The sequence below is a fragment of the Paramisgurnus dabryanus genome, chromosome 17 (genome assembly GCF_030506205.2).
Source record: "Paramisgurnus dabryanus chromosome 17, PD_genome_1.1, whole genome shotgun sequence".
NCBI lineage: Eukaryota > Metazoa > Chordata > Actinopteri > Cypriniformes > Cobitidae > Paramisgurnus > Paramisgurnus dabryanus.
The window spans coordinates 33830118-34293576 of NC_133353.1; the positions used below are offsets into that span (position 1 = coordinate 33830118).

A 463459-nucleotide genomic window follows, 5' to 3' on the forward strand; every position below is an offset into this window, starting at 1 on the left:
TGCGTGCCCTACGTCAAATTCTTTGATACGTAATATATGACAATGGATTGGCCAATCAACACGACTACCATAACATTTTGCCCTGAGTGCCTTTAGATGCTACATACCAATTTTCGTGCTTATCAGACAAAATTTTTTAAGGGAAGTTCGAAAAAGTACCCTCAGGTCATGACTATGATTACACATACCAAGTGTTGTGTCAATACACGTGAGTTCGGCAAAGATACTGCCTTAAATCAGTTTTGCGTGCCCTACGTCAAATTCTTTGATACGTAATATATGACAATGGATTGGCCAATCAACACGACTACCATAACGTTTTGCCCTGAGTGCCTTTAGATGCTACATACCAATTTTCGTGCTTATCAGACAAAAATTGTAAGGGAAGTTCGAAAAAGTACCCTCAGGTCATGACTATGATTACACATACCAAGTGTTGTGTCAATACACGTGAATTCGGCGAAGATACTGCCTTAAATCAGTTTTAAGTGCTCTACGTCAAATTCGATGATACGGAATATATGACAATGGATTGGCCAATCAACACGACTTCCATAACTTTTTGCCCTGAGTGCCTTTAGATGCTACGTACCAATTTTCGTGCTAATCAGACAAAAATTGTAAGGGAAGTTCGAAAAAGTACCCTCAGGTCATGACTATGATTACACATACCAAGTGTTGTGTCAATACACGTGAGTTCGGCAAAGATACTGCCTTAAAATCAGTTTTGCGTGCCCTACGTCAAATTCTTTGATACGTAATATATGACAATGGATTGGCCAATCAACACGACTACCATAACATTTTGCCCTGAGTGCCTTCAGATGCTACGTACCAATTTTCGTGCTTATCAGACAAAAATTGTCAGAGAAGTTCGAAAAAGTACCCTCAGGTCTTGACTTTAATTACACATACCAAGTGTTGTGTCAATACACGTGAGTTCGGCAAAAATACTGCCTTAAATCAGTTTTGCGTGCTCTACGTCAAATTCGATGATACGGAATATATGACAATGGATTGGCCAATCAACACGACTTCCATAACTTTTTGCCCTGAGTGCCTTAAGATGCTACGTACCAATTTTCGTGCCAATCAGACAAAAATTGTAGAAGTTGTTAAAAAAAGTACCCTCAGGTCATGACTATGATTACACATACCAAGTGTTGTGTCAATACACGTGAGTTCGGCGAAGATACACACTTAAGTCAGTTTTTGCGTGCTCTACGTCAAATTCGTTGATACGGTATATGACAATGGATTGGCCAATCAACACGACTTCCATAACTTTTTGTCCTGAGTGCCTTTAGATGCTACGTACCAATTTTCGTGTTAATCAGACAAAAATTGTAAGAGAAGTTCGAAAAAGTACCCTCAGGTCATGACTATGATTACACATACCAAGTGTTGTGTCAATACACGTGAGTTCAGCAAAGATACTGCCTTAAATCAGTTTTGCGTGCCCTACGTCAAATTCTTTGATACGTAATATATGACAATGGATTGGCCAATCAACACGACTACCATAACATTTTGCCCTGAGTGCCTTCAGATGCTACGTACCAATTTTCGTGCTTATCAGACAAAAATTGTCAGAGAAGTTCGAAAAAGTACCCTCAGGTCTTGACTTTAATTACACATACCAAGTGTCGTGTCAATACACATGAGTTCGGCGAAGATACTGCTTTAAATCAGTTTTTGCGTGCCCTACGTCAAATTTATTGATACGGTATATGACAATGGATTGGCCAATCAATCCGACTTCCATAACTTTTTGCCCTGAGTGTCTTTAGATGCTACATACCAATTTTCATGCTAATCAGACAAAAATTGTAAGAGAAGTTTGAAAAAGTACCCTCAGGTCATGACTATGATTACACATACCAAGTGTTGTGTCAATGCGCATAAGTTCGGCGAAGATAAAGCCTTTAAAACGTTTTCACGAGCACTACGTCAAATTTGTTGAGTGTTGTATACGACAACAGATTGGCCAATTGACACGATTACATCAGACAAAAGCTCTCTAAAGAGTTAAAAAAATTGAAATGTTTGTGAAAAAAATGATGTCATAGGGAATCGTCAATCAAATCGTCATGAGCCAAGGATTCAGAGGAAAAAAACTAATTTAATTTCTATGACTTGCGTGTCAAAAGTTATAAGCAAAAACGTAAGTGAGAATTTGGAATGGTGGTGGCGCTAGAGGGTTTGACATAGAGATTCCAAATTTGATCCGGTAACATTTCAGACAGTCCTCTATCTGTGTGCCAAATTTGATAATTGTCCTACGTACGCTTCTATGGGCTGCCATAGACGCAATGGCGGAAAAAGAAAAAGCAGCAGAATTGACCCCTAATAAAAGACCATTGTTTAGTTACAGCCAGATAAAGTACACTTAATAATGAATGTACACATTGTTTTCAAAGGCATCTGAAATTCACAACATATATGTTTATCTTAGTATCCTAGAAAGCCTATGCGCTCATCAAAACTTAACAAATAATAAAAAAGTTGTCTCCTCTAAAGTAGCATTTTGTCCAATTTGGCCCCATGACCTAAAATGAGTTTGACACCCATGACCTGAAGGACACATCACATTAGACTGATTCATTCAAGCGTCTGTCTTTTGGCAGTCGTTTCCATTTGCCTTCATGGAATTCAGTCTTCAATAAAACACTAGAGAGAGAATCTGTCAGCTCATATGAATAAAGGCGATTATGGCGCTTTCATAACCTGCGTTGTGTTTGATAAGAGAGGCGGCCTTAATGTTCGCGCTGAACCGCAGATTAGTTTCTCGACAGCCCTCAAAAGTAAGTGCGAAACACAAACCGAACACTAAACGGTCCCCGCACTTCATACTCCTTTGATGATCCACAACCACCCTGTAGCAGATTGCATATGCACCATGGGAAATTTAAGTGGGTGTTAAACTCTTTCGAGCGAGTGAGAGAGCTAACAACACACCTAAACTCCCCACTCTTCTCCTGATTCAAAGCTACGCCTTCGTGTAATTGTGCTGCTCTTTTGGTGAAAATAAAGCATGTCATTTCCGAACATAAGAGCGTCCCATCCTGCTGTTCGGGTTGGAGCTGGACCCTAGATAATTATTTCTCCTTTGTGCCGCATCCGAGGTGTTTTTCACCTTGAAATAAATGGCCTCCATCCCCGCCAACTCCTGTTTTTCAAAACACTTCTCTATCCTCTCAATTTCTGGTCCTTCTTCCGATTCTGTTTCTCGCCCCGATGCTCATATTCGTGCCCACCCTGAAGTTTTTCCCTCATTCTCTACATGGTTCGTCTTCCACCACAATCCTTTATTTGCGCCGGACAGTGTGGCCGGCCCTCCCGGCTTTGTGTTGTTCCCCAGGCCAAGAGGAGCCGTTCTGATCAATGGCGGCCTGTTATTTCACAGCGGAAACCGCAGCCCTTCCTCTCAGCTCTCATTAGTCATTATGAGAACACAGACAGGCCCGCAAGATCATGATGAAGAGATGCTCCAATACACAACAAAAGAGATCTGGAAACTGCAGATATAAGCCACGGCAGAATCAAAAAGAAACCTAGCAAGCAATGGCCGTCATTTCAGCGTCTAGGTTAACTATAGACTCAGTGTAGTCCAGCTATGATTAACCCACTGTTAGCCAAAATAAACTTGTCTTTTTATGTATTTATTTTGGGCTATGATTAGACATTACATTTTTTAATGACAGATCAGATTGAGCTTTTTTAGCCTTGACATCTGCGATGTGTTTGGACGTCTATTAGATGCATCTTTTAAATGCAAAATTGCTTGCTGGGAAGCCATAACTTAACGTAATTCACTTTCCAGGCGTCTCGCAAAGGATAACCGCACAATGCGATCCGGCACACTTACTGTGGATCTCTACGGGGAGAAATTGATGTTTGGATGGAGAACAATCAAAATGTTGTTTATTGGCTTTGGCCTGATTTTAATTACTGCCTCTTATCTCCCTGACACATGGGTACAAGTGGTGCTATAGACATTATTTATTACCCCTAATCTACCATGTGCATGTAATGAACTTTCAAATAATAATGAATGCGTTTAAACAGGTTTTATTTCTTCGATCAAACACGAGAGGACTTGTTAACATGCCATTAGGATGCTAGGAAGCAGGTGCTGGTTATCAGCTGGTGATCAATAGCGCACCAGAAAATCAGATTGATTAGTAACCCTTCAGTGAAGCCACGAAACGAGAATCATTGAACATCAGATTTAATCTGTCCATCATACATACTGGATTTTCATGCAGCCTGACAGGAAAATGACCTCGGTGTTAAACGCCATCAGAAAATAATCTTGGGAAATCAAGATTTGAGGGAGGAAGGAGACTAAAGTCATTCAGAAAGAGTTTGTTAAGAGAGATTGTGGCCAATGCCTCAAGTGGTCGGTGCAAAGGTCGCCTGTTATGCGTTGCATATAAGAATGATCTTAAGGTAGCTATAAGTATCAAACATTTATACAATGTATCCCAGCAAGCAATTTGCGTAAAAAAAACGTCTAACAGACATACAATCGGTGGCGGTCAGTGACTTCTCTTCCAAGGGGTGCAAATTGAAAATATGTGTTCGGAGTGTCGTGTGTTCCTCGTCGTGTCAAAATATGTGTTCTTTTCTGTGAACCATCATGCGTTATTTCAAAATAAGTGCCTGCTGTACATGTGTCAAAAGGGTTTATGACAAAGAGAGACTCACGTTCACAAAATACTCAAAAATACAAAATTACAAATGCGATTAACAAGCATCTGGGCGGTGAAATAAAAAAAAATTAAATAAAATTAAATAAAAAATATGCTTCTATGGGCTGCAAAAAAAAAAAAATAATAATAATGGCAAAACACCTTGTAATCACTGTTGACTTTGCTTACATGATGAAATATCATCTCACAAATTATTTTGCCAAAACTGACAAGTAACCAAATTTAAGTTTATTTTGGCTAGAAGTGGGTTACTCATAGCTGGACTATATTGGGCCTAGGTTAATTATATATGGGATATAGTTAACCTAGACGATGAAATAACAGCTATTGCTTGATGGATTTGCTCATCTCTAAAACCTGCACTGTCAAAATAAAGATATAAAAAACATATTTTTGTCATTTTTATGGTCATCTCTCTAAATCTCATAATTAGTTTCACAAGCAAGGTAACATATTATTATTTCATATTGATATTTAACTTTATTGATAAAATAGTGTGTTGTTTGTAATTAGCGTGATTTTGTGTTTTGCTTTGTACTGTAAAAAATGACTTTCTTACTTAGTATTTTTGTCTTGTTTTCAGTAAAAATATAAAAAAAATCTTAAATTAAGATCTATTTTCTTGATGAGCAAAATGACCTAGTCTAGTTTTTAGACAAAAAATATACAATTAAAGCGAATTTGTGCTTAAAACAAGCATAAAAAATCTGCCAATGGAATAAGAAAAAATTCTTGAATTAAGTGTTTATGAAAAAAGTAAACTTATTTCAAGATAATTTTTCTTATTCTATTGGCAGATTTTTTGCTTGTTTTAAGCACTAAGTTTATATGTTTTGTCTAAAAACTAGACTTATTTTCCTATGTTATTTTGCTCATCAATAAGATACATATTCATTTAAGATTTTTAGATATTTTTACTAAAAACAAAAATAATAAGACAGTAATTTTTTGCAAAAAATGAATTTCAAGAAAAAAATTCTTAGTATTTTTGTCTTGTTTTCAGTAAAAGTATCGAAAAATTATTAAATTAAGATGCTTTTTCTTGATGAGCAAAATGACCCAAGAAAATAAGTCTAGTTTTTAGACAAAAAATGTACAATTTAAGCAAATTTGTGCTTAAAACAAGCATAAAAAAAATCTGCAAATGGAATAAGAAAAAATTCTTGAATTAAGTGTTTATGAAAAAAGTTAACTTATTTCAAGATAATTTTTCTTATTCCATTGGCAGATTTTTTGCTTGTTTTAAGCACTAAGTTTATATGTTTTGTCTAATAACTAGACTTATTTTTCTATGTTATTTTGCTCATCAATAATATACATATTAATTTAAGATTTTTAGATATTTTTACTAAAAACAAAAATAATAAGACAGTAATTTTTTGCAAAAAATGAATTTCAAGAAAAAAATTCTTAGTATTTTTGTCTTGTTTTCAGTAAAAGTATCGAAAAATTATTAAATTAAGATGCTTTTTCTTGATGAGCAAAATGACCCAAGAAAATAAGTCTAGTTTTTAGACAAAAAATATACAATTTAAGCAAATTTGTGCTTAAAACAAGCAAAAAAAAATCTACCAATGGGGTAAGCAAAAAAATCTTGAACATTTTTCTTAAACACTATATTCATGAAAAATTTGCTTACCTCATTGGCAGTTTTTTTTTTTTTTTTTTTTTGCTTGTTGTATGCACAAAATCACTTAAATTTGATATTTTTGGTCTAAAAACTAGACTTATTTTCGTTTTGCTCATTAAGAAAAAGCATCTTAAACAAAAGGTGTCTTTCTTTAAACATTCAAAAATGTGTATTGTAAACTTCTCCTACCCTGGCCAAGATGATTTTAAGGTGATCTTTCAATGCTATCTCATGGCAACTTGAAAGTATTTTACGAGGTGGCCCTGTGCTGTAGGTTTAGGGGTGGGGTTTCATTATAGTTATTTTTTTATGATAACCGTAGGTTTAGCCAATTCGTAAAACATACAAATTCTCGTGAGATTAAGCTTGGTCTTTCTAAGCCCTTCGAAAACCAGCCGAAAACCAGCCGAAAACCACTGTAGCTTAGTGGCTACATGCTAAGAAATAAATATCATAATTAACTCCAGTTCAAGTCTCTTTGGCGCTTTGAGTAAAGACCGCTATTTGTTTGGCGAGCGGACCGCTGCTTACAAATACCATTTCGCATTAGTCACTTATAAGGTTGCATTACAGTTAGGTCGCTGCCTTACAAGGAGACATTAGACAGCAAGGCAGCTCACTCGCTTCTGGAACAAAGCAACTGTGTCGGATGTAGCGGAAAATTCTGAAGTGACATTCAAATGCCGAGCCACTAAAAGTGAGAGAGAAATAGATAAGAGAGAAAGAGCGAGAAGTCATTTCTGGATTATAAACGACTACATGCTGCTCAGAGAGAGGCGGTCGACGTGATGCGCCCCAAAATACCACAATAACAATGACAGAGTAAATGCATTAGATGGGTTTGGGGGAAACATGAAATGAATGCTGATTTAAAAAGCCATGGCAGGATGGAGACCAACATCAAAGACACTCACAAACAACTTCTCTCAAAGCCTCTCTCTCTCGCTCTTTCTCACACACACAATTACACTGTTTGTGAACAAGAATCAGCGAAGCAAAAGATAACAAAATCTGTAACCAGTAAAACAGAAAAGGACCAGAGGTCAAATATTCCAGCAAGGACAGTCATAAATCCATTATTATTAGGCGGAGGCCAGGGACATGCAGGGACAGGGCAATTCCCTCTGTGCAAATTCAAAGAAAACCTTTTAAAAATGCAACACCCGCAGATGTTTGACCATGGATGTACAGAAGGCACGTTTGCAAACACACAGGTGAGATAGGAGACATCCTTCAAAGCCCCTGTGTCACATCAATTAGCTTTGTTGGGAGCGCATATGTTTAAAGATGCATTGAGCGAGCGAAGGACTGTACTCTTTTAACTTCCCTCAAAATGAAAACCAAATAACGTGAAAGAGATAAAACAATGGAGGAGGAAAGCGAGAGAGAAAAAGCAAATGAAAGAGAAAATGAGAGGCAGCCTATTAGAGAAATTAATTATTTTGACAGGTTTTATTTCCCTGAGCAAATATTTTATTCATTATAAAGGCTACAGTATGTCTATACAGGACATCAAAGGGTACAGGTGCATGTATGCATACTTGGTTATACTATTGGGACAAATTCGTCCTCAGTAGTGAGCTAAATCATGAAAAAATGTCCTTATGGGGGATTTTTACAATTATTTAAATAAATGTTTTTAAGTAAATGAGTTATCCATAGATGAGATAATGTTTTGTGTGTGTTGCTTGCTCTTGATTCACTTACTCCCGCTGGATGCCTCTGGAATTTCGTGCTTTTCCGGGAACAGTCGCTAGAGCTGATCCGTCATTTATAAATCTGACAAAACTAAAGACTTTTCAGAGGTATGAAGAATGTAATACTACTCTATAGATGGTTTCAGTAGTAACAACATAAACAAGCAGTTGTCGCGGTCCGCACGTATCTTCCGGTAAACTCCGCTAAGAATAAATAACAACAAAGTACTTTACATGTAGTTTATTTATATAACAAGCAAAAAACAACACATAAGCTACCTAGGAAACCAAAAATCGGAAGTAAAGTTTGGATCCCCACGCGTATTACGTGCGTCCGATGAAACCGTCTATAGGTAGGGGTGCGCTGGGAAAAACTAACGGGGGGTTAGTTGTAACGCGGGCTGTTTACATTGTTGCACAAGGTTGAGCGTTTTGGTTTTTCTGTATTTTTTTTCACGCTGCCAAAAAACGATCTCCAACAAATTATTGGAAATATATAATGTTTTTCCAGGGAGTTATTGATGAACGAGTGTTTTGGTGGCAAAGTACATTTTTTCATCTTTTGTTATTTTTATTTTTTTCTAAGTTGGGTGCGTAAGATACCAAATCCAATGCTATATCATATTAATCAGTGTCTTGTTGATTAAACCATAGCATTGTTTTGAAATATGTCTGCAGCTCTTTTTTGGTGGGCTTGAAAATATCTTGATCCAGCGGGGTTAATTGTAACACTGTGTTAACCCCTCAGCACTTACGATATGAAAACCGCTAACGTTAGCGTAATTCTTGCCGTTGTTTTAAATAGGCTACACACGAATGATTGCTGGCTACCAACGAAATAAATACAAAATCATGTGTCAAATTTATTTTTGTTCATATTTTTAATAATGATTGAATAAGGTCACGTCAAAGATTGAAATCATAATGAAATGAATGGCAAAAATCAGACTTTGATTTTCATTATCTCAGAATTTGATTTACATATAAAAAATGTTTTGTCATAATTGTGCTGCTTTTTCTCACTTATTTAGACATTTGTCTCCATTTATAATTGAACTATTGTTAGAAAAGTGCTGAATGGATGAATACAGTGTGGATACGTGTCTATTATAGACAGATATATAAACAATATCCACTTCAAGTATATAGACAAAATAGTATTGAAATATTTGCCTGCAAACTTAATTTTTAGCAAGTGTTACAACTAACCCCCTGCCTGTTACAATGAACCCCACCTATGGGGTAAGTTGTAACGTTTGCACTTCTGTCACGTTTGGTGTAATTGTCCAAGAATGGCAAGTACTAGAAACAAACTTTAAAAGTTCATTTGTAGCAGAGATGTGTGTGTTGCTAGTGTAAAAATATAATTAATCAAACTCAAATATTTTTTGAATGATTGAGCCAAAACCAAAAGGTGTTAGGCTGTGCCCCGCTCTCCCCCTACTTCAGATTAACATGAGAAGAGCAGAAACACTGTGTTATGTAAGCTTTGCCATGACAATTAAAAACCAACATAGGGTTTTTTTTCTAATGTGCGAGACACAGGTTCAAAATGCTGTGCGGTACAACGCAAAGCAGGACAGGTTGCAATGCGACATTAGTAATTTTCCTCACACAGCACTAAAGCTGAGAAAAGCACAGAGAAGAAACTCTCCAACATGGACTTACAGCAATTGGATTTAGCGTCCTTGAACACCACAGAGCAATAAGAAAAGTAGTGATGCATAAACAATGCAACCGAGAGGAAATGCAGAGACCTTTTGACATATTCAGGCTGCAGCTCTTCCTGAAGCTTGCATCCCATCACGCCTGCAGTCGACTCCGTCCATGTTAAAGGCGCTCTAAGCGAATAATGTGCGACGTCACTTCCTGTTGATGTTTGAACTGTTTTCAAACAGACAGAGCGTAGCTAACTCCTCCCCCTCCCCCTCCCTTCCGTGCTTTCATGAACGCGCCCAACCCCCACCCCCAAATCCTTCTTGTCGTTTATTGGCTGGAATACTTTGTTTCGTTTTGTGCTGCTAGGTTTGGCCATTTGTTGATATTGCCGTTTGTGAAGCCTGGGCTGTCTACAGAGATCGCGTTTTTTTACAGTTTGATCAGCGGACAGGCAGCAAGCAGATAGTGAGGAGATGTTTCCGGTATGTAACAAAAAATGTTTTATGGTCTAAAACGCTTCAATTCGCTTAGAGCACCTTTAAGTCTACGTATTATATTTGATAAGGAGTCAAGGTCCACAATTACTACACATGTGAGCGGATGGGGGCAATGTGTTTGTATGATCTATTGTCATCAGCAACATTGTGCTCTAAAACATCACACCCACAGATATCAAGTTGCTGGAGCTGCTTGCCACGGCCATATGACAGTTCCCTGTGATGCCAGCCTTTATGCCAAATCTCCAAATATGCACGCACACGCGCAGTGAGGTGCCCGGGCGCTGCGGGCAGCAGAAAATCATTTGTGAGACCTCAGCGGGGGCAGCTCAGGTCCCTGAGATTATGTAGACAAAAACTACTTGAATCAAGGGGGTGCGAGCTCAGGATGGGTGTTAATGAAATTCAAGTTTGCATATATTTTGCAATCCGGATTAACTCAACATCTTTAGCTTTGTTAAACGAGAGCTCTTATGATGGATCAACAGTTGTTATGGTAATATTGGTTTGCATGCAAAGATAATAAAGATAACAGCAATGGCCTCTATCCGCTTATGTGTGTGGCATTAAACTCCCAGCTCTCTGCATTACCTCGATCAATTTTCTGGTTTTCCAGCAACGGATTAAAAATCAAATGGAGATGAAACGTCCTTATCGAAGACAAATCTAATGTGGAAAATCCTTTCGAATGCAGAACTGGGCTTAAAAGCAAAATTCATCTAGGAGTAATTGCTCTTTTTGCCTTTTCAATCTCTTCGAAATATTTCCTTTGTTCCTTTTTAAATTATATAATTTCTCCAAGGAATTTTCAGGTGAGATGCTTGTGAAACACGGTTGCGTCTGTCTTTCAACTATCACGTGGTACGAATCCTGTTCGGGGATCAATTTCTATCCCTGCTTTACTACTAATCTCAATTAACATGAACATAAAACAGAATCCTAAATGGGTTATTCTCCTCCCTCTTTGAGATATAGCTGTGACAATTCCTGGTGCAAAGCACCGTATGCCGAGCATATAAATCTTATAGACACTGCGAGTAGTAAAGGTAATGACTGTAACGTGGGACTCCTCTCTAATGAATCGTCCACAGGAGGGTAGTTAGTGTGTTTAAAAGCCTCATGTCCACGAAACAGTGCTGACAAGAAAATACAGGCAGACCCAGAAGGTCAAACGTCCAGTCCTTCGTCATTATTCTTTATAGAGTAGGTGCAGTCTCACCATACGTGTCACATATTGCAAAATATAAAAGGAGAGCACATTGCTCTATTGTTACAAAGAAATACGGCTTTTTTGTAAATTAGCAGGGTTTGCTAAGGCTGTTAATCTTATAGACATTAAAGGGATACCCCAGGGTATTATGAAAATTAAAATTATGAAAATGAAATTGTCATCGTATGTGCATGTGCACAGTGAGAAACATAATCTAAAAAAATCCTAAAATCACAATGTATGATTTTTTAACTATTTATTTGTATGATACAGCGACAAATAAGTATTTTAACACATGTCTATCAGCTAGAATTCTGACCCTCAAAGACCTGTTACTCTGGATTTAAAATGTCCACCTCCACTCCATTTATTATCCTAAATTAGATGTACCTGTTTGAAGTCAATAGCTGCATAAAGACACCTGTCCACCCCATACAATCAGTTAGAATCCAACTACTAACATGGCCAAGACCAAAGAGCTGTCCAAAGACACTAAAGACAAAATTGTACACCTCCACAAGGCTGGAAAGGGCTACGGGGAAATTGCCAAGCAGCTTGGTGAAAAAAGGTCTACTGTTGGAGCAAGCTTTAGAAAATGGAAGAAGCTAAACATGACTGTCAATCTCTCTCGGACTGGGGCTCCATGCAAGATCTCACCTTGTGAGGTCTCAATGATAAGAAAGGTGAGAAATCAACCCAGAACTACACGGGAGGAGCTGGTAAATGACCTGAAAAGAGCTGGGACCACCGTTTCCAAGTTTACTTTTGGTAATGCCCTAAGATGTCATGGTTTGAAATCATGCATGGCACGGAAGGTTCCCCTGCTTAAACCAGCACATGTCCAGGCCCGTCTTAAGTTTGCCAATGACCATTTGGATGATCCAGAGGAGTCATGGGAGAAAGTCATGTGGTCAGATGAGACCAAAATAGAACTTTTTGCTCGTTATTCCACTAAACGTGTTTGGAGGAAGAAGAATGATGAGTATCATTCCAAGAACACCACCCCTTCTGTGAACCATGGGGGTGGTAGCATCATGCTTTGGGGGGGTTCTGCACATGGGACAGGGTGACTGCACTAGAGTATTAAGGAGAGGATGATCAGGGCCATGTATTGCAAGATTTTTGGGAACAACCTCCTTTTTGTCTTGTTTTCAGTAGAAATATCAAAAAATTCTTAAATTAAATGACCTAAGAAAATAAGTCTAGTTTATAGACAAAAAATATACAATTTAAGTGAATTTGTGCTTAAAACAAGCAAAAATATCTGGCAATGGGGTGAGAAAAAAAATCTAAAATTAAGTTTTCTTTTTTCTTAAACACTTAATTTAAGCAAATTTTTCTAACCCCATTGGCATGATGGTAGGTTTACTAATATCACATCCACCGTACTAGGCATTCGTTTTTAACCGATGGAGACATAACAGTGTTTTCCAAACATTAACGCCAAAAAAAGCCTCTTTTACTTGGGAGCAGACACTTATTATTGAGGTGTTTCTATGAAGTTTCAGTACATACACTGCAAAAATTAAGATGCTTTTTATTGATGAGCCAAACGACCCAAGAAAATAAGTCTAGTTTTTAGACCAAAAATATTAAATTAAAGTGATTTTGTGCATAAAACAAGCAAAAAAACATCAACATTTTTCTTAAACACTAAATTCAAGAAAAATTCAAGAAAATTGGCAGATTTTTTTGCTTGTTTTATGCACAAAGTCACTTAAATGTGATACATTTTGTCTAAAAACTAAACTTATTTTCTTGGGTCGTTTTGCTCATCAAGAAAAAGCATCTTCATTTAAGAATTTTTTGATATTTTTACTGAAAACAAGACAAAAAACTAAGAAAATGTTTTCTTGAAAATATTTTTTTGCAGTGTACCGCTTTATCTTCTAATAATAATTATGTGACTGACTTGTGACCTGAAAATGCGAATAACACCATTTTCCAAATAGCCTGAAAAACCACCTCATGCGAGCATAATTTTTTTTTTGCGATATAAGAGATTTATTCAAATTTTACATGTTTTCATTGGCCCTATTTTCAATTCGCAATAGTTATTGTCAAAATGTCCATTTGCGCAATTTAAAGGGTAATGAAAACACAGCTAATGACTATATTCATCTTTGGTTTCTGTATATAAATGATATATATATTTTTTTTAAATAGTGTCACTCCGCATGTACAGCGTAACCGTGCCACTCTATTTGATTGCACTTGCCGCAAGTGTACCTTAAAAATTACAAATTTGCACGCAAAAAAGCAGAATGTAACCTACGCAGTTCTTTAGTTAAGAATCAATGCAGACAGAACAGATCTGAAAGAAAATTCAAAAAAGGAAAAACAAAAACCAAGCAAAAGGAAGAAAAGAAAATTACAAATTACAAGCGTTTTAGTTAAGCAATTAATCAAAATTAATTAATCTCAACATATTTAAATTACTGTGCCACTTCTCCCTGTGAACGATCAAAATTAGATATCAATCATAAAATACCAAGCCTGTCGAAAGTACTGAATTTAGCATAGGTTAATGAGGAGTATTTGAGACAAAACAGATGTACGAAAGACCAGCAGCGTACAACATGAGATAATTAGACAGAAAAGAACGTCAAAAAGACGCCTCTGTTTTTACATTTCTCCTTTTGCCCTTTGCGTGCAATTAAGCTCTGGATCTGATGTGAAAGGTCATAAATGAGAGCTAACTAGCGGATTTCCGCACCTGTCACGCACCTGACACCACCAGAATCCGGACGCGTTTACATCTCAAACCCACCCTTTCACCAATTGATGCCCTTTATGTGGCTTAGTGTATGATTTATTCTCAATATCTGACTGCACTCATGATTCTACAGCTTTATGGAATATGATTGTCCTCATCTAAATGCAGGAGAACGTCTCCCCGGCAGGAAGGCAGGACACCAGGAGAGCCTGAGAAAATTAAAGATGCATGAAGCTCCACGCATTCCCCGGAAGACGATCAGCACGCTTCCATATTCTCCACCAAATAACGCTTTGCCGTATGAACTGAACAGCAAGCATATGCAGACCTTCTTCATACACCCTACAGATGAACAGCAAAAAGGAGCTGCTTAACCAGATCCAGACAGCGAATACCCATCAGGCAATGGGGCTTTTGTTTTCCAAAGCAGCTTTGAGGATAGCACACCTGTTTTTTGAAAGCTAAACGCTAATTGCCTGTTTGGTACGGCTTGAACGTTCTCTCCCTTAGGTCTGCGCACAACCGAATATTACAAATATGAAAACAATGTACTGAAAGATGAAGAAAATCTTCTTGGAGATAATGAAGTCAGACCCTTGAATTATTCAGTTCTCTGTAATGTGAATCACTGAACGCATAAGGATAGACATACTAATTTAGTCGATGTCTCTTAGTAGTTTGGATTTGCACAGCACACAAATTAGACAGAAAAGGACTAATTAAAAAGCTACCTGGAGCCGAACATGTTTTTTGCTGGCCTAATGCTACGTACACACCAAACGCGGGGCATCATGTTACTCGCTCTAGATTACTCGTGGGATTTAACTTCGTGTCATGCAAATGTTTCGCTTAAGTTGAATTTTTCCAACTTGGGCGAAGACGCATTTGAGGCAAATAGGGCTTGTTTTCGCTGCAAACGCGCTGGCCATAACGCGTTATTCGCATCGCCCCACGTGCAGACACATCTGATTGCGTCTTTGCATTGACTTTGTATGTAATCTACTCGTGCAAATTGTTGAACTCGCTTCTGGTGTACACACCAAACACGGGGCATCGCATTACTCCCTATAGATTACTTGCGGGATTTAACTTCGTGTCATGCGAATTTTTTTCGCTCTAGATGAATATTTTCAACTTGGACAAAGACACGTTTGAGTTGAATAGCGCTTGTTTTCGCGGCAAACGTGCTGCCCATATTGCGTTATTCACATCGCCCCACACGCGGACACATCTGATTGCGTCTTTGCATTGACCTTGTATGTAATCTACTCGTGCAAATTGTTGAACTTGCTTCTGGTGTACACACTTAACACGGGGCATCGCGTTACTCCCTATAAATAACTCGCAGGATTTAACTTCGTATCATGCGAATTTTTAGCTCGAGTTTAATATTTTCAACTTGGGCGAAAAAGCATTTGAGGCGAATAGGTCTTGTTTTCGCGGTAAATGTGCTGCCCATATTGCGTTATTTGCATCGCCCCACACGCGGACACGTCTGATCACATCTTTGCATTGACTTTGTATGTAATCTACTCGTGCAAATTGTTGAACTCTCTTCTGGTGTACACAACAAACACGGGGCATCGCATTACTCCCTATAGATTACTCGCGGGATTTAACTTCGTGTCATGCGAATTTTTCGCTCAAGTTTAATATTTTCAACTAGGGCAAAGACGCGTTTGAGGCGAATAGCGCTTGTTTTCGCGGCAAACATGCTGCCCATATCACGGTATTCGCATCACCCCACGTGCAGACACATCTGATTGCGTCTTTGCATTGACTTTGTATGTAATCTGCACGCACAAATTGTTGAACTCGCTTCTGGTGTACACACCAAACACGGGGCATCGTGTTACTCCCTATAGATTACTCACGGGATTTAACTTTGTGTCATGCAAATTTTTCACTCGAGTTTAATATTTTCAACTTGGGCGAAGAAGCATTTGAGGCGAATAGCGCTTGTTTTTCGCGGCAAACGTGCTGCCCATATTGCATTATTTGCATCGCCCCACACGCGGACACGTCTGATCACATATTTGCATTGACTTTGTATGTAATCTACTCGCGCAAATTGTTGAACTTGCTTCTGGTGTACACACCAAACACAGGGCATCGCGTTACTCCCTATAGATTACTCGCAGGATTTAACTTTGTGTCATGCAAATTTTCCGCTTGAGTTTAATATTTTCAACTTGGGCGAAGAAGCATCTGAGGCTAATAGCGCTTGTTTTCGCGGCAAACATGCTGCCCATATTACGGTATTCGCATCACCCCACGTGCAGACACATCTGATTGCGTCTTTGCATTGACTTTGTATGTAATCTACTCGTGCAAATTGTTGAACTCGCTTCTGGTGTACACACCAAACACGGGGCATCGCATTACTCCCTATAGATTACTTGCGGGATTTAACTTCCTGTCATGCGAATTTTCCGCTTGAGTTTAATATTTTCAACTTGGGCGAAAGAGCATTTGAGGGGAATAACGCTTGTTTTCGTGGCAAACGTGCTGCCCATATTGCGTTATTCGCATCGGCCCACACACGGAAACGTCTGATCGCATCTTTGCATTGACTTTGTATGTAATCTACTCACGCAAATTGTTGAACTCTTATAGGGTGAACACACCAAACACGGGGCATCGCGTTACTCCCTATAGATTACTCGCGGGATATAACTTCCTGTCATGCAAATTTTCCGCTTGAGTTTAATATTTTCTACTTGGGCGAAGAAGCATTTGAGGCTAATAGCGCTTGTTTTCACGGCAAACGTGCTGCCCATATTGCGTTATTCGCATCGCCCCACACGCGGACACATCTGATTGCGTCTTTGCATTGACTTTGTATGTAATCTACTCGCGCAAATCGTTGAACTCGCTTCTGGTGTACACACCAAACACGGGGCTTCGCGTTACTCCCTATAGATTACTCGCGGGATTTAACTTCGTGTCATGCGAATTTTTCGCTCGAGTTTATTATTTTCAACTTGTGCGAATACGCGTTTGAGGTGAATAGTGCGTGTTCTTGCGGCAACCGCGCCACCCATATCGCGTTATTCGCATCGCTCAACGCGCGGACACGTCTGACTGCATCTTTGCATTTACTTTGTTGAATCGTTGAACTCGCTTCTAGTGAGGACCCACAGTTAGATGGTCTACCAGACTCCCCAAAACAGCTAAGCCAGCAGAATCCAACTTTTTAATGCTGAGAAACCAGCAAGAACAGTTAAACCTAGATCAGATTAAGACTCTTTCTCTCTCTCTCTCTCTCTCTCTCTCTCTCTCTCTCTCTCTCTCTCTCTCTCTCTCTCTCGCCTTATGTCCTTAGTGTCCATAGTAACTATGTTTTTTTGGTGTATCGATTACTATTAGCAAAACCATGGTCTTTTTAACAGTAGAAAATCACTTCTGTAGCTCTAAAAAATTATAATTAGATTTAATTCATACAATAAAGATTATGATTTATTTGATTCGATTTCTGTACCTAATGCTAACTTTAGAACTAACTTTTCTTTATTTCTTATTAGATTTTTCACACCCTTTTTTTTCAGATCACTATTAGCAAAACCATGGTCTTTTTAACAGTAGAAAATCCATAATTTTCGTAAGGGCATGGCTTAAAAACAAAGCACTCATATGTAAAGATGATAGAGGGATGGATGTCTTTGTAATGGCTGAGACTGAAAGTTTGAGGTTATGAGAAAAGACAGGAAGCGTCTATGATGTGATGTCTCAAAAGGAATCCAATCTGGAGGTAAACTACAGGCAAAGCGGCAGATTGGAATGGAAATCCATAATCGCAATTGACAGGAGACAAATTCAATGCCCAGAACAAAAAAGCCATGATTACTGCGGCTGGAGAAGAGAAATGACTAAGAAGTGAAGTATCAGGAGAGATACACCAACCCGCATGCTCGCAAACAATGAATTTATCACTACTGCACCGTGCTCAATGATGCAAACACGCTGCGTGTTATCGCCGTTCACCAGAAAAACATGAGAATACAATAAAACCCCCCTCAGACAGAACACAACAAACAAAACCTTTAATGCACAAAGTCATAACTTAAACAGTTTTGCAAGTCTAATTAAAAGGTACATATAGTACTGTGCAAACATCTTAGCCATGCTGTTTTTGCAATAGTGACAATGTTTAATTATTTCTCCATATCTTTATTAGAATACAACCAGAAATACAGGATATTTTGTGTGCAGTATTAAAAAATGAATACAATTATCAGCTAAAGTGTGAAATATTTAGTGTGTGCTCTTACACTTGAGCAGTAGTAGGAACCTGCAGGATCTCTTAAACCTCATTTCTAATTTTAATCAAATGACTTTAGGACTTAAGTCTCCTCAAAAAAAAAGCTCAAGATGTGTTTAGAGCCAAGAGAGGTTAACACTAAATACTGACATTAACCAGACGATGCAATTTTGATCTGAAAATTTCGGATTTTTACACATGGTGCATGTATATCCTGTATTTAGTTTGTATCTTAAAGCGATACTCCAGCCAAATATCAAAATTACACCATGATTTACTCACCCAAGCAATCAGAGATACATATGCCCATCGTCTTTTAGACAAACACATTTGGAGTTATTTTGGTAAATGTTAGTGGTGTGACGGATCGCAGTTGATCCGACCGTGATCCGTACAGATCACGACCCCCGGTTCGGTTCGCATGCGATTTACAGATTAATAAGCAAATTTAAATAGGAAAAAGTGTATTATTTACATGTTTCAAAGGCTTGCAAATGTTAACATTCAATTGATTTTAAACAATTTAACAGCAAAAAGGTGCTAAAGTGAGCAGTCCGGTCCAACTTTAATCAGACGTGATCATCCCTACTGTATGCCCTTCAAAGATCAGAACTCTTGATGTGTAAACTTAAGGGAAAGTTGCGCTACTGTGTCTCATACTGTAGTCGATTTGAATATATTTGGGGAATAGAGCACTGAAAAACAGCATAACGTTTTAATGTGTTTATGCTGCACCGTTTGGAAATCGCCCTCTGTCTGTGTGCGCTCGCGTTTAAGTGCACTAAAAAGTGCATACACGGAGAGACGCGTTTCAAAAAGCAAGCGAGCATAAAATCTTTCTGTTCCTGACAGGGTGCATACAAAATAAAATAATATCCACAATATTCTTTTTCTAATAAAAACATTTGTTTATGTCTTAAGTTTATGTATAGATTAGAGTTAGAAACCAGTCTGTGCTTTTCTTAAAGAGACAGTAACCTCAATTAACCTCAATTAATACAATAAAGACTGTGTTATGATTTATTTGATTCGATTTCTGTACCTAATGCTAACTTTAGAACTAACTTCTTTATTTCTTATTAGAGTTTTCCCACCCATTTTTTGCTGATCGAAAGTGATCAGATCCGTGCCTCAAAAACCATAATGTGATCCGAATCGAGAGTTTTGTGATTCGTCATACCCCAAGTAAATGTCCTTGCTTTTCAAAAGCTTTCTTACACAATGCAGAGGATTATCTGAAGAAGACCTCTATTAACCCGTTGGAGCCGTGTGGATTACCTTTGTGAAGGATGAATGCACTTTTTCAGAAGTTGTTCCCTGATCCATGTTTCCTACCATTATAAAGCTTGGAAAAGCAGGGACATTTACTAAAGGGAACACATACTAATAAAATGTATGCACTGTAAGGCCGTTTTAATAAAGTATACACCAAATGTGTAAGTGCCTAAATGAAATTGCCACCTCGTAAAATAGTTAGTTTTCCCCTGAGATCAAGCTGGCTGAAGAGAATGGAAATTGGATAGAGTATTGTATAAAATTACAAGAAACGTTTACAGTAAACCAAGGACAAACAAGCACTCATAAGTACAGCGTGCCGAACAACTGTTAGCTTCCTTGCAAAGGACTTCTGATATCCATAATTAAATTGGTTTCAGCCAAATTTTTAATCTATTCAGATCATGCTTCCAGGCCCAGATATCAAGGACTGTATCCTATCAAATCACTTCTGTGAGAAGTGTAAGACATACTTCACACTCCACTGAGAGTGTTCATGACAAATCTTGTTAACCTCTTCCCCTCTCATCTTCTGTCTCTCTCTCTCTGTGCGTGGAGTGTAAGGGCCGTTGGGCTTGTGGAGCCCTGATTCGGTTTAATTAATGATGGAGGAGCTTTGTGCATCTGGACAAATTGGACAACATCTGGATGTGCGCTGTGTTTTTGTGTGTTTCGTTGCAGATGTATTCTAATCCCCTAACGTGAGGACATCTGGTCACTTCCGTTTATAGAGAGTCCTGGTTTCGTTGCCAGGCACTACTCATATCGGTTTCATATGTTAGCAAATTTAAAGTATTGGTTTTCTTGGTAGGGGTCCATCTGCTAAATTAGTTTCTGTTTGTAGATCTTTCAATGGAAATAATGCAGTGCTGACTAACTGGTTTGTTGGATGGCTGTTAGTAGCTGAGCTTTTGACTCATTTTCTGTGTTTGTTTTAGGAGCAGGTCTGTGAAATAGATTTAAATAGTGTTACAATGAGGCGGTATTATCCATACATTGAAAACGTATAAAAATTAGCCAAAAAGATAAAGGTCCTCTGTGTAAATTTTTAGCGACATCTAGTGGTGAGATTTTGAATTGCAATAACCCCTCCCTTTCGAAACACATAGAGAAGCTAAGGTCTTGCGCCACACGACAAACGTGTTATCGTCTGAGACAACATAGTTACAAACGCTACTATAGAAACATGGTGGTGCAAAATGGCGACTTCCATATAAGGGGACCCGCGGTGTATGTAAATTAAAACGGCTAATTCTAAGGTAATAAAAAAAATACAATTAGGGCTGCAGCTATCGATTCTTTTTGTAATCGATTAATCTAGCACTGAATCGATCGATTAATCGAGTAATCGGATAATTTTTTTGTGTGTTTTTAAACAACCAAAACAAATAATGCATAACGAAAATGACTTGGCTGTAAAATGTTCAAGCATTTGGCTTTTATTTCTAAAAAAACAGAGGTATTTGGCTCCAAGAAATAAGCCTATTTATTTCAATTTTTACCCATTTAGTGTTTAAGTGCCAGTGCCAACAATTAAACACTTTAATTTATTAATATGCACAACTGGTTTCATGCTGTAATCTAGCCCTGACATCAAAGTAAATATCTGGTTTATGTACATTTCTACACCTGCAGCATTTACCATTAGGCTTTTAACATATAATATATCATTTCTGGGATGAGCCTATTTGCTATGGTAACAACCTGTGTGTGCGCGCGCACGTGCACTTGTGTTTGTGTGTGTGCACGCGTTCTGTGCGTGAGGAAGAGTGACACCCCAGTCAGACGTTCAGTTGCTTCATTGCATTTTGGTACTGCAGAAATACATACATTACTTTTCAATAGAACGCTGCATTTGGTTTGCATCACTTGCATTGCGGTGCATTTTAGGTTAAGAATCCGTTCAAAAAATCACAACATCACGTCCCGCTGTATACAGTGCATGCATGCTGAAATTATTGTTGCGTGGCTACATAAAAGTTTAAGCATATGTGATGCATTGCGCGATCGGTCTGACTCGCGTGAGAGAGAATAACTTCCTTATGCTAAACTCCAATAAGACAGAGATTATTATTATTGAACAGAATATGTCAGATTACAAGTTGCCCATATATGATTGCACTGTGGTGCCGTTTTTTGGTACACACACCTGTATTGCATGCGTGTGTGTGAAGGGGTTCTTTTTTAATCTATACTGTCCTGCAATTGAACGTGAATACGTTTACTACTTAAAAACATCAAAGCTAAACATCATATCTAGTCAAACCGCATAACGACATCGCTACAAATACAGTATGGGATTAAAATCAACGGAAGCTACGTTACCTTGTTTCATCGACGCTTGGTGAAACAGCAGTGGATGTTTTCGGTTCAGATGCTGAATGTAATGATAATGTAATGATCCCAAACTTTAGATATTCTCTCTCTGCCGTTTATGGACATATTCGCTCCGCCATCGCGCCAACTAAATTCAAAATGTACCACGCGCTATGATGTGCTTCCTGAACATTGAACAACGGTCCGTGTGAATCAGATCTCGGCGCGTGTAGTGCGCGTCATAGGAATTTAACGAGGCTTCGAGGCAGAATTTTTGCCTCGAGGAATTTTTTGAATCGAGTAAATCGAGTAACTCGATGAATCGTTTCAGCCCTAAATACAATTTGGTATATTACATTGTATTTCTGTCAAGAGATAAATAATTATAAATATTGTTTCTGCACATAATCCAGCAGAGCACCAGCTTCCAGCGCGGGAAAAAACCGCTAGCTGCTGGCTTATTTGAAAAACGCGTTGCCTCCATTGGAAAAACTTGAAAACATGCACCGGCCGTGGGCGTAAAAGCTTTGATGTGCATGCCCCCTAAGCATCAAGAGTTGAAGGAGATTCAGCTTTAGGTGAAAAGCTCAGCTCGTCAATGTCAGTTTCTTACACAGCTGTCCAATCACAGTGAAGGAGGGGCGGGACAAGTATCAAAACAACCAATCGGCTCACAGCTCAAGTATCACAGCTACCAAAGAGCTCAGCTAAAAGAAAGCTGGCATTCGGCGTCGTCCAGGTGTTTTCTGGTGGATCACTGAAGCCAAGGGTGTTTTTCTTTGGGTGTCGATTTAAAATTTACCCTCATATCATTCAAAACCTGTATATGACTTGTTTTTCTTTAGAACAATATTTTATTTTTAAGAAACGTCCTTGTAGTGCAAGTCAACAATGGTTTGGTGTCCATACAATAGAAGTCAATACTGTTTGGTTGCCAGCGTTATTTAAAGCACTTCTTTTGTGGTCTGCAGAAGAAAAAAAGTCATGCAGGTTTATAATTTTTATTTTTTTCATCTCTATGTCGTGATGTAAAGATTCTGTGTGGGCCTGCCAATAAGTAATGTGCTCATATAGAGCAACACCGAGCAGATAATAACTGCATTTCTCAACTGTTTATTTATTCACATCGTTGATTCCCTGTCAAGGGCAGGTCAACAGAATTTACGTTGGCATAAATATGCCTCTCCTTATGACAAATTATCACTTTGCATGTAGATATTCATGACTTCAGACTTCTCAATTCCAGGCAGAATATTGTGCAATTTTTTTCCATGAGAGGGCCAATCATTTTGAAGAGAGACAGAATGGTCACTGCGCTTGATATATTCAGTTATGACAGCCCACAGCCTGGCTTCACAATCTGATGATATATGTATATATTCAGTGCTGACGATCACAATAAAGCATGGCTCGATTTTTGACATCTATATAAACACGATGTGAGATTCTTCACAGTCCCCGGAGTGAAAGAGAGAGAGACCTTGAGACAGCTGATGCTCAGCTACAGTAAAAGCGATTTGACATCAAACACGTCTTACCCACGGGCACCGCAATGCACATTTTAATTTAACCGCCGATGTTTGCCATTTCCACAATTCCTCAGCCATTTCGAAGATAAGCCTTGGATGACATCACGGGTGTGAGATGAAGGTTTAATTTCCCATTAGAGTGGCATTTACACATACGTCCGCTGGGAGACTGGGGTCATCTAATAACCTGGCCACACCGCACAATGGGGCTTGGACTGCTTCGACAAAACCCACTGTAGCCATCATAACTAAAGCAAAAAATGCTGAATGCTTGGTTATTAATATTTATGTATTCCTTGCACAGGAAATATTCCCATGCAAAATTCAAATCTGTTATTCATGATTGGTTCTGTTGACCAGAAGGCGGGACTTCTGTTGCCAGAGCGGTCATATTGAGCATTCAATTGTCCCCTATTCATAGTAACACCAGTGCCCAATTTTGTTACTAAATGGGAGTTCGCAAATGAAAGCTAATTTTGCATCACAAAAAAAGCGAGCACCAATTGAGGAATAGTAGATTTGTTACTAGACACTGCTCGCTCATAACACAACCTTGATGAAAGAAAGGCATCAGTGAAAGCAAACGTGCATCATGTCTAATAAATCAGAGTCCATCATCATCACTTTTCACCTCTCCATCTCCATCTGTAGAGGTCTGATTTACAAAACTCCCATTGACAGTACTTACAGCACACAATCCATTGTATCTAGTTCTCAGGCTTTCTTTTACAGATTACAAACATTTTCTTTCTCTCGCTCGTGCCGTGCTCCTGTGTTAATGTTGCAGTCTGCCAATGGGGATGTGGGACTCACAGTCAAGTGCCTGCGGTACGGCTCTGAGCTGATGCTAAGCACTGAAATCTTGAGGATTTGGCCCACGATTTATACCTTTCATGCCAATCCTGTTCTCGACGTTACAGACCTTTGAGCTCCTTCAGGTGATGGAACCCAGACGAGGGTAATTAAGCCACAAATCCTGTTCTGATGAGATCCACTGGACTTTGAGACATATCTGATCATGACTGAGACTAATAGAGCTCGTTCATTTTATTTCAAAGGCGTGGAAAGGAAAATATAGACATGCTAGTCTATACTGTTCAATGATATGACACATGTTGACATTATTTGCACTATTAAATATTTTTTTAACTGCAAAAAATGTACGTCTTACTTATGGCGCTTTTCCATTGCATAGTACCCCTCGGGTCGGGTCAACTCACTTTTGGGGGCTTTCCACCGAGTACAGTGCGTAGTACCCAATACGTAGCACATCCGCATGTATGCAAGGCATTTTTGCGACTTAAATGAGGCTCAGCGGAGTGCAACGACTGACAAGGGTAAGATAAAGGTAGTTATAAATGCAATTTTGTGGTGGACTGACAAATAAATGAATGTATGTGAAACACTGCATTTCAATGATGCTCCTTCTGCTCGCTGCCAATTTTTGTATGATGTCCCAGCAGTAGGCAGCAAAAATAAAATGACACGCCTATACCCCTCTCACTCTGAAGTGATAATAAACTCAATGGAAAAGCTAACCGAGACAAAGTAAAGTGAGCTGACATGACCCAACCAGTGTTGTAGTATGCAGTGGATAAGCGCCTATATATATATATATATATATATATATATATATATATATATATTTTTTTTTTTTTTTTTTTTTTTTCCAGAAAACAAGACTCAATTAATTTGAAATGAAAAACTGTAATTTGTTTTTGGAATATTGTGGTATTTTTTTTTACAAATGACTTATCTGTGAGCTTCATTATTTTTTTATTATGTAGCCTCATAATCTTAAATTTTAGTTTTAATCTCCTTCCCTCCTCAAAACAATCTTTCTTTACTTCCGGTCATATTGTATGGCAGGTGGGTGGGGTCTGGGAAAATATTGCAGCGATTAGCAGTTAGCAACAGGACCCAATATCGAACTATCCAATCACTTATCGATGGACAAATTCCAGAAGTCCAAAAGTCCAAAGTCCAGCCCTACCTTACCACAGGGAAAATAAGACAATCACTACACTGCAACAAATTATTTTCAAGAAAATAATTCTTAGTATTTTTTTCTCTCGTTTTCAGTAAAAAATATAAAAAAATTCTTAAATTAGGATCTTTTTTCTTGATGAGCAAAACGACCCAAGAAAATAAGTCTAGTCTTTAGACCAAAAATATCAAATTTAAGTGATTTCGTGCATAAAACAAGAAAAAAAAATCTGCCAATGGGGTAAGCACATTTTTCTTGAATTAAGTGTTTAAGAAAAAGGTAAAAGATTTTTTTGCTTACCCCATTGGCAATTTTTTTGCTTGTTTTATGCACAAAATCACTTAAATTTGATATTTTTGGTCTAAAAACTAGACAAATTTTCTTGGTTCATTTTGCTCACCAAGAAAAAGCATCTTCATTTAAGAATTTTTAGATCTTTTTACTGAAAACAAGACAAAAATACAAATTTTTTCTTTGGTGTACTTCCATTTCATGGTGACTTTAAGTAAATATGTCTTTATTTAAGACTTTTTAATATTTATAATGAAAACATTGCAAAAAATGAATGTACCCTGTAGTTTTTGTAGTGTATATAAACCTGTGGCTTAAGCCCTTAAAGGGCATAAATCTTTTGATGGTAATTTCGATTTTCATTTTTGCATTTGGCAGTTGCTTTAATCTAAAGCAACTTACAGTGCATTCAAGCTATACATTTATATCAGTACCTTTGGCACTGATATCCCAATGCTTTATCAGTTAAGCTACGGGAACATGGATGGGATAAAAATGCAATTCCAGATAAAGGAAATCTGATATTTCAAACAGATCAAATAAATAAAGGAAGGACTTTTTTCTATAGATTTAAAGCTATGGAGAGCCCATCAATTTGCCTTATTTCTGCTGCAGGAGTCATGCACAGCAGAAAAGCAAGGGGAAATAATCTTCATCATACTGGTGGAAAACTAAGCGATTTTCATTTTTTAATGGCATCGATTACAAAAACAGACCTAGGGTAGATAATGATATCCATACTGGAAAACACCAGCATCTGGGGAAGAACCCACATTACAATATATCCAAACTAATGCTGGAGACGATAACTGGTGATAGTGTTGAGGTTCAATACAGCCTTACGGTACATTCACACGAAGCCAAAGCGTTCTCATTTACTTTCAATGGGTGACATCATGCATTGCCAGACTGAATTGTGGATCCGTCAACATCACGTCACTGCTGTTGCTCGCAGCAGAAGTTGAACATTTCTTAAATTTTCAAGCGCCAACGCGTGCGTCAGCCAATCAGATTGCCTTATGCAAATAAACTAGTGCGAGTCAGCAAATTATGTATATGCAAGACCGGAGCATATGGTGCGGCCACTGTGATTGGCTGTTGGCCACGATACAGACAACCCTTCCGTCAAGCGTTAACGGTTTCGCCACGTGTGAATGTGAATGATTTTTTTACATTTTCTGCCTCTCTGTACTCAATAAGGTACCATTTTAAATCTCCACTGAACAAATTTAGATTATAAAGGATGATGCTCAGTGTGGTTTACGCAAACCCTTACGCACCTCTACACTGTCATTGAATTGTGTAATGAAGTAAAGTATTGAGCAAAAGTGTTGACCTCTCTTATTAAATATCTTGAACTCTTTTGAGGAGACTGAAGTCCTGAAGTCATATGATTAGATTAAGAAATTAGGATTTTATTTCATTCAGGTTTAAGAGATCCTGCAGGTTCCTGCTATTGATCAAGAGCAGTTCACACTAAACACTTGGCACTTTAGCTTATAATTTTATTCAGTTTTATATTGCATACACATTTCCTGTATTATCCTATCCGGTGCAAAAAACAATAAATCTAATGGCGGCATGGTGGCCTACGACTTTTGCACAGTATTGTATTTTGGCTGTAAAATGACTGCATCACTAGAGATGGTCTTTATTTTATCGACTACATCTAGGACCTTTGGCATCATGATGGCCGGATCAGTGGCCTGTAAAAGAGATGTGTCAATGAGAGCGTACATTGCGTGGGTTAGCCATGCACGCTCAATCATGTTCGTCCCCCACACACTCAAAACCCATCATTACTGTATGCTGGCTATTCAGCAATCCTCCAATCAGGGAGGGAGGATTCTGGATCCCACGGACAATTTATCACACAGAAAGTGGGACAAATGTAAAACAGAATTAAACTCCATCCTGGTTTCTGCATAACCAGATACCATCCACACACATTCATTCTTGCTTAAAGCAGCTTTGAATGATATGGGATTAGCATTCAGTTAATGTGAAGCTCTAGTGGATTTTCTGTTTTTTGGGGGAGCTATGTTTTGCATACACTATTATGTAATATCTCGCGGCTGCTAAAGCTAAAACAGAAGCAAAAATCTTCTTGATTTATTGATTCGGGTGAGGATGGATCAGACATTAAAATAGCAGGAGACGGCGGGGTCGAGGACTGCGGCTGTCATATATATTTGCATCCAAACAAGGAGTACTGCGTGGCATCTAGGGCTGGAACTAATGATTATTTTCATAAGAGATTAATATGATGATATTTTCAAATATATTTTCAATTTTCATATATTATAGCTAAATAAAACCCTAAATTGGGGGAGATGTGTACTTGAAAAGTGCAAAAAAAACAGCTTGTGCTGTATGAAACAGACGGGTTATTCTCACGAAATCCAGATTTAGAAGGTGTCCAGCATCAGAATTTTTAAAAAGCCCTTGAAGCCAATTTTTTTTTGCACATATAAGATTAAGGTCTGAACTTACTATAACAATTATTTTTAAAGGATTCATTTACATTTTTTAGATTATCATTATCAAAAATTATCATTACCGCAACATGATATTATATTAAATATATGCACTTACAAACTCATGTTTCGGTAATGAGAACTAACAAGTTGTCTAGGTACTATGACAAACAAAATTTCAACTTTTATCTGGAGAGAAAAAATAAGAACTGCTTACCTGGTAGCCATCTTGAGTGTCACAGTCAATTATTTCCCTTCCAACTTTTTTTTGTTGAGGAGGATGAGAAAATTGGTCTTGGATACATTTCTATTCCTTATTATTTACCAATGATCACCAAATACCACATGTTCCTTTACTGTAAATGTTTATAGTATTACATGCACTGAAGCTTTTTATTTTTTAGATTTTTTAATTATAAATATTTCCATGTCAAAGAACCCAAATCCAGTTATGGACACGTTGCGGTAATGAAAATGTTCCCCTTAAATGTGGAAAAAAACAACAAAATTGGTTTGTAAGATGTCATTTGAAATCATGTGCAAAATAGTACATGAAGAGATGTTTGTGACTGTATGCTTCTTTTTTTATCAAAATGTTTCATGACACCTCAAAAGTCTAATTTCCCGTGAATCACCCAGACCCGTGTCCGCTGTCCAAAATGACAGTGATGCGGGAGCATGTGATGTCACAGACTAACTCATCGATAATTACATTTGTGACAACTATTTTCATATTAGATTATTATTGATTATTTGTTGCAGCCCTATAGGCAGCTTCCCAAAAACGAATTCGTCCGGAGTAAAGGTCAAAAGGTCACGTCTAAATATCATGCCCATGTTGAAAGCAAACGGCTGGAAACGCCATTATTGTTTGTTTGCTCCCGTGTTTCCTCTCGGTCATCGCTGTAATAAAACGAAAAATCCATGAGGTGTTTGGTTGAGTTCTAAATTCACTGCCTGGAAGGTAAAATTACATTCACACCACTAGAGCGAAAGGTCATGATCAATACTTGAAAAATGCACAGTAAACCTGCTGACAATCAGAGCATGTTGCTGTCTCAGCATGCATTTCTCAACGCACAAATCAGATGGAGAGAAAGTCCAAGGTCGTTTCGGATAGCTCTATTAGCGCTTCGTTCTGATATTTCAACGTACCACCATGACAGAGCATAAATAGATCCGCACGCATTCATTTTGCACAGCCTTTGAACTTCAGACAGGGGGTGAAAATGAGATACAGTGAGAGAGCGAGACGGCGGTAGATCTTCATCACATTCTGTCATCTCGTGAGGTCCTAATGTACCCAGAAAGAAAGAAGACTGGCGTGAAAAAAAATGAAGCAGGAAATAAATGACTTTACTGGCTCTTTATTTGAAGATTTTTCTGTGCTTAATAATAAAAGTAGCAGCATGTGCTTCTAGAACATTATGAAGGTGAGTAAATCATGACTAAATTCATCTTTGGGTGAATTTTTCCTTTAAAGGATATTCAGTTTATTTTTCAGCTTTATAATGACATTGGATAGTGCCCCATTTCGGATGCGTCAAAAAGCACATCCATGCATCAAAAACTAATCCATAAAGTCATTTAATGTCTCCTGAGATGAAGTGATGGGTTTTTATAACGTTGGGTCAGAGGTCCGCCTTTCACCTGACCTCAAATCTTACTTAAACATGCCTACGGCCATAATAAATATAGTATGAAATATAAACGTTTCCTCACAAAAAACACTTCACCTAAAAAGACATTTATTACAGTAGTTTTAGATAGATGGATGAGCTTTTTGGAGATTTAAACACTGTTAGGTTATAAGAAGAAAGTCATTTACACCTGGGTGATTTTCGGGAAATTAGACTTATGAGGTGTCATGAAACATTTTGATAAAAAAAGTAAATGTTATCAAAATAAGAAGCATAGAGTTACAAACATCTCTTCATGTACTATTTTGCACATGATTTCAAATGACATCATACAAACCAATTTTGTTGCTTTTTCACATTTAAGGGGAACATTTGAATTACCGCACCGTGTCCATGACTGGATTTGGGTTCTTTGACATGGAAATATTTATAATTAAAAAATCTAAAAAATAAAAAGCTTCAGTGCATGTTATACTATAAACATTTACAGTAAAGAAACATGTGGTATTTGATAATCATTGGTAAATGTAGAGACAATAATAAGGAATATAAATGTGTCCAAGACCAATTTTCTCATCCTCCGCAACAATTTTCAATCATTGTTTAAGCCCTCAAGGAATTAACATTTCCAAAAAATATTTGTTGGAAGGGACATAATTAACTGTGACACTCAAGATGGCTACCAGGTAAGCAGTTCTTATTTTTCTATCCAGATAAAAGTTGAAATTTTGTTTGTCATAGTACCTAGACAACTTTTTAGTTTTCATTACCGAAACATGAGTTTATAAAAGCATATATTTCACCCTGGAGAACCCAAGAACCCTTCTCTTAGCAGCAATTAACACTGGCCAAATTTGACCTGTGGGTTCTCCAGGGTTAATGTTTTATCATGTTGCGGTAATGATAATATTTGATAATGATCTAAAAAAGTTTAAATAATTCAATAGGAAATATTTTTTAAATCTTCTAAAAATAATGGTTATAGTAACTTCAGACCTTAATCTTATATGTGCAAAAAAATTTGGCTTCAAGGGCTTAAAAAAAAAATGTGATGCTGGACACCTTTTAAGTCTGGATTCGTGAGAATCACCGACCTGGGATGGCTTGAAGGTGAGTAAAATATGGGCTAATTTCATTTTTGGATGAATAATTCCTTTAATAACCTCTGTTTGCTTCTTTAGCTCGAAGCTGCACTTTTTTCTTAACCTTTATTATCTCAGTGATGTCTTTTTCTTTGCAGAATAAACCTGTATCTATCACATTTGTGTCTCTACGAAAGCTGATATTATCTGACTGGATGCCTCACAATTAGTTATGTATTATCATTGCCATCACAGTAATGACCATATTCATTTCAAACTATTTCAATTTACTGACCCGTCAGGTCTCTCTCTCTCTCTCTCTCTCTCTCTCTCTCTCTCCCTCTCTCTCATTAACAAAGTGTCAGTTTCTCTGAGATCCAATGATAATTAGGGTTGCTCTCTGAGAGCAGCGATCATAATAATCTTTCTACACAATGGGTTAAGGTATTTTTGCCCGGATGGCTTTCTTAACATGATGCATTTACATCCATGCATGTATGTGTATTTCAATTAAAACTGTAAGAATTTACCTGTGCGTGTGTATGATGGAGGGCTGGGCCTTTAGGAGCTCATTGTTTTGTGATGCACTGCAGTATATCATTCTGTACCTTATTAAGTTAAGACGCAGTCGCGTCCCACAGGGAGCGGGAAGGCCTCCAACTATGTCTAATCGATGTCACACCATTCCCAAGACTTTAAGCATGCAGTCAATATTCTTTCATAATGACCAACCTGTAGTGTTAATACAACCCACTGTGATTCTGATATAGATTTACCCCCAAATCCAATGAATACAGGATCTCAAAACAGGGTGAAGGGTGCAAAACCTGGAGACATGCAATCAGTTATTTGAGTATTAAAACAAGATTCCTAAGAAGTATTAACACTACAAGGTCTGACTCAATATTGTCTGTTTTGCATGATTTATCATCTTTGATTTTTTTATAAATGGCTGCATTACACAGACTGGCAGGGAACTGAAACGAGAGCAATCTACACATCACAGATTACATACAGTACATTAAACACTGCTTGTCTAACGTCTGCCAACCTGCTGTACCAAATCAGGTGCGTGATTGTAAGACTCCCTTTTGACAGAGGCTACAGTCAACCTTTAAAAGCAACCGTGGCAGAAAGAAACATCTGTTCTCGAGCAGCTTCAATGTGATCTGAATTTGGTGTCGACTTTACCCACAGAACAGAAAAATCACAAATGAGCTCTTTAACATAATTGTTTCTCTTGGATACCACTGGCATTAAATGTAGAGCAAATTGAGACTTTTGCTTAAGTCTCTGGATTCTCCTGAGACCCCGGTTATCTTACACGTTTCCCAGTTTGAGCTTTCAATCTTAACAACATTTCAAACTGTGCTCAAATATGCCAAGATCTGCAAATAAAATTTCTGAGATTTCAGTATGACCTTGTTTGGGCAAATCAAATCCTACTGTTATTTATGTCAACTGTTGCATTGATTTATGATCTATTTTATAGACTTATTTTTATTAAAACATGTTTTATTATAAAAACATGAGAGAATTTTAATTTATGGGTAAACTATTACTTAAAGTTTATCGTGATGCTATGCTTATACTGAAAAAAAAAATAAAGGCTGGATTTATTTAAAAATATAGTGCATCATTTTTGCATCCATTTTTTTAAGTATTACATGAAATTTTAAACAATTTATGCAATTGTGGATGCAAAAATGATGCATTATATATTTTTTTTAAATCCAGTGTATTATTTTTTACAGTGTATGCAAGTCAATTCAACCTACAATTTTATGTTTTGACTAGTGATGAATTTACATAACACATTAAACTAAACAATACAAGGGAATACAGGGACATAAAACATAAATTGTTGTGCTGGGCAAAGATTAATCGTGATTAATCGCATACAAAATAAAAGTGATTTTCGGCATAATATATAAGTGTGTGCTGTGTGTAATTATTATGTATAAATAGAAACATTTACATGTTTATATATATTTATATTTTTATATATTCGATATTAAATTTTAAAAAATTATATATAAATAAAAAAATTCTGAAATTAATATATGAATGTGTGTGTGGTTAAATATACAAAATAAGTACACGCACATATATTATGCCAAAAATCACTTTTATTTTGTATGCAATTAATCGCGATTAATCTTTGCCCAGCACTAATAAATTGATATGACTTATTGATCTCATATGATAATCATATTTTTTTCGGTGTTTGATAAAGAAAAATGCATGTTTTGAAACATTTTGTAATTTTTCAGTAAAAACATCCAAACACATTCTTAAAAAAAAAAAATGGTTTGCAACTTTTTATCAACTTGATTTAGAAGTCATTTCAACTTAAATTTATTATCTTGACTAGTGATGAGTTGCTTTACATAAAAACATATAAAATAAAGCTAAAATAACTTAAGCTTATTCAACTTTATTATATAATTTACAGCAACTCATCACTAGTCAAGATAAAAAAAAAATCAAAGTTAAATGACTTGTAAATCCAAGTTATTATACTTAAAAAATTAAGTGCAAAAAAGTGCAAGACAAATTTAAATTTTTAAAAGATAATTTACACATTTTTAGTGAAAATATCTATATATTTTAATATCCTTGTCACAGTATTGCTTAATAAAAAAACATAAAAAAGTAAAATAACCACATCAAATATATACTGTGATATCATTCTGTAAAATCACTGTATCTTTATATAAAGTTTTATTGCTTATTTACTGATAAGCTAATTGATCTATAAAGTATATAATTTAACATCAGACGGTTTTCGCTATAGTACTAGAGTGACTGAAAGATGCAAAGAAGCAGGTTTTTAACCAACAGCACAGGTGCGAGTGAATAATTACTCTTTAAAGTATCTCAAGCATAATTATGAGTTTGTTCAAGATCCCGAACGGGCGCTCGATTACCCCTCTAAACAAACCAACCCAGAGGATGAGATCGATACGAAGGCAACATCAGATCCAGACCTCATCATGCTGATTTTCAGCCTTTAGGCCACTTAAAGATTGGGGGATGTGTTATAAAAATCAATAGGGGGTCTCTCCTTTACCTACAGGGTCAGGAATAGCTGCTCTCGGGCTGGGCAAAGCCTGCTGGGTAATTACAATGAAAAGGTCAAACTATGAGCTAATGGGCGTCACAGGGTGCTAATGGGTCAACGGACATAAACGCACACACATACTGTACTTATGAACACATATTTGTGTAATACTGCAAGAGCAGTTCTTTTAAGCAGCTTATACCTGCAGGCTATGTGCAAAAATACTGTCAATAAATCTGCCTAGAAACGCAAGCACAGCCCAGTGTCAATATCCTTGCATAGTTTACAGCTCTCTGCTTGTGCATGTCAATTTTTAAGAGCTGATCAGCCGTGCTGTATGAGGAGAGAGAGAGACAGAGAGATGTCAGGGATGATTTAAAGTCATATAAACAGAATTAGTGGTGCTCACAATGCCAACAAATATCAATTTCTATATGAAACCATTTCTTAATTATGGGAAATTATAAGAGCTATTGTAGGGTGACCTGGGGCTTTGAAAGCAACTGCTATATACATATACATCTACACTATCACACACACACATATATACAGAGGCATGATCTTTTGGGTAAAGGATCATCATGCATTATATGAATAACAAGAGATTAATTAGGAGAAAACCTTTTAAGACTTCCCTCTGTGTTTAGTGCAAAAGCAGTTAGTATGCTAATCATTCTCAGACAAATTTGTCTTTTCTACAAGCTTCCTTGACACCATTTACAGGAAAGCACTACTAGAATACACATCCAATATTAGTCATTTTATACAGACTACACTTGTCAAAAGTAAAAAAGGTTTCAGAGTTTTAACTCAAAATAGCATATAGATAATTTATTATAGCATGTTAAAATTACCACTTTGTTCGTGTGAGCAAAAATGTGCCATTTTTGGGTGTGTCCCTTTAAATGCAAATGAGCTGATCTCTACACTAAATGGCAGTGTTGTGGTTGGATAGTGCAGATTAAAGGGCGGCATTATCCCCTTCTGACATCACAAGGGGAGCCAAATTTCAATGATGTATTTTTTTACATGCTTGCAGAGAATGGTTTACCAAAACTAAGTTACTGAGTTGATCTTTTTCACATTTTCAAATTTTTCACATTGATAGAAGCACTAGGGACCCAATTATAGCACTTAAACATGGAAAAAGTCAGATCTTCATGATATGTCCCCTTTAAAACCAATACCCAATACCGGTTTATGCCTTAATTAACTTGATTAACTTATTTGATCCACTTCAAATGTTGACTTCTATATTTTGGGTTAACCTCTGGCACAGCTTCAAATCCACCACAGGTCCATTATGTCACTGATTTGCTGTCATCAGTATTAAGCATTTCACCCCCCCCCCTTACAAAAGAGTACATAATTGGGAAATGTTGCAAGCTGGATTCAAACCTGCATCACCTGAAGGAGCACCACAGCACTTTATCTCTGAGCATTTGCACCACTATGACTCTGTTCTAAAGATTTTTTTTAAGGAATGGATAAAACATAATGCTAGACAAACAGAGCAAGAGAGAAAGGCATTGTACAGTATGCTGTGAAAGACTGTATAACACGGAAACAAACTTCTCTGATAAACAAGAATGAAATGCATTAGTGGCTAAAAAGAATGAAAAAAACAAGAATCTATTTACTGAGAAAAGCATCATCTCAAAGCATAAAAACACTTCACAGCACACGTGCCTGGGAAAGAATTTAAAGTCCTACCGCAGAGACACACAGACCGCAGAGATAAAGCAAAACCACAACAGCACCACAGCGTGGGAGACCGGAGAGAAATCCAGAAATAAAAAGATAAGAGCGCAAGAGAGAAAGTAGGAAAGAAATCACAAAGAGCCTCTCTCATTAAAGAGACAGTTCACCCAAAAATTTAAGTCATGATTTGCTCAACCTTAAAGGAATATTCAATTTTCTTAAAAGAAAAATCCAGATAATTTATATGTCATCCAAAATGTTGATGTCTTTCTTTGTTCAGTCGAGAAGAAATTATGTTTTTTGAGGAAAACATTGCAGGATTTTTCTCATTTTAATGGACTTTAATAGAGCCCAACATTTAATACTTAACTCAACACTTAACAGTTTTTTTCAACGGAGTTTCAAAGGACTATAAACGATCCCAAACGAGGCATAAGGGTCTTATCTAGCAAAACGATTGTCATTTTTGACAAGAAAACTAAAAAAATATGCACTTTTAAACCACAACTTCTCATCTTCCCCCGGTACTGTGACGCGCCAGCGCGACCTCACGTAATACATCATCATGTCAAGAGGTCACGGATGAAGTATCGAAACTACGCCTCAGTATTTACAAGTGTGGAGAAGGACCGTTCCCACGTTGTTGTTTGTCGAATGATACTAATTCATGTCTTTGTGTCAGTTTATTGTGTAAAATGGTCCGCAAATGTGCATTTCATATATGTAACACGTGACCTTTTGATATCATTACGCAATTACATGAGATCGCGCTGCCTCGTCACACAGCTGGAGGAAGACGAGAAGTTGTGGTTTAAAAGTGCATATTTCTTGCAAAACATGAAAATGGTTTCGCTAGATAAGACCCTTATGCTTCTTTTGGGATCGTTTAGAGTCCTTTGAAACTGCAATTTTAAATTGCACTAAAACTGTTAAGTGTTGGGGTCCATTAAAGTCCATTAAAATTAGAAAAATCCTTGTTTTCCTCAAAAAACATAATTTCTTCTCGACTGAACAAAGAAAGACATCAAAATTTTGGCTGACATGGTGGTGAGTAGATTATCTGAATTTTTTTAAGAAAATGGACTAATCCTTTAATTTGAAATATTTAATCTGTAACAAACACAGACCTTGCATGAAAAGGGACAGCGGAGTGATACATCAAACACATAAGTGGTAAATAAAATAACTCAAAGTATCCGGATGACAGTTTTAGCGGTGGATGTTGAGAAATAGCAGACCTGGGACCTCGCAAACTTGACCAATCAGAATCAAGTATTTCAGAGAGCAATACAATAAGGATAAATACATAGGTAATGTTAACAGCATTGGGTGAACTATCCCTTTAAGAATGTGAAAGCAAAATCATCATCAGAAAGTTTTGTGGACTTAGCATATTTCAAAACAAGGAATAATTAAGCAAATAGGGAATAAAGTCCGAGTTCAGACCTTCAAGTGTCTTTGTGCTCCCAGCATAATCTGCAGAAATGCACAAAAGCAGAGAACGTTCGTGCCTGGCATTGTGAAAGTTTAGAGAAAAGTCAATCAGACTGCGTCTTTCACAATGAAAACACAGTGCTGCCTTATGTGGTCACAGCCTGTGATGTAACCCATTTTAATTAAACCAGCACGACCACTTTGAGTGTAATGAGTGCCAGTGCTGGTCAGTGGACGATCACTTTAAACTGTAGGGCATTGACATCTGTCCATCCATCAGCCAGCTATTTCCGTGTGCATCTAATGCAGTTTGTATCGACTCGCTCCGTGTGGCCCACTTCAGAACTTGTGGTTTTGTCTGTATGGTACTGCTCACATAGACACACGGGTTGTTGTCCTCAATCAGACAAGTGCAATAGATTTTTATCTCGCACAGAATTTATGTTTTCATTGGTGCAGGGCATTGCAGTGCATTCTGGGATGTCAAGTTATGAGATCTTCGGAGGTATACAAAGGGCTTCCAAGGGAGCATATCATTTTGTTTAATGATCTAAAAATATTCAATGCATTATGCATTCTTTTCACGAACTACCAAACCACACGCACGGGATTGTAGGATATCATAAATGTGGAACACATCTAGGCTGCTATCAAAATATGACCAGATAAGGTGACAAGATGTGATCCAAACATTGAATTCGGGCATGCTTTTTATTCTTTCTGGCCACGAAGGCAGCATTTTCGGCTTTCGCCCACAGCAGTAATTGTGCATCCAATCACATCACCCCAACACATCTCGTTCAATCACCTTTTAGAGCTATCTCATCCAATCACATCACCCCAAACATCTCATCCAATCACTTTCACTAGTGAATTCCAATCCTATTCTCCAATCAATGAAATCAACCAGACAGAAATATAGAGAAAGCTGTAGAATAGAGAGAGAGAGAGATTTTCCTCAAAGGACCAAGGAAAGTCCAGGCAGGAAGATGAATTGTTGATTGACATGTTCTCATATGTCTGTGTCAGTGCATGGGAAATGAGAACAGCGACATCGGGCAGCATTGACAAAGCTCTGATCAATAATGCTCAGCCCCAAGAAGATGACATTAATGATAATGAAGTGAGAGATGAGAAAGAGAGAGAGAGCTAAAGAGAAATGTATGTAATCATTTCTGAGTTGTAGATATTGTAGGTCTACATACTTAACTTTCAACTCAGCAAAGTTTTATTTGTATGAAACTTAGCACAATTATCAGGGTTCCCAGACCTTAGTTAAATTCAAAAATTCAAATTCAAGGACCTTTTAAGGACTTTTCAGGTCCAATACCCTCAAATTCAAGGACTAAATGTGGGGACACGTTTCAAGTGAGAGCAAGGTTACATCGTGTTACCTTTTAAGATACATTGTTACAGTTCCCTTTCGAGGAAACTTGCGCTGCGTCACTGCGGTGACACTTTGGGGACGCCTCCAGGGGTAAGTGTGTCTGAATGTGTATATCAAATACAACCAATGGTGAGGCTTAACGACAAAGACAGGGTGAGGCGGGAGCCAGGAAGTATATCGCTATCTGAAATATTCCCAAAGACGGCGTTACAGGGACGCAGGAAGTATGGCAAGAGAGATGCAGCGTCTCGTTCCCTTCTCAGGGAACAACAGTTACATACGTAACCCGAAACGTTTTTATGTGTCAAACACAACAAAAAAAAGCATTTTGGTATGAATCAACATTCACATACAGAAGATATAAGCATTTAAAGCTAACAGTTTAGCACGTGTGCTTAAAAAGTCTAGAATTATTATGATATTATCCTACACTACACAGGGAATAATATGGATTTTTTTTTTCAGAAAACTTCTTGCATAAAATAGATTTAAGCACTTTCAATAACCTGTAGCCATGTATGAATATTTTCAAAAACTTCCTAGGGCCTTAGATTTTTCCCCCAGATTCACAAACTTTCAAGGATTTCAAGGACCCGTGGAAACCCTAAATTATAAACAAAAGAGTCGTCAAAAGAGCTTAACAATAAAGAAAATGTAACACTTTAGTTCGGTAGTTCACTTTAGACATTTTAATAACAATAAGTAACTGCGACTTCTTTATAACTACCAGTTGTAAGTAGCCTGCCTGCGTAATATCTACTAACTATTTTGATGATTACCGAACAAAACTAAACGACTATGGGGCCAGTTACCATGACAACATGTTCAACCGAGCCAGCAAAGTTTTTGTGCGGTTTGGCTGTTCGTTTACACGACAAAGGCGTTTTGAGACGTTTTTAGCATGACAAAGCGCAGCCTCTGGTTCGTAAATCCTGCTGAGATTTATATTCCAAAATATATTTATATTCCCGAAAAACCTTTCAAAGGTGAGAATGTGTTGTTTTTATATATGCATTAACTTAATATTACAGATTTTGAAACTACAGTCATTTTTAATGTCGTGTTGGCAAACACTTTCGTCTTGGTGTTTTGTGTTAGTTTAACAATTATAATGTTTGGGTCTACAACATTTAATCAAACATGGGTATGGATGTGGATGCGAAAACACAGTCAGCCTGCTCTTGAGCCGTCGTAGCAGGGTTGCCAGATTTGCAAAAAAAAAACCAACCTAATAGCTAATTAAATGTAGCCCAATAACCATAGCTCAAAAGCAAACAATTTATTTACGATGTAAAGAAATCGTCCCTTGAAAGGGACATATCATGAAAATATAACTTTTCCATGTTTAAGTGTTATAATTGGGTTCTCAGTGCTTGTATCAACCTAGAAAATGTGAAAAAGATCAACCCAGTAACTTAGTTTTGGTAACCCATTCTCTGCAAGCATGTGAAAAAATAGGTAATTGAAATTTGTCTCCCCTTGTGATGTCATAAGGGGATAATACCGCCTCTTAATTTGCACTTTCCAACCACAACACTGCCATTATGTGCAGAGATCAGCTAATTTGCATTTTAAAGGACAAACCCAAAAATGGCAGATTTTTGCTCACACCTACAAAGTGCCAATTTTAACGTTATAATAAATGATCTATGTGCTATTTTGAGTTAGACCTTGACATGCATGCTCTGGAGACACCGAAGATTTATTTGACATCTTAAAAAAAAAAACTCTTGTGAGATCTCCCCTTTAATATTGACAGCTGATAAACAAAACCATGGCTTTAACACATTAAACCGGCAGGAAAAGCAATTTGTGTCACCAGTTTTAAAGTGATCACCGCAGACTTGCTGGCAACACTGGTTAATGTACCGTACTGGCGATTATGCTGATCCAAAATGGCGGACGTCCTGCTTATAGTGGCCCATAGAAACAGCTGCTAATGACGTATGTATGTTAAATTAATGAGGGTTAGTTGACAAGTAGATGCAAAGTTTGTAGAATTCCAGAAGAGTACTTTAAAAAAAAAAGTGTAACAAAAAAACTTTGGTAGTGTACATACACATAGAAATTCTACATAGACATTTTTTTTAACTCTGCATGCAATTTACTGCATTCATTTTGTAACCATTAGCAGTGTTAAACTGCACCAATCCAGTCATTAAATGGATGTGAACTGCTTTGACTCAATGGAGAGCGTTATCAATGCAAAAATTTAAACAAACCATGGAACAAACATACTGAAAAAATAAATGTAGCTTGAATGAACTTGCAAGTTGTTATGGATAAAAGCATCTGCCATAAATGTATTGTATAAATGTAATTATAATGTGGCAGAAGAAAACAAGTCTATAGTTTATAACTCAGCAAATCCAAAAGCTGCAACTGTGGATCCTTTAGCACCACACAGCTGTCGTGTAAATGAAGAGCTTTACGAAAGACGTCACAACCTACAGAGCTCCATCAAGAAGATCCATTGGGTTCTCAGTGCTGCTTTTTAAATGAGCCGTGGGACTTTATTACAAATGACACCACAGGATTCGATCCTGCCTTGTCAAAAACATGACTTGACATTTTAAGCTAATTAAAAGGCTGTGATAGGAGGCAATTTCGTCACATGGCAGATGTTTGGTATCCTTGGGAGACAGAAGGAGAACCAGAACATTTTCACACTTACGAACAAGCCAGGGTCATGGAGACCGAGCAGCCGTGAAATACTCTCAGAGAGAGCGAAGAAAACCGAGCGTTTTATGATTTTCCTTGGCCAGTTAAACATGGCCAACAAACAGTGACATGCATGAAGAATAAATACTTCACGGCCTGCGAACTATTAATGAGGCATGTCATATGCTTATGAAAACTTTACTGCCCGTCATTGGATGAAATGTGTGGCCATATGTGTAGTGTGTGCATCCTGGGCAGACGCAGAATGTTCACTAGGATTCACGAATCGATACAAGATCAAACGCAGCCAAAACAACCAGGATACACAATCTGCCGAGTCACAAGCAACAACACAGATCAAATATATGGTAATGTGGCCACGTGCACATTTAGTCATTAAAGCAATAGATAAAAGCTAGAAAAACAGATAGATAATAGAGTACAAACAAACCATTTTTCTCTGGGTAACTCTTTATTATCACTTGGGAAAAAAATTATTTCTATATACATTTATGTTAATAAACAGCTGATGTCTTAATTATGATCACAGATTCATAGAAATAAGCAGAATTTGGGTTCAAGTCACAGGTTCAGGACATGCTCCAACCCTTTGTGTGTGTGTGTGTGTGTGTGTGTGTGTGTGTGTGTGTGTGTGTGTTTTTTTTTGTGATGTCCAACATATACATCTCTGTGCATTATTCCAATATTTTATTAAAGATACATAAAAAAATGTGTATGCATGTTGCATTGGTGTGTTAGGAGTATAAACTGAAGCTCACCTTTGAGAAGAATTGGCACAACAAAGGGGCTTGGCAAAAATGCGCAAGTTTATTAAGACGTATAGTGCTGGACATTGAAATAAAATATTACCACTAAAGAGGATTAACACGTATTAATAATACTGTAATAAATGTATGCTTTATTACCAGTGAGCTTTTTTCTATGCATTTTTTATATATTCACATAAAACCTATACTTCCTAATATGCTGTAGTTATTTTGTAAAAATAATACCTTAAAAGTTTAGTGTTTTATCCATTTTGTACTATACACCTCACATTTTAATGGTGGAATCTAAACTGATGGGGCTTAACTCCTCCAAGACCATACCTGTCAACATTGGGATTTGAATTGCATTCCTTATAACTTATTTAAACGGGATTATGGAGGGATAAAAATTACGGAGAATCCCCGTGAAAATGGGAGGGTTGACAGTTATGTCCAAGACATCACTTTTGACCAGTACTGTCTTTTGTACAATTTAAAATGATTGTATTACATAACCAATAGGAGTGTAGTATTTGCTGACATTATTTTACTATGTTTAAATCCATTACATGCTAGGGCTGTGCATTTAATCGAGTTTCAATTTTTTATTCAAACAATTACAAAAACAAGATAAATGAGATAAAATAATGATTGTGCGATTAAAATATAAATTGCATGCTGCCGGACCGATGTGTTTGTAAGTTGAAGGCACCACTGCTTTGACACGTAGCCTATTGCAACAGTAACTTAATAAAAAGGTCAAATAAATACATGGTTTCAAAATTAGGGAGTGATCGGGTTAAATAATCGTGCATAGGATTTTTTTCCAAAATAATCATGATTTTGCCCATAACCAAGCAGCCCTATAAATACATGCACACTTCTGTACTCAAAAAATCTATGCAGAGAAAGATTTAAGATTGATTATAATTAATAAAAAAAATTATATGTAACCCTGGACCACAAAACCAGTAATAAGTCGTTGTTTTTAAATGCCAAAAATCAAGTAAAGAAAAAAAACATGTTCAATTAAGATATTTTGTAAATTTCCATCAGTAAATATATATATATGTATTTATCATTAGTAATATGTGTTGCTAAAGACTTCATTTGGACAAATTTAAAGGCAACTTTTTCAATGTTTAGGGCCGGTTTCCCAGGCAGGGATTAGACTAGTCCTAGACTAAAATAAATGTAAGAGCTTTCCAAGATGAAAACAACTTGCACTGACACATCTTAAAATACATCAGTGCTCTTTGTTTTGCTTCAAAATGCATACATGTAATGTTTTTAGTAAGGCATGTTTGTTAAAACTAGTTATATTTTCTAATTAAACAAAGGTGTAGTACTGGTTTAAGATAATCCCTGTCCGGGAAACCACCCCTTAGATTTTTTACACCCTAAGATTTCACATTTTTTAAATAATTCCATCTCGGCCAACGCTCTTAAAAAAAGATGTGTTGATTTTTTTTACACATTGTTTAGTGTTTAGCTACTTAACATTATGTGTTATTTTAACACATTATGGGGCATTTTTCCAGAGAGGGATTAGACTAGTCCTAGACCAAAATAACTTGCACTGGCATATCTTAAAATACATCAGTGCCCAACATGATCTGCCCATACATGTTATTTTATGTATTGTTTTCAGATTTTTTTCCTATTTTTAAATCATTGTCGCCTGGGGTTGGGGTTAGATTTGGGGCTTGGATAAGGGTGTCACGATTTTAAATCGAAATCGATCGAAATTAAGTCACAACCTCAAACTCTCTCTACAAGCTCTTTCGCGTAAAGTGAAGCCCACAAACCCCCATGCGAGGAAAAGTATGCAATGTGAATGTAAATGTGAAATTATAATAGTAATAAATAATAATGGCGTAGCATTTTTTGACTTTCAAAAATCGAACCGTGACCTTAGAATCGAAAATGTAATCGAATCGAGGATTTGGAGAATCGTGACACCCCTACTGTAGGTTTGGATGTCTAAAAATGTAACAGAACATGATTTTAACTTCAACCCCAAGCGACAATGGTAAGAAAATAGGGAAAAAACAATACATAAAATGCAACGGACACAAAAAACTATTTATAGAGTGACACGAAAAAGACATTTGTCCTCAAGACACAAAAAAGCTGAATTTTGTGCCATGGACACAAATAAATTAAATCACATTTTTTGTGACTATAATACGACTTTCCATGAGATCAGTCTGCAGTGCCCTGTGTTTTGCCTCAAAATGCACACAAGTAATGTTTTAGTAAGTCATATTTAAGCTAATCCGTGTCTGGGAAACTGACCCTATGTGTGGATTTTGTGTTCAAATAAGTAAAAGAGACAACACAAGATGTGTAAAAACAACACAAAATGTTTGTTCCAATGTGTTCTAGCACAACCATTTCAAGAGTGAAATATTGATCATACATCAATTGAAAGCTTATTTATTCAGCTTTTAGATAATCTCAATTAAAAAAATTACCCTTATGACTGGTTTATGGTCCAGGGTCACATAATGATCACGCCCAGATTAATGAAAGCTTACTGTAAGGTGTATTGTATTGCATCTAGGGGTGGGCAAAAAAATCGATTCTTAGATGAATCGCGATTCGGACGTGGGCCGATTCTGAATCGATTCACAAATGTCAAGAATCGATTCTTAAATGTTAGTTTACAAAATAACGTCACGTTATCAGAACCAAAAGGTGGAACTCAACTGGGGGAGCGGTGATGCACACGGACAACTTAAGAGAGCGCGCCCTGCAAGAGTGCATAGCGGAGCTTACAAGAGCAGAAGAGAAAGAACGCTTTAAATGCTTGTAGGACTATACTGCATATATCTCTACATTTAATTTGGTGCTGTCACCATTACTCTTTTCTTTTTGAGGAGTTTTTAAAAAATCCTTGAGTACATGTCGAGTACTCCTTAAAATAGCGGAGATGCGGTTTAGTGAAACAAACTAGAAAATTACAACTGTATCAGAAGCATACAAATCAGCGCTATGCTGCCTCACGCTGCCTCTCTCTCCCTCTCGTTTGCTCGCTCACACACACCGTGCGTGTGAATCAGGAACTGCGTGAGACAAGAATGCGCATCCATGTGAATTTTGGAAGTTAAAGACGACTGAGCTGCAGTGGCCTGGCAAAACACATTTGAGAAGAAAGGCGCAGCAACTCAAAAAGACCTGCATGTTTCACAATTACTCCAAAAGACCATAATGACAATTTTGCGCGTGGAGCTGCAGTTGTGCGATCTACCGGCATTGCCTTTGCGATCGACGTATTGGACACCCATGCCCTAAACCATCCGCTGACTGTTTAGATATAACATGAATATACTTCTGTAAAAATATGCACATAGTTTGTTATTCAGTCGCTGGGTGCGCTGCATTATATAAATACAGTAATACCATGGGCGGAAATCCCGGGGGGGTCGGGGGGGACAGGACCCCCCCTATCTGAGGGTTGTCCCCCCTAAATTATCATTAGAATATGTGTATTGAAAATAATTTAATGATTTATAATACTTAAACTAGTTGTGTAAGAAGTGAAACAATACAAATGCAAACGGAGCAACAACAAAAAAACGTTTTAAATATTTGGATTCCCCCTCCCTTGCCTCACAGTGGTTTGGTCCACTGCCCACGCCCCTTTTACCTCACCACCACACATTCCGGTGGTAGAGAAGTGTACGGAGCCGACGCGTTAATAAGCTATATACAATACAACGTTTCCCATCACTTATCAGTTTATCCTCATATGTTTTAAAACTGGACTATTTTGACATATAAACATGAACATATTTCGTTTTCTGAGAACAGAAGCAGATAAACGATCAAGAAAACATTTTTATGCATTCATGCAGAGGTGAGGCAGAGCTGAAAGTAACAAATTACATTTACTCACCTTGCTGTAACTGAGTTTTTTGTGTACTTTTACTTTGAGTAGTTTTTAAAATCTGTACTTTACTTTTACTTAAGTATGTTTAAAGTATTGTTGGTTACTTCGCTACATGTTAAATCATATCCGTTACTGAGTAAAAATAAATAAAAAAGTAAGGTGATAAAGACGCGCCACGGTCGGATGATTGATTGATGGGCGGGGGAACGCGCAAAAAGAACCATGGAGAGGGACGAGACAGGCGCAGGCTAATGCAGACCCTCAATTCAATTCTTACGAAAGAAACCCCTGGCCATTGACGCAAAGCGATTGTTTCATTCAGGTAGGGTTCATGCTCTTGAGTACGGAGTTTGAGAATTGCCGACCGTGTTTAACCGCTAATTTGCACGATGCATTTTTAATACATGCGCATTATCTTCCGAGGTCTAGCAGCTTCGCGTCAAGTCAAACAACTTGAGAACGTCCTCGAGAATGCGCAGATCATTAGACATTGCAGAGAGAGAGAGAGCGCGAGAGAGATAGATTGAAAGACATCAGGTACACAGGTCTGGGAGCTAATAAACGTGTAAAGGATGTATAGTGTATAGCCATGGCACTCATCTCATTATATGTTCATTTATGTATATAGTTTAATAACAATGTATGTTACCAGCAATACATCAATTACAACCTTCATATAATGATTGTATTTACTAGCTGCTGACCTCATATTATTTTTGCTTCAAAAGTGCATAACTCACCTGTAAAAATCATTAAATAATTCCATAAATGTTTCTTAGTTATAAAAAGCTTTTTATTTTATTAACATTTGTTATTGCACTTTAATTGTAGAGATGTTTACAATTAAAAACATAGTTTGAGATGTATATATCCTTCCTTTGTGAACTATACTAGAAACCTCTCCCCGCTGTAAAAAAGTAACTCTTAAAATTAAAATGACTTTTTACTTGAGTAGATTTTTAGACCAGTAACTTTACTTTTACTTAAGTAAAATATTATTAAAGTAACTTTACTATTACTTAAGTAGAAAATTGTATTACTCTTTTCACCTCTGCATTCATATGTATTAAAATTAAATTTGCGTCCGTTCATAGAGAAAGAGAAACGTTTTCTATCTGTACCCATTTCCTTGCAAGTACAATTTTGCCTGTATTATTGGTGTCCCCTTCAAAAATTGTTCTTGAAAAATTTTATGTTTATTGTCCCCCCCAACATTTAGATGAGATTTTCGCCCCTGAGTAATACTGCCAATCACTGTGTATAATGATGATGATTAGACGCTTAACATTCGTGGAAGTTAATGCCGGTTAACATATAGAATTAATATGTCACGTTAAATTAATATTTTTACTGGTTTTAATGTCTTACAACAGAAACAGGACATGTATGTATATAAGAATGACATTATTTATCCCTAGTTGCATTAAAGTACATTATATGACAGTTCAGAGACTAGCAAAAGCGCAAACATTAACCTGGCTTTGAAAGCAAATGCGACGTTATGACGTCACAGATATGCAAATTAGCACGTCAAGAATCGATTTTGAATCGAATCGGGACCCTAAGAATCGATTCTGAATCGATTCATGAGGGTCCAAGCGATTCCCACCCCTAATTGCATCCCTCTATTCATCGGTCATAACGTGTTTTTCTAGTACATTTTAGATTTCACCATAATCCGGAAAATCTAAACCATGAGAATTATTCCCTACTGGAAGTGTGCAGACTGTCCAACCAATGCAATCCAGCCAGTTCATGAAAAACACACACACACATTGTAGGATTACGTTCAACTAATAGTCACTTAACTGATCAGAGGAAAGAAAAAGACGATGCTGATTATCAGCTTTGGGTCAGTAAAAAAAAATAAATCGCTCTGTGAAACAGACTTGGGATTTTCATTAATCTGATAAGGGATGACCTTACCGACCTCATCCTCCACTAAACAACAAGCTTTAGATTCACATGGCCAGTCTGTTCACAAATCAGCCCCCTGCACAAACACATTCGCTATTATCTCCTTTAGTATAAATCCTGTGTTTCGTCTGTCACACAAAAGCCAGCGGTTTCATTTATCCGTTTATTTCGAGAGCTTCTCTATTCTCAAAGCAATCAGCATGTAATCCGAAAAACTAGACAGAGGCATTTACTGCCCACTGGTTTTCTAACACACCAACCGTAACATAAATCCTAGAACCAACCCGACCCCGTAGCGCCCTCCATCCCACTTTTACGGAGAACTTCCTTAGATGTGCTTCTGCACTAATGAGATTACAAAGTCTGTTTTAGAAACTCTTTATTGCCGGAGAAAAAGAAGAGGGCAGGACAGGGCATTAAGAAAGCGTGCTATAACTGGGGTTTGTGGGTAGAGCCATTACAGATACAGGGCAGACACCGGGCCACAAAATTACATTGAGATGGAGACAGAGGGGAATCATTTACTTGCAAGAGGAGGTTGAGAGGACTAACAACATGGATATAATACGACAATATGAACAGATAAATGATGTTGAAGAACTGATGAGGGCACCCTGGGGAATCAGCGAGCCAGTGGGTCTATAAAGATCTGCAGACCTCATCTATGGGTCTATAAAAGGAGAACACACACACCGCACTGGCTCCTGATATTTCACCGATCGAGATCAAAATAAATCCAATCCCACCTCTTAGTTATTGCCGCATTCAAATCGCCTATGCAATTATGAAGGAAATCGACCACGTATTTAACACGAACCCAGCCAGACTATCGCAAAGGTGAGCTGGGTTCACGTGAAACTTGACATCGGCACTCTGATTCGGTTTGGACAAATCAAGCGTGAAATCCCATTACACTAAATGTCAAAACAAACACACGATGAGTTCTGTGAAATCATTACAAAGCACTTAAGACGAGGGAGAGATTCAGAGAACATGGAAAGTAAGAGATGTTTTCCTCTGGGACATGACATTTAATTTGCGATTGACCGGCGTTTTACGTGCTATCGGTGTCTGTAGTGTTAAAAAGGACTTGGATGATGTAATATTCACTCTGTGGAGGTGTAATGGCCTCTATAGTCCGTGGGCATAAAGCCTTTTTGCCTTGGAAATTAAAATACTTAATGTTTATCAATTCAAATTCTAGCTACTATGTAGACGATCTAAACCTGTAACATGCTAGTCAGAAAACAACAACATATGAACTTTGAACATAACCAACTGGTTGCATGGTCATTTTAAAGGATAAGTCAATTTTCTTTAAAAAAAAAATCAGATAATTTACTCACCACCATGTCATCCAAAATGTTGATGTCTTTCTTTGTTCAGTCGAAAATAAATGATGTTTTTGAGGAAAACATTTCAGGATTTTTCTCATTTTAATGGACTTTAATGGACCCCAACACTTAACAGTTTTAATGCAGTTTAAAATTGCAGTTTCAAAGGACTCTAAATGATTTTCTTATCTATCTCCGGTCCTATGACGTGCCAGCGCGACCTCACGCAATACGTCATCACGTCAAGAGATCACGGATGACGAATCGAGAAAGAGGACCGTTCCAACATAGTTGTATGTCAAATGATACTAATTAATGTCTTTGTGTCAGTTTATTGGTCCGCAAATGTGTGTTTTTATATATGTAACACGTGACCTTTCCACGGCATTACGCAAATTACCTGAGGTCGCGCTGGCGTGTCACAGGACAGGAGATAGATGAGAAGTTGTGGTTTAAAAGTGCATATTTTTTATTTTTCTTGTCAAAAATGACAATCGTTTCACTAGATAAGACCCTTATGCCTCGTTTGGGATCGTTAAGAGTCCTTTGAAACTGCAATTTTAAACTGCATTAAAACTGTTAAGTGTTGGGGTCCATTAAAGTCCATTGAAATGAAAAAATCCTGGAATGTTTTTCTCAAAAAAACATAGTTTCTTCTTGACTGAACAAAGAAAGACATCAACATTTTGGATGACATGGTGGTGAGTAAATTATCTGGATTTTTTTAAGAAAATTGACTTATCCTTTAAATGTTGAGGAAAAATATCTGATATGTAACATTGCATTAAATTCTTGCATTACAGTATATCTTAAAGCTGTCTGTCTTAATGTCAATCAAACAAAGAAATAAAAAATTTTAACATATATTTTTCCTATAGATATTGTTATTTACTTTGTGTATGCCAAATCTATTAATTTTACCAGTGATTTAAAGGTATGGATGCTGTGATTCTGTTTTTGAACATTTAAAAAACTTTAACTCGATTTTTCTCAAAATTAACTCTCAATTTTTGAAGTTTTGTTAATAATGTAAAAATATAAATAACACATTTTTGAAAATGTACTCATTCTGACTCAATTTGCCAGTTACATATGCATGTCATCTCATTAATATAAACTTAAATGATACTTTGTTAAATATTTAGTTTAATTTATTCCGAAATGCAAAGATCTAAATTTTGTAAATTAAGTTTCTAAATACGTTTATGGGTTGCGATCAATGAACAGGGCAATGAAAACCGATTTTAAATTAATATTGAATTTTCAGTTTTGATTAGTCTCTTTATTAAAGAAGTATAATACAGTTCTCACTTTGGTTAAAGGTGACTATAGTTCTTTCTGATTTTAGAGAAGCAAATATTGACAAATAAATATTCTTTCAAGATATACTCGCCCTCATAGCAAAGTGAAATTGATCCATTACAAAATCTAAGAAAAACGAAAATGGAAATTGCCAAGCACTAATTTCTCCACTTCTTTTGCGCACACACACACACACACACACACACACACACACACACACACACACACACACACACACACACACACACACACACACACACACACACACACACACACACACACACACACACACACACACAGCAATCTGTGCAATCTGAACCCTTCTTCTATCCAAGAACACCCCTCAATCGATTTACTTGTCAGATGCTGAAGAAAGCATTTATGATGCTATCAGGACACTGCCACTTATCATTGATTTAAAAAATTCAAAAATGACAAGCCCCTTGTAAATAAATGTTAAGATTACATTTACTAATAATACATAATGTGCTCCTGTATTGTTTAGTGGTACAACATTGCATTAATAGCGCAAAAGGTCAAGTGTTTAACCTTAGGGAACACGCATAAAGATAAAATGGGTCACTTGGGTTAAAACCATCTGCGAAGTGCATTAATATAAATGTAAGTTCATTCCAAATATTGTCTATGTTTATTTATTTACTCTGAATGAAAATAACATAATAAAAATTGTGTTTAAAAGGTCAGCAGTCTGATTTTGTTTGTGATGACTCAAATTCAGTGTTTGTCTTTTATGTCAGAATGAGGGATGGGTGGACGTTCATTCTGATGTATTGATTGAGTAAACGTCACCATAACAACCACCTATAGATCAGTGCCAGCAGAACCCAGCATTACACAAAGCCATGAGACTAATGGGCAAAAGACGCTGTGTAACCCAAAGAGGAAAATAAAGAGGAACAAGATTAGGCGAGAGCTCATTCTGTGTTCCTCTGCTCAATGAAAGGTTTAAGCAAAGTAAAGGTTCAGGCGGTTTAATTCTTCCTTTTACTAGGGTAACACACAGGGACACAAAGGGCCAGGTATTATATTATTTTAATAAAACCAAGCTTATAAAGACACGAAAAACACAGCAGAGCTGAAATCTCTTCAGCTATAAAATTCTCCCTCTTTCTCTACTACAGCTATAAAGTACTTTATTGGCAAGACTGTTTTACATATTACATTGCCAATGCAAACCCACACTTTTCAGTAATTATTTTTTATGTTTTCAGATTTTAGTCTCTGTGGACATCCTCTCCCAACAGATCGCTTTAGCAGTGAACTAAACAAACACAGAAGCAGTAAATAAAAATCTATTACAGTAACCATCCACACTTAGTTGCCTTTAAGCAATGAATACAAGACGAACAATAGAGCGTTTAAACAATATTTAAATTCTAATAAATGCTGGGCTATTTTCAGCCCAGCATTAGGTTGTCATTTACCCTATCTGGGTTGTTTTACCCCAAATGCTGGGTTGTTTTAACTCCAAATGCTGGGTTGTTTTAACTACAGATGCTGGGTTGTTTTAACCCCAAATGCTGAGTTGTTTTAACTACAAATGCTGGGTTGTTTTAACCCCAAATGCTGGGTTGTTTTCACTCCAAATGCTGGGTTGTTTTAACTCCAGATGCTGGGTTGTTTTAACCCCAAATTATGTTTTGTTTTAACCCCAAATGCTGAGTTGTTTTAAACCCAAATGCTGGGTTGTTTTAACCCCAAATGCTGAGTTGTTTTAAACCCAAATGCTGGGTTGTTTTAACCTCAAATGCTAGGTTGTTTTATCCCCAAATGCTGGGTTGTTTTATCCCCAAATGCTGGGTTGTTTTAACCCCAAATGCTGGGTTGTTTTAACCCCAAATGCTGAGTGGTTTTAACCCCAAATGCTGGGTTGTTTTAACCCCAAATGCTGGGTTGTTTTAACCCCAAATCCTGTGTTGTTTTAACCCCAAATCCTGTGTTGTTTTAACCCCAAATGCTGGGTTGTTTTAACTCCAAATGCTGGGTTGTTTTAACTACAGATGCTTGGTTGTTTTAACCCCAAATGCTGGGTTGTATTAACCCCAAATGCTGGGTTGTTTTAACTACAAATTCTGGGTTGTTTTAACCCCAAATCCTGTGTTGTTTTAACCCCAAATGCTGGGTTGTTTAACCCCAAATGCTGGGTTGTTTTAACTTCAAATGCTGAGTTGTTTTAACCCCAAATGCTGGGTTGTTTTAACCCTAAATGCTGAGTTGTTTTAACCCCAAATGCTGGGTTGTTTTAACCCTAAATGCTGGGTTGTTTTAATTCATTGTAGGGTCAAATATAAAATTTTCTGAGTTATTTTAACCCAAATAAAGTTAATTTATTTTTGACCCAACACTGGGTTGAAAATACCCCAGTAAAACTAGTATAAGGTTATTGTTAATCCCAGAAAGGATTAACCCAATCCATTGTGTTGTAATTTAACCAATTGTTCAGGGCCGGGTTTCCCAAAAGCATCGTAAGGCTAAGTAGATCGTTAAAACGATCGTACGAATCATCTTAGAAGTACGGGCTGTTTCCTAAAAGCTTCGTAACTTAAGTTGCACTTGAAAATCATCGTAGATCTACGAGTGGTCTGGAGTAATCGTTCATTCATAAGTGCATCGTAAGACAACAGAGTTACAAGGTCACCTAAAGGACAACCAGCAAATTGCACTCCTGCAATGACGATAATGTAATGTTTTAAATGTAGGCTATATTTATTTACTGGGTTCTTCTTTGTTTATTTTATATTAAATATATAATATAATATATTTAAAATTCAAATGAGCAATCAAATTTAAATGGCTAAACATACATTTATAAAGAAGGAAAACGTATTTTGTACAAGTTGGTAAAAGTTTTTTGTATTTTGGTAAAAGTTGGTTTAGCAAATTGATAAATGGTTCATACCGATTGCTGCTATAATTCATCTAAACATTGTTTTGAAGGGAAATGGCATCTAATTAAAGAAACAAAATAAATATTTACGGTAAAATGCAATAATCCATAATAATAAATAAACATAGATAATAAACAACAAATAATAATAATAATCTAAACTATAATAGAAACGCGGGACGAGTCCTAACTAAATACGGAAAAGAATATTAAATAAATTATTAAAACATTTAAAAAGTCATTGAACAATAATGAAAATATATTATTAAAAATATTACTGCACATCGGCTGAAGATCATTAGCCTAAACAAGCTTCAGCTACAAATTCAAGTCATTCTATTGGTGACATTTCAGCACTTGACAAATGGATTGCGACTCGTAAGTAGCACTTAAAACCCAGCTGCGAGCGATCGTTTCACGTGCATCTTTGGGAAACGCACGTAAATGAACAACGAATGTTCGTTAAGTAGCTCGTAGAAAGCGCTCTTAAGTGCTAAGTTCAATCGTTATCGGGAAACCCGGCCAAGGTTGTTTCAACCTATAATGCTGAGTTGTTTTAATCCATTGTTGGGTCAAATATAAACATTTTCTGAGTTATTTTAGCCCAAATAAAGTTCATCCCTTTTTGACATAACACTGGATTAAAAATAACCCAATATAACCAGTATAAGCCAAGCTGATGAGGTTTATAATTTCCCCACCCCATCATTTTAATAATTTCTACACTACTACACTCAAAAAAATGCTGGGTTATTTTTAACCCCAAAAGGAATGAACTCAACCCATTGGGTTGTAATTTAACCTATTGTTTAGGTTGTTTCAATTTAAAATGCTGGGTTGTTTAAACCCATTGTTGGGTTAAATATAAACATTTTCTGGGTTCATTTAACCCAATGGCTGGGTTTGTCCTTTTTTGAGCCAACATTGGGTTCAAAATAACCCAGTAAACCAGTATACGGTTATTTTTAACCCCATAAGGGATTAACCCAACCCATTGTTTTGTAATTTAACCAATTGTTAGGGTTGTTTCAACTTGAAATGCTGGGTTGTTTTAATCCATTGTTGGGTCAAATATGAAAATTTTCATTTGAGTTATTTTAGCCCAAATAAAGTTCATCCGTTTTTGATCTAACACTGGGTTGAAAATAACCCAGTATAACCAGTATAAGCCAAGCTGATGAGGTTTATAATTTCCCCATAACCAAGCACTTTTTTAAGAGTAAAAGACCCTCTTGGGGCCAAAGTATAGTAATTTTTTTTTACAGTACAGTACCCGTTACGCAATTTTTGTCATCAGAATGATGAAACCTTGAGTACATTAAATGCATAGGTCGCACATGGGCATACAGGAGTACTGTATGTAGTATGTATTGCAATTTGTTAATAAAAAACAGACTATATCCCAGGGTTTTACATGTAGTACAAGCATCTCTTGCTTGTTTTTCTATAGTTACTGTTTAGAGATTATATTCCTGTTACTATTTATAAGTTTGTGCACATAAACTTTCTTAAACATCAAACAGATGGGAAAGGTTGTATTTATTTGGTTTGGATTCTCAGATATAAGATCTATTTTAATACTGACACAGCACATATTTTTTGAAGTGTCTATTTCTGAAAGGTTTCCAAGAAAACTTTAATTATTCATTCAAAAGGCATGTTGGTTAAAGACAATGTGTATTTTAATGTCAGTGAGGGGGACGCCTTAATTGCTCTGATGTATTTAGCACTAAATTGTTATTTACGTGTGTCAGACACATCCTACAGATATAAGGTACAAGGCTGCATGGCCCTCATCATGGATGGCTATGGACGTTTTTGCTAAAAGACTCTTTTATTTGTATAGCCTCTTTTAAATTACAATTTTAAAATTATTGAGTTTTTTTTCTATAAATCATATTAAAAACACATTAATGGCCAAAGATCTTTCATCTGAAGTAATATTGAGAGACTTGTTGAAGATTTTCACATATATTAATATATTATAGCATTCCAGTTTTTTATATTGATGGTACCTGTTAAAAATGCCCTAATATGTACTATTTAAGTACAAATGTGTACTTTTTGAAAGGGTGTCCCGCCACAGTGACATGTTCACTGACCTAAGAACAGCCTTACAGGTTGTTTTATTCATGTGTTTATGCATAATGCAGTAATGGACATGTGCATTAGACACACACTCGCTCCGTTATTTGGATGCAGTTATGTTCATTAAATTCTTCAACTAATGCAACATTGGGGAAATGGTGAGGGCAATGCTAAGCAGGGTCAGGGATTAAGGGCAAAACTAAGTGACAAAATGATAGATAATTAAAATGTTTTTGCATGTAATCTTAACATTAATTATAATTCACTTAATTTTGTAAATTGAGTTTTGTGCATATATACAGTAAAATGTTCCTTATTATTAGCTCAAGGTTATTTCTGTGGTATTACAGTAAGAAAAAACATTTACATTTCGGATTTTTGAAACCGTGTGTAAAATGTACGCATTGGTACGTACAGGAGCATGTAGTATGTCGGCCATAAGAGACATTGCAAATTGTCGCAATGCGCATGCATCGAACGTCATGCACATGTCAAATAAACTATGCTTTGCAAGGCTGTGCATTCGAATGCGTTTATGCTTAAAAAACAGACTATACCCAGGGATTTAGTGTACTTTTCGAAAGGGTACCACTCCAATGACAGCTTTTGTACATCTTTCTGAGGTAGTACTAGGATTGTGGTGAAAATCAGATATCATTTGATTTCATTTGTAGTAGTAAGAAGGAAACTCTAGCATTCTGCATTGAATAAAACATAGCTGGAGCCCCGTTCAAACAAATATATTGTGCCTATCTTGTCCTTGTATTCATTCACTTATGTGAGTCACGCTATGATTGAAGTGTTAAACATGCAATTCAGGGATTCAAAACAATTTCAAAATCTTAAGACCTCAAACAGGCCACTTCATGCATGCAGGGAATTATTTGTCAAACTCCAGACTCTCAAACTACTGCATTTACATCAGCAGGCCTGCGACGGAAAAGAGCAAAAATGCTGTTATGATTATGACATTTTTTATCATTTACACGGACTCATAAAAAGACATGGAGCTCTTTAGATTTAGATCTACATCTCTCAAACACACACACTTAGATGCTCCTTAGCCGTTAACGCTCCTATAAATCTTTCTCTTTGTTAAGGAAAATCTTTGTCACCATCATGCATCCTCTTTTGTTTTCTAAGGACCATGGGAATGTTAGTACAAAAACATGCTTAACAAAATTGCCAGGCATGAATCTTTTATCTGAACTTGCTCTCAAACAGTGCAAACACTAACAGCTTGTGACAGCCAAGAGGTGCACGCAGACGGCACATTGTTTTAATGAGCACATCTGGCGTGACCATCATCCCGTATGCGAGCGTGCACATTAAGTATGGAGCTGGATCTGACGGGATCAAAGCTCCTGGTAAGGTTATGTTACCAAATCAGATTTTTTAATCAAATTGTGTACTTTTCACCAGGCTAATGACTAATTATAGAGCTGAACGAAACTCTGATGTGACTGTACGTGCATTTATTACAAAGACAATCCCCCGAAGCGACCCCACTTTAAAGAGCCGTTGTATTTCTGTTTCGAATTGATGCCGCAGGCTCTACGCGGTGGTCTTCATGGCTGTTTGTATTTATAACTCTACACTGAGTGCCTGTGACATTCTGCAATATACAACTAAATAACTAGACGACTGTGTCCAATGGACATTTGGGTATCTCCGGTTACCTCATTATATGATACACGTGTAAATTCGATATATAGAACTAAATTGTGATTATAAACAAACCAAATGCATGAGACCACCATTTTAGGGGTCATATGACGTTGATAAAAAGAACATTATTTGGTGTATTTGATGTAGTGCAAGACCTGTGGCCAGTTGCATAAACATATGACGTTAAGAGTGCGTCTTAAGAATGAGTCTAACTAACTAGCAATTAGTTACGGCTAATCGGTATTATTATTTGGATTTAAATTAGACCAATCTACATATGTAACATACTTAGGGTCTTGAAGAAAAAAATTCATGACTAACTTTTAAGACTAGTCTTAGAGGTTTATGCAACCGGCCACTGGTGTGTTCACATACGTGGACATCACATTTTTTTGTTGTTTGCACCATAATATTTAATTCTGTGAACCTGTTGTACACAAACGTGGACAAATACACTGCTTCATGTTCTATTTGGTTATTATATTTATTGGTTCTTCCTAACCCTAAATAGCTGGAAATCTAAAATGCAAGCAAATCCAAAGCTTGGGTCTTAGGAGGTTAAAGTTAAAAAAACACATTATGAACCACATGTTGTACATTATTGTTAAGTCAAATTTTATTTCTATAGCACATTTAAAAGCAACAGAGTTGCACCAAAGCGCTGTACAATAAGACAATGTGTATATTAAAAGAAAGCATAAAAAAATCAAGGAAGATACAAAATATAAACAAAATAAACCCAATACAATCGAATAATAAATAAATTATTGCTGCTCCTCTACACTGCAAAAAATTATTTTAAAGAAAAAATTTTTTTTTAGTATTTTTGTCTTGTTTTCAGTAAAAATATCAAAAAAATTCTTAAATTAAGATGCTTTTTCTTGATGAACAAAACGAACCAAGAAAATAAGTAGTTTTTAGACCAAAAATATCAATTTAAGTGATTTTGTGCATAAAACAAGCAAAAAAATCTGCCAATGGGGTAAGCAAATTTTTCTTTAATTTTTCTTGAATTCAGTATTTAAGAAAAATGTTCAAGATTTTTTTGCTTACCCCATTGGCATATTTTTTTGCTTGTTTTATGCACAAAATGACTTAAACTTGATATTTTTGGTCTAAAAACTAGACATATTTTCTTGGGTCATTTTGCTCATCAAGAACAAGCATCTTAATTTAAGAATTTTTAGACAAAAATACTAAGAAATATTTTTCTTGAAGATCATTTTTTTGCAGTGTACTACTACACAGTGTGTAGTAGTACACTGAAAAAAAAAAATGATTTTCCAAGAACATTATTTCTTGGAAAAACGTGAAATGTAAAATCGTGAATTGGACAATAGGTGCTCTTTAACTTCAAACATATTTATTTTTGAGTTATTTATCAATAGTATTTTACATTGTAAAAATGACCTTCATCTGGTAACTTTTTTACTACATAATTTACATTGGTGCAGATCCAGCCCAGGGTCATCTGCTGTCTGCGTTTCAACGTGGACCACCAGGGGTTTGTGAACCCCAGTTTGGAAAATCCTTCTCAAGATGGTAACACACATTTCTTGCTATCATAAACCTGAATAATCGTGAGTTTTTGCAAGCATGAGATTTACTATAAAAAATTACCATCCTGTGCATTTACATAAAAGGTATTTTGACAGATCTGCACTAAATGTCACGCCCAAACACATTCAAAGCCTTCACAGCCCAAACACATTCAAAGCCTTCACAGCCATCATTCAAATTAACTACCACGAGATGAAGGATGTCAATAAAAGGGGCTGGAGGAGTTTTAATGCTACATGACAGAAAAGCTGATATACGGTACAGAGGTCGAGATGAAGAGGATTTTCATAATGAACATGCAGATGAAGCTAACACAAGATCGAGAGCAGATGGCAACCGCGAGAGGTGTTATGAACAAAAGTGACATCGCCAAAAACTGTCTAGTGTCATGTTGACTGATTGGCAGGTTTTGGCTCTTACTGACTCTCATTCATCCGTTTCAATTATCCATCAATCAGTGCAATATGTTAACTATCAATACAGCCGTTTGCAGTTATGACCATCATGAGCTAGTCATCTTATTCGCCCTTGACATGCTATGCATGTTCAGTAAAAGCCAATAAAGTAGAGTACAGTCCAAAAGTTCAGATCTGTGATGATGCTTAATATGTTCCTGAGGTGGATCGATCGAAAGGATTTTCTCTTGAACCTCGATCACCTCCAAAGTTTTGAACTTCATCTGGGACGGTTTCCCATGAAACCATCACCCTCGATCTTAGTAAAGCTGCTTTGTAGCGAGTGCCATTACATAAAGTGCTGCACAAATGAATGGGAATTGAATTGAGTGGAGATTTAGCTGAGGACTGTGACTGTAGAGGTTGATTTTATTCATTCACGCAAACAAAGTGCAGACAGAGAAACCTCTCTCTCGCAGGCGGTAAATGAAAATGATGTAACCCTACTGTAAGGAGTGTTTGACTGCCAGGAGAGATTCGGGATTATCTGAGAATGTTTAAGCTCATCCCCGTCACTTTCTCAGTGGCTGAACGTTTTCCATCTTGACCGTTTCCTCTCCCCATCCCTAACTACCTCGCTCGCTCGCTCTCGGGGTCAAGTAAACAAACCAATAATGCTGGTAAGACGATCAATAGGTTAAGATGCTGCGTATTTCCTAATGAGTTTGACCTGATGGCAAAGATTACATTTACTCAGCATTCTAGTACTCAACATCCACGCATTTTCACGGCCAGTGTTGGGGGTAACGCATTACAAGTAACATGCATTACGTCATAAAATTACTTTTCTGAAGTAATGAGTAAAGTAACGCATTACTTTTTAATCTACATATTTAAAAAAAGTACCTAAAATATTAAAGTAATGCAAGTTACTTTTTAGTTTAATTCGTTTAATTAAAAGACATTATGTACTGAATTAAACTGAACGTATTCACATTACACACTAACAACAGCTTCAGAAGTCAGAAACCAGAGCTCTGGCAGGCCAAAGCTTGACATTTTTGTGATAAAACATGCAATTTCTGTACACAGAACTTTTCAGTCTTAAAAAACACTTGCGGGGCCTGAAAGAGATCAAGCCTCAGCCAAGAAAAAGTAAAGCAAAAGTTACTTAAAATTTACGTAAACATTTATTTCCATTGAAAGTAACTAAAGGGGGTCACACACCGGACGCGCAGCTCAGCGCCGCATCAAGTCGCGTCTAGGACAACTCGGAGGTATCGTAGACTGGAAGTGCACATTAAATAGCGCAAGCTTAGTCAGATAGCGTCTACTTCAAAATGCAAAATATACGTTAGCAGCCAATGTTAATCGTTAATGATTTGGGACAAATATGATGTTATTTAATGTTAAACTATGTGAGTGGCGCTCTGTGGCACGACAAGGATTTGAGCAACTTCCTGAGCCGTAGCTGGGCGCTGCGGACAGGCGCCACCTGTCGGTGCCGGTGTGCGTATACTCATAGCAAACAATGTGTTCGATTGTTTTTTAAAGCGGCGCGGCGCTGCGGGGGTGTGCGACCCCCTTTATTAAATTAGCAATTAGTTACTTTTATTGGAAGTAACTTAATATTGTAATGCATTACTTTTAAAAGAAACTTTCCCCACGCAAGTCCAAGACATCAAGCCACCAACCAGCTCATATCAATACAGGAACAATCTTTAGAAATATTCTGAACTTTTGAAATTTTGTAAACCCAAATAAATCACGTATAATTCATCTGATGGCAGACATTTAAACATCAATGCTTAATGGTTAAATAGAAAATGTAAAATACTAAAAACTTGCATACTCCAAAACATGCAATACAGGGAAAATGGGTTAATGCAGAAAACACCAATTAGAGGGCTGGTTGATTTCCGTGCTACTGGTGACATTTGGAGAGGAACTCTAATGACGTTTGGACAGAAATATCTTTAGTCCTTCTGTGCAACATCTGCAAAACAAGTGCACAAAGCAGCTGCGTTTGATAGAGGAAATTCTCTATTGAGAAGATTTGAGCCCGGCGCCAACGTATCCGAAAATAAAGCACAAATGCCAAACAAAGTACTTAATATTTCATACATTTTTCATTATTTGTTTTGATGTGGACAGTATACGGTTATTGGGAATACCCATTAGTCACGGAGATTTTGAACCTGTGTTTGTTTGCCGAGTTGGGTTTTTCAAGTTGAAGAGTTTCCCAATCTGATTCAAACCTCAGAGCTGTCAGGGTTTATCTGGCAACCGGTGGATTGTCCAGCACACCAGAGTATTAGCATATGTTATCTCTGCTTGTCTCTTTTTCTCTGTTTTCCTTTCAAATCCCAGTGCTGTCTAAAAACAAATCTCCGAATCCGAGCAGATTTGCCAAGTTAGACTCTTTCAAACTGTTTCAAATGCAACAAAGCACACGTACGCAAGGCAAACTGTCCTGTAGTGTATTATCTTGTTACCGTAGTGTGAAGCAAATGATGAAATATGATATATTCATTTTGAAAATCACCCAGACAGCCCATCATTCAATGCACGCTGACAAAAATACAAGAGAGCCTCGAACAGCAATGCTTTAACAAAAAGCAAAGCTCAATAAGTTTCGAATTCAGAAAAGTTTTCACAGTGCATTGTAGGAGTTTTTGGATATCTAAACTTTTCCCATGTTAGAAATGAGCCACTTTGTATATTTGACAATGACATGCAGTGGCGCCCCCAGAAAATTTTAATAGGGGTGGCCAGAGCAGGCCACAGCAAATCATGGGGTGGCACCAAAAAATAACTCCGTGTTATACCAATTTACTTTTGGTTCTGGTTAATTTAACATTATGCTTTAAATTAGCAATTAATTGCTCTTGAAATAGCGTAGTCCCTTGCAAACTGACATTTTTATTTAGATTTCTATAATAACCCTACATGTGTAAATAATATATTGTCAGTGTTTAAGCTTCATGCTGTATACATACAGTATGCACTGCAAAAAATGACTGAAACACTAAATAAAAAATTTGCTTACCCCATTGGCAGATTTTTTTGCTTGTTTTATGCACAAAATCACTTAAATTTAATATCTTCGGTTTATAAACTAGATTTATTTTCTTTAAGAATTAATTTAAGAATTTTTAGATATTTTTATTGAAAACAAGACAAAAATACTAAGATTTTTTTTTCTTGAAAATCATTTTTTGCAGTGTGTGACTTTAAGAGCCAATAAAGTCCATAAACCTGCTTTCTAGTTGGGGGGGGCAGTAGGGTGGCCAGTGTCTTTTAAGGGGAGTGCGTGCCCCCCCTGGACCCTTGGAGGTGCCACTGATGACATGTGCCTATACTTCGTCATTTCACATGTTTTCACAGCCATCCATTAAAAACCAAGCGTTAATGCCTCACAAGACAAGAGCAATCTGATCAATAAAACACAAGGAGATGGTTTGAGATAAAACAACACAATCTCGTGCAATTCGTATGCATTTTGCAAGGTGGCTTATTTGTATGACCACACACTGCAAAAAATGATTTTTAAGAAAAAATTTCTTAGTATTATTGTCTTGTTTTCAGTAAAAATATGATGAGCAAAACGACCCAAGAAAATAAGTCTTTTTTAGACCAAAAATATAACATTTAAGTGATTTTGTGCATAAAACAAAAAAGAATGGGGTACGGAAATTGTTCTTGAATTTTTCTTGAATTTAGTTTTTAAGAAAAATGTTCAACATTTTTTGCTTACCCAATTGGCAGATTTTTTTTGCACAAAATCACTTAAATTTGAATTTTAGACTTATTGTCTAGGGTCTATTTGCTCATCAAGAAAAAGCATCTTAATTTAAGAATTTTTAGATATTTTTACTGAAAACAAGACAAAAATACTAAGAAAAGTTTTTCTTGAAAATCAATTTTTGCACTGCATGTTGGAAAAAATGACTTTCTTACTTAGTATTAAAAATAGTAAAAAATAAAAATTAATTCAAGTGAATTTGTGCTTAAAACAAGCAAAAAAATCTACTAATGTGTTTAAGAATAAAGGAAACTTATTTAATTTTTTTTCTTACATTTTCTTATATATATATTTATATATATTTATATTTATTTATTTATACCACGGGTCTGTTGAATGCTGTATTCTGATTTGCTCAGAAATGTTCCGTGGATAAGCATTAATTTCTGATAACCGCACACCTAACTTGTCAAATGTCTTAAAAATAGGCACCAGAACAATGTTTGTAGTAACCGTGGTATAAAAGGAATAATTGACTCCGGTCCTTTGAATTATTTGAAAATAATTCACACCCGCGGTGTAACGGCACTCCCCTTCGCGTCGTGTCGCATTGCACCTTGGGTGTGCATTATTTTCTTATAATTCAATGGCCCGTCGTCAATTATTCCTTACACACACATATATATATATATATATATATATATATATATTTGACATTCGGGTTAGGGGTGGGGTTTCATACATTTTTTGTTCCTAATATAAATCATACACTTTTGTACAATTCACTTTGTACGAATTAGCCAACTCGTAAAATACGCACCCGTGAGATCAGACTGGATGAAACCCAGCTAAGCCTAAACATTTCATATGTAAACACTGCTCCTCCCACAGAAGCACATCAGCATACAATACTTTAAAAACCGAAACACAAGAGAGCAACTGTAGAATAAATATCCACTATACACCCACATCATGTTTCGTGTTACAAGGCCATTTCAAGGACGATTTCCCTCGTTCTCCAGAACGATGTGCACGCTCCACCAGGACTACAACAGAAATCTGACCTTTAACTCTGGGTCGTTCACAAAACACGTCACGTGTGTCTCTAACCACGAGCTCCTTCCCTTCCTTTAACCAGACCACACCAAAATAGACAATTATAATCCTTTTAGCTTAATAACCATGCAATGCAAATCCGCTTAATGAAGGCATATCAGAACGCTGCACTTGTTAAAGACCGAGACCGAACGAGAGAAAGAGAAAAAAGGAAATGGGGCTGGAGATCATTCTTTTTCTCCAGGCAGCTAATTATCTGATAGTTGTTTTTTTTCACTGTAAGTAAAAGAGCAGTCCACGGCCAGTAACCTGGTCACTCCACATTGAGAAGAAAGACTCTGGGGCCACTGTTGGAGTTCACCCACCGCTCTGTCTTCAGAGATCGTACTAATTAAACCAGGATCCATCTATATTCGTCCTTTAATCAAGCGAGCTGTTTACATAGGGCTCACGGTCCTTAAAGCCGCGAGAGGCATGAGCTTTGTCCTCACGTCCAATGAGGCTGTGTGATGAGCAGGTGTTTATTACACCTACATGCATGTGTCCCCTTGAGGACCACCTTTAAACTATCCTCACGGCATTTACAAAGGTCAATCGGGTGAATTAATAATAATTAAATAAAACAAACAAACACAAATATTGTTAGCAAATTGGTAATGAAACTAAATCTTCTGCTGCACCCCAATTTGCTTACTTATAGCAAGATTGAGCACTGCTATTAATATGAATAGGGGATAATGCAACTCCCACTATGGCTGCTCTGGTGATGGAATTCTGCCTCCCATCTAAAATAACCAAACATTAATTGATGAAGATGGGATGGGCTTTATAAAGAGACGTGTGAACTGACGACCTCGAAAAATGTGTTTTAGTGCAATTTGAGCTTAAAGGGGCCATGGCACGAAAATCTGACTTTTCCATGTTTAAGTGCTATAATTGGGTCCCCAGTGCTTCTATCAACCTAGAAAATTTGAAAAAAATCAACCCAGTAACTTAGTTTTGGTAAACAATTCTCTACAATCATGTGAAAAAATAGGTCATTGAAATGTTGTCTCTCCTTATGATGTCATAAGGGGGTCTTTTTATAATAATACCACCCCTTAATCTGAACTATCCAACCACGGCACTGCCATTTAGTGCAGAGAGAAAGAGAGAGAGAAAAAATAATTGACAGCACAATTGAGTTTGAATTGCAACAAACCACCATCATTGTGATCAGTGTTTGCACTTCATCCGCTCATTTGCATTTTAAATGACACACCCAAAACGGCACATTTTTGCTCACACCTAGAAAGTAGCAATTTTAACATGCTTTAATTAATTATCTAAATGGTATTTTGAGTTGAAACTTTATATATGTGCTCTGGGGACACCAAATATTTATTTGACTTCTTTAAAATTATTGTGACATGTCCGCTTAAAGAAACAAACGTTGTTTAATTGTGATTTTCCCATATGATTTTAGAGATATCTGTCTTTCCCCATTCAAGTATGACTAAAAACAACTGACCAGAGGCTGTCACGATTCCCCTGTCATCTGCACTCACTTTCCAGACTACAATTCCCATAATCCTTTGCACCCGTCATCCACAATCATTGTATCATTGCCATCACCTGTTTATTATTATCCTGACTGTATATAAACTCTCTGTTGTCTTAATCTTTGGTCGGTTCTCGTCAATCTCTATGCAAACGTCTTTGTATCAACAGTTTATGTTATTAAAAGCATTTATTTGTCATCCTCGTTTCCCGTGTTTGGAATAAATGTGACACAAACATGCCCACCTAATGGCGTGACTTTCTTTAAGGGACATGCTTATTCTAATTTTGAATACTTTGACAGATATTATGTGAATACTCAAAATTAAACAAAGAGTTTCGATATTTTTCCTATTTAAAACTTGACTCTTCTGTAGTTACATTGTGTACTAAGACTGACGGAAAATAAAAAATTTGAAAAAAGCTACTGAAAATAACCAATGGGACTATTTTCGGGCAGTGCATAATAGCGCTACGCCTGCTGCAGCCATGTTACGGCAGCAAAGTCCTTGATTATTACGCCAGTTTGAGAGTATAGTTCCTAGCCATATCTGCCCAGAAAATCACAACTTAAAATTTTCTGTCGGTCTTAGTACACGATGTAACTACAGAAGATTTAAATAGGAAAAATATCAAAACTCTTTGGTTATTTTTTTGCGCGATGCTAATGGTCTAATCAGATTCAATGTATTATGCTAAGCTATGCTAAAAGTGCTAGCACCAGCCACGGAGATCAGCTGAATGGATTCCAAAACGGTAAAAATCAAATGTTTAACTGTAGGGGAGCTGGAAAATGAGTATATTTTCAAAAAAAGTGGAATGTCTCTTTAACAAAAAACTGGTTCATAAATATATACAATATATGCAAATGGATTTTCATGCCATAGATAACCAAAAATATTAATTCTGATTAACTTTATTAGCCCTTGTGGATATGCAATCACAGGAAACATGACAGTATTACACAATACTGCGCTTTGTGGGATATTATTAAACGGGCAAACTTTCAGCTCTGTTTCTTAAAAAAGCATAACAAGCCCTGTCATTGTTGTCACTAAGGATATACGGTTTCACCTTTGTCACTGCAGACATTTGAGATCTGACGTGAAAGAGATGTCCAGTGATTTGAAGTCCATACATTAGAAATGAAAGTGAGATCCTGGCAGTAGCCATTTTGGATCTCATTAATATGAGACACTGGCCGTAGCTGCACTAGGGACCCAGAGTAGACAAGCTGCCATTTTGAAAGGGCACATCAGAATGTGAATTGCCAACTAAGACCTCCTCCTGACTCAGCTATAGATAAGAGAGAGAAAACTGAAGAACATGAGAGAGAATTAGGGCCTGTGGGAAAGTTATCTCTAACGGTTCAGGAACCCGAAAATCTTGTTGATGTCAGTTGAATTTATCGGTGCGAACGTAAATGAAATAACGCGTGAAGGTTTGAAAATGTCACATAAAATACTGTATTTAAATAACCTCTCTTATCTAAAACGTTGGATGTGTCTAAAAGAGACTATAAATATAACTTAGACTCTTAGACACAGTCATGTATAAAACCTCACGGTTCTCCAAAGAAGTGTATCCGAAGATTTCCAGCTAAAAGCTTAGAATTACAGACTGGTATAAAACGACTCAAAACATCACGAAAAGTTCGAGCAATTTTGTGGCGAGCACTCTGAAAGCCTGCCGCGATCAGCAGACCAGTAGAATAGGACAAATTGACAAAATTTAAACTACTACTCTTACCTTACCTTACACCAAAACCTTTACCATAATTATATACACAAACACAAAATGAAATGCGGTCCTGTGTTGAAAAGCTTGTTCTGACTTTTATATGTTTAATAACATGGTTAGGGTAGCACTCTACAGTATCTCTTTCATAAACCGATGCTTGGGTTCATAATCATCCAAAATCCACCTCAAGGAAAGTGAAAGGCAGAAAAGACTATTGACTTCAAGAAGTCACAGCAGATAAGAGGAAAAGGAGGAGACATGGAAAGATTAAAGAGGAGGAAGCAGATGGGAGTGTCGGACCTTTCAAGAAAAGCAAAGATCTGACAGCATCCGGGATGACCGTTCAATTTCCTCTGATCTAAAAGCCAAAGAGATCAATTTAAGGCGTGATATTTAGAAAGGTTAAATGGAAGAAAAAGCACAAGTGAATAAAGGAATAGACAGATGCGAGAAAACAAAAAAATGTTGCTAAACGGACCATCAATGTGACACTAAAAGTTCTTTACGCACATCGTCAAGCGGTTTCCCCTTCAGGCGACTCTTTTTCTGAACATGTCAGCACTTTTTTTGCAAAAAGCACAGCGGGGCACAGCGAAGACACATTTGCCTCTCAAACATTAGCTTGATTCGTCACAACAGGAATCTGCCGTCTCCGATTATCGTTTTTCACCGCAAACCTGCTCAAGTTCATTGTTATGGGCTGTCGCAGACTTTGGAAAAACACATGCGGACGTCCACATCGTGCATCCTCACGAAAATAAGTTTGGGTGTGTGTGAAAAGTCGTCATGTCCATAGATGTGTCCTCGCACACACATCTGTAAACACTCTCTCACTTGGGCCCCGGCCGCATACTGCTTGTCATCTTTCCACATACAGGATCTTAAGTCGTTTTTATTGACCGGTGGTTAAAAGGTTGAAGCTATGCTATGCCGTTCAGAAGAGCAGCCAAAAGTATGTGTGTATCTGATGGCGAAGGGGATTAAGTGCTTTTGAGTGTGCGCGTGCACTGTGTGTGTATATCTGACAGGTGAGAGTTTCTTCTCAGTGGGGTGAATGCGAGCTAAAGAGCAAAGTGAAAGGTCATTCCCACTCAGCTGTCACTCAAAACAAGGGAGGTTAATCGATCCCAGAGCTCCTTGAAACAAGACAGAAGCCCAGCGCTCACATAATAAGACTTCAGGATGAGCAATCATCGCTAACCACTATGGACCTCTGAGAGAGATGCTGCCAAGAAAGTGAAACTGTAAACTGCAGGTGTGATATCTAAATCATTTGACAGATGATGACACTCGGCCTTGTTTAATAAAATGAACTCCATATCACCACATTTTAGCTCACAGAAACGGAAATCCCACAGGTGTCCTATCAGTTGTTGTCAACCTCGTATCGAATAAGTGCTTGACCAAACAGATCGTACGTCCAGATACAGCTGTGCTTAATCGATTGCAGAGAGATTCTAGTCGCTCACTCACCTTCTTGTACCGCCTGGAAGGGGTTATTGGGCTCGATTAGTTTGATGGAATGGGTAATCCTCTCGCTCTGGAGGATGTCGTCGTTCAAACTCAGATCTGAAATCGCCAGCTGAAAAACCTCATCGTCCCGTATAGCGTTCTGTTCAAATATTGCACCTGTTGGATAAAACGCAGAAAAGATACACTTTAAACATACTGGAAATTGTTCTTATTGAATCCTTCTTCACAGTTTTAACTAAATTTAATTTTGTATATGAAATGCTTTGTTGTTATTGATGTAGTATCAGTGTTCCCACACCTTAGTTAACTTTAAATTCAAGGACCTTTCAAGGACTTTCCAGATCCAATACCCTCAAATTCAAGGACTAAATGTGGGGACACAATTCAAGTGAGAGCAAAGTTACATCGTGTTACTTTTAAAGATACATTGTTACAGTTCCCTTTTGAGGGAACTCGCGCTGCATCACTGCGGTGACACTTTGGAGACGCCTCCATTGGTAAGTGCGTCTGAATGTGTATATCAAATTCAACCAAGGTGAGGCTTAACGACAAAGACAGGGTGACGCGGGAGCCAGGAAGTATATCGCTATCTGAAATATTGCCAAAGACGGCGTAACAGGGATGCAGGAAGTATGGCAAGGGAGACGCAGCGTCTCATTCCCTTTTTATGGAACAACAGTTACATACGTAACCAGAGACGTTTTCATGTGTCAAACACAACTATCCAAAAAAGCATATTGGTATGAATCAACATTCGTATACAGAATATATAAGCATTTAAAGTGAACAGTTTAGCACGTGTGCTTAAAACGTCTAGAATTTTTATGATATTATCCTATACTACACAGGGAATAATATGGATTTTTTCCCAGAAACTTTCTTGCTTAAAAAAGATTCAAGCACTTTTAATAACCTGGATCTATGTATGTAGATTTTGAAAAACTTCCCAGGGCCTCAAATTTTTCCCCCAGATTCACAAACTTTTAAGGATTTCAAGGACCGGTGGGAACCCTGTAGTACAGGTATGAGGCTACAGGCCTACTTTAGTACAGTAATTTTGTTAATGGGGGTGACTCTCAAAAGCTGCACCTTAAATCATCCACTTCCATAAAATGTTTTGTTTTTTAACCATTATCGCTTGGGATTGGATTTCGGCTTGCTTTAGGATGTAATTTAATATATAGGTTTTTCCATGTTTTGTTTATTTGTCTACCATGGTCGCTTGGAGTTGGGGTTAGAATTGGGGTTTGGGTTAGGACAGCGGTAGGCAACGTCGTTCTTGGAGTGCCGATGTCCTGCAAAGTTTACCTCCAGTTCTAATCAAGCACACCTGAACAACTAATCAAGATCTAAAGAGTCACCTGAACACTACAGGTAGGCAAGGTTTTATAAAGGTTGGGCCTAAAATCTGCAGGATATCGGCACTGCAGGACCGACGTTGCCCAACCCTGTTCTAACCCAAACCCAAATTCTAACCCCAACTCCAAGCGACATGAAAAGAGAAGAATAAAACAACACGAAAAGATGAGCCATATAAGTGAACGGGAAAGATTGGCACATCATATGCACGCATAATTGGAATTATATCGATATTCATACTGTGTGGTATTTATACACACATTTCATGAGAATGGGCTGGTTATCAACACATAAGCAAATTATCTTCACCATTGTTGTGATTACATCATAGGTCAAAGGACATACGGGTCACATGACAATAAAAACATGGTGGATGCAGTATGTCCAAAATCATACTTTTCCCACACATACTATATCAACATACTTTTTTTATGATAAAGCAGTAGGTACTTCATATAAGTACGTACTGTGATTTCTTGATGTGGGTACCAAGAAATTTTCTTCTTGTGTTTTATTCTTTTATTAATAGTAGACCTAGTACCAGAAGAAGTATGTACTTCGTTTAACATAGTACATACAGTCACACTACAGTTTTGAAAATGACGACATCGCACAGACGTCTTTATTTCCGTGCCGTCTACCGCAGAACGATTCTGGTGGCGCGCGGGCACGCACGCAAGAAAGCAGAGTCACGTGGTTCTGAAATGATTTCTTCCAAACTGCTGAAAGTGCAGAATCCGTCACAAAAGCACGTTTTTACCATCAAGTTACCAGAAATGCTACATCTCATGCATTTCACAGCAACTTCCTTGCTTGTCTGTCAATAGCCAGCGGCAATTTACTAGTAGGCAAACTTTAGCACCATGGAGAGCGCAAGTGTGAGACGCGATCTCATATTCCATACACATCCCTATTTGCCAAGGACATTTATACAGCCTGTGGGAACAAAAATAAGTCTAATGGAAGAGCTTTCGTGTTAGGAGAAGAGGATCCTGTACGTGACAAGGTGCATTCGTTGCCAATTTTAGCTATGCGTTCACAGTGTCTTTGAAAAGTACATGGAATGGACATACATATGCCAGAAAACAATGATTCAAGGTGAATTATTTTAAAATACCGTTTGCATTCAGTTTACAGAATAATCCTAAATATGAATAGGTTACTACAAAGCTTTTGTTATCTCGCCTGACTGAATAAACCTCCTAATGCGCTGTCTCACTAAACGAGTCCGTCACAGTTGGAAATACAGCCCAGTAAATCACAATGCGTCTGAACGCAATCAATGAGGCTGATTTGTACAGGACTATAAACGGTGACCCAGCTATGATATTGGGATCAGGGCGACAGTAATAAAATATGCGGAGGTGACGACGTGAGGTGTCAAAAAATGAGAGAGAAGTAAAAGGGCTTTATTCATTTACATGCGCAGTCAGCCGTCAACAAACTCTCCACCAACACATTCACGACTGGAAGGATCGTTAAGTAGCACAAACAACAGTTGAAAGACCAGAACTGAGACAACTGAGACCAAATCAGTTTGGCAATGTGTGAAGAAATCTTCAGAACTGTAATGCGATAACGTCTTGACGTTTTTTCAACAGTAAATTCTTTGTTTTTGGCTGAATTTATCACAATAGTTTTAATATGCCGACTTGCATGTGACACAAAATCATATCTGTTCAAAACTGAGCTTAAATTGACATTTTAATGTTCAATATGTGAGCGCGTCTGTGTTCAGGTTTGAGGAGAACTGTCAGACGCACCGGATGACTGATAACGTCCACTGCATACAAAAGAGAGATTCCCCTCAAACAGGGAAGCACAGGAGGCACCTGCGTGTTAGACGTTGTTAAACACATTTCTTTGGTCTAAAATACCACATTGTTTAAAATATCATGATGCATTTACGGGTTTTTGTAAGCCTGTTCTGTTCCAATCGTAAGTTGCCAGAAAGGACGGAATGCAGCATAGAGCCACGAGGCTGCCAAGCTCACCAAGACAAACTATTCTGAATAGTGCGGTTGCGCATTGCTTTTATAACCCAACACGAAAACTACACTAGCAGAACATCAAAATGTGCACAAGTTCAATTATAAGACAGACAACGCGGTCACGATAAGACTTGTCGCGCGCTCAGTAGCTCATTGAATAGAATTAACATTTCCGTCACGTTCAACAGAAAGTTCAGGCTTACAGCTGGGGGTGGGTAGGGTAAACCCTGAAAGACAGCTACCTGTATAAATGCGTATCAAATGCTGCGTATCCGAAAATATCTAGGACCGTTTTCGCACCTGAAATCCACCACACGAACTTACCGGACCTGTTTGATGTTTTCTTGTAAGTTATCAAATGCCAAACAAACTACAGAGTTCGCATGACCAAACCTCCCTTCTATATATATATTTAAAAAAAAATGCGCAACTCTCCGATTTTTACTGTATGGGTGCTATTTGTGATTCAGCGCGTCTGTCCGAGACTTTGCTCCGGGCGCCTTACCGATGTGGATAATGGAGTCCGCGCGAGCTAAGCGGCACTGCAGGATCCATAAGGAGAGGCTGATCACGAGCAACTCCATCTCCGGTTCTCGCCCCGGTGTATCATCCACGCGTCCACGGCGGTCCAAAAATACAGTTCCAGAGAGAGTGAGAGAAAATGCGCGTGAATGACCACAGTGATGTAGATCAAGAGGAGATCACGGGTGCGTCGCTTCTATCTTTCTCCGAGATCTATTAAAATTGAAAGTGAGAAAGGATATTCGCGGGGAAAAGAAGCTCTCAAGGGAAGGAAAGCAGAAAAGGAGGGGTAGGGCGGAAAGAGAGAGCGAGGGAGACGACGGGGGTACCACGGTCAGAGGCAAAGCAACGGGTCCGTGCGTTCCAGTTCTCAGTATGGTTTGGATACCGCTAACTGCAGCGCAGAGAGACCCCCCCCCCTTCTCTCTCTCTCTCCACATACACGCGCACTCTCTCAAAGCGCGCAGTCTTTCTCGCTTCGCTCCATCACGTGACTGAAAAATCCAAAGATCCGAACGGTACGGCAAAAGCCACGGAGAAATGAAATTTGCTCGCGCCGGAGAGAGTCGCCGGAACTACAGCGAAGTGACGGCAGCAGGTGTATCACAACCCTGAGCGCGTGAACTTCAGACGACCACCAACAAGCAGAATTCCTTCACTGATACCAACTGAACTATTTTTCCCAATGTGAAAACTGGATATTGTTGGGAAAGAAAAGTTATGCCAGGGACTGTGCAAAATTTCTGAAGTTCCCCAGCCACACAAGCAGCGACTCCACGTGAATCAGAAGAGAAAGCAATCGCGCGCGCTTCGTCTATCGGATATTTTGCACACGTTGGAAATGAATGGAGCATGGAAGCGCAAGGAAAGCAAGTGGGTGATTGCCAGACTGCAACAGTGACTGAATGGTGCTATCAACATCAAAATCATTGATCTGTGTTGTTTTTTACGCGTTTTATCATTGAAACTCCGCACTATCAATATGGACAATAGGTGTGGAGAACGACTTGAATACGAATTCTGAATCTTCATGACAGAAAAACATAGCCTACTGAAGTCACGTTTCTTCTTAATCTTGCATACTTGCCTCTCTGAATGGAGCCTGCGTATACGATGAGAAGTGATAACCTTCACCTTACAATTAAAGGATATTTCTTGAGTTGACACTAACGGAAATATCTCTTAATTGTTTGGTTAAGGCTATCAGGTCGTCAGCTCGAGACGTGGACAGCACCACAGCGCCCCTCTAGTGGTCGTGACAAATCATTACAGCTGCCTGCATGAGAACTTCACTGATGCTTATTACAAAGAGCTTTATTATGCATTTTGTAAATTTGATGTTTTCTTTTTTGACTTTTGTACGAAGTGAACGGATTATACAGTCATTGTCGTGTTTATTTAGGATACAATGTACATTTAATTTTTTTATTTACAATACATTTTAATTAAACAACATGGCTTACTTGGTTAAGATAAGGGTTGTTGAATTGTTAGTAATTAAATGACAGCAAATTGATTTAGATGTGAATAAAAAGGGTAACAAACTTTGATTAAATCACTTTATGTTTGGAAAAATATGTAAATTATCATCATACTGTTGGGGACAGCGGGGCACAACCTAATGCTTTTTGACAAAAATTAGATTAGATTAGATTAATAATTTTTTACATAATCACCACACACATCTCTGCTACAAATGAACACTAAAAGTTTGTTTGTGGGTCCTAATGTTATCGTACAATTACACCGAAAGTGACAGGAGTGCAAACATTACAACTTACCCCATAAGTGGGGTTCATTGTAACAAAAAGAGGGTTTGTTGTAACACCTGCTAGAAAATTTGGTTAAAAGACAAATAATTCAATCAAATTCTGTCTATACACTAAAGGTGGATATTGTTTATATATCTGCCTATAATAGATAGATATCAACACATTCATTCATCAATGATCCTTCATCTAACCATATTTGTATTATGCATCAATTCATATAAATAGATTTTTTTGAAAGGGCTTCACAATTAAGACAAAAATCACAATGAGTTATTTCCTCTGATTTTGTATTAACAGTTATTTTGATGAATAGTATTTACATGCTTTTCGTTTTATTTTTATTGTATACTGGAGGCTTAGTTGTAACACTGTGTGACAACTAACCCCGCTGTGTTAAAATTGTTGGTATGTTTTAGGTAACAAGACGGTGATTAAAATAATATAAGGTTGGATTTGGTGTCGTACACACCCAACTCCCAATCGTAAAAAACATTAGATGAAGAAATGTACTTTGATGCCTCCAAAACACTCTTTGTTCAATATCTTAACCCAAACACATCAAAACTTTTCACAAATTCACAGGAGATCTTTTGACAGTAAGAGAAAAAGACCAAAAGCAATCATTGCTCAGCCTTGTATAAATATGTAAAGTAGCTGCGTTACAATTAACCCTGCGTTAGTTTGTGCCCCGCTCACCCCTACATACGGTACCATAAGCCAGTTACAATACATTTGACAATTAAAATGTATGCATCTGGCAGACACTTTTTCCAAAGCGTTGCTCAAACAATGCTCTACGGACTGATCTACAGGACCCCAGATGAATAACTAAGCATTGAATATTAATCAAATTTCAAATTTTCCTTATCATTTCATGATTAGATGGTGGAATATTTTTGCACCATGCATGCATTTCGCCTCATCTGTCCTGAATCCTGCAAATATGTTAATCCAATTAGTGTCTCTCTTCCTTTTTGTGAAAAACCCCCATGAGCGATTCCTTCTCATTTTGATTCAATCAAATTCCTAATGCTTTTGCAGGTGGGATATCTGCTTGTAATCTGATGTAATGCTAATGAAGAGCTTCCCCAGAGCTCGATGAACTCCATGTCGATGAGTACTGATTCAGAAAGGCCAATACTAATGGTTAATCCAACACTCCATCCTCCTCAAGGCTGTGCATAAAGAACGCCACCCTTATTTTGGGGGGATTAGTGTACTAATCTGTGCTTTAGTTTCTATTAGATACTCTTCGGTTAGATTTGTGGTGTTAACAACACAGAACAGCATGTCAACTTATTAGGACTCATGCCAATAAGGGAGATAAACAATATAGAGAAGAGCAAAGACTAGTCAGCAATGCACAAAATCAGGATTTTCCACGATTTGCACCACCACCTCAAACCAGCGTTCTCCCTCCCGGCTGTATCCGTTTCTTCAGCCTCTCTGATGTTAGTGTGAAACTTCATAGAGGGAGGTTTCCTCTCCATCACGCTGCTCAGAAGTACAGAAGAAACTGATCATGGTTAAAATGATCAAACCTTGACGATCAGAGAGCATCAAAGAGATAAGAGGAGAAGAGGGCATGAACAGCGGATGAAAACAATGCATTTTAAAACAAATAAGGAGTGCGAGTAAGCAAACAAGTTGTGAGGATAAGAAGAAACAGAACTGCTGTTTGACCGCTTGTCAGAGATCTCACGAGCCATGACATATACATAATTAAACACGATCAAAGAAAGCAGACATGTTTAGTGCCCTCCAGCTCCCCTCCAGCTGTAGCCTCATTAGTTAGACTGATATCGTCTGAAAAAGTGGATGAAAATATTACAGTGCATATTATCATTACACACATACACGGAGTTCTCTAATTCACTGTAAATAATGAAACACCATTTCATTTTTAATAAAACTGTCTATCTTCAATACAAACTCTGTGAAGTCCTTTTACTTCTGATAATTATTATGCATAATATGCATAACTCATACTTCATCGCTGTAATACCTGAACTACACCCAGCTCACGTACTAATTTAGAGATAGCCTTTAATAGATGGCCATTATTTGATTTCGCTTAAAGATAAAATGAGAACAAATAGTAAGTGTAGGTCTACTATAATACGCTCTGCATAAAATCAACAGCTCAATGACAAATTCATTAGTGAAAGGGGTAACCAATAGACAAACAACATTAAGACGCTCAGGCTTGCTTGAGATCAGCGAGTCTGTTTAAAGGGAAGCCTGTCAACTCTTGTTAGGATACTAACTCGCACCAGCTCAGTGGTTCATCCATTAACAAGTGAAGCCAGTGGTGTGCGAGAGCAGAGCGGAGATCGTTGTCACTTCAACACCACAGCAGCTGTTTGAGGGATAGAGCACAGTTCCGCCTCTCCATCTCTACTACGGACGATGATGCGAAGTCTTGATTTAGATGAAGAGGGACTGTCACTTTGAGCTCTTGAGGTTTCCAGGAGACACGAAATAAAACCTGGCATCTGAATAGATCAAACATGCACGAACGCCCGTCGCCAGGTACCGAAGCCATTTTTCCAAATTACTTGTCAAGAATTTATTTCAGTAAATAAGCACTGCCCCGGGTATCTCACAGTGAGAAAGCTTCAAACAATCATTAATTATCATCAAGGTAAACTTTTTGGAAAGAACATCAGTTTTTTGCTTCAAAATTAATGTCTCGGCCTAAAACCATTATCTTCAGTATGTCTTCAGTATAGTACACATGACCTGGGGTCTCATTTATAAAACTGCACGTAGGATCCTTACTAAAAGTCTATGTACGCACAAAAGCCAAAAATGGCTTACGCCAAAAAATATTTAGACTTATAAAACAAAGCAACGTTCCCTTTATAAATCACAGATCACCTGCAAGTGTGCGTACATGAATCTTCCTCAGATCACACCCTGCAAGCCCATTCTCCCGTCAAGTTTGTTTTATTATAGATCACAACCTTTGCGTGGGAACTGGCGTACGCATGTTTCCAGCCCCACGAAACACACTGATCCAGATCAGCACCACGGACAGTGCATACGGGACCCAGATCAGCACCACGGACAGTGCAAACTAGACCCAGATCAGCACCATGGACAGTGCAAATGGGAGCCAAATCAGCACCATGGACAGTGCAAACGGGACCAAAAAATCATGTACAGTGCAAATAAAAACCAGATTGGCACCACAGACAGTGCAAACAGGACCCATATCAGCACCACGGACAGTGCAAATGGGACCCAAATCAGCACCATGGACAGTGAAAAAGGGACCAAAAAACCATGTACAGTGCAAATAGGATCCAGATTGGCACCACGGACAGCGCAAACGGGACACAGATCAGCACCACGGACAGTGCAAACGGGACCAAAAAAATCATGTACAGTGCAAATAAGAACCAGATTGGCACCACAGACAGTGCAAACAGGACCCATATCAGCACCACGGACAGTGAAAAAGGGACCAAAAAACCATGTACAGTGCAAATAGGATCCAGATTGGCACCACAGACAGTGCAAACAGGACCCATATCAGCACCACGGACAGTGAAAAAGGGACCAAAAAACCATGTACAGTGCAAATAGGATCCAGATTGGCACCACGGACAGCGCAAGCGGGACACAGATCAGCACCACGGACAGTGCAAACGGGACCAAAAAAATAATGTACAGTGCAAATAAGAACCAGATTGGCACCACAGACAGTGCAAACAGGACCCATATCAGCCCCACGGACAGTGCAAATGGGACCCAAATCAGCACCATGGACAGTGAAAAAGGGACCAAAAAACCATGTACAGTGCAAATAGGATCCAGATTGGCACCACGGACAGCGCAAACGGGACCCATATCAGCACCACAGACAGTGCAAATGGGACCCAAATCAGCACCATGGACAGTGAAAAAGGGACCAAAAACCATGTACAGTGCAAATAGGATCCAGATTAGCACCACGGACAGCGCAAATGGGACACAGATCAGCACCACGGACAGTGCAAACGGGACCAAAAAATCATGTACAGTGCAAATAAGAACCAGATTGGCACCACAGACAGTGCAAACAGGACCCATATCAACACCACAGACAGTGCAAATGGGACCCAAATCAGCACCATGGACAGTGAAAAAGGGACCAAAAAACCATGTACAGTGCAAATAGGATCCAGATTGGCACCACTGACAGCGCAAACGGGACACAGAACAGCACCACGGACAGTGCAAATGGGACCAAAAAAATCATGTATAGTGCAAATAGGACCCAGATCAGAATTATGGACAATGCAAACTGTCCAAGATCAGCACCACGGACAGTGCATACAGGACCCAGATCAGGACCAGGGACAGCGCACCTGCACTTTTATTTATATGACCCAAGTCTTTCTTTTGCGATTTACATTTTTTACTGTACATAAAAATGGCATACATAATGTAAAGAACATTCTGTGAAAATATAACCTTGATAACTTTAATATTGACTGAGTAAGATCATATCAAAGATTTAAATCTTTTAAATTAAAATTAAGGTTAGGAAATGATAAAGATTTTTGAATGTCAGTTACTGTATGTACAAAACAAACAATATCAGCAAAAGTCAAACAGTTTGAGTAAGGTGTCTACTCTTGTTTTCACAATCAGTTTGATTTCATTGGGGAAAAGTGTGGATTTGAGACCATGTTACATACCAAACGCGCCGTCATCCATCCACATCATTTGGAAGAAGCATCGGCCAACTTTGAAATCCTCCTTGTACGAAATGAAATGTGTCCACGGAGTACAGAGACAGCTCACCTGTACTGTCAGAGCCCGTAAGAAAACTTGACAGAGATCAGATTCACGCACAGCCCAGCAGGGGGATGATTGACGCACATCTGTCCTCATTAAATTGAAAACACACCCATTTTCTTTCTTTAACCATATACTCTAGTCTCCACAGACAGGACTGTAGTCATCTGGGTTATTATCATTTATATTCCACCAAACCGACAGTATCCTCCAATCTAGTGAATTAAAATGAACTCCTAAAAGCTCACTAAGGCTTTGGGGGTTTCTTTTAACTAATATCTTGTAAGGAAGCTCTAATGTAAGAGAATAAATATTCATCTCAGTCTGAGAGAAGTTCAGTGCAAAATGGACCGGGGATCTTACAGCAAGAGTTTACGGACAGACTCTACAAGTGATTTTTTTGCGCCATTTTTGCCTTTTTTATATAGACGGTATGACAGGAGAGGACAGGACAGTAAAGGGGTAGACCAAACATGGTCTCTGAAAGTGTGTCTGCACCATATGTCAGAGCACTGCCCACTACACCATTCACTCCAAAATACTCTAGATTTCTGTGATAACATGCATTGTAGTTTTTGAAATAGTACAACTATTTTTCTGTTAAAGCTCTTAATAAGGACATGCCTAGTATTGCCTGTTAATGCAGAGACTAAAATGAGTTGTTGCATGTTAAAGTTCATAACTGTCAGATGTTTTTTTAAACTAGTCCCTAACTAGGCTGTACACTTTCAAAAAGTACACTATTGCCTGAAGAATTCCCATTAGTATCTCAATGGTACATATAATGACCTTTTTAAAGGGTACCACCCCAGTGACAGCTAGAGACCATTTTTTGACAGCGTAGGATCCTCCTGTAATAGAAGTTTCATCTTACCTCACTCGTTCCAAAAATTCACCTAGCATCTGCTATTCATCCCATCTCCCTTCTTTATTCGTAATAGTTTGCATCCACATGGGCCCTATGAGTAATGAGTCGTGTCCCCCACTGCGGCCAAAACACACCTGTCTAATTGTTTCCCCATTTTTCTTCCACATTAACACGGACATGAGATTCGAAACGAGATAAACCCTTCCCTCCGGTTACACTCAAGGAATGATTTACAATGCAGGATGCGGAGACGCATCTGTCGAGAGATCTCGCAGGGAAATATGACCTTGATGTGTGGATGTCAGCGATCGCGTGTTTGATGTGTGTTCTCCTGCTGGATTTCCATTTAATGGTACTAAAGCTCATCACCTGCTGCTCCTGTTCATATTTTCTATGCAAATTTTATTTCCTGTTTGTCTTTTTAACCTGCCCCCCACTCCTCATTATAGGGGGTGATTTTTGCAACGATACACCGTTAGAAAAAATGATGAAAATCTGTATCCCAGCTGTCACTGGCAGGACCCTTTGAAAAGATCCTAATATGTACCATTAGGTAGATATGTATACATTTGATACCAATACTTATAAGCTCTGTTTGGGACCAATATGCACCTCTGAGGTTCCAATATGAACTCTTTAGGTGCATATGTACTATTTGAAAAAGTACTGCCTCTGTGGTACATATTTTGACAATTTTTTTCCTTTCTTACAGGAAATGCGTCCAAATGGAAACAGCAATTTCGCATAAACCCATATATCGCAAAAAGTTATGCCTGGGTATGGTGTTTTTTTTTTCAGGCAATTCAAAAAAGAAATATATAGCAAAACTGGAATTTTTTGCATTTACAGGTCACCTCATGTGCATAAAAGTCACATGATCATTCTTTAAATATAGATGTGTTCGATTTCATGCGGCGCTGTTCAGACCGACTTGAAGCAGTGCATGCCGGTTAGAAATTTTGTTCGTCTTGAGCTGGCGCTGAAGGGATGTGACCATGACGTATGGTTTTTAAGTACCGCAAGAACGTTTCGGGAGTAGCTGATTGGCTCTCCCAAACAGCTGCAAGGAGTTCGGTAAATGGAAATGCATCATTTTGAAAAAAAAAAATTGTCGACATTTAGAAAATAACACTAACGTTTTGAGCATATTTTAATGGAAATGCAACAAGTGTATGACCCAATGGCCAGAATGGAAGTATTTAATTTGTATTTTTGCTTAAACTCCCAGCACGCTCCCAAAATAAATAGAAGTAGTAAAATGCACATATGGAAACAGGTAGCCAAAAGGATGGTTGTTTTGGTAGCAGCGGTTGATAAGCCTCCCTTGGCATTAATAGCACCTTGTCAAAGCTTCTCCCGCTTTGTATTCAGGTAAAAGCATGCGAAGCAATTTAAATTTTTTGAATACATTTGACTGCATGTCTGAGTGTGTCTGCCTGTGACGGTACAGCCCAGTAAACAAAGCATGCCGTTTTCATGACATGCTTCAGGTTGTAACCCTCAACGAGCCAATTTAGACTCTATAACGTGCATATTCCAAGTTAAATGCGGCCTAAAGCAGGCCACACTCCATTTTAGCAGTCTGAATGATAAACCCCGATCGCTTAGCGGTTCATTAATTCACCATGGAAATTCTGGCAGGAAAGAAGAAAGGGAAGAATAAAGAAAACAGCATCTTTGTTTACAATGGCAAACTGCTGTTTTATCTCTGTTAAAACCACTCACAGACGCGGAGCTGTTGTAAATTATTGATGAGGCTTTTGCAATTTCCCATTAAAGCCCTCACGGTTTCAGTGATCCCAAACTTCCTTTCAAGTTTTTCAGAATAAAACGCCGTCACCGTTTCTCAACAGAACTTACTTCCGATGAATTTCTCTGATGTGTGTGATTTAGACGATCACAAGCGGAGTGCCAGAGTCTTCAGAGAGCAGAGAAAGAGTTTCTGCTACCTTTACAAGCAGGTCATTTTCCCTGTTGTCTCTCTTTGAGATGTTTAATGGGCTGTGTTTTCTTCAGCGGGCTTTCATTTGCTCTCTTATGCAAGACCCTCAGTGTTAGTTTGAAGCAGCTGTTTGGACGTTTCTTTCCTCTCTAGCGCCGCTCTAATGAGTGTAAAATGATAATTATACTTAATGCTCACAAACATGCATACACATGAAAGCCCTTCAACGCACTGCACTCCCTCTCGAAAAAAAACACAATGCATCACACATTAAAGTAAAAGCATATGATGGGAATCTTATTAAGCAGCGACACAGAGTAAAATGAAAACACACAGACATCCGGAGAAAGAGAGAGAGAGACGGAGTAGGTGGATTGAAGTTTTTTCTTCATCAAAAGATTAATCGCGATTAATTGCATACAAAAGTATTATTAGGAACACCATACTAATACTGTGTTTGACCCCATTTGGCCTTCAGAACTGCCTTAATTCTACGTGCCATTGATTCAACAAGGTGCTGAAATAAATCTTTAGAAATGTTGGCCCATGTTGATAGGATAGCGTCTTGCAGTTGATGGAGATTTGTGGGATGCACATCCAGGGCATGAAGCTCCCGTTCCACCACATCCCAAAGATGCTCTATTGGGTTGATATCTGATGACTGTGGGGGCCATTTTAGTACAGTGAACTCATTGTCATGTTTAAGAAACCAATTTGAAATGATTCGAGCTTTGTGACCATGGTGCATTATCCTGCTGGAAGTAGCCATCAGAAGATGGGTACACAGTGGTCATAAAGGGATGGACATGGTCAGAAACAATGCTCAGGTAGGCCGTGGCATTTAAACGATGCCCAACTGGCCCTAAGAGGACTAAAGTGTGCCAAGAAAACATCCCCCACACCATTACACCACCACCACCAGCCTGCACAGTGGTAACAAGGCATGATGGATCCATGTTCTCATTCTGTTTACGCCAAATTCTGACTCTACCATCTGAATGTCTCAACAGAAATCGAGACTCATCAGACCAGGCAACATTTTTCCAGTCTTCAACTGTCCAATTTTGGTGAGCTCATGCAAATTGTAGCCTCTTTTTCGTATTTGTAGTGGAGATGAGTGGTACCCGGAGGGGTCTTCTGCTGTTGTAGCCCATCCGCCTCAAGGTTGTGCGTGTTGTGGGTTCACAAATGCTTTGCTGCATACCTCGGTTGTAACGAGTGGTTATTTCAGTCAAAGTTGCTCTTCTATCAGCTTGAATCAGTCGGCCCATTCTCCTCTGACCTCTAGCATCAACAAGGCATTTTCGCCCACAGGACTGCCGCATACTGGATGTTATTCCCTTTTCACTCCATTCTTTGTAAACCCTAGAAATGGTTGTGCGTGAAAATCCCAGTAACTGAGCAGATTGTGAAATACTCAGACCGGCCCGTCTGGCAGCAACAACCATGCCACGCTCAAAATTGCTTAAATCACCTTTCTTTCCCATTCTGACATTCAGTTTGGAGTTCAGGAGATTGTCTTGACCAGGACCACACCACTTAATGCATTGAAGCAACTGCCATGTGATTGGTCGATTAGATAATTGCATTAATGTGAAACTGAACAGGTGTTCCTAATAATCCTTTAGGTGAGTGTATGTGTGTATTTATACACATAATTATTACAAAAAAATACACACAGAAATATTATGTGAACACAAACACTTATTTTGTATATGATTAATCGTGGTTAATCCTTTGGCAGCCCTACTTTATTTTTAATTTAACTTTTATTTTTAAATGTTTTAACATTTATTTATTTATATTAATACCTTGTCACATTTTCTTTCAACATTCCTTCAACCCCTCTTTTTTTTTTTAAGTATGGTTTATTTTAGCATGGTAATAGTAAACACCTAAGCTTTAACAATGTTAACATCAGGAATTGTTGACTTTCCCTTATTTGCTTTGTCCTGAATGCATTGTGCTAGAAGCCAAGAAGAGAGAATGATGATGCATGATGAAATGCAATTGCATTTACAATGTACCTTATTTCCGCTGAAGCTATACATTACACACGTCCAGATAACAGGTGCATATACATTACAGCAGATAATGACTCATACAAGCAAGCACATATATAAATATGGGGGTATTAGTCGTACAAAACAAGACTTACACAAGCACACATAAGAATAATGTGTTCCTATAATAATAGCCAAGAATATATACATACAGACCTGACAATTTCCTTTACATATTGTAAAGAGCTTGGCAACGTAAACAAAGTCTTAAACAAACTGCACACGCTGTTAAACACAAACCATCATATCCTTGCACCATATGGCGAAGGGAACGCATTGCCTCCTATATTTAAAAAATCCATGACAATGCAAATTATGTGTCCCGCTGTTACAAACAAAACACACACACCGGAAGAAATCGATGTTCATTGTGCATGCATTTGAGATTATTGAAGATTAAAAATAATACATTGTGTGATGAACTATGTATTTAAGTAATTTCCAATGACCAAATCAGAGAAGATTTTTTTATCATTTCAATCACACAGCAAAATCACCAGTGTTAAATCTACACTGCTGGTGTATATATGGGTACCACCAGGAAAATACTTTTCAAATGTTTTGGCATCCCCCCCCCCCAAAAAAAATCTCAAACTTAAAATTTAAATCAAACATGACATATTAAATGATAAAATGTATTGCTGATGGTTGGTAGCCTTATTTTGTTTGAGGTATAACATGTCATAAAACTGGGCCCCCTGGCACCACCTCGAACCGGATAGCGTCTTTGTCAAAGCTTCTGCTAAGTAGAGCGTAAACTTGTTCTGACCCCATGAGTATTTTTGACAGGTCTTCATAAAATCTTTTTAGTTATTTTTTATTTGACGGTCAAACTTTTACTGCTGTGTTTATCTTCTCAGAAATCAAGAGATCCTCAATTTAAATCCGAGTTCGCACATTTTTTTTTAAGAACAAATATATTTCAAATGGCTCCAACAAATACTGTTTTTCTACACTAATAGGTTATTAAATCTCATTGAATAATTGGAAATTAATAAATATCTCTTAAAATATTTTTTATTACAATTTATTTATTTATTCATCAAATAGTAAAAAAATATTTTTGTATCTATTTTCATGATGACAAATTATTAAACCTCCAAACAACTGATGCTAGACATTTTTTTTTACAGCTGACTTAAATGTTCCTCACCATTTTTTATTAATACATTTTACCAACGGGTCCCAAAGTAATTTCAGGGGATATATTTAGTAATTTACAAAAAATGCATATGCAATAACTTGATGCAATAAATATTACGTATTACAAAATGTTTTTTTTTACATTTGTAAAATCAATTTGAACTCCTTAAATGTGTTTAAATACTGAAAATCACACAAAAAACACACTTTAATGTTTTACATTCTTTTCACACACAAGCAGTTATTCGTGTGCCAGACTGCGTGCTTAAACTTTGCCTAAACTGATTATTTCTATATATTGCATCTGAACTCTTTGTGTATAACCTCCAAAAAGTCTTTAAGGGAAATGCTTTGCTAAAAAAGTAAACTTGTGTTGTCTTTTAAATAAATTGGTAATCCATAGGCATTCATGCATTTCGTGTGATAGGCTTAATATATTTTTAGGGCTACTATAGTCGGCCACGGTCATCACCATTTTTCAAATGTTGATCTTACATCGGTTGTATCCATCTTCCTTTCAGAGATAAATGGTTTCCAGCTGAGATAAATGGTTTGGCTTTTCCCAGTATGCGGCAAAATTCAGAGCCATTATTTTGTTTCATAAATGCATTGATAATGGGGTCTCATTTCTGATGGAGGAAGCTTTCCGTCCATCTTTTAAACATTTCAGAGTTATATTACTGAAACTGGAAGGCTCAAACCTATTTTCAACAACCCTGGATTGTAACGCTACCATGCAAATCGCACACAAACACTTCACTTTGAACAGATCTGTGCAATTTTCCTCTTAACACTGTGATGATCCCTGAAGTGCAGATCCGCGAGAGCTGTTATCCATGGAAAAACAAATGTTCCTTTATTGTAATATGCATCTGAAAGCATTTTAGTCGCTTCTGCAAGTTCCTGTCTCTCTACTGTTGTACCTATAAGGGTTTACTTTATCTTCATCACATCTTTCTTTATCCACCTTTCCTTTGTGTTTTATTTTCTTTGTGTTAATCTGACCTTGTTGAAAGTTTTTTGCAGAGGTTTTTGGCCTAGAGTCACAATTTGAGTCTGGTAATTGTGATTAGATCTCTCCCTCTCTTTCCCTCTTTGTCTGTCTCGCCCTCTGTCTCTCTCTTTTCCATCTTTCACTCTCTTTTTCTACGTCTCGCTTTCTCTCGCCGTCTCTCGTCTTTTCTCTCTGGTTATTTACATAATAGCAATTTGTTTGTTTATGCATAATCAGAAATTGCTTTATTTGCTGTCAAACACTTTTAGGCTTAATAGTTTGCTGATATTTTGGTGGGAAAACACATGGCTTATATTGAATATAAATGTGCTTACCTGTATAGTTGACAGGTAATGCATGCATACATTCAGATTAAATATTACTGCAGTATAAAAACTTTAAAGGACGGCATAAAGAATTTGTGCTGGTTCTTAAATACAATACAAAAAGTTTTTGGTCATGTTTATTACTGTATATTAGGGCTGAGTATCAGCAAGAATCTCGCGATACGATACGTATAGCAAAATATCACGATAGTTACACGTATCTGTATTTTCTTGCACCCCTAGTCCCCTACTGTAAAATAATTTTATTATGTTTTTACAGATACCAAAAACACAGACACTGACTGACAAACAGACCCTTCATATAACAACAATCTGTGCAATATGTAAAATAAAGCACAAAATTAAGCCAAAAATGCAGAATGACAATGTCCTACAGAGAGCAATTACAAAAGCTATAAATAAATATAGTTACAGTACAAAAAGTTACTTCTCATATTCTTTTGTTGTCCAGAGACAATATAAACACCAAAGTCCTTAAAGTTTCCAGTGGTGAAGCAAATCAAACTGTATAATTTAATAATTTAGTATTTTTATATTTAATTTATTCTTTTTAGTGAGGTTTTTATTACAAACAGAAGCCCTAGAGCAGTGGTTCTCAAACTGGGGTCCGGAGCCCCAAGGGGGGCCGCGAGATGGTGCCAGGGGGGCCCCAGTTTTATGACATTTTATAAAATACATTCATTTAGAATGAATTCTGTGTAATTAAACATACGGCTACAAGCCAACAGCACTACTTTGTATAACTTAATATGTTTTGTTTAATTAAAATGTAAGATTTTAGAACAGTTTTTTGTCCCAAATCTTCTTTGGGGCAGCCACGAAGAAGTGCAACATACACAAGGGGGGCCACACGCGGAAAAAGTTTGAAAATCACTGCCCTAGTATGACATCATATTTGCTATTCACTCTGCTGTCTAAAGTAGTTTTGCACGCTCAAAGCACAATTTGACTTCTGTTCTGAGGTTCTCATGAGGAAAATTTCAAGCAAAATTTAAATTGGCATCTGTTCATGCAAAACAAATGGTTTAGGTTTTCACCTTGAACTGTCAGTTTCTGATGCTTTATACGTTTTTCCAATGACAAAAAAATCCCGAAAGTGCAACTGATGCCTCAAAAACGGATTATCCTGGATGTCTGGGTGCTCGGTAAGCTGACACAAGCTTCTGTAAGCGCGTCCCCTGAGAAATGTGACAATCTTCCTACTAGAGCTTAGATCTGACACAACAAATCAAGCTCCATGTTGCACTTAAGCTAATAGTAATAGTACAGCACGTAACATGTGACATGCTTTATCAAGGGCCCGGCCCGAGGACGGGTGTCGGTTCAAGTCGAGTCTGGGCTTGGGCAGAGGATCTAAGCTCCACTTCCTACCTGATGTTAAAAATGTCATGAATTTGTTTTCCACAGCAGGCAAATATGCCTTAAAGGTCCACTGTGTAGATTCTGGTGGTGAGATTGTAAATTGCAACTAACAGCTCAGTTCACCTCACTTTCGAAACGCATAGACAAGCTACGGTAGCCGCCACAAGACAACACGTCATCGTCTGAGACAACGTAGGGACAAAACTCACTCTATAGAGAAGTTTGTCCATTTAGGGCTACTGTAGAAACATGGGGGCACAAAATGGAGACTTTCATGTAAAAAAGCAATACAGTTTATTTAGTAAGCTCTTTATACACCATTAATAATAATAATATAATTATGTATATTGCATTTCTGTCAAGAGATCCTTAAACAAATTTACACAATGCACCTTTAAACAAACAAATCCCACTTTTTTTCTCACAGCCTCCAAGTATCTGTCTAATTGTCATATTTTAATTATATTCTTGAATGCGCCTCTAGATGAAATGTGCCGTAACTGCAAAACTGTCATTTACCTCAATAAATCACATACGCTAACCGGAGAGGTGGGTGCTGGACTGTCAGACTCGGGGCAGTACTTGTTTGTCGTAAACCTTGTCACTGAGGTACCTTTAGAGAGGAACTGGTGCTGTACAGTCTCCTGTCCGACTCTCGCATGCGGTCAATATGCAGATCGATACAGGAAGGCTCGAGAGGGCTGTTTAATGTTCGCATGTCGATTATGTTTGGCTGCACTCCAGAGGCTCAGACTTGTTTGTCACGATAATAAAATACATAATGCATGATGCCCGGGAAGGGAGGAATAAGAGGCCTGGTCTCTTATGAGAGAGAGAGAGAGAGAAAGGATGATGGAGGACACTGTAATCCTAATCAGATGTTAATGATGTCTAGTGTGGCATGAGAAATGCTGACAGTGATTGATTGCTGATTGGTTGTTTTTAGCCATTGAGGTTCACCAAATAATGTTCACTGCAGGTGTTTTTATTAAAGAATGCACCACTGACAGTTATGGTTCACTTGGTGCCCTTGGCAAATTAAGACGTGACCAAATAATAAAGAAAATGTAACTTAAAGTGATAGTTCACCCAAAAAAGCCTAAAAATATCAGATTCAATGGATTATGCTAAGCTATGCTAAAAGTGCTAGCGCCAAACACCGGAGATCAGCTGAATGGATTCCAAAACGGTAAAAATCAAATGTTTAACTCTAGGGAAGCTGGAAAATCAGCCTGTTTATCAAAAAAGTGTCTTTAAAGACATCAAGGTTATATTTTCACAGAATGTTTTTTTAAATTATGTAGGATGAGAAAACAGTAAATCACAAAAAGACTCATATAGTCACATATGCTTAGGTCTATGGGTATAAACATTTACGAATTACAATCTAATTTATTTTAATAAATCAAGTTCAATTGCATCTAGGGCTGCCTAATAATTAGTCACGACTAATCGTTTGCAGAATAAAAGTTTTTGTTTACATAATAATTATACACAGTACATCAACAAATATTATGTATATGTATATATATATACAAACACATACAAAATATATTGATATAATAAATATTTATATGTATGTATGATATAAATTATATGTAAATACACAAATGTTTATACACATGCTAATATTTCTTAAATATACACATGCATGTGTGTGCATTTATATAATTACACACACATATACTATATAAACAAAAACTTTTATTCTGCAAACGATTAGTCGCGATTAATAGGCCTGTCACGATTTTGAAATTTGGCTGACGGTTAATTGTTTAATAAATTGTGACGATTAATTGCCTGTTTATTGCTTTGACATTTAATTATCATACATTTTTTGTTTATGAAATAATTTTCACAGATCGTTGTGATTATTTAAATGAAATCTTTTCCAAGGTTTATATGGCAGTAAATATTTATACACATAACACATTTTTAAAAGAAATCTGATACTGTCTCATTTATACAGGCGCTGCAGCTCCCCCTTGTGTTTTTTAGAGAAATGTGCAATCATCGCGGTGATCTGAAATCATTGCGATGAGGTCAAACAATTGCGATGAGACGGTTATTTAATCATTGTGACAGCCCTAGCGATTAATCGTCAGGCAGCTCTAATTGTAACTTGAACTTTTCTGCAAAAATACATCGAACACGTCACCTACGTTTGTTCACATCTAATGTATAAACGATTACTTTCGGATCATGCAACCAAACAAATGTTTCTGAAAGAAAAGTGCTGCGTGCCCGAGAACATAAAACGATTTCCTTGTGCCTTTATAAATAAATAAATATCTGCAAACAAATTTCTCCTCGGGACACATCCACTATCTACTTTCACGGAGCCGGGCTGCACTTTAAATCTCACACAACCCTCATTTAAGCCCCGGGACTCTGAATTCTATACGGTGTAAAGCCAAAGGTTATAACTCGCAGTACAAATTGTTCACAAAATAAGAGATTTGTTGTGTTAGATTGTAGTCATGGGTCACACGTTAATATGTATGAAGCCAAATACGACCTACAATTTTTTTTGCATCAATGTATATGTAGGTGCATGCATATATGCCCAAGAAAGGTATTGCAGATTCAGCCTGCCTACCCTTTACTTTCACCTTCCTTTGTTATTTCATGCTTCTTCAGGCAGTGATGTGTATTCATTTTGTTTGTTTATTTATTTCTTCAGGGTTGGGTTTTTTCTGTGTGGGGAACAATAGGGGAATGAACTGATGTGCTTTCTTATCTGTCCAAGATAGACACTACAGGGAAAAGCTCACCGCATTGAGCAGAACTATATAGAGATTCAGTATACTTACAAACTAACAAGAGATAGAGATAGATAGTGAGACTAATAATGTTACTGCTTTATTCGGTTATTTTATATAACTTCTATTTGCACTATTTGCACGCAGCCCGCTGCAAATGCTTTGACTATACAAATAGTTTTGTCATGCCAATAAAGATGAAAAAGATGAGAGAGATATACAATATGATATTGTAATTTTACCAGCGTTCTCCCCAAGGGTTTCGTATCCGCATTGTAATATTGCATCAAAGTTACCCTACGTGATTGGTGAACAGCTTTTATTGCCATTTATTGTCAGGAAAGTTCAGCATTTTTATTGCCATACTCGATACGTTTTGATCCGGTACATAAAATAAGCTTAGGGTACAAATGTAATTTTCTGTTCATTTAATTTTAATGCACAACCTTTAAAGTTACTCCCTCTGCCAGATGAAAAGATATTCAAGTTCCCATTTTATGTTTCTCTAATGAAACACTGTGTTTGGATGACATATTTTTATATTTGGTATAATGTCGCTCACTTACATCACATTTTCGTGTAGCATTAAGGGTAAAGTTGTCCAATTAGATGCAGATGTTTTATAGGATTAATGATTCAATTTAATGTTTAATTAAATTGGGCATATTATATATATTTTTTGCCTTTTAACTCTCTTAAGTGGTTGTATAATCGATAAAGCGATACCGGATGTTGGTTTAAAGCGTGTGCAAGATTGTGTTTGTGTTTTCACAACAGAAAGTCAATGGGTGTGTAGAAAGACTAAAATCACATGACATTACGACTAAAACACAATCCATTAAATACACCGGCCCCCGTGTCGACCCCACGCACTTACTTTCATTAAGCTTTTAGTGCATCACCATAAAAAATATTTCAATGCCGAGACGTGTTTGACAGTTTGCCTACTTCTCATTTGCCTGCTTTATATACGAGTCAAAGCCGTGAGCACGTGCCTGCGTTTACAAACTGCTCCGTGTGGATAGAAAAACTCTCCTGACGTGGTGATCAATCCAACCGACCCATAAAACATTAATCACGTGTGCAAGAGGCCTTACCTGAACAAATGTTTGCCGTATTTAAATATATATTTGTACACTACCGGCTGTTTTACCTGTGTACATATGCAGGGTGCCAATCAATTATAACGCCCCCTTCTGACTGTGCATCTGTCTGTTGTCATCACAAAATATTTTTCGCACCTCAAGCAAGATTTACACACACCTCATATGTACTCGTTTATCTCGTGCAATAAAGAGAAACAGGAATGCATCATACACAATGTATTTCTTATAGCAGCAAACGCAAAGCCTAATCTTATAAGTAGCTGGTTTGTTGCTGGAACAAGACTGGAGTGAGGGTTGTTGGAAAAGACAGGTACGACAACGTTTTCGATTGAAAGCAGCAGTAAAGTTTTATGTAATTTTTCTGTTACTTTACCCAATAACGCAGTTTTGGGTAACAAAAATGCAAACTTTTACAGTTTTAAGGTTTCACGAAGTGCATGCTGGTTTTTAAAAACGATGCCTTGTCGTCTCAGTGTAAACTATGAAAGTGACAGGGTTCCCTACGGTGGCCCTGAAGTGCAAACCACAACAACAAATTACTAAACAACAACAACGAAATAAAAAACAACAACAAATTAAAAAAACACTACAACAAATTAAAAAACACCGCAACAAATTTAAAAAACACTGCAACAAATTAAAAAACAACAACAAGTTAAAAAAACACTACAGCAAATAAAAAACCACTACAGCAAATTAAAAAACACTACAACAAAATAAAAAACAACTACAAAATAAAAAACACTACAACAAATTAAAAAACACAACTACAAATTAAAAAACACAACAACAAATTAAAAAAACACAACTACATTAACCTACCGAAAAGAGGTAGGTACCAGTGGGCAACATGAGACATCGCTGATTGGACGACACTGCAGTTCGGCTTTTAAACCGGAAGTTTTGTGTTATGGTTTTTTATTTTGTTGTAGTGTTTTTTAATTTGTTGTAGTGTTTTTAATTTGTAGTTGTGTTTTTAATTTGTTGTAGTGTTTTTTAATTTGTAGTTGTGTTTTTTATTTTATTATGGTTTTTTATTTTGTTGTAGTGTTTTTTAATTTGTAGTTGTGTTTTTAATTTGTTGTAGTGTTTTTTAATTTGTAGTTGTGTTTTTTTATTTGCCGTAGTGTTTTTTTTAACTTGCTGTTGTGTTTTTTATTTTTATTTTGTATTTGTTTTTTATTTTGTTGTAGTGTTTTTTCATTTGCTGTAGTGTTCTTTTAATTTGTTGTTGTTTTTTAATTTGTTGCAGTGTTTTTTAATTTGTTGTGGTGTTTTTTCATTTGTTGTTGTTATTTAGTAATTTGTTGTTGTGGTTTGCACTTCAGGGCCACCGTAGTTCCCACACCTTAGGTAGCTTCAAATTAAAGGACGTTTCAAGGACTTTCCAGGTCCAATACCCTCAAATTCAACAACTAAATGTGGGGACACATTTCAAGTAAGAGCAAGGATACATCGTGTTACGTTTTAAGATACATTGTTACAGTTCCCTTTCATTGGAACTCACGCTGCGTCACTGTGGTGACACTTTGGGGACGCCTCCAGGGGTAAGTGCGTCTGAATGTGTATATCAAATTCAACCAATGGTGATGCTTAACGACAAGGACAGGGTGACGCGGGAGCCAGGAAGTATATCGCTATCTGAAATATTGCCAAAGATGGCGTTACATAAAGTAAGGCAAGGGAGACGCAGCGCCTCGTTCCCTTCTCAGGGATCAACAGTTACATACGTAACCCAAGACGTTTTCATGTGTCAAACAAAACTATGCAAATTTTTAAGCATTTTGGTATAAATCAACATTTGCATACAGAAGAAATAAGCATTTAAAGCGAACAAATACCGGATGATATTTCAGCATCTGCAATATATTGTCCAATCACTAATTAGCATCATGCTAACATCAAAATCTATTGATTCTCCTGTGCAAAGCACCATATGGCATCATCACTACCTATAAAAACAAACAATCCAAATGACACTTAAAGGAGCTGACCAGGTTTTGTGTTGCATATGTGTTACATCATGTCTTTTCATCCTCCTGATAAATGTATTTCAAAAGTTATTTTTTACATTTTTAAAACCATGAAACATAAACACATACACAACCTAACACAACCTAACACTCTCTCTGAAAGGTGTTGTTATCACCGAGAGCTCCGCCCTCTTTTCCTCCAGAATGAGAAGCATCTGCTCTTGCTTGGAATAAACAGACCGGACAGATGAAAGTGATGTTTTAATCATCACACCTGCAGCTGTCACATCTGTGTGATTTACAAAGCTGATATGAAACAGATGTGTCTGCGGACACTGGACCGGTTCAGATGGCTACACAATAAACAGATGCACAGTCTCAAAAGACATTCAATCATCAGGTCAGGGGTTAAAGATGCCCTTTGATGTGTGCATGCATAATAATGTTACAGCTTAAAGGTGGGGTGTATAAATACTGCGACACTTGTGGCACTAAATGCAAATGCAAACATAATGTCTTCATAATAGAAAAAGCCCACTGCACACAGGAAGCTGTAAACTTAAATGTACAACATTAACTGCGAGAGCAGACGTTTGCATTTAGTGTCTGGTAAATCATCTGGTTTGGCCTATTATTTGGTAAATACGCAGGTATGTATAAGTTCATTGTGTTTGTAAGATGTAATTTAATGCACAACTCTGGGTGCATTTGAAATGTTTGTAAGTGCTCTGCTTTATAATTTCGTGATAAGGTGAAATTTGTTTAGCTCCGGCCTCAAACTGCAAAATAATGCAACGTTCGATAAAACACAGAAGAGGAGAGCGCTTCTCTCTCTAATGAACGTTTCTACTGCTCGCTCGCCTTTCATCTTTGTTTCCCTCGTACCTTCTCCATTTCTCTCTCTTTGTCTTAATCACTTCAAAACACGATTTAACCAAAGCAATATGAATTCTAGAGCTGAGAATAAATTGAACTGAATACGAGGAAGAGATTTACTTCAAATTATTCTCATAAAAAGTGGAGGGAGAACACATTATGGCGTCTTAGATGAAGTCTTGCCGTCTGCATGGCAGGAACATAATTGTACATTTCTGCTTGCATGACTTTTGTATAATCCTCATCACAACAGGGCTCTTTCATACTTCAAAAATGAAGTTCAAATTAAAAGAAAATGCATTTGGTTTTTTGGTTCTTAAAGTGCTGGCAAGTTACCCAGCAAGCAATAGCCATAATTTCACTGTGTAGGTTAACTGTAGTGCAGCTAAAAGTAATACACTTCTAGCCAAAATAAACTCATGTTGTTTTTGCCAAAATATCTTGCGAGATGTCTGATATTCCATCATGTAATTAAAGTCAACATTGATTACGAGGTGTTTGGTTTCATTTATTTACTTTATTTCATTTATTTTCGGGTAAGATGTCTATCAAATTTTCTTTGAAAGCCCAAATGGGCCTTATTTTAGCCTAGAGGTGTGGGTTGGGTTTGGATGGCTAGATTTCTTTTAAACACAAGATTGCATGCTGGGTAATATTTTTCGTGTATTTAAATGGCTTGATAACTTGACCAGTTTAATTCATTCTCCGCCAGCCTTTTTCTGAAAAGTTGCTCGCCAGCATTTTTTATGATTTTGAAGGAAAATTTTCTTCTAAAAATATATAAACATACAAATATCAAATAAAAAACAGACCCTCTGCTTTCAAACAAACAAACCGAAAAAAACCTTTTCATCCTATTTATATTTTTTTCTCTGCTTATGAACTCTTAAATATGGGTATTTTTCTTCAAAAATATTTTTTAGCAAAAAGCTGAAATTATTGCATTTTTGTGAAGGAATTTTGTTAGAGATCAGATTCAGAATGATTATCAAAACATACACGGAGTGTAAAATTAATTAAAATTAGGGGTGCACCGATATATCGGCCGATGATGCTTGCTATGCTTCTCAATGAATTACGGTGAAATGCCGCTTCATCTAATATCCAGGGGGCGCTCACGTGCAGAAACTCAATGTGCGGTGCAGATGAGTAACCATATACACGCAGCTATGACACGCAGCTCCAGGAAATGTCTTAAGGATATATTTATATTGCTGTTCTTCTTTTCACGTATTTTTATGACAATAAATAATATGTGTAATGATTATGTTTGACGAGTGTTGCTTTTTCAAATGCATGTTATAAACGACTCAGACTAACAGTGATTTCAGATCGATAAGGACTTACTGATCAAAAGCCGTAGTACATGAAATAGCTGTAAATAAGATCAGCTGTGCGATTCAGAATAAATATCGGCCACGCATTATTAGTGTATATTGGCATTTATCGGTGCACCCCTAATTAAAATTATCTAGTGGATAATCGCGGTATTATATAAAAAAAAAACTCATCAAAAACACGTTTTTATCATGCAAATGTTTTCTCTTAATTGACGAAGCTAATGTATATGTTTCAAAATTTCTTCATGATTATATATTTAAATTGTATTAATTTGTTTAATTACAGTGTTGAGGTTGCATGTGAGGTCAGACTGATGGATTACATCACCGATTAAACACCAGCGAGACGCAGGAGACGTGATTGTTTTTTCGATTTCCATACTGAGATCCGGTTCTGTTCTGCAGGCGTTGCTTTAGGAGTTCCTTATTAAATATTTCAGAATGCTTTTATGACACAACTAAATCAAAGTCCACATTTAATGGTGCTTTTATGGCATATCACTAGTATATATTACACAAATGGAAGTCCATGTGTGTTTGCTTGAGGCCATATGTATGCTCAAGGGTGTAGATTTGGTTTGATCATTGAGGGGTTGAAGTGTACATGCTTTCTTTAATCATTATAGTATTGGAGGGGGTGTAAATACCAGTTATGATTATTGGGGGATTGGAGGGGGAACGACACCCATGTGTTGCTTTACCCCTAAATGCAGACCCTGAGCAGTCTGTGACACCATAATGTAATGAAAATATAACCTTGATATGTTTAATATTGACTGAGTAAGGTCATGTCAAAGATTGAAATCAAGGATTGAAATCAAACTTTGATGCTCCTATCTCATCATTACATTATGAGACTTTAGTCTGGATTTCACAGACAGGGTCACATATTCACTTTTAAGGGATAGTTCACTCAAAAATAAAAATTCGGTAATCTTTAACTCACCCTCATAGGGCCCTATTTTAACGATCTGAAACGCAAGTGCGAAGCGCAAAGCGAGAGTGTCTTTGTGGGCGGATCTTGGGCGCTGTTGCTATTTTCCCGGCGGGAGAAATAACTCTTGCGCCAGGCGCAAATCAATAAGGGCTTGGTCTGAAGTAGGTTCATTATTCATAGGTGTGGTTTGGGCGTAACGTCAAATAAACCAATCAGAACGCTATCCAACATTCCCTTTAAACGCAAGTACGCAAGTTCCATGGCGGGTTGCTATTATTATGATGGATTTACCAGGCGCACGCCAGGAGCGGTTTACAGCCGAGGAGACCCACGTTCTTGTAAGAGCAGTCAAAGGCAGAGAAGTTGTTTTGTATGGGGATGGGAGAAACCGGCCCAAATCAGGGTAGGTTAAACAGGCGTGGGAGGAAATAGCCGCAATTGTCTCATCAGCTGGCATCCCCAGGACGTTGCGCCGCAAGCGCTACAATGATGTCAGGAGACGGGGGAATCCCAAGCTTGCCAGCATAAATCGGGCATGCCGTGTAAAGGGAGGTGGATCTGCCCCTATACAGGACCAGACGCCAGCAGAGGACATCGCTGCGTCCACCCTCACCGCTGAAAGCCAAGAAACGCAAGCAGTCCAACCCCAAAGTACACTTATAAATCAAGTTCACATACATTAAGGTTTCTTATGAAAACATTTTAATTATTATTTACATAAAATAAACGTAATACAGCCACACAACAAACTTATAAAAATATTTTAATCGTTATTTGCATGATAATATTTTTAACGCAGCCACACAAAATAAATAAAAACTATCACCACGATGCTCAACACAATGATTTCCCTTATCTCATGTGTTAAATTTTTATTTTATTTGAACAATTTATGATTAGCAAAAAATAACTGTTGCATCTGTGTAGATTAGATAAGCAAAGTGTGTGCGCATTGTGCACGCTATACATTATGGTCAAGCATGCGCCCTTAAAATAGCATAATGAACCACGCGCAACGCGCCACTGACTTTAGACTAGTTTTTTCTGGTCAGTGGCGCAATTGTTTTATGAAACTGCAAAATAGCATCAGGGATGGTTTGCGCCGGAACACGCCTCCTTTTTTGCGCTGAACCGCCCAGGGAGCGCAAGTTCATTCCCTAGTTTGCAGACGTGCGTCTGTGGAGGGAAAAACCCGCTGTGCGCCGGTGCAAAATACGAATGATACATGCGTCACTGACAAAGTCAATTGCACTGGGTGCAAGATAGGGCCCATAATGTTCTTAACCTGTGTGAGTTTATTCTGTTATTTGGATATAATATTTAGATAAATGATGGTAAGCACACCGTTGATGATGCTTGCTAGCCTCCCTTTGTTTATAAGCCAAACCTCATTGTCTTTCTCCAAACATCCCACTCCTCACTCCAGCAGTTTGCTGCGTGTGACTGCGCTCTACTAAACAGCAGGCCGACACTACGGCTCTGTGCGGATGATATGTGAGACCCTGCTGGGCAGGACGGCACTGGAGAGCGCTGCTGCTTCAGCCTATGGGAAGTCAGAGGTTGCAGTCCAGCCTCATGCCATCAGACGCTATTACAGCACTAAACCCTGCAGGGACAGAGTCAATGAGCCCAAAACTCCTCTGTCAGCCTCTGCTCATCAGAGCGATAGAAAGAGAAAGACTGAAGAGATTAACACACACATAAACACGCACCTGCACCAGACCATTTAACACAAACACACTTACACCCGACTGCTTCACATGCATACATATTTACAGCAGACAGTTTAACGCAAAAACAAATACCTGTAGCAGCATGTTTAACACACACACAAAGAAATATCAGCTCTATTGCTTTCATAAGATGCTAAATATAATCAGAATAGACTATTAACTTGAAACCTAACCCTAAGGATCATAAATCAAGTCGTGACTGGAAAGGGTGTATTTGTAGCAATAGCCAACAATATATTTTGGGAGGGTTTATGTAAAAATCATTAGAATATTAAGTAATTAAGATCATCTTCCATGAATATATTTTGTAAATTTCCTACCATAATAAAAAAAAAAAATGCATTTATCGTTAGTAATATGTTTTACTAAGGACCTCATTTGGACAACTTTAAAGGCGATTTTCTCAATATTTAGATTTTTTTTTTTGCACCCTCACATTCCAGATTTTCAAATAGTTGTATCTTGATCTAATATTGTAATATCATGCAAACCATACAACAAAGCTTATTTATTCAGCTGTATAGCTCTCAATTTAAAAAAATGGACCCTTATGACTCGTTTTGTGGACCACCCTAAGGGGGTGTGCACACCAAAGCTTTTAAACGCGGCTGAAAACACTCGGTGGACGCCGAACTGGCAGCTTTTTTTCTGCCGACTGCCAACTTTCTTCAGCTGAGTGCTTTGCTTGTGATGTTTCTGCTTTGTTTATCAGTCGTTGTACGATGCATCAGTTGTTTATCCCTCCCCTCCTCCACTGTGATTGGACGGCCGTGTGAGAACTGACATTGACGAGCTAAGCTTTTCACCCAAAAGTTGAATATTTTTCAAGTCTCTGCACTCAGAGCTAAGCGTTGAAAAAGAACTGAAAAAAATGCCACGCTTTCATTGGAAGTAATTGAAAACATACACCGGCCACCTGCCTTGAAATGCTGCCTCCAAAAATTTTGGACGCAGCCAACTATTTTGCATATTTATAAAAGACGAACTATTGTTTGGTCATCTGAGATTTCTGCATGAAGGTATAGGTTAGGATCATGATTTTTTTCCCATATGTTTTAAAGCACATTGTGAGTGATTATTAGTATTTTATACCACGGGTCTGTTGAATGCTGCATTCTGATTGGCTGAGAAATGTTCCGTGCGTATGCATTAATTTCTGATAACCGCAAACCTAACTTGTCAAATGTCTTAAAAATAGGCACCAAAGCAATGTTTGTGGTAACCGTGGTGTAAGAGGAATAATTGACTCCGGTCCTTTGAATTATTTGAAAATAATGCACACCCGCAGTGTAACGCATTGCAACTTGGGTGTGCATTATTTTCTTATAATTCAATGGCCCGTCGTCAATTATTCCTTACTTGATTGTTTGCTTAAGGGCGGTTCACATTTCTTGTCTTGCGTGTGCAAATTCGTTTTTTTTTTATGTAGACGTGAGGCAGCATGCTCAAATAGAGAGTGACGCAGTCGCAACACAGTATTTTTACAGGTGCGTAGGCAGTGCAGCAAAGTTAAAAATACTTAAAACTTTCAGAATCCTGCATTGGAAAGAATGAGGAAAGCAGCACGGTTGGGTTTTCCTCATGGCTTACGACCAAAATTAAGCATAAGCTTGAACCCGGAAGCTCTGTGTATTGGCAGACTTAACAAGCAAACCGGCCATTTTTACGTTAGTATAGTTGTACCATGTATATGCTTACTATCATTTGAGGCTTTAAAATTGAAAGAACCACTCACATGTCTTTCACATTCACAGATCTCAGTCTATTTGTAGGAAGACACACTTAAAATTTTACTTTTAACAAAAATCAAATGCACCAGAAAAGACGACGTTAGCACTTTAACTTACTGTAGGATTACTTTACTGTACTTGACAAAGACGCCCACTAACATCATCAGATTTAAATGACTCAATCTCTCTCTCTCTTTTTCCTCCGACTGTCATTTAAACTCACTCTCCCTTTTGACTGCTTTATTTTCCTATGAGAACCAGCTGCGGGCCGTACACTGGACCCTAATGAGTTTTGAGCATGGAAAATTGATAAGGTTTGTGAAAATCTGACTTTCAAATGATGAGGTTCACTATGCATGGCTCAGGACTGTGGTCCAAGAATTGCCCATGAGCCTTTGCACATATTGAGGAAACTTAAATGACCTCTGAACCGCTCATTTAGGACACTAAGCAAGGGGTCAGGGGTTGGCTGGTCAACATGAGCTAGCTAGTTATCCCTGTTGGTAGATGCCTCTCCATTCTGACCATATAAACTTTTTGGCAAGCAACATACATAAACTTACTACGTTATTATAATAGATGTTCAATGCCCAGCACTGAGTGCTCGTGAGCAATGATGCCACAATTCAAAGTGCATGCTTTAAAAAAAGTTATGATAAGTGTGATACAGATAGCTTTCACCAGCTATTACAGATCTTCCCCATGAACCACAGCAAGTGAATGAAAAGCACAGGAACCCACATCAGGCTTCTTGGTACATACATATAACATATTCCAACAGCACATTTAGATAAATCCTTTAACTCTCCCTATCGTTCAATGCACACATGTGTTTAAGAGGCAGATCTCATGAGTAATCCCTGTTAAACATCAGCAGGACACAGAGACATGAAGATGAAAGCAACAGAAATATCCCTGAGCCCCGGAGGAGCATTTAAAATACAGCCTGAAAAAGAGGCCTTGAAAAAGAGAGAGAGAGAGGGAGAGAGAGAGAGATGATGATGATGATGAGAGAGAGATGTAAAGCTCTGGAGGAATATAGGGTAGAGAGGAACAGATGCACATGACGATGCTCTGTTTAGTCGGTGAGAAACTTGAAAGTGAGTCACGAAATGCTTTACAGTGGCGTAAATCTACAGAGAATTACAACCTGTTGAATCCACCGAGAACCTAATGGAGGAGGTTTGATGTACAGTCAAACTGCGCCATGGTATTGCCGTTGGGATTTTCATCCAAAGCAAGGACAGTCGGCAGGAGTTAAGCATCCTGATCACAGAATAATAGTGCTTATATAAGCAACACCATGATCTAACCAGGCGCAACACGATAAGGTGAGCTACAATAAAAGCGCTTTCATCTGTAAATCTGAGTTTTTCATCCGGTTGCTTTAAAATAGCTTCAGTGACTGCCTGATACATCAAGCATGCACACTTGTGTTAGCTGTAGTCTAAACTTCACATTTAAGGTATGATGTACTTAAAGGTGGGGTGTACGACTTCTTAAAGCCAATGTTGACATTTGAAAACACCTAAACAAACACGCCCCTACCCTAATAGAGTCTGGACCTTCTTTTGATAGACCCGCAACATATATTCGGAACCCATGCAACGATGTCGGTTAGTAAACACGCCCCTTACTGATTGGCTACAAGTGTGTTTTGGTACTCAGCCCACCTCCCTTTTCCAAAGCTTTTCTCAAAAATCGTGCACACCGCATTTAACAAATTACACGCTGAAAAAATTATTTTCAACAAAAAGATGTTTGCTTACCCCGTTGGCAAATTTTTTGCTTGTTTTATGCACAAAATCTGTTAAATTTGATATTTTTGGTCTATAAACTAGACTTATTTTCTTGGGTCGTTTTGCTCGTCAAGAAAAAACATCTTAATTTAAAAAAATTAGATATTTTTACTGAAAACAAGACAAAAGTACTTATACATTTTTTCTTGAAAATAATTTTTTGCAGTGCACTGCTCTGTGTTTAACAAAAGTTTATGACGTTTTGACCAAGTTTATCTTCAAAGATGAATACAAATTTAATGAAAGTGTAAATAAATGCACCAAAAAAAATCAACTTTTGACTTCAGAAGTCATAAAAGTTGAGTTCATCTGTGAAGATTAACATGTTGGACAAAACATGTAAGTGTTATTAACATTTGTTAAAAATTAAACTTATTTATTGCGATAATCTTAACACTGCAAAAAAAAAATATTTTTTACATTAAGTGTTTTTGTTTTGTTTTCGGTAAAAATATGTACCAATTTTTAAATTAAGATGCATTTCTTGATAAGCAAAATGACCCAGAAAAAATAAATCTAGTTTTTAGACACAAATTATAAAATTTTTGTAATTTAGTGCTCAAAACAAGCAAACAAATCTAGGGCTGGGCAAAAAATTTTATTTTTCGATTAATCGTTTTTTTTACGTGTTCGATTAAAAATCGATTCTCAAAGCCCACGAATCGATTTTTTTTTTATAACCCAGTGTACCTAAAATAAAAAAGGGTAATATACAGGTTGATGGCTCTTAATTTGTTTTTATTAATTACCCACTTGTAAACTTATGTTCACTGTTTTTTTTTGTGTATTTTTATTAAATCTATATTCATTGAGTTGAATCGAGAATCAAGTATAAAAATCAGTCCGAGAATCGGAATCGAAACGAGAATCGGAATCGAATCCATCCGATAGCTTATGATTCGAAATTTTATCGATCTGGAACATTGATACCCAGCCCTAAACAAATCTGCCAATGGAATTAGAAAAATTATCTTGAAATAAGTTTACCTTTTTCATAAACAATTAATCCAAGAACATTTTTCTTTTTTCATTGGCAGATTTTTAATTCTAATTTTTTGCTTATTTTAAGCCCAAATTTGCTTTAATTTTATTTATTTTCTGTCTAAAAACTAGACTTATTTGCCCAAGTCATTTTACTCATCAAGAAAATACAGCTTAATTTTAGAATTTTTAGATATTTTTACTTATAACAAGACAAAAATACTAGTGTTTGGGAAAAATGAATGGGCTTTTTTGCGAGGGAAACAGTATCCCGCTAACTTGGATTAGCCTACAAAAATACATATTCTGTATTGTGACAGAAGCCCCGCCCTCTCTGTAAAAATAAAGTCATTTTTCTCATGTGCAGTAGCTAAAATGACTTTGAAAGGTTGTTTTTAGCACAATTTGAGCTTAAGAAACAAAAGAGAGATAGATAGGACTTTAATGTCTTTAGCATGACTGAAGATACTTCCCAAAGGCATTACACAGCTGCCTAAAGTCACACAACTTCCCTAAAGGGACTTACAAATTCCACAAGGGGTATCACAATGTCACACAACACAATGTAATCGACAGGACTCAACCAGCAACCTTTGTGTTAGCAGCCCAGATCCTTAAACAACAGGCACCCACCATCCCCAACATCATATTCAGCTGCAGATGATGATAGACGTCATAATGTGATCACCTCATACATCACAAACACCTACCTCAGTTTGACGTACATGTTTGTGTCAGATCACTAAACACGAGTAAACCGAGCTTTTACGTCAGAAACCTGAAAATGAGATAAGGATGAGAACTCTGCGTTAACTTTCCAGCTCAACCTTAATAAGCTCATTCATTTCAGATGATATTTTATTCAAAACAATAATGAAGTGCCGCCATCTGTCAGACCCTGAATGAGGGATTTACAGCAGACTCATAAAAAAAAGAAAACAATGAACTTACACTTGAACTCGAACTGCAGTTTATGAAATTTGCACGGCTTTATATGCACCCGTGTGTTTTTTCCTGGGACAATTTTGCTGAAAGAGACAGAGAAAGTCGGTGGGATGCCAGTAAAAGAGAGCACTTTCTGGGAATTCAGATTTATATGAATCACACAGCGCAGTGTAAATATAAGTCCTTATGCTACCCATCCACTTCCCCGTGGAAACCACTCGATTAACATAACTGTTTTTCTCTTACATTTTTCTTCTCCCTCTTTCAGTCTTTATTAGGGGGAGAAAGAAAACAATTGCACCACATTTCTAAGCATTTGCTTAAAGTTCCAGTTTCATCTTAAAAAACAAGGCTGATTTTGGCAGAGATTTGTGGATGTCCAACATTTCCTTCCGATTTTTTCTCGATTCGTCTTGTGATTGTATACCTTTTTTACTTAAGTCCATGTAAAGTCATTTTAAATAATTGTTTCTAAACACATTAGAAATATTAGAAATGTATTCCTGAAACACATTACAAAGACTGTGAACTTTGTTGTACTGAATTGTGTTTTTTTTTTTTCAAATTCAATCCTGTCAAAAAGGATTATTTGGGCGGGGCTAAAATGGTGGCTCGATGACACACTGGAGCCACCAGACATGGCCCCACCCCTAAAACAATCATGAGTATCCTTTCAAGTTGCAGCGGTATTTAAAAGTTAAAAGAGAAGGCAGTTTTACCAAGGGTGGGTGTGGTTTCAGCGACAACAGCGGACACGCCCCAGCATTTGAGAGCAAAAAAAATCCAAGATTTTGATAAGTTATTTTATGTACTTGCCTTTTTTTAATCATTAAAAGATTGCTGTTCCACAGTGTCTATTGCCTAGTCTTGTCACTAAAGTCTTGCATATTTTCGTATACAAATAACTATTTGACAAATACACAATTTCCTAGTAGTAAAGGAATTTAGCTGTGCTTTCACTTTATTTATTTTATTTCTAAAGGCTTAAATGAATTAGTTCCATATCAAGGAAAAAGTATTCAGTAATATTATATTAAATATTTAAGCAAGCAAAGTATTCCTTTGAGGCGTGCACTTATTTCCCTCTCAGATACACTGGATTAATACGATTTGTCTCTTTAATGGGAGCAAATGTAAGACTGGGACGTTTAACATTAAGTTCAAGATTATGATCTGCTCTTAATGTAAATATATTATTAGTGTTAGGCTATTACATCTTCATTTATATCTTCAAGCCTGCTGCTAGCCAATTGAGTGTCCCAAGTGGAGTTATGCATTATTGTATTTTTGTGCCAAAAGCCCCACCAAATATTTCAGATGAATTAAAGTAAAACTGTAGAATAGAGCAGCTTTAATAAAGCAGTACATTTAAAACTGCTCAATTAAAAGAAGTGTTAAATCACTTACCGCGATATAGACGTATTAAAAATTAAAATTATTTTTCTTGATTAGCAAACTGACTCAAGAAAATAAGTCTATATATATAGATATATATTAGTTTTTAGACCAAAAATATCAAATTTAAGTGATTTTGTACATAAAAGAAGCAATCTGCCAATGGGGTAAGCAAATGTTTCTTGATTTTTTTCTTGAATTTATTGTTTAAGAAAAATGTTCAAGATTTTTTTGCTTACTCCATTAGCAGATTTTTTTGCTTGTTTTATGCACAAAATCACTTAAATTTGATATTTTTGGTCTAAAAACTAATATATATCTATTTGTATAGATATATATAGGTTTTCTGGTTGTATTCTAATAAAGGGAATGAGAAATAATTAATATACAGTAATTACTTTACAATGGCACAAACAACAAATCTAATGGTAGCATGGTGGCCTAAGACTTTTGCACAGTACTGTACACACACACACACACACACACACACACACACACACACACACCTGCACAACCTTGTTGCAAAGTCTTTAACAAGGACATCATTAAAATGTTTATTTTAATAACTTACCTGCGACTAGAAGGTTATGAGGGTTATGAAGGTAATGAAGGTTACCATGGCCATCACATTTCTTTTTTTTTTTTACAATTTATGAATGCACTACTTTTAAATGTCAGAACTGGTTGAGATTTATATGTAAAAAAAATTTTTATTGATTTGAGTTTTTTATTTAAGCGACTGAAATGCTAGGGAGTTGGTGCGCAATGCAGACCTGTGTTTATTTGATCAAACAATGAAATGTTGATTGAAATAATTTGTGAATTATGAAAGAAAACATCAATAAAGTCCACTTAAAATTGCACATTGAGGATCGTTTGACTATTCATCCAGGAAATCTTTTCTCTATACAGCTTTAATCCTACGAGTAGTCTAAAAGAGGCTTCAAACATCCATCTACTTCAAAGACCCTCTAACACTGCCCCTTTCCCTCTCTCTCTCTCTCTCTCTCTCTCTCTCTCTTTCTCTCTCTCTCTGTCTCTCTCTCTCTCACACACACACACACACTCCTGACCACTCTCTGAAGAGGAGATTCATCTGTTCTTATATCTCTGTTTCTCTCTTCATTACGGCCTCTCTCTATCTCCAGGGTCCTTGTTCTACAGCACTCATTTTTTCAACCCTTGTGCAACCCTGCGCTCCTCTCCTCCTCTGATCGCCCTCTTTAGGCTTTCCACACAATGACCTCGTTGTTCTCCTTCATATATTTCACTTTCCTCCCCATGTTGTTGACTTCCTGTTTTTTCTGTTTATCTCTCTCTTTATTTCTCTCACTCTCTCACTGTGCCCCAGGGTTGCCAGTAGTCTCCAGTGGGAACGGGTGATTCGCAGATGAAAGAGGGGCTCATGGGTAAAGGAAGTGGCGAGGGAGAGCGCAAGAACAGCTGAACAAATGAATTAAAGACAAGAGTAAGACAATGGAAAAACTGAAAGACGAGTTAAACTATTATGAGTGCGATGGAACGACTGCAGGTGCACAAATTGTTTATGTACATCTGTTCAATGTTCAGGGAACAACAATAACACTCGCTGAGTGCTACATGCAGGTAAACATTGACTGATACTTTTATTAGAAACTACATCATGCAAGTGCTTCTGTAGCTCACCCTAGTTTCAGAAAACTGCTGTAGCTCAACTGGTAAAGATTTGCGTGGGTTCGATCAAGGAACTTTAAAACTGCAAGTCGAACAAATGCATAAATGTAAATGCAACATAATATATAGTATGAATTATACCAAAATGTAAGAACAATACTTTGCCCCCTTAAAGTAAAGTGTGATCACATCATCTTCAATAGTCAAGCACATCATCCACTCAAGAGAGTATCTTCAGTGGAAAATTTCCAAAATTCAGCGTAGAGAGACCCACTCGTGCACAGACGCAACTCGTGCACAGACGCAACTCGTGCACAGACGCAACTCGTGCAGAGAGCAACTCGTGCAGAGAGCAACTCGTGCAGAGAGCAACTCGTGCAGAGAGCAACTCGTGCATTTATCCACCTCGTGCATTTATCCACCTCGTGCATTTATCCACCTCGTGCCTTTATCCACCTCGTGCCTTTATCCACCTCGTGCATTTATCCACCTCGTGCATTTATCCACCTCGTGCATTTATCCACCTCGTGCATTTATCCACCTCGTGCATTTATCCACCTCGTGCATTTATCCACCTCGTGCATTTATCCACCTCGTGCATTTATCCACCTCGTGCATTTATCCACCTCGTGCATTTATCCACTCGTGCACAGACGCAACTCGTGCACAGACGCAACTCGTGCACAGACGCAAATCGTGCACAGACGCAAATCGTGCACAGACGCAAATCGTGCACAGACGCAAATCGTGCACAGACGCAAATCGTGCACAGACGCAAATCGTGCACAGACGCAAATCGTGGATAGAGCAACTCGTGCATAGAGCAACTCGTGCATAGAGCAACTCGTGCATAGAGCAACTCGTGCATAGAGCAACTCGTGCATAGAGCAACTCATGCATTTATCCACCTCGTGCATTTATCCACCTCGTGCATAGAGCAACTCGTGCATAGAGCAACTCGTGCATAGAGCAACTCGTGCATAGAGCAACTCGTGCATAGAGCAACTCGTGCATAGATCCAATCGTTCTTCCCATGAATAGTCAGAGGATGGAATTGCAACAAGAAATAAATAAAAAAAACTCTAAGTGGCATCAAATGTGTGCCACATACCTTTATCAAATCATAAATCCAAGTCACAAAATAATAACGGGTGCTTAAATTTATGTGGGAGGTGCAGAAAGAGATTGATGTAGCTCATATATGCTGTTACAGGCACTAATAGTGACTAATATACAAAACAGGTCATTAATTCCTATAATATATAAAACATATAATTATTAAATAAAAAAATGCAAATCCCAGTTTCATGGCTTCTGCATGTTAAATGTTCTCTATTTACCAGGACCTGCACGAATCTTGCTAAAATGTGAATCATGATTTTTCTCCATGGGAGATCACAATTCTTAGTTTTTTCAACAAAAACATTTATTGCACTCAAGTAAAAAAATGTGCAACACAGGAGTTTCAGTTATAATAAAGTGCTGGACTTAAAAGTAACAGTCTCAAAACAGTCTTAAAAGTCTCCTTTTCATATTTTAGACCCCTTAAGATGAGCTACTTAAAATCTATAAGCTGGTAAACATAAACAATAGAATGTTAGCATTATTAAATAAAAATAAATAGCACCTGTGCTTTTTGTACACTCCAACTGGTCAACTTTAAAACTTAAATCTTACAAGTTCTTAACCAAGAACACTAAATGATCAACATTGAGGCTTCAGGGAGGAACGCAGCCATGTTATGATGTTAAAAGCCCTGTTTGATGGGAGCTTGTGGCAGTGATACAGAGGTTTTTCCTTGCCTTTTTTCCGAACCAATATTGTTGCATCATCACTCTCATCGCCACTCGCCACCAGGATTTTCTGCAATTGCACTCATTTTTCTTTCTTTTGTGTGAACATTGACACTCCAAATCTACCAGGTAAACCCACTAACCTTGTGAAATCTCGCCGGATGAGCACTGTATTCATCCTAATTCGATTTAGCCAGAAACGCTGTTTTTCATCCTAATCCAACCTCAAACCTAACCCTAAACCCAATATCTCGTGAGATTTGGCCATTGCTGTATCCCCTCTAGCCAGAACTGACTCTGCCAAGTCAGCTCCAGGAAAAAAATCCACCAACCCATCCAAACTTTCCGAATACCAGGTATCAGATTTACACAATCCATACGCACAATGCTTCGGCACATTTCCCTTGCTCGAAAGCTTGACAGACCTCCCGTGCCTAGTTACAGTTGCTAAACCACAATTGACCCGTGGTGGTTCTCGGGCGTGGCTTAGCGAGGGTCAATTGTTGTTTAATATCTTGGAAATTGTTTTTTTGTGAGTATACAGGACTCTTTCTTTCTTTCTTTCATTCTTTCTTTCTTTCTCTCTCGCTTATACTCATAATTCTCTTCCTGCTGAAGAATTCATTTTTCCCCATGTAATTTTTATCCGATTATGAAGAGAATCTCGCTCTCGTATGGTTGGCTTCAATAGATCCCAATGGAAATTTTGCTCCCAAGGAACAAAAACCAAGCAGAAGGTCATATTAAGGGTGGGCTTTCAGTCTCAGCTAATGCTATTTAACAGTTGCATGGACTGACGCACGCATGAACTCTAGACATCCATACAAACTCAGACAATACTCTCACAGACATCCATATAAACTCAATTATTCTCTCAGACACATAACACAATGGCTTAGTGTGTGGACGTAGTTCATCCACTATCCATGCAGTGTCTCTTGAACACAGACAGTAAGATGGACGTCTGATAAAGGTTTGCAGAGCGAGTCATGCCTGATCTCTCTTTATGATTGTAACCTGACATTGATATGAATCTCTTTAAATCTGCTCCATAGGTTTGAATAAACCAAAAATCTGGTACTTTAGTGTGGTTTTACATTTCCCCGAGTTCCTCATTCACATTTTCCACATTTTTGACTTCAGCTTCATGCTACTCATGCCTGCATTAATATTTTACGACACATGAGTTATGGATTGAATCCTTCGTAACTGTGATTTCAATTCTGGTATCTTATGTGTCTGGAATGTGGTACTATAGTAGACAGCAGTCAGACAACCTGTTGTCCAGGGAGCCCTGTGGCACGACCGCAGCTCTGCTTCAAAGCCTATTGAGCCGACTACCTCGCATTCATCACAGGTGCAGTCCAGACACAAGAAAGTTCCAGAAGGTAGAAAGTAAAATTATATTTAGTCTTATATTTCATTTCGACTAAATTCTAAGGGGATGTTGTCCCAGGCTCTTTCAAAAAGGGCTGCGTTTCCGTTACAGGTTAGCGTAAAACAAATATATTTTCTTAATATTTACTAGGGCTGCAACGATAATTGTGTAATTGCCTGTTTTCTCAATGAATGAATTTTAATGAATTAAAGTGAAATCCCAGTACATCCAAAAGCTAGAGGGTGCACTCGTGCAGAAACTCCAATGGTGCCACAAAAGAAGTACCATTACAAATGCTATTCCAGGAAATGTCTTTAAGAATATTTATATTGCTGTTATTCAAATTGTTTCATGTTAACAAAGAATATTTTGAATGATGTTGTTTAACAAGTGCAGCTTTTTTCACTGTGCACTTTATTTTCTATTAATGGGACACGCAATTTATCGTCACAGCCCTAATATTTACTTTTGTGAAATGACAGCGTTTCCACTAACCGATGATATGCAACTAAAACCCTTTTTTTTCTCGCGCAATAAGTCAAGTCAAACATCACGCCGATGGATGTTGGTTGGTTAACAAATATCATGTCCATCTCACAAGCCATTATTTTAAACCAAAGAAATGTAGGACTGTTTTCCAAACATTATGGCAAAGAAAGCCTGTTATACTTGGGAGCAGACGCATATGAGGTGTTAAGGGGCGTAGGTCCTACGGCGTTGTCGCGACGGCGTAGGTTCCCCGTCGGTTTTCATTGATACTTGTGCGTCGTTGTCCGTGTCAACTTGTCTCATCTTTGTTTTCACCGTCGCAAACGGAAATACCTATGACACAGTTTTTTTACCTGACGGGAGGGGTTTTGGTGGACCAATCACAGCGCTTGCGGTCCGCGTAGAACTGACACGCTGTTAAATTTTTGCGAGGTGCACGTAAGGCTACGCAGAGCTACGCACAGGCTACGGATGGAACTTACGCACTACTATAAATCAGGCTTTACTGGGAGATTTAAGAACATACCGTGTCATCATTATTATGTGACTTCAAGAAGCCTGAAAATGTGAATAAACTGTTCCATGGAAGTTTTGCTAAATATACCTTTTCCGAATTGCCGAGTTTTTGCAAAATTGATGTGTTTCTATTTACCATTTTTTTCATTTGCAATGTCCATTATGCGCAATTTGAAGGGTAATGGAAACGCAGCTATTGTGATCACCTGTAAAAAAATGCACTTTAGTAATGCTTCTGACCAAACTAAGACAAACTTAAATGATCCCATCATTTACTCACTTCAATGTATTTTATTTGAAGCCCATCCATTACTCATACAACTCCAATAAGTTAATGTGTCCTTTCAAACGAAGAAAAGGATTCATATTTTGAGAATATTAGTGATCGATACGTCGCGCTTGAATGTAAGCATAATATTTGTCATTCGAATACGATGAAAAGCCATGATACTCATGGGACCCAATGATCATCTTACGTACCAACATGGAGCCGGAACCCAGAATATAATTTAAAATAACTAATAGAACATTATCTAATAAAGCTATAAATGAAGAACAAAAATCATACACCAAAAATGGAAAGTCGCTGTGAACAGGAAGTCACGATCAACTTTACTTCCGTATTGTAAAACGGAATATGAATAGTGGGCGTGGCTTGTGTGGATATAGAAAAGTTGGTGTTCATTAAATCATTTGGATGATTTACGTTTTTCTAAGAACTATTCCTTTATTTCGCTAAAATGAGACTCTACAACTAATACATTTTCAGCCGTCATATGCAAAAGTAAACAAACATATCAAATCTTGTACTTATGTCAATGGCAGCTTGATTGAAGAGGTAAAGAAAGAAAGAGACCAAGAGCAAGAAGCCGGTCAAAGAAGTGATTAAATGAGGTTGAAAGAAAGATGGGTATGATAAAGCCAGACTGAGTGAGTCCGTCTCTGTTTCTTCATTAAAATTTCATCGCCAGACCGCTCTGATTTATTCCCTGCTGCAGGACTCTCTCTCGTTCTCTCTCTCTCTCTCTCTCTCTCTCTCTCTCTCTCTCTCTCTCTCTCAGGGATCACCTGTTTAGCTGCTGCGAACATATTTTATTTCCCCAGCCGTCCTCAGGGAGGTTCAGTAGCCTTCATTAGACATGCACAGAAAGTACGGACATTAAAATGATTCTTGCTCGTATCGCAAGATCTGCCTCCTTCATCTCAACTATTATTATAATGCAAGTAATATCAGACCTTCCCACAAATCTGTTACAACCGCACTAAGAGGTTTAATATGCTGTTTAAATTCATTTTATTCAAATTCATTTAATATGTGTCACAGATTAAATGTATCCAGTGGCTTTGAGTTTTGAGAGCACATAAAAAAATCTCTGATTCAAAATCTAATTTAAAAGTTTCAAGCACTTAAAACAAGAAGAAATAGTCTGAATTTTTAGCTAACTAGATCATTAGGTGTTAGCCAAACCAGCTCAAGTCTGTGCTACCATTAAAACAAATGGACGAAATATCAAATGCTAAGAAATATGTGATAAGAAAAAAATGGTCAAAAAATGGTCCCTAGCTGTCCTAGTGGGGCTTTAAAACCCTTTAAAAAGGCGCTGAGAAGTCCCATCATAGGGAGCATTTTCTTTGATTGACAGCTGTTAACAGCTTCTGAACAGTTGTGTCTGTCTGCACTGTCTCATTGATCAGTACGATCTTCATGTACCCACATATAACACTTTAATATAAATACACCATTAACTCCAATTTGGATCAAAGTCTATATTTCTTTTAAGGACAACATGAATGCAAATATCAGACCATCTGTGGTGGATTGGAATTAGAGGTCTTCACGTGTCCACTTAGAACCGAAAACCCTAGGTCGGATGCGAGACGCAAGCGAGGTTCAGGTATAAATGTTTTACATGTGCCTCAGACACAAGTCAGGTATAATAATAGCAACATCAGGTCTCCGGTAATTTAAAATGAATGTGCCGAACGGACCCAAGACGACCCGAACCATTGATATGTATAAAGGCTATATGAGCGTGCTGCCTGTGGTAAGATGGCCGCCAGGTAATGACGTTAGAGACTCCCCCGTAACACATCTAGGCTGCGTCCGAAACCGCATACTGTATAGTAGGTACTGAATAAGATGAAGTACCTACTTACTTGCAGTTAAAACAGTAGGTACTGTATAGTATGAATTCGGGTAGTATGAATGAGATTCGGACGTACTACATCCGCCATGTTGCTACATCACATGACATACGTCGTCATTACGTCATGTCATTCCAGCGCGAAAACAGCCGCATGCCTCTTTTTCTTCGTTGGATAACTCCTCTGCGTGGGCATCATGGGATAGTGAAGTGTCCATCGTATGCACCATAGATATGTATAAAGGCTAGATGGCTCAAGGCGGAGTCAGCTGTGTCGTCACTTGGCGGCCATCTTAGGTCAGTGCTGCCATAGTGCTGCTCCCTGCTGCTGTGGACGGAAGGTGAGTGACATACGCCAACTAAAATGCTCGTAACTTGCTGAATTCTTGACGGTATACCTAGTACTTTACCTGTCTAGTCTGCTTAATATACTATTTTCTTAATAAACTCCGTGGCTATAATTTTTCACAAGTATGCAGTTAAATAGCCGCATCCCTGACGTTTATGACACACCAAGCCGTTTGAAAATCGGTTGAAAATTGAGCAAAATATAGTTATTTCAGCACTACATGCACAATAGACTTTAATGTTATAACTGGACGAGCGGTCCTGTCCTAAGATGGCCACCGTGTGACGTCGTCGGGTCCCATTGGCTCTCAGCGCCGGTAAGCCATCTAGCCTTTATACATATCTATGGTATGCACACTGCAAAATCTAACCGGAAGTAGTAGGTCATCCGAGTACTTTTCGCATACTGTTTTTCGAATACTATGTATTCGGACATACTACTCTCCTCGCCTACTGCATTTTGCGTACTATATAGTATGAAGTAGGCGGTTTCGGACGCAGCACTAGCCTTTATACATATCTATGACCTGAACTATCTGTGTGTGTGCATCGAGTCCTTTTCCAACCCCCTCCTCTGCTTGCGACATTGTGTGGCTGGCGGTAGTTCATTTTCATTGAGACAGACCTATCAATCAACCTGTCAATCAAACTCTGACTGGTGCGTGTGGGAATGCAGACTGTACACACGCCAGTGCCGTTTACATTCGGGTGCAGTGGGTTAAAAAATTTGCCGCAGGTTTGGGTCGGACTCGGGTCTAATTTTCTCAGGTTTGTCTCGGGTCTTTTAAAAAAAATAATGATTTATGCAAGTTTGGTTTAGGCAAAAAGTGATTCGGGTCATTTCGGGTCAAGTACATAGACCTGGGAAGACATCTTTTTGAACACCTTTTTTCTAACAATCATGAAATAAAAAAGCATTCACAAAACTGCAATTTCGTAACAATTTGCATGAATTTATTGATCAGAATTGATTTTTCCAGAAAGTTCATTTTTGACCAATGCCAATTTTAAGTATAGGGCAGCATGGTATTGAAGATAAATGCCATACAATAATGTTTTCAATCTGAATATTTATAAAATATATTTAAAAACTGATAATTTGTCTCACCAGTCTCTCTGCAATCTGCATCTACCTAAAACTTTGACTATGCATAACTTTTTGAAGCATTAAAATCACCAAATTACTGCAAACCATTGCAATGTGTATATTGTGATATGCAAATTTGCCCTATTCTGATACAGTATATTGCAGCCCTAATTAAAAAAACTTGCTCACTTATTTAAAACCAGATTTCATTTTGTTCTGGTAAGTATTTAATTAATTTACCGCGGGAAACATCATTGGCTTATGCAGCCTAACACTCAGTGCCTTAATGCAGTTAATCAATATATACAGCACTTTTTGGTTAGTTTTAAGCCTTTTCATGCTATATCCGATAGTTTTAAAATGTATTAAAAATCGGCTGATAAAAATCAGCGGCCAATACTTTGGTCCATCTCTAAGCTTCACACTTGTGAAAACTGACAGGACTTCTGTACAGAAAACAGCAAATGAAAGTCACTCACCTCGCGCTCTTCTTGAAAGTCCTCATCTCAAGTCCTCCTGCTCGGGTTACATCACCTTTAGTCAGTTTAGTCTTATTTCTTCACTGGCATCCTAAAAACTTTTTAATTTGGTTGAACTCCTAAAAACAAACACTATCTCGTGGTATCAGAGGCTGAGAAGAGAACAAGCGATTGTTTCTTCACGCTAACGTTAGACCAGAGCAAAATATGTATGGAATATAAACGTCAAGTTTGTTAATTTATTGTCTAGCTATAATTACCACAGACGCTAAAATTAAACAATTTGTATGGAAATGTTCACGAAGAGTGAAAACGCTGTCAGCTTTTTAAGTTTCCGTTGTTTATTTGGGTGACGTCATCTAATGGCGTGAGCTCGTGGCGGGAGCACCTGTCACAGGTTTAAAGGCGCTCTAAGCGAATAATGTGCGACGTCACTTCCTGTTGATGTTTGAACTGTTTTCAAACAGACAGAGCGTAGCTAACTCCTCCCCCTCCCCCTCCCTTCCGTGCTTTCATGAACGCGCCCAACCCCCACCCCCAAATCCTTCTTGTCGTTTATTGGCTGGAATACTTTGTTTCGTTTTGTGCTGCTAGGTTTGGCCATTTGTTGATATTGCCGTTTGTGAAGCCTGGGCTGTCTACAGAGATCGCGTTTTTTTACAGTTTGATCAGCGGACAGGCAGCAAGCAGATAGTGAGGAGATGTTTCCGGTATGTAACAAAAAATGTTTTATGGTCTAAAACGCTTCAATTCGCTTAGAGCACCTTTAACGGCATCATTACAGTGCTTGTTTATTGTTAAATGCGGTAGTTATAGCACTTTTTATGATTGTGATGCAAATTTTATATGTTAATCAAAAACGAAATAAAAAATGACTTTAAATAATTGTATTTGTTTGTAACTACCCGCTCCTCTAGTTCGGGAAGAAAATAAGCTGTTCTTCCATCTACATTTTTTTTAAACCATGCCTTTCAAAAATGAAGAGCATTGTGTTTATTGATTGTCTACAGGTTTGGCGCAGTCATTGACTCTACAGCACTGCCAACTGAAGAAAGCTTTGATCTGCTGCCTCAACACTGGGCAACAACGCTGATTTGTAACCCCGGGAAATGTCTTCAATAGGATGAAGGGATCTTTTAACACTTTACCTTTTTTATTTGTTCAGCAATTTATTAATTGTTAAACATATTTGTAAAGATGCTTGTTATTACATAATCACTGTTGCGTCAGCAGTTTAGCAAAGACCCTTAAATGGAGTTCACCCAAAAATTTAAATTCTGTCACCATTTACTCATAAGTTGTTACAAACCTAGACGAATGCACAAAGGAAGATATTTTGAGGAATGTTTGTAACCAAACCAATCATGAGCCCCATTGACTTCCATAGTAGGAAAAAAAGAATACTATGGAAGTAAATGGGGCTCATGATCGGTTTGGTTACAAAAGTTCCTCAAAATATCTTCCTTTGTGTACATCAGACATTTTTCCAGGTTTGTTACAACATGAGAGTGAATCAATGATGACAGAAATTTTATTTTTGGGTGAACTATCCCTTTAAGATGGTGCTGGGACTGGTGCCCAACATAGAGGGCTTTAAGATGACTTAAAATTATTTATGTTAAGACAAAACAACCATTACATCAAGCTAAAACAATTAAATAAAGCTATTACTTAATGTTTGGTTATTTATAACAAATACACACACTTCTAGTTATGGCAAGCTATAAAATAATTTATTGGTGTATATTTTCATGGACTGAAAGTCAAAACGTTTGAGATTCACTGTTATAGGACCAAAGAAGTGAACTTGAACCACAGCGCCCTCTTTTGGAAACCAGCTGTAAGACTCAGATTGATATTGCAAAATGTAAATAACTATGAATATAGTAAGATGAAACAGACTACCATTAAAAAGAGAAATGAGTTTCAGATAGATATGCACAGAAGTTAAAATAAAAAAAACAGACTGTCAATATAATTCTGGCCCTCAAGCGTTCACAATTCATATACACATTACACAGACATTATGCAAAAACATCGAGCACATCAAAGACCATTTTCATTTATAGCTCCCCAGCTTGAAATTTAAAAGAAATGCCCTTCTCTGTCAAGAGATTATAGTTTTCAGTTGTACATTACATTGCTTTTTGGTTGTTTTAATACTGTTGTTATTGTGCATTCAGTCTCAGCATGACATTTGACCAAATAATAATAGCTTTTCAGATTATCTTCAAAACATGATGGTGTGTTTTACACAAATACAAACCGGGACATAAAAAACACAGTCAACATGTATTCAAAGTAGCAATTATTTATTCAAGGTCAAATTATTTACAATGTAACCAAAGACAACATCTTGGAAAATGGTACAAATCCTTTAATATATATATTTGATATATTTATATTTTTATTTCATTGTAACTTTATCTAAAATAATGCAACCAAGGGGGAAGTATAAAAAACAAGGTTGAAGGGTGAAAGTAGTCTAGCGGTCAAACATCAAATAGCAACTATTTACAGAAATATGTACATTTTGAAAGAAAGGAAGGAAGAAAGCATCAAAATTCAGATCTGTAAATTAACTTATCGTAAAACTCGCTTCAGTTTTACAAAATAGAAGAAGTTTACTCCATATGGCTCTGCAAAGATCTGAAAGGAATATAGGACACTTTTGCTTGGAAAAAAGATGCATGTTTTTTTCTTTCAGCAGCTTCAAGCCATACCGCATGACCACATTCAGCTGAATACATACACAAAAAATGAAAATTACAAATAAATTTTCCACACATCACATCAAAGAAAGAAAAAAATCATAAAATTAAACAAATTTCATTCTATTATATTAAAATCAGAGTGTTTAAATTAAAGAATACATATTATGATGCATTTATTTACCTATTAAAATGCTTTAAAACAACAATTCAAGAGTCGTCTTTTTTAAACGATACATAAAATGGGCGCCACAGCACAAACTATAAAACAAAAATATTTTATCAAAAGAAACTAAAACTCATTTATTGGTAACTCAAGGTGTTTCACATTGGATATTTGAGAGATGACTTTTCACATATAAAAAAGATCAAACTATAGGAGATTGTGAATGATCAAAAAGCCACAAAGGACACGAAGTTCCATCTTTTCAAAACTTTTATCATCAGGTATTTTTGTTGTTGTTATTAAAATCTAATAGTTAAATTTTTAGTAAAGATGCACCGATGTATCGGGCGATTTTTTTATGAGTTTGAAACCATCGGCATATGGGCAATAGCACGAGATACCGACTGTTTATTAATTAACTACGTAAAGGCAATAAATTGCATGTTTGTTGCATAATCCAGCATTTAAAAAAAATTATCATCAAAATAATTTAATACAAAATAAAATCTGTACAAATTATAGTTTGTCAGACATGCGATGGGGGAAAAAAAAATAGTAAATCACATAGTTAGTCACGTGAGAGATTACTCATTCATGTGAACCCTGCAGTCAGAGTTATGGGGCATACACACCAAACGCGAGTTCAACGATTTGCATGGATAAATTACATAAACTATTAGGCACACAATTGCCAGAAAACGCGCTATTCGCCTCAAACGCACCTTCGTGCAATAATTGTCATGACACAAAGTTAAATCCCGCGAGTAATCTAGACCGAACAACGCGATGCTACGCGTTCGATGTGTACGTAGCATAATGCAGGGTTCACACCAGACCCGGTAAAGGCGGCAAGCGCAAGTGATTTACATGTTAAGTCAATGCAAAGACGTGATTAGCTATCCTGCGACGCGGAACGCGCGAATTGAGCGTTGCCGCGGGAAAAGCGCGAGTTGAAAAATCTGAACTTTGGAGGATTTCCGCACCACGTTAACCAATCAGGACCTTGACCTTTTGGCGCCTCTACTGCGGCTGGTGTGAATGCACCATAAGAGTCCAATCCATGTTCAGTAAAAATAATAATAAAAAAATGCACAAATAAACTAGCTATTGGCCAACTGTATAGTATTGTATACAAGTTTAAAATCAGTATCGGCCAATTGTTGTCTGTTTAAATCGGTATCGACAAAAAAGTGCATCCCTAACTTTTTGTATCGGAAAAAAATAAACAAATGACAAATTTAGTGTTTCATAGGAGTCGTCCATTGAAAAGCTTTTTTTTTAAAACAGAACTAAACAAATCGCTGTGCTTTGTGAAACAGCTCAGTTACGCTTTCTCATAAAAAAATCAGCTGTTATGTTGATAAAATCTTTAAATATACATCTATTTCATTCCACAATACTCAATTGTGAGTTTGCAAAGTCCTCGGGCTACTGCCCATGATCACCTCCGAAAGTTTTTTCAATGACCGGATCCATTTACACTGTATGGCTTTAAATGTGGGCAAGTAAAATCCAATTATGGGGGCGGTTTCCTGGACAGGGCTTATCCTAGTCTCAGACTAAAATGCATGTTTGAGCTGCCTTAATTTTAAAACCTCTTTCCCTGACATATCTTAACATATATCAGTGTCATTATTTTATCTCAAGATGCACACCTGGATTAATCTAAACCCTGTCCGGGAAACCGACCCCAGAGGTTCATGTTAATGCCAGGTGTAATGGAGACCCGAACCATGGTTTCAAATGAATGTTTAAAAAAAAAATCAATAAGTTACAGATAAGTTTAGTGTAAATCCTTATTATACCATAAGCAAACACAATTCATTCTTTTTGTCCAACATTCTTTTGTTCTACTACAAAGCCCGGTTTGCATTCAAAACAAGGATCAGTTCTTTAAAACCAAAATATCATAAAAACACACACCAGAGTGTGTGAGCAAGAAAAAGAGACGGCTTTCGAAAACCACACGATGCAAAATGAGTGAAAATGCGAGACTCGGGTGGCTTGACTGAAGCGAAACTGACCCATCTTTACCACCAGAGCTGCTGTCTCCTGTCCTGAAGGGCCTAAGGCACGTTGCCAGGTCCAGATTTATCCCACGGAAGAGGGACACCTCTGCTAACAGTGCTCCAAATAATCAATCACCCGTGAGATAGACTTCTGTCCTGTGGTTCCAACAGAACACTGAAAGAAAGAAAAGAAGAAATGCACTTATATTGAGTCATATCTGGCTTACACATCCTCTCTCTTATTTGCTATCTATTGTTGCACTTACTGTCAGATTCATGAAATTAAGAAATTTCTTTAGCATTTCAGTCATGATAGAGAAATCTCCCTTAGGAAGGCTTTCCCGCACCGTTTTCACATTCATCTAATGAGAGAAGAGATCACAAAAACAAGCTTTGTTAAAGATTTGTAGGTTTATTATAAAAAAATCTTACGCAATTCACACCACCAACGACTAGCAGTGTGACATGATCTCATTAATTTCCAGTGATGCGACATAGTTTAACTTTATGCAAATGATGAGCGACTTTCAAAAGTGACAACCAATGAGAGCGAAACAGTGTAGTTTATCCGTCTATCCGTCTCTTATCAGTTATTGCAGTGGACGGGACTCATTTGTAGAGCTGCCGAACGATTAATCGCGATTAGTCGCGACTAATCGTTTGCAGAATAAATGTTTTTGTTTACATATTAAATGTGTAATGTGTATAATAATTATATATATATATATATATATATATATATATATATATATATATATATATATATATATATATATATATATATATATATATATATATATATATATATATATGCACACACATGCATGCATGTATATATTAAAAAAATATTTGCATGTGTATAAACACTTAAATATTTAAATATAATTTATATCATATATAAATATAAATATTATATATAATATCATTTTTTACTTTAAATTATTATATATACATAATATTTGTTGATGTACAGTGTAAAATAATTATGCAAACAAAACTTTTAATCTGCAAACGAATAGTCGTGACTAATCATTAGGCAGGCCTACTCATTTGTTTATGACAACCAGGTTTAGAAATGCCTCCTTACCACCTCATTAAAAAGTATGGCTGCAACTAACGATTATTTTAATAATCGATTAATCTGTCGATTATTTTTCGATTAATCGGTGAATCGGATAAAAATAATCGATTAATCTGTCGATTATTTTTCCGATTAATCGGTGAATCGGTTAAAAAAAAAGAAAATCATTCATTTCCAATCCCTTATTCAAAACAGAACTAAAATCTTTAGAAATTGCACAAACATGTTTCTCCTTGAACATACCTGAGCTGTTACAACAATAATAAAATAAAATAAAAATGGACTTAACACAAAAAAATACACATGTATGCTTTACATCTGCCAAATATATAGACTTTTTTATGATGCATTTCCCATGAATTTCTCCGCCCTGTCTATGATGCGCCGAACTCTGCAAGCAACAGTGCACGAGAGAGACCGAGTGCGTTCACTCCGCTACGCGCTTAACTGAAGTTTTTCTTTTTTTTTTATAATCACGCGACACAACATATCGATAAATGAAATTTGTTGCCAACTCTTTAGTAATTGATTTTCATCGATTTAATCGATTAGTTGTTGCAGCCCTAATTGAAAGAGACGGGCGACACACAGTGAGAAAGTCAGTGGTGGCCTGAACCAAAGGTTTGATACTACATTTGCCAAATACATAAATGTAAATGCTCACCGGACTGCCCTGACACAGACACCCAAGCAGAAGAGCTGTATATGATGCCACAATGCTGTCCTCCATGTGTTTCCCAGCATGCTGCAGTGCTGAGAGAGAAAGAAAGAAATGTTTATACAGTATAAGCATAAATGATAATGCAGGGCAGAGAAATATCACCAATCCCTGATGCTATTGACGATGCCGTGAAAAAAATCGGCTTGTTGCCCATTTATGTTTTTATGGCCCGTCATAGCTTCACATATACATTACCACATTTCTTGCACTTGAGACACTGCCACGCATTGAATGCTTTTCTCTCACGTGGGAGAGCTTGGTTGCACTCCAGGGTTGTTCTCGCTTCTTTGCACACAATTTACAGCATGTGCGGGCATCAATGATGCATTTGGATTAATAACATTGATTTGCAGCATTTGTTTACTTTCTCTGGTTTAAGAAGGTCTTGGTAAAAAAAACGGAAATCAGTCTATTAACATGTATGGAATCGAGTCGAAATGGTCTTAGTTTTTTTGACCCACAGTCCACCTATACCTACTGATTCCCACCCTGACCCGCATTAAACTATTGCCTCTCAAACCTGGATGTTATATGTATCAGTGATCTCACACGATTGGACGATCCGACTATCAGCCAACACTAACGTGAACTGTTTTTGTTACCTTTGTTGAGATCGAGTTCTTCTTCCTCTTCCTCCTTCTTGTCATTCTTGTCATTTGTGTCATTGGTTTCTGATTCAACCCACTGGATCTCTCCAGAGGTTTCTTGCCATTCTCCGCTCTGGTCTGCCTGAGATTTGGGCGCCTCACTGATGAGATCATCAGTCTGCGCCTCAGCTAACACGGCAGCTTGCTCCCGTTCCAAAAAGAGCTGCAGACGCAGAAATACTTGCATTAAGACATTTCAAAAACACATTGATAGTCCAGTCAACACATTACAGACATTGATGTTGTGCAGAAATCTGATTGGCTGAAAGCCGAAACACACCTGCACCAGAGCCACCAGGGCATTGAACATTGACTTCTGTGTTGTGCTTCCCTTCTCGCCTTCTCCCTCTTTTTGCTCTTCAGTCTTCGTCTTCTCCTCTCCTTTTATCTGCACATCATTCTCAGTCTTCACGGATACCTCCGTATCATGCAGGTAGCTCATATCCACCTCCATCTCCACCAGATAATGTCGGTTTCTGGCGCTGTACTCCACCAGATTTATTAGAAGACCAAGACCCTGTGCATGGGAAGATTCGTCATCAACAATCGTAGAAAACGTCACATCACAAATCCCGATGATTATTTTCATGAGCTCTCACCAGCACGCGAATATCAAATCTCTGCTCTTGAGGCAAATAGCGAGGAACCTTGAGAACGGAGTCCAGAGCTGTCAGAATCAGACCATCTTGTTCACCTGTTTTTGTACTGCCCCATTCTAACAAGCCAAAGACAAATGAAAAATTACGTTTCTGTCAAGTTATGTTGAAAATATAGTTTGTATAGGGGGATAAAATGTTCGAAAACGTTTCAATTTGCGTCTCACCGTTATCATGTGTGAGGTTGAGCAGAACCCCAATAACAGCCCTCATACAATCCTCCACAGCTTTACCCACGTTGCTATGACTGCTATGCGAGAGGGCGGAGTCAGATGATGAAGAGACCTCTCGACTGTAACGCTGGATCATCTGTTCACAATGGTGCAGAGCCCTAAATACAGCACAACAGCACAATCCCAAAAGTTAACACCAAAACAAATAAGGTCACCTACCTGGAACACTGCAAAAAATGACTCTCTTACACTGCAAATAAAGATTTTCAAGAAAAAAATTCTTAGTATTTTTGTCTTGTTTTCAGTAAAAAATATATTAAAATTCTTAAATTAAGATGCTTTTTCTTTATGAGCAAAATGACCCAAGAAAATAAGTCTAGTTTTTAGACAAAAAAATTCAAATTTAAGTGATTTTTTGCATAAAACAAGCAAAAAAATCTGCCAATGGGGTAAGCAAAAAATCTTGAACATTTTTCACTAAATTCAAGAGAAATTCAAGAAAAATTTGCTTACCCGATTGGCAGATTTTTTTCTTGTTTAATGCACAAAATCACTTAAATTTGATATTTTTGACTTATTTGACTTATTTTCTTGGGTCGTTTTGCTTATCAAGAAAAAACATCTTAATTTAAGAATTTTTAGAAATTTTTACTGAAAACAAGACAAAAATACTAAGAATTTGTTTTCTTGAAAATCATTTTTTGCAGTGTAGTATTTTTGTCTGAGTAAAATAAGTCTAGTTTTTAGACAAAATTTTTTTACATTTAAGCAAATTTGTGCTTAAAACAAGCAAAAAAAATCTGCCAATGGAATAAGAAAATTTTTCTTGAATTAAGTGTTTATGAAAAAAGTTAACTTATTTCAAGAATTTTTGTCTTATTCCATTGGCAGATTTTTTTTGTGCTTGTTTTAAGCACTAATTTACTGAAAGTTTATATTTTTTGTCTAAAAACTAGACTTATTTTCCAAGGTCATATTGCTCATCAAGAAAAAGCATCTTAATTTAAGAATTTTTAGATATTTTTACTGAAAACAATACAAAATACTAAGTAAGAAAGTCATTTTTGCAGTGAAATAGACATAAAGCTGCTTATTTTGAAAGTCAACTACACTGAAAAAAATTATTTTCAAGAAAAAAAATTCTTAGTATTTTTGTCTTGTTTTTAGTAAAAATATCTAAAAACTCTTAAATTAAAATGTTTTTTCTTGATGAGCAAACCAACCCAAGAAAATAAATCTAGTTTTTAGACCAAAAATATCACATTTAAGTGATTTTGTGCATAAAACAAGCAAAAAAAATCTGCCAGTTGGGTAAGCTAATTTTTCTTGAATTTATTGTTTAAGAAAAATGTTTAAAATATTTTTTGCTTACCCCATTGGCAGATTTTTGGTTGTTTTATGCAAAAAATCACTCAAATTGATATCTTTGGTCTAAAAACTAGACTTATTTTATTGGGTCGTTTTGCTCATCAAGAAAAAGCATCGTTATTTAAGAATTTTTCAATATTTCTACTGAAAACAAGACAAAAATACTAAGATTTTTTTCTTGAAAATAATTTTTTGCAGTGTTTGAACTCAATACAACAGATTAGGGACACTTGCCTCAAATCGCTATTGACTACAAAGCTATGAACTTCATTAAAGAAACAAAACGCAGCCCAGCAGTAATCATCTTGACATTTGCGGTCTAACATGATGAACTTGTTATAGTCTTGACATTTGCGGTTGAACGTGATGAACTTGTTACACGAGCGGTCCTTAACGGCTACAGTGACAACGTTTTAACAGGGATGAATTTAGAAATTTTACGAAAAAGCAAGCATAACCCTTACTAAGGGGTCATCTCTCAATTTCTCCCCTTTAATGCAATATCACTAAAAATAAAATTAAAGGTGCCAAAGATTGCATTGAACTAATCTGTTAAATTGTTTTCTGATATCTCCATAAAAGATATTTGGGTTTATTAAGGGCAAAAAATTATCTAGAGATGGTTTTACATGTCCATTTACAACCCTAGGATTTGCCTTTAGAATGAAATGGTCTATTATTACCTTATTTGAAAGGGTCATGAATAATAATGTTGAGCTCTGCTCTGATTGGCTGTTTCTCAGAGAAGCTCCTTCAGTAGCTCTGTGTGTGTGCAAACAGACCTTATGTTTAAGCCTGTATCAGATGAAGATACTAAATTTGAGGAATAATCAATTGTTTGGAGTTGTTAATCGGCGTTGCTGATTAAACCATCAAGAGTGTCATCAAAGTTGGCGGCTTCTCAACTTTATGCAAATATTAAGTGAAAAACAGCAATCGCTGTAAAAAGTAGGCACCTGGTGGATTACTGAGCTGATATCACATCTCATTTACTTTAAATGTATGTTATATTTAGGGCTGTCTTGAACATTTGCAGATATGTTTAGACATTTTGAACTTTAGGTGGTTGATAGCTCCAAAGAAGTGTTTAGTAAAACATATCTGACAAACCACACATCACCTTGCTGAGGACACTATGAGCTGGGAGTCTTTGTAAGCGATCAGATAAGCCTGGTTCTCTGGGTTGTGCACAGATACCTGGATTTCAAAGAGAAACGCACATTAAATATCACATGGAGGAAAAAATGCACGCACGAATACATAGCACACACACTGGCTGAGGTTCACTCACACTCTCCAAAACCCGCAAACAGCGTTCGGCTCCCCAGAGAGACGCCACCAGACTCTCTTTATCGTCTTCTTTACTCAAGTTCTCCACACACTCTTTTACTGAGGACGAGAGACGGATAAAGAATTCACAACGTTGTATGTCATAGCAATTATCCAAATACGCAAACGTTCCCTTGAAGTACCTTTATCAACGATGTGATCCAGTCCGCCCAGTAAACGCAGCTCTTCTTTAAACCAGTCTCCGGCTCGTTTCGACGTAAGAGACAGAAGCGTCTCCATAGCTAAATGACCCGTCTAGAAGACAAAACAATAAATCAAACAATGTTCTTTGTATTATGCAGAATAATTTCATTGTAAAAATTACATTCTAAGTATTTATGTCTTGTTTTCAGAAAAATATCTAGAAATTCTTAAATCAAGATGCATTTTTTGATGAGCAAAATTTTGAGCAAAAAAATTAGCAAATTGGCATTTTTTTAGCTTGTTTTATGAAAAAAAAAATCACTTCAATTTGATATTTTTGGTCTAAAAACTAGACTTATTTTCTTGGGTCGTTTTGCTCATCCAGAAAAAGCATCTTAATTTAAGAATTTTGGGATATTTTTACTGAAAACAAGACAAAAATACTAAGATTTTTTTTAAATACTTTTTTGCAGTGTAAGAAAATAAGTTTATAGACAAAATTATATACAATTAAAGTGAATTTGTGCCTAAAACAAGCAAAAATATCTGCCAATGGGGTGAGACATTTTTTAAGAAAGTTTTTAAGAAAAAGTAAACTTATTTTAAGATTTTTTTCTATCTCCATTGGCAGATTTATTTCCTTGTTTTAGTCACAAATTCACTTAAATGTTATATTTTTTGTCTAAAAACTAGATTTTTTAGGTAATTTTGCTCGTCAAGAAAATGCATCTAATTTAAGAATTTTTAGATATTTGTACTGAAAACAAGACAAAACTACTAAGTAAGAAAGTCATTTCTTTGCAGTGAACATGCCACACTGCAAAAAAAAAAGAAAAAAAATCTGCTGGGGTAAGCAAAAAAATCTTGAACATTTTTTTTAAATACTAAATTCAAGAAAAATTCAATAAAAAATTGCTTACCCCATTGGCAGATTTTTTTGCTTGTTTTATGCACAGAATCACTTCAATTTGATATTTTTGGTCTAAAAACTAGACTTATTTTCTTGGGTAGTTTTGCTCATCAAGAAAAAGCATCTTAATTTAAGAATTTTTAGATATTTTTACTAAAAAAAAACAAGAAAAAAAATACTAATAATTTTTTCTTGAAAATCATTTTTTGCAGTGTGGGTACGTATAAGTACATATTTTAAATTTTTTTTTGCCGAAAATGACGATTGTTTCAGTAGATAAGACCCGTATGCCTTGCATTTCATTGATTTAAAAAAAAAAAAATTGTGGTTTGGGTTCTAAAACGTGCGAGCCACTCACAGTGATGTTCTCCAGGTCCAGATGTTTGTTGTGCACCGTTTCACAGAGTTTACGGATCTTCTCTTTAACTTTGCTAATCTCTTTAGCTGTCAGCTGGTCTCCAACGGAGTCATCCTGTTCAAGTTCCAACAGCCTGATCATCAGCTCCAGACAAGACCGGTCTAGATCCATGTTCAGCCGGTCTCGACTCAATATGTACATCAGAGACGCTGTGCACAGAGCCAGGTTCTACAGGAGCAAGAGAAACACAGTTTTAACATATAGGGCCATAATAAAACAGCTATGACCATTGCACCCAACGATTTTGTGTGTGAAATATTGTGTTACAGTTTACAGTCAGTTAGGGACTATTTTTCCAGCGAAGGTTTTGATATTGGAAATTGTGATAATTCTTAATTCCTTTATAACATAATTTATTATGTTTTATAAAAAGCACACTCAAACTAACTACAGCAAAGTCACCATAACAAGTATCCTCTGGTGGCTTAGGGTCTAATTCAAAACATCTGCCTCGACTTATTAACTGGATTTAGTTGATTTTTCACAGTGCATCCTTTAATACGCAAATAAATACAAGTCAAGCAAAATGAGTCAAGGCAAACATTTTCATGCGCCATCTGTGTAAACCGAACGAGGCGTCTGTTTGCCTTTCCACCCCGTCTGCAATTACATCCAATTAATCTTCAAAAATAAAGTAATAAAGTATTATCATTACCAACACAGTTACAACATTGTGCTCACTTTGAATTCTGCCTAGCTGTTTGATTTGTTAGTAGATTAAGGTTAGTTGGTCTTGTAGTAATTGAATTGTCAGCCGTTCATCTCAGAAGACACTCACCGGGTGCTGTTGGGAATCACTGAGCATTTTAAAGACCTGGGCCACCTTCCCTCTGGCCCTCAAGTGCATGCGAAAACTCGGCACAGCACAGCGGGCGGCCAAACTGATTATACTGAAAAATAAAGACATGCACAAATACACCTGTCAGTCGCTGATCTGCGTGTTGACGAGTTAAAGAAGATGTCCAACTAGCAAAACCACTTGAAAATGGTTGATGCCACACCTTATATGGAGCTGGTTTGGGCGTTTTTTAAGCAAATTACCAACCTTGTGCATATAGCCACTGATGACAAACGTTCAAAATTCGTTGACGTAAGAACAACTATAAGAACAAATTCATGTACGTACGCACATGTTGTGAATTAGGCAAACAGCTTTCGTGAGAAGTTCAAATGCACGTATGAATCAGAAAAAAGTTCGCAATTATTAGTGAATGAGACCCAATAACTTATATTCAGGAAAATACGTTATTTCAAAGTGTTGATGAATTTGAACAATTATACAAAATGTATGATTATTCGAAAAGGAATAATGAAGCCACAGACCTGAATCGAAATCTACAAACAAGATGTATTAAAACAAATAGTTACAGACTGCCATATAATTGTGTTGGCATTTCTGTTATTTTTATGTATTTACATGGGATGGGAAGCATGGGATTGTGTGTATATTACCTAAGGCAGCGTGTGTTGAGTGGTTGTGTGCTCTTCAATCCCGTCTCCAGATACTCAAAGTCATCGGTGAACTCCTGGTTCTCCCCAAACTCCACCACATCATTAAAGTGCTTCACATGCTGGACCACCGTGTATAGCTGCATTTAAACAGAGGAGCAATAAAACATTTGAGAACGCCTATCGCTCAACTAAGAACCTAACGTTACAATTTTAGTGATTTCAGACAGCAGTATGGCATTTCTTTTTTGTATAAATAGTACTTTTGGTTATTAAAAGGCACAATGTGTAAGATTTTGTGACCATGTAAATGCTATGGTGAACAGAGCATTCATTACTTTTTAAAACAAAATGGGTAGTACATTTCCCAGCATGCACTGCTTACCTCTTTGTGCTCCTTTCTGCATTTGAGTGCAGTGACAATGTCATGGTATGGCTCAGTGGGCATAGTCACCGACTTGATGACTTTAGGAGGAGGAGGCGGGGCTTTAAACACTCCGTCGTCCTTATGAGAATTCGTATCCTTGTTGCTGCTTGACACACTGGGCTTCTGTGGGACAGAAAAACCACTACTAGGTTAGCAGGCAGAAGAAATTACATGGCATAAAGATTACTAACAGTTTCAGTTTGGTTTACGTACAGGTGCTGACACAGTGTGAGAGGAAACAGGAGCCGGCACTTCCTCCGGTTCGGGTTGATTCCAGTGACGGGCGTTATATACGGCTTTAGCAGGAGACTGCGTTGAACGCAAACACAAGCTCTATAAAAAAAAAAAAGTTTACAATAGGGCATTAAAAACAAACACTAGAAAAGGCAAATAACAACTGTTGTCTGTATAACTTTATGTAAAACCATATGATTGCTTGTTGTGTGATGAACAGACAAAAGCTACGTTTCATTAAAGATTTGTGCAAAACTTTAGCGTTATTTTCTAAATGTTGACCAAAAAATAAAGGCGTTTCCTTTAACTGATGTTACGTGACTAAAATTTTATTTTGTTGTCTCACGATAAGTCGCTACGGTTGTGTTTGACCTCATACTGTGCCATGCAGACCGACATGCGGATGATATCAAAATACAGCAAGTACGACTTAGGGATGCATACCGATTAATCTGGATTAATCTATGGCAGAATAAAAGTTTTTGTTTACATCATATATGTGTGTGAACTGTGTATAACAACTTTGTATAGATAAATGCACACACATGCATGTATATATTTAGGAAATGTGTATATACATTTGTATATTTATGTATAATTTATATTATATATAAATACCTAATATATAAATATATATTTTTCTTAAAATTATACATGCATGTGTGCATATTTATATATACATAATTATTATTATTATACACAGTGAAAACACATATATGATGTAAACAAAAACTTTTATTCTGCTATAGATTAATTGCGATTAATCGGTATGCATCCCTACTTAAAAGCATAAAGAGCAGTCGTCTCCCAAATCGCTCTCGCTGTATTATGATGTCATGCGCTTGATGGTTCTTGTGACGCCACATCATGTCGAACACACATCTTCTGTCTTGTCCTCCAACCAAACATACAACAAGCTTGTTTGACTTCATGCAACGCCTCAAGAATCGACAGCTGGATGACGTCATAGCACCACGAGAGCGATTTGCGAAATCATACGGAGAAGTTTGCTTTTAAATCGCTCTCACGGAACTTTGACGTCATCCGGCTGTTGATTCTTGCGGCGCCGCATGAAGCCGAACAAGCTTAATGTCATTTTAAAGAATGATCATGTGACTTTTACGCATGTTAGGTGACCTGTTTATGTGAACATATATAGCAGTTTTGCAATTTAGCCCTTTTTCAAATGGCCTGAAAAACCAACACACCCAAGCGTAAAAACTTTTTCTGATATATGAGAGTTTATGCGAATTGGCGTGTTTCCATTGGCAGCATTTTAAATTTTCTCTTTTAATTTTCCCAATTTAAAGGGTAATCATGATATCATGTGCATGTCGTTCTGCGTGGCGTTGTACTAAGTCGAATGAGTTAAAATGACTTTTCACGAGACCACAAAGAGGCTGTTTACACTTGGCATTAACATGCGTTTTCGTCGATCGGATCACAAGTGGACGACGTTAATGCCAGGTGTAAACTGTGTTCAAAACGTTTTGAACGCGTCCACTTTCGACCACTTTCAACCACATCCAGAGGTAGTCGAAACCACTTTCGATCAGATCGCTTTGGAGCTGCGGAACGCAATGTGGTTGAATGTGTTCGAACATCCACACGCGACCGCATTCTCTCCGCCCATTTATCTACTCTGAGATATTAAACACAAATTTTACGTCTTTTTTTACTTCTGGCGTGAACATACGGTGAACAGCGCTATTTTTAGCCTTTCATTGATAAAACTACTGCGGGTGTTCTCCGTAGTTTCGTTTTGAAAGCGTGAAAGTTGCGCAATCCTATTTCATCAATTGCGCTGAAAATTCAGAGAAAGCTCTAACATACACACGTACAAAACTCTGTGCAGCATGCATACTTGCTAAAGAAGCAGTGGACTCCGACATAAGTCGGAGACTTATGTCGGAGCAAACATTAGTTTGCGTCCATATAAACTCATAATTACTCTCGCTCGCGTTTGAATGACAGCAGAGAGACTCGCCCACCGTCTCACGAACCCTCCCCTTACAGTATTCAGGACAGAAGCAGTCGAAAGTGGACAAAAGAGACAGATTTAAATACCAGGTGTAAACGTAATGTGTCTCTCTCGTCCACTTGTGATCCGATCGATGAAAACACATCTTAATACCAAGTGTAAACAGCCCCAAAATTATGTTTTAGCCGCATAACATTGGTTAATCGAAAGGGCGTCTTTTGCACATTCTTTTTTTAAATAACGGTAAAAGTTTGCCCTTTTAACCCCTGAGCATTCCTGTAAAATGTAAAAAAAAAATGCGTAGAAAGGACACTAATTGTACCTGCTGTGTTGATTGTATCTTAAAACGAATTACATAATTTGAATCACTTTTCGAATCACGAACTTTGAGTGGATGGAAATGCACACAGTGTCAAAGACCACACTAGAAACAAAGAGTCCAATTAATGTTTAATGATAACTTAATTCAAAAGCCTTGTGAAGCTTTTTTTGGCCTTACTTTTTTTGGCCCGCTGAAGATCTTGCGTCCGATCTCTTTTGATTTGTCGCTTTGCTTTCCCTGCGGTTCCTTCTGTGAGCCCGAGGTGCCCGTCTCATCCAACGACTCTTGAGAGTCTGACAACAGAAAAAATTATTTTTGTGTCACACAGGATGAAAATAAAAGGTTTAATGAAAAACCATCGTGAATCAGTTCAGGTGTGTATAAAAAGAACCTGTGTTTGCGCTGCTTTGGCTCAGTTGACTCTCCTGCGAGTGGTTGCTCTGCGGGCTGTCAGCGCTGGTCGACAGGGCCATAGCTTTCTTTTCCTTCTTCTCTTTAGCTTCTGAATCATCCTCTTCCTCACTGTCGCTTTCGCTCAGATCGTCAAAACCAAAGTATTTGATCTTGTAGCTGGTGCTGCCAGACACAGTGGCCTCTCCGTCTGCGTCCTGAACATCATTCTCCTCAAAGCCGAAAAACTCCAGTTTCGTCTCTTTTTTGCTTTTATTCTGTGTGGGCCTGAACCTGAGGAGAAAGACAGAAGATTTTTGGAAAAGCATAAACAAACTGATATAAAAATATGGATGACAATTATTTTGCAGTGTGCTCCGAAATCAACAGGTATGGCGTATTTGCAATACATCATCCTGTCTAAGTTTGAACTGCTTACCAATTGCACAAAAAACATTGATTTAAAAAAAACAGACCACTGTATAGGATAAAGTGAGTGTTTCGTCACAATAAAATCTTTCATTTCGATTCTCCTAGCCAGCGGGAAAAAAAAATGCAACACATAAGTGAGCAAATGGTTAGAGATGCACCGATACCGATACTGGTATCGGCCTCGATACCACATTTTCTAAAGTACTCGTTAAAAGTCCCCCGATACCAGGGATCGATACCACGGTCTGAGAAATGTCTGTTTGAGCGGCGTGTAAGGGGTTAATGCCTCTTGTGTTGTCCAAAGAGGCAGAGTTTACAACAAACTGGAAAACTAGTCCCTTGTTTTTTTGTTAAATTATATGACTAAAGCTGTTACCTGTAAATTTAAATCATGTTTTTTATTAAGTACTCGGTATCGGTAAGTACTGAAATGCAAGTACTCGTACTCGAAAAAAGTGGTATCGGTGCATCCCTACAAATGGTTTGTTTTTTTTGGATGATAGTAATGCTTTGTTTTTACATCGTGATGCTTAGACACAGATTGTGTGAAGATAAACAAAGAAGCATTTTAAAAATATGGATATAGATTTTATGCATTGCATCAATAAATCATATTGTTAGTCATCTGATTAATGTATTGTGTATAACACATCTGTGCTCACCTGTAGTAAATATATTTAAAAATATTAGACCACAGAATACTGCAAAAACAAAGACTGGAAACTATAAACACTGTACAGTATAAAAGATGAAAAAATTTTTAAACTTTTGAAACCAGGCACAAAAAAGCACAAACTTTGCAGACCGGAATAAATAAGTACTATTATAAAATGCTTCCATATCAACAAAAATTAACAGTATATAAGTCAACACCAATATCACAGATATTCTGTGTATATTTATATATAACAAAGCACTAAAATACCACAAAATGATGGTTGGCATGCAAATTTGTCTAGAAGAAATAAGAATATATCAGCCATTCCACCAAATCTGTGACATTTCTGTCCCATATGTATAAAAATGCAAGAAAACTCTCTTAAAAAAAATTTTTTTTTTTGCATTTTTGTGTGGGTCCATATCCCATCTTTGCTTTAAATATTTTTTACTTTTTGAAAAAGTCATTATTTTAGATAAAATGCAAATTTTAGTCATGTTCCCAGGATTTCACTGTTATCCAACACATTCCCTCCTCTGAAAATCTGGGAATATCCCACAAGTCACATTTTCAAGAGGAGGTTACATCATCTGGATCTATTGAAGGCCACGTGAAGATCAAAAGTTACTTTTCTTATTTGCTTTTCTGTTTATTTTATGATATTGATGCAATGACTGGGAATGTCATTATATTATTTCTTTGATGTTAAAAATTGTAAACCACTATAATTTGCTTAGTGTCTTCTTCATGCTATTAGCACATATTTAATGCAACTACATTTCATGTATTTCCTAAATCTATGCTAAAAAGATAGTCTTGTTACTAAAATGCCTCGATCCTCCATTAAGAAAGCATGTTTTTGTTTATATGCGTGTTACTAGATTTAGTTAAAAAAGATAAAAAGTTAACTTTAATTTCAACACGTTACAACATGCAAACTGCAACGATTCGGTGGAATGGCCCACATTCACCATTATGTACCTGTTAGGCTTGGCAGGCTGTGTGTCCGTTTTCTTCCTAAAAGTTCCTGCCTCTCCAATATCAGCTTGCACCGGGGTGACCAATTCATCCACACTTCGTTCGATCGAGTCCTGGATGGTGACGTTACACACCGACACACATGACGGATGAAGAATCGTGTAGTCTCTCACTCGGCCTCGACCGGCAGGTTTGACCTCCGTAGTCCCACCAGAAACCCCCGCAACGATGCTGTTCGCGGGGGCAGGCGTCGGCGCAAAAATCACAGCAGAACTCACCGCATCGCCGCTATCAGACCCTTTATTCCGGTTGGGTCGTTTGTACACTCTATCGCTGGATGGTTTAAGAAGCGGAAGCTGTTCAAAGTCGACGGGTTCTGCCGGAGGTTCCGGCTCAGCGGGACATGGCTCCGAGCTCTTGAGTCCATCTTGAGAACTTCCCTCTCCGGCAGACGGTGATGAGTCCTCCTCAGGAGAGTCCCAGTCATCCGAGAAGTTTCTATTGTGGGTTTTTAAGCTAGAAGTCTGGGAGAGTGGTTTGCTTACAGGAATGCTGGATTTAGTCCAAGCCCCTCCGGATACGGCAGCGTGCGATGATGCCGCAATCGTTTTAGCTGCATGGAGTGGAAAAACAAAATGTATAATGTGTTAGAAAACAAAAAATACATTTTGATAAATGATAAGCACACAGTTGATGGTACCCATCGACTACTATGGAAGTCATTGAATGCCGCTTACGATCATTTATCAAAATACAGGGTGAGGAAATTATGACACATTTTTATTTCTGGGTGAACTCAGATCTCATTAAACCCCACAATGAATGTTTCATTAATACAATTAGAACTTGAATGATCCTTCGAGGGTTATCACAGCCTAAATTCGTGTTTCTCTGATTGTCATAATTAGCCTTGCTAAAGAGTCGAGGGAAAGTGAGGGTCTGCGGAGGGCTGAAAATATCCTGCCGAGTCCCAGAGCCCATGCCAGTGTGCTTACATGAGCACCTCATCTACAGACAGACGACTTCAGCAAAGCTTCTGCTATTCTCAGCACTGTGTGAAACAACCATCAGAGGCTCTCGATCCTGCGGCGGGACAACATGCGGACAAATGTGACTTAATGCGAGGTCATAATGACTCGATGGCCCTTTCACACAGTATTTTCGGTAAATTACTATGAATGACATTACCAGTAAATGTGCCATTCACACACGCAGACGCAATGGCATTCTGTCTATTTTTACCAATAAGATATAATTCACACATCAGTACTAAAAAAGAGAATTTGAAGCTGACGTCATGCATATTGCATGCTGGGACGGTGCGGCCATGTGTGAATGATCGTGCTAGCTGCTTTTGGTTGCCACCTGTTCAATACCAGAAAACTCTTTCAGAGAGCGGAAGTTTCCACTAAACCACCGCGTGGGGAGGTCGGTGTTGTGCTGTAAACAATGGTGTGTTATGAATTTATATCCACGGTCCGAATTTTTGCTGTTTATACTTCTGTGGCATACGCTGAGAGTATGCAATGTTGCTCTTGACCAAACAACGTTGTATTAGATGACTACAAACTGAACTGTAGGGGAAAAATTGCTAACCTGCGTCTAAAACATTAGACACTAAGGGGGCCTGCACACCAAGGCATTTACGCCGGCGTATGTTTTCAATAGTTTCCAATGGAAGCGCCGCGTTTTTGAAAAACGCCAGAAGGTGGCGGGTTTGTCTGCGCTGAGCGGCGACACTTCGTTTTATCCACGCTTGGCGCCAAGAGTTAAAGTGTTCAACTTCGGATCTCACTTTTCACTCGGCCATCGAATCGGGCGGAGAAAATATCACAACAACCAATCATTCAACGACTAATAAACAAAGCAGAAGTATCATAGCAACCAAAGCGCTCAGCTGAAAAAAGCTGGCAAGCGCTTACACCCGACGCTTGCCTGGCATTTTAGCCGCCTTTAAACAGTTGTAATTCACAGTAATTGTATAGTTATTTAAAAATATATAAATATTATAAGCAATAAGTGTTTTAACCTATTTTATTTTTGTCACTTATTTAATGCAATGACATTTGTGTTATAACGGCCTCATATCGCTTTCACACTGCTGCTGGTATCGGCAAACCGGCTAAAAAAATCCCCTGCATATCAGTCGACCACTACCTGACAAATGGCGCTTTTCCATTCCATAGTATCCCACGGTTTGGTTTGGGTCAGGTGAGCTTACTTTTGGGAACTTTTTCATTGGGTGCAGTACGTGGTACGACATAGGACCACTGATGAAGAGCCACGATCACAGATTGTTTCACGATGGCAATCTTTCGTCTGGGACAGCCAATAATTGGCTTTAGCGATGAAAAACATCCACAGGTTTAGAACCAGTTAAGATACCAGTTTTTTCCCAGACTTGCAGTTTGTAGCGGCACACGTGCGCATTATATGTGTATATGCAACTTAAATGAGGTTCAGCTGAGCGCGTCGACTGACGATGCCACCGGTGTTTGTAAAGAAACTGTCATGTGATACAGAGGTAGTGATAAACACGATGTGCAAACATCTTTGTGGTGGTCAATTTTTATTTTGTGGCAGACTGAGAAATAAATTAATGTATGGGGATGTTAAGCATTCCAACAGCGCAAATATAATGGCCTCCCACTGCAAAGTGTTACTAAACTCGATGGAAAAGCTAACCAAGCCAAAGTGAGGTAAGCTGACCTGACACAAACCAAACAGTGGGGTACTATGCAATGGAAAAGCGCCATAAATGCCTGAAGTGACACAGTCCCTGCAGTGCCAAATGACCAAATCAGCAACCTAAAGCACTATAACATTATAATTAAGCACATATTATAACAGCTTATCAGGACTCTACAACTACAAATCCATAACATATATATACTACAACCGTTCTTACAGCATTACAGATACATTAAATATATAGACGTGCTGCTGGTCTGATGGTCTTTGCTTTGCTTTCCTACCTGGGCTGTTTGGAGCAACCACACCTCTGTTGACGTTCGAAGTGCTTTCTCTGGCCACTGTTGTCTGAGGTTTGGACTGCTCGTTCTCGGACCCTGCCGCATCTGAGCTCGTCTCAGACTGGGGTGTACCTCTGGACTTGAAGGTTTTGGACTCGTCATCGCTGTCGAAGCCGAACGGGTCCTCTGAGCTGTCGTCATCGTCAAATCGGGACCGTTTGGTCAGCTCTGGGACCTCCGGCTTGAACGAGGGCCGTTTGACCCCCAGCTGGGCTTTATAGGTGGTCTCTCCCCATTTGGTGCTAAGCGTCGCCTTCTTATTGGAGAACACCTCGTCAAACTTCGAGCTGGCCTCTCCTCCCTTCCGAGTGTAGGTTTTACTGAATCTGGAAGTCATGGTGACGCTTCTTTCATATTCTCTAGGAAAACAGAAGAGATTGTGAAAAAACCACATTCTACCCCCACAGCACATATTTGTGGTTATAACATTGTGTTTATAAACGCAACAATGGAACTGAAATAGATCAATGATAAAGATGTTTATTATTTCATATTGTAAGTCTAAAAATGATCAAAGTAAGTGAAGGACACATTTCTGTAATACAACTTCCGGTTTTAAACACGTGACCCGATTGGACCCCCATCCATCAATAACTAACATTACAAGTCAAGTAGAAACATTTGTTCACTCAACAGGCATCTGTGCATCTAATAAAGCCCTCCATCTGTTGTCATAAACGTGACTTTAAGGCAACAAACCCTAAAGAAAATTAGACACTAAACAATACTGTCTCTTTAATAAAGCTGCTTTAAGTACAGCGCTGGGTCATAATAACAGAAGAGGCTCAGCGAGCCCTGCAGCTTCTCCACTGTTTCTATCAATACTATCGAAAGTTTAATGAATGTAAAGGTTCAACGAAAGCTTAACCACCAGTTTAAAGTATTAAATGGCGATCCGGTGTTTAAAGAGTGCGACTGGATCGTGTGTGAAAGGGGCTGGCACACTCACCGATTCGCCGTCTTTCCTCTGGGCCTCTGCGCTCCGAACAGCCGGTAAAAACAAACCCAGCCGATCTGCTCAATGAGCAAACGCGCGAAGCAAGGCTACGACACGGCGCGACCGACAAGCGCACAAGTTAAGCACGATCGTGAACGACTGCAGTTGTTTATTTGTGGGGATCTGGATCAGTCGGGCTGCGATGCGCCATTAGAGTCGCCCCTCCTTCACCGGACTAAAAGTCTAGCGTCACAGCAGAACGCAAGTCAACCAATCAGAGATGCACGCACTAACGGAACGTGCAGGAAACGTATTTCGGATAGGAGGAAATGAAAAAAGAAGGCGCGTTCTAATTGGACGACGATATAGACGAGTGGGCGGGGCTCGTTCGTTTGTGACTTCGGATAGGTTGACTGTTGCGAATTCAACTATTTTGTCCATCTCAGCGGCATACTTAATGTATGTATGAATGCAATAAAAACACGCATAGTATAATTTTGTTATCGTATTTTATAAACTGTTAATAATTTCTGCTTGTTTTACAGACGTTATAGAATACAAATGAGCAATATTACAAACTGTCACACTTGTTTTCCCGTCCACATATGAAAACGGTGAAAAACTATTTAACACTTGACTGAAGTAATTTCTGCACTTGATATATTATATAAGCTAATATATAAACATACCTCCAGAGGTGTCAATGTACATTTACAAATTCATACGTATTTTAAATGCATGCATGTTTCACATTCTGCCAGATCTGTTTATTGTGATATCTGCTGCTGGTTTAATATTTTATAATTTTCTCTCATTTTACTGTGACACCTGCTATTGAGGTGTCAAATATGACAACCAAGCAACCACATACATACACTTTTGATAACACGGTTTTATTACAAGGAGACTTATTTCTGGTAACTTAATTTGAGCGAGATTTTTTTTTTTTTTTATTAAACGAAAAAATGACAAGGTAAGAAAAAAAGAAAGATTTACAGAAAATTGAGTACTTAATATTTCAATAGTCAATAGTCCAAAGGGGTACTGTATAATTTAAAATCATTCATAAAATATGACAAATTTTGTGTACAAAGTGCCCGTTTTGTTTTGTGTATATGGTACTTTCCTATTACAATAAATAACCGTGTAATATATTGTTAACTACTTTTCAAAATACCTCAAAATAAAATAAAAATAAAAAATACATAAAATATGTCTACACCAATTTTGACCACACGACCCAATTTTCAACTAATATAAATTTCCACATCTTAATAAAAGTTTGAGTAGATACAATGATCAAACAGTTACCTTTTCATTTTTTTTATTATTATTATTGGAATGTCAGATGTACATACAAAAACAGGCCTGCAATAAGAAAAAAAAAAACTACAATTCTCAAAGACAGACACATTGCACCATAATCAGTTACAGTTCAAATATGAAAAGTTTCCTTTTCATTTGGGCGAGATCACAAGTATGGGTGACGTCATCTTCCGCCGTTTCTCAATCCGATGGCTGCAGCCTCCGGAGGTCGCATTTGCAGGCTGCATACGTCATCAAGCCTGTTAACTGAGCATTACATGCGCAAGTCATAATCATATTACAACAATTTAAGATTAACTAAGAATACTAGTCAACTTTATATTTGTAAAAATTCTGAAATAAGACAGTCTTGATGACGTATGCAGCCAACAAATGCGATCTCCGGAGGCTGCAGCCTTCGGATTGAGAAACGGCTATTGTAGCAACGAGGTAAATTCACGTCAGCATGTTTCAACTAAACTTGATCAAATACCCACGTTTTACTCCAAATAATTATATGGGGATATTTAAGTGCGGTATATCATATGCACTTTTTGTACCCAACAACGTCTCCCCTACCGGGAGATGGCGATATTTACAAAATATTTTCATTCATTTGCGAAAAGATTCAACATTGCTATGTTAATGCTAGTTAAACATATGTTTTTGTCAGACATTATTGTTTACTGAAGTAATAACACACAGCGAGATATTTTTTAAAAAACATTTTAATGATCAAAATAAAGGTTTTGTTTTTCATAATAAGGGAAAATACTGAACTTAAAAGAAATTAATTATAATTCCATTTCATAAAAACATGTGATATATGTGACATTTTAGTGATGATGTGATGAAAGCGGTCTATTATGACCGTCGTTGTTATGAACATTAAGACATAATGGCTTGAAACTCCTAAGAGGTTTCAAAGAAGAAAGACTGGGTAGTTGAGACTTACCAGATCACATCTGTTTTAAGCAGTGTGGAATAAAATCATCTCTCTTTCAAACGCTGACATTCCACACTGTGTGACACACAGCAAATCCCATCCCGTTTCTAGATATAGGAAAACACTGTGCAAAATGCTTAAATGATTTAGATGTGTGTGACATCTAAAGGCACGTTTACGTGTCAGTATTACAGAAGGACAGACACGACCCAAGTTTCACAGTGGTATGCTACTTAATTACTTTTAAATTCCCTGTGATCACAGTTTTGTATTCATAGTCCATCAAACCAAATATCTCCAGAATTTTCCATTCTCTGTAGATGACCGGAGGTTTCAATGGACCAAATATCCCAACAGTTCTTTTTACATCCTTGCTGCATGACTTCTGTAATGCTTGTGGGCCTGAACAATCTCCGAAACAACGCAAGGGTCGTCTAACGTGGAGATGTCCCCCATGTTGCTTGTGTCATTCATGGCTATCTTCCGTAAAATTCTCCTCATGATTTTTCCCGACCGTGTTTTAGGAAGACGCTTCACAACCTTAAACAAGAACAGAGATGATTTTCACAGCTGACAAAACCAAAAAATGCCACCCAGATCCACACAGACAGTGATGGAGAAAATTTTGGTATATCTGGCCTGTCTGTGAAATCCAAGTTAAAGTCTCATAATGTAAAAATGAGATTTGGAGCATCAAAGTTTGATTTCACATGACCTTCCTCAAGTCAATATTAAATATATCAAGGTTATTGTTCAGAGAGCGTTCTCTACATTGATTTTATGATTTCATGGAGAAAACTGTTAATCATCACTTTAGCTGGGATTTCACAGTCAGGGTCTCAAATCTCATACCATCAATAGAAGGAGGTGTTTTAATTATAAATATTTGCTTTATTTACCAGAAAGTGTTCAGGAACAGCATATTTGGCAATTTTGGTAGCCACTAGACCTCTCAGCTCATCCACAACAGCCTGTTGGTTCTCATATGCAGTTTCTTTTAAAACCACAAATGCGAATGGAACTTGTGAGCGATTGGGAAAGACAAAAAGAGGTAAATGTCAATATTAGGTAAAGCAAAATGTATGTTGATTAAGACAAAGTTTCTATCATTTTTATACTGTTTTGCATTGACCTAGAGGGAAGTAAAGCACAGTGAATCAGGTCAAAAGGTCTCTGGGTGCTAGGGGCGTTTCAGATGGCTCATAAATTAAAAAAGGCGAGAACAAGTTTTCGACATGTCATGGTTCTCACCTTCTCCTTTTATCTCATGAGAAATTCCAATCACTGCAGTCTCAGGAACATCTGGATGTTCATCCTAATACCAGAGATACACAAAAAATACCAAAATGTTTGATTTTATATTTGTATATTAACTCTCTGCAACACAAAATGTTTTTTTTTTCTGATGTTCTGTATTACGCCTAAATATTTTATTTTATTTGTGCAAACCAATTGACTAATTGAAAGAATTAACAATTCTTAAATTAAGATGTATTTTCTTGATGAGCAAAATGACCTAAAAAATTATTATAGTATTTAGACAAAAAATATTATATAATATAATTTGTGCAAAAAATTTGCCAATGGGGTAAGAAAATAAATCTTGAACTTTTTTCTTAAACACCTAATTCAAGAAAAATTTAATGTTTTCTTGTTTTAAGCACAACTTCACGTACATTGATATTTTTAGACTTTGTAAGGTTATTTCATTCATCAAGAAAATGGATCTTGATTTAAGAATGTTCAGATATTTGTACTTAAAACAAGACCAAAATACTAAACTGCAAAAAAAATATTTTCAAGAAAAAAAAATTATTTGTATTTTTGTCTTGTTTTCAGTAAAAATATCTAAAAATTCTTCAATTAAGATGCTTTTTCTTGATGAGCAAAACGATCCAAGAAAATAAGTCCAAAAATATCAAATTTAAGTGATTTTGTGCATAAAAAATAAAATCTGCCAATGGGGTAAGCAAAAAAATCTTGAACATTTTTCTTAAACACTAAATTCAAGAAAAATTGAAGAAAAAATTGCTTACCCCATTGGCAGATTTTTTTTGCTTGTTTTATGCACAAAATCACTTAAATTTGATATTTTTGGTCTAAAGACAAAATACCACTGCAAATATGACTTAGTTAGTATTTTTGTCTTGTTTTCTGTAAAAAAATATCTAAACATTCTTAAATTAAGATGTATTTTCTTGATGAGCAAAATGACCTAGGAAAATAAGTCTACTTTTTAGACAAAAAATATAAAATTTAAGTTAATTTGTGATTAAAACAAGCAAAAAAAATCATCTGCCAATGGAATATGAAAAAATTTCTTGAATTAAGTGTTTATGAAAAAAGTAAACTTATTTCAACAAAAGTTTTCCTATTTCATTGGCCAATTGTTTGCTTGTTTTAAGCACTAATTTACTTAAAGCTTATATTTTTTGTCTAAAAACTAGATCTAGGTCAGTGGTTCTCAAACAGGGGGCAGCGAGATGGTGCCAGTGGGTCCCCAGTTTTATGACATTTTATAAAATACATTAATTTATCATGAATTCTGTGTAATTAAACCTAAAAAAATAAGGCTACTAACCAAAAGTACTACGTTGTATAATTTCATGTTTTATTTAATTAAAATGTTAAGTTTTAGAACTGTTTTTGTCATAAATTTTCTTTAGGGGGGCCGTGAAGGAATGGACCGTACACAAGGGGGCCCCCCACGCTGAAAAACTTTGAGAACCACTGTCCTAGGTCATTTTGCTCATCAAAAATTTCATCTCATCATTACATTTTAAGACTTCAGCCTGGATTTCACACACATGGTCACATATAAATTGTCAAATAAGGTACTGATTTCCAAGTGACAAATACTGAAGATTGATTCAAAAGCTGTCAAGTTTACCAGAGCATCCTCTATCTCAGCGGTGCCCAGCCGATGCCCACTGATATTAATGACATCATCCATTCGTCCTGTGATCTGATAGTAACCATCTTCTGTGCGATACGCCCCATCACCAGTAAAATAATAACCTAAAAAGTGACATCAATTTAAAAGGTACATCTCTGTAAATACAACATTGATTTTAAAAAACAAAAAAAGGAAGTGAAACTAACTTGAAAAAACTATAAAAGCTCACTTGGAAATCTAAACTCAAACTTTATAAAATCCCTCTTCTACCCTTAGCTTTGAAGACAAGGTCAGAGCGCTTCAATAATTCAACCAAGAGCCTACAAACGTTTCCCTTCATGCCAGGGGCAGCTTCAAGGGGTTTCACTCACCTGGATATGGTTTCAAATATGCATTCACGAATCTCTGGTGGTCTCCGAATATGGTCCTGGCCATTCCCGGCCATGGTTGGCTGATGCACAGAGCTCCACTGACATCATTTCCAGTTATCATCTGTCCCTGTTGGCAACAAAGATGGTACAGTAACAATTATCAGGCCATGCATACCAGCAGTCTTAACCTACAATTAATCCACAAACAACAAGTTACAGAGCAACGAGTCAGTACACAAGTAAACAAGTATAGATTACCTTCTCCCCCATCAGTGCCGGCTGGATGCCAAAAAAGGGTCTCATTGCCATGCCAGGCCGGATTTCTGCTCCAGGTTCAGCTGGCAGTGGGGCAATACACACACCGCCAGTCTCTGTATAAGAAGCATTCATTAAGACTCGCAAACAACTTTACAGTAAAATAAAAACAAAAGTAGATGAGTACTTTCCAGTCATCCGATAATGAGTGGATCTATTTTTACCTGTCTGCCACCATGTGTCCACCAGAGGGCATCGTCCATCTCCGACCACATTATGGAACCATTCCCACGCCTCACGATTGATGGGCTCTCCGACTGTGAACAGACCAAACATAACTAAACACTCAAATATATTATACTTGCTAAAAACAACATCTCAGGACTCAACTGGTACTCGCTGGTATCTAAGGTGCAAGCACGGCCCAGATGGGATAAACACACTGTGTTTTGTCCTTAATGCTTTGGCACAAATCTCTGTTGCATTCAAAGGCTCTGTGTGTGTCTGGACTTAAAATGAAAAAAATTCATTAAGAGTCACTTAGTAAGCTGAACTTTAACTGTCGCACACACAGGCCAGACTCTACAAGGTCTATAGCGATTGGGTTAAAGGTTGTACCAATTCTAGATGACAATTTCTAAAAGGCCAGAGCAATATTTTAATGGAAACCAGATCTGGTTAAAATATGGTTAAAGGTCATAGGATCAAAACCCTTAAAGGGTGACCCATGAACTGGTGAGTTGATGAGTTTCCCATCACTAGCTTTACATAACAATGCATGGACTTTACTTTGTGGTAAGTTGCTAAAAACTGACAGTGTTAAATGATAACGCACCCTTATCATTTATATGCATTTATTAACTTGTAAAACTGTATTGTTAAATTAAATTATTTAATTCTGATAGACAATTTAGACTATAAAATGTAAACATTTTACTAGTAACTGAATTAAATGGGTTGATAATATTTATGCATTTGGCAGACACTTTTATCCAAAGCAACTTACTGTGCATTACAAGCTATACTTTTTATATGGCATCTACTTACTATTTTACATCTGCAATAATTTTATTTTGTGATAATCTGTCCTTCAGTGGCAAGGCCATATATTTTAAACTGAGTGAACCTTGGAATATGGTGAACATGAAGGCCTACATTCAATTTATAATTAATTAATTTTACAACATTGTACTGGTTAAATTAATTACATTATGGTTTGTGAGTCATGGGTTGAATAAGTTTCAGATCAGCAAAAAAGTGATGTGGGAAAGTAAAATAAGAACAAATCAAGAAATTACAAGCATATAAAATAGAAAAGAACAAAGTTACAAATAAAGTAAGGTCTAACAGTAGTATTTAGGTACAGAAATAGAATCATATACACATGAATAATAACAAGGTTTTCATTTTATAAATATAATTAATCTTTTTAAAGCTATAAAAAGTGACTTTTCCTTTTCTCCTTTGTAGTTTGATTAACATAGTGACACAAACATAATCATTTCTTATAAGAGGAACTGTCCCTTTAAGAACAGATAAGCGCGGATCCATACACCGACACATCTGATTTCTTTCTAAACTTCTTCACTTATAATAAACGACTATTTTTATGAGAGTACTTGCAAAGATTGTGGTATTACAAGATACACGGCAAAAAATGACTTTTTACTTAGTATTTTCAGTAAAAATATCTAAAAATTATGTATTTACTTGATGAGCAAAATGACGTAAGAAAATAAGTCTAGATTTTAGGCAAAAAAAAATTCAATTTCAGTGCTTAAAAAAATCTGCCAATGGGGTGTTTAAGAAAAAACTAATCTTATTTCACAATTTGGCAGATATTTTTGCTTGTTTTAAGCAACATTTCACTTAAATTGTATATTTTTTGTTTAAAAACTAGACTTATTTTCTCCGGTCATTTTGCTTATCAAGAAAATACATCTTAATTTAAGAACTTTTAGATATTTTTACTGAAAACAAGACGAAAATGCTAAGTAAGAATTTGTGTGTTCACTGCAAAAAATGATTTAAGAAAAAAAATTCTTAGTATTTTTGTCTTGTTTTCAGTAAAAATATTCAAAAATTCTTAAATTAAGATGCTTTTTCTTGATGAGCAAAACGATCCAAAGAAAATAAGTCTAGTTTTTTGACCAAAAATATCAAATTTAAGTGATTTTGTGCATAAAACAAGCAAAAAAAATCTGCCAATGGGGTAAGCAAAAAGTCTTGAAAATTTTTCTTAAACACTAAATTCAAGAAGAATTTGATATTTTTGGTCTAAAAACTAGACTTATTTTCTTGGGTCGTTTTGTTCATCAAGAAAAAGCATCTTAAATTAAGAATTTGTAGATATTTTTACTGAAAACAAGACAAAAATACTAAGAATTTATTTTCTTATAAATCAGTTTTTGCAGTGTATCTTCTGTCAAGCGCAAATAATTTATGTGTTTGCCTGCTTTTTGAAACGTGCGTCTTTTGAGTTTGTTTCCATGAGTGTGTGTGCAACAATCTTTGTTGCTCAAATAGTTTAAAATCGCTTAAATATTAACATTTGCAAGGCTTATAAACACATGCAAATGATAAACTGTCAACATAAATAGTTATTTCTGATTTATGATAACTTGACTGATTATTACAGATGCGATTAGTTTCACATATGCGAGGTTTTTCTGCTTTCCCACAATAAAAGTGTATTTCCTGACTGTGTGGACCAGTCGTCAATCTGTCAAGCATTAACCATTAATTGTATTAATTAACAGTATTTCATGCAATATTTTGTAATTTTAACATGTTTACATTATTTACAGTAGGCTAGTAGACCATGTCCATCATTTGTTCCAATCCAATAAAATCCTTTCAGGTCACTTTGCAATGTCAGTCTATATATATATATATATATATATATATATATATATATATATATATATATATATATATATATATATATATATGATGTTTTAATTGATATCATTGATGCCTCAGAATTCTACATTGATAAAGTTTTACAGCGTTTTGTGTCTTAAACTCGACTGAACAATGACGGAGAACACAGAAAAGGCGGATGACATCACAGTAGCGCAAGAGCGATTCAAGAGCAGACTTCCTTATGACTTCTCAAATTACTCTCATGGTACTTTGATGTCACCTGCCTTTTGCCCCACTGCATGAACTCAAACAAACCTAATGTCTGGGATACATGTTAGATGAAGGCAAAGCGTGCGTGTACAAACAATGCGCACATACCCCCACCGACCATCGCAAAAATAAAACTCATCGGATTTACATGATTTAGACAAGTCATCCCACCAAAATCAGAAAATACGGAAATCCGTATTTATACGGAAAAACACGTCCCTGAATCAAATAAAGGCAAAATGTCCCCCAAATTTTTTAAAGTCAGAAACAAAGCCTCACCAGATCCAAGCGTCCTCAGTGATGATCTGTCATACTTCTTAACCCAGCTTTCATCGTATTTTAGGAGTAATCTGATGGCAGTAGGAGCTCCATAAAACTGGTTTATTCCTAACCTCTGAACTGTCTCCCAGTAACGCCCTAAAACAACAATTTTTAGTTAGTTCAACTTCCAGTCCTCAAATCTGAAGGAAAGAAAAAGTAGCAGTCAACCCTATTTCAACCTTATTTTAACCTAATTTAAACCTTAAACAATACTGACACAAGCATATAAACTGAGTTTTATAGGAATGTTTATGGTCTGTATTGATCACTTTCACAGAGTACATTGCTTTACGACCACTCATGAGAGCTAATTTCCATTTAAATGCATCTATCAGAGGTCATGTGTCGCAAGCCAATTTAACACAATAAAGGCAGATAAGAATCACTATGCAGGTTAATGTGTCACAAGATGCAATCTGAGAAGAGTTTCCTTTGCTTTGAGGGATAGGAGGGGCAGAAACACCATCTAAACTGATCTACAGAAAGTCACCATCACCTCCCCCAGAAGATGTAATTTCATTATGTCTTCACACTTCATCAACGGTGTAGTATCTCACCTGGATCAGGGTACACAGGTGTGCTCTCAAATAAAACCGAGGTTGCTCCATTACACAACGGCCCGTACACTACATAACTGTGGCCCGTAATCCAACCGATGTCAGCGACACAGCCGAACACATCTCCTGGTGTGTAGTCGAACACATACTAGAACGACAGATGTGTGCAACTCAAGTTACATATCTGGATAAATGTGTCTATTGTGATACTCTGATATGAAGAAAATGACACGCCTTATCTGTCTACAGCCATTAAAACATTCAATATAATAATATTTAACCCTGGAGAACCCAAGAAGATTTCGGGTAGCAGCAATTAACAGCGGCCAAATTTAACCCGTGGGTTCTCCAAGGTTAAGATTGCTTATAGGCCCTTAAATGGTTAAACCACTGAATGTTAACACAATAGATTTGTGGATGCCTCAAGTAAAACATTTATGAGCGGACACACACAACACTTTCAGTTCAAGAAGTTCAAATATTATAAAGGTAAAGCTTCTGTGCGCTTTTTCTGTAATTCAATAACCAGCGCAAACAAAAAGTACAATAAAGTACTCTGGTGTTGCCATGGTTGTTTAGGACATGGCTGCACAGGAGCTAAATAATAGTACCATATGAATAAATATGGTGACCATTCAGTTCAATTGAGGAGCTCAGATGCAAAAGGGTGATTCTCACGAAATCCAGACTTTTTTAAAAAGCCATTGAAGCCAATGTTTTTTGCACATATAAGATTTAGGTCTGAACATACTATAAGCATTATTTTTAGAGGATTTAAAAAATGTTTCCTATAGAATTAATAAATTTTTTTAGATTATCATTATCAAAAATGATCATTACCGCAACACGATAATACATTAAATATATGCATTTACAAACTCATGTTTCGGTAATGAGAACTAAAACGTTGTCTAGGTACTATGACAAATTTTTTTTTAACTTTTATCTGGAGAGAAAAAATAAGAACTGCTTACCTGGTAGCCATCTTGAGTGTCACTGTCAATTATGTCCCTTCCAATTATTATTATTTTTTTAAATGTTAGTTCCTTGAAGGCTTAAACAATGATTGAAAATTGTTGGGGAGGATGAGAAAATTGGTCTTGGACACATTTATATTCCTTATTATTGTCTCTACATTTACGAATGATCACCAAATACCACATGTTTCTTTACTGTAAATGTTTATAGTATAACATACACTGAAGCTTTTTATTTTTTAGATTTTTTATTTATAAATATTTCCATGTCAAAAAAACCCAAATCCAGTCATGGACACGTTGCGGTAATGAAAATTTTCCCCTTAAATGTGAAAAAAAAAATTTGGTTTGTATGATGTCATTTGAAATCATGTGCAAAATACTACATGAAGAGATGTTTGTAACTGTATGCTTCTTATTTTGATACTCTTACTTTGAATTTACTTTTTTATCAAAATGTTTCATGACACCTCATAAATCTAATTTCACCCCAAAAGCCTCTAAGTGCCACCTCCGTCAAAAATGAGATGATGATATTGACCAAATGCTTTCTGCACATATTATACATTCATCAAATACTATTCAAATCTGCTTAACCCCAGCCTCGGCTCATTCAGAAATACCAAAAAATGATTAAAAAAAATGCACGAAAACATGTTAGACGCACTTAGAGGGTTTTGCATCTGAGCTCCCGTTTAAAACATTATTCAGATTTGTAAATCTGAAATGCTATGACAGAAGCAGCAGTAAAACACAGTTGTTAAAGACGCACCTGATGTGTGAGGGATGTGTAGAGCAGATAACCGGCCTGTGTGTGCACAATGCCCTTCGGTTTACCCGTGCTGCCCGAAGTATAGAGCATAAACAACATATCCTCACTGTCCATGGGCTCTGGAGGACATAGTGATGATTCCCTTGCCATGACCTGAGATTAACAATGAAAAATAACGTTAGTCAGCAATGATTTGCACTTATTTGCATTTCTCTGTGACTTGTCTCTGTTTTATGCAAGTCTGTTTTCTGGTTACTTGTTTTAACCGATTAATACTTTTTATTGCTGCGTAAATTTCTTCCTATCAATTTCAAACATCTGTTTAGATGGGTTAAAGAGTGCATATGAGATAGGATCGATGTGGCAGTAAGGTTTTTCGACACGCTTCATATACACAGCAGGAAGAAAAACATTCAGCGCCTTCATGCTCTTTGTGCGCAACTCCCGAAGCACCTTTACGCTCTTCGCCCACACACCTGGAGTGCATTCACGATCTTTGCGCACGCACCTGGAGCACAAACGTTTTTAACGCAAACACCTGGACCCCCTTACGTTCTTTGCGCGCACAACTGAAGCACTTTTAGGCTCTTTGCACGCACACCTGGAGCACAAACGTTTTTAACGCAAACACCTGGACCCCCTTACGTTCTTTGCGCGCACAACAGGAGCACCCTAACACTCTTTGCACGCACACCTGGAGCACAAATGTTTTTTGTGCGCACACCTTGGAACGCATTCACGTTTTTATCCTTGTCACTGAACTACAATGTTTTACCTATATCAAACATGAAATGCATCTTTAACCTGTCCTACTTTGTGTAGTATTAAAGGCAAAACTTTGAAATATTAGTTTAGCTCTTTCCATCCTTCTTACCTTTTTAATTTCATCCACTCTGTCATTTAACAAGTCTATACTGCGCCATTGTAAAAAATTAAGGCTGTTTTCGTTGCAAAGATTAATGTGAATATTTATTTTAAACAAGCTACGTACACGTTTAGTCCATTCAACCAAAACTATAACAGCCTGTGTAAGTTTTTAACTGCAATTAAAGTTTACCAATGCATAGGGCTGGGTATCGATTCAGATGTTCCAGATTGATTCGATTTCAATTCACAAGCTATCAAATCGATTCTCGATTCGATTTTCGATTCCGGTTCTCGGGTCACTTTTTATACTCGATTCTCGATTCAACTCAATGAATATAGATTTAATACAAATGCTATATTAATAAAAAAGAACAGTGAACAGCAGTTTACAAGTAGGTAATTAATAAAAAAATTAAAAGCCACAACACTATCGTCGTCGTCTTGCTTGCAAACTCTAAAATGCTTCCATAGGTGGCCTGAAACCGCGATTTTAAGCACTGAATAAATGAATGACAGGCTCACCCTTCGCTCCTTGGTAACATTGCGCAAGGCAAAAAAGAGGGTGACATCGAGTAAAGAAGACTAGATTAACGTTAATCTTACGTTCAATGTTTGCGAAAATAAACATGAAAGAAAAAAACGATTCGGCTCTTTTTTACCACGTTTTAAAAAACGATTAATTTAAAAAAAATAAAAAAAATTTGCCCAGCCCTACCGATGCATAGCCAGCTTGTTATTTCTTTCAAACTCTTATGGGGCATACACACCAAACGCGAGTTCAACGATTTGCGCGAGTAGATTACATACAAAGTCATGCCAATACACAATTATACACGTCCTCGCGTGGGGCGATCTGGATGACGCGATATGGGCGGCATTTGCCGCGAAAACATGCACTATTCGCATCAAACGCATCTTTGCCAAAGTTAAAAATATTCAACTTGAGTGAAAAATTCGCATGACACAAAGTTATACCCCGCGAGTAATCTAGAGCGAGTAACGCAATGCCCCACGTTTGGTGTGTACGTAGCATTACTTAAATGTATTTTTCAACCATCCAGTGCTTTCTCAACACGTCCCTGAATAAAAAATACTGCAGAACAGGCAGAATATCTGACCCTGATAAGCAACCCCCTGACTAGTAAAGTCCTGTCTTTGTACTAACTGGATGATTAACCTTACACTTTTGTCACATGATGGTTTGGCTTCTACACAAAAATTCAGCATAACTAATCAACAATGAAGCTAAAGCAGAAATAGCCTTTCATGACCCTTTGCCAATGGAAATTGCAGAAGTAGTCATGGCCGGACAATTCTCTTTTAACACTTCTGGGACTGTGGTAAAAGTAAAATAGCCTTAGTTTAATCTAAATCATGTTCCTAATTTGTCTTTATAACTAATCTACATGTAGTTATATAAGGTTGCAAGTTACCTCATCTAAAGGAATGTCTAGTTTGCCCATTGGCACACTATTGTTGGTCCTCTGGGCCACAAACACATGCTTGATAGATGGACAGCTCTTCACTGCAGCATCCACCGTGGACTTCAGATCGAAGATTCGGCCGCCCCTCACGCCTTGGTTGCACGTGATCACAAACTTGCACTGGGCTGCGTGTGTGGAAAATACAGAACAATGAAACAGCAATGTATCATTGTTGATATATAGCCAGTGAGTTGTCTGGCATATGTGGCTCCTCCAACCGAGCACTAAATCTACGTAAATGCATTATTCAAACAACAAATGACATAACACCTGAGTCTGTTTCATAAACATGCTACAGGAAATAAATCTACTTTCACGGACCAAACTTTAAATACAGTAGCATTTTGTTTAATTTTAAGGATCTTCATCTAAACCTCTTTTAATGGTTGCCCTCATTGGATTTTTTTCTCTAATTTTGCATTAAATAAGATCAGACTCACATCTGCTGTCTGTTTCAATAAGATAAGGACATGCAGTCCTGCCAGAGAACAAACGCCCTTTCAAAGCCTATCTCTGACCAGACACACTCACATTTATCCCAGGGTAGGCTGCATACAGGTTTTGTTTGGCTTTAACTGACTTTTACTAATCTAGTGTGTACAAAACACACAATGGAAACACACCTGACTTTCCAGATAGAGCTCAGCAATCCTTGGAAAGCATGTGGAGGTGATAATAGGCAGAGGACTTTAAACCCGGTTATATATAAATCCATTTGGATTTACTTTTAAAATCATGCTTTTCATCCTACCGTGCATTATCTGTATACATTATTCCTTTGAAATGTGTCTTTCCTTAAAATGTAATAACTTTTTTTGCCAAATTCAATGTTCTTGCAACTGAGCTCAAGTCAATAAAACCGTTGTTTAAAAACCTTCATGCGTGTCAGCTGATGTGAACACACAGTACACTGCTTTGTGAGGACGACAAACAATATCTTACCGTCCTGAATTCTGCCAGCCAGAGCCTCTGAGCTGAACCCTGCGAATACCACGGTATGAACAGCACCGATGCGAGCACAGGCCAACATGGCCGCCACCGCCATAGGAGAGACAGGCATGTAGATGGCCACGCGATCGCCCCTCTGAACGCCATATCTTTTTAATGTGTTGGCAAGGCGACATGTCATTTCCAGAAGCTCCCTGAGATCAGAATGTCACATTTAAGCATAAATATTTATAGCAATAAAATGACACAGCTGGCTAACAGGAAATACTCAAGTGGGAAAGTTTATATTCAGTAGATTTGTGATGATTTAAGGCTAGCTCAAGTGGTTAAAGTTTCAATGAACTTGCATAGAATTAGTATAACATTTTATTTATTTATTCAAGGTTACAATTACGCAAACCGTACTGAACATTATTGGAGTATATTCTTCAGTTCAGCTTGTGTGACTGTGGCGTATTATTTTTTCGATTAATCGACTAATCGGATAAAAACCTGACTTTATGAGCGTGCAGCTCACACTGTATGAAGAAAAAGCATCTGACTTTGCAGGTTCGCCGTCCAAAACAATGGTTGGGCGGTAGCAAGTGATGTCACAGACCAACAAATCGATATTTACATTTGTTGACAAATATTTTCATAAACGATTATTATCAATTAGTTGTTACAGCCCTAAACAGTAATGAATGATCAAAACAACACATCTGTATGTTTAAGTCGGCTGTATTTTATTAAAATTAAACTGTGAGTTGCTTAGGCATGCCGCACGTTTGCACCCATATGACTATAAAAAATAAAGACCAAACGGCACAAATCTACTTAACAAAATACAAGAAGTTTATCTGTCTGATTCATAACTTTTAAACATCCCATGTCAAAACAGAGAAAATCCAAATGCCTCTAGTGGACGTTCCCTCGAAAGTTGCTGCGATATGTACCTGGAGCAACGTATTTTAGGATATGCAGAAATGTATGCAGAGGTACCTATAGTATGAAATTAGGAGTGATGCTTCTGACTGATAAAAAGTCATAACAATAGAAAAATAAAATAATTTTAAATTAAATGACTTATTAAATGACTATATAAAGTATAATAGGGCTGCACGGTATTGAAAGAAAAATGCAACATGCGATAACTTGCTAAATGATGTGATATGCGATCGTAAAATCTATAATTTAAACTTACTAAAATTTACTTTCATTAAAATGGCTTCATCAATTTTTTAAGTCTAAAATAAAAACCTATCTGTTCAATAAGGCTTTTAATTCTGGTTGAAGCTCTCTTTTATCCTTTTTCTACATTGTTGCATGCTTTTCTTTTTCTCTTCTTGTTCTTGATTTCACGGTTTTTATTTTTTATTGTGTTATTGATGTTTTTAGCTATTCTGTTGTAAAGCACAGTAGTGCTATATAACTAAAATCACCATTGCCATAAAATATGTTTAAAAACCAAACATTGTATAACAAATAGGGCTGTAAAAAGATTAATCGCGATTAATCGCATACAAAATAAAGTTTATGTTTGCATAATATATTTGCATGTGTATTGTGTGTAAATATTATGTATATATAAAAACACACATATATTTAAGAAAAAATGTTTTTTATTTATATATTTTTAAATTCATATATATAAAATAAAATAAAATATATCAAAATATAAATAAATATATAAAATGTAAATGTTTCTTAAATACATACATGCATGTGTGTGCATTTATATATACAAAATAATTACACACAGTGCACACACATATTGTGCAAAAACAAACTTTTATTTTGTATGCGATTAATCGTGATTAATCTTTGGACAGCCCTAAAACAAACACACGTTTCACATTCTTTCTGATTACTGATCATCTACCACCACACTTTTAACAAAACAGAAGTATGAAATACTTCCACTTTTAACCAACACAGCAACAAACAAAGATTTAAACAGTAACTTTACTGTAGAAGAGTAAAGTGGTTATAATATTGCACATCGATCTTCCACATTTACTATAAAACTGCAAGTATAGACAGGACAGGAGTACAATGAACAGTAGTTGAGTGATGTGATCATTGCATGTGTGCTAGCTGAGATTAAACCCCATGACCTTTTGAACTGCTAATGCAAGTGTGTCAACTGACTGAGCCACAGGGCTCCTTCTAACTGAGCATATGCAAATAATGAACGGATAAATGAGAAACAGACACATGTTTAAGCAGACAGCCACAGTACAGTCTGTACTTTTCAAGTATGCAAGTCCCAAATGTTTATATTGGATTTCCTCCACATGTAATGAGATCAGGAACCAAACACTTTCACTTTCATATCTAATGTGAATATCAATGTCCCCTAACTTCCTGTTTACCCTTAACAGGAAACAAAGCACATGCAGTACTCCGCTGATGCGTCATTTACAGTTAACAACACAGCAATGATTTTGTAATCTGACTGCTTTGTCGAATCCTTGAAATGACTCGCACGAGTGACTACAATCACTCATTTCTCCAAAATAAACCTGACTAGATAAAACCATCCTGCTGATAGTTGTGTTGTTGTGGTAAAACATGAGAATATGTGTGTGTGTGCAGACTCAGAACGGTAGATCATGTAAATATTAAGCCAAATGTGAACAGCATTGATCTGAATCTCAGCCAAAAAAGTAAAGCTCAGAGCAAGAAAGTATGGGACACATTCCTGCACGAGTACACTCAAAACCTGCCTTTGTCCCCCATTAGATAGGGGGTTGTCTTGTAGCTTTTGAATGGGAGGGAACCCCCACACCCATCACTTCAAAAGTGCATACTCTCATACAGTACCATATGTTAACTTTAGCCTGTCCCAGACAGTGCCAAGACTGGGGGTGGAGGTAATGATAAGGGACACATGTCAAATTCTCATCAAACCTACCTGTAGGTGATCCGTACTTCTGTGCCAGCTTCATCCTTTTCCCATATTAACGCCACTCTGTTTGGATCTTCTGCCACGTGTACATCCAAACAGTTCACTGTCAATCAATTGAAAATATGGGGGGTTTGTTATTAATTTAATTTTTATTAAAAAATGGCTCTTTGTGCAACTTCATAGCATGTGACAATTTAGGGGAAAATGTATGCTAAAACTTGGCGTTTGAAGTTTTATGTCTGACAGACGAATCAAGTGTAAAACTTACCAGACACGTTTAACTGACCCCCAGTAAACCAGCTGATTTTCCCGCTCGAAAGATCGCAGTCATTTACACGGTCGAAAAGTTTGGTCCATGTCAGCCTCTCCCTTGCGATAGATCCCCAGAAATTTTCTGGGTCTTTGACTGACAGCTCGTATAAATCCGCGTACGTCTTTCCCGCGAGATGCGAGCTGAGGTCCAGCTGAGGCGCGGTCACGCTGGACAGAGATCTTGCGTGGCACTGTGAGATGAATGTAACACTTTGACGCAGACATTTCTTGCTCCTGAAGGTAAAGTTTTCCCTGGAGAAGTAGTTCAGCAAACTTCTACTCACTCGCCCAGCCATTGTTTTGTCTAAGACTTGCAGAGCTGAAGTGAAGTTTGCTCAGGCTCCTCGGAGCGTGACTGTTTCTCTGAAGAGAGGGAGGAGGAAAGTTGTTGACCAAAGAGCTGGTCTGAAAGAAAACTCGCTCCAGGACACTTCAAACCGCCCCCAAATTTAACTTCTGCATGTATGAAGCAAGCCATGAATCATAGATGTTCTGGCTTTCACAATGTTACGATGCATTATGCTTAATGAGCGGGAATTTTGGATGTTACGCAATATTGTCCTGTACTGTCGTCTGCTGAACAGTCATATTTGAGAAGACAAACGTCACGGACGTCGCGTCTTTCAATGAATTAAAATGAAGAAACCTAAACTAATGTTTAATTATCTTTAAAACCCCGCTTATACTGTGTCCTACGCACTTTGTCACATAGTAAAGTTTACGTTTCAGCATTTTCCCCATCAAACAAGGTTAATGGGGATTTTAAACGATTTTGCTAATGCGTCACGTCGTTGGGTACCTAGGTTGTGGTTGTACCCCAAACGTCCTCTGCCCCCTAGTGGACGACATTGTGAGAGGCAATTTAAACACCACCCAAATTAATAAATGCAGGCTGTGTATACTGTATAATGGATACAGTAACTTTAAATGCGATAAATAAAGAAATCTTACACACATTAATATTACAAGTTAAATGGCTTTCCACACATTCTTGAAGCATTAATTTCTCACTTTTTTTCTCCGATCACCCCATTTGCTAATTAAAACTACTAAAACAGGACCTAGTCGTTGAATTAACCTAAAATAGCAGGTTTTTGTTTTTATAAGGGGCTCGATTGGAGCTCTATATCAGTCAAACAACAAACTTCAGATCGTCTTTAGTGTTTTATAGACATCTCATCTGAAATAAATAAATAGGGAAACTACATCACTCCTAATTTTTAGATTACACGTCTGTATATACATTTATCTTCCTATAATTTAAATAATTTGCAGTTGATGTTTAACGAGCAATGAAATTGGAGGGTTAAAGTACTCGAGATTACGCATTCGTTGGTTTATCCAATAAGGAACAAGAGGCGTGGCCAATATAGGAAACACTGGGCGGGGTTTCGTGGGAATGTTTAGCGGTCGCGCGAGTTTTCAGACTTATTTGTGAGTAACGCAATTTATTTAGCAAAAGTTATACAGCATGAACGATTGACATATGGACATTTACTTAGCTGGCTTGAAGTTTAAAGATGTGGCTGATTGTTTCGCCATATAAATACGTCTTGATTTACTTGACGCTCTGATTTTTTCAAATAAGAACAGACCACAAGGTGCTTATATTTTCATTTCTTCATACAGATGTGTACTTTTGTACATTATGTGGTGTTATAGACGTTTGGGATGTTGATATAGTCATGCATGAGGTTTTTAATGGTTATACGGAGAAGGAAATCATTTGGATATTAATGAAATCCCTTATTAGGTTTTGCATTGCAGACTTCGCGTTATTGCCATGGGCTTTTGATAAGATGTGTATCGGTCACGTGTCACTAGATAGGTGGCCTAAAGACAGTTAAGAACTTATCTTGGGTTCAAATCAAGTCCAGCTTTATTTATAAAAGCTTTGTTTTACAACAGGAACCCCCAGTGTAGTGATAACTGAGCTAAGCATAATGGTTTGCATAATAGTGACCTATGTTTGGTTTTACTCTTCTCACCTGCAGCATCAGCTGTCATCATGACCCCTAAGATGCAGCAGGCATCTCTTCCTCAATGGGAGATGAGGATCTACTGGATTCTTTCATTTATCTCCCACCTCTACTCCTTCTACCAGCTGCACAAGTTTTCCGAAGGTGAGTTGCTTTCTGTCCTAAAAAAAAAAACAAACAAAAAAAACGTAAAAGATGCATGCATGTGCTTTAGATCCATGTGTATGGATCTCGGTATCCCATAGTCCTAACCTACTACTCACCTAATCAGATCTAGGTAATCAACACTGCGGAATTGCACCTGATGGACATAGAAACATCCTGTACTGACCATTACCAAATCTTTATCATAAACTTGTTTTATTATTTTTTGGGATAGCCTACATTTATTCAGGAAATTTCAAAAGCAATTTCTGTGCCCAGATTGGCTTCTTTATAACATGACAGTTTGGAAAGGTCTTCTCATGGGTGTGACGAGAGCTCATGGTTATTATGGTAGCTGCCGACTCTTGGGGCCATGAAAAGGTTGGCTGTCATTTTGAGGGGGTGACGGGATCTCAGGTCAGCAAAAGCTCAAGCAGCCATTCGATCTCTTTTTACCAAAACATGCCACTCAGAGTAAGTGCAAAAAATGAACCTGCCAAAGCTATCCACAAAATCATCAATGTATATGGCATCCAGTTGATAAGCTATAAACCTATAATTCGGTATTCATAATTCCAAAAACATATTTGTGCTTAAGATATCAAGCAGTTCAGTCTATTGTAATATGTTCCTGTAGCTCAGGGGTAAAGCATTGCGTTAGCACAGTGTTTCTCAAAGTGTGGGGCGTGCCCCACTGGTGGAGAATAGGATTGTTACAAGTGGGGCGAGACAAAGGGGAGAAAATTTGGTCATTTTTGATCCTATATCTATAAATTCCTTTATTTATTGACCATACACTCAAAACGACACATTTAAATATAAGCCTAACTTAAAATAACATCAGACTGTGAAAAAAATGTCACACAGAACCATAGCCTACAAGAATGAATTAAGGTCGGAATGTTAATTGAAGTGAAACAAAAACTTTCATTTGGAGAGGTAGCAGGTATAAAAGTTAACAATGAATACGTTTGTGACACAGAATGAAAAGAAAACTGGAGATTCGGCACCAGCAGAGAAAACCAAAACAGACAGTGGACCTAAGCATCCAAAAAGCCAGCCGAAAAGAAAGTATGCACTGCAAAAAATTATTTTCAAGAAAATAAATTATTTGTATTTTTGTCTTGTTTTCGGTAAAAATGTCCAAAAATTCTTAAATTAAGATGCTTTTTCTTGATGAGCAAAACGACCCAAGAAAATAAGTCAAAAATATCAAATTTTAATGATAAAACAAGCAAAAATTCTGCCAATGGGGTAGGCAAATTTTTCTTGAATTTAGTGTTAAATTTTCAAGATTTTTTTGCGTACCTCATTGGCAGATTTTTTGCATGTTTTATGCACAAAATCACTTAAATTTGATATTTTTCATCTAAAAACTACACTTATTTTCTTGGGTCGTTTTGCTCATCAAAAAAATGCATCTAGGTTTAAATTGTTTTAGATATTTTTACTGAATTTTTCTTTTTCTTGAAAATAATTTTTGCAGTGTGATGACTTTTGTCAGAGAAAAAATTCAAACACAGTTGCATTATTAATATGAAGTATTATTTCATGCAAAGTGATAGTACATTTACACGTTTATTTTCTCTGTTGAAAGTGTTTAATGCTGTTATGTTTTTAAAATATTGGGATTAAATAGATTTCAACAGTTAAACTTAAAGCCAAGTTGATTATCATTTTATAGGGGCGATTGGGGACAGGTGGGCTCGGAAACCCTCCCCTACCTCCAAAGTGTTTGAGGAAACACTGCGTTAATATCAAAAACATGTGGATTTGATTCTAGGAAACACGCATAATGATATAATGTGTACCTTGTCATGCATTTTGAAAAAAAAACATCTGGCAAAAGCATAAATGTTATACATCTACTCCATATATGTGTTAAATAGTGACCTGATTGTAGTCATGCAGAAAGACATTTATAAGGGAAAAATCCATGATGCCATTTCTTGTTTTTGGAAGAGACATTTGTGTTGTGTTTGTGAACATCGTTTGGATCCCAAGCAAGAGTATTAAATAAACAGCATATTTTATTTATTTAATCTACAATTATTGATCCCCTGCATTGCAGTAATACACAGTTTAATACACAGTTTAAGGCTTTCTTTCTTAAATGTCATCATTTCTTATTGTCTTTTCATTCATGATTCATTACAAGTGGGCAGTTTTACAGCTTTTTGTCCTCAGTGCAATGAAACCAATCCTACTTGTTAATATCCAGTTCTGGTTATCTCTTGAAATAAATGTTTGTGTCATAACATTGTGTGACCGCATGATGGCACTGTGATCTCACTTCTGTCTCCACATACGCTTTCATTTTCTCTGTGTGTGTGTGAGATTATAACAGTATGGATGAATTCTTGCCTGTCGGTGCTCCCTGCAGGAAAACCTTCTGTCGAGGTGACGAGAGGTCTGTCCTGAGAAACTGGAGGATGAAAAGAGATGTGGTTGAAGAGAGAGAGATGGGCGGGGCAGAGAAAACAATACTAAACTGACACTGCATTGCAGGGGAGGATGACGAGTTTTGGACGGGTGTGCAGAGAATATACAAGTGCTATTATATTTCATCAGAAAAGCCCATTTCCAAATACTAGACACATCATTCTAGGACCTTCAGGGTTTCAACGGGTCCTTGAAATTCTTGAAAGTTTGTGAATCTGGGGAAAAATTCAAGGCCCTGGGAAGTTTTGAAAGTGTTTGAGTGTATTTTATGCAAGAGATTTTCTGAAAAAAAAAATTCATATTATTCAATGTGTAGTGTAGGATAATATCATAAAATTTCTAGCCTTTTAAGCACACGTGCTAAACTGTTTGCTTTAAATGCTTATATCTTCTGTATGTGAATGTTAATTCATACAAAATGCTTTTTTGCATAGTTGTGTTTGACACATGAAAACGTCTCGGGTTACGTATGTAACTGTTGTTCCCTGAGAAGGGAACGAGACGCTGCGTCTCCCTTGCCATACTTCCTGCGTCCCTGTAATGCCGTCTTTGGCAATATTTCAGATAGCGATATACTTCCTGACTCTCGTGTCACCGTCTTTGTCATTGGTTGAATTTGATATACACATTCAGACGCACTTACCCTTTGAGGCGACCCCAAAGTGTCACCGCAGTGACGCAGCGCAAGTTCCCTCAAAAGGGAACTGTAACAATGTATCTTAAAAGGTAACACGATGTAACCTTGATCTCACGTGAAATGTGTCCTCACATTTAGTCCTTGAATTTGAGGATATTGGACCTGGAAAGTCCTTGAATTTGAAGTTAACTAAGGTGTGGGAACCCTGGACCTTCGTTTTAAAAGGAAAGTTCACCCAAAATGTTGTCATTATTTACTCACCTTCATGTTATTTGAAACCCCCAAATGTTTTTCTTTGTTATTTTGAATATTTTTTGCAGTTTAAAAAAAACTGTTGTTTGGGAAGTCTTTGGATGTTTACCTGTAAATAATGGGAAAGACTTGACACAACAGTAATATCCACAACAAAAAAGTGGAATATTAAATGTCTTCAGGACACAATTCGAGTGGCTATTTATTTAACACGTTCGAGTCATTTTGAAGCTTAAAGTGTTTTCTGTTCCCTAAAGGAGTGGATGGTGGCTAAGGTGGTCACCATTCACTCCCATATAGTAGTAACCAGAACAGGGCTCAACATAAAAGACTGCCCGGGGCCAAGACGCTCGGACCAATCCTTTGTGATTACTCGGGCCTTTGTCCTTATTTGTGTTGAATATCTTTGTTTGTGTTTGTGTGTTGGACCAAATCTCTACCTCCAAAAGTCTCAAAAGTTTTTTGTGTGTGATTGGCAGAGCATGAAGTCAGTCTGGACAGAGATGTTCAGTTGGATAAAGGATTTCTTATATGGGGCTTTAAGAAGGTGAGAACACATGAGGACGTTTGACTGATGTAACGCCAAGAAACTACATTTATATTTCATGTCCAAGTGCTTTTTCTGAAGCATACTCTGTAGGATGCATTGTATGTGTATTTTGTGTGACTGTGTGTGTTTTTTAGGACCCCACAGATTTTGAATGGAGTTTTTGGAACGAATGGGCATGGAGGTCTCTTCTTTGGTCTCTGATTGGCCATGCTATAGTGTCCAGACTGACAGCTCATTACCTGCCTCAGGTAAGACTAATTCAAAAATGATAAACACATATGTGACCCAGTAAAATCATCCTAGAGATGATTTTAAAATATAACATTGATATCTTTAAGATTGACTAAGATCATTCAAAGATTGAAATCAAAGATGGATGCTCCTAATCTCATCATTAGATTATAAGACGTTATCCTGGATTTCATTGACAGGGTCACGTATATTTATACCCAATGCATTTGTGTTATAGTACAGAATGGCGGTCTATACAATTTATGGCATTGTCTCAGCCGGATGGCTTCTTGGAGTTTGGGGCGTGGCTCTATTGATGCTTCATCTGAGCATCTCATTGGCTGTTGCTCAGCTACGTAGCCCCACCCAGTCATGGTGTTGCAGCCTCCTGTTGCTCTGCACGCTCAATATCAATCCTGTTCAGGACTTACAGGTATGTAAATACTGTATGTGAGTAGGTTCATTAATGGCTGAAACTTCTGCTTGTGAGATACCAAAGTCTGGCAATGTGTGTCCTGTTTCCAGCGCTCTCACAGCAGACCTGCAGAGCTTTGCAGATAGAATGTAGATGAGCCTGAAACTAGTTTGCATTAAACATCACTGTCGACGCATTTCTAACAAAATTTGTGGTACAGGGCTTGTGCATTTCATGATTTGTATATCATCTTACTATCACACACAAAACATTTATCCCACACATCAAAAAAGTGCATGTGTACTATATGCACACCACTGGATTTTTTAAAACACTGCATACATTGTACATGTAGGTCGCTGAGAATGTAGTATGTATAGCCCAGGGGATGCATTTCATTTTGTTGCAATGTGCATGTGTCGAACGTCTGTGTATATGTACGAGTCAAATACACTATACTTTGCAAGGCTGTGTGTTCCACCATGCGCGTATACATTCGCATACACATAAAAAACTGACTGTACTCCAGGATTAAGTTTATACAACAACGATGTAGTAAAAAGAAATTTCCCTTGGGTTTTTGAAAAAAGAGGGACTGCGAAAACAATAAAAAAAAATGCTGTCATAGCGCACCAGGCAAGTAGATGGCGATGTTACTTTGTAAAGTAACACTACATGCTTGCTCACACAAACATTCGTCTACAGAGTAATAAATACAAAAAAACAAGACGGCGAAAGCCTCGAGCAACTTTGATGGACGGACAGTAAAGTTTTATTACTACAAGCGATTCTGGATTATAAAATGCCTACATTTTGTTGGAGAAGCATTAATAAACTCAGTGTCTTGAGCAGCACAAACACACTAATTATAATGTATGTTATTATTATTATTATTATGTAATTAGTTTGTATATGAATGTTATTTATGTATATATTTTTTATTTATATATAGTATAAAATATTTAAAATCTTAGTAAATACACTGCAAAAGATGATTTTCAATAAAAAATGTCTTGTGTAAAATGTTTTCAGTAAAATGTAAAAAAAAATTCTTAAATTAAGATGTTTTTTCTTGATGAGCAAAACTACCCAAGAAATTAAGTCTAGTTTTTATACCAAAAATATAAAATTTAAGTGATTTTGTGCATAAAACAAGCAAAAAATTTGCCAGTGGGGTAAGCACATTTGTCTTGAATTTTATGTTTAAGAAAAATTTTCAAATTTTTTTTTGCTTACCACATTGGCAAATTTTTTTGCTTGTTTTATGCACAAAATCACTTAAATTTGACATTTTGGTCTATAAACTAGTCTTATTTTCTTTGGTCATTTTGCGCATCAAGAAAAAGCATCTTAATGTAAGAATTTTTAGATATTTTTACTGAAAACAAGACAAAAATACTAATAGTTATTTTCTTGAAAATCATTTTTTACAGTGTATATTTAATATTTATTATTTAAAAATGTTTTAAATACATGCATGTGTGTATATATACAAAATAATTAGACCCAGTGCTTACACATACTGTATATTATGCAAAAACAAACTTTTATTTTGAATTCGAATAATCGTGATTATTTTTTGACAGCACATATATTTATTATGTTAACACTGTGGCAGATGTGTTTCTTATCTGATCATTGATTTGATTAGAAACTGATTGATTGATGGCTGTCATTAGATATTTGCTTGGTGAAAATAGTAAACCCAAGGCTTTCGTTCAAGCTTGTGTGCAATTTAGAAGAAGAAAAGAAAATATTGATCCCAGTGACACATTGAGTTTCCCTCCTTTTCCCAGGATTCTCACTTGATTAATTGTAAAGCTTCCCCCCATAATTAAACTTTCATCTAATGAGTATTTATTGCTCAGTTGTACTCATTAGCAGCTCAAGTACTGTAATTTAATCTATTGAGATTTTTACTGACTTTTAATGGCCTCTTTACAGTACATCTTTGTTTACCTCAGACACTGAGGAGCTTTGGAAGAAACCCTCAGGATTACAGGAAGACCCATGGGGCTACCGCAAAGACTTTGATAATGACAAGTAAAGAGAAAATAGCATCAGCCAGTGACTAATTTCACAACAATGCCCTGTCATTTAGTATAATTTAGGTGGTTATAGCTAGATTTTCAAAGGGTGATAATGAGTTTTTGAAAGTGGCTGCTGCTGTGTCTCCTGGCTGGGTGCCCACTGTCCTCTTTAAAGCTCAGTAGTTCATATTAGTTTAAAGGGCACCTATTGTCGAATTCACGTTTTTATATTTCCTTTGTTGTATAAGTGCAAAAAAACCTTAAACATTTTTCTTAAACACTAAATAAAAAAAATTTCAAGAAAAATTTGCTTACCCCATTGGCAGATTTTTTTGCTTGTTTTTTGCACAAAATCACTTAAATTTGATATTTTTTATTTAAAAACTAAACTTATTTTCTTGGGTCGTTTTGCTCATCGAGAAAAAGCATGTTAATTTAAGTATTTTTAGATATTTTACTAACAAAATCAGTACACTGCAAAAAATGATTTTCAAGAAAAAAAAATCTTAGTATTTTTGTCTTGTTTTCAGTAAAAATAAGAATTTCTTTCTTACTTGGTATTTTTTTCTTGTTTTAAGTAGAAATATCTAAAAATTCTATTTATTTTATATTTTATTAAGAAAATAAGTCAATATACAATTAAAGTAAAATTGTGCTTAAAACTAGCAAAAATGTTTGCCAATGAGGTGAGAAAAATAAGTTTCCGTTTTCTTAAACACATAAATCAAGAAAAATTCAAGAACAATTTGCTTACCCCATTGGCAGATTTTTTTTGCTTGTTTTATGCAAAAAATCACTAAAACTAGACTTATTTTCTTGGGTCGTTTTGCTTATCAAGAAAAAGCATTTTAATTTAAGAATGTTTTGATATTTTTACTGAAAACAAGACAACAAAAACAAATGAAATTTTTTCTTGAAAATAATTTTTTGCAGTGAAGAGAGATTGTTTTGAGCACTGCAAAAAATGACTTTCTTACTTAGTTTTTTTTTTTGTCTTGTTTTCAGTAAAAATGTCTAAAAATTCTTAATTTTAAGATGTAATTTCTCGATGAGCAAAATGACCTAGAAAAATAACTCTACACTGCAAAAAAATTATTTTCAAGAAAAAAAATTCTTAGTATTTTTGTTTTGTTTTCAGTAAAAATATCTAAAAATTCTTAAATTAAGATGCTTTTTCTTGATGAGCAAAACGACCCAAGAAAATAAGTCAAAAATATCAAATTTAAGTGAATTTGTGCATAAAACAAGCAAAAAATCTGCCAATGGGGTAAGCACATTTTCTGGAATTTTTCTTGAATTTACTGTTTAAGAAAAATTTTCAAGATTTTTTTATACTAAGTAAGGAAAAATACTAAATAAGAAAGCAATTTTTTGCAGTGTATGAGGGCACATGAATCTTTTGAAAATAACGAAGCTCATAGAGAAGTAATTTACCACAAAATACCACAGTATTCCACTTTTTTTTAAGTTTTTAATTTAATTGTCACTTTAACAATGCAGTTTTATTTCATTGTCGTGACGGCACGGCTTCATGCGTTCATTTGGTTAATTTTTTCTTTCTTTTTCTAGCGTGGTTGGTACACTTCTGAGGATCAGTACTACCTCTTGCTCTTCAGTTCTGCCGTTTGCGGTTTGCGCTGCATTAGCTTTAGTTTAGAGCTTTGCTGGCGCCCCCTAGAGGCTGGAGGACCAAACAACCACTGCTCATCTGTACAGAATGAAGGACTGAAGCCAATATTTTCTCAATTTTACGAGCTTACTGCTTACTGCTTTTATCATCCTCTGTTCTACAACGGACCCATCATAACCTACAAGGACTTCAGCGAACAGGTTAAGACCGAAACATTTCTTATAAAGAGGTGGAGGGTTTTTGCTCAGTCACTTTTTCGGTAGTGAACTCGAGTCAGACATTTCTAAGGCTGTTTTGCTGTCAAAATGTTTACTGATAATCATTACATTTCATTTCATAAGATAAGCCCTAAAATAAATGTATAAAGACAGTTATTTAACAATATGTAGCCCTTGTTATTGCTCATGTTCATCTCTCTTCATCTCTGCAGATAAATCGGCCAGTATCTAAAGTTTCTGCAGCGTATGTCCTCGGTGGGATCGTTCGTTTGTGCGTCTGGTGGTGTTTAGCTGAAATTATGATCCAGCTAATGTACATGCACGCCATCCAGGGCAATGAAACCTACCTGGAGGTCCTTCCACCCTGGGCTCTGGGTAAGTCTGTGCATAACAGAGTTTATATGCAAATTCATCTCCATTATAATCCGAATGAATTTGCCTTTCAGGATGGATGCAAGCTGTTACAGTTTAACTGGTGCTATTTTGGGGTTTGCAGCGTCAAAGTGTTTATCGCTTTATGATCTTGAACAGATGTTTGCAACGAAACACACACACACACGATTTCATCTCGGCGTTCGTCCATGTGCATCGGCCATCAAACTTCTGCGCTTGCCGTTTATTGATCTGTGAAAGTTGCTGATTTGCGTCGCCTGAACTTTGATTCACAGACTCCGCAAGATGTAGCAGAGGTCCGTACACCATCAGACAGGAACATTGAGTCATTATTGCTGCTTTGTGCTCCTGTTTCAAACAGAAAGGGCTCTCAGCAGAAATATGTGCATTTGAAAGCTTTTAGCGCTGTACCAATGGGGTTATGAAACAAGACGGATACAGTTCTCAGTTTCTAACCACAGAAATAGACAACGTGAGAAGTTGAAGAAAAAGATGATGAGATAACAAGTATGCATAAATCTAAGCATACTTGCATAGCTTAGCAGCTAAGCAACTGGCATGGAGGTACATAGAAATGCTAATAGACAGATATTTTAGACAACAAGGGGACATAACATCCCATTCATTTCAACAGTTTTAAGTCTCTGTTAGGGTTCAGACCCAGCTGTTTGTAAGTGATTTCCTCTCTGTCTTTCAATTGCAGGTGGATTGGCTCTCGCTTTAGTGCAGTTTTTCTACGTGAAATATCTGGTGTTTTTCGGCTCCGTATCTCTGCTTGTCAAGTTGGATGGACTGGACCCGCCTACATTACCTCGCTGTGTCAGCATCATGTACAGCTTCACCGGGATGTGGAGGTACAACACACTTCTGTTTCAACCACAACCACCCGCAATGTGTCTTTGCACCAGCAGGGGGCAGAGGTGTGCTGTGTTCACTCTTATTGGTTCAAGCCATAAACCAATCAGCATGGGTGTAAGGCTCACTTATGTACAACACTTCTACCCATATGTAATCACATTAACGCAAAGTAACACAGTAAATGCCTCTTTTTCTATTAAACATCACTGCTTAAGCATACCATATGGTCGGCTTCAGAACAGCCTAATGTCCCAGGAGATGAAAAACGGGTTTAAACATGCAGGCTTTCGCGCAGCTGATTGGATTTGACTGTAAAAGCTTTGTGAAGTTAGGCATATTGCAGGTTGAATGCTGTGGAATTATCTCTAAAGGCATCTAGAAAAGATTCAGATTTTGTGCATGCATTTGATTTGTGCATGAAATTCGCATGTAATGTATATTAAAGATATTTTAAAAATGAAGGTATTTGCATAATATTAAAAATACATTATCATGGTATTCTTTAAAGCAGGGTTTTTTAATTTTGGATGGCAGGGACCCCCACATATGAGGAGCCTTTAGCAAGGGAACCCCTTTTTTTTAAAATATCCATATTTTTTTAAAGAAACATCAACACTGTGTTATATAAATAGCAATTGTGATATCATAAAGACAGCAAATTGTTTACAAAACTTAAATAACTGTCTACACTTTTTTTTTTTACAATTTTTGCTTTGTCTTATAGTTTCCCAGTTTGAAAATCCCTGCTTTAAAGTAGGCTACCTTGCAGATGGTTAAATTAAATTATAATTGTATATAACCATGGTATATATCAAAGTCCCAGGATAATACTTATCTGGTAGTATTATTACCCGATACCACAGTACACTGCAAAAAATAAGAATTTTTAACTTGAAAATAATTTTTTTGCAGCGTACATAGTATTATTACCTGATACCACACAGTGCAAAAAATCATTGTCAAGAAAAAAATTCTTCGTATTTTTGTCTAGTTTTCATTAAAAATATTAAAAAAAACTCTTAAATTAAGATATTTTTCTTGATGAGCAAAACGACCCAAGAAAATAAATCTAGTTTTTAGACCAAAAAAATGTAAGTGATTTTGTGCATAAAACAAGCAAAAAAATCTGCCAATGGGGTAAACAAATTTAGTGTTTAAGAAAAATGTTCAAGATTTTTTGCTTACCCCATTGGCAGATTTTTTGCTGGTTTTATGCACAAAATCACTTACATTTAATATTTTTGGTCTAAAAACTAGACTTATTTTCTTAGGTCGTCTTGCTCATCAAGATAAAACTTCTTAATTTAAGGATTTTTAGATATTTAAGACAAAATATTTAAAAAAAAATTAAAAATATTTTTTTTCATTATAGGCATGTATTTTGACATGATGCGTGATGCACATGGTTCACACGACGCATCAAACGCATATTTTGACATGACGAACCACACACGCCGGGGCTAAAAACATGTTTACACTAATAGCAATAGGATCAAAGTGGACTTATTTTCTGTTGAATAGACTATCACTGTCCTTTCTTTCCCATGTAACCCTGCATGCTCAATGTGTATCTGCAGAACAGCTGTTGAGAGACTATAAGAGCCGGAAAGGTTAAGCACCAGTATGTGTGTGCTGTTAATGTTTGCAGTGTGATAAATGAGAAGTGTAAGGAAATAGACGTGTGCTGTAGACTTTAGCGGGACCCGATGTAAGACCTCGTTTGGCCTTTATCCCACACGGAGCAACAAAGCTTAGCTCCTGTGAAACCAACGGAGCTCAAAAAAACTCTCACTTCATTTCTAACAGCTCAGCGAAGCCTCAGCACACTCGCACACCTCAGGATAGACCCACATACACACACACACACACAGTTCTGTGTTTAATGGTTCAGATCCGCCCGGATGCACCATACCAAGTGAAGTTAGCACCTCTTGCTGCAGGACAGCAGGCCAACACGAGTCTCTGATTACAGTTTGAATGTCCTACAGAGAGCAAGAAGGCATTGAGAAAAAACAGACAGAGAGAGAGAGAAGGGTCGCTGGGTCCAGTGTGGAGTTCCCAGGTAAAAAGGTATACTTCAATGTACCAAAATATACTTTAATATTACCAGCAAGTACATTTGTAGTACATTGTTATTTTTGTGTGAAATAAAAGTTTAGAAGTTAATCACTACAATGTAGGCTACTTCAGTGCACTTACTAAAAACTATTCATGCTTATATTGAATTTAAGTATATTGAAATCATTGGTGTCTCAAGAGTACACTTAGGGCTTGTTTATATCTGGTATTAACTCTTTCGCCGACAGTATTTTAAAAAAAAGTTGCCAGTCATGATTTTCACAAAAGTTTAATGCCTTCCAGAAAATGTTCTTCTTTGAATATATAAACATACAAATATATCAAATGAAAGAACAGACCCTCTGCTTTTAAACAAACAAAAACACTTCATCATACCTTCATTAGTTCTGTTGTAATCACCTCTCAAATATGGGTAGGTTTCTTCAAAAACACCAAATTTTGAGCAAAAAGCTGAGATAATTCCATTTTTGTGAAGTACTTTTGATAGAAATCAGATTCAGCGCGATCCTCAAAACATACACTAAGTTCTTACTCTTACACGTGAGGCATAACTTCCGGGTTGCATAAGTTGTGAAAGAGTACCACCCAGTGGATAAAAGCGGTATTGCAGAAAGCCGGAAATACTTGTCATTGGCAGGGAAGTGTTTTCTCATAATTGACGATTTAACTCGTCAATTGCGGCGAAAGAGTTAACGGAATATTCCACTAAAAATCCTGATATTTACTCACCCCGTGTCATCCAGAATGTTGATGTCTTTGTCCAGTCGAGAATAAATAAAAACATTGCAGGATTATCTAGCAAAACGAAAAATAAAAAAGATGTACTTTTAAACCACAATGCACCAGCACGACCTTACGTAATGTGTAAGCACGTCGAAAAGTCACGCATGACGTATGCAAAACTACTGTGTTTACAAGTGTGGAGACAGAGGACCGTCGGATGTTTTTGTATGTAGAATGATTATTAATTAATGTTGTGTCAGTTTATTGTTCAAAATGGTGCACAAATGTGCGTTTCACATTTGTGACACATGACCTTTCCATGTGCATATGCGTTACATAAGGTTGCGTTGGCTCATCACACGGCTGGTGTAAGACAAGTCGTGGTTTAAGAGTGCTTATTTTTTATTTTTCTTGACGACAAATCGTTTTGCTAGATAATACCTGCTGCGTTGAAACTGCAATTTTACACTGAATTAAAACCGTAACCTGTTGGGGTCCAATAGTCTATTAAATTGATAAAAATTCTCAAAAAACTTAATTTCTTCCGGACTGAACAAAGAAAGACATCAACATTTTGGATGACATGGGGGTGAGTAAATTATCTGGATTTTATTTTATTTTTACACTGCAAAAAATGATTTTCAAGAAAAAAATGTCTTAGTATTTTTGTCTTGTTTTCAGTAAAAATATATATAAAATTCTTAAATTAAGATGCTTTGTCTTGATGAGCAAAACGACCCAAGAAAATAAGTCTAGTTTTTAGACCAAAAATATAAAATTTAAGTGATTAATAAAACAAGCAAAAAAATCTGCCAATGGGGTAAGCAAAAAATCTTGAACATTTTTCTTAAACACTAAATTCAAGAAAAATTTGCTAAGTCTGTCACAAAGTTTGGGAGTTGCCCGCCAAAGCATATTTTATTAATAGCCTCAATTTTTATATTTATTTATTACATATTTTTATATTAGCTTGGCTTCCTTTATGTATGTTAACATTTTAAACAATGATAAAACACATCAAATAAAAGAAAATCAACAAGTAAAACAAAAAGTTTTGAGAAGACTATATCAAAAAAAGGAGCCCTCCATATTGTTTTATCCATTGTGGTAACCCTTGCTCATATAAAGGTTGGAGACCCCTAATCTAAAGACTATCGAACTAGAAGTCCGGACCGATGTAAAAACATTGTACTTTGTACATCAGATTAGATCAATTGGCGGATAGTAGTCGGCTGTTCGATGACATTGTGCTACACCAGCCATTCCCAAACTGTGGTCCGCGGACAACTAGTGGTCCGTGAGGGTACTGCAGGTGGTCCGTGTAAAGGCAAAATTTAATTTTTTAAGAAAAAATATTTCTTTAAGAATCTGTTGTACTGATGTGATGACCAGTTATAGTTTTAGTGCTAGTAAGCCTATTTAGAGGTGCAGATAAATTCAGGACTTTGTGTAGACATATTTTATTATGAGTGTTATGAGGTGGTCCGCGAAATTCTTGATTACAAATAGTGGTCCACACAAACAAAAAGTTTGAAAACCCCTGTGCTACACCACTCGAATGCAATTTTGACTACCGTTGAAAGCCTAAAAATCGTTTTAAACCCCGTATACAACTGTATTTAGTGTTGTGCACTTGTGATCTGATCAAAATGCATCCTAAATTTTTTTTTAAACATGGCCTTAGATGTTCTTATGTTTATCTTATCCAAAATTAGTATCAGAAGATAACACATGTACTAAGTGTGCTTACATTGTATATTAATGCACTTTTCACCTGGAAATACTGGAGATATGAATGTGTATGCTTGTGTGTGTCTGAATGTGTTTTTATTGCTGCGTGTGTGATTTACAGGCATGGCCTGAGCGTTTACAGCAGTTTAAAGGTTTATAGGTTGTGATAAAGCGCTGTTCATTTGGAGTTAACCAACATCAACAAAACAAACAGTTTGTGTAGCTCTTTAGCATGTTGCTGACTCTTATCTATAGTTTTGTACTGTAATCACTCTTGGTGTACACACACACACACACACACACACACACACACACACACTTACACACACATGCATACAAGCACATAAACATTCCTTCTCCATTGCAGTGGAGACTTCCGACTTTTGTCGTTAATACTAAGCTAATGATATTTTATTATCTCTTAACCGTCCCCCTAAACCTAAGCCTTAAAGAAACCTTTCTGTATATAAAGATTTTAATTAAAACATAATTTAGATAATTTAATAACCTGTTTCTATTCATAAAGGCCCAAACACATGTAAACACATGCACACCTATGTGTACAGTTTGTGTGATAGTCTCTCACGGCCAACGTTTAATTTGATCTCCCCTGCATAAATGTGCAGCTTAACTCCGTTATAGTGGGATGATGTGAAACACAGTATCTTTGAGCTGTGGGACAGCTGTGTTTACAAACCGTTTCTGTCATGCCTGTTTTAATGATGATGTCTGAAGCGACGCTTTCTGAAGTAAAACAGCAGGATATTGAGTGAACCTGTTACAGCGAGTATCTCAGTTTCAGATTCATGAATCATTCTGTGACTCACGACTCATGAAATCATAAAAGACACCAGACATGAGCTTATATTATCCTCAATGTCTATTTCATATGTCGTTTGGCTATATAAAGGCTATATAGAGAGTATAAAACATCATGTGGGAAAGTAAATGAAGGGAATTTTATTTTTAGGTGAATTACCTCAAATGCAAGCATGTAATGGACTCGCGCAAATAAATTGCACTTGAATTGAATTCTCGCTAAGCAAATTGGACCTACATTTATATTTACATAGCGTGTGCCCCTTATTAGTGCTCAGTGGTAGAGCATTGCATTAGCAGTGTAAAAGGTCATAGGTTTGAACCCAGGGAAAACTACGGAGCCCCTAAGGGGACATGGAGTCAAAATTAAATAAAAAGTATCGCGTTTAGTTTCATGTGCGCACACAAAACGTGAAACTTTCATGTGCAGAATTTTTTTTTAAGTTTAGTTTTGCATGCTCACGTGAAACTTTCACTTTCATGTGTGCACACAATAGTTTCACGTGAGCACGCAAAACTAAACTTTAAAAAAATTCTGCACATGAAGGTTTCGCCTGAGCACATGAAGGTTTTGCGTGAGCACATGAAGGTTTCGCGTGAGCACATGAAGGTTTCGCGTGAGCACATGAAGGTTTCGCGTGAGCACATGAAGGTTTCGCGTGAGCACATGAAGGTTTCGCGTGAGCACATGAAGGTTTCGCGTGAGCACATGAAGGTTTCGCGTGAGCACATGAAGGTTTCGCGTGAGCACATGAAGGTTTCGCGTGAGCACATGAAGGTTTCGCGTGAGCACATGAAGGTTTCGCGTATGCACGTGAAACTATTGTGTGCGCACGTGAAAGTATCGCGTTTAGTTTCATGTGCGCACACAAAACGTGAAACTTTCATGTGCAGAATTTTTTTGAAAGTTTAGTTTTGCATGCTCACGTGAAACTTTCACTTTCATGTGTGCACACAATAGTTTCACGTGAGCATGCAAAACTAAACTTAATAAAAAAAATATAAAAAAATATATGCACATGAAGGTTTCGCGTGAGCACATGAAGGTTTTGCGTGAGCACATGGAAGTTTCGCGTGAGCACATGAAGGTTTCGCGTGAGCACATAAACGTTTTTTTGGCGTGAGCACATGAACGTTTTTTTGGCGTGAGCACATGAACATTTTTTTGGTGTGAGCACATGAAAGTTTTTTTGGCGTGAGCACATGAACGTTTTTTTGGCGTGAGCACATGAACGTTTTTTTTGGCGTGAGCACATGAACGTTTTTTCCGCGTGAGCACATGAACGTTTTTTCCGCGTGAGCACATGAACGTTTTTTCCGCGTGAGCACATGAACGTTTTTTTTGCGTGAGCACATGAAGGTTTCGCGTGAGCACATGAAGGTTTCGCGTGAGCACATGAAAGTTTTTTTCATGTGAGCACAAGAAAGTTTTTTTGGCGTGAGCACATGAAAGTTTTTTCGCGTGAGCAAATGAAAGTTTTTTTTCTTTCAAAAAAAGAAAAAAATATGTACTTTTTAACCACAACTTCTCCTTCTCGCATGATCTTTAGACGCGATTACGTAATCCGTAAGGTCGCGCTGTTGCATCACACAGCAAGTGCAAGACAGAGAGTTGTGATTTAAAAGCACATACATTTATTTATTTTGCAAAAATGTCAATTGTTTTGCTAGATATGCCTCAGTTGGGATTGTTTAGAGACCTTTGAAGCTGTGTTGAAACTGCGATGCAATTTTAAACTGCATTTAAACTGTAAAATATTAGTCCAGTGAAGTCCACTATATGGAGAAAAATCCTGGAATGTTTTCCTCAAAAAACTTAATTTCTGTTCTGCTGAACAAATAAAGACATAAACATCTTTGATGACATGGGGGTGAGTAAATTATCCGGATTTTTTACAAAAAGTTGAATATTCCTTCGTTTCTGGCCTTAAACGGTCTAGTCACGTTGTTTTATCGATGTAGAGTTGAGTGAAATGACTTAAGCATAGTCTGTTCTTTTGGTCTTCCCGGATGACTTTTATTTCCCTGGAGTCCAGGAAGATTTCATCAGTAGTCGCTAATGAATGCCGAGAAGTGCTGATATGAATCAAATGGTTCTGTACAATCGGATTTAGAACTCATTACATATCATAGACCGCAGACCGAACCCATCTTCCTCAGTTATGCACACATACTCCGCCTTCTGTTTTTCTTTCGCTTGCACACGCACTTTTTCCGGACGGGTGTATTTGTGATGCGTCATCTTTTGTTTCGTTTGTGTTTACCGTCTGGATGTTAATTAATTACACAACATTTTGATTGTTGCCGGTCTGTGAGCTCATGAAAACTTTATGTCAGTCCTCTCCAGCATGTTAACAACCATCTGCTGGCACACGTCCATTTGTCTCCACACGGGTCTGTATTAAGAAGCAAGCAACGGCATCTTTTACTGTCGTCTTTGGGGTCCGTATGTGTTTGGACTAAATAAGTGACAGAATCAACTGCAGATGAGAAAGCCTTATGGCCAGAAAATTGTCAGTTGTTGTGTTTTTTTTGCTTTATTGGATGAGATGATGGAGTGTCATCTCATCCGAGGAATCCTATGATCACCATCCAGCACTTCTTTATCCATTTAAACTTTTGGGAGTTTTGATTTGTTAAATAAAGGCGAAAGCTTATTAAAAAACTTTTAATCAGTTAATGCATTCCTTGAGAATATAAAATTCATGACTTTGGTGTTGCCGGCACAATGCTCTACCAGTTGAGCTACAAGAACTAATGTAGTGTGCACACCAAAGCGTTTACGCCGGCAGCCTGCCTATGTTTTCAATTGTTTCCAATAAATGTTCTTGTTTTTTTTTAAAAAAAAAGCCAGCAGCTGGTGTTTTTTCTAGGGATGCACCAATAGGATTTTTTCGGGCCGATACCGATTTAAACAGACAACTTCTGGCCGATACCGATGCCGATATTAAACACTTGTATACAATACTATACAGTTGGTCTATTAGCTAGTTTATTTCTGCATCAAATTATTTTTACTGAACATGGATTTGATCTAATTAACATTAACATAACCTTCAAAGGTGGTTTTTGCTTATTCAGCATTTATTTTATTAACAACATTAACTCATTTTTTACATATAATGGATTTCTTTATGCATTTAATTAATAAACAATCGGTATCGGCCTTTCTCGTGCTATTGCCGATATGCCGATGGTTTCAAATTCATCAAAAATCGGCCGATAAATATCGGCGGCTGATACATCGGTGCATCACTAGTTTTTTCTGCACTGAGCACCAGCGCTCTGTTTTTTTTTTGTCAGTGCACCGTATTTGTCTTGTTTTCAGTAAAAATATTTAACCTTTTTTAAATTAAGATGCTTTTTCTTGAAGAGTTTAGTTTTTATTCCAAAAATATCAAATTTATGTAATTTTGTGCATAAAACAAGCAAAAAAAATCTGCCAATGGGGTAAGCAAAAATCTTTTTAAACACTAAATTCAAGAAAAATTTGCTTGCCCCATTGGCAGATTTTTTTGCTTGTTTTATGTACAAAATCACTTAAATGTGATATTTTTGGACTAAAACTACACTTATTTTCTTGGGTCGTTTTGCTCATCAAGAAAAGCGTCTTAATTTAAGAAATTTTTGACATTTTTACTGAAAACAAGACAAAAATATTAAGACACTTTTTTTAAATTATTTTTTGCAGTGTAAATCGTTAGGATATAATTGGAAATATAGGAAATATCTTCATGTTTAATGAAGATATTTTGTAAATTTCCTATTGTAAATATATAAAAAATATATTTATCATTAATAATATGTGTTCATTTGACCAACTTTAAAGTTGATTTTGCAAAATATTGTCCTATCCTAACAAACTCTACACCAATGAAAAGCTTATTTATTTGGCTTTCAGGTGATGTATAAATCTCAATTTAAAAATATTGACCCTTATGACTGGTTTTGTGGTCCAGGGTCACAAACGTGAATAGAGAAACAATTAATGGAAACATATGTGGCTGTAGCGTAGAACCGTGTTCAATCAGAGAAGACAAATCTGCTCATTGAGATTGATGGAGAAGAAGTGAAACTGTGACTGAGAAACTGCGAGTTACAAACGGCCAGATCAATATTTTTGCTGTTTTGATGTGAGCTACTTGCTCAAGTGTGATCAAAGAAACAGGAATGAGGTCAGTCTGACTTCCTCTTGTTTCTTCTTACTTACCAGATCACATCTAGATCGATATCTATCAGGTACTGTTGTGTTAAATTATTTGCTCATTTTCTGAAGACCAAGATATTAAATTCATAAGTGTAACTCATTAATCATTGCAAACATGACTGAAACCTCCAATTTTGCGTTATTAATTTTTTTTTAAAGTTGCTGGATCGAAGTTGGGTGACAAAATTATAAAGAATAAACGCTTGCCTACCCCCTCAGCCTTTTTAAAAAGTACACCTTTGTACATAAGGGGTGCAAAAATGAGTACATCAAACATACCTATTTATACCAAAATAGTACCGCCTAGTCACAGCTTTTGTACCTTTATTTCTGATAGTGTCAGATATCTCTGCATAGACGAGCACTACTCTTATTTTTATCACACATCAGATGATGTAAAAGTCTGAATATCACTGCCTTCTCACGGATCAATATGTGACTGATTATGTGCTTCTCAGACACACAACTCAGCATCAAACTACAGCTCAACCACATAAAGGGCAAAACTGTTCTGCGATCAGCTCATTTTGATGTTTCCCAGTACTGTAGCTATCACAGAAAATGCCACCGTTTGTCCCCAAAGATTCATTAAATCGGTTATCTCAAGCATTTAATTTATGCAGATTGTCTTTTCTTTTTGTCTAACTGTAGATGTTGACAGATTAAACACTTAAAATGTTTGTGTTGTGTGGTTTTGTAGAGAAGTGTGCGTTACTGCACCATCTGTGTTTAACCCTTGAGTTTTCTCATTACTGTCCTTTTGCTTTTCAGACACTTTGACGTGGGACTCTACAAATGGCTCATTAGGTAAGATTTGTCTTGGTTTTGTCTGTCTGAGAGATGTTCTGCATTGCTTTGGACACACATTTCTTTTTATGCACGCAAATGAATAATATTCATAATCAAAAACCATAGTCAGAGAACGATTACAAGCCTCAGATATGTAATAAAACACTGAATACATGGCCTTCATTTTCTTTTGTTATGGAATAGAATAGAACGTCTGTACAATGAAATCTCTTTAGAAATATCACTCAGTAAAATTATTATTTAAATATTAAATATAATATTATTTAAAGTATACACACATAGGCAGGAGTGTAGAGTATATGGACAAATGCACCTGTAAACCAAAATACAGGCTAGTGTGTAAATATAAATAAATATATACATGTGTATACTGTAAACAATTCCTTTTTGCAGTTTAATTCGGGTGTGCCTCATACATCTTGAAAAGTAAAGCCGCTGGCTCTTTGATCGCCCCCTGGTGGGTACAAGTCATACACCCCACCCTCTCCATGCAAACAAACGGGACACGGCTCTAAAAAAATATATTAAAAAATATGGTTTTGGTCCTTTAAGGTAGTTGTTAACACGCTGATATAAGTTCAAATTTTTGTGATAAGTTTCATTTTAGCTAGTAAGTTGATGCTATAGAAAGAGGGCATGTCGTTATGATCGCCGTGGTTGAACTGGGCACGCGAGCATTTGGGCATAAGTTTGATGCAGCTGCTACGCCTCAGGCTCCACGGACGGCTTCTGCGCATGCCCTGGCCCCAAACTGACGTTTTTACGTAACATGGCACCGCCCATGGTCGGATATTTTTGGCTATTTTTTAATCCACTTGAATTGAGAGTTCATTTAAATTTACTTGACTGGTGAGGAGCTGCTAGAAATTATTAAAATGATTTCAACTTTATTTTCTCCAACACCAGCCATCTTGCAAACAGACAACCCCATAGCACTTGCCCCTCCCACAAGAAGCGGATTTTGCCTCTGATGCGCGTCAAATGCTTGCTTTTTTGCTCCAGACCCGTGAATAGAAATATTGGGTTACTAATGGCATTTTGACTTTTAAAGTGGAAATATCATGAAAATCTGACTTTTTTCATGTTTAAGTGCTATAAATGGGTCCCCAGTGCTATTAAAGCAACACTAAAGACTTATTGCTCTTTGCTCCCCCTACAGGTTAGAAGCGTAATTGTTCATTACCACTGTCGTAAATACTGCAGCATAGCTGGCTCTGATTGGATTGTAGGTCTGCCGTAAAGCAAGTTTTTGTAGTTTTCACTCGAACTACAGGACCGCGACCCGACGGTTGGAAACTTCTTTAGTGCGGTTTTGGTCGATAGAGGGCTGCAAAGCGAATGTGAAAGTGCCGTTCACTCTGTTTTGAGTGGATGAACCACTGAAACTTTTTTGGAAACGTTATTTTAAGGTAAAAAAAACTCTTTGGTGTTGCTTTAACCTAGAAATTTTGAAAATGATCAACCCAGTAACTTAGTTTTTGTAAACTATTCTCTGCAAGCATGTGAAAAAAAGGTCATTGAAATTTTGCTCCTCTTGTGCTCCCCTTTGCTCCCCTTGTGATGTCAGATTTGCATCAAAGGTTTGTTCCCAAACCATTTCCCAAATGCTTTCCAAAATGACAATGTTTTGAAAGCTCAAGAGATGCAAAAAACATTAACTGTGGAAGTTAACCTATGGATGGCTTACTAAGTCTCTTCAAATTAATCTGTGATTTTAACATGATAAACATGATACTCATTAGCTTTCTGATGGAGGATCCAGACGCATCAGCAACCGATGAAATAATTGTTGCTTTAGTCGTGTTGACAGATGGATTTTAAACCATTAAGGAACATTTTCTTAATGTATTTGTGATAAGTAAAATTGTGCTTTGCAGATTTGGCACAGTGGGAGCGACGCTACACATGTAATAGCCCTATAAGAAACTAAACTCACCAAATGGTTCATTTACATCTAAATATAAATGCAAATCAGTTAATTATATATATTTGAGCTTGAAATTATCCAATTTTATGCAAATGAGCTTCATAATGGGGTGTGTTCCACGTATCCAGACCATCACTGTTACTGGGAACTGGCTGCATATAATGAATCGACTTTTATTTCAGGAAGACACAAAAGATAAATTTGGCACTGGTCATGATTGGTCACCCAAGCTAAGTCCACAGCTCGGCTTCATCTCTTCTGTGCCGAGAACGATTGGCAAGTTTTTTAACAAGTTGTTTTGTTGTCTGGTTTTTATGCGTGTTATTTTATGTTCAGACAATTGGCAGAATATTATCATTTTGATAATGCCCTTTTCATGCCCCGTCAAAACCAATTTTAACTTTGCTCATACAAAATTATAATAATGTCGCTCATGCCGAATCTCTCTCAGTTCCTGGTAATGCCCGAATGCATAGCATCTCTAAGCAGCTGTTTATCTGTCAAATCAACTTCTGTTGAATAGAGAACAGCAAGTCCTTCTTTGATACCCTTTATGGGTTTTTATTATGCCAATAATATTTTTGCGAATTATTATGCAGTAGATTTTACACTCCACGGTTACGCACCAAATTGTTTTGTTTGTGAAGACGAGGCATATTTTATGTGTTTATGTGCTTGAGAAAGTCTCTGATGCATGCTTGTACATGTCATGCAAGTTCATGCGTCAATATATATGCACGCATTTACTCGACTATGTTTTATCAAAGGGATAATTCACCCAAAAATGAAAATGTAATCACTCTCATGTTGTTACAAACCTGTATAAATATTTTTGCTCTGATAAAAATATTGATGCACTGTAAAAAGTGAAAGTTGCTGTACTTTAAATACGTTTTATTAACTTCTCACTGTACAGTCCCTCCAGACAAATGCGATTATGCGATCGCATAATTTATTGCATAATCAGCCATAGTCCGCATATTTTAGTGGGGGCCGCATTTTTTAAATACACCGCACTTTCGACGCATAAATTGCAGATTTCCGTGCGCAAAATGATTTCATAATCCACACATTTTCGTAGCGAAAGTCACATATGTCTTAGCAGAAAATTGAAAAATGTTGCATTTACTTCACACATGCATAGCCATCTCCCCTGTTGCCGTGGGAACATTATGAAGTGACGTGATTATGTGACGTGAACATTATTGAAAAGCTGCAAAAGCTAAAAACAGTTTTTTGCAAGTTCCCGCAGTTATTGCAAGTTCCAACAATTTTTGCATGTTCCCGCAATTTCATTGCATAAAATTGCATAAATATCCCGCATATTCCATCGCATTTTTTAAGAAAATGTGCTGCAAGATCAAGGATTTTTGCCCGCAACAATCACAAAAACACTTTTTTCTGGACTGACTAAGTAAAATATTTAGGGTGAAAAACTAACAAAAAAAATACTTAAATTGGTAACACCTAAAATATTTAAACATTTTCAACTTAAATTTTACTTAAAGTGAGAACATTAAGTTGAAATGTTTTTTTACATTTTTAAGTGTTACCAACTGTATCAAAGTACAGGATTTTTTACCAAAGTATTTTTTTAAGTTGATCCAACTTTTTACAATCTAACCAAATGGATTAGAGGCCCATTGACTTCCATGGTAGAAAAAAGAGTACTATGGAAGTCAATGGGGCCTCTGATCGGTTTGGTTACAAACATTCCTCTAAATATCTTCCTTTGTGTTCATCAGAACAAAGAAATTTATACAGGTTTGTAACAGGACGAGAGGGAGTAAATGATGACCGAATTTTCATTTTTGGGTAAACTATCCCTTAAGTATGTCGTTTTGTGACCCCTCCTGTGAAAACTACCGAGCCCCTAAGGTGACATTGGAGTAAAAAAATCTAAAGCTTAGTTTCATGTGCTCACATGCGCACGCGATAGTTTCACTTGAGCACTTGAAAGTTTCACGTGAGCACGTGAAACTAAGCTTTAAAAAAAATTCTGCACATGAAGGTTTCACGTGAGCACATGAAACTAAACTTTATTTAATTTTTGCTCCATGTCCCCTTAGAAAACCCTGTTGATTTACAGTTTTTATATAAAATAATTCTACATAATGTAAAGAATATTCTGTAAAAATATAACCTTGATATCTTTAATATTGACTGAATCAAAGATTGAAATCAAACTTTGATGCTCATAATCTCATAATTTGATTATACGATTTTAGCCTGCATTAATATAATTTCTCCAAAGTGTAGTTTGTGTGAGGGGTCACTTTTCTGGCAGAAGGTCAGAGCTGGACAGATGTCTTCAATGTCTGATATTTTAATTAATTCGATTTTTTCCTTTTCGTATGAATTAATTCAGTAGTAAGGCTCTTAAAAACCAAAATAAGCCTCTTCAGGTCCTGGCGTAACCTCGTCTGCTCAGCTGTAGCATTTTGTGACACACTTTATTCATATTCTAATGCGCTTCTGCTGTATGGAGAGGTCATTGTTGTGGTTTTGGAGAGAGAGCCCAGGTTGTGTTTTGTGCCGGGTTTGATATTGTCAGTCTCTGGCAGGGCCGCGATCTCCAAAGACAAAAGATGTTTGATCGAGGTTGCATTAGCATGTGTTTAGCACGAAGAGCATTGCATTCTAGCCGGACACGCTGGAAATTTGCCAGTCTGTGTTAATATGTACATGGAAAATGAACGGGTAACGAGTGATGCTGCTTGGGCCCGAGAGGCAGAGAAAAGTTGATTTAATATTTTACTAAGGAACATCTAGGACAACAGACAAGAGATTTGTATACAGTTCGGTTTTAAGCTGCTTACAAAGAAATGTGATCTGTGTCAACACAGGAATAAACAATAGGATTTTATTCTAAATCACCTAACGTCACTTAAAGACTTAAACCAAATCCCTTAAATAAGCAATACTTGTCCAAATCTTAAAAATAAAGGTGCTATAAAGGGCCATAGAAGAGCCCAAAATCCAGTCAAAGTCCCCCCAAAAAACCTTCTTACAGTTTAAAGAACCATTTTTCCACTTCAAAGAACCTTCAGATGTTTTTCAAAGTTATATTGAACCATACAGCCAAAAAAGTTCTTCTATGCCGTGGTGAACTGTATCAAATATATTTTAAGAGTGCAATACTACATGAGAGAGGATTCATTTTGTTGTAAACGCGTGTTTGATATTAACTCTTTCCCCGCCATTGAAGAGTTATCTCTCCAACTAAGAGAAAACATTTGCATAAATAAAGTGTCTATGAAGAATTTTTATGTTACGGCGCATTCACACGGGGCGTAAGCGTTGACGCTTCCCATTCACTTTTAATGGGTGACGTCAAACATTGGCAAACTGAAATGTGGATCCGTCGGCGCAGCATCACTCAACTGTATCACCTTCTCAACTTTTCAAGCGCCAATGCATGCATCAGCCAATCAGATTGCCTTATGCAAATAACCTAGGCAGAGCCAGCCAATTACGTTTATGGAAGACCGGAGCATGTGCTGCGGCCACTGTGATTGGCTGTTGGCCACGTTTCAGACAAGCCTTCCATCAAGCGTTAACGCTTTCGCCCCATATGAATGCGCCGTTAATCTGCAATACTGCGTTTATCCACTAGATGGCACTTAGCCAATTTGTGAAAAAAGCTGAAGCCAAAACGTTATTTACTAATTTTAAACTCTGTGTATGTTTTGATAATCAGTCTGAATCTGATCTCTAACAAAGTTCCTTCATAAAAATGCAATTATTTTAGCTTTTTGCTTAAAATGTTTAAGAGTTTATAAGAAGAGAAAAAATATAAATAGGATAAAACTTTTTTCCTGTTTTGTTTGTTTATTGTTTGTTTGAAAGCAGAGGGTCTGTTCTTTCATTTTATATATTTGTATGTTTATATATTTTTAGATTTTTTTCCTGGAAGGCATTTTGTGAAACTTTTGTAAAAATCACAAAAAAATGCTGGTGGGCAACTTTTCAAAAAATGTCTGGCGGGGAATGACTTAAAGACAAAGAGTTTAAACACAGAGATGTCGGTTTTTGTTGTGGTATTTGTACAACTTGTTGGAAAGTAGTTGCTACTGCAAAACCCACATTATTTAAAAAATGTGAAGTTTGCATTGTCAGTACACTACGCTCTAAAATATGCTGGGTTATTTTCAACCCAGCATTGGGTCAAAAAGGGACCCCCTCAGCTGTTGGGTTAAATTAACCCAGAAAAATGTTTATATTTGATCCAACAATAGGTTAAAACCATAGAGTGTAAAAATATGAACCTGGTGTCCATGACGTTTAAGAAGAGCATTTTTTAAGCCCAAAGTAGGCAGAGCCTGTCATCGCCATCTTGGCAGCGCGTCACTCCTGGATGACAAAAAATCGCCAAGGAAGCGAGACGTCATGTGGGTGTGCCTAAGGTGATTGGTTGCTGAAACCACACCCACATAGCTTGACAGGAGTAACAGCAGCGGCAGTTCACCTATCACATAAGGCTTAACTCTTTCCCCGCCATTGACGAGAAAACACTTCTCTGCCAATGACGAGTAATTCCGTAATACCGCTATTATCCACCAGTTGGATGATATTATCTTCCACAACTTATAAAACCTGAAAGTATCGCCCTAGATCAAACATCTGTATGTCCATGTATGTTTTGAGGATCACTCTGAATCAGATCTTTATTAAAAGTCCTTCACAAAAACGCAATTATCTCAGCTTTTTGCTCAAAATTTGGTGTTTTTGAAGAAACCTACCCATATTAGAGAGGTGATAAAAAGAGAACAAATGAAGGTAGGATGAAGCGTTTCATGTGATAAATTGTATGTTTATATATTTAAAGAAGAACATTTTCTGGAAGGCATTAAACTTTTGTGAAAATGATGAAAAATGCTGGCGCTGGCTGGCAACTTAAAAAAAAAATGCTAGCAGGGGAAAAGAGTTAATATAATTTAAACGGATGAGTTATAAAAAAAATTCATCCTCTCACAGTTGTCATGAAGGGCAAAATTAGCTCTATAGACCAAAAAAATACTTTTTCTAGCAGGGTCTAAACATATTTATTTTTTTGTAAAGTTGTGCATTTTACCATAGTAGTCTATGGGAATTGACTCCCCTTTGGAGCCAGTCTCTTTGCAGCTTAAGTCACTTCCGTGTTGGCTTGACGACGGAAAACATGAAACGGAAAGATGCCCCTTGGTTAAAACAACCCAGCATATGTTAAATTACAACCCAAGGGGCTCGGCTCATCCCTTTTTGACCAATAACCTTTTTTTTTAGAATGTATTTATACATTTTAAGGAATAGCATCTCATCAGAAAACGGAAAAGTTGTAAACAGCCACACCCCTTCCCAGGATCTTTAAATGCATCCCCAATCTGTTTAGTCTTAGGTTGGAGCCTCTACGTTGTGGAAAGATAAACAAACCTTTGTCTGACCGTCTCTCTCTCTCTCTCTCTCTCTCTCTCTCTCTCTCTCTCTCTCTCTCTCTCTCTCTCTCTCCAAATGTGTAGTGATTGCATTGTGGTAGAGAGAGCCAATCTGCATAATTGGAGTGTGAATGTGGGCTGTATGTGTGCCGTAAAGGGCACTTGGACAGATCTTAATGTGCTTTTAAATGTGCAGTAATTGTGAAGAGCTGAGTTTTGGAGGATGGAGATGAGGATCTTCATTTTTTCGTGTGACTCACCGCTGATCTTAAAGCGTCCACAGGCACACACAGCACACCTCTCCTGTTCGGCTATTGTCTGCTCTAACGCCTCGCTTTCAGACTTTAAGTGTCATCTCCTATCTATTGAAATGTTCTCACAACAATCGAATCACAGATGCGGTTCATATGAGCTTATGTAAGGAAGAAAGAGAGAGAGAGAGAGAGAGAGATGGATGAGATTATAATGTACTGGCCAGGGGATCTTCATTGTGCCTGTGCATATATATTGTTTTCATTCGTGATCAATATAAAGGCACAACGTTCTAAGCAGGAGAACGTCGTCTTAGCAAAAAAGAGACAAGAGGTGCAAGTGAGATCCATTTGCTGACCATTAGGATTGTGCGGTATAGACGGTTTCAGGGGCAACAACATACATAAACGGCAAACTTCTGGTATAAAAGAATCAATACCTCTAAAGTAGATTATTTCTGATAACAAGCTAAATAAATTACCAAAGAGTTTCAATATTTTTCCTATTTAAAACTTGACTCTTCTGTAGTTACATCGTATACTAAGACTGACGGAAATTAAAAGTTGTGATTTTCTAGGCAGATATGGCTAGGAACTATACTCTCAAACTGGCGTAATAATCAAAGACTTTGCTGATGTAACATGGCTACAGCAGGCGTAGTGATATTACTCACTGCCCGAAAATAGTCCCCTGCTATTAAGAGTAACCAAGGGGACTACTACCCATTATGGCCAATATGGCTAGGAACTATACTCTCAAAATAATTGAGGACTTTGCTGTCGTACCATGGCTGCAACAGGCGTAGTGATATTACGCACTGGCCGAAAATAGTCCCCTTAGTTACGGCGCATTCACATGGGGCGTAAGCGTTGACGCTTCCCATTCACTTTTAATGGGTGACGTCAAGCGTTGGCGAACTGAATTGTGTATCCGTCGGCGCCGCGTCAGTGCCGTTGCTGGCGGCAGAAGTTGAACATTTCTCAACTTTTCAAGCGGCAACGCGTGCGTCAGCCAATCATATCGCCTTATGCAAATAACCTAGGCAGAGCCAGCCAATTACGTTTATGGAAGACCGGAGCATGTGTAGCGGCCACTGTGATTGGCTGTTAGCCACGCTTCAGACAAGCCTTCCGTTAAGCGTTAACGCTTACGCCCCGTGTGAATGCGCCGTTACTCTTCATAGCAGGGGACTATTTTCGGGCGGTGAGTAATATCACTACGCCTGCTGTAGCCATGTTACATCAGCAAAGTCTTTGATTATTACGCCAGTTTGAGAGTATAGTTCCTAGCCATATCGGCTTAGAAAACCGCAACTTTTAATTTTCTGTCATTCTAAGTAAACGATGTAACTACAGCAGAGTCAAGTTTTAAATAGGAACTCTTTGGTTATTTTTAGCTCAATGCTAATGGTCTAATCAGATTCAATTGATTGTGCTAAGCTATGCTAAAAGTGCTAGCGCCAGACCCGGATATCAGCTGAATGGATTCCAAAACGGCAAAAATCAAATGTTAAACTCTAGGGGAGATGAAAAATTAGCATATTTAAAATAAGTGGACTACAACTCCCATTATTCTGTGCTCTTTCACAGCTGCAGCTGTTGCTTAGCGACATCTAGCGGGGAAAATTACTTATTGTGCCTTTAAAATGTACAAGTAAATCCACATCTAAATCCAGGGGATTGTTAAATGTTGGAGGGTTAAATAAGACTGGAATATTTAAAGCAAGATGAAACAAGGCAGATGTACAGACGGTGTCAGCTGTAGATGTGGTCAGGGGCTAATCTTATCCTCTTCGCTATCTCTCGCTCGCACACGAGTCAAGTCCTTCACTATCCCAACAGCCTCATTACAACAGATTGGTGCTCTCTCAGCCCTGAAATGAAAACTCTACTACACTATAGTAAAGAGAGAGAGAGATGGACAGACAGACAGAGAGAGAAAGAGAGAGACTCTCACGGTCACAGTTTTACACGCAGCATCATTTTTTCTGTTCATACATTTACAGTATAACAAATTCAGTCCTCAGTCTATATTAAAGATATCAACTTTATATCACAATTGGTTGAGCATTGCGTTAACTGTGCAAAGGTTTTAGATTCGAGTCTCTGCCAAATGAATAAATGTAAATGTATATGTGTGATTTTGTGGTTTTAGGTACATATACTTTCCGCTGGGCGGCTCGCGTCACGGTGCGGTCCGAAAGCTGGTCTCAGCGGCGCTGGCGTTCGGGTTTGTGTGTTTCTGGCACGGTTGCCATGACTACCTGCAGTGCTGGGCCCTGCTGAACTGGGTCGGAGTGTCGGTGGAGAACGCTCTCACCCTCCTGTTCTCCTCTCCTCCTCTTCGTCATGTTATCGTGAGCTTACACACACTCCTCCTGTTAAATCTCAACTTTAAGTCCAGCATTTTGCTGCCAATAAACTGTGATAAATGTTTTAATACCACACAATAACATTTGCTGCATCCCAGTTCGCCTACTTACACTGTGTCTTAAAAGTATGTGCTGTCATTGTTAAAAAAAAAACAATGTTCACTCAAAAATGAAAATTCAGTCATCATTTTCTCATGCTTATGTTGTTGTAAACTTGTATAAATGTTATTTTATTTTTTTTTTTTTGATGAAAAACATAAAACAAGATATTTAAGCACACAGCTGATTTTAACCATTGATTTCCATAGTAGGAAAACAAATAGTATGTAAGTATTGTGATAAATGATGAAGAAGATATTTTGATGTCTGATAGTAAGCACACAGCAATAAATGCACTAAACAATTCTTAAAGTGCAATCCTAATGAACGATTCAATGTTTAATACTGTTCTGTGTCTTCTCACAGGTGCGCTATCTGTCTCCCCGAATGCAGAGGCGTGGCTTTGCACTTATCTCCGCCTTTTCCACCGCTATGCTAATTCTGTCCAATCTGGTATTTCTGGGTGGAATCCACGTGGGTAAAATCTTCTGGAAGAGGGTGTTTGTTCAAGGTTGGTCATTTAAATACCTACACCTCTCACGTTTACACGTCATTGTCATCTCCAAGATTTCTTCTCTCTGTCCTTTCAAAAAGTAACTGAAGATAATTCAGCCACAGCTGCTGAGAAGATTTTAAACTCTCTGGGAATGCAGAAGTTTTCAGTCATTTAATATATCGGGGCTCAAGTGTAAGCTGTAATGATTTGATGTGACTTCTGCTTGTCATTTCGCTCTGGATCAAACATGCACGACTGGATATGAATTTTGTCTGAGGTGCTCAGTGCGTGATGAATTTGCCATGAACTAAATCACCGTTTTTGTGACGTATATGAGATGTGCTGTAGATCATGGGTCTTCAACAGGGGGTCTGTGGTGGTATTACTGGGGGTCCCCCAAATATTATTTGAATTCAATAAAAAAAAATGAAATTAGACATTAATGAAAATGCATTAATAAACTAATAACAAACTGATAAAAAAACTTGATTGAAATTAATGTTCCCATATATAATATAATACTTTACTAAAATTTTAAATGCAAATTTAAAACTATGTTAACAGTATGTGTCTATGTATACAAAAAAATTATTTTATATATTTGTAATGTAACCATCATAAAAAATATATAAATCCAGTTTTTATTTGAAACATCTATTAGGGGTCCTTGGTCCTCCTTGGACTGAAAAAGGTTGAAGACCTCTGCTGTAGATCATAAACATTGAGATTACGAAGGATTTTGCTAAATAATTTTTACGTATTATTATGGACATCAAAAATTATATCATTTTAAAATTGTGAAAGAATTAATAAATATCTCTATTAGACATCTTATCAGAATATCTCTATAAGGGACACACTGTATCAGCCTATACTCTGTATCGGCAGATAAAACCGATTTTTTTTCAATCGGACATTGGTCGATTGTTTAAAAACACCCAATGATCATGGCAGATTATATCCAAAATTTAAATGGGCGGATATCTGTCAATATCGGTGGATGTCATTTTATGTAATCAATTATCAGTATCAGCAGAGACATTTTGTATCGGTGGATCCCTGATCTCCATAAAATTGGTTTTAAAATCCTTATACAATAATTATAAAATTATCCCATTTAAAAAGTAAAAAAAACCTCTTTTGATGAAAATGTTTTATTCTTATTTTGCTCAGAAACTTGATTTGGCTACACAAACTGAATCAGGATCTTGCTGTAAACGAATTGCATTTAATAGGAGTTAAAGCAACAGGAGGCAACTTGACAAAAGTTTAAAAAGAATTGGTGTGAAAAAGGTCCTCAGGGTGAGATAAAGCCTGGTGAATGTCTCTCCTAAACCTTAACCAAGGTTGCCATGGTATTTCTTAATGGTGGCCATGCTGACTCCTGTCCACCCCACCAACATCAGCTGTCAATCAAATGCTAGTGGCTAGTGGTCCTACAATCCGTGTGTTTGTTGTAGTCCAAAAAAAGAGATTTATGTTGGAGACGATAACGCGCCTCATTGTTTACTTTTTTTTTTGCATATCGTTAACATGTACTAATACACACTTACACACCAAAGGCAATGTAAAATTGTGAATCCGACAACAGTTGCTCTTTAAAGGTCCACTGTGTCGATATTTAGCGGCATCTAGTTGTGAGACTGCAAATTGCAACCAACGACTCATTCCACAGCTCACCCCTCTCTTTCGAAACGCACAGAGAAGCTACGGTAGCCACCACAGGACAAACACGTCATCATCTGAGAAAATTTGTATGCACTTTTTGCTTTGTTTCAATCTTTACAACCTTCTCCTTATAGGAACACATAGATATGTACACTAGATGTCGCCTTGGCTACGGCAGTTCATTGGACCGAATACGTCAAATAGAGCCGCCATCTTGAAACAGGGGAACCCCGCATCAGCATCATTGTAAGCAATGGTGTAACGGAAATAAATTCACCATAAATCGTCATGAATGCTCTTTTCTTGGTTTTCTTTTGGTTCGTTTCAACAGTCAGACATGTATTTAGCATCGAGTCCAGAATTTTTTTTTAGTTTTGATATTATGAAAATACTATCATAACTAATCATTACTTTTTCTAACTATAATGCATAGTGCTAGTAGGCCTTACATCAATACGCAGCACAAAAGTCCGGCATCGTCCATGAATTCGAAGTACAGGCGGAGATAGCAGCGTTACCTAGCTACTTCCTATGACAAGACCCCTGTTCCAAGATGGCGGCGGTTTTGACGCATGCTTAGAACCCCAAGGCGACATCTAGTGTATATATCTATGATAGGAACACTGTGCCTACAAATTGTGCTTTTATAACAGCAGACTCTTACTGATAGTGCAGCTTTAAATATCTATTCATATGTTTTAAAAGTCTATGTTGCGACTGGCTAGCCTCCATTCAGATTTAGCCGTACACCATCATTCACAGAACCGGACGGGTTGCTGAATAATGAATAGGTGTTGATATATAAACACACTTAGTCATGTGCTAATGTTCTCATTGTTATCTTCACGTCTGTTTAATTTATGTATTTTGCATGAGTTACTTTTAATAGCAACACGCTTTTTGTGTCTGCTTTTTATTTAAAGGGGACGTATCATGAAAATCGGACTTTTTTAAGTGCTGTAATTGGGTCCCCAGTGCTTCTCTTAACCTATAAAACATGAAAAAGATCAACCCACTTAGTAAACCATTCTCTGCAAGCAGTAAAAAAATAGGTCTTGCAATTTGGCTCCCCTTGTGACGTCAGAAGGGGATAATTCCGCCCCTTATTCTGCACTGTCCATCCACAGCACTGCCATTGAGTGCAGAGATCAACTCATTTGCATTTTAAAGGACACACCCACAAACGGCACATTTTTGCTCACACCCACAAAGTGGCAATTTTAACATGTTATAATAAATTATCTAGAGGGTATTCTGAGCTAAAACCAAATATTTATTTGACGTCTTAAAAAAGTCTTGTGAAATGTCCTCTTTAATGTACTGTAGGCGTGATGCGGGTTGAGTCGTATCGAAGGGATTGGCAGACACGATATGAGTGCGTTACGCTACAAACACGCACACAGATCCATAGACCCCAACCAGACATTAATGAAACAAGAGATCTGAGATGCAGACGTTTCTTCCAGCATTTGATTCCTGTGGGTAGTTGGCATGACAAAATTCATTAAGTAGCTAAACCTGTGACTCCAGCACCTAAAGGACAATGAGGTGTAACCACAAGTAATAGCCTCCTCTCCTTTTAGTTTCTCTCTTTCATTCCCTTCTGCTTCATCCTTGTTTTCTTGATCTTCTGATGCAACAAGGCAGGTATTTTTAATGAAGCCACCAGAGAGAAACGCGTGCGCACACACACGCGCGCGCATCTGTCCTGTGTGTTTTAATGGCTTGGGGCTTTCGGTGAACCCATTGAGGGGAATCAGTGAGCATCACCTTAGATGGATGATTTATACGGAATTTTCACGTACACTTCGAAATAAAGCATTTAACATGTACATACAAGTGTGTACAGATTGAATATCTTAATACCCTGTTCCTCCAAAAAATACAATCATAAGTATTTCATGTAAGTGTCTCTGTACCCTTGAATCATTATAACATCTTGTTTCTTCAACAGGTTGGTCCTCTATAGCCGTTCCCATGCTTGCTTTTCTCTATTGCTTCGCTCAGGTTGGCATTGAGTGGGACATGAGATGACATCACTGCGGCTCGGTGTGGCATCACAGAAGGACTACGTATTTTACAGAGACAATGGTATTAAAAGTTTTACTGCTCCCAATTTGGACACTTGCAAGATCCTTGCAAGAAACAACAGGTGCATTTCTATTATCTACTGAAACGTGTTTGTTATATAGTATAATGTGTGTATGTGGCATTGAAAAGGATGTGCTGCTCCAGGTGTGCGTTTGATGCTTAATCCTGTCGCTGCTTTATGAGTTTGTCTGAACACTGATGGTGACACATCGGTCTGATCAACGGCCAGGAAACAGGAGACGACCCGATCATTACCCACCCTCCACGTTTCTCCATCTGTGTATATTTTCATCCTCTGCTTCGTTTTGGCCGTCTGATCTTTCTTGTGCTGATCTCTCTCTGTCTTGTCTCATTTTCCTATCCATCACTCGCTCTGTCTGTCATCATCTGTGGCTTTCTCACAATGTATCTTCTTACTAAGAGCTCAAGCTGCTATGCGTTTAATGAGATTACTCATCTGAGGTCTGAGCCTGTTGTTTGCACTTTCTTAGAGTTTATGTGTGTGCTATAAAGGAGGATTACACTTTTAAGAGCTTTATCTGTGCAGCACCTTTATTAGCATCAGATTAATGACTCCTAATCTCTCTCGCTCTCTCTCTCTCGCTCTCTCTCTCTCTCTCTCTCCCTCTCTCTGTCTGTATATGATGTTATTTCAGTATGGTAAAGGTCATGTGTGACCTGCTCTTTCCATGAGTCACATTAAAACGGCTCACACAGGTCCTTGATGTGTGTTTGTATGTGCGGGTGTGTTTTCAACGCAGGTCACTCCGATATTAATGATCGTTGATTAAATATGCAACATTGGAGTGCAAATAATTACACAAACTTAACATTTCAATGTGCTTAAAGCTGATGTATTGACATTTTTCCCTTCAGTGTACTTAATTATTTGTGTTTAAAGGGGACATGGTATGCCAATTTTGTAAAGATGTAATATAAGTCTCAGGTGTGTGCAGAATGTGTCAGTGAAGTTTCAGGTCAACATACCTCACAGATCATTTATTATTGCACGTCCACAAAGTGCTGTTTTAATGTGTGTACCTTTAAATGCAAATGAGCTTTCAGCTCTAATTAGATCTGATTTCTGTGAATACAGTCTGGCACAATAGTATCTTTAGCCGCATTAGTGCTATAAAGTGCTAACAAACACATTTAGAAAAGCTTTTGGGTAAAGTTCATACTTGTCAACATTGGGATTTGAAAATAAGGAAAATTTCCCAACCCTAACAACCCCCCCCCACTCCCCCGTTTTCATTACTGTGCAAGGAAATGGATGGGTACACTGCAAAAAATGACTTATTTTTTGTATTTTTGTCTTGTTTTCAGTAAAAATATCAAAAAATTCTTAAATTAAGATGCTTTTTCTTGATGAGCAAAATGACCCAAGAAAATAAGTCTAGTTTTTAGACCAAAAATATAAAATTTCAGTGATTTTGTGCTTAAAACAAGCAAATAAAAAACGGGATTAAGAAAAAAATTCTTGAAATAAGTTTACTTTTTCTTAAACCCTTAATTCAAGACAAGTTTATGTAAAATTAATGTAAAAAATTACAAAATCACTTAGATTTAATTTTTTTTTTGTCTAAAAACTAGACTTATTTTCTTGGGTCATTTTGGTTGCATCAAATGCACATTTTCTTAGTATTTATTTTTTTTTCAGTAAAAATATCTAAAAATTCCTAAATGAAGATGCTTTTTCTTGATGAGCAAATCGACCCAAGAAAATAAGTCTAGTTTTTAGACCAAAAGTATCAAATTTAAATGATTTTGTGCATAAAACATGCAAAAAAATCTGCCAATGGGGTAAGCAAATTTTTCTTGAATTTAGTGTTAAGGAAACATTTTCAAGATTTTTTTGCTTACCCCATTGGCAGATTTATTGCTTGTTTTATGCACAAAATCACTTAAATTTGATATTCACTTAAATTTGATAGTCGCATGCTCAAGTGAAACTTTCAGGTGCCCACGTGAAAGCGAAAGTTTCACGTGCGCATGCGAAACTAAACTTTATTTAATTTTTGCTCCATGTCCCCTTAAGGGCTCCATACAAAATCACTTAAATTTTATATTTTTGGTCTAAATAACTAGACTTATTTCTTGGGTCGTTTTGCTCATCAAGACATAGCATCTTATTTTAAGAATTTTTAGATATTTTTACTGAAAACAAGACAAAAATACTAAGATTTTTTTTCTTGAAAATCATTTTTTGCAATGTGCATCTTTATTTAATAATTTTTAAATATTTGTAATGAAAACAAGACAAAATAAGTTAGAAAGTCATTTTTTTTGTAGTGTATACCTTGTATCATTGTTTGTATTGCTGGCGGGCGGACATGCACACTGCAAAAAATGACTTTCTTACTTAGTATTTTTTATTGTTTTAAGTAAAAATATCTAAAAATTCTTAAATTAAGATGCTTTGTCTTGATGAGCAAAATTACTTAAGAAAATAAGTCTAGTTTTTAGACAAAAATATCAAATTTAAATGAATTTGTGCTTAAAACAAGCAAAATAATCTGCCAATGGGATAAGAAAAAAATCTTGAAATAAGGTTACTCTTTTCTTAATCACTAAATTCAAGAAAATTTTTCTTACCTCATTGGCAGATTTTTTCCCTCTTGTTTTAAGCCCAAATTCACTTAAATTTGACATTTTTTGTCTAAAAACTAGACTTATTTTCTAAAGTAAATTTGCTCATCAAGAAAATACATCTTGTTTTAAAAAGATTTGTATATTTGTAATGAAAACAAGACAAAAATGCTACGTAAGAAAGTCATTTATTGCAGTGCACACTAATGGGCGAAAGCAAAAATACGGGAGAAATACGGAAAATTATTTAAATGGAATGATGGTGGGAAAGAATGCCAAAATACGGAAGAATCGCGGGAAAAACGGGAAGGGTTGACCGGTATGATAACGTTAACAAGTCTTTGAGTGGCTCTGGGCGGGGCTTTATCAGTGTGACATCACATTAACAAGAGAATCAAAACAGCATGTCTAATGAGACCGCTCTGGTTTAATAAGGATTAAAAAACGAGAGGGTGGATTTTTTTTCACTGTGTTCACAGACTGCCAACACGCACTTATATCTACACATCTTGTAAAAGTGTATTTTGCATAATATGGGACCTTTCAAGAAAAAACATCCATCCGACACCAAACATGCAAATGTAAGCGAGTAAATGCAAAAGTTGTATATAAAATATTTTATTATCATAAATAATATTTTACAGCAACTTTACAAACTTTGTGCTTTACAGTAGTTGAAATATCCATGTTTCAGTCAGTGAATAATGACCATGCTCTCTTCAAAACACTGCAGTCTTAAAGTTTTTAATTAGGGTTGTTCGACCCATAGTGGGACCTGTGGTTCATACAGACCCTGCAGTGTGATGTATAACAGCACGCCTCACTTTAAGTTCAGTATCAGTGTTAAGAATTTCAAAAATAAACTCATTCCTTCTTTCCCAAAATACTGTACTGTACTGTACATCTTGATATACATACATAAACATACACGCCTAAACACACAAACCGATATGACGTGTGCGTGACTGTGTGTTTAGGCTTTAAATAAAACCAATGACAAGTTTTTTATTTTATTGTAACTAGTCTGTAATCATGTTGGTAAATAAATAATTCACCCAAAGTTTCGCATCATGCCGCTTCAAACCTGTCAGACTTTCTTTCTGCAAGGATGTTTATAAAGAGTTTATAGCTAACATATTAGTTTATGCATTTTGTGTGCTGTATTTTAAATGTTGAAGCCATGTGGAACAGGCGAAAGTTTAAGATTTAAAGTAGGGATGTACCGATACAAAAAATCTGTGCCGATATTTGATTACTTGGAGTAAAAATCAATAACTATCGGTATTAATCGGTATCGGCAGATGTCACTCTGAATTGTCCCTCAATTCAAAATAATCCCACAGTATCCATCCACGTTTTTCTGTTTCATAGTGAGAAAAATAGCAGATTGCTCAACCGATACCTACCGATATTTACAGATTATCGGCCGATACATTGGTGCATCCCTAATTTAAATGTCTCTATGTGCTTTTATTGTCTTAATTTGTGTTTAGAAAAATTCATTTAGATTTAGATCAACATGGAGGCGACTAATAATGACAAAATTTTAGTACATTTTTGAAATAAACTTGAAAAAAATGTACATAAGATGACATCATACTTTGGTTCTCAACTCTTTAGAAAGTTTCGACACCGTATCTGTGTCTAATATTATTGAAGCTTAATTTCCCCATACTAAATGCAAATTCAGACTCGCCCACCAGAAATCAGACAGGTCTGCTACAAAGAGCGAATCCATTAGCTCTGTACGGGGTCAGAGGCAAGAGATTATATACTCGTGCAATAGAGGAGTACTTTCTTTTAAATGGTAATTTAGTTTTTCTTTTATTGACCATGCATGTCTTAACCTTATTTTAAGTGCAAATCAAGCCATGCCGTTCAAATCGTCGGATGGTAACAAATACCTGCAGAGAGTTCAGAAGTCCTGAAGTAAAACATGCGGGCGCTTCTTTAACTATTCTAGCTACTGTACAATCCTTTTTAGCTGTCTTACTCTATGGGAAAAGTGCGTTGTCTTTAGTTGTATTTAGACTATAACTGTTATTGCTGTGCTGCAGAGGCACGCAGTGACATACGGGCTGCGAGTGGCCGCTTGTTTTTCCGTAATGTTGTTATTACATCATGTTTTTCAGATTAAATGTCATATTGGGCTCGGAGAAGCGTGACAGGAATAATCGGTGGCAATACAGCAGCAATGTTTATTGCTTGAGAATCAGCCATTACATTCCAGTTGACATGAGTTTGCGCGGCAGTATTGTTATTAATATTATTGTAACATTCATACGTCTTATTTAAAATCAATTCTGGGTTGCTCGGTTAAAGATTAATAAAAAATAAAGTTTGGCCTCCGGGTACGAACGGGGGAACAGTTTCCAATATTTGCTCAGTATTTGAAGTATTCGAGTAAGCAAATGATCCATAATATTAAACATAATTAGGATGGCACTGTGTAGAAAACATGCTGTGATGCAAAAACAACATTTAATGGGAATTTGATCATTTCATCAGCAGTGTTCTGCTGACAGAATGGAGATAATCATCTCTCAGGGGTATCAGGGTTTTTATTCCTGGTGAAACTGAGGAAGTTCTTTAGACTGTGACAAGATTGTGTGTTTTACAACAGAAATAAATCATTTAGGGAGAATAATGAGAAGCTTGATGCTTCACTAATAGCTTCATGTCTGTCTGTCTTTCTTTTATATCTTTCTTTCTGTCATTCTTTCGTATGTCTATCTTTCTTTCTTTCTCTCACTCTTTTCACCTTGTCTTTGATTCTTTCTATCTATCCTTCTTTCTGTCTATATTTTTTTCCATTATTTCTTATATCTTTTTCTTTTTATTCTTTTTTCTTTCTTTTTCTCACTTTCTTTTTTCTTTTCTCCTTAAGTCTATTTTTCTTTCTTAAAAATATAGATATAAGAAGAAATGAAAAAGAGTTTTCTCTGAGAAAGAAAAAGAAACAAAGAGTAAAAAAAAGAGTCAGAAAAAAGACAAAGTTATAAGAATAAAGGGAAGAAAAAAGATAGACAAAAGAAAAAAAAGAAATATAGACAGAAGGAATGAAAGAAAGATAGAAATAAGAAAAAAATATAGACATAAGAAAGATAGATATATAGACATAAGAAAGAAAAAAAATAGACATAAGAAAGAAAGATAGACATAAGAAAGAAAGATATATAGACATAAGAAAGAAAGAAAATAGACATAAGAAAGAAAGATAGACATAAGAAAGAAAGATATATAGACATAAGAAAGAAAGAAAATAGACATAAGAAAGAAAGATAGACATAAGAAAGAAAGATATATAGACATAAGAAAGAAAGAAAATAGACATAAGATAGAAAGATAGACATAAGAAAGAAAGATATATATAGACATAAGGAAGAAAGAAAATATTTCTTATGTCTATCTTTCATTATTTCTTATGTCTATGTTCTTTCTTTCTTTCTTTCTTATGTCTATCTTTCTTTCTTTCTTTCTTATTTCTATCTTTCATTCTTTCTTATGTCTATCGTTCATTCTTTCTTATGTCTATATTTCTTTCTTTCTTTCTTATGTCTATATTTCTTTGTCTATTTTCTTTGTTTCTTATGTCTATATTTATTTCTTTCTTTCTTATGTCTATTTCTATCGTTCTTTCTTTCTTATGTCTATATTTATTTATTTATTTCTTTCTTATATTTATATTTCTTTGTCTATTTTCTTTCTTATGTCTATATTTCTTTCTTTCTTTCTTATGTCTATGTCTATCGTTCTTTCTTTCTTATGTCTATATTTCTTTCTTTCTTTCTTATGTCTATATTTCTTTGTCTCTTTTCTTTCTTTCCTTTTTATGTCCATCTTTCTTTCTTATGTCTATCTTTCTTTTTTCTTTCTTATGTCTAACTTTCATTCTTTCTTATGTCTGTTTTTTTTCTTATGTCTATATTTCTTTCTTATGTTTATAAAATGTATAAAAAGACATAAGAAAGAAAGAAAGATGAAGGAAGGAAAGGGAGACAAAAAGAAAGAATGAAAAATAGAAAGATAGACATAAGAAAGAATGAAATAAAAATATAGACATAAGAAAGAAAGAAAGAAAGAAAGAAATAGACATAAGAAAGAAAGAAAGAAATAGACATAAGAAAGAATAAAAGATAGACATAAGAAAGAAAAAAGTAGACATAAGAAAGAAAGAAAGAAATATAGACATAAGAAAGAAATATAGACATTTCTCACTCTTTAATTCTTATGTCTATATTTCTTTCTTTCTCTCACTCTTTAATTCTTATGTCTATTTTTCTTTCATTCTTATGTCTATATTTATTTTTTATTCTTTAATTTTTTCTTATGTCTAACTTTCTTTTGTCTTACTTTTTTTCTTATGTCTATCGTTCCTTCTTTCTTTATGTCTCACTTTCATTCCTTCTTTCTTTCTTTCTTTCTCTCTGTCTTAATTTCTTTCTCTAATTCTTTCTTTCTTTCTTTCTTTCTTTCTTGTCTCTTTTTAATTCTCTCTGTCTTTCTTATCTCTTTCTCTCTTTTTCTGTCTCTCTCTTTCTTTCTTTCTTTCTTTCTTTCTTTCTTTCTTTCTTTATTTTGTCATACATATATATTAAATTTGATATGACTTTGAAAGCTATAGTTTTGACATTCATGCGAGTGTTTTTTTCAGTAATCTCCCTGTGCTCGTGTTGGTGTTGTGTTCTCAGGTGATGGTGAAGCAGATGACAGTGTGATGATACTAACCTCAGCACATCTCCTGTGGACCTGATAATGACCTTTCTAACCTGAGAACATCACACAACAGAGCTTAACCACTCATCTAACACATTTCCATTTCACACAATATGTTAATGCTCACGACTCTCCATCTGTTTCTGTTTGTCTTTCTGCAGCCCATCGTTTACAATCAGCACAAAATTAAGTTTTGAGCTCACATTCATACAATCTATAAGATAACATGTATATATGTATTAATTTTGGTGGAGACTGGGGTTAGTGACCATCACTTCCTCCAACCAACCAGACTTGAGCATTCCTGAGATTTTGTATGTATTTCCATGTGTGCAGTAATGAGAAGAATTGCACGTAGCTGTGCGTTATACGTACTGTGATCATTTTAACCATTGATGATGTGTTCATGATTTCATTTAAGAAATCAAAGCTACAGTAATAGCAATAGTGCGCCCATGACATTACGTTTGTGCGTTTTCTGGAAGACCCAATCATCGATAAAGCAACAACACCACCATTAATATATTCTTTCCTCTCTGTTATAAAACTTGGCCACTGCGACCCCAAAAGTCTCTAGTAAACTCGTAAGTGATGCTTACTGTTTGAAGATATTCATTATAGACGCGTCAGCCCGCAGGTCAAGAGCGTTCCTCAATGCAGTGCACCTAAAAGAGCCAAGCATCAAGCTACAGTTGTATTTCACCTTTGACCCTATTGGTTGCTGACCTCTGATGATAGCTGTGCGTTGTGAGGTACGTCGAAGCCCTGACGTACCTCACGTACAGGGTCCATAACAGTGATTTGATAATACGCCTCAAAACCCCTGTAGATCTCATTAGTGTCTGCGAAAACCTTCAAGTGTACAACTCTGGGGATGGTATTTGATTTGTCATTGTACAAACACATTTATTTAAACTGATTCCCTGGAAGCTACCTGGGAATTCAGATCTCTGGAATCTTCGTTTCCCGGGACACTCTGCATCTTCAGACTGATCCTCCATTCTTTCGGCTAGCAGCTCAGATCCATACCTGCCCGCATCGCCACACATTCGGGCAAGATGCAAAGCTCTGTGAGGATGGTGCAGAATGGATCTCAATACCAGAAAGACTGGTCTGCTCAGTCTAAAATATGCAGAGCGGAGACAGGAGCGTGACGTGTGTGTATGAGAGAGACAGACGGAGAGAAAAAGAGGAAGACTTGCTACATAAGTGGGATGTTGAAGGGCCCGCAGTTGCATTTGGGGACGGTGCGTCGCCATGACAACCTTCAGTCAGAGTCGGCCCCGAGGCAAGAAGTCTCTGTCTGTCAGCCCCTCAGGACTAAAACAGGGAGCAGATCAACACAAAGTGTGGCTGCGTGACGGCTTACACAGCACCACTTTGGTATCGCAGATGCCTTGGGATAAGACATCTTCCTCTCCTATACACGACGTTATCTCACACACATGTCATGCTGGCACGGATGTGTCTCTTACAGAAACACATTCCTTCTGCTTTTTGAGAAGAGTATATCTTCAAGGAAAGATGTCCTCCTTGTCCGTATCTGGTGATGTCGGTCGCGATATCTGAAAGAGCGAGACGGGAGAGCTTGAAGTCTTTCTGCTCCTCAGCAACCTCAACACCTCTGCGACCTGCGTCTCCAAGGCAACCATACGGTTCCCGAGGGCCGTCAGCTCCTCTTTGAGTTCACTGCGTAGTTCGAGGAGCGAGGCGTGAAGCGTATGTTCGGGAATAGTCGGGATTGGGGGAGCTTTCCCATCCGGCTGGATCGGGCTGTGGTCGCCAGGCGTCCGAGCTCCGCCCTCATCCAGCCGTAGGTCACTTTTGGTGATGCCGCTATCGCACGAGTCCGTCTTTTTCAGTCCGCTAGGCTCCGACTTGCTGGAGCCGCTCCGCTCGGGAAGCGTCTCCATAGATTCCGCTTTAGGAACGTTTCCCCAGCCTTCCGGCTTAGCCACGCTCTCCCTGAACCTGGCCCAACCCCGTGCGCGCGGCTCGGACGACCGAGGGGCCGTTGGGGCGGGGGCGCTTAGCTTCGCCTGGTCGAACAGACACAAGGTGTGGTTTTTGCTCGGGTGTGAGGGGATGGGCGTGGCTGGGCTTTCCGTTACCGTGACGATGCTCGTGGTGGCGACGACATCTTGACTGATGACCTCGTTGTGAATGTGACCCTTCTCGAGATCAGGGTCGTTGGGATTGGATTGCCCCGCGGCGAGTCGGGCTTCTTTCTGCTGGCGGAAACGCTGGAACAGACGGCGGACGGGATGATCGGGCGGGAGATTCAGCGGGGCTTCGTTCTTCCTCCTCAGTCTCTCCTCTTCCTCACGCTTCACATCACTGATCTTTCTGAACACAAGCTGAAAAGACACACAGGGTTAGTTTAGAGAAACATGCGCACAACTACATATTTTATGAATGTGTAGTATTTTTGGAAATTTTGTTACTTTGTACCTTGATACAAGTTTATTTGGTCTCTATTGTCTCTAAATGTTTATATTTCAAATTAAACACAAAAAAGTTGATCAGATTAGTATTTGCGGTTCTCAATTAAGGACTAAATAATAATAACGTGATCACAAAGCTGCAGTGCTTCTCACATCAAAGCACCTGGCAGGCTTTCAAACTATAAACCGCATCCATATGTTATAGTCTTTGACAGGCATTGTGAAGATGCAAAGCTTCTTATTATGCACACAGTTATCATCGATCCATCCCACAAATCCTTGAGTCAACGTGGAGTCATCAACTTTACGATCAACCGGCTGAAACTAAGTACAGAGACTTTACACTGCAGTCTCAGCTGGTGTATTAACCCCTTAAATCAATACCAGCATCTCTATTCATCATATTTTTAATGAAAAAGCTGTCAATGGGGTGCTAGCCTTCAAAAAGGTCCTAACATGTAACATTTAGGTAGAGATTTGTATACATTCGCTACCTTTGAGGTACTAATATGACCTTTTTGAAAGGGTGCCACCCCAGTGACGGCTGGGGACTATTTTTGGACCATTCTTTTTGAAGACATACAAATGTCAAATCTTTTCTTTTCCTACAGACAGGGTAAATCAGGGGTCTCCAACCTTTTGGTGAGCAGGGCTACCACAATCTGGAGAGCTACTTTTTGTTTTAATTGTTGATTTTATTTTACTTGTTGTTTTATCTTTGTTTAATTAGAGCAGGGCACAACCTAACGCTTTTTGGTTTTGTCTCAATCATCCAAAAAAGATTTGAGTTTAATTAATTATATTTTTACACAAGCAACACACACATCTCTTCTACAAATGAACATTTGAAGTTTGTTTCTATTACTTACCATTCTTGGACACTTATACCAAATGTGACAGAAGTGCAAACGTTACAACTTACCCCATATGTGGGGTTAAATGTAACAGGCAGGGGGTAAGTTGTAACACTTGCTAAAATTTAAGTTTGTAGGCAAATATTTCAATACTATTTTGTCTATATACTTGAAGTGGATATTGTTTATATATCTGTCTATAATAGACACCTATCCACACTGTATTCATTCATCCAGCCCTTTTCTAACCATAGTTCAATTATAAATGGATACAAATGTCTAAGTATGTGAGAAAAATCAGCACAATTATGACAAAAAACATACTAAAGTCTCAAAATCAAATTTTGAGATAATGAGCATAAAAGTCTGATTTTAAGCATTCATTTCATTATGATTTTAATCTTTGACGTGACCTTATTCAATCAATATTTACGATATTAACAAAAAAACTTTGACAATTTTTAATAAGACAGGCACATTTATTTTGTTGGCAGCCAGCTATCATTCATGTGTAGCCTATTTAAAACAACGGCAAGAATTACGCTAACGTTAGCGGTTTTCAATTCGTAAGTGCTGAGGGTTAGTTGTAACACAGCGTTACAATTAACCCCGCAGGGTCAAAATATTTTCAAGCCTTTTAAAACAGTTGCTAATTGTGCTATGTTTTAGTCAACAAGACACTGATTAAGATGACATAGCATTGGTTTTGGTATCTTACACACCCAACTCAGAAACCGAAAAAACATAGGATGAAAAAATGTACTAACATGCCACCAAAACACTTTTTCATCAAAAACTATAGAAAAAGATTATACCTTTCCATAAATTTTCGGGAGACTTTCGGCAACGTGAAAAAACAAATCCCTCAACCCTGTGCAACATTGTAAACGGTCCATGTTACAACTAACCCCACATTAGTTTTTGCCCCGCACACCCCTGCATAAAAGAAGCCAAGCTAATATAAAAAATATGCAATAAATCAATATTAAAATTTAGGCTATTAATAGAATGTGCTTTGGCGGGCAACCTGATGCCCGCGGGCACCATGTTGGACACCACTGGTCTAAATCATACAGTACACTTTCAATTAAAGATGCTTTCCTCTATAGCTAGCTTAAATATCAAATAAAAACACTTTACATTAAGCAAACAAAGGTCCAGCCTTTAGTGTCAGTCGAAATTTTGTCAAACCATCACCGGCATTTAGATACACAGTTCTGGACAATCCTGGACCTCTGCGTTCAGTTTCCTGATTTTTGTGAGATGTTCTAAGTGCCTGATTTATTTATTAAAGCTCATACATATTTCAGAGTTGAAGGCTTTTATTGAACAGATTCCCAGAGTCAACTCTCTTATGTATAAGTGTTTGCAAGCCTGAATGAAGGAGGGAGAAATATTCATCTGCACTTAGGCCAGAGATTTTGAAGGCACGTGCTTCTCCGTTACACAAATCTTCTATGGGAAAACGATACACAGAGCTGCCCTACTCTCTCCATTTCCTTTTCCTGTTTGACTCTCCCTGACTGCATCCCAAATGGTGCACTTGATGCGGACGTCTCTTGTCTTCATGTGCACGTGTTCGTAAAGTCCACGAGACTGTAGGGAGTCCAATTTGTCATTTTATTATTCTGAAGACTCTCAAGCCACCCAACAGCACATGTGACACAACCTCTCGACCAATCAAGAGCCGACAAAATGGTTGATCTGCTATCCACTTAATTTGAGACGTATCTGGGTCCAAGCTTCCACTCATATCCATGGCCTCGATGCGAAGTTCGTCACAACATGTATGTAGCCCGTCATGTGTGTGGTTCGTAATTTCAAAATATGTTTTCTGCGCATTAGAGATCATGTGTGCCTCGCGTGCCTGCTGCAGACGCGTCTAAAGGGTTTATGATAAAAGAGACGCTCACGTTTGCCAGATACTCACATAATCTCATGCCTATTCAGAGTTTATTGTTAAGGGAGTGTCTTGCGTGTATTTTGTGAACGTGAGCGTCTCTTTTATCATAAATGGTTTTGACGTGTGTGCAGCAGACACTTATTTTGACAAAACACGTGATGCACATGGTTCACACGTGAAACATAAACACGTTATATTGCGTGCTGTAAACACAATAAAAGCACCGAAAGAATGGGACCTTTAAGACGGTTTGTTTCTGTCACCAGTCAAAGCTGGACAGTGTATTTGAATATGACCCCATCTTTAATATGTTAATATTCATATTGATGTACTAAATATTCATTAAAGAGGACAGAGTGCACAGACACCTGTACTGACAATCTGTCTGGAAAGCGAACAGGAACACACGCGCGCACACATTTAGCAGATGAGAATAATCAGAAATGGAGATAACCTGTAATTATCTCTGTCTCATAAGAACTTTCAAATTCCAATTTTATTGTCATTATAATCTGCTCCTTTTAAGCTTAAGTACCTACATAAAGTTTATGTGTTCAGGGGTTTGAAAGTAATCTCCTAATTCAAGAGACACATGCACACAGTCTATGCTAAATAGTCGCTGTCTTCAGACTTCTTGTGTTTAGGGGAGAGGGAAGATGTTTTAGGCTGGGGGTTCGGTGTGTATGGCTGTAACCATGCAGTTATGACATCACAGAGGTCCTGACTGTAAATCTTTAAAATCCCATTAATAATAATTAGTTTCAAACTTTTTCTTTGAATGTCTGTTTGTCTACACAGTTCGTTAAATAAGTTATGATAAGGGTACGTATTGGGGCGGCCTTCGCAGTTATCTATACTTTATATTGGCAGATGCTACTTGCACCTCAGTATTTTTGTACATCATTGGGATGCAATAATAACAAAGAGCGTGAATGATTATTATTACAATTATTAAATGAATGCTGCATTATTACGAGAATAAAAGCCCTCCCTACCAAATAAATATTAAAATTTTTAATAAACACGTTTGGCCACTTTATTTCCACTTTTTAAACGTTTTCAAAAATTGCTATTTGATGCAACATATGTTAGGAAACGAGAACTAACATCGCGTCAAACGCCAAATCTACGAGCTTTACTCATTTTTTTATATTTAGTTTTAAACATTAGTGGGTGAAACTCGAGTGTTTGCCATTCGTTCTTATATTTTTAACTTCAAAAATATACTGTATAAAATTAACTTATTTAGGATATATAAAAAATATATTTTGGCAAAGAATACATTTTTGCCAAATGGGATGTAAAATTAGAAATGTATTTGCTTGCCCTTGAAATAAATTTTTATACAAGGTTAAAACTAAATATTTTTCCAAATTAAAAATATATTTAATTGAGCATTACTTTCTACAAAATGTATTTAGCATATATTTAAAATATATTTTCCATATGAAACTGATGACATGAAATTGACGTATTATTTGCGTAAACTTAAACTTTTCTTTCTGTCATGCGACTGGACACGCCATATTTAGTCACCAATGGCCACTGTCGCTTGTCTCGCCGGAAGTTACCAAGCGCCCATTGAAATCAATGAGATCTTGTCACTCTGCTAGTCACTGCTAGTCTAGTAAATATACACTCTGAACGACACTTTATAAACTATAATACAACTATAGTATAAACTATAATTTGCAATTACAATTTTTTTGCAATTAATCTGCAACACCGCTACTTTCCGCACCCCTGTTTATGTTGTAATTCAGCAGTAAGATTATACAAAACTGTGTGTGTGTGATGCTTCTCAATCTCATCCCATTTCATTCTCGAGTTTATCCATTGCAAAATGATTTTTAAGCAATGTGTACAAGAGAGAGACGGAGCACATTGGGCATTTACCCATCATGTCTAACATAAAATCATTTCATTTGGAGTTTAATACGCTCTCGGATTTGTCATATTGCCACTTTCCATCTGAATCTGATGTTTCTCTGTAATTGAACCCTGGAAAACTCATCGTATTTGGCAGCAGGCGGAGAAATATCCCGCTCGCTCGGAGAACCTTAGGGGAACGAGAGAATATCAGGTCGACAGATTCGGCAGATTGCTGTTCTGAATGATGTCAAGGGTCTTGTGTCCTTAAAGTACAGTTTGTGTGTTAAGGTATGATGGACAGTAATGACCAAAATGCTGCTATTCCCATCCTGGACACACAAACAGAGTAACAATCCAATCCGGAAATAAATCCACACTTTCAGTATTGTGCAAAAGTTTTAGCCACCACCACCTTTGTTGTTTTAGCAGTTTTATTGACCATCCATATTGAAATTATGTACACAAAATGTGAAAACCGAACAAAATATCTGGCAAAAGGCAGTATTTAGTCTTGACCTTTCTTGGCACTAAACACATCTGCAGTCCTGAAATCATTTGATTATTAAAAATAAGGATTATATTTCATTTAGATTTAAGAGATCCTGCAGGTTCCTGCTATTGTTCAAGTGTAAGAGGAGCTCATAGTAAACACTTCACACTTTAGCTTATAATTTTATTCAGTTTTTGCATGCAAATTTCCTGTTTTATCTGGTTGAATTCTAATAAACAGACTGAGAAATAATTATATATGCTCATTATAGCATTGCAAAAACAACAGATCTAATGGTAGCGCAAGAGATTTGCACAATACTGTATGTCTCCAATTAAAGGAGCATTCAGGCTTAAGCTCTGCTGACTGTCAGTTTACACAAACAATTTCGACTCATCTCTCAGGTTGTAAAATGTAATAAAAGCACAGTAAAAAAACTACAGTACAACTTTGTATATCTGCTATATATCAGCTGTATATTTTTATCTTCAACTTTAATGTAGTACAAAGCCCCAGGTGAAAAAGAAGTACACTTCCATAGTTTTCGAACACTAATTTTGTACTTGATATACTAAAAATTCTACTTCTTAAAAAAATCTAAGTGTATTTATCTGTGCTATAGACACCATGAACTAAAATGTGCTATAATTTATTTAGGTACCATTTGTAATAATCTTGAACCCGTCTTGCAAGTGTTAACTAAATCAATTTTTAATACAGAGATAGTACGTTAAAAGTGCATTTTAGCTCATATTCATGGTGTCTCAAAATAGTACAAATAAGTTTTTTAGATAATGTTAAGTACTTAAAGGAGAATTTTTATTATAGGGGAGAACCGGGGCAATAGTAAAATGGGCCCTGATAACATTTGCATCCCAAACTATGAAAGCATATTTAGCACACAAACCCTTGACAGACATGACAAATATTCATGTGTTATTTACTCACCGTTTTCCACGTGTAGATCCAGAAAGGTGTTTTCAACCATGATAAGTAAATTCTTAAAGCGGCCATTTTTTTCTTATAACGCGTTGTGTTTTTTATTTCATGTGTTACAATACTGATAAATCTATAGGTTATTTAGTGACATAACACATCCTAAAGTTTCACTTCTCTTTTTCCAAAAAAAAATAAATAAAAGTAAACCGTGTTTAAATGTGAGGAGATCCTGTCGGGACACGAAAGTAACACTTGTTACTTTTGTCTCGCTGCTAATATTTTTGTATATGTTGAAAATATTCTAATTTGATTTAATTTCATTTTCATATTGTTCAAACTTGTTGAAAACTTGTTTTATTCTCAACAATTAAAGTTTGTACTGTTGGTTGCTTTTAAAACTTTTTAATATTTTTTACAAAGATAAATTACAAATATTGCAGTTATATATTAACGAGGTCAAAGTCATGTGTATAAATATAATAAAAACAAGTGTAACAAAATCAATCTTGTTTTGTTGTGTTACTATTACGTAGGGGACAGCTGTGGCGAAAGTACCATTTTTCAGAAAAGCGTAATTTAAAAAAATAATGTTATAGACCGCTATATATGTGTAGTCTGTCAATACCAGGTGGAATTTTGAACAAATGTAAAACGGCTTCAGTATAATTTCACTTTGAACATAGTGACCGCATTGTTACTCTGTCTTGGCCCTGTCAGCTGGGACGAAAGTAACACACATGTTGTTTAAAAGTAACGCAACAAAACTAGATTTTTCTGTTACAATAGTTTTTAGTAAATACATGAATATGACTTTGTTAATATGTAACTGCAAACATATTTTGTTGTTTATCTTTGCAAATAATTATTTAAAAATAACAATTTCAGTATCATCAAATGTTTCAAAAGCAACCTGACAGTACAAACTTAAATTGTTGAGAATAACATTTCAACAGTACTATGAACAATTAAATTAAATTAAAATAATATCAATTTTCAACAATGTAACAGTATTAGCAGCAGGACAAAAGTAACAAGCGATTTACTTTTATTTTGAAAAACTCAGAGAAGTGAAACTTTAGTATGTGTTACAGCACTAAATAACCTGTAGATTGATCAGTACTGTAACACATGAAACGAGAAAAAAAGACCACTTACTTATCACGGTCAAAAACAGCTTTCTGGACCTTGATGTGCAAAACGATGACGAAATAACACAATAAAAATGCTGTTATAGCTTGAAATGCAAATGTAGTCAGGGCTCTGAGAAAACCTTTTTGTTACTTTCATCCCGCGTTACTTTTTCCCGGTTCTCCCCTGCAAAATAAGTGCACAAAAATAGAGCACTTTAAGTTCACTACGGAAGTGAACATCGTTTCACCTGGTGCATAAAGCTGAACTTCACACAATCATTGTCAGATGCTTTTATCCAAAAAGACTTAACAATGCATTCAAACTATACATTTTTATTTTAGCATATGCTTTCCCTGCGATTGAACCCATGACCTCTGCACTGCTAACTCATTGCTTTACCAGCTGAGCTACAGAAACACTTATTTTAAAGTACACTGTAAAAAAAAATGCTACATGCAACATCAGATTTGTTATGCAAGTCAATCTAACCTACCATTTTAATTTTTTGTCTAGTATATAGTTGACATAAGAAATTATATTATTTAACTTAATTTGTTAAGTAAAAGTAAAACAAAAACTTGAATTTTCTTACAGTGTATTCTTACCTCAAATGAAAATGACAATTTATTTGTATAGCACAATTTAAAAACAATGGCTGTTGACCAATGTGCTTTCCACAACGTAATTAAATTCCTACTAAAAATAATAAACAAACAAGACAAATAACAAAAATTAACACAAAAATCAAACGGGAAAATGTGGTCCAACTAAAGGGCGATTTATAGTCGTGCGTAGGTGCTACGCCGTAGCTACGGCGTAGGCTATCCGTAGCCTGTGCGTAGCTCTGCGTAGCCTGACGCGCACCTCACAAAATTCCTAACAGCGCGTCGGACCTACGCGGACCGCAAGCTCTGTGATTGGTCCACCAGAACCCCTCCCGTCAGGTAAAAAAAACTGCGTCATAGGTATTTCCGGTTGAGACGGTGAAAACAAAGATGAGCCAAGTTGAGGAGTGATTTAACTAAAACTGCAACATAAGTCGCTGTTTATTTACTTCCATCATTGCTGGTCTTCTCAAATTATACACAACAAGTTGCTATTTTTTCTTCGTTTGTGGGTTAACTTGCTTAGCTTCTTCTTTTGTGACGACTTCTGCTGCTACTGTGGTTACACACGTGATTACTGCCAACCAGCGGTTTCGCGTGTCTTTGCACGTCGACGCGGACGGCGACGCACAAGTATAAATGAAAACCGACGCGGAACCTACGCCGTCGCTGCTACGCCGTAGGACCTACGCACGACTATAAATCGCCCTTAATCCCCAGAGTTGCAATAATCCAGCTGGAATGAAATAAAACGTGGATTACTTTCTCAAAATCCTTGAAGGAAAGAAACTGCTTAGCTTTTGCAAGCAAACGCATCTAGAAACGAGCAAATACATGCTCAGTTATTGTCACTGAATAATTCATATTTTATATACAATCGCAGTTTGTTATTTATGCTTTCACATCCTTCAAATAAACTTTTGATTTCCATTATAAGTGCATCATTGGAACGACGTTAACAAACAAGAAACAAATCCTATTCATTTCTATGGTAATTGACAGCTAAATCTTACTTTATACAGAAATGTTATGCATGGATCTAATATTTTACAGGCAGGCAGGTGCTGTTTAGAGGACTGTCACAGTTTTTGCTGTTTTGTAAACTGTTGTCCTTGAAGGATATACGAGACAGAAAAACAACAGACATGCAGAGAGAGGGATTACATAACAAAAGCTGAAGCATTACACAAAGGTGTACGATGTATGTGTGTGTTTGTTTGTGTGTGCAAGAAGTGTGATATTAGCCGCACACACACAATTTCCTAATAGTGTGTTGTTAAAATTCTCGTGTGCATTCAAAGCTTTTTCATTCTCTTTGTTTCATTCGTTTCTCCCTAAATATCTCATCATCAAACAGGGAAACTTGCCGTGGCACTCGGATGGTTAGAAACGTGTGCGTGTGGTTTTGGAGGTGTTCGTGGGAACTGAGACGCCCGCTCCCATCACCGTTTCATAATTCAAACTAAAAGCCGACCGCGTGCGCATCCAAGTGGAAAAAAATCCCCATAACCCTTCAACACGCTCTGAAATAAAATCCTAGACACGCAGGACTGTACGGTATCCTGTCTTATATTTCTCTCTCTCTTTTTTGCTCTGCTCCAGTATATACTAAACAATAAACTCTCAGTTTTGACTCTGTATATACTCAAATACTCACTGACACTTTATTCACATACTGTACTGTAGAAATGATGTGCGCGTATGTTTGGACCGGTTTGGTAAATTTTTAACATACTTTCTTCTAACACATCACATCATGCATCAATGCATAAATGAACTAGAAGCCAAACTCTTAGATTAATTCATGCATCATGCTCCTGTATAGCTCATTGGTTGAGCATTGTGTTCATGGGTCATGAACACACGTTGCCAAAATGTATACCTTGTAATGCGCTTTAGTTAAAGGCGTCTGCCAAATGCATTAATGTAAAAGTTTAACTAAATGCTAGTCACTTAAATTGATGTTTCTGTAGGCAGAAGCCAGTTAGCATAAAAAAATGATGCATGATGTTTAAGATGATCTGAACATTATGTTGTACGTGTGCCGTGTAGTGGGTGTGTGCACCACGTGCCAGATGCTGACTGACTGATTTTATTTCACTGATCTCAGATCAGATTTACCACACTCATCAGTTCACAGAATCTGATACCTCAGTGATGACTGATTGACTCGTACCATCGCAGACACACACAGTACGCAGGGTCACGCAGGGGCATATCGAGTAAACCGATGTCACGCCACCTGAACTTAAACCAAGTTTAGTGGAGAACCTCTGATGCAGGCATTCCTCTGCGTACGCATGTTTATGCGCGAGGTCCTTTCGTACAGTCGCATGTGGGTGAATGTGAGGGTTATTTAACCACTACAGCTGCATAAACTGTATCCTTAATCAAAGCCGAAATAACTGGCGACTGTTGACACAGCAGCGGTGCGTTGAAGAGGATTTTTCAGCGTTACCTTGGCAACCACAAACACGCATAATCAAAACAAATTGGACGAGCTATTAAAGCACTAAAGCAGCTGCAGAGGACTGATGTACAGTAGAAACACAGTTCATAATCAAAAAAACAGAAAAAGACTCCAAAATTGAGCAACTTTTTGAGTTCTTGTTGCGTGCATGGTTTGCGTAAATGTGCCCCTGTCTGTGAAAACACAGTTTAAAAATCACCCTACATAATGTAAAGAATATTCAGTGAAAATATAACCTTGATATCTATAAAATTGACTTGAGTAAGGTCATGTCAAAGATTGAATGATGCTCCAAATCTCATCATTAGATTATGAGACTTTAACCTGGATTTCACAGATATGGATAAACCCAACCGATGGGATTGAATTTAACCATGCTGGTTGTTTCTACGCATGGTTAGACAAAGATCCAGTAGCGGCTTGTGACTTCTTTTTTCGAGGGCACTCGATGAGAAGTTCGTCACAACTTGTATGTAGCCCATCATGTGTGTGGTTCGTAACTTCAAAATATGTGTTCTGCGAGTCGAGTGATCCTATGTGCATCATGTGTCTTGTCAAAATAAGTGCCTGCTGCAGAAGCATCTAAAGGATTTTGATAAAAGAGACGCTCGCGTTTGCCAGATACTCGCATAATCTCATGAGTAATCAGAGTTTAGTGTTAAGGGAGTGTCTTGCGTGTATTTTGTGAACGTGAGCGTCTCTTTTATCATAAACGGTTTTGACACGTGTGCAGCAGGCACTTATTTTGACAAAACACGTGATGCACATGGTTCACATGACGCAACAAACTCATATTTTGAAAACACGAGCAACACACATGACACTCTGAACACTTATTTTGAATTGCGCCCCTCGAAAGAGCAGTCATGAGCGGCCACTGCAAATATGGTTTTTTATGTTATATTTGTGAACCTGGACACAAAGACTGTTTTTATAAATTGAGATTTCTGAAAGGTGAATAAATAAACTTTCCATTGATGTATGGTTTGTCAGGATAGGACAAAATATGGTTGGGATACAATATTTGAAAAACTGGAAATCTGAGGATGCTGAAATAAATCGAAATATTGAGAAAATCATCTTTAGGGTTGTCAAATTGAAGTCCTTAGTAACACATATTACTAATGATAAATACATTTTTAATATATTTATGGCAGAAAATTTACAAAATATCTTTACTTAATATCCTGATGATTTTTGGTATAAAAGCAAAATCGATAATTTTGATCCATATGTATTGTTGGCTATTACTACAAATATACCTGTGTGTGACTTATGACTGGTTTTGTGGTCCAGGGTCACATTTTACTCACAAATTGAAACATCCCAGCATTTTTACAGCGCACGTCATGAATATTGTTTAACTCATTCGCCGTCAGCCTTTTATTTTTTTGGAAAAGTTGCCCGCCAGTATTTTTTGAAATTTTCACAAAAGTTTCACAAAATGCATTCCAGAAAAATTTTCTTCTAAAAATATTAAAACATACAAATATATCAAATGAAAGAAATCTGCTTTAAAACAAACAAACAAACGCGAAAAAAACTTTCATCCAATGTATATATTTTTCTCTGCTTATAAACTCTTAAATATGGGTATTTTTTCTTTAAAAATATTTTTTTTTTTGCAAAAAGCTGAAATAATTGCATTTTTGTGAAGGATTTTTTTAGAGATCAGATTCAGAACGATTATTAAATACACAGGGTTTAAAATGATAAAAAATTGCTTCAGTTTTTTTATAAATTGGGTAAGTGCGCTATCTAGTAGATAATCGCGGTATTACAAATTACATTAAAACCTCATCAGGAACACTCTTTTTTAATCAAATGTTTTCTTTTAATTGACTAAATAACTCTTCAACGGCGGGGAAAGAGTTAACCACAAAAAATCATTACTGTAATTTTTTTATTTAACCTTCGATAACAACATCTTTCTGACTTTATCTTACTTTATACAAGCCCTGAATGATAACGTATGCCCTATATTTCAAGTCCTCCGAAACCATGTGACAAAAAAATGATGCAGCTCCCAAATAAAATGTGGCATTATAATTATAATAATAAGATACAATTTTATTTATATAGCGCTTTTCACAATTGTTCCAAAGCAGCTTTACATTTATAAAAACAAGAAAAATCATAAGACAACAAACTAGAAAAGTTCAGCGGCTAAAATTAACCTGTACTTGTGAGCGGCATAATAACGCAACATAAATATAATGCAATGTAATTCTAAGTTAAGCTAATGTCAGCTGACTCCCAAGGGGTTGAAAAAAACTCCTAGGAGAAAAACCCTGTGGGAAAAGTCCTTACAATGCAAAAATGACTTTCAAGAAAAATGTTACTTAGTATTTTTGTCTTGTTTTCAGTAAAAATATCTAAAAATTCTTAAATTAAGATGCTTTTTCTTGAGAAGCAAAACGACCCAAGAAAATAAGTCTAGTTTTTAGATCAAAAATATCAAATTTAAGTGATTTTGTGCTAAAAAACAAGCAAAAAAAATCTTGAACATTTTTCTTAAACACTAAATTCAAGAAAAATTTGCTTACCCCATTGGCAGATTTTTTTTTGCTTGTTTTATACAAAAATACTAAGAATTTTATTGCAATGTAGGAGAAAAAAAACCTTGAAAGAGAGCCAGAAAGCTGATACTATAGAAGATATATTATATATTGAATACTATATTATAAATATGTATGTGAATCAAAAGTTTTATTAATTTAAAATAAAAGTTTACAACATTAAACATCATTGGCTCTCTGGCATCACGTAACCGAACATTCGTGATGTTTCGATGAATGATGACTTTATATTTCTGTCTGTTCATCATTGTCCATCATCAAGACTTCAAATCCAGCACCCAAGTATTGTCATTTTTGGCGCTTGACAGCCAATGCAATACAAAATAAATGAGAGAATCCTCATTCGCTTCCAAAAAAAAGTTTCCAGTGTATTTGGGTGAGTATTAAGAAGTATGCTTAGGAATGAGGACACCAGCATACATTAAAAACCAGTAAATAGGCCTATTATTATAAATATAGCACACGGTGTTGTGTCTATATACCGGTCTGTAACACCATACTGTATTTATTACCCTTGAAACATTACAACATATTTGACATATTTTCCATGTTGAACATGTTATTCTATCTGGGTCACAATCAGACGATAAACATCATGATTAATTCATGATGATATTAGCTAATTAAAAGCAATGACATCAACCCGAGAGGCAGATTAATACAACCAACTGTTTTCTTCACGTTTCATTGTAGGGTTTATAAAATAACGGTATCCAGACATTTTACGGTAAACTGACGTCAAACGCGGTCAAAAAGCGCAAAAGGTCAACACGTACTATACTGATAAAAATAAATTGTAAATTGTTTTGGATAAAATCATCTGCCAAATGCATAAATGGAAAAGTAATGGAAACAATAGGTGTGCTGTCTGTACCCAGAAAGCTTTGTAATCGTTTTCCACAATGTACTGTTTAAAGTATGTTCAACATCATATATTTATACAGATGACAGGTTATGTAAATATGTGTCATTAGGTCATCAGTAAAGCAGGCTTCAATAAGAAAGTGAAGCATAACTATAGTTAAATTTAACCTTTATGGATAAATTTAACGGTACGGTCTCAGGCTTGCCAATAAAGAGCAGACGCTCGCTAAGCTATTATTATCCTCCTCCTCAGACCCAGATCCATCAGCAAGAAACAGAACTCAAACAGGGCCCTGATCCAATATGCAGACACGCTGAGGGCCAGTTTATCACGCTGACAGCTGTTTTATTGTGAAATGGAAATGCTTGCATAGACAAATGGTACGCTTTAAGTGCGAACAGCACAATATTGTATAATCTACCAAACAGCAAAATAAGGGACCTAGATACATCCTCCTTAACCCACTTTGGACCAATTTAAGACTGCGGTCACCAGAATGGCTGTAAAAGCAGTGGTGTAACCAGTTTTTTTTTTTCATGAAAACATAATTATATACTGGAAAATGAAATATGAAGAGTTTGGTTCCAAAACACGATAAATGCCATTTAAAAAAAAATGAGTTACCACGAAAATCAGTATTGTATCAGGTCAGTATTAAAAAGTCAATTCTTCATTTTACACAAAATCCAATATCCACCGTGTTATTCTGTCATCTTTTCTCCCTTTTTTCCCAAAACGCGATAAACGGAGAGCTCGTTTTCTGCAGAATGCAATAAATCCGCTCAACCAATCACAGCGCACCATTCCATGCACTGTAAACAACAATGGCGGTGCGTTGAATACACACAGAATCCTAGTTTTCCTCATCTAATTTGTACATCGTGATCAACAAACAAACAAAAACAAAATAATACTTTTGATGGCATTGATAAACCTGTGGTGGTTTTCTGTGGTGGAGAAGAAACGTTAGCCACCCGGGCGATGGAGAAATGCCGGCTGACTGTTGCTTGTTCTCCCGACAGCATGAAGCTTCTGTCATGCTAACACATTGACCCCATGGGATCTCATGAAAAACTTTCCATTATTTTACTCAAAGTCAATGAAAATCGAGCAGGACCAAAACATTTTACGGATGATTGCTGTCAAAAAAGTTCAGCGACGACGTCCCAAGTATAACAGAAGCAATGACAGTGTTCTTAATATGACAAAGTAAGTGTTTTCATTAATACCATTAATGTTTTTTTTAATCAGTGTATACCACTAGTCAGCTAAATAAATATAACATGGCAAAGATGAATGCACATTTATATATTGATTCAATAGATTTATAGCATTTTGAAAAAACATTGTCATGGATTTATTGCATATTGCGGAAAAAATATAATGAGTCTTTGAAAATCAAATTATGGATTTGAATTTTTTATGTCATTATAACCTAAAGATGCTATGTAAAAAGTTTGTAACAAAAATAGTGGTTTTAATCTTGTCACTTACTTGCAGTCTTGGGGGTAACGCATTACGTAATAATATTACTTTTTTTGAAGTAACGAGTAAAGTAACGCATTACTTTATAAATGTACACATTATTATTTGAGTTACTTTAAAAAAAAAAGTAATGCGAGTTACTTTTCAGTTTAATTAATTTGTTTAATAAAAACATTTACTGAATTAAACTAAACATAAACACGTAGAATAACGCAATCTATGCGTGTGCACCTGAGCGAGAACAGTTTGAGTCCGAAATGGAGATGGCAGGTTAGAAGTTGACATTTTTGCGATGGAACTATGCAAATGAAAGAGATCACGTCTTAGCCAAGTAAGAAAAAGAAGCGGAAAAGTAACTTAAAAGTAACGCAAGTATTACTTTCCATGAAAAGAAACTAACACAATTAGTTACTTTTTTGGGGGAGTAACTTAATATTGTAATGAATTACTTTCCCCAACACTGCTTACTTGGTAGAGCTGGGTATCGATTCAGATGTTCCAGATCGATTCGATTTTGATTCCCAAGCTATCGAATCGATTCTCCTTTCGATTCCGATTCTCGGATCGATTTTTTTTTTTTTGCTCACTTCTCGATTCGACTCAATGAATATAGATTTAAATACTATATTTATAAAAAGAACAGTGAACATAAGTTTACAAGGGTAATTAATCAAAAGAAATTAATAGCCACAAACCTGTATATTTAACTGTAATATTTTAGTTACACTTGGGTACATTAAAACAAAACCCATCTCTCATTTTCAAATGCATACAATTATGTTAAATACAATACAATTTTGATGCAAGATGAAAAATGTATGCTGAAAAAAGTCATTCCTTGATCAAACAGGATCAGGTTATTTCATTTAAAAAAAAATAGATTCGTGGCCTCGTGATTTTGAATCGGCCAGGTTTAAAAAAACGATTAATTGAAAAATCTTTTTTTTTTTTTTGCCCAGCCCTATTACTTGGTATAGAAAACAAAAAATGGATTTATTGCGTTTTGGAAACAAACTCTTCAAATAAACATCATATTTATAAGGTAATTATAAACTATTATATAATTAAACATGTGTTTTTATGTTATGTCGCACCAAATATTGCAAGAACCATCAAAATGTACATAACTCTAATAAAATCTATTTTCGTGTGATATTTTAAATTGAATTATTTATTTTTAAGAGTACTGTCTTACATGTCATCTACGTGGATAAAATATTTAACATTTCTCAATCATTGGTGGTTACACATTTGCCATTTTCAAGTAGCCTACATTCAGTCTTAACTTGCATAAAAATGCTTTTTAATTACATTAAATTAACATACATATACTATGTACATTCTAAAATGCCTGATGCATGCTTTAAAACATTTTCTTTTTTAAATATTATTGAATTTCTCATCTTGCCAAGCTGTTTTTGTCACTGACCCATATACTGTAACTAACCGAGCCAGTTTTGGTTATTGTGCAAAGAAATAAACCAAAACAAATTGTTTACTTATTGTTCTCCTCTCTCTCTCTCTATCTCTCTTTGGTGTATCGACCTCTTTCTCGTTCAATCAGATGAAGGATACATGTGTCTCTAATTCAGCCGTATGTACTATAACAAGCGCACTCGGCTACAGACTATAGCTAACAGATATATGATAATTACCACAACATTTTCACTTCCATTAAAACACAAAATAAGAGCTCTCATCTCTAACTAACAGACCGCACAAGGCACAGATGCAGTATTTCGAGAGAGAGAGAGCAGTAGACGATGTTCACTCACCCGTTTGCGCAGGTTGTACGTAAGCAACAGGTTTCTGGAGAAGTGATTGGAGAAGGGGGTGTAAAACTCCAGAACTTTCTGAAGCGCGTCCCGCTTGATCACGTGCAGGTCGCAGTACGTTAGAGCTCTGACGTTAGCGCATGCTTGTGCTAGCGTCACCTCCTTCCAGAACACATCCCCGAACACATCGCCTTTACCTGCAGTCATAAACAAACACACATTTATGGGTATTTTCTGGATAATCGTGAACCATGCTAGATGCTGTTTGACCAAAATTGGAATTTCTCTGGATTTACAAATCCTTGGGAACTTTTGGGATAAGCTAAGTACACAAATGCATGAAATATATCACACCGTGCAAGTGGGTTTACAAAAATCTATGTGTAGTTGATACAGAGGTTTGAAAGTTATGTCTCGTGTTGTTCATAGCTTTAACTTTTCTTACATCAAATAAAAATCTTACACTTTTACTTTATTGAGCACACTGTCTTTGTACTTTTATGTAAAGGTGAAGTTCAGAGTGCTGAGAGTGAATGAAAGTATAGATAGAGAAACACTATCATTATAGATGTACAGGACACACGACAGACACATGCTGACCTCTGAACTACACATCCTCACAATCACTGTGCAGACAGAGAAAGATACAGGTGTTCAGATCAATAATCCTTTTATTCGGTGTGAGCTCGTTGTGTCTGTGAGCAAATTTTAGTAGCAAACGGGAACAATTGTGGCCACTCCGACTGGCCCTAAATCAGAGCCATGGCAGAGAGCCAAATTTAGCCAAGCATCGTTAGTTTGTCAACAGAGAAAAATACGCCATTAGATGACCAGCTCTGTGCCTTCACCATGCGTAACATCCTAATCTGATCCTGTGAGACAGAGATGTTAAAAATGACAGATGCTATATGTCTGATATCTGACACATGTCTGATCGAAAATCAGTGTTTATCTTTTATATACAGTACTTTTCGATTCATTTGTTGAAATAAGTGGGATGATATGCAGCCAGCAGAAGTTATATCATTTTGAGATTTATTATCTGGTTAAGTTAAGAGGTGTTTAAAGCTTTCTTCTGTGAGTTTGAGATGTAAAACGGGTTTAAAACAGAAGACAAAAACAACTACCACCAACAAGCTGACGTGCTGCCAACTGAAAAATTGCCAAAGAAAGAAAGAACAGATCTTAGTGCTATTAAAAACCGTTTACCCGAAAACAGTGGCGGAGCTAGACTTTTAAAACTGGGGTGGCAAAGGGGTGGCATGGTATTATTTTGGGGGGTCAATTTACAAAGTGTTCATTTACACTAAAAATAAAAACAAACGGCGCCTCTAGAATTGACAGCCGGATTACGTCAAAGTACCGCGAGAGCGATTCGCGAAATCATACGGAGGAGTTTGCTTTTAAGTCGCTCTCGTGGAACTTTGACGTCTCTGGCTGTCGGTTCTTGCGGCGCCGCATGAAGTCGAACAAGCCTAATGAAAAGTGTAGCAGCGCATTCACGTCCGCTGGGAGATTTGAGAAATGTTCGTAAAAATCAAACAGTGTAACGTTTTCAGCAGGGTGGCAAAAGGGGTGGCAAGGACTTCGTCTGGGGTGGCAATTGCCACCCCAATTAGCCCTCTGGCTCCGCCACTGCCCAAAAACAAATATGTTATTTACAAAAACAAAAATGATTTATGCATCTGACAAAACAAAAAAAAATTAGTAAGAATTGTACCTTTTTAATGCTATTACAATTACAAAGATGCAATTGTAAATATCGAAAAAATAAAGGTTCAAAAGTCAAAAGCCCAAATACACTGCATGATATTTGGCTGTCCCACACAAAAGATTACCATTGTGAAATAATCGTGGCAATTTGTATGAAGACGAGCGTTTTCCTGGTCTTGCAACTAAACATAGCCTATGATAGCTTTCTGAAATTCAGCATGACCAACATACAGTGTGTTAGCTGCTACGACCTGCGTTCCAGTTTTTGTTTGCTATGAGCGCATACTGATGACACTGAGCTATCATGTGTCTAATGCTGCGTTCACACCAGCCGCGGTAGAGGCGTCAAGCGCAAGTGATTTCAATGTTACGTCAATGTAAAGATGCGTTTACGCGCATTTGGAGGTCTCGTAGTGGGAATGAGGTGTTTAGCCCGAATCTGCCTCATTCACACGCTGACACGCGAATGACACGATTTGAGCGTTGCCGCGGGAAACGCGCGAGTTGAAAATTCTGAACTTTGGCGGAAAATCGTGCCGCGTTAACCAATCAGGAGCTTGCTCTAGTAGTGACGTGATTACAGGAAGCGAGCAGAATCGCAGAAGTCCCTCCCATGATGAGAATTTCTGCGTGAATGAAGCGAATAAACTCAAAATGTTCAAGCGTCCAACTATGTGCAAATAGCACGTTTTTGCCGCCTCCACCGCGTTTGGTGTGAATCCAGCATCTTACGACTTTTTCTCATCATAATGCTACTACTGAATCAAGTGTCTCAGTAGCTGCTTTTTCAGTACCCTTCAAATTGCGCAAATTAAATAGCGCAATAAAAATGCGGCCAATGGAAACACAGCAACTTTGCATAAACTCCCATATAAGGAATATATCGCAAAACTGCAATGAAAACCAGTTTTTTTTTCCGCATTTATAGGTCACCTGACGTGTGTAAAAGTCACATCATTCTTTAAATATGGTGGTGTATGTTTGGTTGGAGGACAAGACTGAAGAGGTGTGTTTGACTTCATGTTGCGTCACAAGAACCGTCAAGTGAATAAAATTAAAATACAGTGAGTCGACTGCTCTGTATGCTTACGAGTCGCTTTCTTGGAATTTTGATTTCATGCGCAACAAATGAGTTCAAACACACCCATCACAATGGTTTTTGGAATGACTTATAGCAAGACAACAAAATTGAGTTTTAGTCGCATAACATCAGTTAATGGAAACGCTGTCATTTCGCAATATGAAATTTTGAAAATAGCTCTAAAGTTTTGCGCAAATCTTCCATGGTAACGCAGCTACTGTAGTTTTCATTATGTATTTTATTCTCACACTGTAGTTTTCTGACTTTTCTGATTTGTAATTTTGTTTCATAAATGTTTTGAGAGTTTTACCACCACACACACTATAATGGTATAACAATACATTGCTATGGATCTAAGCATCGATGCCACACATAAAAATTAGGGCTGGGCCGATACCACTTTTTCATGTCTGATACCGATCTCGATACCACAACTTTGAGTATCTGTCGATACCGATACCGATCCAATACCATCTCTATCGCCATTTTAATCAATTAAGCAAATAACACATTTGTTAGCCGTACAAAAAGCTTGAACAGTGCTACAAAACTCAAACATTTTACTGTGCAACAAATTAATTCAAGACTCAATGAAACATTGTGCAATACTGCTGCTTCATTTTTATTTAAATGTTTCAAACAGACTAAAGGCAACATTTTTAGTTAGTCAGCAAAACAATTCAAAATGTTAAGGTGTAACTTTGTACAATTTAAAGTGCAACTTTGTGCAAATTCATGTTGCTCAGCAAGTCGCGCTTTACCCCAAGTTGCCATGACAAGGTTTGTGTTGGTATTGGATCGGATTGTACTCCCCGCTCTCTTCGATATTCGATCCGGCCATTTTCGCAAATATCGGACTAATATCGATACCAAATATCGTATCGGCCCACCCCTAATAAAAATGTTCACGTGTAGCGTCCGTCGACACATTTCCGCCAAAGAGCACGTTTTCGTTTTCGGCTAGTGTAAGGTTGTAGTGTTTTTATTGGGGATAAATTTAAAGACATAACTTTTCATATTCACATGGTAAACTGCGTATACTGTATGCTGATCGTAGATACGCAGAGGTCAAATGTGTCCACTTACCCAAAATGGCGACCACCTCGTCGTCTTGTATGACCTCCAGTGACCCTGACACCACAAAACAGAGGCTGTCCACACTCTCGCCCGCATGATAGATAAGATCGCCCGGAGCGCAGTGGATCGTCTGAAACTCCATGGCCAAAGCTCGCAAACAGCCGTCACTGGCCAATCGGAAAGCAGGATGCTCCTTGAAAACCTTCCTGTTCAGGTGAACGCAGATATCGGCGCGCATGTCTTTCGGACAAATCTGCAAAACCTAAGAGGAAAAGAAAGAAGCAACGTAGATTTTTACAATTTTATAAAAAATAGAAACATGGATAAAAAAAGAAAATAAATTGGTTTACGTTCCTGACAACTTTTTTAATTTTATCATTATTTTTAAAATCTGGCAATATGCAAAACAGCTAAAAATTATTTGGTATTATCTGAATAAATCGTTTAGTAATATTCATTTATTTATTATAAAATAATTGGCCTACACAATTTAAAAAGTCAAATTAAAATTATAAAAATAATATGTTAATTAATTGACTTAATTATTGGAAATAATCTCTTTTTGCTGAGAAAAGCTATCAATTTAGAATAATTTGAAGACAAAATTTAAACATTTTTGCTACAGATATCTATACTTTATTGTTTACATCATTTTCAAACTGTCCTACAGTCCTCAGCAAGACATTTTTTATGTAAAATGTGTGTACATTTTAATGTATTATTTTTATTACATTATTATACATACCTAGATACAAGCATACATCTATTGACTTTTGGATGTTATAACCACAGTCTCAGAATACAAATGTTTATTGTCATGTATAACTAGCACACAAAGTGAATCACACCAAAGCAGAAAAAGCAGAAAAGACCGAAACCAAGAGAAAGACAGACAGAGAGAGATGCAGGACATGAGTGTCAGTTTGTACAGTATGTGTGCATCAGAGTGCATTAGTGTGTGAAGCGTCCCTGAGCTGCCTTTCCCAGCAGCCCCTCACTTTAACAGAGAGCATCTCCCTTTTCTGGATGCGGTTGTCACGGAGACATGGAGGCTGGCTCTGGGGAGGACAGTGTGAGTCTGTGTGATGAGACGACTAAATCATGAGAGAGAGAGTGAGAGAGAGTATCGAAGACAGCTGGAGCATTGTGACAAAAACACCCAACGGGACGCCATCCACAGAGTCATGCCAGTACCCCCTCCCCACCCCCATGTTTTGAGTCTTCAGGACAGGACGAGTCTAAACAAACAGCATTAGAAAACATCTCGCTACTAAAAATACTGCAAAAAAGAGGAATTAATAACAAACATAGAGTCGCAAGACTACAAGAGATATCCAGGTGCATTATGGGTAATCATGGGTTGTTTACCTTTTCAGTATCGATCCCGTGGGACATAGACCAGGTGGAGGCGATGTAATCCATAACCCTCTCGCTCAGTCCTTTGGGCACCTGGTAGAGCTTCAGGAAATCCCGCACGCTGTTGAGCATCTCATGGTAACGGTTAGTGTTGGCGTACATCTGCTGGAAAATAGTCGTCACATTACCGAAGATGGTGGCGTAAAGGAGAGCTAAGAGAAAGATATGAAACGAGAAATGAAAAACAAATAAAGAACAAATGTAATAAACGTTAAAGCTGCAATATGTATTTTTTTCTTTTTGGTTAAAAATAAGCAAACTTCATAAAAATCTGTGTTGAAAACTGTCACCAATTTTGGATCAAATATAATTTTTTGGGGGGTTAATTTAAACCCACAGGGTGGGTTTGTCCCTTTTTTGCATTTATAAAGAATGTAAATGAACCTGCAATTTTATGTTTCAAACAAAGATTGCTTGCAGCTTTAAAGTCTGTGTAAAGTCATTTCAGAGAATTGTTTCTTAACACAATATAAATGTTAGAAATGTATTACTGAAACACATTGCAAAAACTTTGAAATACGTAGTACTGAATTGTAGAGTTAGAGCGTTAAACAGTTTTTCCACATTTCTGTGTTCAGGATTGTTTGGGCGGGGCTAAAACAGTGGCTCGATGATGCACTGGAGCCACCAGGCATGACTCCGCCCCTAAAACATTTCCAAGCATTTACTCAGGTTGTAGTGGTATTTAAAAGTTCAGAGAGACGCAGCTTTCCCACAAGTGGGTGTGGTTTCAACACATACAGCAGCCACACCCCCAGCAATTGAGAGCAGAAAATTCTCAGATTTTGATAACTTATTATATCTACTTGATGTTTTTTGAGCATTAAAATTGTCTCAGTGGATAATAATAAATTTTTCTGTGGTGTGACACACTCAGAACACATATTTAATATCACTTTACATGGACTTTAATTATACATTGAAAGCATGTATCGTTTAAGTCATTCCCCTCCAGCCTTTTTTTAAATAGATGCCCGCCCACATTCTTTGTGATTTTCACAAAATGCCTTCCAGGAAAATTTTCTTTTATAAATATATAAACATACAAATATATCACATGAAAGAAAAAACGTTTAATCCAGTTTTGTTCTCTTTTCATCACCTCTCAAATATGGGTATGTTTCTTTAAAAATACCAAATTTTGACCAAAAAGATGAAAATTGCATTTTTTAAAGGAATTTTGTTAGAGATTAGATTCAGATAGATGATCAAAACATACACAGAGTTTAAAATATTGTTTTTAATATTGTATTAATAAATATTGTATAAATTAGTTTTTGCTTCAGTTTTTCTATAAAGTGGGTAAGAGCACTATCTAGTGGATAATAGCGGAATAACAGATTACCCTAAAAACTCATCAGGAAAGCGCCTCGTAATGTTTTCTCTTAATTGACGAGATAACTCGTCAATGGCGGGGAAAGAGTTAAAAATAAAGACTGTTTTACGAATATGAATATAAGAAATTCAGAGATGTCAAAATTCATACATGCAAAAAATATTTTGCCAAAAAACTAATTGAAAGCTACATTTATTTATAATATATTATTCGCAAAATGCACAAAAATGCTCAAAAAGCTGTCACTGGGGCAGTACCCTTTTAAAAAGGTCTTAAAGGATTAGTCCATTTTCTTTTTTAAAAAAAATCCAGATAATTTACTCACCACCATGTCATCCAAAATGTTGATGTCATTTCTTTTTTCAGTCGAGAAGAAATTATGTTTTTTGAGGAAAACATTCCAGGATTTTTCTCATTTTAATTGACTTTAATGGACCCCAACACTTTACAGTTTTAATGCAGTTTAAAATTGCAGTTTCAAATGACTTAACGATTCTAAACGATCTCAAACGAGGCATAAGGGTCGTACCTAGCGAAACAATTGTCATTTTTGACAAGAAAAATAAAAAATATGCACTTTTAAACCACAACTTCTCATCTTCCTCCTCCGGTCCTGTGACGCGCCAGCTTGACGTATGCGAAACTACGCCCCAGTGTTTACAAGTGTGGAGAAAGACCGTTCCGACGTTGTTGTATGTCGAATGATACTAATTAATGTCTTTGTGTCAATTAATTGTTTAAAATGGTCTGCAAATGTGCGTTTTTTATATATGTAACAAATGAACTTTCGTCGTCATTATGCAATTACGTGAGGTCGCGCTGGCTCATCACACAGCCGGAGAAAGAAAAGAAGTCATGGTTTAAAAGTGCATATTTTTTATTTTCTTTGCCAAAAATGACAATCTGACAATTTGAAATTGCAGTTTTAAACTGCATTAAAACTGTTAAGTGTTGGGGTCCATTTAAGTCCATTAAAATTAGAAAAACCTGGGATGTTTTTCTCAAAAAAACATAATTTCTTCGCGACTAAACAAAGAAAGACATCAACATTTTGGATGACATGGTGGTGAGTAAATTATCTGGATTTTTTAAAGAAAATTGACTAATCCTTTAATATGTACCATTTAGGTATACATTTGGTACCAATATCTAACTCTGAGGTCTTAACATGAACTTTTTAGGTTCAAAGTTGTCCTTTTTGAAAGAGTACCGACCCAGTGACTACTAGAGACCATTTATTTCTGACAGTGTAAGTTACGAATGTTTTAATAAAAATGTGCCATTATTTTAACTGGATGATGTCACTGATCATGTCTGAGCTTAATTATATTCTGAGTAACTTTACAGATTAGAAATATATTGAGTATTGATTAAGAACTGACGTGCGTTGGAATGATATTCATCTTCTGACAAGCATCTTCTTGTCAGCTGCTCGATCGAAAAGTTACACAAGAACAATATTATTCCATCAGTCACCCGCTCCAGACAAGAGAGAGAGAGAGAAAGAGAGATGATGATGAATAACACAGTAAATTGTAAATGAGTGAGAGCACAGCACAAAGGGAAGATAATTCAATGAAGACGAGTGATTTTCTCTGTTAAACTGATTTTGTCGGCCTGTAATGGCTCCGCACACAGAAGGAAATCTAATAATGCATGTAAGAACCCCGCGCGTGCACGCCTGTGTGTGTGTGAATTCCCTCTTAAATACCTACAGATCAGACATGTGAGGAAAAACAACACCAGCTCAGTGACATCCTACTGCACTCGACACTGGAAAATACTAAAAACGCTATCTAAACAATAACACCACCCAACATGCAGTTTTTAACCAGAAACACTTTGCAATCAAATTTATTGGGGGCAATGTGCACGGATATGCAACTTGACAATCTTTGCTGATCTGGGGACAGATTTGGCTCCAGGGTGACAAGAATGTGAAACGGAGCTGACAGCGACTGTCCTACCGAACACGCACATACACACACACACCAAACAGACTGACATATCACACAAGACACAAACATGCCCAGATGTACCGATGTGTAAGGTCACCAGCTGCATAGTGGTTCACCCTGCCATCCCAAAGCTCAACATAAACTGTCCCGTCAGATCAAACACGGTCATTAATGTCTTCAATATTTAATAGGAGAAAGTGATGAATCTATTAGAACAAGTGAACAGATAAATAAAGCAAGAAGCTTGGCACAGGACTTGAGATTAGGCTTCTGAATTAGATTAAACACTTATAAACACTCGAGAGAGAGAGAGAGAGAGAGAGAGAGAGAGGGTCAGTATATTGATCTAGGAAAGCACAGCAGATTGTCTACAGTACTGAAAGACATCAGACCCGAACGTTTAACAGGGTATGATGGGATTTTATATCACCTCTACATAATGGTTTCTAAAGTGCTGTTATGATGGAAGGAACTTTCTACTTACAGTGCACAGATTCAAACTAAGACCCAAATCTGTATCAACCATATATGTGACCCAGTCTTTGAAACCTTTGACATGAAAATATTTATAATTAAAAAAATCTACAAAATAAAAAGCTTCAGTGCATGTTATACTATAAACATTTACAGTAAAGAAACATGTGGTATTTGGTGATCATTGGTAAATGTAGAGACAATAATAAGGAATATAAATGTGTCCAAGAAAAATGTTCTCATCCTCCGCAACAACTTTCAATCATTGTTTAAGCCTTCAAGGAACTAACATTTAAAAAAAATTGTTGGAAGGGACATAATTGACTGTGACACTCAAGATGGCTACCAGGTAAGCAGTTTTTATTTTTTTCTCTCCAGATAAAAGTTGAAATTTTGTTTGTCATAGTACCTAGACAACTTTTTAGTTCTCATTACCGAAACATGAGTTTGTAAATGCATATATTTAATGTAATATCATGTTGCGGTAATGATCATTTTTGATCATGATAATCTAAAAAAATGTTAATAATTCTATATGAAATATTTTTTAAATCCTCTAAAAATAATGGTTATAGTAAGTTCAGACCTTAATCTTATGTGCAAAAAAATTGGCTTCAAGGACTTTTTAAAAATCTGATGATAGACACCTTTTAAGTCTGGATTTCAAGAGAAGGACCCGATTATGCGATAGCATGATTCAACGCATAATCAGCCAAAGTCCGCATATTTATGCGGGGGCTGTATTTTTTCAAATATACCGCACTTTTGCAGCATAAATAGCAGATTTCCGTGGGCAAATTTTTTTTGCATTTACTTCACACACGCGCAGCCATGTCCCCTGTTGGCATGGGAACGTTATGAAGTGACATGATTACGTGACGTGCATATCATTGAAAAGCTGCAAACAGTTTTTGCAAGTTACCGCAGTTTTTTTGCAAGTTACCGCAATTTTTGCAAGTTCCCGCAATTTCATTGCATAAAATTGCATAAATATACTGCATATTCCATCGCATTTTTAAGAAAACTGCAGCAAGATCAAAGATTTTGTTGCCCGCAACAATCATAAAAAAACTCTGGTAATAGATCACTAAAATGCATGATAATTTTATTAATAATATGATCTGATACCCCCTGTAGTATTGTTGGGCGGCCACCATATAGTATAGCTTTGGGAGCGGTTATTCAAAATATGATAAGAGCTTAACATTTCTGTCACATGCTTGAAGTATTCGGCCAAACAAAATGCACCGAATAGCTGGCCAATCAGAGCACACCTCGCTTTTCATCGTACAACGACGCGTTTCAGTAGGGCGGAGCATAGAGGAGCAACAATAATGTACGTTATTTGAAAATCCATAAACCGCATACATTGCATCACACCAAATGCACAAAATAATGTTCTTTTTAGCAACATCATATGACACCTTTAAAAACTGACTGGTACATTAAAATTCTTCTTTCCGAAAAGTGAAGACAAACTGTCTCCATCCGCTCTCTTTCACACTTTCAATTGCCATTCCCCTTAGCACAGCTAAAGCTGAGGTTTCATGAATTTTAACATCTTTTCTAAAAATAGTTACTTTTGGGTTATTCTGTTCTTCCTGAAGAACACAACGATACAGATGAGAGAACGGCATGATTTATAGTGGAATCATATCCATCTCAATTTGTTTCTTCTGCAAGCCGTTAATCTGTGTGCTTCATACTCTTTTGAAATAAACTGTACTGTACAAGTCAAATCATCAGAAGATGAGCTAGGACTGGACAATAGTTCAATATAAATGTATTTGGCGCTATATATATATATATATATATATATATTTTTTTTTTCAATAACAGTGATATGGTTTCTAGGGCTGTCAAAAGATTAATCATGATTAATAACTTACAAAATAAAAGTTGTTTTGCATAATATATGTATGTTATCAAATTGTAAAATATGTCAAATATTTTGTATATATCATGAATGTATTTAAAAAGCATTTATATTTATTTATTTATCTAGATTTTGATATTGTTTATATTATTTATAAATGTAAAAAAAGAAAAATGTTCGTAAATCAGTCCTCTTTAGAAAAAGGCAGAGTTTTTTTGTGATTGTTGCGGGCAAAAATCCTTGATCTTGCGGCACGTTGTCTTAAAAAATGCGATGGAATATGCAGGATATTTATGCAATTTTATGCGATGAAATTGCAGAACTTGCAAAAATTGCAACATTTTTCAACTTTCTTCTAAGATATATGTGATTCTTGCTAAGAAAATGCGGGGATTATGAAATCATGCAAGCACCGCATATTTTGCGCACAGAAATCCTCCGAAATCGATTTATGCTTTGAAAGTGTGGCGTATTTGAAAAAATGCATCCCCCGTATAAATGTGCGGACTTTGGTTGATTATGCACTAAATCATGGGATCGCATAATTGCGTTTTTCTAGAGGAACTGGTAAATGTATACATGTATGTGTGTATTAATATGTACATAATAATTACACACAATACACATGCAAATATATTATCCAAACACAAACTTTTATTTTGTATGCGATTAATCGCGATTAATCGTTTGACAGCCCTGGTTTCTCCACACATTTCCGTTATTTCGATATACATTGCAGCATTCTTTGTCTGTTCACGCTAAAAACACATGTTAAACGCGGGTCCAAAGCGTTTCCGTGGCGTCTTTCGTAGCTAAGCAACCATGAGCCGCCGGGACATCAAGGAATACGGAATGTGTGTTCGGAATTAAATCGTTCATCTGTACCTTGAGTCAAATCATATCATTGTAACCACGCAATCAATCATTTTGGATTTTGGAGTGTTTGCCCAGAGATGAGCTGAATTACCGATGAGAAAAATGAGCTTATGCCATCAGGTGCCCATGTTAGAAAGGGGAAACGTGCATAAGATAAAATTATGTATGCAGCTATGACACCCGACTTGTTATGTATATGATGTAGTTTGCTAATATCTAATATATCATTATGTAGCTTGCTATGCAATTACAAATGGAGCTTTAATATAAATCTTATGTAACATTAAATAGCCTAGTGCTATCCAAAAGTATGAGGGACACTTTCACTTAGGCTATTTAATAATATTTTTCCACATATTACTATAATAGCTATAATTGATAAAAACTATGGAACTATGAAAGTCAATACTGTGACTGAAGAAATCCATTAGTTTGAGATTCCTGCATTACAGCATTTATCACTGACTGACGTTCAGGTGCACCTTATTCATATTAAAGATAAGCTATAAAGTTTTGACAGTGAGTTTGGTGATGAAGTCTAATGGTTTTAGATCGAGCTGCTAACACAAAGCTTGCCGGTTTAATTCTAAATAAGGATGATCCATGAAGTGAATAAGGGTTTTGCTCTATCAGCACTAAACCCCAGACTCATTCAGAGCAACTGTACTGTAATGCCAGATTTATTAGCAGAAGTGTATAAAATTTTCATCAAGTTTTTCCCTTGATGTTTTTACACCAGCGTTCGTCTCTGGCTTATCCATGATACGGTTTCTGAAAAAAGATGTGCATATCACACAGCCGACATCAGCTGGACCAGAGCCAGAGACTGGAGAGAAGACAAACATGAGGTTGGGAAGATAAGTCTGTCTTAGTGTAATTTGATTACAGCAGATGATTAATTGTACTGCCAGCATTATACACCAAAGTCCTGACTCAATCCCCCTCTCTCCAATTGATTTGAAACATATTGCTCCCTGGTTTCTTCATAAATTCATACGGTGTATATTTATTACTGACAGTAGCAAACTGTAACAGTTTTATTCACCACACTTACAGTATAATATAAATCTTGCCAAAATGATATCTATAAGTCATGTATAATCAAATAACACTAAATTCGGAAAAGATTGTTCAGTAAAATACACTTTATTTAAGTACATTTAATGTACTATTTTCACACACTATTTCTGTACTTAAAATAGGAAAAATAAACTTAAGAGCATCAACGTGTACCCAACAGGGTTATTTTCAGACACTGTTTATTTAAAAACACAAAAATCAAGTAGTATTTGGTATACTTTATTCAAGTGCACTAAGGTACCACTGAAGTTGAACTATACTTTTAAATAGTATACTTGTAATGTATAAATTTTACACTTTTATTTGTTTTTAAAACTAAAAATGTATTTAAAATATATTATAATAATTGCTTGTATGCATTATTTTTACCTACACTGAATAAATAAAGGCTGGATATAAAATATAGTGCATCATTTTTGCATCCTTTTTTTATTAATTTAAAATAAAACTTACTTAAAAAAGTGGATGCAAAAATTATGCAAAATATTTTTAAGTAAATCCAGCATATTATTTTTTACAGTGTAGAAGATTTGACAAGTCTGCACCCAAAAATCAATAATAAAGAACTCAAACATCAAATTTACTCAATCCAGATTATTTGACCTATACAAGCTACCATTGTAGTAGTCAAGTCCAAGTCAAGACCAAGACCAGAGATCAAGTAGAGATATAATGATTACAGGTTTAAGGGTTAACTGTGGGAAAATGCCCAACGGTTAGTATAACCGCATCATTTTTTTTTTTTATTGTCTAACCATGCCAGTTTCACGGCTCGAAAACCCCTGTCCAGCATCAACCAATTCAAGCAATAACGTTTCAATTTGTGATGACGGTGCTTTACTGATTGAATTTAAATCCAAAACATTTTCACATTTAGGAAAATCTAGTTGTACAGACACATGTTTACTTAATATTGCTTTAGACAGATCCATCTTTTCTATTTATTTTCCATTAAATTACTTGATCTGATGAGTTTAAAGCTCCTTTCTACTTTGTTTGTTTCTTCAGTGATTGCTGTAAGCGCAGGTGTCGTGCAGTTTACACCTGGGTCCTAAAGTTCACCCGATTTCTCACAACATGCGCAGACAGACTTGCTGATTTCTCCTGTGTTTATATAAAAATCTGATATATGAAATAGATGAACATTTATCTCACAACTGCAAATGTGCCATGATTAATGTTATTTATTGTTTATGTGCAGTATCGGGGGTAACGCATTACAAGTAACGTGCATTATGTAATAATATTACTTTATAAATGTACATATTAATATTTGAGTTACTTTTTTAAAAAAGTAATGCGATACTTTTCAATTTAATTCATTCAATTTAAAAATAAAATAGTGAACATATTAACGTAGAATTACGGACTCCGTGCGACTGAGCGGGAGCAGTTTGAGTCAGAAATGATGATGGCAGGGCTAAGTTTAACATTTTTGCGATCATAAAAAACACCTGCAAGGCCTGAAAGAGATCAAGCCTCAGCCAAGTAAAAAAAAGTAACGCAAACATTACTTTCCATGAAAAGTAACGAAGTCAGCAATTAGTTACTTTTTTTGGGAAGTGACTTAATATTGTAATGCTAACTTTCCCCAACAATGTTTATGTGAACAAAAGTGCACTTAGGTAGGAAAAAAATTTGAATTTGGTTTGCATCAGTACTTTTTTTACATTTCTAGAAATTGATAACCATGATAATATCGATAACCGTGGTGATTTTGGTCACTAACCGTGGTGTAAATTTTTTACCGTTTCATCTCTAAGATCAAGTGTATTTGGTCTTGACTCGGACTTGAGTTGGACTCGACTACAACACTGCAATCTACATTGATTTTAAAGATATACTCTTAATGCATTTTTATTCTTTCAAAGCAAACATCTGAGACTAAGTTGCTTCTTAAATGAAACACAACTGAGACATCAAATACAATCTTGTGAGCTATGAAAGAGCAACATGATCAATAAAACTTTCCACTGAATAATCTTTAAAAGTGTAACGATCACACAAAGCAAAATGATAAGGCTAAAAATACCAACAAAACCCTTAACCAAAATGTTTGAGCAATGTAAATGCAGTGTTGCTGTAACTTACTATAACCATGCAGCTACATCAGGTCACAAAAGATAAATGAAAATCATATATCACTTATTGAATACATGTCCCCTAATTCAGCTAAATTCATCTCTACAATATACCCTTAATATTGATCCGTCTTTATAATCCCCACATCCATTGTCATGATTAATAGCATAATTCAGTCTTGTTGGTTTAGAGACACTACAGTAATTCACCATGTTAGGTCTCAGCCCGATCAATAAGAGCCACAGCCATGTGTTTAGTAGCCACAGTTCAAAGTGATGCTCATATAAACCGATGCTGTGTTTATGCCTGTATATACTTTTGTATATTCATACAGTACAGAATAATAAGAAACCTAAGCCTGAAATTACTCTGAAATCTACTGTATAAAGCTCACTGTATCACAAACAAACCAAGCAGCCCGGCAGGTAGAAAACTGCAGGAGATGAGCTTCAGTGTTCTTCTAAACATCATAGAGAAAGTGTATCTGATCAGATGAAATGGCTCTCTGTTAAAAGTTGCCCTGTGCCTGTGACTTCATTATGTGAACATGTGACAGAATATTTAATATCTTGACATCTCCGCTTCCAATTGAACTCGCATCGCTGCCTACGAAGAGCCACGTGACAGCGGCATTCAGGGAGAACGAAGGCTCGGTCCCCTTCGTGTTTGCAAACACGTAAATCCGTATCAGTGTCAAATGAAAGGTTAGGATGCCTGGGAATTTAGCCATTGTGAATTGATTAAGCACCAAATCTACTGGAAAACAGGTTAATGCAATAAAGGACAGATCTCAATTCAGATTGAAATGTTTCATTAGTTGAAAGTCTGACTGATACACATCTGACTGGAAGCTCTTGGTTTGAGTATAGAATATTCATATAAAATGTCTTTGTGAATTATGTTCTCTCAATGCTCCAATGAGATGTTATAATATATATGTGCAGTGGGGAAAAAAATCACACAGTTTGCCGTATAAGAGATAGGGATGCTTAACGATTAATCGTGATTAATCTATAGCAGAGTAAAAGTTTTTGTTTACATCATATGTGTGTGTGTGAACTGTGTATAATAACTTTGTATAAATAAATGCACACACATGCATGTATATATTTAAGATATGTTTACATACATTTGTATATTTATGTATAATTTATTATATATATATATATATATATATATATATATATATATATATATATATATATATATATATATATATATATATATATATATATATATATATATATACTTTATAAATATATATATATTTTTTTAATTATACATGCATGTGTGCATATTTATACATATTAATTATATACAGTTTACACACATATATGATGTAAACAAAAACGGTTATTCTGCTATAGATTAATCGCGGTTAAGCATTTTGGAATTTCTCTGATGTACACCAGATATCCACTTCACTTTCTGAACGAACACATCTGATTTCATCACTTGCAAAATGACAATGTTTGGACAGCGTAGAGAGTGTATAGTAGGGGTGTCAAACATATGGCCCGCAGGGCAAATAAAGCCCACAAAGGTGTCCAATCCGGGCCGCATGATGATTTATTATTAAAAATGAAATAAAAACCCTTTTATGCTTTTCAACTTAAGACCAGTGGGATCTATAGATCAGTGGATTTTACAGATGTAAAAGAGGATTTTAGAAATGTAGTTTTCACACAAAGTTATCTAGCCCTCACATGGTGACGTTATTTACCATCCGGCCCTCAACCTAAAATTAGTTTAACACCTCAGTTTTAAAGGAACACAAAGACTTTTTGGTACTTTAGCTTATTCACCGTATCCCCCAGAGTAAGATGAGTCCATACATACCCTTTTCATCGCAATGTGTGCCTTAACTCTGTCTAACGCACCCACCGCTAGCCTAGCTTAGCACAAAGACTTCAAGTGAATGGCTCCAGCTAGCATCCTGCTCCCAATAAGTGACAAAATAACACCATCATTTTCCTATTTATATGTTGTGATTTGTATAGTCACACCGTGTACAAATAAAGTACACAGTGTGTACTTTATTTGTACACGAAGCACTGCCCAAGTAGCAGTGCTTCGCCTTCTGAAAATATAGTTCCCAGTATGTATACGGTTAAAAGATGTCTGTGTCTCATATGACCTTGTTATTTGTACATGCTGTGACTATAGTGGATTTCTATCAAAATTCTGCTTATTATAGAAACCTGTTTTGATGCAATTACATGCAAATCAATAAAAAAACATAAAACACTCTGCATGAAGTTGCATCATATTCCATTTTGACAGAAAATCTTGAGATCGTTACAAAAATCTGACACAAATATGGTTTAGATCAAGTTTACAAACATAACATTTCATGTGCTGTTCAGACTAAAAATAAATTAAACAGATTTGAGTCAGATGTGCCACAAAATATTATATTTGCTGCCTGTCAGATTAAATCCTAGCAGTACTCTTGACCAAATTAACTAATTTGAACCCGCCGGCAACTATATTGCCCAAGGCCTACCAATATTCAAAATATGTATGTTTTGCATTACCATACATGTTTATATAACAACTTACATACAAGACAACCTCAGGCGGAGACTTTGACAACCTGCTGGACGATGTGTCATGCGCCGATGTTTAATTCATGATGCGACTACTCAATGTTTACTCGGAAAATATCTGGCAACCTCAAATTTTACAATGCACACTTAAAATGCATTGTGATCATATGTTAGACAAATATTCAAGCAAAAACACCTTGTTTTGTCCAAAATTGTTCCAGTAGCTCAGTGGTCCAGGGGGCTTGGCTACGCTTGGGCGGGTGCAAGATGGTGCCCGGCAGGCCCCGGTTTTATAACATTTTTAAAATACATTAATTGATAAATCATAAATCTGTGCAATTAAACATCAGAAAAGGCTGCTAACTAACAGCACTAAATTGTATAAATTATTATGTTTTTTTTTATTCAAATTGAATTTACAAATTCAAGTTTGTAATTGTTTTATGTAATGAAATTTTTTGGGGAGATGCAAAGGGGGCGCACGCCGAAAAGTTTGAGAACCACTGTGTAGCTCAACCAGTAGGGCAACGTGTTAACAGGGCAAATGCCATGTGTACTGATAAATGTATACATTGTAATGCACTATAAGTAACTTTGGATAAAAGCATCTGCCTCTGTATCTCTAGGAAAAAACAGGCATTAATGGCTTACACAGAAAACAAATGTAAAAGCAAGCAATCGATCAAATGCGAACGAAACACGTAGATGAAAAGTATTTCAGCGTTGATGTATATGTGTGACTCACATACACATATCTACTATAATATGTATGAAGTCATTAGCTGTCAAAAACTTCAACAGAAGAAAAGATGAAAGCTGTTTCATGTTTGTTCCTGACTCAAAGGATGTCTCGCACATAAACCTGCACGTGTACATCAGTGCTTATAATATAAACACTACCGTATGTACCGCAAATGTGATAAAAGATACAAACCTTGGTGTGTACGTCTGTGATCGTGTGTCTCTCTACCTGTCGGGATCGGATTAGCATTTTTCTATCAGCTGTTAAACTTGTGCCCCAAGCTATCGGTTGCCACGGCAACAGTACAGGCATTCCAGCACCTGCTGCCAGCCCTGTTCCCTGAGCAACCCATGAAATCAGTCCCTGCACTTATTTCTTTTATTTTTTTTGTTTCAGCGACTCATTTCGTCCTCAACTCGGCTCGACTGTACAACAAAGCCCTTGAGTATGATGCAACCAGTGCTTCAATCAAGTGTTTATATTCGTTGCTCATTTGAACCGTCTCCATAAACATGACGAAACATTGCCGGCTTTTAGAAATATGAAATGCTCTTAGCAGATAAAAGCCTACAAATTCATATCAGTTTGAAGCGTTAGGGAAAAGAACGCCCTGTATCGCTGACAGTTTTGTAAAACGAGCATAAAACATGAGGCATTACTGTAAATGTGGCATGTGAGCTGCGAGACACAGTTTCGTCACTTGTGTGGCTAAATTAAGATGCTTTTCAAAACCTATACAGGTAGTGCACATATACAGCGGGAAAAATAAGTATCTGACACATCTGCATTTTATTAGTAAGGGGATTTCTGAGTGGGCACAAAATTTCCACCAGATGTAGCCATCAAGCCAAATATTGAAATCAGAACATTTAAGTATACAAGTTGAGTCATAATAAATAAAATCTCAAAATATACCATATATACCATACACTAAAAAAAATTATTCATTCAATTTAAGGTGAGCGGTTGCAATCAATTTATTTAAGCTACATTTAAATAAAAGTTTTTTGTTTTGTTTGTATTTTAAATTCTATATTTTTTGTTTAATGTAGCCTAAATAAATTGATTGCGACCACTTACCTTAAAGGGACAAAAAGTAGGATTTTCCCCCATCTAGTGGTGAAATTGTATTTTGCATTCAAACGAATAGTGCACTCTAGCGCCTCGCTTTTCCAAATGCGTGTTTTGCAACTACGATAGCCGTTATGTAATCACTTATGGAGATCACCTTGTCAGTTTCAGCTAGTTCACGTGTTCTGAATGAAAACGCGTTGTGGAAATACGTTGGTAGGCTATTGCTTTTTGTCCCTCTCTGCTATTATAGTTTATCAATACGGCAGAACGACATGGAAGCCTCCTTGGACCCGTTCAATGTAAGTAAAGAGAAGAAATTCAAAGCTTACAAAGAAAAGTCAGATCACTGGTCATTTGACACCAACGAGGACATATTTATGAATAAAGACATTGATTTTGATTAATAAAACCCTACTTACTGTCCTTAAAAATTTTTTTTTTAATTTAATGAATCTTTTTTTTCAGTGTATATATACCATCTTTCCTGTTAAGCTGCTTTGAAGCAATAAACAGCTTTAAAAAAGTGCTATGTAATTAAATGTGACTTGACTCGACTTAATCATCATCCTGTGGAACTGAAAGTACAGAATGTGAAGTTTTCAAGTGACGGTTTGCTCGAGAAAAACATTTGTAAAGCTAAACACTGCAGCTCTGTATGTTTGCTCTGTTAATAAGCATCTCGTGAGGGACTCTTCATCATATAAATAACGCAGTGCCGGCAGCTGGTCATGTCTAATAGCACATATAATGGAAACACTGCTTCTCTCTCTCATCACAGACTCATTTTCCTCATTTGAGTAGTGAGTCACAGCTCAATGACAGAGTCATGTGTAGATGACCCTGTAGGCATCATCTTTAAAGTCAACACTTCACCACTTCTCCCAAGTGTCTTTTTCCTCAAAATCACGGTTTGCTACCAAGTAAAAGAAGGATAGACTATTTTTTTCTTGGCCTGGCCCGTCTCTGGGTCTGTATTCTCTCTGTTTGTAACTTCAAATTAAAAACCTGCATCTCTCAAGGTTACACGTCAACCCTGTAACCATAAAATATTCCCCTTTTAAAGTAATGAACGAGTCCATAAATCAAACACAAAAAGGTTTAATGATGACAGTGTCATCCATTCAAGAAATAACCTTTCCAAGGACAAATCCACTTATTGGTCTGATTTTTCCATATGTATTTTAATGGGATAAATCCAGGCTAAATTTGCGATAAAAAAGATTTTCAACTTACACCCAATCATCATCATGGCCACTGCGAAGATCTTCTCTCCATCTGTGGTGGGAGCAATGTTTCCAAAGCCGATACTGGTCAGACTGGTCATGGTGAAGTATAGAGACGTGATGTAGACCGAATTCTTGGTGGGTCCACCTTCCCATCTTCCTGTCCCGGTGGTGTTAAACCGGTAGGGCGACCCGACGCTCTCGCCCAGCATATAAAGCCAACTGTCCTTTCGTACCTTGTTATTATCCTCATCGATGACCTCATAGTCTCCAATGCTGTACCATATGCAGGCCAGCCAATGGGCGGCCAGTCCGAACACACAAACCAGGAGAACCAAGACAGCCGCTCCATATTCAATGTAGTGATCTAGTTTACGAGCCACCCGGCCCAGACGCAACAGTCGGACCACCTTCAATGAACTAAATAAACTGCTGATACCCTAAGGAACAGAGAGAGAGAGAGAACGAGAGAGTTAAACATACGATATGATACCGCTTTTATGTGCTGATATGGTTTGCAAAGTGGTCTGTATGTCTATTTATATAACTACAGACAAGCACTTTTTCTCAGTGACAAAGTGTTTTCTTGATTCTAAATAAAGTGCATTGTTTCCCCTAGCACAGATTCTCTGCATTTATAAATATGCATAGGCGTCTGCCAAGCCGGTCCTCTGAAATCAACAATATAGAGCGCTGAAACAACTCCTGAGCAGCCAGAACAAAGAGCTCCTCAGATCTGAACAAATACGCTGGGAAATATTCAAACAACGACCAAACTGAATGGGTTTTTTTTGTAATGCCAAGTATGTTTTTGGTGTAGTGTATTATAGATATTTGTATATGGAGACCTCTTTGTCTTTCTGCTCTTAAAGCAAAATGTTCCCTCAATTTTTAAAAGCGTCTGCTAAATGAATAAATGTATTCGTTAATATGCAACCATAAAAATATCAGAATAAACCAGTATTAATAATTACTAGTTATAATGATATCATGTTATACTACTATAAGAACACACACACACACACACACACAGACTTAACAAATAAAGCAGCTTTTCTGAACTATACAAACTATGTACAGAAAATGACATCAATGTACACTTTACAGGTAAATAATAGGGACTTGCAATGGGGAAAGTAAACACAACTATCACATCAACAATGCATTTTTATCATTTCAGTGTTTAATATTTAACATTGGACATTTTTTGTTTGTTTTAAAGTGCTCCAATAAAATAAAATAATAAAATAATTACACTGTCACCAAAAAAAAAGGTCTCTACAACGGTGACTGGGGTGGGACCCTTTTTAAAAGCAGAACTTTGCACCTAAATAGTTTTTATTAGGACCTCAAAGGTACATATTGGTACCAAATGTGTACATATTGGAATCTAAATAGAATATATTAGGACCTTTTTAAAGGGTTAATTTTTTTCTGACATGTACACTGTTAAAAAATATTGCTACCCTAAATGATTAAGTACAATTTAATTGGCTTTAAAGGTAATTTTAACTTACTATTTTAACAATTTTGATCAGTGGTGAGTTGTTGTAACTTAATAAGTTAAAATCTTTTTTTGGTAGGTTAAAGTAAAAATATTTTTAAAAATTAAAGGCGGGGTGCACGCTTTTTTGAGAAACAGGAAGTCGGGCCGAGCACCAAAACACACTTGTAGCTAACAGACATCGTTGCCTGGGTTGCATATGTGTCTATCAAAAGAAGGTCTAGATTCTATTTGTGTAGGGGCGTGTTTGTTTAGGTGATTTCAAATGTCAACATTGGCTTTTAGAGATCGTGCACCCCACCTTTAAATTACATTTCGAAATTTTTGGTTATAGCCAAATATTTTTTACAGTGTATGGGTGACATTGTTCAACTGGAAAATGAAAGACTTTTTACAGTAGCTGTGCTGTATTAACAATAACAAGAAGTTTTGGATACTCTACTATACTATATTTGACCTGCCGCCTATACCAAAGTAAATCAGGAGTGTTTTTGAATTTTTATACGAAAACGCTTGCATACCGACCAATGAACACACACTAACACACACCATACACTAACACACAACAAATTAATGTCTAAATGTCAAAGAAAAACTAATTCTGCAGTACATCTCATTAAAAACATGATACATAATGGTGTATGAGATATACATCAAAGTCTGATCGAGCCCTCGAGGGAGCGTATCAATCAAAGGGAGGGTTTTGAGATGAAAGGCCTACTTGAGTGACAGCTCGATGGTTCCAGTTCTTCATTCCCCCCAACAAACACAGGCAGTGGAAGAGACATGCAAAAAGATAGGAATGAAGAAGAGAAAATAAAATCCAGGGAGATTTGTAGCAAAGCGAAAAAGCAGAGCCGGAAGTGACATAACAGTGGTCGCAGACATTAATAATCAGACATGTTAAGATGACGCAATATTATGACAGAGGTTTCTGAGAAATCATAGGAGCGTAACAAAAAAGATCATTATGTAAACTAAAGTTTTAAAATGAACCACCTGATGAGGATGTAGATAATTTTTTTTAAAACCCGCATGGATCCCGTAGGCCAAAATTTACCTGTACCAGATAACGTTAGAGATGTGTGTGTGTTAAAAGAGATCTGGTCCGGTTGTTTGAGAAAAAGAAATCTTGGCTGTATCTTAATAATTCACTTTGGCTGTATTTACACTGCAGATCTTGGGCCTGTATCTGCTTTTTTGACGACCTTTTAAAAAGAGTAATGTTGACGACATTTTTCAGCATCACATTTTCAATGACGCATTACGCGCTTTGATATGGGAATATCCAATCTGTCCACTTACATTGCGGACGCGAATGCATGTATCCGATTCATATCCGATTTATTTCCACATATGAAACCTATACGCTTTTTTCCTGATTACACGTTCATGGGTCATATATGATCTGTGACACATGAAGGAAAATATCGGAATGTAATCACTTCAAACATGCTATGATAATGCGGCATTTACTGGAGCCAATACTGAAATACACCAAGGGGTCACTTAAAGCTTAAATTAAATTGCATGCATGAGTAACAGTTGTGATAACACATGTTCCTGTAGCTCAACTGGTAAAGCATTATGTTTGCACCACAAAGGTCATTAGATCGATCACAAGAGAAAATGCATAGTGATATAACCTTTGTAAAGCCAAATGCATAAATGTAACGGTGAGTATGGTGTATATTTTGTATCCCTACCGAAAAAAAAACGTCTGTTTTTTGCTATGAGGTACTGATATGAACTCTAATGTTGTCAAATTCGCGTCTACCGGGCTTAGTTGGATGCTAGAACATTTTGAGTGTACTCGCTTTATTCTCGCATGAAAGCCGTGCGTGAAATTCTAGTCATTGAGACATTCACGCGGAAATTTGCGTCATGGGAGGGGCTTCTGCGACTTTGCTCGCTTCCTGTAATCAAGTCACTACTAGAGCAAGTTCCTGATTGGTTATCACAGTGCGTTTTTTTTGCCAAAGTTCAAATTTTTTAACTCGCACGTTTGCCACGGCAACACTCAATTTGCCCCATCCGCGTTAACTAGACGTGCGAATGAGGCAGAATCGTGTCTACCGCGCCACAATAAATGCCTCATTTGCGCCGCAAAACCTCTTAATATTGAAATAACTCGCGCTTGACACCTCTGATGTGAACGCAGCAAGGCGCAAAGTTGACTTTTTGAAAAGTGCCCCAGTGACAGCTACATGGTCCCCATGTTTCATGGCAGTGCACATGTAGAGTTTGTATGGAAAATGAGTGTACTTTTGTTAAATGTCCCATCTGGATTTTACTTCGCTGTCAGAACTTCTTTTTCTGTGATTGATCTGCTAAATTGACAAAACTTGTAAAACATAAACTGCTAAAAACGTGTTTAATAAAAAAAGGAAGCTATTTGGAGAGTGTCTTTTCTGTGGCACTGAAACACAAACATAAATCATCAAATAGCCTACACACCTAATGCTTAAGCACTAAAATGCCTTTCACTAAAATGAATTTGCCCAATGCATCCATTGTATTATAACTACATTTACTTGAAAACAACATGATGTATTGTAATTTCAATCTCGCAAGCATGCAAATTTAAATCCATCCACTTTTGTGTCTTTCCCCATGTGGATAGCTTTATTCCCAAAAAATACATTGCCCAGATAAACAATCCTGGCCTGATATTCAACAGATCCCTGTGATTTGTTTCAAATTCTGACTCCATTTCCTAATGTAAAGAATCTAACGTGTCTGTTTGTTAGGGTTCACCTCGCCGTGAACTTTAATTCGGCCGTTTCCTCCAGTGTTTCGACACAAATCAAAGGGTAAGCAGACACCAGACAGTGCGCATTACTCTCCATCAGAACGGCATCACCTCGGGATCTTATTCACGTCGAGTTGCGTAATTCTCCGAGGATGCTGTTATTTATGGTGGTGCTCTGCGGTTTGGGCTGCTCAAAGCCTGCGCGCCGTGCGCAGACGGATCTGATGAGCTTGATGTAGCTGATGATGCTAAACTGGTGCTGACAGGACCACTGTAACCATATGCCCAGGGGTGAAGATAAAAGTTGCAATCCTGAACGTGTGTGTTAGTGAGAGTGAGTGTGCTGGGATCATATTCATTTGTAACTCGAGTTGCATTCACGTGAATCCGTGTGTGTGTGTGTTAATGTTGTTGCAGTGCATTCCAGCCTAAAAAAACCTATTTCACCTTTTCAGGCGCAAATAAATGTTGAATGCTGAGGAATGCAGGTGCGCCGGGAAGCAAAGAGATCCTGTGTGCGGTGACGGAAATTGATTGTGAGTTCAATTAAATGCAGACGGTTCAGTTTAAATCGTTATACGCTCAGAGATTGATCCGGAAAAAAGCTTTAGCACGGCAGCCCACACCGGCACAAAGAGAGGCACGCACCATTGATTCAGTGCCCGACGACACTGCACTTCCCCGTTTCAAGAGAGACACGGACAAAATCAAAGAGAACGAGGCAATGATCTTTCACTTAAATGAAAATAAAAAGTGAGAATATGATAGCATGGAAACAAACCCTTAGCCTCAGATCAATGAAGGGGTGCGCGTGCGATACGCTCTCACGCTACCCAATCGATATTAATTAGCACCCGAGATTTGCTCCATTACAAGCTTGAATACTATCAGGCACACAGAGCACTCAGACAAACAATGAGTTTAATGCTGCATGCGTGTTATACCAGCACTTGTCAAGCTACGCTCACATTTAATACATATATTAAAGATCTCTTTAATATATCAATTGTTTCTCTTAGACATCAATGTGATGAAATGGGGCACTTATGAAAACTTTGGCTTCGGTCTCCTGGTAATTTTTTTCTAAAAAAAACTCACAAATGTCTCCATTTTAAGAAGAGATCTCAGCAATGCCAAACACTGAGCTCAATCAATAGTCAATATTATTGAAGATTTCAATATTAAACATTTCTCATCGAAATTATAAAAATATAGATTATTTGAGTATAAAATTTACATATATTTTACAGCTCCACATGCTTAAAGGGATAGTTTAACGGGATCCATGATTTACTCATCCTCACGCCATGTATATGATTGATTATATGATTGACAAACACAATTGGAGTTATTATATTATATTAGAATTAGAAATTATATGATCTTATATTAGAAAATTCCCTGGCTGTTTCAAGCTTTATACTCGTAGTAAATGGTGCTTTTGATTTGAAACACAATAAAGTCCATCCATCCTTCGTGCTTGAATGTTACTCTACACGCTTGCCTCATTTAGTATGTGCGATCTATGAATATGCAAATTAGTCCCCGCCTCCACTCTTTCGCACCATGGAACATAGATACATATATACATAGATGCTACATTCCAGTCCATTCTTATGAAATGCATATAAATAGAACGCAGTGTAAATAGTCGTGCAAAATACATACGGCAAATTCCAATTTTGCATGCATATAATATGCCAGTCCTTCCCATTCATGTAATATATCTTTTTGTGTCGTTTAATGTTTTGGTTTAATGTTTTGTTTTTTATTGTCGCTTGGGTTTTGGGGTAAGAAAAACTTCTTGTTAAATAAAATGGCATCTTAACCCAAACCCCAATTGAACCCCAACTTTAAGCAACCATAGTTTAAAGCGTCCATAACACACACTGTTTCTGCGCATCAGATGTTAACCTATAGAGTAGTATTACATCCTTCATATCTCCAAAGAGTCTTTAGTTTTATCAAATTTATAAAAGACAAATTAGCTTTATCGAGTCTTTCCGATAACGTACAGAAAAATTTGGTAGGAGGAGTTACGAGCTGCGGGAGGAGCGAGTCACGAGTCAACACTTTATACAACACTGACTGGATAACTAATGATTCACTACATGTTCGTGTCGTTTATATAATACGCACTTACGCGCCTATTTCCAACATAACAAAGAAGTCTTACTTACCGCATGCAACTCATGACCCGGTTGGGACTTTTCAATAAAATCCAGCATTAAACAAACGCAAAACTCCACTGCTACCCCGGATAAACAAACTTTCTTCTCCTTACATCCAAAAGACACTTCTTCTTTCGTGCCATTGTTGAGTTTGAAGTTTGATATAAATTAGGGCTGTCAAAAGATTAATCGCGATTAATCGCATCCAACATAAAAGTTTGTGTTTACATAGCATATGTGTGTGTACTGTGTATAAATATTATGTATATATAAATACACACACACACATTCATGTATATATTTAAGAAATATTTGCATTTAAATACTGTATATACATTTCTATAATTTATATTATATATAAATATAAATATTTTATATATAAATATAAAAAAAAATTCTTAAATATATACATGATTGGGTGTGTTTTTATATATAAATAATAATTATACACAGTACACACACATATGTTATGTAAGCACAAACTTTTATTTTGGATGCGATTAATCGCGATTAATCTTTTGACAGCCCTAATATAAATCAAAGCTGTCGCGTGAAGTGATGCCTGTAACTTAGCGTCTCGGTTCTCGCTCTCCCGCTGATTGACATGTGGGCGTGCTTTTCCGAGGGACGTGCCCATAAAAACAAGTGATACGTATGGCTTACCCCTGAAACGTCAGCTGGACCCATAATCGAAAAAAAACCTTCTGAAACTTGTACGAACCCTGGCAAAGTGCATTTGGCACAGAAATACTCTGTAACACGTCCAACTGCTTTTTTTTAGAGAACTGAAAGTTTTCTTTTTATCAGTCAAAACTGAGTCATTTTGGGTTATTAATCTTGAGTCTAAATTAGTCTAAATGAGTCTAAACGTTAATGTAAATGACACTGACCTCATCCACGTTCTCAAAGGCGTTGATGACATCATAAGGCAAACAGGACAACAGGTCGATCACAAACCAGGTTTTCAAGTAGTTCATGCGAATGAGTTTGGGGTCTGATATCACTTCGCCGGCCGGTCCCACGAAGGTCGTGTGAAAATTCAGCACAATGTCAACAAGAAAGATCACATCCACAATGCTATCCACAACCAGCCAGGTGACGTTGTTCTGCTTCGTCTTGAATGAGACGTTGTAAGGAACCATTATGGCCGTGTAAAAAGTGAGAATAAGAATGACCCAATCCCAGGTCGTCTTAAAGGCACAATAGTGCAGAATGATATGAGGGGGAGTCTTGGGCGTCTCTTGTTTGTACTGAGGAAGGATATCCGAACCCAGCTGAAGAACCTGCGGGAGAGAGAGGAAAGTCATTTAACTGATCTGATTGATGGTGAGAAGAGAGGAATGATCTGTCTTTGCTGTAATGCTACTCAGTGAGAGATTACCGCAAATAAAAATCACACAGTATTTCATCAGGTCTGTATAACAGATACCGATTCTTCAATCAGATACAGATTCCTGATTCATATACAGATTCTTGATTTATATACAGATTCTTGATTCATACAGTATACTGATTCCTGATTCAGATACAGATTTCTGATCATATAAATAGATTATTGATTTAGATACAGATTCCTTATTCAAATAAGGATTCTTGATTCAAATACAGATTCCTGATTCATATACAGATTCTTGGTTCATACAGTATACTGATTCCTGATCCAGATACAGATTTCTGATCATATAAATAGATTCTTGATTTAGATACAGATTCCTTATTCAAATAAGGATTCTTGATTCAAATAAAGATTCCTGATTCATATACAGATTCTTGATTCATATACAGATTCTTGGTTCATACAGTATACTGATTCCTGATTCAGATACAGATTTCTGATCATATAAATAGATTTTGATTTAGATACAGATTCCTTATTCAAATAAGGATTCTTGATTCAAATAAAGATTCCTGATTCATATACAGATTCTTGATTCATATACAGATTCTTGGTTCATACAGTATACTGATTCCTGATTCAGATACAGATTTCTGATCATATAAATATATTCTTGATTAAGATACAGATTCCTTATTCAAATAAGGATTCTTGATTCAAATACAGATTCCTTATTCATATACAGATTCCTGATTCAGATACAGATTCTTGGTTCATACAGTATACTGATTCCTGATTCAGATACAGATTTCTGATCATATAAATAGATTCTTGATTTAGATACAGATTCCTTATTCAAATAAGGATTCTTGATTCAAATACAGATTCCTGATTCATATACAGATTCCTGATTCAGATATAGATTCCTGATTCAGATACAGATTTCCGATTATATACAGTAGATTCTTGATTCAGATTCCTTATTCAGATTCTTAATTCAAATACAGATTATAGATACAGATTCTTGATTGAAATAAAGTTTCTTGATTCAAATACAGATTCTTAAATCAGATACAGATTCCTGATTCAGATTAAGATTTCTGATTTTATAAACTGATTCTTCATTCATATACAGATTCCTTTTTTAGATACAGATTCCTGATTCTTATAGATTCCTAATACAGATACAGATTTCCGATTATATAAATACAGTAGAGTCTTGATTCATATTCAGATTCTTAATTCAAATAAAGTTTTTGATTCAAATACAGATTCTTAAATCAGATACTGACTCCTTATTCAGTTGCAGCTTTCTTATTCAGATACAGATTCCTGATTTAGAAAAAGATTTCTGATTTTATAAACGATTTTTCATTCATATACAGATTCCTTTATTAGATGCAGATTCCTGATTCATATACCGATCCCTGATTCAGATATAAATTCCTGATAAAGATTCAGATTCCTAATACAGATACAGATTTCCGATTATACAGTATAAATACAGTAGACTCTTGATTCATATTCAGATTCTTAAATCAGATACAGACTCCTTATTCAGATGCAGCTTCCTGAATCAGATAAAGATTTCTGATTTTAAAACTGATTCTTCATTCATATACAGATTCATTTTTTAGATACAGATTCCTGATTCAGATATAGATTCCTGATAAAGATACAGATTCCTAATACAGATAGAGATTTCAGATTATATAAAAACAACTGATTCTTCATTCATATACAGATTCCTTTTTTATACAGATTCCTAATTCCAATAAGGATTCTTGATTCAAATACAGATTCCTGATTCAGATATAGATTCCTGATACAGATACAGATTCTTGATTTAAATAAAGTTTCTTGATTCAAATACAGATTCCTGATTCAGATTTTTGATTTAAATAAAGTTTCTTGATTCAAATACAGATTCTTAAATCAGATACAGATTCTTGATTCAAATGCAGATTCTTGATTCATTTAAAGATTCCTTATTGAGACTGAGATACAGATCCTTTAATTAAATACAGACTCCTCATTCAGATGCAGCTTCCTTATTTTCTGATTCAGATAAAGATTCAATTCTAAAAATTTGGCCTACGCCCAAATTGATTTGTAGACCCTGTATTAAAACTATTTAGAAACATCCCCCTTCACACACACACTGTATCTTATTAATCTCACTGCAGGTAATGGTGTGTAGTGGGAATACTCAGTATGAGATGATTGCTGTCCTAGTGTTAGTTTGATCTTGACATGACTGGGATGCTGACACACACCAGAGTCACTCACAGGTGTAACACACACACCCACACACAGATGTACCTCTGCAAGGCGTGAGTGTTTATGCACATTTTCTCCCTTGTGTACGGTGGGCTGGAGTTGCTGTATGACCCCTCTACTGCTTGTAAGAGCCCTGGTCAAACGTGCAAACTTTCCCCAACCTGCACACAGATCACACACATTTAGGAATTCGGCAGATGTTTTTATCCAAAACAATTTTAAATGCAATAGACAGTTTATTTATCAGTATGTTTGTTCCTGGGGACTGAACCCATGACCCTTGCTCTGCTAAAGCAGTGCTTTACCAATAATAAAAAAATAAACATTCATATTTCAATGCTTGTAAACTACAGAGGTTGTGAGATGAAATCATATATATATAATACATCTGGACAAGTCGTACCTTTTGAAGAGTCGTCCTCGATTGGCTGTTTGAATGCTGTGATGTCACTAAACGTACACAGGAAAAGGACAACTTTCTCTTGTTCGTTCCGTATAGGTGCAATTTTTACAAAAAACCATACCGGTGTTCCTGAAATAAAGACACACATTTAAATATCCTCTACCTGTATGCACCTCCATGTGTCAATGTGTGTAAATCTGACATCCCAGAAAAACCTATTTCTCTGTTTGTCTTGTTTCTGTTTTACACGCTCATGCATATTCAGGAGGAAGATATTAACATAACAAATTTATGCACCAGGACTGTCATGTTCCTGCTCCCAAAACTCACAGCTCAGTGTTGTGTGCATCTGTTTGTGTTTGTTTGTGCAGATGTTGTGCTTACGGTTTTTCTTGTACATCAAGATCTCGAACGAGTTCATCTCATAGTTCTCGAAAGTCAGCCGTACTTTCTCACACGTGTCTTTGTCTGTGAGCTCTCCGTACATAAAGCTGAGAGAGGAAACAGATCGATACGTTCCAAATTAAATTCAGAAGCATTCTGGGCATTCGGAAAACGTGTGGATGAGTAAAAGATGCACTACTTTCTCGTTCAGTTTAAAATATTACTTCAATAATATAATAGGAAGGATAACAGTTCTTGTTTAATGTCAATAAAAACATAGTTGTGCATTATTGATGGGGCCATGGATAAGGTATACATCACATAATAAAGCATGAGAGTCATTGTACTTAAGTGTCTAATCAAAAGGAAATGATTTACAGGTTCTGCTGGATCATGATGGCCAAATAAAAGTTTACTGAAAACACGTTAAGCGTAATGGAGAGCAGATAAAATGCTAATGTTCAACAGAGGTTCAACAAATGTGTTTCTCTCCGAGGTGTCTGTTATGTGACTCTAATGAGCTTGTCTTGTGTTTGGCAAATCAGGAGAAAGCCAAAGTTTGAAGCTTGCTGGCTCAAAGCTTTCATCAACTACATAGTAAAGAAGAAAGGCACTTTTCCCATTACTACTGACATCAGTAATTCAACATCTACACAGACTGCCCTGTATGACATTTAGCAACACAATGAAATTAGGCAAAAATCACACAGTATTTCATCAGGTCTGTATAACAGATACTGATTCTTCAATCATATACAGATTCCTGATTCATATACAAATTCTTGATTTATATACAGATTCTTGATTCATACAGTATACTGATTCCTGATTCAGATACAGATTTCTGATCATATAAATAGATTCTTGATTTAGATAAAAATTCCTAATTCAAATAAAGATGCTTGATTCAAATACAGATTCCTGATTCATATACAGATTCTTGATTCATACAGTATACTGATTCCTGATTCAGATACATATTCCTGACACAGATTTCTGATCTTATAAATAGATTCTTGATTTAGATACAGATTCCTTATTCAAATAAGGATTCTTGATTCAAATACAGATTCCTGATTCATATACAGATTCCTGATTCAAATATAGATTCCTGATTCAGATGCAGATTTCCGATTATATAAATACAGTAGATTCTTGATTCAGATTCCTTATTCAGATTCTTATTTCAAATACAGATTAGAGATACAGATTCTTGATTGAAATAAACTAAAGTTTCTTGATTCAAATCACTGATCTATATAAATGACTGGATTGCGCATGACGTCACACTTGTGAAGCTACCGCGCCGCCATGTTGGTATACCCAAACGTTCTGTTAAATCAATGGACGTTATCAGATTTTAATGATAAAACATCACTTTCTCGTCTTCGTTTTTATAAGTGAAGTTTCCCTATACAACTATACCTATTATTACAACACAAACGTCCTAAGCATGTAAATAGTTATTTACTGAAAGTTGTACATTTTGCGTTTTAATCAGTTATTATATATTCATCTTTATTACAGTATCAGATCAGCAGACATACGCAGCATATTTAGTATTTATGACAATAAACGTGCTCATTCTGAAATCTAAATAAATAATCATGCTTTGCACCGTATGTGCATGTAATAATTTGCTAGTTTTGTAATTATGTTATCTAAACTTTCAAGTTACCTAAACTTATTTAGAGAAACAACGCTGACCGTCACCGTGTAGCTGAATGTCAAAAAAACTTTATTTATACCCGTGTCATTAACAAATGCGGCAGACACACTCACCCTAACGGTTTTTTATAAATCCATTATCCTGCCCGATTAAAACATAAACATTGCAAATAACACCAGAACTAACAAATAATTTACGTACACATATCCTAAAATTAATATTGTGTAACTAATACGCTGTAAAGGGGGTACATTTTGATCATGATTTTGAATGGAAGTCAATGACGCCCTCTGCCGGTTGGGTATACCAAGATGGCCGCTCGAACTCTGCGCTGGCTTCACCTCACGCAGTTACGTCAAGCGTTCTATGCGCAATCCAGTCATTTATATAGATCAGTGATTCAAATACAGATTCTTAAATCAGATACAGACTCCTCATTCAGATGCAGCTTCCTTATTCAGATACAGATTCCTGATTCAGATAAAGATTTCTGATTTTATAAACTGATTCTTTACTCATATACAGATTCCTTTATTAGATGCAGATTCCTGATTCATATACCGATCCCTGATTCAGATATAAATTCCTGATAAAGATACAGATTCCTAATACAGATACAGATTTCGTACGACCACATTTGTAAGTTTTTGTATGATTTGCTTTCATCATATATAATTGTTGGATCTACCAGTTCAACATGATTGAATCAAGTTTTCTTAAAAAAAAATTATGTCAATTTATGTTAATTTTAAGAAAAGCTAATTTAATCATGTGCAGCCGATGTCCAGAAGTTTTTTCAGCATATATTTGGGTTACATTATAATTTTGTCTAATAATTGTATGTTTTTGTACTATTTGCTTTCACTCCGTGACGTTGGGGTTAGAGGCGGGGTTTAATTAAAGTTTTTTTCGAATAATTGTACGCTTTTGTATAATTTGCTTTCGCCCCCTGACGATGGTGTTAGGGGCGGGGTTTCATTATAGTTTTTTCTAGTAATTGTATGTTTTTGTACGATTTGCTTTTTCCCTGTGACGTTGGGATTAGGGGCAGGGTTTAGTTATTGTTTTTTTAATAATTGTACGTTTTTGTACAATTTACTTTTGCCCTGTGATCCTGGGGTTAGGGGCGGGGTTTAATTAAAGTTTTTTTCTAATAATTGTACGCTTTTGTATAATTTGCTTTCGCCCCCTGACGATGGTGTTAGATGCGGGGTTTTTCATAGTGTTTTCTAGTAATTGTACGTTTTTGTATGATTTGCTTTTTCCCTGTGACGTTGGGATAAGGGGCAGGGTTTAGTTATTGTTTTTTTTAATAATTGTAAGTTTTTGTACAATTTACTTTTGCCCTGTGATTCTGGGGTTAGCGGCGGGGTTTAATAATAGTTTTTTCTAATAATTGTTTTACAAATTGCTTTTTAGAAGTTTTTTCAGTGTATATTTGGGTTACATTATAACTTTATTAATAATTAATAATAATTGTAATAATTAATTAATAATTGTAAATGCTGGGGTTAGCGACAGGGTTTAATTATAGTTTTTTCTAATACTTTTTGTACAATTTGCTTTCATCCCATGACGTTGGGGTTAGGGGCAGGGTTGAATTATTTTTTATATAATTGTACGTTTTTGTATACCTTACTTTTGCCTTGTGACGTTGGGGTTAGGGGCAGGGTTTAATTATTGGTTTCTATTTCTAATAATTGTACACTTTTGTACAATTCACTTTGTATGTATTCATGCGAATTAGCCAACTCCTATAATACGTACGAATTCCTGTTAGGCTGGATTTAGTAAGCAATAAAATATATGCATTCACTGGGTTTTGAAAAAAAGTTTCTATTTTGCATTTTTATAAAACAAATTGTGGATTCATGAAAATTGAAAGTTATTAGAAAAATAACATGAATTTAAAAAGATTTCCAGTATTGCTTTCATGACAGCATGCACTTGAGCTGGCATGGGCTTCACAGGTTTGTGCAACATCTGCTGATCCATGTAATCCCAGCATGATTTGACAATGTTCCAAAAAGCATCTTGTGCGCTTCAAAGAAAGCAAAGGACCTTTTGCACAAAATAACTAACACAGTCAATGTCAAGCATTTGCTTATTTGACCTTTTTATTACTCTATTTATATTCTGCTGTATAAACTGGACTAAAGAAATCTGCTGAAGTACACTGAACACGTGACTTTATCCTGTAGAGATATAATATTTATGAGTATTTCTTTGCACTTTCAACTCCAGACAATGTATTTTGTATGTAGTGTATTAATCTGTATGAAGTGTATAGGTACACTACACTACAGTACTGTACCATACACTGTCAGGAAAAAAGGCACAAAAGCTGTCACCATTTTAAAAAAAGTACACCTTTTTGAAATCACAGCTTGCACGACTTTTAAAAGTTGGCATAAAAATAATGGGTGTGAAACAATATACATCACTTGAATCTATTTATGAGTTTTTGGTTTTAAAGAGTGTAAACACATTTGTGAGTGACTCATTGTGATGTTTATGTAATGCATGTGCTTCATATCATGAGTCTAGTTTGTAAACTCAATCATTATCAAATGAGAACCTTGCAATATTCTCTGTCTTACTTCCTTTCACAGACCTGTAAAAAATGCCATCAACATGCTTACTATAGGAAACCACCCCATTAACACAAAGTATATACAAAGTCTGATACCTGCAAGTGCTGCTTTTCTGCATGACCTCTGCGCGATGGTACCCGGACAGCTTACAAAAGCCATCGTTGCTGTAGACGATGGGCCAGTCTACGATCTGAGCGTTCCCCAGCACAAAGTTTGTATCTGTAAAGAGAGCAGAGGAAGGTGTGGGGGAAGCAGGTGAGAGGAACCAGGCACAAAACAAACGCTACAAAAAAAGCAAGAGGTCGGTTGCTATAGTAATGAGGCAGGATGGGTGGACACTGTCACGGCAGTCCAAAGCCACAGATGTGACAAGTTTACAACGACGGTGAATGTTTCAAGCTTTTTTATTGGTCTATAACTGACATGGTTACACACAGCAGTGTTGCTATAGCAGATAAACCACTCCCACATTACGCTACAGTCCCAATAAAACTGAAATAACAAGCTTCTCTTTAAATCTCAGCTTTAACATTCGGTCCTCTTGTATATATGCCTTATAGGGTTGGACACATGATGCTTAAAGAAAGGTTTTAAGGTCCCAACATGACATTGATCCACACTGTAAAAAAAGATTTGTTGGTTCAACTTAAAAAAGCAAGTTACCTGGTTCCCTTTAAATTTTGAGTTAATTTAACTTAAAAATATTAGTTAACTTGTAAAAATAATTGTGTGAACCAGTGACAAAGGGGTTTATGATAAAAGAGACCCCTGCGTTTGCCAGATACTCACTTAATCTCATGTGTAATCACCCATACGGCAAAAAAATAACATTTCTCTGGCCAAAAATATATTTTAAATATATGCTAAATACATTTTGTAGAAAGTAATGCTCAATTAAATATATTTTTGAATTTGGAAATATATTTAGTTTTAACCTTCATATATCAAGATATGTATAAAAATTTATTTCAGGGGCAAGCAAATACATTTGTAATTTTACATCCCATATGGCAAAACAATTTTCTCTGCCAAGATATATTTGAAATATATCCTAAATAAGTTAAATTTATAAAGTGTATTTTTGAAGTTAAAAATATATTTAATTTGAACCTTTTTTGTTTACATGTTCAGAACATAAATAAAGTTTTTCTTCCAGTGCAAGGTTTAAAATGTATTTATTTAAAAAAACAAATGCCCAGAAAATATATCTATGAAAATTATATTTTGTAAATATATTTAAGCAAATATATTTTTTGGCCTTTTATTGTATATTTTGAAATCTATTTTTTTTTAATTAGTGTCTATTTTTGAGCGTCTCTTTTATCATAAACATAAATATAAAGTCGGGTTTGCCCAAAATGTGTCTGTGAAGTTTCAGCTCAAAATACCCCACAGATCATTTATTACAGCATGTCCAAAATGACCCTATTAGGATGGGAGCAGAAATGCGCTGTTTTAATGTCTGTACCTTTAAATGCAAATGAGCTACAGCTCCTCACTCCCTTACAAACAGACAGTGAGCGCTTATTGAGTTAAAATAGATCTGATTAATACAGTCTGAGACAATAGTATCTAGTAGACATAGTACAAGTCACAGAGGGTGGAAAATATGGTAATGCAGGACTGTAAGTGGGCGGGGCTTTATCGATGAGAATCAAAACAGCATGTCTAATGAGACTGCTTTGGTTTAATGAGGATTAAAAAAGGAGCGGGTGGATTTTTTTAATCTTAGGGTGGTTGTGTTCACACACTGCACACACACATTATGTCCAAACACCTTGTAAAAGTGGATTTTGCATAATAGGTGCCCTTTAAGGCAACCAGGTAACTTACTTTTTTTAAGTTGAACCAACTTATTTTAAACAAACCAAATTGTAAACTGCTGTATTTACTAAATTCATGCAGGGCTGTAGCACAAAATAATTTTTGAGATGTTTTCTTAAAAGCAATTACACAAGATGACTTATATAACAACTACATAATCTGCCTTTCACCTGTCTGAAAAAGTATCTCTCAAAAGTAAAAAGCACTTTTTTTGGTCATACATAAACAGGACCCTGTCTGTAAAATCCAGGTTAAAGTCTCATTATCAAATTACTGAGATTTGTAGCATCAAAGTTTGATTTCAGTAATTGATTTCACATTCATTTTAATCTTTGACATGATCTTACTCAGTCAATATTAAACATATCAAGGTTATATTTTTACACAGTGTCCTTTAAATGATGTAGCAAACAGTAAATGACCAAAACGGGCATGGTCCCAAATTTTCCTTTGTTGTCTAATTAGGTAGTTCTTGGCCACCTTAAGGTGCAATGTGGACCAGGCTTAATGTCAATAAGGCTAAACCAAACAACACATCTGACAATAATAATCCTGTGAGAAATCAACTAACTATACCCTCCCTAACACCCTTACACATAATTAAAAGTCATCTTGTGTCATTCTGGAGTGTCACACAGTCAATTTCAATAATACTGCCAATACACATGAGAGTATGTTGAGAAAACCGTGCCAGGGTCACCCCACGTCTCCCTGACACATAGATTTCCTAGGTAGTGGGCTTCATCCAAGTACCCTTGCTGTAACCTTTCCTATGACATCTGTCAATGTTGTTGTGTTAGCATCTAGCGTGTTAAGCATCTATCAGGCCGATAAGCTGACTCTTCTGATTTAGCGACTGCTGAGTAAGCCAGTGGCACTTTTAACAAAGTGTATCTCAAAGCTTGAGCGAGCTCACGGTAACATTATACCACCTGTAATCCGATATAAGTGAATTAAAAACATTTAGTCTGTCACAAGTGAGAGCCCCTTTCAATCCTTCGTAATGTGAAGACTGTAATCACAATGACTAAAAAGCTTTCATGAAGTCATTTATGCATATGAACACTATTAAAAAAGAGAACAATATAGCGTGCAACTAATCAAAAATAATCAATGCAATAGAGGCGTGATATTTTTGACATCATAAAATGTGTCCTTCACCTCATTCAGACATCATGAAATGAATAGCAACGTTTTTCATGTTGACTATAGACATGACAGGTACACACATAGACACACAAAGGGCCCAAAATTAACATCTGCCAATGGCATTTAAATTCAGAAAATTGACTGTAAATATTTTTTTGCTTCCAATAAACTGTATTTTGCATCATTTTTAATAACATTTATATTTTTAGATGCTCTAAACTGTAAAAAATAGTTTTGCACTTAAATTATTAAGTTAAATCAACTTGGATTTACAGGTCATTTAAACTGTACTGACTAGTAAGTTGATGTAACTTAAACAAAAACAAAGGTGACATAAGTAGCAAATTCATCTTAATTTAATAAGTTACAGTGACTAAGTACTTGTCAAGATAGTTGAAATGACTTGTTGATTAAACTTAAAAATGTAAGTGCAAAAAGATTTTTACAGTGTAGTCAATCTCAGTTTAACTTAAAGCATAAGACCTTGATTTTCACTGTAAAAAAGCAGCATTTTTGTCAAATCAACTTATGTCAACATGTTACTTTAACTTAACAAATTAAGTTTAATAATTCCATCTTGTTTTTATAAGTCACAAGCCAAAACTTAAAATAGTAGGTAAAATTAACTTATTAAAATAACTTAACATATTTTACTAATTAATTTCATGCTGCATTTTTTTACAGCTGTTTCTTTTACTAGACAGACTTTTTAACTAAGAAAAATGTTGTTAGAAGTCGTAACAAATAATATGTGTTTGCTTTTACATCACACTTTGCTGCCTTAAACTTTTTTGTTAAATCAACTCAGATTTACTAGTCATGTCAACTTACTATTATTTAACTTGAGATGAGTTGTTATAACTACAGGTGAGTTGTTATAACTTATAAAATATAGTTGAAAAAGTCAACTTAATTTTATAAGTTGTAACAACTCATCTCTTGTCAATATAAATAATAGTAAGTTGACATGACTTGTAAATCTGAGTTGATTTAACAAAAAATTTTAAGGCAGCAAAGTATTTTTACAGTGCAATTTTGACCGACTTTTAAACCATTTAATTTCTTTACATTGCTAATTCACTTTTTTTGGCTTTTGACAAGTGTTCATTTTGGTCCCCGCATTCACACATTTCTATACTATATTGCTAATGCCTCTTAAAAGGAAATATGAGATGAATTCCTGTTCTAACAGTCCAAACTAAAATGCCAGTATTAAAATGTATAACGTGTATAATAAACAGTTCATTTGAGCACAGTTCTTCTCTATTGAGCATAAACACAGCACGTACACTCCACGCTAAACACGCTTAAAAGTGTATTAAACAAACACACACGTGGACGCACACGCAGCACTATGTAGGGAAAACGTTCCATGCCAACATTTGTTATTTTACAGCACATTCTGTCAACGCTGAATGAGGACCTGGGATCAAAATCTACATGGCTGTTGTCACCATTTTGACTATGTCTTCAACTATCAGCAGCATTTTAAGACCTTTTACAAAGCAAAAGAGTTTAATAAAGCTTTATATTCAAACTATCAGTTTGTAAATTAACAGAAATTGGTATAGAACAATCTTCAATGTTGGGAAGATAGATAGAGAGGGAGGAAAGGATAAGATAAAGCAAAAGAGAGAGAGAGAGAGAGAGAATGGGAAGATATGTGTTCAGCTCAATGAGGTTTATACCTGTGTGTCTATGTGATAATGTCCAAACTGGAAGTTAAAGAAAACAGAAAAAGAGTTAAAATAACAAACACGCACAGAGGAAAAGCCAGTTTCCGTCCTCATCTGAGGTTTATCATTTATCCTCTTGGTCTTTTCCAGAAAACCCATGTGACCGTGGGGGTCATACACACATGCTTAAGGGGTTTTATAGAAGTTATAATAAAAAGAGAAAAAAGTTTTATGTTTTCAAAAGATGGCAGAGAGCTGGCGATAGATCTATAAGGCGTAAGAGCTGCTTGCTACCCACCGAAGGTCTCTTATTCCTGATAAACTGGGAGTTTTTAAGACCTCTGGTCAGTTTAAGGGACTATATGTCTCTAATATAAAAAGCACTGTTGGATAAATATCAAAAACAGAGATCTGTTTCTATTTTCAGGATCTTGTAAGGACACAGCGTGATGTCACAGATAGTGATGCTGAAGATGTTCAATCAATGTTCAACCTTTCAGCAGTCTTAAATATTAATCATTATTAAATATTAATTTAAAGTAAAGTTTTTCCTATTCCCAAAAAACATACAGATGACGAACAGCAGGGTCAATATAATCTCAAAATCAGCATAAGCACGTGCTTAATACGTACTTTAAATATATTCTTTTTTTATCATTTACAAACATTTGGTTTATAAATATAAAGCTTGTAAATGAATCACAAACACTGATAATTATGCACATTTATTTAAATTGTAACTTAATTATTTTTTTAATTTCTACATTTGTATGACAACTAGCCTTAAAACCGACTATAGCCTATTAATTCCTATTTATAAATCTATCCTGATTTCTTTTAATTTGTCACGTGAATAAATCGATTTTAACTTTCTGTGTCATAGTTGTAGACACAAAAGTATGTATTAATGTATGTAAATGGTTGCTATAAGTATCCGAACTTTTTTCTTTCTTTAATGTCTGCGACACTACAGCGCTTGTTATCATCTCATTATATGTGCGCAGCGTTGAATGCGCGTCTGTTGGATGTAGTGGTGAGTCTTACCGTTAGACCGGCGGACAATATTCTCCAAAAAAGTGTTTTGTGGAGCCACGAGTCCTCTTCGTCCCCCGGCCATCGCGGCGGGTCATGCGCTCCAGTCAGAACCCGGACCGGTCAGCATGAAGCACCCGCAAACGTCTCAGGTGTGTCTGTTGTCCACATACCGCAGCCGCATCCAGTGATGTGTGGACCCGGGGCTCTTCTCTCTTCTCCTCATCGATCCTCTGCGGTCGGGTTAGACTGAAGAAACAGCGCCATCTTCTGACTCACACGTGAAGCAGCAGCCTGAATCCAGAGGTGGCGCTGTTTCCATTCAAGATGCACGTGCTTGCCATCTGCTGGGGTTTAAAAAACAATTTTTTTTCCTACAAATGACTTATAAACATTATGTCAATCAAACTGATGGCGTCGGTTGCTTAAATTCCTCATAAAAATTTTTTATTAATGGCCTACACTTTTTACTTATTTGACACAACAAACAAAAAAGCTAAACTTTTCAATTGTAGACTTGAAATGCATTTGTTTCACAAAAAGACCTCTAATTCAAAAGGATTTAGTGTAGTATCACATAAAAAACACAGACCTGCAACATTATCAAATCAATTTACCCACCATTATTAACAAATAGACGTCAAAATTAAAAATTTATTGGGCAGTGACCCAATACAGCAAAAAAATATATTTTTAAATATATTTCAAAATATACAAAAATGGCCAAAAATATATTTGTGAAATAGATTTTGGAATGTTTACAAAAATATATTATTCAGTGATATATTTTATGGCCATTATTTTTTGTATATTTGAAAATATATTTTAAAAGTAAATACATTTTAAAGCACTTAAAATATTTAGCCCTCCATATATTTTAATCGAAGGAAATATATTCATGTCCCATTGGAAGAAAAACTTTGTTTATGTTACGGGCCTGTAAACATAACAGGTTTAAAAAGGTTAAAATTAAATATATTTTCATCGAAAATATACTTTATAAAATTATCTTGTATTTAGCATATAAATATATTTTTTCATATGGGATATCAATTTAGAAGTGTATTTGCTTGCCCTTAAAATACATTTTGAAAAATTGATATATGAAGGTTAAAACTAAATATTTTTCCAAATTCAAAAATATATATTTAATTGAGCATAACATTCTACTGGATTCACTGCACTTACTGTACTTGACTCGCTTTATAACTGTACTAGACTCACACCACTTACTGCACTAGACTCAATGCACTTACTGTACTAGACTCACTGCACTTACTGTACTTGACTTGCTTTATTACTGTACTAGACTCACTGCACTTGTTGTACTTCACTCGCTTTATTACTGTACTAGTCTCAATGCACTTACTGTACTAGACTCACTGCACTTACTGTACTTGACTCGCTTTATTACTGTACTAGTCTCACTGCATTTACTGTACTTAACTAACTTTATTACTGTATTAGACTTACTGCACTTGCGTACTTCACTCGCTTTATTACTGTACTAGACTCACTTCACTTACTATACTTGACACGCTTTATTACTGTTTTAGACTCACTGCACTTACTCTACTTGACACACTTTATTACTGTACTAGACTCACTGCACTTACTGTACTAGACCCACTGCACTTAGTATACTTGACTCGCTTTATTACTGTACTAGATTCACTGCACTTACTGTACTAGATTCACTGCACTCACTGTACTTGACTTGCTTTATTACTGTACTAGACTCACTACACTTACTGTACTTGACTCGCTTTATTACTGTACTAGACTCACTGCACTTACTGTACTTGACTCGCTTTATTACTTTACTAGACTCACTGCACTTACTGTACTTGACTCACTTTATTACTGCACTAGAATCAGTGCACTTATACTTGACTCGCTTTATTACTGCACTAGATTCACTGCACTTACTGTATTTGACTGACTTTATTACTGTACTAGAATCAGTGCACTTCCTGTATTTGACTCGCTTTATTACTGTACTAGACTCACTGCACTTACTGTACTAGACCCACTGCACTTACTATACTTGACTCGCTTTATTACTGTACTAGATTCACTGCACTTACTGTACTAGATTCACTGCACTCACTGTACTTGACTTGCTTTATTACTGTACTAGACTCACTACACTTACTGTACTTGACTCGCTTTATTACTGTACTAGACTCAGTGCACTTAGTGTTCTTGACTCGCTTTATTACTGTACTACTCAGTGCACTTAGTGTTCTTGACTTGCTTTATTACTGTTCTAGACTCACTGCATTTACTGTACTTGACTTGCTTTATTACTGTACTAGACTCACTGCACTTACTGTACTTGACTCTCTTTATTACTTTACTAGACTCACTGCACTTACTGTACTTGACTCACTTTATTACTGCACTAGAATCAGTGCACTTATACTTGACTCGCATTATTACTGCACTAGATTCACTGCACTTACTGTATTTGACTGACTTTATTACTGTACTAGAATCAGTGCACTTCCTGTATTTGACTCGCTTTATTACTGTACTAGACCCACTGCACTTACTATACTTGACTCGCTTTATTACTGTACTAGATTCACTGCACTTACTGTACTAGATTCACTGCACTCACTGTACTTGACTTGCTTTATTACTGTACTAGACTCACTACACTTACTGTACTTGACTCGCTTTATTACTGTACTAGACTCCGTGCACTTAGTGTTTTTGACTCGCTTTATTACTGTACTAGACTCAGTGCACTTAGTTTTCTTGACTCGCTTTATTACTGTACTACTCAGTGCACTTAGTGTTCTTGACTTGCTTTATTACTGTTCTAGACTCACTGCATTTACTGTACTTGACTTGCTTTATTACTGTACTAGACTCACTGCACTTACTGTACTTGACTCGCTTTATTACTTTACTAGACTCACTGCACTTACTGTACTTGACTCGCTTTATTACTGTACTAGACTCACTGCATTTACTGTACTTGACTCGCTTTATTACTTTACTAGACTCACTGCACTTACTGTACTTGACTCGCTTTATTACTGTACTAGACTCACTGCACTTACTGTACTTGACTCACTTTATTACTGCACTAGAATCAGTGCACTTATACTTGACTCACTTTATTGCTGCACTAGACTCAGTGCACTTACTGTACTTGACTCGCTTTATTACTGCACTAGATTCACTGCACTTACTGTATTTGACTGACTTTATTACTGTACTAGAATCAGTGCACTTCCTGTATTTGACTCGCTTTATTACTGCACTAGACTCACTGCACTTACTGGATCAGACTTACTGTATTACTGTATCACTGTATTTACTGTACTAGATTCAGATGTTCCGATGGCTGTAAACACATAATTCAAAATTAAACCAAATAATTCCATAATCTAATCCATAATTGTCATTTATTATATATGTTACCTTGTACATTTGTGCAGATTTATGAAGTGTTTTGTATTTAATACTTTGTTTTATCATTACCTCTCCTAGGGCCAACAACACCACAAATGTAGCTTAAATATAGATTCAATCAAGTCTACTAGAACATACACAGAACTACACATATCTTATATGTTATAAAGATCAGCAGCACCACAGGAACCATCAACAATTGCTGTGGACCTGAATCTTCCACTTCATCATTTAGCTGCAGATTCAGTTTATGTTCAACATGTTATGTACTGTAAATTATCAAAATAATGATCTTTTATCTGATTGTGCTTATCATTTAGCTATGTTATGATGAGATGTTTATCTTATCAAAGTGTGAAGTTGTAAAATCAGCAGAAATTCTTAATTATCATCTGTAATGATGATGTGTATGTACTTATCAATTACGTAAAAAAGACCAGCTTGAATATTTGAATGTGTTACCGAAGCAACATGTGTTTTTAGTGCTTGGTTAATTAAACTTGGTTAATTTTTAAATTAGTTAATTAATTTTTTGCTTTTTAAACAGGAAACAATCTCTGTTCATAAATCACGACTTTTGATCTCTTGGTCCGAAGTGTGTTATGTCATAAGCCTGCAGGCGACCAGGACAATAAACTTATCAATGTCAAAGCATTTTACCAGTAAATACTTTGATAAGTCAGAGGACAGATCTATAAAAATTTAACTAAAAAAAACATGCAAACTAACAGGGGGTGTGTCTGAATGATTAAGGGAGATTAAGGTCATATAATAGAGCCAGTGTTACAAAAGAGAATAGCTGCAAAACAGCTCTGGACTCCTGACGCCTGACGGCTCATAACAGGTGATCCAAACAGAGAAGTGAATGATTCTCTCCATCATGGGAATAAAAGAGAAAAAGTTTTGTTTCTGTGCACAGATTGTGATCTTAACCCTGATAGCATGCACTTCTTCAGGTATTGCAATTTAAATATTCTTCAGTATACTTCTTTAGTAAAATGTAATGCATGGCATGTCTTTATCCATAAACTTTAATAACATGTTTAATTGTAATTTAGAAACTCCTGCTATTAAAGGGGTAAATATGAGGGCAGATGTGAGATTGGGTACTTTTCACTTTCTGCATCTGTTTTAAAAACCTTTTATAAGTTAAAGACCTATTTAAAGAAAATAATTATCAGTGCTAAAATATGCAAAATTGAGCTTGACTTAAAATGCAACACAATTGAAGTTAGTTTGATGTTGTTTGGTTGTCTGCAGTTCAGTCCGGATCCCTGTTTTGCTCTCAATCTTCCCCCTCACCCCAAACACCGACTTCTGGTAAAGAAAACAAGAATTTTGTATAAAACCAATATTTCAAAGATACATTTTTGTGCATAAGGTAAATTGTCATTTTACTCCTATAGTTCATTCTCTGAGGCCTGCTGATGTTTCTGTGATATCTGCTCTGGTTTTGTCGGATGTGGAGAGGTAATGTATGTCCAGATATGCAAACAGATATATGCAATGTTTTTATTGTATCATTTGCACCGTGCTCTGAAAAGCAAATGCATTTCTCTTTAAAATGAAATTGATGTCTATTTAATAATTTTAGCCTTTTATCTCTATTGCAAATGTTATTGTATCTACCAAATCACAAATCAAATGATTGATTTAGATTTTTTGTGTTTGTACATTAGATCCGATGAAATTAAAGCCCTGAACACACTGTCAGGTAAGACTTCTGCATATCAAATGCAGGAAAAACAGCATGAACAAAATGAAACTTTTATCGGCATTAAACATCTCGCTAGTTGTATAAGACTGTCATTATTGAACTTTCACTCGCCTCATTTACCTCTTTTGTTACTGAGTAACAAAGCGTATTGATTGAGCTCACAAAGGCCCTTTACACTTTTCAGTGAGATTGCCAGGCATGATTTAGAAAAGATCTCTGTATAAGGATTTAATCTGAACACTTGGAAGTGAAACGAAAGGTTAAAGTCAAAGCCACTGTAGATTTAGTTATTCTAAACCTGAAATCTGAATTCTATAGATTTTTTTATTAAAGATAGAAATGGCACGACACAATGTAATGGCAGAATATCTTGTCGTACTTATTTTATGTACAGTATCTTTTTAACCTTGAAAGCATTAACGGAAACCTTCATGAAAGTCCTTGAGACATGTTGTAAAGAATGTCCGTGTGATAATACGGCCTTATCTTAGAATTTACAGTACACTTCTGTTCATACTTTGGGACGAATCATTAAGATTGATCAAGTTTAGTTGACCTGATATTATTGCTATGTTCACTACTGTTTGTGATACGGTTATCACAGCTGTGTTGATGATACCACGATACTCCGGAGAGCAGCAGATGTAACTTCATCTGTAAAGATCCACTTTTTTCACATTGGAAAAATGTGTCTATTGTCTATTATATATTGTCTTGATAAATGAAGTAGTTCTGCACAGTTTGTCTATTAGACAGTAAAACCTATGCCTTGTAATATTAAAGGTCTGGCTGAACGGTATAATAAAGATTCATAGCAGAGGACAAGGATTGCATGTCAATAAATGCAGGTGCACAGAGGTTGCACTATGATTTTATTACAGTAAGCAAAGCTTACTTCCGAACTAATAACATTTTTTAATTTTTTGTCTTAGAAATATTCTTCACCTTTAACCCTGATGTGTCTTCTTTTGTACCTGAGCAGAGGTAACAAAAACAAAACAAAAAATGTTTTCAGTTATTGTATATATACACTGTGTGTGTATTGTGTATGTAGTATGCATAAATCTTATTTCGTATTAATTTACAGCGTTGGGTCAAAAAGGGACGAGCCCAGCAGCTGGGTTGAAATGAACCCAGAAAATGTTTATATTTGACCCAACAATTGGCTAAAACAACCAAGCATGGGTTAATTTACAACCCAGCGGGCTGGGCTCATCGAAAAATAACCCAGCATTTTTTTGTGTGTGTATACATATTGTTTATTAATTTATTTTATACCACTGGCCTGTTGAATACTTAATTTTGATTGGTTGAGAAATGTTCCAAGGGTGTTGATTTGTATGTCTCTAAAGTATTTTTTATTTACTGTTTTCTACATTTAATCATCCTAATGTAAAGAATATTCTGTGAAAATAGAACCTTGATTTATTTAATATTGAGTAAGATCATGTGAAAGATTAAAATCAAACATTGACGCTCCCAAACTCATGATTAGATTTCACAGACAGGATCTCATATTTAACTCTTTGTGTGACAGGAACATCATGGATCAAACAGAGAGCATCACACAGTCCCTCAGCTCCACTCAGGTAAACACAAGCACACAAAGCACTCAAGGATCTTTCCAAAAACATGGTTCAGGGCCTGAAACTCTTACAAAATGCAAAAATATAGGTACAAAAAGGTAAGATAGTTGGCAATGTGGCAGAAGGTTTTCAAGTACCTATTTGTACTATAAAAGGTGCATATTGGTACCTCAAATGTACATATCTGTACACTGTAAAAAATAAAAAGTTGGTGCTAGTTCCCTTCAATTTTGAGTTAATTCATCTTTGAAAAATTAGTTGAATGAACATAAAAAATGTTAAGGTAACTTTTTTAACCAGCAGATATTTTTTTACAGTGTACCAAAATGGTACATATAGGAACTTATTTTCTGATTGTATACACTCATAAAATAATACAGCCCAGTATCACAAAATTGCGTACCTATAGTTATGTACATTTTGATGTTTTTCCGCATTTTTACGTGACTGCATCACGTATTTCTGTTTTGTCCTATTTACTTACCATTGTCGCTTCGGTTAGGGTTAGATTTACATAAAAAAAAAGATTTACATCCTAGCCCAACTCTAACCCTATTTTCAATGTTTTGAAAATAGGAAAAAGCAGTTGAGTAACCAATACGTGACAATGACACATAAACAGAAATGCGTGATGTCACGTAAAAGCGCGGAAAAACGTGACAGTGTCACTGAAAAGAATAAAAAATTTACGTGACTAGGTACATAATTTTGTGAAACAGGGCTGAATAATACGCTGGATTTACTTAAAAATATAGTGCATCATTTTTGCATCCACTTTTTTAAGTAAGCTTTACTTGAAATTTTAAGCAATTGCATAAATTCCGTGTGAAACTTACTTAAAAACATGAATGCAAAAATGATGCACTATATTTTTAAGTAAATCCAGCCTTTATTTTGTTCAGTGTAGCAACCTTTGGGTGTGAGATTTTGTACTGTATTCATGTAACATACCACAAAATATAAACACAATATATACATTACAACCATTAACTGCTCTTATCTTGTCATTGACGTCTCTCTCTGACTTCTCGCTATCTCTCTCTGACAGTGGAAGCTGCTCTTGTTTTTTGTACCGGTTGATGAGCCGTGTGCATGTGAAGGCCAGGTCAGACCACTTCTATAGCAAACCACCTGTACTGTAGTAAATAATCAAAGTCCAGTTCTGACACTCCATAAATATTTCCTCTTCCTTTAGGACATCAGAGCAAGTCTTAATGAAACTATGAACCGAGTGGAGAATGAACTAAGCAGCCTTCACAAGCAGGTGCAATTGCTCAGTGTCAGTCAAACAAAAGCAATTGATAAGTACAGTTGGTATCACTTTACAATATGGTTCATTCACAATTTATTAATGAAAGTATTAACATTAAATTTGTGACTACACTCAAAAAAAAAATGCTTTATCAGTTGAATGTATTTAATGGCACATTTTCACGTAATACCATTACATTAATATAGATGTATCTAATCATGTTTGTTGGATGCAACTAAACTATTTTACGTTCACCTACGTACAATTTCTATTTGGAAATTTAACACTTAATTAAAATTCATTCAACTGATGAGGCATTTTTTTGAGTATAACTTTGACTTTTTAAAATTAATGACCCTATCTGTAATATCCAGGTTGAAGTCTTACAATGAAATGATGAAATTTGGGGCATCAAAGTTTAATTTCACATTGATTTCATTCTTTGACATAACCTTGCTTATCAACATTACATTTTCAAAGAATGTTCTTTACATTATAAAGGATGATTTTGTGTACAAAAAAACAGCAAATCACCAAAAAAATTATTTTAGCTTGGGTTTTACATATTCTGTAGCCTATATTAATAATATATCTTAATTAATAAAATATAATAAAATATTACAGCAGTATAACATCTCTCTCTCTAGTTGAAACACACACTTGTTCATGTTGTTGTTTGGGGTCGACTGCCAACTTCTAAATCTCCTAGCCGGTAAGATGTTTATGAACATTCCTCAAACCCAAACATAATAATATTTTATGATGTTAAAGATGATTTTATGAGTTGTGTTTTTTATTGTAGAGTTTGTCAGTGCCAGTGTGAGGAGGAATACAGTAAAAACAGACGCAGACTGGACACAGTAACCCTCATGGCTTCAGTGCAGGTAAATACAGAAAGCAAATGTCAATTGTGTGTGATAAAACACATGCACATTCACGTGTGATATCTGCATATCTTAAAGTTGCTGACACTTTACAGAGAATAAAATTAATACAAAAAATGACTTATCTTGAACCTTTTATATTATATATATATATATATATATATATATATATATATATAATTTATTATTATTATTTATTTATTATGTAAGGTGCAAGGATTATAGTACTATTTGTAATGGTTACAGTAAAGATTAGATGAGGATGAGGTCATTAGATAAACACTTATCTTAAAAATATTATTATGTAAAACCAACCTCAACACGTGACTGCATTTCTAAGAATCCCTTAAACAGGCATTTTAAGGTTAATTTTTAAAGGATTTCTCCATCTTCTCCATCATTATTTGTCATTGACTCGTATAATAAAAAGTATTGCTTTGTTATTAAACTTTGTGCATGCATTGAACAGGAATCTCTCAGTGCTGTTTTAAAGAGCAGAGGTTGGTTTGGCGAACGGGAAGATTTCAGTGTGATGCTTCAGTCCAGCCCAGTGCACACTGATCTGTCAGCATCAGTAAGTATTCACATCAAATATAAACCTAATATTTCTAGTGGATCTCTGAGCCAGACATCTATGGAGACTTTAGGGTTATTTATATTTTAATATAAATGCTTAAAGTTAGTGTAACTATCACACTGTGAAGTTTATGTATTAACAAAGCATATATATGAAATTCACAGACAGAAGCCTCCACACGTGACATCAGCAAACTGACTTTACAACTCTGGACAAATTTGGTGAGTTAATATTAATGCACACAACACTCTGACCCTTTGTGTGAACATTGATCCTATAGATGAAGTGGTAAAAAGTTAAGGAATAAAAGTTCAAAGCGGTAAAGTTTCTCTCAGATCGATTTGATGGATAACAGGTGTACAGTGCATTAACTCTCATGATAAAAGCTGATGTGAGACTGATTTAGTCTGGAAACCCATCTTGACTTGCCTATCTAATCTTAACCATAAATTATGAACTGAGACCTTCTGATTAATTGTAATTATTCTTCCCTCAGTTGCATCCAATGACTGACAAGTCTGAGATGGAGGGGAGGGGCTTAATTCCGTGCCCTAATGAGGTAAGAGAGATTTTTCAGTACCCTTTTCAGCCCAAAATTTTTTTCCTTGTGTTTTCAGCACTTTTGAATGTGATTGAATGATGTTTGTGTGTGCAGATGTTAATGTTTTCTATGCACTAGACTTAAACTAAACCTGTTGCTTTCACACAGAAAAGGCCATACTTGCGAACAAAACAAAACTCACTTTCTGAACCTGAAGCTGATCTCTCTCCTTTTCTAGACCCGGTTAGTCCATCACTGCATATAAAGACCATCCTCTACCATTTACAATGTGATGCATCTGACTTATTTTTTGTAATGCTATGTAACTCATGCACTTGTGTGTCTTAATGCATTTAATCTGTCAGGTGATGGGGACTGAGCTCACCTGTGAGGACCGATCTCCATCTCCCAATGTCCCCACCTCAGGTGAATAGAAATGTGACCCTATACACATACCTAACATGTGGTGTGTAACATAACAGGGAATTATGGGAAATGTGCTTTTTAAGTGTAATCTGGCCTGTCTTCTGTAGTTCACAACCTGAGGCCAGCGGATATCAAAGTGGTGGCAGCGATGGGAGATTCATTGACGGTGAGAAACTTTCAGTTTATTTTTGTTTGCAAATATAATGGTGAATGAAACTAATATAACGTTGTTCTTGGATGAACAGCATGTTTTAAACTTTATGTTCCTGTATAGGCAGGTAATGGGGTAGGTGCAGCACAAAACAATCTGCTGGGTGTGATCACAGAGTACCGCGGCCTATCTTGGAGGTAAGTACTGCTATCTACAGTGTTTAAAATCTTACCGGTTCAGTTCTAGCCACATGATTTTATTAAATTTACAAGCACAGTATTAACTCTCAGGACTTTTCCCTCCAAAAAGATTGAATGCAAAATACTTCTGTTTTTTACTTTAAGCATCGGTGGAGACAAGAATTTATCAGCTGTGACAACTTTACCAAGTATGTACACTTTTCAATAATCTTGATCAATAATCATTTTGAACTATACCTAATGACATGCACCATTTATTTATATCATCAATGTATATTTAAAAAACAAAGAGTTTTCTAACATTTCTTAGCCATTATGTCAGTATTCAAGTAAACGATCTTAAGATCTCAAGAAAGTTTTTATTTTTAATAATGCTGTCAAACGAATAATTGCAATAAATTGCATTCCAAATAAAAGTTTGTGTTTGCATAATATATGTGTGTGTTCTGTGTAATAATTACGTAAATAAATACACACACATATATATGTAATTAAAAAGTAATAATTACACACATTAAACACAATATTATGCAAACACAAACTTTTATTTTGTATGTGATTAATCGTTTGACAGCCCTAATTTTTAAGCTTTGTAATGTGCAGCATTTTGACCTAACATCCGATTTGGAGGAAAATATGTACACAAAATGTAAAAAAAATAGGATTTTATCTTATTAGGTTTAAGTACAAATATCTTATATTTATAAGTTGTATTCTTAAAAGAGAAATAATTATATATGGTGATTATACCATTGCAATACTTTGCACAGTACTGCATAAATGAAGATATACTGTTGATATCCACAGTTTAGACACAGAATAAGGTGTTAAAATAATCTGAATAATATTTAATAAAAGTATTCAAATGATTTTTTAGGTGTTACCCATTACAGTATTTTTTTAAGGAGATCCAACTTTCACTTTACTTCATATGTACTATCTGCATCTCTTTGTTTCTAATAATGCTGTCAAACAATTAATCGCAATAAATCGCATTTAAAGAAAATATTTATTTATATATCAAATGTTTATTTTTATATAATTAAAAAATAATAATTACACACAGTACACACAATATTATGCAAACACAAACTTTTATTTTGTATGCGATTAATCACGATTAATCGTTTGACAGCCCTAATTTTTAAACTTTGTAATGTGCAGCATTTTGACCTAACATCCGATTTGGAGGAAAATATGTACACAAAATGTAAAAAAAATAGGATTTTATCTCATTAGGTTTAAGTACAAATATCCTATATTTATAAGTTGTATTCTTAAAATAGAAATAATTATATATGGTGATTATACCATTGCAATACTTTGCACAGTACTGCATAAATGAAGATATACTGTTGATATCCACAGTTTAGACACAGAATAAGGTGTTAAAATAATCTGAATAATATTTAATAAAAGTATTCAAATGATTTTTTAGGTGTTACCCATTACAGTATTTTTTTAAGGAGATCCAACTTTCACTTAACTTCATATGTACTATCTGCATCTCTTTGTTTCTAATAATGCTGTCAAACAATTAATCGCAATAAATCGCATTCAAAGAAAATATTTATTTATATATCAAATGTTTATTTTTATATAATTAAAAAATAATAATTACACACAGTACACACAATATTATGCAAACACAAACTTTTATTTTGTATGCGATTAATCACGATTAATCGTTTGATAGCCCTAATTTTACAGCTTTGTAATGTGCCGCATTTTGACCTAACATCCGATTTGCAATACAAACTTTTATATTGAGACTGCAATAAAGTTAAGCATCTATAGTTTATCATTAACTGACTCCCTCTTGGCAGTAAATCATATTTTTTATTGTCTGTAAGACCTTTAGTGATAAGTTATAAGCTACTTTCTCCTGTAGATATTTTGAAAGAGTTTAACCCTTCGCTCGTGGGATATTCATTGCAAGAAGGAGGGGAGAATTCTGCACAGAGTTTTCTCAACCAAGCGGTACCAGGAGCCAAATCTGAGTGAGTATTTCTCCTCAACCAATAAAGGAGGGACTACATAAGCACATGAAAGCATTCAATTCTTCTTTATTATACAGTAAAACATTATTCTGGCTTATTTGTTGCAGTGATATGGTCACGCAAGCTCGTGCTGTCATTTCAAGAATGAAATCAGACTCAGTGAGTTATTCACACACACCATAATCCTTATCCCATACAAGAAATATACAAAAGTGCCTGAATGTTTTTGTGTCGTTTCTTTAGCGTATTGATTTCGAGAACGATTGGAAAGTTATCACTATCTTTATTGGAGGAAATGACATGTGTGACTACTGCTCTGATACTGTATGTCAACCTTAATAGTCCTCATAATTTACGATCAGAGTAATTGATTTTTGCTTATAATCTCTCTCACTCTCTCACTTAATCTGTATTTCTCTCCAGGTATATTTTTCTCCTGATAACATTGTGAAGCGTATACGTGAAGCTCTGGACATATTACACAGTGAGGTGAGAATTTCGTTTTAGATTTACGTGGCTTTACTAATGTGTTTTGCTAGGCTTGTAGAGCAAGAACAATAGAGGTGCAAGTATGCACAGCCTCCCTGTTTTTGCTTAAACAGATCCCAGAGGAACACTAAACAATTGCTCTTTCATAACTCTGGAGACAGCTCCAAAATGTGCATCCATCCATCAAAAAATTATCCATACAGTTATTAAATGTCTTCTGTGGTAGATTTATTGGTTTTTTTTGAGTGATGGGATTCTCTTCTTTATTTAGGTATTTTTTTGTATTTATGTTTCCAGTTTAAACCAGTTCAGTTTTCTTCTCCAGGTACCTCGTGCACTGGTGAATCTGGTGGAGCTTCTGTACATGGTTCCACTGCGTCGCCTGCATCAGGACACGAGCATCGGCTGTCCCACCTGGCTGGTCAAGTGAGTTTAGTCTGGAAAAGTTGTGTCTCCTAATATCTGTTTGACCCCCAAATCATTAATTTCTAAAGATTATTTTGTGTTGGTTTTAAATGTGCTATAGGAAACAAATGTTGAGTGATTAATTTTTTTAGGATTTTGTGCCCATGTGTTATTAAACCTAAAGACGCATCTTATGAAGCTCAGAAGTTGGAGGATTTCAATAAAGCCTATCAGGTAAAATACAAAGAGAAATACAGTATTTCATCCAGAAAGTTTATTTTTTGGAGGAAAATTAACCAGTGACCATGATGTTAACTACAAACCTTATTATAGCTTTAGCACAAAAGTCATTTTTTGTGATTTACTTTTTCTACATAAAATCATCCTTAATAATGTAAAGAACATTCTCTGAAAAAAATAACCTTGATATCTTTAATATTGACTGAGTGAGGTCATGTCAAAGATTGAAATCAAACTATGATGCTCCTAATCTCATATTTAGATTATAATCCTTTAAGTTTGTCTTTCAGAGACATAAATATGTCTTCTCTGTGTGTGTCTAAAGCGTGCTATGGTGCAGCTGGTTGAGTCGGGACGATATGATACGCATGAGAACTTCACCGTGGTTTTGCAGCCATTCTTCAGAAATGTGATTCTTCCTTTGCTTGAGGTACAGACCAAACCATCATATCCCATATAACACAATCTGTCCTTTCTTGACCTCTCACCTTTGTCATTATTATCTCTTTTAAGGACGGAAGGCCTGACCGTTCCTATTTCTCTCCCGACTGTTTTCATCTCGGTCAAAAAGCTCACACTTTAATGGCACAAGCTCTCTGGAACAACATGGTGAGCATATACATTATATACAATATTGTGCCGAAGTCTTAGGCGACCACCATTTTTTTAGCAAAGTTTTAATGAGATCCATATTTTATTATTTTCTCTCTTTTTATTAAGATACAAACAGAAAATACAGGAAATATGTACACAAAATGTAAAAAAACAACCCACAATTTTCATGTAAAAAGTCATTTAGTGTTGATGACCTCTCTTTGGCACTAAACACATCTTGATCTCTTTTGAGTCACAAGATAAGTAATACTGCATACAAATTTCCTGCATTTATTCGAAAAAGAGAAATTATTATATATGGTGATTATACCATTACAATACTTTGCATAGTACTGTATAAATGAAGATATACTTTTGATATCAACAGTTTAGACACAGAGTAAGGTGTTAAAATTATCCTAATAATATTTATATTAAGTATTCAAAAGATTTTTTTAGGTGTTACACATTACAGTATTTTTTAAGTAGATCCAAATTTCATTTTACTTGATATGTACTCTCTGCATCTCTTTGTTTCTCTCACAGCTTGAACCCTTAGGTAACAAGACAGACAGTCAAGATTTTACTTCTGGTATCTCTATGAAATGCCCCGATGAGGTAAGTTTACTCTTAGCACAGTATGTATGTTCATTTAAATTGATACCATACTATCGCGTTATAACATTGTTTCATATTCTTCCACAGTCCACCCCTTTTTTAAGGACCTATCACAACAGCAATTACACATACGAACCCCCGCCTCCCACTCCTTCACCGCCCACTGTAAGTCACACAGATGTACTTCATACAAAATACAATTCATTTGCAAGGTGAGTAAAATTTGTTTACCACTTATATTACAGAACTGGGGAAGTGATTTTTCATGTGAGGACACAGCACCCTCTGAAAGTGTGCCAACATCAGGTAAAAGACACTTATGTCATTTATGCATGCATTCATTCATTCATTCATTCATTCATTCTTTTAAAATTCAGGAACAGATATTGTTGCATTACAATACTGTTGTATTTAAGTTTTCCAATAAATCATGATGATGTTTCTCAGTTCACAGACTGCGCCCAGGTGACATTAACGTAGTCGCAGCTTTGGGAGATTCACTCACTGTAAGTGTGTTTTTGGGTACAGTATATATAAGTGTCTGTCTGTCATACTGTTATTAACACGCTCTCTTTCCTTATCTGTCAGGCCGGCTTAGGTGCAAAGGCTAAAAACATTCTGCAGTTATTAAATGAAGAGCGAGGGGTTTCCTGGAGGTGAGAATTTAATCCCAAAATGACAACTGAGCAATTCCAGTGTTATGGACATTTTAAATCAAAATCAATAAAACCTTTTGTTTAAAACTTTGATGGTAAGGTTGACATTTGCATGGAATTACTCCACTGCTCCCTGCTTTTTTGTGTAATCTTCTGCTCATGTAATGTTTTCTAAGTCTCTGTTTAATTTGATTGTCAGCATTGGTGGAGATAAAACATTGGAAACGGTTACCACAGTGCCAAGTGAGTATTACTGTAGTTGCAGTGGTTGTTATTAATAGTATGGCCCTTATCTTTAATGTGTTTTGATTTCTTTTAGTAATTGCTTAATTGGTACTTACACTGTAAGCCTGGATAAGTTGAATATACTTAAAAAAATGAAGCAAACTTGTTGCCCTAAAAACTTTAAGTAATGATTACTTAAACATATAAACTGTTCTAACAAAAATTTTAAGTTGAATAGACTTCTTCCAATATTCCTGCACTCTTAACCCAGATTAGTTGACATTACTAGAAATTTGTGAGGAAACCCCTTGCATATAACTTTAGTTTTTATCACTTTATATTACTTTTGATGTTATAAATGGTATTATACCACAGAATTGATGACTGATTTTAAGTCAGTCATTGAATAAACGTAATTCTCCACAGAAACACACAAAAATGTGTTTTTTTGACATGCATTGTCAGTACTGTGGAGAGAAATACAATAAAGTGTTCTGAACAGGGTTCATGTACGGAAACACTGATCACCTGAACGGTGACTTTACAAAATTATAATTATAATAAAACTTCAATAATATAAGAGCTTAAACCTATATGACATTTTATTAACAAATATTTAAGTAGTGAAAGTTCTTATCAGTTTTTATTCTGTGAAAAAGCAGAAAATAATCAAAGTATTCAGGCGCAAAGGATTATGGGTATTCCTCACAACATGAACTAATAATTTTAAGTTCATTCTACTTGAATGTTTTAGTTTAATGGATTTTGTAAGCTTAAAAGTTAAATCAACTAAACTTTTTTAAGCTTTGGCTTCAAAACAGAAAATATTAAGTGATGTTTATTTGATTGTATAAGTAAAGACAATATCAGGGTTAACAGTGTATATCATTGTGTCTTAACAGACATCCTTAAAAAGTTCAATCCAAATGTTTTCGGCTTCTCAAAGGGAAAAAGTAAGCTAACCAAAGGCTTCAATGTGGCAGTGTCAGGAGCCAAAGCGAGGTATAATAGACACACACCCTGATGAATATACACAAACTTCATAATATTTTCTAACACTTTCTCTCTTTCTCTTATTAGCAAAATACCAGAGCAAGTTAGGGATCTCATCACAGCTTTAAACAGTAGTAATGTATGTTCTTCCCTTCTACTGAAATACAAACTTATTTCATCTGTCTACTGAAAAAAAACCTAAGCTGGTTAGCTGGTCTCCTCATCCTGGTTTTGAGATGGTGTAGCAGGATGGTTTTAGAGGGCTTTTTTAGGCAAGAAAACCAGCTTGACTGGCCTAACCATTTTGCCAGCCAGGCTGGGAATACCAGTTTAAACCAGCTTGCATTTACAACCAGCTAAAACAATCCAAACAGCTTAGCCAGCTGGTCTAAGATGGAGGGTCAGCTGGTCTTTCAGCCTGACCAGCTTAATGTGGCCAAAACCCCTCTAAAACCAGGCTGGAAGACCAGCTAAAACCAGTCAACCAATTCTGGTCTTTTCAAAAGGGATTAGTTTGTGCTGACTCATTTTATATATCCTTTTCATTTACAAATGACCCATGTTTATTGTCATGCATACATTTCTGGTTAGTATAATCTGTTTGTATTTAAAACCACCACACTAAAAGCAATTTCCAATTTTTATTGATGGTTAAAATAAACAAACAAATTTGTAATGTAATTTATCTCATTTTCTCTCAGAAAGTGAACTTTGAAAAGGATTGGAAGCTGGTGACACTGTTTATTGGGGGAAACGACCTTTGCCAGTACTGTCATGACCGGGTAAGTGGATGTGCTTAATAGCGGCTCTCATCCTGCAATTGCAAATTACGTTTCAATCTGCGTCAGAGGACACAGTGGACATCAGCAATGACCTTTTTAAGCAGTTAAAATGCATTCAGATGCAAGCAAAATTTCAAATATTTTCATCTATAAAAACCCACATAAAAGTTATGCACAGAAACATCACCATCTGCTTGTGTGTGTTTACCTTTTCTTTGGTCAGGATTCTCTGTCTCCTCAGAAGTACATTGGTCACATCGCTGAAAGTCTAGACATTTTATACAATGAGGTGAGTGAAAGGCACACCTGCGCTGGTCACATTATCACACCTGATGTTTACTACACAAAATAATGTAGTATTTTACCAGGTTGTATACAGTACAGGTGAAATCCTTCCTCATAATTCACATACTTTGTTTGTGTTTGTGTCCAGGTTCCTAGGGTGCTGGTCAATTTTGTGCTAATCTTAGAGATCAAGGATCTTCGTTTAGTAAACAGAGACACGTTGGGATGCAGCCTCGTGCAAGAGTAAATCAATCGTTTAAATATTAGTGTGAATTTCCATCTTTACATTGACAGCATTATCATGACTGCATGCATGTGTGACAGGAACTTGTGTCCATGTTTTCTGAAGCCGGGTGAAAACTCTCCAGAACTGAGTGAAATGAGGAAGATCAACAGGGATCTCCAGGTCTGTAGATGGTCAAGTTGTTCTTACTTCGATAGTAGCAGCTTAGCTGTGTGCCATGTGAATTTAAAAATGCATAGTATGTAATTTTAGTGCCAAATGTAATTGTAAAATAATAAAAGTTTTCAAGCAAATTTCCCCAAATAATTCTCATGCAATTAGTTGGACAGAGAGACAGCACCTCTCCAAACATGAAACTGGTTGAGACAACGCTGGTTTGATCAACTATTTACTTTAGAAATAATGAGCCTAGAAATTGCTTACATATTCTTGAATAATGTTATTAAGTTGGGATAGTATTTTATTTTCTAAAATGGCACATGCATATTATTTTTCATTTTAAGAGAACAATTATTTTATTTATTTTATTATTATTATTATTATTATTATTTTATTAGTTGTTTTCAACCCAGCATACAAAAAGGCACGAGCAAAAATGCTTGGTTGCTTTAATCCATGTGTTGGGTCAAATATAAACATTTTCTGGGTAAATTTCAGCCCATCTGCTGGGCTTGTCCCTTTTTGACCTAAAGCTGGGTTGAAAATAATTTTTAAGAGCATAAAGCTTTACAATAATAATAAAAGCTTTTACATTTAAAGACATGCAGACAGTTTAAAACACATTTATAATGATCTTCACTTATCATTATTGTCAGACGGAGACTGAAAGGCTGGTGTATGGGGGTTGGTATGATGGACGAGATGACTTTGCAGTGGTGTTGCAGCCCTTCTTCGAAAACTCTGTTATTCCAATGACTGCGGTTAGTGTTTGGGCCTTGGGCTCGTATAACATAACCAAGACAGAGCTCATGACTTATTAGCACACAAACAGACACAGTCTACAGTAAATATGGATATACAGTAAATATACAGAAAGTAATAAAACACTACTGCAATTAACAACTGTAATGGCTTTGTAGACTAAACCTATTGCAAGGTCATTGACAAAATGTTAACTAGTATCTCATTTGGAAAAGAGTCTGCTAAATGGATAAATGTAAAATCTTTCTCTCAGGATGGCACACCTGACCTAAACTTCTTCTCTGTGGACTGTTTTCATTTCGCTGAACGTGGACATGCTGAAATGGCCATTGGCCTCTGGAACAACATGGTGAATATATCCTGCACACGTTCACACACGTTCACAACAGCATTTCTTTTGTACTCAACAGTATTTGTCTTGTATTTTTTATTTCAAGCTGGAGCCTGTGGGGAGTAAACAAACCTACAATAATTTCACACATGATCGCAGTAAGATCCATTGTCCCACAAAGGTGAGTTAATGATCGATTTAAACCAGATAATGCATCCAGAGATTTTATAAGGGTAGTTAAAACTCACTTAATCTTGCCCTAGTGGAGAATTACACTGTGAATTAAGATGAACAGATAAATAAGCAAAATATGCTTTCAAATAATGCCTTCCCTTTCTTCTGCAGGAGCATCCTTTCATCTTTACACGTGTAAACAGTGTGAGTGGCGACTCTGGAGTATCGACCACTGCAGTACCCACTACGGTGGCACCGGGCACCACTGTCCCTCTAGAATGTTCCAGTGATTCTATACCGGCCTGGGCTGCTGCCATTCTGGCTGTGGCAGGCTTGCTGATTGGTTGGGCCATAACATGGATCTTCTTCTACTACAGAGACCGAAGGAACCGAAAAGGAAGCCTGGACATCCATGAAACAGAAATGAAAGGAACTACGCTCTGATAGGATTTTAAGGAAAATGTATATCAGACAACACAAATGTTCATTTGTAAATTAATTTATTGTTGTAAATTATTTATATAAGAATACTAATAATGACTATAATAATGCACTGACTAAGGCCCTGGTTATCTCATCATAAGCAATAAAGCTTAACTGATTGTATAGTGAGCCAAACCTCAAACGGACATTATTAATATCAACACATATTTGTGTAATTTAATAGTATTCAGTCATCAGAATACACTTTCATATTATTTTCTTAATATAATTTATAATTTTTTTTCTTGATGTTTTTCATATGTTTAAAGGTTATGTTTATTTTTAGATTTCTTCTCTATTCATGCTCCATACTAAGGAGTCATCATGTACCTGCTGTTAAATTTGCACTAATATTGTGACACGTGCCTTTCAGTTTCCCACCAGTAGATGGCGTGTGTGCCAGTAGTGTGTGCCTCACCCCACCCAACACGATAACAAAAAAGTGTTAAATAAATACTTTATAGACATCATAATGCGCACCTACAGAGACTTTGAACACACATTATATCATTATAATAGTAATTAATGAAATATAGCAAAAAATGTATTAGAGAAGCCTATTTTATCCATCAGAAAACATACTAGAGTTAAACGGTTTTCATATTTTCAGAAATACATTTCTAGTCAATCTACTAAATTAGGCTAAAATTTGAATAAAACCATCAAATATGGAAAAAAAATCACTGCTCAGAGTCATAAATCGAGAGTAAAACCACTCGGAAATGAAACCAAACGCACAATTAGCCACACATTAAACAACACAGAACATTATTTACAACAATAAATCTGCTTTTAACAGGTCGTAAGTTCACATTAAAAATTATTAAATATTTATAAAAAATGTCATTAATATTGACGTAATTGCCTGTAACTAAGCGAATGACGTCATTGTAAACGCCACCTTGCGGCGGTTTCCGCTAGCGCCACATGCAGAACACGGCACTGAAGATGGCGGAGGGGGAATTAAACGTTGACAGTCTCATTTCTCGGCTTCTTGAAGGTAAGCACTGTGGATAAAGAAACATTTTATATAGCCACAGAGAGTATCGATGCATCCGGTAATACTTAATTTTGTCGTAGTTCGTGTATTTTGTCGGTTAATGGAGAATGTGCGCGCTAAAAGCTGAGCTGCGGTTGCCCTGTTTACAAACACGGCAGGGGCCGCGGGCTTTGGGCAGCAGCCTTCATTTCAGCGCTGGGAGTTTCCCTCAGATCACATCAAACCTTGCTTTTATCTAGTGGGAATGAAACGTGATAGTTTATATAGCAGTTATAAAAAGAAAGATAGAAAGAAAGAAAGCAGATGAAAGTGAAACAGGGCTTGACGGACGCTGCGGTGTCCGTTCGACGTCGTTGACTTTCGTCAAACGTAACCAGTATGTTACTCTGCTTCAAAATTGTACACTATTGTCAAATTTTACACTTTTACACCTCAAAACGTTACGTATTATCTTTATAACGAAAAGTATTGCCTTCATCATAATGTTACATTATACACCACATACAATTATTTTATTTTCCTCTTAAAGTTTACAGTGAATACATCTTCATAACATCATACTTTATTTTCTTATTAAAAAAATTACTTGTATTGTCGTGTATATGACGTGTATTCTCTCGTCATAAAAATAAAAACAAAATTGTCCTTATTTTCTTCTTAAATGTGTTTGTTAGCTGTGCATTTATTCTGTATTCTCAACATCAAGTTTTCTCATAACGTAGTTTTAAACTTATTGTCATCATTATAAATAATATAATCTCATAACTATAAATAATTACACTATATTAAGTAAATGCCACATTCTTTTAATAATGTTATAGTCTGTGCACCTCAGTTTGGACTCATTTTTATTACGCTTTTCACAATTTGCATTGTTGCACTGTACAGCAACTTTACCAAAAATACATTTTAGGACAAATAGTCAAAAGAGGCATAAGAAAAAACTGGATAAAAAAGCCATAGAAAACACGACAATTAAAAAAAAAGTTTAGTATATGTATATCTAGGAATATGCTAATTAGTCCCCGCCTCTACTCTATCATACCAGCACAGAGACCATAGATATACTGTACACACTATGGGGTGGTTTCACGGACAGGGCTTATTTTAGTCCCAGACTAAAATGCAGATTTGAGGTGCCTTATTTTAAAAACACCTTGCACTGACATATCTTAACATATCAGTGCCATTGTTTTGTCATTGTCTGCCATTGCAAGATGCATATATCAGTATAATATAACTAAGACCTTGATAATACAGATGTTTGGGGCAGCACAATGGCCGAGTCTATGTGGCATACTTTCCATGACACGGACTACCTGATACATTCGTTCAACTGTGTTGACTTGATTGTTTACATGTTTGTGACGCAGAAATGGAGGCGATTTTAAACTGTGGTTTTGTAAATCAATACTCGGCAATGGTGTTGAATGGTGGATTTGAACATGGTTTGTGCTTAAGCATATTTAAATCACCACATAGACATGTAAAAACAATTTTCACCACAGGGGGATACATTGCATATGTTCTGCGTGTTCATTGCGCTGTTGATGCTAAAACATTCTTGTAGAGGTAGATTAATCGGCACCGATAGTTCATTGGTGGAGGCAAAAATCCATGCCGATAGATTTTTTGAGTTGACTCCAATGCTTCATATCATTATAAACAAATATTTTTAGATGCTGAATTAGCAGAGAAACCACAGCAGGAACCTAAGTTTGTCGTCATAGCTGACAGGATGCTGACAGGACGCTAATCTTAGTAGTACCTCAAACTGTTAAACGCAGATGGGTGATTCTCATGAAATCCAGATTTAGAAGGTGTCCAGCATCAGATTTTCTAAAAATCCTTCAAGCCAATTTTTTATTGCACATATAAGATTAAGGTCCAATTATTTTTAGAGGATTTCAAAAATATTTCCTATAGAATTATTTACATTTTTTTAGATTATCATTATCAAAAATTATAATTACCCCAACATGATACAATATTAAATATGCATTTACAAACTCATGTTTCGGTAATGAGAACTAAAAAGTTGTCTAGGTGCTATGACAAACAAAATTTCAACTTTTATCTGGAGAGAAAAAATAAGAACAACTTACCTGGCAGCCATCTTGTGTGTCACAGTCAATTATGTCCCTTCCAACAATATTTTTTTTATTGTTGCGGAGGATGAGAAAATTTGTCTGGGACACATTTATTTTCCTTATTATCGTCTCTACATTTACCAATGATCACCAAATACCACATGTTTCTTTACTGTAAATGTTTATAGTATAACATGCACTGAAGCGTTTGATTTTTTAGATTTTTTAATTATAAATATTTCCATGTCAAAGAATCCAAATCCAGTCATGGTTACGTTTCGGTAATGAAAATTTTCCACTTAAATGTGGAAAAAACAATAAAATTGGTTTGTATGATGTCATTTGGATAAATTCCACCCAAAAGTGGAATTATTGTCATGATTATTACCATCCATTTGCATTAGTTTATATACAGCTGGTTACTTTTATCCATGATTTTGCCGGCTAAGCTGCATATTTTAAGTTAAGAAAGCGAACAATATGCGGCCGTCAGCTACATTAAAATATAAAACAAATAAAAATTTATCGGTTTTCGGCAAGTATGGACCAACCTAGTTATCGGTATCGGTAAAATCAAAAAAACTTTTGTTTATTGTTTAGCTAAAGTTATAAGGGTATACTGAAATCTTTCTAACCTTAATTTTGTAACATTACATTGCACTTATAATTCATAATATTCATTTCATATTGAATTATACATAACTTGACTTGTGTTATGAACCACTTGGTCTTGCAATGGTACAGAAAAAAATGGTACAAAAGCTGTAAGTGGGATGTCAGTACCCTTTTAAAAGGCCATAATGTACAATTTAAGTACAAATATTTATACATTTGGTACAAGTATCTACCTTTGAGGTACTAATGTGTACTCTTTAGGTACAAAGGTGTGCTTTGTGAAAGGGTACCGCCCCAGTAACAGCTCTTGAACCTTTTTCTAAAAATATACTGTAAACTGGAGTGTTGCATTTAGTATGAGCCGTGGCATTTACATTTCACCCTTTATAAATGCTAGAGTTGTTTACTTGTTTTTATGTCGATTAGCCAAGATTTGTGATGAGTGGAAGGACAATTTTTTCTATTTTAGGGTATTCTGTATCTACTTTTGGTTATTTCTGTGTATGTCAGTGTTTCTGCCTCATTCTTTGCTGTTTAGTTACCTTTGATAAAACCAACAGCATGGCTCATTTCACCACCCTGATCAGGATGGCATCGTGCCCACCCATCTGGCTCGACACAACTCTCGCTGACCCCTAACTAAGCAGTGCCATCTGTGATTCTGTGTGACCCTAAAGCAAAGCTTCTTGGTTCTTCTCACACCTTTAATTTCCTGTCAAACACGTTTCTGCCTGTTTTCTCAAGCTCTATTTGTGTCGGCGTTGTTTATCTCTGATCTGTGAAGATCAGACAGCATGCTGTTTTACTGACAGTGGTCAGAGGGGAATGTTAAATGGCTTCCCGTCAGGATAATCTTGGATTGCTCAATGTGACCCTGTCTGTGTACACACGGATAAATATATTTTCAGATTTACTGCTCTGCGAAATATAACCTTGATATTTTTATATTGACTAAGGTCAAAGATTGAAATCAATTAATAAAATGAAAAGACTTTGAGACTTTAACCTGGATTTCAAAGACAAGGTCACACATTTTTCTTTGAGAAATTAGTCTCGTTCCATTTGTTTCAGTCATTTTTTTTTAAGTATTGTTATGTGACGAGACCTTAACTTGGTAGACAACGCGTCAGAGCATAGTTTTGTAGTTTATTGCCACATTAAACAAGTTGCTTTGCTCCAGCTTGTAATCCACCTCAGGCTTGTCAAACAGGCATATACACACATGATAAGATTTTTCTTACGTTTAGTAATGCTGAAATAACGCAGACATTTCATCAGCTCATGGACACACTCATGCACTTACACTTTAATCTGTACCCATGGCAGCAATGTTTTACCATGCCTCATAAATTGCTTTGCACTTTACACAAACAGTTGTTAGGGTTACAACATTGCTGCCGAGTATCTACAACATTTATAAAGTGTGTGGGATATTGTGAGGGTGGGTGGCCTGAAGGCTAAAATACTTAGGGCTATTATATAACTGTAAATCATGGCTGTACGAACTGCATTTTTCGAACTTTCATTTTTCTTTTACACCCTGTCTCAGAAACTCCTTTCATAAAGAGCATCTGATCCCAGAAAATTACCATAGATTTCAGGGTTTCCCGCAGAAAATTTGTTAGTTAAGGTGGTAGGGTTGTGCAGGTGGGCATGCCGGGTGGGCGTGGCAATCAAAGGGGCGGGGCGTACGCGTCATGATGAAAATATTTTATTTAAAACACTCAAATAAAACTCAATTTTGAAGAAACTATGACAGAAAATGAACACATACTAGATTAGTAATGAAATAAATGTTTTATCAACAGGCTAGTTATCCTCCAGACAGTGACGGACCATGTCTTTCTCTCATTTCGGCCATGTGGCGTTTGGTGGAATTTTTTTTTGGACAACCTAGTTAAGGTGGTAGGGTATCCCAGCTTAGGTGGGCCGCCCGAACTGAAAAGCGCTGCGGGAAACCCTGGATTTGTGTAAATGCAGACACGTCCCGGGATTGAAATGGGGAACTTGTAACATTGCCGGGTCTTGGAATGTGCCCTGTGTGAGCAAAAGGCAGGAACAATGTCGTAAGGCAGTGGTCTTCACTATTTTTTTTCACGAGAACCACATTGATACAGTACAAAATCACACTTTTACCACATAGTAAAAGTTATGTTAAGTACAGTCATGTATAACATTTCGGCTTATCAGCCTGTCATTCCTAAACAGACATATGCAATGCAGTTTATACCAAAGGTACAAAAGAAAGTTTTATCATTTACCAGTCAAATTTGTAACTGAGACTAGATGATTTCCCTTAATAATAAATAGGGCTGGGCTAAAAAAAAAATTCTGTAACAGGTCGATATCGATAATTATCATGATAAATGACACTTCTTTTATTCCTGTCAAATTTTAAGGGATAGTTCGGCCAAAAATTATATTAAACCCATGATTTACTCACCCCCAAGCTGTCCGAGTTGCATATGTCCATCGTTTTTCAGACAAACACATTTTCGGATATTTTAGAAAATGTTTTAGATCTTTCATTTGATTAAATGTAATGTTACGGGGTCCACGACCTTCAAGTCCAAAAAAAGTGTGTCCATCCTTCACTAATTAAATCCAAACGGCTCCAGGATGATAAACAAAGGTCTTCTGAGGGTAATCCGAGCGGTGTTGTAGAAATATCCATATTTAAAACTTTATTAACGAAAATAAATACCTTCCGGTAGCGCTGCCATCTTAGTCGCATCCGCATTCAGGATGAGAGCTTACGCAGCCTACGGAGGTTTCTCTGCTGCTGCTCTGTGCCCCCGCCCTCCGAATTTGTCATACGTCACTAAGAAAAGTGCGTACACTACGCTAATACTCTCTCATGAATACAGAGGAGTCTAAGATGGCGGCGCTACCGGAAGGTATTTATTTACGTTAATAAAGTTTTAAATATGGATATTTCTACAACAACACCGCACGGATTACCCTCAGAAGACCTTTGTTTATCATCCTGGATTTAATTTGTGAAGGATGGACGCACTTTTTTTGGACTTGAAGGTCGTGGACTATAGGTGGACCCCGTAACATTACATTTAATCAACTGAAAGATCTAAAACATTTTCTAAAATATCCAAAAATGTGTTTGTCTGAAAAACGATGGACGTATGCAACTCGGACAGCTTGGGGGTGAGTAAATCATGGGTTTAATATCATTTTTATTTTATTTTTTGCAAATTTTAAAAGGATTCGCTTACCCATTTGGATGAAAACCCAGCCATTGTCGGTCATTTTTTTTACTCCACTCATCTTACTGAGTGAGTGACACTGTGATTGTAAACTAAGACTGCATGCGGCATCCGGAAGTACAGTTTGCAAAATGCCTGCGCAGCATTACGCAAACATTGTCGATCACTTACCGTTTTATATGGAAAATCATACTGCTGCCAAAAAAATATTGTTATCAAATTACTGCACAGCACTAATGAAAAAAAAACGGGATTACCTTAATTTTAAGCATTATTATAAAGTTTGTATCCCGAACCACCCTTGCTCCTAATTCTGCATATGATCTGCATATGTAATGCACCACGTCCATGCAGAAGTATGAATGATGCGTAGCCTATGGCGTACAGGCTACGATGTAGGTCCTACGGAAAAGTATAAATCCGGCTTTACATTACACGTCACATCATGATGTTGTGTGTCATTACGAGATGTGTGTGAATACACGCACAGATTTCAAAAGTCACCAGCAGCTTGAATTAACCAAAACCATTCATCTGTGTATTTTCTGGAATCTCTGTGTAAAGCTAGAGTGAATTATGGCTACAGGTTCTCACCTAGATGAAGTTCTCAGACAAACATGAGCTGTGAATCTGTCGTCAACCACACTGCTCTGCTAAATCTCTGCTTAACAGTTAAACTCTATCGACTGTGCTTGCCAAGCCTGGAACATTCCTGCAGAATTCCAGACAATCTCAAAATTCCCACTCACAAGCATCGGTGCTCTACGTGCTGACATTGCTGTGCAACCAGATTATGAGATTATAAGTCCTAACTTATGACATAATGTTTATTATTTATGGTGTGTCAATCATTGAAAGGTTTTGAAAGTATCACTCGAAGAATATGCACAATCGGAGATTAGCGTTTTATTGTTATTTGTGAGTCATTGTTAAATATTGACTGAATTATAGTTTAAATATCATTGTGAGTTATGGGGCATACACACCAAATGCGAATTCAACGATTTGCGTGACTAGATTACACAACATGTAAAAACGTGAATAGACTCGCGATGCAATGCGAATTTTGCAAATTGGGCTTAGCAATTGCCGCGAAAAAACATGCTATTTGCTTCAAACACGTCTTGACGCAAGTTGAAAATGTTCACTTCGGTTGAAGAATTCGCATGACACGAAGTTAAATCCCGCGAGTTATCTAAAACAAGGAACGTGATGCTTCACGTTTGGTGTAGGGGTTCGCACACCGGCCGAGAAGCACAGCTTTGCGTTTAGGACAACTCGGAGGTATCTTACACCGGAAGTACACATTAAATAGCGTGAGCTTAGTCAGCATCTACTTCAAAATGCAAAATATACGTTAGCAGCCAATGTTAATCGCTAACGATTTGAGACAAAAATTATGTTATTTAATGTTAAACTATGTAAGTGGCACTCTGTGGCACAACAGGGATTTGAGCGCCGTCCAGAGTCACGGCGGACAGATGCTGCCAGGCGACGCCGGTATGTGTACATTCATAGAAAATAATGTGTTCTGTTTTTAGATTCATAGCGCAACACGACGCAGCACTTCTCGTCCGGTGTGCAACCCCCTTTACACAACCATACTTTTGCTAAACAACAAAGTCTGTTTGCAGCTCATTTTTACCAAGAATTGCACGCTTGGATAGATGGGATGAAATGTGCCATTTTCTTTTTTTATGTGCTTCTCTGTATTTACCGTAAAGTTGCTTTTGATACAACAATGCAAAATTCTGTGCATTACATTTTGTCCTAGTGCGCATGCGTCAAACATCTGTGTACACATACGAGTCAAATAAACTATGCTTTGCAAGGCTGTTCAATCAACCATGCTCGTATGTTCACAGGTACACGTAAAAACAGACTATACTTTTGACTATACTTAAGCTGGGCAAAAGGTTAAGGGTTTTGAACCCAGGGAACACCCAAACTGATCAATTTATAGGTTGAAATGCACTATAAGTCGCTTTGGATAAAAGTGTCCACTAAATGCATAAATGGAAATGCAAAAATATAACATTTACAATTGTTAACTTTGGTCAATCCACTGGCTAGTTATTCATAAAAGCATGCCTTTATTAACCTGTAAAAAGTTTTCTTTCATTCAGACTTTCAGATTAGAGTTCGTTATAAATAAATTTATTTATTTGAAATCCAATTTTTATGTTTGCGGATTTGTTTCCTATCGTTCATTGATGTTGTTAAACTTGGCGATTAGGAGCATTTGGCAAATGATAACGTTACTGTAATTTCTGTTTTTGTAGTGCGAGGATGTCGTCCAGGGAAGATCGTTCAGATGACTGAGGCAGAAGTTCGAGGACTCTGCATTAAATCTCGGGAGATCTTCCTCAGTCAACCCATCCTGCTGGAGTTGGAGGCACCGCTTAAAATCTGTGGTAGGTTGGTTTACCCTCCTCTCCTGAGTGGAAAGGATATCTAGCGTTTTAATTACATTCCTTCTCCTCAACTCCCAAAAATGTCAAGGTTTTGGCAAGTCTCTGTGTGTGTGTAAGTAGAACAGGTTATTAATATCAATGTAATGAGGATAGGTTTGAGGTCATTTTCCTTCTTTCTGTCACACACACCTGAGACCCTTACGAGTGTGTGTGGGTGTTTGCATCATTAACCTAAATTTTGGTTGACGTGAACTTTCGAGTCAAGGTCCACGAGTCAAGGAGCCGAGAACAGTTTCTTTTTATAAAGTCACTTAAGTTCTGTCTCTCTCTGTCTTTAGGTGATATCCATGGGCAGTACACAGATCTGTTGAGGTTGTTTGAGTACGGCGGTTTTCCTCCGGAGGCAAACTATCTCTTTCTGGGTGATTATGTTGACCGAGGCAAGCAGTCTTTGGAGACCATCTGCCTCCTGCTGGCCTACAAGATCAAATACCCCGAGAATTTTTTCTTGCTGAGGGGGAACCACGAATGCGCCTCCATCAACCGTATCTACGGCTTCTACGATGAGTGTATGCATCAGAGTTTTCCTGACACACATTTCAATAAAAAGTTTCATATTATTGATTTTCTCACCCACTTACATTTCAAGTCCCTAAACAAACTTTCAGGTCATGCACCATGCTTCATAATCATGCATGTATATGTCTGTTTTCGTTGCAGGCAAACGCAGGTTCAACATTAAACTCTGGAAGACGTTCACAGACTGCTTCAACTGCCTCCCAATTGCTGCCATCATAGATGAGAAGATCTTCTGTTGCCATGGAGGTGAGAACAAGAATAAATGATGGATAGTTTTACTAAACAATTTTTTGGGAAGCAGTCTAAAGACATTAACACATATCTCTGTGTCCATTTTTCAAGGTCTTTCTCCTGATCTTCAGTCAATGGAACAGATACGCCGAATTATGCGACCAACCGATGTCCCGGACACAGGTGTGTGTGGCAGTGCACACATGTGACATTGTCTGTATAATCCAGGATAGTCTCATAATCTAATTAATTATGAGATTAGGAGCATGAAAGTTTGAATTAAATCTTTAACATGACCTTACTTAAGTTATTAAGGTTATATTTTCACAGGATACGCTTTACATTATGTAGGATGATTTTATGTAGAAAACAGTAAATCACAAAAACTGATAAACTCAAGGAGGCGTTTTTTTAAAGGGTTGCTTCCGGGTTTGATAAATTGGGTAAGAGCACCACCTGGTGGATTATAGCGGAAACATGGATTGCCAGAAAAACTCGTCATTGGCGGGAAAGTTAAGATGCATTTTGGTCGATCGGAAGTGGACAAGGCTAAAGACAGGTGTAAATGGGATGTAAAAAGTTTTGAGCTTGCCCACTTTCAACATTCAGAGGTAGTCGAAAACACATTATACCGGATTGCTTTCGTGGTGTTGACGCACACAGCCACAAAACACCGCCTACACTGCAAAAAATTACTTCTTACTTAGTTTTTTTGTCTTGTTTTCCGTACTTAAAATCTAAAAATTCTTAAATCAAGATGTATTTTCTTGATAAGCAAGAAAAAAAGTCAATTTTTTGACAAAAATATACAATGTAAGTGAATTTGTGCTTAAAAGAAGCAAACAATCTGCCCATTGGGTAAGAAAAAAACTTTTTTCTATACACTTAATTCAAGAAAAAATCAAGAAATTTGGCAGATTCTTTTGCTTGTTTTAAACACAAATTCACTTACATTTTGTATTTTATTTGTCAAAAATGTTTTACTTTTTTTCTTACGTCATTTTTCTCATCAAGAAAATACATCTTTATTTAAGAATTTTTAGATATTTTGTACTGAAAACTATAGTAAATACGAAGTAAGAGAGAAGTTTTTTGAAGTGTATTGATCTAACGTGTTATGTATCGAGCAAAATGTTTTAACATATGACATGACTTCTAGCATAAACACACAGTGTACAGTGCTATCATTGATAAAACTGAAGCACCGTGCGGGCGTGAAATGCTGCGTTCAGACCAGCCGTGGCAGAGGCGTCAAGCGTGAGTGATTTCAATGTGAAGACGCATTGACGCGCGTCTGGAGGTCTCGCGGCGTGAATGAGGCGTTTAGTGCGGCTCGGTATTCGCGATTCCGCATCATTCACGCATCTAGTTCACGCGAATGGCCCGAATTGAGCGTTGCTGCAGCAAAAGCGTGAGTTGAAAAAATCAACTTTGGCGGAAAACTCGCCGCGTTAATCAGGAGCTTGCTCTAGTAGTGACGTGATTACAGAAAGCGAGCGGAGTTGCAGAAGCCCCTCCCATGATGCGTGAATGTCTCTATGGCTAGAATTTCACGTGCGGCTTTCACACGCGAATGAAGCGAGTAAACTCAAAATGTTCAGGCGGCAAACTAGACGTGGTAGACGCGATTTTGACGCCTCAAACGCAGCTGGTGTGAACCCACGGTAAAAGTTGCGTGAGCTTATTACGTACAAAACTCTGTGCAGCATGCTTGCTAACAAAACAAGTAGCGGACTCTGACATAATATTAGTTTGCTTCAAATTAAACCCGTCACACTTGCATTTAAACGAAAGCAGATGGACTCGCACACAGACCGCCCCCTCAGTAATCAGGACCGAAGCGGTTGAAAGTGGACAAAAGAGATGGATTAAAATACCAGGTGTTAACGTGAATGTGTCTCTCTCGTCCACTTGTGATCCAATCGACCAACGTATAAAAAGCATCAAGGAGAAAAGATGAAAGAAATAACAGATGTATATTCTGTCTTTTGCTCTGCAGGTCTCCTCTGTGATTTGCTGTGGTCTGATCCAGATAAAGACGTTCAGGGGTGGGGGGAGAACGATCGTGGAGTGTCTTTCACTTTCGGTGCCGACGTAGTCAGCAAATTTCTCAACCGGCACGATCTTGACCTCATCTGCAGGGCGCACCAGGTACTTCAATCAGTCAGAATCCATTACCTAGTACCTTTAAGTAGTTATAAGTGACCTCCAGCATGATGTGGATGGTTTTCTATGCCTAGTTGTATTGACTGCCGTGTGTTTTGTAGGTGGTTGAAGATGGATACGAGTTCTTTGCGAAGCGTCAGTTGGTCACTCTGTTCTCAGCACCAAACTACTGCGGGGAGTTTGACAATGCTGGCGGGATGATGAGCGTGGACGAGTCACTCATGTGCTCTTTTCAGGTGTGTCATCGAACACAAACACACACACACGCGCACAAATACACATGATGTAATCTACACCATCTCTTCTCCTACAGATCCTGAAACCATCAGAAAAGAAGGCAAAGTATCAGTATGGTGGGGTTAACTCAGGGCGACCTGTAACCCCGCCACGTACCGCCCAAGCTCCCAAGAAGAGGTGAACAGCTTGCCACACCCTCCAAGCACCCCCTCTCTCACCCCAGCAAAAAACAAAACATGCAGGCTGGGGCAGCTTTACCCTTAACTCCCCTCTGGTATCTCTCTACCTGCCCTGCCAACCTTTTCTCTCTTAAAATTTCATAACGTTTGTGTACAAAGATTTTGCCGTGACATGTTGATGATTTCTCGTTTAATTCGCTTTGCTTGTTTGTTTATTGGTATTTTAATAATAATAATAATAATAATGCTTTGGGAAGCATCTCTTATTGAGCTGTTCAAATCACACAAAAATATCTTAGTAGTGTCGCATTTTATTAAACTTTACTTCAAAACTGTTTTATTATTTAAGTAAGGAGTGAAAATGTTAAGTATTGTTAGTTGCATATTTCGCTACAGTTTTAACACGGAGGATTTCACACACTGACACACTTTAGGCCTACATTTTAGGCTTGTCTCTTAATTCTGGGTGTTGTATCACACAGTTCAACAGATACTTTACATGATGACTAGGTCAAAGCAGAAACAGGGACTTTAACACATTTATTTGAACAGCTGCATTTACAAACAGCATTGCATGTTCTGTTTTTTCAATAACATTAGGATTTACATCAAAACTACAAAAAAATAATAAATAGTCGAACCTTAACTATCTGTTTAACGTGATGTTTTTATGTCTTATGATAGTAACAATTCAAGAGAAATGTGTCATGGCATACCACTTCTTTGCATGACCCACACGTTCACATCAGTAATAACCTGTCTGAATTTCACAATCCACCAGTTTTCCCATTGGACAACGAGAAACTGACACGAGTGTAGCAGGTAGCGCCTCCCGGTGGAAGGATTCCACTTGTTTTAGTGTCTTCATCTACATTTAGGTGGTGATAAATCTATTGGACGTTCAATTAGCACATTCGGCAAAAAAGGGTTAAAATGCCTTTTTTGGCAAGGGAAGCGTTTCCTCACATTAATATACATTTTTTAATAAATTCATTCTTTAATGTTTTTATTTCTGCGTGTTGTTGGTTACTTCTTGACTTTTTAATTTATTTTCAAATTTTGGGAAAGCTATCAAAGTGTTATATAGCAGTTCATGAGTTTTGCATAAGTGGGCTTCAAACTTAATAAATGGAAGAAACAGTCTGTGCCTGCTGTGTGTTTGTGTTCTGTAGTAAACATACTAAGTTAAGTGTTGGAGATTGAACAGGGATTTGTTCAAACACGTTGTTTAGCTAGCAGACATGTAACACTGAAGTGCTGGAAAATGAGCATGAATGCAATCTGAGGTCTGTTGTCATGGCTACTCCAGCTTTGCATTTCAATGTGGCTGAAACCAAATACGGAGGTGAAGTATAAATCACTAATCATTACATTTTGAGGTTTACTCTGAAATTTCATAACAAGCATTCATTTTTTTATCTGAATATCTGACACCACTATGAAATTTTGTCATAACAAAGATTTTTAGCTTATCACATGTCTGGAAAGATTGCACAGTGACCACTCCAGGCTTGTGTTTCTCTCAAGGACACACTTACCAGGATTTTCTGGATGTTACTGAATCAAAATTTCTGTTGACCAATCAGACTTTAGAGATTTAGGATTGTATTTTTATCAAGCTTTAAAGGGATAGTTCACTCAAAAATGAATATTCTGTAATTAACTCAACCTCATGTTTTAACCTGTATGAATTTCTTTTTTCTGATGAACACAAAAGAGGATATTCGGATAAATGATGATTGGTACATAGTTGGTGGTAACCATTGACTTCCATAGTACGATAAAAAATATTATGGAAGTCTTGTGATCAATGATGGTAAGCACAACATTAACGGCATCCATCGAATTCCATCGAATTATTTTTCCTACTATGGAAGTCAGTGATTACCACCAGCTGTGTACTTGTCATTATTAATCAAAATGTCTTATTTTGTGTTTATCATAAAGAAATTCATACATGTTTAGAACAACAGTAAATTTAGTAAATAAATAAAAATGTTTTATATATTTCAAACTATACAAAAAAATGACCAAAATATATATGTGCTGAAATATATTTTGAAATATGTTTACAAAAATGGTTTTTTTAATAATATATTTTTTTAATTTTTTTGTATATTTTGAAATATATTTTATAAATAAATATATTTTAAAACATTTATATTCACTTGCACTGAAAAAAGTTAAAATTAAATATATTTACAACTACAAAAATATACCTATAATTTTATACATGCTTGTGTATAAAGTATACTTATTACATTTTATACAAACTTATATTTTGGCCACAAAAAATATATTTTTTGCCATATGTGTAAAATTAGAAATGTGTTTGTTGCCACTGAAATACCCCATAAAATATATATTTTTAAATAGATTTCAAAATATACAAAATGGCAAAAAAATAAATTTGCTAAAATATATTATGGAATATTTTAACAAAAAATATTTTTCATTGATATACTTTTTTGTATATTTTGAAAAATATTTTAAATAATATTTAAATTTAAAGCTTTTTGCCATATGAGATGTAAAATTAGAATTGTATTTGCTTGCCCTTGAAATACATTTTAAAATGTTGATATATGAAGGTTAAAACTAAATATATTTCCAAATTCAAAAATATAATTAATTGAGCATTACTTTCTACAAAATGTATTTAGCATATTTTATATATCTTTTTGGTTTGAGAAATGTATGCTTTGCTGTATTGGACATTCTGAAATATATGCTGATAAGGTTAAAACTAAATATATTTTTTATTAAAAAAATTTAGGCTATTTAATTAAGCTAAACTTTATACAAAATGTATTTAGTATATATTTAAAAATATTTTTGGCCAGAGAAATTAATTTTTTGTCGTATGGGAAGTGCCTGGCAAATTTAAATCAAATAATGCTGACCAAATGATTTTTCAAACTTAAGGCTGCAATGAAGTAACTGTTTTAATTCTATCAGCAATGTTATTTCACTTTCCCTTCACACTCCAATCTCTGGTTTTGGGTGTCCCCAAAACAGTTTTGTTTTCTCCAAAACTCTGCCAACCACATGAGTAACTTTGATCCATGCAGCGCTCGCTGCTCTCCTAATTGGACTATCAAAGAGGAAGCCACAGAGAAGAATACAGGGAAGGACCATGTGCAGTTCAGCCAAAATCCACAAAAACAGCATGAAGAAACCAACTTTCAGAAGGAGGAGTGCAATATCAGACCAATGCTCTCCAAAGATCTCTCTCAGCCAACAGCCCAACTGGCCTGCTCCCGGAGACTGAACCAGCTTTCCCATGATCCCGTTCTGAGACAGAGAACAATGATCAGTGATTGATGCACATTACATACATAACATATATTTATTGTTACCTGTTGGTCTTGAGTTGATGGAGAATTCATTCCTGTATTTAAATTGACTTTTGGTCTCTTCTTAACATAATCTCTTTTTATGCAAACTTTCTCCAACATGGTGAGGTTTCTTGTGAAGAACATTTTATTTAATTAGTAAGTATTACAAATGTGTCCTTAAAGTGTTAAACACTAACAAAAAAGGCTTCTTGGAAAAGATATTTAGTTGGTTTTGGACTTTCTACATCATTTCTTACCTACTTGCTAAAAATGTCAGGAGGCTTTTCTTTAAAAGTCAGGTGATGCTGAAAGAGATGCTCAAATAAGCTACATTCCTTACTAAAAATCTAATTATATACAACTCTGAAGACACTTGTCTCATTCAGTTAAAAGAGAAACGTTAGAAGTAATAATAATTTAAAAGAAAACACTGCTTTAAGTCAATTCAAAGACTATAAATATTCAGAAGACGCCTTCTGTTACTGTGAAGGGGGAAAAGTGCAGCTCTATCAACAGAAGTCCCGCCTTCCAATAAAAAGAGCCAATCATCAATCGTTAAAAAACTGACGATACACTGGAGGAGGGGTTTTATATGTCGTAGTATATGCGCAGTACCTTGAGCAACCTACAAAAATGTGTTTTTAAGCCCAATTTGAGCTCAAAATGTATGTTTAATAAATGTCAGGTGTAACACGTTTTTTGGGACCCTAGCAAGCGATTTCAAAGACATCGTTCTCCCATTCAAGCAAGAAGGTCTCGTATAAATGAAATAGCTGCACAAGGGTGTTAAAAAATGGCCACCGAGTGCGGAGACTTTCCCTAAAGGGGCTTTAGTTAATAGTAAATAATCAAAACAGCATCTTTAAAACCAGAATTTACAAGTTGCTTTAACTTTTAAATATATATATACTTACACGAACGTTTACATACGTAAAAAAAATTAAAACACAACCGAATATCAATTGCGTGTCCTCCCGGTCAGCAGAGGGCGTTAGCAGCACCATCATCGTGTCTACATCCGATGAGTATGTGTCATCCAAACTCACAGCAAAACAACATACTGACACCTCAGCTGGATCTACTGACCCGTTTGGGTCCAATAACCCCTTAACACTATCACAGACTTCGCTGACAGACTCATAAGCACATCAAGTGACGGATCCGGTGCCTGTGAACAAGTATATGTCGTAAGATCCCTAGGGGTAAGGCTCTGGTTCCGCCCGAATCATGTCCTGCAGTCTGCTGGAGTTCGGCCGGGTCCAGGAGCTCAGGCAGGTGCGAGAGTTTCTGTTCGCCGCACAAAACACCGCAGGTCCGGATGAAGAGAAAACAAAAGCAGGTATGGATGAAGTCAGTCCATATGTCTGTTTTGCTTTTGCTTTGGTCCAGTTGTTGATGTTTTACTGCACTGCGGGTGTTCACAGTCGATGTCATTTCGGGTTTGTGGGTTTGGGTTTATAGTTACCTTGCTGGAAAACAATAGAAGATGAAATTGTTTCTATTACATACACCATTATGAACCATCAAATGTTTACCATTAAAATCATTACAACATGTCTATGCACTGCGTTTTGGTCTTATTACCATAAGATTTAATGGTGCTCTCTTGAATCAATCCATCAGATAACATCCCACCCACTAGAACCCAAAACATTACCAGTAGAGACCCACAAGACCATTGAAGTTCCCAATAAAAAATACAGTTATCTTTATAACCATTAAATACATTATAATTTCTGTAATGCTTCAACAGGATGGGTTTCAGGGGACAATGCAGAATAATAGTCTTGATCAAAACTGTGACAGGTTCTGATCCAGGTTTTGTGAAAGTTGGCCCTAACCTAACTCGTGTAAATATAATTTCCTAATTTCCTTTTTAGTCAAGAGCGGTGTGTTTGTAAAAAAAAATATCTGAAGGTAATGCAGAATAAATCTGCTGAGAAAGTGATATATATAAAAAAGGAGATCAAGAGGGAGGAAAGGAGGTGTGTATGCCCTTGGTGAATGACTCATCCTGCAGAAGTGTCCTGAAACACATGACTGTGACAGAATGAAAGATAAATGGAGAGAGCGAAAATAAAGAGGTATAAAGATGCCTTGCAAATCATCTATTAAATGAATAGCAAGCTGCATTCAAGATTCAGTCACAGGATTGACCGGCGGTGTGTGAGTCAGCGCTCTTGACCGTAAAAATGTGTGACCATCGAGAGAAATGAGCGTGCAGAGGATCATAGAAATAGAAGGATAATATGACAGTGTGTGCATGCTCAGAAACTGATAAGACACCAGGTCAAGTTAACTGGATTTATCCCATAGTGGACCCATTATTCATTAATTCTCTGACCTTCTCTGTAAATCTCCCTCATTCGTTTTCTAGAGAACGAGTTAACATGGGATGACTCAGACTGGGGATCCTGGGAGAATCCTGACACTAAGGAGAATGAAAACCAGGTTTGTATTCCCCAAAAACGACCACCATTATTTACTCGTCTCAAACCCTGTATGCTGTTGGTTCCTGTGTGTCATAATCGAACGTGGCTTTTTAGTAGATATATTTGAGAGCTGCATCACATTAGAAGAGTTTCAGTAAATAATGACTTAAAGGTGCATTGTGTAAGGATCTCTTAACTCTTTTCCCGCCATTGACGAGTTTTCTTATCAATTAAGAGAAAACACTTCCCTGCCAATTCCGAGTTTTTATGGCAATTTATATTTCCGCTATTATCCACTAGGTGGCGCTTTTACCCAACTTTTAAAATACTAAAGCATCCACTGATCCAAAAGCAGTAAAAACTCTGTGAATGTTTTGATCATCGTTCTGAATCTCATCCCTAACAATTGTCCTTTATAAAAATGTGTTTATTTTAGCTTTTTGTTCAAAATTTTGTATTTTTTTTTAAAAACTTACCCATATTTGAGAGTTGATATAAGAGAACAAATTAGGATAGGATGAATCGTGCTTTTTGTTTGTTTGTTTCTTTCTTTCATTTAATATATTGTATGTTTATCTATTTAAAGAAGAAATGTTTCTGGAAGGCATTAAACTTTTGTAAAAATCATATAAAATGCTGGCAGAGTACAGGAAGCACGACCGATTTAATTGTTAGTGATTTAATAGTCTACACGCCTAGCTGACATGATCCTGACGTGCATGATCAACTCGTCTTTATATCGGCAAATCACATGGCCATCATTTTCCGTATATGGCTAAGGACGATAATATTGTGCATCCTTACTTAATTTTCTGTTTGTTGGAATATAGCTCTCAGTATTATTGGGAGTATCCTTTTATCCCTGTAATTCCAATTTCCCGTTTTCTGTCTAGGCTGAAGAAGAAGAACAGCAGCAGCAACAGAGCGCCCCCTGGCTGCAGGACTGTGTGCTGTCCCTCTCCCCATGCTCTGATCTTCTGGTCATAGCTAGAGAGCAAAAAGCTGCTTTTCTCTCTGGTACGCACACACACAAAAGTGTTTTTTGTTCATATCTTATCTGTTTAATTATCAGTATGAATAATATGTCAATTGATGGATTGATTGACAGCTAAGTGGCGGACCGATGAAGGCGGACAGGAAGAGATGACCCTCGGTGTGAGCTGGAGCGGAGCGCTGAGTGTTGAAGAAGGGTGAGAGGTGGAAGAGGAGAGAGACAGGGTTAGGGTTGGATGGGTTTATAGGAAATACACCAGAGATAGAAACCCTCAAGAGTATGGTGTTTTATGACAGAAAAGAAGAAGCAATATAGAGACCGAGATGAAATGCTGAAGAAAAGTCACTGAAGTCAAAAAGTTGTTGACAGCTGACTGTTTACATTTGTTTCTCAATGTTCTGTGTTTGTTCTTATAGGGAGTGCATCAGTAGTGTTATCTGTATTCCATTGGCCAGCCAAAAGAGGTGAGGACGTCTCACATACACATATATATTACATATTGACTGAATAAAGATTGAAATCAATGATATTGATCCTCAAAATTAGATTTTGAGACTTAAGCCTGAATTTCACAGACATGGTACATGAGTCTTGTTTGTGTTTTATGAGTTTTCTGTATGTTTATGTAATTAGGAGTTCCACAGGCCGGCCTGATTGGACGTGTATTGTGATTGGGTTCAGCTCAGGTTATGTCCGTTTCTACACAGAGGTACTGTCATATTATCTGACCTATAACCTCACCAGTTATATATTAATTAGTGCTGGGCAAAGATTAATCGCGATTAATTGCATACAAAATGAAAGTGATTTTTTTTTTGCATAATATATGTGTGTGAACGGTGTGTAATTATTATGTATATTTAACCACACACACATACATATATTCATTTCAGATATTTTTTATATATAATATAGAATATATAAAAATATAAATTAGGGGTGCACCGATAAATGCCGATATACACTTATAATACGTGGCCGATAATTATTCTGAATCGCACAGCCGATATTATTCACAGCTATTTCATGTAAGTTACTACGGCTTTTGATCAGTAACTCCTTATCGATCTAAAATCACTGTTAATTTGACTCGTTTATAACATGCATTTGAAAAAGCAACACTCGCCAGACATAATCATTATACATATGTTTTATTATCGTGAAAATACCTGAAAAGGTTTGAAGAACAGCAATATAAATATTTCCTTAAGCCATTTCCTGGAGCTGCGTGCGTGTGGTTCTTCGTCTACAGCGCATATTGAGTTTCTGCACGACAGCGCCCCCTGGCTTTTGGATGTAGCAGCATTTCACCGTAAATCACTGCAAACATCAACGGCCAATATATCGGTGCACCCCTAATATAAATAAATATATGTACATGTTTCTTAAATACATACATGAATGTGTGTGTATTTATATATACATAATAATTACACACGCTCATATTTAATGCAAAAAATCACTTTTATTTTGCATGCGATTAATCGCGAAAAATTTTTGCCCAGCACTAAAATGTATAAAGAGTTCAGCTGCAAAACCTTCTACTGTCTTATAAATTAGCATTTTTTTATCAGGCTCTTATGTTTAGGCTCAGTAATTTCACTTTAATGGCAATGAAAAGGTTATAAGACCTTGTACAAGTACAATCTGAAAAGGATTTCAAACCGCCTCTGGATGTAGCCTGAAATGGATTCTAAAAAAAATGTCATGTGCTTTTAGGTCGTTCACATGTTCTAAATATGATTGGATTCCAATCGGTTATGCATCAAAATCGAATTTGGACTGACAGTGTGAGAAAGGTTTTAGTCAGTTATTGAAATGCCTTATTTTTACAAATGTCACTTTAGTCTTTTAAAGCAACACTATGTAGTTTCCATGTAAAAATGACTTACAGCTCCCCCTGTGGTTGAAAAGCGCAACAGTTCCTGGTATCAGACACTCTTCTGCAGGCAGGGAGGGGCGGGGCTGTGTGCTCTACCCTCCACCGCCACTTTCAGAGTGTGCTTGTAGCAGCTAGGAGGCTGCTCAGGTTGCAGCAACAGTACAATTTGTCCATTTAAAAGTTGTTCTATCACTGAAATAATTTTAGAGACATTATTTAAAGGTAAAAAAAACTACATAGTGTTGCTTTAAACAGTATTTATGAAATTTGTCTTTCGCTGCAAAACCCTGCAAGCTTTTTTGGCAAAAACCTTGGCAAAAACAATGAACCTTGAACCTGTCTTGGACAAGACAGTAAAATTTTGCAAAATCACTGAAGATGCAACCAGAAACATTGCAAATGATGAAAGTCAGAATTTACCATTAGAGGGCACTGTGATGCACATGGTTGCCACATTCGGGTTGTATTCATGTACAAGTGCTAACAAGGGACATATGAAGCTGTTTACACTTAGCATTAACATACGTTTTGGTTGATCGGATCACAAGTGGACAACGTTAATGCCAGGTGTAAACGGTGTTCAAAACGTATTGAACGCGTCCACTTACGACCACTTTCAACCACATCCAGAGGTAGTCGAAACCACTTTCGATCAGATCGCTTTGGAGTTGCGGAACGCAAATGTGGTTGAATGTGTTCGAACAGCCACACGCGACCGCCTTCTCTCCGCCCATTTATCTAATCTGAGGTATACAACACAAGTTTTACGTCTTTTTTTACTTCTGGCGTGAACATACGTTGAACAGCGCTATTTTTAGCCTTTCATTGATAAAACTACTGCGGGGTTTTCCTTAGTTTAGTTTTGAAAGCGTGAAAGTTGCGCGATCCTATTTCATCAATTGCGCTGAAAATTCAGAGAAAGCTCCAACATAAAAATTTACAAAACACTGTGCAGCATGTATACTTGCTAAACAAGCAGCGGACTCTGACATAATATTAGTTTGCGTCCATATAAACTCATAAATACTCCCGCTCACGTTTGAATGACAGCAGAGAGACTCGCCCACCGTCTCACAGACCAACCCCTCACAGTATTCAGGACAGATGTGGTCGAAAGTGGACAAAAGAGACGGATTTAAATACCAGGTGTAAACGTAATGTGTCTCTCTCGTCCACTTGTGATCCGATCGATGAAAACACATCTTAATACCAAGTGGAAACAGCCCCTAAGTTTGAATGTGATCCTCATTGTTTTCACGTTCATCTTTTGTGCACTTAGAGGACTTTGCTGAAAATCGACGTGGCGTTTAACAATTTCTGTTAAGAAAGCAGTATTTCTGAATGCCTTGAGGCTGAAATTATGCGAATTTGAAGTATTTTGGTGAACATACAGTACATGGCGATAGCATTCGGTTAATATCATAATCAAATTTTTTGTGGCTTTTGTATCTGAACTCTTCATAGGTACCTTATATATATATATATAATAAGTACTTTGTCTTATTGAATCAAATTTAAGACGTACAGCACTGCAGATAGTTCATTAGTTTGTTTGTGTATGTCTAGAGTGGCGTTCTTCTATTGGCTCAGCTTTTGCATGAAGATCCTGTGCTCCGTCTCAAATGTCGTACCTATGAGATTCCACGACACCCTGGAGTAACAGAACAGGTACAAGACGACACACATGATGGAGACAAATTCTGATTCATTGTGTTAAATTCTCATGTTTTATTTATAGTAAGCTTTCTGTGTTATGTTTGCTATATTTGAGTACCGGTATTTCAGTGTTTTGATTGGTTGTTGATCTGACTTTCCATCAGCATGAGGAGCTGAGTATTTTATACCGAGCATCCCTGGTTACTATCGATGGGTTTAGTCTTTTCCAGTCTTTACGTGCCTGCCGAAACCAGGTCGCCAGAGGTAAGTCTGTATGTTTTAAAGCACTATGAATGTAATTGTAAATCTTATTTGGTCTATTTTCACTGTCTCTCTGTCCCATTGATCTTTAGCTGCAGCAGTAGGAAGTGATGTCATCCAGCCTCCACCACTGGCTTATAAAAAGTGGGGCCTAAGTGACATGGACAAAGTTGCAGACCATTCCAGCATAGGTGAGAAGAGAGACACTTTTACTCTTTTAATGCATTTTTAATTGTTTAAAGGTTACTTTTAGAAGTATCTCTTGACAGAAATGCAATTTTTATTACCTTAAAAATCTGTTAATATATGATCATGTCTATCTGTCTTATCCAGGCATTACAAACTTAAGTGTGTTTGATCAAATGAAAAACGCCTCTGTTCTGGGAGGATTTCATGCTTCGATTAAAGGAAGCCCTCCTGCTATGTGTCAGTATATTACAGCGGGAGCCGGGCCCTACACGGGTTTCTATTACGCTGTAGAGGTAGACACATAGTATCTCTCTCTCTATTTATCAGTTTTTAATGTTATTATTTGCTATAATCTATCTTTCTCTTTCAGGGCAGTTCTCAGCCTCTTCTCTCTCACGTGGCTCTGGCTGTGGCCAGTAAACTCACATCAGCTCTGTTTAGTGCTGCCAGGTTCATCTCGCTTTACCTTTATCAGTATAAAGATGTTAAGGCAGTCAATATGCTCTCTGTATTCATTCGGTTTCTCTGTTTTTTATTCTCTTTAGTGGTTGGTTGGGTTGGAAGAGTAAAAACGATGAGGAGTCAGCGCAGAAACAGAAACCAAAGGTGGAGCCAGCCACGCCTCTTCCTGTTAGGTAAGTCTGTATACAGGCATGTTCCTCTTATTTCTTTATTTATTTGTGCTTGAATAGATAAATAGACCTAAATTTAGAGCAAAGTGTTTTTTTGCTTTCATCAGGTTTGGTCTTCCTGATTCTCGTCGGCACGGCGAGACTATCTGTCTCTCTCCATGTAACACTATGGCTGCAGTCACAGATGATTTTGGAAGAGTCACGCTCCTGGATGTGGCACGAGGCATCGCTATCAGGATGTGGAAGGGTGAGAAAGCGAGAGAGATTCGCGAGGTTCAGGGTTCCCACTGGTCCTTTTGGGAAAAAATCCATATTATTCCCTGTGTAGTGTAGGATAATATCATAACAAGTCTAGAGTTTTTAAGTACAGGTGCTAAACTGTTTGCTTAAAATGCTTATATCTTCTGTATGCGAATGTTGATTCATACCAAAATTTTTTGCATAATTGTGTTAATAATTGTCACCCTGTCTTTGTCGTAAAGCCTCACCATTGGTTGAATTTGATATACACATTCAGACGCACTTACCCCTGGAGGCGCCCCAAAGTGTCACCGCAGTGATGCAGCGCGAGTTCCCTTGAAAGGAAGTTTATAAAGTTTGAAATATTGATATTTGTCTTATAATATTGCATCGATTAACTGCAGAAGACCTTTAATTAACCCCTTTGATCCGTGTGGATTACCTCTGAAAAGGATTGATGCACTTTTTTGGGGTTTAAAGTCAGAATTGTTCCCTGATCCTTGTTTTCCACCATTATAAAGCTTGAAAGAGCATGGACATTTACTAAAATAACTCCAAATGTGTTCATCTGAAAGATGATGGACATATGTTTCTCAGATTGCTTGAAGGGGAGTAAATCATGCGGTAATTTTGATATTTTTCTGGAGTATCCCTTTAAGTGTCCAAAATAGAATTTTTTAAAGGGAACATTTCACAAAACATGTTTAAGATGTCGGATAAATCTTTGGTGTCCCGTATGTGAAGTTTGAGCTCAAAATCTCATCTAGATAATTTATTATAACATGTTAAAATTGCCATTTTGTAGGTGTGAGCAAAAATGTGCCATTTTGGGTGTGTCCTTTAAAATGCAAATGAGCTGCACTGAATTGCAGTGCCGTGGCTGGGTAGTGCAGAATAAGGGGCGGTATTATCCCCTTCTGACATCACAAGGGAGCCAAATTTTAATTACCTATTTTCTATTTTTTTTTTACATGTTTGCTGAGAATGGTTTACAAAAACTAAGTTACTGGGTTGATTTTTTTTCACATTTTCTAGGTTGATAGAAGCACTGGGGACCCAATTATAGCCATAAAACATAAAACATTTTTTATGATATGTCCCCTTTAATGTCTCAATGACTGTGTGTGTGCGTAGGTTACCGTGATGCTCAGCTCGGGTGGCTGCAGGTATCCGAAGCACGTGGGGAAAGAGAAATAGCAACATCTCCCTCTATGCCCCGACGCCATGCCCAATTTCTGGTGATTTATGCCCCGCGCAGGGGCATTTTAGAGGTGTGGGGAACCCAGCATGGACCACGAGTGGGGGCTTTTACTGTAGGCAAACAGTGCAGGTACAAATATAACCACACTTAAAAGATACAAACTATAAAGTCATTTTATTTGTAATAATGCAAAGAACATTCAGTGAAAATATAACCTTGATATCTTTATTATTGACTGAGTAAGGTCATGTGACTTCAAACTTTGATTATTAGATTATGAGACTTTAGCCTGGATTTTACAGGAAGGGTCACATCTGTATTTTGTCTTTTACAGGCTGCTGTACGCAGGTCACAGGTTAATGGGTGTGAACAGTGTAACCAGTCAGGGCTGGCAGATACACACACAGCAAGTGTGTCTGTTTGACCCTGTTAGTGGACTTCTGAGATGCATCACTATACCATTTCACCTTGCACTTAGGTATTCACACACATAAATATTTATTATTATTACACACACACACACAAAACATACAAATGCAGATAAGCACAGATGTCTCTTCTATGTGTTTGTCAGTGATAAGAAGAGCGAGCGTGCCAAAGACATGCACCTGCTCAAGAGACTAACATCTCTACTGAAGAGCAGGGAGGTGGAGCCAGGTCAGAACCATCTCATTAATATTCATGGGAGGTCATGCATAAAAATTAGAAGTGTTCTCGGGTCCAAAGAAATGTACACGACCCAAAATTACCAAAAACACCGAACCTGACATGCATAAATCACTTTTTTTTTAAGAAAGACATGACCCTAAACAAACCCGAGTCCGACCCAACCCAGTGGCAATTATTTTTTAACCCGACTGGACCCGAATGTAAACGGAACTGACGTTAGTGCATTTAATTTAATTTATTTTCGACGACACCAAGGTAACCGCTAAAATGTGCATGCAAAATTGATTGACAGGTCTGGCTAAACGAAAATTACGTACCGTCAGCCATACAATGCCGCAAGCGCTCTTGTTAAACAGAGGAGGTGTTGGAAAAGGACTCGATGCACACCCGCAAGGTAGTTTGTGTCTTCTCGGGTCCGTTCGGCAAAAACACATTCATTTTAATTTATCCGAGACCCGATGCCGCTAATATTATAACTGGCACGTGTCCAAGGCACACGTGAAAGTTTTAGACCTGAACACGCTCGGGTCGGACCTCAGGTTTTCGAATTTTGGTGAACCCGTGAAGACCTCTAATATGAATTAAAAGCTCTTAAAAATGAAGGTGCTTAAAAGCTTTTTCACAGAAATCACATAGAAAAAAAAAACATTTCTTTCATACCTTTTTGCACCACAGAAAACCTTTTTCTTCAGATGTTAAAGGTAAAGCTCAGACCTGCCAACCTGTACGCATTTTGCGTAGCAGGTACTCATTTTGACCTCAAAGTACGGTGGTACGATTTGTCACTCTAAAACTACGCAAAAACCTGATGACGCCCTTTGCCGCGCGAAGTACTCAAAAGAAGCAACAGAAAAAAGAAAAATATGTCCAATCATAGCACTGGGCTCATCCACCACATAGAAAGTGCGGATGATTAACAAGTCGTATGGCCAATCAGTAACAAGAGTCTGCTATCGATGGAATCACAAACTCCAGCGTGATCTCCTTCCTCCACCCGCAGTTTCTGACCATCTTTTTCAACGGAGAGTCAAGACGTCTGACCCGCTAAGGTAAACTGGTAGGGTGGATGTGCAAATAATGAAATAATGCATTAGCTTAATCCTTTGAAGTCGACGGTCGCGCGGGCTCCGTTTCATAACGTGCACTTGACCGCAAGATGCGCTAACATTACTTCTGATTTGTAAATGAGCATCATTTATAATTGAGCGCTTACGAAAAAGTACAATGATTTTACCATGGGGAGAGCATCCAGTTTTAGTCAAATAAAAACGGAAAGTTCACTCTCAGTGAAGGGAATCCACCTGACATCCGAGTGAAGCGGATTAAATGCGTTCTGAAATAATGAGCTCTTGATAATTGTCAATAAAATAAAACGTCATATACAAACCACATCAAATAAAGTTTTATAAATGGAGAATATCTCGTGTCTCGAGCGCCCACGTGATAGGTGCCTATGCCGTACTGTACTGCACTGTACACAAAGCTACAATAAATTACAGACAGACACACAGTTAACAGCACTTCTGTCACAGTTATGGTTGAATTTAAAGCAGTGTTAACTCTAAAATACTGTCTTAAAGGTATAGTTAACTTAAAACATGTAATTCAGTCATAGTTTACATAACAGAACAGACCATCCAAACATTTATGAGTTTCTTTATTGTGTAATACACAAGTTATTTTAAAGAGTGTTGATAACCACAGTGTCTGGTCTCCACTCCATTGTATTTTTTGCTAGTCAGGGAAAAACAACAATTTTTTTCTAAATTGTTTTTGTGTGTGTTTCACTCAAGAAAGAAATCATGAAGGTTAGACACAATATGAGGTTGAGTAAATGATAACAGAATGTCATTTGTGGGTTATCCATCTCCCACTATTTAACAGTAATATCACTTTTAACAGTGTTTGTGCAGACATGCTAAACTTTGGAGAATACAGTATTTAACATTAATAATGTTATTAATCACCATGTAAGGCAAATTTAGTTAAACATGATTTTATTCACATTTATAATTATTTTTAAAGCAGATTATGGCAGGATGGGGAAAAAAGTGAGTGCAATGTGCAGCATGTTACCTTGAAAGTTACCAAGAGGTGTGTGTGCGTGCATGCATGTGCGTGTCCATGTGTTAAATGATATGTTAAAAACCCGTGTTCTGTCCTTTCGGCCGATGCTGCTGTACTCAAAAAAAATTTCCAAGGTTGGCAGGTCTGAAAGCTTAAAATGGCTCTTTTATGGCATCCCAAAGTACCTTTATTTTTAAGAGTGTATGTAGCTTTTATAATAAAAGTAATGTGGTTTGACTGTTTTGATTGACAGCTCTGCTTGAGAGTGAAGCACAAAATGTGTTACTGGACATTAAACATCCAGCTCTAAAAAAACAGGTTGGTAAAACGCAATAACACATCCGCATGCTCCACAATGGTGCTGTTGACATACAAATGAAGGAAAACGTGTTTGATTGACAGGCCTTGGAGTCATTGCTGTCTAATAGGAATGCACCGGTGTCCTGTTTGATCAACGTTACTCGTGCACTATTGGCCAGCCTAAAAGAACAAGGTATTGTTTTCACTGGGTTTGCATTAGGTGTGGTTTGTTTGCAATATGAAAGTTTGATCTGTTACAGTGTGTTCGTTTGTATTAGATCCCGAGGCAGTGGATGAATCTTTGGTGCAGTTTTGTTCATCGCAACTTAAACTGCTCCAGCTTTATACAGATGTCCAGCTACTGCACACACCAGATACTTCACCCACTGAGTCTGAACATGTGAGGAACGCATACACATGCTACAAAAAATTTGAAAATTGTCATTGTATACCGGCCTTCATGTCATTCCAGACCTGTATTTCCAGACATTTTTTAAACACAAATGGAGGAGCATCTTTATCTTACAATGAAAGTAAATGGTTACCACTTTCATTAATTGGAAATATATGAAGAGCTCAGATGCAAAAGCCTCTAAATGCCACCTTTGTAGATTTTTCAAGTCCTCAAAAGTGCACAAAAGATTAATGTAAAACGACCATGGATTACATTTAAACTTGGGTCCCTTGTGAGTACTTGAACCTGAATACAACCCAAATGTGGCAGTCACATGTGCCCCCTAATGTGTGGTTCAGTTTTCTAATTTTTACCTTTAAAATTCTGACTTTCTAATTTTTTTTGGCAAAAAAGCTTGCATGCACTTAGAGGGTTTTGCCGTGAAAGACGGTCAAAATTGTTAAATACCAATGAAGTGACTAAAGTGACATTTCTGAAAATAAAAAATAAATAAATTACGGACTAATAACTTTTTCATTGCCGTTAAAGTGTAATTTCTGAACCTAAACATAAGAGGTTGATAAAAAAAAATTATTGTCAGATGCACTTTGAGGGTTTTGAATCTAAACTCCTAATATTTATTCTGCAACACATAAGATGTTGATGTGGGTTTTAAAAACATGAAGATAAATAAATTGACAACTTTTAGTTTGGGCTAAACTGTCCTTTTAAACTAAACAAATATACTATCGTAATTTACGTCAACTTTTTTCTCAACAGTTGTCGTTCTCTGGCATTGAAGACGATCTGGCTCGAGTCGGCCCAGTCTTACAGCAATACACAGAGATAAACACTCGGCCCTGCGTTTCCTTCGCTCAAGACTCCGGCGAGCTGTTGCCTGTCCGAACATTCCTGTCTCTGTTGGAGTGGGTCGACGGAGAGCTGAGGGTGATTAAACAGACCGATACCGACTGGAGCCAACTAGGTAAAAAAAGCTCACCATCTGTAACTGCGTTTCCATTAAAGATTTGCGCTAAACTTCAGTGTAATTTTCGAAATGTTGAAAAAAAACTTTTGCGAAATGAAGACATTTCCGTGAACCGATGTTATGCAACTAAAAAGGAATTTTGTTCTCTCACGATAAGTCATTCCAAAAACCATGGCGGCTGCTGTGTTCGTCCTCATATGGCGCTGCGCAGACCGACATGCGTATGACATCAAAATACCGAAAGAGTGACTCTAATAAAGAGCAGTTGACTCCAAAATCGCTCTCATGGTATTTTGATATCATGTGCTTATGTCCTCCAATCAAACATACCGTGCCATATTCAAGTGACGTTTCCTTTGCAGTTTTGCGATACATTTATTTTTCGAATTGCCTGAAAAACTTCCTCACCCGAGCATAAAAACTGTTTTGCGATATATGGAAGTTTATGCAAAATTGGGCGCATTTTTATTTTGCTATTTCAATTTGTGCAACTTGAAGGGTAATGGAAATGCAGCTGTGTGACTTAACGCATGTCAGGCGATCTGTTTTCATTGCAGTTTTGCAATATATTCCTTGTTCGAATTGCCTGAAAAACCACCTCACTCGAGCATAAAAACTGTTTTTGCAATATATGGGAGTTTATGCAAAGTTTCGTTGGCTGCATTTTAAACTCGTTCCTTCAATTTGCGCAACTTGAAGGGTAATGGAAACGCTGCTATGTGACTTTTACGCATGTCAGACGACCTGTTTCCATTGCATTTTTGCGATTATATTCCTTGTACGAATTGCCTTAAAAACCACCTCACTCAAGCGTAAAAACTTTTTTGCAATATATCGGAGTTTGTGCAAAGTTTCGTTGGCCGCATTTTAAACTCGTTCCTTCAATTTGCGCAACTTGAAGGGTAATGGAAACGCTGCTATGTGACTTTTACGCATGTCAGACGACCTGTTTCCATTGCATTTTTGCGATTATATTCCTTGTACGAATTGCCTTAAAAACCACCTCACTCAAGCGTAAAAACTTTTTTGCAATATATCGGAGTTTGTGCAAAGTTTCGTTGGCCGCATTTTAAACTCGTTCCTTCAATTTGTGCAACTTGAAGGGTAATGGAAACGCTGCTATGTGACTTTTACGCATGTCAGGCGACCTGTTTCCATTGCATTTTTGCGATTATATTCCTTGTACGAATTGCCTTAAAAACCACCTCACTCAAGCATAAAAACTTTTTTGCAATATATCGGAGTTCGTGCAAAGTTTCGTTGGCCGCATTTTAAACTCGTTCCTTCAATTTGCGCAACTTGAAGGGTAATGGAAACGCTGCTATGTGACTTTTACGCATGTCAGGCGACCTGTTTCCATTGCAGTTTTGATATATATTTCTTGTTCGAATTGCTTGAAAACCACCTCACTCGAGCGTAGAAACTTTTTTGTGATACATGAAAATTTATGCGAAATTAGGCGCATTTTCAATTCGCTGTTTCAGTTTGCGCAACTTGAAGGGTAATGGAAATGCAGCTAGTGTTTATATAATTGTGCATTGCTTTTTCCTTGTGTCTAGTTGCATCATTACTGATTTTGCCTGTGTTTACAGGTAGTTTTCTGTTCTGGGGTTGTCTTTCTGGCCAGAGTCCCTTACAGAAAGTGTGTGAGACTTTACAGGAGAGCGGCATTAGTCCTCAACAGCTGCTGGTAAGAAAGAAGCAGAGGGATAAAAATAAAATAAATATTAAAATTAAGATCTAAAATTTGTATCTCTTTCTTTCTCGTGCAGTCTTTGCTGTTATCAGTTTGGCTGAACAAAGAAAAGGAGGTTCTGAAGTGTCCAGCCGCTGTCTCGAACCTGCACACACTGCTCTCCACACTCAGCGCAATGAAAGGTGTTCAATTTCGTGCATTTGCTTTCTTGCATGTGTATGTCTCTATCTTTTATATTGTTTTTTAACTGCATGTTTATAAATGCCAGGGGCGGTTGATGCATCATGGGACGGGCAGAGCATCTCCCCCTGGTGGCAACAGGTGCGCACGACGTGTCTTCAGTCTGAGAGTGCAGCTGCTGCACTATTGGCTGCTGTGGTCGCTCATCACGTAGCCAAGAGCACCATCACCAAACTGGCACAGAGCAAGGTGTGTACATCCAGCTCTTTCGGTCTGTAGGTGTGTTTGCAGTCTCAGTTTTTGAGGAAACACCCATGAACGGCTGTAACTCACTTTCTCTCTGTAGTTTCAGGAGGGATGGGAGTGTGTGTCTCTGGAGTTGGAGCAGTGGGTGGTGTGTATAAAACAGTTGGAGGACGTTCTTGCTCTGCAGACGTTGCTCTGCCTGCCGCCCCCTCAGGGTTCTGCAGGGGGCGCTGTTTCACGCTGCTCGGTCAAAACACTCTTGGAGAGTGGAAGAGGTAGAGAAGATATATTTATTGCCTGCATCCCAATTCGCCTATTTATATTATGCCATAAAAGTATGTACTGTTTTTGTTATGAGTGCATTGAAAGATACATATACTAAATCTAATTTCGACTACTATTTATTACTGATGGTATGCAAATTGGGATGCATGGATACACACACATGCATATGTGCTCTAGGTCAATTAAAAGACCGCTGGGAAGGTTGAAGTATTTACTTTTCTACATTAATGTCTTTTGTAGGAGGTGTAGCAGACTGTGTGTCAAAGTTGATCTTCAGACAGGGTGTGTCTCCAGAACTCTTGAAGGATATTTTACAGCAGAGGGTGGAGAATCAATCCACAGAACAGCCATCACAGCCAGGGGAAGAGGAGAGACTTAAAGGTAACCATGGAAATTCTGAATCATTCCTTATCATTAGACTTAAGATCTTAAGATTTTTTGAATGCATTTTTTTGGATTCATTATCCCACTGGTGTGTTCACACCAGACGCAAATGAAACGTTAAACGTGAGTGATTTACATGTTAAGTCAATGTACAGATGTGATAGACATCCTGTGGTGCGATTTGCGCGTACGACGGGATTTGCGCGATCGACAGGATTTGCGCGAACAACGGGATTTGCGCGAACGATGGGATTTGCGCGAACGACGGGATTTGCGCGAACGATGGGATTTGCGCAAACTACGGGATTTGCGCGAACGACGGGATTTGCGCGAACGATGGGATTTGCGCTAATGACGCGGCGCGAATTGAGCATTTCAGGTATTTGACGCGCGTAACGTGATTTGCTCATAGCGTGCGAGTTTAAAAGTCTGAACTTTGCTGGATATTCATGCCGCTTTAACCAATCAGGAGCTTGCTCTAGTAGTGAGCAGTTGCATGAAAAAACAATGGAAGGCAAAATCATTTTATGACACATCTTCGTACTTTTATAGAAACAGAAATAAAAAAAAATCTTGCTTGAAAGAAAGTGAGTGAGGAGGTCGGACAATCTGGTAAGTTGTATAAAACACTCTTTACTCAATTTGAGCTATATATATATATATATATATATATATATATATATATATATATATATATATATATATATATATATATATATATATACAAATATCAAGCTAGCTCAAACTGGCAAATTTACCGTATTCACATCTGAATTTCCTGCAAGAATAGCGCGATTCTTCACGCTCAGAAACCTTGCACACTGATTCTGATGCGAAAAATCTGTTGCGAAAAATCTGCACAACAATACAAAATTGAGTCTTCATAATGTTAGCACTATTAGCTACGAAAGGAGTAATGACATTAGCAGCAAGCTATTGTTTAGCTAACTTGAGCACAAAACTGATTAATGTTTGGTACCCAAAGGTCGTCGGTTCGAGACTCAAGCCACCTTTCCAATGTACATGACAAACGATGGCTGATAAAACAATTCAGTACTTATAAGTAATAAATTATTCATTTAATATTTAAGATTTAATATTTTTTAATTTGTCATATGTTCTCTTTAAAAATATTGACAGGCTTTGTCATATATGCGTAGCTGTTTATTGTTTTATTAATTTGCATTCATTCATCTCTTCCATGTTGGCACAGATTTACGATTAAACTATAATTTTATTACGACTGGTACTAGGGGGCGAACTCCGACAGTTGTGTCAGAATGTCGTGCACAGTGAAAAGGGGGCTTACGGCGGCCAGTTGCGAACTTGCGAGTAAGATGAATTGTTAAAACACCTCTCGAAAATGCTTGCTATGGATCCGAAAAGCGCAGAAAATTCAATCCGATAAGAATTCTTTATGATGGATAAAAAGTGTGAAATGTTATTGACACAAAGTGAGCTTGTATTTTTTTATAACATGCAAAAATTTCCAACTTGGTATGCAAACTTATTAGACGTTAGATTTCATTTCTCGTTCCGTATGTTATTTCAGAGCTGCTTGAGTTTGTTTGTCAGCGTTTCCCGAGCTCTCTGTCTCCTGATGTGCTGTTTGCTCATTGTAGCTGGGAACATGTGGTCCAGTGGAACAAAGACCCGGAGGTAGAGATGAATGTGATCCTTACGATTAATCCTAGAGAACATAAGTAAATCGAAGACAAGCTTTATTTTTTCTCTGTGTCTGTAGGTTGGGCAGTATTTAGACTGGTCAGTGGAGTTTTTGAAGATGATCTCCAATCCACACATCCAGCTGGGTAGGAGACATTGATTCAAAGTGACATATTTGGTTTTCTATTGGTAGAACAGTGGATACGAATCAGTCTGTAATGATTTAAAGATGCATTGTGTAACTTTTAGGAGGAGCTATTGACAGAAATGTAATATAATTTACATAACTATCTTACATAATGAACTGTATTGTTTTTATTACCTTAGAATGATCTGCTGGTTGCAATTCACAATCTTACCTTTAGAGGCCGCTAAAAATCTACACAGTGGACCTTTAAAATGAATTTCTATCTCTCTTCTCCAACTCATTAATATGTTTGTGTCTTTTAGGTATCTCTGCTATGATGTGGCACACATTTATTGTCAAGCGGTTTTCAGCTGCTGCCTATCTAATGGAAAAGGTGTGTGTGGATAAATATCTACTCTTGGTAGTTCTGTTTTTTTTATATTTTGACTAAAAGTGTGTGAATGTGTCAACAGGTGGGAAAGGCACCCAAAGATCGGCTTTGCAGACGGGTAATAATCCATACACAGCAGAAAATCATACACACATGTACTTGAAATCAATTCTGATATGACACCTGTGATTGTGTTTTTGTAGGATGTGGGAATGGGAGACGCAGCCGTGAGAAGTTTTATGGGCTCCTGCGTGCAGTTACTTCAGGCTCTGATGGAGGTCTCGTCTTCCTCTTTTCTCCCTTTATTTCCTTTTTTCTCTAGAGTAAGGACGGATTAAAGAGAATATGCATGGGCAGAAAACTGTCTTATCATTTTTCATTCTTTTATAAGTAATGTTACAGGATATTGCAATGTGTTAAAATAGTCTTTATTAAATGGTTTTCTGACTTCTCTTCCAGGCGGATTCAGGAGTGGAGGAAGTGTCTGCTCCGGACGTATGCGTGGAAGAAGCGTGGAGCGCCGCCGAAGGTCCGGTGTCTATCGTGGAGCTGGCGATGGATCAGCGATCGGTTCACTATCCGCTCGTTCAACATCACTGCGTGTTAGCATCCCTCATGCATGCCGCTATGACCTTCTCTCTTCGCCTTAAACCGCTCAGCCTATTCGACAGTAAGGTGTGTATGCACTCGTAGGACAACAGGCTTGCATATTCACACACACATGGACTTTCAAATGTACAATTTAGACATTTAGGTTTAATAATGAGTTTCATATTGTCTTTATTGTTAACGTCAAAATGTGCTGCTCTCCGCAGGGTAAGAACGCATTCTTCAGAGAGTTGACCTCAATTCAGCTGCTGCCCAGTGGAGATATGGACCCAAACCTGGTGGCTGTGAGACAAGAGGTGAAATACATCGCCCTTATCAGCACTGGAGGCAGATCCCCCCCATCATAGCTAACAGTTTTTTTGTCTGTGTGTTTGTGTAGTTTCTGATGGCTGTATTAACAGGCTGGGTGAAGGCTTTAGCAGAAGCTGAGGAGAATGGTGTCAGACATAGTGGCACTGAAGACATGTGGCCATCTGTGTGTATGGAGCTCACATCTCTACTGCAGGTCAATACCGACATTCTGCGCAGACATCTCGTCTGCGAACTCTACAACCAGGGCCTGGACCTGCGGGCAGAGGAGGTAACACACCTGCATGTTGCATTAATCCTTCTAAACTACACACTTGAGTAAAATGGGAAGCATTTACTTTATTTATTTGTTCTCTTGATACTCACTCTTACTGTGTGTTCATGTCATTCGCGCATGAAATTTGCTCGTGTTGTTGGAGGCTTAAACATTTCGAGTGAAGTTCACGTTATTCGCGGGTACAAAATAACATTTGCGTCATTCACATGTTAAAAATCCACGTCATTTGCAAGTTAAAAAATTCATGTCATTCGCAAGTAAAAAATGCACGTTAAAAATGTGTGAAAAAATTGCATCATTCGCACATAAAACATTTGCAAAAATTCACATCTTTCACAAGTAAAGAAATGCATGTCATTCGAGAGTAAAAAAAATTTGCGTCATTTGTGCATAAAAAATGTGTCAGTAAAAAATCCATGTCATTCGCGAGTAAAAAAATTCACGTCATTCGCGCATAAAAAATATGCGTACAAAATTCACATCATTCGAGAGTAAAAAATTTGTCATTCGAGAGTAAAAAAATGCATGTCATTCGCAAAAAAAACACGTTATTCATGCATAAACATTTTCGCGTAAAAAATTCACGCCATTCGCAAGTAAAAAAATGCATGTCATTCGCGAGTAAAACAATTCACGTCATTCGTGCATAAAACATTTGCAGGTAAAAATTTCACGTCATTCGCGAGTAAAAAAAGTTCACGTCATTAGCGCATATAAATTTTGCGCGTAAAAAATTTACATAATTTGCGAGTAAAAAAATGCATGTCATTCACGAGTAAAAAAATTCACGTCATTCTTGCATAAAACTTTGCGTGTAAAAAATTCACATGATTCGCGAGGAAAAAAATATACGTCATTCGCACATAAAAAATGTGCACGTAAAAGAAATTACGTTATTCACGAGTAAAAAAATGCATGTCATTCGCGAGGAAAAAAATTCACGTCATTCACAAGTAAAGACATGCATGTCTTTCGCGAGTAAAAAAATTCACGTCATTTGTGCATAAAAAATTTGTCCGGTAAAAAATTCATGTCATTCGCGAGTAAAAAAATTCACGTCATTCGCGCATAAAAAATACGCGTACAAAATTCACATCATTCGAGAGTAAAAAAATTTGTCATTCGCGAGTAAAAAAAATGCATGTCATTCGCAAAAAAAAGCATGTTATTCGTGCATAAAAATTTGCGCGTAAAAAATTCACGCCATTTTCAAGTAAAAAAATGCATGTCATTCACGAGTAAAAAAATTCACGTCATTCGTGCATAAAACATTTGCAGGTAAAAATTTCACGTCATTCGCGAGGAAAAAAATATACGTCATTCGCACATAAAAAATGTGCACGTAAAAGAAATGACGTTATTCACGAGTAAAAAAATGCATGTCATTCGCGAGTAAAAAAATTCACGTCATTCACAAGTAAAGAAATGCATGTCTTTCGCGAGTAAAAAAATTCACGTCATTTGTGCATAAAAAATTTGTCCGGTAAAAAATTAATGTCATTCGCGAGTACAAAAATTCACGTCATTCGCGCATAAAAAATACGCGTACAAAATTCACATCATTCGAGAGTAAAAAAATGTGTCATTCGCGAGTAAAAAAAATGCATGTCATTCGCAAAAAAAAGCATGTTATTCGTGCATAAAAATTTGCGCGTAAAAAATTCACGCCATTTTCAAGTAAAAAAATGCATGTCATTCGCGAGTAAAACAATTCACGTCATTCGTGCATAAAACATTTGCAGGTAAAAATTTCACGTCATTCGCGAGTAAAAAAAGTTCACGTCATTAGCGCATATAAATTTTGCGCATAAAAAATGTACATAATTTGCGAGGAAAAAAATGCATGTCATTCGCGAGTAAAAAAATTCACGTCATTCGTGCATAAAACTTTGCGCGTAAAAAATTCACATCATTCGCGAGGAAAAAAATATACGTCATTCGCACGTAAAAAATGTGCACGTAAAAGAAATGACGTTATTCACGAGTAAAAAAATGCATGTCATTCGCAATTAAAAAATTCACGGCATTCGCGCATAAAAAATGTGTGCATAAAAATTCATGTCATTCACGAGTAAATAAATTAATGTCTTTAGCGAGTAAAAAAATTAACGTCATTCGCACGTAAAAAATTTATGCTTAAAAAATGTATGTCATTCACGAGTGAAATTCAGAAGCAAATACGCTTGATTTGCTGGCTTTAGCTTTAGCTAGATTGTACTCTTAATATGTATATACAGTATATAGCTCAAATTGAGTAAAGAGCTTTTTTTTACAACTTACCAGAATGTCAGACTTCCTCACTCACTTTTTTCCAAGCAAGATCCTTTTTATTCCTGTTTCTATAAAAGTGCAAAGATGTGTCATAACAGCTCCGAGTGTCCACATACAGCAATAATGATTTTGCCCTTCATTGTTGTTTCGTATGTCTGCCTCCTCTTGTTATGTCGTAATCAGATTTTTTCCACCTGCGCAATCCGCGCGAATCATGTGTTACGTGCGTCAAATGCCCGAAATGCTCAATTCGCACAGCATCATTTGCGCCACCTCATTTGCACGAATCGTGCTGCAGAATGTCTATCGCAGCTTTGCATTGACTTAACATGTAAATCACTAGCCCTTAAAGGGGACATTCCATGAAAATCTGACTTTTTCCATGTTTAAGTGCTATAATCGGGTCCCCAGTGCTTCTACCAACCCAGAAAACAAGAAAAATAGCAACCCTGTAACTTTGTTTTGGTAAAGCTCTCTCTGCAAGCATGTGAATAAATAGGTCATGCGGATTTCGGTCCCCACATGACGTAGGTAAGGGATCTGATTATAATGATACCGCCCCTTCAACTGCGCTATCCAACCATGACGCTACCTCGAGTGCGAGTGACCTAGAGAAAGTATGACTGACAGCATGACGCGTTTGTATTCCCTCAAACACAAACAGGAGCCTTCAATCTTATAACTTGTAGTTTTAATAATCTTTCTAAAGATTGAATTAACGTTCTAAAGGATTAACCTTACCTTAGTGCAACAGAGAGAGCGAGTGAGTGAGTGAGAGAGAGCGAGTAAGCGAGCGAACGAACGAGAGAGAGAGAGAGAGAGAGAGAGAGAGAGAGAGAGCAACGCGACAGTTCGCTTTCAAGTATATTGGTTAATATGTTTCTCTGAAGTTTATATGAATGAACACGAGGATTAATGCACTGCACGAGACAGAGTGAGTGAACAACGCATATTCACTATCATACACAATAAGTAAATATGTTGTTTAATGTTTCTCTCAAGTTTCAAATGAATACGAGGAGTTACAAGATAGATGAGAGACTGACAGAAACGCGAATGTGTTCAATATGTGTACACAATAAACTTAAACATGTCATTTGATCTGTTTCTCTAAAGTTTAAACATAAAAAGTGTTGTTTTATTACATATCATTTAAATGTGCTCGTGTGGTTTGGTCAAAAAGTAAACTTCTGAGTGTTTGTGGACGTGTATTTTATTTGTAATGCTGAAAATCATTGTGCCTGTTTAAAACACTGGTAGCAGCATGAGAGCTAAAAGTCTTTATTTTTATTCCACAATGTTCCCCATCTGCTGATAAACATGTATTTAGTATGCATAAAACAGATGATTGACTTTTTAAACTTGTTCAAATATATAATGCTGAACATCGCTCACTAACTTCTGTCGTGAGAGAATCTTCCTCAATGCTCTGTCATGTCTACAGCGCGAGCGCTTGAGACTCCGCCCACCCGAGCAGCTCGTTTGGATTTAAAGGGATACACACAAAAACGGTGCATTTTTGCTCAGACCCATAAAGTGCCTATTTTAACATGTCACAATAAATTACCTATATGGTATTTTGAGCTAAAACTTCACATATGTACTCTGGGGACATCAAAGATTTATTTAATATCTTAAAAACGTCTTGTGGAATGTCCCCTTTAACGCTTTATTTTCGTCTGAAGTGAATGCACAATAAAAGTGTTTTTTTTTTGTCTCTCAGCTGATGATGGAGGTCGAGGATAAGGATGTTTTGGGCTCTCAGCTCCTGGTGTTGACGGGTCAGAGACTCTCCTTCTCTCTGCTTCACTCCCAATCACAAACCAAACCCAACATGGAGCTGCTGGCCCGTCTGCCGCCCACCCTCTGCACCTGGCTGAAGGCCATGGTAATAATGCACACCCTTAAAACGTCACTTTTCTAATATCGCTCACATTTCATTCATTCCCTCTTATCATTTATGTGTTTGTTAGGACCCGAGCGAGCTCCGCTGTCCCTCAGTACCTCTGTCTCAGAGCGGCCGACTTATCAACAAAGTTGTCGAGATGCTACCTGAAAACCACGCCCAGTACAGCCTTGCCCTCCACCTGCTGGAGGCTGTGGACTCCTTACAGGACGAGCCCTGATGCACATGTTTTTATTAAATCCAGACACTAAATCCTTTCGGGCTTTCTAGACACCCTGAAACCTGGAAAACCATCAAATCAGCCTAAATCGGCATCATTAGGAATCAGCGAGGTTTAATTTCTCCCACAAATAAAGACTAAAATAACATCTAGATATTAGAACCTCAAGAAGATCTCCTGTACTAGAAATCTGCACTCACTGAAGTGCAGTCAGGGGAAAAGAGCTTGAAGTCCCTGTCTGAAGGTGTTATTAGAAATAAAACAATGCTTTTATGTAGGATAGTTTAAATGTAAAGACGTCTGGGGTATATAAAGAAGCCTTTATACTGAGAATATTCTGCGGAATAATCAAAACATTACAGATTATTAACACCATAGGGGAGAGATATATTTTATATGTCCAGTGACGTTTCTCATTTATCCTGCCAAACCAGTGTCTGTTGTGTCTCATTGATGCTTTTTAATTTAAATGTACAACTTTGTTTCGTCACAAGGTTATCAGTTTTCATTAGTTTTATGCGGTCCTGTACAGCTCGTACAGTCTGTCTATCCATATACTGCAATTTAACCGATATACCAAAAATAAAAAGATTCGCAAGTTGTTTTTCAGAGTGTGGTGTTGTGTATTTTGAGTGTTCCAAAATGTTCTTATGGTGCATTTTTAAGTCCTCCTGGGTTGTTCGTATTTACAAGCTGGCAAGTTGTGTTTACGATGTTGGGTGCCCAGCCGCTTTTGTTGGCACAAAATGGCATTGTACCTTATTTTAACGAACTACCACTTGAAAATACAGCAAGGTTTGATAAAGTTTCTGTAAAGTCAATCTTGAAAATAGTTTCTAAACACATAAATATCAGAAATGTATTTCTGAAACATGCCGTTTCTAATTTCAGTTTTTTTTTGGTATGTTGTAGCATTATTTAAAAGTTGAGAGCGACAGCCTCTTTTCCACGAGTGGGTGTGGTTTCAATGCCGACAGTAGACACGCCCCCCACCGCTTGAGAGCAGAGAATGTCAAGATTTCGATAACTAACTTATTTTATTTACTTGCCGTTTTTCATTATTCAAAGTTGGTTGTGTGGTTAATAACACATTTTTCTGTGACAAACTAAGAACACACCTTAATTGCTACAGACACGTTAACTTTATTTACAGGAAAATGAACAAAAATGCACGTCAGACGTGTTTTGCCGTTTTATGTTTTTAATTCATTTATGGAGCCACTGTAAACTGTAACGCTATATATTAACTGTTATAATACAATGCTATCATATTTTGTACAGACTGCTTATTAAACCGTCCACTACAGTGTTCTCGAGGACACGCACCCAACTCGTAAACTCGTAGCTTTAAGAAATAGCTGTTCACATTAAAGGGGACATTTCACAAGACTTTTTTAAGATGAGAAGAGTAGCCACATGCACCATCCAACCACGGCACTGCCATTTAGTGCAGAGATCAGCTCATTTGCATTAAAAGGGACATACCCAAAAAAGAAACATTTTTGATCACACCTAAAAAGTGGCAATTTTTTAACATGTTATCATTTATATGGTATTTTGAGCTCGAACTTCACATACTCTGAGGACATCAAAGATTTATTTGACATCTTAAAAAAAGCCTTGTGAAATGTCCACTTTAAAAATGTCATTAAAATAACAGACTCTATATGAAGCATTATTCCTGATTTAGTTTTTAGGAAAATTAGAAGTAAGCTTTTGTTACAGAACCAATTTTCACTTGGTAAATTATCCATTAAATTAGAAAAAATTCTTCAGCAGGTTTTAATATCATGGCTACTGGTTTATAAACATATTTTTTTCACATCACCACTGTTTATTTGGAACTACCAAAATATCATTGTTTTTGGAGAGCTGGTGCTCAAGTCACATTTGTTTTGTTAATCAGTTATTAGATGACAATGGTCAGTTTTATTCATTTTCAGAATTCTCTAGAAAATGTGATTAAGGGATTTCATCAAAAAAAAGTATTCAATGCAATCCCCAGTGATATTAAAACACATTTGAAAGGTGTACAAACATATTATCCTACTTCTATATATAAAGAGTATGTTACAGTTGAATGGGGTTTTGATTACTGATGACAGATTTGAAGATTGTGTTATAGACTAAGGTTAAACACTACAGTTAACAGGAAAGCATCCTTGTGTGAAAGGTGTGGGGTTAATATGTAATACAATGTGTCAGAGAAGAAAGGAATAAATTAACTGTCAAGTTTTAAAAGAAAGATATCCAGGAATTGACCATGAAGAACCTTAGTAGGAGGAGTAATCACAATAATACAATTTCTGAAAAGTACTGGTTTGATTTATAGGTTATAGAGTATAGATTGATTATCTATATGAGGTTGGTGGGTAGAATACGGTAGTTATAGAGCTGTTCCCCCTCCTTTTCTTATTGTGTCATATATTAATTTAGTAAGGTGTGTTATCTGTCTCCTCCTGTTATGTTATGATGTATGCTTTTGTGTCTAATGTTCAACCAAAATTGCAATAAATAAAAAGGTGGAGGAGCCGGACACGCAACGCAAAAAAATTAAATAAACTTCGATGGTTCACCACTAGGGGGAGTTGATGTTAAAATGTTACTGATCTGTTTGCCCTAAATAAAACTAGAAACACAGAATACACTTTTACTTAATGGCATTAAGTTAAGTTAAATAATTAATTTTTTATAAGAACATATTTTTAGAAAACTCTTGCAATTATTGTGCAAAAAGTGTAAAATGTTTGGACTGGGATATCTTGTTGCCTTTACCACATTTTTACTAGCAGGTGACGCCAATTTAGGTGTTTCGAAAGCGTCGTTTCTTTCATCAACAATTAAAGAAAAATAATAAATGTGTCACAAATTTTAATAGTTTTAAAGGTTTTCTTATTAAAAGACTATGAAATGGTTTTAATTCTAAAAAGTGTTACGGGTTAGTGTTGTCGTTTCCTTTTTTACATGTTAATTGGATCCACCTGGTTGCCTATTAAGTGTTGCCTATTTAAGAGACCTGAATCCTGAGTGAAGAGATCCTGCGCTTGAGCTCGGTTGGACCTTTATTGCCTCGTGACGGCTCAGCTGAACCAAACAGAGAAGTGAATGATTCTGTCCATCATGGGGATAGACGAGAAAAAGTTTTGTTTATGTGCACAGATTGTGATCTTAACCCTTGTAGCATGCACTTCCTCAGGTATTTCAATCAATTTAATATTCTTCAGTAAGTTGATTTCTCACTTCTGCTAATAAAGAGGTAAATTTGGGGCAGATGTGAGATTATGTGTAGTGTACTTGCACTTTCTGTATCTGTTTTAAGAGAAATTGAATCCACTTAAACATTTATTAGTGATAATTGTTGTTCTTACATCTTACATTGACATTCACGTCGTCTTTTGGGGTGTGTGATGTTTGGTTGTCTGCAGTTCAGTCCGGATCCCTGTTTTGTCCTACATCTTCCCCCTCACCCCAAACACCGACTTCTGGTAAGGAAACAAGAATCTCAAGGTTTGATTTTTGTGCATAAGGTAAATTGTCATTTTTCTCCTATAGTTCATTCTCTGAGGCCTGCTGATGTGTCTATGATATCTGCTCTGGTTTTCTCTGATGTTGAGAGGTACTGTATGTCCAGATATGTCACAAACACATACACAATATTATTGATTGAAATGAAGGGATGGACAGCAGACAGCCATACTGGCACAGAAAAAGAGTTTACATTGAGCTGAACCCACCTTTAAATCTGAATTCAGATCTTTAGCTAAATCCACTGATTTTGTTTAATAATTGTCGGATGTTAAATGAGAAGTAAGCTGAAGATTAATGGCACTATTTCTGTCAACAACCCACAGATGATGTAATTATTTCTTTATTGCATATTTAAAATGAGAACATTGTGGAGAATCATACAAACAGATGCTGTGTTTTTATTGTATCACTATGCTTTAAAAAGCAAATGCACATTTAAAGCCCCTTTACGTCTGTTGCAAATGTAATTGAATCTACCAAATCAAAAATCAAATTAACTTTTTTTTTGTCTTTGTCCATTAGATCTGATGAAATTAATGCCCTGAACTTTCTGTTAGGTGAGACTTCTGCATATCACATACAGAAATAATAAACTGCATGAACAAAATTAAACTTATTTTTTTATCTGCATTAAACTTCTCGCTAGTTGTTTAAGAGTTAAAATGAAACTTTCACTCTTCTTTACTTCAAAGATCTTTGTAAGGGTTGTTTAAATGAGAGGTTGAAGTCAAGGCCTGAATCTGAATTAAGTCTGAATTGTATATTATAAGATGGTAAATGGCACGATACATTGTACACAAAGTACTACTAGATATTCTGCGCTTCGTGTCTTTAACCTTAATTTTTTTTATACCGTAAAACCCATGGTTAATTTTCCTAAGCGCCGATTTCTTCCAATCTAGTAAATAACATCTCTTTACTTTTCTGTTTTAGAAATATTCTTCACCTTTAACCCTAAGGTGTCGTGTTTTGTACCCAAGCAGAGGTAAAATGTTTTTTCTACAATTATTGTTTTTACTGTGCATGTTGTATACATGTTTAGTATTTATTGATAGTTTATTAATTTTATACCACCAGTTGTTAAATGCTTTATTCTGATTGGTTGATGTTCCTCAGGTATGCATTATTTTGATTCGCATACCTAACCTGTCAAATGTCTTCCACACCACAGTTACCACATACATTGCTCTGTTGGTTATAAATGGAATATTTGACTCCTTGGGTGTGCATTTGTCTTCAAATAATTCAACGGCCTGTCGTCAATTATTCCTTATGTAATTGCCCCTTTACAATGCATTATTCATTTTATTAATGAATTTAGAGCTGATACCTTATGTGTGTTGGGTCTGTGAAAACCCAGCTAGTGTTTTTTGTGATCTACAATATCATCCTACATAATGTAAAGAACATTCTGTGAAAAATAACCTTGATATCTTTAACATTAAGGACATGTGTGCGATTGAAATCAAATGTTAATGCTCTTAAACTCAGGATTAGGTTGAAACTTTAGCCTGGATTTTACAGACAGGATCATATATTTAACTCTTTGTGTGACAGGAGCATCATGGATCAAGCAGAGAGCATCACACAGTCCCTCAGCTCCACTCAGGTAAACGCAAGCAAACGAAAGCACTCAAGGATCTTTCCACAAACATGAAGAACTAAAGTACACTATCAGGAATAAAGGTACAAGGTTCAATAATTGTCACTGTGGCAGTACCTTTTAAAAAAAGTACACACTTGTACCTAATGGGTGCATATTGTTACCTTAAATGTACACATCTGTACACTGTAAAACTAGTTTGTTCAACTTCTAAACGCATTACCTGGTTGTTACTTGGTTGCCTTCAATTTTGAGTACATTAAGACAGTTTAATGTCCAAGTGACAACTATTGTACCTTATGCCTCTTTTGTGTAGCAACTTTTGGGTGTGAGATTTAAGTGTCTCACCTACCAGCCAATGTATGTGAATTTCAGATATTATAAACAATATATGCAGTACACCCATTATAATGTATATGTAACATACTGCAAAATATACTCTTGCTCTCTCGCTTTCTCTCTCTGACAGTGGAAGCTGCTCTTGTTTTTTGTACCGGTTGATGAGCCGTGTGCATGTGAAGGCCAGGTCAGACCACCTCTATAGCAAACCACCTGTACTGTAGTAAATCAAGTCCAGTTCTGACACCATAAATATTTTCCTCTTCCTTTAGGACATCAGAGCAAGTCTTAATGAAACCGTGAACCGAGTGGAGAATGAACTAAGCAGCCTTCACAAGCAGGTGCAGATGCTCCGTATCAGTCAAACAAAAGCAATTAAGTCCAGTTGGAAACACTTTGCAATATTAAATTATTATTGAACCTTATTGCAGAGTATTAACATTACGTTTGTTACTCATTTTGAATTTAGGATTTAAAATGTGACCTATCTGAAAAATCCAGGTTAAAGTCTCTGTAATTTGGAGCATCAAGTTTTGATTTCATTCTTTATTGCCTTACTGTCAATATAAAAAAATGTAAAGCGCATTCAGTGAAATAACCTTACGTAGGAGGATTTTATGTAGAAAACCATCACAAATGACTTTAGACTGTGTTTTACATAAACCATACGTAATATAATTACAGCAGTATAACACCTTTTCTCTCTTCTCTAGTTGACACACACACTCGTTCATGTTGTTGTTTGGGGTCGACTGCCAACTTCTGAATCTCCTAACCGGTGAGTTGTGAATATAAACATTCTGCAAACTCAAACATAATATTTTATGATTTTAAAGGTGATTGTATTTTTGATTGTAGAGTTTGTCAGTGCCATTGTGAGGAGGAATACAGTACAAACCGACGTAGACTGAACACTGTAACCCTCATGGCTTCATTGCAGGTAAATACAGAAAGCTTTCAACTGTGTGCATGCACGAGACATTTGTATGAAGTTGCGAAACCAAAATGAATGTGACTTCCTTTTTAAGAAACTCTTAAATGTGCATATTACGCTTCAAGATGGATAAATCCTTTAAAAACAATTGCACATCCTTATGTCATTGACTCGTATAATAAAAAGTGATTAGTTGGTTAAACTTCGTGTTCATGCATTGAACAGGAATCTCTCAGTGCTGTTTTAAAGATCAACGGTTGGTTTAGCGAACGGGAAGATTTCAGTGTGATGCTTCAATCCATCCCGGTGTACACTGATCTGTCAACTTCGGTAAGTATTCCGAGATCAAATATAAACTTGATCTTTTTAGTGGATCTGAAGTAACTGTAACTAGTACACGTGACAAAACCTGAACATTACAGATGAAAGACGAGCAGTCAAGTGTAGCGGGTGACGTCAGCAAACAGGCTTTACAACTATGGTTACATTTGGTGAGTTAATATCAATGCACACAACACTGACCCTTTGTGTGAACATTGATCCTTTAGATGAAAAGGTGTTAAGTTTGGTGAAACCAAAGGTAATTTTATTAACAATTTAAACTTGATATTAATGCAGAGTCTGACAAGTCAACTGTATTTTTACTGCCCATTTAATTGTATCGGTGAACAAGCTGCAGTTGTTCTGAAACAAACATCCCCTAGTATAAAAGTTCAGAGCGGTAAAGTTTCTCTCTGATTGATGTGACGGCTAACAGGTGTACAGTACACTAGCTTTCATAAGAGCTGCATCTTGACCTGCCCGTCTAATCTTGCCCACAAATGATGAACTAAGACCTTACAATTAATTGTAATTATTTTTCCCTCAGTTGCAGCCAGTGACAAACAAGACTGAGATTGAGGGTCTCGGCTATATTCCGTGCCCTGCGGAGGTAATTTTTCAGTGCCGATTTGAGACCTGGTTTGTACTTTTCAACACTCTTGAATGTGATAATGTTTTCTAATTCACCCATACATGCACTTGCACTTGTTGCTTTCACACAGGCAAAGCCGTACTTGCGAACACCACAAAACTCACCTGAACCGGAAGCAGATGTCCTGACTCTAGACCCGGTGAGTCCATAATCTCTGCATGCAGACCTTCCTCTGCCATCTCATTGTGGTGCTATGTAACTCATGCACTTGTGTCTTAATGCATTTATTCTGTCAGGTGATGGGGACTAAGCTCCCCTGTGAGGACCGATCTCCATCTCCCACTGTTCCCACCTCAGGTGAATAGAAATGTGACCCTACACATACTTAACATGTGGTGGTGTAACATAATGGGGAATTATGGGAAATGTCAGATTTCACAAAGCACATGTCTTCTGTAGTTCACTACCTGAGGCCAGCGGATATCAAAGTGGTGGCAGCGATTGGTGATTCATTGACTGTGAGAAACTTTCAGTTTATTTTTGCAGATACAATGGTGAATTAAACTAAGAACATTGTTCTTGGATGAACAGCATGTTTTAAACCTAAAGTTTTTGTATATGTAGGCAGGTAATGGGGTGGGCGCAGCACCAAACGATCAGCTGGATTTGATCACACAGTACCGCGGCCTATCGTGGAGGTAAGTAGTGCCATCTAAAGTGTTTAAAGTCATACTGGTTTAGTTTTAGCCACTTGATTTAAAGAAAACAATAAAATTTATACGCAAACTATTAACCCCCAGGATTTTTCTTTCCAAAAATATTGAATGCGTAGTACTTTTTTCTTTTTACTTTAAGCATCGGCGGGGACCAGGACTTATCATCTGTGAAAACTTTACCAAGTATGTACACGTTTGTGACGTTGTCTTTATTAAATGTTTTAAGCAGCTCATAAGGGAAAACCTGATCAATAATAATTTTGGAACTACTTGATGTCACTTATACACCATTACCATACATTATGTATTTATACATCAGTATATTTCAAAAACAAAGGGTTGTCCATTGTTTTCAGCCATTGCTAAACTTTGAGATCATTCCCCTCAGTTTCTTTCTGAATACTGACACTGTTCTTGCATTTCATGCACACACTTTCATTTTGTATTTGCCTAATCATGATTGATTAAGCCCCAATTTTCAGCTGTTTTAAGTGTGCCACAACATCTGATTTCCAGTACAACAAATAAATAATAGACATTTTACATTGAGCGTGCAAGTTGAGCATCTAATGTTTTTTTTAACTGCTCAAACTAAGTGTTGATGGACCTTCAGTGATAAGTTATACAAGCTATTTTCTCCTGTAGATATTTTGAAAGAGTTTAACCCTTCGCTCGTGGGCTATTCATTGGGAGAAGGAGATGAGAAGTCTGCACAAAGTTTTCTGAACCAAGCGGTAGCCGAAGCCAATTCTGAGTGGGTATCTCTCCTCAACATGAGCATCTGAAAGCGTTTTTTTTTTTTTTTTTTTTTAAATAGTGAAACATTATTCTGGCTAATTTGTTGCAGTGATCTGGTTAATCAAGCTCGTGCTGTCATTTCAAGAATGAAATCCGACTCCGTGAGTCAATTACACTCTCAAACCATAATCCATAATCTAAACCTGATCCTAACCTCGTAAATTGTCAATGTTTGTCTCTTAGCGTATCGATTTCCAGAACGATTGGAAGGTTATCACGGTCTATATTGGAGCACGGGACATGTGTGACTTCTGCTCTGATACTGTATGTCAACCGTAATGGACCTTAATTTATCATCAGAATTGGTTAATTGATTTGCACTCACAATCTGTTTCTCTCAGGAATATTTTTCTCCTGATAACTTTGGAAGGCGTCTACGTGAATCCCTGGACCTATTACACAGTGAGGTGAGACTTTCGTCTTAGATTCACGTGGCTTTTGGCCAGGCTTGTAAAGCAGAAACAATGAGCTCAAATGTGCATTCATCAAACTAATCCATTTAGTTATTAAATAGTGGTGGAGTGATTTCTCTTATCCTTTTTGTATATTTGTTTCTAGTTTAAACCAGTTTAGTGTTCTTCTCCAGGTACCTCGTGCGCTGGTGAATCTGGTGCAGCTTATGTACGTGGTCCCACTGCGTCGCCTGCATCAGGACCCCAGCATCGGCTGTCCCACCTGGATGTCCAAGTGAGTTTAGTCTGGAAGAGTTGTTTCTCCTGATATCTGTTTGACCTCCCAAATAACTCGTTTCTGACACTTATTCATTTTAAGGCATTGTGTATATGATATACTTTGTTTTGGGTTTGTTTTAAGTGTGCTATAGTTGTGTTTTCGTTTTTTTAGGATTTTGTGCCCATGTGTGATTGAACCTGAAGACGGATCTTATGAACTTCAGAGGTTGGAGGATTTCAATAAAGCCTATCAGGTAAAATACAAAGAAATGCAGTGTAAGGCAAGATCTTTCATCCAGAGTTTATTTTTTGAGGGGGAAATAAACCTTTGACCATGTTAACCACAAACTTCAGCTTTAGTACCAAGTCATTTTGTGTGGGTTTTTTCTACATTTAGGATGTTTTCATGTTAAAACATTCTGTGAAAATATAACTTGTCTTTTAGTATTGACTGCGTAAGATTGAAATCAATCTTTGATGCTCCTAATCTCCTTTAGATGAGACTTAAAGGTGACATAGAATGATTGAACGGGGTATTTATCCTTGTTCTGTGATGTGACATGTAGACAAACATTTTTTTTGTTTGAGTCTGCGATGCCTTAGAAGCTTCCTAAAAACCTCTCTCAGATAGCTCTATTAGGGTGGGGGATTTTAAACAAGTGGTTTTGCACCTATTTGGCTCCCCCTACTGGCTTAACTTGCAGTCTCATTACTGATTGGCTGACTTTGCTGCCACTCAAAAAATGTAGCCAATTATTTTAAAGTGGGGGGGGGGCAGTTAGATGCCTGTGATGTCATAAGCATCAGTTTTTCAGATTGGGCTGTTTTCTGGCTGACATTTCTAAAAGAGGAATTTCTATGAGACTGAGATGTTTAGCACTTTTTGTATGTTTGTGAATGTGGGTAGACTACCATTATTCAACAAAGACAAGGTAAAAATGTTTTTTCATTCTCTGTCCCCTTTAAGTTTGGCTTTCAGAGACCTAAATATTTCTTCTCTGTGTGTCTAAAGCGTGCTATGGTGCAGCTGGTTGAGTCGGGACGATATGATACGCATGAGAACTTCACCGTAGTTTTGCAGCCATTCTTCAGAAACGTGTCTCTCCCTTTGATGAAGGTATAAAACAAACCATCTTATCTCGTTTAACACAACCTGTCCTTTCTTGATCTCTCACTGTGTCATTATCTCTCTATAGGACGGAAGGCCTGACCGTTCCCATTTCTCTCCCAACTGCGTTCATCTCAGTCAAAAAGCTCACACTTTAATGGCACAAGCTCTCTGGAACAACATGGTGAGCATATACAATATTGTGTCGAAGTCTTGGGCCACCCAGGATTGTTTTAGCAAAGTTTTAATGATGTGCACTTTTACATGAAAGTAAATTTTCTTCAGGTAACTCTGTATTTAGTGTTGACACCACCTAAGCACATCTTTAACTCTTGGAGACACTAGTCATGACGTTTAGATTGGGATTAGAAATTAGCGTTTCATTTTAGGAGATCCTGCAGGTTCCTGCTATTGCTCACTAAATATTTCAGCACTTTTTTTTCTTAAAGGAACAGTATGTAGGATTGTGGCCAAAACTGGTATTGCAATCACACAACTGGTGGCCAATACACAAAATGACAACACAAACATCAGTTGAGGGCTGCAACCCCACTTTTTAAATGACAATATCCTGGCCAGACCACTGTTGTCAGTGTTAGAAGTATTTGAAATGAAAATGATTTCTTAATGTCTAGTGACATATCAGGGCCATTTTATGATTAATTGATATAAATTTCTTACATACTGTTCCTTTAATTCATACAAATTTCCTGTTCTCGTTGTATTCAAAGCGACGAGAAATAATTATACTTTATGGTTCGTATACCATAAAGTATAGCAAGAACTAATCTGGATGAGGATGCTGTTGCCATCAATAGAATAAGGTGTTAAAATAATCCTAATGTGTAAGAGTATTAATGATTCATTGCCTTCATGCATATTTACTTTTTTAAATTGTTTTGTATTGTAGGTAAAATAATAATGCCACATGTTCACTTTTTAAACTATATACATAAAAAAAATTCCCTCACAGCTGCAGCCCTTGGGTAATAAAACGGATTATACTCCTGATGTCCCTCTGGTATGCCCTGATGAGGTAAGTTTACTCGTAGCACATGCATGTATATTCATTTAAATGTCCATTACTGTCACATGATAACATTTGTTTCATATTCTTCCACAGTCAATCCCTTTTTTAAGGACCTATCTCAACAGTTTTTACACATACGAAATCCCACCTCCCACTCCTTCACCGCCCACTGTAAGTGTACTTTAAATAAAAAACAATTAATTTGCAAGACAAGATAAATTTGTTTCCCACTTGTATTACAGAACTGGGGAAGTGATTTCTACTGTGAGGACACGGCACCCTCTGAAAGTGTGCCAACATCAGGTAAAAGATGGTAAATCTCACTGGATGGCATGCATTATTTTTTTTTTTAGTTTATTCATGGATGCATTTATTTGGAAATGGATTGCTTTTTACAATACTGTTGTATTTAAGTTTTCCAATAAATCCTCACGTTTCTCAGTTCACAGACTGCGCCCAGGTGACATTAAAATAGTCGCAGCTTTGGGAGATGCAGCCACTGTAAGTGTGTGTACAGTATACGTGTAAGTGTCTGTCATACTGTTATTAACACGCTCTTACTTACTTGTCAGGTCAGCTTGGGTGCAAAGGCTGAAAATCTCCTGCAGTTATTCAATATGGAGCGAGGGGTTTCATGGAGGTGAGACTTTAATCCCAAAACAACAGCTGGGTAATTCCAGTGTTTTGGATGTGACTTATCAAATCAATAAAAACTAACTTAAACTTAACTGTTTGACATGGTAAGGTCAACATCATCTGCTCATGTAAAGTTTTTTTTTTTTTTTTTATTTGACAGCATTGGTGGAGATGAAACATTGGAAACGGTTACCACATTGCCAAGTGAGTATTGCTGTAGTTGCAGTGGTTCTTATTGGTAATATGGCCCTCGGATTTGATTTTATTCTTAGAAATGGATGTGTATCGTTTCCCTACAGACATCCTTAAGAAGTTCAATCCAAATGTTTTCGGCTTCTCAAAGGGAACAAATGAGCAAACCAAAGGCTTCAATGTGGCTGTGACAGGAGCCCAAGCAAGGTAATAGACATACACCTTGATGAATACAGAGGCGCTTCAAAACATTGTCTAACACTTTTTTTTTTTTTACCCCTTTCTCTTAACAGAAACATACCAGAGCAAGTGCGGGATCTCATCACAGCTTTAAGCAGTAGTGATGTATGTTCTTTCCTGCTACTGAAATACTTTCTTTCATCCACCTACTGAAGACCAGCTAAAACCACCCTAAGGTTGCCTGGTTTTAGCTGGTGTCGCGGGCTGTATTTCCCTGCCTAAATAAGTGGCCCTAACCAGATTTACCAGACTGGGAGGACCAGCTTACACAAGCCAAAGAGCTTAGCCAAGATGGCCAAACTTCCAGCCTGGTCAAACTGACTTAAGATGGTGGATGAGTTGGCCTTTGACCAGCTAAAAAGTAGCCAAAACTAGCCTGGTACACCAGCTTAACCTGCTCAAACCAGTCAACCATCTTATGCTGGTCTCTTTTATAGCAGACTCCTTTTATGGTGAACAAATTGCTAAATGGATCCTTTTAACTTGCAACCAAATAACACTAAATAGAAATTACCATGCATACATTTCTGGTTAAAGCCACAAAGCAATTTCCTTCATTGATGGTGATCTTATTGTCATCGTCTCTCAGAAAGTGAACTTTGAAGAATATTGGAAGCTGGTGACACTGTTTATCGGGCTAAATGACCTTTGCCTGCACTGTCATGACCCGGTAAGTGCATGTGCTTAATAGCGGCTCTCATCCTGCAATTGCAAATTACATTTCGGCCTGCATCAGAGGACACTGTGAACACCTTTAAGCAGTTAAAATGCATTCAGATGCAAGCAAACCTGCACAATTCCTGTTTTCCCATATTAAAAACCCAAAATGAAGTTGTGCACAGAAACATCACCCTATGCTTGTGTTTGCTTTTTCTTCGGTCAGGATTCTCGGTCTCCTCAGAAGTACATTGATCACATCACTGAAAGTCTAGACATGTTATACAATGAGGTAAGCACACCTGTGCTGGTCACATGACCACACCTGATGTTTATTACACAAAATACCACAGTATTTTACCAGGTTGTATACAGTACAGGTGAAATCCTCATTTGCATTGTTTGTTTCCAGGTTCCTAGAGTTCTGGTAAATGTTGTGGAAGTCCCTGAGGTGAAGGATGTTCGTTTGGTACACAAAAACACGTTGGGATGCAGCCTCATCAAGGAGTAAATCAATAATTTAAAGAGATTAGTGTGCATTTTTATCTGTACATCGACAGCATTGTCATGACTGCATGTGTGACAGGAGCATGTGTCCATGTTTTCTGGACCCGGAAGAGAAATCTCCGGAACTGCGAGAAATGAAGAAGATCAACGGGGACTTCCAGGTCTGTAGATGGTCAAGATGTAGATCATGGCTTGCATGTAGTTGAATAATGTTAAGATTCTGTTTATACTTCATGTTTTATCTATATTTGAAGAGTTTCGTTGCAAAACATTTGTCAAAACATGTTTGTTTTTTATACCACGGGTCTGTTGAATGCTGCATTCTGATTGGCTGAGAAATGTTCTATGGGTGTTTATTTTTCTGTAAACCGCACACCGAACTTGTCAAATGTCTTAAAAATAGGCACCAGCGCAATGTTTGTGGTATAAGGGGAATAATTGACTCCGGTCCTTTTATTTGAAAATGTGTCGTGCTGCATTACCACCTTGGTGTGCATTATTTTCTCTTAATTCAATGGCCCGTCGTCAATTATTCCTTACATAGTGCTACTTGGCTGTATTTAAGTTATTAAGGTTTAAATCAAAACAAAACGACTGCAGTTGAATTGAGATTAATTGGAATGCACAACCAAAAAACCAGATTTCTGAAAAATAAAATCTCGTTTTGCAACAACCCTTCATTTAATATCACCTCTAAACTTGCTGCTTTCTCACTTTTATAGTCCCATTATTGACTGATTTTGTGGTCCAGGGTCACACAACAGACAAGTCGCATTGTTATTCACGTATTTTAAGACGTTTAAGATCGTTTTCCATGAAGATATTTGCTGCAGTAAATGTATCATGTATTCATGAGTAACGTGTTGCTTTAAAGGGGATTTGCTCAATTTTTAGGTTTTTTGGCACACTCAGATTACAGATTTTCCAATAGTTGTATCTCAGCCACCAATTGTCCTATCCTACACTGCAAAAAGTGATTTTCAAGAAAATTCTTAGATATTTTTACTGAAAAAAGACCAAATACTAAATATTCTTAAATTAAGATGTATTTTCTTGAGCAAAATAACCCAAGAAATTTGATATTTTTGGTCTAAAAACTAGACTTTTAAGTGATTTTGTGCATAAAACGAGCAAAAATCTGCCAATGGGGTAAGCAAAAACGTATTTCTTGAATTGTTCTTGAATTTAGTGTAAGAAATGTTCAAGAATAATTGGCAGGTTTTTTATGTTTGCTTTATGCACAATCACTTTAGTTTTTAAGACCAAAAATATCAAACTTGACTTATTTTCTTATGTCATTTTGCTCATCAAGAAAAAGCATTTTAATTTAAGGATTTTTAGATATTTCTACTGAATGTATTTTAAAAACGTGTTTATATTGTGCGTTTAATGTTTTGTAACTGTTTTATTTTGGAGATATTTTGTACAGCACTTTGGTCAACCAAGGTTTGTTTAAATGTGCTTTATAAAAGGAAACTTGAGACTCTGGACCACAAAACTACTCATACACTGCAAAAAAAGACTTCGTATGTCTTCAAGTTTCAAGTTCTTGTAACGCTACACGGGGCAGCTCTCCTAATTTCTCATAGATGGAGCTTTACAATAACCATAGCTTTAAATTGTCTGTCAATGTCTAATGCCTTTCATGTATAGTGATCTTCAGTTATTTTTTTGTCAGACGGAGACTGAAAGGCTGGTATATGGGGGTCGGTATGATGGACGAGAGGACTTTGCAGTGGTGTTGCAGCCCTTCTTTAAAAACAGTGTTATCCCAAAGACTGAGGTTTGTGTCCTGGGCCTTGAGCTCTCTTTTGTTAGAGGAGCCCATAACTTTACATGCAACAGAATACATTTAGTATATTTGTGCGCTACAGTAAATTTACAGGATAGAAAATTCAGTATACAGAAGTGACTTGGACCCTATCAAAACCTACTGCAATCAACCACTTTAATGACTTGGTCGATCTTGCAGTTAGTGTAGTCTACAACGTTTGGGGGCCCAATTTCTGTCTTACCCCTAAGTTTTGCATGTTCATGAGCGTAAGCGTTATCCCAATAGGGCCTTACACTTACGTGACGTGCAAAACTAAAGGGAAGGGGTAAGATCGAGAAATGGTATTGGGCTTTTAGTCTCATTTGTTAGATGCTTTGCGGAAGGCCACTTAATGGATAAATGTAAAATCTTTCTCTTAGGATGGCACACCTGACCTAAACTTCTTCTCTGTGGACTGTGCTCATTTCTCTGAACGTGGACATGCGGAATTTGCCATTGGACTCTGGAACAACATGGTGAATATACATGCACACGCATTCACAACAGCATCTAATTTGTACTCAACAGTACTTGTATTTCTTTTTCAAGCTGGAGCCTGTGGGGAGTAAACTAATCTACCATAATTTCACACACGATCGCAGTAAGATCCATTGTCCCACAAAGGTGAGTAGTTGACGGATTAAAACCAGTTAATGCATCCAGAGATTTTAAGGAAGTTAACTCGCTTAATCTTGCCCAGGTGGAGAATTACACTGTGAATTGGGATGCACAGATAAATAAGCAAAATGTGCTTTCAAATAATGCTTTCCCTTTCTTCTGCAGGAGAATCCTTTCATCTTTACAACGTTAAACAGTGTGAGCGGCAACTCTGGAGTATCGACAACTGCCGTCCCCAGTACACAGCCTACAGAGGCACCCCAGCCCCTCTTGATTGTAAAAATAAAAGGTTGAATTAAACTTTCAAGGCTTTTGTTTACTTTTTTTTTTTTTTTTTTTTTGGGTGATATTCACCTCAAATTCAACTCCATTTATACACTGTAAAACCTAAAAGTTAACTCAACTCAAACCATTTAAGTAAACCGGTTGCATTAGTTTTAAAACGCATACATTTGAGTACTGTGAACTTAAATATAAGTGCATAACTGCATATGACTCAGTTTGTTTAAGTTCACACTACTTAAATATAAGTGCATAATTGCACATGACTCAAGTTCACAGTACTTAAATTTATGTTTTAAAACTTAAATGGTCTAATGCAACCAGTTTACTTGACTGGTTTGAGTTAAGTTAACTGTTAGGTTTTACAGTGTAGAGTAATGTCTCAGAAATTTGCTTTATAAAGTTGGTTCAACTTGTGGACTGAGTTTACTCTACTAGTGACTTAAGTCCTCTCAGCTCAAAAGATTACAACTGTATACTGCAAAAAATTATTTTGAAGAGAAAAAACTTAGTATTTCTGTCTTGTTTTCAGCAAAAAATATCTACAAATTCTTAAATTAAGATGCTTTTGAGGAGCAAAACGACCCAAGAAAATGAGTCTAGTTTTTAGACCAAAAATACTAAATCCCTTAAATTTAGTACATACCCCATTGACAGATTTCTCTGCTTGTTTTAAGCACTTTTCTTGAATTTTTTTTTTCTTGAATTTAGTGTTTGAAAATGTTCAAGGTTTTTTGCTTGCCCCACTGGCAGATTTTTTTACTTTAGGTTTAAAGCACACACACGATCAGATCGTGTTATAAATCTTTTCTTTAGTCATTGTGTATAACAGCAGATGTTCATTCATCACGCAATTATTTCATTAACACTGAATCAGTATCACATTTTTAAACACGGAAAATAAATATTTTGGCAATGATAAATTACATCAAGGCTGGCCTACACTAAAAATGTGTCCTTAAGTAGTGCTTATAAATAATTGTCCTCGCCTTATTTTAAAAAGTTTTCATTTATTTCCAGTTTTAAAGATCTCATGCTGGCTATGGTTTCAGACTTTTATTCTTTACCACATCATATGTGGGTTTTTAACCTAAAACGAACTTAAACTGCCATAGCATTCAACAAGCAACTCTCCTCTCCGTCTTTTCTCTTCAGCTGGATCTTAATATTACAACCTAAACACAGTAAAACTATTTTTATAGTATGTTATAAAGACAAATGGATGAATAAAAGATGAAATGCAAACACATACAATCATCCACTTTAATGTGCATATTGATTCAGTCTTGATCACAACAATGATTGTTTATAAAATATTGTAAGAGGAGAAAGATGACACTGACAAGATTCATAAGGTGTACAACGAATGTTATGACACAAACTGAAATGATCAAATTTCTGCTCTGGAGGACATTTGGCAGATTTCCTGGAAGTCGTTAAAAGAATTATCTAAACTTCAAAATCAATTTGGATTATTTTAAAAGAGTTAAGTATGAGCTCAGATTGTATTTTCAGTTTTGAAACGGTTCTCATTATCACGGTCTTCTCGATGGATGGCAAACTTTCATCCAGTTTAAGAAAATAATGTGTAACTTTTTAGTTTTTTAAGCTACAAACTGCAAATAAATTTTAATATAATGGGCATTGATGACAACTATCATAGCGGTGGTATTCATGTTTAAACAATAGGATTAAAGTGGGTGATCAGTTACTTGAATTGTCTACTGTGTTGAGAAATAAAATGAAATACTTTTTAGTGTTAATAATTTTAGTTAAAACCGCTTTATTTTATTTTAACAGCAAACAAAAACAAACAGACCAACAGTCTTAAAAGGTCTACATTTCCAATACTTACATGTGACAACCAACCCCGCAAGCTATGTGACAACCAACCCCAACTGACTTCTTGACAAACATGCTAAGCTAGCTGCCACACGGCTTTAACTTGATAGCTAAAATATGACTCAAAATAAAGCTAATATTTTTGGATTTTTAATGAGGGTTTTGTTTTTGAATGACTAATATCCTACAAGATCTCAACACAAAAACAACACCAACATAAAAATTTACTCTGACCCATGAAAATAAAAACCAATGTATACATAAAGCTATAAAAGAGTTGGTATTATGGTATTGTTTATTGGCTTTGAGATAAAAGGAATCGCATTGAAGCTTCATTTGCAGGTAAACAAAACTAAAATTGACATTCAGCCTCATTCATGAAACAAGCCGAACTTATTTGAATTTGCATAAATTCCAAACATAGTTAAATAAATATTAACGCAATTTTTTCTGCTAATTTCATCAATGAATCCCACTGACAGTACAGTACATAACATGTCACACAATAAAAACATGTCTTACACAGAATGTGAATTTACAGCCAATAAAGTTCGACGTGTTCAACAAAACCCTATATTCAGCACAAGCACATATAGATAAACTTTGCAAGATATTAACAATCAGTTAACAAACAGCACTGATATAAGTGCATAAGCCCTCTCCATTTAATCATTTTTATTCAGATTTGTCCACTTCAACCCAGTTCCCAATGAAAGCATTTCTTTCGTTCAGTTTCTCTTTCCTATTTCGCTTTCATTTCTAACAGTCCATCTACTATTTGACCCCTGAGAGTCGTACCCACAGCAACTTTTTGCATTTTACACTAGCAGCTTCCTATTGGTCCATTGTAGCCCTTGCAGTGATGTGCAATTATCACTAAAGGAGGTGGGCCAGTGGGCGAGCGGTAGTCATGGCAACAGTCAAGGTTACTTGGCATTCTCCAGTACGGTCTGGCATCGTGGACACAGGCAATCAGGCTCGTCTGACGTGTAGCGACGACATCTCGGGCACCGAGAGAGAGAGGTGGGCATCGCGGCTATGCTGTATGAACTCTCCTCCTGGATCATGCCACCTGTAGGGCATACGGGCATCTTTTTAGTGATCAATTCATCAGGTTTCTTTAAACATACTAAATTAAATCTTTGCATCTACATTTTTAGTACAATTTTAACGTTAGGATTGTTTTTTTTTGGAAATGATGCTGGAAAATTGGTATCAGACAGCGAGCATCTCACCCTCCAGATTGATGAGGAACTTTCCAGAACTGGTCACTGCATCCGATGGTAAATCTCGTGGTGGAGAGCAGGTCAGTGTGGTACGTGAGGTCATCATGAGTTCAGTCAGCTGAGAGCAGGTGGACGTGGGCTCCTCTTGAAGAGACTGCCAGAAAAAATACATTTACGCATTTAAAATATACCGTCAAGGTCTCTACCATACATTTATAGTCATGATTTACCTCCATGAGCTCAAAGAACAGGCCGGGCTCGATGGTAATAATGAGGTCATACTCTGCAGCGTTACGTCCTGGAATAGAAGACAGGAAGGAATCTCGTATAGCACACGCCCCCTCCACAGCTTCCTCCAATCCTGGTCGCCGCCACACAGAACTGGACTTAATCCAACCGCTACGAAACAAAGTCTCACCCTCTACAGAAACAGAAGGGTTAAATTATTATTAAGAGGCTTATCAGTAAAAAGCACAAGGAAAAAGTGTGTATGTGTGTGTACCGTCATGTCCAGGTGCGTGCATGTACACCTCTTCAGCCAAGTGAGGGAGAACAGGTGCAACAACACGTGACACTCCATCTAGGATCTCCTCTAGGACCGTCTGACACGACCTTCGACCTAAAGAGTCCTCAGCATCGCAATATAATCTGAGAGAGAGAAAGAGTTTGAGCAAATTTGTGACTTTAAATGCTACATAATTGTCTAGATGGAGAAAAGAGTGTTTACCGATCTTTAATGATGCTGAAGTAGAAGTTTGATAATTCACTGGTGATGAACGCTTGTAGCAAGCGGATGGCCCGACCGTTGTCAAACTCGCTGTAAGCATCAGTTACCTACAACACAGTGTACAAGCAAGATGATGCTTTGCGTTTTTTTCTCATGTTGTATTTCTGGTTTAACGAGACTCTGAATAATCACACAGACCAACAGACCGACCTTTATACTGAACTCTCGGAGCCGGTGCAGCATGTACTGATCTATGTAGTGCATTTGTTTGGGGTCCACAGCCTGAGAACGAGGATCAAAGCCCTGGAGGTTCCCCAAGAGAAACCTCAAAGTGTTCCTCAACTACAGAGAAAGAGAGAGTTGGTTGAGTATTGTGTTAGCAGTGCCAGTGGTCATGGGTAAGTTCTGTCAAATGCATAAATTAAATGCAATTATGTTATTAAGGATAGAGTTTTCAAACTTTATGATGGCAAGGAATAGGATTGGGAATCGAATTTCAATTCCAGTTCTGGAACAGATCCATAAGAAAGGAATCGGATCCTTGTTATAAAACTACAATTTAATTCCACTTAACAATTCCGGACATAATTTTCACGCTAAGTGTAATTATTGTGACAAACTATTGTGTTGCATGATGGGTGTCACCAGCAATATGACAAACCATCTGCGATTGGTTCATCATATCGAATTAAAAGAATGCACCGTTTGATGCATTGCGCATCCTGAGTGCCAAGTGCTTTTCATTAGTCGCCGCAGCATGCAACATGCGAGACCCTCGCTTCAAAAGAAAGGCTCACACAAGAAAAAACTGAGGATTGTGAAAGATTACAACATTTATAGTGAAAGGGTTTCATGCATTTTCTGTTGTTGAGTTGCCATCATTTAGTTACGAGGGAACATTATTTAAAAATAATTTTTTGTGTTCAAAAAAGCATTCAAAAGTGCTTATTTTGTACCATGAGCTTGCTTTTTTTAACACAAAAAAGCAAGCTCATGGTACAAAATAAGCACTTTTGATCTATAAAGGCTTGAATTTTATTTGGAATCGAAACCAAGAATCGTTAGGAATTGAATCAGATAAGCGGAATCATATTTGGAATCGGAATCAGTAAAACTAAAACGATGCACAACCCTAGCAAGAACCCCCAAATATGATGTACCTTATGCGAGGGAACCCCCGTCTTTATATATATATATATATTTTGTTAGATAACTAGTAACTTTGATATTATAAAGACAGCATATTTTTTTCAAAATAATTGGCTTTATAGTACATTTGTAAAATTATTGCTTTGTCTTTTTTCTCTGAAAATTTATGGGGACCCCTTAGAACAGGAGTGGGGAACCCTGGTCCTGGAGGGCCACTGTCCTGCATAGTTTTGTTCCAACCCTAATTAAACACACCTGAAAAATCCAATTATAGTCTTCAGGATCACTTGGAAATGAAATTCAGGTGTGTTTGATTAGGGTTGGAACTAAACTATGCAGGACAGTGGCACTCCAGGGTTCCCCACTCCTGCCTTAGAACCTTCTGGTGGTCCCTGGAGTTCAGTTTGACAACCCGTGTATTAGGACTCTTTTTAATCTGAGTGGTAACATTTACAAAATTCAATTATCACAAAATTGTGATATTAACAGACCTTGTTTATGCTTTCTTTGGCTGCATTAAGTGTCTTTGATCCGATCTGAACCTCAGAGAAAACGTTCGACTCTGCAACCCACCATCTCAAAACATCAGCACCATACGGAGGAGAAACAGACGAGTCCTTAAAAAATAAAAGAGAGAAATTATTACAAACGTATTGATCCCATATTGTCATTCTAGTAGTCCATCTTTTCTTACCTTTCCCCCGTTGATGACATCATCCGGGTCGATCACGTTTCCGACAGACTTGGACATTTTTTCTCCTTTCTCGCTTACAGCAAAACCATGGACCACTAGTGCTCTGAAACACACACATATAAGACAGAAATTGTTTATGCTTGTAAATCTACTTTGAGTGCATCAAACACATTTCTGTAACTCACCTATAAGGGGCTTTATTCTTTACAGCTACACTAGTGAGAAGAGACGACTGGAACCAACCACCGATCTGATCTTTACCCTCCACGTACGAGTCAGCACGCGGGTCTGATTCTGAAAGACAAATAAATATCTTTCATTCAAACAGCGTCAAAAAGCTTTTCTAACATTTAGTAGTATTTTAAAGGCGTCACCGCCATATTTGCAACGCCCCTGCCCCAGAGGATGTTATTCTTTAACGGTTGACGATTGGCTTTTGTACTGGAAGGCAAGAATAAAGCGGCCATACTGACCACTGCGATGTTTAATATTAAACATCTTTGAGTTAACTCACCCTGCAGTACAGCAGCCCAAGAGACTCCACTGTCAAACCAGATATCCAGGACATCTTCCCCTCGCACGTAATCTGACGCTGCACCCGCTTTACTCTAAGAAACACAAGCATGCATGATGTCACTGTGTGTCATTTCATTTTATTTGTGGCTTAAATATATAATGTATGCACCTTCTGAAGAACTTCAGGAGTGAGAAATGTTTCCACCGGCTCCGCCCACCAGCTGTCACTCCCTTTCTCAGAGAAAATTTGTGCGATGTGAGTCACTGAATGTCTGATAGAGACATAGAGAGAGAGGAATTTTAAACTTACAGATGGTTTTACAAGTGAGGAATTAAAATAAAATTGCGGTATGTACTTGTTTAATAGCGGTTCTCCGGTCTCTTTATGGTAAAACACAGGGATGGGGACGCCCCAGCTCCTCTGGCGAGAAATACACCAGTATGTTCTTCTGTCCAACATTGCCAACAAACTGGATCTCGAGGATTCTGGTATCACACGCACCTTCTGCAGAGCGGTCTACATAAACACACAATCATTTTTGTGTTTAGCAACAAAATACCCTTCGAATTTAAAGGGATAGTTCATTTTAAAATGAAAATTAAAGTAAACACACAGCATATAATGTCCATTGACTTCCATAGTACTAGGAATAAGAAATATGATGTCATTTAATGGGTACCATCAGCTGCCATAGCACCTGTCACCGAATGTTGATTGTTTGTCCGAGTGAGTGGAGGGGGCGTGGCTTAGCCATAGGTCAATTGAGTCATCTGCATTGTGCAAATTCACGTTTATTCACGTCTTTGTATGTAATCTACTCACGCAAATCGTTTGGTGTGTACGCCCCATAAAACTTCTGTGCGATATTCTAGATTCCAGACAGGTTCTTGACACATTTGTGATTATAATGGGCGTGTTCCCTCACCTTAGCTTTGTCTTTAAGACTGGCTGTATTAATAAACCACTGTTTACTGGCTCTGATGACCACCGGCTGTTTGGTCCTCCAGTCGTACGGGTAACTGTGAACGCAATCTTCCTCTTTCACAACAGCTCCTGCTGCCTGAAGCATTGAGATCACTGCCACACACAAGCACACACATAAAAAATAGACAGTTAGTTTACACATTATTTTTTCATGATGTAGTCTTATTGTTTGCTTGTTCGCTCTCTCACCTGCAGCGCTCCCTTCAGTCATCACAGACATATTCTGCAGTTCTGCTCCGGCAAGTTCTGTAAACCTGCCCTCCTCATCAACCATACACTCCTAATAAAGACACAATGACAACTAAAAATCCTGATGTAAACGTATGTAAAGTATCACTGGCATGTGATTGGTCAATACTGGGTTTGGTGCCATACCACAGGCAGATTGAAGTGTGTGGCGACGCTATAGTCATCCATGCCGTGAGCCGGAGCTGTGTGGACCAATCCCGTTCCCTTGGCCATCGTCACATGATTAGCGGGCAACAAAGGCACTTTTTTTGAAGGAATTGTGGGATGTTGGCAAATCCCGCCTTCGAGATCTGACCCTAGGGAGAAACAGGCAATAAACGTGAGTGAGAGAGAGATAAGTATAGCAGTTTAAAAGCGGTTTAAACACCAGATCAACCTGCAAACGTAGCCAAGCTCTCCAGATTGGTCCCCAGTATAGAGGTGAGGCTGCTGATGCGCTCTGTGGCCACTAGGAGGAGCTGCTCATTATCAGCTCTCTTCACTATAGAGTACCTGAAGAAAAAAAAGATCAGATGAAATCAAAAGATGTGCATCGCAAACAGACTCATAGTGGTGTGTGAGACTGACTTTAATTTGGGCATGTAGCAAACTGCTTGATTGGCCGGTATTGTCCAGGGTTGAGTGGTCCATATCAGAGCAGACACACGACCCAAACCTTCTAAAACAGACACAGGCATCAAAAACTGCAAAGGCATCATATGCAAGTGTTTGTATGTGGTGTGCCTGTAAGAAGTGTGTCACACACCGGCATTTGGAGCGAGTTTGGCAGGCAGGGTGACCAGAGGAAAAGTGACATAAACGGCACGGCTCACATGTTCAGGATTATACTCCAGCTCGGCTTCTGCGAGGGCCGTTCTGCATGGAAAGACATTAGAAATATGCATCATATGCTGCTATAATGTGACTAAACTGGCATTAACAAACTAAAAGTCTTTATGTTATATTATAAACATTAAGATTCTCCAACCTGGATGATGGTGACCAGAATACAGGCTTGTAATCCTGATAAATGAAACCCTGTAGAGACATGGGAGAGGAGGGGATGGAAAAGGAAAAAAAAGGTAAAATCTCAGTATACACAACTACAATTACTACAATTTTGCAGCAAAGTCCTCGAAGTGCACGGAAGAAGAATTAAATGAATGATTGTGCGCATACATAACTTCACGGTGCACTTTTTTTACCCAAGTAAAGAGCTTTACAGGATATATTAGGACAGGGGTCTCCAACATTTATGTGGCAAGCTTTACCACAATGGATGGAATAATCTGGAGAGCTTTTTTATATAGTCTACTCAAAACCTATTTGTTTTACTTGATTTTATTTTATTTTACTTGTTGATATATTTTATCAGTGTTTAAAATGTTAACATACATAAAAGAAGCCAAGCTGCGGGCACCAAGACTGCGGGAGTCTTTTATCTTCATTCAGAAAGACCAATGAAGAGTTACTGGTGATTCTTACAGAAGTAAAGATTTTTGCATATTTAAGAGTTTTGTAGTGAAAGATTTGTTAAATATCTAATTGGAAATGGCCCTTTCAGTACTAAACATAATCATAAAAATCTGATAAAAATGCTTATTTACAAGAAAACATGCAAGACATACTTACTTAGAGCTTTGCATTTTGAGCTTTTTATTTATTAAAGCTCGGTCAAGCAGAAACTGGGTATCATTTTCATCCTGTTAAGGAATTTAAGGAATTTGAGCCTTTCTTACCTTGCTGTGCATCTCCTGAAAAACCTTCAGCTGGACTGCTTCATATTTGCCATCAAACGTGTAATAACAATTTTCCCAATCAGCCATGACACCCCAGCGCTGGAATGCCGCACGCTGCCGAGATATGGCTTTCTCTGCAAACTCACGAGCTGAACAGAGACAGATATTATTTAACTATTTCACATATGTGGCTGGTGCACCTGTCTTAAAATGATAATAAACCCATGACTTACTCCCCCTCAAGCCATCTGAGATGCATATGCCCATCATTTTTCAGATCTTCCAATTTTAAAAATGTATGAATATGGGGTCCACCTCCTTTAAGCCCAATCTCATCTGAATGTAGAGGCGTCTAAGGTGGCGGCGGTACGGGAAGCTAATTATTTTTTCGTTTGTAAAGTTTAAAATCAAAAGACAAAACCGCATGGATTAACCTCAGAAGGCCTTCGTTTATCCTCATGGAGCCGTTTGAATTACTTTTGTAAAAAATGGATGCACATTTTTTGGGCTGGCTTGAAGGAGGTGGACCCCATATTCCTACATTATGAAAATTGGAAATTCTGGGACATTTTCTAAAAAAACTGAAAATGATGGACATATGCATCTCAGACGGCTTGAGGGTGAGTAAATCATGGGTTTAATATCATTTTTGGCCGAACTATCAATTTAACTTCATTTGCGTTCATGTTGACATACAAGCAGGCTTCTGCAATTTGTATTACTCCAGTAAAATCCATGCATTTGAACTCCTGACCTTTCTGTCTGATCTGTAGAGGTGTCAGCTCACTGGTTCCCAGGTCTCCCAGTGCTTTGAGCTCAATGGGCAGCCCATGGCAGTCCCAGCCGGGCACGTAGTGCACCTGTCTTCCTCTCAGCACCTCGAAACGGTTGCGGATGTCTTTGAGAATCTGCAGATGGATTAACAGTGTAAGTGGAGATTCTGAGGGTAAAATATAAAGCTTATGAGACTGTTGGCTTATGAGCTGACAGGTGGTACCTTGTTTAAAGCATGACCCACATGCGGGTCTCCGTTGGCATAGGGTGGTCCATCGTGAAGACAGTACTCCTTCTTGGCTTTTCTTTCTCTTTGCCATGTGTACAGCTGATCGAAACCACATTTCTACCAAACACGGAACAGTTTAATTACAATATAACACGTGCATGTTAACATGATGTAAGGTTTTGTAATTGTCTTAACAATCTTGCATGTCCAGGTAAATTTAGAAAACCTAAAGTGTGGACCAGCAGGTGAAGTGGGCGGTTCTGAAGAGGAAAAACCAGCCAGACCCACCCAGACCATCTGCATCATCTGTCTAGTTTTCTATCTGGATCTGTCGCTCATACCTGCTGAATTTGGATCTCTCGCTCCAGGAGGTTCGGCCCGTTCACTTTCATGGGGAAGTCAGTGCGGGGAAGCAGGACAGTATCCCGGTACCGGCCCGCTGCGTCTCCGGAGCACAAACACCGGACTCCCCATCGAGCGACACCGCCCAAACCTACAGCCGAGCGCCGAAGCAGCAGCATGAGGGACTCTGACAGCTGAGTTTTAGACCAGGATGAGAGTTTGTTGTGGGATGTGACCTCCTCCGCATGAGCGGAACTGTGTTTCTGCCGGAACGATAAAAACGACGGACAACTACTGGATCTGTGAAGGGACAAACAAAACGCGTTTTCATGTTGCAAATACTGGTTTGAAACGCAAGAGGGCGCTAATGCAACACTTGAGTCTTTCTTTAAACGGATTTTTCTTAAATTTAAAACTTTTTTCTCTCCTCTGTATATTCCTAAATGTCATCTATAGATCAAATGTATTATTTGTGTTAATATGCCCAATTACTTATAATATTAATTCTAATAACAAATGCATTAATTAATCTTTTTCTATTGATTTATTCTAATGTTTAATTTTTTTCCTGGTTATGTTAGGTCTGCATTTTATGAGTTTTCATATCTCTGGAGCTTCCGGTACATTTCTATGATTTTTAGTTTAAACATTTTCAAAAGTTTGTAAAAAGTGAACTAAAATGCCGATATCAACTATAGATGTACATTTGTTTTTCTGTAATGTACACCTAAGATGGCTCAAGGGTGAGTAAAATATGGGCAAATTTTCATTTTTGAGTGAACTATTCATTTAAGGTGACAACAACAGTAGCACATTTTGTACTTCCTGGATGAATATTACACAATACCAAAAAGTCTATACTTTTTGACAATACACATGTAAATGGGCTGTATCAGTAATTCTGCATGTCCTCCACAAACATGATGTCAATACAAGAACACCGCAAACCTCAAGCTGAGTCTGCAGATAAATCTGCAGCTGCAGCTACAACAGAAGTTCCTAAAAAGTCCAGCACTCCACACACTGCAAATATTAAACTGGATAATCTTGTAAATATTGTTGAGATAGGACCGAATGAATATGTAGAATTAAAGCAGATGATTGTATGCGTTTGCATGTCATCTTTAATTCATCCTGACATTAATGTGTGTCTCTATAATATAATAGAGAGAATGAGTTATTTGTTGAATGCTACAAAAATGACAATTTAACTAGTTTGTTTTATTTTAGTGGTTAAAAATCCACATTTGACGACGTGGTAAAGACTGAAAGACTAAAACCGTAGTTTAGTCACCATGTAAGATCTTCTTCCTTTAAACCTACAAATAAATAAAACCTTTTAAAAAGCAATGGCTATTAAACCGAGAGAAAATATTTAAGGTCACAAATCCCATTTTTTTTACACACCAATATGAAAGGTAAATTTCACCAAGGCCATATGTTTGTGCGTAACACTAAAGATTAGTGTTTAAAAACTAACACTTATACAGTGTTAAAGTAAATGAGATAATAAAGTGATGAATGAACATTAATGATGAACACCTGCTGTTAACAAACACAATGACTGAAGAAAAGATTAAATAACAAGAAGTCACCCTAACAGTGATGAGTTTTATCCTTAACTGGGTACTTGGCCCTTGTTTTTATTATAACCAAAGAAGTCAAAATTATATTGTTTGCTTGTTGATGCTGATATTAGCACCATGATGTTATCATTTTTGTGAGTGTATGTGTGTTTGGTCATTTTTAGACTTAATTTTGCACTCTTAACACATAATACAGCAGTGTTGTGATGGTATCTATGAAGAATACAAAATGTTGCTGATTCAGTGTTAAGTTTTAACACTCTGAATGTGGATTATAGCAGTTTTACCACTGATGTTTTGCTGTGCTCTTTCACACAGTATTTTACCATGAAAATATGACTTTACCAGTAAATAAACAAATGTATTGTTTACACAAGCAACAACATTCCACGTCAATAGCAAAATACAGCTTAACTATGTCAAAAAGATGACATTTCTTCTAAACCTGATTTCAAATTCACGGTTTCTACCGGAACGGTAAAATTGATAAACTACTTTGATTTCAAAAATTTTTATTAAAAGAAATGAACCATATTACTCGCCACTCCAACTGAGGAAGATAAAGAAAAGCTATACTCCCTAAGAGATAAATTAATTATTTTTTATGGAAAAAGCTAAATTATGTTTTATTAGATCCAGAGTCAAATAGCTAAAATCTAGTGAAGAGAAAAAACAAGGTGAATTTAAAAAAAACTTGTACATTGATGACAGTATTGTATCAGAGGAAAAAAGATATCAAAATTTGTTTCAGAAGTTTATTTTAGAGTTATACACATTCTCCTCCTAGTAATTTATTTTATAGCAAGATACAACCCTTCAATCAAGTAAAACCTTTGTGAAGTGGAGATGTCCATAAAAGAATTGGATGATATTATAAAAAACCCGCCCAGGCCCTAATGGCTTACCCTTTAAGTTTTACAGAGTTTTTTGGCAAAACATTAAGAGTTTATCTAAATGAATGTACAGCAAATGGCAAATTTACCCTTTCTATGAAACGGAGTAATTACACTACTCCCTAAACCAAATACGGTCTTTATACTTGGATAATTGGCGCCCAATCACGCTGCTTACATCTGACTACAAATTATTGTCATCTTTATATGCAAATAGGATAAAACCATGCTTGGAGGAAATAATATCCATCACCCAATCTGGATTTAGAAAAGGAAGAAATAATAAAATGTATTGGTTAATATTGGTTATGATGATGATCTTGTTCCTGAATTTCTATAAGGCTTTTGACACTGTTAAGCACAATTTCATATCAAGTTAGTAATTTTGGTTTTGGTCCAGCCTTTACAAAAATGCACACATTTTGTAATGATATTTCTATAATGTTACTTTATCAAGTGATGCTTCTCGTTCTTCTTCTGCTGTCCAAAGAGGTATTAGACAGGGATACCTGATTTCCCAATTATTTAAATTTAAGTAGCAGAAACTTTCAATCTTTACACTGTACATTGCTCCCCAAATAAAGATATTGAGAAAACCCAAGATCAAGTGCATGTTATTTGGAGGCACTAAAATAATTTTCTAATACATCAGGTTTATCTGTGAATCAGGGTAAGGGTAAGATAATGGCTTTACACTAAAGGATTCAAGTATATCTGGAATACAGGTTAAACAGAAAGTTAGGTATTTGGGTATCGAATTAGCAAACACCTCAGAGAAAATCAGATTTTTTTTCACAAAAAACAAGAAATATTTTAAATTGTTGGCCTCAGAAAAATGTATCTATTTGGTCGTGTCTTGATATCAAACGCAAGGCAGTTCTATACTTGTATATCTTGCATTGCCCCTTTATGTCGATTCTAAAATCGACAAAAATGTTATTTGAGTAAAGACTGAGTATGTCGAAACAAATATAGGCTATTAAAAGTTTGTCAGAAGATGGATTAGAGCTCTAGATTTTAATATATTTTAAAATTAATTGGATCCAGCTTTGTCTCAATAATAACTTGGTATGGTTTTTTATTCCCAAATTAAGCTTCAAAAAATGTGGTGGTCTAAATTTTTGCTTGTGATTTTCAGTGTACCAAGCTACTCCCTATTAAGTTATCAATTTTTCACAAACAAGCCTTAAATTGGCCTACAAACATAATTTTTCTGCACAAACTTGCGTTATATGGAATAATCAACATATTGTTCAAAAACAAGAGGTTTTTTTGTTACAAATTTATTAAACAATTCAGTTGATTTATACAATCATACTTATTTTGTTAATACTCTTGGGATAAATGTATCTTCAAAAGAATACACACTTAAAAATAAAGGTGCTTGAAATGTTCTTCACACCGATGCCTTAGAAGAACCTGTATTGGTTCCACAAAGAACCATTTTCTTTTATAATTGGAAGAACCTTTTTTCACCTTAAAGAACCTTTTGTGAAATAGAAAGGTGCTGCAGATGTTAAAGGTGCTTTACAGAACCATTTAGACAGAAAAAGGTTCATCTATATGGCATCGTGAAGCACCTTTAAGAGTGTACAGAAACCTGTTAATTGTATCTGCCCTAAACTTCATCTTATTAAAAATGCGATTTTAATGTGATTAAAACATTTGTTTAAAGTCACTATCAGTCACTCACTTTTATTTTACTACTAGTAATTTTACTGGTGGTTTTAGATAAAGCTCATTTCCTCTGAGACAATTTTTGGAAGAGCTTTATACAGTAGATGCCCAGGATTGAATCTTAAACCCAGATAGTAGTTATCACCTTAAATGAGTTTCTTTTCAGAATTAAAGAACTTAAAAATCTACCTAAAAAAGTATGTTTAAATAACCGTGGCTCAATGATTTGTTCCCCACTCCTAAGTCCACTAGGATTGGATTTTTTGTAGAACCAATCAGAATTGGGTCATTTGTGGACCTGGTCACTTCGGTACCTTCCACCATTTCTTCCTGGAAAATTGTCTTTGCATACCCGTGGAAACCAGTTGTATAACAATATTGATAAACGCAAAGCAGATCTGTCAAATGTTTTAAAAATGGGGACCAGAGCAATGTCAACGCCTGCGGTAACGGTGGTATAAGTGGAATTAACTCTGGTCCTTGAGTTATTTCAAAATGCAGACCCACATTGCCCCTCGCTTTACCACCTTGGGTTTACATTTTTGAAAAATGTAATGGCCCATCATCAGTTATCACTTACAAATTCACTGGCCATACGTCTGGCCACGCTTTCAAAAGTCTCTTTACAAATAAACCACAGATTTTATCCAGTCAAGCACATTTTACAGAAATTTAGAAACTTTTATACATCCTGCACTTTGACACTATAGGTTATCTGTTTTGAGAGTGTCATTTAACCCTTTCTGGAGTGATGTTGAAATATGGTTAATATTTGTCAAAATTCTCTGAACAATTTAATTGTTCAACCTGTAGTGTGAGACATTACTCGATAAATAGAGTTGCAAATGAGGTGAACACCACCCAAAAGAGTAAACAAAAGCCTTGAAAGTTTAAGTTAACCTTTTATTTTTACAAAAAAGGGCCGGGGTGCCTTTGTTTTGGGGACGGCAGTGGTCGATACTCCAGATTCGCGGCTCACACTGTTTAATGTTGTAAAGATGAAAGGATGCTCCTGCAGGATGAAAGAGAAATCATTACTTGGAAAATTACACTGAATAAGTAAAATATGCTTTCACCAAGGTAAGATTAAATGACTTAACTTCCCAAATAAAACCTCTGGATGCATTAACTGGTTTTAATCGGTCATGAACTCACCTTTGTGGGACAATGGATCTTACTGCGGTCGTGTGTGTAATTAAGGGAGGTTAGTTTACTTCCCTCAGGCTCCAACTTGAAATAAAAATACAAGACAAATATTGTTGAAGTACAAAAGAAATGCTGTTGTGAAAGCGTGTGCGCATGCGTGCGTGTATTCACCATGTTGTTCCAGAGTCCAATGGCAATTTCAGCATGTGCACGTTCAGAGAAATGAGCACAGTCCACAGAGAAGAGGTTTAGGTCAGGTGTGCCATCCTGAGAGAAAGATTTAACGTCAAGTCCACATACTGGATAAGTGTCTTAAATGAGACTATTTAACATTGTAGATCACTTATTGCAAGATTGACAAAGACATCAAAGTGGTTAATTGCAGTAGGTTTTGATAAGGTCCAAGTCACTTCTGTATACTGAATATTCTATCCTGTAAATTTACTGTACATGCAGACTGAATACATTTAGTATGGATGTGCGTTTGTGCGCCAAGTCATGGGCTCCTCTAACAAAAGACAGAGCTCAAGGCCCAGGACACGAACCTCAGTCACTGCAACACTGTTTTTGGAGAAGGGCTGCAACACCACTGCAAAGTCCTCTCGTCCATCATACCGACCCCCATACACCAGCCTTTCAGTCTCCATCTGACAAAAAATAAAAAATAACTGAAGATCACTATACATGAAAGGCATTACACATTGACAGACAATTTAAAGCTATGGTTATTGTAAAGCTCCATCTATGAGAAATTCGGAGGGCTGCCCCTGACTGGGGTTACAAGAACTTGAGACCCTGGACCAAAAGTCATACTGCGCAAAAAAAAAAAAAAAAAAAAAAGTCTTGTTTTCAGTAGAAATATCTAAAAATGCTTAAGGTGCTTTTCTTGAGCAAAATGACGCAAGAATTAGTTTTTAGACCAAAATTATCAAATTTAAGTGAATTTGTATTTAAAACAAGCCAAAATATCTGCCAATGGGATGAGAGAATTTTGCTTAAAGGAGTTTAAGAAAAAAAACCTTAAGAAAAATTCTTACCCCATTGGCAAATGTTTGCTTGCTTGTTTCAAGCACAAATTCACTTAAATCGTATAGTTTTTGTCTAGAACTAGACTTATTTTGCTTAAAATACATCTTGATTTAAGAATTTAGATATTTTTACTGAATACAAGACAAAAATTACTAAGTCATTTTTCAGCATTTTTGTCTTGCTTTCAGTAAAATATCTAAATTCTTAAATTAAGATGCTTTTTCTTAAGCAAAATGACCCAAGAACATAAGCCTATTTTTTAGATCAAAAATCAAATTTAAGTGAATTTGTGCTTAAGCAAAAAAATCTGCCAATGGATAAGCAAAAAAACCCACTTTTATAGTCCTATCAAGTATAAACGGACTCTTAACAACATTATTCAACTATATGCAAGCCATCTACAGACCTGGAAGTCCCTGTTGATTTTCTTAATTTCTCGCAGTTCTGGAGACTTCTCTTCCGGGTCCAGAAAACATGGACACATGCTCCTGTCACACATGCATGCAGTTATGTCAATGCTGTTGATGTACAGACAGAAATTCACACTGATCTTTAAATTAATTTACTCGTGCACGAGGCTGCATCCCAATGTGTCTCCATTAATCAAACGAACATCCTTCAGCTCAGGGATTTCCACAAGATTAACCAGCACTCTAGGAACCTGGAAACACACAAAGTAAAGGAGGATTTCACCTTTACTGTATACAACCTGGTAAAACACTATTGTATTTTGTGTACTAAACATCAGGCGTGATCATGTGACCAGCGCAGGTTTGCTTACCTCATTGTATAACATGTCTAGACTTTCAGTGATGTGACCAATGTACTTCTGAGGAGACAGAGAATCCTGACCGAAGAAAAAGCAAATAGGCATAAAGTGCAATGTTTCTGTGCACAACTTTAAATAAGTTACATTTTGCAGGTTTGCTTGCATCTGAACGCATTTTAACTGCTTAAAGGACTCACTACTGATGTTCATGTGTACTGAAGCTGACCGAAACGTAATTTGCAAGTGCAGGATGAGCCACTTTAAGCACATCCACTTACCGGGTCATGACAGTGCAGGCAAAGGTCATTTGCCCCAATAAACAGTGTCACCAGCTTCCAATCCTCTTCAAAGTTCACTTTCTGAGAGACGATGAGAATACATAAGATTTGATTTTAACCATCAATAAAGGAAATTGCTTTTAGTGTGGTGGGTTTAAATATTACCATGCATACATTTCTGGTTAGTATAATTTGGTTGCAAGTTAAAAGGATCCATTTATCAAAGTGTTCACTATAAAATGAGTCGGATCAAACTAACCACTACAGAAAAGACCAGCATTAGATTGTTGACTGGTTTGAGCAGGTTAAGTTGGTGTAGTTTCGGCTACTTTTTAGCTGGTCAGGGGTCAAAGGCAATCGTATGCAGTAGCAGAAAATAACATACATCATTACTGCTTAAAGCGGTGATGAGATCCTTCACTTGCTCTGGTATGTTGCTGTTAAGGGAAAGAGAGAAAGTTAGACAATGTTATGAAGAGTTTCTGTATTCCTCAAGGTGTATGTCTATTACCGTGCTTGGGCTCCTGACACTGCCATATTGAAGCCTTTTGTTTGCTCATTTGTTCCCTTTGAGAAGCCGAAAACATTTGGATTGAACTTCTTAAGGATGTCTGTGGACACAAGTACCCATTTAACAAGTATTAAAAGAAATCAACTGATAAAAGACAAGGGCTATATTACCAACAACAACCACTGCAAGTACAGTAATACTCACTTGGCAATGTGGTAACCATTTCCAATGTTTCATCTCCACCAATGCTGTCAAAGTAAACAGAAACTTAAACATTTTCATGGTAAGGTTGACATCTTCTGCCCATGTAATGTTTTAACGTTTCATTGATTTGATAAGTCACATCCATAACACTGGAATTACCCAGCTGTTGTTTTGGGATTAAATTCTCACCTCCAGGAAACCCCTCGCTCCTCACTGAATAACTGCACAAGGTTTTTAGCCTTTGCACCTAAGCCGACCTGACAGATAAGGAAAGAGAGCGTGTTAATAACAGTATGACAGACACTTACACACTTTATACACAAACACACTTACAGTGATTGAATCTCCCAAAGCTGCGACTACTTTAATGTCACCTGGGCGCAGTCTGTGAACTGAGAAACATGATTTATTGGAAAACTTAAATACATCAATTTCTGAATAAATGCATTAATGAATAAGAATGCATGCCATGCACAATGACATTTACAGTCTCTTACCTGATGTTGGCACACTTTCAGAGGGTGCTGTGTCCTCACAGTAGAAATCACTTCCCCAGTTCTGTAACACAAGTGGGAAACCAATTTTACTTCTTGCAAATTAATTGTTTTTTATTTTAAGTTCATCTGTGTGACTTACAGTGGACGGTGACGGAGTGGGAGGCGGGGTTTCGTATGTGTAATAACTATTGAGATAGGTCCTTAAAAAAGGGATGGACTGTGGAAGAATATGAAACAATGTTATTATGTGACAGTAATGGATAGATATACACACACACACACGAATGTGCTATGAGTAAACTTACCTCATCAGGGCACATCAAAGGGACATCAGGTGTATAAATGGTTTTATTACCCAAGGGCTGCAGCTGTAAGGGAAATATAATTCAAGTATACATTTCATAATTTAAAAAGGGTGGACAGTGGAATTAATTTTATCTTTGGTTTTATCTTGTCTCTTGTATTGTAACAAAGTATGCATGAATCATTAAGAGTTAACACATTTAGATTTTTTTTTTTTTTTTTAAAGTGCTCAAGTATTTAGTGAGCAATACCAGGAACCTGTAGGATTTCCTAAACCTAAATAAAATCCTAATTCGGATCTAAAGACTTCAGTCTCCTTAAGGGTTCAAGATGCATTTAGTGCCAAGGTGTCAACACCAAATACAGAGTTACCTGAAGAAAATTTACAATTTACATGATTGTTAAAGTGCACTTCAATAAAACGATAAACCTGGTAGTTGCCCAAGACTTCAGCACAACATTGTATATAACGTATATGCTCACCATGTTGTTCCAAAGAGCTTGTGCCATTAAAGTGTGAGCTTTTTGACCAAGATGAAAACAGTCGGGAGAGAAATCGGAACGGTCAGGCCTTCCGTCCTAAAGAGAGATAATAACGACAAAGTGAGAGATCAAGAAAGGACAGGTTGTGCTAAATGGGATATGATGGTTTGTTTTGTACCGCCAGCAAAGGGAGAGACACGTTTCTGAAGAATGGCTGCAAAACCACGGTGAAGTTCTCATGCGCATCATATCGTCCCGACTCAACCAGCTGCACCATAGCACGCTTTAGACACACAGAGAAGACATAAGTTTGGCTTTCAGAGACATGCATAAATCTAATCTAAATAAGAGATTAGGAGCATCAAAGTTTGATTTCAATCTTTGACATGATCTTAGTCAATACTAAACATCAAGGTTCTGTCACAAAATCATCCTAAATGTAAAGAACATTCTATGTAGAAAACAAAATGACTTGTACTAAAGCTGAAGTGTGTAGTTAACATCATGGTCACAGGTTAATCCCCCAAAAAAAAAAAAAAAAAAAAACTCTGGATGAAAGGTTTTGCCTTATACTGCATTTCTTTTACTATTTTACCTTATAGGCTTTATTGAAATCCTCCAACCTCTGGAATTCATGAGACCCATCTTCAGGTTCAAGCACACATGGGCACAGCATCCTAAAAAAAAGGAACACAACTATAGCACACTTAAAACCAACACAAAAGTAGATCAAGATACAATGCTTTAAAAGGAATAAACTTCAGAAATTAATGATTTTGGGGTCAAACAGATATCAGGAGACACAACGTTTCCAGACTAAACTCACTTGGACAGCCAGGTGGGACAGCCGATGCTGGGGTCCTGATGCAGGTGACGCAGTGGAATCATGTTTTGAAGCTCCACCAGATTGACCAGTGCACGAGGTACCTGGAGAAGAAAACTAATGTGGTTTAAACTGGAAACAGGAGAGAGAAATCACTCCAAGAAAAAAATCAATCCACCTCAAAACATTTAATAACCGTATAGATTGGTTTTGGATGGATGCATGCACATTTGAGCTGTAAAAATTGAGAGAAAAGGATCAGTGATCCTCTGGGATTTGTTTTTAAGAAAACCAGGGAGGCTGTGCATACTTGCACCTCTGTAGTTTCTGCTCTACAATCCTGGTCAAACGTCAGAAAAAGCACAAAGCTAAAACGAAAGTCTCACCTCACTGTGTAATATGTCCAGCGCTTCACGTAGACGCTTTCCAAGGTTATCAGGAGAATAATATACCTGGAGAGAAATACAGATTAAGATAAATGCAAAACAATTAACTGATAAATTAAGGATCATTATGGTTGACATACAGTATCAGAGCAGAAGTCACACATATCCCCTGATCCAAGAGAGACTGTGATAACCTTCCAATCGTTCTGGAAATCAATACGCTAAGAGACAAACATTGACAATAAAATTAGGATCAGGTTTAGATTATGGATTATGATGTGCTAGTGTAATTAACTCACGGAGTCGGATTTCATTCTTGAAATGACAGCATGAGCTTGATTGACCAGATCACTGCAACAAATTAATCAATGTTTTACTATATAATAAATAGTGCTCATGTAGTCCCTCCTTTATTGGTTAAAGAGATACTCACTCAGAATCGGCTTCGTTTACCGCTTGGTTCAAAAAACTTTGTTCAGAATTCTCATCTCCTTCTCCCAGTGAATAGCCCACAAGCAAAGGGTTAAACTCTTTCAAAATATCTACAGGACAAAATGGCTTGTATAACCAGTCCATTCGCACAAAAATACATACAGACAACACTCTTCCTGTTCACTTATGTCACATCTTTGTGTCATTTTGTTTATTGGCTTCTTATTTGTTCTTTTACCATTGTCACTTGGGTTTTGGGTTAGAGCAACTTTCTGTAACAAAATGACATCTTACCCCAAACCCTGATTCCAACCACAACTCCAAGCGACCATGATTTAAATATAGGTTTCTCCATGTTTTGTCAATTAAATTAGATCCTGAAGCGAAGAGAAACCAATAAATAAAACACCAAAAGATGTGCCATACAAGTGAACAGGAAGAACTGGCGTATCATATGCACGCCAAATTCGAGTTTCTATTGCGCAATCACAATGCACGTTATTTGTATGCACTTGGTGAGAACGGGTTTGTATAAATATCACTGAAGGTCTTACACATTTACGGTCACGGTTTGACCAGTTAGAAAACAAACATTAGATGCTCAACTTGCACTCCAAGTAAAATATCCATTGCTTTTTTTTCAAAAAGCTGAAAAATTGGGTTTAAACAATTAATCATAAGGCAAATACAAAGTGCATGCATGATGCACTAGTAAGGTGTCACTATTCAGAAAGAACCTGAGAAAAATGATCTTAAGATCTCAAAGTTTAGCAGTGGCTAAAAAGAATGAAGACTTTGTTTTTGAAATATACTGATGGTGTAAATAAGTGCCATTAAGTAGTTCCCTTATGAGCTGTTAAAAACATTTAAAAGACAATGTCAGAAGTAACAAGTGTACATACTTGGTAAAGTTGTCACAGATGATAAGGTCTTGTCCCCACCGATGCTTAAAGAAATTTTTGCCGGGAAAATTGAGTTATTTTACTTGTAAACTGAATAAAAAAATAAACTGATTTTAAACACTGTAGATAGCACAACTTACCTAAACGATAGGCCACGGTAACCTGTGATCACACCCAGCAGATCGTTTTCTGCTGCACCCACCCCATTACCTGCCTACATGTACAAAAATAGCGTTTAAAACATGCAGTTCATCCAAGAACGCTATTAGTTTCATTAAGCATTCTATTTGCAAACAAAACTGAAGGTTTCTCACAATCAATGAATCGCCCATCGCTGCCACCACTTTGATATCCGCTGGCCTCAGGTAGTGAACTACAGAAGACAGGCCAAATTACAGTTAAAAAAAAAGCACATTTCCCATAATTCCCTGTTATGTTACACACCATGTTAAAGGTGACAGAATGATTGAACGGGGTATTTATCCTTGTTCTGTGACGTAGACAAAAATGTTTTTGTTTGGGTCTGTAATGCCTTAGAAGCTTCCGAAAAACCTCTCAGATAGCTCTATTAGGGTGGGGGATTTTAAACAAGTGGTTTTGCACCTATTTGGCTCCCCCTACTGGCTTAACTAGCAAACTCATTACTGATTGGCTGACTTTGCTGCCACTCAAAAAAATGTAGCTAATTAATTTAAAGTGGAGGGGCAGGGAGATGCCTGTGATGTCATAAGCAGCAGTTTTTTTTTCTGGCTGACATTTCTAAAAGAGGATTTTTTATGAGACTGAGATGTTTAGCACTTTTTGTATGTTTGAATGCGGGTAGACTATCATTATGCAACAAAGACAAGGTAAAAATGGTTTCATTCTCTGTCCCCTTTAAGATTGTGTGTAGGGTCACATTTCTAGTCACCTGAGGTGGGGACAGTGGGAGACGGAGATCGGTCCTTACAGGGGAGCTCAGTCCCCATCACCTGACAGATTAAATGCATTAAGACAAAAGTGGATGAATTACACTACAAAAGTGAGGTGCACCACATTGAGATGAACAGGAAGGTCTGTAATGTATGCAGTTATTATGGACTCACCGTGTCTAGAATGGGGAGATCTGTTTTTAGTTCAGGTGAGTTTTGTTGTGTTCGCAAGTACGGCTTTTCCTGCGTGAAAGCAACAGGTTTAGTTTAAGTGAAAGTGCATGTATGGGTGAATTAGAAAACACTTAATTATGTCTACAGATGTTAGATCACATTCAAGCGTGTTGAAGTACAAAAACATGTTTCAAAATTACCTCAGCAGGGCATGGAATGTAGCCCCTCCCCTCCATCTCAGTCTTGCTTGTCACTGGCTGCAACTGAGGGAAAAAAAATTACAATTGAAGTCTTAGTTCATCCTGTATGGATAGGATTAGATTGACAACTCAAGATGGGTTCTCAGGTAAACTCAGTCACACATCAGCTCTTATCGTGAAAGCTAATGTACTGTACACCTGTTATAAGTCACATCATCTGAGAGAAACTTTACCACTAAACTTTTATACTAGGGGATGTTCATTTGTTCATTTCCAGACCAAAACCTGCAGCTTGTTAACTGAATATTAACCAATAAGATTTTATTAAATTGCTAATAAAAATACAGTTGACTGTTGGACTCTAAAAATGCAAACATTTTAGTATAGAAAATGGTTTCATTGGACACATGCCCTGACGCGATACACACCTGGATCTGAACGTTACATCCGGTTTCTTTTTTTTTTTAATGGTCTGACCACTGATCTCCTGAACAAATGCCTCAAATGTTTTGGTTTCCCATGTAATTTAGGTGTTGTTTGCTTGTTATAAACAAACTACGTTTAAAGATCAGTCGTCATTTATTCTTAGCGGAGTAAACAGGAAGTTGCGTGCGGAGCACGACAGCCGCTTGTGTGTGTTGTAACTGCTAAAACCGTCTATAGGAAGAATTTGTCCCTTTGTGTGAACAGCGTTGTGCGCATTTCTCTCAACTCACCAAATTTAGCCACAGTTGTAAAGCCTGTTTGCTGACGTCGTGTGAGTAGACAGGTGTAGCGGCTTTCATCTGTAAAGTTCAGCTTCATCAATACATAAACTTTACAGTGTACTAGTTACAGTAACTATAGATCCATTAGAAAGATTAGGTTTATATTTGATCTCAATACTTACTGAAGTTGACAGATCAGTATGCACTGGGGTGGATTGAAGCATCACACTGAAATCTTCCAGTTCGCTAAACCAACCATGGAACTTTAAAACAGCACTGAGATATTCCTGTTCAATGCATGCACAAAGTTGAACAACAACGCATTACTTATGAATCAATGACAAATAAGTGTCCAAAAGAGTTTTAGAAATGCAGTCACATTCATGTTGGTTTCACAATTTAAATGTCTCATGCATGCGCATGTTTCACACACACACATAATTGACGTTTGAGAGCTTTCTGCATTTACCTGCACTGAACCCATGAGGATCAGTGTGTTCAGTCTGCGTCTGCTTGTACTGTATTCCTCCTTACACTGGCACTGACAAACTCTACAATCAAAAACAACTCATAAAATCATCTTTAACACCATAAAATATGTTTGGGTTTAAAGAACGTTTATATTCACAACTCACCGGCTAGGAGAATTTGAAGTTGGCAGTCGACCCCAAACGACAACATGAACGAGTGTGTGGGTCAACTAGAGAAGAGAGAAAGATGTTATACTGCTGTAATTATTTTCTATATTGACAGTAAGGTCATGTAACAATGAAACTTAAAACTGATGCTCCAAATTACATGGAGACTTTAACCTGGAATTCACAGATGGTCACATTTAAAACTTCAATTCAATATTGTAGAGTATTAACATTACATTTGTTACTAAGATTCATGCATAATTTTTTTATTATTGCAAAATGTTTAACTGTCCTCAATTGCTTTTGTTTGACTGATACTGAACATCCGCACCTGCTGGTGAAGGTTGCTTAGTTCATTCTCCACTCGGATCAGAGTTTCATTAAGAGTTGCACTGACGTCCTAAAGGAAGGGGTTAATATTTATGGAGAGTCAGAACTGAACTTTTATTTACTACAGTACAGGTGGTTTGCTATAAAGGTAGTCTGACCTGGCCTTCACATGCACACGGCTCCTCAACCGGTACAAAAAACAAAAGCAGCTTCCACTGTCAGAGAACGAGAGAGCAAGAGTTAATTTTGCGGTATGTTTGGATTACACCCATACACAGAAAAAGGTACAATAGTTGTCAATGGGATACATTAATAAAGGTCCCAATACAAGTAAAATTGTCTTAGTTGAACGTACTCAATTTAAGACAACCAAGCGGCAACTTCAATAAACGTTTTTGATCCACTTCAAATGTTGACTAGTGTAGTTATACGGTGTACATTTGAGGTACCAATATGCACCTTTTAGATACAAAAGTACTTTAAAAGGTACTGCCACAGTGAAAATTATTGCACCTTCTCGTACCTTTATTTCTGACAGTGTATTTAAGAGTTTCAGGCCCGGAATCATGTTTGTGAAAAGATCCTTGAGCGCTTTGTGCCCTTGTTTACCTGAGTGGAGCTGAGGGACTGTGTGATGCTCTCTGCTTGATCCATGATGCTCCTGTCACACAAAGGGTTAAATATGAGATCATGTCTGTGAAATACAGGTTAAAGTTTCAAACTAAGGAGTTTGAGAGCATCAAGATGTGAAAGATTAAAAATCAAATGATCTTACTCAATAAAGATATCAAAAGTTATTTCACAGAATTCCCTTTACATTATGTAGGATGATATTGCACAAAAACTACAACACAAAAAACTTCAGTTGGGTTTTCGCAGACTGGATTACAAAAACAAATAAGGCATCTTTAAATAATTAAAACAAAATGGGCATTGTAAGGGCCGATTACATATGGAATGATTGACAACAGGCCGTTGAATTATTTGAAAACAATGAACCACCAAGGAGTCAATCATTTCACTTGTTCCACATGAATGTGGTAACCATGCTATACCAAGTAATCAGAATAAAGCAAACGAACCACGCTATAAAATAACCAATCAATAAATACTAAACATTTATATATACTACATGCACAGTAAATACAATAATTGTAGAAAAATCATGTTTTAGTGCGAGTTACCTCTGCTCAGGTACAAAAGACAGCACATCAGGGTTAAAGGTGAGGAAAATTTCTAAAACAAAAGTAAAGAGATGTCATTTACTAGATCGGAAGAAATCGGTGCATAGGAAAATTAACCAAGTTTTTACTAGTTAAGTGTTCACACAAATGCTTTCAAGATTATAAAAAGACACTGTACACGATGTACTACTAGATATTCTGCGATTACAATGCATCGTGCCATTTACTAGCTCTTAGAAATATATAATTCAGATTTAAAACCATCTTCAGCGGCCTTGACTTTTCGTTTCATTTTAAAGTGTTCAGATTAAACGCTTACATCTTTGAAGTAAATAAAAGTGAAAGTTCAATTACTGTATGACTTACTCAACTGCTAGAAGTTTAATGCAGATTTTAAAAAAAATTATTGCTCATGCAGTTTTTTCTCTACGTGATATGCAGAAGACTCACCTGACAGCATGTTCAAGGCATTAATTTCATCAGATCTAATGCACAAAGACAAAAATTAATTCATTTGATTTGTGGTTTGGTAGATAGAATTAAATTTGCAATAGATATAAACGGGCATTAAAGAGAGATGTGTGCGCTTTAAGCACAGTGATAGAATAAAAACACAGCATCTGTTTGAATAATTCTACACAATGTTCTTATATTAAATATGCAATAAAGAAATTAATTTATATCATCTGTGGGTTTGTGACAGATTAATCTTCAGCTTACTTTCCCTTAAACATTAGTCAATCATTAAACAATTATTGCATTTAGATAATGATCTGAATTCAGATTTAAAGGTGCAGTGTGTAAATTTTAGCAGCATCTAGTGTTGAAGTTGCGAATTGCAACCGATGGCTCAGTCCACCGTTAACCAAAACGCATAGATAACCTACGATAGCCACAGGACAAACATGTCATCGGAGGCAACTAAGTCATGTCTGCACAAAATGGCGACTTCCATGTAAGGGGACCCGCAGTGCATGTAGATAAAAACTTCTTAAGAAAATAAAAACATAACGGTTCATTATATAAAGGTCTTTATACACTACTGATAATATAGTTTTGTATATAACATTGCATTTCTGTCAAGAGATGCTTCTAAAAGTTACACACTGCACCTTTAAAAGTGGGTTCAAGTCAAACTTTTGCTTTGTGTTGGCAAGGTTGTCTCCTGTTTATCCCATCATTTCAAATAATATTGAGTTTAATGTGTCTAACATATCTGAACATACATTACCTTTCCCCATCAGACAAAACCAAAGCAGATATCACAGACACATCAGCAGGCCTCAGAGAATGAACTGTAGGAGAGAAATGACAACTTATGCACAAAAATCAAACCTTGAGATATTTGTCTTGTTAACAAAAGTCTTGTTTCCTTACCAGAAGTCGGTGTTTGGGGTGAGGGGGAAGATGTAGGGCAAAACAGGGATTCGGACTGAACTGCAGAAAACCAAAAAAAAACACCCCGATAGAAGTGAACTTCAATTGCGTTGTCACATTTAGCATTAATACAAATATTTATCTCTTAAAACAAACACAGAAAGTGCAAGTATACTACACATAATCTCACATCTGCCCGAAATTTACCTCTTTATAAGCAGACGTGAAAAATCTACTTAATGAAGTATTTTTAAATTGACTGAAATACCTGAGGAAGTGCATGCTAACAGGATTAACATCAAAATCTGTGCACAGAAACAAAACTTTTTCTCGTCTATCCCCATGATGGACAGAATCATTCACTTCTCGGTTTGGTTCAGCTGAGCAGTCAGGAGGCAATAAAGGTCCAGCCGAGCTCAACGCAAGATATCTTCACTCAGGATTCAGGTCTCTTAAATAGGCAACACTTAATTGGCAACCAGGTGGACCCAATTAACAGAACCAAAACAAAACTAACCCGTAACGCTTTTCAGAATTAAAACCATTTCAATGTATTTTAATAAGAAAACTTTTAAAACTATTACAATTTCTGACATATTTATTATTATTCTTTAATTATTGATGGAAGAGAGGCTTTCGAAACACCTAAATCGGCGCCACCTGCTGGTGAAAACGTTGTAAAAGCAACAAGATATCCCAGTCCAAACATTTTACACTTTTTGCACAATAATTGCAAGAGTTTTCTAAATAATATGTTTTTAGGAAAAATAAATTATTTAACGTAAATTAAAGCCATTAAGTAAAAGTGTATTCTGTGTTTCTAGTTTTATTTAGTGCAAACAGATCATTAACATAACATCAACTCCCCCTAGCGGTGGACAATCGAAATGTATTATTACTTTTTTTGCGTTGCGTGTCCAGCTCCTCCATCTTTTATTTATTGCAATTTTGGTTGAACATTAGACACAAAAGCATACATCATAACATAACCGGAGGAGACAGATAACACACCTTACTAAATTAATATATGACACAATGAGAAAAGGAGGGGGAACAGCTCTATAACTACCATATTCTACCCACCAACCTCATATAGATAATCAATCTATACTCTATAACCTATAAATCAAACCAGTACTTTTCAGAAATTGTATTATTGTGATTACTCCTCCTACTAAGGTTCTTCATGGTCAATTCCTGGATATCTTTCTTTTAAAACTTGACAGTTCATTTATTCCTTTCTTCTCTGACACATTATATTAACCCCACACCTTCCACACAAGGATGCTTTCCTGTTAACTGTAGTGTGTTTGACCTTAGTCTATAACACAATCTTCAAATCTGTCATCAGTAATCAAAACCCCATTCAACTGTAACATACTCTTTATATATAGAAGTAGGATAATATGTTTGTACACAAATGTGTTTTAATATCACTGGGGATTGCATTGAATACTTTTTTTGATGAAATCCCTAAATCACATTTTCTAGAGAATTCTGAAAATGAATAAAACTGACCATTGTCATCTAATAACTGATTAACAAAACAAATGTGACTTGAGCACCAGCTCTCCAAAAACAATGATATTTTGGTAGTTCCAAATAAACAGTGGTGATGTGAAAAAAATATGTTTATAAACCAGTAGCCATGATATTAAAACCTGCTGGAGAATTTTTGCTAATTTAATGGATAATTTACCAAGTGAAAATTGGTTCTGTAACAAAAGCTTACTTATAATTTTCCTAAAAACTAAATCAGGAATAATGCTTCATATAGAGTCTGTTATTTTAATTTTTCTTTTACTGTCTATGGTAGTAATACTGTGGCTGTAGAAATGTAAACTTTATTAGTCCAGCGAAAGAAACATGGTTCCTACACTTTTACTGTAGTAAAAGCATGGTTCATTTTCATCTGGGTATTTTTGAGTTATATGTAAGTATAAAATACGTTAAACAATAGTTATACTATAAACATTTTAATATTTGGACTTTAAAATAAGTAGCTTTTGTTACACACATTGCACATGAACGTCAGAACCAGCCGCCTCACAAACGACCTGCGTTTGGTTCTAATGACGCTCTGCTTCACTCCTCAACTTAGTAGAACACATTGTAAAATGTATTGTGAAAAAAACGATGAGAAATAAAGATGGGAATAGTAAATAAAATTATATTTGACATAAGTTACAAGAATGAATGAAATATTGTTAACAGTCGTGGTGTGCGTAACTAGGCAACCACGTTTTCATTCACGTTGCATGACGTCATCGAAGTACGTCCCAGAACGTGCATACTCTTTTGCTACACACTCAAAAGTATGTACATTTGTCCTCACAAAAACAGTACATACTTTTAGGTCGTAGTATAAGTAGGCGAATTGGGACTCAGCAGCAGTTTCTGTCGGAACGATAAAAATGACGGACCACTAGTGGATCTGTGAAGGGACAAACAAAACGCGTTTTCATGTTGCTAGTAGGCATAGATATATACACTAGATGTCGCCTTGCCTACGGCAGTTCATTGGACCGAATGCGTCAACTAGAGCCGCCATCTTGAAACAGGGGAATCCCGCATCAGCGTCATTGTAGGCAATGGTGTAACCGAAATAAAATCACCATAAATCGTCATGAACGCGATTTTCTTTGTTTTCTTTTGGTTCGTTTCAACAGTCAGACATGTATTTAGCGTTTAGTCCAGGAAAAAACAAAAGTTTTAATTTTATGAAAATTTACTTTTTCTAACTGTAATGCATAGTGCTAGTAGCCCTTTCATCCATGCGCAGCACAAAAGTCCGGCATCGTTCATGAATTCGAAGTACAGGCGGAGATAGCTGCTTTACCTAGATACTTCCAATGACAAGACCCCTGTTCTAAGATGGCGGCGGTTTTGACGCATGCTCAGAGCCCCAAGGCGACATCTAGTGTATATATCTATGGCTAGTGGCTAGTAGGCAACTGGTTTGAAACGCAAGAGGGCGCTAATGCAACATTTGCGACTTTCTTAAACGGATTTTCTTGCACCTAAAATTCTTGTTTCCTCCCTCTGTCTTTTCCTAAATGTGATCTATAGATCTCATGTATCCCTTATGTTAATATGTCCAGTTATTTATCATATTAATAATTAATCCATTCATTAATCTTTTTCTATTAATTCTAATCTGTGTTCAACAAAATAAAGAAACTCATACAGGTGTATATAACATTTCAATGTTTCACACAGGGGCGTTGCCAGACATAAAGCTCTAGCCCATGCCCCAGTATTTTTTTCTGACTTATTTAAAAAGCTTGCTGTGTGCAAGACAATTTCCATTGCTTGTCCCACTATTCATACACTGCAACAAGTACTGAGAAGGATGTATTTAAAAATATTTAATTATCATCTTCATATACTTAACATCATTAACATGTTTGGAGGCATAAATGGGATAAAATGTTTAAAAATAATGACAGCAGAGAAAATATTTTCTTGCACATTTGCATTTTACATTATATAATGATAACAATGTTTAATAACTTATTTTATAATAAAGAAAGCACAGGTTTTAAAAATCCTTTTAGTAAGAGAGGTGGGCAGATTTAGTTTATTTGTTTATTTATTTTGTTTATTTATTTGGGTCCCCATTAGCTTCCACAATGTGGTTGCTATAGTCTTCCTGGGGCCCACAAAGTGCTAAAACATATGTACAATTAAAATACACCAAGTAAAACATGCATAGGTTTAACATACATATAACATAACCACATGTATACTTTTGTCCACATATACACATCACACATAGTTTTGGTGAAGCTGTGATGGGCGGGTGTTTTATCAACACATCACACATACATCCTTGAGAATAAAAGCCCCCGTCTGTCAACTTTATGAACACAGACTCTCAGTTCAACAGAAACTTCAGAAGAATACAAGACAACTGTAAAAATGAAAAAAAAGTGGATCTTGTGCCTTGGGATGCTGCTCATGACTTTACCATTTTCAGCTTCACTGAAGGTAGGCAATGTGAATTTAATTTTTTTTTTACTTTTTTGAAAAAGATGAAAAGATTAGTTAACATTTTCCAATTTTGCAACAGGAAAAAGTTAGATAATTCATTTAAAAAAATCTAAATTTCTTTGTCTTAAGTAGCTGCTTCACAGATGAGCCTTTTACATGAGTTCATTTACACTTCGCACAATAATCAAAATAAATGTGATTTACACTGCATGTATGAAATGTTATGCTATCAAAATAATAACAAATAAAAAACATTATCTAACTGGTATTATTAGAACTTACACCGAATGTAATTTTCAGAAAAAAGTTCCTTAAAGGAATAGTTTGCACAAAAATGAAAATTAGTCAATATTTTGCACACCCTCAAGCCATTGTGACATATGACTTTCTTCATTCAGCCAAACACAGTCAGAGTTATATAAAATAATAGGCTTTTTTCAGCTTTATTATGGTATTGGATAGTGTCCCATTTTAAAGCTCCAAAAAGCGCATTCATCCATTTAAAACTAATGCATAAGGTTATTAAATGTCTTTTTGAGGAGAAGTGATGTGTTAGAAGAACGTCATACATCTATACACCTAAGATGGCTTAAGGGTGGGTAAAATATAGGCACATTTTTATTTTGGGTTTAACAACATCACATTTTCCTTTGTACTTCCTAGATGAATATTACAGGAGATAATCGAAGAATGAGTATAGCTCAAAATCAACTTGGTAAATCCAACGCTGCAGGATGGAGTCCTATGTCCACCCCACTGTGTCTACTGATACCAGCAGCCACGCTCCTCATCCTCTACGGCAAATCTTAAACTGGATGAAGGAAGTTTGCCGTCAATCCAGAAGACAGTGATAACGAGAACGGTTTTGAAATTCTACAAAAGAAAGAAAAAAAATATCTGAGCTCATACTTTTTAAAATAAGTAATAAAAATTGAAGTTGAGAGTTTAAAGAGTTTCAGGAAATCTGCCAAGTGTCCTCCAGTGCAGATATTTGATTATTTCACTTTGTGTAATAACATTGTACACTGTATAATATGAATCTTGTCAGTTGTCATCTTTCTTCTCTTACAATATTTTATTATAAACAAACACTGAATCAATATGTACAATAAAGCAGATGATTGTATGTGTTTGCATGTCACCTTTTATTCATCCTGGCATTAACATTTGTCTTTATAACATACTATAAAAATAGTTAAGGTTGTAATGTTAAGATCCAACGGAAGAGAAGAAGATGTTTGTTGAATGCTACAAAAATTACAGTGTAACCAGTTTGTTTTATCTTAGTGGTTAAAAACCTACATAATATGAAGTGCTAAAAAATAAAAGTTTGAAACCATAGTCACCATGTGAGATCTTCTTTATTTGAACATGCAAACGCAGAGGGAACAAAAGGCTATAGGAGACTTTTTCTGAATATTTCTACCAGCTACCCCGGTTGAATTAATAGGTTAATGTGGTAATGACGTTCAATATGTGGCATCAATTCACCTAAAGCAAAGATGAGCCAAATAAGGAGGCGAGTCTTGGGCATGTCAAAGATTAGTAAAAACATTGGCGTTGCAACATGATCTCACAAAAATCCGTGAAATAGTCACGCATTATTTTGCTCAGTTTTGCGTGACATTGTCACGTATTTCCACCATATTACGTGCCCCTGACACGACTTGCTTTTCCGTGACAGTTTCACGTATTGGTTACTCAACTGTTTTTCCTATTTTTAAACAATTTTCGCTTCGGTTTGGGGTTAGATTTGCTGTTTGCGTTAGGATGTCACTTAATGTATTGGTTTATAAAAAAAAATCGTATGCTTTTTAAACCATCGTCGCCTGACGTTGGGGTTAGAGTTGGGTTTGGGTAAGGATGTCATTTTATGTAACAGAAGGTTGTTCTAACCCCAAACCGAAGCGACAATTGTAAGAAAATAGGAAAAACAGTTGAGTAACCAATACGTGAAACTGTCACGGAAAAGAAGTCGTGTCAGGGGCACGTAATATGGTGGAAATACGTGACAATGTCACGCAAAACTGAGCAAAATAATGCGTGACTATTTCACGTATTTTGATACATTTTTATTTTTTGTTCAGCATCAGATTTAATTTTTTTCCTCCCCCATTTGCTGTTTTTACCGCATTGACTTCCATTTTTAAAAAAATTCATGCATTCTTGATTGTTGGTGTTTTTCCTTTTGCAAAGAGGTAAGATTTGTGGCATTAGTGGTGCCACAATGTGATCAACTTAAAAATGACAATTTGACCTCTTAGCAAAAGGAAAAACCACCAACAATAAAGAATGCATAAGTATGATGTCATGGCTTTGCAATCAAAAAATGATTTTACAAAAGATGTCAATGGGGCAAAAAAAGCCACGAACAGCAAATTAGGGAGAAAAAAATAAAATCTGATGCTGCAGAAAACTAAAAATGCATCAAAGCCAATGTTTTTACTAATCTCCCAAGATTGTGAAAAAGGTTAAAAAATAGTCCACAGTCACTTTTTATATTGAAAAGCAGTCATTTTGTGTGTTCCCCAATCAGTGAACACACTTATAAATTTGTCAATTAAAGAGTTGGTAGTTTTGATCAGTACTGAGGTTGATTAACAGATTTATGCCATTTAATTTAATGCCAGTTAACAGCCACGAACAACCCGAAAGGGTAGTAAATTTCCCCACAGTATGTCGTTAAGTTTTAGAAATATAATTTAAAGCATTTTCTCAAAATATCTGTCAGTATAAGATTTGTGACCAAAATCATTCCATTTGCTGAAACATAGAGAAAGTCAGTGGCGCCTCATGACTGCTCATCCGAGGGGCGCAAATTCAAAATATGTGTCCGGAGTGTCATGTGTGTTGCTTGCGTTTTCAAAATATGTGTTTGTTGCATCATGTGAACCCTGTGCATCACGTGTTTTGTCAAAATAAGTGCCTGCTGCACACACGTCAAAACCGTTTAGGATAAAAGAGACGCTCGCGACACTCACTTAACAGTAAAACTACACGAGATTATGCGAGTATCTGGCAAACGTCTCTTTTTTTTGTGAGCGTCTGTTTGATCATAAACCTTTTAGACGCGTCTGCAGCAGGCTCTTATTTTGACAAGACACGTGATGCACATAGGATCACTCGACGCACAGAACACATATTTTGAAATTACGAATCACACACATGACGGGCTACATACATGTTGTGATGAACTTCGCATCGAGCCCCCTTGAAAAAGAAGTCACCGCCCGCCAGGGCCTGAAATGAACACCCGACCACGCGCCAAATGCGGGTGAATTTTGAGGCCACATTGGCGGGTAGCCAATGCGAATTGAGTGATTAATTGAGAGGATGCGACTAATGTTTCGCAACATTCATGCGATTGGAACAACCCATTCTCACCCCATGGCGTCAATATTTGACGCCACTTGACCATGCGTCAATATGTTACGCGGAGGGTATACCTTTCGCGTCATTTTTTGACGAACTGGGGACTTCAATACTATTACGTCCGTTGCATTCTCTTTCCTATTTTCTTACCATTTTCGCGTCGGTTTAGGGTTAGATTTACATAATGACATCCCTACCCAAACCTAATTCTAACCCCAACGCAGGTGACAACTGTCGTACCTAACTCTAACCCCAACGCCAGGTGACAACTGTTTAATTTCGCGTACACTGTTTAATTTTGCGTAATCTAACCCTATTTCCGAAAATAGGAAAGAGAATGCAACGGACGTAATAGTATTGAAGTCCCCAGTTCGTCAAAAAATGACGCGAAAGGTATTCCCGCCGCGTAACATATTGACGCATGGTCAAGTGGCGTCAAATATTGAAATTTGATGAAAATGTGTTGATTGGAAAGAAGATGAGGCACTTCTCTGACTAGGTTTGGATGTGCGAGTAAGTATTAAACTGTTGGTGAGATGGGATGAGAATGCAGTGCTGACATAGGCTACTACAGTACAAAAACAGTTGCACATGTGTAGTGCTGTGAAGGATCAGAACTCTTAATGTGTAAACTTTACGCTACTGTGTCTTATACTGTAGTACATTAACATACATTTTGCCCCTCTGTGTGTGTGTGTGTGTGTGTGTGTGTGTGGGTTTAAGGGCACTCAATAGTGCACATACGGAGAGACGCGTTCCAAAAAGCAAACGTACATAAAATCTTTCTGTTCTTGACAGGGCACATATAAACAAAATGATCTTCACACAATAAAAACATTTCTTTGTGTCTTATGTATAGATTAGAGTCAAAAACCAGTCTGTGCTTATTTGGTCTTAAAGAGACAGTAACCTCAGTTAACATACTTAAGTCTGTGTCATTAATGTTAATCAAACAACCTAAGACAAAGAGAAAATCACTTTTGTAGCTCTTAAAAAACCTGAAAGCTAACACAACTCAAACCATTTAAGGAAACTGGTTGCATTAAACCATTTAAGTTTTAAAACACATACATTTGAGTACTGTGAACTTAAATAAATTAAGTCATATGCAGATATACACTTATATTTAAGTTCAAACTACTTAAACCTGTTTCCTTAAATGGTTTGAGTTAACTGTTTTAAAGACAGTGTTATGATTCACTATTCAGGCAAAAAAAAACTGGCTCGTAAAAAGTCACTGTGGCAGGTGGATTTCTAAATCCACCTGCCACAGTGGCTGGTGATCAAAAAAGTTAACTTCAGGCCCTGCCGGTCGCCAATAGAGAAAGTAGAGGCCAAATTAAGATAAAAAACCCACAGTGGCTGTTAACAGCACAAACAACACATCAGGGTTAAAACAAGGACTTTTTGAGTGCAAGTGTCAGGCCTGCGATTGCATTAACACCCCTGCCTCTTAGGGCGGGTTTACATTTGGTGCAATTGCCTGGTCCGAACCCGAGTTCGATTACTCCCCCCTCCCCATGCCCCCCATGGACTGTGTTCACATATTATTTTTGCATCCGAACCGCGGTACTGCATCATCAAGCTGCAGCCGGCGCGTTCTTATGTTGCTTGGCAACCGCTGTAAACGAGAAGACGACAAGCGTGATTGACGAACTGCAAGCAGAGAGATGATTTCTGAATGCCTCCGCAAAAATTGACGTCGGCGGACAGACCGTTGTCATCGTAACGACTTTAGTATGTTTGTGGCAGACAGACGAAAGTGCGTTTCTGTATTATTTCTTTGAAAACAAAACCAAAGGTTTAAAAAAATACGAACAAAAGTCAAGCAAGCATTCTATGCATTTTGTTGTCAAGGTAAGTGCACGCACACAAACACACACGTCTGTTTTGGTGGGACATTCCATATAATACGTAATTAACAGTGGTTCACTTCCGCGATTTGGTACGATTGCGCTCACATTAGCAACGAACCGATCTGGAGTTCACATGAACCGGACCCCAGACCACCCTTTTTAAGCGGACTCGAGTACGTTTCGCGGGTGCGCACCTGAGTTCGAAAGACAGCGTTCACATCATCCAAATGTACCGAACTCTGATGTCAATCGAACCCGGGTGCGCACAAAAAGTGCTAATGTGAAAACGCCCTTAGAGTGTTAAGATCTTGTTTTGATATCTGTCACCGAGCGGTCCTCTGTATTCCTCTGGTTAGCCCTTTAGAAACACATGAACAAATACTTGGTTTTTAAAGACTTACTTTAAGAATCTAAGTGCTACCCATATCTACCAAGGCCTTTTCCGACAAACCATTCACAAGTACCGGTGTCAATATGTCTCTATGACGTGTTTGAACAGACTCATGAGACAAAGTATGTGGCAGGTAGGGGCTGGGAACATAACAGACAGCTGAATGCTTAACCTTCCTGGATGGACAACAGGGCTTAGTATGTCCTATCTCCCCACAATAGTAACATCTAACTTCCTGCTTGTAAATTCTATTCCCTTGCCTACCAGCAAAACTCACTTTACATTGGGCCCAATTGGCTTTAAGCCATCTACATGTAGTGTTGATCCTTTAAAGGTTGTTAAGAACTGCTTAATATCTTCATCTCTTGTCAAGGGATGTAATCTCGGCTCAATATTTTCTTCTCCTGTGGGCACTGGGCTTGCAGCTGTAGACGTGGGCTGACTTCCCCTTTGGTCCCTTCCGCCCTGGATCTCTAAAACCTGGTGTTGAATTTGTTGGAATTGATGATGCATATTTCCTAATGCTGGTCTTGCTTGACCATTACTTGCTGATTGGTCTTTTGCAAGAACTTCTGGGTTGGTAAAGTGCGCGAAGTCTGCTGCAGTGCGGGCTTCGCGGAAAACCGCATTAAGGGGGCAAAGAAGGCACTGATGAGCACACTTCAAAGCGTAAAAATGACAGATGGGACACCCTACGGACTCATAGACTAAGTGAGCATGCGCATTTTAAGACCATGAGACCGAAAGTCGCCATTTGGGACATGGCCATAGACTAACCTGCCCACTTCCTTGTGTCAGAATTTATACACATGGGTACAACCATTTTTCACCAAAAATTAACCTGGGGAAGTATTAAGGTCATAAACAGGTATTAAAGATCAAGTAAAAGTATTAGAAGTTAAAAAAAAAAATGTTTCCTTCCACCCACACATTTAAATAGCACATCACAAACTTCATCAATAATTGTAGAAAGAAAACATCAATAACCTGATCAAAACAGTTCCACCCCTTACCCACCATACTTGGTATCTCCCACTACCACGATACAACACAGCACAGGTATAAAAAGCACAACAAAAATACATTCTGGTCTTTTACTCAAATCAAGATGGCCGCCACTGTGTATGCTGATAGTCCATAGTAGGGCTGGGCCGAGGTCAATACCACAACCTTGAGTATCTGTTGATAGTGATGGTGAAATTAAGCTTCGAATGAAGCACAGATACTTCCCTTACTGTTTCGAACCATGATTCGAAGCCTCAATGGCCCTGTCCCAAATGGCACACTCGTGTGGACTTTCGGTCTCGTGCCCTTAAATTGCGCGTGCTCGCTTAGTCTAAGAGTCCACAGGGTGTCCCATCTGTCATTTTTAAGCTTCGAAGTGTGCTCATCAGCGGCCCCTTTGCCCCCTTGATGCGGTCTTCTGTGCATATGTTATAATGCAGCAAACATTCAACAATGTTATACAACAAATTAAATAAACTGTTTTTCTCCCACATTTATAAACTGTTTATCTATTATAGAGGACCGTGTGCTACATGACTCAAGTGAAATGCAGATATTAACATTAATAGAAAACTAAAAATAATCAAATGAATGATACATTAAATGTTTCAAAGTGCACATGCTTTCATGTCCTTATTAATGTCCGAATCCTTTAATGTATTTATAAAGGCAGCCCGCCTTAAATTGAAATCTGCTGGCATGCCCACTTACAGATACTAATCCAGATCAAATGTATTCGGCATGCATCTTATCTGCAGGGGTGTGAAAAGGCTCACCGTTCGTAAGAAACAGGATGTCTGCTGTTCTTAACATGGTTAATGTGTAGTGCATGTGGTTTTTCTGTTGAGCAAAATGCGTAAAAGACAGAACCAGAACATGCTCTTTTGACCACAATTTTTCCATGATTGTGTTAATATTAGTAACCCACCCAAAATGTTCACGCTCTTTTTGCTGTCACATCAAAAGCATTTATTCTGCACCTACAGTTTAAAGTAAGACATTTTAAACCACATTGAACACATCACTAAGACTATGACAATTTTTTTGAGACCAAAAGCATTCAAAATAAATCAAAACTACATCATCTCAGTGTAGTGACTATTTATAAAATACCTTAATTTATCATAAATTTTCAGACTGAGAGAATAAATAAAGAGTGCACAATTGAGTTTCAATTTTAACAAACCACCATCATGGCGATCTGTATTTGCATTTCACCAGCTTATTTGCATTTGGGACACACCCAAAAACGGCACATTTTTGCAAAAAGTGGCAATTTTAATGTTATTATAAATTATCTATATGGTATTTTGAGCTAAAACCTCACATTCGTACTCTGGGGAAAACAAAGATTTCTTTTATATCTTAAAAAAAGTCTAGTGAAATGTCCCCTTTAATTAAGCTGCATAAGATAGTCTATTATGCGGCTCATTTAGACGTCTGACCGACAGGTGACACAACCAATCCACTTTGCTTTGTTAATACATAGCCATTTCAAAAACTAAAAATCTATATGTGATCAGAACTTGTTTTTATCCAAAACTTACAAATAAAACACTCACGATAATTGGGAAAAGTCAGGCAATCAGATTGGAGCTTGCCAAATGAAGAAAATAATTTTAAGTTTAGTTTGCAATATGCATCAGACAGAAAGCAAATAGATTTAAATTAAAATTTAAAGTAAACTGGTTAAGGATTATCTATTAAACACCTCATTATAGTACATTACATTACATTAATGAATTAGGCAGATGCTTTCATCCAAAGCAACCTACAGTGCAATCAATATATACAATTCTTTTATTAGTATGTGTGTTCCTCGGATCAAACCCATGACTTTTAGATTGCAAATGCAGCACTTTAACCATTGAGACACAGAGAAATTGAATCAGAAATTGTCAGTAATGATTGATAACTCTCATACTCAAAACTGTGGCAGCATCATGCACACTTCACACGGGATGATGCAGACCGGAGTCACCGTAGCATGCAAAGTGCTGAAGGTGAGAACCTCCATGTGTTGTTGAAGAAACATCTATATGAGGGTGGCTGGGTTTCAAACCAGTATTGTTAAATCAATGCAATGACAGACTTTTTCCATTGTCGTGGTTTATCGGTTAATATCCATGACTTTTTCATGCTTCAGATGTATGTGTGGGCAAAATAGAAGCTAATAGTGATTCATTGTAGGGTTCCTTTAAAAACACTCTTTCTTTTAAAATATCAAGAAGCTTCAGGAAAAAAGAAATTGAAGGTAGTGAAAGTACATGGCATCAATGAAAGAAAATATCCCCACCCACACAAAATGTCCCCACACACCTCATTAACCTTTACTTTTACCTCCCATATTGAGGCACTAATGTTATGTTTGGGATCATTGTCTTGCTGAAATGTCCACCGTCTTTTCATTTTCAGCTTTCTGGTAGATGGCAGCAGATTTTTATCCAGAATGTCCCGGTACATTTCTCCATTCATCCTGCCTTCAATAATATGAAGTCTGCCAGTACCCCTTGCTGAAAAGCAGCCCAAAACCATGATGCTTCCACCCCCAAACGTAACTGTTGGGTTCTTGGGGTGGTGGGCAGTGCCATTTCTTCTCCAAACATGGTGTGTAGAATGACTGCCAAAAAGTTCAATTTTGCTTTCATTTGACCATACTATAGTCTCCAAATAATCCACAGGCTTCTCCAAATGCTCTTTCGCAAACTTAAACCGAGCCTCAACATGCTTTTTGTTCAGCAACGGGGTCTTGCGTGGTGAGCGTGCATGCCATGGCGGTTCAGTGCATTGCTTAGTTTTCTTTGAAACAACAAGATGCAAGGTCTTTCTGAAGTTCTGCCCAAGTGGTTCTTGGCTTTTGGAGAACTCTCCTGATTATTCTTTAGACTCCTTGGACAGGGATCTTAGGTGGTGTACCAGCTCGTGGCCGGTTTATGGTGAAATGATGCTCTTTCCATTTCTGGATAATGGCCCCCACAGTGCTCACAGGAACATTCAGCATTCTGGAAATGCGCCTATAACAATTCCCATCAAAATGCTTTTCAACAATAAGATTACCAAGATCTTGAGAGAGTTCTTTGCTTTTACCCATCATGAAGTCTTGCCTGTGTGCCTCCTGGGTAATGAGAAGCCTTTATAGGCCATCAATAAAGCAACTGATATCAATAAGTATTGATAGGGAGCCAGGGGCGCAATGAACAGTTTCAAGGGGGGTATGCGAGACAGAATTTTGGGCCCCTTTCTTTAGATGATTGTTTGATTTTCATACTATAATGTGTAGCTATAGAAAATTACTCAATTGAGTGCGTTTATTTAATTTTACAAGTCGCATTTGCACCTAAAAATAAATGCATGAAGCGAAAAAAAAAAGATTTGGGCTATTCGAAAAACGAATACCATTTTAATCTGGAATTGCAAAAAAACATTTACATGACTGATTTTAAAGAGATCACTAAAAGAAGAATAATGCATGGAGATGGATTTCTGAATCTATGGATATCTATGGAAGGCGCTTGGAAAGTCACGGCAGTCAAGTTTTCTGTGCGGGTTTAGAAGCGAAATGTGTGCATTTATGTTTAGCCTATAATAGTTCATTCTTCAGAGTTCAATTCAATTCAAATTAATGATCTTTATAGTCCATTTAGTCCATTTAAAAATGTTCTTACAAACCGATTGTATTCATCAGAAAACACCACTTATATTCTCTTTATGTCGTTGTTCTCTGTGCGTGTGTTTCCCGCAACCCCCACACGCGTCCTCCGCTCATGACAAAAAGCGTGGTCGTATATAAACATTTATATGTATATAAACATTTTACTATAAATATTTCATTCTGCACAAGAAAACAGCAGTTATTAATGAATTATTAGTAGCATAGTATCTCGGAAGATCGTGCTTGTTAAATAGCTCTATACTCACTGCACTGAAGCGGCAGTTTAAAATATAAACCCAGAATTCAGCGAACGTCAAGACAAAGAAAACGGAAACAACAATCAGACCGAGATGCAGAATTTACATAATGTTACACAGACCATGTTTAAATTTCAATGTTTCTGGACAGAAATACCAACTTGTTCACTTTGTTTGGTATTAATAAGTGCTGGCCGCGGTGCTGAAGACGCGCTCGGACGGAGTACTGGTGGCACATGCACAGATATTTACGTGCAAGCCATTGGAAACTATTATTCGTTATTATATAATTATTATTCGTTTTTTAACTTTATTACTTTCACTTAAGAAGAGTTCTGCACTTTGTATTTCAACATTTCTCTTTATATAAATTCTATTTTGTACTTAAATCTATAATTTCGTTACTAACCCAACGAACTCATCTGCGCTTTCCGATAGGTTGCACGTAAGGGGAAAAGTATAGCTTTCTTCCACTTGAGAAGAGTTGTGCATTTTTAAACTTTTTTAAAAAAAATATCTCTTTACCAAAAACATTTTTTTCTTCTATTTCAAATCTATAGTTTCGTTATTTTACTAACCCAACTAATGACTCGTCCGCTTTCCAATAGATTATGCAATATCTGTGCATAAGGTTTGTATTTTAAACTGCCGCTTCAGTGCAGTATAGCCACAGTATGCGTGCGTGCGTGTTTGTTTGTGTTTGTTTCCAAAATATTTTCAAAATAAAGAAAAAAGACAAAGCTGTGCAGTTTGTGTTTCTGTATAAGTTTATGAGCAAAATGATTGGAACACAATTGTGATTCTGTGATTCTAAAGGGCACCAGCGGCCCTGCATATTGCAGTAGTTTATATATACGTAATGATGCACGGTGTTCTTTTTAATGTTCTTTTTCTTTAATATTCACAACACTTATCAACAAAACATTCATTAAAATTAAGAGACTAATTATATTAAACGAAATTTATTTGAAGCAAACATTTGAAGCAAACAAAACTTAAATTAAACTCGAAAATGATGTCTTATGATTCACTATTCAGCCTTTAATCCATTACAACGCCCAATATATAGCGTTTAAAATTACAGTCTTAATAATCGAATTAAATTGAAACAAAACAGTAACAACATTACAACAATATTTTAACAAAACAATACTTAAACATAAATATAGAACAGACATTCTCTATTCGGATACATGTTAAAACAATCTGATATAGCGTTTATAATAGCTGCACTAAGGGCTAAACCTCCGTTGCAAACCTGAATAAAAATGAATCACTTTCACTTTGAAAATGATGCGCTGTCACATTAAAACCAGCTCTTAGTCGTTTAAAATTTAACTCAATTACAATGGCTAAGACAATTCTCCTATTTCATGTTTATTTAATAAAGAGTCCACAATTGCAGAAAATAATATTTTTAACTACGCCTATTAAGTAATTGTCCGTCTTAGAAATGCAATGGCCTATTTTTCAGCAGTCGTTATCCTAATATTTCCTTAAATAAAGGCCTTGCTGTCCTTTTGTTTTAACACAAATATTTTTATTTTTCATGAAACATTTTACGGTTTACGGATCAGCATGAGCGCTTTTTAGTGGCATGTGAGATCTTACCTTGAAATGCCAAACAGTAGGGCTTTCGACTGTTTGTGGTAACTTAAAAGGATTGCATCCCTGATCCCAAACCAAAATGTTGCCTACCCACCCATATCCATACCTGCACAATCAAATTAAAAACCACCAGAACCGCCAAATATGTAATTGCATCTACTAGGTCATGCTTGCACGCTGTTTTAAAAAGTGTCTCAATTTTACTTATCACAAAGTCATTTACATTAGTTTTATATTCATTTACTTTACATTTTACTATAGTGTGTTAATAATTAAACGTGTACAACAAAAAAAAAATGGAAAAGTGATGACGGTGGGGCCCCCTAGCGTACTCATGGGCCCATATGCCTTGCATACTCTGCACCCCCCCTAACGGCGCCCCTGTAGGGAGCAGGGTTTCTCTCTCAATACTGACAGATTTCAGGTGATCTCCTGGCTTTCTATGCCATTTTGCACCTTGTTCTCTTCATGTGTTCAATACTTATTCCCTGTGTCATTTCACTTTATCTATTATGACTCAACTTGTATACTTAAATGTTCTGATTTCTATGAATGAATTCAATATTTGGCTTGATGGCTACATTTGGTGGAATTTTTCTGTCAATTGCCCACTTAGAAATCCCCTTTCTGATAAAAATGCTGATGTGTCAAATACTTATATTCTCTGCTGTATATGACAATACAAATACTATCCATCGTATTATAACTTGATACTGGACTACAATGCTGCATTATTTCATTATCATTCACAAATTGTTGCAGCACTTTAAATTATTGTATAGATTAAAGATGCACAGATATAATCTGTGCAATATTCGATTACTAGGACCCATCATATCTTATCAGATTTTCCAAATGTGAGAGGCCACAAACATAATGAAAAAAATATTGATGATGTAACACTTTTGTTCCTATAGTGTGCGGAGTGACGCTATGTGGTTATGACAGCACATCACGCACCATCAGATTAACTTCACAAACAGTCTCCACTGAGAACACAGGAAATCTGGGGAAATTCAGCTTTTTAGTCCGTGAAAGTCAAGAAATTTGACATTTGACTCTTGAATATACTCATGTGTCATTACAGTTTTGTTACAAATGTACAAGATTCTTTAATAGGTTTAACTGTTTGCCTAGAATTAGTTTCAGTTCTTGAAGTGCTAAAAAGAATTTGACACATTAAACACATTTCACACATATGTTATACATTTTGAATGCAAGAAATGGCAGAATACACAATTTATTAAGACATCATTCAAGTTTTGTTGTTTTTTGGTAGCTTTTTTTAACAATATGCATGTGGGTACAAGTCTGGTTTGATGAGTAAACATTGTACTTGAGGTGCTTGAGGTTGACGTTAGACCAAAACCTTTGGGTTTTGAAACCATACGCATGTCTGTATGTACGGTCAGGTGCAAGGTGCAAAATATGTTGCGGTGCATGAATGAATAAATCAGTGAAAATGCATTACTTAATCAAAATGAGTGAGGTTAGAAATTATTAATTATTAATTTATAATAAATAAATTAATAAATTAATTAAATCATATTAGAATAAAAAATACTATGGTCAAGTCAATGGGACCATTTTTGGATGAATTACTACTTTAACATGGATGTGTACTCAACTGTGCTAATTTGAGACACCATTTATTTCAATACACTATCCTCCGGTTTCACAGACATAAATCAGTTTAAGTATTACTAGTATTAAGGATACTTTTTTAAGTGCACTATGGTACTACTGAAGTAGAATTGTCACCCTGGACCACAAAACCAATCATAAGTCGCAAGTGTATATTTGTAGCAATGGCCAACAATACATTGTATGGATTCAAATTATACATTTTTCTTTTATGCAAAAAAATCATTAGGATAATAAGTACAGATATTTACTTATTCATGAAGATATTTTGTAGATTTTCAATATTTATCATAGTAATATGTGTTGCTGAGGACTTAACTTTTTTTAATAGCTGTATCTTTACCAAATATTGTCAATTTTTAACAAATGGAAAGCTTATTTATTTAGTTTCTGTGTAAAGAAAATAAAGAAATACTCTGATGACTGAACAGCTACTCTATGATCAGTTGCCAACATGTCAGCATGTGAACTGATGCCAGATCAGAGATGAAATACAGCTTTAACAACACACACTGAGTGAAAATGGCCCCATGTTTGCTTTCAGTCAGTCAGCAGCATAATACTAAAAACTAAAAATGTGACTCTGAACCAAAACTAGTCATAAGAGTGATGTTTAAAATTGAGATTTATACATCATCGGAAAGTTGGATAAATAAGCTTTCAATTGATATATGGTTTGTTAGGATAGGACAATATTTGGAAGAGATAGATATTACTATTTGAAAATCTGGAATCTGAGGGTGCACAAATATTGAGAAAAAAAATACTTTTTGGGATAAATATATTAAAGCTAGAAATGTACAAAATATATTTTTAGAACATGAAAGAAAAATCAATAATTTTGATCCATACATTGCTACAAATATACCTGTGCGACATATGATTGGTTTTGTGCTCCAGGGTCATAAAATATTAATAATCATCTAAAGTGCACATAAATACATGGTAATGCTAGAGCGCCCCACTGTGGTCATATGAATGCATTGCAGCCATGATGCTGTCACATGATTAAACATGTAAGTGAGACGGGTTGAAACTATAGCAAATCAGGGGCACGTTCAATCTCACACCGGTGCACAACGTTTTGCTACGGTGACACCGGGTTGAAAGACATGTTTCCTGGAAACGGTGTGCAACGGAATGCAACAGGTTTTAGAAGCGTTTTCTCTTGTTTGGTGGGTGTGTCAGAAATGTCGGCCAAATCAGGGGCAAGATGTATAAAACCACGCGGTAGTAAAGAGACAGCTCGCTCAATGGGTTCAAGTTGGAATGTTGTCTTTATAGATAAAACCACGTAGCCTACAACTACTGAATCTGTGAAGGGACAAACAAAACGCGTTTTCATGTTGCTAGTACTGGTTTGGAACGCAAGAGGGCGCAACACTAAACGGATTTTTCTTGTTTTCCCCCCTCTGCCTTTTCCTAAATCTGATCTATATATCCAATTTATCCTTTGTGTTAATATGTCCAATTAGCCTACTTATAATATCAATAATAGTAGTTCCTTAATTAATCATTTTCTATTGATTAATTCTAATGTTTACATTTTTTGTTTCCTATTTAATTACATCCTCTACTGTCACATTTATTTTCCTGGTTATGTTAGATCTGTCTTTTATCAGTTTTAATTTCTCTTGTGCTGCTGGTACATTTCTTAGATTTTTTAGTTTAAAAGTTTGCAAAAGTGAACGGTAATGCCCATGTTATAACCTTTTAGCAGATAATATTGAATTGTAAAAAAGCTTGCATCTTTTTTGTTAATTTATTGTGTTCTTAACCACATCTGAAAAGAAGACAGTATTAATTTGAATAGAAATTTGTTTAGTCACCAACAGTCACTTTCTGTACTTTTATTTAACTATTTTTACCAACCACATAAGAACAGAAACCCACAGTTGATCATGGCCATTTCTGTTTATGCATATCATTGGACATACAGGTATACACCGATGTCAGCTTAAAGGTTAAAAAAAGTTTTGTCCCTGCATCACTTTGATCTTATCATAAACTCGTGTTTACAGAATGGCAACATATTAAACTCATCCAAAATGACTCATTATAGATACAGTAAAATACAGGTGAGAGGGCGGTTCTGTGGGCGTGTGTTTTGGAAACACGTCACACGTCAATCAATTTTGGAATTAAAAATCCCTGTTTTTCCCATTTTGGAGCGCAGATAGACGACAGAAGGAAACGTGGAAGTTTGGATAAAGAAAAGCAAAGCATAGAAAATGAATAACATTTGGCTTTTGTATCTTGTGGTGTTGATCATGACTTTACCCTTTTCAATTCAGGTAAGCCCTGTGCGTTTTATTGCCTATTTTAAAGGGAATGATTTGTTAAAGGGACAGTTCACCCAAAAATAAATGTCATTGTTTACTCACCATGCATGTTTTTATTAACCTGTAGAAGTTGAACACAAAAGAAGATATTTTGATAAATTATGATTTTCACAAAGTTGACGACACCCAAAGTAAGAGAACCAAAGTCAATGGGTACCATCAACTGTGTATAGGGTAATTTATCAAAATATCTTTCTTTGTGTTCAACAAAATAAAGAAATTCATACAGGTTAAGATAACATTTCTGTCATCTCAATGTTTTACGTAATATGTATATGTATAAATTATTTATAATCATAATAATGAAAATTATCTTACTACATTGTTAATTTATGATAAACTATATAAAGTGTCACTTTTTGACTTTTCCTTATCTTAATGTGTGATTTAGGGGAACTCTGATCAATCAAAGTCCTCAGATGGTCTTAGTCGATCATCCTCTGGATCCTCCTCTTCCTCCTCATCATCATCATCATCATCAGACAGCTCAACTGCTCATACGAATTCCAGCGCTGTGTCCTTGGCTCCTGTGCCCATTGCATTGTGCATACTGATCCCAACAGCCACCTTGGGTTTCCTCTACGGGACACCTTAAACTAAATGGAGAAAGTCTTGCAGATGGTTAAAGCTATAATAAAGGCCAAAGATGGACAGTGCAAACCTTTCTGAAGTTCTTTAAAACCGAGGACAAACACACAGGAATAACACTAGCATGCACAACTCACATTCACACTGGATTTTGAAATAATGAAAGTTAATAAAGGGATTTGTTTAGTTTAGCATCTCTCTGCTGCTGCAAACCAAGAGTCTTCAGCAGAACCACAGCAGTTTGTGATGGTTTTAGATAAAGCTCGTTTCCTCTATGCCAACTTCTGTTAAACTTTGTTTAGATGCCTTAAAGAAAATTTTGTCCCAGCTTGAATTTGAATTAGTGTTATTATCAACTAATTAAACGTGTTTCTTTTAAGAATTAAAATCTGCCTGGCATGTATATCTGTTTATATTCTGCCATGTGAAATATGTGCACATATTTTGCTGTGTAAACTTAATCAATGTAATCCATCTCCTCTTGTGATTTATATTGTGATGATCCATTAATTTTAATAATTATATATTTGAAAATATGCACAATTAAAGTAAATTAAATTTATATGTTTGGTCAGCATTTTTTATTTCGAGTTTTGTGTGTCTGTTAAACATGCTATAATCTACATGCAATAGTTGTGTTGTAGTAGATCTGTATGGGAGATAATAAAGACAGCACTAGTTTTATTTAGAGATCCTTTTCGAAAGGGGTGTATAGGCAGATTCATCAGTTTTGGGGAAGCTGTGATGGGCGGGTGTTTTATCAACACATCACCCATAAATCCTTGAGAATAAAAGCCCCTGTCTGTCCGCGTCACTGAACACAGACTCTCAGTTCAACAGAAACTTCTCTAAAAGAGGACACAACAACTGTAAAAATGAATACATTTTGGATCGTGTGCCTTGGGATGCTGTTCATGACTTTACCATTTTCATCCTTAGGGGTAGGCAATCTGAATTTAATATTTTTTGCCTTGGATTTTTTGAAAAAGAAAAGATTTGTTAACATTTTCTAATTTTGCAAGAGAAATAATTAGATGATTAATTAAAAATTCGATGTCTGTAATTTTCTTTGTCTTAAGTAGATGCTTCACAGATACATTCTTGGTTTTTACATGAGTTTATTTACGCTTCACACAATATTATCAGTTTAAATCTGATTACACTGTATAAATGTTATGCTATCACAAAATAATAACAAATGAACTGCAATTATCTAACTGGTTTTACTCATGTAAACATGTTATTAAAAATGACTAAATTACAACAATGAATATAATATCAGGATCAGATCAGATAGAAAAAGATCCTTAAAAATCAATAGTTGACTCAAAAATGAAAATTAGCCCACAATTTACTCACTCTCAAGCCATCCTAGGTGTATATGACTTTCTTCTTTTAGCCAAGCAGTCAGAGTTGTATTAAATAATATCCAGGCTTTTTTCAGCTTTATAATGGCACTGGATAGTGCCCCATTTTAAAAGCTCTAAAAAGCGCATTCATCCATCAAAAACTTATACATACGATTATTTCTAAATATAATTTTATGAAGATGTTCCTTTGTTAAGCACTTTCGTCAGTCTTGTAGGTGTTTTAAATTTGCTATATAAATAAACTTGTTTATGAGAGAGTTTAGGTCAGGCTGACCTCTGACCCAATAATACAAAAACTCATTACTTCACCTCAGAAGACATTAAATAATAGATTAGTTTTTGAAGGATGGATGCACTTTTAAAATGGGGCACTATTCAATGCCACTATCTGAGAAGAGCCAGGATATTATGACTGTGTTTGTTTGAAAGAAGAAAGTCATATACAGTTTTTATTTTTGGGTGAACTGTTCATTTAAGGTAACAATTGCATATTTCCCTTTGTGCTTCTTAGATGAAAATTACACAATACATATGTCATTAATTCTGAATGTACTTTGACTTCATGTTTGTGTAGAAGCAGGATTTGCAGAGCCAGAATTCAACCAAACCTAGCGGAACTCCTGCAGATTCCAGCGCTGTAGGATCGAGTCCTGTCTCGATCCCACTGTGTCTTCTAATACCAGCAGCCACACTCCTCATCCTCCACGGCAAATTTTAAACTGGAAGTGGAGAAAGTTTGCTGTTGATCCAGAGCGAGACAGTGATGACAAGAAGTGTTTTTTAAAATTCAAAAAGATAAGATACAATCAAAGCTCATATGTGTTATGGATCTATTAAATCAAAATTGAATTTGAAGTTTGGATAATTATTTTAAAGAGGATTAGGAAATCTTCCATGTGCAGATATTTTAGTTAGTGTAATAACATTGTTTGCACTGTATAATATGAATCTTGTCAGAGTCATCTTTCGTAACCTTACAATATTTTATTGTAAACAAACATTGTTGTGATTAAGACTGAATCAATACAATTAAAGCAGAAAATTGTATGTGTTTGCATATCATCTTTTATTTATCCTGCCATTAATATTTGTCATCATAACATACTATAAAAATCGTTTAACTATGTGTTTAGGTTGTAACATAAAGATCAAATTAAAGAGAAAAGACAGAGAAGGAGTTGTTTGTTGAATGCTACAAAAATGGCAGTTTAACCAGTTTGTTTTATCTTAGTGGTTAAAAACCCACACATGAAATGCTAAAGACTGAAACCATATGTAAGATCATCTTCATTTAAACCTGCAAATAAATGAAACCTTTTAAAAAAAGGAAAGGCTATTAAACAGAGGACAAATTATATGACCTACTTAAGGTAACTAATAAAATTTTTTTAAACCAATAAAAAACACAGAAAATATTTTGGCAAAGATAAATTATATCAAGGCTGTTTCTTATATTTTTAACCAACTTTATTCTTTAATGTTATTTGTGGCACAGTACTCATTTTGCAATATTTACCATCATGACTCTTTAACCTGTTGAAAGAAGAATGATTTTTTTGTTCTGCCTCACAGCAAAGCGCCCAGATGATGTGGAAATATACACTAAAGTTTAGTGTTAAAAAAGTCACACTGATTCAATGTCGAAGTTAATGAGATAATGAAGTGATGAATGAACATTAATGACAAACACCTGCTGTTTTAAGGCAATTTGACAAATAGATGGTTAGAAATTTCAAACAATTCTGGTGAAGAGATGTTACTGTAACTTAAAGGGGCTCGCACACTGGACGAAAACGGCATCATGTCTTTTAAATTAGAACACTTTTTTTATTAAAGGATTACTACACTTTCATCAATTTACTCATCATCCAAGATGTTTATGTTTGTATTTGTTCAGTCAAAATTAAGTTTTTTTGAGGAAAACATTCCTGGATTTTTCTCATTTTAAAAGAACCCAACACTTAACAGTTTTAATGCAGTTTAAAATTGCAGTTTCAAAGGACTCTAAACGATACCAAACGAGGCGTTAGGGTCTTATCTAGCGAAAAGATTGTCATTTTTGGCAAGAAAAATAACGAAAATGCACTTTTAAACCACAACTTCTCGTCTTGCACTAGCTGCATGACCTTGAGTATTTGCGTAATCACGTCGAAAGGTCATGCGTTACATAAGTGAAACGCACATTTGTGGACCATTTGAAACAATACTCTGACACAAAGACATTAATTAGTATCATTCCACATACAGCAATGTCGGAACGCTCCTCTTTCTCCACGCTTGTTAACACTGGAGCGGTAGTTTCGCATACATCATGCGTGACCTTTCAAAGTGATTACGTTATATGTGAGGTGGCACTGATACGTCACAAGACTGCAAGAAGAGAACTTGTAAAAGTGCATATTCTTTATTTTTCTTGCAGAAAATGACAATGGTATCGGTAGATAAGACCGAGGGGCAACTTTGCGATCACTCTAATGAAGACAATATGAAAGTGATTTAAACTGCAATTTATCAACTGGCTCCACAAGGGGAGTCAATTCCCATAGACCCCCATGTTAAAATACCCATCTTTAGAGCAGAAAATTATGTTTACATCCTGTTTTTGGTCGATATAGATAATTTTGCCCTTTGAGGGGGGTAATTTTTTTGTAACTCATCCGTTTAAATTATATTAAGGCTTAAAGTTCTGCATAATTAAGGGCGTTCACGGTTGAAAAAACACTGCTGTCACTAGAGTCGAACTAGGCACGCGTGGTTTCAGCAAACAGCCACCTAAGCTTCACCCACGTGCGACCAAGATGGCAACAGCCGAGATGGCGACAGCCGAGATGGCGATGGCAGGTACCGCCTACTATTGGTTATAAAAACTATATTCAGAAACCATGGTGTAGTGCAGGTGTAGTGATATTACGCAGTGTCCGAAAATAGTCCCCTGCCATTGAAAGTAACCATGGGGAGTATGATTGGTTGATTGAAATGTTGTCCCATGCAGGATCAACATAATGTGGCCCTGAGGACATCAACCACTTGGCAAGATCAGGAGAGCCACTACGCCTGCTCCTGCAGCCATGTAACATCAGCAATGTCCTTGATTATTACGCCAGAATGTGAGTATAGTTCCTAACCATATCTGCCTAGAAAATTGCAGCTTTTAATTTTCTGTTGGTCTTAGTACACGATGTAACTACAGAAGAGTTAAGTTTTAAATAGGAAAAATATCAAAACTCTTTGGTTATTTTTGAGCGCGATGCTAATGGTCTAATCAGATTCATAATTTATGCTAGGCTATGCTAATAAGTGCTAGCGCCAGACCCGGAGATCAGCTGAATGGATTCCAAAACAGTAAGAATCAAATGTTTAACTCTAGGGGAGCTGGAAAATTAGCATATTTTCAAAAAAGTGAAATGCCCCTTTAAATTCAAAACCTGTAATTTAGGCTATACAAGACTTTGAGAAGAAAATGTAGGCTACGTCAAAAATACACATATATAAACAAACAAACAAACAAACCATTCAGCCCGCAGTTCTCTTTCTTCTAGATCTTTTTATCTACATATCATCTGTCTGGATCCACATCAAACCCTCATCTGAAACTCAGTGCACCTACAAACAGACAGGTCACAAACTTTTCTCAATCTCATAACTACCCATTAAAATATCAAGCAGACACTGATCGCGTGACAAAGATTGCTAATGTTTAACCGGTGATCAGATTTCCCCATTCTCTTCCTTTTACCTGTCACCCTCTGTATCTCCGGTGCAGGTGTTTCCTCCCTCTATACACTTTTTTTCTTTGTATAATTTCCTTTATTTTAAATAACGTATTCATGCATAACCCAACTTTCTAAACCAGCAACATGTGTTTGATTCATGCATATTTACATTTTATCCCATAATACCATTCAGCCCTTTTATATGGCACACAAAAGCCCAAACAGTGCTGATAACAATATGCAAAATAATATAATAATAATATCTGCTAATATATAATGACCTTTTGAGGTAATAGTTTTTTGTCATTTCAGTCATAGTCATTAGCGCTGTCTTTATAAACTTTACAAATGTGTTGTGTTTCATTGTCTGCCAAGCCTCTTAAATTCTCATTAAAGCTGAGCAACATGCATAAAATACTTTTAATGCACCTTTAATAAAAGATTTTAATAAACCTCATTGAGTTGTTATTTCACCTATGCTAGGTTGTTTTAACCCAATTTTGGGTCAAATATAAACATTTTCTGGGTTAATTTAACCCTGCGGTTGGGTTTGTCCCTTTCTGACCTTACACTGGGTTGAAAATAACCCATATAGCTCACAACAGGCCTCACATCAGATTTAACATTTGCTCAATAAGTGTGAGGCTCTAATCTCCATCCAATATTGAGTAAAGAAAATATTTTTCAATTCTTTCAAACCCTGAAATGCCTGTGTCAGGGCTCTGAAACTTTACATATTGATTGTGAACAGAATGACTGTGTTTAATATTTACACTAAACATCGCACCTGTCTGCTGCTCATAAACAGTGAGAATGTGGGATATTTTGCATTGGATTTGACCCCTGAATTGATCATTAAGATGAGATATCAAGCAAGCGGTAACCCAAGTGGAGCTTGGTTTGTAGAGCATTGTATTTAACACACAATAGTTGTGGGTTTGATTCCCAGGGGTCAAACTTATACTAATAATACTGCATTGCTTGAATGCACATACATGTACGTCGCTTTGCATAAGAGTGTCTGCCAAATAAACGCAACAGTGTTTTTGTTAGTCAATACAAAACAATGTTTACAACACAAAGCTCAACTGGTAGAACATTTTGCAACGCATTGTGTTGCATTTTGCAACTGCAAAAGATCTTGCATCCGATTTCAACAGTAAACACATGTATTGCTAAAGATGCTACAATAAAAAAAGAAAGTCATCTTATACTTCAGGAGGAATTCAAGTCAAACAGGAATCGAGCTGATTAAAGTAATATATGGGTGTTTTGCCCCTGAAATGAAAACTACAGTATATGTACACCTCACACACCAGCCCTGAATCTCTTGAAGCTATCTACTGTTTGTGTGTTTTGTAAACATCTGAAGCGCTGTTCATATGTGCTAACTAAAGTCTTCAGTCAAGAGCCATGAAACATTTATTATCAATTCATGTTCTTTATCTTTTCTGCTATTTGCCAAAACCTTTGATCAATACAAGAACTGGGCTGTTATGCAAAATAAAACCTTATATAAAGACAAATCACAGCCATTGCTAAACCTTTGCATGAGCAAAGGAAAAGCTTAGCTATAAACCAACAGGCTCATTGACATTTCACAAGACTATTTCATAGAATATTTGGCTAAATATTTTTAAATATTTGGTGTCCCTAGAGTACGTATGTGAATTTTTAGCTCAAAATAACATATACTGTAGATAATTTATTATAGCATGTTAAAATTTCCACTTTGTATGTGTGAGCGAAAATGTGCCGTTTTTGGGTGTGCCTTTAAAATGCAAATGAGTTGATCTCTGCACTAAATTACAGTGTGGTTGTTGTAGTGCAGATTAAGGGGCGGTATTATCCCCTTCTGACATCACAAGGGGAGCCAAATGTCAATTACCTATTTTTTCACATGCTTGCAGAGAATGGTTTACCAAAACTAAGTTTCTTTTTCACATTTTTGAGGTTGATAGAAGCACTGGGGACCCAGTTATAGCACTTAAACATGCAAAGAGTCAGGTTTTCATGATATGTCCGTTTTAAAGTCTGCAGAGACATAGCAATGTGTTCTGTCCAATATTAACCCCTGAGTTAAAAACAACCCAGGATTTTTTGAGTGCATGTGTCAGGCTTGTGATTTCATTAACACCTCCGCCTCTTAGGGTGTCAAGATCATCTTATTTTGATATAATTAGCTGCAAAGACTAATGATATGATGACCTTATATACTTATACTGACGTTAAGAGACATGAAAACTGCACAAACATCTATTATTATTCTTAAGTGAGAAATGTGTTATGCAGCAAACATTCACGATGCATTTTCTTTCTCCCACATTTCTACACTGTTTATCTATTATAGAGGATTGTGTGCTACATGACTTCAAATGCAAATGCAGATATTAATATTAAAAATCATAATAGTTGTGTTTAAACTCATTTTAAAGTGCACATTCTTTCATGCCCTTATTAATGTCTGAATATTTTAAGCATTCAGAATGTATTTATAAAGGCAGCCCGCCTTAAATTTAAATCTGCTGGCATACCCGCCAACAGATCCTAATTCAGAACAAATGTATTCTGTTAGCATGCATCTTATCTGCAGGAGTGTGAAAAGGCGTCACCGTTAGCAAGAAACAGGATGTCTGCTGTTCTTAGCATTGTAAGTGTGGAGTGCATGTGGTTTTTCTGTTGAGCAAAATGTGTAAACGTCATCTCATGGAGAAGCAGAACATCCACTTTTGGATACAAATCCTCCATGTTGGTTGATTGTGTAAATAATGGTACCCCACACAATAATTTCACGCTCTTTTTGCTGTTACATCAAATATAAGAGTGTTACAATTTAAGTAAGACATTTTAGACCACATTGAGATGGGCATTAACCGGAAACTGCTGATATGATATCATTATATGATGCCATTGCTGTAGTTTAGTTTGTAGAGCATTGCAATAGCAGTGGAAAAGGTCATGGAGTCGATTCTCAAGGAACATAAAAACTGATAAAAAATTTTTATAAATAAAATGCATTGCAAGTCGCTTTGGATAAAACAATCTGACATATGCATTAAAGTAAGATACAGTTATACTGCAATTCTGTGTCTCTTTGTCATAGTTATTTAAAACTGTGATGGATTGCGATACTTTACTCACTATTTGCAAATACATTACTGTTCAAAAGTTTTGAATCACTTCTTCTTTCTTTTTTCCACATTTAGGATAATAATAAACTCATAAAAATGATGCAATAACACAAAGGGGTGGTTTCCCGTACAGGGATTAGCTTAAACCTGGACTAGGCCTTAGTTTAATTAGGAAATATCATCTAGGACTAGTCTAATCCCTGACCCTGTCCGAGAAACCGTCCCAAGTCCAGTTATGGCAATTATGTTGAGACCAAAAGCATTCAAAATAAATCAAAACTGTATCATCTCAGTTCGCTTTGAGCAGTAGTTTTCAAACTGGGGGGCCCAAGATTGTGTCGGGGGCCCGGTTTTATGACATTTTATAAAATACATTCATTTATCATGAATTCTGTGTAATTAAACCTCAGAAAAAAAAGGCTACTTATCAACAGCACTACATTGTATATTTTAATAAGTTTTCTTTAATTAAAATTTTCTGTTTTACAATGTTTTATGTCATAAATTGTCTTCATTTTAAAAGTATTGAAGGAGTTTTATTGGCTGCTTTCTTATATTATTCAGTCCAAGTCATCCATTTCAAAATAAATTTCTTTAAAAATGGATAGTTACAAAAGTGATTTCAAACATACATCTGCAGATTAAATGATTTTTAAGATCATAAGACTTTTTAAGTGCTTTTAAAACTTTTGAACTGTAGTGTACTTTACTGTATGTTCTTCCGATTTTGGTCAATAAAAAAGGCTTCAATTTCACAGACTCACTTTGTGTGGTTGTTATTCTACTTCTCTAAATGTTTTTGAGATGAGATTCATGATGTTTTCCGGACAGAGCTTATCCTAGTCCCAGATATAATATATATAATAAAACTAAGGCCTAGTCCTGGATTAATGGGAAAGTGCCCCTTTATGTTTTACATTTAATGCTTTACAAAAGTGAAATCCTTACATATTTGTTAAAAGTACTTTATTTTTTTGTTCCCTTGACTTTAGTCCCTCTTTACCATAAATCATGTGTTTCAGTGTTTGGTTATGATCCGGTCGTATGTGTTCGTTCTCTGACCGATCTATCCAAGTCTTCATTGAAACGTATCATTGGAAATTCAACTTGTTGCTCCATCCAGTGGGCTACGGTCAACAACTTCCAGTCCTGTAGTGTTTGGCCAATCAGCTGCAGGCCGATGGGAAGTCCTCTGTGTGACAGGGCCGTTGGTACAGTGATAGCAGGCAAACCTATAGCAGAGAGTAAAAAATGTAATCATCATGTAAAAATAAATAATAAAATAAATAATAAATAAAATAAATAAAACTTCAGCACATCCTTTAGAAATATAGACGCTTTCAGCAGTAACAACATAAACAAGCGGCTTTCGTGGTCAACACGTAACTTCCGGTAAACTCCGCTAAGAATAAATAACAACAAATTACTTTAAACGTAGTTTATTTATATATCAAGCTAAATAAACAACACGTATATAATTACATAGGAAACCAAAACATTTGTTATTTTTGACAAGGTATTTGTTTAAGGGTCAGACCATTAAAAAACTGAAACCAGAAGTACAGTTCGGACCAGACGCGTATCGCGTCACCGCACGTGCGTCCGATGAAACAGTCTACTCTATAGGACATATTTGTATAGAATTAAGGAGTTTAGATGCAAAAGCCGCTAAAAGCCACCTCTTTTAAATATGAGATAATGAAATTTACAGAATGATCTCTAATATGTTCATTAAATACTTTAGCTTCAAAATCCCCACATCAGGTCATTCAGAAATTTTCCCCCATTGTTGGCAGAATCTGCTAAACACCACATAGATTTTTTTTAGCAAAGTCCTCTAAGTGCACAAAGGATGAAATGGATGAACGCCTATGTTTCAAATTTGAAAATTGTGAATAGTTGGGCCTGAATACAACCTGAATGTGGCATGCATCACAGCGCCCCCTAATATATGGTATTGTTTCTTTGTTTTACATTCTGACTTTTGTTATTTGCAGTGTTTCTATTTGCATCTTTAGTGATTTTGCAACTGGTTTACTATGTCTTTGAAGATGATTTTGTTTGCAAAAAAGCTTGCATGCACTTTTTTCCAGCAATAAAATAACTAAAGTGACATTTGTGAAAAAAGCATTTCAGATACTGACTAATAACCTTTTAATTGCCGTTAAAGTGAAATGACTAAACCTGAACATAAGAGCAGGATCAAAAAATGCTCATTGAAAAGAAAACATCAGATGTACTTTTTTAGGTTTTGCATCTAAACTTCAATTATTCTCTTAAAGTTCACCAAAAAAATGCCTCACTAAAACTCATAGGAGTTTTTTTATACTGCCTGAGGAGAAAACACTGTTGTACTTAAAAGGTCATTCGGCTGTGGGTCACATGTCCTTTAGTTGTAACAATGCATAGCTCTCTGTTACATCACCATACTTTTTAAACTTTAACACTTTTCCATTTCCGGTGCTTATAGTACACTACCTGCCATGTTGACAGGCTGTGTGAAGATGTCATCCTGCGCACTTCGCGTTCGGTTGTCTTTCTGTATGAAGTCAATGTATCTCGCTGCATCGCTCAGTGTCGTGGGTGTGAGGAGAACATCAACACCTGAGGTGAAGACGCTTTCAAAATCTTTAGCAATGAGACGTCTGATCTGTTGAGCTTTCACAAAGTAACGCTCGTAGTTCCTGTGAAGAAAAGCAGTGAAATCCGCAGAAACAGTTTTGAGTTATCCTTCCGGCCACATCACACTGTCTTTACAGTCCTGTTGTCAGTTTAGATTTACTTTTTTTTTTTAGATTAAAAGCATATTTACCTTTTTTAATAACAAAATTATTTTAAGGAGGTTCTCCTTTTCCATTTTTTTTTTTTACATATGATTGAATATGTGACGCACTACAATACTATGTACAGTAGCATGGAAGGCCTTTTTTGTTATATACACTGTTGGGGTGTGAGCGTGTGTGTGTGAAAGAAGCTTAAAAGCGATCTGAAAAAGCATCGGTTCTCTTTCACTAGTCACGCACTGTTTAAGAAGGAAGTAGTTCCCGGAAAGGACTCTCCTACGGACGACATTGTTAAAGCCTTCGTGTCTCGTGGTGGCGTACATGGCATCTGTGGAGCTGTCCACTGCACTGCGATGGCCTGAAGAGACAAAAAAAGATATTGTTTACTTACCCAGCAAGGAATTTTGCATTTAAAAGACATATAATAGCTGCCCAAACACAGCCCAGTGAAAATGTAAAATATGTCTAACAAATGACAAATAAATAAATGAAAATCAAACACCTTGTAATCACTGTTGACTTTGCTCACATATGGGATATCATACATCTCTCAAGTTATTTTGTCAAATACAACTTCCAGTTTATTTTGGTTAGATGTGGTTTACTCATAGCCGGACTATATTGGGCCTATAGTTAGCCTATATGGTGAAATGACAGCTATTGCTTGCTGGGGGTTGTGTTCATAATGTTATTATACATGTTCATATACCGTATTCAAGTCCATCGAAGCGTGCCATGTTGGACGCGACCTCACAGCAACACAGGACATGGTAACATACGATGGAGTGCTGTGTGTGCGGGAGGGAAACTTCTCGTACCCGCGCCCCTGCCCGCTCAAACATGGATGCCACTCGATTCCACTGGGCCAGAGTTTCTTCAGACAGGCCTGGGGCGTGATACTCCTAAAATTAAAGAAATTAAATAATAAAAACAATCTAATGATGAGATTTGGAGCATAAAAGTTTGTTTTCCGTCATTGGTTTCAAACTTTGACATGACCTTACTCATTCAATATAAAAAATATAAGGGCTGCAAAAACGATTAATTGTGACTAATCGTTTGCAAAATAAAAGTTTTTGTTAACATGTGTGTGTACTGTGTATAATAATTATGTAAAAATACATATACACAGATTAGAGTATATTTTAAAAATATTTACACATGTATATACATTTTATATTTAAATATTATATTTTATATTATATTATATTATATCAAATTACAAATACTTAGTACATAAATAGATTTTTTTTACTTAAAATTATACATGCATGTCTGTGTGTGTATTTATATATACATAATTATTATACACAGTACACACACACATAAATGATTTAAAAACTTTTTTTAGCAAACGATTAGTCGCGATTAATCATTTTGCAGTCCTAAAAAATATCAAGGTTAAATTTTCAGTCAAAAGTTTCAGTAAAACTTCTCATTGATAGCGTATTATTATACATGCTGAATGCACAGTTGTTATCCAAAAAAAGTTTATACAGTAAATATAAATATGCGAAAATCTATATTTATTTTTATTCTTATATTTGTAATCACTATACCTCTATATCATTCCTGCTAAAGACACTGTGCTATTGAAATCAGATTTACCTTTGGTATGCCGACACATATATCTCTAATATCAAAGTCTTCAGGAAGGTTTGGCGAGGTGATCGGTGCCTGGACAGTTGTTGAGTCCTTTTCGTCTTGCCCCTGGAGAATCCCTGAAACATAAAACCATGTAAAAAGTCTGACGTTGATGTGACAATACAAAAGCAGTTTTGTATAGCCAGTCCTTTAAAGGGGACATATCATAAAAATCTGACTTTTTTCAGGGCTATAATTGGGTCCCCAGTGCTTCTATCAACTTAGAAAATGTGAAAAAGAACAACCCAGTAACTTAGTTTTGTTAAATTTGGTAAACCATTTAATAGGTCTTTAAAATTTGGCTCCCTGTGTGATGTCAAAAGAGGATCTTATTATAATAATACCGCCCCTTAATCTGCACTATCCAACTACGGCACTGCCATTTAGTGCAAAACGAGAAAAAATAATTGACGGCAAAATTAAGTTTTAATTTCACTTTAACTATTGAGACCCAGACAAATTGAAATCAGTGATTGTAAGAGTAATGATTGATAATTCTCATACTCAAAACTGTGGCAGCATCATGCACACTTCTGGTCATAATTCCTGGTACGTCCATGGAGTTGACGAGAGGGATGAGACCGTGACGGGAGACAAGGCCATATGTGGGCTTCAAAGCCACAACTCCACAAAGAGACCCAGGGTTTCGTGTAGATCCTCCTGTATCTGAACCCAATGCTCTAGGAGAGTATCCGATGTACATTTACATAATTATTGGATACAAACATAATTTATTCCTCATCTAACTGATTTAACATCATTGACTTACAAGAAGGTGCTGAGAGACGCCACTGCTGCTCCGCTCCCTCCTGAACTTCCTCCTGCAATCACCCAATCAGAATCTGGATCTCCTCTGCCCTCCTCACGGTATGATGTTGCATAGCTCCAGGGGTTTCGAACGGGACCATACACCCCATCTGTACTCCCAGATCTTGCAAGAGAAAATATATGCACATCTTAATGATTGCCATTGCCATCTTGCTTTCCCCTTTATAGTTTATCCACACATTGCCATAAAACAAGCATATATGTGCATGCATGTGTGTGCACTTACCCCATTGCAAATTCATCTAAATTATTTTTTCCGACGAGAACTGCTCCTTGATCCAAAAGCTTCTGCACAACTGTTGCATTGAATGGAGGCACATAACCTACAATTGCAAACACAAGTAATGTGAACTTTTTGCAAATGTAAGCTCTAACAATCAATATTATGTCATTAATGGAGTTTAGTTGACCTTTAAGGATGTTTGAAGCACAGGTGGTCTCTATATTCTCTGTGCAGAAGTTATCTTTCACAGAAAAGGGAATGCCATCAAGAGGACCGAGAGGTTTGCCTTTAAAAAACAAATAGGATCGTATAAAAATTATTATTTAGACAAGAAACAAATGTTGTCTACTAACCGACATCGTTGCCTGGGTTGCGTATGTGTGGGGCGGGTCTAGATACTATTGGGGTTGGTGTGTGTTTGTTTAGGTGATTTCAAATGTCAACATTGGCTTTCAGAGATCATGCACCCCGCCTTTAAGTGATGCACATGCGCACCATTGCGTAGCCTGTTGTCTGCTCGCTGTGCTTGCTCTATGGCTTGCTCTTCTGTGATGGTGATATATGCATTCAAGGACTTGGTCCTCTGTATTTGGTTGATGCATTTCTTGCAGAGTTCAGTAGCAGATACCCTGCCCTCCTTAAGTGCCTGAGACACCTGCAGACGTATAAAACAGAAAAGGTAACGACGGAACCCAATACAACACAAAAAGTAGAATCACATTTTGTCCCAGTAAAACCAATACAATTTAACCATTAAATACAAGTTATTTTATATTAGACTGTGCCCTTATGAAAATTTCATGAATAACTTTAGTTGAAAATCATTTAATGACCACTACCATAATACTAAACTGAAAGTAATGTCATAACACAATATATTACCGATCGTCACGAGCTAAATCGTACAACAATACGATCGACAACAATGCATAATCTTTACAAAGTTAATTAAGAGTGTAAATAATTCAAATTTCACCTCTCTAATAGACAGGCTGAGCATCGCTGCTGCAGGACTACACGCCACACTGGAGGCTGACATGACAGTTTCTGTTGACCTCGCTGACGTCCCATCATCTCTGTTCTGTGATTGGCCGTTTCGTAAAGCGTTCCTCTCTGTGATTGGTCATTCGCGCAGCGTTTCGCTCTGTGATTGGTTCAACCCGTCATGTGAAAGTTCACTTCAAGCACTTCGGTTTGTTTAGTTTTTGTAGGGCATGCGATGTGCTTCCGACTTTGTGTAATTATGAGGTGATAGGGTTTATTATGATAATCTTAATGCTTTAATCGTGCTGCTGACATTAGAAGATGCATCTCATGTGCAGGAGGTGGTTGTTGGTGTCCAAGCTGACGGCTCGTGGAGGAAATGTTAGGAGTTTCAGTTTCTCCGCATCCCGCAGGACTGTGATGGCCGCATGGGTCATTGACAAGTACGGGAAAAACGACGTGCTGAGATTCACCAAAAATGCGGCACTTCCTATCATCCACTATCCCAATGAAGTGATCGTAAAGGTGCACGCGGCGGGTTTAAACCCCATCGACATCAGCATGAGGGGTACGTGACAGCGCCTTTACTACAATGAACCATAGTTTTAACTATGAAATTTGTAGTTCAAACCATATAAATCACAAATTCATAATACATAGCATAGTGCATAATATAAATTAGAATAAGTCTGTCAATTGCACGGTTTATTCACGTTTACTATAGTAGAACCATGGTTATTTTTTATTCAATGTAAAGTCATGTAAAAACAAGCCAAGGCTTCTGTTGAAATAATAAATGACAAAGCATGTAGGGACAGGTTTGTGAAAGATGAACACATATGACTAAACACCCCAGCTAAAAGAAGTGCACTAAAATACACTTTACTTTGTAAATTTACTATTTTCACGCACTATTTTGGATAAGGGTCAAGCTAAAATAAAAATAAAAACATGTTTGAGTTTAAAGTCATTATACTGGTAGAATTAACTAGTAGTTATTGGAGATTAAAGTAAAAATAAGGCAAATTACAGTATTAAAGTCGTAATATTGTGAGAATAAAGTCAATATAATGACAATAAAGTAGTGATGCACCGATGTATCGGCCGCCGATATTTATCGGATGAATTTGAAACCATCGGCATATCGGCAATAGCACGAGAAAGGCAGATACCGATTGTTTATTTATTAACCGCATAAAGGCAATGAGTTGCTTGTGTGTTAATGTAGCAAAAACCACCTTTGAAGGTTGTCATGTTGTCTTCTTATATTTGTTTTAGCTTAATTTGTGCCTCTCTTATTATGTTGGTCAGTTGAATGTTAATTAGATCCAATCCATGTTCAGTAAAAATTATTTGATGCAGAAATAAACTAGCTAATAGACCAACTGTATAGTATTTTATACAAGTGTTTAAATCGGTATCGGCCCAAATAAATCCTATCGGTGCATCCCTACAATAAAGTCATAATATTTTAATAATAAAGTTAATATAACAAGTATAAAGTCGTAATATTGCGAGAATAAAGTCAATATAATCATAATAGTCATAATATTTGGAGAAAAGGTCAATATTATAATAATAAAGTCATAATATATCCAAGATAAAGTCAATATAATTAGATTAAAGTCTTAATATTTTGAAAATAAAGTCAATATAACAAGAATGAAGCAGTAATATTGTGAGAATAAAGTCAATATAATGATATAAAGTCATAATATTTTGAGAATAAAGTCAATATAATGATATAAAGTAATAATATTTTGAGAATAAGTCAATATAACGATAATAAGGTTGTAATATTTTGTAAACAAAGTCTATAACGAGAATAAAGTTGTAATATTGCGAGAATAAAGTCAATATAATGATAATAAAGTCGTAATATTTCGAGAATAGAATCAATATTATGACTTACGACATTATTCTCGTTATATAGACTTTGTTCTCAAAGTATTAATTATTATTATATTGACTTTATTTTAGAAATATAACGACTTTCTTCTCGTTATATTGACTTTCTTCTCGCAATATTACAACTTTATTCTCGTTTATTAACTTTATTCTCGGAATATTATAACTTTATCTCGCAATTTTATTTATTTCTGACATTTTTCTTTAAAAACTACTAGATAATTCTCGCATTATAATGACTTTGATCTCGAGATGTTTTTTTTTATTTTAGCTTGGCCCCAATCCTCCTTTGTATAATATACAAAAAAATTTATTTAGTATGTCTTAGTATATTTGATTAATGATATATACCTTTTAGGTGGTTATGGGGCAGCTACTATGGCCATGAAACGTGACCCACTGAACATCAACCAATCAGGCAGTGAGTTTCCTCTCACCCTCGGACGTGAAGTGTCTGGAGAGATCATGGAGTGTGGGCTAGATGTGAACTACTTTAAACCAGGAGATCAGGTGTGGAGCAGTCCATTATGGAAAATTGCATACAATATTGTAATTTTCTTGTAAAAAAAAAGAGAGTTAAGTGGAATAAATGTAGAGGAAAATTAAATGAAAGAAGTGTGGATGTTTTAGGAAGAAAATCATTTGTTAAAGTATCTGTTTATCTTCTGTCAGGTGTGGGCTGCCATCCCTCCGTGGAAGCAGGGTGGTCTGGCGGAGTTTGTTGCGCTCAGTGCCAATGAGGTAAATAATATTCACACTTAAGTTTAATAGATAAAAAAACTGCAAATAAGTACAAGCATTTACAAGTTTCTAGTTTGAAACACGTACACAGTATTGTACAAAGTATTAGACCACCACCAGCAATGTTGTTTTAGTTTTATTTTGTAGTGTAGTTCAGCAAACACATGTTTGTTAAAAATACATTGTTTATCCGTGTGATTTAGGTTTCACATAAGCCCACATCACTGAATCATACTGAAGCATCATCGGTTCCATATGTGGCTGCAACGGCTTGGTCTGCAATCGTCAACACGGGAGGCTTAAACAAAGACAACTGTGCTAAGAAACGGCAAGTAACACAATTAGATAAGTCAACTATGAAAGATGAAAAACGGGAACTAAAAGTCATTTTATTTAAGTACAAATATAAATGTACTGTTCTCAAACACTAAGTTCTTCTGCTTCTTAAGAACATCAGAGCGTGCACACATTTATTTCAATGCACCAAAATGAATTTACATTTTAGGGGTATTTAGTATACTTTATTTAAGTGCACCAAAGTACTAATAAAGTTAAAGTTTAGTTTTAATAAGTATACACTTACAGGTAGCACAAATGCAATATACTTAAATGTACTCACTGGTATTTAAAGGAAAACACCACCGTTTTTCTATATTTTACTATGTTCTTACCTCAACTTAGACGAATTAATACATCCCTATCTTTTTTCAATGCGTCCAGTTAATCTTTGTACAGCGCGTTGTGAATGTGTTAGCATTTAGCCTAGCCCCATTCATTCCTTAGGATCCAAACAGGGATGAATTTAGAAGCCACCAAACACTTCCATGTTTTCTCTATTTAAAGACTGTTACATAAGTAGTTACACTGGTAAGTATGGTGGCACAAAATAAAGTGTGGCCATTGTTAAACAGATACAAAAATGAGAACTATCTTGTATGGCGGAAGAGCGCTTTATTTGCAGCACTTCGACCTCGGGCAACCTTGACGCAGGTTTGAACGAAAGGGGAAGTATTTTTATATGCTTAAAATTGCCACGTTTTGTTTTGTGCCACCATACTTACTTGTGGAACTACTTATGTAACAGTCTTTAAATAGGGAAAATATGAAGGTTAAAAAGCTAGGCTAGGCTAAATGCTAACACATTCACCACACGCTGTACAAAGATTAAAGGGACACTCCACTTTTTTGAAAATAGGCTTATTTTCCAGCTCCCTTAGAGTTAAATAATTGGGTTTTACCATTTTGGAATCCATTCAGCCGATCTCCGGGTCTGGCGGTACCACTTTTAGCATAGCTTAGCATAATTCATTGAATCTGATTAGACCATTAGCATCACGCTAAACAAAAAAATCAAAGAGTTTAGATAATGGTTTTAAAGTTTGTTTTTACTTTAGAAATGTTATAAATGTGCAGACGTTTTGAATCTGGTTGTAATGGAAACTTGTTTTTCCTTATTCAGGGTTCTTATTCTTGGGGGATCCGGAGGTGTGGGAACCTTTGCTATACAGGTGATGATAGTAATAACAATAATTTGTAAATGATCCAGTATGAAATCAAATTTGTAATTTGGTTTTTACCTCTCTACAGATGGTGAAGGCCTGGGGCGCCCATGTTACCGTAACATGTTCCCAGAATGCTGAGCGGCTGGTGCGAGATTTGGGTGCCGATGATGTTGTGGACTACACTGCCGGACCGGTCGAAAAGCAATTACAAACTTTACAGAAGTCAGTTAAACCCAAAATCATAGTTATATACTTATAAATTGCTTTGTACAGTAGCATCTGCTGAATGAATAAATGTAAAGGTCTTTTTTATCTCTTGCTTCCACAGGTTTGATTTGATATTAGATAACATTGGTGGGGATACAGAAAAATGGGCGCTGGGTTTCCTGAAACCCTGGAACGGAGCTAAATATGTAACACTAGTAACACCATTCCTGCACAACACAGACCAACTGGGCCTCGCAGATGGGATGATGCAGACCGGAGTCACCGTGGCATGCAAAGTGCTGAAGGTGAGAACCTTCATGTGTTGTTGAAGAAACATCTATATGAGGGTGGCTGGGTTTCAAACCAGTATTGTTAAATCAATGCAATGACAGACTTTTTCCATTGTCGTGGTTTATCGGTTAATATCCATGACTTTTTCGTGCTTCAGATGTAGGTGTGGGCAAAATAGAAGCTGATAGTGATTCATCGTAGGGTTACTTTAAAACTGCTCTTTCTTTTAAAATATCAAGAAGCTTCAGGAAAAAGAAACCGAATGTAGTGAAAGTGCGTGGCATCATTAAAAGAAAATATCCCCACCCACCCAAAATGTCACCACATACCTCATAAACCTTTACTCTTTTTTCCCATAAGTATTGAGGCACTTGTGACACGATTCGCTAGAGAGGTAAAAATGGGGAAGACGCTGGGAAATAGTTTATTTCCCACACAGAAATAACATTGAATGAAATAAAACACCAATATATCAGATTTCTGCATGGGATCGTATTATAACTTGAAACGGGACTACAATGCTGCATTCTTTAATTATCATTGACAAATTCTTGCAGCACTTTAAATTATTAGTATTTAAATATCTGTGCAATATTCCATTACTAGTTAGGGTCACACCAAAAGATTTTTTTAAATCTTTTAAGATTTTCAAAATGTGAGAGACCACAAACATGATGAAAAAATATATATGATTTAACACGTTTGTTCCTATAGTGTGTAAAGTGTCACTATGTGGTCATGACAGCACATCGCGCACCATATGATTAACTTTACAAACAATGTGAGTCATGAGAACACAAGAAATCTGGCTGATATTTTGTAAAGTCTCTGGTGGGCATAAAAAAATTGCATTAATACAGTGGACTGCCTTTTTACATGTCCATCTCAATTTGGACTGTGCCTGCTGCACCATGGTTGTTATGGTTTTGTCTTTCATCAGGGCGCTTTCTGATTGGGTATCGGTTCGTTCTACGTGACAATATGTGTGTCAAACATACTGTCCTCGGGGTTCCCTCACACAACAGGATTTCTGATTGTAAATATTCAGCATTTGTGATCAGAGCGGCCCGAGGTGCTTTCGAGTTTATCCATTTATCAAAATGTAATCTGCTTGTTAAAGGCGGGGTGCACGATTTCTAAAAGCCAATGTTGACATTTGCAATCACCTAAACACGCCCCTACCCCAATAAAATCTGGACCTTGCTTTGATAGACACATACGCAACCCAGGCAACGATGTAGTTTAGTAGACACGCCCCTTACTGCTGATTGCAACAAGTGTGTTTTGGTACTCGGCCCGACTTCCTTTTCCAAAGTGTTTTTCAAAAATCGTTCACCCCGCCTTTAACTTGTGACCAAAGGGACACCGTTTCCGGGTCCAAAACTCCACTGACTACATTTTAAATAGCTATTTATTAGCACTGTTTATTCATTTCACGCATTTAAGCTTCATTTTTATAAACTTGCGGTGTACACTACATTATCCAGGCTCATGGCATCCTGGAAATAGGTCATGAAGATTCAGCTTTTTATTCCGTGAAAGTCATGAAATTTGACATTTGACTTAGATTAGGATGAATATACTCATGAGTCATTACAGTTGTTATCGTATGTTACAGAAGTACAAGATTCTTCAATAGATTTAACTGTTTGCCAAGAATTAGTTTCAGTTCTTGAAGTGCTATAAGACATTTGACACATTAAACACATTTCACACAGTTGTGTTGTATTGTTTACAGACTGTGCAGACTGTAAATATATATATATAAAGTCCTATCTGTTATAAATTTTGCATGTAAGAAATGGCAGCGTACACAATTTTATTAAGATTTCAATCTAGTTTTGTGGTTTTTGGTAGCTTTTTTTTTTTTAAATATGCATGTGGGTACAAGTCTGGTTTGATGAGTAAACATTGTACTTGAGGTTCAGCCGGAAATCTACACCCCTTCTCTTTACATTGGACTCACAAACCAAAACCCTTGTGCTTTGAAACCATACGCATGGTATGTCTGTATGTACGGTGAAAGCCAGGTGCAAAACGTTGCGGTGCATGTGGCATAAATGAATAAATCAGTGAAAATGAATTACTGAAATAATATGAGTCAGGTTAGAAATTAATAATTATCAGTCAGGTCAAAATATGCAGGTTGGTTATTGATCTCTCTCTCTCTCTCTCTCTCTCTCTCTCTCTCTCAGCACCTCAGGAAAGGAGTGCATTATCGCTGGGGTTTCTTTGCTCCAAGTGGCCCTACATTAGATGACATCAGTGAAATGGTTGATGCTGGAAAGGTACAGTTTTGGGGTCTTTATGAATGTACTCATTTAATGAGTCAAAACTATTTCTCATTCATTTTACATTTGACTGAGCTTTAATGAATTCTCAATTTGAGTTGCTAAAGTTTATTCCAAAACGGTTAGTGGAAAAATCTTTAGTTACCTCGTGCACGTGTTAAGAATAGATCTGATATCAGACATATAAACAAGACAGACATGTCAATGAATACGCTTCATTAGCAAAAGGGCTTAGAGACAATAAACATTAGTGTGTAAAGATTAAACAACAGCCGAGTCCTTAAAAAAGTGCTTTAACATACACTAACATACTATCATTAATTAATTATGTACTTAATATACAAAAATTACTCTAAGATAAACTCAAAGGCGTAGTCCACCCAAAAAATGGGGACCATTGATTTTTTTCATAATAGAATTAAAAAATACTATGGTCAAGTCAATAGGACCATTTTTGGGTGAACTACTCCTTTAACATGTAGTGTACCCAACTGTGCTATTTTGAGACACCATTCATTTCAATACACTATCATCCGGTTTCACAAACAAGGCTTAAGGCTAGTTTTAGACTAAAAGACATATTTGAGGTGTCTCGACTGAAAATAACTTGCACTGACAGATCTTAAAATATGCAAGTGCTGTTAATTTGTCTCAAGATACAAACCAGTCTTTTTATAAGGCATGTTTATTGAAGATGCCTAAACATCTTAATTTAACTAAGGCCTAGTCCTGGCTCTAGCTAAGCCAATAAAATCAGTTTAAGTATTACTGGTATTTAGGACTTTTTTGTGCACTATGGTACTACGGAAGTAGAATTGTGACCCTGGACCACAAAACCACTCATAAGTCGCACGAGTATATTTGTAGCAATGGCCAAAAATACATTGTATGGATTAAAATTATATTTTTATAAGTAAAAATCATGCTCCATGAAGATATTTTTTACATTTTTTTTACCGTAAATATATATAAAAAATATTTCTCATTAGTAATACGTGTTCCTTAGGACTTTATTTGGACAACTTTAAATGCGATTTTCTCAATATTTTGATTTTTTTCACCCTCAGATTCCAGATTTTTAAATAGCTATATATCTACCAAATATGGTCATATGCTAACACACCATACATCAATGGAAAGCTTATTTATTCAGTTTCAGATTATTTATAAATCTTAACTTAAAAACAATCTACTTTTATGATTGTTTTTGTGGTCCAGGGTCACATTTATACTTTTAATTAGTATATTAATAACAATGCACTCAAATGTACTAGTATTTGGGTATATTTATAGTACATTTTATTTTTATCTGGGCATGTAACCAACAATGAAGTTGTAAAGTCTAAAAAATCTGATACTGAATGACACAAAAGGTAACATAATGAAATGTATCTGATAGTTAAGTTCATCTAAAACATTGTGCTGTTGTGCCTGCATATCTTGTGTTTGTTTGGTAATCTGAGAGACTGCAGTCACAGAGATATATCTTAGCAAACATGATTATGTAAAGGTTGTCTTTAAATTAAATTTGTATTTATTTATTTTTAATAGTCATATTTGTACTATTTTTGTTGATTAGTAGTTTCAGAGTTGAATTGGTTAACTTGTTTATATCTAAACCAGCAAGCTTTCCTTTGAATTGAACCAGAAACCCACAGGCCCAATGGAAACTTTTACCACGATGTACATCCCTCAGATCAACCTTTTCTCAAGGGTAAAAGGTTGTTTGACAGATTGTGCTTTGCTCTTTGGGTCAAACCGGCAACTTTCTGTTTACCGGCCCTGAGCTGCAACCACTACGCCACACCCAAAATATTGTACACTATTACACCCAACTATACAATAGCACTACCTAATGTATGAACGCTGAAGTGCCTACAAATATGATATGGAGGATTCGATTTATATTCCATTATATTCATATATATGTGTGATTCAATTTAATTAGGGTGACATTTTACTACACAATTCACCTTTTAAAGTGTCTAAGTCAAGTTGTGCCCTGTATAAATTGTTTCAAGTCTAACTAAACTTCATTCATCTCCTCATCATGTTGTTTTTAGATCAGACCTGTGCTGGAGGAAGTCTTCTCGTTTGCTCAGGTGCCCAATGCCTTTCAGAAGGTGGAGCAGGGCCACGCAAGGGGAAAAACTGTGGTTAACATCATCAAGGACCAGGAAGAGTAACTATGGCAACCTGAAAGAATGAGCGTTATTGTGGCGGATGTGCCGTGTCTTTGTGGTTACAAACAGGGTTTTTGGATCCATAGTTTGAAACAATAGTCTTTTATAAATGTAAAAACGTTTTTGTCTGGTAAGTTGTTAAATTAAAAACATCTACTGTAGTCACCACAGTGTCTTTATTTTGCATTTGCATAATTTAAATAGGCCAAAGAAAACAATAAAAAAATGTAACGGTATATTTTGGAAATCTGGACGTAGCAACACTGAGAATAGTTTATTTATTTTTTTAGAAAAAAATGTAAAGAAAATAAAGAAATACTCTGATGACTGAACAGCTACTCTATGATCAGTTACCAACATGTCAGCATGTGAACTGATGCCAGATCAGCATAATGAGAGATGAAATACAGCTTTAACAACACGCACTGAGTAAAAATGGTCCCACGTTTGCTTTCAGTCAGTCAGCAGCCTAATACTAAAAACTAAAATGTGACTCTGGACCACAAAACCAGCCATAAGGGTGATGTTTCAAAATTTATATTTATACATAATCTGAAATTTGGATAATTAAGCTTCTAATTGATGTATGGTTTGTTAGGATAGGACAATATTTGGAAGAGATAGATATTAATATTTGAAAATCTGGAATCTAAGGGTTTTAAAAAATATTCTTTTGTGAGATAAATATATATATATAAAAATATATATTTACGCTAGTAAATTTACAAAATATCTTCATGGAACATGATCTTTATATCCAAAATATTTTGGGCATAAAAGAAAAATCGATAATTTTGATTCATACAATTGCTACAAATATACCTGTGTGACTTATGATTAGTTTTGTGGTCCAGGGTCATAAATCTTAAGAGTCACCTAAAGTGCACATAAATACATGGTAATGCTAGAGCGCCCCACTGTGGTCGTATCAATGCATTGAAGTCGCATGATTAAACATGTAAGTGGGACGGGTTGAAACTATGATCAGCACATCAGGTCATATCCATCACTTTAATGTCTTTTCGTAGCGTATAGACTTGAAGATTATTGTCCACAGAGACATCGCTCATGAAGGAAGCTCAGACCTTTTTCTTTTTAAAGATCCAAAGGTCCAGCTTGGTATAAGAGTCTCATTTATGTCTCTGATTCATGACTGACAGCAGAATAGCTTCAAATTCATCAGAAATGACTTGTGGAGTAACTTTACAGGATTTCCACAGTCCACCTCTGGTTTGGTTTCTGTTCATCAAAGGTATTAATGATCACCTGGTTTTTATCATATTGCTGACCACCTGGAAGAAAAAAAGATGACGTTAAATACATCTCAAACCTTTTCTTTACATGCAAACTGTTGTACAGTAAAAATTGTTCGGTAAGGTGTATCGCACCACCTGGTTACATGGTTTTTGCATCCTTAAATGACATCAGGTTGGTTCGAGTTTCACAGTAATTTGAACCTCAAACAAACCTCATTCAGAATCCACGGACAAACAAATGAACAATACAACAGTGATCTTTCATCGCAAAGATTATTATGTCAGCCCAACTAAATGATTTATTAGTTTGACTAGTCTGATAGACCCACAAGCTGAACAGTATAGTACATTACAAGCTATACGTTTTATTAGTACGTGTGTGTGTTTGCTGGAATCGAACCCACAACCTTTTGCACTGCTAATGCAATGCCCCAGACTAAAATGCATGATTCAATTTTAAAACATCTTGCACTGACATATCTCAACTTGCACACCACTATTGTTTTTTGTAAGGTATGTGTATAAAAACTACTTAGATGTCCTAATATGACTAAGGCCTAGTCCTGGATTAAGCTAAAACCAGCCCGAAAAATATAATAAAAGTCCTATCATCATGTTGTAAGATTCAAATATATCTTTAACAGGATGGTGTGGTATGTATGTGGGTAGGGAGAGGGCCCAAGCAGATCGAGTATAGTCGCTAATAGAAATCACACAGATATGATCTGACATCACCATTTGTCAAAATATGGGTGTGGCTTCTTTGATTGAAACACACATACACACCCCATATCTGCATACATTGACCTGCACAAGCATGACGCCCTGTACAACCAACCAAATTGTACCATGAACCCAAATGAGTCATTGCAAGTGATTGATGCTTTTACTAATGTGTCCCTGTAGCTCAAAAATCATGGGTTTGACTCCCAAGAAACACACATACTGTTGCTTTGGATAAAAGCATCTACGAATTATTCATCCATCCACACAACCACATAAACTCACCTTTGACCTCCATCACAAGGTCAGGCTTAAAGTTGTTCCTGATGAGTCCATCTCCCGTGATGCTCCAGAAATGATTGTCCATGCCCGGGTTGGGTGAGATGCTTAACCTGCCACCTGCCATTACCAATCCACCAGAGGTCTCCACACAACAATCCTCCACCATCTTCAAACAGAAAGAGACCAAAATTGCAGGATCAGTTAACAAAGCAATACATTTACACAACCATGTTGATTAAATTCACAATACCTTGCAGCGCAGTAGTCCGTTTTCATAAACCCAGATCTGCTCTGGACCCCCAGATTCCTCCAGCACTTGAACCCGAACCAGCTTTATATCATCCAGGGGTCCAGAGATAGACATCAGGCAGCCCGTCTCCGCGCTACGCAGCCGGAAATAAACACGTTTCTGTCGTAAAACAGAAAGGAGAGACATATGAAGCTTTAAGAATTACTAATGTACTTTACCTTACACTTACATGTGCTGTTCCTAAACAATTAACGTCCACACCTACAGTACAAGCAAAACAATACAACACCCCACTGTAATACATTGAACTCACACACACACCCCAGTAATAACATTGGGACACAGTGACGTGGAGTTACATGAAATATTTAGCTTATAAAAGTGAAATATTTTAGTCATTGTCAGCGGAACAATGGTTCCCTCTCCCAAAAAGCCCATTCATATTTCCCATACACTTTTAGATTATCTCAAAAAACTTAAGCTACAATCAACATCAACGTCATTACCACCAAGCTCCTGACAGCTTGTTTTAATGCTTTTGCCGGCAGCGGTGTTACAGGTTTTTAAATGATAGAGAATCAAGAGTTTGTCTTCCTGTAGAGACTGTTACCTGCAATAATGGACGCAGGGAACCAATCCGGTCCCATCCTTTAAACTTCTTCCAATCACCAATCTCACCGGGGTGGAGCAAAACCTGCCGGCCATGGAAATTGCTGTATTCATACAACACCCAACTGCATTGACAACATACACACACACAAGTAAAAAAGAAAAACAATTATTCATTTGCATAGACAAATTTTATCACAGGACTTTTAAGTACTAGGGAAGATTGAAAATTAAACAGAAATCACTCACATTCCTCCGTTGATCAATAGGGAGTTGACTCGCCCATTCATGCCAACTAGGGAAAGGTTCAAAGCCCCGTCTGTCAAAATGATTTTCCGCCCTCTGAAGTTGGATTTACAGTGAAGAGTGATAGAGGGCATAGAAAATTCCTGAAGTGAAGAAAGACAGAAAACTAATGTAACATAAAACATAAATCAGTATGGGTGCATGTGCTTCCAATGCAATCTGTTCCTCAGGCACAGCTATTGTTTGAATGCATAAGACGTCGCATGGGCAACTTTTATGGTACTAGAGCGGCAAGTACTTACATGTCCTACAGTGTGAACAGAGCTGATTTTGCAGTTTGAGTTGAGTAAGCCCATAGCTTCAGGATTTGGATATTCTCCTTCCTCCAGCACATACATGTTATCTGTGAACTGTGGTCCGTCGAACAGCACCCAGCTTTACACACAAACAGAGAAGTGCAAAATACTCTCTTTAAATACTCTGTAACACTTTGGAAATGTGTGCTTTTGCCCTATCATATCTTCCTTGACCAAATAATAAAGTGGCAAGGATTAAAACCACTCAAATTGTGAATAACATCCTAGTGAGTCTGTTGTATGACAAATGTTCCCACCTCCCAGCTAGGACCTTGCAGGACAGGGGTTGGAAATCCTCGGGCAGGAACGCCACACTTTCGTCTAAGGCCAAAACGTCTCCTTGAAAGCCTGGCTCGCTATACAACTGGACCTGAGAACCAATAAGAGAAAAAAGATTTAAAGGAACAGTATGTAAGTATGCACGGTTGCAAATATTTGGCGGTGCGCATATTATTCAGATAGCAAAATTTGTACTGTACATAAACGAAACCCATAAACGAAAATCCTATAAATCCCCACAATAAGTGCAACAAAAAAAATCATATTATATCTGCATATCTAATATAATCTGTTATTACATGGCACTCTTGGATGCTTGATTCTGATTGGCCAATGGTGACATTCTGAGGTGTGTTATTCCCAGATAACAACCACCTAAAACTGATAACACAGCCTAATCCGGGTCCTGCCAGTCATCTTAACATTCAATATAAATACGCATATAATTAATAAAATATATTTACATATGATTAAACCAAATGCATGTTTATCTTGTTTGTTTGAATGTGTCTTGGCTTAATGTCTTTAGGAAAGTTTCCCTTGCATATGCTTTGCATTTCTTACAAAAAAAACTAATAACATATCAAATCAATATTTTGTGTAAATATATTTATTTAATATATATTTATGCTTCACGTAAGGGTCTTGATTATACTGTCAGGAATTATTCTGCGATAACAACCAGCTGGCTGTATGTTATTATTTAGCATCTAACTCACCTTATATCTTGATAAATCTTCTGCTTGATCCTGAGACACAAAAATAAAACAAATTAAGTCAATAATAAGATAAACATCTATGGCATTTATTGCAAAAATAAGATACAATCTAATAGATATCATTTCAGATAAGCAAATATAAATCAATTACCAAAATAACAGGTTGAAAAGACAAAATCCTGCCGTTCTGTGCGCCCCAGTCTGCCGGGTTGCCATACAGACCCTTCTCCAAAATATACAGCTCACCTGAGAAATGTGCATTCTCAAATGCTATCCACCTGTGTGCAGTCAGATGTTAAACAGTCAGACTAGTTTACCTACTAGTTAATAGCAAGTTTTGATCTTATCTGTATCTCAGACAGCAGAGTTGCACACATGTACAGTATGTGAGCATGCATGTGTGTTTTAAAACATTTTTGTGCGTCTCTGGATGCGAGAATGGGTGTGTTGGCCACATCATGACTAAAAAGTCTTCAATAAGGCAAATAACGTTTGTATGCCTCAGGATATTTGACACCTGACGCACATTAACAACCTACGATGTGGCCGTGATGTGTCAACATGAACAACATGTACCCTGTTTACTTTCATTGCATGTTCGTGCGCATAATTTATTAAAATACGTTATTGAAAACCAGACAAATGTCAGTCTTTGTAATCTATCATCAAAATGTAATAGCTCGGCCTCAGAAATAGCTTTTGTTTACCGATGACCTCACCAAATCCTTTCAAACTCTTCTCCTCCATCCGGCACATCCCGTTAAGCAAAGTAAAATTGGATTGCATGCCGATTTTAAAATACTTAAAGGGACATTCCACTTTCCAGCTCCTCTAGAGTTAAACATTTGATTTTTACAGTTTTGGAATCCAGTCAGCTAATCTCTGAGTCTGACGCTAGCACTTTTAGCATAGCTTAGCACAATCCATTGAATCTGATTGGACCATTAGCATCGCGCTCAAAAATTACCAAAGAGTTTCAATATTTTTCCTATTTAAAACGTAACTCTTCTGTAGTGACATCGTGTACTAAGACCGATGGTTACAGCAGCAAAGTCTATGATTATTATGCCAGAATGTGAGTATAGTTCCTAACATATCTGCCAAAAAAACCCCACAACTTTTAATTTTTCGTCGGTCTTAGTACACTATGCAAGTACAGAAGAGTCAAGTTTTAAATAGGAAAAATATCCAAACTCTTTGGTTATTATTTAGCACGATGCTAATGGTCCAATCAGATTCAATGGATTGTGCTAAGCTATGCTAAAAGTGCTAGCCCAAGCCATGGAGATCAGCTGAATGGATTCCAAAACGGTACGAATCAAATGTTTAACTCTAGGGGAGCTGGAAAATGAGGAACCTCTGAAAACAAACATCTTTCTGGTGTGATTTTATCTTTGTGGACAGCTGGCCAAGTACGCTTGTAAACATTTAAATGACAGATTTACGATCCTCCTAAATACAAGGGTTAAAAAAAAGTGTCGAAAAACATAAAGGTGACACCTGAGAAAGAAAACAAGTTTAGAGGTAAAAGAAAAAAATAGTCACTCACACGCCAGAGAGGACTTCCACCGACTGTGTCTTTATGCCGAAATCGGTGGCTTCCATGTTGAATACAGGTTCGAGCAGGTCCACATTCAACCCTCTCTGGCCGAAATCTGTCTCTCTGAACAACCTCACGTGAGGAGTCATAAAATCCTACAGGACACAAAACCAGTCTCTCATTATCAATAAAACAGCACCATACATCACAAAAACACAGGGTTGCTTTGTTTCTAAATGTCAGATTCAGTGATGTCAGCATGCCTTGCTGTGAGTCATTAATTATTTATTTCAAATCTCACGCATAATCTTTTGTAATTCAGTCTTGTGTACTTACTGCTAATAAAGGACGTATAGAGAACATCCCGTCTTGCAGTCCGCCCCAATCTGTGAAGTCCACGTACTCTCCTTCCTCCAAAAGATACTGGCAACCCTCGAACCCAGACGCAGAGTAGCCTACCCAGCTAGCAAATATGAATAAAACACAAATAACGTCTCAACAAAGTATTTTGATCTATTGTATTGATGGATGATATAGGCCAAACCATCGGCGTAATCCTGTACTTACAACATCAGCCCTGTACTTATATAAATACACTTACAGGCCACTCAGGATCTTCAATGAGCCGACAGAACTGAATCTCTTCTTCGTTTCAGAGGTATCATCAGGACTCTCCTCTTCTGCAGTCTTCTCCTGGTACTCAATCTCATCAAAGCTATATATGTCTCCATCGATCTCTATGCCCTCGCCCTGGAACATCGGCTTTTCATACAGCACTGCCTGATTTAAGACAGAGAGATAAACTCATCTTTCATTAACATTAAGACTTTCAGGGGTGGTTTCCCGGACAGGGATTAGCTTAAAATAAGACTAGGCCTTAGTATAATAAGGAAATATAACTGGTTTTAACAAACACGCCTTACTAAAAACATAACTTGTGTGCATTTTGAGGCAAGACAAAGAGTACTGATGTATTTTAAGATATGTCAGTCCAAGCTGTTTGGACAGCTCTTGCATTTATTTTAGTCTTGGACTAGTCTAATCCCTGTCTGGGAAACTGGCCCATAATTTGTCACTGTATGGGAGGTGTCTTCTAAACAAAATCAACACATCAACTATCCTCTGTTAGCATAAAATATGAAATGCCTCAGATCTCTGAGATGCTTTTACACTTAGTGACATCATATTTGGAATTCTGGGAATTCTTGATTCATTGTCACTCGAGACTGCTCAAGGCCCGTCTGATGTGAGTTCTGGAATCTCAGGCACTTTGTCAAACATCGCCCTCAGGAAGTTTTTTATAAACCAACACAGATTCCTCGGTCTAGAATCACATGAATAATTTAATTTGTGCTCCATTTGACATGTCCTCGCCAGTGAAACAAGTACAGCCAAAACTCTGACTGCACCTCTTAATGTCAGACTGCGGTATGAGACACAATGTGTTGGAACGTTCAGGGCTCCGAAATCAAAGAAATAAACCCTGGCTGAACATGCCAAGAACAAAAACAAACCCTGCCTTTGGACGTGCTCAGTCTGGTCTATAACCCTGACTGTTTCACTACCTGTAATAACAGGTAACTTTATTGCCAGGGTGTACAGAATGTCTTTCAACAAATTTATTCTTCTTTCTTGTCATGTTGCATTTACACATTTAATAATTCTCAGCAAGATGAACTACACCTATTCTTAAAATAATCGGTGTCTTACCTTCACTTCATTGGGATTTTCCACCTTAATTTCACCCTGTAAAAAAGCAAAGAAACCATTTTACATGTTTACAAATCTTTCAAAATAACAATTAAACCAAAAAATTTGAGAAGCACTGATATATCGGCCAATAATAGGTATCGGACGAGTCATGGTTGATATATCCTGTCAATCAAAAGAAATATAACAATGAATTTGAGCTCTGTGTATAGAAAATGTAAATAAACATCACTAGTTATGTGTTATGCATTTTCATAATATGAATAATCTGAATAATCGGCTATCGAATTGCTGGAAAAATGTCATATCGGTGCATCTCTACAAATATAATTTTTTTTGTCATTTATGCATTTTCATTTTGTAAGTTAATATAACTACCAAACTATCGGTATCGGCAGAAATCTGTCTGAATAATCGGCTATCGAATTGCTGGAAAAATGTAATATCGGTGCATCTCTACAAAATTACATTTTTGTCATTTATACATTTTCATTTTGTAAGTTAATATAACCACCAAACTATCGGTATCTGCAGAAATCTGTCTGAATAATCGGCTATCGAATTGCTGGAAAATGTAATATCGGTGCATCTCTACAAAAATAATTTTTTGTCATTTATGCATTTTCATTTTGCAAGTTAATATAACCACCAAACTATCGGAATCTGCAGAAATCTGTCTGAATAATCGGCTATTGAATTGCTGGAAAAATGTAATATCGGTGCATCTCTACAAAAATAAATTTTTGTCATTTATGCATTTTCATTTTGCAAGTTAATATAACCACCAAACTATCGGTATCTGCAGAAATCTGTCTGAATAATCGGCTATTGAATTGCTGGAAAAATGTAATATCGTTGCATCTCTACAAAAATAATTTTTTGTCATTTATGCATTTTCATTTTGCAAGTTAATATAACCACCAAACTATCGGTATCTGCAGAAATCTGTCTGAATAATCGGCTATTGAATTGCTGGAAAAATGTAATATCGTTGCATCTCTACAAAAATAATTTTTTGTCATTTATGCATTTTCATTTTGCAAGTTAATATAACCACCAAACTATCGGTATCGGCAGAAATCAGTCGGAATAATCGGCTATTGAATTGCTGGAAAAATGTAATATCGGTGCATCTCTACAAAAATTTGTTTTTGTCATTTATGCATTTTCATTTTGTAAGTTAATATATAACCACCAAACTATCGGTATCGGCAGAAATCAGTCAGAATAATCGGCCATCGAATTGCTGGAAAAATGTTATATCGGTGCATCTCTACAAAATACATTTTTGTCATTTATACATTTTCATTTTGTAAGTTAATACAACCACCAAACTATCGGTATCGGCAGAAATCAGTCTGAATAATCGGCTATTGAATTGCTGGAAAAATGTAATATCGGTGCATCTCTACAAAATGACATTTTTGTCATTTATACATTTTCATTTTGTAAGTTAATATATAACCACCAAACTATCGGTATCGGCAGAAATCTGTCTGAATAATCGGCTATTGAATTGCTGGAAAAATATAATTTCGGTGCATCTCTACAAATTTTTTTTTTGTCATTTATGCATTTTCATTTTGCAAGTTAATATAACCACCAAACTATCTGTATCTGCAGAAATCAGTCTGAATAATCGGCTATTGAATTGCTGGAAAAATATAATATCGGTGCATCTCTACAAAAATAATTTTTTTATCATTTATGCATTTTCATTTTGCAAGTTAATATAACCACCAAACGATTGGTATCTGCAGAAATCTGTCTGAATAATCGGCTATCATATTGCTGGAAAAATGTTATATCGGTGCATCTCTACAAAAATTACATTTTTGTCATTTATGCATTTTCATGTTTCTCTACATCCATGTCTTTCTTCCTTGAATGACACACAAAAGGAGTTATTTATAGCAGAATGTCATATAATGTAAACTTCTCCCTTTATTGAATATGAATGGTTACCATGACTGTCCAGATTTTCAATGGATAATAACTTCCCTTTAGTTTCATGCACAAAGCTACTGTATCATATGGCGGCAAAAGACTATAGCTACTAGTATAGATTACTTTTGTGATAATTTAAAGGTGCCATTTTGTATTTTAAGAGCCTGGTTCGTCTGCTCCCTATCCACTTCTAATTCAAGGAAAAAATCCTTTCATCTCCTTTTGTGTTTCACAGAAGAAAGAAAATCTTAAGGGATGGGAAAAAAGAGGGTGGGTAAACTATGCCTTTAAAAACCGACAAAAAAGATAGAATGAGTTAAAGAGGGGTTTCACATTAGCACTTTTGGTGCACACCCAGGTCCATTTCACGTCAGAGTTCGGTTTGTTTGGATGATGTGAACATTGTTTTCCGAACTTGTGTGTGGTTCGCGGGTACACCTGAAAAGGGTGATCTGGGGTACGGTTGTGTATGGTTCGGTGATGATATGAACTCAAATGAACTTAATCATGGAAGTGAACGGTTATTAATGACGCGTGCGAGCGCTTTTGTGCTCATTAACATTGATGACAAGCGCTTGTTATATGAACGCGCTGGTAAACATAATTTCTGATCATTTTCTGCTTGCCTCCGCAATCATCGGGTGAACAGCACGCTTTCTTTTGTACAATTGAAGTACTTTTCAGCAGTAAGATACAAGTGGGTTTCTATATTGATTTTTAGATAACAAAGCCCAAGGTTCAAATAAAGAACAATGAGGATATGAAGTTAACTCTGTCCATTTTGGTGCTTTCTCTTTCATAGCCGCTGCCTCGCAAGTTTACCGCGGTTAAGAACAAAATATTATAATGTGAAGAGAGACCAGCAGGGAAGATGGAGCAATCGATCTCCGGTTTGGACCAGACAATGGAACCTAATATGAAACCACCCTAAAAAGGTGCATGGAGTATGAAATCACCATTTTCAGAGGTCTCAGTGATCCAACAAAGGCAGTAGGGAAGCCCCAGTCTTCAGGGCAGAGATAAACTCCTTCCTCCAATACAGCCAATAGACCCTGGAAGCCTGGATCACTGAAGACAAGCCATCTAAAAACACACAAAGCTACAATAAGAAAACTCTGAAATTGCTTTGGCTAGTATGTTAGGACCTGACTCAGATAACTTTCATTTGGGAAAAAAAACTATTATTAACAAGCAGCTTTAGCAAAAAACAAACATGCCAAGGCAAAAACACACTTCCGAAATACCATCGCCATCCAACACACAACAGCAGGGCAACAACATTCCAACATACACACATATACACCGAGACTGTCACCTATAATTACAGGTCACTGCTTTCACCTCAAAACTTTCCACTTTCTCATGCCCAAGCAAACATTCAGCATACTGTATAACTGCAACACTCAGTTTAACATTGAGAAGAAGATTTGCCTCAGGTTCAACATTAATGCTATTACAAAGCTGTGAAATTGTTTGCATATGAATTTGGACCAAAATTTTAATTAACTGCATTTCTAACTTGATCAAAGCCTCGCTTACATTCCGGAGTGGACCTTAATGGAGCCGGTACTCTGAGGAATGCCGTAGGAGCAGATCTCAATGACATCATCACAGTATGTGGACATTCGGCCTATTCCATTCGTCTCTGTGAACAGGTCGATTGCTGGTGGGCTGTAGTCCTGACAGGGCAAATTACGAAAAAGTTAGCTGAAGGTAAAAGGTACATTTTGTGTTTTTCGCATACAGAATATTATGCATGCCAGGCCAGTAGTTGGAGATGTTATGCGATGTCTGAACACACAAAACGCAAGCACGTGACGTCACCAAATTCACGTTTTAGTAGGATTTAGTAAAAAACTTTCTGTTCATTCGTTCGTGAAAGCCACACATGAAATTATAGTGATTTAAGACATTCACACGGAAAACTAAAATTTATGGGAGGGGCTTCTGTTACTCCACTCGCTCCTTGTAATCACGTCACTAATGGAGCAAGCTCCTGATTTTTTGGTTTACGTGGCGCGGATATCTGCCAAAGTTCCGATTTTTCAACTTGCGCATTTCGCGTGACAATGCTCAATTCGTGCGGAACGCACAATTTGCGTTTGTCGCTTCTTCCGTGTCTGGTGTGAATGCCACATAAGAGTAGTTTGTTTCTTATAATAAGCAAAATAAACAACATTACCTTAGCTCAAATAATAGATAAAGCGTATAAAAAACTACACTGAGCTAACTTTACTGTGTAAAATGTGTACTATATAATGCATACAATCTTAGCTACAGATCGACTGCCAAACCTCCCTTCACATAGCGGTGATCCATGATCACCATCTCCCCTCGTCTTTAGGAAACCAAAACATTTGTTATTTTCGACAAGGTATTTGTTCCCCAGTTTAGTTTAGCCACTAGTCAGACCATTAAACAAACAGAAGTTATGTCCGGACACATAACAGCGACAACGCACGTGCATCCAATGAAACCGTCTATATATTAGTATTTTGAGTAATTGTTTGTAGTAACTGGGACTCTTGCGGTCCTGAATTAATCCAGGCTTATGTTGTACTCACCCTCAGTGCAAGTCTAATAGAGCCGATAACCATGGGTGTTGTTGGGAGTGGCATGCCATCTGGCCCCACCTCTCCACTCGGCTCCGCCCACTCATTTACTACCTCTGTAGTCCCCTCCTCCAGAGCGATGGTTCGTCCCTGGAAGCCTGGTTTTTCATACAGCAGCCAGCTAACATGAAAATACAGGAAGCGTGAGTAAGCTTATTATATAACACATGAAATCATTATCAAGCGGTCGAGTGGAAGATCTTACCATCCTCTGACGACCTTTAATGATATGACTGGAGAAAGTTCCAGCGAGGTGGCATCCTCTATGTCTCTAAACACTTCATACGCCTCTCCCCCAAGCTGAGCTTGCTGGTATATTACAATCTGCAAATGGGATTTAACAATAAACATTTTATCGCTATTCTTGTGTGTGTTCCTGTAGCTGGTAAAACTAGTACTCAAGTGGTACAACGCGGTTTGAATCATGCCGTTAGACATTTTTTCTATACTGAATAAATGTATAGTAAAGTACTACTAATTTTATTGCACTTAAATGTATACAGATTACATATTATAGGTTGCAATACCTTTCCAGGGCGTCTGTGGAAGCCTCTGACTGCTGGGACTGTTGGTGTCTAAAAATCAAAAGGATATTAAAGCATAATTTTCATAAGAAAATTTAAACATTGATTTATGACAGAACCTCTGTTTAAAAAAATAGGGTTTTTATTACACAATAAAGTACTACTTGAGAAACTGATCTGAAGCCCAGAGGGTTTAACATTCATCTCTCGTGGCTCATGAACAAGACCAACAAAAATTCCACTGAGAATATAAAAGACCAGGCAGGTAGAAACAACCTTAGTGGTTTCAAAGGTTAAGCAAGACTTCTCTGTAAACCTGCAGGGACTATATTATAAGCAAAGGCCTTGATACACATTAACCACAAGTAAATTAAAGGGATAGTTCACCGAAAAATGAAAATTCTGTCATCATTTACTCACTCTTAAGTAGATATAAACTTGTATACATTTCTTTGTTCTGCTGAATACAAAGTAAAATAATTTGAGGAATGTTTGGGGGTAGCACAATGGCTCAGTGGGCAGCACAGTGGCTCAGTCCCCAGTTTGAGGTCAGATGGCCGTTCGGTGTAAAGTTTGCATGGTACTCCGGTTTCCAGACCAAAAACATGAAAGTTAGGTGAATTGGAGATTATTAATTACCCTTCCCCAACCTGCGCATGGTTTAACTTGTGTGGATCGACTTGTGTATGGATTAACCAGTTCTTGCCATGAATATAGCAAAGATGCTGGAATGGCATGAAGAAGAAAGAAAGAAAGAAAGAAAGAAAGAATGTTTGTAATCAAGCAGATCTGGGGCACCATTGACTTGCATAGTGAGAGAAAATTATATTATGGAAGTGAATGGTGCCCCAGATCTGTTTAGTTAACAATTTTCAAAATATCTTCATTTGTGTTCAGCAGAACAAAGACATTTATGCAGGTTTGGAATAGGGATGCTTAACGATTAATCGCGATTAATCGATAGCAGAATAAAAGTTTTTGTTAACATCATATATGTGTGTGAACTGTGTATAATAATTATGTATATATAAATATGCACACATGCATGTATAATTATAAGAAAAAAAATATATTTATATATTAGGTATTTATAATTATATATAATATAAATTATAAATAAATATACAAATGTATATACACATGTAAACATTTCTTAAATATATAAATGCATGTGTGTGCATTTATTTATACAAAGTTATTATATACAGTTCACACATATATATGATGTAAACAAAAACTTCTATTCTGCTATCGATTAATCGTGATTAATCGTTAAGCATCCCTAGTTTGGAACAACTTGAGGTTAAGTAAATGATGACTGTATTTAAATTTTTCAGTGAACTATCCCATTAACAGTTTGTTCTATGACCACTATACAAGTTTAATAATACACACAATAATACTGATCGCACTTTACTGTACATAAGGTGTCTTTAAAGGGCCCATGTCACAGGACTTTTTTAAGATGTCAAATACATCTTTGGTGTCCCCAGAGCACATGTGTGAAGTTTTAGCTCAAAATACCATATAAATAATTTATTATAGCATGTTAAAATTGCCACTTTGTAGGTGTGTGCAAAAATGTGCCGTTTTGGGTGTGTCCTCTAAAATGCACATGTGCAGATCAAGTGCAAACACTGAACACAATGATGGTGGTTTGTTGAAATTGAAACTCAATTGTTCTGTGAATTATTTTCTCTCTGCACTAAATGGCAGTGCTGTGGTTGGATTAAGGGGTTGGATTATTATAATAAGAGCTCCTTATGACATCATAAGGAGAGCTAAATTTCAACGACCTATTTTTTCATGTGCTTGTAGAGAATGGTTTACCAAAACTAAGTTACTGGGTTGATCTTTTTCAAATTTTCTAGGTTGATAGCATCACTAGGGACCCAATCATAGCACTTAAACATGGAAAAAGTCAGATTTTCATGTCATGGCCCCTTTAACTACTGTCTACTGTGAAAAAACATTTAATACAATGTGCTATTTCTGTACATATGTGTTGCTCTTGGGACTCAATATACTCAATATTTACATTATTACTTTTATAAAAAGTAACAGGCTAAACTTAACGTGCTACACTTAAAAATCAAGCATCAGTGCTGTTTATATTGCAGGTGAAGCTGCCTATTTTTTTAAACTATCTGTGCAACACTGACAAAACATTTCTCTCTAAAACATATAGTTTATATTTTTTTAACATCACACTTACCCCTACAAGTGTTGGTAAGAGGCTGTTGGGTGTAAGAAGTGGAAGCTGTTGAGTGCTATTGGATGGAGATGTTAGTCCTGGGATGCCCTGCAGTCCCATGTTTGGATTAGGTGGGCTTGGAGTAGCACTTGGAGAAGGAACATCTAAAGCAGGTAGAGAACTGGTAGAACCGGTATCAGGCCATTGCGGGCTCACCTTGTTCTTATTGACGAATTTCTCAAAAAGATCCGGCAACTTGACTTCTGGGAAATTCGGAATGGGAGGATGTGTTGATGGGTTCTTTACTAAACCACCATTTTCACTAAGGGTTACATTGCCTTGATCTGGCATATTAGCAATTCCTTCTTGTGAAGTTGTGACAGAATGGGACAATGGAATATCCTTCTTCTCTCCTGAAGTTGCCGCGGTCTCCTTTGGCGTTCTTGAGAAGTTCCTGAGGTTCGAGATGATTGACATTTTTTCCAACCTTGAGGAGACTTTTTCAGATGTTTCTGTAGTGTTCTTGTTCTCGCCATCATTATTATCCTCGACCTTTTCCGTACTGTCTTGTTCTCGCCTAGCGGAAAGAGATTTATAAAGCAGGAGACTTTCGGATCTTCTTTGTGGTGGATTGCTTTTTGCCTCTTGGTTTTTCCTCTTAATTGCCATGGCTGGAGAGGGGTCTTTTGGCCCCACAGTTTTTCTTGTTCCAAACTTGAATTGCTCTGGATCAAATACCTTCTCAAAGTGATCTTCTTTGATGGCAGGCATGGCAAAAGGAGGTGATGGCATTTTGTTCTGACCGTGTTTCCTAGGTGGCATTGGAAAGGGGGAACAGAGTTCCTTAATGTTATGGATGAACTCTTCAAAATCATCGGAAGTATCAAGCAGATTATCCTCACTTGCGGAACAATCTAATCGTCTCTCAGTTTTCTTTTTCTTAAAACCTTGGTCCACATCTAACCAACTAGATGGTGTCTTTTTATTTTTGGTATCGAAGGGAAGATTCTGAGAGGTAAACTGTTGTAGATTTTGGTCAGCTGGTAGTTTTTGTTTTTGTAAGTTAGCAGCTGGCATTTTGTCTTTCGTCTTTATGGAGTCCTTAATGTTGGACTCTACGTTTTTAATCTGGATCTCAGTCTTTCTGTCTATTTTGGAAGTCAGTTTCTCAGATTTTTTAAGTAATGGAAGTTTCTCCCCTAAAGTTATATCTTTACTTTTAACTGGTTCTGGTTTAGAAGCAGCCACTTGATGCGTAATAGCTGCTACTGGCACCTCATCAACTACCTTATTTATTTTGTTTGGTTTTATGCACTCCCTGTTCAGAGTTTTACTTGAGTCACCTAACCGAACAGATGTTTCCAAGCTTGGTTGCTTCTCTGATATTGTCTGTTTATCACATTCTTCTTTGCTTTGGACATGTTTTATAATCAGGGTATCTAGCTCGGTAGATGCAGGTGTAATTTTAGTTTGTTTTAAATCTTTCACACCATTTTCTACATTGTGTTCCTTGGAATTCATCTTCTGGGTTGTGTCTGGCAAATTCTCTGGAATGACTGAAGTCACAACATTTTCTACATTGTCTTTCCTGGTCTCAATCTTCTGGGTTGTCTCAGGAATATCCTCTGGAATGAATGAATTCACACCATTTTCTACATTGCCCTTCTTGGTCTTAATTTTCTGGGTTGTTTCAGGCAAATCCCCTGGGATGACTGATTTCACAACATTTTCTACATTGTCTTTCTTGGTCTCAATCTTCTGGGTTGTCTCAGGCAAACTCTCTGAAATGACTGAAGTCACAACATTTTCTACATTGTCTTTCTTGGTCTCAGTCTTCTGGCGTGTCTTTGGCATATCCTCTGGAATGACTGAATTCACAACATTTTCTACATTGTCTTTCTTGCTCTCAATCTTCTGGGTTGTCTCAGGCAAATTCTCTGGAATTACTGAATTCACAATATTTACATTGTCTTTTTTGGTCTTCATTTTCTGGGTTGTGTGTGGCAAATTCTCTGGAATGACTGAAGTCACAATTTCTACATTGTCTTTCTTGGTTTTCATCTCCTGGGTTGTCTCAGGCAAATTCTCTGGGATGACTGATTTCACAACATTTTCTAAATTGTCTTTCTTGGTCTTAATTTTCTGGGTTGTCTCAGGCAAATCCCCTTGGATGACTGATTTCACAACATTTTCTACATTGTCTTCTTTGGTCTTCATCTTCTTGGTTGTGTCTGGCAAATTCTCTGGAATGACTGAAGTCACAGTTTCTACATTGTCTTTCTTGGTTTTCATCTTATGGGTTGTCTCAGGCAAAACCTCTGGAATGACTGATTTCACAACATTTTCTACATTGTCTTTCTTGGTCTCAATCTTCTGGGTTGTCTCAGGCAAATTCTCTGAAATGACTGGTTTCACAACATTTTCTAAATTGTCTTTCTTGGTCTTAATTTTCTGGGTTGTCTCAGGCAAATCCCCGGGGATGACTGATTTCAAAACATTTTCTACATTGTCTTCTTTGGTCTTCATCTTCTTGGTTGTGTCTGGCAAATTCTCTGGAATGACTGAAGTCACAGTTTCTACATTGTCTTTCTTGGTTTTCATCTTATGGGTTGTCTCAGTCAAAACCTCTGGGAATACTGATTTCACAACATTTTCTACATTGTCTTTATTGGTCTCAATCTTCTGGGTTGTGTCTGGCAAACTCACAGGAATGACTGAAGTCACAATCTCTACATTGTCTTTCCTGGTCTTAATCTTCTGGATTGTCTCAGGCAAATCCTCTGGGATGACTGAAGTCACAAGATTTTCTACATTGTCTTTCTTGGTCTCAATCTTCTGGGTTGTGTCAGGCAAATTATCTGGGATGACTGAAGTCACAACATTTTCTACATTTTCTTTCTTAGTCTCAATCTTCTGGGTTGTCTCAGGTAAATCCTCTGGGATGACTGATTTCACAACATTTTCTACATTGTCTTTCTTGGTCTTCATCTTCTGGGTTATCTCAGGCAAATTATCTGGAATGACTGGATTCACAACATTTTCTACATTGTCCTTCTTGGTCTCAATCTTCTGGGTTGTCTCGTGCAAATTCTCTGGAATGACTGAATTCATAACATTTTCTACATTGTCTGTCTTGGTCTCAATCTTCTGGTTTGTCTCAGGCAAATTCTCTGGAATTACTGAAGTCACAATATTTTCTACATTGTCTTTTTTGGTCTTCATCTTCTGGGTTGTGTCTGGAAAATTCTCTGGAATGACTGAAGTCACAAGATTTTCTACATTGTCTTTCTTGGTCTTCATCTTCTGGGTTGTCTCAGGCAAATCCTCTGGAATGACTGAATTCACAACATTTTCTACAATGTCTTTCTTTGTCTTCATCTTCTGGGTTGTCTCAGGCAAATCCTCTGGAATGACTGAAGTCACAACATTTTCTACATTGTCTTTCTTTGTCTTCATCTTCTGGGTTGTCTCAGGCAAATCCTCTGGAATGACTGAAGTCACAACATTTTCTACATTGTCTTTCTTTGTCTTCCTCTTCTGGGTTGTCTCAGGCAAATCCTCTGGAATGACTGAAGTCACAACATTTTCTACAATGTCTTTCTTGGTCTTCATCTTCTGGGTTGTATTAGGCAAATCTTCTGAAATGATTGAAGTCACAACATTTTCTACATTGTCTTTCTTGGTCTTCATCTTTTGGGTTGTGTCTGGCAAATTCTCTGAAATGACTGAAGTCACAACATTTTCTACATTGTCTTTCTTGGTCTTCATCTTCTGGGTTGTGTCTGGCAAATCCTCTGGAAGGACTGAAGTCACAATTTCTACATTGTCTTTCTTGGTCTCAATCTTCTGGGTTGTGTCTGGCAAATTCTCTGGAATGACTGAATTCACAACAATTTCTAGATTGTCTTCCTTAATCTTCATCTTCTGGGTCGTGTCTGGCATATCCTTTGAAATGACTGAATTTACAACATTTTTTACATTGTCTGTCTTGGTCTTCATCTTCTGGGTTGTGTCTGACAAACCCACTGAAATTACTGAATTCACAACATTTTCTACACTGACTTCCTTGGTCTCAATCTTCTGGATTGTCTCAGGTAAATTCTCTGAAATTACTGTAAAGGTGTTTTCCTGAGAAAAGCAGGACTGTTCAATGTCTTTAGTACTTGGTTCAGTAGCTGTGTAATGACCCATCTCTGGTGTTATGGAAATTTCATCTCCCTCACCAACAGTATGTTTTTCTTTCTTAACCTTTCCATTTTTTACAGGAGGACTCTCTTCAACAAGATCCAATTGGGCATCTGGTATTACTTGGATATCTGATTTAGTTGGTTGTTTTACTGCCTGCAAATCATTTTCTGAAGGCGATATGACTTCGGCTTTGGCAGCCTCTGATTTTTCAACTTCCATTTCAGAGGTGGCTTTCGATTGTTTCTGAACATTTTCCAATATACCAGTTTCACTTTCAGATTTCAGAGAGGCTTTGAGTAAAATGGGCAAATTTGTCATCTTCTGGCCTTTTTCTGTTTTTGTAACTGAAGCTGTAGTTTGCTCTGCTTTCCTAAAATCTCTCCTGGGTTTGGTGGGACTTTTGAGACGCGTCACTGTTGGCAGAGCTTCACCTCCCTCCTTAATAGGACTTTTCAGTTTAGGCTCTGAAGATGGACTCCTGACCACAGCATTTACTGTGGTTTGGTCAAATTTGCCATCACCAACAGGACCGTTAACCAGAAATGACTCATTTTTGTCTAACTTGCTAAGTGGTGGTGATGATGGCTGACATGACTCACTTTCTCCATGTTCAACTTCTGCATCTGAAGTCTGTTTCAGAAGCCCCGGTGTTGTCGTTCGAGTTTGCTTCCTTCCTGTCAGTGACGCATCGTTCTTGAATTTTCGTGGACTTTTTGGCCCACTTGACTGGGTTTCGTTTGTAGGCTTCTTCTTTTCAACGCTGTTCTCTGATTGGTCTGTGGCGTCAGTTTTGTCATGCGTAGTGGTTTTGCTTACAGCATCACCTGATTTGACTTTTGCCTCAGTTGTTTTTGTCTTTGAATACTGAAAACTACCCTTTGATGTCGGACTTATGGCAGATGGCTGTGTTTTCAGCTTTTGGTTATCTTTAGATGCTTTGTTCAATTTTAGCTCTGTGGTTAATTTTGTATTCCCTGTTGAAGGTGGGGGAGATGGGGATTTATCATCAGTGGATGAACTTCTTAGACGAATTTCTCGTTTGAGATTTGGCAGCTCTTTGGTGGGTGAAGGTAATTTTGGTGTTACAGAAGCATCCACAACATTCCCGCCTTCCACTGACTTAGTTGGTGACATTTTCCGTTTTGGACTTCTTGATCCTCCTTCATTTTGAAGTTTGGGTGAAATCTGATCTTCAGGTTCGGGAGACAGAGAAGCTACTGTTTCATCCTCCACCACTTTCTTTGGTTTTGTCAAACTGACGTGTGCTGTTTTCTTTGGAATTTTTGATTTGTCGACTGATTTATTGAAAGAAAATGACGAGTCCTTTGATGTTGGAGATTTTAGCTCTTTTTGATCTGACTGTTTCTGTAAAATCTTCCCTATTGGAGGCGCTTCTTTCTTTGTTGCCTCTGAAATGTTTTTAATTCGCGACATCACAGCTTTTGTTTTAGGAACAACTTGCGGTGGAGGGCCCTTAGCTTTATTTTCTCCATGTGGTCCACTGGCTGATCTGTCCATGCGTTTTAAAGGCGTGGATGAGTTCTGACTACTCAAAGAAATTAACGGTCCCTTAGGACTTGACATTTCAACCAAGTCTGATTCCTGCCCGATGTCTTCTGTGATCTCTGTTGAAGGGACAGTAGGACTCTCCACGTCCTTTTCCAGAGGTTCTTTAGGCACAGAAATAACTTCCTCTCTCACTGTCCCGTGTGTCTGTTCAGTTGATTCATTGACACTTACAATCTTAACATTTGGTAATCTGTAGAAAGTTGACAAAAAGAAATACATCAGCAATGCTAGGAAACGACTACAAAAAAATGCATCAAGGCAACATTTTCAAATTACCAGATGCATCACATCAATGACCAATGTTTAATAAAGGTTTTCAAAACACATCACAGATGAGCCATCCCATGCAGACATAGTTCATCTCAGATTATTTCTAATAATTTCCCATAACATGCTTGGCTACATTTCTAACCATATCATCATCTCAAATGTCTTAACAAATGTCTTAAAGCGTGACAGAAAGCATTATCACTGAAATGCACAGACCATTATAATTACTCACATACAAGCTAAGTAATCAGAGAGCTTCTCGCAAAGCGTTACATGCCATCATAGCAATTATTTATTATAATAGCTATAGTAAAGTTTGAATCATACTAATAGCAGACACAAGCAAAACTATTACACACATTAAAAGTGTTTTAAGCACAAATTCACTTAAATATGGTATTTTTATCTAAAAACTAGACTTATTTTCTTAGGTCATTTTGCACCTCAAAAAAATGCATCTTAATTTAGAAATTTTTAGATATTTGTACTAAAAACAAGAAAAAATACTAAGAAAGTAATTTTCATGCAGAGTGTAATATAGGCAAAGCCGATTTTAAATATATAGTGAAGCAAAAAAGCTTTGAGTATTTTTTATGTTTCATAGAAGTCTTCACCAAAACTAGAGATTTTAAAAGATGGAAAAGTTAAAGAAACTTTTACTTTTAAATTAAAGGAAAAGTTGTTCCTCTAGCTCAGTGGTAGAAATACTGTTATCAGTGTAAAAGGTTGTGAGTTCGATCCCACACATGCTGATAAAATACATATCTTGCAATGCATTTAAGTCACTTTGGATAAAAGCGTCTGCCAAATGCATAAACAACAAAATCGGTGCATTGATTAGCTATCATTTATTTCTTAATAACATTTTCCCAAACCTCTTAACATATGCAGATACCTCACTCTATAGAAAGATCTCAGAGTCATTGTTCATCCTATATTCATGAGAAATTCATGGGAAACTAAGTATCACATTGCATGCACACAGTAATCCGGACTGTTAAGGGTAAACAAAGCACCCGCTGCTCAGTAACGCATAGCATAGGAAATAAAAAACAGTGCAGTGTACTTACAATTTCACCTTAACCTGGATAGGTTGCGTAACATCCAAGTTTGCCTCACTTTGGGACTCGTTTTCGGCTTCTTCCCCATCTAAGCTTGACTGAGAACTAACGTATACTTTTTTAGCAAATACTTTCTCACTTTCTGACAATCTCAAGCTCCTGTGTTTCTCTTCAAAGCTTTCCGCATTGAGAACATTAGCAACGAGACTCTCTCGTGTGTCCGACTCTGGTGCGTCTGATTTCTTAAATGTCCGTACGGTCTCTGTGTCCGGAGGCTCTGGTGCTCGAAATAGACCAGATGTGCCGATAGCAGCTGTAACAGAGGCTAAAAGACTCTCAGATGGGCTTGCCGGTACAAATTCAACAGAGAGGGGTGAGTCAGTAATTGAGCTCTCGCTCTCTTCTTCTGTCAGGTGAGTTTCCGCCCATACGGCAATGTGCACTTGACCAGGTGAGGGCGGAGGATGAGGCGTTGACTTCTCCTCTGCCTCGGGGGAAGTGGTTTTTATTGAGGAGACCTCATTATTGCTGTCGTTACTGTTCAGTTTGTGAGATTTTCGTCGGGCCCTGTTTTTCTTACCCATGTCTGTCTCTTCTTCTTTTCCAGGTTGACTGTCAGAGGACAAAGGGCTGGAATGCGAACCGAGGGTTACCCCGACCAGCGCCGTGTAACTCCCTTTGCCTAGGGTGGTGGGTTTCAAAACTGTCTTTTTAATCTCTGTCCCCCCTGAGACTACATGGGGTGAATCAGAAGTTTGTATAGAAGTTTCTGTACTCAAAGCTGAACCTGTGATGTCAAGGCTCGTCTCCTCCAGATACACCCGGAGCTTCTTGCCCGCCTCTGTCACCACATAATCAGTTTTTGCATCGCTGCATGCCTCAACACTGCTCACCTTGACCACTTCCACCTCCCTCACGCTACCTCGTCCGCTACTGCCGCTGTCGGCAAAAGGTAAGTCTCCTGCGTCTGCGTCTTCGCTGTGCGTGCTGGGGCTTCGTCTTTTCACTGTCCAAAATACTGAATCCTCAAACTCTTTGTTTACAAAAAAACTGGAGGGCTGTTTTGGTTCCTCTGATGCTGTGGATTTGATTGGGCTGTTTGCCTGTGATGACGCATTTTCATCCTTGTCATCAGATGTCGACTTGCTTTTTTTCCTCCGAGATAAAGTTCCAAAGAGATTTCCGATACGGTTAAAAACTCCGATCTTCTCCTCAGAACTCTGTGAGAACAAGAAAGAGACTTTGTCAAGAAAAATAAGCACCGAAATAAATACAAATTTACTCAATAATTACAATGCAAAAATTTCTGGATGCCTATGGATCAATATACAGCATTGCAGCCATGCTAAAAACCACAATATAGTAACAGATATGATGCAAAACACTTGTTTACAACATCGATGCGTAGTACAAATAGTTGAATGTCATTTCTGTTGCATAGTAAATACTGTTATGTCATCATGGATTAAACCATATAGAAGACAGAACTTGACAGTTTATGGAGGTTTGTATCTTTTATCACGGTTTTAAAAAGCAATTGTAAATGCTGCTGTGCATAGTGCCTAACCATGCCCGGTAGCCATGATGACTATAGATAAAGCTGGCAACACATAATTTATATGGGGCGTGATTAGGGTGGGGGGAAACAAATTCCAGTTAACATTATTACAGTGATTTCTATGGGGAAAATAAGGAAAGCAATATTTAATAAATTTGGCTTTGTCTATAAAAATTTGTGTTTTTACACTCAAAGCAAAAAAAAAAAAATGCAGAACAGAAAGGAAACCTGAGTTTTCATGTTACCAGCTAACCAAATAAAGAAGGAAGTCTGTTTTGATAACAAGCAATTCAACAAGACGATAAGATCCGACTGTGGAATTTCACATTTAACTACAGCATGACTAAAGCAAATAAATTTAGTTCGATGAGATTTTCCCTCCAACAACATCAGACTGAATCGATATAGTGTTCATGATCAGTGTTTTAGTTACTACTGAAATATCAATTATGTTTAAAAAAACACCAAAAGAAAGAATATAGAAAATACCGCTCCAGTGTTTACAAGTGTGCAGAAAGAGGACCGTTCCGATGTTGCTGTATGCTGATTGATGCTAATTAATGTATTTGGGTCAGTTTATTGTTTAAAATGGTCCGCAAGTGTGCGTTTACATTTGTGACACATGACCTTTCGATGTGATTGCACAATACATAAGGTCGCGCTGGCGCTTCATGCGGCTAGTGCAAGACGAGAAGTTGTGCTTTATAAATGCATATTTGTCAAAAATGAAAATCTTTTGCTAGAAAAGACCCTTATGCCTCATTTGGGATCTTTTAGAACCCTTTGAAACTGCATTAAAAATGTAAACTGTTGAGGTTGAATAAAGTCTATTAAATTGAGAAAAATCCTGGAATGTTTTCCTCAAAAAACTTAATTTCTTCTCAAATGAACAAAGAAAGACATCAACATTTTGGATGACATGGGGGTGAGTAAATTATCAGGATTTTTTTTGATGTCACATTGATTACACCCCAACCATAACCGCTCACAGACTCCAACTTATGAGTGTGTAGTTCAACCATAGATTGTAAAAAAAGCTGTACAACGCGACATCGCTTCCTTCCGTTGTAATGAAGTGAAGCAAAAAACATCTGACCATGGGTGCTGTTATGTTATGTAAAAACATCAGTTTGGAGCCAGGGCATGAGCAGAAGGGATCGTCCGTGGGGCCAGAAGCAAAGCCGTGGTATCAAACTTCCGCCCAAACGCTTGCACGCCCAATTCAACCACGCCAATCATAACGACACACCCTCTTTCTATTGCATCACATTACTAGCTAAAATGAAACTTATCACAAATATATATTAACAAAGATTTTTTTTATTTAGAACCAAGTCCCGTTCATTTGCATGGAGAGGGCGGGGTTTATGACTTGTACTGCAAGCAGCCACCAGGGGGCGATCAAAGAGCCAGCGGCTTCACTTTTCCAGATGTATGAATCACATCCGAGTTCAACCTTCTGCCAAAGACACATTTTTTGAAGTAGTCCAAAGCACATGTGTAAGCGCTCTACCCCCTACTTTGCATACGGGGAGGAGAACAGAAACTTTCTTTGCATTTAAAGAGACACATACAAAAACAGCGTGTTTTTCATTGCAGCCCAAATGTCCATGTTCAACATCCTATAATGAATGATCTGTAGTGCATTTTGAGCTGAAACTTTACAGACACATTCTGGGGATACCAGAGACTATTTTAATATTGTAGAAAACACCTAGGTTAGGGACCCTTTAAGAAAGTGTAGTATTCCTTTAATAATGTATAATCACAAATAATCATAAGGATTTACATTAAAATGTCCTAAAAAATCCTCTTACGATTCGATCGTTTTAAAATCTTAACACTAAAGCAAATTAAACTAACAGGCTTGTAAACCATTGAGTGATGTGCAACAGGACACCTGAGACAAGTGAAAACACACCTGGACATTACATTCATGTCAGTACATCACCCAAAATCATAAATTATTATAACGGTACAAACATCCCCCATATAAAAAACACTGTAGTATACTTCAGTATTGAAATTGCGCAGTGTTCTGTAGTACTATTACTAACTATAATCAATTAATAAACTGTATACTGTAGTACACTTTAACATTTACTATGGTAAGGTTTTAAATCACTAAAGTATCTAAGAATTTACTACAGTTTACTATAGTTTTGTGACATTACCTTCACAAACATTTACCATAGCCTTTCCACATTACCATTACCATAAAAACACAGTTATAAAAAGAAAAACGTCTTACTTTTTGAAGAAAATCCGATAATATAGTATCCTTTCATTAACTATAGTTACTAAGTTCAAGATCTTTGTACTAAGTTACTATGGTGTAGCTTAAAGTAAGCAAGTAAATACTTTAAATACTGTGAGTCATTAACGTTACATTGGTAGCGCCACGTTGACAGCAGCATCATAAATTCAAGAAGCCAAGAGCAATTATACCCAATAAGACATGCATAACACCCCACGAGCACCTGAGGTGAGATGACTAACCTCACATCCTGGCCAATTCCTCGTTAATAATAGATGATATCTTTCTCGACATGTTGAGGATCTGCTTTCTCTGAAACATATACCTCCCTGTGGCTGTTTCTCCACCCCTCAAACAACTCCCACAAACTGAGAAAAAACGGTGTGCTCGAGTTCACGCAGCGCTGCACAGAGCGATCAGCGTACGACATCAAAGTACCGCGAGAGCTATTGAAAAACTCTGCTCTCGCGGTACTTTGATGTCAAATGGTACCCAGCGCTGCGCAAAGCCGGAAATAAGGCTGCGTTTCAAACCTAGACTAGACAACTACCTAGACAACATTTTTACACCAAAAAGCGAGATTATATTTGGAGCAGTAGGCGCCAAATTTCAAGTCTGCATTTTAGGAAACATTAATGCGCATATTTCCTCACAAACGCCATAGGCTGTTATGGTTTTATTTGGTACTTGCACCAAAATTCACTAACTTACCAGCATTTTAGCGCCATAAATCGGCATAAAAATACATTACGTTAAACGTTTATACGCTTTAAATAAAAAAAACCTTACCATTTTTATTTCAACTGTAGACCAGGATAAGAAACGCGTATGTTTTTTCTTCTTTTAAAAAAATATATAGCAACAGATCTCCAAATCAGTGCAGTCCAAAGTTCTCCTCAATAAAACACTCTTCCCACATGTTATTCATCCAATCCCATTGTTTTCAATCGATGTTTAGTCTGCCGTCTGCTCGCTGTTCAGCCCGAGACTGCGCTCGCGGAGAAATGACAAACTTTTTGAAGAAGTTGAAATCATGGTTTGTTTACTTTGGTGGCACCGCTCCAGAGCTCTTGCAGGTTAAGCCACACGTAAAAGCATGCTCACGGTAGAGCTGTTGTGTAACTGGCAAAGTTAAACAAATTCATTCATAGTGGATCTATGGAGAGCGACCAGAAACGATGCCACACCCTTCCTCTCTCCAGCATAACTCTAAAAACAGACCTCTCTGGATATTAACAACATGAACAAACAATGAAACACTTTAGTATAATTAATTAGTCACTTTATTAAAATATGTTGGGCTCTTAAGCCATTATAGCCATTATATACTGTATATACACATATTTATTTTTTTGTTACTATATTTATTACTTTCTAAAATGTAAACTTAAGGCAAATAAAAAAATTAAGTTCTTAAAATAGCCTTTTACAATACAATATAATGATTCAATATAATATATACAGTGTAATGATTTATTATACAGTGAATTTCTTATTGATATTGTTTTAAATTCACACTTATCTTATTTATATTGTATACACTCCAAAAACAGCTGGGTTTTTTGACCTATGTTGGGTAAATACTAGACAAAACACACCGCTGCATTAAAACGGACCCAATGCTAGGTTTTAACCCAGAGGTGCCCAAACTAGGGCCTTTGGCCCGTCATGCCATGTGAGATAATTAAAAAGGATAAATCATCTACGCAGATGTTTATATTTCTAATTAAACATTTTCTAAATTTTTCTACATGGTTTTTGTTTTATTTGTACATTACAAAAATGTAAATGCAAGGAATTAAAGTGATTTTTTTATGTACATGCATATTGCAGGTGTATAGCATGCATCATGAACTCAATGAACTTGAGTACTATAGGCTAATAATGGAGAGGTCGAGGGAGGGCACGCAGACAAAAGAAAATTTAAAAAAGCCTTTTTTACAACAGTTACCTTTGAAAATAAAACCGCATTAGTTATGCATAAACAGAGTAATGTTTGCTATGTTTATTTTTTATATTAATAAAATTAATAAATATAAATTAGGAGAATCAGGGCAACTTCCATTTTAATATAACACAGAAACATTTACTTTCGGCCCACGGCCCTCAGTCAGGTTTGATTTTTGGCCCTTAGTATGAAAACGTTTGGGCACCCCTGGTTTAACCCAACTGCTGGATTATTATAACAACATTATAATGTTATAACAACAACCGAACATTGGGTGATTTTTAACTCAGCATGTGATTGTCCAATATTTACACAACCTGGGTCAAAAATAACCCAGCCATTTTTAGAGTGTATATTGTAACTTTTGTTTTCGTTTAATTTGATTAGATTTTCTGGTTTATTTTTACTAATTTTTTTATAATAATTATTTATAATTATTAGTCTCATGCTCCTGTACCCTGTCTTTTTCAAAACGAGAACTTCCTTTCTTATAACAATTTACAAAAATTCAATCTGAAAATATGCATACATGCAATTAACGTATTATTAAAGTATTTTTGTTGCCCATTTGTGTTGAGAATGTGATTCATGGTAGACCACATCAGTCACATGATGTCACATGCATGCTTGTTGTCATACCACCTCGGGTTTGGCCTAACCTTTTATTAATTGGACATCTAAGCAAAAAGGCAATGCTACTTTGAAACCATTGTGTTATTTGTGAGCATTTGGGCACGTACTAACACAGCATGATCAAATGAATTTGAAATGACACTGCAGTCAATGCTTTGTAGTTACAGATCATGTTTGTTTCAGTAAACAGGAATCTGTCTTTGATCTTTTATGAAAATTCCCTTCTAAATTTGCTAATTTTCATTGGCGGTTACCCATTGAATCACATCTATTTATACAATGCTTACAGTACACTGCAGATGCATGTGTTTTTAAGATCGCATTGAGACATTAAGCATTGGCATTTCATGAAGGTTTCCTTACAGACAGATACATTCTTAAGGTTTTTCTCAAGGTCAGTTCTCAAATACTTTGTTTGACTTTAGTCTTAACGTCTCATACATCATACATCAAATTTACAGTCCAATTATATTCTCAGCTCATGTTACCAAAATAATTTCAAACAATATTTAATTTCTATTGTTTAAGCAATGAGTAATTGGACTAAAGGCAGACTACTTAAGTTACCACAAAAACATAAAAATTATGTATGTGGACGAGTCGTATTACAGATAGTGTATCTACCGTACAGTACTGCCTTTTATGTTTTGTTTTTGTGTTATTTGTCTGTCCTAAAGTCACATCATGCTTATTCTTTTGAACTGTACAGCAACAACGATTAATGATTTTGCCTGTGCTGCCCCCTGCAGGCTCATTACAGACATGCATCTAAAACTATGTAGAAAAACTGTAAATCTCGCTGTTATTCACTAATGTCAAACAAATATGTGACCCAGACTGTAATAACCCAGCTAAAGTCATTTTTTTGTGATTTACTGTTTTCTACCTTAAATCATCCTACATTATAAAAAGGACATTGTGTGAAACCTTGATATCTTTAAAGGAAAACGCCACCATTTTTCAATATTTTACTATGTTCTTATCTCAACTTAGAAGAATTAATACATCCTTATCTTTTTTCAATGCGTGCACTTAATCTTTGTACAGCGCGTTGTAAATGTGTTAGCATTTAGCCTAGCCCCATTCATTCCTTAGGATCCAAACAGGGGTGAATTGAGAAGCCACCAAACACTTCCATGTTTTTTCTATTTAAAGACTGTTACATGAGTAGTTACATGAGTAAGTATGGTGGCAGACAAAAATGACAAAAATGAGAACTATATTGTATGGCAGAAGAGCACTTAGTTTGCAGTACTTCAAACTCGGCGCGTAGTAACATCAACACTCCTCTATTTTGTCTGCTTAAATAATCGCCATGTTTTATTTTGTGCCACCATACTTACTCGTGTAACTACTCGTGTAACAGTCTTTAAATAGGGAAAACATGGAAGTGTTTGGTGGCTTCTAAATTCATCCCTGTTTGGATCCTAAGGAATGAATGGGGCTAAGCTAAATGCTAACACATACACAACGCGTTGTACAAAGATTAAGTGCACACATTAAAATAAGATAGTTATGTATTAATTTGTCTAAGTTGAGGTAAAAACATAAAAATAAATTTTGAAAAACAGTGGTGTTTTCCCTTAATATTGACTGAGTAAGGCCAATTCTCCAAATCTTATTATTAGATTATGACTTTAACCTGGATTTTACGGACATGGTCACATATGATAACTTTACCAATAAAAAATATATTGTTTTGGTCATATAAGCTATAACAAGCATGAGATTACAGTTCTACTTTATATAAAAATTTAGTTGACAAAATGATTTTATTCTTTCTGATTCAATTTAAGAAGATGAACGATGTGAATTATGTGTTTAAGACCAACATGCAAAACCACTGCAGTGATGTCAAGAACACAGGACAAACATCTCTCTATTCCTCTCTATAAAGTACAGAAAAACAAATTTCAGACAAGAGTCTGTGTTTGTCTCATTCTTCAAAGAGTTGTGACTGCTGTAATCTGAGCCATCGATGATGAAAGCAGAACAGCAGCTGCTTTGGGCTTAAGTCAACTAATATCAGCATAGGAAATAAAATCGACCTGCTCTACAGTACATTTCACTTTAATAATTACATAGATATGCAATAAATGATTCCAACAGGAGAATAAAAACACTTTATAAAAAAAATTCGTATAAGGATTTAAAGACATCGTCTTAACCATGTAACAGGTGCCACACCTATAAAGTTAAACAAATAAAAACACCAGCAGGTTGATCAAAATATTTTTGTGCTTACCTTTCTGTGCTTGTGGGTTATGAACGATGAGTCTTGAAGTGAAGCGAGGTCCAGGCTGTTGATTGAATTATTACGAGAGCGCACAGGAGTGGGGCAGGTATCGGTCATAAAACCGTCCTCCGTCTGGATGCTCATCTGATCAAAACTCCTACAGAACAGAGGAGCAATTGTTTACTGTAGTTTGGAAGGGAAACCATGCCCTACTTTGCATATAAGAAAGTAACAGATCACGGCTGAAGGCCACAAGGGGGCTGTATTGTCCTACAAACGCGAGACCATTTCCAAAATCTTTTTTTTCCATAAAAGATAAGAATAGATTTCTTTGTTGTCATCGTACCAACATACAACAAAGTTATGTGGTTCAAGTTAAAAAAAATTTACTTTAAAATGAAAGTTCAAAGACACAAAAAGTGAAAAAATTATATATATTAATATATTATTTTTTTATTATTAGAAATTAAACACATTTCACTCCAAAACCATAAAAGAAAAGTCTTAATACTGTCATATATAAACACATTATTAAACACTTTGTCTTGATAACTCGGATTAGTTTCATGACACAAAAGCATTTAAGCATCCAAATTCATGCCAACGATAGCATCCGTGTCAATAGGTTCTGCGTTAGATTTCTCAAATTAATATTCAGCAAAATTTACATTGGATAAAAACTGCAACTATAAAAACTATTTTTATGTCAAGGGGCTAAATTATTTCAACCATATGGACCTATGTGAGTTCTTATAAGGTTTGCAATGGTTGAGTTTTACAACACATAACCACCAGGGAGCAGACTGGGATTCACTTTGCAAAGTTGCCCAAGGCACCCTAACGAAAATTAACCATGGTTTTATTGTGGTTAAAGTGTAGTAAACATGTTTATTTGTTGTATTGATTACTATCAGCAAAACCATGATTTTACTACACTAACCATGGTTTAACTATGGTTTTTGAAAACCATGGTTATCAAAACCATGGTTATTTTGTGGTTACCATGGTTTTATTACAGTTACCATTGTTTTTTTTTCTACTTAAATTGTAAGTTAATAAATAAACTTTAATAAAGCTGCATGCAAAAGTTTTTTATAGGTGCAAAGAATTTTTTGATTTTTTTAGAAAGATTAAATGTAGATAATAATCTTTAAGTTCAGCAAATGTTTATTTCAAAGTGTTTCTGTGTTCAATTTATTAAAGAAAAACTAAAAGTAGCCTAAATAAAAACAAATCCGTTTTGCTGCAGATTGCTGAATTACTACCTGGATTGACATTTTTAAACTTGTGTCCCATCTGGTGAATATTTCTACATGCATGCTTGGGATCTTCCCACCCACTAGAACACTTGGGAAAAATCCAAGAAATATGTCATGTAAGTAGTCAAGTGGTCAAATACAAAGACTGCAAGTGTCTCTAGTTTTAAGACTTCTTGCATATTGAATTCACTTGCAGAGCATACAAAGAGCTCAGATCCTTCAAGATCCATTAAGATGCACTTTTGCGTTTTGCATCTGAGCTCTTGCCCTCACCTTATTGTTTCTCCCACTGAAAATCCTTTGGGAAGCGTATTATGAGTAAACTTTTCTTACATGACTTTTACAAAAACACACAGGACAGGTAAACACTTTCAAATGCCTCTGTCTGATTTCCATCCATTGGATATCAAAAGCAAAAGCATTTCTTTTAAAATACAAAGTACAGACTTTAACACTTTCACAATTACACTTTGTGACCTTTAGACAACCGCTCAGATGAAAATGATAAAAATGCTTTCTGTCAGGTTTGGACTTCTAACTAAGAGCTCAGAAAAGTTCGGAGTATTTTTTTATTTTATTTTTTCAAAATAAAACATCTCTCACATTAATAATTTAAATAGTTTGTAAAAAATCTAAATCATGTTGTTCTTGTAGCATGAATCAGGCTTAAAACTGAAAAAGGGTTCAAACTTGCAGTTTCCTCTTCGACTGTTTGTCCCCTCAGGCAAATTTAGAAATACATGATCTGGCATGCGTGTTTCTAGGTAAGCATGATCTCAGAGCTATGGACGTTACAGAAATCCAGCTGCAAAGCCTACAGGTTTTTATATTTAGTCAAAGAAGGCTACGTTCATATCTTCATAAGGAAAAAATAAGGAGATGGTTTAAGCATTAGGTCTCTATTCACCTGAAATCCAATGTAATTGTGCAAAGCTCCAAGGGAAACAAACAAAAAAGCATAAAATATATCACAAATTTAAACAACTACACACAAACAGTAAAACAATCACAATATTAATGCATTGTGACCCAGATAAACAGAACATTATGATTTGTCAAGTGTAGTTTTGGTCATAAACTGACTAATCCTGTTACACAACCTTGACTGGTTAAATGATTCTAGAAATCATAAAATATTATTACTATAACTCCAATGTTAGAGCAGCTGCGGTTTTAATGACTCACACATTCAACAAAGACACAGACATGGCTGGAAACTGAAAGGTGTTGTTGTGGGGCAACATATGAATTCTGTATGAATGTATGTACGAACGTATATGCATGTGACCTGTTACAAAATGTGATTATTGTATATATAGGAGATACCAAAATCCAATACTCACAGTATTAGGACTTCACGGTATTATGGTGGCTGACATTGTGTTATTTCTTTGTGGTGTAGTGTTACACTGACAAAGCATCTGACATAGACTTCCCTTGAAATAAAATGCCCTGCATGTTTTGGAATGGACTACTGCAAATATGCACATTGTGATGTCAGCGCTCACACAGTATCTGTCAAAAATAGGCTACTATTGAATTTTCTCGAGTATATTATCATCTTATGTGTGCTATTAAATATACGTTCATGATTACACCACATGAATGGGTGCTTTTTCAAATGTTCTGCATTGTAAGATAACAAATATTTAATATACTTACGTTGTGAGGTAGGAATAAAACTATGCCTGACGTTTTATGTGGAAACTTGCTGAGCTTTCTTTGGAATTCTTCTGTGCATGCCATCCCATAATGCATCTGCTGCTTCCCGATTCACATACTTATACTAGCCAGTAATTAAAGGTGCAGGGTGTAACTTTTAAGAAGATCTCTTGACAGAAATGCAATATAATTTACATAACTATATTATCAGTGGTGTATAAAGACCTTACATAATGAACTGTACTGTTTATATTATCGTTTTTTACGAGCTGTTTTTATCTACATACCCCGCGGGTCCCCTTACATGGTAGTCGCCGTCATGTTTCGTCCATAGTCCTAAACGAACAAACAGCTCTACAAAGCACGTTTTGTCACTACTTTGTCTCAAGATGACAATATGTTTGTCCTGTAGGGGCTACCGTAGCTTCTCTATGTGTTTCGAAAGCGAGGGGTGAGCGGTGGACTGAGCCGATGGTTGCAATTCACAGTCTCACCACTAGAAAATCTACACACTGGACCTTTAATCTGATGTAGAGTCAGAAGTCTGGTTAGCTATTGTTCACTGACGACAATTCAGAGGTTTTTAAGGTTTGAGGTTTTTAAAGATGTGCAAATAGACAATACAGACAAAATTTGGTTTACTTATCTGTTTAGCTTTTTTTGAGAGAAATGATTTACAAACAGGCCACAGCATTAAAGTGCCACTTTAGTTTAATTTTAGTTTGATTTAGGCTTTCGCTTACTAATAAAACATAAGTCAAAGTGTTTCATTAAAACAAATATTTGTCAGTGCTGTCGGCTAAGAAAGAGGCATGTCGAGATACTGAGACTGTTGCCTCGACAGAAGCATTAGGCCACATGTTTTTTTAAGTAATGCCTGGCATCCTGACCTACATTCCCACATGTTCACAACAAGTACTTGAATAATAAATAAAACAATGATAAAATCAGCTATTATCTTGACAGTAAAGAGAAAATAAAAGCATATCAGAATAAAGGTGTGTCGCGGATCGCATACTTCCCTGCTGAAAAACAACATAGACCAGCATATTTCCCATGCTGGTCCATGCTGGTTTGGTGCTGGTTTAGCTGGTGGTCACCAGCATATGTTGTGTTTTAGTACTGGTATGCTGGTGACCATTATTTAGGGTTAGGCATTATTCTATGGCATTTTGTAATATAAATAGTTTAAGTATTGAGTTTATAATTTAAAAAGTTCCCCAGAAGACAGTGCACTTTAGGTACCCCGATGATGCACTCATTCAATCAAATAAATGCTTCACGCATTCAAACAAATGGTTTTTGTTTACGTGATGGAAAAGAGGCGGGGCTATCAAATGCCGTGAAAGGAGCGTTTACCTGCGGAGACGATTATACTTCAGTCTTATGATAAGTGAGGTTATTTTGGGCAAAACTTAATTCATGCATTTGTGTAAAATAATACTGACGATGTACAAACTGATTGTTAATGACTTTGGGAAACCTCTTATACCATTTATTCCATTTGGGACGAGTACATGGTGCAATGTTTAAGTGCAAAGTGTATAGTATGCCATTTGTGACATGGTGATGTGTACATAAGGGTTTTAAAGATTTTGTCACAATTGCATTCATGTTAAAGAATGATGTATGTTATGTTCAGGTCAAAGCTGATAAACCACTTTTTTTTTTGACACTTGTGTATGAAGCAACATTCTGCAATAAGGTCAATAGGGCAGACCAAAGAGTTTCGTAATGCAATGATCAACAGTCAAACAATAGTTGTTGCTTACACTACATCTAATCCGAAAAGAAACCAGGGGTTGTATCACAGAATGCATGAGTTAAAGGGACACACATTTTCCAGCTCCCCCAGAGTTAAACATTTGATTTTTACCGTTTTGGAATCCATTCAGCTGATCTTCGGGTTTGGCGGTAGCACTTTTAGCATAGCTTAGCATAATCCATTGAATCTGATTAGACCATTAGCATCGCGCTCAAAAATAACCAAAGGTTTTTGATATTTTTCCTATTTAAAACTTGACTCTTCTGTAGTTACATCGTCTACTAAGACCGACAGAAAATTTAAGGTGCAGTGTGTAATTTTTAGTAGGATCTCTTGACAGAAACGCAAAATAATATACAAAACTATATTATCAGGGGTGTATAAAGACCTTTCATAATGAACCGTTATGTGTTTATTACCTTAGAACGAGACCTTTTTATCTACATACAAAGAGGGTCCCCTTACATAGAAGTCGCAATTTTGTGCCGCCATTTTCTACAGAAACCCTTAAAGCAACACTATGTAATTTTTTTACCTTTAAATAATGTCTCTAAAATTATTTCAGTGATAGAACAACTTTCAACTGGACAAATTGTACTGTTGCTGCAACCTGAGCAGCCTCCTAGCTGCTACAAGCACACTCTGAAAGTGGCGGTGGAGGGAAGGAAACACAGCCCCGCCCCTCCCCCTGCCTGCAAAAGAGTGTCTGATACCAGGCACTGTTGCGCTTTTCAACCACATGGGGGAGCTGTAAGTCATTTTTACATGGAAACTACATAGTGTTGCTTTAACGGACAATTTTTTTTACTAAGTTGTCTCCGACATTGACATGTTTGTCCAGTGGCAGCTTCTATATGTGTTTCAAAAGCAAGGGGTGAGCAGTGGACTAAGCCATTGGTTGCAATTCGCAACCTCACCACTAGATGCCGCTAAAATTTACACACTGCACCTTTAAAATGGCCGAAAATAGTCCTCTGCTATTGAAAGTTAAGGGAACTATTTTCGTGCGCTGCGTAATATCATTGCGCCTAATGCAGCCATGTTACGGCAGCAAAGTCTTTGATGATTACGCCAGAATGAGAGCAGAGTTCCTGCCATATCTGTCTAGAAAATCGCAACTTATAATGTACCGTTGGTCTTTGTACACAATGTAACTACAGAAGAGTCAAATTTTAAATAGAAAAAATATCCCAACTCTTTAGTTATTTTTTAGTGCGATGCTAATGGTCTAATCAGATTCAATGGATTATGCTAAGCTATGCTAAAAGTGGTACCGCCAGACCCAAAGATCAGCTGAATGGATTCCAAAACTGTAAAAATCAAATGTTTAACCCTGAGCTGGAAAATGAGTGTCCCTTTAACCATTTTATCAATGTTATATAAATAAATAGATTTGGAAACAGAACCTGCTGAATCAACTGATACCATTTATGTCATTAAAATGAATGCAGAGACAGAGGCTTACTGTCACCAACTGAAGACTGAAGATTGGTGGGCATAAACCTTTGTAATGCCATACCTATTAAACAAACAGATAAAGTTTACTTAGCGTGTTAAACACTGCTAGTATATTCTTTAAAAGTCGAGATACAGGATGTGCGAAACCCATGGCAAGTTGACAGCTGACACGCTCAGTCTGCAGTGTGATGACACAGACACAATACACATCATAAACAAATCAACTGCAAACTTTTTGGCATCATCAGACGCTTCACAAGCCAACAACTTGACTTTCTCCTTAGATGCCGGTTACTCATTAACCTTTATTTAGGCTTTGGCCAAGAAATTTGCAAATTGCACCTGCCGTTAGCAAGCGTGGTATAAAGTAAACATTTGCATTACATTTCCATTTAGACATTTAACAGAGACTTTTATCCAAAGTGAGGAAAAGAACAAAGCGATTCGTCTTAGGGAGGCACACGAAGAAGATTAAAATATATTTAAAAAATATGCAATAATTCACAATAAAAGTCCTTACAGATGAATCAAGTACGGCGAGATGTTTTGTTCCCACGAGAACTTCCACGTTTAAATCACTGATCAATGCTTTAAAGTTGTTTTTAAGTGGAAACAGCAGACAGACCTCGGTCCTCGCCTGAAGCGCTTTAACCTTTAGGAAGAATTCATTGGAAACGCACACCTACAGACTCAGATTGAAGACTATATACAATATGATCATGGAATTAAAGCAATGTGGACAAGTCAGTGTCGCACCTTATTAATCATTTTACATTTAAAACAATTATCTTAACTGTTCATTTAATCCTCATTGTATCAAAGACAAATTATTTCACCTCATCGTCTGTTAATGTTACACTACATCATTCACATAAAGACTTTAAAAGATCTCATAAATCATAATTCTTTAATCTTCCTATTAACTCTTTTCCTTTGATCTATTTCAGGTCTTTGTGAAGGTTTTAGATGTTTGGTTGGAGATTCATGATGAGGTGATGGACAGTTTTCCTTCAGGATGTGGGTTTATATTCTCATTTAAATACAAATTCAGTTCAAACTACATCGCTGTGCAAATGCAAATCACAGTAACAGAACATTTGTCAAAACCGAGCTCTCTGTTCTTTGACAAACAGGTTTGGCTCAATTCATCTCTCAAATGTTTTGGAAATCCCCATAAATTGCAGTAAATGAAATGGAAACCAACCTCCTCATAAATACTTTAAAAATAAAAATGATACACAATGCTTTAGCAGTTCCCAACCTGGGGTCCGTGCCCCACCAGAGTTCACAAGGGGAGGGGGAGGCAGGGGATCCGATATGCTATCTCAAATAAAAATGCACGACATGTTCCACTAATGATTTTATTATTTTAAATATTTAACATTTTCTTATATTTACAATGACGAGATTATAATTATTTCAATTTTGCTTGCTCCATCATTAACATGCTTGTCAGCGTAATGGCAAAATCAAATTTGAAAGATAGATATGGAGGTTTTGGGGCTCAGACTTTTGTACTTAGGAAGGCCCCAAGGACAAAAGATTGGGAACCACCGCTATAGTAGAACAACTTTGTCGGTATGGTTCCATAAAGAGCGTAGGGAAGCCAATATAAGGTAAGAAGGAAATGGTTCCTTAAGGGGACATATAATGAAAATCTGACTTTTTCCATATTTAAGTGCTATAATTGGGTCCCTAGTGCTTCTATCAACCTAGAAAATGTGAAAAAGATCAACCCAGTAACTTAGTTTTGGCAAACCATTCTCTGTAAGCATGTGAAAAATAGCTCATTGATGTACCAAAGGGAACTTATTATAATAATGCCGCCCCTTAATCTGTACTATCCAACCATGGCACTGCCATTAAGTGCAGCATACTCTGGGGACACAAAAGATTTACTTGACATCCTCTTTAAAGAACCTTTTACTGAAGGGTTCTTTGGGGACCGAAAATGGTGCTTCTACACCGTAAAGAAAATGCAACATTTTTGTCAAATCAACCAGTGGCAGCTGGTGACTTCTCTTCCAAGGGCCGCAAATTCAAAATGCGTTCGAAATGTCATGTGTGTGTTGCTCCTCATGCCAAATATGTGCTCATTGTGTCATGTGAACCATGTGCATCACGCGTCTTGTCAAAATAAGTGTCTGCTGAACACGCGTCAAAAGGGTTTATGATAAAAGAGAAGCTCACGTTCACAAAATACTTGGAAGACACTTACTTAACACTTAATTCAGTGGTTCTCAAATTTTTCAGAGTGCGGCCCCCCTTGTGTACCGTGCATTCCTTCGCGGCCCCCCTAAAGAAAATTTATGACAAAAAACTGTTCTAAAACTTAACATTTTAATAAGAAACATTAAATTATACAAATTAGCGCTTTTGAATAGTAACCTTATTTTTTTTAGGTTTAATTACACAGAATTCATGATAAATTAATGTATTTTATAAAATGTCATAAAACTGGGGCCCCCCTGGCACCATCTCGCGGCCCCCAGTTAACTCTGATTACATGAGATTAAGCCAGAATCTGGCAACATCTCTTTTATCATAAACCCCTTCGAAGCGTCTGCACCAAACACGTATTTTGACATGACACGTTATACACATAAGTTTATATGATGTAAACATCACATATTTTGACATGACGAGCCACACACATGACGGGCTAAATACATGTTGTGAAGAGCTTTGCATCGTGCGCCCCTTGAAAAATAAGTCACAGACCGGCACTGAAATTAACATTTTACTTTAACTTAATAAATTAAGTTGAACAATTTCAACTTGTTTTTATAAGTTAACCCTAAACCAAGATGTTTTGACCTGTGTACACGGTCATAAAAATGGTCTTTACCTGTCACTGGGGCGGTACGCTTTCAAAAAGTGCACCTTTGGGCCTAAAGACTTCAAATTAGTACCTCAAAGGTACATTTTAGGACCTTTCAAAGTGTCCAAGTAACATCTATCTATCTATCTATCTATCTATCTATCTATCTATCTATCTATCTATCTATCTATCTATCTATCTATCTGTCTATCTATCTATCTATCTATCTATCTGTCTATCTATCTATCTATCTATCTATCTATCTATCTATCTATCTATCTATCTATCTATCTATCTATCTATCTATCTAAAAGTGTAACACAAGATCTAGACTGCCTGATCAGTTATCGCAGATCGCAGTCTCAGTTGTTGATTTAATTACTTGTGTGGCCCTTACAGAACATTTTAAAGAAGTAAGATTAAACCTTTGAATCTTGCCAGAACTTTTATTCCATCACATTTCTGTCAGATGTGCCTGGGCTGGTTGAAACATCTCAATGTGAGCATGCAACTCCTCTTAACATTACCTGACTATCGACAGTCTGTCCTTGTGAGCGTTATGCTTTTCATGAGCATTAATAACACATAAAGACAACACCGACAATTATGAATTATTTAAGGAGATAAATTTAGTGTTTAAATAATGTGTAATTTATCACAAAATACAATAGCTAACTGTGACAAAGAGCCATATATCATTTACACCGACAAAAGCACGAAGAACAAACCATAAATAAAATGATTAAAAGCAAAACCTAAAAATATTAAAGAAGAGCATTTTATAGTCTCAATAATCTAGAAGCATTACACTGAAAGCAGATCTGTTTTTCCCAAGACCAGAACGTTATGAACGGTGTCACCTGTCCTCCTCTGAGGTTACTGAGGTTACAGATAATGACGTGCTGTTTTAAGCTTTTATTATTGTTATAACAGCAGGTGCTGCTCGTGAAGTAATTTGCCTATTAATTAGTAACATCCTGTACTCGGTGACAAAATACCAAACTGGTTTCTCAAGTAGAATTAGCTTTATTAAATCAGGACTTAAAGTTAATTACGTCGGCATACTAAGAAAATAAACCAGGGATCATCCAATCAACAAGAAGAAGCCGTGAATGAGCGATCAGTTTCTGCTTGATCTCTGTTATTGGGTCATCTCTCTTGGCACATTCCTGCAGCATGAGTCGGTCGGCAAATAGGAACATGCAAAGCTTCAAGGTGCTGATGAAGACAAAGAGCTTTTCAGGACAGTAAACAGGTAGAAAGTCAAGACAGAGTGAACCCCCCCTTCGGCACATTTTGCCAAGTTATGAAAACTGTACACTTACCAAAACCAAAAACACTTGTTCAAACCAGTTGTTCAACAGATCTGCCAAGTTTATTTTATTATCAGTGGCAAACATGTAAAACAACAAACATTACTTTACAACAAACATCAACTTATCTACATGCACGGGTAAGTACCACTGGACGCATGTACCCAGCAAGCAATATTGAGTTTAAGGCTACGTTTACACATGGACGGCTATTTTCATAAACGTCTCCGGTTTCAAAAATAACATCGTGTACACATGTCAGTTTTGAGAAAAGTGTTTATTTACACCAACCCATGTATATATGCCGTCAAGAGCATGCCAAACCTGTAGGTGGCGGTGTAACGAGAAGCTCAAGCCCACGTAAGCCAATCAGAATCCCGAAAATAGCAAAAACAGCAACGAATCCCTTCCTCTTTTGAACAAGGTCGCACTTTTGACGTAGGTATGACCTCTGGAGTATAAGTATACATCCATTTGTCTCAGTTTACATACAAACGTAGATTTTAAAAATCTCCACTCTGGCCGGAGTTTTCAGAAAGAATCGGTCTCTGTTTGCGTGTAAATGAAGGGCGCAAACGAAGGGAGATGTCTCCGTTTTTTAAAATAACCATGTACGTGTAAACGGGGCCTAAAAGATGGCTAATAGTCGTGCAAACACAGCTCACAATGTCAGATAAAGTGTTCACACACGGCAAAAAAAATATTTTCAAGAAAAAAAATCTTAGTATTTTTGTCTTGTTTTCAGTAAAAATATCTAAAAAGTAAGATGCTTTTTCTCAATGAGCAAAACGACCCAAGAAAATAAGTCTAGTTTTTAGACCAAAAATTTCAAATTTAAGTGATTTTGTGCATAAAACAAGCAAAAAATCTGCCAATGGGGTAAGCAAATTTTTCTTGAATTTTTCAAAGAAAAATGTAAAAAAATTTTTTTTTAGTTTTATGCACAAAATCACTTAATTTTGATATTTTTGGTCTAAAAACTAAACTAATTTTCTTGGGTCATTTTGCTCATCAAGAAAAAGCATCTTAATTTAGGAATTTTTAGATATATTTACTGAAAACAAGAAAAAAATACTAAGAACATTTTTTTATATTATAAAACATTTTAGCAATAATAATGATGCAGTTACAGTAATTTATTAAATTGTGACAAGAGTATGGAGCAAACCGTTGACACCTAGTGGCCGCTGTTAGTAAAACCACTAAAAGTGTAACACAAACCTCACTTTTTGTGATAATTGTATGTATAAAATATATACTTTATTGCATTATTTTTATTTCTTACAATAAATTTAAATGGCTATAACTATTTTTACCTCCAGACACTTCAGTAAAAAACATTAAGTGTCATCTTTAAAACAAGACCAAGATTACGCTTCTAGACCAAAACATAATAATAAATCTATGTTATATTAATTTGAAGGTGCACATCACCTTTTTACCCCCCACTCAAAAAGGGCTGCTCAAGTTAAGGGGTTATGAAGGTCCTACTATGTTTCATTTAAGTACAGTTCTCAGTCGCTTTAAAGCATTTCTCGAATCATTCTTAAAATGTGCTAAATAATGCATGCATTTCTCGGAACAATTTGTACAAACTGCACAACATCCAAATGTCCTGCAAAAGCCTGTAACTTGTTCAAAATCCTTAGAACATGACAGTCCAATTAACATGACATGTGTGTCATTGTTCATGAACAAGACAGTCAAAATGTTTCAATGTACACTGTAAGAAATGTCACATTTTCTGTAACTCAAAATTCGAGATTAACTTGACAGCAGTTTATCAAATCAGTTCACATTTACAAAAGACTAAAAAAAACATGGAAAACATGCTTACAGTAACAGATTATAACACAAAGGTCAACAATTTTGCATGACAACCTTGTACAATGAACTTATTCCTAATTTTTGAGGTGTAAGGCAAGAAAGCAGTGTAATGTATTTTGATAAAAATGACATCAATTAAAAAAGTAGTAAACAGTCTGCATGATTGTACCAAACCAAGTTGCCCCAAAAAAAGAGAATTTGCTTTTTATGTTGTGCATAAAACTTGATGATGTGGATGCTGAACAAAGGGTTTTAAAAAATAATTTCTGATCTGAGAAATACTTCAAAGCGATTGAGGAGAAACTGTAATATGCAAATGTGTACTTTTGAGAAACTGTCCCACCCTCGTGACAGCTACGGACAATTTAGCTAGACAGAAAGGGACCATTGCCCAAAACTAAATAAAATAAAATAAATAAATAAAAACTAAACACCTTGTAATCACTGTTGACTTTACATGATGGAGTACATATCACAAGTTATAAGACATGTAATTCAAGTTTATTATGGCTAAAAGTGGTTTACTCTTAGCCGAATTATATTGGTCGGGTCTATAGTTAACCTAGACGGTGAAATGACGGCTATTGCTTGCTGTGCATAATGACCTAGTAGAAATGCTTACAAACTACCAATATGAAAAAACTATTCTGGAAAAACATTTCATATTCTGCCATTCTGGCAAACATCCCCCCCCCAAAAAACAAAATATCCTGAAAACAAACGAAGCTAGCCAGGCTTATAGGGTGCTGTTTATTTGTGTGTTGCCTTGGAAGCATGAAACGCTCAGAAGAAAATGCATTCAACCACAGAACACAAGTTCGCAGTAAAAACTAAGCTCGTGAAGCAACACACATGCTATAAAATAACATAAGGGATTTCACGGAAAGCTGAATGTGAATAAATACACACAAAAGACTGATTTCCACGCTAAAAACTCCAAATGCATGTATGATTATTGCGAATGGAAGAAATCTGGTCTATTTCTGCTTTACAAAATCATTCTGTGCTACACATCCACATGTTGGGCAACCACAGTGAGTCATGATTCACAACTTCATCCAAAACTTTTGTGCCAGGTTACAAGTGACTAAGTGGTTCCTGTTACTTTCTGCTAAGATTCAATCCATCTAAGAATATACATAAAAGGCCGAAGTATGGTCAGTTTTTAACGTGAAAGTGGGGGTCTGTGTACAGGGCACACGACACAATTTGCACGTACTGTACGCGCACCGCCAGATTTTTTAGGTTGTGCATGCACCTACAGGAGAATGAAGTAAGTAGCCCAGAAGATGCATTGCATATTATTTCAATGCGCATGTGTCGAACGTCTGTGTACACATACTATAAACTATACTTTCAAAGGCTATGCATTTGACCGTGCACGTACGTTCATGTACACCTAAAAACACACTATATTACGGGCTTTAATTGATACATACGTATACACAGATGTTTGACGCACACGCACCAATACGGCAAAAAATATTTTTTATTAATATTTCAAAATATACAAAAAATATTTGCTGATATATATTTTGGAACATGATTACAAAAATATTTTTCACAGATTATTTTTTTTTAAATATATTTTAGAAAATAAATTATATAAAATATATTTTGCCCTCCATATATTTCAATTCAAGAACATATATTCAAGTCGCATTGGAAGTAAAACATTGTTTATCTAACCTACGCGTTCACACCAGCCGCGGTAGGGGTGTCAAGCACGAGTGATTTCAATGTTAAGTCAATGTGAAGATGCATTGACGCACTTCTGGAGGTCTCGCGGCACGAATGAGATGTTTAGCGCAGCAGACGTGATTCCGCATCATTCACACGTCTAGTTCGCACAAATGGCACGAATTGAGCGTTGCCGCGGCAAACACGCGAGTTGAAAAATGTTAACTTTGGCGGAAAAACGCGCTGCGTTAACCAATCAGGAGCTTGATCTAGTAGTGACGTAATTACAGGAAGCGAGCGGAGTCACAGAAGCCCCTCCCATGACACAAATTTCTGTGTGAATGTCTCGATGACTAGAATTTCACGCACGGGTTTCACGCGCAAATGAAGCGAGTAAACCCAAAGTGTTCAAGCGGCAAACTAGACGCGGAAGACGCAAATTTGACGCCTCAAACGTGGCTGGTGTGAACCCACGGTTAGGAACCTATCAACATAACCGGTTTGAAAAAATATACTTTATAAAATTTACTTGTATTTAGCATATATTTAAAATATTTTTAGCAAATAATACACTTTTTTCCATATGTAAAATTAGAAATGTATTTGCTTTTCCTTAAAATATACTATGAAATATATGTTGATATATGAATGTTTAAACTAAATATATTTCCAAATTCAAAAATATTTTTAATTGAGCATTACCTTCTACAAAATGTATTTAGCATATATTTAAAATATATTTTAGCCACACTCAAAAAATATTTTTGTCAAATCAACACATATTTTATGTTACTTTAAAAAAAGTTAAACAATTTAACTCTCTCACCGCCAATGACGAGATATCTCGTCAATTAAGAGAAAACGCTTCCCCGCCAATGACGAGATTTTCCGTCTTTCCGCAATACCGCTATAATCCACCAGGTGGCGCCCTTCTGCAACTTTTTAAACCCGGAAGTATTGCCCTATGGCAAGCGGCTGCATGTCCGTGTCTGTTTTAAAGATCGCTCTGAATATGATCTCTATGAAAAGTCCGTCACAAAAATGGAATTATTTTTGCTTTTTGCTCAAAATGTGGTGTTTTTGCAGAAACCTACCCATATTCAAAAGCTGATTACAAAAGAACCACTGAAGGTAGGATGAAACAGTTTTTTTTGTTTAAAAGCAGAGGGTCTGTTCTTTCATTTGGTATATTGTACCATGGTATATTTAAAGAAGAACATTTTCTGGAAGGCATTAAACTTTGGTGAAAATCATGAAAAACGCTGGTGCTGGATGGCAACTTTTTAAAAAATGCTGGCGGTGAAAGAGTTAAAGTTGAATTTATAAGTTATGTCAACTTTTTGAAGCCAGAACTTGCAAAACCAAGTTGGGTTAAAATGCCCTATGGCATTGTGACAAAATGTAATGCATCTCCATAGATTCTGCTGTAGGCGTATGCACGACGTATGCGTACAATGTATGCAAGGTTTTAAAATCTGAGTATGTGCGCACTCTTTTGATGAGGGAAATTGTGTCACGTGCACTGTACGCAGCCCCCCGCTTACACATAAAAAATATTTATATGCTTCGGCCTTAAAGCACATTGAGATTATAGCCCATTCACTCCAGTTACATTGATGGCTCTCAGGTCAGGTTGTGTGTGTGTGTGGCTGTATTCATTTAGCATGTTAATGTCAAAACATAGCTTCCAGCAGGTTCTCTGTAATTATCAACCCCTACCTACCTGCAACACACACACACACACACACACACACACACACACACACACACGCACACTTACACACAAACTGTGCACCCACCCTGCCTTCAGGCAACTTTACCCGTGAAGCTCACAGCAGGCCTTTTTTCATTCCCAACCGATCTGTGTTAGCACACTGTTAAAAGTCCAGTCTGAAACAGTCATATTTTTATTGTTTCTTATCAAAGCTGATGTAAGTCAGATTAAATTATTTGTTTTTCAGTTCATGCGTGCAATCTGCTTGTGCCTTGCAGAAGAGCCGCAAGCTTCTTTTTCATTGCACTCAATGCAGCCTTTCCAAGTAAACGTTTTTGCTTTAACCTATACGACAATCACTTAAGTTTAATACTAAAAACAGTCGATGAATTTGACATCTCAACTGTCAGTTCATAATTTATGCACAAACAGACCTATATATAGACGACAGGTGTTTTGATAATATTTACTCTGCAATGGTTTTTGTTTTGAAGGCTGTGACTCCTGCCCACAGCAGCAAGAAAATCTTGCCAGTCCTCTTCATTTATAGACAGTGACTGCTTTACTTTCATATTTGTATGTGATGAATAATAATTGTTAAACAAATTAAACGACACTTCCATGCTGTCTTCCTTTTTGAAATATTAATGTGCGACTCGTTTAAAGCATTTTATCTTGATATCAGCGTGCTTATTCAGCAATAAATGCAAAACATCTTTCACCATCTGAATAATGCTGGGTGTCTTCAAAAACTGGTTTTGTGAAGAGCTCGACGTTAATAAGAAGACAGGAATCTGGTCTGGACTCTTTGTTTGCTTTTCTGAAGTAAAGTCTGTGCATTCAAATAAACAGACAGTACACTGTCAAATGCAATTCAATTCAGTTGAAAAGAAATGTGAAGTGTGGCGTGAATGTGCAGCAAGATGTAAATACACCTAAGACTTTGGACATAAATTGGAGTGGTTTTTATATCCAGTCATTTTCTGAAATCAGATCTGCATGTTAAGACAAGCCAAGATCCGGTGTATTTAAAAACTAGAAATTTCTGGAAAATGTACATTCATGCATGTCTCCAAAACTGATAATTTTTTTGCTCATGCACTGTTCACTATACTAAATGTCATTGCAATGGAAAACTAGTTGTAGTGTTCATGCACAGCTCCAGGAAATGACGACACACTTTGCATCTCGTTGACACAAATAACCAAATGATGAAAAATTATATCCGATCGAACTGTGCAGAGTTAGATCTATTCAAAAAAATTAAAGGTGCCAAAGAATGCATTGATATAATCTGTTAAATCGTTCTCTAATCTCTACATAAAAGGTATGTGGCTTTATTAAGTTTTACATGTCCATAAGTAATAATGTTGAGCTCTGCTCTGATTGGCTGTTTCTCAGAGCAGCTCCTTCGGTAGCTCTGTGTGTGTATAAACAGATATTATGTTTAAGTCTGTATCAGATGAAGAGACAGATTTTGAGGAATAATCAATAGTTTGGAGATTGTTAATGGACGTTTCTGAGTTGTAAGTTTGTGTTTTTTTTTCAGTATGGACCTGCAAAACGTAACTGTAACGTTAATAGTAAAACTCCAGGCTAAATGCTAGCATATAGCATTAACTAGCATTTAGTGTTAACTCAGCAGTCACAACTTTTTAGCATTGTAACAACGTTGTAATTAATTTAATGTGTTATTTAATGTTGGGCCGTAGATCACGACTGTAACGTCACAGTCGGTGTTATGTTAAGATTGGCTGTCTTTTGCATGCACAGTGTTTGAAACAATCGTGTTTGAGGCTCATTACCCTGTACAGAAATCTTATTCTTGATCTATGCCTAGATAAATACAGTTTTACATTCTACGGCACCTTTAGAATGCATATGTATATGGCTTGGATTGAGGTTGTAACCATCAGAGATTGTAAATATCTAGTTAACCTAACAAAAGTTAAATGTATTTGAGTCAATTTTCTGTCTAAAACGGTTCCATAAATGAGTTTACATTTTACACAAGTTCACGCTTTTTTCCAAAGCGACCTATGGTGCATTACATTTTTATAGGCATGTGCGTTCACTGGGTTTGAATTTATATCTTTTAATAATCCTATAATCCTTTCTCAGTGCGGCTCTATTATAGCGGCACTTAAAGGTGCAGTGTGTAATTTTTAGAAGAATCTCTTGACAAAAATTCAAAATAATATACAAAACTATATTATCAGGGATGTTTAAAAAGCTTTCATAATGACCCGTTATGTTTTTATTACCTTAGAATGAGACGTTTTTATCTACATACACCGAGGGTCCCCTTACATAGAAGTGACCATTTTGTGCTTCCATGTTTCTACAGAAGCCCTAAACGGACAAACTTTTTTTAGCAAGTTGTCTCCGACCATGACATGTTTGTCCGGTGGTGGCTACCGTAGCTTCTCTATACGTTTCAAAAGCGAGGGGTGAGCAGTGAACTGAGCCATTGGTTGCAATTCGCCAACCTCACCACTAGATGCCGCTAAAATTTACACACTGCACCTTTAAGCTTGGAGCTTGTGCCGAGCCTCTGGTTTTAAAGACGGCAAGCCAAGACTGTTTACCATTGTACGGGCAGGTAAACTTTTGAAAGGTCTGATAAGTGTCATTTAATAAGAACACTAATTATATGTCAATCATTTCTGTTATGCTGCCACATGTTTCTGCAGTAGCACTGTGCCACAAGAATGGCTAGAAAAAAACAGGTCTGTAAATTATATAAAAGATCCCCTTTGTTACACTTGTTCTGGGATCAAAACTACAGCATGTAAAAACAAAGCCCATTTCTAGATCTGTCATACACGTATCGTACAAGAGTAATCCCAGTTTTTGCAAAAGCGAATCAAAGAAAGACCTTTATACGGTTATTATGCAAGATGGAAAAAGTCAACAGTGGGAATATAATGAACGCGGCTTATCCTTGCCAGATTCTGCTTTAAAATTTAAGCCTTGATTATACAACAGAGCAAAATCTAATTTGGGTTATGGGATCGTGGTAAAATGGCATCATGTGATTTTAGGATCTGTCAAACAGATGCTTGTGCGCTTTTAAACAAAACTCTTCACTTTTTTTAGATTGTTGCAATGCTCCCCTTAAAACGGCACCTTTGAATGAAGTGTGTGCACTTGATCTCTTACTGTACTGTGCAATATCACCCTAAAGTTTATAACTGTAGAATAACATAAACACAACTATGGCAATCATTTTGAGACCGAAAGCATTTAAAATAAATCAAAACTATTTTGTATTTTTTAATCTTTAGGGTAGTCACCCTTGAACTCTTGCCATTTTACCAAACAGCTTCCTGATGTCTCACCTTGAGATTTTCTTATAGTTCACATCTATTCTGGCTGGGCTCATTGACTGCTTATTTTTTATGTATTTAATTAATGATAGAAATGAATATTTTGGCACAATTATATTTGGTCCACAAACATAATTTCACACATTTAAGCATGCAACTTCAGATAATAAAATGAGATCAACATTAATTCAGTCAGGTGTTTTTAAAACTTTTCAATAGTAGTGTACATACAGGTGAGGTATTGAGACACATACTGTACATACCTGTGTCTATGCACCTGTCCACGTGTGGGTGAGGTGTTTTTTTAAATGAGACCATGATGTCAGTACTTAATTCAATACAAGATTATTCACAAAGGATGCATTTAAAGAGTTCAGTAGCTCTAACAATAACATCATTATTGTTTACCTGTCTGAATGTATACTAACTAGCATTATGTAACGCATTAAAATTTAAAGGAGCTAAAGCTACTATGAAGTGATTCAAAATCATCCCAAATAAAGTTGGATCAATTCAGATACGCACAGGTGCCAATGCAAAAGTATTCATACTTAGTTCCTTGCATTTGCAAAGACCCCTGATGACAAAATGTGTATGAAAGAGCAGAATGCATGGGAATAACAAACACTTACATGCTGTAAACGGAGTCTGCTTCTCCGGGCTCTTTATCCTTTGATTTCTTTCTGGATCGGAGGGACAAGAAGCGTCTCTTTTTCTTCTTCTTTATCTCATTTGGGCTGGTGGGCAGCGAGTACGGGTATACCGGGCCATCACCGGGGCTGCGGAGATCCGGACTGCCCGGTGAAGTCAAGGAATCGGACGCGCATCTGAATCTCTCGCGTTCTTCCACGGGTAAAGTCACATCAGTTCTGTCAGTATCCTTGCTTTCCTTTTCGAAAGACTTGGACTTGGTAAAAAACTTCTTTAATTTAGATCCCTTTGATATGCTCATGGTCGCTATGTGTAACGGTAAGGTTTCCCCGTTGTCCAATTGTAAAAGGTCAGTCGCTGTGAAGTGCTGAGTGCGTGCGCTTTGTTTGGCGCGCGCTGGATATTCCCTGTTTTTCACGCGCTCGTGAAGCGCATTAAGGCGTGTAAAGGCGGAGCTCAGATTTTATCTTTCAACTTCTTACACTTTTCCTAATGTCTCTCTTTTAGATAAAAAGCCGATCTGAGAAAAAAATACGTTTATGCGTAAAAATAAATCCTTTGAAAAGTATTTTCTTAGTGATCTACTTAAGATTTGTAGTGTAAATCTCCCGTAAATTGAAGTATATGCAGAGCTTGTAATGAAAAATTATATTACTTGAAGGAAAATAGATAGCTATATCGCCCCCTGGTGTTAAATACATGTGACTACAAATTAATAATATCGTCAAAGATTTGTTTTGAGATAATAAGACTGTAAATCAGTGGATGTCAACCTTTATGACTTAAAAAAATAGTTCACCCCAAAATTAAATATTTTTCTTACCCTAAAGTCCTCCTATGTGTCTATGGCTTTCTTTTTTCAACCAAACACAGTCAGAGTTATATTAAATAATATCCTGGCTCTTTTTAGCTTAATATGGAATTGGATAGTGCACCATTTTAAAAGCTTCAAAACATGCATCCATCGATCAAAAAATAATCCATAGAGTTATTGCCTCTGAGGATAAATAATTTATTTTTGTAGCATTGGAACCTTGCAACAAACTGACCTTAACTCTCTCAGGGACACGAGTATGGCCGTAATTGATTAAGTTTCATTTATAAAGTTGAAAAAAAACATTGCTGATGGGGCACTATTCAATGCAATGGCTGAAAAGAGCCAGTATATCTGATATATGTCTGACTTTGTTCGACTAAAGGAGAAGAAAGTCATAATATGGCTTAAGTGTAAGTAAACTATGGGGTCAATTTCAATTTTGGGTGAGCTAGGCCAATTCCTTTAAAGCAGTGGTCTCCAACATGTGCCAAAGCACATTCTATAAATTGTCTCAATTGTAATATTTATTTATTACATATATTTTCTATTACCTTGGCTTCTTTTATATGTATGTTAACTTTTTAAACAATAAAAAGTAAAATAAAATAATATCAACAAGTAAAACAAAAAAGTTTTGAGTAGACTTTATCAACAAGTAGCCCTCCAGAGGTTGGACCCCTGCTTTAAAGGCTTGTCCACAAAAATATCTGAAGCCTCCCACTAGAGCTTGGCATAACCAAACATAAAACACCAGACACAATGAAATATCTTTAGTTTTACTTTTTGCTCTAATTTGAGTTCTTAAATGCTTGTTTTTTTTTAATAGAAACTATAGTATTTTTGGAACACTGATCTAAATCATTTGTTGTCACACTGCAAAAAAAAAAAAATTCAAGAAAAAAAATTCTTAGTATTTTTGTCTTGTTTTCAGTAAAAATATCAACAATTCTTAAATTAAAAATGCTTTTTCTTGATGAGCAACGACCCAAGAAGATAAGTCTAGTTTTTAGACCAAAAACATCAAATTTAAGTGATTTTGTACATAAAACAAGCAAAAAAAATCTGCCAATGGGGTAAGCAAAAAAATCTTGAACATTTTTCTTAAACACTAAATTCAAGAAAATTTTAAGAAAAATGTGCTTACCCCATTGGCAGATTTTTTTTGCTTGTTTTATGCACAAAATCACTTGAATTTGACATTTTTGGTCTACAAACTAGACTGATTTTCTTGGGTCATTTTGCTCATCAAGAAAAAGCATCTTAATTTAAGAATTTTAAAATATTTTTACTGACAAAACAAATACTAAGAATTTTTTTCTTGAAAATCATTTTTTGCAGTGCAGTTATTGAAAGATGTCTAAAGATGATCTGAAAACGAGCAGCAATTGTCAAAAACCACCAGCATTACTAGTCATCCCTCTTTGATCTTATACGTAGTATTTTTGTCTTGTTTTCAGTAAATATAAAAATTCTTAAATTGAGATGCTTTTTCTTCAAAATCAGTCTAGTTTTTAGACC

The 463459-nt window shown here is 36.7% G+C and overlaps 13 protein-coding genes and 1 long non-coding RNA gene across 22 annotated transcripts in view; 6 read left to right on the top strand and 8 right to left on the bottom strand.

Moving 5' to 3' along the window:
• Positions 1 to 74101, bottom strand: part of grid1a (glutamate receptor, ionotropic, delta 1a) — a 331925-nt gene extending 257824 nt beyond the window's left edge. For 2 of the 3 annotated variants that reach the window (XM_065288210.2, XM_065288212.2), the window contains exons 1-2: positions 72472 to 74101; positions 68617 to 68772 (exon numbers count right to left, since the gene is read on the bottom strand). In XM_065288210.2, the coding sequence (XP_065144282.2) occupies positions 68617 to 68772; positions 72472 to 72550 (235 nt within the window). In that variant the 5' untranslated portion in view covers positions 72551 to 74101. The remainder of the gene's footprint in view (positions 1 to 68616; positions 68773 to 72471) is intronic. The other variant, XM_065288211.2, reaches the window with a different exon arrangement.
• A 44478-nt stretch (positions 74102 to 118579) lies between these two features.
• wapla (WAPL cohesin release factor a) lies at positions 118580 to 138883 on the bottom strand. The gene is made up of 20 exons (XM_065288209.2): positions 138417 to 138883; positions 137411 to 137826; positions 134439 to 135048; positions 132369 to 132661; positions 132155 to 132270; positions 129654 to 129773; positions 129399 to 129563; positions 129017 to 129153; positions 128343 to 128454; positions 127505 to 127732; positions 126236 to 126347; positions 126055 to 126152; positions 125884 to 125960; positions 123390 to 123553; positions 123166 to 123281; positions 122847 to 123083; positions 122522 to 122729; positions 121863 to 121951; positions 120384 to 120479; positions 118580 to 120292 (listed from the first exon to the last, which is right to left on the bottom strand). The coding sequence occupies exons 2-20, from the start codon at positions 137802 to 137804 to the stop codon at positions 120227 to 120229; spliced, it is 3438 nt and encodes a 1145-aa protein (XP_065144281.2). The 5' UTR covers positions 137805 to 137826; positions 138417 to 138883; the 3' UTR covers positions 118580 to 120226.
• Positions 138884 to 139711: 828 nt separating this feature from the next.
• acss1 (acyl-CoA synthetase short chain family member 1) lies at positions 139712 to 156933 on the bottom strand. The gene is made up of 14 exons (XM_065267293.2): positions 156397 to 156933; positions 156135 to 156231; positions 153233 to 153432; positions 152240 to 152415; positions 149940 to 150092; positions 148191 to 148338; positions 147592 to 147729; positions 144402 to 144494; positions 144181 to 144293; positions 143923 to 144049; positions 143546 to 143673; positions 141907 to 141970; positions 141555 to 141676; positions 139712 to 141195 (listed from the first exon to the last, which is right to left on the bottom strand). The coding sequence occupies exons 1-14, from the start codon at positions 156734 to 156736 to the stop codon at positions 141019 to 141021; spliced, it is 2076 nt and encodes a 691-aa protein (XP_065123365.1). The 5' UTR covers positions 156737 to 156933; the 3' UTR covers positions 139712 to 141018.
• An 882-nt stretch (positions 156934 to 157815) lies between these two features.
• hhat (hedgehog acyltransferase) lies at positions 157816 to 194137 on the top strand. Of its 3 annotated transcripts, none has more exons than XM_065288206.2 (12): positions 157816 to 157874; positions 158435 to 158563; positions 162374 to 162441; positions 162579 to 162692; positions 162914 to 163108; positions 166690 to 166950; positions 167181 to 167343; positions 168065 to 168215; positions 178550 to 178585; positions 188336 to 188537; positions 189018 to 189162; positions 192770 to 194137. In XM_065288206.2, the coding sequence occupies exons 2-12, from the start codon at positions 158449 to 158451 to the stop codon at positions 192847 to 192849; spliced, it is 1530 nt and encodes a 509-aa protein (XP_065144278.2). In that variant the 5' UTR covers positions 157816 to 157874; positions 158435 to 158448; the 3' UTR covers positions 192850 to 194137. The 3 variants fall into 3 exon arrangements, with proteins under 3 accessions (XP_065144278.2, XP_065144277.2, XP_065144279.2); XM_065288205.2 differs by having other exon boundaries at positions 157820 to 158041; XM_065288207.2 differs by lacking the exons at positions 157816 to 157874; positions 158435 to 158563 and adding an exon at positions 161034 to 161095.
• A 5905-nt stretch (positions 194138 to 200042) lies between these two features.
• On the bottom strand, positions 200043 to 261186 carry kcnh1a (potassium voltage-gated channel, subfamily H (eag-related), member 1a). 2 transcript variants are annotated; one of them, XM_065288202.2, is made up of 12 exons: positions 260967 to 261186; positions 259935 to 259961; positions 255369 to 255492; positions 251011 to 251117; positions 250627 to 250755; positions 250266 to 250384; positions 247498 to 247890; positions 240191 to 240620; positions 224863 to 225062; positions 223504 to 223756; positions 219624 to 219820; positions 200043 to 202568 (listed from the first exon to the last, which is right to left on the bottom strand). In XM_065288202.2, exons 1-12 carry the CDS (start codon positions 261037 to 261039, stop codon positions 201726 to 201728), a joined length of 2895 nt encoding a protein of 964 aa, XP_065144274.1. In that variant the 5' UTR covers positions 261040 to 261186; the 3' UTR covers positions 200043 to 201725. The 2 variants fall into 2 exon arrangements, with proteins under 2 accessions (XP_065144274.1, XP_065144275.1); XM_065288203.2 differs by lacking the exon at positions 259935 to 259961.
• Positions 261187 to 268882: 7696 nt separating this feature from the next.
• Positions 268883 to 295027, top strand: LOC135777918 (serine/threonine-protein phosphatase PP1-beta catalytic subunit-like). Of its 2 annotated transcripts, XM_073812308.1 has the most exons (36): positions 268883 to 268947; positions 269583 to 269647; positions 269738 to 269819; positions 270289 to 270393; positions 270561 to 270617; positions 270893 to 270955; positions 271106 to 271180; positions 271303 to 271363; positions 271471 to 271529; positions 271638 to 271711; positions 271859 to 271902; positions 273606 to 273714; positions 273822 to 273873; positions 273958 to 274038; positions 274138 to 274203; positions 274529 to 274629; positions 274761 to 274842; positions 275174 to 275278; positions 275362 to 275457; positions 275989 to 276060; positions 276148 to 276225; positions 276306 to 276366; positions 276508 to 276566; positions 276649 to 276716; positions 276916 to 276959; positions 277844 to 277943; positions 278022 to 278073; positions 278636 to 278716; positions 278940 to 279005; positions 279150 to 279244; positions 279326 to 279407; positions 280061 to 280165; positions 280420 to 280515; positions 280604 to 280678; positions 280843 to 282154; positions 290363 to 290494. In XM_073812308.1, the coding sequence occupies exons 1-35, from the start codon at positions 268906 to 268908 to the stop codon at positions 281113 to 281115; spliced, it is 2826 nt and encodes a 941-aa protein (XP_073668409.1). In that variant the 5' UTR covers positions 268883 to 268905; the 3' UTR covers positions 281116 to 282154; positions 290363 to 290494. The 2 variants fall into 2 exon arrangements, with proteins under 2 accessions (XP_073668409.1, XP_065144272.1); XM_065288200.2 differs by lacking the exons at positions 268883 to 268947; positions 269583 to 269647; positions 269738 to 269819; ... (29 more) ...; positions 280420 to 280515; positions 280604 to 280678 and adding exons at positions 290833 to 291063; positions 291215 to 291319; positions 291416 to 291487; ... (1 more) ...; positions 293572 to 293706; positions 293784 to 295027 and having other exon boundaries at positions 282019 to 282154.
• A 3204-nt stretch (positions 295028 to 298231) lies between these two features.
• On the top strand, positions 298232 to 322304 carry rab3gap2 (RAB3 GTPase activating protein subunit 2 (non-catalytic)). Of its 2 annotated transcripts, none has more exons than XM_065267360.2 (35): positions 298232 to 298563; positions 299602 to 299675; positions 300550 to 300673; positions 300765 to 300846; positions 301067 to 301114; positions 301284 to 301359; positions 304099 to 304200; positions 304353 to 304452; positions 304542 to 304640; positions 304783 to 304931; positions 305009 to 305088; positions 305184 to 305273; positions 305378 to 305517; positions 306645 to 306840; positions 307046 to 307189; positions 307286 to 307368; positions 309701 to 309765; positions 309850 to 309940; positions 310026 to 310147; positions 310922 to 311126; positions 312722 to 312819; positions 312902 to 313007; positions 313094 to 313254; positions 313352 to 313526; positions 313777 to 313917; positions 315473 to 315579; positions 315665 to 315731; positions 316036 to 316106; positions 316186 to 316221; positions 316307 to 316426; positions 316563 to 316778; positions 316919 to 317008; positions 317092 to 317292; positions 321293 to 321457; positions 321543 to 322304. In XM_065267360.2, the coding sequence occupies exons 1-35, from the start codon at positions 298452 to 298454 to the stop codon at positions 321693 to 321695; spliced, it is 4089 nt and encodes a 1362-aa protein (XP_065123432.1). In that variant the 5' UTR covers positions 298232 to 298451; the 3' UTR covers positions 321696 to 322304. The 2 variants fall into 2 exon arrangements, with proteins under 2 accessions (XP_065123432.1, XP_065123433.1); XM_065267361.2 differs by having other exon boundaries at positions 316307 to 316381.
• A 2452-nt stretch (positions 322305 to 324756) lies between these two features.
• Positions 324757 to 338298, top strand: LOC135749007 (phospholipase B1, membrane-associated-like). The gene is made up of 42 exons (XM_065267365.1): positions 324757 to 324891; positions 325121 to 325180; positions 325248 to 325311; positions 325746 to 325780; positions 326157 to 326208; positions 326781 to 326832; positions 327296 to 327352; positions 327438 to 327506; positions 327879 to 327943; positions 328024 to 328105; positions 328325 to 328429; positions 328522 to 328590; positions 328968 to 329030; positions 329143 to 329211; positions 329309 to 329369; positions 329472 to 329530; positions 329637 to 329710; positions 329868 to 329911; positions 330374 to 330482; positions 330576 to 330627; positions 330710 to 330790; positions 330868 to 330933; positions 331113 to 331213; positions 331370 to 331451; positions 332210 to 332314; positions 332394 to 332489; positions 333279 to 333341; positions 333429 to 333506; positions 333578 to 333638; positions 333778 to 333836; positions 333908 to 333975; positions 334132 to 334175; positions 334271 to 334370; positions 334457 to 334508; positions 334993 to 335073; positions 335287 to 335352; positions 335473 to 335567; positions 335647 to 335728; positions 337246 to 337350; positions 337761 to 337856; positions 337930 to 338004; positions 338164 to 338298. The coding sequence occupies exons 1-42, from the start codon at positions 324801 to 324803 to the stop codon at positions 338290 to 338292; spliced, it is 3117 nt and encodes a 1038-aa protein (XP_065123437.1). The 5' UTR covers positions 324757 to 324800; the 3' UTR covers positions 338293 to 338298.
• A 1955-nt stretch (positions 338299 to 340253) lies between these two features.
• On the bottom strand, positions 340254 to 349022 carry iars2 (isoleucyl-tRNA synthetase 2, mitochondrial). Its single transcript, XM_065267422.2, has 23 exons — positions 348731 to 349022; positions 348384 to 348506; positions 348141 to 348294; positions 347387 to 347535; positions 346636 to 346685; positions 346414 to 346523; positions 346236 to 346326; positions 346045 to 346160; positions 345795 to 345964; positions 345609 to 345699; positions 345361 to 345512; positions 344791 to 344951; positions 344604 to 344706; positions 344433 to 344526; positions 344104 to 344212; positions 343919 to 344021; positions 343716 to 343841; positions 342286 to 342417; positions 342076 to 342182; positions 341851 to 341996; positions 341579 to 341769; positions 341358 to 341502; positions 340254 to 341194 (listed from the first exon to the last, which is right to left on the bottom strand). Exons 1-23 carry the CDS (start codon positions 348908 to 348910, stop codon positions 341049 to 341051), a joined length of 2949 nt encoding a protein of 982 aa, XP_065123494.1. The 5' UTR covers positions 348911 to 349022; the 3' UTR covers positions 340254 to 341048.
• A 4738-nt stretch (positions 349023 to 353760) lies between these two features.
• Positions 353761 to 366585, bottom strand: LOC135749077 (phospholipase B1, membrane-associated-like). Its single transcript, XM_065267470.2, has 42 exons — positions 366440 to 366585; positions 366172 to 366231; positions 366026 to 366089; positions 365245 to 365279; positions 364795 to 364846; positions 364220 to 364271; positions 363769 to 363825; positions 363612 to 363680; positions 363278 to 363342; positions 363112 to 363193; positions 362825 to 362929; positions 362652 to 362720; positions 361936 to 361998; positions 361736 to 361804; positions 361561 to 361621; positions 360965 to 361023; positions 360791 to 360864; positions 360651 to 360694; positions 359750 to 359858; positions 359616 to 359667; positions 359457 to 359537; positions 359317 to 359382; positions 358934 to 359034; positions 358703 to 358784; positions 358286 to 358390; positions 358108 to 358203; positions 357627 to 357689; positions 357461 to 357538; positions 357322 to 357382; positions 357158 to 357216; positions 357014 to 357081; positions 356825 to 356868; positions 356621 to 356720; positions 356495 to 356546; positions 356110 to 356190; positions 355844 to 355909; positions 355629 to 355723; positions 355469 to 355550; positions 354579 to 354680; positions 354205 to 354300; positions 354043 to 354117; positions 353761 to 353899 (listed from the first exon to the last, which is right to left on the bottom strand). The coding sequence occupies exons 1-42, from the start codon at positions 366528 to 366530 to the stop codon at positions 353783 to 353785; spliced, it is 3102 nt and encodes a 1033-aa protein (XP_065123542.1). The 5' UTR covers positions 366531 to 366585; the 3' UTR covers positions 353761 to 353782.
• A 19506-nt stretch (positions 366586 to 386091) lies between these two features.
• On the top strand, positions 386092 to 389423 carry LOC135777915 (uncharacterized). Its single transcript, XR_012335326.1, has 3 exons — positions 386092 to 386243; positions 386683 to 387820; positions 388824 to 389423. It is a non-coding gene; the product is annotated as an uncharacterized lncRNA (long non-coding RNA).
• Positions 389424 to 394822: 5399 nt separating this feature from the next.
• On the bottom strand, positions 394823 to 401654 carry qrsl1 (glutaminyl-tRNA amidotransferase subunit QRSL1). The gene is made up of 11 exons (XM_065267406.2): positions 401548 to 401654; positions 401067 to 401226; positions 400759 to 400857; positions 400575 to 400671; positions 400290 to 400451; positions 400025 to 400200; positions 399485 to 399597; positions 398586 to 398778; positions 398117 to 398234; positions 397572 to 397777; positions 394823 to 396325 (listed from the first exon to the last, which is right to left on the bottom strand). Exons 1-11 carry the CDS (start codon positions 401608 to 401610, stop codon positions 396123 to 396125), a joined length of 1590 nt encoding a protein of 529 aa, XP_065123478.1. The 5' UTR covers positions 401611 to 401654; the 3' UTR covers positions 394823 to 396122.
• Positions 401655 to 401751: 97 nt separating this feature from the next.
• Positions 401752 to 410843, top strand: rtn4ip1 (reticulon 4 interacting protein 1). The gene is made up of 9 exons (XM_065267407.1): positions 401752 to 402123; positions 403822 to 403973; positions 404136 to 404204; positions 404408 to 404532; positions 405664 to 405712; positions 405792 to 405928; positions 406035 to 406218; positions 408400 to 408492; positions 410559 to 410843. The coding sequence occupies exons 1-9, from the start codon at positions 401877 to 401879 to the stop codon at positions 410679 to 410681; spliced, it is 1179 nt and encodes a 392-aa protein (XP_065123479.1). The 5' UTR covers positions 401752 to 401876; the 3' UTR covers positions 410682 to 410843.
• On the bottom strand, positions 410836 to 461535 carry crybg1a (crystallin beta-gamma domain containing 1a). 2 transcript variants are annotated; one of them, XM_065267404.2, is made up of 22 exons: positions 461106 to 461535; positions 441655 to 441802; positions 433023 to 434233; positions 425947 to 431872; positions 423735 to 423782; positions 423413 to 423531; positions 423160 to 423328; positions 422135 to 422274; positions 421552 to 421678; positions 418649 to 418684; positions 417540 to 417718; positions 417275 to 417401; positions 416948 to 417093; positions 415550 to 415676; positions 415399 to 415428; positions 414658 to 414770; positions 414347 to 414479; positions 414048 to 414187; positions 413800 to 413923; positions 413190 to 413348; positions 412943 to 413105; positions 410836 to 411970 (listed from the first exon to the last, which is right to left on the bottom strand). In XM_065267404.2, the coding sequence occupies exons 1-22, from the start codon at positions 461423 to 461425 to the stop codon at positions 411882 to 411884; spliced, it is 9774 nt and encodes a 3257-aa protein (XP_065123476.1). In that variant the 5' UTR covers positions 461426 to 461535; the 3' UTR covers positions 410836 to 411881. The 2 variants fall into 2 exon arrangements, with proteins under 2 accessions (XP_065123476.1, XP_065123477.1); XM_065267405.2 differs by lacking the exons at positions 441655 to 441802; positions 461106 to 461535 and adding an exon at positions 437618 to 437923.
• Positions 461536 to 463459: the final 1924 nt, after the last annotated feature.

Excerpts from the sequence above, each read along its gene's own strand:
- wapla (XM_065288209.2), bottom strand. The coding sequence starts at position 137,804 with ATGACTTCCAGATTCAGTAAAACCTACACTCGGAAGGGAGGAGAGGCC. Across the intron at positions 129,774-132,154 it reads TCTTCAGCGGGCCAAAAAAA|AGCTTGTGTTTGCGTTCAAC; the intron begins GTAAGGCCAAAA and ends TTTTTTTTATAG. Across the intron at positions 120,293-120,383 it reads TTAATTTCATGAATCTGACA|TGTTCTGTTGGAACCACAGG; the intron begins GTAAGTGCAACA and ends TCTTTCTTTCAG.
- acss1 (XM_065267293.2), bottom strand. The coding sequence starts at position 156,736 with ATGGCTGGGCGAGTGAGTAGAAGTTTGCTGAACTACTTCTCCAGGGAA. Across the intron at positions 156,232-156,396 it reads GGGTCAGTTAAACGTGTCTG|TGAACTGTTTGGATGTACAC; the intron begins GTAAGTTTTACA and ends ATTGATTGACAG. Across the intron at positions 143,674-143,922 it reads ATATTTGAAACCATATCCAG|GTTATTATTTTACTGGTGAT; the intron begins GTGAGTGAAACC and ends GTCACTTTTTAG.
- hhat (XM_065288206.2), top strand. The coding sequence starts at position 158,449 with ATGACCCCTAAGATGCAGCAGGCATCTCTTCCTCAATGGGAGATGAGG. Across the intron at positions 162,442-162,578 it reads TTATATGGGGCTTTAAGAAG|GACCCCACAGATTTTGAATG; the intron begins GTGAGAACACAT and ends TGTGTTTTTTAG. Across the intron at positions 167,344-168,064 it reads CCTTCCACCCTGGGCTCTGG|GTGGATTGGCTCTCGCTTTA; the intron begins GTAAGTCTGTGC and ends TTTCAATTGCAG.
- kcnh1a (XM_065288202.2), bottom strand. The coding sequence starts at position 261,039 with ATGGCCGGGGGACGAAGAGGACTCGTGGCTCCACAAAACACTTTTTTG. Across the intron at positions 250,756-251,010 it reads CTTGATGTACAAGAAAAACC|GAACACCGGTATGGTTTTTT; the intron begins GTAAGCACAACA and ends TCTTTATTTCAG. Across the intron at positions 202,569-219,623 it reads CGTACAACCTGCGCAAACGG|CTTGTGTTCAGAAAGATCAG; the intron begins GTGAGTGAACAT and ends GTGTCTTTTCAG.
- LOC135777918 (XM_073812308.1), top strand. The coding sequence starts at position 268,906 with ATGAACCGAGTGGAGAATGAACTAAGCAGCCTTCACAAGCAG. Across the intron at positions 270,618-270,892 it reads TACAACTCTGGACAAATTTG|TTGCATCCAATGACTGACAA; the intron begins GTGAGTTAATAT and ends TTCTTCCCTCAG. Across the intron at positions 271,903-273,605 it reads AGCTGTGACAACTTTACCAA|ATATTTTGAAAGAGTTTAAC; the intron begins GTATGTACACTT and ends TTTCTCCTGTAG.
- rab3gap2 (XM_065267360.2), top strand. The coding sequence starts at position 298,452 with ATGTCCTGCAGTCTGCTGGAGTTCGGCCGGGTCCAGGAGCTCAGGCAG. Across the intron at positions 301,115-301,283 it reads CCATTGGCCAGCCAAAAGAG|GAGTTCCACAGGCCGGCCTG; the intron begins GTGAGGACGTCT and ends TTATGTAATTAG. Across the intron at positions 305,089-305,183 it reads GCTCTGTTTAGTGCTGCCAG|TGGTTGGTTGGGTTGGAAGA; the intron begins GTTCATCTCGCT and ends TATTCTCTTTAG.
- LOC135749007 (XM_065267365.1), top strand. The coding sequence starts at position 324,801 with ATGATTCTGTCCATCATGGGGATAGACGAGAAAAAGTTTTGTTTATGT. Across the intron at positions 324,892-325,120 it reads TGTAGCATGCACTTCCTCAG|TTCAGTCCGGATCCCTGTTT; the intron begins GTATTTCAATCA and ends GGTTGTCTGCAG. Across the intron at positions 329,711-329,867 it reads TACCGCGGCCTATCGTGGAG|CATCGGCGGGGACCAGGACT; the intron begins GTAAGTAGTGCC and ends TTTTACTTTAAG.
- iars2 (XM_065267422.2), bottom strand. The coding sequence starts at position 348,910 with ATGCTGCTGCTTCGGCGCTCGGCTGTAGGTTTGGGCGGTGTCGCTCGA. Across the intron at positions 344,213-344,432 it reads TTGGGCTGCTGTACTGCAGG|AATCAGACCCGCGTGCTGAC; the intron begins GTGAGTTAACTC and ends TTTGTCTTTCAG. Across the intron at positions 342,183-342,285 it reads TCCGAGAGTTCAGTATAAAG|GTAACTGATGCTTACAGCGA; the intron begins GTCGGTCTGTTG and ends ACTGTGTTGTAG.
- LOC135749077 (XM_065267470.2), bottom strand. The coding sequence starts at position 366,530 with ATGATTCTGTCCATCATGGGGATAGACGAGAAAAAGTTTTGTTTCTGT. Across the intron at positions 361,805-361,935 it reads ACATTCCATGCCCTGCTGAG|GAAAAGCCGTACTTGCGAAC; the intron begins GTAATTTTGAAA and ends GCTTTCACGCAG. Across the intron at positions 358,785-358,933 it reads TGTCCCACCTGGCTGTCCAA|GATGCTGTGCCCATGTGTGC; the intron begins GTGAGTTTAGTC and ends CCTTTTTTTTAG.
- qrsl1 (XM_065267406.2), bottom strand. The coding sequence starts at position 401,610 with ATGTCAGCCTCCAGTGTGGCGTGTAGTCCTGCAGCAGCGATGCTCAGC. Across the intron at positions 400,858-401,066 it reads AGACAACAGGCTACGCAATG|GCAAACCTCTCGGTCCTCTT; the intron begins GTGCGCATGTGC and ends TGTTTTTTAAAG. Across the intron at positions 398,779-399,484 it reads TATGTGTCGGCATACCAAAG|GAGTATCACGCCCCAGGCCT; the intron begins GTAAATCTGATT and ends CTTTAATTTTAG.
- rtn4ip1 (XM_065267407.1), top strand. The coding sequence starts at position 401,877 with ATGCATCTCATGTGCAGGAGGTGGTTGTTGGTGTCCAAGCTGACGGCT. Across the intron at positions 405,713-405,791 it reads TGGGAACCTTTGCTATACAG|ATGGTGAAGGCCTGGGGCGC; the intron begins GTGATGATAGTA and ends ACCTCTCTACAG. Across the intron at positions 408,493-410,558 it reads AAATGGTTGATGCTGGAAAG|ATCAGACCTGTGCTGGAGGA; the intron begins GTACAGTTTTGG and ends TGTTGTTTTTAG.
- crybg1a (XM_065267404.2), bottom strand. The coding sequence starts at position 461,425 with ATGAGCATATCAAAGGGATCTAAATTAAAGAAGTTTTTTACCAAGTCC. Across the intron at positions 421,679-422,134 it reads ATTAAGGTCCACTCCGGAAT|ATGGCTTGTCTTCAGTGATC; the intron begins GTAAGCGAGGCT and ends GTGTGTTTTTAG. Across the intron at positions 417,719-418,648 it reads AAAATCCCAATGAAGTGAAG|GCAGTGCTGTATGAAAAGCC; the intron begins GTAAGACACCGA and ends GTCTTAAATCAG.